The 532,121-nt window shown below is 44.0% G+C and overlaps 1 protein-coding gene and 1 pseudogene across 1 annotated transcript; both read right to left on the bottom strand.

Annotated features, from left to right (window-relative positions):
* Window positions 1-49,317: 49,317 nt before the first annotated feature.
* LOC126188570 (photoreceptor-specific nuclear receptor-like) lies at window positions 49,318-301,527 on the bottom strand. The gene is made up of 10 exons (XM_049930172.1): window positions 301,182-301,527; window positions 272,660-272,711; window positions 272,291-272,535; window positions 200,863-201,280; window positions 171,212-171,315; window positions 106,904-107,018; window positions 79,114-79,214; window positions 72,235-72,503; window positions 62,650-62,893; window positions 49,318-53,245 (listed from the first exon to the last, which is right to left on the bottom strand). Exons 1-10 carry the CDS (start codon window positions 301,525-301,527, stop codon window positions 53,007-53,009), a joined length of 2,133 nt encoding a protein of 710 aa, XP_049786129.1. The 3' UTR covers window positions 49,318-53,006.
* A 44,681-nt stretch (window positions 301,528-346,208) lies between these two features.
* LOC126189924 (5S ribosomal RNA) lies at window positions 346,209-346,326 on the bottom strand (annotated as a pseudogene).
* Window positions 346,327-532,121: the final 185,795 nt, after the last annotated feature.

Below are 532,121 nucleotides of genomic sequence, written 5' to 3'. Positions count from 1 at the left end.
TTTACACGTATGTACTTTGCAACAATTAACTTTCATCTTACATCCTCCACAGTCTCACAAAACACAGCTTCGTTAAAGGTCATCTGATCCTGACAATGGATCATTTCGCCCTGTCACTCCTATATTTCTCAACAGTAAGATAATGCACTCAACTTCCGTACTAAAAGGGAAACTCGCCATCACACACCCCTCACATTTAGTGGTAAAATGGCCCAGTGGATAGCCCGTCACAAACTGAACACAGATCAAGCATGAAAACAGGAAGAAGATGTGCTGAACTGTGAAAAGGGAAAAAAAGACAAAACAAAAACAGTGAACAGTCCAAGCTTAACAAGTGCAATATCGAGGGAATACTATCAGTCACGGAATCCTGGTTAAGTGGTCATCGTGTAGGCTTTAAACTGAATGAGTCCTGTTCAAAGCTCCGCCGTCCCATTTATTTTTATTTTTTCTCAGCTTTATGAATTGTTCGTCCAGTCACTGGGATTTTAGTTCTCTTTCTGTAGACTTGGCAGTTGCCATATCGTACATCGGTTATGGAATGTGAGTCATGTGGCAAGTATACGTTGCCGTCGCCAGTGAATGTGATCAATAGTGAGAGCAGGCGATATATCACATAGACGTCTCACAGAAATGAAAACAATAATTAAACGGGTGTGAACTATGTTACAACAAAGGAATTCAAGAATCGAGACTTCCAAAACGGAACGCAACTTCAGAAACGTTGAAAACATGTTTTGACAGCATTTGTTGCAGCTTTTGTGACAAACTATTATGTTTTCATAATTTCCTTGAAAGTGATCACTTTCACATTCATTTGGACACCTAAATCTGGCAAGGAGGCATATCTCACTCACTTAATCAGGCGCACTCCATACGAGATTCCTATCATATGGCACACATAATGTCACTAAAGCCGTGTATAACATACCAAACGTGTTTTCCGGTGGAGGACTCTGTTGACTTGTCGCCTTGTCATCAAACGTTTGCTGTTCCCATTCGAAAATCAGTTCCTTTCGGCTGCCAATTGAGTAGTTGTGCAGAATCAACTGTCATTGTAGGTCCCTACCCTATACCTCGCCGTTGCAAACGGACCAACAGCGAAAATAAAATAACAAAAATGAAAATTGTCAGGAGAGAGGTTTGAACACTACTCAACCGTTTGACAGTCCAACACCATGACCACTTAACGACGACGCCGTTACTTTCCCAGCTTTCTCTATATTATACTTCTTGTTCTTGGATTGTTCACTGATTCTACTTTACTTTTTTTCACAGTTCAGTACACCTTCTTCCTGTTCTCATGCTTTATCTGTGTTCAGTTTTTCACTGGTTGTCCATGAGCCCTCTTACCACCAAATCTGATGGGTGTGCGATGGGGAATTTCCCTTCTAAAGTCGCGACTAGCCTTACTCCCAAGTAAGAGAGAAAGAGTCGACGTGTAGCAAGCGACCGCAGCGCCGCGGCTCTCGAAATCACTCTTCATACTCACGGAGCTACGGAATGAACGAAGGAAGCCGGTTAGCTCTCGTGTAACAGCGGCAGACCCCCCCCCCCCCCCCCCCCCGAACATTAGATCCGTACTCGCTCTGTTTCTGATATCTAGCGGCAATGGCGAATCGACACTGTTTAACACAGACAATGTTTCCGCGCTTCATTCCGCAGCGCAAATGTTTAGTGTAACGTAAGACACTGACTATTTGCAGGAAGTTCAGTTTGAGGCACTACAGGTCTTAAATTGGAAATGTGATACACCTGAGTATGAGCAAGAGGTTTCAAAACTTAAAAGGAAGCTCTCTGAAGAGAAGGAAGAAGAGAAAGTAAAATAAAATGATTGTGCTGTGCGGATGAGTTACAAAACTGCATCACTTTTAGGAAAGTCTGTGCGCCATTTCACGGATTAGGTGTAATAAAGGAATTCTCGGTCGTTGCAGTTGAACCTTTACGTCCATTCCAGGCACAACAATTTCGTGAGGTGCCGTTAGCAAACCTTACACTAATACGTCTCACACGGGCTATGGTGAACGACGTTCAGAGCCAGCTTATTAAATCGTTGCATACGAGATCTGTTCAATAAATTCCGAAACATTCGTAATTTCGTGCCAATCGCGTGTTGAAGCGAAATGCGGTTGGCATCCCTACACACGCCTGTGTTTTATGCTAATTATTGTCCAGTGCTGTATTGAGTTGAACGTTGTTTCGCACAGTTTACGAATTTCGAGATGCGAGAGGTAGAAGAGCAACACATCTGCATTAAATTTTGAGTGAAATTGAAGAAAACCGTTACGGAGACAAACCAAATGACGCAACAAACCTACGGTCATGAGTGCCTAAGCCGTAGTTGGTGTTACGAGTGGTTCACACCGTTTAAAAATGGTCGGACGGAAGTTAAAGACGACTTTCGTTCAGGACGCCCTTCGACGTCTACCGACGACGCTCATACCAGGAACGTCAACGAAACTGCGTGCCAATCGATGACTCACTGTCCGAGAGGTTTCAGAAGAACGTAAAATTTCAGTTGGATCATGTCATGAAATCCTGAACAGCATCTTGGAACGCATCGTGTTGGCGCCAAGTTCGTCCGATGGCTCATGAGTCAACACCAGAAACATCTTCGCCTCCCAATCTGCAAAGAGCCTTCGGGTCCCGCAAATGAGAACGACATGTTCCTTAAGAGAGTCATAACTGGTGATGAGAAATGGGTCTACAGTTATGATGTTGAGACCAAGGTTCAATCTTCATAATCGGTCGGGAAATGTTCTTCAAGACCAAAAAGAGCTCGGCGGGTCAGGTCAAATGTCAAAGCCATGTTTATACTTTTCTTTGACTTTAAAGGAGTTCATCATGAATTCGTGTCACAAGGACAGACTGTTAATCGATGGTCAATCTAGGCGTGTACCGACGCGTGCGAGAAAATGTGATATGGGAACAGCTTGAAATGTGGCGAGACAATTCTTGGCTCTTGCATCACGATAACGCACCCGCACATTCAGTCCTATAGGTGCGTCATTATTGCACAGAAAACGAAATCACTGTGCTGCCTCACCCCCTATACTCTCCAGACCTGGCTCCTGCGAACTTGTTTCATATCCAAAGTTGAAACCCGGTTGACAGGACGAAGATTTGTAACGACAGACGAGATAAGAGAAGATTCACAGACGACAGTTCGAGCGATCCAGCGAGAGGCATACCAAGACTGCTTCTGGAAGTGGAAACGGCGTTGCGAGCGATGTATCAATTTTTGTGGAGGAGAGTATTTCAAAGGAGACCATGCACAATAAGTAAAAGGTAAGCGTAGACGAATTTTATGGACAAAGTTCCGGAATTTTTTGAATAGACCTCGTATTCTTTAGCGCTCTATAAAAGTGTAGTTATCGCAGGCATACAGCTGGATGTGACATTTTTAGATTCTTGTAAAAAATTGTAGAAAATGTAAGTTTGCCACGGAATTTATTGATTTGTGTGTCTGAAAACGGAGCGCCAGTTCATGTTGGAAAAAGGAATTAGGATTCCTAGCGCAATAAATGGGAAAATGGAAATCTCCCAGTACCCAGTTCGCGCTGATCTGAAATATGAATCAGTTCATTTCTAATACGATAGGGAATATAAAGAGAGTATAAATTTTTCCAAGCATTTGCCTCAGGAATGATTTTCTCAAGTCTCCACACGGTCCCCCACTCTTATTCCTTGTGGCGCAGGTGACACAGTACTCGTAGGCCTTGCTCGGCGTCTGCTCGCCGTGCACGTTTGCTGTGAAGCACTGCTATATACGAGGGTACTTCTATAAGCCTGGTAAAAAACAAGAAATGGCGTTTGTTTCGTAAACAACTCACCATGCTTCTCGACGTAGTCTCCTTTGAGGCATATGTGGTGTCACCGCCAGACACCACACTTGCTAGGTGGTAGCCTTTGTAAGTAGGCTGTTTAGATTTTTATATTGGTAATGCCACGTAGCGCTCTGTATGAAAATCACTGGCTGTGCTGTGTGCAGTCTGTGGCTAGTTTTGCATTGTTGTCTGCCATTGTAGTGTTGGGCAGCTGGATGTGAACAGCGCGTAGCGTTCCGCAGTTGGAGGTGAGCCGCCAGCAGTGGTGGATGTGGGGAGAGAGATGGCGGAGTTTTGAAATTTGTAACACTGGATGTCATGAACTACTATATATATTATGACTGTTAAGGTAAATACATTGTTTGTTCTCTATTAACATCTTTCAATTGCTAACTATGCCTATCAGTAGCTAGTGCCTTCTGTAGTTTGAATCTTTTATTTAGCTGGCAGTAGTGGCGCTCGCTGTATTGCAGTAGTTGAGTAACGAAGATTTTTGTGAGGTAAGTGATTTGTGAAAGGTACAGGTTAATGTTAGTCAGGGCCATTCCTTTGTAGGGATTTCTGAAAGTCAGATTGCGTTGCGCTAAAAAATATTGTGTGTCAGTTTAAGCACAGTCATGTATAATTGTTGAAAGGGGACGTTTCACCTTTAAATCGGCCGCGGTCCGTTAGTGTACGTCGGACCCGCGTGTCGCCACTATCAGTGATTGCAGACCGAGCGCCGCCACACGGCAGGTCTAGAGAGACTTCCTAGCACTCGCCCCGGTTGTACAGCCGACTTTGCTAGCGATGGTTCACTGACAAATTACTCTCTCATTTGCCGAGACGATAGTTAGCATAGACTTCAGCTACGTCATTTGCTACGACCTAGCAAGGCGCCATTACCAGTCACTATTTATGCTGTAAAACATGTACCGTCAAGAGCGATGTTCACCATTTATGGATTAAAGTTAAGTATTCCACAGCTACGTCCTTTTTTGCTAGTCTAATTTCCTTGACCTGTTCCAGACCTCACGCCAGCCTGCGTGAGCTAAAACGCGTGCCTTTCGGCTTCCTCTCATAGTGGGTTGGCTCTCTTGCCAATCCACAACAGCATATACACTTCGTCCAGCGACCCTCCAGTTTTTTCATCCCATTAGAAAAATAAGTTTTGTCAAACTCTGCAAGGAAGAAGAAAGACTAGGTTTGACATCACGTCGACAGCGAGGTCATTAGAGACGGAGCACTAGCTCGGATAGAAGGAAGTCGGCCGTGCCCTTTCAAAGGAACCATCCCGACATTTGCTTGGAACGACTTAGGGAAATCACGGAAAACGTAAATCAGGATGATGGACGCGAGTTTGAACCGTCGTCCTCCCGAATGCGAGTCCATTGTGCTAAAGACCTTGCAAAATACTCGTTGACTGCAACTATCACTTCCTAATTTGATGAACATTTCTTCCCAGCAAGCCAAAGTTTCAAGTTACGGCGCGGGAAGAAGTCACTTGGGGCTAAACCTGGTGAAAATGGTGGATGGAGAAGCCTAGTTCATGAACTTTCGCTATTGTTACCGCTGATGTGTGAGCTGGTGCATTGTACTGGTGAAGAGCACTTTAGCCGTACCAATCTTCGCCTTTTTTTAGCCAACGCAAGTTTAAACGATTCAACAATGAAACATAATAGTCTCCAGTTATGGTTCTGTCTTTTCCAAATAATCTATGAGGATTATTGCTTGACATTCCCGAGAAAACAGTGGCCATCGTCTTTCCAATGGAGAAATGGTCTTTGCCGTCTTCGATGCACTCTCACGCGCCTTCATCTATCGTTTTGACTGCCATTTTGACACCGGTATAAAATGATTGATCTAGGATTCGTCAACAGACACAAATCGGAGTAAAAAGTCCTGCGGATTGCGATTGAACATCGCCATTCATTGTCTTGAAGTGTTGTGCCAGACGCGCGTTTGACAGACTATGACCATTCGCTGACCCACCTCACATACAGTTTCTTCGTAATTAATTCTCCTTGCAGAATATTATGCCCTCGCTCAGCTGAGATGCCTACAGTATCAGCAATCTCACGAATTTATATTAGTCGGTCCTGCATTACCACATCATGCATTTTGTCCATGGTTGCCTTTGTGGGGACCTCAACTGGACGACCAGAGTGCGCTTCATCTTCGGTGTCTGATCATGTTCAAATTCGTTAATCCAAAAGAAAATATTATTTAAGGATGGTGCACAGTCTATATGAACTTCATCCAATTCTGTTTTGATTTGTGCGTCAGTCTAAGAAATCAAATGAAAATGTATAGTAACAGCACAAAACTCGGTTTTCTTCATTTTCAGTCGCAGTCGACAAAGTGAACAATTCAGACGGTTGTCAACAATGAAGCGAACGCTTCAGGTTGTTAAGATTCTTTATAACATCATTGGAACAATCAAGCTTACTAACCATGAAGGCGCAACTTAAATGTTCCATTCTTTCACGAAAATTTAGCAGGTTTGGCAAACCACCCTCGTACATCGACACTCGGGCTGGATCAGGAATCCAAATCACTGTCGGATTCTAAACTACCATTATTTCAAACCGTACTGAAAATATTTGAAATGCGTACCGACTGTGAGGTGGTGCAGCAGGTTGCACACTGGACTCGCATTCAGGAGGACGATGGCTCAAATAACCTACCGGTTATGATGATTTAGGTTTTTTTGTGATTTCCCTAAATTGCTTAAGGCCAAAGCCGAGATTGTTCCTTTGTTAAGGGCCCTTTCCTAGTCTGAGCTTGTGGTGCGTCTCAAATGACCTTGTTGTCCACGAGACGTTAGAAACTAATCTTCGTTCCTTTCTTCAGAAATGCATGCTGATAATTTAAGTTCTGTAATACGCTACTGAAATTTTATCTAGCGACTCGCAACGGCTTCTTACGGGTAGCGCTAAGTGTGAACCGCCGGACGACTTTTCTGTATAGTGATAACAAATTACCTACACAAACCTTCCTTGTGAATCAGTCTATCAATTAGTGAAGAACTGTTTCAGAATCCATATAATATTTCTTCAGATCAGCCTTCACATACAGGTAGAAAACGCCAGAGGGGGCTTTAATTTATAATAGTATACAAGATACGTGTAGATGTACGAATTGTGCCGGCCGCGGTGGCCGAGCGGTTCTAGGCGCTTCAATCCGGAACCGCGCTGCTGCTAGGGTCGCACGTTCGAATCCTGCCTCGGGCATGGCTGTGTGCGATGTCCTTAGGTTAGTTAGGTTTAAGTAGCTCTAAGTTCTAGGGGACTGATGACTTCAGAAGTTAAGTCCCATAGTGCTCATAGCCTTTTTTTTTTTTTTTTTTTTTATTTTTTATTTTTTTTTTGCGAATTGTGGTCAAGCTTCATTGCCCTGTGGAGTTGCGGCGACTGTTTATTTTACTGATTTTCCTGCCAGATTCCGACCCTCCTCTAACTGACCAGGCCGTAGCTCCCATAATTGCCACGATATGTCGGTACAAACACCAATTAAATATGAAACAAATAACAACACTTACATTACAAACTCATTATTAATATAAACAATACATTAGGTACACAAATAGTCCTCATGAATTAGTCTGTCTATTAGTGAAAACTGTATCGAAGTGTCTACATTAGTACCTGAGATTAACCTTCACATACAGGTAGAATAACGCTGCTGGGAACTTTAATTTATAATACAGGTTGGTTATAACTAAACTTTCGCTTCTTGAGAGGGCATCTATCAAAAACGAGTGACGGCACGGCAATGAAACGTTATCGAAACATTCGCAATTACATGCGGAAGAGAAATGACAAATAATTGAAAGAAATACATTTTAATTTCCACATTTTAGGGCAACATTTGTTAATTGCATACCTGTTAACGTTCCAGGTTACAAACGTTGCTCGGTGTGACGATCATCTGCATCCACGACATCCTAGAACTGCACTAGAGATACCATTTCACAACTGTTCGCAGCACTTTTCAAACTGTGGGCCACGGAATGTTCAGCTGCCGTGACACAGCTCGTGCACTGCATGACATCGCACAGTGCGTACAGCATTCTCATCCACGGCAACAGTAATCTCTTTAAGAATTTGTGGCTTAACGGGCCGTCGGCCTCTCCCTGGAGCAATTCCCAAATCGCCAGTCAATTCGAACTTCCGAATCATGTTCTTCAACGCCGGTGTGGAAAGAGGACCTCTGTATTCCTTTAACTCGTCGATACTCGCGAGTAGGAACGACATTGTTGCTGCTGTTTTGGAAAAACAGCCTTGCGAGTAAAGCCCAACTCACCTTGCCCAGATTCATGCTGACTGTCTGCAACTACAGTGCACACAGATCGGCTCTTAACTACAAGTCAAGACACTAACACTACTAAACAGCGCAAATCCTGTAGCGCACATCATTCCTGTAAAGTTAGATATCCATACGGTAAATAGTTTTCCGTCTACAGTGACTGAAGTAGTGAAAGTTTAATTGCAGTGAAGAGCCAGAGAAACTGGTACACCTGCCTAATATCGTGTAGGGCTCCCGCGAGCATGCAGAAATGCCACAGCACGACTTGGAATGGATTCAACTAATGTCTGAAGTAGTGTTGGAGGGAATTGACACCATGAATCCTGCAGGACTGTCCATAAATTAGTAAGAGTACGAGGGGGTGGAGATCTCTTCTGAACAGCACGTTGCAAGGCATGCCAGATGTGCTCAATAATGTTCATGTCTGGGGAGTTTGGTGAGCAGCGGAATTGTTTAAACTCAGAGGAGTGTTCCTGGAGCCACTCTATAGCAATTCTGGACGTGTGGGGTGTCGCATTATCTTGTTGGAATTGCCCAAGTCCGTCCAAATGCACAATGGACATGAATGGTTGCAGGTGATCAGACAGGAAGCTTACGTACGTGTCACCTGTCAAGAATCGTATCTAGACATACCAGGGGTCTCATATCGCTCCAACCGCACACGCCCCTCACCATTACAGGGCCTCCACCAGCTTGAACAATCCCTTGCTGACATGGAGGGTCCATGGCTTCATGAGGTTGTTTCCATACCCGTTCACGTCCATCTGTTCAATACAATTTGAAACGAGACTCGTCCAACCAGTCGACACGTTTCCAGTCATCAACAGTCCAATGTCGGTGTTGAAGGGCCCAGGCGAGGCGTAAAGCTTTGTGTGGTGCAGTCATCAAAGGTACACGAGTGGGCCTTCTGCTCCGAAAGCCCATATCGATGACGTTTCATTGAATGGTTTGCACGCTGACACTTATTGACGTCCCAGCACTGAAATCTGCAGCAATTTGCGGAAGGGTTGCACTTCTGTCACATTGAACGATTCTCTTCAGCCGTCGTGAGTCCCGTTCTTGCAGGATCTTTTTCCGGTCGTAGCGATGTCGGAGATCTGATGTTTTACCAGATTCCTGATGTTCACAGTACACTCGTGAAATGGTCGTACGGGAAAGTCCTCACTTCATCGCTGCCTCAAAGATACCGTATCCCATCAGTCGTGCACCGACTGTAACACCACGTTCAAACTCAGTAAAATCTTGATAACTTGCCTTAGTAGCAGCAGTAACCGATCTAACAACTGCGCTATACACTTGTTTTCTTATATACGCATTGCCGACCGCAGCGCTGTATTCTGCCAGTATACATATCTCTGTATTTGAAGATGTATGACTATACCAGTTTCTTTGGCGCTTCAGTGTATAAGCACCCTGTGTGTACAGATATGCATATCTTTCGAGGTGGCTTACACTCAGAGCCCTAAACTTCGAGACACAGGTGATGATTTATTTATTATTTATTTATTTCATTAACAGTGCAGAGTAACCCACCGCCTTGAAATGTAAGGTGGGTCAGATGCTTCTGAATCTAATAGCAAGGACTTCTCATTGTTACAGTCTTATTGGCAAACAGTTGTTAATGCTTTTTTTAAATAATATAAAGAACATAATATATAAAGATTTCTCTGAGGCTACAGCGAATTGAATGCTTAACAATTGTTAAAATGGCTCCATGTAATTTGTTACTACCTAGTTGAAGAGAATATAAGTTATATAATGCAAATGTCAAATAAAAATAAAGAAAAAGAAAATGTAACACAATGAGCGCAGTGAAAATAATTTGGAGTATGTAGAGGGGAGTTATATGCTGTATTTGGATGTGTAATACAGTCTAAGTAGCATGTTGGTTAATAAAGGGCTTTTTCTACCTATTTCAGATGAGAAGGTCTCGGTACAACCTCGAGGTAATCTCATCTGAAATGGTTTGTGCTAATGTATATTTACACAGATTATATAGATTAAATGCTGATTGAACACTTCATACATGGAATACATGAATTTTAGCTTTATATGGGAAATACACTTATGTTTGTAACTTGTTAGTAGAAATAGAATGTAGGTCATTGATACTTGAATGCATTATTCTTTAAATAATTTAATACATTTCTGATATATAAAATTCATTGATTGTAGCTTTGAATGGAGAAGAGAATATACTTCTGTCTGCCCACAGTAAGACGAGCAATACATCACTGCTTGTGTGCAGTATACTTTAAACACTATGCAGGATGTCATTGGGGAGGAGGAGCCTGGGAATAAAAGTTCTTCGAGCCTTCTCCTCCCAAGCGACATTACCTTATTACTACAGTCTTAGTATGTGGTGCCGGTGTTTATTTGTTTTATGATTGCTGTATTGTTTGTGACTGTGTTGTGGCATGCAGTGTCATGCATTGATGGTTTTGGTCCCTTACATGTTGATCCCTTCTGACTCATGTTCACTTAGTGTTCCTTCCTCGGTTTCGGAATCTGTGGCCGTGTTTGTGTCCTCCCATGTGGTTTGTTGTGCTGTTTGTGCTTGTCTACGTCTCCTTCCATATGGGTTTTGGCTCTTGTATTCTTCGTGCAGAGTGTTCGACACAATATCGGCTACGCTATTTATTGTGTTCCAGTCCTCGGGATTACGTATTATTCTGGCGATGTCATTGCCGTTCTGGTTCAAATGGCTCTGAGCACTATGCTACTTAACTTCTGAGGTCATCAGTCGCCTGGAACTTAGAACTAATTAAACCTAACTATCCTATGGACATCACACACATCCATGCCCGAGGCAGGATTCGAACCTGCGACCGGAGCGGTCGCTCGGCTCCAGACTGTAGCGCCTAGAACCGCACGGCCACTCCGGCCGGCATTGTCGTTCTGTATAGGTCTCACTTGTGCTAGCGTATTGCACAGCAGTGTGACATATTCTGGTGTCCCAGTTTCTCCGCATGCACATACTTCATCGTTAGTTAGTTCCATACGGTTTAAATGTACCGGATACGGCCCGTGGCCTGTCAGGAAATGGACCATCCCCCGGCTTGGGTCGACATGTTTCAGTTGTAGTCTTTCGTACATCAGGAAAGAAAGACTGTACTCGGCGAGCCTTGTCGGATGCATCCCACCCTCTCTGCCATGTTTGAATCCGCCAGTTTCATTTGTGTTTTGTTCATAATTTTGGTTCCCGCAATCTCGGTGACTTTATCGAGCCTGTCCGTCTTAAGCCAGTAAAGTGCCTTGAATCCCTCAAGGAAGTATTCAAAAAACACGCCACACGACTATACAGGAACTCGAGACACTCGAACAGTCCTTTCATCCGTACTCTGGGAAAGTACGATTACAACCATAGGCGAAAGCATAAGTGGTCAAAGACACTAGGGCATAACCACCTATGGCAAGCTAACATACACCAACAAGCGACAATCGTGGGCAAGCCCCTGCATATCAGCAACGTTGACTGGAAATTACCAGCTGCTATTAGAGCCGACCAAGAGGCCACAGCAGAGAAACCGACGAGCTCGCCCACTAACGCACAAACAAATCGCCAACACCACCCCACACTGTGTATCGGATATATGACCTATTGGACACAAAAACGATGATAAACCTAACTGTTGCAGGTTGCTGACGCTGATGGAGAGTTCAACACCGGCACCCAGCGGCAGCCGCCGAGCAACAGCACCGCACAACGTCAAAGGTATCGACATGCACGATACCCACTACTAACAAAGCCTATTCTTGCACGACGTATCGCAGGCAGCAAGACATCCGCTACTGCTCTTACCACACGACCTAACTATCGCAGAGGTTTTTATCCCTTGGCTCTTGCCTTGGCACTTTTTTTCCTCTGCACTTAAAACCTCTACCCTTCGTTCGACTTGGACCAATCTATCTCCAGAAGAGCGCGTATTAATGGTTAACACTAACCAGATGTACGCAAAAATCGCAGTACCCACATCCTGCGACACCTCACTCTAGTGAAAATTAACCCTTATGCAGAGATGGCAGTAGACCTTTTGAGTTGTCCATCATGCCGGTGTGGGGGTGGAGGGGCTCCATCTCTTTAAAAAAGTGAAGTGCAGCTCTGTAACGTATTGTTATGTCTATAGGGCAGGTCCCCATCACAAGGTAAAGTGCCTCTAGTGACGTGGTGTTGAAGGCTCCGCTCATTCTCAGGAGTACACTACGTTGACCTCGTCTTGCAATAGTCTTGTTAGTCTGTATGTTCAGTCTGTGAGCTCAAGCACTTGCGGCGAAGCATGCGATGGATTCAAATATCGCAGCGTGGTAGGTCCTTATCGTCTTAATAGGTAATTTGTACTGAGTTGTGTTTAGTCTTACTACTTTGTGCATAATTTTGGAGTCTTTGCCAATTGTCAGTTTTATATGATGGTTGAAAATGTGTTTTTCGTCTACATGCAGTCCGAGATAACGTGTGGCTTGCTTCCTCTGTATGCTTGTATTACCTAATTTTAGAATTAGATTCCTCTGTATTGTTCCTCTGAGCAGTAAAGATACAGTTTTGTTGGGAGCTATTTTTAATTTATTTTCTTTGCACCAACTGTTAACTTTCTGAAGCAGTTGCGTGCCTTTTGTCTCTAGTGCTGCTCTCGAGTTGGCTGACGGGTGATGATATAAGCTGGATGCGGACGCGGTTTTTCGCCGTCCACGGCCACGTCTGACGCGAGACGAGCCCCCTCTGGTGCTACTTTCCGCGAGGCCGCTGGCTGCTTTCGCCCCGGCGAGGGGTTGACGGCGCGCCGGAGTTTATAGTGCGGCTGGCGCAGCTGATGCTCATTGGGATTCCCCGATAAACGTCGGCCGGCGCGTGACCGGAATGGCGACCCCGGCCTTGCCTGGCAGCGCCTCCACCTACCCCACCGCCCACGCCGACGCTCTTCTCGCTCAGACGCTCTCAGTCGTGTGCAAAATGCTTACATGAAGGCATACACTAAATACAAATGGAAATGTGTGAAAATTGCTTCAAGAAAGCTGAAACCATGTACAACGCTCTGAAAAGTTCAACAGATTTTGTAGGCTATAAGTATTCTGTGGGAGTACACAAACCTACATCTACTTCTATACTCCGTGACGGAGCGTGCTTCTGATACCACTATCTTCTGCCCCCCGCCCTCCCCTTTCCCACTTCCATTTGCGAATGGCACACGGGAAGAATGATTGTCGATAAAGCTCCGTATTAGTAATCTCTCTGATTTTCTTGTCGTGGTCATTTCGCCAAAGGCCCGATGGAAGCTTAGACGAACATCCCCCATAGCATAATGCTGCCCCACCGGCCTGCGTCCATCAAACGTAGCACATGTTTCGAGCAGCCATTCACCTGGATGACGGCGTATATGGACACGACCACCGACAAGGTGTAACAAAAAAAAAAAAAAATGGTTCAAATGGCTGTGAGCACTATGGGACTTAACAGCTGAGGTCATCAGTCCCCTAAAACTTAGAACTACTTAAACCTAACTAACCTAAGGACATCACACACACATCCATGCCCGAGGCAGGATTCGAACCTGTGACCGTAGCGGTCGCGCGGTTCCAGTCTGAAGCGTCTAGAACCGCTCGGCCACACCGGCCGGCCAAGGTGTAACAAGATACGTGATTATTCCATCAGGCAACTTGGTTCCATTAAACCAATCATGATGATCCTGGGTCCACTGCAGTAGTAACGGACGATGTCGTTGGGTCAGCAAGGGAACACGTTCAACATATTCAGCTACGTGTGCTGTAAAATGTACTGCGAAACACTTGTACCTGCACCAGCAGTGGTATTATCTGCCACACATCGCCGCCTGTCCAGCTTTTCAGAGTGGACAAACCTCTCAACTCCACGTCCTGTGATGAGGCACGGACTTACAACTTCATATTGCCCACTCGTCGTTCCACTGTCCTTCAGCCACTTTCCATAGACGCTCACGAGAGCAGCACACGCACAGCGAACCAGCTTCGCCATTTCCGAGAAGTTCATTCACAGTAACATAGTTCTCTCCCGGATTGAAAATAGTAAACCTCTCCTGATGCACAATTCCTCTCTTGCAGCGTCTGCCCCTGGAGCCCGTTGACTATCACCGTAATGCTATTGCGTCGACCAAACGATCCAGTTACGAAAAGGCCGCCCTCTGTTGGATCTTCTCTATCTCTTCTATTACTTCAACGTGGTGAGGATCTCAGACTGAATACTCAAAGATCGATCGATAAAGTGTTTCCTTAGACACTTCTTTTGGGAATAAATTACATTTGTTCAGTGTTCTATCAGTGATTCACATCCTGGCATCTACCTTTCGTATAACTTGTTTAATATGCTCATCCAACTCCATGTTTCTTCGTTTTCTTACTCTTAGGCGTTTTACAGTATTTCTGTTTCCAGTGAATTGTTGCCAAAAGTGTTAACTTAATAGTACTGCACTTTTTCTCTTATTTATCTGCTATACATTACATTTATTTACGTTCAGGTTCAACTGCCAGTCCCTGCGCTAATGTTTGTGAAATTTACTGTACCAAGAAGGACACATATAACTGAAATGAATATAATATCTAAAATTAGGTACACAATAATTTATATGTTAACGAAGTCATAAATAAATGGCAAACTTCATTACCAAAATATTTTAAAATATAAGGGCAATGAAACGAAAACGAGACATATGAAAAAAATGAAGTAAACTTCTCATTATTTCAAAAGTAATCGCCACAACTGTGCCACTGCGAGACAAGATGATCAATGCCCATATTGAAAAATCTCTGCTGTTGCTTACGGAACCATGACTTTAGACAGGCGTGCACCTCTTCGTGCGAAGCAAATCAACGGTCACGAATGTCGGTCTTCATGGCTCCAAAAATATGGAAATCGCATGGGGAGAGATCGGGACTTTATGGAGGATGTGTAACGGCTTCCCAATGAAACTTTTGCAATGCAATCGAAACAACCCTGGTAACATGTCGTCTCCCACCTACAAGCACTTCTCCACGAAGGCATTTGACGTCTCGTTTCACTTAAAAGGTAAGGCGATTACTTTTGAAATAGTGAACAGTATCTTATTTTCTGTATGTCTCGTATTCATTTGACTGCCCCTTACAAGTAACACTACTCCAGACGCAATCTTCTTTACAGATGAACTGGCGATTTTAGCCGGAACAAAATGTGATCTACTACGCGAACTACACCTGGTCGAGACAGTAGCATATAAGTGTAATCAGAAACAAAAGTGCTGGCATTTAGAGGAAGGGAGCTAAAGCAGTCATTAATAACGAAACAACAGAGCAAGCTAACAATTTCCTTGACCTAGGATGTGACATTACTCACGTTTCGAATTGTGATTTCAGTACCAATAAAAAAAGAGAGAATTATAGGGTGAGAAATGAATATATCAGGAAAGAGTTCAACACATTAGCCGGCCGGAGTGGCCGTGCGGTTCTAGACGCTTCAGTCTGGAACTGCGCGACTGCTACGGTCGCAGGCTCGAATCCTGCCTCGGACATGGATGTGTGTGATGTCCTTAGGTTAGTTAGGTTTAAGTAGTTCTAATTTCTTGGGGACTGATGCCCACAGCAGTTAAGTCCCATAGTGCTCAGAGCCATTTGGACCATTTATTTTTCAACACGTTAATCTGAATGAAGAAACAGCAGAGTACGGCATAAATGGAAAGAATGGAAGGAACTAGAATACCAGAGTCACCGCTGAAATACAAATGAAACCAGCGAAGAAGGAAGATCGGTAGGTCAAAGAAAAGATGGACAGAACAAAATACCAGAGATAATCCTTGGTGTTGTTTTTGACAGCGTAAGGATTGTGTACCCACGATTTGGAGTAAAGAACTATACAAGATCTCTGACCTTGAGAGACGCATGCCATTTGAAGCCCTTGAGCCTCTAAATATGGTGGCATGAAATCGGAAAGGGTCTACATTAACTTTTGTGGGTCTCATTTCGCATAGTTTGCTTGTGAGTCTACGATGCATCAGTAGGGGTCGCTAGAGGAATGTGTCGAGCAAGTTACTGACCAATCATACCACAGATGTGTTAAATGGACGACATGTCAAGTGAAATTTCAGAATAGGGAAGAAGCATCATCCGCAGTTCTTAGAAGAAATTTGGTACATTGCTCTCCACATGTCGTAGGGCACTCTCCTTAAATGACTTGTCTAGCTGCCATAACGACCGGAAGTACCCAGGAATAAAACTTTTCCAAAACAGCGGTTGCAGTTCAGGTAGCCCCCAGTAGGTGGAATTCGAGACTGCATGTTAAATCCAACGCCACAGTCCGACTCTGAGGACGAAGCTGTAGAGCCTAAAGAGACAGTGGATTCATGTCAACTGCAGGATCGTCGCAGCGAAGAGACCATCACGCTCTACGCTGGAAACACGAAAAGAGGCGGTATGCAAGATAACATTTAATTTTGGTTATCATTATCCATTTTCATTTACCTCATTTTAGATCGCCAAGGGCGGTACATAGGAACTTAATAACCAGTATTCAAAGAGAGTCTTTTGTCAGTTGAGAGTCGCTGTATCGGTAGGAGAAACTCAGGCAACCTCAACACGCCCCCTCGGAAACTCATCGCTGTCTTCACTCTCAGGGATTATGCGTGATGCATCTTCTGTGTTCGTGGGTCAGCATTATTCAAGCCATCTCTTCACGAGTTTTCCAAGACTTTTTCCTCTAAGTGCTACAGATTTTATGGTTCGTGGTTGTTACCGCCGCCCTGACTTTCTTTACACATGCTCCTTCCATTTAACTCTACAGTCATGTGTTACACCATTTATTGGTTGAACTTTTGTAAATCCTTCCACCGCTCCTAGGCAACTCATTTCAGACGCTTGAACCGTATTTCTCTGTCGCTTGGTAAGTTTCCCGGCCTCACTGCAGTAGAGAAGTACAGGAATTGCCTTAGTTCTACAAAATTTAATGTTAACATTAGTTTTACTGGTTGTTGATCTTCATGGCTTTGGGTTATATTTAAATTTAGCTTATTTCCTTGATTTATTGTTCAAACGTCTATTTGCAGAGCCACCAATTGATTATAATTATGTAAGGTTTTTATTTACATCTTGATTTAGATGCTTATTTGATTATGGTGACAGTTAAAACTTTTTACTTTTTCTATTACCTTGTCAAAATGACAATTTTTTATTTTTTTACGTCAGACTATCCTCAGTACGATGACTTTTGTGCGAACCGTCAAGTCTACATATGAAGTGTTAAAAAATAATCAGAAATTTTGTTATTTGGGAAAAAAATTACGAGAGCCATTTATTTCAAGGCGATCGGTCGCGAAGCAGAAGAATATGCATTATTTGCAACATTTAGCTTCTTCTCTACATAGTCGCCCCTACGACTTAGTCATTTGTCGTAGGGTGTTACCAACTTTCCAATAGGCTCGTCATATAGGCAATGTTGTACGCTCGTCTGCAGCTCGTTGCACGTGCCAAAACGCCATCCTCATAGCCAGCGGTTCATGTGAAAAACAGAGGTGAAAATTAAAGTCCGGACTGTATGATGGGTGATCAAAGACTGCCCAGCTAAAACGATACAGGTGCGTCTTTGTCGCAAATGCAGTGTGCGGCCGAGTGTTATGATGACGAGTGACAATGCCTGATGACAACATTCTTCTTCGCTTATTCTGAATTGCTCTTCACAGATAATTTTTTCGAATCGCCTGATACACTCGCTAACCAAGATCATCGGATGATTCTCGCTTCCTTCCTCGACTGAATGCATCATGAACGTCTGTATCTCCTGCTTCGAAGTTCATGCACCACTGCCGTTCTTTGCTTACACGCATAAAATCGAGCGGAATCCCTCAAAACGCACTTCACACTTGGCATGGAACTACACTACTGGCCATTAAAATTGTTACACCACGAAGATGACGTGCTACAGACGCGAAATTTAACCGACAGGAAGAAGACGCTGCGATATGTAAATGATTAGCTTTTCAGAGCATTCGCACAAGGTTGGCGCCAGTTGCGACACCTACAACGTGTTGACATGAGGAAAGTTTCCAACCGATTTCTCATACACAAACAGCACTTGACCGGCATTGCCTGGCGAAACGTTGTTGTGATGCCTCGTGTAAGGAGGAGAAAAGCATACCATCACGTTTCAGACTTTGATAAAGGTCGGATTGTAGCCTATCGCGATTGCGGTTTATCGTATCGCAACACTGCTGCTCGCGTTGGTCGAGATCCAATGACTGTTAGCAGAATATGTAATCGGTGGGTTCAGGAGGGTAATACGGAACGCCGTGCTGGATCCCAACGGCCTCGTATCAATAGCAGTCGAGATGACAGGCATCTTATCCGCATGGCTGTAACGGATCGTGCAGCCACGTCTCGAACCCTGAGTCAACAGATGGGGACGTTTCCAAGACAACAACCATCTGCACGAACAGTTCGACGACGTTTGCATCAGCATGGACTAAGAGCTCGGAGACCATGGCCTCGGTTACCCTTGACGCTGCATCACAGACAGGTGCGCCTACGATGGTGTACTCAACGACGAACCTGGGTGCACGAACGGCAAAACGTCATTTTTGCGGATGAATCCAGGTTCTGTTTACAGCATCATGATGGTCGCCTCCGTGTTTGGCGACATCGCGGTGAACGCACATTGGAAGCGTGTATTCGTCATCGCCATACTGACGTATCACACGGCGTGATGGTATGGGGTGCCATTGGTTACACGTCTCGGTCACCTCTTGTTCGCATTGACGGCACTTTGAACAGTGGAGGTTACATTTCAGATGTGTTACTACTCGTGGCTTCGATTCCTGCGAGACCCTACATTCCAGCAGGATAATGCACGAAATCATGTTGGGGGTCCTGTACGGGCCTTTCTGGATACAGAAAATGTTCTACTGCTGCCCTGGGCAGCACATTCTCCAGATCTCTCACCAATTGAAAACGTCTGGTCAATGGTGGCCGAGCAACTGGCTCGTCACAATACGCCAGTCACTACTCTTGATGAACTGTGGTGTCGTGTTGAAGCTACATGGGAAGTTGTACCTGTACACGCCATCCAAGCTCTGTTTCACTCAATGCCCATGCGTATCAAGGCCGTTATCACGGCCAGAGGTGGTTGTTCTGGGTACTGAAAAAATGGCTCTGAGCACTATGGGACTCAACATCTTAGGTCATAAGTCCCCTAGAACTTTGAACTACTTAAACCTAACTAACCTAAGGACGTCACACACACCCCTGCCCGAGGCAGGATTCGAACCTGCGATCGTAGCAGTCCCGCGGTTCCGGACTGCAGTGCCAGAACCGCTAGACCACCGCGGCCGGCGCTCTGGGTACTGATTTCTTAGGATTTATGCGCCCAAATTGCGTGAAAATGTAATCACATGTCAGTTCTAGTATAATACATTTGTCAAATGAATACGCGTTTATCATCTGCATTTCTTCGTGGCGTAGCAATTTTAATGGCCAGTAGTGTATTGTTGTAGGCATCTTTATGTGCGCACTGTGCGCTCAAAACTGAGAAGTGCGACATGACGCTATCGACGGGCATACTAGAGACACTGCGCAAAGCTCCATCGCATTTTGACTGCAGTTTTAATTTTGTCATCGATCGGACCTGGAAAAAAGTAGCCCTTGTATTATTCGTCTACACCAATGTTACTCCTTCAAAATAGTCTCCATTAGATACTGTACACTCACGCCTGAGCTTTTTCCAGTCTTCAGAACATTAGTGCGACAGCGCAGGAAGTGGGACACAAAGAATGACAGGAATATTCCAGAAGCAGTGAAAGAGGATACGTTACTTACATCCTTCGTGATAAGTGAGTCACCGGTTCTCAGTCTGCCATGTGCAAGGAGCATCAGAACTGCTGTCGCACGGCAGGGCGCCGGTCACAGATACTTCAAGAAACATCTGTACCACATCGTCCTCCCACTATCCTGCCTGTGGGTGTATGGGGTAGAGGAGACCAATGATATCGTCATCGGATGTGCAAATCAGTACGATTAGACAAATGTTCTGTTGCGAGACCTAATGAAATTTAACTGTCCTCTGCCCACTGCAATAACGTTAATTAGAGAAAAACTCTTATAAATGTTTTTAATCGCCTTGAAGTTCGGCGTTTATTATGTTTATCGCGTTTATTGTGTTTATCTGAATAGTTTAGTTATTTAAGTTCAGAGGTGTATGGTATTCTTAACAAGACGTGAGGTGCGTATGTGATGGCAGTATGTTGACAGGTATCAGTGTAATAATGGTTCAAATGGCTCTGAGCACTATGGGACTTAACTTCTAAGGTCATCAGTCCCCAGTAACTTATAACTAGTTAAATCTAACTAACCTAAGGACATCACACACATCCATGCCCGAGGCAGGATTCGAACCTGCGACCGTAGCGGTCGCGCGGTTCCAGACTGTAGCGCCCAGAACCGCTCGGTCACTTCGGCCGGCTATCAGTGTAATAGCTGCTAGTTATAAGTATTCCTTTCTCAGATGTCAACCATTATGATTTCCCAATTAAGTTTGATATTTACAGATCACTAGAATTAGAGAGAACATTTCAGTTGAGATGGTATCTGTGTTTCGTCCCCAGTTGAGTGCTTACATATTTGTCATCACTTACTCAGTCCATGTGTACGTCACAAAAATGGACGTATAACAAACCAGAAACAGAGATACGATTTTATAGATCGTCAACAGACCCTTGCGAGTGTAGAAAACATTTTTATCAAAGCAAAGATAATTACTTACTCCGAAAAATATGTAGCCAAAATAATAACTTAAAACCTCAAAAGTGACTCAGTGAAGCTTCTCAGATGTTCCTCCTAGAGTTCTTAACAGAAACAAAATTAAAACAGTAGTTAGTATAAACGAGTAACTATTAGCGTGTAACTGTAAAAAAAAATGTTTGAAGAAGGAAGTAAAAACAAGTGCACCAACTACCGAGGAATCACACTGCTATCGCATTGCCTTAAGATAATGGAAATGATCATAGATAAGGGACACAGGAAAATCCTAGAGCATCAGTTTGAAGAACAATAGAATGGATTCAGAAGTAACAGGGGAACGAAAGATCTACTTTTGCCCTCCCTCAGTTAGTGGAGAAGCATTGAAAAAAAAAAGACCTGATAGCAGTGTTCCCCTGTGTCAAGGGGAAAAATATGGTGATGCTTGAGAAAACGTAAAATTCCTGATTCATTAATCAAAAAAGTTCAGGTACTGTATGAGCGCTGTTGGCAAGCGGTGTGCATTCAGTCCTTGTGAGGCCAGTTGAGGGGCTACTTGATTGGGAAGTAGCGGCTCCGGTCTCGTAAACTGACATCCTCTGGGACTGCGGTGTTCTGACCACATGCCCCTCCATATCCGCATCCAGTGACGTCGGTGGTTGAGGATGACACGGCGGTCGGTCGGTACCGTTGGGCCTTCAAGGCCTGTTCGGACGCAGTTTAGTTTAACATACTGTATGAAGGTTGTGGAAGCAGTGTACAAGTACGATGTGGAAGATCAAAATGATTTAAGACAAAGAGAGGTGTTCAGCTAGGCAGTTGGCTTTCTCTGTTACTCTTTATTATACTTATGGACTCAATAATGAAAGAAATCGAGGAAGTAGAAAATGATGCTCTCAACGCTTATGCTTTTGCTGGCGACGTCGCCACTTGGGGAATGAACGGTTCAGCAGAGATTGTATTGTATTGTATTGTATTTTAACCGGGGACCTAGAAACGACGGAGAGGCTCCGTCCCCGCCGCAGCCGCAGTGGTCCACAACCCCACGACGATTACCGCAGTCCACTTCACCCCTCCGCCGCCCCACACCGAACCCAGGGTTATTGTGCGGTTCGGCCCCCGGTGGACCCCCCCCCCCCAGGGAACGTCTCACACCAGACGAGTGTAAAAATGGTTGGTTCAAATGGCTCTGAGCACTATGGGACTCAACATCTTAGGTCATAAGTCCCCTAGAACTTAGAACTACTTAAACCTAACTAACCTAAGGACATCACACACACCCATGCCCGAGGCAGGATTCGAACCTGCGACCGTAGCAGTCCCGCGGTTCCGGACTGCAGCGCCAGAACCGCTAGACCACCGCGGCCGGCAGACGAGTGTAACCCCTATGTTTGCGCGGTAGAGTAATGGTGGTGTACGCGTACGTGGAGAACTTGTTTGCACAGCTATCGCCGACATAGTGTAGCTGAGGCGGAATAAAGGGAACCAGCCCGCATTCGCCGAGGCAGATGGAAAACCGCCTAAAAACCATCCACAGACTGGCCGGTTCACCGGACCTCGACACAAACCCGCCGGGCGGATTCGTGCCGGGGACCAAGCGCTCCTTCCCGCCCGGAAAGCCGTGCGTTAAACCGCACGGCCAATCGGGCGGCCTGGAGATTAGATTACTGGAATAAAAAAATTAAAGAATTCAGTTTGACTTTGAGTAAGAGCAAGACAGTGACCGTGAAAATGAGTAGGACGCTCACACCGTGGAACATCCTATTGAAGTAGCGGAGGTTGAGTGTATGAAAAAATTCAGTTATCTGGGCAGTGTCATATTATGTGATAGGAGTGCCAAACTAGACTTTTGAACAGAATAGCAGAAGGCTCCAGCTTCTTCCACCAAGTACGAAACCTAATGTGGGATAAGGGAGTCCCTGTAAGAGCTAAACGGACCGTGTTTGAAACCTATCTTCCGCCAATTACAACGTATAGTCTGGAGACCTGTGTCGTAAATGAGAGAGAAGAGAGTGAAATACAAGTATGTGAAATGAATCTGTACAAAAAACAAGGAGAGAGAGAATCAGGAACGAATGTGTAAGGAAAGACCTGCAGGTGACCTTGACCATGGATGAAAGAATGAGTACTGCGAGATTGAACTGATTAGGATATGTGACGCGAATGCGCCCGACTCAGAGACTTCACGTCAGTTTTTGGAGGTGGAGGTACCAGTAAAAAGACTGACTGGGCGGCCTAGGAAGAGATGGAAATACCAGGTAAATGAAGATATCAAGAGGAGAGGAGTAACGTGGAATGCAGTGCAGAGAGGAAAGCCATACCAGGCCAGAAATCAATGGGAACATATCGTTCACAAAATTACTACCCGGTTCACTGGAAGGAAATCCTGAGGATGATCAGGATGATGTAAAATAGGCAATGAATGTTCTTTGTACTGCCAAAAAATAAGCGCCATACTGAGATGGTATCATAAAGGCCTGTCGACAATCTTCATCATCATTATCTCTCTGTCGCAAATTACCTAAAAGGTACGAGCGCTATCTAGAACTGATTTGGTATGTGTTTGACAACCGTACTCAACTGTTAATGGAAGTACAGACACAAGCGCATACGCAGCACTTTATCTGAGCGTTTTGGTAGAGGACGGTAAGACATTTTTTATTACTTCCTCCTGCTATATGTATTGTTTTTAACATCAAAATATTTGCTGTTTTCAGTCACGATATTTATTTGCTTACTCTTACTTGTGACATGCAAGAGGTATTTCACGAAATAATTCACTGTGTGGTTTTGTTACATTACGACATTTTAATCGTTACGTTTGTTGTGCGTGAACTGCATCTTTCTCGAAATTTAACTACTGTCCAAACACACAAAAATGCATCTCTATTGACACTCCTACTTCTAAATCAACTCGGAAATATTAAAATAAAAGCTATTTACAGAATGTTGACTGCAGAAACTAACACACGCCAGTCAATGTAAACTAACAAACAAGACACAGCGATACGAAGACTGAGACTGTCATTAAGGCGTGATTCTTACCTTTCCAGTACGCCGTTTATTTGCATAAACATTATTTGCATCTATTACAGTTACATAGTTATTTACTTACCTCAGCGCTGTCTTATTTTGCATTAACACTATCGAAACATACGAAAAATGTCGCTGGGTATCTTTTGAAGTTTTCATTTTATAGTTTTGTCCCCAAGTTTCTTAACGTAATGTTTTTACGTTGCTATTGGGGACGTACGATCTTTGTTCCAGTGACGATATGTGATATTATATCTCTGTTTCTGTTCCGTTTACAAGGAGGTTAGAACATTCTAATGTGGTTTGTTTAAGTAAGAATTTACAGGTAAACTGCCTGTGATGACCAGTGAGCGTCAATTTCTGCATATGAAGACATTCAGACTACTGTAAGTACAGTTTCTTTCACATTTTCTAGTAGCTATAGTACAAGAAACACCAGTACCGAAAATTTTTTGCGCGTGTGCATTACACTGTTTACTAGAATGCTGCAGCAACTAACTCATAGCGGGAGTCGTATTTTAGATGTCCTAATGTAATAAGAAAATACAGCTGACAATGATAATTATCTTTCGAAACGCGTTGCGCATAAAGTAAATGTCATTTATCACTCGTGGCAGCAAATATTTTTATGATAAAAATGGATCTATAGCTTTTAGAGTCGTAGGATTTCAACAGCCATTTTATAAAGGGTAACATAAGGTTATTCGAAGTTTAACTGACGTGACATCATGAAATTGTATTTGGAATGTGTACTATAAGTATCGGAAGGAATTCGCGGAGGTTAGGCTTGTCATGATGTGGTTGGATTGAAGATCAGCCATGCTTTCAGCTTTTCGTGGTAGCGACTTACTCTGATCCTGCTGCCCTGCGCAAGTTCTCTCACTGCCCACATTGTAGAGTGGGGCGGGCATCGCGAGTGGATCGGTGATGGCGGAGAGCAGCTACTGCGCATGCGCAACACGAGGGGCTGGCATTGATTCGATTCGGCTGCCCCCTGGCGGCGCCACGCGGCGCGACCCCACTCCACCCCAATCAGACGGACTGTTTGACAGTGGCGGCCGTTTGCATACAGCCGCGACCCGTATCGATTCATTTGACAGGATGATCGCGCACGGGTTGGCGGTTCGGCGCTCGCCCACAGGCAGATTACAGTTAACGTGTCTCCATTGTGACTGGCCGTCTCCTGCCGCTCCAAAAACAGATTACGCGTCGCATTCGGCGTGACAAGTTCCATCCGTTGTGTTTACTGCTGCAAGTACGCTGCACCGGCGTGACATTAGTCCAGCTCTGAGGGAACAAAAGCAGACGCGTACAGACCAAGGGCCGTCAATTGAAGGCAAATGGAATATACTTTCAAACAAATATTTTTAACACTCAGTTTTCCTCGTGCAGCACCCAAAAAAATTACCTTTTAGCCCAAAACAAATTTTATTCCTCTGAAAGTGATCATAAGTTTGGAGACAATTCGTAGATGCCTCAGAATATTCATAGGGAAACGATATGATTTTTGAACGTAGGTATGTCTATTATTGGTACGTCAAAATTCAGGATGATGAGTTCTTTTTTAAACTCCGACCTACATTTTTACACCGTTCGAAGGAGAGAAGCTCTGAGAAAAACAAAAACCTAGATTTCTGCAGAAGTCCTTCCTCTCGTGTGATGGTAGCTTAGAAACATGAGAAACTTTATATATACCGCGTTTGCATGATATGGTACGTACGGAGTCCGTTGTTGATATAAGCAGAGCGGAAAAAAATTCTCAATCCCATGTGGCATACACTAACCTACACCTACATAAATAAGCCCGAAAGCCAATGTGCGGTGCGTGGCAGAGGGTACCCTGTGCCAATGCTAGTCGTTTCCTTACCTGTTCCACTCGCAGATACAGCGAGGGAAAGACTGTCGATACACTTTATGAGCCCTAATTTCGCTTTCTTATCTTCGCGATCTTTACGCGAAATGCATGCTGGCGGCAGTAACATTACCCGTTCTACCAGGTATTTCAATTTCAGAATCTCCTGTATGGATTAAGATCAGGTGATTTAGCTGGCCCATCGAGGTGTAGAAGAATGCCTGAGTGTCCTTCAACCCAGGACGTATGCGTGTAGCTATGTGAACACCGCTGTTGTCATTTTGGAAGACAGGAATCTCCACAGAATATCATCACGACGATGTAGCACTTTGTCACCGAAAATGTTGAAATAAACACCCTGGTTCTTGTTCACAGCCGGCCGGAGTGGCCGTGCGGTTCTAGGCGCTACATTCTGGAACCGAGCGACCGCTACGGTCGCAGGTTCGAATCCTGCCTCGGGCATGGATGTGTGTGATATCCTTAGGTTAGTTAGGTTTAATTAGTTCTAAGTTCTAGGCGACTGATGACCTCAGAAGTTAAGTCGCATAGTGCTCAGAGCCATTTTCTTGTTCACAGCAACCTGAATGAGTGGGCCCAAATTCTAAGGCGACAGAACTGCGAATTAGTTGCCTCGTAAGGGCGTCCGTGCACTCTAAGCCTTGCATCATTTGAAACTAAGCAAACACGTTGGTCCACGCTACACGTCTTTATTGAGCTGAAGTCCAGGTTCTACGTTGTTTGATCCATTAAAGACATACCAGCTTTACGTGCTTTTTGCTATGTACCCATCTCCAAATGTTCATTGCATGTAGTTCACTTTTTAGTTGGCCTGGGAATTCACTGAGATGGACCTGCATTCACTGAAAGCAACAGTTTCTGTAGGGTTTGAAACTGACGTGACACTAATTACCGGCATTTTCTAAAATAAAGAACAAGCGCCTTCAGTCACAACCGTGACTTTATTTCAATGCAAGATACATTTCGAGTCCAGGGGGCTCAGCTTAGGCACTTTGACAGTCTACATTGATTTTTTTTTCTGATTTAGGTTAATTCTGGTCGTGGTAAGATTAAAATGGTTTATTACAAAGTAGTACATTGCGAATATAAGTTTATAAAAGTAAGACAAATAGAAAAATAACTTACTTTATCTAGCAGTGGATACATGGTTTTGAAGCACAGTATGAGTAAACACATCTATATCCATACGTACACTTTTAGTGCTATAGCACGTTTTAAAACATAAGTCAGGACAAGTAAAAGAATTGCAAATGTATAGATGCTGCCTTTGTACAAATACACGGGCTTTATTATTTCACAGAAGCTACAAAGGTACTCCATTATCAGTTGTAAAGCTTATCATTTACAAAACAAGTATCTGTGAAATCTCGAACGTCGATTACTTTAGCAAATGGTTCCACTGTTAAATATTTGTTTCCTTAGGAAAAAATAAACTTTTAAGAATACTGAAAAAACTGTAGCTGCTAAACTCTGTTTGTTCATTCGCATGTTTTCAGAAGATCTTTTTTGTGTAACGTTATTTCTAATTCTTCTAGTGGATCATGTTTTTTTTACCATGTTTTTCTGTGTACAGTACAATTAGGTTGTTGGGGATGTCACGTAGTCTGTGTCTTTTAAGGTGCAAGTGACTGACTATTGCGGATTTGTCAAAGTGATTAAGTCTAAAAGCATCAGTGTATACTTTGGAATATGTGTGGGAAGTTCTTCCTGTTTTGTCTATGTGAAATGCCGGGTAACTCTTACATTGTAATGTATACTGTATATTCCACTATGTTCTGTTATTGAGGTGCTTGTGTTTGCTGTATGAGATAAGTGGTGTCCAAGTTTATCGTTTATGTAAAATGATATTTTAATATTGGTGTTTCTAAATAAGTTAGCAACTTTTGTGCTGCTTTACCAAAATAGGGAATACTTGTGAAGATATGTGTTATGTCAGTTGCTATTCCTGTAGTGCTTCTATTACTGATGCTGACCTACATTTTTTTGGATGGTTTGTCAATTAGTTTTTCGGAACTCAGAACACCAGCAAAGATCCACAGACCTAACTCTCCAGTTATTGCTCATTTTCTCACCTCTGAAGCAATATGCCGGGATGAACTTTCATGTAACAATAAGTTACAATGAAACAAACTTCCCACCCGGTTCAGCTCCTAATTCGATGGTAGTCAATTCAAAAACTCGGTGCCGGTTTTTGTCCTATGTGGAATTTTACCACCACCTACCCTACGTGACGTTATCCCTGTGATTACAGGGCCAAGACAAATTTTTGAAAGAGTCCATTTATTAGCATGATGTTGCACTTCCTCTGGCTAGGATACATGCACTGGTTTAAAGGGGAGGGCTGTCATAAAACCGTTGTTTCCTCTCCAGAGGCCATCAGGCACACAACTGGTGTAACTGGTCCTTGCTATGGTTTTGAATGTGTTTGGTTTGCGGGGCGCTCAACTGCGCGGTCACTGGAGTTGGGTCAGTGGGTTGGAGGGATCAGATAGTGGTACCGAAAGTACCCTTCCCCATACACCAATAGGTGACTTGCGGAGTATGATGTAGATGTAGATCAGCGCCCGTACAAAGGGGCCACTATCACGAATGATGAGGATGATGAAATGATGAGGACAACACAAACACCCAGTCCCCAGGCAGAGAAAATCCACAACCCGGCCGGGAATCGAACCTGGGACTCCGTAATACAGAGGCAGCAATGCTAGCCACTAGACCGCGAGCTGCGGACCCTTGCTATGGTGGATATTGGTGCAGAGACGGAATGGACGTATGATCCACACATGTTCTGTTAGCCGGCTGCGGTGGCCGTGCGGTTCTAGGCGCTTCAGTCCGTAACCGCGGGACTGCTACGGTCGCAGGTTCGAATCCTGCCTCAGGCATGGGTGTGTGTGATGTCCTTAGGTTAGTTAGGTTTAAGTAGTTCTAAGTTCTAGGGGACTGATGACCTAAGATGTTAAGTCCCATAGTGCTCAGAGCCATTTGAACCATGTTCTGTTGGGAATAGATCTGGGGATATTGCTGGCCACGGAAATTCCTCAAAATCGCACAGCCAGTTAATAGAGAAACGTGCCGTGAGTGCACGAACATTGCCCTGCCCAAAAATGACGCCATGATAATCTGGAATGAGAGAGAACAGATGAGGACACAGGATCTCCATGACACACAGTTGTCCGACAGAGTTCCCTCAGTCATTACCAGTCGTGACCTGAATTCATACCCGAAGGCTCTCCATGCCATGAGGCCAGGAGAAACAATGCTGTGTCTCCCAAAACATTGCAAGAATGGGATCTCTCCTGATGTTGCCACTGTACTAGCCGACATGTTATCTGGGGTAGACCAGAACCACAGTTCCTTGCTAAATGCAGTGCGTCGTCATTCGTCAGCAACCCATACTTCCTGTTCATAGCACCACTCCAAACACTGCCGTTTGCGTTGTGTTAACGCCGACCTACGCGTGGGACGCCTATTTGCTAGTCTTTCTGCTGTTCGTCTCCGGGCAATGGTGCGAAGTGTTACGGAATGTGCAGGGAGTCCACTACTTGTTTCCGGATTGCGGGCGCAGAAATGAAGTGACTACTGCGTACTTGTCTAACATTCTGCGTGGTGTCTGTTCTAAGTCGTGTCTCCCTACAACTTTCGCGCAACGACGCTCTGAGCGTGTTTTTTAGGGGATTGACTAGTTTGAACCTGGGACCCGTTGCTGGTAAGGAGACGCCAGACCACACGTGACATGTAGAGTTCAGTGAGATGATATAATCAAATACTTAATGATTTCAGCGTCAGCTCCACTGCACTCCCTGTTAAAGAATCATAATACTAACTAAATTTAGTGGAATGGGTTCAAGGCTTTCCTAGTTTTAGTTAGCTGGTAAAATAACGTCGAAAAAGCAGTTAAGTTTACCATTGGAAATTTTATTCTACTCAAAAAACATTGTTTATAAATTGCACTATTGATAAAAGGAAATATTTTAATACAGGATGATAAAAACCAACTGCGATCAACAAAAATGTGAACGAATATTCCCTGAATGGGTTTCCAAGTTCTACAATGGATCGAAGGATGACCTATGCCATATCCATCTATAATCTAGATTTAAGTTTCATAAAAGAGGAAACTATCAAAATGGTCTACAGTGAACCTCAATTATCTTTAATCACTTATTTAACTTGTCGTAAATTACAGTGGCTGATGTGCTTCTCAATAATTATATAACAGAAAAATCATCGCGTTTCAGATTTTAACTTATGTAGCAAATGAGAATACCATGAGCTTTAATTGACGATCGACACTAGTATTACGCAAAAAGGGGGTGTAACAGATGAGACTTCTGCAGTTCTGAGTGAAGCTTTATGCGCTGTTATGTGGCATTGCGTGCGTTCATTACCTTGTCGTTGGTTAGGCAGCGTCAGGGGGCGGCGGGCGGCGCAGCTCCACACCTCCCCGTCTCGGAAGCAACTCTCTCCTAACTTCTCCTTACTACAATTTACCGAAGTTGGTTTAAAAAGCTATCTGGCTGTGTTTTCAACTGACCAATCAGGGTCTCAATGTTAACCTTAAGCTCCACCTACAAAAATTCTGTCTATCCAATGAGAAACGTTATACTTTTCGTGGTGGGGCAATGTTTTTAACGTTTGCAACGTAACAGAGACGCGAAAAAGTCTCACGATAAAACTTGCAGCTGGTGTGGCCCTTTTAGTGTTATCGTAAGATCTATACTATTCTTCTGGAGGGCTCTGTCTTTTAACATGGGCTGGGGGGTGGTCCTGGTGGTCAGCCGGCGATGTGGGTGTCTGTCCCTTACCGTAGGGCCTTCTAGCTTAACACGGTTCTGCTCTCGGCTTCTCGTTTCTTCCCTCGGAACTGCGTCTGTTTCACGGTGGGAAGGTATGACATGCATTTAGGCGTTCTTGTGTTAGTCTGTGGTATTCCATTTGCTCACTCGTTGATCGTATTACTTTGGTTAATTTAATGTGAGGATTTATTCGGAGCTATGTGACATACTGCCGGATTTTCATGGAAGGTGTTGGATTTGCCTGACACCTTACACTTGGTACACGACACTCCGATCCTTCTTTGTACGTTTAGTAGTCAGACGTGGTCGACCAGAACCCTACGTTCCCATGCAGTCCAACATCAGGCCACTGTCGAATCCGAATACCCCTCAAAGCTGTAGATTGTACGATTCGATCAGCCGGCCAAATGCAGAGCCACATCGAGTCCCCTTTCAAAATGTTCAGGAGGTGATAACGCCGTCTCACACGAGGACGTGTCCTTACAGCGATCACCGTCCACTTAACGCTGTTCACTACCCTTGTATAACGTACCAGGCATGGTAACAGCACTAAACGCGTACAACACTAACGCACTGTGGTGGCTGTTCTGCGTGTCACGTTTACAAAGTTACATTCATGTCCCGAAAAAACAGAAGACTTTGAACGACTAGAGACAGACGTTCATTCTCACAGGACATGTACATTAGTATGTTCTGTAGAAGTGTTGTCATTTCAGTCACCTCGATTCAGCATGTGTCCTGTTACCTAGTAAGCACAGGGTCCACCATGGACCCCGATAACATGTTCCATGTGTTATGACATCGAAGCGTATAAGACGTGAATGGGGTCCTGTGGTATAGCCATCCATACTATATTCATCTGGTTTCAAAGTTCATCTGCGGTGGTTGGCAGTGGGTCACAGCGCTGCACCCGTCGTTTCACCACATCCCACACATTTTCGACTGGCGACAAGTCTGGTGATCTGGTGGGACAGGGCAAAAAGCTGACATCCTGTGACACCAAGGAGGCACGTGTTTGTGCGGCAACATCTGGTCGCGCACTGTCTTGCTCAAAAATGGTGTTAGGGGTGTGCAGAAAGGTCACTGCTACGGGTAGCAAGATGTTATTCGCGTAGGTAACACTGGTCACAATGCCCTGAACACGCACGATCTGTGATTTGTGGTTGTACCCAACAGCACCCTGCACCATAAGGTCTTGATAGGTACTGTATGACTTGTGCGAATGCAGCCACTGTGATGCTGCTCCCCCTGTCTGTGGCGAACCAAAATGCGGCCATCATTTTCAAACAAACAGAACCTGGATTCGTTCGAAAATACCATCTCATGCCATTCCTGTCCCCAGTGAGGTCGTTCCACACACCATTACCGTCTAGCAACTTTGTGTACTTTGTCATACGTAGGCGAAGAAGTGGACGACGCGCACGTAACACATTAAAAGCCGTCGTGGCTCGTTTTTTTTTTCTTTCTTTTTTTTTACGGGTTACTGTCCTTGCTGTAGGGGCTGCAATTTTGATATTTTTTCTAAACCAGCAATGTAAAACAGAGCCCACTACTTCCACCACATCAAGTGGATCTAGTGCTCACGTACACACACTGAGCCGCGAACACTTCCCAGTTTATCAATGGGGGATAATTGAAAATTATTATTACTGTTATCGGTACCATGCGTGCAATGGTCGTGCCAGGCGCGCTCTTGAATATTTATCCTATCATTAAAGACGCGAGACCTGCACGACCTTATAGCAACTGTTATCATGAGAATAATTCTGCATTATTCTACTGCGACACTAAGGGTGATTTCACGTAATGAAAGGGAGCATGTAAAGTTTAAAGGACTCATTTATTTAACAGTTGAATACTGAACAATTATACAATCAAATGGGGGCGGGGGAAGAAGGAATTGAGTTCAGCAGCCTGTCCCAACGTAAGTTCATAATACGCCACGATGGGAGGAGAAAAGGAATTTTGGGAACGATCGCCGTATTGTCAAATGGAGTTCAATTTACTAAAGGAAGGGGTTGCAGGCATGCAACGACCACCACCATGAATCAGCCAAAGACTAAGAAAGATGCTACTGGGGGTGAATCGCTACGTAGCCTCCTGTACTAAAGGAATAAAACCAGCAAGACGCGAAATTATTCATACTGGCGATACTAGATAACTTTGGCTCGCGGTCCGACTACGTTAACGAAACATGAAGAGGCGCCAGACACTCACCACGTGGCGTAGGACAAAGGACACAAGTTTTCAAGCTGGGAAGACCTAAATTCTGAGTCAAATTTTGCACGGGAGAAATGAAAGAGCGCTGGCCGAAGTGGCCGTGCGGTTAAAGGCGCTGCAGTCTGGAACCGCAAGACCGCTACGGTCGCAGGTTCGAATCCTGCCTCGGGCATGGATGTTTGTGATGTCCTTAGGTTAGTTAGGTTTAACTAGTTCTAAGTTCTAGGGGACTAATGACCTCAGCAGTTGAGTCCCATAGTGCTCAGAGCCATTTGAACCATTTTGAAATGAAAGAGCTACTGCCAGACGAAGCGGAAAAGTGAGCATGAAAGTATACACTTTAGTGCAGAACCGCAAGCTACTGTGACTAACCAACACACCGCGCACATTATGACCAACTGTACACTGAAGATCTACAGTCTTATAACCTGGAAAAATTGCGTAAACCGTAATTTAAGGAACGCACGTCAGTAAAATGACCTGTAAGGTTCCCTCTGGGCCGCAGGGTTCAAATGGTTCAAATGGCTCTGAGCACTATGGGACTTAACATCTATGGTCATCAGTCCCCTAGAACTTAAAACTACTTAAACCTAACTAACCTAAGGACAGTACACAACACCCAGCCATCACGAGGCAGAGAAAATCCCTCAACCCGCCGGGAATCGAACCCGGGAACCCGGGCGTGGGAAGCGAGAACGCTACCGCACGACCACGAGATGCGGGCGGGCCGCAGGGCGCGAAGCTACAGTGCACGACGGCGCTCGTGCTTCCGAAACTTCATCTTCTGGAAGCAGCAGCTCCAGCCTCAGGCACGGTCACACTAGAACTGCACTACTGCCTCTTTGTCCCCTATCTACCCGCGGAGATCGGTTGGCGCCAACCCGCGGGGCGCACACCTGAACTGGCCAACCAGAGGGCCGGAATCTCACAGGGAGGCGACCTCGCGACGTTAAAATCGAGCAGAAATAGCAGTTACAAGGTTGATAAGGAAGGTTGGGGAACTGAGAACAGGAGAAGCTTTGGCCACTACTGAACGTTCAAACGACATGACGTGCTACCCTGGCGATTGGAAAAAGGATGGGAAACGGGAAGCCATCATGGCTTCTAGGAAGACTGCTGCCCTCGCCCATAAATAAAGAAAATTCCTAGCGCCAAGCTTCTCTCACAGATCAGTGTGAGACAAACTGTAAACATCGTCAAATGAATTAGGCAACCTATAGAAATTTTTAACAGGGCCTGAATTATTATATTGCCCAATACCAGAATGCTGGGATTAGAAATATGAAATACGAGCACTGAATGGTGAATGAAGTGCACGTCTTTCACGATGCCGTAGTAAGCTGCGACGCACTGTCACCGCTTATAGTATGCGATGTGTTGCACTGTTCCACTGTTGGCCAGAGCCGAGGATGACGCAGATCTGTCCTGCAGTAGCATTCGGATGAGGTGTCGATCTTCTCGGGGGAGTGGCGGTCTGTGTGGTGCGACCTGACCCATCTCATCATTTTCTACGGCCTTCTGTGCACCGTTCTGCACATATCCGTTGCACTGCCGAAACACTTCACCCCAACGAACAGCAATTTCCTTGATGGATGCACCACATTCTCTCGTGCCAATGATGTGCCCTCTTTCAAACGCACTGATTTCACGGTACGGTTCACGCAAACGTCTGCGAGGCATGCTGTACGCCTGATCAAGTCACACTGATCCATTACCTTCTGTTTATAGCGACAACGAGAGCCGCAGGCACATTTTACCGGTGGGAGGTGTTGCTCCGAGATATCGATATCGACGTTGATCTTGAAACTGTGAGCCGACATGGTTCAAATGCAAATCATTTCTGCAGAACACACTACTGTACATACCCTGTGATTACAATCGTCCTATCTCTAGGCATTTAGGGAGTTCTCTTTTTTCTGATCATCAGTGTACATTGACATCCGACTGTGTCTTCTGGGTGCTTCACATTTTTATGTTAGGCAGTGTTCAATACACTTGAAAATTTGGAGTGGAATAGGCTTTCGATTTTTCGAAATGGAATAAAACATTTTCGTTTCTTAGCCAGTGTGGATACAGGGGCCGTACTCTCTCTTTAAGCGAAACAAACTCGAGTAGCTAGCATTGTCCTAAAGGTACAAGAAACTAGTATTAGGGAAAGTGTAAGGCTGGCTTCCTTATTGTCATCACTGGTACTTTGTGTATTGAAAACGAAAGCCGGCCGCGGTGGGCGAAAGGTTCTAGGCGCTTCAGTCCGGAACCGCGCGATTTCTACGGTCGCAGGTTCGAATCCTCCCTCGGGCATGGATGTGTGTGATGTCCTTAGGTTAGTTAGGTTTAAGTAGTTCTAATTTATAGGTGACTGATGACCTCCGATGTTAAGTCCCATAGTGCTCAGAGCCATTTGAACCATTTGAAAAGGCAATGGCGGAAGCAAAGAAGAGCTAGATTTGACAATTCTTTGCTACGGACAGAAAACTGGTAAGAAGCGAAGCCAACATTCGGGTAATGATCGAAAAAACAACATATCTTTTACACTAGTTGAAGTAGATACACGGGGTCAATTTTAACTTACGCAACTAAAACTTTACCTCGGCGTCATTTCATGTTGTCGGTTCATGTGGTTGCCGGTGGAGGTTTTACTAGTACATCTGGGTCTTTTGCTCACTCGTTCATGAGCCACAGTGCTTCGAGTCGATGGCGATAGCACGGAAACAAAACGGGTTTTGCGTTTGCCGTTTCAACACGTGCAATTTAGTTGCAACTGTGGGGTGTGAATTTTATCGAGAGTACGGCACTGAAACTTCTACAGCTCAACGCATTCGACGGTAACACCAGGACTTTCAATACACTGGTTATTTATGTAAAGGGAAATCCACAGATTGTCCTCGTGTGCTTATTCAAGATGTAGACCACATTTAATAGACGTTTAGGCGTAGTCCATAGAAATCTACTCGTCTTGCCAACGGAGAGTTAGCCATTCTTTGCGTATCTGTCTGGTGTGTTTTGCGGCGATGTTTGTGTTTCGAACCCTGTAGGATTCAGTTCCTTCAATTAACCCATGATGTAGAATTTTGTGAAATTATTCTGGACGTAGCGGTCGAAGGCAAGAATTTCCTTTCGCGATTAGTGTTCAGTAATGAAGCTTCATTCCGCCTAAGTAAATTTGTAGATGTAACTGGAAAAGTGAAGCGCCACAAAGTAAGAATATTAGAAACACACCAGTCACATACCATAGTCGATCAGAAGAGTGACTCTATAAAGCTTCTTGTGTTTTGCACAGTTTCCAAATAAAAGATTTACTACCCGTTCTTTGCGGAGGAAAAGGCGGTTACTGGAATCACGTAGCTGAATGTGTAGGATATTTGACTTTTTCCAAAATTGCGAGAATATTCCGAAAAATTTCATTTTTCAACAGGAAGGAGAACCACTGCACTGACAAGGAACGTAAAGAAATTTATTACGGGGGCTTCGGAAAGGAAGTTACACAAGTTTTCCGACGCTAAGACCACTGCGTAACAAGAATGGCACATTGCGCAAGAGAGTACATTTTCTAAATTGCACATAGATTCACATGGATTATATAAGGAAATAATAGTGAGAGTTTGTCCAGCCTCTCCGGAAAAATACTCGTAGTATTAAGACAGAACGAATCAAGGGAAGATGAACACACAATCAATTGGCCATGAAAGACGTGGAGTCAAGGAAAAAAATGGCGTGAGTGCGTCAACTCGTCGCTTATCACAAGTGAATTGAAGAACAGTCGATGTATAGCCCGCAGGTCTGGAAATGAAAGCGTGTTGTCACCGTGATCCGAAAACGCAGCCGGATTCTAATTGCGTGTTTATTGTAGACTCCTGGCTTCAAAGTAATGAGGTACAGTATACGCTGCGATTACGATGGCGGCTAATTTGCACGTCCGTCTTCCGACGTACCGTAATCGACAAACCGCTTCCAGAAGTCGCTTCAGAGTGTGGCTCTGAGGCGTGCGTTTCCCAGTTTTATTACCTCGAAGGTGACACACTGTGAAAATTTGTGGTAAGGTCTGATGGTATCAAACTGCTGAGGTCATTGGTCCCTAAGCCTATACAATACTTAATCTAACTTAAACTAACTTACGCTAAGGACAACACACACACACCCATGCCCGAGGGAGGACTCGAACCTCTGACGGGGGAGCCGCACGGACCGTGACAAGGCGCCTCAGACTGCGCGGCTACCTCGCCCCGGGGAAAGAGTAGTTCTGTACAGCTAAGCTGACTAGGGAGGCAGTGCTTGCTGTAGCTCTTGCCGCTGGTCAGACGAATTGGGACCCTCGGTGCTTTTCGTTGGTTATTCTGAGGAGGCGCCAAACCAATACTCTCGCTGAAAGCTGCGTCTCCCTACGGGGAAGCGTGTCCACGGACCAAGTTTGAATGTAGCGGCTAAAGTCTACGTTGTTGGCAGATCCGCTATCTTGGGACTATTTTACTGACGTGCGATCTAGAAAACTAAAAATCATGCAGACCTCTTCCTTCGGTAGTCCTTTATCTTGGGAATTGTAGTAAATTAATTTTCATCGTTTAATTAAGTACTATGCAGAGAGATATGTCTATCCTTAATCTAGATGTATTAAAGTCGATGGATTAATTTCGTACAGCTTTTATACGAAACAAAGGAAGTTCCTTAGAGCTCTAATTACTTCCCACTCCTTCTTCTGTCTAGACAGACGTAAGAACGCCAATTTATGTCTTTAAGTTAAATATGAATAATAATCTTGGTCTTGAGTTAGAATGACTTACTATTAATGAATATGTATCTTAAATATCACTAACTGATTCAGCTGCGTGATTCCGCCGGGAAGCGAAAGTTTGTTGCTTTCACGATTACGTGCTATCAGCGCGCTACCATACGTGTGCACCATTTCTCTTAGAACCTATAGTCTAAATTGTTTGCAATACGAAGTCCGAATAGCAGCCAAACATTTCACTTCACTCCATGTTTTACCAGTTTTCAGAGCTTCTACTTCCATCGTTCTTTTCCAGGTCTTTTTCCTGGCGGCTGCGTCTACGTGTTCTTGTTGGTTTCAATTCAGTTCTGTCATTTCAAAAGCTCCATGTTGTTTGCGTATTGTGTGATCAATCCATCTCCATTTCCTTTCCTTTATTTGCACACAGACTGGTGGGTGGTTTTCTCTCTCACAATTCATCATTTGATATTACTTCCGCCCATCGCACTTTTATAATTTAGCGAAGGCTATTAATGAAGACTTGCAGTTCGTCTACAGACGTGATTGTTACAAATACGCATGCAATCCACCCGTAATTACAGTCATTTTATTTGTCATCTCTGTCATAATCCGAATCTGTACTTGGATTTTAAATTATTTAACTATCTCACATCGCTTTCTTTGTTAGGCTGAACGAAATGGTCGTTGTAACCTCTCAACGTGGATGCGTGTGTGTGTTGGAAAAGTCTCTCATTTGCAAAGTCTCTCATCATCAATTAAGAGGGCGATCTAGAGTAGAAACAGAAGTACACCTTCAAGGTGTACTTCTGTTTCTACGCCTCATTTACAAGATGTTCATCTTATAGCCTGATTTCGAGAAACTAACAATGACAAAAATTTCGTCTTAGTGGCTCATTTTATACAGGGTGATACAGGCAAAGAAGAACGTGTACATGGAAGGGCAGCCGGTTCTTGTATCCACTGCTGGTGGTAGAATTGGCAGGCGTAGTAAGGGACTCGTTTTATCTCAAGTAAACATCGCCTCACGAGAATGCCTCTACCACCTGCTTAAAAGATGGTCTTTTGCGGAGTCGAATAAATTGCAAGTCGTTTTCGACACATTTCGTATGCTGCCATCGGCATTTAGCAATGTGGACAGCGGTTCTCCGGGCAAACTTTTTCCGTGCGTCGATGGTCCAGTGACGTTTTTCTTCCACCTATGCTAAACTTTGTGCACTGTGACGTGTTGGTGACGTACCTGAGATTGAGGAAGTGGTTCTGGATGCTATGGCTGCTCACAGGCTGCTCCAGTACAAGGTCTAGTCATAAAGGTTTGATTATCACCACGAAAAAAAGAAAGTTACGCACTGATTTTGTTTATTTATTTGGATGTGTGTGTCTGTAGTCTGATACACATTAAAATCCCCGCACCATAGTATTGTAGCACGCCGCTACAGCAGCCGAAACAAAATGGTGCATCCCATTGACAAAGTAGAGTATCGGGCTGTGATTCGTTTTATGTATCTGAAGGGGAGTAATGCTGCAAAAATCCATGCCGATATGATGGACCTGCACGATGCAAAGAACCATTATATGACACAGTGCTTACGTGGTGTAGATGCTTGCTCTGTCGTCGACCGTCCTACAAGTTTGAGTGACGCGGAAAGAAGTGGAGCCGGCTGCGGTGGTCTAGCGGTTCTAGGCGCGCAGTCCGGAACCGCGCGACTGCTACGGTCGCAGGTTCGAATCCTGCCTCGGGCATGGATGTGTGTGATGTCCTTAGGTTGGTTAGGTTTAAGTAGTTCTAAGTTCTAGGGGACTGATGACCACAGATGTTAAGTCCCATAGTGCTCAGAGACATTTGAACCATTTTTGAAAGAAGTGGAAGGCTTTTTCTGTGTGAAGAGCAGGGCCGTGGTGATCAACGACCGGCGTGCTACAATCCAGGAGTCATGGATCAGTTTTCGACATCTTGCACGACATTTTGAACACGATAGAAGTCTCCTACCGCTGGATTCCGTGACTGCTCACACCCATTCAAAAAGTATCCCGAACCGAGACTACAGCGGAAATGTTGCAACTCTTGCAGGTCTATCTAGGTGACGTTTTGAGCCGTCTAACAGCACGGTCGAGTGCCGGATGAATCACAACGACGCCGAGATGTGGAAATACGTGGATTCACCACCGCCTACAAAAGCGAAGATCCAGCCATCATTGGGCAAGTTGGTGCTGAGAGTGTTTCGGGGCTGCCTTGGTAATGCTGACAGATTATGCTCGTAAGGGGCAAACCGTCACAGGAGCGCACTGCCGAAATCTTTTGACAAGGTTACAGGATGCTCTCAAGACGAAGCATCGCAGAAAGCTAGGTGTATATTTTTTCTCCACGACAACCACCCAGCTCATTTTGAACATGACACTGTCTCACTTGCTGCTTCTTTGGACTACCGAATTTTCCCTCGCCCCTGTATTCTCCTGATATGGCACCAAGTCACTTCTCCTTTCCGCCGGTGAAGAAATCATCGCATGACGCCTTTAGAGACTGAGGACGATGTGGTTTTAGAGGCGGAATATGTCCTGAACTGCAAACTTCTACGACCAAGGTCTCGTACAGAATAAATAGTGATGACTGGGAGTTGTGTGATGTCCTTAGGTTAGTTAGGTTTAAGTAGTTCTAAGTTCTAGGGGACTGATGACCATAGATGTTAAGTCCCATAGTGCTCAGAGCCATTTGAACCATAATGAATGGTTCCTGACTATGGAAACAATGTGCTAGTCCCTTCTCTGTTTTACCACAGATCGCACATAACTGTCACCATTTGTACTGACGTAGGAGAAAGTGTGAGGAGCCTAGCTGTATCAGAACAATATGCTGAAGTCCTAATAGCTCCACCAGCCTGGCGTCTTCATGTGCTGTTGTTGTCCCACCACAGAAGTAGCACGCACGTCTTGAGTCCGTTGCTTTTGATAAGAGACTTTATGGAACGGCATTGAAGCGGACTAAGGCTTTTATTTCATCTAAATAATGGAGTCGGTAAATTATAGTGATACCAGATAATTTTATTATAAATATATTTCGTCAGAGAAAATCGCAAACTAACTTGTACAATGTTGTGTAAGAATGCGTGCGTGTAACAAGGTCACACGATAAATCATGTGACAGTTACATAAGCCAAAATCTTGTCCTTTTTCACTTTCTAACTGAACAGCGCGTATTAACAAACTGTGAAGAGACAATTTAGACATTCTTAAATTCTTAAATATATTCTGCTTTGCTCACAGATGACAGAGCCTAACTGCACGCGTCCTAATGCCATGCTATTGTACTTCGCGTGAACCATTTCAGTGGGCTGTAGTTCGTTGCACACGGCGGTTTTTCTAAATGGGGCAAACATCAGAAAACGATCTCTTAGAGGGAAAGCAGCAATAAACGTCACATGGACATGTGGTCGGAAATGATGGAGATAAAAATCTTTCATAGTGACCCAGTATCAATCCCAGGCAGGTGGCCACCAGTGTAAGATAAGCAAGATGACGATTTTTCACAACTGGCACTAAGCATACCACATAAAGTACATTTAGACCTTATTACCTACAGACTTGCCTCCAAGGCGGTGCTTTGATCGCTCGACTGAGAATGCTATTTATACAGCTGCTCATCAAATAGTACAAGCCTTAAAAAATAAAATGTCGCCAGTTGGTGTTTTTAGTGATCTTTCCAAGTCGTTTGATTTTGTCGATCATATTACTGTGTTACAAAAACTCAAGTTCTATGGAAATGTGGCTTTACGGACAGCTGGTTTTTGGATCATACGTAACAAACAGAATCCAGAAGATTCTGCTGAATAATTCGAACAATATCGGACGTGCAGACTATTTAAGTGACTGGTGACAAATCACTTAAGGTGTCCCACAGTGTTCAATTTTGAGTTCGCTCCTACTCCTTATATAGTGTGGCCCAGGAATATGTTTGGTTGGAATTTGAAGGTATTGTCCACCACGTGCTAGAGAAGTTTGTGCCTAGCAAAAATGTAGGGGAGGGGAAGGATCCACATTGGTACAACAAACATATTAGGAAGTTGCTGATAAAGCAGAGAATTTTGCACAGTCGTAGTCACTGCCCCGCTGACAAACAGAAATTATGCGAAATGAAAGAAGCTGTCAAAAGGTCAATGAGACATTCTTTTAACGAATTTGAAAGCAACATTTTATCTGCAGATTCTAAAAATAACCCAAAAAATTTTGGTCATACGTAAAATCTATGAACGCTACAAATAATTCAATACCTTCACTTGCTGACAGTACGGGTAATGTAACGGATGATGATAAACAGAAGGCCGAAATTCTAAACCTGGCTTCCAAAAACTCGTTTACTGTAGAGGACTGCAGCACCATTCTCCCTTTCAATTATCGAACTAACGCAAGGATGGCTGACATAGTGTTTCTGGGACTGTAAAACAGTTAAGAACCTTAGACGCCAGGAAGTGCGCGCTTGCGGTCTACCCGATGACATATACGGTTGGATAGAAAGTTTTCTAACAGCCAGAGAGCGGTATGTCGTCCTGAATGGGGCGATTCAACAGAAACGAGCGTAACTTCATGTATGTCCCAGGGCAGCGTAATAGGTCCGCTGCTTTTTACGATTTACATAAACGGTATGGTTAATGGTGTTGACAGCGGCATTAGACTGTTTGCCGATGATGCTGTAGTTTACAGGAAAGTAGTATCACACGTAAGTTGTGAACAAATCAATGAGGATTTGCAGAAAATACATTTATGTTGTAATGACTGGCAGTTATCTCTCAATACAAGTAAGTCTAACCTATTGCGTATAACAAGACGAAAATCCCCATTAATGTACGAGTACAAAATAAATGCCCACTCTTTGGAAGCGGTAACATACGTCAAGTATCTGGGTGTGACTATTCCAAATGATCTCAAATGGAATGATAAGATTACGCAAGTAACGCGCAAGGCGAAGTCTAGATTGCGGTTTATTGGTTGAATCCCGAAGCGATGCAGTCCTTCAACAAAGTAAATTGCTTACAATACGTTAGTTCGTCTAGTCTTGGAGTATTGTTCGTCTGTATGGGACCCTTACCAGTTGGGTCTCATTCAAGAGACTGAAAAGCTCCGAAGAAGAGCGGCAAGATTCGTGACTGGTACATTTAGCCACCGCGAGGGCGTTACAAATCGCACAGAATATTTGAAGCGGGATACACTTGCAGATAGACGACGCGCTAAACGGAAGGAGCTGCTCATTAAATTCCGAAATCCGATCTTCGCCTAGGATGCAGAGTAACCTTCAAATCGCACAATGATCACCATTCAAAGATAAGGGAAATTAGAGCTGATACTGAGGCGTTCAGACAGTCGTTTTTCCCTCGTGCGATACGCGAGTGGAACAGTGGGGGGAGGGAGGGGGGAATATGATTTTGGCGCTAATTGTGCCCTCCGCCATACACCGCTTGGTGGTTATATGTAGATGTAGAATTTGAGGTGTTGTAGATGGTATCTCGAGGAACAAATAGAGGATAGAGACTCATGTGCAGAAACATCATCCGACGACGCTACAGAGCTTTGAAGTTTTAGATGCCGGCATCTGTCACTAGGCCACAACAAAAAGAAGCATAAATACACGGTTAAAAGAACACAGAAGTCTTTGCCGAATAGGAAAAACAGATAAATCGGCTGTAGCAGAACACGCTTTTCAGTGAGGAAATCATCAAGTGAAGTTTTCCGAAACAAAAATTTTATCTACGACGTCGAACTATTACCCACGGCTTTGTAGAGAAGCAATTGAAATATATAAACATAGGGATAATTTTAATCGGAAAGAAGAGACCATGAAACTTAGTGATATTTGGACAGTAGCACTACAGAATTGCTAGACAGTTTTATCCGTGACGAGATCACGATCGATAGTTAAGTTTTATCTCTGACAAAGATTATCTCTGCATATCACGTGTAACTCTGGCGACGCCCACTTTCTACGATATATAAGTCGCTCTCAGACGTCCGACCCGTCAGTCGGCAAGGCTCACCGGAGGAGAAACACCCCTCTGAAGATGTCCAGCGCAGCTCTGGACGAAACGTTAGGAGCTGAAGAGTTTCATGGACCACGACCTTACATCCTGGAAGGTTTACCAGAAGATATGTCATCCGGTCGTGAAAGCCTTCATACTATAAACACAGCTAAACCAAGCCCAGGCAGACCTCATGTACAGAAGACAGCGATTTCGAGCATTGCGGAGGGTGTTCGCAAAACATCCCAAGAGCTCAGCAGAAGGACTCACGCGCGAGTTCCAAGGTGTTACCAGCAGTCCAGCTAACACAATGCCTGTGCGGGTGGAGTTCAGTGACGCCACTGGACAAGTTGATGACTAGAAACGAGTTATTTGGAGCGATGAATGACGCTATACTCTGTGGCAAACCGATGGAAGGCTTTGGGTTAGGCGAGTGCCGACGATCGTTACCAGCCATCATGTGTTGTGCCAACACTGAAGTATGGAGGAGGTGGTGTTGGCGTATTAGGATGTTTTTCATGGTTATGGTGTGATCCTCTTACTGCGCTGAAACGAGCACTAAATGCTTAAGTATACGAACACATTTTATGGCATTTTGTACTGCGTCCAGTAGAGTAACAGTTCGGAGACGGTGATTGATTGTATCAGCATGACAACGCACCTGTCACAATCATAAAGCAGCAACTATGAGGCAGTGGTTCGTGGACTTCGTTGCAGACACCTGCGTCCAACATCACTGCCTTCTCTTGTTTCAGCTCTTGAGGAAAAATGGGTTGCCATTCCTCCAACTCACTGAAAGTGTTCGCAGCAAAGATGAAGTAGTCATGAAGATGAAGTATGGACTCATCCTGCTTAATGACCACTAATAGGTGTCCAGATACTTTTGATCAGATAATGTACTCGTATATTCGACGACGACCTCTATCAACAGAAACCTGTTGACCACGGTAGTTAACTACGGCCACAGAGGTATACGAAATACACTCGATATGATGGCAGCTGAAGAGTCCCATATCTGCGTGACCTCAAGTGTCCCAGACGTCAGGTGTCAACGGTCTGACTGCGGCCAATTACTCGACAGTTACGCCGAGTGGCAACTCAAGGCCTGACGACATCTCAGTCATGTGACACACCGAACTGCTCCATTTAGTGTGGCGACAAGAGGTCTCTCTCTCTCTCTCTCTCTCTCTCTCTCTCTCTCTCTCTCTCTCTCTCACTCTCACTCTCACTCTCCCTGTCACTCTCCATCCAACACTGCAGCTCTCATGTTTATGAGTGTTTGAATCGATATCGAACACCACCACGTCAGCGCTTATTGTCAAATGACCGGATAGAAGTGTCAAGAGTAAACGGTGAACTAGTTTGGAAGCCATACTGCAATGTATTTGTTACACAGAGTCTGAATGAGTTAGTGGAGCTGGTACTGGCGATGACCAACACGCTTAAGAGTCTTCTGCGTAAGTCCGGATAGCAACTGTTACGGCCATCCTCGGAGTTCTTCACACAAAACCTTCTGCAGACGATTTAAGTGAGGTGTCATAGTGGTTCGACAACGGGATCGTATTCGGATGGTCATTGATACAGACTTCGGTTTTCCATGATTTCCCTAAAACACTTAAAGCAAATGCCTGGACGACTCATTTGAATAGGATACCGCCGATTTCTTTTCCTGTCTTATCCCAGGTCAACCTGGGACGCTTAACCATAACCTTTCTTCCTGTAGACGAAAATAAAAACTTAGATGTATTTATAAGCATGAATTTTTAGTCATTATCCGGTGAATGGACAGAGTGAAAACTAATTGATATAATTTCAATGGCCGAGAATTACCTACGTTTCATTATTATTTACAAACTGTAGGTTTTAGCAAGATTCGTAAATAACTGTCAATTAATTTTCGATTGTTATTCGCTTGGTAATTTGGAACTTGTATTTCATGCTTAATTTCCTTCAAAATAACAGTAATCAAGTAAGACCAAATGGTGCTGGAAGCTACCAAATCCAAGAGCGTTGCTGTTTTATTGGTATCTTACTTGACAAAGTTTTATATTACATGAATTGCACATGTATTTTTGTGTTCCAAATGAGTCATCTGAAATGGCTATTAAAACGCGACATAAAGACAATAATATGTCTCTTCTTTGTAACTATCATCATCTACGACAACAACACAAAATCGAGGGTACACTTCAAACACATCAATCACAGATAGCTACACTGAAACTGTTGTAAGGTGGCAGATTAAATGAATGTCAATTTCGCACCTTACATGAGAGATTTTATACATCATAACGTGAAGATGAATATGTCACCTGACATACTTCGACGAAAAGAAGCAGATTTGCCTATTAAAATGTACTCTGTGCAATGCAAAGGGACGACACTCAGTCGACGATATTAACACACCAAACCTAAATCCTGCATGTCGACGAGCAAGAGGTGAAAAGAGCTGCTGGAGGAAACGATTTAGTGTGGGGGAAGACGTGAGTTGCGCCATCACGGACCGAGTACAACGAAACGCTTTTAAGGCGACCAATGGGGACGCACGATGAACGCACGGGGCGATGCATGGAGGAGAACAGGTAGTGGGCCAGCGCTGCGTGCTGCAGAAAGAATCTTTAAAAAACTGAATTGGGGAATTTCCAGATGGACACAAATAGACCAGTGACACAGTTGATCATGTGAAAGGCGCGTGATACGCTCGTGGTGTACACATGTAACATTTAGGAGTGTGGAGTGGGCACAAAATGTCCGATTGGCTGAAATGAACCAGGAGGAGTAAAGTGCCGATATTTCGACGCAGTTTGATGGTAGGCCCTTTGCGATTGGCAGAGATAGTTCCCACAAGATGAATGGAATGCTCCTATTGGTTGGAAAAAGCCGTGACGTGGAGTACGAAAGGACCCAGGTGGGGGACAGTTTTGCTATGAGAGACACGAGACCGAAAATTTCGAGGACTCTCCTCTGAACCAGCGTGAAGTGCAGAACAACAGCTCTGTACGATGCAAAGGAGGAATTTTGTGTGGACACTACGTTCACTTCGGCTGACTTTCCGCTAGATATTAGCTGTAGCGCCGTTGAGCTCCAATAGCAGAGAAATGAAACAGCCACGCAGTTAACTGTTCTTGCGAGAACTGAGAGGGCATTGTTACACGCATGCTGCTCCATCCCTGCCCGTGCATATCGCCATATTTCAAGGCTAGGGATGAGAGCATGTTTTCTCCCCTAACGAGAAACATAGGACAGTTTCTGCTGATAAAATCAGTGAAGATTTTGATTAGCTTTTTTAAGACTTTCAGAGGACGAGAGCAGCCATACAGCTGACAGCTCATCGTATCTAAGGTAAATACCGTCATCAGAGGTGTAAACTTGTTGGTTCACCAGCTTGCGTCCACTGTGAACTCGAGCAACCTTGAGTAATCTTTTGCTCAGCTTGTCACAAAAACTAACCATCCTCCATAGACTTGATTGTCATCCTAAATAGTACCTAACTTAGAACAGGAATCGGAGGATTTGTCGTAATATTGGCCAACTTCACGATGTAGTAGTAAAAATAATTTTGTAGAGGACCTTCTGGTTAAAATTTGATATTGTTGTGTTCAGTATTATTTCAATTAAACAGGCGTTTAAGTGCTATCTTGACAACTATCCCAACCTTCCCATGTTACAACCTATGTAAGTTCGTGGACTTCTGCGACAATAATCCTGAATTAAAAGCAGTTTGTGTACAGCTAAACATCATTGTGCTCTGTCATAGAATAAGTGTCCACTCCTAACCCCAGTCATTTAGTCTATAGACGCTAACGCACTCACTGGGTGTTTTTGCTGATGTCTGGCGATAGATGGTTCAAATGGCTCTGAGCACTATGGGACTTAACTTCTGAGGTTATCAGTCCCCTAGAACTTAGAACTACTTAAACCTAACTAACCTAAGGACATCACACACATCCATGCCCGAGGCAGGATTCGAACATGCGATCGTAGCTCTATGAAGACACTTAAGTCGTACTGACAGCGGAAATATATAAACCTTTTCATTCTATCTCCGAGAAGTGATAATTAACTTCTTAATACTCTCAATTTTTGTCTGTCTCAGTAACAGAAACACCAAATTGCAAACGTTCACGATGTAGCGCCGTTGAGCTCCAATACCAGAGAAATGAAACAGCCACGCAGTTAACTGTTCTTGCGAGAACTGAGAGGGCATTGTAACACGCATGCTGCTCCATCCATGCCCGTGCATATCGCCATATTTCAATATTTTTCTTGATGTCTTATTTATCGTTCCGTTGACTATGTGTGCATTTGGATCATTCTAAAAAATTTTATTTGATCATAGATTCTGAGTATTTCATTAATGCCTTTTTATGGGATAATTTTTGGAGTAAGATCTATTAAGTTATAGATGTTGTTGAAATATGTAGCGCGCCTGCTATTGCTGATACGGGCGTATACTGATATTTTCGGTTATGTGTGTAACAGTTGGCTATGTTTTGATAAGATGTTTATTTTCATTAATTGGAGATGACACAGGAAGCGCTGTTGGTACTAATTTCTGGGTACGTTATTGTTTTGTAATGAAATTACGTTGACGTTTCTTATTGCTATTTAAAAATAATTTTCGCTTCGTAGGAAACGCAGCGACGATTTCAATTACGTAGAGGCAAGATGACGACTGCTATTAAAAAAAGTTCTGGAAGTTTATATAACGATTGGGTTAATTTAATGATTCTGCAGTTCTTACTAAGGTGAATTAGAGGCCGGATTCTGAGAGCTTCTCATATGTGATCTTCCCGTATGAAGATTTTGAAGGAAGAACAGAGTTAAAAGTCAACAGAATAGTGATAAGTATCGATCCCATGCTTGCTCTGTTCTCCCTCGTATAACAACTTCGGGATAAGCTGCGGGCCCTCTAGCGCAGGACATCGTAAGACATTTTACGAGATCCGAATGTCTCCACAAATCGATCTGCTTCCAGTGGATATCGGACAACCAACGCACTTACAAGCTTGCGTAAAACAAACAACTCCCAAGCATTACAATATTCCTTTCCGTTCTCTGATCACTATCAAGGGCTTGTAGTTAAGGTAAAAGAAGGATGGTCATCGTAATGTAGTCCGGACGTTGTCTTGAAAGGTACTTTCTACTGGGCAAACCAACAGCACATCTCATCTCCCATGTTCTCTTAATTCTGGCCTTAGTCGGAAGAAAATCGTCACTATTAACAGGTTGTGGCAAACAACAAAATGAGACTAAGTGTTAAAGTGAATACCCTTTGCAAAGTGCGATTACCGTAAAGTTGAATATCTTGCAGTTTTCTTATTGTAGGGTGTGCAAGGGGCGAAAACCCTAAAAATGGTTGATTATGGCTCACTCCGCTTAGTTCGAAGTTCTTTAACTATCATACCTGTAAATCTTTTATGATACTTAAAGTTTTTACTGCTCACCCGGTTGGTTTCTTAGTTTCGTAGCTTTTGGTAAGTTATAACTTTGAATGACAGAGTGATCAATGTTTTTGTATTCACGAAAACAAAGTGTACAAATGCTAAAAATTTCAGTTCCTTTGTGAACAGAAACCGCAATATAGTTTTGCCTTACGTTTCTGGATTTTGTACCTGGTTATTTTGGCCATTGCCAGGACTCATTTGAAATAAAACAAAACACGGGAACGCACATAACGTATGCAAGTGTCTTATGTATCCCGTGTATAATAATTCTTGAGTCGTATTGAAGTTAAGTTGGAAATGCAAGAATCGTACCATGTCCAAGGGTAATATTCAGTTGCATAGGAAGGTAAGGTTAATGACATAACTGAAACGTGATAAATATAACACTTTATTAAAATTTAAATACAAAAGATAGCACATACAGAAATTTAAGCCGGAGATTCTATTTTTGAGGTACAGTGATTCACAGTGACAAAAATCGACATAAATGTTATTTACAGATGATACAGTCGTCTGAAATTTGCATGCAGTGCAGCTAAACACATTGCTCATGTCAGAGTATTCCTAAAAGAATTACAGAAAATCTGTGTAATGAAAAATGTCGTACGATATTGTGAATTACAGTACTAAAACTCCTGGAAACATTTTTAAATATGTGCGTCGAATGCAAAAGATCTATATTACATAAAGAGAAATGCTCGCTTGTATCCAAAAATTGTTGTACATCAAAGATGCTGATAAAGTCGGCTTCCTATGCTACACTAGCGCCACTGGAAGGTTCACGGGACTCTCTGTCCCTTGCACAAGCACTTGACACTCGCGGAAGATCAAAATCAAGCACTTCACCAAAGCGTTCCTGCCTTCTGTACGGGGCCTTCGTGCACTGTTTATATTCTACGCCACTGACAGCCCAAACAAGGAGTAAAACCAGAGTCCAGTTCGTTAATTATTAATCGAAAATCAGAAAATGATGAACCAGAAAATGTAGTTAACTACACATAATACAAAATATTTTGCTTGGTAACATACGTTAACTGCATAAGAACCATGAATAATTTATGAGATTTTCACTTTGTGATATAGAGAATAACTCACGACCTCTTTTCTGTAATAGAAACAATTGGTATGGGGACAATGTTTTCAGTTTTGTACTAGGAACAACAGTGAGGCGTGCGCATATTTAGAACTTCATAATAATCAGATGCCATGGGAGGTGAAAAGAAAGAATTCTCGGTACAGGATGTAGGATCACCACGACCGAAACCATGTGTTTGAGCCCGTCATGGTTTTGCAGTAATCGACTTCAGCCGCTGAGGACTCTGCATTAGTAACAACAGCCCTTGAAACTCAGCAGTTTTTATTGAAGTATGCTAGCGTTGGCCATCACCTGCAGTATGACAAAGTTTGTGGAAATCAAGTTTGCATCTTTGCGCAGATCTTCTTGGTAAGCCATATGCTCCAGACCAACATATGGGTGTAACGCGAAATTAGGAACAAAGTTTCTTGAACAAGTATGGGAAATTACTGTCTGTAATTTTGTTGTCAGCCACTGAATTCTTAAAAATTATCATGAACAATAAAAGAAATAAGTAAAAGCGCTAGTTATTCATGCTGCTGCAACTCTCAGTTGTTCTGAAAGCTTGTGAGAATAATTCTGACCAACAGAGAATCTTTTACGTTCATGTTTTAACATACAGAGAGCGAGATTTTTCTCTGAAATGCGTTGCAGTCCAGAAGAAAATCATCACTAATTGGCTGTGCGAGTGTACAATGACCGCTTATTTTGAACGTAACGATAATCACCGATGTTTAAATATATTTGCTTATTTTTTATCAAACAATGACATGAAGTGTTGGATTAAGAAGTAGGCGAAGAATACCTGTCGCAATCACCTCACCAGGAATTAATGGCGACAGTGAATATATGTTATTGTACATTATTTATCAAATGGATACTCAAAATAGGAAAGATCTCGTACGCTTGTGGCTATTCGTGTTGAAAAACTGAATTTTACATTTATTTTTGTGCTACGTTTCCCACAAATTGAAATGCAGAAAAAGAGACACAATATAATAGGTGAAGTGAATGGGTAGCGTAAATATCAAGGAAATAAGTAGTTTGAGACACCTCCAGTCAGTAGTAGGAGAGCAAAGGGGCTTCTTATTTTCTTTGTCTCAACCACTAAAATCAACGATGGTGATGTTGGGAAGCTGTCTTTGGGTACGTCAAAAATTTCAGCTTGGACTCTGAGATATTTCTTCGCGGAGGAAAAGAAGAATTGCGCAAGATTTGTCTGTAGTTCACGTGGTACGAGTGCTTTATTGCTATGTTTTAGAGTTATCTTATAGTATAATTTAAATTAATTGGCATCTGACATTTAAGGACCGTAGTTGCTATGTTGTTGCGTCAATTACTGTCTACTGGCAGGGAACACACAGTTCCCACGATTTAAATTAGCCTTCAGGTCTCTATCTCGTACAAAGATCAAGCGGAAACTCTGAAAGGGTGGCAAACATCTGATGTTAATTCTTATTAGGTAAAGAGTCATGGTAATTTTTTATGAAATGGATGAAACTTTTCCGCCCGGGAAACTATTTTAAACTGTAGGAAACGCCGTAGTTCACCACCAAGAGCTGCTAAAAGAACTACTTCATTACAGCCAGTTTCAGGCTTTAGTCCATTATCATGTGTCCTGTATACCAAAGGAGAGGAAGCCCTATCTGGTGTACACGCTCACGAAAATTCACGAGTAGTAAGGCGTCACCTACTCGCATGAAACATTTGAGAAATACTAGTTTCAAAACATATTTCTTTTAAACTTCATTTCTCGAAAACTACTACTTGGACTGGAACAAGATTTTTGTTCATTGATTTCTAAAATATCTCTCTTACCGTCGGATCTTATCAAAATTTCGTATCGCTCTGTATTTTATATATGTACAAGGTGTAATGAAATTCACATTACAGCCTTTGTAAACACGTTTCTTCTACCAAAACAAGAAATAAATGTCCACTAAACATTGGTTCTAAAATGCATATCTTAAGAGATACGAGCACTTGTTCGTCTTCGATACTGTGAAACACGTCTCTCCAACAGGAAGCTCTTTGCTTTCCATATTTTAGAATGAGTCAGTATGGATCAAAACAACAAAAAATATCCATAAACATGAGCTGTAAAATACGTGCTTTAAGAGGTATGAGCACTTACTCGTCTTCGCTATTGTGGAACACATCTCTTCTATTGAAAAAATGCTCACAGCTCTTTAAGTGTGCGATGTAGAACCCATGGTTACTGGACATTTGGTCCGTACTAGCTCCTCCCAAAATACGTAAATCAAAGTACTTGCAGCAGAAGAGACGTGCTTTATAGTATCGAAGATCAACAAATGCCGATAGCTTAGGTATGCATTTTAGAAGCCACGTTTACTAGATTATGTTTTTTTGTTTTGTTGTAAGGAAAGTGTGCTCAAAGTCTACAAAGCGAGTTTAGTTACTCGTTGTATAAGATTCGGAGAACGGTAATTTCTGCAATTTGTTCAATATGTAACTCGTAATAAATGTGAAGTTTAAAGTCTCCGTCTCGCACAGAAATCGCAAGAAAATTCACGTATGATGTGTATAGTGTTTGCAAATACGTCAAAAATTTGTTCTTAATTTTGATTAGGGCCGGACGTATATTTATATATTTTTTTTTTTAATTTGAAATATGCTAAGTTTCACGCAGGGAGAAGCTTCGAACTTGAGAAATAACAGGCACAACGCTTTGGGCAACACAGTGAGTATAGTCCAGCGCCTTCGTTGTCAAATGCCAACTGATTTAAATAGGACTGTAGGGGATGAGAACCTGTGCTGGTCAATGTATCCAAGATTTCGTTCCTGATTCGAGGTACTATGAAGAGAAATGTGTTTGTGAGACGTGAGATGCTCCTGGAGAGGGGTATAGTCAATGTAAATGTGATGTCTTCGAGGAAAATGCTGTCAAGTTCTCGCTCCGAAGAAACGGATGATTCGCGACTACATGTGACTCCGTCTCACCGCGCGACAGAAGAAAGCACTGTTGGGGTAGACGGCGGCGGCGGCCTAGTTCTTGTACATGTCGCAGAGCACCTTCTCCATGGGCGTGTTGCCGATGGTGCGCTGGAAGAAGATCTGCTCGATGCGCGCCGTGGAGACGGATCGCAGCAGAGGCAGCATCAGCAGCAGGCGGCCGAAGCGCGGCGGGTGCCCGGGGTGCTGTCCGCGCGTGTGCTGGCCCAGCATCACCTGCGCCTGGTCCTGCAGGTTCTCCACCTGCCCCGGGTCCTTCAGGCCGCGCGTCTCTGTAACACCACGCCGTCCCACATTTCACCGTGTCCTTCCTTTCCTCTGTAATATAAGGGGCAGGCAAATGAACACGAGAGAGGTGGAAGTAAGTAAACTGACGTAGCCTTCTCGTATTACCAGCTGAGTCAAGACGTCGTTCTGCAGCAACGTTTCGTGTAGGAAACTTGTCGATACGTTGGCGCAGAACGGCGCCTTGATCCGGCTAGACTTCATCATCGAAATTCGTCGAGAAAGCCTGCATTATCATATAGTGAGTAAAAGTGTACATTATTTCAAAAGTAATCAGCATAACTGTTCTTTTAGAAAAAAACGGTGAATGCCTTCATGGAATAAATGTTTCCGGGTGCCTATGGAACCATGGTTAACCCAAGCGTGCACCTGCTCGTCAGAAGCAAATCGACAGCCGCCAATGTTTTTCTTCAGGGCTCCAAAATATATGAACATAGCATGCGGAGAGATCAGGGCTGTAGGGAGGATGTGTAAGGGCTTCGCAGACGTTGGCGACGGGTACGTGCATTATCCTGCAGAATGATGTCGTCCGTCAACATTCCTGGACGTTTCCACTTGACGGCGCTCTTCCATTTTTGCGAAGTGTCCACGTGACGCTGTGGTTTAATTGTGACGCCGTGTTTAAGCAAGTCATTGAGCAACAGGCCCATCCACTCAAACACAAAGCCCATCATGACTTTCCCAGAGCTGGGTGCCTGTTGTTTCGACTTCGATGCAAACGTTTCGGTGGAAAGCCCTTAAGGCCTTCCAAATACACTACTGGTCATTAAAATTGCTACACCACGAAGATGAAGTGCTACAGACGCGAAATTTAACCGACACGAAGAAGATGCTGTGATATGCAAATGATTAGCTTTTCAGAGCATTCACACAAGGTTGGCGCCACCTACAACGTGCTGACATGAGTAAAGTTTCCAACCGATTTCTTATACATAAACAGCAGTTGACCGGCGTTGCCTGGTGAAACGTTGTTGTGATGCCTCGTGTAAGGAGGAGAAATGCGTACCATCACGTTTCCGACTTTGATAAAGGACGGATTGTAGCCTATCGCGATTGCGGTTTATCGTATCGCGACATTGCTGCTCGCGTTGGTCGAGATCCAATGACTGTTAGCAGAATATGGAATCGGTGGGTTCAGGAAGGTAATACGGAAAGCCGTGCTCGATCCCAACGGCCTCGTATCACTAGCAGTCGGGATGACAGGCATCTTATCCGCATGGCTGAAACGGATCGTGCAGCCACGTCTCGATCCCTGAGTCAACAGATGGAGACGTTTGCAAGACAACAATCATCTGCACGAACAGTTCGACGACGTTTGCAGCAGCATGGACTATCAGCTCGGAGACCATGGCTGTGGTTACCCTTGACGCTGCATCACTGACAGGAGCGCCTGCGATGGTGTACTCAACGACGAACCTGGGTGCACGAATGGCAAAACGTCGTTTTTTCGGATGAATCCAGGTTCTGTTTACAGCATCATGATGGTCGCATCCGTGTTTGGCGACATCGCGGTGAACGCACATTGGAAGCGCGTAAATTCATCGCCATACTGGCGTATCACCCGGCGTTATGGTATGGGGTGCCATTGGCTACACATCTCGGTCACCTCTTGCTCCCATTGACGGCGCTTTGAACAGTGGACGTTACAATTTAGATGTGTTACGACCCGTGGCTCTACCCTTCATTCAATCCCTGCGAAACCCAACATTTCAGCAGGATAATGCACGACCGCATGTTGAGGTCCTGTACGGGCCTTTCTGGATACAGAAAATGTTCGACTGCTGCCCTGGGCAGCATATTCTCCAGATCTCTCACCAATCGAAAACGTCTGGTCAGTGGTGGCCCGGCAACTGACTCGTCACAATACGCCAGTCACTACTCTTGATGAACTGTGACACGTGTTGAAGTTGCATGGGCAGCTGTACCTGTACACGCCATCCAATCTCTGTTTGACTCAATGCCCAGCCGTATCAAGGCCGTTATTACGGTTAGAGGTGGTTGTTCTGGGTACTGATTTCTCAGGATCTATGCACCCAAATTGCGTGAAAATGTAATCACATGTCAGTTTCAGTATAATATATTTGTCCAATGAATACCCGTTTATCATATGCATTTCTTCTTGGTGTAGCAATTTTAATGGCCAGTAGTGTAGTCCTGATTTCTCCCCATGCGATATCCATGTTCTTCGAACCCTGAAGAAAGACATTAGTGGCCGTCGATTTGCTTCGGACGAAGAGGTGCACGGCTGGGACAATCATGGTTCCGCACGCAAACGCAAACAATTTTTCGTGAAGGCACTGAGATAAATGTATTAACCGTTATGGTGATTACTTTTCAAATAATAAACAGTTCACTTACTTTTTTCCATCTGTCTCATTTTCATTTGACTATCCCTTATACGGTTCATTTTCTAGTCAGGAAGGCTGGGCCGATTTTCCAGATTTGACCCATTGAAGGAAAAGAAAACAAGAAAAACACCGTACAACTGCGAGTAGGTTTCGCGCTGTGAGGATTCCGTACCAACTTAATTGTGTATATAAGTATTTCGTCTATAGGTTTCGATGGGTGAGTTCGGGAGTATCAAAATATGTAACATAAATGTCTGCATCTTTTGGTTGCACTGATTTAGAAGCTTGAATTTTTTACACGTCTAAGCGACCGTAGACCTCAGTATTTGACATAAATTTCAACTTGATACCTCTACCCGTCCCTTGGAAAGAGATGCCTTAACAGACGATCGTAACTTCTGCTTACATTTACTTCAAAGCTCACACTTTTTACGCTGCGAAGGCACTATAGACCATAGTATGTGACGTGAAACTTGATGCACCAAACTGTTCCAGAGAAAAAGGTTCTTAGCGGTCGGACAGATAAACACAAGACGTTTAAAAAATGACAAAAATATTTTTTCTTGCCATGTAATTACAAATTAACGATTTTCATATTTTTCTCGTTTATTTGTAGTGTATAACTTTGCTTCGTGCCAAATTTCATAGTTTTTATGTCAACAGGAAGTACCCTATAGGTTTTATGGGTGTATTCTCGACCATTAAAATATGTGACATAAATGAGCTTATCTTTTGACTGAATTGACTTAGAAGTTTGAAATGATTACACAGCCAAGGAGCCATAGACCTTAATACGTGACATAAATTTGAAATTTATACATCTATACATTACTGAGAAAAAGCGTTCTTAACAGCCGAGCAAACAGATAACAAGACGATCCTATAATGGTTCCGTTTTTACAGACTGAGCCACAGAACCCTAAAAGCAGAGAAAAAAGGAACGTTTAATAACAAGAATGCTGCTTTGCAGTTTGTATGTGCTTGGCTGCTGCTGGTGGTTCTTCCATTGAATTTGGGCGCAATATCTATGACGTCGTGCTGCAAGAAATGAAGTACTTGAGGTGGGCGCGACATGCCCGTGCCTGATCAGTTTCGTAAGTTGATGTTTTCCATCGCATACGCTGTGGCATTGATACTTGTGAGCAGTCAGTAGCAGAAATTAGAAAGACCAAAAGTGAACATGTTTTTAAACATTCTATGCTGAACCGAGAAAAACCAGCAGAATTTGCTGAGAAATGAAGTGAAGACAACACCGCAGCAGCCAAGACGAAAATTCTAATGGGGACTCCGTTCTAACATCGCACAAGTGCTAACTACAGTCTGGGCAAGTGGTAGCAGAAAAAAATCACAGTTCAAGTGGCAATACTACATTAATAGCTGGTTTTTAAGCAGTTTATAAGACTGAAATATGCTATGATTCTGTGAATACTCGTGTATTTGTAAGCTAATAAAGAGTTAGTTTTGTAGAAGATCGCAGTATAGTAAAAAAAATATAAAAAAATGAAGAATCCATTTCTTTTCAGGCAGTTACCACGCTGATTGGTGAGGCAGAGGTGACCCCAGGAAATATTTGGGAGGGAATATCCAGTTCTGATATTGACCTGACAAGCAAAGGAAACCTCTAGAAAACGTTGACCGGGGACAGAAAAAATGCGAACGATGTATTGCATGTTTGAGTATTTGTTTGTGTATATAGCAACTCAATGTCTTCCTCTGCTTATACAGTATACCCACCAACTGCAGGTGTACTGTGTTTTACTGAACGAGGTTGCGCCGTGGTTAGCACACTTGACTCGCATTCGGGAGAACGGCAGTTTGAATCCGCGTCCGACCATCCTGATTTAGGTTTTCTGTGATTTCCCTAAATTGTTTCAGGCAAATGACTGGATGCTTCCTTTGAAAAGGCACGAACGATTTCCATTCCGAGCTCGTGTTTCATCTCTAATGACTTCGATGTCGAAGGGATGTTAAACCCTAATCTTCTTCCGTTGTGCTGTTTTTTTTTTTAATTTGTTATTTGTATTCTCCATTAGGAAGCAGTGTGCGGGGAGCGGCTAGGAGCGGCCAAGTTGCCACTCTACAGCTTTTAATGAACATAATAAAAAATATTCTGATGCGAGTAAAAAAAGTGTTATCGCAATTCAGTGAGATGTGGCTGCATGTGGCCTGAAAGTGAAAGGATGCTGTGAGTTGGCTCCTGGTAATGGTTTCTGTGCGCAAGATTTGGATGCATATGGGAATGGAAAGGAAACGCTTTGAGAAGATAGATGGGATGAGTTTTGGGGTGGTAACAGACGGTTTGCTGTTGCGCAGGTAAAGTATTATATTCTTCATGAAGTCTGAGGGTATTTCGCCTGTCTCTTACATCTTGCTCACCAGATGGTACAGTTTTGCCAGGGCTGGCTATCGCAAGGCTATCACTAGTTCTAATGGAATGTTGTCTACTCCTGGGACCTTGTTTCGACTTAGGTCCTTCAGTGCTCTGTCAAATTCTTCACGCAGTATCATATCTCCCATTTCATCTTCATCTACGTCTTCTTCCATTTCCATAATATTGCCCTCGAGTACATCGCCCTTGCACAGATCCTCTATATACTCCTGCCATCTTTCTGCTTTCCCTTCTTCGCTTAACTGGTTTTCTATCTGAGCCCTTGATACTCATACAAGTGGTTCTCTTTTTTCCAAAGGTCTCTTTAATTTTCCTGTAGGCAGTATCTATCTTCCCCCTAGTGATATATGTCTCTACATCCTTTCATTTGTGCTGTAGCCATCCCTTCTTAGCCATTTTGCATTCCCTGTCGATCTCATTTTTGAGACGTTTGTATTCCTTTTTGCCTACTTCATTTACTACATTTTTATATTTTCTCCTTTCATCAATCGAATTCAATATCTGTTGTGTACCCAAGGATTTCTACTAGCTCTCGCCTTTTTACCTACTTGATCCTCTGCTGCCTTCACTATTTAATCTCTCAGAGCTACCCATTCTTCTTCTAATGTATTTATTTCCCCTGTTCTTGTCAATCGTTCCGTAATGCCTCCTCTGAAACTCTCGACAACCTCTGGTTCTTCCAGTTTATCCAGATTCCGTCTCCTTAAATTCCCACCTTTTTGCAGTTTCTTCAGTTTCAATCTACAGTTCATAACCAATAGATTGTGATCAGAGTCAATATCCGTCGCTGGTAATGTCTTACAATTTAAAACCTGGTTTGTAAATCTCTGTCTTATCATTACATAATCTATCTGAAATATTCGTGTCTCCAGGCCTCTTCCACGTATACAACCTTTTCACCTATTACTTTTCCTTCTCTTCCTTTTCCTACTATCGAATTCCAGTCCCCCATGACTATTAAATTTTCGTCTCCCTTCACTGTCTGAATAATTTCTTTTACCTCATCATACGTTTCTTCAATCTCTTCGTCACCTGCGGTGCTAGTTGGCATGTAAACTTGTACTACTGTGGTAGGCGTAGGCTTCGTGTCTACCTTGGCTACAATAATGCGTTCACTATGATGTTCGTAGTAGCTTACCAGCGCTCCTATTTTTTATTAATTATTAAACCTATTCCTGCATTACCCCTGTTTGATTTTGTGTTTATAACCCTGTATTCACCTGACCATTGGTCTTGTTCCTCCTGTCACCGAACTTCATTAATTCCCACTATATCTAACTTTAACCTATTCATTTCCCGTTTTAAATTTCCTAACCTACCTACCCGATTAAGGGATCTGACATTAGAACGCCAGTTTTGTTACTCCTGATAACAACGTCCTTTTGAGTACGCCTCCCAGAGATCCGAATGACGGACTATTTCATCTCCGGAATATTTTACCCAAGAGGACGCCATCATCATTTAACCATACAGTAAAGCTGCATGCCCTCGGGAACAATTATGGCTGTAGTTTCCTCCTTTCTTTTAACCGTTTTCAGTACCAGCACGGCAAGGCCGTTTTGGTTAACGTTACAAGGCCAGATCAGTCAATCATCCAGACTGTTGCCCCTGCAACTACTGTAAAGGCTGCTGCCCCTCTTCGGGAACCACGCGTTTGTGTGACCTCTCAACAGATAACCCTTCGTTGTGGTTGCACCTATCACACTGCTATCTGTATCGCTGAGGCACGCAAGCCTCCCCACCAAAGGCAAGGTCCATGGTTCATGGGGGCTGGTTTAAACCCAAATAAAACAGTTTTATCCGCACCTTTTTTGCATATTTTTGTATGTATTTTCAGAACCATTTTCCACTCTTTTTTGACCATAATTTGCACCTTAAAATATTTACAGTAAATTAATCAGGCGGTCCAACGTTACTCTTCGGAGTCTCCCAGAAAACAATGTCACACAACATTTCTTAGTCTTTTTTTGCTGAGAGCTAGTTGCAAGAGAACGCCGTGTTCATTTAGCATTCATAGTTCTATCCAAAGAAAAACTACTAAAATCCGGTAACGACAAGAGGCAGCTGGAAAATCTTTCTTCCAAACCCATTAAGTTGGAAAACGTCATAGTATGTGCTTTTACTGACGTTTTATTGCTGAGAAGGAACCATGTTCTTTCAGCCCTTCTGACAATATCAGAGTAATGACCCGTGTTTCATTCAATGCTACATCGTCTAATATCCATCCCCATGAGTGAAGACAACTTCCAAATGGAATTAAATGCAGTCATCCTTTTACCTTAGTGAACTCCATAATGCATGAAAAGCAGGAACATCAAGCTGCTCTGTTCTTTACTCTGTCCTTGACCACCACCTCAAGAATGCAATAATGGTGCACAATTCCATACATAGGAAAAGTATCACTGGATGTAGACAGAAAGTTTAAATCCAAGAACGTAAAAACATCATTATATACGCATAATACTGTTGCATACTTACTGTCCAATAGTAAAGACAGCGTTCCAGATTTGGCAAAGAGTAGAATATATAAAATTACTTGTCATTGTTGCAAATTCTATATAGGTCAGTCTGGATGGGCAATAGGCACCCACTCGAAGGAACACAATGGAAGTTGGAAACTTAGCAAAGTCTGTAAATTCAGCTAAATACTTAGGGCTTACAATAACAAATAACCTAAATTGGAACGATCACATAGATAATATTGTGGGTAGAGCAAACCAAAGACTGCGATTCATCGTCAGAAGGCGTAGAAGGTGCAACAGGTCTACCAAAGAGACTGCTTACACGACGCTTGTCCGCGGTATTCTGGAGTATTGCTGTGTGGTGTGGGATCCGCATCAGGTGGGACTGACGGATGACATCAAAAAAGTACAAAGAAGGGCAGCTCTTTTTGTATTATCGCGAAATAGGGGAGATAGTGTCACAGACATGATACGAGAATTGGAGTGGCAATCATTAAAACAAAGGCGTTTTTCGTTGCGACGGGATCTTCTCATGAAATTTCAATCACCAGTTTTCTCCTCCGATTGCGAAAACATTCTGTTAACACCCACCTACATAGGGAAAAATGATCATCACGATAAAATAAGAGAAATCAGGGCTCGCACAGAAAAACTTAAGTGCTCGTTTTTCCCGCGTGCCGTTAGAGAGTGGAACGGTAGACAGGCAGGCACTTTATTGTGACTAGCAGAGTAATCACGTAGACTATAGGTTTGCAGACTACCTGCTTAAAGGAGGTTATAAAGGAAGGAAGATGAATTGTCTTGAAATAATGGAAATTAATAAACACATCTCCATCAACCCAAGCTTAGTACTGAATGACCAGAAAGCGTTCCCTTACCTGCCACTTCAAACTGCATATATCACTCATAATCCCGTCCAGGCCTGTTGTAAATTATCCTTCTTACTCATATGTTCCATTTTCGTTTATTTCAATTACTATAATTTCTCTTATGTCAAACAATTTTTGCTTTCTTCTGTGTGCAACTGTTGTAATTTGCCTGTAGTGGGAAATAGTGTGCGCTGTATGGTTTGGTTTAGTGATGAAGCCGACTTCTATTTGGATGGGTTCGTCAATCAGCAAAATCGGCGCATTTGGGGGACTGAGAATCCGCATTTCACGATCGAGGAGTCTCTTCAACCTCAATGGGTGACTGTGTGGTGTGCAATGTCGAATCACGGAATAATCGGTGATATTCCTTGATGGCACGGTGAATAACGAACGGTACATGAAGGTTTGGGAAGATGATTTCATCCCGATTATCCAAAGTGACACTAATTTCGACAAGGTGTGATTCGTACAAGACGGAGCTCGACCATGATGGCAGGCATATCGAACATGTCATTACCTGCATCAGAATATCCGTAGAGACGTTTACATGTTGAATAAAGTGTGTACACGCCGTAGTTTGTAACTAATTTGCGTGCTTTTAGTTCAGTGACTGTTACCCTGTATTTTACCATAGTTAAATAATCTAACAACGCATTTACACTGAAATAATCCGTCTTGTTTTATTCCTTATTCTAACATTAACAATTTCTGTAGATGCGCTAGTTTAAAAACTTCGATCCAACAAAATTTTACTGAACCACATACTTATCTATGTACCTGATGATGACATAAGAGCCGAAATGGGGTTCGTGCAACTAACAATAAATATTGTAGAATATTACACCAGTGTTGTGTATGTTTCATTCACAATAATAGGGGAGAGATGAGCCATGGCTTTGTTCAAGGAACAATTCTAACGTTACAGTAACATTTTTAAATATGCTCTAATAAGAGACTCCAAACGGGGTACTATGGCATGAAAGACGGCATGATATGTCCCAATGTAATATACCTCCACATGTTTTTTTTTTTTTTTTTTTCCACAGCGTCTTGTAAATCATCAACAGTGACTTCCGGAGGATTGTAGGGAGCAAGTGACCTGTCTGCTATATTCCAACAGGTGTGATGAGTCATATTTCAGGTCAAAGTGCGGGCCGCATCGAACCAGTCAGAAGACTGATGACCCCTGCTCTCGCCCACAGACACACACACACACACACACACACACACACACACAAAAGGAAACGGGTCTCTCTGAAATACAAACTCCATATTAAGTGTGGTAGGAGAGAGCTGCCCCTCCTTACACGTCAGGGGGCTCACCTGAGCGGAAGAGCACGATGGCCTTGAGGCAGGCGAACTCGGCGGGGTCGACGCCGACGGCCTTGAAGCGCAGCAGCGTGTCGTGCAGCGCGCGCACGTCGGCCGCCACCTGCGCCGCCTTGCCGTTGGGCACGGCAGCGGCGTGCTCCTGCGCCGAGAAGAGCGGGCTGCCGTCCAGGGGCATACACCACTGCACCGCGTTCAGCAGGAACAGCTCCGCCCATGACTCCTCCAGCAGGATCACCTGCACACGCGAACCACCTCATCCAAACTGCTCCTTGTGAACTATACGTGAATCTCAGGTTTTCCACTTTTTGTCAGTTTATTGAATGCTGTACTAATGTGTGTGGGGTTTTAGATCAGTTTTCTGAATCATACAGGGTAAACTGCTAAACACGATCCCTGATAGGGTAAGGAGCGAAAAGGGTCGTATGAATGTATGGCCGAAAATGCATTGTGTTTGTACTACAGAGTCTTCATTAGTTCATCAGTACTGTACAGTACAATGCAGTGCACTACACGCTTTGACGAGACCATGGTTGGGAGAGGTGATTTAAGTGGCCCCCACAGGACTCGTTCACTACCATCCTGCAATCGAACAGCGCTACAGGCAGCATGAATGCATTGTCCCATTGTAGGCACGTCTGGGATATTGACTGAAACTGTTTTTTGTGTTATAATCATTCACAGTAACAACAATACAAACCATATTTCTAACAAAGGAAACCGGCTATTATGAACTCACTTTCTACCCAGATGCGTCCTGGTGATTCTTCAGTAACACAATTACTGAATCCGAAGCTAAAACAGCTCAGTATATTTAAAATAACAAATTCTAGGTGTAAATAAACCACACCGAACTGGAGGGCCATAACGAAATCCAAAACCTCTCGGTATAGTTGTCGAAAAATCGGCATGAGGACCAATCGGTAACGGGTCTCAGAAGCTTACTGAATAGGAACTTCGGATAAAGAACCGAAAATGACGTCACAACCGAGGCTAACCTACTGCACCGATCGGTATGAACGGTACAGAATAGGGCCCTTGGTAGGGAAGATGGGGTCACATGTAGGAAGCGCAGATATACGTCGCCTGTGAGGTGTCGTTAAGAATGACTGGTCCCACAAGGCGGTCACAAATAAATCCCGCCCACACTCTGAAGCCGAACCAGTGCCGATATCTCGTTGCGACCATACGTTTGGGTTTCTTCGTAGTCCACAGATGGGAGGGATGACAAATATCCCATCACCGTGATGGTGTTTGTGACGAACCAGTTACAAAACCGTCGCTACAGAGGCAACTTCATAACAAATTAGACTTGCACACTTTGAAAGTGATGTGGATAATGACAGTTATCGAGGAGTATGTTCCACATGGTCCTCAGCTCACGCCATGCAGGTGGCCCACCAACCCAGTACTGACACTGAGGTCACATTTTACAGTGTTCAGAGTGTGTTCTTCCAAGGCCTGTACATACTGGGCGCACCAATTCTCATGGTTGCGATTTCCCATAAACAAGTATGTCTCAGACAAACGACGAAACACTATTGCATACCGTTTATGGTTCGGCAGCTATCGGCGCGATACTTTTCTCTTATAGCCCGGCCTTTGCCATTTACCTGTCCATGTGCAAAGATCATGTCAGTCTGTTCCTGGTTGGTATACCGTGCTATCATCTCTCAGCACTGCAGTGCATGATACATGTCCACACTAGAGTGAGTCACAGCTGCAATGAGGCCGATGCCCCTTAGTACCTATGTGTGAACGCGCCGCTGTCATTGACAGCAATCTGCTCTCTTGAGCGTGGAGTTGAAACACTAGTACAAACAGATCATTCCCACCTGCTTGGTGTGTTCTCATGTGTGTATTCAGTCACTGACACATACAGTGTCAGACATCTTTCATATCCACCTTCAAGTGCGTATACCGCCACTGGAACGCATTTCGGGACAAATTTCCATGCGCCTTTTTTTTGCTCGTTATCCTTTCAGGAATCGTTTCCTAAAGTTTGTTCCCATTTAACGAAATCACCCTGTATACATGGTTAAATCCATTTTTTAAATATTGAATATTACTCGTAGAGAACGAGGGATGATACAGCTATTGTGTTATTATATTAGAATTTAGCCAATCAAAATAGACAAGAATAAGCTACTTTCATTTAGAAAGTTTCGGCTGTGTTAGTAGACACTCAGGTACTGACAATTGGTTTCATGCGTATGATAATTTGTGCCAAGGCAGGATGATTGTAGATCGCCACTGTCTTATCATGACACGTTTCACTATACGCTCAGTTCGCCTGCACCGTGATTATTTAGAGAACAACAACTAAACAGCCGCCGACGCTACAACGCCGCTGTTGTTGTTGTGGTGGTCTTCAAATGTTTAAATGTGTGTGAAATCTTATGGGACTTAATTGCTAAGGTCATCAGTCCCTAAGCTTACACACTACTTAACCTAAATTATTATAAGGACAAAAACACACACCCATGCCCGAGGGAGGACTCGAACCTCCGCCGGGACCAGCAGGGTGGTCTTCTGTCCGAAGATTGGTTTGATGCAGTTCTCCAACCTAGTCTATCGTGTGCAGGCTCTTGCTTTTTGCATAAATATTGTAACTTGCATCAACTTAAACCTCTTCATCATTGAATTCACCCCACCCCATCCCCTCACACACACACACACACACACACACACACACACACACACACATATACACATATTCACTTCCATCTGTTACCAAACAGACGCTTCCTTGGTGCTACAGTGTGTCCTATCAGACGATCCGTTCTTTTAGTAAAGTTGTGCCATAAATTTCTTTTTTCTTCAGTTCGATACACTAACTCCTCATTAGTTATTGTATCCACCCATCTAACGTTCAAAACTGTTCTGTAGCATTTCATTTGAAAAGTTTCTGTTTTCTTCTTCTCCGAACAGTTTATCGTCCACTTTGTACTTCCGTGTAAGGCTACGCATATGCGTAAATGGCAAAAATCATCGACTACTTTTCGTGTCTCCTTTCCTAATGTAATCCACCAAGCATCACATGATATAACTGGTCTACATTTAATTACCGCCGGCCGAAGTGGCCGAGCGGCTCTAGGCGCTTTAGTCTGGAACCGCGCGACCGCTACGGTCGCAGGTTCGAATCCTGCCTCGGGCATGGATGTATGTAATGTCCTTAGGTTAGTTAGGTTTAGGTAGTTCTAAGTTCTAGGGGACTGATGACCTCAGATGTTAAGTCCCATAGTGCTCAGAGCCATTTGACCCATTTTTTTAATTACCCTTGTTCAACTTTTATCGATGTTCACGTTATAACCTCCTCTCGAACTCCATCCACCCGGTTTAACTGCTCTTCCAAGACTTTTGCCGCCTCTGACAATGACAATGTCATCGGCAAACTTTAAAGTTTTTATTTCTTCTCCCCGAAATTTAGTTCCCTTTCCAACGTTCTGCTTGGTTTGGATTCCACCTTGCTCAATATAAAGACTCAGTGGCGTCGGGAAAGGCGACAAACTTATCTCACTCCCTCCTCAATGACTGATTTACCGTCTTACGACCTTCGATTCGTACAGCTGCAGCGCTGTTTCTGTGCAAGTTCTAGACAACTCTTCGCTCTTTTTATATTCTCTCTGGTAGCTTCAGAGTTTCAAAGACTGGTTTCGAGTCAGCTTTGTCGAAAGCTTCAATTAAATCTACAAATAGTATCAACATAGGTTTGCCTTTCTTCAACCTACTTCTATATGAATATCTGTATCTACATTAATAATAAATATGTAAAACCGTCAAAGCTGTCTGTCTATTTGAGCACGCTGATCTCCGAAACTACTAGACGAATTTTCAGGATGTTGTCACAGGCAACTTGAGCGTAGCTTGGGGTAACATATAGGCTTCATGAAAGTCGTATCACGAAAAGAATCGTAATTTTATGTTTTATCTAAAATACACTCCTGGAAATTGAAATAAGAACACCGTGAATTCATTGTCCCAGGAAGGGGAAACTTTATTGACACATTCCTGGGGTCAGATACATCACATGATCACACTGACAGAACCACAGGCACATAGACACAGGCAACAGAGCATGCACAATGTCGGCACTAGTACAGTGTATATCCACCTTTCGCAGCAATGTAGGCTGCTATTCTTCCATGGAGACGATCGTAGAGATGCTGGATGTAGTCCTGTGGAACGGCTTGCCATGCCATTTCCACCTGGCGCCTCAGTTGGACCAGCGTTCGTGCTGGACGTGCAGACCGCGTGAGACGACGCTTCATCCAGTCCCAAACATGCTCAATGGGGGACAGATCCGGAGATCTTGCTGGCCAGGGTAGTTGACTTACACCTTCTAGAGCACGTTGGGTGGCACGGGATACATGCGGACGTGCATTGTCCTGTTGGAACAGCAAGTTCCCTTGCCGGTCTAGGAATGGTAGAACGATGGGTTCGATGACGGTTTGGATGTACCGTGCACTATTCAGTGTCCCCTCGACGATCACCAGTGGTGTAGGGCCAGTGTAGGAGATCGCTCCCCACACCATGATGCCGGGTGTTGGCCCTGTGTGCCTCGGTCGTATGCAGTCCTGATTGTGGCGCTCACCTGCACGGCGCCAAACACGCATACGACCATCATTGGCACCAAGGCAGAAGCGACTCTCATCGCTGAAGACGACACGTCTCCATTCGTCCCTCCATTCACTCCTGTCGCGTCACCACTGGAGGCGGGCTGCACGATGTTGGGGCGTGAGCGGAAGACGGCCTAACGGTGTGCGGGACCGTAGCCCAGCTTCATGGAGACGGTTGCGAATGATCCTCGCCGATACCCCAGGAGCAACAGTGTCCCTAATTTGCTGGGAAGTGGCGGTGCGGTCCCCTACGGCACTGCGTAGGATCCTACGGTCTTGGCGTGCATCTGTGCGTCACTGCGGTCCGGTCCCAGGTCGACGGGCACGTGCACCTTCCGCCGACCACTGGCGACAACATCGATGTACTGTGGAGACCTCACGCCCCACGTGTTGAGCAATTCGGCGGTACGTCCACCCGGCCTCCCGCATGCCCACTATACGCCCTCGCTCAAAGTCCGTCAACTGCACATACGGTTCACGTCCACGCTGTCGCGGCATGCTACCAGTGTTAAAGACTGCGATGGAGCTCCGTATGCCACGGCAAACTGGCTGACACCGACGGCGGCGGTGCACAAATGCTGCGCAGCTAGCGCCATTCGACGGCCAACACCGCGGTTCCTGGTGTGTCCGCTGTGCCGTGCGTGTGATCATTGCTTGTACAGCCCTCTCGCAGTGTCCGGAGCAAGTATGGTGGGTCTGACACACCGGTGTCAATGTGTTCTTTTTTCCATTTCCAGGAGTGTAGTTGTGTCACTCTGTTTTTCCGTTTGAACATATTAATCTCCAAAACTATTAGACGAATTTTCATGGGGGTTTCCACAGGTAATTTGAGCGTAGCTTAGGGCAACAATAAGGCTTATTTCATCAAAATCAAATCATGTAAAAAATATGTCTAAATTTAAAGTTTTATCGGTACTTATATAATAAATGAGAAAGTAACTCTGTCTGTTACGTTTTCACAGCTAAACTACTGAACCGATTTGGATGAAGTTTGGTGTGGAGATTGAAAACTGAGATCGAGCACAGGCTATTTTAGAAAGTAAAAAAACATCGACATCTATGAGGTGAAGTAGGGAATGTAACACAATTCTTCATCTGTGAACATAAACCAAGTTAAAAAATTATAAATTTGTTGCATAATATACATGTTTTGTAACGTAGAGCTACTCCAGTAGCACAGTGCATAAATACACACTCCTGCCTATGCATCCTCGTACGCACTGTTTGACAGCATTGGTGCTGCATCGTGCATTGGGACAACTTGGTAGGGGGGAGGGTTGGGTGCACATCTCGAGCTAAGCTTATCCGAACAGTCAGACGCGTGAGGGTAGCCAACGTTATTACATGTACAATAGCTTACTTACTAATCATCACTCATCATAACAAAACTACTGTTATGTTAGCACAGCTCAGGGTAACAGCTAATATAATTCACAGGGTCAGTAAAGTATCACGTATTCCTATGCAGGGTGTTTAAAAAAGAGTGTAACATATTCCTGCAGAAGGTAATATTGGTCGAACATAGAAGAAAAGGTGCTATAATTATCTGCCTGGAAACCAGTACCTGTTTGTGGTATCATATATTCGTATCACCCCACAGGCATCAAAGTTGGTAACGGAATTGCCACATCATTCTGTAGCCTAACTCTCCTTACCGTTATGTACGATGTCGAACACAACAGGGTCCCGGGTTCGATTCCCGGCGGGGTCAGGGATTTTCACCTGCCTCGAGATGACTGGGTGTTTGTGTTGTCCTCATCATTTTATCATCATTCCTGAAAGTGGCGAGTTTGGACTGAGTAAAGGTTGGGAATTTGTATGGGCGCTGATAACCGCGCAGTTGAGCGCCCCACAAACCAAACATCTTCATCATCATCATCATCGAACACAACACTGTCAGGATATCAGTCGTTTTACTTGTGACGATAAATCTGTAGTATTTACAGATGATGCGCGATTGACAAGAGATACATAATAAATGACACCTGTGCGAACGCATGGGCAAATGGAAATCAACGAGCAATCATGGAGTTGAGGTATGAGGATCATTTGGGTATTAATGTATGGGCAGGAATTATCAACGAGGGACTAAAAGGAGTATACACTGTACCGAACAGATTAACAGACGGTGTGTATCACCAATTTATGTATGATGAGTTATCAACGTTATAGCAGAACTTTACCCTTCCAGAGAGATGGATTCGTCCAGAAGATCCGATAGCGTGGACTGCCCGTTCACCGAACCTGAATCTATAGGATGGTCCATTTGAGATATTACAAAGGTATAATGTTATATTTATTAATCTAATTTATATATCTCTGAGGAATTTTATGCAATGTACGCGAAAATCATGTGAGCTAACAATGAGCGACCATGCTCCGGGCGTTAAGCCAAATCCCGTAGTTCACAAATCAAAGACCAGATGTCAGAAACACATTGTACGGAGGTGACAAATTATCGCACTCAGTATGTCTCGATCGTTAAGTGAAAATGTTCGTGCAGGCAGTTACCTTGAAATGATCGAGCAGTGTATGGTCCCTCAATTACAACAAGATGGGCTACTGGACAGCATTGTCTCTCAATAGGACAGGGCTCCACCGCATTGGGCTTTAATAGTGCGGAAACAAACCAGACATTCAGTGCTCGCTGGTCCGGCCGTGGTGAAACTATCTCACGGCCTCCTAACAGACCGCACCTAACGCCTACGGATTTTATCGCGTGGGGCTACGGGAAATGAACAGTGTATGCACAAAATCCACAGAATCTGGCCGATCTACGGAGACAGGCCACAGCGGCCTTTCAGCAAATAATTGTAAAAAAATCTGCGTGGCACGTGGCGCAACGTGCACGCTAGGTATGATATGTGCCGTATTCGCAATGGCGGACATGTTTAGCGCTTATGTATTGCGACGCAAACTTCAGACACAAACTCCAGACTCTCCTAAGCTTGTATGTATGGTTAAAAAGCAGTAAATTTGCGTAGTTTCTTGTGCATAACGTTTTACTTTTCTGACATCTACATCTACATCTACATCCATACTCCACAAGCCACCTGACGGTGTGTGGCGGAGGGTACCTTCAGTACCTCTATCGGTTCTCCCTTCTATTCCAGTCTCGTATTGTTCGTGGAAAGAAGGATTGTCGGTATGCCTCTGTGTGGGCTCTAATCTCTCTGATTTTATCCTCATGGTCTCTTCGCGAGATATACGTAGGAGGGAGCAATATACTGCTTGACTCTTCGGTGAAGGTATGTTCTCGAAACTTTGACATCTCAACTGACAGAGTACATCGAAAAAGTTCAAAGAAAGGCAACATGTTTTGTATTACCGCGAAATATGGGAGAGAGAGAGTCACAGAAATGATACAGGATTTGGACTGGGCGTTTTTCGTTGCGACGGAATCTTCTCACGAAATTCCAATCATCAACTTTCTCTTCCGAATGCGAAAATACTTTGTTGACACCGACCTACATAGGGAGGAACGATCACCAAGATAAAATAAGGGAAATCAGAGCTCGTACGGAAATATATAGGTGTTAATTCTTTCCGCGCGCTATACGAGATTGGAATAATAGAGAATTATGAAGGTGATTCGATGAACCCTCTGCCAGGCTCTTAAATGTGATTTGCAGAGTATCCATGTAGATGTAGAAACGAATCACCCTGTGTTGGGTTTCTGACCGTGGGAACATTTAAAGGCATTGACGTATGCTCAGCCTACCGACAGTGTGCAGATGTTACAGGAATGTGTGACCAGTAAATGTGACGCCATCCGAATGGAGTCAGATGTATCTGAAAGAGTGTATGATTCACTCCGAGGAGGTGCGAGGGTGAGTGATAATCACACGCAGCATTGCCTATATTGTCTCCCTTTACGTGACGATTGGAATGAAAGGACAGATTGGTCCATATCTCAACATGTACTACTTTCTGGACGTATGGTTCTCATTAACTTTCGTCCTGTTTTGACGAATACTACTCCTTTTAAACATCCTGTATTTCTCGGTAACACAAACATTTTTCCCGAGGCCAACTTATATCAGATTTTTCATTATTCTGTTGACAATTCGTGTGAGACAGTGAACGCCGCAGTTGATGATGGGATTACATCTACATCTACATTTGTACTCCGCAAGCCACTCAACGGTGTGTGGCGGAGGGCACTTTATGTGCCACTATCATTACCTCTCTTTCCTGTTCAAGTCGCGTATGGTTCGCGGGAAGAACGACTGCCGGAAAGCCTCCGTGCGCGCTCGAATCTCTCTAATTTTACATTCGTGATCTCCTCTGGTGGTATGAGTAGGGGGAAGCAATATATTCGATACCTCATCCAGAAACGCACCCTCTCGAAACCTGGACAGCAAGCTACACCACGATGCAGAACGCCTCTCTTGCAGAGTCTGCCACTTGAGTTTGCTAAACAATTTCCGTAACGCTATCACGCTTACCAAATAACCCTGTGCCGAAACGTGCCGCTCTTCTTTGGATCTTCTCTATCTCCTCCGTCAACCCGATCTGGTACGGATCCCACACTGATGAGCAATACTCAAGTATAGGTCGAACGAGTATTTAGTAAGCCACCTCCTTTGTTGATGGACTACATTTTCTAAAGACTCTCCCAATGAATCTCAACCTGGCACCCGCCTTACCAACAATTAATTTTATATGATCATTCCACTTCAAATCGTTCCGCACGCATACTCCCAGATATTTTACAGAAGTAACTGCTACCAGTGTTTGTTCCGCTATCATATAATCATACAATAAAGGATCCTTCTTTCTATGTATTGGGAATACATTACATTTGTCTACGTTAAGGGTCAGTTGTCACTCCCTGCACCAAGTGCCCATCCGCTGTAGATCTTCATGCATTTCGCTGCAATATTCTAATGCTGCAACTTCTCTGTATACTACAGCATCATCCGCGAAAAGCCGCACGGAACTTCCGACACTATCTTACCTGGTCCCTGAAGGGCAGGCTGGCGAAGGAGGGCAGGTTCTTGGCCCACTTGACGGCCATGAAGAGAAGGCGCGCCGCCGTCTCGTGCAGCGTCTCGTGCACGGGCGGGTAGAGCGCCGGCGCCGGCTCGGGCGGTCGCGGGCCCATCGGCGCCTGCAGGCCGCCCCCGCCGCCCCCGCCGCCCCCCGCGCTCGTGGGGCCCGCGCCCGGCCCCGCACTCCCGCACAGCGGCGGCAGCGACTCCTCGTTCGTCACGTCGATGCTGTCCTCTGCAACAGCGCGTCGACAACCTTCACAAGCGGGCAGAAGCAGGTCGCGTCGCGGTACTAGAGATTACGTGGGGTACTCGTAAAGCTACGACCGGTAATTAAAAAAAAAAAAAATTTGCGACACCGAGAAGGGGGTGCGAAAGTTGGTAAGCGTGTTTCTACAGTCGCGTAAGAGTAGCGTGTTTGCTTTATGCACACTGTAGCGGTCGTGAGCGTTAGTTACCTTCCAGACTGGATGTAGTGAGTAGATGTTAGTGTAGAATGCCTGTAAGGCGGCAAAGGCATCATTATGAACACCTCAGTACGTTTGAACGAGGTCTTGTGACTGGGCTACGAGAAGCTGGATGTTCCTTCCGCAATACTGTAGACTTGGCAGAGTGGTCACGAGATATAAGGTCGCAAGACGACCGTCCCTCGGATGGCCACGTGGCACTACCGAGAGGGAAGACCATCGTGTTCGGCGTATGGCACTGGCGCATCGTACTGCATCTTCAGCAGCAATCTGAGCAGCAGCTGGCACCACGGTGACACAAACTACTGCCATTTGCGATTTCAGTGGTGTCACACGAGAGCTCATTGGAGGGCAGGGTGAAGGCCTCCTGTGTTTTCCGATGACAACTCCTTCAAATGGTTGAAATGGCTCTAAGCACTATGGGACTTAACATCCGAGATCATCAGTCCCTAGACTTAGAACTACTTAAACCTAACTAACCTAACGACATCACATACATCCATGCCCGAGGCAGGATTCGAACCTGCGACCGTAGCAGCAGCGCGGTTCCGGACTGAAGCACCTAAAACCGCTCGGACACAGCGGCCGGCGATGACAACTCGTTCCGCCTCGGTGCCAGTGATGACATGTTGTAACCAATATGCTCTACACAGTGTTAACATATTGCCTGGGCCTGTTCGGTCACCAGATCTGTCTTCAATCGAGCGCATATAGGACATCATCGGACAACTTCAGCGTAATCCACCAGAGCCTTAACCGTCCCCCTATTGACCTACAAAGAGCAACAGGCATGGAACTCCATCCCAAATACTGACAACCGGCTCCTGTACAACGCAATGCATGCACGTTTCCAAGGCTGCGTGCAACGTTCAGGCAGTTTCACTGGTTATTAATGTACTAGCATTACCATTTGCAATGGCTTGTCCCGCGCTTACATTAATCTGTGATCTCACAGTGTTCATCACATAAATACACGTGTTAACTTGACAAATATATTCCTGGAGTTTCATTACTCTACGTGAAGTATTTTTGGGGGTGCGATTTTTTCCGTCAGTGTAGTTAAAGACGGTATTTGGTGAATTTGAGGACAAATTCCCCATTCATCTTCGTCTATCAATCTGGTAATTGTAGTAAATACATTCATAGTCTATACTTCCAGTGAAACGTTTATCAGAACCAAAGTACATAAATATAGGAGTTGCTCAGGTTAGCATTTTTGGACCAGTACTGTTCTTGATATACATAAATGAGTTTCACACTAGTGTTAATAGTGCAGAAAAAAATCGCTTTGCCCATGGCAACAGTATTATAGCCTCTGAGGAAATAGAGGAATCCTAGTAGAGAACACAAATGAAGCAGTGAAGGAGTTGGTCAGTTGGACAATAAGCAATAAAGTGACACTGAACATAATGAAAAATCTTGCCATGAATTTCAGTATGAAGAGGAAAAGTGACATTGTCATATTTAATGCAGAATTGTACATGTGGTGTTATGAAAGAGCCTTCTTTATAGTGGGTGTTGTGTATGTAGCGACTGGAAGTGAGAAATGAATGAACAATCTACCGTTAACCTTTTTCATTATTAAACAATCTCTTATAAAAAACCATAGTGTAGTACGAATGAACTGAATGAGTTAGCACTGGTTTCAGTAGAGTGACCTTGTATTCAGGAGGGTGGAGACTACAGTCTTCACCCAGGTTTTCCGTGGTTTCCCTAAATTACTCTGGGCAGATGCCGGGATGGTTCCTGCTATAAGACCCATGATTGTCATACTAGAGCTGTAAGTACGTAAATATCTAAATACGTGAATTACTTTATCATTTTTGTCCTTAAATTGTGATACCACGACATGTCCAGTATCGTTGTAAAAGACATTTATGCACGAATAAAACTAATACAACTGCTGCTACTATTACTACTACTACTACTACTACTGCTAGTAGTTCACTTCTTAGCGAGTTTTAGTAATCCCGTCAAGGTACGTGCGGCAGTACTATCTGCCGTCCTAAATTAGGAAGTTCGCCCATCTTTGGTGGCCTGTTAGGACACTCGCCTATCCTGGCGCGACGTATAGTGGTTGTTGAATAAAAAAATCTGTAAAAAATGTAGTAGTTCTATACGCTTCTAAAGAGTGCAAGACAGTTTCAGCTCTGGGTCTGTCTAACCACCAAATGAGCGGAAGTCAGTGAATGAAATGTCCGTTATATTGTCACTTTTATTTAGAAATATCCGCTACCAAGTCCGCACTAGTTTATGGCTTTCAACATGAAGCACGAAACCTTACACAGTCTGTATTAATTCATTCGTACTACCAGCACAAACAGTAATCAGTTTTTAGTAGCAGGTTTGTGGTTTTCACCCTGACCCGATCCCGAAGAAAACATTAATTTTAATTGTACGAATCCTCGCTCATACGGTTTGCACATTTTTCCTTCAGACTTAGGAAGTTTAACGGTTACGATTGCACAGCACGCCACGTGGAATTTTGATCTTCAAAATAAAACCACAGTTTACACAGGAAAAATCCGGAATTTCCGTAACCTTTTATCACTTACGTTCTTAAAAGTTTACTGACACATCACAATGTCCTAAACCTCGCCATTATTGAGGATTAGTTACAATTATAGAGTTGATTGCAACAGATCCCGCCGGCCGCTGTGTTCTTTTTAGTAGTGATTGAATTCGTAATTCATTATTGTAGCCGGCCGGGGTGGACAAGCGGTTAAAGGCGCTTCAGTCTGGAACCGCGCGACCGCTACGGTCGCTGGTTCGAATCCTGCCTCGGGCATGGATGTGTCTCATGTCCTTAGGTTAGTTAGGTTTAAGTAGTTCTACGTTCTAGGGGACTGATGACCTCAGATGTTAAGTCCCATAGTGCTCAGAGCCATTTGAACCATTTTGAGCAACTTATCCTCCGATCGTTACAAGAGATAATCACCGACTTCGGCTTCTTGACTCCAGCACGTAATCCCGCATCCAGTCCTAAAGCGTGCGAGATTACTCGCTTCTGATTGCCTGAATCCCAACGTAACAATCAGCTTTCAATTTGAAGGCACATAAACCAGTATTTTCCCTCACTGGATCAACCCCATTCCGATATTTTGACGAAGCTAAAAATTATATGTTTCTGAATAACAAATAAAAGCAATTAGCCTTAACTTTAACATCTGAAATGCCGAAATACGTTTCATAATTTCCACGTCCCTTAAACTGGCTTCTTTAAAATTCGCAATTTTTTTGCATGTATGTGACTCACACAAGCAATAATACTCATGTTACATACTAACGCATAACCCACCGGGTGTTATAGAAAATAAGTTGACGTGTGCTATGTTTTTCGAGCAGTAGATGTCACTAAGAAATCCTTGTTGGTGTGTAATACGCAAACAGGAGTCGGTTTCTGGATTGTCCTCGTGATAATTAATGTCAGTGGTTTTCACTTTCACTGCTGTCTGGAAAAGAGTGTATGTTTAGCTCACGACACGCTTGTACTGGAAAACAAGGCAGGAAAAACCTATGTCTCTGCAGCAGACTAGCTTAGCGTGTTACGTCCGTTGCGTCGTAGCTGCAGTCCTTAACCTCTCTTCTTACCTCCCCTTCTTTTCGCGCCCACCGAATTAATCAAAGCGAGTAATTAAAATTCTGCGTTATTTTAATTAAGAGCAAGGAAGAACCAAGCGAGGGCCGGATTATGTACACTAATTGATGCGCGACGAAGGTTGCGGGTAGCTAATTGAAGCGCCCGCGCTCCCTCAACTTTGCTTGTTAAGAAGCTGCGCGAAATATGGCGCGCAGACTCAACTTGAAGCTCCCTAATTACGCACCAGTTCGAGCGAAGAGGCAGACGTCTCAGAGCTAAGGCGAGCTGCGAGAGGTGGGGAAATACTGCGAGGTGGCAGCACGCTAATTGTGTGGAGACGAGGGAACAGCCGAGGTAATTCGAGCGAGCGACCACTTCACTTGTCACGCCACAGCACATAATCTCCCGGTGGCACCGTAGGTAGCGATACCGGCGTAAGTGTCTCACCTTTACCTCCTTGCGGGATAGAGAAAAGGAAGCGGCCAGCGACGTGAATAAGTCTAGTATTTTTTGTCATGCCTCTCCTATTTCTCCTGTTGCTGTTATGGTGGTCTTCAATCTGAAGATTGACTTGCTGCTGCTCTCATGAGTCTATCCTGTGCAAGCCCCTTCATCTTTGCGAAGCTGCTGCGGCCTAAATCCTCTTGAAAGGGCTTGCTGTATACAACATTCGTCTCCAAATGCAGTTCTTATCTACGTCTACACTCATACACACTCAACAAGCCACCATACGGTGCATGGCGGACGGTACCTTGTACCTCTGCTAGTATTTCCCTTTTCTGCTTCATGACTAACTGTCTGCCTCCATACTAACCCTAATATTTCTCGTATTGACTTCGTGGTTCTTATGCGAGATGCGCATTGGTGGCAGCAGAATCGTTCTGCAGACGCAAATGCTGGTTCTCTAAACTTTCTCATTAATATTTCGCGAAAAGGACATGTTCTTCCCTCCACGGATTCCCATTTCACTTCACAGAGCATTTCCGTAATACTCGAATGTTGATCGAATCTGTCGGTAAGAAATCTAGCAGGCCTCTGAATTGCTTCGATGTCTTCCTTTAATCCGACCTGGTGAGTATCCCAAACGCTGGAGCAGTAGTTAAGAATGGGCTGAACAAGAGTTCCATACGCGGTCTCTTTTAAAAATGAGCTACACTTTCCTAGAGTTCTACCAATAACAAATCGACCATCTGCATTATCTACAACTGATCTAACATTTCCCTCCATAACCAAACTGACGACACTTTGGTGCCTCAGGATGTATCCTAGCAATCGGTTCCTTCATTTGGTAAAGTTGTGTCACAAATTTCTTTTTTCCTCACTTCTATTCACAATCTGCTCATTAGTTACTCGATCTAAGAATCTGATCTTGCAATATCCTTCTGTAGCACTACATATCAAAAGCTTCGATTTTCTTCTTGCCTGAATTGCTTATCGCCCACATATCACTTCCGAACAAGGTTACACTCCAGACAAAATACCTCCAGAAAAGACTTTTTATTCGATGTTAAAAATTTCTCTTTCTCAGAAGCGCTTTTTATTGTTATTGTCATTCTGCGTTTTATGACCTTTCTCGGCCATCGTCAGTTAGTTTTTCTACCCAAACAGCGAAACTCATCTACTGATTTTAGTATCTCATTTCATAATCTAAATCTATCAGCATCTCATGACTTTATTAGACTTCATTTCATTTCTTTTGATATACTTTTGTTAATATTCACGTTATAACCACATCTCAAGATACTATTTGGTGTGCTTCCCTGCTCTTTTAAGTCCTTTTCTGCCTCTGACAAATTTGCCATCTCATTAGCCTTTTTTCATCTCCTTGAATTTGTATTACCTTTGAAAATTTCTCGTTGGTTTGCTTGACACCTTCTTCAGTGTATAGATTGAATAACATTGGAGAGAGGCTACAACCCCGTCTCAATTCCTTCTCAACTACTGCTTCCTTTTCCTCTCTTTTTACCGTACTGTGGGCGTTTTAATCAGGTACTCTGTCCAGTGTTCTGTTCAATTTTTTCTTTCTAACTTTCTGAATGAGAGGCTGCTCACTGAAATTAATTGTCCTGTAGGTCTCGCATTATTTACTCAAAAATGTTCAAATGTGTGTGAAATCTTATGGGACTTAACTGCTAAGGTCATCAGTCCCTAAGCTTACACACTACTTAACCTAAATTATCCTAAGGACAAACACACACACCCATGCCCGAGGGAGGACTCGAACCTCCGCCGGAACCAGCCTCACAGTCCATGACTGATGGGCGCTAATGACCATAGAAGTTTTGCGCCCTAAAACCACAAAAAAAAAAAAAAAAGGTCCATGACTGCTGCGCCCTAGACCGCTCGGTTAATCCCGCGCGGCCAATATTTACTGTTATATTTCTTTTCTAAAGGAACCAGAATAGTTTCATCTGTTTCCAAAGGCTTTTATAGCTTCAGCTGTTATTTTATTACAACCCACAGCTTTCCCGTTTTTGAGATTCTTAATCCCCTTGATACCTCAACACCTTTGATCCACAGTCCATTCCATTTTATGATCTAGTTCTCAACTCCACTTACAAGTGGAGGGGAAAAAGAAAAGTAAAGTATTGTGGCATGAATGGCTAGGAGACCCCGAAGGGCAGGTTCAGCAGCCTAATTGGAAAGGTTTTCCCTATCCTTCACACGCGCAGGCACCTACCCTTCGGGAGGTAAGGGAGCTGCGTGCGCAAGTGTATCTGTTGAGTGTAGGCTACTGAAATGGGTATGCGTGTAGTTAGAGAGCAGTGGGGTGGGGTGGGGTGGTGTGTGGTACGTACCGTCGTCTGCCTCCTGCTTGGCCGGCACCTCGGCGGGCGAGCCCAGCATGGCGGCGCCGTGGTAGCGCGGGGACAGCCCCATCGCCAGCGACACCGGCGGCCTGCAACACAAGTACACGCTGCCTCACGCTGTACTCGACACTCACCGTGCCAGCAGCCGCGAGCCACGCCAGAGCACTTCACTAAACTACAGAAACCTCGCCAGCGCCAGCACTGCCTACACCAGCGTGAAATGCAAGTGGAAATGGAGAGAGGGGAGTCCGCGGGTGAGGAGATTCAAGTCTGGAGGGCTCTGGATGACACACCACAATTACTGCTGTGTGCTACTGTACTGGATATTCCACGATTACCATTACACACATCCACAGACTGACACGAAAGTGAGATTGTGTGGTTCACAGCCTGTTGCAGCCTTTTTTCTAATTGATGCCATGCTTGGTGTCCCCACACGCAACCTATACCAGCTCATCCACTTCTCAGTCTTTCTACAGCACTTTCGAATCCAATACGTAAACCGGAAAACTCAATCCCAGGACCCCTTATCCTACCCTCTTAGTTCCAATCTCAGTACCCTGCCCTTACACCCACATTACACCTCTCACCCATCGATATGCGTTGTCCACCGTCTCCCTCCACAAGTTCAACCAACTGCCACTACTCAGCCAAGAAATTCGTCCCGACATGTATCCGTCCTTACAATAACGATGATGAAGTCTATGCTCATGATGATGGTGGTGATGATAACGATAATGATATGTCTTATGGGGCGAACGACACTATGTCTTTAGTGCACCCATAAATATTAGTTATGAGGCACAGAGGTTAAAAGCGAAAAATTAAAAAAATTTCAGGATTTCTGATCCCAAAATCCGATGGCGTAAAAACGTGCATCCGCACGCAAACGCACACGCGCACACGCTCACACACACACACACACACACACACACACACACACACACACACACACACACACACACACACATGCATGCACGCGAACTGCTCACATACTAAAATCCATTGATTTGTCACTTCTGAAGCTCACTTAAAAGAGTAATGGAACAATGAAAATCTAAACTACGACTGCAGAAAGATGTATGTATTGAGACTCGAGGAACACACTGTATTCAGTTTGTGTGAGCCTTTTCGTAAACAATAGTGCAGAGATCTTTCGGGGCGATATGCAAAAAATGGTTCAAATGGCTCTGAGCACAATGGGACTTAACATCTATGGTCACTAGTCCCCTAGAACTTAGAACTACTTAAAGGTAACTAACCTAAGGACATCACCCAACATCAATCCCGCGTCCGGCCATCCTGATTTAGGTTTTCCGTGATTTCCCTAAATCGCTCCAGGCAAATGCCGGGATGGTTCCTTTGAAAGGGCGCGACCGACTTCCTTACCCGTCCTTCCCTAAAACCGATGAGACCGATGACCTCGCAGTTTGGTCTCTTCCCTCAAAACAGCCTAGCCCATCACACAACACCCAGTCATCACGAGGCAGAGAAAATCCCTGACCCTGCCGGGAATCGAACCCGGGAACGCGGGCGCGGGAAGCGAGAACGCTACCGCACCACCACGAGCTGCGGACGGCGATATGCATTTTAGATGAAACATTAAGGACGAATGAACGGCAAACTTATCGTTGCCGGTTATTTTTCGGACTGAACCAAACGAGGTCATCTCAGAATTTAACATAGGTAGATGGAAGAAAGGTCATCGTTTAATAGAGCTCTTGAAGCTGATCATTTTTAGCACTTGCGATGGTATCCTCTACACAATCTTCCTGACATTTATTTAGTAACTGGCGCTTAAAGAAGGACACAATATTTTTGAGATGGAAAGTGCTGGAATGTCCAGTTGACTAAAGATTCCATGACACAGTTGATGTAGTCACTGAACGTACTTAATGTATTCCCAAAGCCCATGGGCCACGTAGTGCAGTTGCTCTTCATGAATGCCTTACGCCATTCACATGTGAGCAGAGAAAGGCATGGTGTGTTTTAGACCATACGGGTTTATATGAGAATGTAGCAAACGAAACAACGATCAGAAATCGCGAGACCACGAAAACGGCAAAGCCAATTCTATCAGCCGGAAATGTTACGGTCAGTGTTTTCTACGGAGCAATATGGCTACTTTTCATTGGTTGGTTTGCGAAGGGTTTAACAGTAACTACTGAATACTACGCCAGTAACCTGTACCAAATGAGAAAATCACTCGACAAGATACCTTTATTGCGAAAGAAGAAAACACCTTTCATGCGGACAAAACCTAACCACAAAGGCCGCTTATTAATGGAAAAACTTGGGAGCTGAATGTTCTTTGAAATTCGGCCTTCAGCTTTTCCTGGTCTAACATTTGAAGAAATTTACACCTGGAAAAGGCTTTCAGCCCAACGACGAGGCAGTCTTAGACGAATATTTTGCAGATAATCCAGAATCGCTCTTTGGGGATGGAATGTGCTCAGTGGCATAAGGTGAGAGAAAGTACATTGACCTGAAAAGTGACGACGACGATTATGTTTGGTTTGTGGGGCTGTCAACGGCGTGGTTATCAGCGCCCAAACAAATTCCCAATCTTTTCACTGTCCAGTCTCTGCATTATCTTGAACGATGATGAAATGATGAGGACAACACAAACACCCAGTCCACGGACAGAGAAAATCCCCGACTGTCCGGGCATCGACCCCGCTACCATGTGATCCAGAGGCAGCAGATCTACCCACTAGACCGAGAGCTGCGGACTTAACCTGAAAAGGACTACATCGAAGAATATGAGCGAGTTTTTTTGAGTTACAAAAGATTTTCACTTGCAGAGTGGTAAATATCGCTTGGCATTGAAACTGCTAGAAGTTAAGAAATTTCTATACAATTTCCTTACAGTTTGTGGCAGAAGACGCGCTGTAATGTGCAAAGATCTCCTAATGCTTGTATGGGGTGATGTTGTCAGATACGTTGCATCGAAATTTAACTTATTAAATCTAGAAGATATTCCTAACTGAAATCAAACTGCCTGACAAAAAATAGTGAAGCACTCAGAAGATATGCTCGAATGTTAATGTAAAATCGCACCCGAACACACGATCGGCGGGCGCATAGGGACTAAATGATTGGACTTGTAATTCAAAATTGTTAAGGCTTTCGTGCCCAATTGACAAATTACCTGTTGGCTGCTGTATCGGGTCCTTCGGCCGACGTTCGTTTTATGCTTTTTACAACATTTCGCCAACACGGGTGGCTGCCATTGTCAAAGCTTCACCCTCCATTGCTGGTGGTGGACTGGAGTCGAGGTCGCGGCCGCAGATTATACACAACTGGCCATTAAACTTGCTACACCAAGAAGAAATGCATATGATAAACGGGTATTCATTGGACAAATATATTATACTAGAACTGACATGTGATTACATTTTCACGCAATTTGGTTTCATAGATCCTGAGAAATCAGTACCCAGAACAACCGCCTCTGGTCGTAATAACGCCCTTGATACGCCTGGGCATTGAGTCAAACAGAGCTTGGATGGCGTGAACAGCTACAGCTGCCCATGCAGCTTCAACACGATACCACAGTTCATCAAGGTTAGTGACTGGCGTATTGTGACGAGCCAGTTGCTCGGCCACCATTGACCAGACGTTTTCAATTGGTGAGAGATCTGGAGAATGTGCTGGCCAGGGCAGCAGTCGAACACTTTCTGTATCCAGAAAGGCCCGTACAGGACCTGCAACATGCGGTCGTGCATTATCCTGCTGAAATGTAGGGTTTCGCAGGGATCGAATGAAGGGTAGAGCTACGGGTCGTAAACACATCTGAAATGTAACGTCCACTGTTCAAAGTGCCGTCAATGGGAACAAGAGGTGACCGAGATGTGTAGCCAATGGCACCCCATACCATAACGCCGGGTGATACGCCAGTATGGCGATGAATTTACGCGCTTCCAATGTGCGTTCACCGCGATGTCGCCAAACACGGATGCGACCATCATGATGCTGTAAACAGAACCTGGATTCATCCGAAAAAACGACGTTTTGCCATTCGTGCACCCAGGTTCGTCGTTGAGTACACCATCGCAGGCGCTCCTGTCTGTGATGCAGCGTCAAGAGTAACCGCAGCCATGGTCTTCGAGCTGATAGTCCATGCTGCTGCAAACGTCGTCGAACTGTTCGTGCAGATGGTTGTTGTCTTGCAAACGTCCCCAATTGTTGACTCAGGAATCGAGACGTGGCTGCACGATCCGTTACAGCCATGCGGAGAAGATGCCTGTCATCTCGACTGCTAGTGGTACGAGGCCGTTGGGATCCAGCACGGCGTTCCGTATTACCCTCCTGAACCCACCGATTCCATATTCTGCTAACAGTCATTGGATCTCGACCAAAGCGAGCAGCAATGTCGCGATACGATAAACCGCAATCGCGATAGGCTACAATCCGATCTTTATCAAAGTCGGAAACGTGATGGTACGCATTTCTCCTCCTTACACGAGGCATCACAACAACGTTTCATCAGGCAACGCCCGTTAACTGCTGTTTGTGTATGAGAAATCGGTTGGAAACTTTCCTCATGTCAGCACGTTATAGGTGTCGCCACCGGCACCAACCTTGTGTGAATGCTCTGAAAAGCTAATCATTTGCATATCACAGCATGTTCTTCCTGTCGGTTAAAGTTTGCGTCTGTAGCACGTCATCTTCATGGTGTAGCAATTTTAATGGCCAGTAGTGTATGTAACTGACGTCCAATGTCCACAGGCTTTTCCTTGGTGATTTCCGGTGCGGCTCTCCCCTTGCTACGTGTAACAGTCGTTCGCTGCAGCACGGGAATCCAGGATCCGTTCACGTTGATGCTTCCTTTTTTCTTGTTGAAGCTGTTCTCATGTTTGTGTATTGCTATGAAGAGCGTTAGATATTGAGTGATCACTATGAATGATATGGAGATTCCCCCATTCTCGTGTGAGACGCATGATCAGCAACTGACAGACTTTGAAATGGGCCTAAGTGGGGTCTCCAGGAGTGCGGCTGGTCGGATCATGCAATATCCATATTTATGGGGCGTTCGGATGTGACTGTGGCCACCTGTTGGACTGCGTGGGAACGTGAGGAAGGCATATCAGTCGTCAAGGTTCCAGTCGCCGTGTTCTGCACCAGACACTTCATAGCCCCATCGCATCTGTTCCCGCCATCCGAGAACACGTAATGGACTCCCATCAGTATTCTGTCGTCCCGCACCATTGGTCAGAGACTATCAGTAGCCGCACTAAGGGACTGCTATCCCATGCATAGTCCGCCCCCGATAGCTGAGTGGTCAGCGCGACAGAATGTCAATCGTAAAGGCCGGGGTTCCATTCTCGGCTGGGTCGGAGATTTTCTTCGCTCAGGGACTGGGTGTTGTGTTGTCCTAATCATCATCATTCCATCCCCATCGACGCGCAAGTCGCCGAAGTGGCGTCAAATCGAAAGACTTGCAACCAGCAAACGGTCTACCTGATGGGAGGCCCTAGTCACACGACATCCCATGCATAGGCTGCTGTTAACACCACAACACAAATGGTTGCGTTTGTGGCGTCGAATTGTGTTCCCGATGAACCGCGGTTCTGCACTACCCCAAAACGACCATCGTTAACCAGTATGGCGGCGACTTGGGGAGAGGTCCTGTTCTTAAACTGTTTTGGACGGGCGCAGCCGCGTTATTCCTGACGCCATGGGGTGGAGAGTCATCGGGTGTGATACCAGGTCATGGCTGGTAGTGATTGAGGGAACGCTAACAGCACAACGTATTTCACGGACATTCTGCGTCTTCGTGTGTTACCTCTCATGCGACAGAATTGTGGTGTCATTTTTAAACTGGACAATGCTGTCCATACTTGGCTCGTGTCGCTATGAACTGTCTGCCAGATGGTGAAGTACTCTTGTGGCCAGGAAGATCGCCAGGTCTGTCCCCAACAGAACATGTGTACAACTAACGCGGATGACAACTCTACCCCAGTGTTAGTATCCAGGATATCGAGGACTAGTTGTAACACTTGTGGTCGGCTTGCCTCATGAGAGGATACAATGAATTTATGTCGCCCTTTCCAATAGAATCCGTGCATCTGTCCATGCCAGAGAGGGTACAAGGTCATACTGATAAGTGGGCTCATACTGCCAATTTCTTTGTAAATCTGACTTGATTTTGTAATCAATGAAATACCGTTACATAGTCTCTCAACCGTCCCCCCCCCCCCCCCCCCCCCCCCGGCAGCCCTCACCCTTTCGCATGCTTTACTTTTTTGGGGGGGCAGTGTATACGTCCAGTTAACATGACCCAAACTGAAAGGTGACAAATCTATCCCAAATCGCACATATGGGTAAAGTTAAAAGAAATAATGTACTTGTATAAAGTGGAGTTTTCATTGATACTCTCTTTGCAAGCGCGAAAACCAATAGAGTTGTAGTATCCAGAGCACGAAAGACGTTCCCAGTTGCTTGATATCGATTTATGTGGGAGAACTGCCAAAGGATAGGTGCTGACCGATGCTAGGACGCGCACAGTGCTGGGTGCGAAGGCCATTGTGCAGCCATTAGCGGCGATTAGCATGACAAGGGCCGCTTGATCTGGCAGGGGTGGCGGCGTAAGCCGGCGCCAGATGAGGCCGCAGCTGGTGGCTGGTGGCTGCTGGTGAGCCCACATGTCTCCCCCCTAGCAGCGGCCCGGGGCGGGGGCAGTTATTCTTCCTGCAGTTGTGACACGCGTAATTCTGCAGGCACGCCCAGGCCGCGCGAGGATCAGCGTGTCGTAAGTGCAAGATTAATATCGCGCTCGCCAATACCTCACTGCCTTTGTGACGTCGGGGATTACGCCGTTTGCCCTCACCCAAGTGCGTGTTATTACGACTGCAGAAGATTTTTACATATATTTCCATTTGTTTGTATAAGCGAGCAGGATGTTGACTTAGCTATTGTGGGTATTTCTTCGCATACAGTCGACTTCTCTGTATTAACATAAGCGTGTGCGGTCGTGTTAGTTATACAAACGTACACCTCTCCTCTAATAGTACAGACCGAACGAGGTCGTGATGATAAAGGCACTAAGAACTTATTCGTGGGGGGCGGGCTTCATATCCCGATGGGTGATCCATTAGATTTTCAATAGTTTTCATGAACTGCTTAGCCAGAATTCCTTTTAAAAGAATTTAGCTGATTTTCCTCCACATCTATGTCTCATTTCGAGCTTTCGCTCCATCTTTAATGAAATCATCATCGATGGGACCTTAAACTCGACGTTTCCTCCCTTTCCAAATCATCTATGATATTAAAGGGATAACCTGGGTCACAGCCCCAGTTACTGGTTGCCTATACACTGAGTTGACAAAAGCCGTGGAATAGCGATATGCACATATACAGATGGATGTAGTATCGCATACACAAGATATAACAGGGCAGTGCATGGTCGAAGCTGTCATTTGTACTCAGGTGACTCGTGTGAAAAGGTGTACGAAGCGATTTGATGACTGCCCGACGTGAATTAACAGAATCTGAAGGCAGAATGGTAGCTGGAGGTAGATGCATGGGACACTCCATTTCGGAAATCGTTAGGGAATTAAACATTTCGAGACCAAATTGTCATGAGTATGCCGTGAATACCATATTTGAGGCATTACCCATCACCACGGGCAACGCAGAGGCCGACGGCCTTTACTTAACGACCGAGAGCAACTGCGTCTGCATAAATCTGACAATGCTAGCAGACAAGCAGCACTGCGCGAAATAACCGCGGAAAACAATGTAGGACGTTCGACGTGAGCGAATTTAAAAATTTAGAATGCTGCCATAATGTGGTAAGAGCGACCTCGTGTTAAAAGTCAAACAAAACAAGTTAAGCATTACAGTTAGAAACTGTGTGTATGTCTTGAGGCTGCATAATGCAAGGTGCGCAAATTAGCAAGACTTTTTCATCCGGCATTTGAGAATGAGAGCACTTAGCGGCTTCCAAAAAACTATAGACGTATTTTAAAAGCTTTACAAAATTCTCTCTCTCTGACATCCCTCGCAAAATAAAGACACAGCGAACTACATTTTCACTGTTCATGGAGTAAAACTGCAGCATCAGGCATGACGTTGTAATTTATTGCTTGTTTACTACTAATTTCGTAACACATTTTGCAGACAGTCTCCACATATGCTACTGAACGTACGGGTAAAAATTATCTCATTGTACGACAAATGATTTGGGAGATTTGGCGTTATACACGTGGAATCTCGATTCTTTAAAGGTTCAAATGGTTCTGAGCACTATGTGACTTAACTTCTGAGGTCATCAGTCGCCTAGAACTTAGAACTAATTAAACCTAATTAACCTATCACACACATCCATGCCCGAGGCAGGATTCGAACCTGCGACCGTTGCGGTCGCTCGGTTCCAGACTGTAGCGCCCAGAACCGCACGGCCACTCCGGCCGGCGATTCTTTAAAGAATCGGGTGTTATGGTTTACTGGCATAATCGAGTCAGCCGGCCGAAGTGGCCGTGCGGTTAAAGCGCTGCAGTCTGGAACCGCAGGACCGCTACGGTCGCAGGTTCGAATCCTGCCTCGGGCATGGATGTTTGTGATGTCCTTAGGTTAGTTAGGTTTAACTAGTTCTAAGTTCTAGGGGACTAATGACCTCAGCAGTTGAGTCCCATAGTGCTCAGAGCCATTTGAACCATTTGAACCATAATCGAGTCAGAAGATGTTGAACCGTATCAAAGCTTTCACGTTACCTCTGTCGTGACTGTGATAGAGACCAGTATAAAAAATAACAAATGGTAAACCGAAACGAACTACAATTTGATGGAATGTCCCCATGTCTTCTACGCCAGTTGTGTGGTTTTATATGACTGAAGCTGCAGCCAGTCTTTCTTTCACTCTTTCCTTTGCTATTGCTTAGCATAGCGTGACATTGTGGGGAAGACAGCGTTCTGCAGTTTTCATTTTCTCTTGCGCTGTGACGTGATGAAAATATTAAAATGTGTGTGAAATCTTATGGGACTTAACTGCTAAGATCATCAGCCCCTAAGCTTACACACTACTTAACCTAAATTATCCTAAGGACAAACACACACACCCATGCCCGAGGGAGGACTCGAACCACCGCCGGTATCAGCCGCACAGTCCATGACTGCAGTGACGTGATGACAAACGTTGTTTGTGGATAATATCACTCATCCCAGTTACAAGCTTTTATATCCTTTAAATCAATAAATTCGTAATAGTATTGCAAACAACTAATTTTCCTGAGCGTACCATTAATTTTTAGGTAGGTGAAAGTTTGGAGACCAATGCGTGGTCCTTTACGTAACCTTACAATTAACGTATCATGAAGAACGTTTTCTGTCATGTGTTATAAAATGATGGAAATATTTCTCATGACTTCCTCCACCATTTTAGAAGGTGTATTTTATGTATCAGTGCATAGATGGTACAGTATTTTTCCGAAAACAGCGGTTACATAACATCATTTTATTTATGTTTAATATGAATTTATATTTACTACAAGTAAAAAAGTAAACTTTACCTGTTTTATTGTTATTTCCAGAAAAGGTTAATAAAGTTACGTTACCTGACTGAAAGCGAAAAAATGTATAAAGTACTGTAATACATAGTTAAACATTAATAAGCGTATATTTTTGTGTGTGAAATCTTTCGAAGTAGTCGTAATAACTGTTGTAAATAGAGTGAATTGTTCTATACACTTTATTTCCGTTGTCAGATAAATATAAATAAAAGAACTTAGTACACTTTTAAATAACTTTTGTTCTTACTGATCTTTTTGAAGGCAACGTTTAGTAATATAGTAACAAAATACTGAAATGTTACCAAGTTAACTTTGTTGCTCCCTTAAGTCAGTCATGTTGTCTCCTGAACGAAGTACATTATTCAGAAGAAAATGCTGTTATTTTGAATGACTTAACTCAAAAATGGTTCAAATGGCTCTGAGCACTATGCGACTTAACTTCTGAGGTCATCAGTCGCCTAGAACTTAGAACTAATTAAACCTAGCTAACCTAAGGACATCACACACATCCATGCCAGAGGCAGGATTCGAACCTGTGACCGTAGCGGTCGCTCGGTTCCAGACTGTAGCGTCTAGAACCGCACGGCCACTCCGGCCGGCAATGACTTAACTGATCCATTAAACATGTTTGGCCTTTCGCAATAAATATCGAATCTGTGCTGTTGGAAACACTTTGACAGTCTTCATGCCTTTACTAATAGTATTACTGGGAAGTGTCAAAGACGATCTCGGTTTGCAGAAGGCTGGCATATACCAGATTCCGTGTCAGTGTGGGAAGACTTATACTGGACAGACAGTGCGCACCATCGAAGATCGTTGTCGAGAACATCAGAGGCACACTCGACTTAGGTACCCCGAGTTGGCGGTCGCAGAGCACTGTTTGAACATGCCAGGATCTTGGCACAGACTCTAAATACTGGGACAGCGTCGTTGAGAGGCTATCGAATTTCATACCAGGGACGGACCTTCGACCATAAATATAATAGACTGGCCCTGACGTCATTTTCGTGCCTCGAACATCTCTGGGCTAAAGTCACGTGAATGTTGGCAAAAAATGGTTCTTTCGTGTTGCGCTTATGGCTGTACTCAGCGTTTTGTCGGCGAAAATGGCATTACATTTCACGTTAAGTATTTCTATGATAGTGCAGATGCGTTTATTGAATTCTGCTGAAGTGACCGTTATATGTTTTTTACACTTGAAATAGAGTATCACGTAATTAAAAGTGTTGAAAGTGATGCCTGTAAAGTCAGACTCATATTACATTTTGGAAAGTATCTGCGATAATTCAGTCACAGAAGTAAGTATAACTGTTTCTCGTTCCTACTCATAGGTTCCCTAAGGATGAAAACCGAAGTCAGCTTTGGATACAGACCCTGAAACGGAAAAACTTTAAGCCATCTGCACATACGCGCCTTTTTGTATATACAAGTGAGATTATAAGAAGGTAAGAGCACCTATAGTCGACACATGAAGAGAATTTTTTTCTACCTTCTAATACTATTAAATAAATGTAGGCTCCAAAATTATTTTCTGAAACTTCAAAGTCTCCCCTTTCATCTAAAATATCATTTTTTTAATTGATAGTTTAAACTTTTGTAAAAATAGAAGGAACTGAACCTTTGAAGTGCACCTAAAATTGATACTCTAAAATGGACCTGCTCCTAAAGTCGACAATTTTGCCACCTATAGCTGACAAAATTCCCATATCCCATTTTCTTTTATGTGACTAGAGCTCAAAACGCGGCGAATCCCATGTTTAAAGTTTTGACACGAGCCCACTTTTACTGTTTAAAAGAATTTTAACGACATTTTACTTTAATTGATAGTTTGTAGTAATTTCGTCCCGCTGCCCGCCAGAGGGGCGTTCGATGTATTTGTTAGATTTTATAAATGGTACTGTGAACAAATCCAGGTCAAATGTAGTTCTGACATAATTTTTCGCAAATAAAAAAAGTATTTTTTGTTGGAAGCGTTCAGCAGTCAATTGAGAAATGTGGGTAAAATACGATATAAACATAGGATGGCAGACCGCTGATTTGAAATCCCGCCACGTTTTGCCAACAGTCACGTGGTTTATGTTGGAGCCACACCAGCCCCATAGATTCTGCACAGCAAGGCCAGTCTACTAGTATCTATGGTCGAAGAGCCGGACTCATCAACCGAGATTGCGGCTATAACCTCAGCAAGGCATCAGAACCAGCATTGAGTCTAATTAAAAAGACGCCCAGCAAAGAAAACGAACGGGCGATCAGGGCGGACGAGGCAGTCACACCGACGTCGCCACAGACGCCGAGGCCAGCGTCTCAGCGACTGCCGACGCGCGGCCGCGGCCGCGGACCGCGGAGAGAACGCCTCACGGGGGAAGGGGATTGAGGACGGCCGCTCGCCCTCTAGAAGCTCAGTTCGTCAGCGCACTTGACGATGGTGACATGTCTGATCGCCGAAATATTGTGCCCGTTGGACACTATGGGCATCCGTGGACTGTTCGAGCATGAAATACGCCGGGAGAAACTGAAGAATCATACAGATTAACCTGTTTGTGAACCTCAGAAGCACCTTTTTTTATTTAAAAACCTGTATTTTGTTGTATATTTTCTACTACGCGACAGTTTTCGTAACATCTCGAATTTTGTTTTACATTGAGACATCACCACCTTGACTAGAAAGTTTAAGGAGAAAAACAGCATACCTGCAAGATATCAGCCCCAGCAATCGACCTCACGCCGAAAACTGGGCCATTATTCCGACACAATGCAGTTATGAGCTTGTAAAAGTACAGTTTTAAAACTTCCGTGTGCCCGGTTGTTGGTCATTCACTCCACGCTACTACAACCACCTATTACCGAGCGCGAAGTGCTGTACATTGGAGTGCATTAAGTAGTTCGTGCTCATAATGTCTGTGAACCAACAAGCGATAATGTTTTGTTCACTGTGACAAAGTGCTCAGTTTGTAGCCTGTAGCTGCTGCCAGAAATCTTTTTGTTGTGAACACTTTCATGTTGCTATTCAGAAATGCAGTGTAAATTAGTGAAATGATTGCGTTATTAAAAAGTAGGTTTGCGCTATTTAGTTATTAACATCGGTGTTGTGGGTTATTTGCTTTGAATTTTAAAGCCGGCACTGCTAAGGTGAAGTGCATTTGCTGGGGACGCTCTGTTCTGTAGCGTGATTGGCTTGATTAAGATGTAAAACGAAAATCGTTGTCTTCATATTGAAAGTATATGTGGCTGAGGTTGACATATTATGTACTCATGTCACTTAATTCTCTTTCGAGTAAAATAAATTGTGTTTCTCGAACAAGATTTTATAACACGTTGTACAGACGGGTTCACACCCCCTAAGCCCTCCGGTTCCTTCGCCTTCAACGTTCCGTGAATAGGAAGCCCGGATTGTCACTCCGGTGTACAGTATTTCGCGCTTGGGCATCAGGCGGCTGCAGTGTGTCGGAGCGAATGACCAACTACAGGTGTGCGCGAAAGTTTTAATAGCTGTGCTTACGCGTCATAACTGGTTACTATCAGAATGAGACCGACGCAGCGTGGAGACTGTAGCCGTGTAGCGGCAAGGTCACGCCTGCGGCGCTCTTCCCTTTAACGTCGCAGCAGACAGCCCTGAACAGCCGTGTTTTGCACGGGAAGCGTGAATACATTCCTATGGCACTACAGGCATTGAGTCTTACAAAACTACCACATCAAAACTCTATCGCGCACACGAACACGAAAGCAGGAGCTGCAGAAAACATGCACCTCGTAATGACGTATGAAGCTTCGAAACACACTGTACACTTACGGAAATGTCCGCAGTTCGTGGTCGTGCGGTAGCGTTCTCGCTTCCCGCGCCCGGGTTCCCGGTTTCGATTCCCGGCGGGGTCAGGGATTTTCTCTGCCTCGTGATGACTGGGTGTTGTGTGATGTCTTTAGGTTAGTTAGGTTTAAGTAGTTCTAAGTTCTAGGGGACTGATGACCATAGCTGTTAAGTCCCATAGCGCTCAGAGCCATTTGAACCATTTTCTGAACTTACGGAAAAAGGTGCCAGACCAAGAAGGAGTAGTGCGACATAAACGAAAGTTCGTAGGCGTGTTTCGACATCTGAAAGATTATGTTTGTTCAAATTTCGCGCCAGTCCAACAAGATTGGTTTGCCTTAAATAGACGCTGTAACGGTCTTGAGCTCTGAGACTGGGCGCGGTGCGTTGATCTTAGTCAAGAATGCCTTTAAGGCGACAAATGGGGGTTCAAATGGGTACTGAGCACTATGGGACTTAACTTCTGAGGTCATCAGTCCCCTAGAACGTAGAACTACTTAAACCTAACTAACCTAAGGACATCACACACATCCATGCCCGAGGCAGGATTCGAACCTGCGACCGTAGCGGTCCAGACTGTAGTGCCTAGAACCGCTCGGCCACACCGGCCGGCTAAGGTGGCAAAGACATCCTTATAAACACCTCACTGAGATTGAATGTGGTCGTGTAATTGGGCTACGAGGAGCTGGAGGTCCCTTCTCCGATGTAGTAGAAACGCTTGGCAAGAATGTAGCCACTGTTCATGATTGCTGGCAATGGTGGTCATGAGAATGTACGGCCATAAGACGATCGGGCTCCGGACGGCAACTTGGCACTACCGAAAAGGAAGATCATCGTGTTCGGTGTATGGCTCTGGCGCACCGTGCTGCATCAGTTTGAACAGCAGTTAGCACCACAGTAACACAACGAACTGTTAATAAATCGGTTACTTCGAGGACAGCCCCGAGCCAGACGCCCTGACTCCAAATCACCGTCGTTTCGACTTAACTGGTGTCAAGCGGGAGCTCGTTGGAGGGCACTGTGGAGGTCTCGTGTTTTGTGATGAAAGCTGGTTATGCCTCGGTGCCGGTGATGGCAGTGTGTTGGCTAGATGGAGGCCTTTTGAGGTCCGGCAACGAACCTGTCTGTGTGGTAGGCACACCAGGCTTTCACCTAGAGTTATGGTCTGGGCTGCGATTTCGTATGAGAGCAGGAGCACGCACCCTGACTGCATATTTGTACGTTAATCTGGTGATTAGGCTGGTGATCCGACTGCATTCATGAATAGCATTCCAGGGGTGTTTTTCAACAGGATAACGCTCTCCCACACACGGATGTAGTAACCCAACATGCTCTACAGAGTGTCGACGTGTTTCCTTGGCCTGCTCGATCACCAGATCTGTCGCCAATCGAACAAGTGCAACATGCATGGATCACCACCCCACAAACTGAGATCCGGCACTTGTACAACATATTGCATGCACATTTGCATGCTTGCATTCAATATTGTGGCAGTTACACTGGTTATTAGTGTACCAGCATTTCGCATTTCCAATGGCTTACATCGCGTTCAAATTAACCTGTGATCTTGCAATGTTAATCACCTAAATATGTTACCTAGATAAATGTATTCCTGTAATTTCGTTACTCTACATTAATTATTTCTTGGTGTTGGAACTTTTTCCGTCAGTTTGTGACGTTAGTACACTAAATGGTGAGTTGTTATAATGTACAACTTGTTGTTTTTCTGTAAACCAAGTAATTTATAATTTGATAAAAGGGGACGAAGCTACTTAATAGACTTTAATATGGAATACAAAATACTGTTTAAACAGGGTGCTCTTACAACCAAATATATTCTTCAGATTTAAAACTCAAGTTAGATCCAAAAAAAGGGAAAAACAGGGGAAGTCCTGTATCAGCTAGATTAACGACAAGTACTTTTATAAGTCAAGAGCAGTATCCTGCACGCCTGATTCGCTGGATCTACTTCAGCGGCAATGACAACCGAAATCGAAGAGACGACAATGAGGAAGCGTTCTCTACTTTTTTAATTTCGTGCAGAACATTGATAACAACACAAAAGTAAGATGACGAACGTAACCAACTTCACACGTTCCTATAACGTTCTTCTGCAATGCAGTATCACTCTAACGCAAAGTGTATCAGATGCAGTGGAGCGAATCGACCAGAGTTTATATCGTACAAAGCTAAGAAAACATTTACGGAACGAATGAGAAAGTCATATGGCCACATGAAGCTAATAAGCTCAATGGATAAGATATTATAGTACACATCTGTCGCTTTGGAGGCATAAAGGTGGTGTTGAAATGGCACCAGACATACGACTAACCATATTAGGGGTGTCCCGCCACTTTTTATGAGAGTGTACACTAACACAAAATCCGCCTCCTTAACTGAGTGGTCAGCGCGTCTGACTTCCATGCAGCGGGCTCGCGTTCGATTCGTGGCCGGGTCGGAGATTTTCTCCGCTCGGAGACGGAGTAGTGTGTTGTCCTCATCATCATTTCATAATTATCGACACGCAAGTCGCCCAATGTGGCATCGACTGAAAAAACTTGCAGCTCGGCGGCCGAACTTCCCCAGGTGAGGTCTTCCGGCCATGAATGCCATACTAGCACAAATTATCTACGCCACTGTAGATACATGTCAGTTTGGGTTCCAGAAAAATGCAGGAAAACGCGATACAACACTAATACTACAAATTATAACAGGAAATGACCAAATGCACATTATACTATTTGTAGAGCTAGTAAAATTATTCCTCAATATTGACGGGAATACACTCTTTCTAAAACTGAAGTTAACGGATATAAAAAACGGAAACGAAAATTATCCTCAACTTGTACGGAAACTATACTGCAGTTCTGTGAGTTGAACGACGTGAACGGCGGACAGGAATTCAGAAGTGAATGAGACAGGGTTGTAGCCTTTCCCCCTCCCCCATATTGTTTTCGGTCGCCCACTGCAGTGCCACGCGACAACCAATTTATTGCAGTGTTTAGCGATTTGTGGGCAACAACATACCGCGACGAAGACAAACGTAAAAGTTAAGCATTCGCATACTTATCTTCTTAGCGGCTAAACTGCTTAAGTTAAGCATTCGTATACTTAACTTCTTAGCGGCTATATTGCTTACCATTTAACTAACATATATATTACATATCTTGATTACTTACTAAAGAAAGCGTTGCTCATTGTAATTTGTAAAATGTCGTATATCGGAAGCTAGTACAGTGGATAATGTCCGAAGGCCACAATAAAATAAAAATAAATAAAAAATCGGCTAAGTGCTGATCCCAAATATTGCTTTTAGGTTCATTACTCGCACCAGACACGAGCAAGTAAGACTTTTAAATCAACAAATCCATAAAAGCGCACGGGAACCTGAACTTCGAACTACCAAATTATCTGATGACTCAGTTTATTTCCAGAAAGACAAAATTACCTACTGAAGTAAAACTTTAAATAATACACGACGGAGAATGTTTTGTGTTATATTTACTACAATGTAATTAAAATGGATAATGTGATTGAAACAACGATCACAATAATGAGCAGTGTGATGTACAAGGAGCAGTGAAATGAAAACGAGACAGATGGGGAAAAAGTTAGCTGTTTATTATTTCAAAAGTATTCGCCGTAGCCGTTAATACGTTTATCCCATTGTGAAACACGACGGTCGATGTCTTCATGGAAATTTGTTTGAGGTTGCCTACGGAACCATGATTGTACCCAGGCGTGCACCCCTTCGTCCGTAGCAGATCGACATCACGAATGTCTTTTTACAGATCTCCAAAAATATGGAAATCACATGGGCTGTCGCTTGTGTAGCGTACTCGAGACAACCTTGGCAACAAATAGGCGGGCGCTAAGCAACAGAAGTTTCGTTGGAAGCTCTTACACGTCCTCCATACTGTCTCCACCTCTCCGGATGCCATTGCCGTACTTTTGGTGCCCTGAAGAAGACATTGCTCACAGATTGCCAAGATTTTTCAGCCCGCATTTCGTGGTCGTGCGGTAGCGTTCTCGCTTCCCACGCCCGGGTTCCCGGGTTCGATTCCCGGCGGGGTCAGGGATTTTCTCTGCCTCGTGGTGGCTGGGGGTTGTGTGCTGTCCTTAGGTTAGTTAGGTTTAAGTAGTTCTAAGTTCTAGGGGACTGATGACCACAGATGTTAAGTCCCATAGTGCTCAGAGCCATTTGAACCATTTTTTTTTTTGAAGATTTTTCATCTACGCTACAAAAGTTTCGTTGAAAAACCTCACACATCCTTCATACAGTCCCGAACTCTTCCCATTTGATTTCCATATTTTTGGAGCCCTAAAGAAAGACATTCGTAACTGTCGATTTGGATCAAACGAAGAGGCACATGCCTGGGTGCAACCATGGTTCCGTAGCAGCCGCAAATATTTTTCAATGAAGGCGCTGACCGTCAAGTCTCACACTGATAAATGTGTTAACAATTATGATGATTCCTTTTGGAATAATTAGCAGTTTACTTATTGTTTTCCGTGTCGTTTTCACTTGACTGCCATTTATATAGAGTGTTAAAAATTCCCATATTATTTGACTGTAAACTGAGCAAGCAGCAGAGGAAAATAGTAAATAAATCTATAAAGGGAACTGAAGTTCAAGGAAGAGAAAAACTTTGAGATTCGCTGATGACAATGCAGTTCAGTTAGAGATGATAAAGAACTACTAAGACTAGTTGAGCGTAACGGATACTGTTTTGAAAGGAAGAAAAGTAAAATAAAGGTAACGTAATGTAGTCGATTTAAATCAGGTGATGCGTGGGAAACTAGGAAGTGTGACACAGGACTTAGTCAAACAGTTTTGTAATTTGGGGAGAAAAATAATTGACGACGGCAGAAGTAAAGAGGAAAGTAAAGTGGATGTAAAATACGGACTGGAAATAGCAAGAAAAGCTCTCCTGAAAAAACAGACATTTATTTAACATCGAATGCAAATTTATGTGTTAGGACGTCTTTTATGAAAGTATTCCTTTGGAGTGTAGCCTTGTATGGAACTGCAACGTGGACGATTAACAGTTCAAACAAGAAGAGAGTATAGGCTTTTGCAATCTGGTGCTGTAGGAAGAATGCTGAAGATTAGATGCATAGAGGAGTAAATAATGGAGAAGTACTGAATTGAACTGTGGGAGTGGGGTAAGAGCTTTATGGTAAAACTAGCCTAATAAACACTACTCACGGTTTAGGGCTGTTCCGAATGGCCGACTGCCGCCTACAAGGCAGTACGAGGAGCCATCTGTGATCGTGGGGCACTTGACCAGCATGTAGCTAATCCTCTAGTCCTATTGCCAATAGATGAATCCTCATGGTGCCCCTGCCTTTTTATTCAAATAGTCCCTTATTTGTCCTCATGAGGTTGTGTTGTTCCAGACCTCAGATTTCTCTACTTCAAAGAAAATCGAAAGAGGAACCGGGAATCGAACCGGAGTCCTTCCGAACCAAAAAGCAACGATGCTAACCATTTGGCTACAGAGGCGGTCTAACGTGCATAATGGAAAGGATATTTTGAAAAGGGCATCCTAGACCACAAGGAATAGAGAATTTGCTATTGTAGGGAGATAAGTGTGTGTAGTGGCGGGGCCACGATGGACGAGAATTAAAAAACGTTGTAGATAGAGATTAAGGGCTGAATACAGTAAGCAGTTTCAGATGGCGGCAGCGTGCGGTAGTTACGCAGATATGAAAATAATTTCACAAGATAGACTACTGTGAATAGATGGTGCAAACCAGTTTTCGAACTGGTGATTACAGCAACAAGGATGGATACTCGAGCTAGGTAGGTGTGCATACCACAGATACAAAGGACCTGGCTCGCAGCCAAGAGCGTACTGAGGATCTGCACTAGGGTAGACGGATGAGCCGGCTGGTGGGAAGGGTGTGTGTGTGTGCGACGAGGCGGGAGGGGAGGGGCATACCTCTTCACGACAAAATGTTCTGGGAATAGCTGCTACTAGTCAGCATCCAATATATGGTACGCGTTTCTGGAAACTGACACTGAAGTGATACGCCTATCTGTGCGTCGAGGCAGGATTCGAGTTCGGTCTGTGAAGATCATTATTCTCTAGGAGGAGACAGCTGTCCCCGCCCCCAGCCCCTCCTGTGGGTACGCCCAAACTCGTAACCCGAGGAGACAGTGTGAACGCGTGCCACGGCTAAGAGCTGGCAGCGGCGCCGTGTTTGTCGGCGTCGCTTAAAGCCGCGACAGGCAGACAGGTCGGCTTGAAGAGTGCCTTTGGTCGCTGACGCGTGGCACGCGTCCGTTTTCCAGCCGGCCAGCCCGCGACATCTTTGACGCCGCGTCAACAAGCACCGCGGCAAATGTTGCCGCTGACGTCAATGGGCCAGCTGAATCAATAGCTCTGCACCTGTCTGGCTCGCGCCTCGCCGTCTGACAACAGCCGGCGGCGCGACGTCGGGAGCCGCGCATTACGTTTTCAACTTTTCGCGGATAATTTAATGCCAACACCCTCTATGGACACAATTATGAAGCAATAAAGACAAAAAATTATAAATGTTACATTTGTGTTACACTAGCGTCACAATAAACCTACATTGATAAAAAATACATTAATCATGTTTACGTAATACATTTTGTAGCTTTCAGTATTTGTTACGTTAGGCATTTAAGGATACAAATGAATTAAATTTTGTCTTGTGAACAATTACATATATACTTTCCTAACATATGAAAATATTTAAGAATTTGAAACTTTTGACCTTCGTAGCTTTTGTTCTTTATGTAAGTCCAGTAAAGAGTTCCTTTTATTTTCGATGCACAAATTAACATTACATTTCTCGTAGATAATTAATGACTTCCTTTGCAGTTTGCTATCTTCCATGTACCTCTCTTTTCAGACACAACTGGTCAATGTCCAACATTGTCCTGACGAACAACCTTTCGGGGAATTGGCTTTGATACATGCCCTATTTTCTTCTTTTTTGCATATTCAGTATCTGCTCCCTGCCGGCCGCTGTGGCCGAGGAGTTCTAGGCGCTTCAGTCCGGAACCGCGCTGCATGGATGTGTGTGATGTCCTTAGGTTAGTTAGGTATAAGCAGTTCTAAGTATTAGGGGACTGATGACCTCAGATGTTACGTCTTATAGTGCTTAGAGCCCTTTTGAACCCTTCTCTCTCCCACTTACGTCCTTGTTCATTTTGCACAGGGCATCAGCTTTTGAGCTTTGGACTGACGAAGAGGCCCCGCCTCATTTTTGGGTACACGAAGTGAGTCAGTGACTCCTGTGCAACAGCCATGCATTTACTACCATCATATCAAGGAACTGCACTTCTTTGACCTGATGTTGATTCTGTATAATGCAATTAGTGAATCTAAAACATCCACTCTTTGTAGAGAAGAAAAATTGATGGACAGTGAACTTGAGGTTTTTTCTTGGGCCTTCTGTCCTATCTGTTGAGCTTAGTTAGTGGTATCACTAGAAGAGGCACTGATGAAACAGTCATCACGCTCTCACGATCGACAACACTCCTCTTCTTTCCATAGTATACTGCAGGATTCATCATCTAAAAAAAGACCAGTTTGCTTGAGAATGCCTAAATTGACAAACTTATAACGTTTAAATGGCTGGCTCTGAGCGCTATGGGACTTAACAGCTATGGTCATCAGTCCCCTAGAACTTAGAACTACTTAAACCTAACTAACCTAAGGACATCACACAACACCCAGTCATCACGAGGCAGAGAAAATCCCTGACCCCGCCGGGAATCGAACCCGGGAACCCTGGCGTGGGAAGCGACAACGCTACCGCACGACCACGAGCTGCGGACTATATACAACGTTTAAAGAATAGGCTCACAAATTCCGGGAATAATGTCTACAATAATGATTTCGTCTCCAGATATACCAAAAAATTACCTCCATTACTTAATATGTGTTTAAAGTTGATAACTTACGTTTTTGAAGGTCGCTAATAATAATAATCAACAGCTGCAAGCATTTATCTGTTCAAGTAGTTGAAGAAATTCTCGCAGTGCACTTCCTATAATTTTAGTCTAAAGCGTTATGAATCTGCTACGCACGACGACGGCGAGAATGCGTTCCCCGCTATGCAGATGCAGCAATGTATCGTAAGCGTTACAAATTTGTCGAATTTTCCCATAGAGGGTTAATACCAACACGATTCATCCCTATTCCTCTCCCATTTACCAAAGATGTACATCTTATCATCGTCTTCGTGGCCTTCAACGAAAATCGAATAAAAGCGATACATATTAAACTAATTTCAGAAGTTCCTCAAGGAAGTGTGGTGCGACGTTATTTTATACGATACATTTTTATAAGGGGTGTCTTCTGTTTTATGACGCGTTTGATGCGGCCCGCCAAGACATTCTCTCGTGTGCCAACCTCCTCATCTCAGAGTAGCACTTTACCCTCCACTGCGCCTTCTAGTAGCATGGAGGTTACTCCTGGTGTCTTACCACATATTCTATCGTCCTGTCCCTTCTTCTAGCCAATATTTTCCACATGTTTATATCCTTGCCGATTCAGCGTGGAACATCATTTCTCATTAAACCATTCCACCTAATTTTCAGTATCCTTCTGTATCATCACACGCCAACCGCTTCGATTCTCTCCTTCTCAGCTTTCCCCATAGTCCATGATTCACTACTGTGCCCCAGACGTACATTCTCGGAAATTATTTCCTCAGTTTAAGAACAATGTTTGATACTGGTAGCCTTCCTTTGGCCCGGAATACCCTCTTTGCCTGTGGTAGTCTGCTTTTTATGTCCACCATGCCTCATCCGTCATGCGTTATCTTACTTCCAAAGCAGCAGAGTTACTACACTTCGTCTAGTTCGTAGTCCCCAGCTGTGTTGTTAATTTCAGCACTAATCTCATTTCTGCTTCTCCCCATCGTTTTCGTCTTTTTTTTATTTACTGTCAGTCAATACCATGTGCTCAACAGACTGTTTATTTCATTCAGTATGTCTTCTAGTTCTTTCTTGCTTCTAATGAGGATAACAATGTCATCAGCGAATCTAATTTTTTATATTATTTCATCACGAATTTTAATGCAACTCTTGAACCTATTATTTATTTCCCTCATTGCTTCTTCGAAGTACAGATTGAACAGTAAGGGAGACAGGCTGCATCCTTGTCATACACCCTTTTTAATCAGAGTGCTTTGTTCTTGTTTTTCCATTCTTATTTTCCCTTCTTTGTTTTTATACATATTTTCATGTCAAAACCACAATCAAATCCAAATGTGAAGACAGGGTCATCAATGAAGTACAACATTTAAAACTGAAAGCACATTTATTACCGACCCAAACATGCACCCAGAACAGAGCTGATTTGGGCGGAGAGTGCAACTGTTTATGCAAACATGGAATAGAATATACAAACACTACACACATAAGATATTTATGGAACCGCCCAGAAATGAAAAATACTGAATAACAAATTACTGTTGCTGGTCTGGCATGGACTGGCCACTCACAGCACGGCAGCCAGCGACGCTAACAGCAATGTTATATCACATGTGCGGCAGTGTTGTACACTCCTGGAAATTGAAATAAGAACACCGTGAATTCATTGTCCCAGGAAGGGGAAACTTTATTGACACATTCCTGGGGTCAGATACATCACATGATCACACTGACAGAACCACAGGCACATAGACACAGGCAACAGAGCATGCACAATGTCGGCACTAGTACAGTGTATATCCACCTTTCGCAGCAATGCAGGCTGCTATTCTCCCATGGAGACGATCGTAGAGATGCTGGATGTAGTCCTGTGGAACGGCTTGCCATGCCATTTCCACCTGGCGCCTCAGTTGGACCAGCGTTCGTGCTGGACGTGCAGACCGCGTGAGACGACGCTTCATCCAGTCCCAAACATGCTCAGTGAGGGACAGATCCGGAGATCTTGCTGGCCAGGGTAGTTGACTTACACCTTCTAGAGCACGTTGGGTGGCACGGGATACATGCGGACGTGCATTGTCCTGTTGGAACAGCAAGTTCCCTTGCCGGTCTAGGAATGGTAGAACGATGGGTTCGATGACGGTTTAGATGTACCGTGCACTATTCAGTGTCCCCTCGACGATCACCAGTGGTGTACGGCCAGTGTAGGAGATCGCTCCCCACACCATGATGCCGGGTGCTGGCCCTGTGTGCCTCGGTCGTATGCAGTCCTGATTGTGGCGCTCACCTGCACGGCGCCAAACACGCATACGACCGTCATTGGCACCAAGGCAGAAGCGACTCTCATCGCTGAAGACGACACGTCTCCATTCGTCCCTCCATTCACGCCTGGAGGCGGGCTGCATGATGTTGGGGCGTGAGCGGAAGACGGCCTAACGGTGTGCGGGACCGTAGCCCAGCTTCATGGAGACGGTTGCGAATGGTCCTCGCCGATACCCCAGGAGCAACAGTGTCCCTAATTTGCTGGGAAGTGGCGGTGCGGTCCCCTACGGCACTGCGTAGGATCCTACGGTCTTGGCGTGCATCCGTGCGTCGCTGCGGTCCGGTCCCAGGTCGACGGGCACGTGCACCTTCCGCCGACCACTGGCGACAACATCGATGTACTGTGGAGACCTCACGCCCTACGTGTTGAGCAATTCGGCGGTACGTCCACCCGGCCTCCCGCATGCCCACTATACGCCCTCGCTCAAAATCCGTCAACTGCACATACGGTTCACGTCCACGCTGTCGCGGCATGCTACCAGTGTTAAAGATTGCGATGGAGCTCCGTATGCCACGGCAAACTGGCTGACACTGACGGCGGCGGTGCACAAATGCTGCGCAGCTAGCGCCATTCGACGGCCAACACCGCGGTTCCTGGTGTGTCCGTTGTGCCGTGCGTCTGATCATTGCTTGTACAGCCCTCTCGCAGTGTCCGGAGCAAGTATGGTGGGTCTGACACACCGGTGTCAATGTGTTCTTTTTTCCATTTCCAGGAGTGTATATTACCCGTATTTTCCTGTAGCTTAATCCTATTTTTCTGAGAATGTCGAACTTTTGCACAATTTTAGAATGTAAATACTATTTTTAGGTCAACAAATCTAATGAATGTATCTTTATTTTTCTGAAATCTTGTGTCGATTATCAAGCGTAACGTCATAATTGCTTCTCTGGTGCCTTTACTATTCCTAAAGCCAAGCTGTTCCTTATCAAACCGATCCTCAGTTTTCTTTGCCACTACTGTGTATTATTCTTGTCTAAATCTTTGATGCTGATTATACTATAGTTTTTGTACAGATCCACTCATGCTATCTTCGGGCTTGTGTGGATGATGTATTTCCGATAGTCGGGTGCTATGTCTCCAGTCTCATTCATTCAACTCACCACCATGAATAATTACGATACAATATGATAGTGCAGTGCCTGCGTAGTTTCATAAGTTCGGTGCAATGTTCCTTCGGATATATATGCATGTCCGAAGGAACAGTCACTGCGGCGAGTTGATTGACGACGTGTGGAACTTTGGATCTGGCCGTGAGTCCCGCACGGATAGCTAAATGGTACGGCGACCGCTCGTGATAAGCGGGATATCTGAGTTCGAGTTCCGGCACAAATTACCGTTGTCGTCATTCCATTCTACAGCAAATGGTTGTCCTTATTCGTAACTTTGCATTGTAATCAGAATAACACACAATGTCCTGTCATACCACTAAAATGTTCAAAGTAACTCAGATTCTGCACTACCTTCCCATTTATAGCTAATCCTACCCATATACGTACCTCCAGAAATCCTTATCGTCTTTCCATTTCACTCCACTGATTCCAACTGTACCTAGAATGTGCCTATGCATTTGAGGTTTTCTAGCTCCCGTACCACATTCAAATTTCTGATATTCCACGCTCTGACTCGTATATTTTCTCATGGTAACCTCCACTTTGACAGTCCTATCCCGGAGCTCCGAATGGGGCACTAATTTGGAATTTTTTGTTAATGGAGAGATCTTCGTGTCACCTTTTCAAGTACAGGTCACTGTGGATACACATTGTTTTTTATGCAGTAGTTTCCACTGTCTTCTGGGAGATCATTCCGTTGGTCACTGCCGATTCTTCCGCCTTTTACGTGCAGTTTCCCACTTCAAGGGTAAGAGGGTGTCCAGAGTTTCTTTCCACTCCTGCGCCTCTTTGACAAGGAAGTTTGCAAAAAGAAGAGGGACTGCTTACGTGGGAAGTCTTTGGCCGCCATTGCTAATGATTTTTATTCAAAATTTAAGCAATCGCTGGGATCGTAACCGAGACCGAGGACGTTTTGATTACTTGTCAAAGACGTTACGCCCCCTTTTTAAATTTGTACCGTTAGACAACGGTGTATAGCGAGTGATGTAGTGCATGACGTCGGAAGTACCACGAGTCTGTTCGTACACAATGCTGTCGCCTACAGGAAGGTTGCGACATCAGAAGACTGTAGACAATTGCAGGAAGATCTCCAGAGGAGCAGAGATTTGTGCAAGGACTGACAGCTGACGCTTGGACTAAATAAATGAAATGTACTCCTCATAAATAGGTGAAGAAATAGACAACGAGTCGATGTCAGTCTTGATGACAGGTCAAGGGAAGCAGCAACTACATAAAATAGCTTGGAGTAATCGCCAGGAGCGACCTGACGTGGAACGACCACATGAAACAAACAGTAGGAAAAGGAAATGCCTGGCTTTGATTAATTGGGATAATCTCAAGTAAATATAAGTCATCTACGAAAAAAGTGGTTTACAAAATACTTTCTGACCAGTTCTTAAGAACCGTTCATCAGTTTGGGACTCTTACCAAGATGAACTAATGAAGACGACGGAGAGTACCTAACGAAGAGCGGCGCGTTTCATCACGTAATCATTTAGTCGGCGCGAGAGAATTACGGAGATACTCAACAAATTCCAGTGGCGGACGCTGCAGGGGAGACGTTGCGGATCACGGAGAGGTTTACTATTGAAATTCCTAGTGGGTAAGTTCCGGAAAGAGTCGGACAACGTACTACTTCGTCCCGCATACGTTTCGCGAAATGACCACAAAGAGAAACTTTTGGCTAATACGGATATTTACCGACCATCATTTACCACGAGCTACTCGCGAGTCGAACGGGCAACGGCGAAATCGTAGTGGAACCAGAAGTACCCTTCGCCACACACTGCATCGTAGCCTGCGGAGTGTAGATCTACATTTCACGTACGGACCGCGAAGTTAAGCTAAGAGAAATTGGAGCTCATATGGAGCATATAGACTGTCTTGGTTTTCCCTCGCTCTTATTTGCAAGAGGTTCAGGAAAGGAAATGACTACTACTGGTACGCGGTACCCTCCGCCACGCACCGTACGGTGGCTTGCGGAGTATGTATGTAAACGTAGATGTAGGCGTTTAATTGGCAGCTCTCGACACAGAGGTAGGCGAATCGAATCCTGGGCTGAAAGAAATTTTCGTCGCCAGTATGTGACCAGACAGGGAGGAAGAAGAGGTGGTGGACCTTTTGTCGATGCCTGGCGTTAAATCCGAAACTTTTGATCTAGTGACTCATGCACTGCGGCCATTGGACACTGGTGGTGCGTTCGTAGGGTAGGGGACGTCTAGCTCTGCAGCCACTTTTGAACTATTTGAGAGGCGTAAGCTATATGCCGGTAACTCATTTCATCCATTCCCTTCATTTCATTTCGATTGTATCCACTACGACACAAATAGAACACAACTCATGACAAACCATCATCACATTCGTCGACGCGACACACGCACATATTTTACACATACTACTAACGAGCGAGGCGTCACAATAACTCGCAAATTAAAATCTGGTGTTATTTACTGACAGCTAATTATCAAACACTATTAATAATTTTTGTAAAAGTCAGCATTTTGTATATTACAACACTGAATGAGTTACGGACTTTTAAGATAACCTCCAAAAATTTATCATCTGGGCGCCCATGACTGGTGCCATCTACAGTGAGTGCACAATGAACGGCGACTTGTATCTAGACATACTGAGTAAAACGGTTACACTTAGAGTTTTGACTCTAGTTGACACATTATTGAGCACTTCAGCCAACAGAGAGACAGCTCCCACTCAACCAGCAACGAGGGTGAATGACGATTTGGATGTTGAGTGTTCTGTCCATTGGATTAGCCAACACGGTCCTCACACTTCACAGAGTTCGGCCCCCTCGACATCCTCCAATAGGACTACCTGATGGCTACAATGTACCAAGAGAAGATACAGGATGTGAGCAGCGTCAAGTGAGAGCAATGGTAAGAACGAAAGGAAATTCGTTTTTTATTGAAATGTTCAACTTTAGTTATTTTGATCATGAAACCAAATGTTTCGGTGTGTGGCTGTTTCTGGACCAATCTGTCATACTTAACTCTACTGGCAGTACGGTAGATATTTGGTACACATCCGAACATTGCTACACAAATGGATCGCAGCGCGTCCGATAGGCAAGAGCGAGAGAGTGGGAGGAGGTACTCACCCAAAGACGCCGACGGCGACGGCGGCCTCCCTGAGGGCGCGCTCCTGGTCCATCTCGACGAGCGCCTCGGGCCGGATGGTGGCCGTGTTGCGCGGCTGCCGCTCGTTCTGCACGGCTGCGCACACAGACAGGCACACCAGCGCTGCAGCGCGCCTTCAACTCTAACCGTCTCAACACAACACACTACACTCACCAGCGTCAGTTTCCGGACCTAAGCATATGGTCCACAAAAAAAAGACATAGTCGCATTCTGATGACACAAAATGGGAAAACACTATTTGATCGTACATATGTATCACTACGTAATCCGGAAGTGGGCACTATTTGTCACGAGCGGCGGCCCTATCAGAATAAAAAGGGACGGGGGGTGTTGCGTTGTCAGTAGAGAAGCAGTCGGTCAGGAGAGCTTACTCATTTCGACTGTGGACGAGTCACTGGATGTCACCTGAGTAACAGAGTCATCAGAGACATTGCAACCCATCTAAAAGTCTCCAAGTCGACTATTGATGATTGGATTGTGAAGCGGAAACACGAAGGAACAACCACAGCTAAACCGAGACCAGAATACCCCACGTATTGACGGGCACGTACTGTCTGGTATTTCCGGCGGTGGTTCTAAAAAACGAATGAAATCGGTGGAAGGAATCACTCGTGTGTTTCAGAGTCCTATCAGCAGTCCGGATAGCACAGTGACTATGCGTAGATAGTCAAAAAAGCGATATCACGATCGAGCAGCTCCTCATAAGTACACATTTCTGTGGTCAGTGAAAAGCGATATTTGTGATGGTGTAAAGAGCGACGCCACTGGGCAATGGGTGACTGGTAACAAGTGACTTACAGCTTTCAATTACGCTATGTGTTGTGGCAATCCAACTGAAGGGTTTGGGTGAGGCGAATGGCTGGAGAACGTTACCTGCCATCATTTGCAGTGCTAACTGTGCAGTGCGGAGGAGGTGGTGTTCCGGAATGAAGGGGTTGTTCGTGGTTAGGGTCTGATTCCCTTATTGCACTCTAGAAAACGCAACATGGGGAAGTATATGAACACACATTACAGCATTGCATACTGCGTCCATTAGAGCAACACTTAGGACATGATAATTGTTTGTATTAGCGTGACAATGCACCGTTTCATAAAGCAGCATCTGTGAGGCGATCGTATGGACAATAAAATTCCTAAAATACATTGATCTGCTCAGAGTCTCGTCTTGAAAACAGTGGAACACCTTTGGGATGAGCTACAACGTCGACTTCGCTCCAGACGTCACGGTCCAACATCACTGTCTCCTGTGGTTTTGGCTCTTTAGGAAAAATGGGCTGCCATTCCTCCATAGACATTCAGGCACCTCATTGAAACTGTCCCCAACACACTTCAAGCCGTCTTAAAGGCGAGGAGTGGACGCACCCTTATTAATGTCCATTAATAGGTGTGCGGACACTTTCGATCAGATATCGTATAAATTTGGATCCCCTACACATCTACATACATTTCTACATAATTGTCGTCTTTCTTGCTGAGATACTTGTAATAAGAGGCCGTATTTCGTATTCCAGTATCGAAGAGCAATGTCACTTGTAATAATAACAGTATTGTAAAGGGACCGATGACCTAGAAGTTTGGTCCTTTGTCCCCTCTTCAAACCAATATTGTAACAATTTCTTTCACAATATGTCATGTTGAAAGCACAGTCACACAAGAAACAGCTTCCTCTGCGAAATAATGTAAAATGGGTCATGGTACTATGGGACTGTAGGGGATGAGTGGCGCGTTGGGGGGGGGGGGTGAAGGAGTGAATGGGGTATGAGGAAATATTCCCCAGCAAATCACAGCGTTGCATGGAAAGGTCAAGGTTTATGTTACCGTATAACTTGTTTTCAATATGACTTGCCACGAAATTTGTCTATAGATCCACTATACATACTGGTGTTGTTGATCACATCACAATTAAATAACAAAAAAAAAAAAAACAATAAAAACAAGACGGAAACAGTCTGGCTTTCGTCTTTCCTGGTGAAGCCTATGCTGTCACACTGACCATGTGATAGGTACGACGGCGTTCTGAAAAGGAATACCTCCGAATTTTTTGTGTGAAAACTCTTAAAAATTTTTAAATGAAACAAACGTTTTTAACATTCTACATATTTATGCTCCATGTTTACATATTTATTTCCTAACTTAGTCATCCTGGCGACTAACACATTTCTCCCAACGAGAGATCAGTTTGTTAATACCGTCACTGTAGAATGTTTGATTTTGTTGACGGAGCCACAATCTCACGTCTCCTTCCACCAGTTCATCACCGTCAAAAGAAAATCGTGGAAGGTGTCCCTTAGATTTTGGAAACAGATGAAAATCGGATGGAGCCAAGTTTGAACTGCATAGAGGATGATCGATGAAAGTGAACCGAAGGCATCGGATTGTTGCAGATGTCGCAGGGCTCGTATGTGGTCTGGCATTGTAATGTTGAACGAGAGGATGTTGCATGTGTGAAAGAACTCTCCTAATTCGAAAATCGCTTGCAGCATGCTGTTTCTTACGCACCGACATAGTTATGCAACACACTGCTCTGTTACACGCTACAATTCGGATTCGGAGACCTGTAGCGGTAGACGACTGCAAATATGTACATGAAGAATAATAATGTAGAACGTTAATAACGTTTCTTTTATTTAAAATGCTTTAAAAGCTTTCACATAAAAAATTCGGAGGCAGTACTTTTCAGCACTCCCTCGTACATTTTCTTCCATTTAATTGCAATCAATATTCAAGCGTCTCTGTTGTTGTTGTTGTGGTATCACCGCCAGACACCACACTTGCTAGGTGGTAGCTTTTAAATCGGCCGCGGTCCGCTAGTATACGTCGGACCCGCGTGTCGCCACTGTCAGTAATTGCAGACCGAGCGCCACCACACGGCAGGTCTAGAGAGACGTACTAGCACTCGCCCCAGTTGTACAGCCGACGTTGCTAGCCATGGTTCACTGAGAATTACGCTCTCATTTGCCGAGACGATAGTTAGCATAGCCTTCAGCTACATTTGCTACGACCTAGCAAGGCGCCGTATTCAATTGCTGTAATACTTCTGTATCATCAAGAGCAATGTTCTACAAATGTTGATTAAAGTTAAGTATTCCAGAAGCTACGTACTTTTCTTTATAGCATTCATTACGTATCCTGTTTCAGACCTCACGCCAGCCTGCGTGAGCTTATAGCGTGCATTTCGGTCTCCTCTAAAAACAGTGTTGGCAATTCTGCCGACACTTCAGTTGTTATAAACAGAACGTCTATGTCTTGCTGAGGAACAGGTAAAGCTCACGTTCACATGCTATTACGGTTGCAAATCTGCTGTATAGAGACCTCATCCTCAGGCATGTGTGTCAGAACTGTGACTGTTCTTTATTTGGGTAAAGTCTATTATGTAGGGTGAACAGTAAACTGATTATGAGACTATTTGTTGATGAGCCAGTTGTTCATAAGAAACTGACGCCATCGAGAGTCTGTAGGTGGTCTATCACGATTTCAGTGTGTTGCTAGTACTTCGCTTTAAATGTGAATACATTGAAGCTGATGAGGACAGGTGGAAGAAATATTCTTGTAATGTTCTTTTACAATATTAATAGTGTTCTGCTTGACTCACTGTCGTAAATTATATAGGGTGCACATTAATAAAACCGACAAACTGCAGGGACGGATTCCTAACTGGAAATGGAGGAAAAAGGGTTCTATGAACATGTGTCCGGAAATGCATCATTGCTTCGGTAGATAGCGCTGACTAATGAAAGTTCCTCTGACCACGTGCCGTGTGTTCCTTGTGTGTTGCAGGCTGTGTGATTGACGTAGCGTCACTGTCCTCGCGAATAAGAGTCCAAAGTCTTATACCGGTGCCACCACTTTCGGTTTCGTAAAGTAGAGAGTGAGTGAAAGAATGGTAGACGGTCGATGTGTAACTCGTCATGGGGAGACGCTCTAATAACAAGTCTCATCTGCATGATACTCCTACCGAGTGAGGTGGCGCAGTGGTTAGCACACTGGACTCGCATTCGGGAGTACGACGGTTCATGCCAGCGTTCGGCCATCCTGATTTAGGTTTTCCATGATTTCACTAAATCGCTTTAGGAAAATTCTGGGATGGTTCCCTTGAAAGGGCACGGCCGATATCCTTCCCCACCCTTCCCTAATCTGCTGAGACCGATGACCTCGCTGTATGCCCCCCCCCCTCCCACCTCCTGCCCCTCCGCATCCAAATCAACCAACCAACCATAATATTCCTCTTAAGTGGCTGCGTTGACAGAAAGCATGAATAATTCCTTTATGGGTATTGTGGTTCATACGCTGAAAAATCGCGACGAAGAACTTTAACATCTAAGAGCGGTTTTCATAAGGCATGGATATTCAGTTCGAGCGAACCACCAATGCTTCAGACAGGTCGAGGAGAAAAAGTAGGAGTCGTATATCTGCCTAGTAACCGGAAAAATCTATAGACTACGAACAAAACATGGCGTTTAGTATATTTGCCTTTTCACCAACGATTTGGGTATTACTTTACAATGCTAAAGACGACACAGAATTCTGAAAAAGTATACTGCTCATGGTGGCGATATGACACTCATATGAAGATAATCAAAGATATGAGCACCAAGAGCAGCTAAAGTAAATCTGCTGTCTCCAAGCAGTTAAGAAATTAGGTACAGTAACGCCAGCATCATGGAACAGGTTTTAAGTTTCCGAGCCAGCCTGATTAAGTAGCTTGTTGAAATTAAGCTTCCAGAATATGTAACTAACTGGGCGGGATACTTCAGTTTATGGAAGGCTTGCTGTCGTTAGCTATCTAATCCATAATAGTCGTAAAACTCCGAGGAATGTTTTATAGAACTCAGCCACTGGTCTTGTGGAAAAAAGGAGGAAGATTAAAGAAAAGATACGCTTATATAAGTAAAAGAAGAGGTGAGGCTGCTTCTTTAACTCGGACTCTGAACAACACTGCATAATATGAAGCTATTGGCGCAAATGATGACAGAGCACTAAACAACCACTACCACGCAAAACCAGCGGCGCTGCGATCCTTCCACGTAGTCGCTACGAAGAAGTCATCTGAATGAGGTATTTTATTTTTTCCACAATCACTTTTTATCGTACAATCACAATCGGTTTCGGCATACACTGTCCATCTAGGAAGGGAAAGCTTACATTAAGACCTGTAACAAGTACAAATATTTTCAATAGGTCCACTTGTGAGCCAACTAAAGTGCTATTAATATCTAATGGTTCATACTTTAGGCGACATTTGGTGGAACATAAGTTCACAAGTTGTCAACTAAATATAATATCGGAAAACATGGAATTATGTACATAAAACTAAAGTGCACTTTTCCCTCCTTACTCTCTGTGCTAGATGCACACGTCCTCTATAAGGCAATCTTTACGCTACAAAACCATAAAGTATGACAAATACTGCAATAATATGTCAGTCAGATAGTCATAAAATATGAAAGTAGAATACCGGTCGTTAGAACAGCAAAATCCATATAACCCTACATTATTAAACACTCGTGAAATTTACGATTGTTGTAGGCTATAAAACAGGATATTTTGTACTTAATTTGGTATTTAACATACCATTAGAGACCTATTTTTTTGAAATTAACTAATGCATAACATAAAGTGAATGAAGAAAACAGTAAGTGAATGAAGTTGGATTCGTACAATTAATTTACTACGGTTTAGTGGCATTGTAACTCCTCCTCCCCCCCCCCCCCCCCCGTTCCCTAGGTTAAGTAGAATGAGATCATACAATGAAAAGCCTTCGTGTACATATTTCCAATCCTTGGTGGCGCTGCACACAGGCTGTTAGATGTTACGCCGCTGCCCATAAGCTGAGGAGAGACGATACGAAATGGACGACCACGGCAGTTCCCTGTTACAGCCCGCTGTTACTCCTCTTCCGTCAGCGGGTTCTTACTTAGCGGGGCAGACGTTGGGAAGTGCAGAGAACACCTACGCCAACAACAAAACAGCTTTAAGCTTACGTATATACGCCAAAGGGGGAGGCGGGACACAATATTGTACAAATTTTACTTAAAGTTGAAAAAGTAAACAGTTAAGATATTTTCGAAGAATAAGAGATTTACATTACGAAACGCAAGGAACCAGGTTAAGTCCTCAATGAACAACATGAGTTTGCAACTAATGCAGGTTTTAATATGTATCACGATTTTCTTAGTTGGCCTAATCACTGTGTTCTGCATACAGCTGATGATGGGTCTCCCTGCGTACGACAGGAGCAGTGTACCGTCCGGAACGCGTCTGCACTTCCTGACATCTGCCCAGTTAACGTAAACACCTCGCAGCCGGAAGAAGCTTGCCAGCGAGCTGTAACAGGGAACTGCCCTGGTCGTCTATTTCGCGTCGTCTATCCCAAGCTTATTGGGGACAACGAGATACACGGGCCCTGCAACGAACTTGTGAAGTCACACTAGTTGGCTCGTCCGCCACACTTTGCGAGCGCTCGGCCCCGTGTAGGGCCCACGGGAAATCAATATTTAATTAAAAAGGTAGCCACTAAAGGTCTTAATTTCGTTGTGTGCTATCGAGAGCGTGCATGAACACGCAATCAAGAATTATTAAACTCGTCTGAAATACTTATTCGCTTCCCACCGGACACGGCTGCTGGCCGGCTGCTGTGACCGAGCGGTTCTAGGCGCTTCAGTCTGGAACCGCGCGACTGCTACGGTCGCAGGTTCGAATCCTGCCTCTGCCATGGATGTGTGTGATGTCGTTAGGTTAGTTAGGTTTAAGTAGTTATAAGTTCTAGGGAACTGACGACCTCAGATGTTAAGTCCCACAGTGCTCAGAGCCATTTGAACCATTTGAACGGCTGCTGGCACTCGTAAGACCTGCGGTGTCACGTGATGTGATGTACAAGCCACGGCCTGTCTTTCTCGTGGGCCTCGTAAACTTATAGGCACTGGCGTAACATCTAGCAGCGCCATCAAGGATTGGAAATAAGTACTATAAAGATTGATACCCTGTCTTTTTATTGTAAATATCTCACTCTGTTTAACCCTAGAACACTAAAAGTGGGTAAATGTTACATTGGTACTACACCCATCGTAAATTGTTACTCAAAATTTATTCAAAGAATGTCATAATTTATAGGTTATGCATTGATTGTTTACAATCATTAGGTCTCCAATGGTATGTTACATAAGGGATTATGTTTTATACCCTACTGCAAACGTAAATTTTACGAGTGTTCAGTAATGTAAGGTTATATGGGTTTTACTGTTTTAACGACTGGTAATCTACTTCCATATTTTATGTCTATCTGACCGAAATGTTATTGTAATGTTTGTCATACCTTTGGTATTCAGGACTGAAGATTGTCTTATAGAGGATGCGTGCATGTAGCGTAAAGAGTAAGGAAGGAAAAGTGCACTTAGTTTTATGTACTTAATTCCATGTTTTCCTATAGTATGTTTAGTTGACAACGCGTGAACTTTTACTTGTTTTGCAAATCAAACTGCCTTTTCCTGCTGCTATTTATTGATTATTTGCAAAACAAGTATTTATATGCTTGCTGCAGAAGATGGCCACACAAACAAACGTGCGTGAACTTTGGTTCCACCAAATGTTGCATATAAGTACGAACCATTGGATATTAATAGCACTTTAGTTGGGTCGCAAGTGTACTTAGTGGAAACATTTGTACTTGTTTCAGATCTTAATGTAAGCTCTTTCTTTCTAGGTTGTAGCATGTGAGTATGGACATTGTTGGCCGAAACCGTTATGACTGAATCAAAAAACTGATTCTAGCAAAAAGTAACAAACCTAATAATAATCAATCACCGTCTCCTTAAACGGAACATCGTTTTTTGAATGATTTGAATGTTTATGACTGGAATGCCGTTAAGACACTGGACTCGTACAAACCCGCGCAAATTCACCTTCTGTTGCAAGATCTTCGAAACGTATTTAAAAGGGAAAAAATTCCGGCGTGAAGAGCTTGGTCTGCAGCTCGTGGTCTCGCGGTCGCGTTCTCGCTTCCCGAGCACGGGGTCTCGGGTTCGATTCCCGGCGGGGTCAGGGATTTTCACCTGCCTCGAGATGACTGGGTGTTTGTGTTGTCATCATCATTTCATCATCATTCTTGAATGTGGCGAGTTTGGACTGAGCAAAGGTTGGGAATTTGTACGGGCGCTGATAACCGCGCAGTTGAGTGCCCCACAAACCCAACATCATCATCATCATCTATGGATGACACAACCATACTGTTAAAGTTTAAAATCGATAACTGTTTCAAGAGCTTGTTGCATCTTCTAGAAGGCCCTTGTCAGGTGTTTGTTGCTGATCTTACGATTTTCAGAAATGAGTGAGAAATGTCCACAGAAATGGTAATGATATATATCATACTTGTGCTTCATCTTGTAAAACTTTCCGCTTCCGTCAGTATACGTCCAGCTGAGTTTGCTCCTTTCGATATCTCTCTTGTTGGAGAAGTTCCGTTTGGATGCGTTAAGCAGGCAGCCTAGGAGCCCGACACTTTCTCTAAGTTACAAACCTGTTCTAGTGGCCTTCCTTTTGCGATTTTATACCATTATCCCTTCTTGTTTATAATCTTGGTAACGGTTTTCTACTTCTTGTTTAACGCTCCCATCCAGATATTGATGTTGCGCAGAGGTATTGTTCTCTGAACATTACTGTCACAGTCAGTCGAATAGTTTCCATTAGATAATGTGTGAGCAACAGTTTTTTAAGTTTGCTGCTGTATGCCTTCATTGATGTGCCAAAAATTTTATTAACTAAGACAAATATATAAGATGACCTTTAGAAAAAATTACAGGATCACCGAAGCAAAGAAGACGAGGGAGTTTGTTGCAGATTGCACTAAGAACGCCAGCCTCCTTTGCTGAGTGTTCAGTATGCCTGACTCTACACGAAAGTGCCGCATTCGATTCGTGGTACCGTCAGGGATTTCTCCCCTGTAGATGGAGTCGAACGTCTTCCAGTTAGCCTCATGGAGACGAAGGAGAAGCCAAGTGACTGGAAAACTGACATTAACGACCATGGAAGCGTTGCACTCACCACATACGAGTACACCCACAACGCTGACATCGATGACGAACAAAAAAGAGGATGTAGCAATAGTTGACCAGTGGGCCAGTGACCTGTGGAAGAATGGCTTCACGAAGTTAACTTTTGCTTACTATAAAAATAATTCGATTAAATAATTAAGCTATCAAATTTATTTGTTATACTTTTTACTCGTCACAATTAGCACGAAACGTAATAAGAATGTTCGACGTTTGCCGAAGAGTTGATTTATTCCACTTACACACACGCAGTTGCCGTTTTTGTCTTTTCGATTGTTCTCGAACATCCTTGCGGTGGAGTAACGATGGTCTATCTGGTACACTGGATGGCTTGGTGTGCTTTCTAGGCCGTTTTCCAATCTCCGTCTCAGAAAATAAAATACCACTATATATATATATATATATATATATCACAACCTTCTTCCTTCCCCTCCCCTCCCTCCCTCCCTCCCCACCCTCTTTTGATTAACTGCCGACTCTGGCGACAGGACATGCACCAGCCACGAAGTTAGAAAATTAATTTGTCGTATTATGAAAATAGCTGCCCCGTATGACTCGTTAATCGCTTGGAAAGAGATTAAGTAGTATGTGCCAAAGTACTAGAGCAATATGCTCAAACGTCCTCGCAATCGAACACAGTAGGTCACGCTGACATTAATGGAAGCAAATTTTGCTTGCAATTGCTCCCCCTCGCAGTACAGTACAATGCGGAAAACGGCGACTAACGTCTTCTTTACGCAGCTGCACTTTTCGCTCGGAAATGGAACAACAGCTGACTCGTCACAATCAGGCACGACTTTGCAGTGTCAACAGCGAGTCAAAAGTTCCTTCCTCATCAGTGCAGGTCTCACCTGATGGAATTATCCGCCAAGTGTCTGACACTTGTGTGTACTCAGCTTTCCACGCAGGGAACAGGCTGAAACTGAGAAAAGAAATGCATCGGTAGTGCAGGCGACGTATGCGAGGCGGAAGAGAGCAGCCGACCGTGTTGCTCGTGGCGCCTTGCGTACGTGGGAGGCTTAACCGGTGATCCACACAGACAGGACGCGATAGGGGGCGCGTGCTGATTTGTCGATGAAATCTGACAACTCTCACGTTCTTTCTTTTTTTATTGATCGTTTGACCCGGGCTTGATAGAGTGTTGGTTATTGGAATTAAGTAGGACACACGGGATGCAATAAACACTCATTGATGTCAAATAATCCATGTTCCGTACTTTCATTCATTCTGTACCGCAGATCATATCGAGAAGGAGAACTTACAGGAACGAGTCTTAGTGTACAAAAACCAAGGGGGAGCAGCTCTTAGAAAATTAATCTGTACACTACACTGAAGACAAATTTTTTCTGTGTTGCTTAACACTGCTTGGCTTACACCAACTGAAGGAACTTGTTTGAATCCCGTTACAATGAAGAAAGCTACCGCAGTTGTAATAAACAGCTAATTTTGTATCTTTAACTAGTAGCTTTATAAGCTTTATAATGCGACGCCATTCATCAGCAGTCCATGTTCTTCGGTCACAGTACCACTCCAAACGTAGCCGTTTGTGTTGTGGTGTTTTCGGCAGTCTACGCATGGCACGGCAATTGCCTAGTCCGACTCCTGCTAGTCACCGACCAATAGTGCGGGATGGCTCATTTCTTATTCTCGGATGTCGGGCGCAGATGTGGAGGGGTTTGGTGTGCAATACGACGATCGTCCCTTGTGGTGGTCAAATGTGGTCGACCGATACCTTGGCGACGAATATGCCTTCCCTCAGATTCCCACGCAGTCCGACAGTGGTCCACTCTCATATCCGAATTCCCCAGAAATATGGATCCTGCCGATCCGTCCTGCGGCGAACTGGATACCCACAACGAGGCCCCTTACAAACTCCGTTAGTTGTAGGTAACGCTGACTCACTGGAGTACACGGCATCTTCGTGCCCTTCACAGTGGTCAATCAACATGTGACGCTGTTCACGTCCCTTATATACCCTACGAAGCCTCGTAAAACCACTAACGCACTCTGGTGGCCGTTCTACCTATCACGGAGAACTACAACTCTAACCATTTACGTGCCCGCCGAAGCTGTGCACTTGTTCGACGTTACACTGACATCCAACCATGTCTTCTGGATGATTCACTTCTTAGTCAGCTGTGCAGATCAAATATTCTTTATTCTACCCGTTAGACGAAACGTAACAGCTGTAAAATATAGGTAGTAGACAAGGGCGAAAATGTTGTGCTCCAAAAAATATGACTTCGCTAAACACAATAGAATATTTTATTTGTTTATGACAGACTGTAATGATTTACCAAGTGGGTTCGAAATGAGCTTTTAGATTCCTGTTCACATATTAGAAAGATAAGATTTTTAAAGAAGATGAAACATTCAGATGAAACAAGAAAATTAATAAAGTATTAAATGCTTAGCAAACGAAATATATCGTGGAAAAGAAAATGTAAATTGCTACCGCGAGTTAAAGTTGCAACGGTAACACCGGACTTGAAAGTAGTACTTCAGATCACGTAATTATGTGATGTTAGTGCCATCAGACGTCAGTAGGTCACAGGACGAGGAAAAGCTCGAGCGTTGGACAGAATTATGATTGCAATTAATGTTTTATTAGTTTACTTTGTGACATATAACCTCAACCACAAGAGATTTCAGTCCATGTTCCACAATTATTTTTATCATTAAAATGTGTAGAGCGTTAAAAATGCAGGTCGTGGCGACAGTACGAGGAAAAGTCATTAGATCGTGGGCCGATCGAAAGGTCGAGCAGAACCCGAAGTTTCAAGAGTTGTGGCGTAAATTGCTTGAGCAGTTGCAACCGTGCTCAAGCACAGCACTATACGACACAAAACATTATAAGCTAAAATATAATCACAGTAGTATAATGTTCTCTAGTTGTGGCATATTAACGGCGGGGAAAAAGATAAACAGTTAAATAGTTCGCTGCTCACAAATTGAGTTCATAATTTAGTAATTCAAAATAAAAAATTATCAGTGTTGCTCTGGAATTGCTTATATTGTGAAACTACTTTCAACTGACAACATCGGCATTAGGCGTGATTCGACGTTTTTTTCGAAAGACTTTATCGTGCAGGTCAGCAATAAAATAAAATTTCAAATTATAGATTTTGCAATAGAAGTCTTGTTCTCTTGCGAACGAAAGTAATCTTACACCGGTGAAACAAGTACGTGTAAAAGTCAAAGTAAACCTCAGCGTACAGTCTCACTATTCAAATTTGTCCATGTTAAGGGCCACACACGGTCTCACTATTCAAATTTGTCCATGTTAAGGGCCACACACGAACGACGAATTGTAATCGGTCACTCGCCTCTATATCCACAGACGAGGGACGTGCCAAGGAATTTCGATCAATATTATACACGTCACTGTGTCGAGAAGTTTTGCCGTGGAAAATGAACTATGTGTAGCAGCAGTTCCAGCTGATTTCCATATACACACGAATACTTGTAAAACATAAATTTAAAATCAACGGAAATTATAATTTATTAAGTTTGTTTTGAAATGCTTTTCTTGGGAACTGTAGGTTATTTTGTCAGAAAATATTACATTTTTCTCTGACGTCAAACGGGTTGTGTAATCTTCCGAGAGTGCCAATACAATTCGTTTTACATTTATTAGTCATCAATTTCTTTTTTATTCATTAGAATTGTAATTTAACTGTAAATATTTACGCAATTTACTCGATATGTTTACAGAGCTGTTGGCAATAGCAGCACTACTCATTACTGTAACTTTTGTTATAAACTGTATGCAGGAGAATTAGATAATATGAAATCACAAGGGACTTGATTATAACAGTATAACAGATTTTCCCTGAATATTTAAATGGAAAAGTGCTCTTGGCATTACAATAGGTACCTACCATTATGCCATTCTGTTTATAAGTTTAAAACTTTAATAATCCGTTTTATCATTTCATAACTAACTCAAAATCATAATATGGTGATCACTGTATCGCGACTGTCACTATGAACATCCCATCAATTCCACTTCTACAGCACAAGCTAATCACTGCAATATTGGAGGGTGTATTTTGTATTACTTCTTAATATGAAATGCAACGTTGGGTTCCACCTAACTTCCGCACCTAACTGTGTAGTGTAGTGGGGACCAAGGCGGTTAAGTTTGGCATAGGAACTCATGTCCGGAAACTTACCGTTTTCCCGCAAAATACCACAACACACGTTCAGATCTCCCACATTTTCGGAGCCTCTGACTAGGGTATTACATACGTCATTTACCGAGTACATGATGTCCTATGCCCACTACAAATTAGTTTAAATGCAAATCAGTTGAGTTTGTGATCTGCCCACAGAAGTTTGCACCCGCAGTTGTGCTTCTGGTGTTTGTTCATACTGTAATGCAGTAGTAATTATTCACTGCAGTGAGGAATGCAAGCAATAAGTACATTTTTATTTTTAGAGTGTAGCTGTTGACCATGGTTTGCAGATTACACCGACATGAGATTATTGTACAGCGAAGTTCGGTGTAATGTGAGAGCTGCTCGTCAGTTGTTATGCGAAGCATTTTTGACCCAGACACCTTCGCACTCCCTCTATGCTGCCATGTACCAATGGGCTCGGAGACGGGTTTATACGCCTCCAGCTCGGCCGACTGTGGCGCTCCTTGGCGGCACCGTACACCCGGGTTCGAAAGAGCTGTACTCCGTGCAGTGGAGAGGATGTGACGATTACAACCAGAAACATAGCGGGTAGAGTGAATGTGGATCACCAAACTGTCTGTCGTGTTCTGAAAAGCTAGCAGCAGCACCATTACCAACCCTGCAGGGAACAAGCAAATCAGCCAAAGGATTTTGCGTCACGAGACTACTTCTACAGTTGGTTCTTGCATAGTTGTGTGGACGTGACCGACTTCTCACTGCAGGTCTTTTCACGGATGAAGTCAAGTTCACCAGGGAAGGTGTTCTCAGTTCTCACAACAGTTGGGTGTGGGCTGATGGAAACATGCATGCCACCGCCCCCTCCCCCCTCCCCCCACCTCAACTCCCCGTCCAAGAATTTCAGGAACGATGCGGTCTGAATATTTTGGCAGGGTTTCTAGATGGTGCCACTGCATGTGCGTCAAAAAAATGTGATTCCAGCACTGTGGCGCACCACGTGCGGTCCGAGATCATCTGGATCAACGATCTGGCTCGATTGCTTGGCGTGCACATTTTCCAGATTTTAACCCGCCAGATTACTACCTTTGGGGTCACATGAAATCCGCGTGGCACCTGAGGATGACGTATTGTCGCGGGTTATGGCTGTGGCAGACGCTAAAGGACCAGGGATTGGTACCAGAACACGGTACGGAGGTAATGGATCTGCGCTGACGTCGGTGGTCGTCACATCGAGCCCTATTTGTAAGATGACCCAAACGACAAGCAGCAGGAATTAGAGAAAAATAGGTTTTGTGGTATTTGCGTGTAACGAGAAAAAGGTACATTGCCGGACATGGAGGCCTATGCTAAACTAACCGTCTTGATCCCAATTACCACCTCAAGGTCTGTAAATGGAATTTAGTTACACCCTGTACATCAACAGCGAGCAACGTGATGCCAAAATTAAGACGCTGGACTCCTAATCAGTAAAAGCAAGTTTTCAATCTGCGTCCGGTCCTCTCGTTCTCGGTTTCCAGTGATTTCTTTTAAATTTCTGGAGTCGGAGAGCATGGACAACTTTCTTCTCCATCATTGTTGAACTCATCTAGCGCTTCGTCTCTGCATCTATATTTATATTCAGTAAAGCACATTCGATGTGTGGCGGAGATTATTTCATGTACCATTATTGTTTACCAGTTTCGTGATTCATTAGTGATTGGTGCACCAGGAGAAAGCTTGCCGTAAGCCTCTGTTTCAGCAAGACATGTTTTTGAATTTTGATGTTATGGTCATTTCGAGAGATACATTCTGCAGGAATACGTTTACTTCTCTTAGAAGGTTCGCTCTCTGAATTTTATTTGTACACGCATCAAAAAAAGTTTTCATCACCTCGGTTCCGAGAGTTCCGGAAATTGTACAGAAAACTGGGATAGAGATAAACATAAACATCATTTCCGCCCTTTTTATTGCTTGGCAAAACCACACATTGCGTGTTGTACCACCATACAGCGAGACCTTCAGAGGTGGTGGTCCAGATCGCTGTACACAAAGGTACCTCTAAAACCCAGTAGCACGTACTCTTGCATTGATGCGTGCCTGTGTCCGTCGTGGCATACTATGCACAAGTTCATCAAGGCACTGTTGGTCCAGATTGTCTCACTCCTCAACGGCAATTCGGCGTAAATCCCTCAGAGTGGTTGGTGAGTCGCATTGTCCATAAACAGCCATTTTCAATCTGTCTCAGGCATGTTCGATACGGTTCATGTCTGGAGAACATGCTGGCCACCCTAGCCGAGCGATGTCGTTATCCTGAAGGAAGTCATTCACAAGATGTGCACGATGGGGGCGCCAATTGTCATCCATGAAAACGAATGCCTCACCAATATGCTGCCGATATGGTTGCACTATCGGTCGGAGGATGGCATTCACGTATCTAACAGTGCCTTCCATGACCACCAGTGGCGTATGTCGGCTCCACATAATGCCACCCCAAAACAGCAGGGAACCTCCGTCTTGCTGCACTCGCTGGACATTGTGTCTAAGGTGTTCAGCTTGACCGCGTTGCCTCCAAACACGTCTCCGACGATTGTCTGGATGAGGCTTATGCGACACTCATCGATGAAGAGAACGTGATGTCAATCCTGAGCGGTCCATTCGGCATGTTGTTGGGCCCATCTGTACCGCGCTGTATGGTGTCGTGGTTGCAAATATGGACCTCGCAATGGACGTCGGAAGTTAAGTTGAGCATCATGCAGCCTATTGCGCACAGTTTGAGTGGTAACACGACGTCCTGTGGCTGCACGAAAAGCACTATCCAACATGGTGGCGTTGCTGTCAGGGTTCCTCCGAGCCATAATTCGTAGGTAGCGGTCATCCACTGCACTAGTAGCCCTTGGGTGGCCATAGTGAGGTATGTCATCGACAGTTGCTGTCTCTGTATCTCCTCCATGTCCGAACAACATCGCTATGGTTCACTCCGAGACGGCTGGACATTTCCCTTGGCAGTCAGCCGCGCGGACCGCGCAGCAACCGAGATGGACGAGGCACAAGTGTTATAGGTTCCATATGTAATTGACATTTTGAGTGACATCTCACGGCAATGACGGGAGCTGCGAGCTACAGCTCCGGCCAGTCCTCCTGACCGTGACACCAGTTTGGCCGGAGCCACAGCCACGTGATGGTCACCCACTCCAGCGCCAGTCCGGCGCGAGCTCCATTTTCTGCGTGATCTTTAACTGTATTTCGCTCCACACCTCTTAAACACCATCACTGCGCCAAAAAATCAGTTCTTATCGATATAATGTGTGGTAAGATTTGCATCTTAGGTCGTTTAGCAATCGGTGGGAGCTCAAACTCGTCTCACGCCAACCTGGCGCTGCATTGGACAGTGTCCGTCCCTGGTAGTTGAGTGGTCAGCGCGACGGAATGTCATACTTAACGGCCCGGGTTCGATTCCCGGCTGGGTCGGAGATTTTCTCCGCTCAGGGACTGGGTGTTGTGTTTTCCTTATCATCATCATTTCATCCCCATCGACACGCAAGTCGCCAACGTGGCATCAACTTGAAAGACATGCACCAGGTGAACGGTCTACCCGCCGAGAGTCAGTCTTTCTATTAGTGAAACCGAATCAGAAGTAGATCAGTCTTCGCATACAGATAGAAACCACGGCGAGGGGCTATGATTGATACATGGTGTTCCAAAACGACTTTTCAAAAATTTAAAGACTGCTTCCCTATATCAAAACGAGAAAAAATATCCAGCAAACTCGGGCTCTACCGTACATACCTTAAGAGCTATGAGCAGTTGTTCAGTAGCGAAGATGAACAATCCTCATAACTCCTACGGTATACACTTTAGAGCCCACTTCTCAAAATATGGAAAGCAAACAGCTTTCAATAGAAGAGATGTGTTCCACAGCATCGAGGATAAAGAAGTGCTCATAGCTCTTAAGGTATGCATTTTAGAGCGTATGCATGCTGGACTTTTTTCCATGTTTTGGTGTAAGGAACCTGTACTCAAATTTTTAAAACATCATTCTCAAACACCCTGTATATGTATAGACATACAAATACAAGAAGGTAGATAGAAGCTAGAGGATCGAAAATGGCAGATCAGAATGAAATAGTGTGAACACGGTGTCATCTAAAAAAATGGTTCAAATGGCTCTGAGCACTATGGGACTCAACATCTTAGGTCATAAGTCCCCTAGAACTTAGAACTACTTAAACCTAACTAACCTAAGGACATCACACACACCCATGCCCGAGGCAGGATTCGAACCTGCGACCGTAGCAGTCCCGCGGTTCCGGACTGCAGCGCCAGAACCGCTAGACCACTGCGGCCGGCACGGTGTCATCTATTGATTGTTTAAGCCACAGAAATCATTGTTTTGTTTCAGTCGCCGCAGTAGGAGACTGGCTGTGGGTGAAAGCAGCAAAATGGCTTCGAAAATCGTTGTTTCCGCGAGTTGCGAACGGCTTGTTATAATTTATATTTTGAGTGCAAAACAATTCATAAAGCAGTTCAAATTCATTAGGGGTTTTGCCTAATTTTTATGGACCTAAGGAAACGAAAAAAGAAAATGTTAAATAGTGGTACCTAAATTTGGAAAGTGGCTGACAAATATGCGTCATGAAGAGTGGAATGGGATGCTCAGTATCCAGTGCGGTGAAATCGTGCAAAGAGTCGACCAGAAACTGCAGTCTTATCGACGATTGACATTTGTTGCTGATTAATTTCGTCCTGTTGGATCGAATACTATTCACACGGTCTCTAGCTTCGACAAGGAAGGAAGTCTACCGATTTCTTCGGATATCACATACCTAGCGCCGCGCGGAGTGACCGTGCAGTTTGAGGCGCCATGTCACGGATTGCGCAGCCCCTCCCGCCGGAGGTTCGAGTCCTCCCTCGGGCATGGGTGTGTGTGTGTTGTTCTTAACACAAGTTAGTTTAAGTAGTGTGTAAATCTAGGGACCGATGACCTCAGCAGTTTGGTCTCTTAGGAATTCACACGCTTTTGAACATTTGATTTTGACTATACCTAGCTGAAGTTAGTCGCTGGTGATTAGATCCCTTAGAGCTACTGGAATGCTGATTACTAGGTTTCACCCACGGCTCCAAATAATCCTAAACGTTTTGCATACGGTTATCGGTGAGTGATATAGTGAACCAGTCTAGGTGCTATACGGTTGGTTGAGCGCTCACGTCAGGAACGTGTGCGTGTAGCTATACGAACATCTTGTCGTAATCTAGGGATATCAATAGCGTACTCATCATGAAGCTGTAGAAGAAAGGACGAGAACGGTGAAATAAACATCCTAAATCGTGTTCTCGGTTCCCCGCTACGGTCGCAGGTTCGAATCCTGCCTCGGGCATGGATGTGTGTGACGTCCTTAGGTTACTTAGGTTTAAGTAGTTCTAGGAGACTGATGACCTCAGAAGTTAAGTCCCATAGCGCTCGGAGCCATTTTTAGTGGGCCCCCGTCACGGTACAAAAACACTCACAAAACATCACAGATCCATCTGCAGCCTGTGGTATTGTTTCCCGATTCTGTGAAATAAGCACCGCATTGGGCCTTCGGTGCAGTCTACACCTAGATTCATTTGAGAATAGGCAAAGTCACGAGTCTTCGAATCGCACTACAGGCCTCCAATTACAGTAGAAATTCTGTGCTGTTCGGCCCATTGAAGGAGTGCAGCTTTATGTGGCATCTTGAGCAGTTGCCTGCTGCGAGGTACCCGACTTCAAATATCCATTGCATGCCGTTCCCTTCGCCATGTTCTCTCGGAAACTGGTTGATGTGTACCTGCATTCACTGACATCAGCAGTTTCTGTCAGTTTTGGAACCAGCGTTAAAGACATGACACTCATTTCTGCCTGCCGGTTAGTTTTTCTTCTTCTTTTTTTTTTTAATTCTCTACCCCAAAGAGCAGAGAGAGATGTTTGAGATACAATCCAGTCAAGAGAAGTTGTTCTATGGAGCCATATATGGCAGTAGGCAGGGAATGGGAGGGAGGGAATTCCAATTGCGAAGTTTGGAAGGGACTTACAGGTGCGGCATTCGTCTGATAACCGAGGGATACCGCACGATTACCTTCGTTGGGACTGGGGGATCGGGACTATTCTGGCTTATGTCTGGGACCATTACCTTCGTCGGGAATGGGGATTGGGACTATGTTGGCTTTTGTGTGGGACAATGTTATTAATTGTTCTTGAGGACACGCTGGGGAGTCTGCGTTGTTATACAACAGATGGGTCAACTTCATTTTCGGTCTAGCCATGAGCACGTCCAAAAACAATAGCTCCTTTCTGACATTTTGTTAAGTCTGCAAGTTGACCCACATTACAGTGCTGATACCATACAATTGACTGCACCTCCCACTATTTCTCCGCCGTGACTCTGCAACCGAGGTCGCCAACGCGCGCCTGTGCGGTGGCGCTCAATTCGGAGGTAAGCTGGTTCGAGTCGTGGTCGTGGATGAAATTTACACTGCCGGTATTTGACCATTAAGGGGTGGAGATGTGGTGGCGTAAGGTTTCTGATCACCAGTCTTTGCGCCAATGTTCTGGATTCAGTTCCAAATTTTTCCGCAGTATCTCAGGGCTTGGTGGTCTCTTCGTGCTTTTCGAGAGGAGTAGGTTACGTGCCATCACCATGTTTCACCTTCTCTGTCCTTTCTTAATTTCCCATCTTTTCCAACAGGAACATGCCAACACTACACACACACACACACACACACACACACACACACACGTTACAGTGACCTACGATTAACAGGTACACTTACACACGCGGCTCTCATACTTCATGAAGGAAAAGCGCCTGCAGGCGCGGAGAATAGAAAAAACCTCTCCAATTAGACGGCTGAACCCGCCCTTTCTCGGGGTTTCCCAGCCATTCACGCCATACGACTTTACTCTACTGCCGTAACTTACGTCTCGTCAGGAGCGGGCCACATGAGTGCCTGCTACCAGTTCAGGAACATCAACTTCGCTCCAAAGGGACTAGTGTGCCCTCTAAGGAGTTCACTAATGTTTTGTCCGGTGAGCTTATTATTCGCGGTGCGTTCAGTAAGTAATGCAACACATTTTTTTCTGAAAGAGGTTGCTTTTGTTCAGGATTCCAGTACAGCATATTATTTCCCGCTCTCTTGACTACAAAACCCCATTTTTCAGCATATCCTTCGTTCAATGCGACGGCCTTACGCCACCATTCTGGGAGTTCCTGAATACCAGGATGGTATTATTTTGCTGGTCGGAGCCAACGTCTTGCTGCATTCATAACTTTCCCATCATCCATGTACTGCTTTCCGCAGAGTGAATCCTTCATTGAGGCAAACAGGTGAAAGTTGGAAGAGGCGAGATCCGGGTGAATGAGGAAGAATAAATGAAGGTTTGTTAGCTCCTCTCTGATGCGCAGACTTATGTAAGGCTTTGCGTTGGCATGGAGACGAACATGCTGAGGCTGTTTCTATAATTTCCTAAGGAGACTGGGACAGGTATGCGCAATCTTGTTGCGATGATGACAGATGCCTCGCCCAACGCCTCGCCGTGCTTTTGTTCTCTGCCAGGTCTCCTTAGACATTCTGCCATGCTTTGTTTTTCCACTATAAGAAATTAAATGACAGCTCTCTGCTCGGAACGCACCTCCGTTGCAGAGACCATGTTGAAGGCTACATATAGCGCCACCACCTATCGGAACTTCACGAAACTATAGGCGCTGAAGCGGGAATATTCCACATTGTCTCACATTTTTCCAGCCGAAATTGACCGAGACAAAAAGTGTTGCATTATGAGATTTTCACTCTACAGCGGAGTGTGCGCTGATATGAAATTTCCTGGCAGATTAAAACTGTGTGCCGGGCCGAGACTCGAGCTCAGGACCTTTGCCTTTCTTGGGCAAGTGCTCTAGCAACTGAGCTACCCAAGCACGACTCACGTCCCGTTCTCACAGCTTTACTTCTGCCAGTACCTCGTCTCCTACCTTCCAAACTTTACAGGTTCGCAGGAGAGCTTCTGTAAAGTTTGGAAGGTAGGAGACGAGGTACTGGCAGAAGTAAAGCTTTGAGGGCGGGGCGTGAGTCGTGCTTGCGTAGCTCAGTTGCTAGAGCACTTGCCCACGAAAGGCAAAGGTCCCGAGTTCGAGTCTCGGCTCGGCACACAGTTTTAATCTGCCAGGAAGTTTCATGTGTTGCATTATTTATTGAACGCCCCTCGTAGAATTTACAGATGTGACCTTGGAGGTGCTTTATCATCACATTGGTAATAATTAATTTGATACCGCTTTTTAAAGGTCAGAAATTAAAGGCTATAAAAATAGGAACGTTAGGCGTCTACGGACTGTCACTGAGCAGAGGTTTGCAGTCAACCAGTCAATGTTCGAAAATGTTTTCCGCTAATTCTTCGGAAAAATGGAGCTGGAAAAGTAGAACCCGGTCACGGGAGCCGAGGTGGCGGAAGCGGAGCAGTGGGGCGGCCGGCGGCGCGTGAGGCAGCTAACGCGGTTCTTCCGGCCGCTCGCGTCACCAGGAGACACATTTTTATGAGCCGCCGAACCTCAAAGAGTTAAAAAGTGCGGCGCGCATCTGCCGGCGGCGGCCGGTGTGCGGGCGCGTGCGCGCTGGGGGCGCCGGAGGCGTGGGGCGGCCAATTGTCCGAGCGAGGCGGCCGCGGCGCTTGTTAGCGTCACACGCGCATGCAAATGAGCGCCTAACGAAGGCGCGGCGCGGCCCGCCCGCTAAACTGCGGCCAGCCGCGCCGCGCTCGGCCCGCGGCGGTCGCCCGCCGTCGCCGCAGCCGCCGTCTGCCGCTCTCGTTAGGCGCCGCGTGCCGCCGTCTCGGACGTGCGAATCTCGCCGTCCACTGCTGCCGAAGCACCGTGCCTGCTTATAATGACGTCGGTGCCAACTGGACGCTACACCACAGCCTTCTTCACTCCCCGTAACAGAGGTTGTGACACAACAAACACACGAACCCTGTGGCTTCATCTGTTTATGTAGTAGTCGATAACAGGATCGAGCCCCCAATCATTATAGCACAAGTACTATACATATCCAACTCGTGGATTTCGTCAGTCTAATGTGATGGTTGCAGTCGATCCCGAGTCGATCGACACTTGTGCTGTCGGGTTTTGTAGCTACGTGCAACGTAAATAATGATAAATCCAAACATGTCTCTATAGCTCAGTACTTATTATCTAAACACCTCACAGGAGTCCCTTACGACTGACATTGGACATCATTTTACAATTTCTAACCTACATTTGCTTGGGCGTCTGCCTCGGTAACTCCGCTGTCAGCGCAGCGGATTGCTGACCAAATGGGCCCGGGATCGATTTCTGGCCATGTTGGAGATTTTTTTTTCCGCTCGGAGAGTGGGGGTTGTCTTGCCCTCACGTTTCTATCGTCGTAATTGACATTCTGCTATTCAGATGGCTGTACGACCACGTCCCGAGAGCCAATAATTAAAATAGAGAAAAAAAATGCACTTGGTCGACACTCGCAAATACTAAAAGGACTGCAGGTCTGGGTAACTGACTACAACGTCGACTCACTGTCAAATGACACTAGGAGTCTGTCCAAAGCCTATTTCAAGAAATCCCTCTCCCCACCAGATTAAGGGGCGTGATGTCACAAAAAAGTATAAAAATGTATTTAATGATAGAAGTAAGCTCCCTGACGCCCAGCTCCATTTTAGTGCCCTAGATTCGCACAGGTAACACTATGAAGAGACCACACAGCAATTGGACTTTTCTATTTTTTTTTATATTTATGGTACATGAAATTCAGAGCTGAGATACATGGTCCAGTCACAGTAAAGTGGCTACTGCCTCTCTTCAATGTGAACGTGCAGTAACCACTCACAGACGCAAATGGCAGCACTAGCAGTGGAGGGTAATAAAGCGTCTTGCGGGGATGCGGAAAACAATGAAGCCGTTGTCGTCATGTGGAAACGAGGCGATGTATCTGACATCCAAAAGGGCGTGATCATTGGCTTTCGGGCCGAGGGTGGAAGCATTTCCGAAACGGCGAAGTCTGTAAACTGTTCGCGTACCAACGTGGTTTGTACCGTGCATGGTAAAATAGCGCTATCCAAAACTGCCGTACCATGGGCCATAGAAGTCAGGGTTGAAAGACGGCTGCGCAGTCGTGTACGGACGCATAGACGTGCAACTGTTGAGGAACTGACCGCCCAGGTGAACCAAGGGGCTACCCACAGCGTCTCTTCAAGACCGTTAAGCGAACGTTTTGCGTATGGGACTCTGCAGCAGGCGCCTGGTTCAAGCACTCATTATGGCTGCAGTTCGTCGGCGACGAAGGCTGGAATTTACACGCCAGTACCGCAACTGCACGTCCACTGTGTGTCCACAGGTGGCCTTTTCAGATGAATCACGTTTTATTCTCCGTATGACTGATGGTAAACACCCTGCAACAATCGTTGGAAGGGTCCAGCACGGAGGAGGTAGCGCTATGGTCTGGAGAATGTTTTCGTAGCATTCCCTGGGTGATCTTGTCATTCTGGAAGGCACAATGGATCAACACAAGTATGCATCTATCCCTGGGGACCGTGTCCGCCCCGGCATGCAGTTTCTTTTTCCTCAGCAAGGTGGCATCTGCTAGCAGGATAATGCAACGTGTCACACAGCTCGCAGTGTACATGCCTGATTCGAAGAGCCCCATGATGATTTTACCGTCCACTAAACTCCCCGGATTAAAACCCGGTCGAAAATCTGTGAGACCACCTTGATCGGGCTGTCTGCGCCGTGGATCCTCAGCTAAGAGACCTGCAGTCGCTACGGCTCCACAAGATTCTCGGTAGCTTCCAGAACCTCATTGACTGTCTTTCTGCAGATCTGCGCTGGAAAAGGTAAAAACTTTTGGAAATTTGTGCTAATGTCTTAAGGGACCAAACTGTTGAGGTCATCGGTCCCTAAGATTAAGCACTACTTAATCTAACTTAAACTAACTTACGCTAAGGACAACCAACACACACACCCATGCCCGAGGGAGGACTCGAACCTCCGACGGGGGGAGCCACCCCGGCTGTGACAAGACACCTCAGACCACGCGGCTACCCCGCGCGGCCTGCAAAAGTTGCTTATTCAGCCTTTTGACAGGTGGTCAGATCAGTGAGACTAGATTTTGCATTACTTACGCATAGCAACTCTCAGAAACTCGACTTCGAAGATTTTCGACCGCCTTCAACGTCCTAAATTCAATTTTTTTCCGATAGACCGCCTAGCTCTGTGATAGAATCCTTGCTTGCATTGTGGGCAACACACGTTCAGTTCCCAGCTGTGATGAATTTTTAAACAAAAGTTCATGTTTCACTAGCATTCCGTGAGGAGTAAAATACATAAAAATGAATGACATTTAAATTGTAATTTTTTTAAATTCAAAAAATCTTTAATGAAAGGTCGGTAATTAAGAATTTATTTTTGCAGTAAAAACTGGGTTTTTGTATGCGATATGTAATTAGAAATGAGAAGATGTGCATTTGTCATAATAGTCATAATTAGATATCTGTTAAGTAGTATATATTTGATGAATTTTATATTTAAATGACGTGGGTACTCGAACTGAATGGAAAAAAACAAAGAAATAAATTATGACGGAAACGACATTCGAACCGCGATTACTAGTCTCGAGGAGCACTGATTTTTTTTTCACCTGTACGTATTTTACGTTTCACGGAAATCCTCGTAGAATATGCAGGGTTGTTTAAAAAGTGTGCATCGGTCAGGATTTGAATTAACACGATATAAATTTTTGGTTAGGTCCAAAAAAATTTGTTGTACGTATCGTGACTGATTTTGTTTCAGTAGTTGGTTATTACAAAATTATATCACAAATATCGCCATAATCGTCATCGTCGTTTTCATTAAAATTATCATTATCTTCGTCGTCTGAATAATGATGATGATGATAATGATAATGAATTTGGTTTGGAGGCGCTCAACGGCGTGGTTATCAGCGCCCTGACAAATTTCCTATCTCTGCACTGTCCAGTCTCGTTCCTGAATGATGATGAAATGATGAGGACAACACAAACACCCAGTTCCTGGGCGGTGAAAATCCCTGACCCGGCACTTACGTTGTTTCTACAGTCCCGGTATACATTGAAATCCTCACGCCATCTTACCAGTGAGCTGTTTGTAGTCGTCGTACGCTGCTATCGATATTTCACCGGTAGCGAGGTCTTTGTCATTTGCGCAGGCTTGGAGAGGGTTTCCGCGAAAAAGAAGCCTGTGGGACTTCACTCGATCATCGGAAAATAGTGCAGAGCGTGGTCGAAAAGTTTTTTATTGCAGCGATAGTGAGTAATTAATAATCGGTGCGCATACGAATACGCCACGGGAAGAGACAGGCAAAGCACTTCCGTGTTTCTTTTGAAAACATTTCGCGTGGTGTCTTGACTACGCGATGTCCATCGAAATGTAAACTGGACCTCAACGTTTAATCGCGAAAGTATCGTGCTGAGCGATGTATGCTGATCGCCAACTTATTATCGTGATAACTTAAATTGAATTGAGAGGTTATGCTAATAAGAAATGAGTCTTCACTTGTGTGATCTGATTGTGAGTGAGGTTATAGTCTGTCATCATCATCATCATCAGCCAATTCAATCATTAGATGATGTGGCCTCTTCGAGTCGTGGATTCAGGTAGGCTTTCAGCAGTCTTCTCCAAGTGGGACGGTCTTGGGCAGTTCTCTGCCAGGTGTTACCAGCGATCTTCTTGATGTCTTTGTCCCATCTGTCTGGTGGTCTTCCTCTAGGCCTCCGGTGCTCTCTCGGACTCCACTCCAGTACTAGCTTCGTCCATCTGTTGTCTTTTCTTCTTGCGACGTGGCCAGCCCACTGCCATTTCAAGGAACCTACTCTCTCTAAGATGTCATTAACCTTCGTCACAGACCGGATGTCATCTTCCCTTTTCCTGTCCTTTCTTGTATAGCCCAGCATTGATCTCTCCATGGCTCTCTGTGCTGTCCTAAGTTTCCCTTTTGTGAATGAGTTCAGTGTCCATGTCTCGCATCCGTACGTCATCACAGGAAGACGTACGGATGCGAGACATGGACACTGAACTCATTCACAAAAGGGAAACTTAGGACAGCACAGAGAGCCATGGAGAGATCAATGCTGGGCTATACAAGAAAGGACAGGAAAAGGGCAGATGACATCCGGTCTGTGACGAAGGTTAATGACATCTTAGAGAGAGTTATAGTCTGTATACAATATTAATTTGTGAACAGTGCAGCCTGAAGTAATTTTTAGAACAGATCAAGTTCTGCGAGAACTGTATTACTTTGAATAGTAGAATAACACTCATACCCTCCATGAGGAACTGTTGCGTTGTACTTGACTGAACCTTATAATACAGGGTGTATATAAACAAACTTTCGCTACTTGAGCTAGTGTACACGGCAAAATAATTACCGTACGGGTTCCCAATTGTATAGGAATGATGTTCAGACACTGCGCTGCGGTATCTGCGTTTTAGTTGCGTTAGTCTTATGGCCTCCCATTAGGCACCGGTACTGATGCGGTGACGTAGGGTTGAAACACAAGCACCAGTATGCATTACAGTTACAGACAGTCCACTTTTAGACAAGGTGAGCAGGCTGTTTTATCAAAACAACAGCAATAGTACTGCTGCTCTTCGGCTGTATCGACACATTAAAGGAATACGGAGAGGTCCTCTTCCCGTAACGGGGTTGAAGAACTTGATTCGGAAGTTCGAATTAACTAGCGATTTGGGAACTCCTTCTGGGAAAGGACCACTAATTGTTGAAGAAGTAACTATTGCCATGGCCGAGAATTGCGGACGCAGTGTGCGATCTCCAGGCACTGGACGAGCTGTGTCACGACAGCTGAACATTCCAAGGCCCACCGTTCGAAAAGCGATCCGAACAATTGTGAAATGGTATCCGTACAAAATACCATGCTCTCGTGGATGCAGAGGATCGTTGCACTGAGCAATGTTTGGAACCTGGAATGTAGACACAGTACACAATTAACAAATGTCGCCCTCTCATCTGGAAATTAAAATGTGGTTCTTTCAATGGGTTATTCGTCATTTCTTTTCCGCATGTCCTTACAAATATTTCCACTAAGTACCATTGTCTTACGATTAATCTTTTTCACGGGGGTGCTCTCAAGCAGCGAAAGTGTAATTATAACCATCCTCTATTTTTGCAAGCGGCGGTCAAAGAGTTTCTGTTCGAAGGCCGTACCGTCCACAATCGGTATGCCAATCAGGCAAAGTTGCCGTGAGCATTGAGGCAATCACCTCACCGACGCACGAGGTTGAAGATACCCGTTTGAAAAAAAAACATCGTGTCACCTGCTGTCTGAAGAAGTCGGCAACTGCCTGCTGCACATCCTTGACCTACGGAAAATTGGAAATTTATGGTAAGGTCTTATGGGACCAAACTGCTGAGTTCATCGGTCCATAACGTTACGCACTACATCATCTAACTGAAACTAACTTACGCTAAGGACAACACACACACACCCATGTCCGAGGGAGGACTCGAACCTCCTACTGTGGGAGCCCCCCGGGCGGGTACTCGGCGCAGCCTTGTCCTACGGGAATCGTCTACCCTTCAGGGTCTTTGTAAGGGAACGAAGGCGTGTTAGTGGCAGGGACAGAGATCAGGGCTATAGGACGAGTGCTCGAGTGTCTCCCACTTGAGTTGGCCTAAGTTCCGCGTTGTGACATTTACGATATGGGGAGGTGCGTTATCACGAAGCGTCAGCACTCCTCGTCGATGTTTTTCGACAGACATGCTGCCCCATCACATTCTTCATTCTCCGATGGATGCCTTCCGGTGTTCATCCCTAGGCAACAAAGAAAAGTGTAACAGCACGTTGGTCCCGTTTGGATTAATCTGGTAGTAATGTCGCCATAGTTCACGTTTATGTATTTACCATATGCCCCTCGGAAAGACGGAAATGCCACATTTATTCCTTGCTTACACATCGGTGCTTATATACCCTCATCGGAGTCGCGCTACGTTGCATATACACTACAGCAACATTCTCAAACGGGAACTTTTTCATTATCCCTTATAGTATTGGTAGTGCCACTGAGGAAGAATCAGCGCGTCTTATGGCTGCACGTACTTGAATTACCTCGCGGTCATCAACCATTCCAGTCACCTGCCTTTGCATTGCAGAGTGAGAACATAATTAATCTTGCATATATAAGATTGGTGCGGGTCGCTGACATACCGTAGAACGATGTTGGGGGAGCCAAGAAAAGCAGACGCAGCCCATTTCTAGTATAGTACTGCAATGCACCATTTTAATCGGCTCGTATATCGGAGTAGTACGTATTGCAGCTCGGGGATGAGAATTTTTTCAAAATGTATCAGTTTTATTGTAATTAAAATAGTAGTAATACATGAGAGCTATCTATCTATATCCGAATCCCGCTCCAGCTACTGCCGAGTCTGGGTGCTGACGAGTCCTCTCCATTTGGCTCGGTCCTCCCACCACTTTTCTTCCTCCAATTGCTGCCAGGTCACACCTCTCCTTTCAACAGATATTCTCACTCCCATTTTCCACCGTGTTCTTGGGCGCCCTCTAGGTCGTTTCCCATCCATCTTTAGTTGTTCCATAATTTTGGGGAGTCTCTGCCCATGCATCCTCTTAACATGCCCATACCATCTTAATCTCTTTCTTTCAATTTCTTCTCTCATACTTTCTTGTTTGAGGTCCTTTCTAATCTCTACATTCCTTACTCTGTCCATTCTTGTTTTTCCCTTAACTGCTCTGAGAAATTTCATTTCCCCTGCTTGCAGTCTGCTCCAGTCCCTTTCTTTCATTGTCCACGTTTCTCCACCATAGGTGACAATAGGGAAGTAATAATTCTTATATATCAGGAGTTTTGCTCTTTCTGAAACTTCATTATTCCAAATCAGATGTTTTATTGTTTGGTAGAAATTGCCTCCCTTCTGTAACCTCCTATTAATTTCGTTAGTTATTCTTCCATCCCTAGATATTTCACTCCCTAAATAAGTGAAACTTTCTACCACTTTGAGGGGTTCTCCATTCAAGGTAATATTTCCATTGATTCCTTTCTCTCTTCCAAATACCATTACTTCACTCTTATCTTTATTTATTCTTAATCCATACCTTTTCATTATTTCCTTCCACGCATCAAGCTGTAACTGTACATCTACCTCTTTATCACCCCATATTACCATATCATCTGCAAAAATCATCTTTTTGTCTTTTTCTTTTACTATATCTTTAACTGCCCTATTCATTCCCTCCATCACAACATTAAAACTGTAGTGTTCCTAAAGAGAACGACACGAATACTCTGAGTGATCAACAAGTGTGATTGCCATGCGAAGGACCCAGAGGCACCTTCAAGTACTGCGTAGAATATTTCCTTGATGTAGCCTCGTGAGGTTATATGTACATTATCTGATCAAAAGTATCTTGATTCGTATTAGTGGACATTAGTGTGGGGAGTGTCCACCCTTCGCCTTTATGACGGCTTGAAGTCTTCTGGTGACACATTCGGTGACGTTTCTGAATACGGCAGGCCATTCTAATTCAAGAGCCGAAACCAGAGAAGGTACTTATGATGGACGCTAAAGTCAGGAGAGACTTCGGCGTTCTAATTCACACCAAAGATGTTCCATTGCGTTCAGATCAGAACTCTGGGCAGGCCAGTTCCTTTCAGAATGTTGATGTCCACAAACCAATGCCTCAAAGACACTGCTTTCTGACAAGGTGCATTGTCATGCTGATGCGTACAATCACTGTCTTCGATCTGTTCCTCTACTGTACACAGTACAGAATGCTGTAAAATGTGTTCAAATCCGTCTACATTGCGCGTTTTCTTAATAGCGATAAGAGGACTCCATGCTAACCACGGAAAACTCTCATATACCATAACACCACCTCCTTCGCACTTCACTGTTGTCACTGCATATGCTGGCAGGTAACGTTCTCGAGGCATTCGCCAAACCAAACCCATTCCATCTGACTGGCATAGGGTATAGCGTGATTCATTACTCCAGTTCACTCGTTTCTAGTGGCGTCGCTCTTTACACCACCTAAAGCATCTTTGATTACAAAAATGTGTGGCCTATGAGGAGGTGTACCCCTTTATTATTAACTCCTTCGTACTGTCGTACTGTCGTTCTGGAATGCTGGAAGCACTTTGGAACTCACGAATGGTTCCTTCCGCTCACTTCATGAGAATTTTACAAGCAACCTGCGCCATGCTCTGTCAGTCAGTACATGATGTCTGCCTGATATCGACTTAGCTATGGTTGTTCCTTAGCGTTTTCACTTCACAATCACATTGCGAACAGCCGACCTGTGTCAGCTTCAGAAGGGTTGAAATGTAGCTAATGGACATGTTAGTCAGGTGACATCCAAGGCACTGGACCACGTTCGAAGTCACTCAGCTCTTGTGACCCACCGATTCTGCTGTTATTGCGTCTTTACTGAAAACACAGTACTCTCCACTCCTTTTATATTGGCGGGTCCGCCTCTCGTGACATCTCGTGATCGGTTTTGCTTTATATAGAACGTGCCGTACAATTCTGATGAGACAGTAATATCATTTCAGAGGAAATTAGTATATTTGCACTAATATTTAAATTTAATCCTTCGGTCCTTTAAGGTATTGTATTGGTTGTCAGCTACTGTGATTTCACACAGAGACTTACCAACAATCGTTCTTCCAGCAGACCATTCGCGACCGGAATAGGAAAGAAGAAAAGTGACAGTGGTACAGGAAGTAAGTAACCTCCATCATACAGAATAACGTGATTTGTGGAGTACGGATACGGATGTATACGTTGAGTGATCCAATACCAGAGTGTTAATTTTGGAGTAATGTTAGCCGGTATTCCAATTTCGTGTATATCGGGAACTGCTCTCCGAGAGAACGGCATAGCAGACAGCGAGGGTGTGAAGTTCTATGACAGAGGGAGAGAGGGTGCGCCCCTGGGCGCGGACACGCGGCATGTGGTTGCCCTGGCTGTTCACACCGCTGCCCCGCGAGAAGCCATTGTTAGCGTGTTCTGCGTCTCCCCGGAGACGGCTATTATCGAGCGTGCCCTGCCGTGGGTCGCAGTTTTGAAGTTGGGCAACCGCAGGCGGGGAAGACGGCGCCGGGGGCGGTGGGGGCGGCGGCTCCTTTGTGGAGGCGGCGCGTCGCCGCGAGCTGCCGCCTCCTGTCTTGCGCTAACGAGGCCAATGAGCGGCCGAGTGGGCGCAACCTCCGCCCCGTAATTACTGCGGCACGCCCGCCGGCGCGGAAGGGTTAAACGAGCGACGACCGACGACCGCCAAATGCAAAACCTCCGGCCGCGCGTCACCCGCCGGAACCACGGGGCACTTTCTGCACCTCATCCGCTAAGCTTCCCAACCTGCTCCTCCCTAATCGGGTGGAGGGCTCCACCGCAGTCAGGACCGAACGGCCTTAATTCATCGAATGGTTAGTGACGTAGTAGGTAGTCACTTATCTGGCGAGCATTCGTTGCTCGTCCTGTGAGCAGGTTAGACATTAAAATGTTATTCCTGTTGAACCTCTTGCTGTGGTGCTATAATTACTTGACTTGCTGGAGGGGCCTTAGTTGGTGTGAAATTCTTTTTTCCTCAAGCTGCTGCGGAGAAAATTATTTTCGCAGCGGATCCGGCTAACGTCTTGTCGGCCTGCGGTGTTGTTGGTTGCCCAGTTCCAGGATGAACTGATTGCGGGATTGACTCGCCTTCTCTTACAAAGCACGACTAGTCTGCAGGAATCTGCTCCGCAGTAGCGGGATGACTGTGTGTTCGTGCAGCGGAGGAGTTGAATATAGCCTAGGAAGCCCTAGAACGACTTTAAGATCCCAATTCTGCATCCTCTGCAGCGCTACGATGTGAGTGTCGGCGGCTATTCCACACCACGGACGCATATTCTAACGCTGGTCTGACCAGGGTTAGGCAGAGCGTAATACTGTAGCGCGGAGGCAGCAATGACTGAGGAATAATCAGAGGACACAAGGCGCCGAGGCTCCCTACTGCTCTGCTTCTGACATCACGTACATGCAACGTCCATGTGAGTCTGTTATTGAGGGTCATCCCTAGATATTTCACAATCTTCGTCCACCAGATGGGGCCTCACAACCGCGCGGGATTAGCCGAGCGGTCTTAGCGCTGCAGTCATGGACTGTGCGGCTGGCCCCGGCGGAGGTTCGAGTCTTTAGGTTAAGTAGTGTGTAAGCTTAGGGACTGATGACCTTAGCAGTTAAGTCCCATAAAATTTCACTCACATTTGAACATTTTTTTTTTTTATGGGCGGGGGGGGGGGGGGGGGGGGGAAGGCTCACAGGATGTTGACAGGTGGCATATCCTGCGACTGCATCCTTCGGGTGAAGATTACTGCCTGGTTCTTCACTACATCGATTTTCAAGTGCCACTTCGTCGACCATGAACCCAATGAGTAGCACCCGATCTGGAGGTGGCATCGCATCGTCTGGACATTCATGCTGCATGTGAACAGCGCCTTATCGTCGGCGTAAAGCGAAGTAGAAACTGACATACGGTCACAATGGATATAACTCTTTCTTTCAGCATTCGAGATCGTATGGAGTTGTGACACACAGTCTGTCGTTCTGCACACGTATCTTGAACGGAAGAGGAAACGGAGAAAATGAACTTGGTTCCAGGGTGTCCTCTGTCACAAGCATGAGATGGCTTGTTATATAGATGTAGATGTACATGGGAAGTCGCAGCTTTTCTGTACTCTGTAGGCATGGAGGATTTCCTTTAGGTTAAAATGAACAGTCGAGGTCGCAATAACATTTGTTTATTTGCCGGTTTTGGTTTATATCAAAGCCATCTTCAAAATTTTAGGCCCCATATGACTGGTGCTGGCGGCTCCTCGGTTTGGTGTACGATCGCGGTATCACGTGGCAGCACCTGAATATAGCATCAGATCACTGCCCTCCATAGATGATGTTGTCTAAATTTATGGATGGAGGATGTCCCTTGTCTTGAGCGGTAAAGGGTTAGCAGAAGCAGCGCTCAACCCATAATGAAATGAAATGATCGGAGACCCTCTCGTGGCATCGTTCGGCTGTCTGTTGCAAGTCTTCCTTTTAGACGGCACTTCAGCGACTTGCATTTCCTAGCGATGAAATTGAGATGAAATGATAGGGGCAATACAAATACCCAAGTCACGAGTGATGAAAATATCCCTTTCGGCTAGCAATCGAACCGGGAAACTCACAGTGTAGAGGTAACTACGCTAACCACTAGACCACCAGCTGTGCACAAACCTGGGGAATATCTTTTGATGTGCGATGGTAAAACACATCGTCAGATGTAAAAATGGCTTCGGGAGTACCTACAGGAAAACCTAGGAAACATTTCTCTTTATGTAGAGCCATTAACATAGTTTATTTAGTTATTTTCCAGAGAGATACTGCACAGGTTACATTTCTTTTTTTTAAACAGAACAGTACTTTTCTTTATCATGCAGCCCAGGAATGGGCAAACTTGGTGACCCGCGGGCCTGATTCACGTACTTACTTCAGCTCACGAGCCGCCAAATCACGTGAGGCAACAGCAGCGCTCTTAGCGGATGTAGGCAAAACTACAGCGTCCGTGGCGTTAATGTTTATGGGGTAAGGCACCGATATGAATGGCACCGCTTTCCTGACACCTCACGCCAATAAATTATGCCTCAAAACATGCGTTTTTGAGAGTAAATTCATTTAATCTCACCCATCTTCAGATGTTTCCATTAATTTACGCATCATGATGGTTCAAACGGCTCTGAGCACTATGGGACTTAACATCTGAAGTCATCAGTCCCCTAGAACTTAGAACTACTAACACCTAACTAACTTAAGGACATCACACACATCCATACCCGAGGCAGGATTCGAACCTGCGACCGGAGCAGTCGCGCGGTTCCGGACTGAAGCGCCTAGAACCGCTCGGCCACCGCGGCCGGCTGCGCATCATAAACGTTGTTTCTTACTTACGACGTTTTACGATAGCCACACAATTGTGCAGCGCCTAACTCTCTCTCCCACGCATTTCTTCCGCGGGCGAGATCGAAACCAAGCTTCACTCTGAAGTCTTGTTTTCAGATTCAAATGAGCCAATTCCGGCCACAGACCCAATGCATTCCCTTCTCCAGTGCTGTCTGACTTTTGTACTAATATCACGAAAATCACGGCACCATTTTGCGCCTGTATTTGTTTAATTTTGTATGCGATTACTATAATCTCACCCCAGACCCTTTTAGGAGATGCGCCAAGTTGTACTTCAGTATTATTATTGCTTGTCAGATTATTTATAAATTACTTCATCGCAATAAACTGAATAAACGGTGATTACTGTTTAATTTAATAGTGACTGAATTCCTAATTCATTATTGTAGCGGTTGTTTAGCTTACTCATTTCGGATCAAAGGGCGGATAGCATACTTCCAGATCAGACAACCAGGTAGCTTACAAATTCGCCGATCAGTCCGAGAGCCGTTTTAATCTGTTTTCCACGCTTGCTAAGGCAATTGACAGGATGGTTCCCAGTTCCCATCTTGCAAAACTCGATTCACAGACTGGTTAAAATACGAAGCACAGACCGATGTGTACGTGGTACATGGCTTTGTAGCACACTCGTCTTTCCTCCCTAAGCCTCTTTTAGACGAGCAACTTTCTTGTTTCAGTTGACTGCTTGTGACAAGTGAGTATCAAATGGCTCAAATGGCTGTGAGCACTATGGGACTTAACTTCTGAGGTCATCAGACCCCTAGAACTTAGAACTACTTGAACCTAACTAAGGACATCACACACATCCATGCCCGAGGCAGGATTCGAACCTGCGACCGTAGCGGTCGCGCGGTTCCAGACTGTAGCGCCTAGAACCGCTCGGCCACCCCGGCCGGCAAGTGAGTATCAACAGTGCCCTTAGTGAAGCTACTATTCCTGTGCTAAAATTCGCTTGTTACTTTGTTTGTGTTTACAAGATGATATCAAGACTGAGTATGTTCTGAGCAGAGGTGTACACATTCAACTTTTATCCTGCCCATGCTTGCCTGGTAGCCAGGCAGGGAAGCTGCCGCATGTTGTCAGCCGAACGGGCAGGCTGCTTTACTCACATCCAAGCCAACCTACGCCCGACACAAGAAGCTAAAGGTATGTTGCTTGCCTGCCTGCCTGCCAGCCCGCCCTTCTTCCCGCTCTGGTACGCCACGAAGCAGGTCATTCCGTACGCTTTCGCTGTAGTGTTATGCAGAGCGTTCGGCCGTATCGCTATACGAGACCCAATACTGTATATACACTCCTGGAAATTGAAATAAGAACACCGTGAATTCATTGTCCCAGGAAGGGGAAACTTTATTGACACATTCCTGGGGTCAGATACATCACATGATCACACTGACAGAACCACAGGTACATAGACACAGGCAACAGAGCATGCACAATGTCGGCACTAGTACAGTGTATATCCACCTTTCGCAGCAATGCAGGCTGCTATTCTCCCATGGAGACGATCGTAGAGTTGCTGGATGTAGTCCTGTGGAACGGCTTGCCATGCCATTTCCACCTGGCGCCTCAGTTGGACCAGCGTTCGTGCTGGACGTGCAGACCGCGTGAGACGACGCTTCATCCAGTCCCAAACATGCTCAATGGGGGACAGATCCGGAGATCGTGCTGGCCAGGGTAGTTGACTTACACTTTCTAGAGCACGTTGGGTGCCACGGGATACATGCGGACATGCATTGTCCTGTTGGAAAACCAAGTTCCCTTGCCGGTCTGGGAATGGTAGAACGATGAGTTCGATGACGGTTTGGATGTACCGTGCACTATTCAGTGTCCCCTCGACGATCACCAGTGGTGTACGGCCAGTGTAGGAGATCGCTCCCCACACCATGATGCCGGGTGTTGGCCCTGTGTGCCTCGGTCGTATGCAGTCCTGATTGTGGCGCTCACCTGCACGGCGCCAAACACGCATACGACCATCATTGGCACCAAGGCAGAAGCGACTCTCATCGCTGAAGACGACACGTCTCCATTCGTCCCTCCATTCACGCCTGTCGCGACACCACTGGAGGCGGGCTGCACGATGTTGGGGCGTGAGCGGAAGACGGCCTAACGGTGTGCGGGACCGTAGCCCAGCTTCATGGAGACGGTTGCGAATGGTCCTCGCCGATACCCCAGGAGCAACAGTGTCCCTAATTTGCTGGGAAGTGGCGGTGCGGTCCCCTACGGCACTGCGTAGGATCCTACGGTCTTGGCGTGCATCCGTGCGTCGCTGCGGTCCGGTCCCAGGTCGACGGGCACGTGCACCTTCCGCCGACCACTGGCGACAACATCGATGTACTGTGGAGACCTCACGCCCCACGTGTTGAGCAATTCGGCGGTACGTCCACCCGGCCTCCCGCATGCCCACTATACGCCCTCGCTCAAAGTCCGTCAACTGCACATACGGTTCACGTCCACGCTGTCGCGGCATGCTACCAGTGTTAAAGACTGCGATGGAGCTCCGTATGCCACGGAAAACTGGCTGACACTGACGGTGGCGGTGCAGAAATGCTGCGCAGCTAGCGCCATTCGACGGCCAACACCGCGGTTCCTGGTGTGTCCGCTGTGCCGTGCGTGTGATCATTGCTTGTACAACCCTCTCGCAGTGTCCGGAGCAAGTATGGTGGGTCTGACACACCGGTGTCAATGTGTTCTTTTTTCCATTTCCAGGAGTATATTTATTTTCGGTCTTTGTAGCCCAGAAACTTGAGGATTTTGTTTCTCCCTTTTTTTTCCTTTTCGGCATATTGAGAGCTTATTTATTTACTTCCATATGAACGGTTTTCTCTGCACCTTCACCCTCTCTCGACTAGTATTGGCCATTCTCAATTCTGATCATCACCAGGTCACCTCTAAAACACGTTTTGTGTAATAAGCAGAACCATCTCAGAACGTCGTGATTCTTTGCATTTAAGAACCTGAAGATGTGTATTATACTGCAATCAACTACAGTAAGGTTTTGGAAGTCTAAATTTCTGTAACCTGTGTTTCAGCCAAGTATGAAGCCAGTTATAACAATTTTAATTAGTTTTCCAGATGTGTATTGTGGGTTCACTGAATTCATTCTAAATGACCAAAACAGATCATTCTAAATTCCTCGCCGCGCGGAGTGGCTGCGCGGTTTGATGCGCCATGTCACGGATTGCGCGGCCCCTACTGCCAGAGGTTCGAGTCCTCTCTCGGGCATGGGTGTGTGTATGTTGTTCATAGCATAGGTTAGTTTAAGTTAGTTTAAACAGTGTGCAAGACTAGGGACCGATGTCGTCAGCGGTTTGGTCTCTTAGGAATTCAGATACATTTAAACATTTTCTAAATTCCGCAAATTCATTTTAGCAAATATGAAATTAGTTTTTCATATTATGTTAATCTAAACAGTACATGTCTGAAAGAAGGAGTTTTTCTTTCATATTCGCCCTACGATACATACCACCAGAATGTAGTTTTTAATATACACCGGCCCATATAATTTTCCTATTTCAATCAACGTTTTCCGTACATCTACATCTACATGATTACTCTGCAATTCACAATAAAGTGCCTGGCAGAGGATTCAATAAACCACCTTCAAGCTGACCTCGAACGGCGCGAGGGAAAAACGAGCACTTAAATTTTACTGTGCGAGTCCTGATTTCTCTTATTTTATCGTGACGATCATTTCTCCCTATGTAGGTGGGTGCCAACAGAATGTCTTCGCAATCGGAGGAGAAAACTGGTGATTGAAATTTCATGAGAAGATCATGTCGCAACGGAAAACGCATTTGTTTTAATGATTGCCACTCCAACTCACGTATCATGTCTGTGACACTATCTCCCCTATTTCGCGATAATACAAAACAAGCTGCCCTGCTTTGAACTTTTTTGATGTCATCCGTCAGTCCCACCTGATGCGGATCCCACAACGCACAGCAATACTCCAGAAGAGGTCAGACAAGCGTAGTGTAAGCAGTCTCTTTAGAAGACCTGTTGCACCTTCTAAGTGTTCTGCCAATGAATCGCAGTCTTTGGTTTGCTCTACCCACAACATTATCTATGTGATCGTTCCAATTTAGGTTATTTGTAATTGTAATCCCTAAGTATTTAGTTGAATTTACAGCCTTCAGATTTGTGTGACTTATCGCGTAATCGAAATTTAGTAGATTTCTTTTAGTAATGTGAATAGCTTCACTCTTTTGTTTATTCAGGGTCAATTGCCACTTTTCGCACCACACAGATATCTTATCTAAATCATTTTGCAATTTATTTTGGTCATCTGATGAACTTTACGAGGCGGTAAATGGCACCATCATGTGCAAATAATCTAAGACGGCTACTCAGAGTGTCTCCTGTATCGTTAATATAGATGAGGAATAACAGAGGGCCTTTAACACTTCCTTGGGGAACGCCGGATATTACTTCTGTTTTACTCGATGACTTTCGGTCTATTACTACGAACTGTGACCTTCCTGACAGTAAATCACGAATCCAGTAGCACAACTGAGGCGATTCTATAGGCACACAGTTTGGTTAGAAGACGCTTGTGAGGAACGGTGTGGAAAGCCTTCTGGAAATCTAAAAATATGGAATCAATTTGACATTTCCTGTCGATAGCACTCATTACTTCATGAGTATAAAGAGCTAGTTGTGTTTCGCAAGAACGATATTTTCTTAATCCGTGCTGACTACGTGTCAATAAATCGTTTTCTTCGAGGTACGTCATAATGTTCGAACACAGTATATGTTCCAAAACCCTACTGCAAATCAATGTTCGTGATATGGGCCTGTAATTCAGCGGTTTACTCCTACTTTCGCTTTTGGGTATTGGTGTGACTTGATCCATAAACTTAGAAAGCGTATGTACTCCCAAATGGTTTCAAGTCCTTAGCATGCGTTTGCGCATTCTTGTAAGCGTCTGCGTCTTTGCCTCTTTAAAATAGATTATGGAGTGAGGAAACTGCTGGTGAAATTTACAAACATGTCTTAACATAACTCGATGTTCCCGAAGGAGTGTTTAGTAACTTTTTTATACAATTTGCATTGCGAGACACCTACCGGTTTATTTGAAGCTGCATCATATTCACACGCAAACTTTTCTCATGCTGGACTTGGGCTCTGTTTGTGACTGGTATACATTCTCCAATTCTTCATACCTCCTCAATCTCCTTTTTCTTCATTTTGCTGCTCCCACCTTTAAGATAGCTGAGCTGCAGTGCAACTATCAGGGCGAACATATGCCTCGCTATCCTGTAGTCACGTTGGACTGACAGCGCGACCTGTTGTCAGATGCAGCAGGCTGAACGGGTCCCTTGAAGACTGCCAGGCTTGCGGGAAATCCAAGCTGGCCTGCTTTGACCACTATGCTTTATTACCCACACACTCTTGTCTCCGTTGCGACAGGTTGAGTTGCTTTAATGATTGTGGCGGAGATAGGGGCAGGCAGGCTGGAAGAAGAATTTGTAGACCTCTCGTTATGAATGCGATCTGTTGTGCTGTTTGGCCCCTGAACGGCGAAAGTGAGGTTATAAGGGGAAGTCCTGTTTACACGAAGTCAAACATAATAACAGCATTGATGAATTAGCAATGATAGTGGAGTTTATTGATGACCAAAGGAAAATTCATAGGCAATCTTCCTGGTAAAGAGCGTATCGTAAATTCTCGTCCTTACTGACAACTGAAATAACAAAAATGTCGTCCAAACATCTCAAAACTCAACATCGATTTGCTCGAGAAAATCGAGTATATTGAAACAAATACATCAAGCACCTCTGAGGCCAAGGACTTGCGCTCCAATACGGAAGTGCGGGATCTAAAAAAGGCGGTGCACACTAACATTCCGCTGTGGAGGCACTATGTATTAGCTTTTTACTATATCATTGGTGTTATTGTTCTTTTTGAGTGTTAAAAATAATAGCTAGAACTATTTTTATGCCTAGTATAGGTTGCTGACTTCTTCACTATGGAAACAATTTCAGGAAAGATACAGCTTTCATCTGTTTACGTTCTTATTTATACGCAGTGTTGGCTTTCTCTTCGGTCAAGTAGAGCAAAACGTAGATAATTTTTTGGTTTCAAATATTTGGTCTCTCTCTAAGAGAGAAGTAATCAAATCGTCGTGCAGCCTTTGCATTCTGTCACTGAAATAAAGCACACAGTAAAATAAAGATCATGAAGACACAAAATCCATTAATATAACGAGAACGAGCGAGGCGAGAATTGGCTAAATTCTGACGTTTGTAGACGATGCTATCATTCCTTGTGTCTCTGCATGCTCAGTCTTCGCCATATTCGGGATTTTGAAACTCTACGCTCGGCCCAGTCTCTTGATCATTAACATCACAGACGGATTCACGACATAGTTGGCGAATAATTTTACAAGCTCGTAAATCACTAGCACCCGATTTATGGAAGAAAGCTGTTCGTGTGAAACAGGTTTTACGACGGGTAGTCACAAAAATTTTAATCATCACCTCGGAAAGATAAGTAGTTTAGTAATATAGTCGCACCCAAGTGGTAGCTGAAGTACGAGTATGTGCGAGAGGCGTTCAGTAAGTAATGCAACGCACTTTTCCTCGGCCAATTTCACCTGAAAAAATGTAGAAATTTTTGTGCAACATCGAAGGAATATTCCCGCTTCAACACCTGTAGTTTTATCAGGTTCCGATAGGTACCGGCGCTATACGTAGCCTCCAAAATGGCGTCTGTAACGGAGGTGTATCCCAGGTAGAGAGTTGTCACTGAGTTTCTTTTGGCTCAAAATCATAGCATCGTAGATATTCATAGGCGATTGTAGAATGACTACGGGCACCTGGCAGTGAACAAAAGGACGGTGAGTTGTTGAGCGAAGCGGCTGTCATAATCGCGACAAGGTCGCGCAAACGTGTCCGATTTCCCGCGTGCCGGCCAGCCCCACACAGCTGTGACTCCTGCAGTTTTGGAACGTGCGGACACTCTCATGCGAGGTAATCACCACCTCTCCTCCGAAGAAAAAGTTCAGAACCGCACTCTCAGCCGGTAAAGTCATGGCAATTGTTTTCTGGGACTCTGAAGGAGTTACTCTGTTTAATCTACTCCCTGAAGTGTATTGTGCTCCCCACAGGGAATTTCAGAATCGACTTCAGAATGTTCGTCGCTACAGAAATGCAAACGAACTTCTCCTTCTCCATGACAACGCAAGGCTTCACACACGTCTGCGCACCCGAAAGGAGCTCATTAAGCTTCACTGGACCATTCTTCCTCATCCACTTTATAGCCCGGAACTTGCACCTTCCGACTTCAATCTGTTTGTCCCAATGAAGGATGCACTACGCTGGAACGAGTACGTGCGTGATGGGGAGATTACTGATGCAGCAAGACATTGGTTCGGATTTCGGCCAGTAGACTGGTATATGCAGGAGCACAGCCCCCTCCAGTAAGATGGCGCAAGACCGTTGCATTGAACAGAGACTATGTTGAAAAACAGTGTTTTGTAGCCAAAAGAGTTCGTAATAATATTATGTATTGGAATCCTGAATAAAAGCAACCTGCTCTCAGAAAAAAAAATGTGTTGCATTACTTACTGAACACTCATCGTATTAAAAGGTCTACAAATTATAAGACAGACAGGCAGTGACAGTAGCTTTCACAGGCCCAGCAGTTTGAAAGAAGGTGTTGTGAACATATAGGGTGAACCAGAACTCCACCGACAAACTTTCCCATGTTTTGCAGGGATAGCTTCTGAGTATTGTCATATAACGGACCCGAGGCCTCCGGGGACTCGTTACAAAGTTATGAAATTTCCTTTGGTTTCTGCCCCAATTAGCTTTGTATCTTTATTGTACTGATTATAGCACACAACAATGAAAATTTCGATGGTAAGTGTCTTGTTTCCATTCTCTCATGGTGCCTGCTATTGACAACAATCGTACCCTTTATACTCTTCGCCTTCGAACTTGCATTGAGTGCTGCTCGGTTCTGCTTTGAGTTGTTTTTTTTCGGCAGCGTTAGTCGTACGTTAACCGTAATCACAGCTGTGTGCTTAGTTCCCGATGAAGAGATGGCCGATACGCATTTCGCGTATTGGTCAGTGAATGCAATGGAAATGCGCATTGCGACGCTATGCTGAACTGTTCTTTCAGCGGCGGCAACGACATCACGGTGGAGTGTTGTGTCTGAGGGTTGTTGCATTAATCTGTGTTCTGTTTTGGTTACTACTGTTTTGAATGTATTTTCACATAAATAAGCGTAATTGCTGTAAAAAACCGAATAAGTCATTATAACGTTACGCTGTGGTGACAAATGTCACGGGATGCCGCCTAATATCGAGTCGGACCTCCTTTTGCTCTGCGCGGCGCAGCAACTCGGCGGGCCATTGGTTCAACATGTCACTGGACGTCCCCTGCGGCAATACTTAGTCATGCTGCCTCTATAGCCGCCCATAATTCGAAAGTGTTGCCAGTACAGGATTTTATGCTCGAGCAGACCTCTAGATTATGTCTCATAAATGTTCGGTGGCTGCCAAAATCATTCGCTCGGTGTGTCCAGTATATTCTTCAAACTCATCGTGAACTGTTGTAGCCTGTTCCATGGCGCATTGGCATCCATAAAAATTCCTTTGTTGTTTGGGAACATGAAGTCCATGAATGGCTGCAAATGGTCTCCAAGCCGAACATGCAGAGGACCCAGTCCATTCCACTTAAGCACAGCCCACGCCATTACGAAGCCACCACCAACTTGCACGGTGCCTTGTTGACAATCTTTTCCGTGGTTTCAGGGGGTCTTCACCACACTCGAACCCTACCATCAGCTCTAACCAGCTGAAATCGGGGCTCATCTGACCAGCCGACGATTTTCCAGTCGTCTAGAATCCAGCGGATATAGTCACGAGCCCAGGAGAAGGGTTGCAGGCGATACTGTGCTGTTAGCAAAGGCACTCGCGTCGGTCGTCGGCTGCCAGAGCCCTTTCATGCCAAGTTTCTCTGCTCTGTCCTAACACATAAGTTCGTAGCACGTCCAACATTAATTTCTGCTTGTGTGTTAGAGCTGACAACTCTACACATAAGCTGGTGTTCTCGGTCATTAAGTGAAGGCCATCGGTCACTGCTCTGTCCGTGGTGAGAGTTCATACCTGAAATTCTGTATTTTCGGCGCACTCTTGACACTGTGGATCTCGGAGTATTGATTTCTCTAACGATTTCCGAAATGGAATGTCCCATGCGTCTATCTCCAACTACCATTCCGCGTTCAAAGTCGGTTGGTTCTCGTCGTTCGACCGTAATTACGCCGGACCCCTTTTCACACGAATCACCCGACTACAAATGAGAGCACTGACAATGCACTGCCCTTTCGTATTTTGTATACACGATATTACTGCCATGTATATACGAGTATGTGGATATCACTACCTCATGACTTGTCCGCCTGCTTAGGTGGGTGGTATCGTGCTTGCCTCCCATGCAAGCGGACCCGGGTTCGATTCCCAGCTGGGTTGGAGATTTTCTCCGCTCGGTGACTGGGTGTTGTGTTATCCTCATCATCATTTCATCCTCATCACCGGCGAGCAGGTCGCCCAATGTGGCGTCGATTGAAATAAGTGTGTGAGTGTGAATTCCTAAGGGGCCAAACTGCTGAGGTCGTCGGTCCCCATACTTACACATTACTTAAACTAACTTATGCTAAGAACAACATACACACCCATGCCCGGGGGAGGACTCGAACCTCCGACGGGAGGGGCCGCGCAGTCCGTGACATGGCGCCTGAAACCGCGCGGCCACTCCGCGCGGCTTGAAATAAGACTTGTACTTCGCGGCCGAACTTCCCCGCTAGGGGCCTCCCGGCCAACGATGCCATACGCTCATTTCATATCCCATGACTTTTCGCGCCTCAGTGTCTTACTGTATAATGGGACCCCGCAGACCGTTGGTCCCTACGACTGTGAATAGTTTGGCTCGAGCCCCCATGTGCTATGGCACGAAAAAAATATATGTTTCTTACACACAGCTTAATTGAGCCGCCCAGAGATGTGGCTGGTCTCAATGTTTAGCTACGTGTTTGGTTATAGGCTGCCAGCTCACACCTGTCGTAAACTCAATTTTGAAGCTGAAATAAAATATAAAAAACAATGCAGGCAGATATTGCGGTGAAAGTTAAAATATTGAGTCACTCACGTTGATTTATAATTTTAACAAGTAGTTTATTTTTCTTCAATATATTAAGTAAACACTTAAAATGCAGTCTGTGGGGTTCTTACGTACGGGCGGCCTTTAACAACTGATGCTACAACACTTCACTATAAAATTCATATTTCGCGATCACTGGCACTCGATAGTCTGTTCACAATTCACAAAATACACCTTGTCTGCTGATCCACAAAACTATGTTGCTCCCCACTTGATCGCTTTCGAACTTCGTTAAATACATACTTGTCCCCGAACGTGGCCACCAACCCACTCCTACCCCCAAATGGACGGCACGTCAGTCTCTTGGCGTCACTCGTACCAACTGTGCCCAAAGATGGCCGCCCTATGCACCCTCGAAACGACTGCCTAACTCAAAAGAATGCTTGACAAAAAGAATTACAAATATTCTAGATCCAAACACAAAAACACATATGACACATTGTAAAATACGAAAAATTTCCAAGCAATAACAATTTGAAGTCCAGTTTTCTGTATCTGCCATCGTTTTTCACAAATAATGTTCTTGTGGCGTGATTTTGCTTTTCCAGGATTTTTTGATGCTAAACACAAATAAACAAATAAAAATACATACTTAATTACTCATCTAGGTCTTTAAACTTTGAAATTCTGCCACTGGTTTTGTCTCTTTGAATTTATCTGCTACCAAAAACACAGTTTCTCTCAGTCGAATCCCATATTCCGACCTCGCATTCAAAAATGGTACATGTTCAGTTAAATTGGATATGATTACTCGATGCAACTCCACTAGCCGCAGCCGTAAACACTTTGTTCATGTCAATCGGCGATAGTATTGCCGAGATATTAGCTTTTGAACAGTCATAAATTTACAATTTTTAAGACGACAATAACTTTTGAACTATTATATATTTTTGTGGCGCGTCTAGATAACTTAGTTTTACATATTTTTCTGTCCATGAGGCACAACTCGCACCTCCGTGTCACTCTTAGTTCTGTTTTTATCAATTCTTCTCTGGCATATAAATTTCTCCAAGCGCGCCAACACGGCCATACGCTCCCCTGCCAAGCTTCCGCTTGGGTTTTTCCAAGGCTGTGTAAACGCTAGTCGCTCGACACGGCCCCGCAGCAACCGCCAGCCACGTGCTCTGCGGCGGGAAACTGCCGCTGTAGTCTCCCGCCTCAGCTTTACGCTCACATCCCTTATACTAAAATATTCAGACGTCATTCCTGAACAACCTTTGAAAATTTGTCGGTGGTGTCTCGGTTCGCCAAATAGATCGCATCTTTGTTGTCATAATCTACATATTGGCATATGCTCAGTTCGACTTTTCCGTCATAATTTGTGAAAGAATGAATAACTACGAGGGCGTGCTGGAAAGTAATGGCTCCGTATTTTTTTTTCTGTTCTGAAGATCAGTTTAAGTATTACAGCCGGCCGCTGTGGCCGAGCGGTTCTAGGCGCTTCAGTCCAGAACCGCGCTACTGTTACGGTCGCAGGTTCGAATCCTGCTTCGGGCATGGATGTGTGTGATGTCCTTAGGTTAGTTAGGTTTAAGTAGTTCTAAGTCTAGGGGACTGATGACCTCAGATGTTAAGTCCCATAGTGCTCAGAGCCATTTTTTTAATGTATTACATGTAATGCATGTTACCCGGTCGACTTTTCCGATTCGCTGACGCAAGCTGTAGCCCTCTGCTGGTAGACGGATCAGAGCTGCGGTCTGTAACGTGGCGGTGTGTAACGTAACTATGTCGGTGTACTGCGAGAAGACTGAAATCACGAATTCGACGAATTCGGACACACATGGAGCATTATCTCCTTCGGCCTGACAGTGCCTGACCACGGCACCTGTAACGCCCTGTTCACTGTCATCGATGATCATGAATAGAGCCCCGACATGGTCCCATCCGATTTTCAATTGTTTTCCAAATTTAAAGAGTCCACTTTGATAGCGAAGAAGTGGCGTAAGCAGAGGTGAGGTTGTGGCAACGAAGTGAAACAATGTGTTCGTCGCCAGGATGACTACGTTGAGAAATAAATATTATGTAGACATGAAGAATATAGATGTAGAATGTTATTAAAGTTTGTTTCATTTCATAAGCTTTAAGAGTTTTCACATAAAAAATGATGCATTACTTTTCAGCACGCCCTCATAATAAGTCGCTAAGGCTCCAACGTTATTAACCGACAGTACGCGAGGGGAACTCTTAAAAGTTCGAGTTGTCACCTCAGAAAATGAAACTTATTTTGCAAGAATATTTCTGCAGTCCTGGCACACACTGAAATAGCCGCAGCATGGTACCATAGTACTCCCTACAATAGCGACTACTGTAGCGGAGCACTACGGTACCATGGCGCGGATATTTCAGTGTGTACCAAGACTGCAGACAAGTACTGCAAACAAACAACAAATTTCAGCTTTTTTGCTTTACTTGTACTGTGAAATCTTGCTTCTTCCCAAATTTCATGATTTTGGGTCGAAGAGAAGTATCCTACAGATTTTGATGAGTGAGTTTTCGAGTATCAAAATATCTGCCATAAATAGCCTTACCTTTTGACTGAAATGACTTAGAAACTTTACATTTTCACATCTTACTATGTGATATAAATTTTATCTTGAAGTGTCTGTCCGTTCCTGACAAAAAGTGTTCTTAACTGTCGGACAGACAGGCAGGCAGACAACGAAACCGTCCTATAAGGGTTCCGCTTTTACAGATTGAGCCACAGAACCGTAAAAAATTGAGACTTCTTGGGAGGTTAAAATTGTGTGCCGGATCGGAACACGAACCAGGAACCTTCATTTCCGTAGGTAAAGCTCTCATCGCCTAAAGTATCCGAAAGAAAGGAAATAAAGATATAGTTTAACGTCTTGTTGACAGCGCTGTCATCATAGATGGTGAGCTATCCGTTCATTACTCACGACGCGCCCTGAAAGCTATACTCCCACCATTGCCAGTCTCCTATTTTTCCAACTCGGCACTTTTCCTGGACATCTCGCAGGACGAGCAATCCTAGAAGAAAGAATACTGCGGATAATTGGCTCAGCTATAGCCTGAGGGATTGTATCCAGAATGAATTTTCCGAAGATAAAAGTAATTACACTACTGGCCATTAAAATTCCTACACCCAGAAGAAATGCAGATGATAAACGGGTATTCATTGGACAAATATATTATATTAGAACTGACATGTGATTACATTTTCACGCAATTTGGGTGCATACATCCTGAGAAATCAGTACCCAGAACAACTACCTCAGGCCGTAATAACGGCCTTGATACGCCTGGGCATTGAGTCAAACAGAGCCTGGATGGCGTGTACAGGTACAGCTGCCCATGCAGCTTCAACACGATACCACAGTTCATGAAGAGTAGTGACTGGCGTATTGTGACGAGCCAATTACTCGGCCACCATTGACCAGACGTTTTCAATTGGTTAGAGATCTGGAAAATGTGCTATCCAGGGCAGCAGTCGAACATTTTCTGTATCCAGAAAGGCCCGTACAGGACCTGCAACATGCGGTCGTGCATTATCCTGCTGAAATGTAGGGTTTCGCAGGGATCGAATGAAGGGTATAGCCTCGGGTCGTAACACATTTGAAATGTAACGTCCACTGTTCAAATTGCCGTCATTGCGAACAAGAAGTGACCGAGACGAGTAACCAATGGCACACCATACCATCACGCCGGGTGATACGCCAGTATGGCGATGACGAATACACGCTTCCAATGTGCGTTCACCGCGATGTCGCCAAACACGGATGCGACCATCATATTTTCTGTAAACAGAACCTGTATTCATCCGAAAAAATGACGTTTTACCATTCGTGCACCTAGGTTCGTCGTTGAGTACACCATCGCAGGCGCTCCTGTCTGTGATGCAGCGTCAAGTGTAACCGCAGCCATGGTCTCCGAGCTGATAGTCCGTGCTGCTGCAAACGTCGTCGAACTGTTCGTGCAGATGGTTGTTGTCTTGCAAACGTCCCCATCTGTTGACTCAGGGATCGAGATGTGGCTACACGATCCGTTACAACCATGCAGATAAGATGCCTGTCATCTCTCCACTGCTAGTGATACGAGGCCGTTGGGATCCAGCACGGCATTCCGTATTGCCCTCCTGAACCCACCGATTCCATATTCTGCTAACAGTCATTGGATCTCGACCAACGCGAACAGCAATGTCGCGTTACGATAAACCGCAATCGCGATAGGCTACACTCCGACCTTTATCAAAGTCGGAAACGTGATGGTACGCATTTCTCCTCCTTACACGAGGCATCACAACAACGTTTCACCAGGCAACGCCGGTCAACTGCTGTTTGTGTATGAGAAATCGGTTGGAAACTTCCTCATGTCAGCACGTTGTAGGTATCGCCAACGGCGCCAACCTTGTGTGAATGCTCTGAAAAGCTAATCATTAGCATATCACAGCATCTTCTTCCTGTCGGCTAAATTTCGCGTCTGTAGCACGTCATCTTCGTGGTGTAGCAATTTTAATGGCCAGCAGTGTAAGTACGTTTATTCCTTCGAGATGATAATTAAAACTTTACGACTACCACTCGTAGGTTGTTGGACGACTGATAAGGCAGACAGTGCATCCATCCACAAAGCTGAATTACAAATAAACTGCAGAGGAATCAGCAGACTACAAAGCACAACAGTGAACCTAGTGACCATGGGAGAGTCGCTACAAAGTGGAAGAGAGCTGACCGAACCCTGCTACCAAAGACAGTGACACAAAGACATAGGAGGATGCATAACAAACAAGTCGACGCGAGTGTGTTTCGGCGCGGTGCGACATTCGGCTCTCCGTTTGCTTTGGCGCGTCTTATTTACGAGCCGCGGGGCGCGCGCCGGAGGTCCCCGGAGTCAATTCGTGGGCGGCTGCGTGCCGCGACGATAAATCGAAGGCCCTGTCGCAACTTGGCCTCCTGCGGGAAGGATTTATGCGGAGCCGACCCGGCTGATTAATGCGTTTTAGAGCCGCGCGTCGTAATCTGCGGGCCAAAAATGCGGCCACCTTTTTGCGGAGCGGCTGTTGTTATTCCGCGGCGGAGTTCGGGGGAGGTTAAGCCGGGGTAATTTACGGTGGCGCCTCCCAAGTTGCGGCCCCTAATCCCGTGCTCCCTCGCCGCCAGCATTATCTGCCCGCCGGACCATCGCAACTTTTTTGAGCTCCGCCAGAGTTGAGCGCACCCGGGCCGGTGGTGGACCATCATATCCCCGCAAGTTCTTTCACTAGGGGACCCACTGTCGACGATAATAATCGACAGGCACTCGCCTTACGAAGATAAGGCTAAAACTTCTCAGAGTGCTTCAGAAATGAATGTGAGTCAATGAATTTTTGTTGGCGTTATGTTGGTATATATCGCTCAATTATGTAACTGCAATTTCTTTTTTCCTATGTTAGGATATGTATACGGCGCAATAATGTATGTAATTGCATGGAGCTGTCGAACTAACGCCGCTTTTAAAGTACCCATCGCGACAGCATTAGTTTGCTCATTGTCAGGTTGCTTGCAAGGGGTAAATCATTAAGTATTGTGATCGCTAATTTTTTCGTGGAAAAATTCGAACAGTGCTATAAATCCAAGAATCCAGTTTACTATGGAGATGGAAAAAGGCAATATCCTTTGATGTTTTAAATATGAGGCAGGCTGATGGAAGGTTGAAACACATAATTGTTCGGAAACACCCATACGGATAGATATGTTCATAAGAATTCCAACCATCTTCCACAACAAAAGAGAGAAGCCATTAAAAGTCTTGCTGACAGAGCCAAAAGAATTTGCACGCTCATCTGAAGCGTGCTTAGGAGTAGAATGGCTATTCAGACAAATCAGAAAAGGGAGTAAATAGGGTTCTGCGGCAGAATAACAGTAGGAAAAAGGACCAGGATTAAACACAGCAAAGGAAGAATACGGTTTCTCTTCCTTTTATCAAAAAAGCAGCTGATTAAGTCGCAAGATTCTACAAAAACATGATATCAGATCGATTTTTAGACCAACTAAGAAAATACGTCAAGCATTCCGCTCTGTAAAGGAGAAACGCCTTCCTGCGCCAGCAAGCGGAGTATATAAGATTCCGTGTATGGAAAGCTTTATATTGGGACCGAATGAGGTGGTGCAGTGGTTAACACAGTGGACTCGCATTCGGGAGGAATCCGGCCATCCTGATTTAGGTTTTCCGTGATTTCCCTAAATCGCTTCAGGCAAATGCCGGGATGGTTCGATCGAAAGGGCACGGCTGATTTTCTTCTCCATCCTTCCCTAATTCGAGCTTGTGGACCATCTCTAATGACATCGTTGTCGACGGGGCGTAAAAAACTAATCTCCTCCTCCTCCTCCTCCTTTACATTGGAACTACCGAGATAAGTGTGAATACAAGACTGAAAGAATATAAAAATCTTTGCCGACTAGGGCCACTGCTAACTAGGACAAAACCACCTATGGCGAGGTAACACGCTGACACGCGACAATATCGGCAAGCCCCTGCACACCAGCAACACTGACCGGATATGCCAGCTGCTATCAGAGCCGATCAACAGGCTACAGCAGGGAAACTGACAAGCTCGCATACCAACGCACAAACAAACCGCCAACACTACCCTACACTGTGAATCCGATGTATGATCTATCGGACACCAATCGATGATGAACCCAACTGTTACAGGTATGCTAATGCCAACACTTGTACCCAACTGCAGCCGCCGAGTAACAACGCCTCACAACGTCAAAGGTGCCTGCATGATAGCCAAATACCAACAGAACTTACCTTTGCGTGACCTGTCGCAGGCAGCACGGAAACCGCTATTGCTCTTACAACCCGACCCAACTATCGCAGAGGTTTTATTCCCTTGGTTTTTGCCTTGGCACTTTTTTTCCTCTGCTCTTCAAACGGCTACCCTTTATTCAACTTTCGACCCAATCTATCTCCAGATGAGCACGTATTAATGGTTAATCATAACCAGACATATGCAAACATCGCAGTACCTAGAACCTGCGAGACCCCACTTAGTAAAAAGTAACCAATATGCAGATATGGCAGTAGACCTTTCGTGTTGGCCACCATGCCGGTGTGGCCGTGGAGGGGCTCCACCCTATTTACGACTAGGGAAAACACAGAAATCAGCTGTAACAGAGCATGCTCTTCAGCCAGGAAATCATGATGTGAAGTTTTCCGAAACCAAAATTTTGTCTTCTATGACGAAGAGTTACCCACGACTATATAGGGAAGCCATCGAAATATGTAACCATAATGATAATTTTAACAGACAAGAAGAAGCCATAAAACTCAGTGGTATGTGAACAGTGGCTCTGCAGTGTCCATAGGTAGAAACTTATCCTTGAGAGGCGATAATCGATAGTTAAGTTTTCAAAAAACTGTTCAAATGTGTGTGAAATCTTATGGGACTTAAATGCTAAGGTCATCAGTCCCTAAGCTTACACACTACTTAACCTAAATTATTTTAAGGACAAACACACACACCCATGCCCGAGGGAGGACTCGAACCTCCGCTGGGACCAACCGCACAGTTCATGACTGCAGCGTAGGGCCGCTCGGCTAATCCTGTGCGTCTGTTAAGTTTTATCTCTGACAAAAATTATCTATGCTGATCACGTGTAAAATCGACCACGTTCACTTTACACGGTATTTATGTCGCTTTCCGCCGTCCGACGCGTCAGTAAGCAAGACTTAGCGTCACTAGGAGCACCTCTGAAGACGTCCAGCGTAGCTCTGGACGGAATATCAGGAGTAGAAAAACTTTTTCGACCACGTCATACAGCCCGGAAGATGTTGTGTCTGCTTTTTGATCCAGTGTAGGAATTGGAATAATGTGCTGCAGTAAAATACTTACGTTTCGGTGTTTTATCGCTACCCAAAGTTGGTGAAGATGTATTAGAAGCCTGCTCCTTTATTTTCAGATGAACTGGCTCCACTTCTCTTGAATATGATTCACCGAACAAACCTACAGTCACAGGTAAAAACATTCCGTAATAGTTTATATACATATATTTTTTGTAGGAGAAGCATCTTCCCCGTATGTCTCGCCTAGTCCAGTTTCCTCAAATTTGCTGGTTTTAAATGGCTCTGAGCACTATGGGACTTAACATCTGGGGTCATCAGTCCCCTAGAACGTCGAACTAGTTAAACCTAACTAACCTAAGGACATCACACACATCCATGCCCGAGGCAGGATTCGAACCTCCGACCGGAGCGGTCGCGCGGTTCCAGACTGAAGCGCCTAGAACCACTCGGCCACACCGACTGGCTTGCTGGTTTTATCTGTGGACTAGCGAACACTAGCGAACCGTCGACGAATCTGTTTTTGGAGTCTGGTACGGACTGCTAGTGGATAGGCGCTTTGAGCTGTAAAGTTTTCTTTTGCTTAGACCACAAGACCATCCGTATGAGCAGGACCTCAAGCACGTAACTTGGTAGTGTCATGTATTAAAACATCTTGGAATATTTTAGAATTCCTTGCCACTTTCGAGAATTTTTGTTTTATGAAACTCTATTGTACTACTTGGAAACTGAAATGTGTAAAAATATAAATGATTCTAGCATACATTTTTTTGAAGGGGAGGGGAAGAGACGTCATGTCCTCTATGACATTCTTCTCCTTCCTTGTCCCCCTGGGATCTGCTCCTGGTTACAAAGTAAGCCATCTTTCCCCTTGGAGTTCTTGTTAGATTCGCTCTTTGCGTACAGCAACGAAACCGCTACCCTCTAGATCTCTGCAGCTTAGTGAACGCTCTGCTAGTCTGACAACAGTTTCGTGTCAGTAGCTTCAGCGAGAACTAGCAGCGTAAAAGTAACTCTAGCAGCTAGGGCAACTTTTTACGATTGCACCAGAAAAAATTCGCCGTCTCTTACTTGAGTGTCGGTTTCCCTACAGACTTTTATTTTACGCCGACTACAAACGCGGAAGTAGTGAGAAGAAAATAGCACAGAGCTGTTCTAGGATTACTGATCGATATATTCTATGTGGACTCACGACGAGGAAGGGCGTTCACATAATTCTGAGCTGCGATTCTTTTCCGAAAGATGTACTTTAAAAATACTTAATTTCGAAACTGTAGTTTAATGCAGAATAGACGGAATGTACAATTATTTCTTCAGAGATTGCGTTGCTTTTTTTAAAAAAAAGATGTTTTGTGCTCTATGTCGAACTACTAGTGGTGCCATTATCTGGTATTTGAGCTAATTTACCCAGTGAGTTTTAGAGAGATAGAAGAAAATTTAAAATATTTGAGAATGGTCAACAAATTTCGGCTGTCAAAATATTTATGAAGTTGGAATGCAGTTTCGCAGTATTAAAGCGGACAAAAGCGACCGGATCTCATTTTTGCCTTGATATTACAGTATTATGTTTTTTGTGACTAGGTCCTACGTGAGTACGTCGTTATAAGTGCACCTAAGACTAGTGCAAAAGCCGAAACCGACCGGTAGGTCAGAATGAAACGAAAATATTTTCTCTAAATCAATGGCTTATGTGGAAATATTATTGTCTTCCTTGGATTTATTCACATTGTTCATAAAAGCTTTTTATTACGTGAAAATATAGCGACACACAATGAAAATTTAATGTACATCTGTAAAGTTCGTTACAGCGAATTCACTGTATCCAAAGTTGATGCGAATGCAAACGCTGTCCTAGGACACAAAGATACCGCAGGCAACGGAGACATTGAACCGGAATATCGATTATTGCGCTTCAACTATTTGTAAAGAATTCGATTAGAAATTCATTTGCCTAAAACAAGGCGGGAGTTAGCTTTGATACAGAAGTTACGTAATAAGCAGGTCAGCTTTATAGATCCATTCAGAATTGGAAATTACCAGAGGAAAGACAACCAACGACCATAAAGTTATTCAGCTTTCACTAACAATGCGAAGTCGGTGGAAAACAAACTGGAAAACTATACTCTTGTTATAAAAGCAAGTAGAAGAGTAGTATGAAACAGAGGTATAATCTGTTATTCAAGAGAACCTGGAACCGAGGTCTTGGGATGCGTCCTATAAAAACGTTTCAGTGAAAATAGGATTTTTAATTGTTCTGTCTCCATAATACAGGTGGGTACCATAACGAGAAGTTCGAAGGATTCTACAGAAGTGCAGCTTCATAATCATCTCACAGACGGCGGTGAAAACAAGGACAGTGGATATAAATAATTGTAAGAGCAACACTCTCACAAGAATAGTGCAGACATAGACTCAGACGTGGCTGAAATGGTTCATAAAATGAAGAAGAACTAGGTTCTAAATCTGGCTGGGGAATGAAAAATTGTTCAACTGATGTTGTTGTGTGTCTGCACGAGGAGTGACCTGGAGATAGGGCAGTGAACCGGCAGGCGCCTCTTGCAGAGCTGTTGCAGGGGCCGAAGTAACCAGACGGACACCCTTGCTTGTTTTTTTCTGTACGTGAGCTAGCCGTTGCAGCTTCTCCAGTTTCTCTGGTTAGTTTATTGATGGCGGTTGCGTATTTTATGAACCCAGTTTGTGCAGGAAGATAGGGGACTTCTATTGCTTCCCCGTACGGAGATTTTAAGGAAATTATGTGTTGAAAGGTCAACAGCTTGTCTCCTGAATATATGACTATAATGTCATGAAATAAGTCGTGATTAATAAATCTTTTTAATACAGGCTGTTGCGGTTGTCATCAGTTGAAATAAGTTATCACATCTGTGGTTGCCCCTCTTATCACGTGACTTGGTTACACTGAGATAAAAGTCGTGGGATAGCGATATGCTCATATATAATTGTAAAAGGACAGTGAATTAGCGGAGCTGTCATACGTACTCAAGTGATTCATGTGAAAAGGTTTGCGATGTGATTATGGCCGCACGACGGGAATTAACAGAATTTTAAAGCAGAATGGTAGTTGGAGCTAGATGCATGGAACATTCACTTTCGGAAATCATTACGGAATTCAGTGTTCCGAGATCCTCAGTATCAAGAGTGTGCCGAGAATACCAAATACAGACAATACCTCTCACCACGTAGAACGCAGTGGTCGACGGCCTTCACTTAACGACCGAGAGCAGCGGCGATTGCGTCAGTGCTAACAAACAAGAAACACTGCGTGGAATAACCGCAGAAATCAATATGGGACGTACGACGAACGTATCCGTTAGGACAGTGCGGAGTAATCTGGCGTTAATGGGCTATGGCAGCAGAAAACCGACGCGAGTACCTTCGGTAACAACACAACATCGCCTGCGACGCCTCTCTTGAAATGCTGAGAATATCGGTTGGATCCTAGACGACTGGAAAACTGTGGCCTGCTCGGATGAGTCCCGATCTCAGTTGGTAAGAGCTGATGGTAGGGATCAAGTGTGGCGCAGACCCCACGAAGCCATGGATCCAGATTGTCAACAAGGCAGTGTGCAAGATGGTGGTGCTCCATAATTGTGTGGGGTGTGTTTATGTGCTGTGGACTAGGTCACACGGTCCAACTGAACTGATAATTCACTGTAAATGGTTATGATCGGCTACTTGGAGACCATTTGCAGCCATTATGGACTTCATGTTCCCAAACAACGATGGAAGTTTTATGTATGACAATGCGTGATGTCACCGAGCCACAGTTGTTCGTGACTGGTTTGAATAACATTCTGGACAGTTAGAGAGAATGATTTGGCCACCCATATCGCCCGACATGAGTCCCATCGAACATTTATGTGACATAATCGAGAGGTCAGTTCGTGCACAAAATCCTGCACCGGCAATACTTTCGCAATTATGGGCAGCTACTGAGGCACCATGGCTCAATATTTCTGCAGGAGACTTCCAATGAGTTGTTGAGTCACTGCCACGTTGAGAAGCTGCACTATGTCGGGCCAGAGGAGGTCCGACGCGATATTAGGTGGTATCCCAGAACTTTTGTCACCTCAGTTTGTTTGAGCAATTGCCCCCCTCAACTTATTTTTTTATGCAATAACAAATTTAGTCATTAAACTGTCGGATTTGGTGTGGAAGACCTTACCACCCTTGGTGGCCAGATTCCATGTAGAAGATTTTGAGGACAAGACCTTGGACTCTGCATGTTGTAAGCCTGTCAGCTTTTGGAGTTATGCCCATGACACTTTTGCAGTGTGGCTTCATGGCGGAGAGAACCTTTATCAATCCTTGAATCCTCTGAATTCCATTCAGGTAATATCCAAATGCAGTTGAGCTGGAAAAGGACCAATGTTTCCCTTTCTTGGATGTCTTGGTTCATACTAAAACCGGCATAACCCTGGGACATGGTGTGTTTCGCAGGCCGGTACTACTATCTCTACCTGTATTCGGACAGGTATCATCATCCTGCGCAGGCCGGTGGTGTCCTGATTACACTTGTCTACAAGGCATATATGGTGGCAAATAAGGACCGTATACAAGAATAACATGAACATCTCCAAAAAGCTTTCGAAGTTAAGGGATATGCACCATGGAAGATCCGCAAGGCTTTGTAGTTCAAACCGAAAGTGAGAATACAACTTCATAATCTGAAAAGGGAAGGTTCGAATCCATAGCCTTTCTACCTATCGTAGGAAATCTTTCTCCTAAAATATCTCGTATCCCCTCTAAACATAAAATCAACGTTATTTTTCTGCCTGCGCCAAAGATAGAAACGTTTGGATTGTCTGTGGAAGATGACGCTATTCTACGGAACGCAGACATGTGTATGATTCCCTGTCAGTGTGGTTTGTCGTATATCACACCGCAGTTTACGTACGGTTCAACAAGGTTGTGCGGAACGTCGACGCTGTACCCGCCTCCTACAGCCTGATAGCTCTGCCTTACTCTGAAGCAGAAGAATGAAAAACGGTCAGTATATTCAGAATAGAAAGGACCATGGCATGTGTATGCCACATCGTGGTTCTTCTGAAAGACCAGCAACGTTTATCTGTTGCAAAACAAAGACACCTGTTGACGATGTTGCCATTTCTTCCTCAGCAGGAAAGTAAACTCTGATCCCATGAGTGGGGTCGTGTAAGAAATAAAAGTCAGTACTGAGATATTTTTCATTAATTTAATTTTGTTATTCTGTTGCATAAAATCTAAAATACGTGATGGTTCAAATGGCCCTGAGCACTATGGGACATAACATCTATGGCCATCAGTCCCCTAGAACTTAGAACTACTTAAACCTAACTAACCTAAGGACATCACACAACACCCAGTCATCCCGAGGCAGAGAAAATCCCTGACCCCGCCGGGAATCGAACCCGGGAACCCGGGTGTGGGAAGCGAGAACGCTACCGCACGACCACGAGCTGCGGACAAAATACGTGAGAAATGATTTCTGCTGATGTCATTTCTACTAGTCAAAATATTACTATTGTATTTCTGTAGTAGTATTATCACAAACAAAACAAAGTGCCTCTGTATCAGTGACACTTGAAACAAAAACTTTCTTACTTGCACATAGAACCAGTCAGTTTCCTGCTGTGGCAGAACATAATAAATTATTTATTTTCTACTTTGTCTCATTATTTTTTGTAATGATGAGGTGGGCAGCATAATTCTGTTGTATCAGAATACTTTCTCAATTTTTTGGGTACTAATAACTTAGTCGGAAAAAGATATAAATTGGTGTCCTAAATTAAAGCAACAAACGGAAATTCTGCAAGATTTCCTTTATTTTGCCACAAAACAGTATAAATAGGTGATAGTAAAGTAGAAACAGTGTAAAGAATGCAGAACTTAAACAACTGGAACATCCATAAAGGTAGACAAAAATGTTCTATGTTTTTTCCAAATTAACGGATTTGTACACTTTTTACGACAACTGGTTAATGTGCTCAGTATAGGGGGTGACCACATCTGGCAGCAATACAGGGCTGACAACGACGGGACATGCTGTGAATAATGTCGTCAGTCTCATGTTCAGTCAATAACGCCCATTCTTCCTGCAGAGCTGCTCGCAGTCTTGGACAGTGATTGGTGGATGCTAATGTGATGCAAGCCGTCTCCCTGGTGCATTCCAGACATGCTCTATCGGATTCAAATCTTAAGCGCGATCTGGCCACGTCATGTGTGCAATATCTTCCTTTTCCAAGAAAACATCAACCTCCCGTGCTCCGTCAGTACGAAACCTGGGCCCACAGCACATCGCAACAACCGTAAATGAGGTCCCAAGATCTCGTCACGATACCCGGCAGCAGTTAAACCTTGCCGATTCATCCGCACAATTTCATGAAGAGAGGTGCGAGTGGTAAACATAATTCCTGCCCACGCCATTAAGGATCCTCCTCGATGTCGGCCTCCTACCACAATGTTTGGGTCCTGAAATCGTGTTCCACGTTCCCTACAGATGCGAATCTATCTAGAACCACTGTCCAGACCAAATCGGGACTCTTCTCTGGAAACAACATTGGCCCACTGTTCGACCGTCCAGATAGCATGTTAGTGACTCCAATCTAGTAGACCTTCACTTCTGTAAAGACGCGTTAGAGATAAACACGCAGCAGGTCTCCGACAATAAAGTCAACTCTACCGAAGACTTCTGCACGCCGTCTGTGTCAATACAACACATACAGTGGATACTGCAGTCTTATATGCCAGTTGCCGTGGAGCACTAAGGCGGTGCCGTCGTGCCCTTATAGCCAAATAACGGTCCTCGCTTCTGAAATCAAACGTGGACGGGCATTCCCTAGTCTTCGGGATACAGTTTCGGTCTCTATAAACTGTCGCCACATGCGAAAAACAATAGAACGATTCACATTAAGCCATCGGGCCAAATCAGTTTGAGACTGTCCTGCTCCCTTTCTTTCTATGGCCCTCCACCGCAGAGAGTCTGGTAGGCATCTTCTCTGTGCCGCACTGCACCGTCTGCGACTGCCTACACAGCGATTGTGAATATGGGTCTACTTGGCAAACACTACCCCGTTTCATGCGTGCTCTATCATCATCGTTGACATTGTTGTCCGATGACTAGAAGGCATAATTTTCCGTGCAGAACACGATCGTAAGGACATCTGGTTAACAATTTGTATGATTATATCGTGAATTAGACACAGGACCGGGAAACAGCTATTTGTTGCTTTAATTTTGGACACCAGTGTAGATTGTTTTTTGATGCTGTGGACAAATATGAGGTTTGGCACTTGGAAAGCTTTCCACTTCAGTTCTACTCTTAAACTGTTTAATAGCAACGTTTTGCTGTCACATATTCTTGATATAAAATGGTAATAGTAGAATTTTAAATGTGGATATTTTTTGGAAGCCTTTGCCATGACTGCTATTGAAATCGAATAAAACTGACTGGTAACAGTAAACATGTCGTTTCATTCGAGATCTGGAACAAATCGTGGACACAGGATTTTTCCAGATTTCATATTGTCGAATACAGCTATATGGCATTAGATACCCTGTCAACCGATTTTTTATAAGAGACGTTGTAGTGCCAATTGTCGGTAGTTTAATCATTCCATTTTTATTGCACCAAAACGAAACAAATGTTAACACGTTATTTGCTGTATGTAACTTAGCATCCAAGGTTGTATCTTCAAACTGAGTTTCGAAGCAGCTAGTACGATTTCAAGTTCGATCCCGAAAACGCAAATGAAAAAAGAGTTCCACCAAGTTTCGAAGCGGATGTAGTTTATTTGTTTTGTTTTCATGCACGCGGAGAAGTTAACGCGATCTCGTATCATGTGTACTTGTCAACCATAAAACATTTGCTTCACTATTCCATCCTTCTAGAACCGAACCTCTTGCCCGCATCTTACTTGGGAGTTCTGCAGCTTACATCTACAAAGCACACACTCAACGACGATACGGTAATAGAGAACATCAAATGTACAAATTTCAAATAATGCACTCATAAATCGTTAGTTACACGGGGTCAAACGAGTTGTGGAGTAATTCCACCAATGGTATACGATAGAATTCGAATTGTTGTCTTTATGACGTAATAAATTCAGGCGAAAGCCTGAATAACACTGTAAGGCACATTTTGTAGAATGTTGCTTTTCTGGTTTAATAGCGCTATTTACGAGATCCTCTTACGCTATTGGTAATAGTTCTCACGTTAATCGTGCAGGTGCAGCGTTATAAGCGACATCAGTCAGGTGTTTTACGCGCTATCCGCTGGAACAACGTTGGATACCGGAACACGACTGACTGCAGGAATGTGGGTCTCACTCCTCGTAACATAAAACGTGTGAATGACGTACGTTAAACGAAAATTAACCCTGACCAGCGGAAAGGAATTAAAAGGAAAAGAGAGCGGGATTCTGGTTTTGAACACGCGTCAGAACATCGGAACATCATAAAGATCATGAAATAAACAATAACATAAACAAAATGCATAATTAAATTTTTATATGAAACCTCCAAGGCTTTTGTGATTAAAACTGGTATAAGACAAAGAGATGGATTATCCGCATTGCTGTTCAATTATGTACTAGAAAAGGTAAACAGGAAATGGGCAAAAGAACACAAGAAGAAGGAATTTATAAAAAATCATAATTTGCAGAAAAGGGGATCGTCTGAGAATTGATTGTTCGGCTTTTTCCGACGATCTTGCCATTTTAACCGGATCTATAGAAGATGCAACAATACAGATCAATCTCCTAACAAAAATAAGCTTCAACAGCAGGTCTTTGGAAACAACAGAGTACATGGCAGATTCAAAGGAGGCACCGAAATACGTGGAAATTGTTTATGGGAGTATAGAAAGGGCAGCAAGATTAAAATAGCTTGGAGAAATAACACAACGACTTGCTTTGGTGACACAGAAAAGAGGGAAATAAAATAATCAGGAAAGTCTTGGGACCAAAATATGACAGTGGAAAATGGAAATTAAGAAGTAATAAAGTAGTTTATGAAAGAATATAAGGAATATTAGACCCAATGAGGAAGAGAAGAGTTGTATTCTATGGACATCTAAAGAGCCTAGATGAAAAATTAATAACGAAAAGAAATTTTACCTTTTTTGATAGAAACCCAAAACATCAATTATGCGATTCAAAGAAGTTAAGAAAGACCTACGTTAAATGAAAAAAATGAAGGAAGAAATAGGAGAAAGAGAAAGTTTCATAGTAAAAGTTAAGTTTCAGGGGGTTCCAGGAGAAAACAAAGAAAAACACAGACGCTTTATGGACAAAAGAAAGAAAAGATCAACAAGAAAAAAAAAGGGAAAAGATAAAAGACATAAGTTATTTCATGTGGTCGTCAGTAGACCAAACCAATAAAAAATAATCGTTTGCGTACCCCAGTGCTTTTTTAGCGTAACTTCCAAGAAATTGCAAGTCAGGGAAATACATAATTTAAGAAGCATTTGCCCGAAAATTTGAGAAGTAAATGTGCCACACAATTTATTTAAGAACTATAACAGCAAAAAATTTCTCACAACTTTGATAACGTCTAATTTACACGATAGAAAATCGAGATGTGCGCTCACCGATATCGGTATTACGAGGAAACTTCAGGAAGTAAGTTATACATGTCGCCGCACGCTATCAAGTGGCTCCATGACAAAAGACAGATTTCTAAGGTCGAGGAATTGAATGATTGGTAGAATGTTCAGACTTTTCTTTACAGAGACTTGGTGACTACGTTGAAAACTAGTGGCTTGTATCTGTGTCTCTTTGAAGTGAATGTAGCATGCAATAAAAATTATTTGGCCTGCCATAATTCTATGTAACTCACTTTTTGAAGTCCCCTCGTATCATAGTAGACTGTAGACTATGGCTATACGAGGGTGTAAATCAGGAGAAAGCTGTTTCTATAAATTCCACCAAAGTGCGGGAATTTAGAGTTTGTGGTATTTCCATCATAGTGGAGGGTCTTTCCGCTTATGTCTTGCACTTCTTAACTTCCTATGGTTGCAGGTTGTACCCTGTAGACTCACAAGCCGTATCGGATTTGTCGTAGGCAGTAAATACGTTCACCCTGCGTATTGCATCTTCACCTGGCTGTAATGTTATCTGCAGCGGTCTAGCTGTGTTGAACGCTCGCTATGAGGCCAAAACTTTTCGGACACCTAGTAGTGGGCATTAATATCGGATTTGTCCACCCTTCACCTTTATGGCGGCTTGGACTGTACTGGGGACAATTTCAGCGATGTGTCTAAATGTCTGTGAAGGAATGGCGACGATTCAGGTCGGGACTCCGGGCAAGCCAGTCCATCGCAGGAATGTTATTGTCCACTGTCCATTGCCTCACAGATTCTGCTTGTGATAGGGTGGACAGTCACGCTGATACAATCAGTTGTAGTCTGCGAACTGTTCCTCTACTGGTACGCAACAAACGACGCTTTAAAATGCGTTGAACTTCTTTCGCATTTTGCGTTTTCTGAAGCGCAATAAGGGTCTACAACCGAATTATGAGAAACACCTACATATCGTAACACCACTCCTCCTTAATTCGTTGTCGACACTATACACGACAGCAGGTAGCCCAAACCCTTCGACCCCATTCGAAAAATAGCTCTGAGCACTATGGGACTTAACAGCGGAGGTCATCAGTCCCCTAGAACATAGAACTACTTAAACCTATTTAACCTAAGGACATCACACATATCCATGCCCGAGGCAGGATTCGAACCTGCGACGGTAGGGATCGCGCGGTTCCAGACTGAAGCGCCTAGAACCGCTCGGCCACTTCAGCCGGTCTTCCACCCCATTGCCACAGCGTATAGCGTAATGGATCATTCCGGTGCGTCACTCTTTACACCACCTCAGGCGTAATTTGAAGGGCTTATTGCAATAATGGTACAAGTCCATTACCTCCACTTTTCTGCCTATAATGCTTTTGAAATTAATGATCCAAACAAACAGAAAGAAAGGTTCATCTCTAGAAAGAAGCCATATGCTCGAATATTTCTGGTATCTCAACTGCAGATTTTTGAGCGCTCATTTAACTTTATGACTCTGTATCTCAAAGTGAACAAAAATTGACTTGTTGCACTATTGAAGTAAGCCCTTTATTTACCACTGACAACAGAAATGTGTGGTTTATGGCAGGCTGCTCGAATTTTATACCCCATTCGTTTTAAATCCCTAAGCATGCTAGCTGGACTTGTGGTGGTGCTCTGAAAAGCGCGAGTGATTCCTTCTGTTCACTTCATGCAACTTTTTTAAAACCACCTTCCGCAATGTTCGACGGTTCCTGTCCGCCAATACATGAAGCCTGGCTGGTCGTGGTTAAGCTGCTGTCGTTCCTTTGCGTTTCCACCTCACAATCACATCACCAACAGTCGACTTGAGCAGCTTTAGATGGGCTGAAAGGTCCTTGATTGGTCTTTTATTCCGGTTCGAAGTCACTGAGCTCTCATTACTGACTCATTCTACTGTTACTGCTTCTCTATTGACAACATAGTAATTCCCGCCTCCTTTTATACTGTCAGGATTGTCTCTCGTGACGTCTAGTGGTCAATTCCACATTACATAAGGGTGTCCGAATACTTCTTATCACATAGTGTAGCTTCTAATTTTGTAGAACCCTTTGCCATCACGGAGACTCTTAGTTTTCATACTGTTTTATTCTACAACAGTTAGATGAGAAATTTGGGATTGGAATATATAAAAATAAGAACGCTTTCAGTTAAAAGTCCTTGGGGGGAGGAGATCTTATGACCACCCTAAGCCTCACTCCCCTTTCTGGATTCTCGCCTGTCACTAGTTTTCAGACTTATTTGACCACCAGAAGGGATCTCTCGCGAGAATTTGCTCTGGTAACAGAATCCTGACTCGGTGGTGAGATCACTCCCCTCGCACTCGCGACGGTGGTGACACCTTGGCCGCCATCGAGCTGACGTACCGACCCTCCAGGATTGAAGACACTGAGATAACTCTTGCCTACCGGCAATGCCACAGGAACTAGTAAATTGGAACACAGAAGAGCAAATGTGATCGCTAAGTGAACACGAGATATTGGGCACGGCTGAATCGTTACCTCCAGCGCAGAGCGCCTAAGGCGTACAAAGAAAGGTTTGCGCATGCGCGTGTACTGACCGTCTTTATTCATGCCCATCTGCAGGCACTTGCGGAGGCGGCATGCTTGGCACTGGTTGCGGTGCGCCTTGTCGACCACGCAGCGGCCCGTCCCCGCCTGGCACCTGCGCAAACACAACACCAACACTGCTCAGGACGCATGCCAGCGCAGTAGGAAACAATGAAGGACGAACCATCTAAGCTACTTATTTGCTAACAGATGTAAAATAGACATTGATCGACAAGAAAGAAAAAAATTAAGGAACACAGAAGGATTTTAGCACATACATCGAAGCAGTTCAAAGACTTGTTGCTCGGTTGGTTACAAGTATGCTTGATTAACACGTACGTAATACGGAGACGCCTCGTGAACTCAAATGGGAATTCCTGCAGGGAAGTCGTTCTTTTCGCGAGACACTATTGAGAAAATATAGAAACAGGCACTTCAGACTGGCAGCAGAACTTATCTACTGCCGCCAGGGTACATTTCGAGCAAGAACCATGAAGATACGAGAAATTAGGGATCGTACTGAGGCACATAGATGGTCGTTTTTCCCTCTCCCCATTTGGGAGTGTAACAGGAAAGATAATCGCTAGTAGCGCAACAAGGTACCCTCCGCCATGCATCTAAGGTGGCTTCCGCAGTACGTATGTAGATTTATATGTAGATGATGGTTCCTGCAAATTAATACAAAAAATAAATGTGATATTCTAGCCAAATATTTCAATACACTCCTCAATTGCGAAGCACCATCTGAACAACTAGGATTTACAAAACAAGCACCAAATTATGATCCGCTTCCACCTCACACGAAGAAATAGTGTAGATAATCGATCACTGAAAATCAATAGAGCACCTAGCGAAGATGAGATTATGTCAGAGTTATGGAAATTGGACCACGAAGACCTAACACCTAAAAGCGACAGAATCATACAAAAAATCTAAAAAACGGAGAAAACCGCAAAATAATGGAAGAGTGCCTTCTACGCCCAGTTTATAAGAAAGGAGAAATGCAGATGCGAACACATACAGAGGAATCTCACTTCTTCCAGTTACTTATATAATTCTCTATAAAACTTTGTTGAACCGACTGTAGCGGCACCTCCACCCGACATTCAGCGACGAACCAAACTTCCATTTATCTGGAAAGTTTAATCACCACAGTGTGAGAGATTGGGGCATTGAACATCCTCTTGAAACTGTGGGCACAAACGAAATTCGTCGGAGGCCAATCTTTCTGTGCAATGTTACAGACAAAGCTGCATGGCCGTTTCTCTCCTGTGAGAAGATTGTGACGTGTGCCTATTACCTAGACATTTTACATTATGGTTATTTCCACAACTGACTGATGATTCCCAGAATTTCATCTTCCAACAAGACGGGTCTCCCACTCATTGGAGCATCGATGTTTGTTGCTATCTAACGACGAGCTTCCGCGTCGTTGTATTGGTTGTGGCTCTTTCCTTTGGGGATACATTAACCAACATTTTTACGTATACTCAGTGCTAAGAAGTCTGAAACAGCCCAGAGAATTCATCAGTGCTACTGTGATGCCCATGTTGGTACACAAGGCGTGGAACGAATTTGACTACCGCTACGACATGTGTCGTGTGACCACATGGGTACTCACAGTAAAATTTAAACTTGGGGATTTTTATGGTTCTATTCATGCTTCGATGATATTTTTATGCGTAATGCTTTGGAAAAACTAGTTTCGAAAACGAATGGATCATTATATACTCTGATGTTTCGGCGCATATCTACAATTTCCCGTTTGCGATTTGTAGCTGGAGTCAGCCCACGTATCTCATGTGACGCTCAGTGTTGACGGGAAGCGGAATTTTATGTGCCTATTCGTTAGAGTGCTTCGAAATTAGTCTACGGCGATGTTTATTTTATCAGTATATATTAACAGGGGCAATAAAACACTACGAATAACCAGTACTCGTTCTCTATGTCTGTCTCCTCCCCTCCCCTCTCTTTGTCCATCTCCTACTCCCCTTTCATCTTCCCTTTCTCCATCCGTTTCTTCTCTCCGCTATCTCTGTCCATTTTCTCCTCATCCTACTTCTGTCCATTTCCTTTTTCATCCTCTCTCAGTCCATCTCCTGCTCCCCCTCTCTCTGTTAATCTCCTCCTGTTTCCTTCTTCTGTCTAACTCCTCCTCCCACCTCTCTATCCATCTCCTTTTCTTCTCTTCCTTTGCCATTTTCCCTCCTCCTTTCTCTGTCCGTCTCCTCCTCCCTCATATCTTCGTCCCTCTTCTCATCCCCCCTCTCTGCCAGTCTTTTTTTCCTCCCCTTTCTCTTTCCACGCTATCACACCTCCATTCCAACAAGAGGGTGCTGGTTGTCATCCCCACAGCATTTCTTTCCAGATAGTACGTAATATGTGTACCAAGTTTGGTTGAAATCGTTCTAGCGGTTTACGAGGAGATGTGGAACGAACACACACACACGTCCAGCTAACGTGATTTAATGATGCCGTGGAGGGTTCTGCTTACGAAAGAGAGAAGGGAATGGACGGAGGTGATTTGGGAGTGAGCTCGGGGACCGGACATTATCCGCGGGCAGGAAGCAGCAGCGTCTTGAGGGATACCATCTCATCTCCGACGCTCCCCCGCGCCCAGTATCGGGAGGAGGCGGATTGGCGCCGGCGGCCGCGATCCGATGGGGCGGCAGCTGCGCGTGTCTGGTGCGGCTCAGCGCGGGATCCCGGCGGCCGTATTATGGCCGTCCCTCGGGAGCCGGGACCTCGCCGCGCCGCGCCACACCGCCAAATCCCGCCTTTTCGAAATTCATCTGCGCCGCTGGCGGCGGCCGATTGCTTCTCCTTCCCCGGGCCGGGCCGGGCCGATCGCTTTGTGCGGCCGGCTGCGGCGCGCCCGTTTAGCGTGCAGTGATTCACGTCAAGCGTCAGCGTAACCGGCTTACGGATTAGGCCCCCGCTCCCTAATTGATTTGGGTTTCACACTCGGGTCGCGGCTCGAGAGCGCCGGGATTACGCCGAGGGACTCGCTTTAATGACTGCGCCACAAGGCGGCCCCAGCCGGCGCGCCGCTGCGGGCCAGGGAGCGGCGCGGTGCGATCACAGCAGCCGTCAGGCCGGCGTGCCCTGTCCTGTCCTGCTGCTGCCGCGCCGAGTGACGGCTTCATTTTAATGTAGCTGCAGTAGTAACTGACAGCGGAAGCATTACTGTTAATATCTGCAGCAATTTTACTCACTTTCTACTTCAATTATGTTTAGCACATCGACAGAAACAAATGTCACTCGTCTGATTCTTTCGTTTGTTTTCAACCAAACATGTTTGACCCATTTGTACTAGACATTATCAGCGCTCTACATAAAAAGCGTATAAGTGTACATGTTTAATTAGGAGTTATGTAGTGTTTCGTGGCTGGAGATTTAAATAATGCAACTATTTACAATTATACCGTTCTAATTTATCACCTACTGTCTGGGGCTCGTGGTATTGCGGTAGCGTTCTCGCTTCCCGCTCATGGGGTCCCGGGTTCGATTCCAAGCGGGGTCAGGGATTTTTTTTCTGCCTCGAGAATTGTGTGTCTTTCATCATCATTTCATCCTCATTCACTCGCAAGTCGCCGTAGTGACGTTAAAGAACTTGTGGAGCGGCGGCCAAACCGCCCCGCGAGGGGTCTCCCGGCCACCAATGCCATACGCTCATTATTATTATTAACACTTACTTTCATTTATCTACTCTTTTCATGTCTCGATTGGCTCTTCTGTAGGCGCTCGGTGTCCACAATATAGATTTCCAACTGACAGTATATCACACTTAAGCATTCCATTATAGAAAACTTTTCCTGCTGTACACTGTACATGGCCTTGCTCACTTTCTGTTGGGTGTTGAGTGAGAGGTCATAGGTACTGTAACTGTGAGAATGGAAGGGTGGGTTGGGATGGGAGTAAAGGAGGTGTGTTAGTCTCTCTCTCTGTGTGTGTGTGTGTGTGTGCGTGTGTGTGTTTTATTTTTTCTTTCTTATTTTTAAAATAATTTTTTGTATATTTTAGTTTTATTTTTTTCTGCTAGTTTCTAAATACACACACACACACACACACACACACACACACACACACACACACACACACGCACACGCACACACAGACTGTCCTTGTTACCAGACCACCCACCCTCCGTCCATCCCCATCCAACCTGCCACTCCACTCTCGTCCTCTACAGCTCCCACGATCCCTCAGCCAGTCCTACAGCAAGTTAGCAAAGTCATTTTCAGTATGCAGAGGGAAAGGTTGTGTGTAGTGAAATGTATAAAAGCGACCTACTACCAATTGGAAACTGGTACTGTGTACGTGTAATGCTACAGAAGAACGAATGGATACATGAGAATAATGAAAGCAAGAGACAAATCGCAACTCTGTAACTTTAAACAGCTGCATTATTTAAATTCGCTGTCAAGAAACACTGCGATTTCATTTGTATACTGACATAATTTTCTTTCTTATATAAACCACTGATGATGCCTAGAATGAACAGGCGAAGCGAGTTTACTTAAAAACAAGGACCCTCAAATAGAAAACATGAATAACATTGGTTTTTACCCGCATGATAGACATACTAGAAGCAAAAATGATTCAGTAAAGATAGATCCACTAACGAGTCGTTTGCAAGATCATTACGGGAGAGTGGTTACAAGCCGCCCCTGACTGCAGTAGGAAACATTAGCCTAGTTACTACAAATGTATTTGAAACGTAAACTTCACGATGAAGTCCCCATCTAACTGGGCTAAAATTTCACCCGTGGTTTATGGTGGTGAATGTGACTGATGTATGATGGGGCAGCGGCACATTTTGCTGCCTATGTCAGGTTAGGTTGGGTTATTTGAGGGAGGAGACCAAACAGCGAGATCATTGATCTCACCGGATTAAGGAGGGATGGGGAAGGAAGTTGGCCGTGCCCTTTCGGAGGGACCATCCGAGCATTTGCCTGGAGCGATTTAGGGAAATCACGGGAAACCTACATCAGGATGGCCAGACGCGGGATTGAACCGCCGTCCTCCCAAATGCGAGTCCAATGTGTTAACCACTGCGTCACCTCGCTCGGTAACCGATGTCAGACGACATACAACGCGCCAATATGGTCGGTGATGGCTCCAGATTCATCTAACCTGACACCTCTGTAGTTTTCTATCTGGGGTCATCCAAAAGGTGAAACGTTCAGTAATCCAACTGATACGGTGTAAGAACTGAGGCAGCGAAATGTAGTCTTGCCAAGATTTACGAGTTCATCTCGGAATGTTTAAATACACGTCCTGTATGGTTTTCAAGCGAATCTTACACTGTTCTTCCTGCGAAATAGCGGCAAGTTCAGGTAACGATGATGAAGGCGGGTAGCGTTCACGCACCCTTCTCTCCAAAGTGGACCACAAAGACTCGATAATACAGTAGTCTCGATTATCCGACCTAAACCGGCCGCGGCAAGGTCGGATAAGCGGAAAGATGGACAACACGGAAAATAATACAAGAAACACAAAAATTAAACTAAAGTAGGCCAAATGAGTTAAACATTTAATACAATACAAATCAGATTAGACTCAATAGATATTTACTGTGTGAAGAAGTTAGTAATTGTCTTTTGTTTGCCTGCTGTTTGCCGTTTTTTTTGCCGCTAAATCACGTAGTCTTTTAAGAAGTAAAACCACGGTAGACGATGTTTCCTCCAGTTGCTCTACATATTTTAAAGCAGTTTCTAAGGCCTTGTGTCCTTCGTTGTGTAAAATCTTGGGCGCACTTTCCTCCACTACATCCGCTTCTTCGTCTTCTTCTTTTTCGTTTACCATGTTGACTATTTCTTCATCTGTCACTTCAAATTCTTCATCTTGGACAATCCATTCATTTATGTCACCTTCTGTGGCGTCGGCACATCCCGGAACTTTTCGTAACAATGAAAGTAGGGTAGTATTTTCTGGTTCGGTCTGCTGTTGTAGATTTTCATCATCTGGAGGATTTTCTTGATTTTCCTGTAGCAAAATTTTCCAGTATTTTGCATTTTTATTTGCTCCAACACTCTCCCAAGATTGGGCCACGTCATAAGCTACGTCTTTAAAATTAATACGGTTCAAATGGCTCTGAGCACTATGGGACTCAACATCTTAGGTCATAAGTCCCCTAGAACTTAGAACTACTTAAACCTAACTAACCTAAGGACATCACACACACCCATGCCCGAGGTAGGATTCGAACCTGCGACCGTAGCAGTCCCGCGGTTCCGGACTGCAGCGCCAGAACCGCTAGACCACCGCGGCCGGCAATTAATACGGCGCAACTGCTCTAGCATGTCTTCCCCCCTGTCCATAGCATTAATTAAAGAGGGAAGCAAGTTTCTGCGGTAGTTTCTCTTCAGTGTCTCTAAGGTCCCTTGGTCCATAGGCTGACATAAGGATGTGACATTTGGAAGCACAAAAACATGGCCTTTATATCTTGATCTTGAAGTCCATCTTAATTAGGATGACAAGTGGCATTGTCTAGAAGCAACAGTGCTTTGCGGGGCAAGTTGATGGCTTTCAAAAACTTTTCAGTTTGCGGCACGAACTCGTTAAAAAACCATTCTTTAAAAATGTTTGAGCTCATCCTAGCATTTTTTTGGTTGTAATATTTTACCGGTAAAGCATTTCTAGATACGTTTTTAAATGCTCTCGGTTTTTTTGTCTTACCTATCATAGACAATTTCATTTTCAAATTTGCTGTGGCGTTACTGCATGCAAGAATTGTCACTCTTTCTTTGCTACGTTTGTAGCCTGGCGCTGCCTTTTCGGCCTTTGGCGCTATTGTTTTTTCCGTAACATTTTGTAATTGAGACCAGTCTCGTCGCAATTAAAAATTTGATCGCTTGTTAAGTTTTCCTTGTCCAATACCTTGTGAAGTTTATTTCTAAACAATTGAACAGCTTCAAAATTTGCTGAAAGCTTTGCACCACAGACATTAAGTTGCCGAATTACGTATCTTTTCTTCCATCTATCGAGCCAGCCCACACTAGCTGTGAAATCAGGTTCACCTTCGTTTAGTTCGTTACGAAACTTTAAGGCTTTTTCCTGCAAAAGAGTTCCCGACATGGGTACACTTTTATCTCTAACACCACTTCTCAATTTCATTGCGGTTCCTTTTCCAGTCTCCAACTGTTGTTTTCCCGACGTTATAATCTTGCGCCACTTTTAATAAAGTTTCACCATTGTATATTCTTTTTAAAGCAAGTTTTTCTTCCATTAAAACGACCACCTTTTTCCGTTTTGAAGCCATCACCACAAATTTTTACAATAAACAAAGTGCAAACACGTCCACTCCACTACAAATCTAAGTTAGCACTGAGGAGTGAGGAGTAGCAGACGGCGACAATGAACTGAGTATCAACAAACAACTCGTTACGTCACTGACCTGTCGTCGGCTGGCGCACGGCCGACGCGGTGAAAGGGTCGGATAACACAGAAGGTCGGATAACCGAAGATAGGATAATCGAGACTCTACTGTGCTGAGATCTAGTGACAGTGGTGGAAAGGGGAGACGCGCAATTCATTCTCGTGTCCAGAATACCAGTGCCAGTGCTGGGGCCCTGTCGTCTTGAAACACAGTATCGCCATTATGGAACAGATATTGTGCCATTGGATGGATTTCGTCAGCCAAAATCGTCGCATATCTTTGCCACTAACGCGACCTTGCAAAGTAACCAGCAGGTCCTTGCGATACTACGGTATGGCAGCCCAAATCATTGCCGAACTCGTACCACGTTTCACTCTTCGAATGTAAACTTGCCGAGAAGTTGGAAACAGTGTGAAACAAGACTCATCCAACGAAATGACTTTCTTGCATTGCTTCGTAGTCCAGGTTTTATAGCTTCAGCACCAAGTTTTCCTGTTACGGGCGTTTGAATCAGTAATTCCAGCTCGCCCTGCGATTCCGTTTATGGGATTCCTTTAGTGCTGTTTTGGTGGTGACAGCGTTTGCGAGTGCGACGTTCATTTCTGCACTGACTTTCACAGCTGACGTTCTACATTTTTCATCACAGTCCTCTTCAATGACCATCTGTCACAACCACTCAATACACACTTTCGTCTGCGTTGTGACTAAGGGGATGACGTTTTTCCGCTTTCCCTGTATGCGGTATAAATCTTCGATACGGTGCTTTTCGAAACACCAGATACTGAAGTGTCCGTTTCTTACGGAAGGACCCTTCACACGAGCACCAGCAATTCAAATTCACTTAGCTCATGGTCAAACACAACAGCACCAGCCGAAGGCTTGGCTAGGATCAGCATTTATGTTCAAGCAAGCATTTCTCGCGGTTTCTCTATGTTTTTGTCCAACCAATTTATTTACACAGTGTCCAAAGTAGGTGTCACATTTTTATACAGGAATTTTACTCGTTGTAAGTAGAAAAAGGTCCTGTAAGCATGTGATCGGAATCAAACATTTGTTCAGATATGGGCCATTTTACCTGTGCCTAGTGGTCGAGTGGCATAGGCTGTCATTGTGTTGACGTTCTTTGCTCATTTATTTTTTGGGTTTGTCTCTGTACTCATTTCTCAGGCTCTGATGTTGCTTCTTGACATAGCATTTATAGCCATCTCCTATGTCAATCTTTCGGTACGTGTCTTTCTGAGGTTATTGGCATCAGGATATGATTAGTGATTCTGTGGACAGTGAATAATGTGAACGGTGAAATGGACTATGAGCGTTCTACGTGGAAAATGGCAGTCATGGCATTCTGATACGTGGGACGGGGCACTACGTATGTTCTACTCTTTGTACGTCGGTACTTAACACAAACGTTTAGTGAGGGACGGACTGATGCATGAGATCAAGTAGCATAGCCTGCCTGTTCATCTGCCCTTACGAGTAAAACCACACATTTACGGTTATGCGGACATTTAAAAGGATTGGTTATTCAACACCGACAGACTACGTGTACACGTTGTAGCATCAAGAGTCCCTACACACGCAACCAGATCCGATGGCAGCGGGGTTGTTTAAGATTCTTTGAGACGAAGGCCTGCAGAAAGTGTAAGAGTGAGTGCTAACTACACCTAAAATCACCTGTGGTATCAACAGGTTCTGTCATAAGCCAGTATGGCTCGTTTTTCAATAAATATTTATACACGTATTCATAGGATATCTATACATATTCCTAAATTAAGGCCCCCTACCGCTTTTTTTCTGTCTGTATATGAAGCCTAACCTCAGGAACCACAGTAATGTAGGAATTTTCATTTAGTTTTGACTAACAGATAGACTGATTCACGAGGAAGGTTTCGTGTGTATAGTTTACGAGTGCTGCTGCCGAACCAGACTAATCGTCTGGCCGTAGATGATTAGTACTACTCGCGCAAAGCAGGGATGGAACGCTAGTTTTTTTCTACTTTTTACCACCACTATCTTCTAAATGGATATAAGGTAGATTTTTAAAGGCCTTGGATGTAGAAATGGATGTGAGTGTGTGCTTTTCCCAGCATAATTTTAGAATTCCTATAGTAATTTCAACCAGACTTGGTGCAGTTTGACTTACGTAACAGGAAATATTACCATAGGGGTAAGAAATCACCAGTAGAACTTAATTTTTTGGACTACACTTGAAAGTGGCGACATGTAAACGTAACTGTGGAACGCGTGGAACAATTTCTAGCAAACTTGATACCTACCTCATGAATCAAAACCTTATGATCACTGGCCTTTCCATGGGACCTGTGAGAGTAATCGAATGCACCATGACAGCTGTGTACTATGTGAGCATTATTGCAGAGCATCTGCATCCCTTCACGTTTGATGTCTTCTGCGACAGTGATGGCACCTTGCAAGAGGCTAACTGTCCATATCACAAGGCCAAAATAACACCACAATGCCTCGAGAAGCGTGATAGTAAACTGATGTTGATATCTTCTACACTAAATTCGCCTGATTTTAACTCCTATGGAACACATCTCTTACGCACCTACAAACCACTGGCCCATAATTTACGAGAACTAAGTGACCTGTGCGTAGACATCTGCTGCTACATATTCGCGGAAACCTACATTCGGGGAATTGTCAAAGCCATGCCACGCAGAATCGCTGCTGTAATACGTTGTAAAATCAGCGTGCATGTCTTACTACATACGAAAATGCAATGTTTGAGTAAGATACGTCTGATATACTTATCCGGAGGTGCAGGTGAGGTAAGAGAGTTGAAGGGGATCTAAAAATAATCGAAAACGGATTGTACCAGTGCCGAATCCACAGTTTCTTAGGGGTTCTGAACTGACTGGTAATAGCAATGTGCAGAGGGAGATGATATGCAGGAGTGGCACGATTTCAGCAAAACTTGGCATCCATACGACTGAAAAAAAAATGCTATGGGTCTAGGAGACGACTGGCACTCCTCGGAATGCTGCTGGGAGTAGGCAAGGGAAGAGGGTGTCATTTTATAGTAACTATGAAATTCACGGACAAATTTCTTCCACATGTATTACACATATGGATTATTATGTATGAAAAATTGCTGTCGGAATAACACATCCCTATTTGTGGGGGAGGGGTGGATAAGTAAACATAACTCTGGAACATTTGGAGCAATTTCAGCCCAACTTATACTACTGCCTGGGAAAAAAATCGTTTGATGTAGGGATGGAGTATGAAAATGAAGGAGGGGACAGGTCAAAATAATCGAAAGCCGACTGAGGTAATTTCTTTTATATCTAATAAATGATTATGAAAAATGAGTAACCAGGCAACGTCTGTTAATGTTTGGTATCCACTAATATCCAGAACTGAGGTCGGTAATGTATGCAAGCGAGTCGACTCTTGGCTCAGGAATACCAAATCGAAATATTTTTATTTTATTTTTTCGCTTTATTGGGACCTACTGACCCTCTCTTACTCCAGAACAGACACCTTACACATACCAATGTAAAAACAAATAAATCTTCGTGAAAGACTAAAACTACGAATATGTACTGTACTGGCACTCTAACCCAGAACCTATCCATTCACTGACAATTAACTAAGTTACTGTGTCTGAATCCATTTGACCTCCTTTCTACCTTGCAAATCCTTGCTTGGCTTTAACTGCTGATAGGAAGGAGTTGAGGAAGAAATGGCTCAGCTGCAGTCTAGAGATTATTTACAGTCTTATAACAACGTGCATTCCGCTGCAGAGTGAAGTATTCGTTCTAGAAATACACAAACTTTTACCTAATGATTAGTGGTCGTACTAGGATGCATAGTAGATTTATATTCTAGTAACTATCAGATATGAATTATACACTGATAGAAGAAAATAGTAACACCAAAAAGTACTTAATGTAGAGTAATGAAATTTCGGGAATATATTTGTAGAGGCAATATATTTAAGTTATTAACGTTGAAAGGTCACAGGTTAATGAACAGGCGAGATGAGCCATTGCAGATGTGAAATGCTGGTATATTAATAACCTGTGTAACCGACATAATGTTGAACGCAAGCATGAAAACGCGTATGCATTGTGTTGTACAGGTTCCGGATGTCAGTTTGTAGGACGGAGTTCCGTGCCTGTTGCACTTAGTTGGTCAACACAGGGAGAGTTATTGCTGATTGTGGATGACGCTGGTGTTGTCGTCCGATTTTGTCCCATATGTGCTCGACTGGAGACCGATCTGGTAATGGAGTAGGCCAAGGTGACATGTCGACACTCTGTATAATATGTTGGGTTACAACAGTGATACGTGGGCGAGCGTTATCCCGTTGAAACATTCCCTGAAATGCTGTTCCTGAACGGCAGTGCAACAGATCGAATCACAGACTGATTAATAATTTTTCTTTCAGAATCTTGGTATAACCACGAGAGTGTTCCTGCTGTCATACGAAATCGCAACCCAGTCCATAACTCCAGGTGTAGGTCTATTGTGTCTAGAACGCAGACATGTTGGTTGCAGGCGTTCGACTGATCTCCTTCTACCCAACAAAGGCTATCACTGGCACTGAGGCAGAATCAGCTTTCATCAGAAAACACAACAGACCTTCACCCTGACCTCCAGTGAGTACTCAGGTGGGAAATAGCGCTGGTTCCGTTCCTGCCAAATCTTTCTGCGGTATCGCAGACGGAATCTCCAGCCTCTCGTTGCCCTATTACGCGACCTCGTTAACCCGCGAGGTGTCGATAATGGCGTCTTTGTCGCTTTAAAGGTATTCTTGACTAACGTCATGTCAACCACGTTCGGTCTCGAAGGTAATTAATGCTCACGACCGTTACAGCGCATGTTTAAGTCAAACCTGTTTTGAGACCTGAACTTCTCTCTACGAGAATGCAGCCGCGTGAGTTTTCCTTGGAAATGGGAAGATGTGCTCCGTGGAAATATCGGCGTTGTCGATGACGTCACTCGGTTGCTTTCCCGTAAGTAATTTGAACAAACCAGATTTGCATCCTCATTGTGGTGCTACTATTGCCACTCTTATGCGCCTGGCCCGAAATTTGAGTAGGCATCATCTTTCCTATGTAGAAGTAAGCCCCCCCCCCCCCTCCCCCGACTTCAGTTTATGTCGCACAACTCCTTCTTGGTGTTACGGTTTTTTTCCGTCGGTTTAGTAACAATAATACAAAATCAAAAGTATGACTAAATGGAAAGAGAAAAGTTAAAACAAAAGAATGAAAGTGTTCAGTATGTTAAAAAAGCGTATTAGGATATGAAAACTGAGAAGTGTGACGATATATAAACGTCACAAACAATCTGAATAACAATGTTTCGACTGCAGATTGTGGAGCAAATAGAGTCAGTGTGAAATGAATGGAGCACTACTGTTATTCTATGCACACGGGATAAATTTCTTTTTAACACGGAAGAAACGTGTAGGTCTACTGTCTCTGACAGTTCAGCCATGGGCGGGTGCTGCTAACACAGTAGGAATTGTCGTAGAAACTTGTGTTGAAAGGAGGGTCTGAGATTGATTTAGCGTGTACAGATTGAGTGTCAAGTTTGTGTTTCTCATTTTAAGATGTTAAATCTGACGATGTATATTTAGTCCAGAGTCGATGAACACTTGATGACGAATATGATACACTCTCCATTGGACGGTACATAACGAGGAAAGTTCTCCGTAGAATGGATAATGTTATTATCCGTGGGTGTTTCGTAAATTATGCAGAAATTACCTAAAAAGGTCAACGTTTGCCCACTTTTTTATTACAATAACAAGGAGACGTAGTGTCCCGCGGAACTTGACGGCCATACGCTGCGTCAAGCTTCTTGATTAACATTTATGAAACCATCGTTCAGTTTTATCAAGAATCAGTACACACTAACTGTTGTCGAAAGTATGTGATTTGCTTAAATCAGCATGCTTCGGGACTAATTTATCCCATTATCAAGTTTTATAAATGAAGGAAAAATGACGGGGGTTTAATAGATAGGACTGATGCAACTGTTGGGCACAGAAACCAACAAAACGAGATAAATCCTGCGAATTATAGAGTCGTGACATATTGGGGAATTACATCATATACGAGCTAGAGAGGTCATTCAATAACAAAGGAGCTAAAATTGCATTCCGGACAGAAAAGAAACTGTAGCAATTCTCAAGCATAAAATTAGCCTAGGTGAGAACTGGGTGCAGAAAGCGGGAGTTTATGAAATAGAATGTCGCGATTATGAGATGGAGTATATGGGTCAGGCGGGAAAGGACTTTAAGACAAAGTTTAAAGAGCATAATAATGTTTCATTGCTGGTGGCAAAGCAACTTAAGAATGAACTGCTCTCGTTATGAAGCATCAGCAACAGCTTGAAAGCATTTAGAACAAAAAGGTTGGTTGCTGTCAAATTTATAGGAAATAGAGATATTTTGCACTTTAACGGAGCAATATTCCAGTTTGATAAATGATAATGCAAGATGCATTTCTGAGCGATGTTCTCGTGAAAAGCTGCCACCAACAAAATGTCCTTAATTTTCGTTAAGTTAATGTTTCCTGTTGGTTTTTTCAATGGATAAAAATATTAAAGCTTTGTTTTTAGGATTTTCCGCGATTTGTCTCATAACGATTCAAAGATTTTACTGGCGACAGCGGCCACGTTGGCGGCTATGACAATATCTTTGGTAGGTGAGGGCAGTTGACTTTACTTAATAAACTGAGATTTATGAGAGTGTTAATGTGCCACCATGGGAAGTACCAAGAAGATTCTTACACGTCTGACAATGCAAGACTGCTGCTTGCTTATTAATTTTGACTGAGCCTAATGGCTTATTAATTGTAAAGCGTGTAATACTACAGAACAGTGTAGATAGATTTACATTATGTGTATGTTATTGTGTGTAGTAATGTTCTATAATGAATTCTTGTTTTACAGAACTTGGTAATGGAATAATTTACAGGTAGTTACGAAACATTTGTGTTGAATGAATCACACATTTTGGAAAAGTGGTGGATAATAATCTCGGTGCTGCTTCTTCATTAAATTATGAACCCTTCCTTCTTTATCAAATTGGCTATCTGAACATAGCTTACGGCCCGACACGAAACATAAGGCTTGGCTGTATATGTGTCTTGCTCTCCAATCTACTCGGGAGTGTTTCAGCATACCCGTCAATCCGAGGGCTCTTTTGTGTGATTGGCAGTTAGGAAGCAAGTGTTGTCAGACTGAGGCTCAAATTCGAGTCGTGAGGCGTTGCTGTTAGCTCAGATGGTAGGAATGTCTCTTGCTAAAGGCCGATGTCCCTTGACGGGTACCCATCCGGCAAAACGTTTCAACCTGTTAAGGAGTTATGTTATTGGGTCCATTCGATTACGTAGTGAAAGACTCACTCTCTCCACAGGCTTATGGTGTGAGGGTATATGACGTTACCGATGGTGATATGTCTTCTAACTACACCGTTCATAGGGCAGGACTGAGAAGAGGACATCAGCATTTCTGTAAGTTTCGACAACAACCGTGACAGGACATCAGGAAGACGGAGGGAGAAATAATCCGTTACCGACGGTAACTGTTTCTATAATAAAAAAATATGCATCCATATTAAATTATGCAAGCGTCAATATAATGTCTAGGTAAACTCAAGGTCATTGAAGAAGGAGCACATCATCAATTAGCCAAGGACTGGGAAAAAAATTGGTCATAACCTTGTGTAATGAACCGCCGCACTGTTGCCCATCAGAGTTAAATAGCCGGGAGAGGATTTGACCCTCACTTCTCCCCAGCTGGAATTTAGCATCTCGGTCATTTGCGTTCACTGATTCAGTTAGTTACCTGTTACACATTAACACTCATAAACAGCTGATTTAAAGATGCTGTCCTAAGGTGCTCTTCAGATTTCGCCTATTTCAAGAAAAAACGACTCGATCCCTAATTAAAATTAAGAACAGATTTTTGACACGTTTAGGGACACTACAGAGATGTATAGTCTCTTACAACACACCCATACTTACACAGAAAATGTGGATATACTATAATAACTTGATGGTTCACAATTACAGTCCATGTTAGGTCATCGTAAATTGTACAACACACTAAAAGAATAATTCAGGTTGCCCAAGATCAAACAAATCCCTAAATAATCCATAGCACAGAAATACAAACGTAGTCCATTGAAAGCCAGTGAACAGGTAGGTCACGAAATTAGGGTGTAAGAGTGGTAGAGATTTTAGTACTGCATGACTCGAAGTGTCTTGCAGCCACCCAGCAGTCGGTTTTTATCTCCAGCTTGACGTCAACGACCAGGGCCAAGCCGGCCTCTGCGGCCGAGCGGTTCTAGGCGCTTCAGTCCGGAACCGCGCTGCTGCTTCGGTCGCAGGTTCGAATCCTGCCTCGGGCAGAGATGTGTGTGATGTCCTTAGGTTAGTTAGTTTTAAGTAGTTCTAAGTCTAGGGGACTGATGACCTCAGATGTCAAGTCCCATAGCGCTTACAGCCATTAGAACCATTTTTTTGACCAGGCCTATGTGCCATACCGCTGGCGTTTCTTACTTGTAGGCAAGTCAACTAAACATTCGCAGTCCATCTCGAAGTCTGGTATGTAGGTTCGTGCTGGAAATCGATAGTGCTGAAGATGGCCATGAGGGACCAGCTCTGAACCAGATACCTGAATTGTATTGAGCCGACTACGGGCGCAACAGTGTTTGTCTCAAGGAGGAACCCGGTAGGTGTAGTTACAGCTGGTTGGCGTGTCGTTCCAGCATGGCGTCCACTGTGAACATTTGTCGTCCCTGGGTGGCTCTGATGACTCCTAGTACCCATCTTGGGACCAGTCAGAAGGTGCGAGCCCAAACCTTTGTGTCTAACGAGGGCGAAGGTTGCACTGGCATGGCCATGTTGTAGATCTTAGGGTCCGGTGTCCAGTGTCGGTGACTAGTGATCAGTTTCGCCGGTGTGCGGCCCCGTATCGGCGTGGCCCTGTAGGAGGCTGGTAACTGGGACTTCGGCCTTTGGTGTGGCTGATAACATCGTCCGCATCTACACCTTAAAGATGCGGATGAATCTCTCGGTTTAACCATTGGAGGCTGGGTGCAACTGAGTCGTTGTCAGGTGCATTATGGCGTCCCGAGAGCAGAATTCACGGAACATACCGGATGAAAGGCGAGGACCATGGTCGAAAACGATTGTTTCTGGCACCCCTTCAAAGGGTGAAAATTCTCTGCAACATGCTTATTGCCTCCCTTTCTGTGACACATGACATGTTAAATACATAAGGAGTCCTGGAAAACGAATGTGTGACATTTTCTGAGGAAGGGGCTAGCGAATTTCACACCGAGCCCAACCATGGGCGCTACGACGTTGGTCATGCGTGGTAACGTTGAGGGGATACACGTCGACGCGAAGGTCTCGCAGGACCAGGTTATCCTCTCGGTGTCTTGCGTGATGCCGAGGCAGTAGGCGCACGCCTTGTGAGTGCCTCCATGCATGTTGTCATATGATGATGTTTGGTTTGTGGGGCGTTCAACTGCGCCCGTACAATGTCCCAATCTTTACACAGTCCAATTGCATGTTGTCATCACCCAGTAGTAAGGGTGCAGGAAGTTTATGGCACGCCGGCGCAGTAGCGGCGAGATGACAACCAAGCAGTCGTCGCCATCAATCTATATCCCCCTTAATTACAAATGTAATGATAGGAAACTCTTGGAGGTAGTTTTGTAAGCTGCCGACGATTTGGAAGCACATTGTATCTCGAGATTCAAATGAGGGGCCGGCCCATAAGTAATATGAATATTTTGAATTTGATTTACTGCTCATTTAGAGACCTGTTGCCTTACATTTTACAACAGGTCGTTCAGTTTACAGCTTCTCATGTAGATTAAAAAACATATTCCATATTACAAACAACAATTATAGTTTTCAGCATTTACAATGAAGGTAATAATAAAGTAATAGTACATTAGAAATTAAAAGAAGAACACAAACATTTTCAGATTTCTAGAAGATATGATGCTAGATGATAGGAAAGACTTGGATTGAAAGAGACAGAGAGATAGAGAGAGAGAGAGAGAGAGAGAGAGAGAGAGAAAGAGAGAGAGAGAGATATTACTCTATCTGAGCTAGCTTACTCTGAAAGCCTCGGAACTATGTCTAGCCTTGCTTTCCCAGTTCGCTACGGTTTAATTTACGGATTAGTATTTCTAAACACTATTTATAAAAACACTGTAACTATTTTGTACATTGAGGAAAGCACAGTGTGTGAGAGTGTAAAGTATGTTATTTCTTGGTGTTGTTAATTAACCTTCAGTTCCAATATTATGTGTTTTGAATTTTTACAATAACGCCGCTTATACGCTAAGTGTTTAGTTACAAGTGTTACATCCAAACAGCGGTATAATACCGCGGGATGGATATGCCTGTTGTTTATTCTTAAGTTAGAACATGTTTACAGGGTTGATTGCATTGCACTTTTATTCTAATACAGTTTAACTGTTTTAGATGTTGTGTAGATTGTGTGCGGTACGTGTTGATGAAAGTCTTCGCCGTTTGAGTGAGTTTGTTTTCTGGTACTGCTGTCTGTGTTGGCGTACTAGTTGTAGCTCTCTTACGTGCTTCGTGTTTTTTGCAGTGTTCTGTTATACGACCATGTCTGTCTGTCCTTGAGATACGATATGCGATTTTATTTATTATCTCCCACTCGTCTTTGTCTCTTATCGCCCGTACCATGTCACTGTTGTCCTGCGTTAGTGTCTGGTGTGCTGCTCCGTATCGGCAGCAGTGAACGAGGATGTGCTCTGGGGATCCATGTTCCCCACATGTACGAGTAATACTCTGGCCGCGGCTTGTAAGGGCGCACCGTGAGGACCGTGACCTGCCACAGTGAACCATACCCCGGCTGGGATTGATATGGCTCAGTCTCAGACGTTTCCTGATGTCCGGGAAGAAATTATATACCCTACAGCCCTTATCGCAGTCTGGACAGTGCATAAGCGTGACCACGTAAGCGGAACACGAAGATGAATTTGATGAGTGCCGATCACGCTCACTATGGCGTGACTAGGAACGCTGGTTAACGAAATCAGTCTCACTTTGTTCAAAACTTTGCAGTGCTGTGTTCGATCTCTTAAGCAGTTTTACAGAAAATACACTGCTTTCCTTGGAGGGCTCTGTGCTACATTCGACATTTTAAAAGATTGTGCTATCGATAACACTTCTTCGGGGGCAGGATTTGATCATTTCAGTGCCTGTTCTCAACCTTGTTTGTCGGGTGCATATCACGCACTAATAACTGAGCGTGGGACTGTTTGTAGTTTTAGTTTTCAGGGAACAATCGACATTTAATGATCAATCGTTTGAGATCAGTTGCCCATGCAACATTTGACTGATGGGACTTCTTGCGACCACGAAGAAAAGCGAGTCTGTTCGCTACAGCCCATGTTTGCCGCTCGTAGAGTTCAGTTAGTTAGTGACATGTTCCGTAGAGTATTTGAACGATTCTTTTATCGAGATAATGTTTACAGGATATGTATACATGATTAATGCTATCATTAATGACATATTATCATTTTTATCCTACTCATGCAACTAAAATTTAAATTTTTTTCTGGCTGCCAGTTTTTAAGTAGGAATTCGTTAATGGAATAGAAGATGTTGTCCAGGAGAAATGATTTTAAATTACATTTAAAACTTGCTTCGCTACCTGTCAGATATTCTTATGTTATTGGACAAATGATCAAAAGCTTTTATTGCTTCATATTGATCTCCTGTCTGAGCCACTTAACAGCGTTAACTATGGGTAAAAAGCTCATTTTTCCCTCTAGTGTTGTAGTTATGTACTTCACTGTTCTCCTCAAATTGTGATGGATTATTTATGACGAATTTCATTAGCCAAAATATGTATTGTGACGGCGCAGTTAAAATGTCTAGCTAGTTGAAGAAGTAACAAAAAAACGTCTGTGGGTGAACATCACACATTATTCTTACTACTCGCTTTTGTGCAATCAATACTTTCTTTGTAAGTGATGATTTACGCCAGAAAATTATTCTCTACGACATTATTGTGTGGAAATATGTAGAATATGTGAGGGGGTTGATACGTTTGTTTCCAAGGTTAGCAATTATACGAAGACAAAAGTAGCTGAACTTAATTGATTGAGAAGCTCAGTGATATACTTCTTCCAGTTCAAGTTTTCATCAACATGTACACCAAAAAAATCTGGAGCATTCTACCCTACTTATTGATTCCTGCTCATGTCCTACATCAATTGTTGGTATGACTATTTGTTGTACAGAACTGAATGTAGTGTATTTTTTCAAAATTTACTGAAAGTCCATATTCAGAGAACCACTTAATAATTCTTTGGAAAATATCATTTACTAACTCTTCTGTTGCTTTCTTTCTAATGGGATTTATTATACCACAAGTATCGTCTGCAAAAACTACTAATTTTGGTTGTTGTATGTTAAGTGGAAGGTCTTTCACATACACACATCCAAAAAGAGGTTTGCATTACCTCGGTTCCGAGAGTTCCGGAACCTCTACAGAAAACTGGAATAGAGATCAACATAAACATTATTTCCGGCCTTTTATTTCTCATGGAAACCACATGTTACATGTTGTATCACCATACAGCAAGACCTTCAGAGGTGGTGGTCCAGATCGCTGTACACACTAGTCTCTAATACCCAGTAGCACGTACTCTTGCATTGATGCATGCCTGTATTCGTCGTGGCATACTATCCACAAGTTCATCAACACACTGCTGGTCCAGAGTGTCTCACTCCTCAATGGCGATTCGGCGTAGATCCCTCATAGTGGTTGATGAGTCACATCGTCAACAAACAACCCTTTTCAATCCATCCCAAGCATGTTTGATAGGGTTCATGTCTGGATAACATGCTGGCCAGTTTAGCCAAGCGATGTCGTTATCCTGAAGGAAGTCATTCACAAGATGTGCACGATGGGGGTGCGAATTGTCATCCATGAAGACGGATGCATCGCCAATATGCTGTCGATATGTTTGCACTATCGGTCGGAGGATGGCATTCACGTATCGTACAGCCGTAACGGCGCCTTCCATGACCACCAGCGGCGTACCTCGGCCACGCATGATGCCACCGCCAAACAGCAGGGAATCTCCACCTTTCTGCACTCGCTGGACAGTGTGTCTAAGGCGTTCAGTCTGACCTGGTTGCTTCCAAATACGTCTCCGACGATTGTCTGGTTGAAGGCACATGCGACACTCATCGGTGAAGAGAACGTGATACCAATAGTGAGCAGTCCATTCGGCATGTTGTTGGGACCATCTGTACCGCGCTGCGTGGTGTCGTGGTTGCGAAGATCAACCTCGCCATGGACGTCAGGAGTGAAGTTGCGCATCATGCAGCCTATTACGCCTAGTTATAGTCATAACACGACGTTCTATGGCTGCACGAAAAGCATTATTCAACATGGTGGCGTTACTGTGAGAGTTCCTCCGAGCCATAAGCGTAGGTAGCGGTCACCCACTGCAGTAGTAGTCCTTGGGCGGCCTGAGTGAGACATGTCATCATCAGTTGGTGTCTCTCTGTATCTCATCCATGTCCGAACAACATCGATTTGGTTCACTCCGAGACGCCTGGACACTTCCCTTGTTGAGAGCCCTTCCTGGAACAAAGTAACAGTGCGGACGCTATCGGACCGCGGAATTGACCGTCTAGGCATGGTTAAACTACAGACAACATGAGCCGTGTACCTCCATCTTGGTGGAATGACTGGAAATGATTGGCTGTAAGACCTCCTCCGTCTAATAAGCGCTGCTCATGCATGGTTGTTTACATCTTTTGGCGGGTTTAGTGACATCTCTGAACAGTCTAAGGGACTGTCTTTGATACAATATCCACAGTCAACGTCTATCTTCAGGAGTTCTGGGAACCGGGGTGATAAAAAACATTTTTTGATGTGTTTATATAAGGAAGGGTAGTGGAATCAGAATTGAGCCCTGTAGGAGTACATTTGTGATTTTATCCCGGTCACTAAAATTTTCAACCTTTCTGACATCGAATTATTCAGCAAAACCCCTTGCATTCTGTTTGTCAATATCAGAATATACGCAATCGAAGGCCTTGGAAAGATCACAAAAGGTACCAACTACCGATATATTATTATTTAAGGCTTGTACTATTTGATAAGTGAGTGTATAAATAGCATTGTGAATCGAGCAAGCTTTCTGGAATAAAACTGTGATATGCTACGTAAAATTACTTTTTCGAATATTTTGGAAAAGATTGTCAGGAAGGAAACTGGACGATAAATGTTTAAGTCTGTCTTGTCACATTCCCTATGAAGTAGTTTAAATAACACATATTTTAGCCTATCTGAAAAAATTTCCTGCGGCAGTCATGCAGTGCATATGTCACTAATGACAGTCCTTATTAAGTTGGAACGTTTTAAAATTCTGTTTTAAATACCATTAAACTCATAAGAGCTTTTGTTTTTCAGAGAGAAAAGTATGAATTTAAGACAAACCTAAACACTCAGGTTTGTCGAGAGTACGTAATTTTTGTAGAAGACACAGTATTTGCAGGTTAGCAGAAAACACTCTGTTCAGCAACGTCGGTTATGCTACGCTAAGCTGCAGGCGTTATAGTATGAGTTCCATTCTTCGTCTTCTGGATGAAATGGGACGAATGGTGATGATGGTTACTCTTCTTGCTTGATGAGCTGCTGTTGTTCCAGAATTTGCTTCTGAAGTAGCAGTAGTTGATTTCGTTGTTCTTCTTGCTGTGCCTGCTGTTGCATTTGGAATTGCTGCTGTTGCTACCACAGTTTCATGAATTCCGGATTCATGATCCCTCGCATTAGTCTATTATCGCCACACGAACGCTACTCGTAATTTTGAGTTCTCATCGCCAACTTACTAGTGTTACAGTGCAGAATACTCTTCATTACACATATGATATGGATACACTGTAATCGCTTGATATTTCATAATTCTAGTCCATGTAGGGTCGCGATAAGTTGTAGAGCACACCTAAAGAGTGGCTGAGAACGTCCAGGACCAAGCAAATCTGTCAATAAATCTTAGAGCAGCAATACAAACGCATTCCAGATGAAATCCAGCAAATCACCAAGACACTGACATACGGCGTTAAGCGATGTATAGATCTTAGCACAACAGGATTAGAGATCTTAGCACAACACGATTCGAAGTGTCTTGCAGCCGTCCGGCGGTGGAATTTTATCTCCGGCTTGACGTCAGCGACCAGGCGTGTGTGACGAATCGCTGGCACCTCCTACTCTCCGCTGGAGGAGTCGGTGAGAACGGGCATCGCAGGGTATCGATGGCGGTATCGAATGACAGAAATATAGCGCGTACCATAGGTGAAATTTCAGATTATGAGGCGATTTTTGTAGGAGATAGAGACTTTAAAGCACGTTTGTATCGTCGAGGAGAGCGGAGTGCTTTGGTGACTTCTTCTGAGGCGTCGTAGTTTCGGGTCTTATATTTAAGATTCCTACTAATTTAAATTATACTACATCTGCGTGTAACATCACCCCTTTTGTTCTCACTGATGGCAGCGACACTGCACGCCAGACTGATTCACGGCAGTTCAATCGCTGCTCACAAATTATAAGATTGATCAGAGCTGGATCCAAGCTGTACACATCTCGCTACTTGGCGTCTCAGTCTTATTAACTGACCTGAGATAAGATTACCCGATGGCCACACAAGGATCCCTATGCACATGGCTTATACGTGGAATGTCCCTCAAACCTGACACAATGTGGGACCAAATGGATCAGAATTGAACAGACGCATTTATTCGGACAGTAGGTTCCTACAACATTCACCGGAGAGGAACTACGGCAGACGTATCAGCAGTCTGATTCTAATTGCTAATTATCCTCCGGACGAGAATATTTTCACTGCCTGTCTTCAGGGCACACAATTAGAAAGCGGGGTGCATTACCGCATGTGGTTTTCGACACTAGTATTCTGTCATCGGCATGTACCAACGTGTCTTCTGACGTCCAGTGGCGATGTCTCTGCGCCCAAGCCTATCTTAGTGCTCTGTGACGTGTCCCGAGCAGAGGTACGCGTGTGGGGCGGTGACTTCTGTACAACACAGTGAGGAACTGGTTCTGCGTAATACGCATACTCCCTCGTTGTTGATGGCTAAATTTGAAGTACTGAGTGATTTGTTACATAATGGCCTGTCAATTAGCTGTTATAATTGCGATAGTTGATGATAGACTTCGTCATCAACCTGCTGTTGTCCACTTCAGTTGACTCTGAAGACGGCTGCGTTCCTCTAGTCGAAATCCTCACGGTACACCCTTGTCACGATGGTACATTAAAAGCTCAGTGCTTGCACGGCCAGGATGAAGTTCCCATACGGTCGAATCCCTTATCTGGCTGCGATAAATTGCGCTGATAAAGCGGTTCTTGCCCATCCTGCCATTCCGACTGGCAGCACAGGTTCGATGACGTTCTAACCAAGTGACTCCCCAAAATATCGCATTTGATGTGGCAGCAGGGGGACACACTTCTTAAAACAAGAATTATCTCTAATTCAGTAGTTAATGGTATAATCATTAGCTCTGACTTTATTATTAAAAATGGGTTTATATACGATAACAAGCAGCCATTCACTCTTCCGGTCGCAGTGGTGCAGGAGAGCTGTCCCAAGCAGCGCAGCGACCTGTGAACTTGCTATCTAGAACCTTCACTAGTCATTACATGTGTTACGAATGGCCTTCAGCCTACCTATCCTTTAATAGGAGAATGTAAAATTGCGTTTTCTTGCGATAAGAACACGTAATTACTAAAGACTTTTTCTGGTCGCCTCACAACAAGCACATGGGGCTATATCGCGAACTATGAGTTTTGTGAGTCCATTATTTTCCTTGATCACCTTTGTTCTATGTGTTAATTACCTTTTAAAACTAAAACCACAGTTTGGCCCTATTATGGTTGAGAAATTGCAGTAGGTGATGATTGCGAGTCTGTACTTGTTTAATGGCCGACAAAAAAATCAACGTATGTTCAGGCTAACGTGGACACCCTTGTTTATTATATTCTTTCTTTACGACATCTCTTCAGGAATGCAAGAGCACTCAGCAAACGGCATCTTCGGTGGCGCAGCTTGTCGAGTTTCTTCATGCTGCGATACATCTCCTCCCCGTAAAGGTACGTGATGTGATTCTTCAGTTTCTCCCGGCTATTTGTTGCTCGAATAGTCCACGGGTATACTGCCGGTTCATAGTGTGCCTGCTGCTCCTTTTGTGACTTCCTCACTGTGAGGAGGTTCGTGTGGAAGTTTGTGGCCTGTTGGCCTTTACTCCCCTGGGAATCTTGTAGAGTCTTCTGTCTGTACTGTTGGTTGGATCTATTCTGGCAAGGAGTGCCGATTTCCTATTTCTTGACTTTGTCGATATGACGATTTTTCTTCTTCTTCTTACTTGGTGCTGAGGGGTCTCCCTCGGTTGGGATAGTGGATATAGTGTATCCTGCTTTCTCATACTCTCCGTGGACCAGAGCGAAGATGACGTAGCGCATTTGCCACTCTGTGAAGATAGGGAAGGAATTGATCAGATCGTAATCCTCCCTAGAAAGACCAACAAGGCCTTCTGGATACTCAACTGGTTGGTGTGGGGATGAAGGTTTAGAAAGGTTAGGTGGAACGAAAGGATAAGGGTTGTCGTGGTGGGGGTATGTACCATCGCGAAGCGAGTCAGCGATCTTCTTCGTCACAGCGCTTGCGCTGTACATGTCTGGAAGCGGCAGGAATGGGACTTCTTCCCACTCCTCTTCTTGCGCTGCTGCTTCGGTGTCCTCCTTGTGCTGTGTCGCCTTCCCTTCGGCAGGCTCGTCTGTCTGCGTGGCCACCGTCGCGAACTCCTTCTCACGCGGAGGAGTCGTCTGGGTGGCGGTGTCCTCTGTTGTGGCGGAGACTTCTTTAACTGAGCGAAGCTCCTGCGTCAGCACAGCAATCTGACGCCGAGCCTCGCCCAGTTCTGCCAGCATGGCCGCCCTCTCTTCCGCCATGGCGGATTTGAAGGCGGACATGGCTTCTTGTACGGCGTCGTTAAGGCGCCTGGTAACGACGTCTTCTGTGCAAGTGACCACCTCTTCGTGTGTGGTGGTCACTCGCTTCTGCGTCTTCTTCTCCGGTCCGCGCCAATTTCTTCTGTAGGCGCAGGAACGGGCGTTGGCCGCGTGTGCGCCACCGCAGTTGGCGCAGGTGCAGGGGGCGTCCTTCTGCTTCTTGCAGTCACGTGTGTCGTGTGCTTGCGCACACTTCAGGCACGCAACTGCTCCGCTGCAGTGCTTGGCGACGTGGCCAAGCTTTTGGCAGCGAAAGCACTGCGCTGCAGTCTTCCTCTTCTTCTTGTCGGAAGTCCCTGCTATCGTGAGCAGCAACTCCGCCAAGGCAGCAGCTCTGCGTCCCCTTCCGCGTCCAGCCATCTCTAGTAGCAACAGCGACAGTCAGCTATGCGTACCTCACCGCGGCGTGAGCGGGAATCGACGACCGGTTCATAGTGTCCAACGGGCACAGTATTTCGGTGATCAGACATGTCGCCATCGTCTGGTGCGCTGACGAACTGAGCTCCTGAGGGCGGGCGACCGATTTAAATCCCCTCCCCCCGCGGGCCGCTCTCTTCGCCGTCCGCGCTCGCGCGCCGGCGGTCGCGAAGACGTGGGCGTCGGAATCTGTCGTAGCGTCGATGTGCTTGCTACGTCCGCCCTGGTCGCCAGTTCGTACTTCTTGCTGAGAGTCTTCTTAATTACATTCAATGCCGGGTCCCAAGCCTTGCTGAGATTGTAGCGCAATCTCGGTTGATAAGATCTTCCCTGGTGCGAATTTCGATAGCCTCCCTTATAACGCTGTCTCAATATTTAGAGGTCTGAGCCAGGATCTTGGTACGCTCAAAATCCATCTCGTGTTTCTCGGCCAAACAGTGCTCTGCTACCCCCGACTTATTTGGATATTTCAGTCGAGTGTGCCTTTGATGTTCTCGTCAACGATCTTCGATGGTGCGTACTCTTTGTCTGATATAAGTCTTTCCACACTCACAGGGAATTTGGTATATGCCGGCCTTCCTCAAATCGAGGTCATCTTTCACACTTCCCAGTAATGCCCGTGTTTTATTGGGCGGGCAAAAGACGGTTTTAATTCGGTGTTTCTTTAACAGACGGCCTATTTTCCCCGATAGTGCGCCATTGTACGGAATAAAGGCAGTGGCTACCTCTTCTTCCGTGACTTCATCCGTCTCCACAGGTTGTGCTGTGGTGGTGGCACAGAGAGCGCGTCTAATCTGCCATTCCGAGTACCCGTTTTTTCGGAACACGATTTTGAGATGTTCCAGTTCCTGGGGCAGATTCTCTGCGTCTGAGATGATGCGCGCCCTGTGTACTAGTGTTTTTAGTACTCCATTCCTCTGAGAAGGGTGGTGGCAGCTGTCTGCATGCAGGTACAGGTCAGTGTGCGTTTTCTTCCTGTACACACCGTGGCTCAGGGTACCATCAGCTCTTTTCTTGACCATGACGTCCAGGAATGGTAATCTTCCTTCTGCTTCGGTCTCCATAATGAATTTGATGTTTGGATGTATGGAGTTTAGGTGTGTAGGGAAATCCAGGAGCTTGTCCCTACCATGGGGCCAAATGACGAACGTGTCATCGACATAACGGAAGAAACAAGTAGGTTTCCAATTGGATGACGCCAAGATTTCCTCCTCGAAGTACTCCATGTACAAATTCGCGACCACAGGCGAGAGTGGGCTGCCCATTGCGACTACATCCGTTTGCTCATTGTATTCCCCATTAAACAGAAAATACGTTGAGGTCAAGACATGCATAAACACGGAATCTCCGTGTTCTGCCCCATAGAAAGACCGATGCAATAGCAGATTCGCTCAGTTATTGTGTGCGTCTGTGATTCTTATGCTCAGCAAATCGGTCCTAAAGTCGGACTGTATCTACTATAAGCTTGAAGGTATAAATCGGTGTGAGTAGACTTTCTATAAAGGGCGCGGCCCAGCGTACGGTCGACCTTCCTCTTGACTAGCCAAGAGAAGGCAGTCATGCTTTTCTACCTCCACTGTGAAGTGACTGGACTGTATTCAGATGTTCTAAAAAGATTCTCACTTTCATGAGCCTAAAAACTTAAGCCTCGTGTATATATCAGGAAAAACATGCAAGTTTCAATGCCATCAACACTGTTACACTGGCAGATTGCCAACAATAGATAACAAAATGCAAAATGTTCCCCATCGCAACTCCATTTCTATACACATTACTGATCACTGAATAAAAGGTAAGTAGAAGTGAAGACATATCGAAATAGGTTCGTTAATTCAACACCAAACCTAACCTGAGTTAATCATAACAAATTTCTGCCCAATAAGCTCGACTGACTCTCGTAGAGGCACCCTGGTGAATAGTGAAACCACGTCGAAGCTCACTAGGATATCAGTGTCTTTCAGTCTGAAGTTGTCGAGACGCTTCACGAAATCCACGGAATTACGGATATGGTGAGGGCATTTACCTACATAGCGGGTTAAGTAATTCAGACAGATATTTTGCCAGCAAGTAAGTAGGTGCCTTAATGTTGCTGACAATCGGCTGCATAGGTACCCCCTGTTTGTTGACCTTAGGGAGTCCATAAAGTTTTGGTGGTACAGGTCCTTGAGGTGACAATTTCTTGGCGTCCCCCTCTGATGGATCCGCGTCCTTGAGTACAGCGATGGTCTTGTTCTCCACCTTCTTCGTGGGGTCAAACCACAGCGTTCGCAGGAAAGCTTCTGTAAAGTTTGGAAGGTAGGAGACTAGGTACTGGCAGTAGTAAAGCTGCTAGGACGGGGCGTGAGTCGTGCTTGGGTAGCTCAGATGGTAGATCACTTGCCCGCGAAAGGCAAAGGTCCCGAGTTCGAGTCTCGGTCCGGCACACAGATTTAATCTGCCAGGAAGTTTCATATCAGCGCACACTCCGGTGCAGAGTGAAAATCTCATTCTGGAAACTTTATTCTTATTTCACCTCCAAAATCTAGGCCATGAATCTCCTGTAGCTTCGCATAAACGGTCGAAACTGACCATGACAGGACGCTTTAGGGATTAAAACAAAGAAACACACGCACACACACACACACACACACACACACACACACACACACACACACACACATGTGTGTGCGTGGTCCCGAACACGGTAAACATTGGTGCCACCACAAAAAAAGATGACCAACGTCAGACGATATTGATAGTGAATATTAATTACCAGCGCATGTGGTAGCATTAATTCTGAGGGCACGATTCCAAGGAGAATTTAAGCAAAAGTCTCCTCCTTTAATCATATAGTCATTTGCTAATTTAATTTCAGTTGCGTCCTTAGTAAGACTGTCCCAAAAACTTGAAAAGCATGCCGGAATCTCCGTGTTCTGCCCCATAGAAAGACCGATGCAATAGCAGATTCGCTCAGTTATTGTGTGCGTCTGTGATTCTTATGCTCAGCAAATCGGTCCTAAAGTCGGACTGTATCTACTATAAGCTTGAAGGTATAAATCGGTGTGAGTAGACTTTCTATAAAGGGCGCGGCCCAGCGTACGGTCGACCTTCCTCTTGACTAGCCAAGAGAAGGCAGTCATGCTTTTCTACCTCCACTGTGAAGTGACTGGACTGTATTCAGATGTTCTAAAAAGATTCTCACTTTCATGAGCCTAAAAACTTAAGCCTCGTGTATATATCAGGAAAAACATGCAAGTTTCAATGCCATCAACACTGTTACACTGGCAGATTGCCAACAATAGATAACAAAATGCAAAATGTTCCCCATCGCAACTCCATTTCTATACACATTACTGATCACTGAATAAAAGGTAAGTAGAAGTGAAGACATATCGAAATAGGTTCGTTAATTCAACACCAAACCTAACCTGAGTTAATCATAACAAATCAGACAGAAGAACCCAAGTGCATACTGAGATTTTAAATTTACGTGCAGAGAGTTTTGTGATTGCATTCTTACCCTAAAAATCACATAGTGTGCACATGCCGAAATACCAGCTATTGTCCAAGGCGTCACCCGGCTGCATTCCCCTAAGTAGTTTGGGCGTTTTATACAAATGTTTTACATGTTTGTGTTATACGAGCCATTCCCGAAGCGCCGATTTATAGACAGAACTAGCGGGATTTGAAACCATTGGAAAACAGAGAAATATTATACAGACTGGGTGATGCCATTGAAGATAGTGGCAGGAGCATCACCGACGAAGAGCCTGTGGAGCTGTGAACGATGTGACAGACGAGGCACGTACCTGTAGATGAGCTTCCGGCGAACGGAGCGCTTAAAGAATCCGCTGCAGCCGTTGCAGGCGAGGATGCCGTAGTGCTTGCCCGAGCTGGTGTCGCCGCACACGACGCAGGTGAGGCCGAGCGCCGCCTTGCCCGGCTTGCAGGGCCCCAGCAGGTAGCTGGGCGGCGGGCCCGGCGGTGGCTGCTGCTGCGGGGGCGGCGCGGGCGGCCCCGGAGGCTGGTCGGCCCCCGCGGAGGCGGGCGGCGCCAGGCACAGCGCGAGCGGCGGCGGCGAGTAGACGCCGGCTGCGTGCGCCGCGTGCACCGCGGCCGCGTGGGCGGCGTGGGCGGCGTGGGCGGCGGCGGCGTGGGCGGCCACCTGCGCCGACACGGAGGCCGAGGCCGCGGCCGCGCCTGCGGGGCTCGGCGACCGCCCTCCGTCTGCGCACCAAACACACGACACGCGCTCATGCAGCAGCGCCGGTACCGAAGGGCAAAGCTCAATGCGTGGCATTCGGGCGTGGAATGACCACTCTCTGTGATCCTGGCCCTACTTCCAGTCTTCTCCGCGTAGTAACAAGACACCAACAAGGAGTTTGACGGCGTATTGGTAAGGAAAGAAAGACTCGCGTACTACAGTAGGTTGTCCTCGCCGGACTAGGGTCAGAAGCATAATCGAAAACGGGTTTTCAATTGGTTCAAATGACTCTGAGCACTATGGGACTTAGCATCTGAGGTCATCAGTCCCCTAGAACTTAGAACTACTTAAACCTAACTAACCTAAGGACATAAAACACATCCATGCCCGAGGCAGGATTCGAAACTGCAACCGTAGCAGTCTCGCGGTTCCGGACTGAAGCGCCTAGAATCGCACGGCCACTGCGGCCGGCGAAAACGGTTTTCTTCCCCCGTGCGCAGTGGTCCCTTTACTCGCAATGTGTGTGGTTATATTGTGTGACGATGAGAGAGAAGAGAGGTGACACCCTACAAGCGGCTGCAAAGTATAACCTCTTCACCTCGGTATCAACAGTGCCCTTAGTCCATGACACAGTGTTGAGAGATACTGACGCAAAAGAACCTTACGTCACCAACTCTTCTGCCCTTGCCGGCTAAATACTGGTGTTGAGAATTTCGTTCACCAGGATTCAAACGGACTACCTCTGAGTCGACGGCCATCGCGACAGAGGCCTCATCTACGCAGGCAGAGGCGCAGTGGTTGAGATTGTGTATTGTGTATCGAACCAGGGACCTAGAAATGACGGAGAGGCTTCGTCCTGCCGTCGCCCTCAGTGGTTCACAACCCCACAACAGGTCGCAGCAGTACAAGAAGTCCACCCACCCCACCGCCGCCCCACACCGAACCCGTGGTTATTGTGCGGTTCGACCCCCAGTGGGACTAAAAAGCCGTGTAGCCCTGCACTGTAGAAGCTACAACTTTATCTAGGAGGAATAATCATCTCGAGCCAATGATTTCCGAGGTTCTCTAGAAACCTTGAAGGATATTGTTGGGATTAGTTTCTCTATAAAGCTCCTGTCACAGCAAATCAGTTCATACTGTTTAATGTTTTGGAAGTCGACAAAATGCAGAACGTTGAAAATAGTTTTGGAGATAAGATATTGTAGACTCTGTTTGAAAGAGCACAGAAAATTTGTTGAAGAAGAATGTTCACGAATATCTCCAGTTAAGTAACGTACTGTAATCGTCAGGACTGTATGATATTCACCCGAAATTTCAACAATGTATATCTTTGACAGAGGAGCTTTTCATCAATAAGTATGGCATAATACTATTGTTGATTTATTCTATCTCACACTAAATCGTATCAGAGCTCTTTTATATAGCGATACCTTAAAAAAATGACCTTGATAAATGCGTATGTTCTGACAGACACCTGCTTGCCATTATCGAATCATTCTGAACATCACGTCTGAATGTGATATTGTCGGCTGTAAGCTACGTGGGCCTGTTGCGCTATGAAGTCTCTCACAATAATGTATCTACATTTCCAGTGCAACAGATTTTATGTTTAGCTGGACGAAATACGTTTGGCTACAGCATCAGGAATGTTCCTCTCGGTAGACGCAGCATACGCGTTTTCTATGACGTGGTAAGATTCCACCTCCAAAAGACGTAAGAAGAGGCTATATTTGGACCGAATGGTATCATAAACATATATAACACTCACACACGGGTAGGTGTTAGTCAACATTGTATGTTTGTCACTAATCATAAACCCAGATTTTGACTCAGTGTTTGGTGTGTTCTTATCCTTTGTTACCAGATCTATCCCAGCGACTGCATGGACGAGCTTACTTGACCACTTTGTGACAAAGACTGTCTGAACTATTGGAAAATGGGTCCTCGGCATTAAGCTGCACCAGGTGGATCAGGCGTGATTGGACCACAGTGCTTTTCAAGTTATACGTATACCGACTTTACAGGTGATAACGTCAGTAGACTGTAGATGAAACGTTGAGGTCCATTACATTGACCTGCCTGGTTTCCAGACCTAATTGAACTGTATCGATAATTGTCGATAGACGTGAAAACTCCAGTTAAGACATCAACGACGTGAAATAGTGTATCCATAACGCTTGTTCGGGTGTTCGTCTAGATCCAGGCGTCATTTTGTCGATCTGCAGGTCTCTATACTAAGGTGAAGCCACAAATGGACTGTTGCCCACGTGGGACACTGCGCTTCTGCAATGCCGCTCACAAGGAGGTGGCCGCTTCGAATGCTGGTAGTGAATGAACTTTCATAACCATCTCGTGACCGACAGTGTGGTACAGTTGCTAGCGTACAGTTTCGGGTCACCAGAACTTGCGTCAGTGCCCTTGTTTAAATCTCGAACCTCTCTGACGTATCTCATGGAAAGAAAGTGTGTGTCCCTGTACAACGATGATGCGTCCTTTGGATGAGGATGTTAAGCGGGAGGACCTCTTAGCTTCTGTTCGAGGGAAGTAGACTATGATTTACTTATTTATTCGTTTATTTCATCTGGTAACATAAGGGCCTTCAGGCTCTCTCCCACTCCTAATCAGACTTCTTCTGTGAGTAAACATTACAACTTGTATGGTACCTGAGCAATATAATAATAATAATAATAATAATAATAATAATAATAATGATAACAATAATATTCATCATGAGATTGAGCTCACTACTGTGTCCGTGTTTGCATGCAAATAAATTTTGTTATTGAATAGGTTCCGCCTTGAGCAAACACAATTTTTTTCTTTTTATCCAGACGTGTTTCGCTGAAGTACTATAATCATCTGTATATTCTCTCTTGTTACCTCATATTGTGGTTTTCTACTTGAGACAAACTATACCAAAAAAAATGGTCACTCACTTGGGCTTGCATATGCGTGAAGACTGCCGAGGTGCACACACACCAGTGGGGCTATACGAATACTGCGGTAGCAGTAGGTCTACATGTAGGTACAGTTGTGAGTGAAGCACCCAGACGACATAGCCGGCTGTCAAAGCAACTTCGTACACGTACACAGCATCCGCGGATTTGTATGTGATAAGAATTGCAATTCCCTGTGACAGATAGAAAGGCAACCAGAGTCCATTAGTGTTGTTCGTGTTTAGTGTCGTTACCATACCTGGTAGGATATACAGTATAAAGGGTGTGAACAGCGTCAGAAATTGAGTGATCGCTGTGAAGGTCACGGAGTTAACACATACACTCCTGGAAATGGAAAAAAGAACACATTGACACCGGTGTGTCAGACCCACCATACTTGCTCCGGACACTGCGAGAGGGCTGTACAAGCAATGATCACACGCACGGCACAGCGCAGTGTCAGCCAGTTTGCCGTGGCATATGGAGCTCCATCGCAGTCTTTAACACTGGTAGCATGCCGCGACAGCGTGGACGTGAACCGTATGTGCAGTTGACGGACTTTGAGCGAGGGCGTATAGTGGGCATGCGGGAGGCCGGGTGGACGTACCGCCGAATTGCTCAACACGTGGGGCGTGAGGTCTCCACAGTACATCGATGTTGTCGCCAGTGGTCGGCGGAAGGTGCACGTGCCCGTCGACCTGGGACCGGACCGCAGCGACGCACGGATGCACGCCAAGACCGTAGGATCCTACGCAGTGCCGTAGGGGACCGCACCGCCACTTCCCAGCAAATTAGGGACACTGTTGCTCCTGGGGTATCGGCGAGGACCATTCGCAACCGTCACCATGAAGCTGGGCTACGGTCCCGCACACCGTTAGGCCGTCTTCCGCTCACGCCCCAACATCGTGCAGCCCGCCTCCAGTGGTGTCGCGACAGGCGTGAATGGAGGGACGAATGGAGACGTGTCGTCTTCAGCGATGAGAGTCGCTTCTGCCTTGGTGCCAATGATGGTCGTATGCGTGTTTGGCGCCGTGCAGGTGAACGCCACAATCAGGACTGCATACGACTGAGGCACACAGGGCCAACACCCGGCATCATGGTGTGGGGAGCGATCTCCTACACTGGCCGTACACCACTGGTGATCGTCGAGGGGACACTGAATAGTGCACGGTACATCCAAACCGTCATCGAACCCATCGTTCTACCATTCCTAGACCGGCAAGGGAACTTGCTGTTCCAACAGGACAATGCACGTCCGCATGTATCCCGTGCCACCCAACGTGCTCTAGAAGGTGTAAGTCAACTACCCTGGCCAGCAAGATCTCCGGATCTGTCCCCCATTGAGCATGTTTGGGACTGGATGAAGCGTCGTCTCACGCGGTCTGCACGTCCAGCACGAACGCTGGTCCAACTGAGGCGCCAGGTGGAAATGGCATGGCAAGCCGTTCCATAGGACTACATCCAGCATCTCTACGATCGTCTCCATGGGAGAATAGCAGCCTGCATTGCTGCGAAAGGTGGATATACACTGTACTAGTGCCGACATTGTGCATGCTCTGTTGCCTGTGTCTATGTGCCTGTGGTTCTGTCAGTGTGATCATGTGATGTATCTGACCCCAGGAATGTGTCAATAAAGTTTCCCCTTCCTGGGACAATGAATTCACGGTGTTCTTATTTCAATTTCCAGGAGTGTACTATTGGGAGACAACGTTGTCAGCAAATGACTGTTTCTGAAAGGGGGCCTCATTGAGGATCTCCATTTGACCGGCTCGTCGAATTGTGTAATATCCATATTTTTGGGGGATTCGGATGTGCCACTCGTCCGATGTTGGAATGCATAAGAACGTGAGGACAGGTGTACCTGTCATTAAAGTTCTCCCCGACTACATCCGACCGCCACAAGGGAGTATCGCTGTTTTGTGCAGCAGGCATATTGTAACTCTTTCACGTCTTCTCTTACCATCCGACGGCAAGTAATGAACTCCCTCAACATTCTATGTCATACCGCACACTACCAGCAGCCGGACTAAGGAATTACAGTCCCCGCGTAGGCTGCCGTTAACACCACAACTCATATGGCTACATTTGAAGTGGTGCGGTGATCAGGAGGCATGGACTGTTGATCAATGCAATCACGTTCTGTTCGGTGATTCATGAGCGCGGGAGTACCTGAGCATCTCGCAGACAGCTAATAGCGACACGTGCCATGTGTGGACAAGCATTGAAAAATGGTACCGTGATACTTTTGTACGCGAAGAAACACATGAGGACGGAGGATGTCCATGACGTACCGTTGTGCCGTCATAGTTGCCTTAGTCAGTACCAGCCATGACCTGAAGACATACCCGATGGCTCCCGAGACCGTGACGACAGGAGTATCATCACAAAATAACGCCTACAGAATACTACTCGAAGACTGGGACCACTCCCCAGATCGCCGCCATACACTCCGACGGTGGTCATCTGGGATAGTGCAGAACTGCGATTCATCACTGAACACACTTCGACACAGTTCATTAGTAGTCCAAGTTTCCCAGTCACGGCGCCACTACAAACACAGCCGATTGTGACCTGGTGTTAACGGCATTCTACGCGTTGGATGGTAATTCCCGGGTCCAGCTGCTGCCTATCTCCGACCAACGGTGCGGGATGATACAGAGTGTTGCAGGGAGTCCATTACTTGATCTCGGATGGCAGGCGATGTTGTGTACTGGTTAAGATGTGCTTGCTGCCTGGTGCGATCCTCCCTTAAGGGTGTCGGGCGTGGTCGACCCGAATTTCGATGGTGACTGTGCCTGCCTTCGCGTTCCCATGGAGTTCAACATCGGGCCACTGCCTGTTACATACGATTGTCCCACAGATGTGGTTATTGCTCGACTCGACCAGCCGACTAAATGTAGATCCACAATAAGGCCCGTTTCAAAATCTGTCAAGTGTAGTTAAAGCTATGTTCAACGGCTACACGGCATCTCTATGTTCTTCACCATGATCAGCCAACATTTGACGATGTTCACGCCCATTATATACCTCACCAGGCCTGATAACAACACTAAACGGTAACGAGACTAAGGCACTCTGGTGGCCGCTCTACTGTCACCGAGGATTACAACAATATCCGCCGATGCTGTATACTTCTGTGAAGTTAGATGAACATGAGACCATGTCGTATGGGTGCTTCATGCTGTTTGACAGGGTGTGTGTATATATAACATAAAGTACTGGATGTTATCGTGGTTACTGAATATGTACGACCTGTTTAAATTTTATGGATAACAAGTCCAAAATTTATGGCAATGCACTGAATTGAATTGAAACTATAGACAAGCGCTTACCTAAGTCACATACACTGGACCCACTAAGTAAGATACGACACGTAAATTTCTCGAGGGTAATGTGCCACCGTGAGCGATGAAGGAAAAAGCGACTAAAGAACACTTCAGGGTTCTCCTAATAAAATACAGGCAACTTTACCTTTGTGAGCATGTAATGTGGTGTCGTCACCCTTCGTCCTGTAACGCTGTAGGATGTAACTCTGTAACAATGCTTTGTGCGTCATACGTTAGCATGAACATTGTCTATCATTTTGGTTATAGGAAACACTCGCGCCCCATTCTCTCTTCCCGATGTTATAGTTTAGGAACACATTTACTTTACCTCTCCCTCTCTCCTTGTGTGCGGTATGTATGTGTGTGTCTGTGTGTGTGTGTGTGTGTGTGTGTGTGTGTGTGTGTGTCTGTCTGTGTGTGGGAGGGGGGAGACTGGCCGAGAGAGAGAGAGAGAGAGAGAGAGAGAAGGAAAGGGAGAACTGAATCTGTTACAGGGATTTCGACTTGGTCATAGCCATATTTATCTATACATTTTGCAGAAGATTACACACTGTGAGCCGGCCGGTGTGGCCGTGCGGTTCTAGGCGCTTCAGTCTGGAACCGCGTGACAGCTATGGTCGCAGGTTCGAATCCTGCCTCGGGCATGGATGTGTGTGATGTCCTTAGGTTAGTTAGGTTTAATTAGTTCTAAGTTCTAGGCGACTGATGACCTCAGAAGTTAAGTCGCATAGTGCTCAGAGCCATTTGAACCAACACACTGTGATGATGTTATTTCACTTCTGAATCACAGAGCAAGGTGGCACAGTATTTGGGAGGGCTACGGTCCAGATCGTCGTCTGGCCATCTAGGTTTAGGTTAGCCCTGATTTTCCTAAATTGCATTTCAAGGCGAATGCCGACGTGGTTCCTATGAAAGAACAAGACCGATTTTCTGTTCCATCCATCCCCAATCCGACCGAGCTTGTGCTCCATCTGTAATGACCTAGTGGCCGACGGGACATTAAGCTTAATGTTCCCCCCTTCCTTCTTCTTCGGAACGGTGCTTCAGCTCGTGAGGAGAATATGGCTAACCAGCAAGTCGACGCGCTGTGCATTGGTGGCGAATAACGCTGCATGTCGCTGCCCAAGTGCAGTGGCAAGGCGTGCGTGCAGTAGAGCACGGCACTTGCCGCCCTAACGCAGCGCGCTCCGCTTTATTTGCGGTGCATGTGCCAAGATTGGAGGGCAATCGAAAATTAATTATCCCCAATGGGGTTCCGCGCTCCCCCGCGCACTCTGTCGGGCCAGCATTTAATCAAGCCGGAAGCGCGGCGAGTGGGGTGGGGTGGGGGGCAGCGCTCGCGGCTCGCTCTTTCCCCTCTGGGCGGCCGGGGGCGTTAGCCGGTAATAGATATGCTAATGAAATTTCGCAAATTGCTCCTTCCCGCTCGGCTCGGCTCCGGCGCGAGAGCAGCGACGCGGCGCCGCCCCGCCTAATCCGACAAGCGGCGCGGCTCAGGTGGCGCCTGCCCTGGAACACGCCGGAGCAGGCTCCTGGCGAGGCGGTCGTCGGTGTACGAAAAAAAAGCATCCAAGGCCCATGTAACGCAGGTGACGTCTCTGGAAAGCGAGGTGACACCTTGGTTTCGAAACAGCAAAGTGGGTGGCGGTTGCGGGGAGGTCGCTATTTATTTTTACTTTTTATTTGTTTATACTTCGTCGAGTTCCTACAACGGAAGTTGATCCACGTCATGGTGTCCTGTAAATTATGTAAATGAACAACCTGCAATTAGTCCTAAGCGTGTTAGTGGCAGTTTGCAGTCCGCTTATCCACATTTCAGCTCGCTGTGGGTGAATAATAAATTCCTGCTTCAAGAGAGATACGAAGTAATGACGACAAGTTTAAAGTTCATTGCTTGTAGGATTTATGTGTATGCAGAAATCTATTATTTAACACCCACATCTTATTCACAGATCACAAAAATGTAAATAATCTCCTCAGCCCTCGACATAGTTCAGAATCTAAATCTCCTAAAAGCTCCATTATTGGTAAACTCTTTTTCTGGAACAAATTGTTCGCGTATTTCAAAAGACATTTTAACTCGCCTAAAATTGGAAAGTTTGAATACTCCTGTCACCATGCGGATTTAGAACGCGGACGGTGCAAGAAACATACCAGACCGAAACGGATGAGAAGTTCAACTACTTGCAGCTCACACGGAAGCTCCATTCCTGACAGCTGTAATAAAGTTTCTCACGATCTCTCAGAAGGTTTCCGTGCACATCCGTCCAAGCCCCCCGTTAACGATTGCTGCTAGTGCAATCGTGCATCGCGCAGTGCATCGCGAAGCTCGGTGCAACTTGCTGAACGACGGCAGCAAAAGCCAGTGAGGGAATGAATCCTCGAGGCAGCCTCGGTGCGAAACGGGACTTGTAAACTCCCAGCGCACCTGCCCGAGTGCTCTAAAAGCGCCCTCTCGGCACACTAAATCACTGATAATTTTCGCAATTGCGTTTTCTTTGGCTTCTCTAATTTTTCCTATCGTATATCTATGTTTAAAGAACATTTCATTTCCGTTTCATTTCTGTATCTTAATAAGTATAATTGGTACTATTTTTAAATGGAACTCTATAAGTTCAAATGGCTCTGAGCACCATGGGACTTAACTGCTGTGGTCATCAGTCCCCTAGAACTTAGAACTACTTAAACCTAACTAACCTAAGGACATCACACACATCCATGCCCGAGGCAGGATTCGAACCTACGACCGTAGCGGTCGCGCGGTTCCAGACTGTAGCGCCTGGAACCGCTCGGCCACTCTGGCCGGCGAACTTTAAGCGATCTTTGCCTCATGAACTGTCCGTTCAGTCGTTGCTGTACCCTTTTTAAAGAAAACAATCTTTTTGAAACTAGATACTTCGGAACCATTGACTAAACAGAATATGCTACTGTACCCTCTACATTCTAGCTTATTCCTAAGTAGTGGCTTATCTGTCACCTTTTTCTTACTTCTAGTCAGAACTTTACAGATCTTTTAAAAGCTGCAAAATTATTGGCAAAAACTTTATAGAACATGTCCTAACAACGTATTATCAAAATCAAAATCTTTAAATCAAGCCGGATGTATAATTATGTAAAACATCAAGTTTTGGGGAAACTTTATCTGGTAATGTTCAAACTCTGGGCCCCTTACTTCAACATACTTTACATCCTTCTACTAAGAAATTACATTGTTATAACAATATCAAAATTTCATGTTACGGAATGGCATAACCCTTTGTCAACCGCACGAATAACCAGGTTGCCCACTAGGCCTGAACTAAGGGTTCGGTGGAAAAGTAGGGGAAACACTCTTTCTCTAACTCACAACGATTGCTGGCCAGCTAAGGTGCTTGCTTCCCCGCACACTGACGTCGCATTCAAAACGAAGATGATGAAAGATGTTACGAAATAAACACGAAGATAGCGGTAGCGACGTTTACAATACAAAGATGGCGTCAGATGTTACGAAATATATACACAGATGCACGTAATTATTCGTACAATAGTTACGTGGCCTCCGCTGTTTTGAATGGTCCCACCTTTATTTTACTCATGGGACAGTATCATAGAATTGTTGAGAACCTGTATTTGTAGATTCTGGAAGGTAGACACAAATTATCTAGCGAAAGTTTACTTACAAAATTTCTAGAAACAGTAGTAATTGAAGACTGTAGAGATATTCTTCGTCCCACTACGTATCGCTCTCGAAAGGGCCCTACACACAATATTAGACTAATTACAGAACACACAGAGGTATTTAAGCAATAATTCTTCCTACACGCCATATGCGATTTGAACGGCAGGGAGCCCCAACATGTGGTATCTTACTTTTACATGCTATTTTGGTTTGCAGAGAACGTACGTACATCTAGATATACAGGGTCTCCCAAAAAACACCGACAAGCTTTAGGGACAGGTTTTTTACACCAAAACAAGAAAAAAGTCTAGTAAACATGGGCTCAAAAATGCTTCATTTTCGATTCTATGTAACATATTTCTTCTACAGCAAGGACTTTGCTTTCGATATTTTGGGACGGGGTAATACGCACCAAATCAAGAAAGAAACTGTCCAGTGAACATGGGCTCTGAAACGCATACCTTAAGAGCTTTGAGAACTTGTTCATTTCCGCTGGTGCGAAACACATCTCTTCTACTGATCCAGTGCTCATAGCTCTTAAGGTATGCATTTCAGAGTCCATATTTACTGGACAGTTTCTTTCTTGATTTGGTGTAAAAAACCTGTCCCTAAAGCTTGTCGATACTTTTGTGAAACCATGTAGAAGTGGAACATAAACGGCAGATGCGATTCATAGGCATGTGGAAGGTTTGTTTGGGATTCAAACACCGATGGAAGTAATGAAGAGTCTAAAAGCAACTCGGTAGCACTACGAGTTGTTTGTCAATAAAAACACAAGTGTCAGGAGCGTGGGACACAAAAGCAACACGGCGCTAACTGCCTGACTGAATCACAAATCAAAGTGAGGGTCGCAGACAACTACAATACTTATAGAATACCAGCATGACATTAATGATAAAATAGACACATAGTTGTGGTCAGCGACTAACAGGCGAATAAACAACCAGGTGGATCCACTTCCTCCTCCGCAGACCCAAATATGCCTTACATCCACTTTTACGGCGTTAGATGTGTGCGATTTTAATAATAATAAAAATGAATTATATAAAATGTTTTTGAATAATAATTATAAATTTCTTAATTACTATAAAATATGCAAAATATTTTAATGTAAAAATAATAACTTGTTAGCATCCGTCAATTAAATTACTTTTGCGCAACGACCAAGAAATTTGCAGTTCAAAACAATATAGCGTTTAAAATGATACGTGAGAAAATTTGATAAATTATAATAGCAGAAAACGGTCACGACTTTGATAACGTCATAATTTATACAATATAAAATCGAAGTATGCCCTCTAATCATCAGTATTTCATTAAGCACCACAACTAGAAACACTATTCTACGAACTAATGCAAAACGAATGTGTAAATGAGGGAAATGCTGATTGTTTTATTCGCTTTGCTTGCTGTAGGGGATGTATTTTAATTTTAGTGGAGGGTCTTTCCCTTTCTGTCCTCCCTTAGTCATCATCCTGTGGTTTGCCGATTGTACCTATGGATTCACGAACCGTGTCGGATATGTTCTGTTGTCGGCAGCGGACACTGCCAGTTGTGGACGGGTCGGTCGGACCACAAGCCCATCCACGTGAGTGGACCCTCGTACAAGAAATAGAAAGGCATCCCTGTTGAACCTAGAGTGCAAGATCTACGATTTATTGTCGTTTTCGAGACTCTCAGTTTTTACGCTTCCTTATTCTCCGAAAGTTACTTGTAAAATATGGATATTCATCTACGTAAAAATATAATCACTTCTTACTCATTTCTACAGTGTGATGAAATGAAGTACAGTCATTGAAATTTTATAGTTGACTTCATGATGTTCGACGTTCCTAACTGTTTTATATATATCTGTCATATATCTGCACGAAGTTTTGTAGTGGATTTTATCACATCTGAAGATGGCAGCTACCTGCCGAAATCGTTAATGGCAATATTGAATATGTATTTAAGCGATCGGGACGTAATAAATTATTATACAAACAACCGCTGCAGTTTAAAATATTGGAGTGGAGGGCACGAGCTCTGAGCCACTCCCCCCCCCCTCCTCCCCTCCTCTCCTCCATCCTTGGATCTACGGCCAGCAACCGTCTAGGTTCCATTTCAGTAGTAGTGTTGCTTAAGATAAAGCAGGTAAGATGAAACTAAATGGAGGGGTTTTGCTTGGAACCATTAGAGACCGCTGGTAGTAAGACAAATGTGTCAAACCCAAAAGTTTCAACACACCACTTGCAGCGATCACCATATGTAAACGTGTGTTTTGAAGCCCATAGTATGTACGTTTTTTGTCACTTTGAGAGCGATCACGTTTGTTGAGTGAATAGCTTTACTTTCTTAACAGGATATTCATGAGGTAATATTTTTAACTTCGTCAAGTTATGTTCGGTAATGTCTGCTAAGGTATTGGAAGGGAAGGCAATTACCAGTAACTTACGCTCGCCGGCCGAAGTGGCCGTGCGGTTAAAGGCGCTGCAGTCTGGAACCGCAAGACCGCTACGGTCGCAGGTTCGAATCCTGCCTCGGGCATGGATGTTTGTGATGTCCTTAGGTTAGTTAGGTTTAACTAGTTCTAAGTTCTAGGGGACTAATGACCTCAGAAGTTGAGTCCCATAGTGCTCAGAGCCATTTGAACCATTTGAAATAACTTACGCTCAAACTGTTTCATTACTTCGTCATCTTACCCGATCATTGACTAAACCCCACAAATATTAAAACATCAATTTGCTGTCATTTTTATTGACCCATAATTGCAATTTCAGATACCAAAAGAATTCTGAACGTATCAGTAAAGTGGGAAAAACACACAAAAGAAAAACGATGAGACAGATCTGAAGTAAGCAAGCAGTGACTATGTAGCGGAGAACAAAGAGAGAGTAAATTCAACTCTGAAAACTCCCTGACTGATTAAAATTATGTGTCGGACTGGTACTCGAACCCGGAGCCTCGCTTTTCGTGGTCAATCCTTTTACCAACCGCACAATTTTTTCAGGTCTTTTATTGTGCTGAAATGCAGTGAACTTCAACGGTGCGCTAATGTTGACGCAAAGCATTATCATTACCAACAAATTCTTGAAATTATTTACAATAAGCAAATATTTCTTGCAGAACGTTTCCTTTGTGCTATGCTGGTATATTGTTTGAACTGGTTCCACGTGTAAGTTAAAGAAATTAAACAACAGAACTTCAACAGTTAATAAAAGAGATTCGGGACCCGCACTCTCAGCTTTATTTGAGCTTATCTCTCTCCTCCACTCTCTACACCTCGCAGAACTTCTCCTTCAAACCTTCCTGGTCTCCTGAAAAACGGCGAAAAGGTTTAGCTACTTTCTAGTCACTAGGCTGCAGGTCATGAGATTGCTTCCAGAACGAATATTTCACTCAGCATCTGGGTGTGTGTTGTTTCAAAATTTCCTGACTGACTGAATATGTGTGTGCCGGACCGGACGCTGTGAATGTAGACCGTGAGTCTTGCCTGAATGGCTCAGTTTTCCCCTGCTCATAAACACTGTCAAAATATGAAACATAATCCATGAATAACAAAGTACACGAAATAGTTCGCCATACCTGAGATACCAAAACTTTTACCTATGTCCACAGGTTTAGCTCAACAACACGAAAATACGTTTAGTACATAATAACAAACTTGTCACAGCTCAGGACTAGCCAAATGCTACAATGACAAGGCCAAAAACGGGCATATGACACGAACTTCACCAGAACATACATTCTAAAGATTGGATAATAAACAAAAATTCAATTCAGTCGGCTTTCTAACATCCCTCATGTTTGCAGATAACATGGTGTACTAATTTAGACATGCGGTGTAGTAATTTAGACATTTTGATTGGCGGCCACAAGACACACTCAGTTTGAAATAGAAGGTAAAGTGCATGTATAATTTGAATAACAACAAAATCTGATATATCATGTTGCCTAACCAAAACATAATCTGTATGTTTGTATTTCAGGGAAGTAAAATTAGAAAAACCACTGAGGAAGCCAGAACTGTGGTGTAACTTGTTTGGGTGAGAAAACAAAACAATAATTTGTGTATTTGCAAAAACGCGAAACCATTCTTAATTAATTATTATTTTTACGCAAGCACGGGAACTGAGCTCAAAACTCCAATATGAAATACTTCTTCTGGCTCCAAAGCTGAAGTTCGCTATAGTTCTGGCTTTTACCTAGGCCTGGCTATTATTCCCTCAGAATCTCACCAGTTTACAGGTTATTTGTACATCCAAATTTCAACCTACACCATTGTTCACTCGTTCATTGTGTAAGATGAATTTTAGACAGCTTGATGTTGTTCTATAGATGATTTTGGCTTAACATCCCGTCGACGGTTAGATCATTACTGTAAAATACCACTCTACTGTCGTTTTTGAGACTGCAGTGATGGATGCAATAATTGTGTTTCTTCTTTTATTTAACTGGGCAGCAGATACTGGTTGCAGCTCTGATGAAGTTACCTTGAGATATAATGTACTCATTGTACAGTTGATTGCGGAATATACACTGATAAGACGAAATAGTATGACTACCTGCTTAATTACATGTTGCTCAACACACGGAACGCAATACAGCAGCGATTCGGCGTGGCATGGATTCGACAAGTCCTTGGCATATTTTCGGAGGTGTTCAGAACCAGAGGTCTAATAACAGGTTTCACAATTTCCGATGTTTTCTATCGCGTTCAGATTACGCGAGTTAGGTACCCAAGACGTCACCTCGAACTCACCCGTGTGCTGTTCAAACCACTGAAGCACGACTCTGGTACTGTGACACGGGCGGCTGTCCTGTTGACAGATGCGATCGCCGTCGGTGAAGACGTAAAACTTGAGAGAATGCAGGTGGTCCACAATAATGTTCACGTAGTTCAGAGCTGTCATGATGCCTTTGTTTGCTACCACAGGTGACATGGAAGCCCATGTGAATGTCCCCCTTGGTATAATACTGCCCCCATAAGTTCTGCGTCAGTGGTGCGGTGCGTGTTTCGAGCAGCCGTTCGCCTAGATAAATGTTTATCTAGAAACTACCATTGACCTCGTGTATCAAGAAACGTGATTCATCCGGTCAGGCGACACGTCACCATTGACCCGCGCTCCAACCTCGATGATCCCATGCCCACTACAGTCGTAGTTAACGATGCTGCTGGATCAACAAGCGAACACGTAGGGGTGACCAACGGCGGAGTCCCTTGTTCAACACTGTGCGCTTTACGGTGTGCTCCAAAGCACTTGTGTGTGCACCAGCACCGTACTCAGTCACGAGAGCTGCCAAAGATCTTGACATCATATGCTTCACAGAGCGATCAAGCTGATGCGGCGCGAACGTCCATCACTTTGTCGCACACTCGTGGAATCGCCGTCTTTCAATCGCTTTCCGTAGATGTTCGCGATAGTAGCACGCAAACAGCCGACCGGCTAGCCCTTTCTGACATGATCATTCCCATGCGCAGGGCCCTGGTAATCTGACCTTAGTCAAAATCATTTATGTCAGTGAATTTCTGAATTTGCAGCTCGTATTGTCGCTAGAATGATTTCCCATTCAACTCTCCCCCGATTCTGTAATTTCCTTACCGCGTCATGTGTCCGCAATGCCTTCAGGTGGCATTCAGCTGCATGCTGAGCAGTGGTCTTAGTGTTTTGGTTATTTACATGTTCTGAGCGAGTGTGCGGTCTCTAATAACACCGACATCGACCAGACTTATTTGTAACCTGCCTCGGAATGTGTGTTATTACGATTAAAAACCTATACTGACAATTTTTTCCAATTGAGCCTGATTGCGGCGTGCCACGCGTTTATCTTCTGTGTCAATGCATCCATTTCATTCATCCAACGTGCTCAGTTATTCCAGTCTCTGTTCCCCTACAGTTTTTTTGTCTTCTGCGGCTCATTGTAGTACCATGGAAGCTATTTAGTTACCTCTTAGCACACGTCCTAGCAACCTGGTCCTTCTTCTAATCATGGTTTTCCTCGTATTCGTTTCGTCGTCGTTTCTGTGGAGCACCTTCTTATTTCTTATCTTGTCAGTCCATTTATTTTCAGACTTCTTCTGTAACATTACATCTGAAACTCTTCACTACCGCTCTTTCTTGATTCTGTCACAGTATGCCACTGGTTGACCCAACTTTTCTTAAGTGCGCTTGCTACTTCTTCTTCTTCAGTGCTCAAACCCGGGGGTTGGTTTTGGTCGTTCCACTCTTCTGCCTGCCTCCCTCCTCATTTCCGCATACGTAGCTCACCCTACGTCATTATAATCTGCTGCATGAATGACGTCCTTGGTCGTTCCTGGCGATTCCTTTCCTCAGTAGCTGAATATGCTGTTCTTCCAGTGATGTTATTGTGTCTTAAAAGGTGGTATTATTTACGTGCGCATCCATAGAGATCTGGTCTTCTGTACTTTTCTCAGTTCCTCTTCACTGGTAACTTTATTTCGCCAGTTGACCTTCATCATCCGTGTGAAGTAGCAGATCTCCAGGGCATCTAGACGCCTTCTCTATTGCCCAAGTTTCACACTGATATCGGCCTACACGCCAAAGTAATGCTTCCATGATCCGTTTCGTTATTTACAGACTCATGTCCTTGCGGTAAGCTATTTCTTTCTCTAATTAAATGTAGCTATAATTGAATAATCTGTAAATTTGAATGTTTTCGCAACTTGTGTTACTTTCAGTGGGAATTGGCGATTCATAGGTATACAAAAGAGAAAAGAACAAGCGCAGCTTATTTCTGCCTTCTGTAGCCCTGTAATTATAGGCGATGGCTCGGCTATATCAATACACTGTCACCCAATTTTCCAGAAACTTCGCTCAGTGGAAGAGGAGTCAAAATAAGCGAAGACGTGTCTCGGCTTACCCGTAGATAACGACGGTCAAATGTTTCACGGTATTTTCGAGCTACTTTATATGCCGTTTACCGTGCTAAATGGTGGCTCAATGGTCAGCATTGTGGCTTTCTGATTTTGCGCCCTGTGTTCGAAATCCTGTTACCGTTTTTATTTTATTTTATTTTATTGTTTTCGTTATCTGCTTATGTCCGTACAAGGTTACTACATGAATGTTTCTAATCAAGTTGGGGATGTAAGGGCTTTATATTAATTATAAAATTTCAGCTGTTTTTCACAACAACTGTCATACATTTATTGGAATATATATATATATATATATATATATATATATATATATATATATATATATATATATATATATATATATATATATATATATATGTGTGTGTGTACGATATGGCTAAGAAGTACAATCTCTTTAAGTTCTCATTTTCTCATTTTCATTCTCATATCAATTCTATATTTTATTCTTATGTTTATTCTTCAGGAAGATTTAGCGCATTCCCTTAGATTAACACGGTTTTCAGAAACCCCTTCACCAGAGAAGACGAAGTAAATATTCCCGAATTCCAATCAAGAATAACTGCCAAGATGAGAAACATAGAAGTAGATATCCTCAGTGTAGCAAAACAGCTTAAATCACTAAATATAGGCAAGGCTTCCAGTCCAGATTGCATAGCAGTCAGATTCCTTCCAGAGTATGCTGATACAATCGCTCCATATTTAGGAATTATATACAATCTCTCGCTCACAGAAAGATCCGTTCCTAAAGACTGGAAAATTGCTCAAGTCACACCAATACCCAAAAAGTAGGAGTAATCCGCTGAATTACAGGCCCATATCACTAACGTAGATTTGCAGTAGGGTTTTGGAACATATACTGTGTTCGAACATTATGAAGTACCTCGAAGAAAACGATTTATTGACACATAGTCAGCATGGATTCAGAAAATATCGTTCTTGTGAAACACAACTAGCTTCTTATACTCATGAAGTAAAGAGTTTCTTCGAGAGGGGATGTCAAATTGATTCCATATTTTTAGATTTCCAGAACTCTTTTCACATCGTTCCTCACAAGCGTCTTCTAACTAAACTGCCTGCCTATGGAATCGCCTCAGTTGTGCGACTGGATTCGTGATTTCCTGTCAGAAAGGTCACAGTTCGTAGTAATAATCGGAAAGTCATCGCATAAAACAGAAATAATATCCGGCGTTCCCCACGGAAATGTTACAGACCATGTATTGTTCTTGATTTATGTTAACGACATAGGAGAAAATCTTAGTAGCCCTCTTAGATTGTTTGCAGATGATGCTGTCATTTACCTTCTTGTTAAGTAATCAGATAACCAAAACGAATTGCAAAACGATTTAGGTAAGACCCCTGTATGGTGCGAAAAGTGGCAATTCAACCTGAATAAAGAAACGTGTGAAGTTATTTACATGAGTAAGAAAAGAAATACGCTAAATTTCGATTATGCGGTAAGTCACACAAATCTGAAGGCTGTAAATTCAACAAAATACTTAGGGATTGCAATTACAAATAACCTATATTGGAACTATCACATAGATAATGTTGTGGGTAGAACAAACCAAAGACTGCGATTCATTGGCAGAACACTTAGAAGGTGCAACAGGTCTATTAAAGAGACTGTTTACACCACGCTTGTCCGCCCTATTCTGGAGTATTGCTGTGCGGTGTGGGATTTGCGTCAGGTGGGACTGACGGATGACATCGAAAAAGTTCAGAGAAGGGCAACTCGTTTCGTATTATCGCGAAATAGAGGAGATAGTGCCACAGACTAGATACTTGAATTGGAGTGGAAATAATTAAAACAAAGGCGTTTTTCGTTGCGGTGGGATCTTCTCATGAAATTTCAATCACCAGTTTTCTCCTCCGCTTACGAAAAAATTCTGTCGTCACCCACCTACATAGGGAAAAAAGATCATCACGATAAAATAAGAGAAATCAGGGCTCGCACTGAAAAATTTAAGTGCCCGTTTTCCCCGTGTGCCGTTCGAGAGTGGAACGGTAGAGAGGCAGCTTGACTGTGGTTCATTGAACCCTCTGCCAGGCACTTTATTGTGAATAGCAGAGTAATCACGTAGATGTAGATGTAGATGATATCGATCGCAGAAACATTCGAACCACAGATACTCCGAACAGGTCTGCCACATTTCTTCGTATGAGTCTCACTCGGGGAGAAGCCTCGTTAACACAGTCGAAGATTTCACGTGTTGGCAATAATTTGATTGCAAACCATGCAAAACGGATCACTTTTCCGAGAACTGGAGCTTGCAATTGATTATGAATCAAGATACACTACAGGAATTTCACCAAAATTCAAACAATTTTCTCTTTTTTTTAAATTCATTATTCTGTCAGTTAGTAAACGAATAAGGACAACGTTACATCAGTATTCGTATGGTAACCTTCATCAGAATAAATTTGGAAATTTTTGGTGAGGTCTTATGGGACCAAACTGATGAGGTCATCGGTCCCTAAGCTTACACTTAATCTAACATAAACTAACTTACTCTAAGGACAATACACACACCCATGCCCGAGGGAGTACTCGAGCCTCCGACGGCGAAAGCCGCGCGAACCGTGTCAAGGTCCCCTGGACCGCTCGGCTACCCCGCGTGGCCTAGCCTTCCACTGGTATGGGTACGTAAATGAAGAACAAAAATAACAATCGAGTTTTGAACCTGGGGCGAAAAATTAAGAAGACGGGCTGCCAACCACTGTGCTACCATTTTTTCTGACGGTATCGCGCTCTAAAGGTAACACTCAATACCTGGAAAATACCTTGAAAACTTTGTCGTTTTCCCATGAAAGATCGAATATCTACGGATAAGCGGAGACATGTGTTCGCTTATTTTGATCCATCTCTCACTGAGCGAAGTTTCTGGGAAATCGGGTTAAGGCACTTGCTGTGGTCTCTTCGTTAGCGTTCTGTCTACATCGTCTTTACATTAAACAGGAAATTCAAGATAAATAACGATAAAATATTATTATGCCGTAAAATATATGTAATAGCGGTCCCTAAGCTTACACTTAATCTAACATAAACTAACTTACTCTAAGGACAATACACACACCCATGCCCGAGGGAGTACTCGAGCCTCCGACGGCGAAAGCCGCGCGAACCGTGTCAAGGTCCCCTGGACCGCTCGGCTACCCCGCGTGGCCTAGCCTTCCACTGATATGGGTACGTAAATGAAGAACAAAAATAACAATCGAGTTTTGAACCTGGGGCGAAAAATTAAGAAGACGGGCTGCCAACCACTGTGCTACCATTTTTTCTGACGGTATCGCGCTCTAAAGGTAACACTCAATACCTGGAAAATACCTTGAAAACTTTGTCGTTTTCCCATGAAAGATCGAATATCTACGGATAAGCGGAGACATGTGTTCGCTTATTTTGATCCATCTCTCACTGAGCGAAGTTTCTGGGAAATCGGGTTAAGGCACTTGCTGTGGTCTCTTCGTTAGCGTTCTGTCTACATCGTCTTTACATTAAACAGGAAATTCAAGATAAATAACGATAAAATATTATTATGCCGTAAAATATATGTAATAGCGGTCCCTAAGCTTACACTTAATCTAACATAAACTAACTTACTCTAAGGACAATACACACACCCATGCCCGAGGGAGTACTCGAGCCTCCGACGGCGAAAGCCGCGCGAACCGTGTCAAGGTCCCCTGGACCGCTCGGCTACCCCGCGTGGCCTAGCCTTCCACTGATATGGGTACGTAAATGAAGAACAAAAATAACAATCGAGTTTTGAACCTGGGGCGAAAAATTAAGAAGACGGGCTGCCAACCACTGTGCTACCATTTTTTCTGACGGTATCGCGCTCTAAAGGTAACACTCAATACCTGGAAAATACCTTGAAAACTTTGTCGTTTTCCCATGAAAGATCGAATATCTACGGATAAGCGGAGACATGTGTTCGCTTATTTTGATCCATCTCTCACTGAGCGAAGTTTCTGGGAAATCGGGTTAAGGCACTTGCTGTGGTCTCTTCGTTAGCGTTCTGTCTACATCGTCTTTACATTAAACAGGAAATTCAAGATAAATAACGATAAAATATTATTATGCCGTAAAATATATGTAATAGCGGTCCCTAAGCTTACACTTAATCTAACATAAACTAACTTACTCTAAGGACAATACACACACCCATGCCCGAGGGAGTACTCGAGCCTCCGACGGCGAAAGCCGCGCGAACCGTGTCAAGGTCCCCTGGACCGCTCGGCTACCCCGCGTGGCCTAGCCTTCCACTGATATGGGTACGTAAATGAAGAACAAAAATAACAATCGAGTTTTGAACCTGGGGCGAAAAATTAAGAAGACGGGCTGCCAACCACTGTGCTACCATTTTTTCTGACGGTATCGCGCTCTAAAGGTAACACTCAATACCTGGAAAATACCTTGAAAACTTTGTCGTTTTCCCATGAAAGATCGAATATCTACGGATAAGCGGAGACATGTGTTCGCTTATTTTGATCCATCTCTCACTGAGCGAAGTTTCTGGGAAATCGGGTTAAGGCACTTGCTGTGGTCTCTTCGTTAGCGTTCTGTCTACATCGTCTTTACATTAAACAGGAAATTCAAGATAAATAACGATAAAATATTATTATGCCGTAAAATATATGTTGTATACACTTCTACATCTTTGAGAACACTGAGGCTTCCTGGGTGGCACTACTGGCAGTGTTAAATTTGTTAAACGAATGACCTGCAGCATCCTACAGCGTCGTTCCACACGTGGCATTCTCGGCCGGCAGCGCTGCAGTTTTATACATACATTTTTGTTACTTGTAAAAAAAAGGCAATAAAGATTTAATTAACTGTGGTTTCGCCGAAGCGTCGTGTATAATGGAATTTCCAGCAGGGCGCGCTGCGCGTGTGTAATTATGAAGCTGGGGCTCGCTGCAGGCGCAGTTTTTAGCGTGCCGCCTGCTAATTAGTTTCCGATTGCGCCGTTAGGGGCGCACCTGCGCTGCTAAGTCGCCAGAGCACGCATGCACACTCACGCAGACACACACACACACACACACACACACACACACACACGATCACATATAGAACATGAACGGTACTCAGATGCGGCACTAACGTTTGCAAGTGACCAAAGCCATAAATTTGAAACTCGCCTACATCGTGCTGCTTGAAGTGCGAATTCGTGCTGGCAGCCAGTTTTCGGGTACAGAACCACATTGGTACGATAATTAGGCCCTGCGATCGACTGTGATTACCACCTACTGAGGTGACAAAAGTCATGGGATACCTCCTAATATCGCGTTGGACATCCTTTTGCACAGCGGAGTGCAGCAACTCTGCATGGCATGGATTCAACAAGTCGCTGGAAGTGCCCTGCAAAAATATTGAGCCATGCCGCCTCTATAACCGTCCATAATTGCGAAAGTGTTGGGCGCGAACTGACCTCTCGATTATATCCGGTAAATGTTCGATGAGATCCATGTCGGGCGATCTGGGTGGCCAAACCTTTCGCTCGAACTGTCCAGAGTGTTCCTCAAACCAATCGTGAACAGTTGTGACCTGATGACATGGCGCAGTCTCATTCGTAAAAGTTCCATCGTTGTTTGGGAACATGAATGGCTGCCAACGGCCTCCAAGTAGCCGAACATAACCATTTCCAGTCGATGATTGGTTCATTTGGACCAGGGAACCCAGTCCATGCCGTGTAAACACGGCCCCACACCATTATGGAGCCACCATCATCTTGCACTGTGTTTTGTTGAGAACTTGGGTCCGTGGCTTCGTCAGGTTTCCGTCACACGTGAACCCTACCGGCAGCTCTTACCAATTGAAATCGGGAGTCATGGTGGCTAGAGTTAAGTATTTAGTATATCTTCCAGAATTACATATCAGAGACAGGACGACCTGGTGGAAAAACGGTCGAAAAAGTGCGTTGTCCTAAAAGGCAGCTACATCCTAAAAATGTGCACTTTTTCTAGTAAAAATTCGGTATTTCAGACTTTCATTTCATCCACGCAGGCCGGCCGTTGTGGCCGAGCGGCTCTAGGCGCTTCAGTCCGGAACCGCGCGACTGCTACGGTCGCAGGTTCGAATCCTGCCTCGGGCATGGATGTGTGTGATGTCCTTAGGTTAGATAGGTTTAAGTAGTTGTAAGTTCTAGGGGATTGATAACCTCAGATGTTAAGTCCCATAGTGCTCAGAGCCATTTGAACCATTTATCCATCCGCGCAGGTTTTGCGTTGTTCCCGTAAATCATTGCAAATGAATACAGGAGGCGCTTTCGACCGATTTCCTTCAGTATGCCTGCCGAACCCAAGTCTGAGCTATAGCTGAATGAATATAAAGCTAGTGATGCTGCGCTTTGGTACGCTCTATTTGTAGCCCGTAAGAGTGGAGTTAAAATCCCTGTCTGAGCATCGTGATCTCGGAAAATTCGGAAAATGATGGGATTTTTTCTTTGATAAGATTACAGCCCAACCCAATCCTCATTATCCCTCAAGTGAGCCAGCGCTACTCCTGTCATAACCTCACTGTCAATGAGACTTTTGAATCTAATTAACCTAGTGATGGTCACGAACCGTCGATACATACTTCAAAGCATGAGGTCATGGCGTCTGCGTCGGTAATGGTTGTATATAGCCTTTGAAGATGATCTTCGATTGTTTTGTTTACATATCGTGGTTGGTGCCTTGATGGCGTTGGTTACTACACTTTTTGTTTCTCGTGGAGATGACGATCCACTGAGGAGAGGATCGCTTGGATCGTGTTGCATGTTAGATGTGTACAGCTTGATCCTATTAAATGGAAACAAACTCTAGGAAACGATCCCTGAAAGAATAATGAGCAAAAAAGGTCATATGGACATATGGCCGGAAATACTTTCCAAGGGAGCTACATCTACTTGAAAGTGGAGATAAAAGATCTTTGACAGTGTAGGTTCCAGTGATTGAAAGCATTCATGCGAACACATCAGACAAGTGGGAATTTTCTCTCTGTACTAGTATTTTAGTGGTACGATGGCACCGAACCGTCAGCAACAGTTGAGCGTCAATGTGTGGGCGGGAATTATTGGTGACCGCCTCGTGGGACCAGGCATCTTCCGACAACGCCTCAGAGGTGAGGTATATCTGCACTTTCTGCAGGTAACCCTGTTTTCTCTGGTGGAAGGCGTGCCTTTGGTAGTACGAAGGGTTACGTGGCTCTGCATGGTGGCGTTGCAGCTCACTTCTGCATTTCTGTGGAAGGAATGTCGACATCTACCCTGACCACACATTGAGGCTGGATAGGTGATGATGGTTCGCTGTCACAGTACTACTAAAACACTAGTAATATAGAATATTCCCATTTGCGTGGTGTATTCTTGTGTGTGCTTTCAATAACTGGCACCAATAGTGTCAAAGATCTTTCATCTTCAAATTCAAGACGATGGACTCGCTTTGGAACGCGTTTCCGGCCACGTATCCTTTTTTTCTCTCTATCCTCTCAGGGGTCGTTTTCTGCAGTTTGTCTCCATTTAGAAGAATCGCTCTTTATAGATCTAGTAGAGATGGCAGATGTACTGAATATCGCGATACTACTCTCCGCTTTCACCAGTGATGGCACTGTCGTCAAAATGTTTTAAACGTAGGTTGTGGTCACACATTGGTCTTTAGCGTAACTCGAGGTTTAGGTTAGGTTGGAAGGTCATGGTTCGGTTGTGAATTGGTGAAGCCAACGAATGAGTAATAACCAACCTTTTGTTGTGTAGGTACAAGATGAAAGAAAGTCTCTTTCCTCCAAGGGTGATCCAGTAGTTTACCGAGTTTAGTATGTTTGAAATTGTTGATGACAAGTATATCCACGACCAACCCTCCATCCACTTCCTCCCTTCACGAATTATCTTCGTGGCCGCATTAGTTTACTTACTTAGGCACTTACTAGGTTTGCCACGAAAACCGCAGTCTGTCTTTGACCTCGCCAATCAGCCTGATCCATCCTTCTCGACCCATACATTCATCTCCAGCTAGCCACATAGTACGCACGCCCTCTCCGGTCCCGTCAACCCACCTCAGCGTTTGTCTTCCCCTCGGTCTGTTACCACTGACGCCTCCTTCCACCACCCGCCTGGTGGTCTACACATTGCGTGCCCAGAAAATTTCGGTCTCCTCTCTTTAATGCCCAGCGATTTGTACAGATCCTGTAATTCGTGGTTTTTCCTTTTTCTCCAGTCGTCTCCATCCTTCACTGCTTCAAAAATTATCTCAGAATAGCATTCTCAAATGTCTGGAGTTTTCTTTCAACATTTTGGGTCAGAGTCTCTGTTCCGTATGGGATCACAGGTAGTATTACAGGCCTGTAGATCTTCGCGGATCTCAGTGGAAGCCGAGACTTGAGCAGCTTTTATTTTATTAAATATTCGAGTTTTTAGTGACGCCATCCATTGGTCATTTCTCCAGGATCGTATCTCCACCACACTGATGAGGTAATCGGCCTACTACTCTTCTACAATTACAGCACAGGCCGTTCCCTCGGTGTGTGTGCCAGTTACGCTCCGCTTAGCTGATATTTGCTTTGACAAGTGACGGGCTGGGCTGCAGTAGTGGACACTTGTTTTCGTAATTGTGGCGTGCGAGAGTTGCGCGAGGTCACGACACGGGCGCCCGCCGCCCGCGGCTGTGACACATTTTAGCAGTGCCGGCGACAGCTGCGCTACACTCCGGCACACCTAACGAGGTTTGCCGCCGCCGTCCTGGCGCTGGGGAGATCACCCGCCCGGAAGCCCCGGACGACGCACAACTGACACATTGTTCCCAGCCAGTGGCCGCCCCTCTGCTTCAGTTCTCTGAACGGTAATGGCCCTCACACGACAGAAGCGGCATTCCAGAATAAATCGACGAACACTAAAGGTTTTACGAGTTTGCTGCATATACGATAACAAACTTTTATCACTCTGACTTTAATCACGCTGTTGTAGTCGAAGTTATGAACGAAGGCTCGTTTTGCGCATCTGATATCACGCATTCTCTGATAGCCAGTGAGCATTTATTAGTTTTCTCAGAGCTCCGCGGTGTACATCGTAGACAGTGCGAGCATTAAACGTGATCATAGCGAGTTAGTGAATTTTTTATTTCATTTGTTGCGAGTTGTCATGGCTGATGATAGTGCTAAGCGACAAGTTCCACATAAACAAGAGAGAGACGTAAGTTACAGAACATACGCTTTCTTCAAGTCAGATGTAGAAAACGGTGGAACAGGTAACGCTGCGACCCCCCTGCTTGTGCGGGTATCCTTCGTTCGTGAATCCGACTACACAATGTGAAAATTATTTCAATCGACAAACTCTGGGAGCTTGCACGAGACACCTATGCAAATGTTTTTCCAGTTTACCGATGAGGATTTCTTAAACTGGTAGAGGGAGTTTCCTCTGGATGAAAATTAATTAATCTAACAAACTCTGGGAGGCTGCCTGGGACAATGAAAACGCTTTTTCTGATGTAGTAAGGTGGAATACCTACAGCCGTCCTTACGATGTTATTTACTATATGGCTACCAGTTTCGGTGCTTTAGTGCACCATCTTCAGTCCTTAAATGACGCCGATGGGATTAACTGCAATCGTGTATACGACTGGAATTAATCCCATCAGCATCAGATAAGGCCTGAAGATGGTGCACTGAAGCACCGAAACTGGTAGCCATATAGTAAATAACATCGTAAGGACGGCTGTAGATGTTCCGCTTGATTACATAAGTGAACGACTGAAGTCGCTCAGATCTCCAATATGATGGATGGACATACAGACACTTTTTTCATGTATTTTCCTCTGAGGACAAAAGATAAAACAGACAAGTTTTAATTCTTTATTACCAACAAACATCAACATTAGCAAAACACAATTACACTACTGGCCATTAAAATTGCTACACCACGAAGATGACGTGCTACAGACGCGAAATTTAACCGACAGGAAGAAGATGCTGTGACATGCAAATGATTAGCTTTTCAGAGCATTCACACAAGGTTAGCGCCGGTGGCGACACCTACAACATGCTGACATGAGGAAAGTTTCCAACCGATTTCTCATACACAAACAGCAGTAGAAACGGCGTTGACTGATGAAACGTTGTTGTGATGCCTCGCGTAAGGAGGAGAAATGCGTACCATCACGTTTCCGACTTTGGTAAAGGTCGGATTGTAGCCTGTCGCGATTGCGGTTTATCGTATCGGGACATTGCTGATCGCATGGTCGAGATCCAATGACTGTTAGCAGAAGAAGGAGCCGGTGGGTTCAGGAGGGTAATACGGAACGCCGTGCTCGATCCCAACGGCCTCGTATCACTAGCAGTCGAGATGACAGGCATCTTATCCGCATGGCTGTAACGGATCGTGCAGCCACCATGGCTGCGGTTACTCTTGACGCTGCATCACAGATAGGAGCGCCTGCGATGGTGTACTCAACGACGAACCGGAGTGCACGAATGGCAAAACGTCATTTTTTCGGATGAATACAGGTTCTGTTTACAGAATCATGATGGTCGCATCCGTGTTTGGCGACATCGCGGTGAACGTACACAGGAAGCGTGTATTCGTCATCGCCATATTGGCGTATTACCCGGCGTGATGATATGGGGTGCCATTGCTTACACGTCTCGGTCACATCTTGTTCGCATTGACGGCACTTTGAACAGTGTACGTTACATTTCAGATGTGTTACTACCCGTGGCTCTTCCCTTCATTCGATCCCTGCGAAACCCTACATTTCAGCAGGATAATTCACGACCGCATGTTGCAGGTCCTGTACGGGCCTTTCTGGATACAGAAAATGTTCGACTGCTGCCCTGGCCAGCACATTCTCCAGATCTCTCACCAACTGAAAACGTCTGGTCAATGGTGGCCCAGCAACTGGCTCGTCACAATACGCCACTCACTACTGTTGATGAACTGTGGTATCGTGTTGAACCTGCATGGGCAGCTGTACCTGTACACACCATCCAAGCTCTGTTTGACTCAATGCCAGGCGTATCAAGGCCGTTATTACGGCCAGAGGTAGCTGTTCTGGGTACTAATTTCTCAGGATCTATGCACCCAAATTGCGTGAAAATGTAATCACATGTCAGTTCTAGTATAATATATTTGTCCAATGAATATCCGTTTATTATCTGCATTTCTTGTTGGTGTAGCAATCTTAATGGCCAGTAGTGTACTTCAGTTACAGTAGAGGTTCAAAAATGCTTCCATTAACTTGTAAACAGAGATTACAGTAGTGGGTCATGTTCTGTCTAACAAGATCATAGACTGCAGGAGTGTTCTTCATTCCTACTGCTGGTACTATCCGGGCAACCAGATCTTCTTCTGGTTCAACAGGGGTTTTGTATACGAGGGTGCACACATTTAGGCACACAAAGAGGTCCAGAGGAGGCAAATCAGGGAATCGAGTAGGCCCTGTCAATTCATTTTTCTGGAAACTGTCGGTTCAAGAATCGAAGCATAGAAATGTGCCGATGCCCTGTCATGCTGGAACCACATGCGCTGTCCGAGGCACGTCGTTTCTTAACTTTGGGATTGCTTTGGCGAGGAAATTGTAATAATTCTTGTCATTTAGTGACCTAGGTAGGAGATATGGTCCAATTAAACAGTCACCAACAACATCTATCCACACATTCTTGCAACCGCAGTTGATGAGCGCGAATAAATGTGGCATGTGGATTAACCTCACTCAAAACATGCGAATTGTGGATATTGAAGATCCCACCACGCCCGAAAGTTGCTTCATCTGTAAACAGCACAGAGGAAGGAAATGAAGGATGCATTGGACACTGTTCAGGTACCACTGCGAAAACTGTGTTCTAAGTGGAGAGTCGTCTACACACGCTGTAAGTGAAATAGATTCACAATTGCTCATGAAGGACTAAATGTCTGTTGAGGTACAGATACCATGATAATAGCGATATACCTGAAGCAGGAAACTCGATAGTAAATCATAATAACTTTACAAACATCATCACTTTTAAACCATACAGCAACGAATTCCAACTCATTTATTTTACGATGATTCCTGGTCCTAACAACAACAGGAAACATCGTAAAATAAATGAGTCGGAGTCCGTTGGTGTATGGTTTAAAGCTGATAGTGTTTGTAAAGACACTAATAATAGAGATGTGATTGCCTATCGCACAATTCAGGTGAACGAGGTGAACAACCGGGACATGGATCAGTTGTATTTTATGTCTTCGATGCTTTTGTTGTTAGGACCAGGAATCAGCGTAAAATAAATGAATCGGAGTCCGTTATCGGAGTCTGTTGATATATAATAGCATGACACTAGCGATGTGCCTGAAGCAGGAAACTCTTTGTGGCCAGGACAGTCTCGTGCTACTTTTGTGTTTCTCCGGTGTGGTTGGTCAGGGGTATAACGTCTGCTTCGTATGCTGCAGATGGCGGGTAAACTTCTTGTGTGCTAACAAGCATATGGATTTTACCGTAGGGCAGAGAAGATCCATTGTGGGCAGATTAGACGGGCCGCTCTGCAGGCTGTGGAGTTAGTCATGCGAAACTTCGTTAAGCTTGTACACATTTAGAAAGGCCTTCAGCCTATCTCTTATTTTATAACACTGAGTGCATGGCGAATTTTCTGACGATATGAACTTACAGTTTGATATACACTTTGTCACGAGCCGCTTCACGTCAAGGAAGTGGGGCTGTGTTGCGGAATTAGTATATGGAACAAAAATCTTCATTAATCATTCTTATTACTTGTGTTAATTACTCGAGACTAGAGCCACAATTTGGCCGTTGGTGCTCACGCAATTTCCATTATTTACGGTTTGCAGGCTCCGCGCTTGGATCTTAACTTATTTAACTACCAATTGGTAATTCAAGGCATGTTCTGCTCCACATGGACGGTCTTGTTTCCTGTGTTCTTTCTTTATAGCATCTTGTACTCTCTCTATGTAAGTGCTGTCAGTGTGTATATTACAGGGACAAGTGGACTAACGTTTTTTTCGCGGTGTGTGGGTAAGTTATTCGTCTTGCAAGTCCAAGGTATGTAAGAGGCCCGGAGCACAGGTCAAACATGAAATGTTTTCAGTTTCATGGCGTAATTCTGTCAGTAAATTTACATTAAATTTAAAGTCAAATCTGTCCAAAGAATGGGCTCGGTGCGTTCGAATATGGTAGGTCAAGTCAGATAACAGTCTAAATTGCAAGCATTTAAATGAATTGCCTGTAAGTGTAACATTAATTTCAGTACAACTCAGGGCAGGAACTTACAAGCATTATGCTAGATACAAGTTGTGGGTAGTCACTTTCATTGAACTACAGGTTACAAGCATTTGCGCTGAAAGGAACTTGCTTCACCCCCTTTAATATAAATGTCATTTTTTGTTATTTTGAAATTATACCAGAAGCTTAGATTTCTGTTGTCTTTTATCGTACTTCTATTCTATACTTGGGGAAAGAATTCGTAGGACTAACTTGTTTTATCTGTGTCCCACATAAGCTGCCTCTTCCTTCTATTAGTCTATATTATGAATAAGCTCTACAATGTGTGGATGTGTGAGTAACTGAGCGCGTATATGTACTGGTAGAAATCGGAACAGTTTTTTTCTTTCTTGAGTAAAGTCATGATATTTTCTGTCGAGTTCTGTTGAAACGTGTCCTGTAAAATGGTGTGCTGTAGAGCAAAGGTCATCCTACATTTTTTAATGTCTTTCGATTGGCCAAGCACCCACCGACTCTTAACAGTTTTTCTAATCGTACAGCACTCTCCCACCCAGTAAAAAAAGAGGCAGGCCTCAGCGGCCAACGGCTAGTAGGTTTTCTGTACAGTCTTCCTAGGGACGTGAGTATTAATGTTCGTCAGAGCATTCCCTTTGTTTGGAATAACTGCAGTTAAATATCCGTTTGCAATGTAGGGAATTATCGTGCTATACTCGAATTAATAACCAAGGATTGTATTCACGAAGGACAACATTTTTATTCTAAAAATAATGTGGACTTTGGTGTTAGCATTTTGTCCTACAGTTGATATTGAATCTGTGTCTTCAACATGTCCGTGGTTGAAAACAGAATTTGCTTTCGCTTCCATTAATTAATTGACTCATACTTGTGTCGCGCGGTGTGAGTACTGAATAAATGTTTCTTGCTTTCGTGAACCATAAGTGCAAAGTTCGTACTGATTCTTCGTTGCGCAGAGTTCTCAAGCCTTTCGATTTATTAATCATCTTCAGTGAACATTGATTTCAATTTTAATTATTCTAACTGTGATTCAGATTCATGTGTGACTGTTCGGACTAAAAATGTGTTTCTGTAGGCGTCTGAGTAGAACATGAATTGGAGTAGGGGATTCCCACTGCGGGACTGGTTGAAACAATAGTCCTTAACTCACTAAGTAGAACGAATACCTACACGTATCTTAGATTTATGAGTATCGATCTTTATCAGTTTTCTTGCATTTTTTGGCTTGACTCTGAATCTATTGTCCATTTATTCTAGACCCATCTAATTGCATCATGCTCACCCTGAGCAGAACGAATATCTATATGCCTGGGAATGCTATGATAGATTGGGATTTACTAACTTTTACCAAATATAGCAGACTTGGTTTCCTGTCTCACGAAAAGCCCTCCTGTGATCGTAAAGCATGCTGATACCAGAACACCGTGGCGTTTCTCCGGCAATTTTCTGTCATGAGAAGAACGATCCTGTGTTGTGAGACTCAGCGTTAATTCGCTTCCTAATGTAACCACACCATCTGCTTATTTCCATCAGGTTCATTTGCTAATGTTAAAGATTATTAGTAGCAATCCTCTATACATTTTTAGGAAACATGTTAAGTGTTTTCCTTGATGCACTATGTGAGCTGTGAGTGTGAAGGGTTTTCTTACTAATAAACACCCATTTTATAGAATGTGAGTCACCTTTGCTGCCAGCCCCACTCTTGTTTCGCCTTATTCCCGTTTTCCTTATGAGAGCATTAAGGGAGAGAGTGAAACTTCCTGGCAGATTAAAACTGTGTGCCGGACGGAGAGTCGAACTCGGGACCTTTGCTTTTCACGGGCAAGTGCTCTACCACAGAGCTACCTAAGCACGACTCACGCCCCGTCCTCACAGCTTTACTTCCGCCAGTACCTCGTCTCCCACCTTCCAAACTTTACGGAAGCTCTCCTGAGAAACAAGCAGAACTAGCACTCCTGAAAGAAAGGATATTGCGGAGACATGGCTTAGCCACAGCCTGGGGGATGTTTCCAGAATGAGATTTTCACTCTGCAGCGGAGTTTGCGCCGATATGAAACTTCCTGGAAAATTAAAACTGTGTGCCGGACCGAGACTCGAACTCGGGACCTTTGCCTTTCGCGGGCAAGTGCTCTACTGGCAGAAGTAAACCAGTGATGACGGGGCGTGAGTCGTGCTTGGGTAGCTCGGTGGTAGAGCACTGTAGATAATAAAATGGTAAGGGTACGGATCCCTCTTAGCAAAACCATAGCTAACAGCTGTCACTTTCTGTGCAAAACAAAAATTGACGATGAAGTGACACTGTGAAACAGTCATCAAACTAGACTATCTTTACTGGGCTAAAATAATTATTTTAAACAGAGACATTGACGAGCTCCAAAACAGAGAACGAAAGAAATCAGGAAAAAATTTAGTTTCAAATAACACTGACAAAGGAACATACAGACTAAGAGCAAATAATGATATTGAAAAGTATACCAAAATTTACTCGACGTGAAGAAGTGCAGGATAAAATTTTGTGGATATGTTAAAGAAATGGAACCAGCGAGATGTATATTTTGAAATCCTATGAAAGTCTCAGAAAAGCTGAAACAGAGACAGTAAAATGGACTGATGCAGTAAAAGAAGACCGAAAGTAGCAGGAATAATTCAAGATTGTATACTAGTCGAAAAGTGTCTTAAGCAGAGAATTCATGACTCGAAACACGGCCTGTGAGAAAAACCCAGGAAGACAGGAACAACTGCCTCTGACATAAAGACATAGAAACCATCCTGAGAGAATGAAAGTATTGTAGGTAAAAAGTTAACCCAAAACAAAACTGCGAAATAGTCTTTTCTGTAAGTCGGGCGGTCTACTTGGAGCAGAACGTGAAAAATGATAAATAAATAAGCAATGAAGAATATAATAATTCCAGTTCCAATAAACGTGTGTGCTGACAGGTGGAAATATGTTCATATGTGTGTGAAATCTTATGGGAATTAACTGCTGAGATTATCAGTACCTAAGCTTACACACTCCTTAACCTAAATTAACCTAAGGACAAACACACACAAACCCATGCCCGAGGGAGGACTCGAACCTCCACCGGGACCAACCCCACAATCCATGACTGCAGTGCCTTAGACTGCTCGGCTAATCGCGCGCGGCAGGTGGGAATATTCCCTAAGTATTAGAGTAATGAGTCGTGATTGCAAAATAGTGTCACGAATTATTTACAGAAGAATGGAAAAACTGTTAGAGGTCGACTTCGTGGAAGATTAGTTTTGACTCCGCACACGTATACGGAACCTAGGGAAAGATTTCAACAATGTGAGGTGGAATAAGATGTTCATAAGCCTTAGAAGGTAGACCTAAAGTAAAGAAGCAGACGAATGACCCACTACATTCACAAAACCCTAGTGGGGGTGATAAAAGCGGAAGGGGAAGAAAGTTTGCTGTTTCGTGCCACTCCAACGTGGGTGGGGCGAAACGTTTTGCATGTTTTTACTATCGGATGGAAGATATGCATATATATAACTGCAAAAGAATGTTGTATTTTCTATTTTCATATAAACTGGGGACGACGCCTCTCCTCAACACATGACAGCGGTCGCAATTAGACCGCGCTGAGATGAAAATACCTACTCGGACGCGATTTTAGAAGCTCCACGAATGAAGTACCAGCCCAAGGACATAAATCACGATAACAATTTCATCAGTTTTTGTGCAATACAGACAGTTGAGTTTGAGTCATCAGAAAGTTCACGTGATATGATAATTTTACGAAGTAATTTTTTCTTTCTCATTAATTTTTTACTAATCTTTTTTAGAATGACGCGTTTCAGCAGAATGCTGCCATCATCAGGTGCGTTAAAGTTAGGTGTACTTTACTCGGAAGTGGGATAAGGATCACTTGCTAGATGTACCAGCGAGGTTTTGTACCAAAATTTAACGCTGTGCGGAAAGAATAATTATTTTCAGTGTGTACGCTAAATGAGTTGTATGTGTCATTAATTATTTTGTTGTCTTTAGTTACATGCTTGCTGGAAATTTATTTGGCACTCAGAGCACAGTAATGAACACATCGTCATCTCTTATCATTAACGTTCTAGGTGTGCCATATAAATAAATTTTCACCTAAAAAGTAAGTAAAGACAGTGGAGAAATGATATAAACACACAAGTCACTTAACATATAAACTGAAATAAATGAATCTTTCTGGACTGAATTAAATCTCGATACCTAACCTCACTGGCACACCTAACAAATAAACCTCATCACACTTCAGTTTAACTTACATGTAACTGTAACACACTTGATGATATACACTACTGGCCATTAAAATTGCTACACCACGAAGATGACGTGCTACATACGCGGAATTGAACCGACAGGAAGAAGATGCTGTGATATGCAAATGATTAGCTTTTCAGAGCATTCACACAAGATTGGCGCCGTTGGCGACACCTACAACTTGCTGACATGAGAAAAGTTTCCACCGATTTCCCATACACAAACAGCAGTTGACCGGCGTTGCCTGGTGAAACGTTGTTGTGATGCCTCGTGTAAGGAGGAGAAATGCGTACCATCACGTTTCTGACTTTGATAATGGTCGGATTGTCCCTATCGCTATTGCGGTTTATCGTATCGCGACACTGCTGCTCGCGTTGGTAGAGATCCAATGACTGTTAGCAGAATATGGAATCGTTGGGTTCAGGAGGGTAATACGGAACGCCGTGCTGGATCCCAGCGGCCTCGTATCACTAGCATTCGAGATAACAGGCATCTTATCCATATGGCCGTAACGGATTGTGCAGCCATGTCTCGATCCATGAGTCAACAGGTGGGGACGTTTGCAAGACAACAACCATCTGCACGAACAGTTCGACGACATTTGCAGCAGCATGGACTATCGGAGACCATGGCTGCGGTTACCCTTGACGCTGCATCACAGACAGGAGCGCCTGCGGTGGTGTACTTAACGACGAACCTGGGTGCACGAATGGCAAAACGTCATTTTTTCGGATGAATCCAAGTTCTGTTTACAGCATCACGATGGTCACATCCGTGTTTGGCGACATCGCGGTGAACGCACATTAGAAGCGTGTATTCGTCATTGCCATACTGGCTTATCACCCGGCGTGATGGTATGTGGTGCCATTGGTTACACGTCTCGGTCACCTCTTGTTCGCATTGACGGCACTTTGAACAGTGGACGTTACATTTGATATGTGTTGCGACTCGTGACTCTTCCCTTCATTCGATCCCTGCGAAACCCTACATTTCAGCAGGATAATGAACGACCACACGTTGCAGGTCCTGTACGGGCCTTTCTGGATACAGAAAATGTTCGACTGCTGCCCTGATCAGCACATTCTCCAGATCTCTCACCAATTGAAAACGTCTGGTCTATGGTGGACGAGCAACTGGCTCGTCACAATACGCCAGTCACTACTGTTGATGAACTGTGGTATCGTGTTGAAGCTGCATGGGCAGCTGTACCTATACATGGCATCCAAGCTCTGTTTGACTCAATGCCGAGGCGTATCAAGGCCGTTATTACAGCCAGAGATGGTTGTTCTGGGTTCTGATTTCTCAGGATCTATGCACCTAAATTGCGTGAAAATGTAGTCGTGCAAATGGCTCTGAGTTAACATCTGAGGTCATCAGTCCCCTAGATCTTAGAACTACTTAAACCTAACTAACCTAAGGACATGGCGCACATCCATGCCCGAGGCAGGATTGGAACCTGCGGCCGTAGCAGTCGCGCGGTTCCGGACTGAAGCTCCTAGAACCGCTCGGCCGAAAATGTAATCACATGTCAGTTTTAGTATAATATATTTGTCCAATGAATATCCGTTTATGATCTACATTTATTCTTCGTGTATCAATTTTAATGGCCAGTAGTGTAGTATGGTGCCGAAAGGCACCGTGCTACTAAATATTTGGAAATAGTTATTGAAACAGGAAAAATTATTTCATATATTTATAATTCAGTCGCCGACTCCAACCTTTTCCATACAAAACAGATAATATTAGGGGTTATTTCACCGTCAACTTTCTGCCTCCGTAGCTGAATGATCAGCATAGACGGCCGCCATTTGGAGAACTAAGGTTTTGTTCCCATTACTACCAGGGATTTTTCCGTGGTGAGAAGACTGTTAGGGGATGCACTCAGCCTCGTGAAGCCAATTGAGGAACAACCTGAATGAGAAGTAGCGGCTGGAAGGTCAGCAAAACGACCTGGAGAGCGGTGTGCTGACCGCACGCTTCTCCATATCGCATCCAAGGCCTGGACGAGGAGCTCGTTATACTGGTATCTGCAATAAGTCATTTGTACATACAATGGGAAGAGTAAATTAGGGACATTAGAATATGAAGAACTCCTATTTAAACAAGTTGTATGTAGAACTGGTATAATTAATTTTACGTAAAGAAGACCTGATTTCGACAAGATCTAGAGTAGGTCCAAGTCACTTGATTAAAAATAAAGCGAGCCTAGCAACGTTGCAGAATATTCATATACAGTCTAAGAAAAGAAAAAAAACCTCCAGTGTGACGCAAGCAAAAGAGATGTACGTATTAGTAGGGTGTAAGACAAGATCGCAAGTATCACCACTGTCGTACAGCTTGTGTGTCGAAGAAGCAATGAAGACAGAGAAGTAATTTTTCAGAAGATGAATAGAAAATTACAGCTTCCAAAGGGAACAGATTCGAATGCTAAAACCGCAGAGGACGTGGTCACTGTTTTCCATTGGTGTGGGTGTTGTGTTGCCTTTACATTCATGTCATCATAACTGACACTAAAGTCACCTCCAATAAACTGTCTTATCGTCTTTCCAATATTGAGATGGCTGCAAGGGCGCGAACCGAAACCTAATAAGTAAAAATAAATAAATGAATAAAAAATAAAATAATAAAACCGCTTTGCTTGCTCTGCAAGCAATAGACGACCGGGCACCTGCGCGCAGCCGCCGCTTCTCCGCCCTTGTTGACGTCACTCGAGCGGCGGCGCAGCTTGCAGAGCGATGCGGGCAGAAAGAGGCAGGGGCTGCCGAGGGGCAGATGTCGCGCCGGTGGCGTAGCGCGCCCTCAATCACGGCCGGGATTTACTTAATAGAAAAACACAATCACCCGCCTAATAAATATGTATGCGCCAAGGAGGCGGGCCGCCTTCTGGAATTAATGTTTTGACGCGATTTGCAATCGTAAAGGCGCCGCGGACGCACATGGGACCCCGCGTAGGAAGGGTGGCGCGACCGTCTCTCGCCTCTCGTGTCGCAGTTGGTATTACATTTGGCAGCGCCTCTTTCCTTCACGTGACCGAGATGGGAGGCGTCCGTCACTTATGGAACAAAAATTGTCAGAGAACGTTAATGCCCACAGGAAGAAACAGGAAGGAGGGACGGAAGGAAAGGAAATATGAAAACCACGTACGGTGAAATTTGCGTCAATTATTCTTGGAACCGAACGAACTCGCGCAGTGGTTAGCACACGGGACTCGAATTCGGGAGAACCATGGTTCAAATCCACGTCCGGCGATGCAAATTTAGGTTTTGCTTGAGTTCCCTAAATCACTCCAGGCAAATGCTGGAATGGTTCCTTTGAAACGGCACGGTCCATTTCCTGCTTCCCTCTTCCCTACTCCGAGTTTGTGCTGCGTCTCCAATGACCTCGATATGGATGAGACGCTAACCTCTATTCTTCCTTCTTTCCTCCTTATTGCTACCTGCTCACTAATTCATGGCCTACCAGCAAAACGAGTGTCGTCGTCCATCGGAAACGCTCCGTATGGGTCGCAGTTTAACTGCACTCCGAAAGTCCTCGTCCACCGCAGTGAAAATGATGCTCTCCTCGGTTGAGCTAATAGGTGTGGCTGCCCGGAGAATACAATTACTGAAGTTCAAGGTACTTGAAGGAAAAAACAATACAATTGTGTGATGGAAGGGAGATAAAATTGTGCGATACGAAAATGAATTAAAGATTGAAAAATAAGCGCAAAAGACAGACGCAGAAGATGTCCCTAAAATATTAGACAAGAACCGAAAGTGAAAAATTTAGTGAATGATACAGTAACTCACTGCTATCTTGAATCGATAACTTGCTGCACTTTTGCTCATACGTGTAGGAAACGAATCCTGCATTCTTGAATAGGTATCTGTAGCTTCCCATCTTCTGATGTAGAACCAGTATGAAAAACTAGGAATCTACATTCATTTAAGACAGACTTGATTACTCGGTAGGAGCTATGAACTAAACATCCTTTTATTTTGTTCTTCGGTTTCGTATCGTTCTCTTTCATACCCTTCAAACCACTAGGCCAGTATTCATTTTCGCCCCTGTAAATGGGGGCTTCAGTTCCGGAACAGTTGCTTCACTACTCTGCTACGGGGCGTTAAGTTACCTGGCGCCTGTTCTAATGATGCCGCGCCCTGTCCGAGCCCTCCATAAAACCAGATAGTAAACATTCTACTGACGGAAGAGTGATCGTCATGACGTTCTACGATATACCCCCTTACACACATAAATTGCCCTGGTTATACTTTTTTTAATTTTTAAATCCTGCTTTACCTTTTTTGATGCGCTTTCTGCCATAATATGAAAAAATGGTGTTATACATTAACACTTTGAAAATTTTTTATTCGTTATTACGTATACTCTGTCCTTTTGAAGCAGATATTACTTAACATCCAGTTTTATAACGTTCATATATCTTCCAGCTGGAAACACTGACAGTGATATGAAGAATTATAACTATAAGGAAAATTGTTCTCGTTTTTGGAGTTACATATAGAGCATGTCATGTACCTGTGTAGCGTTAGGAGTGGGAGGAGAAGCTGTGTGCAGCTTATGTGACCGATATACATGCATACTCCTAGCCTTTTAGTTAGTATGACAACGCGTCATATGTACGTACAGATGGTTCAAATGGCTCTGAGCACTATGGGACTTAACATCTGAGGTCATCAGTCCCCTTACTTAAACCTAACTAACTTAAGGACATCACACACATCCATGCCCGAAGCAGGATTCGAACCTGCGACCGTAGCGGTCGGGCAGTTCCAGACTGAAGCGCCTAGAACCGCTCGGCCACACCGGCCGGCCATATGTACGTACATTATATGTATCATTTGACGATCTGTTCGTTTCAAAGTACGCTTTGTCAAATAAAAGAGATACGATTTTTAAAATTCGTGTTTCTAGTTTGGTTTTCAAGTTTTTCTTTGTAGTTCCTGAAGCTTCAGTTATTATAATTAAGGTTCATACAGGTGCATACACGCAGCAATTCTTCCCTCACTCCAAATGAAAATAGAATAGTGAAGTGAATGATGAGCAGTGGTACAAAATAAGGATCGTAAGTTCAAAATAAGGGTTACTAGTGATCGAACAGATGCATACAAGCAATCAATCTTCCCTCGGTCCATTTTGGACTCGGTCAGCAAAGCGAACGACTGGCAATAGCTTCAGTGGCTTCCACCGTGCAATGTACAGTGGTCGTGGAGTATATATGTAGATGTAGACCTGGACTGGTCACAGCAACACAGTTACCAGTTTGCAGAGTTTCAGTTTTAATATATCACAGTTAAGTAATTGGATTAGAGACTTGAAAATCTCGAGATTTAGAATTAGAAACCCACAGCGGAGACGGATACAAAACTGAATCCAGGTGCAAGACCGCCACTCTAAACGCTTCTTTCAACAGGCACAAATATTGTAGTAATTGTAACGTGTTCCTGTAACTTACTGACCTAAGACTGTATTTGTTGTGGCTCAGAAGGAAGTATAACTACTAGTTACAATGATGTGTTAAAAGCAATATGACCACTGTCCACCGCGAGAACTGAATACCGTCGAGTAGCGATGCGTAAACGTGACTCTGTAAGGAAAGTGTATAAAGGTGGCAGAGACACATGAGGAGTCGTTCTAACGACGATGCGGGCTGCAAATGATGAAATCCCTGTCGTAAGGGCAACGAGCATCTCGAAAGTGATGAAGCTGGTTGGCTGGGCATGTATCGAAAGTGGTTGAAGGCCGGTGAAATTGCGAGTAGGCGACAAGGTGTTGGACGTCCACGACTCTTCATCAGAGGCTTGCCCGCTCTGTCAAACAGGACTGGCCACGATTTTTGGAAGTCAACGATATTGGTGCAAGCTCAAATATTTTGGATCACACCATAGAATCACGATTCTTTTTACATCAGATCGAGGGTCGTGTTCGGATATAACATCACCCATGCGAACAGCTGCTTGAAGCCGAATATAGACTGGGATGTCTACGGATTTATTGCGGTGTGGTGGGGGGTAGTGGTGGTGGTGGTGGTGGTGGTGGGTGGGGGGTATAGATAGACAGTCATGCGAAACGCTTTGGAACACCTTTCCTTAAGACTGTCTAGAGCAGCTAGCTCGGCAGTCCACAAGCGATGGAAATATCTTACGTCTTGTAGCTACAAATTGGCCAGATCTTATCGACAGTGTTAGTAGAGAAACGAGGACTAGCGATCATGATGTCATTATAGCAACTATAGTTACGAAAGTTAATTAATCACTCAAGAAGGCTAGGAGAGTGTGTCTGATAGAGCAGATAAGGAGTTGTTAGCATCTCACTTAGACAGTGAATTGACATCACTTGGTTCCACTAAGATGGCAGTAGAGGAATTATGGGCAAAGTTTAAGCAGATTGTAAATCGTTGACTGGAGAGTTGTGCGCTAGTGAGTGGATAAAGGATGGAGAAGACTCACCGTGGTTTAATAACGAAATTCGGAAGATGCTGAGGAAGCAGAGGCTTTTGCACTCTCTGTTCAAAAGAGAGCGCGCACAAGCGACGGCAAGCAAAGGTTAGCTGAGATTCGTGCGTCTGTGAAAAGATCTATGCGCAAAGCATGCAACAACTAACACCGATACACCTTAGCGAAAGATTTGGCAGAGAAGCCGAGAAAATTATGGTACCAGGACTAAGGTCTGGTCGGGTCTAGCATTCAGTCCCTTGTTGATTAGTTTAGTGTGGCAGTTGAAGATAGCAAAACGAAAGCCGAATTTTTAAATTTCTCTTTCAAGAAATCGTTCACATGGGAGAACTGTACAAACATACCATCATTTGACCATCGGATAGACTCCCGATTGGACGATAGTAATAAGCATCCCTAGCGTACAGAAACATCGGAAAGATTTGAAAGCAAATAAATCATCATGTCCCAATTCGGTCTTACAGGGAATATTATGTGGCATCGGCCCCTTACCTGACTTGCATTTATCGTGAATCTCTCGCCCAGCATAAAGTCCCAAGCGATTGCAAGAAAGCGCAGGTGACTCCAGTATATAAGAAGGGTAAAAGAACGGACCCCCAAAATTACAGATCAGTATCCATAACTTCGGTATCCTACAGAATCCTTGAGCATATTCTCAGTTCGAATATAATACACTTTCTTGAGACTGAGAAGCTTACGTCCGCGAATCAGCATGGTTCTAGAAAGCATCGCGCTTGCGAAACTCAGCTATCCATTTCCTCACATGATATACTGCGAACTATGGATGGAGGGAAACAGGTTGATTCCATATTTCTAGATTTCGGGAAAGCATTTGACACCGTGCCCCATTTCAGGCTGTTAACGAAGGTACGAGCGTATGGAATAAGTTCACAGATATGTGAGTGGCTCGAAGACTTCTTAAGTAATAGAACCCCGTATGTTGTCGTCGACGCGAATGTTCATCAGAGACAAGGGCATGGTCAGGAGTGCCACAGGGGAGTGCGATAGGACCGCTGTTGTTCTCTGTATACATAAATGATTTGGCAGACAGGGTGGGCAGGACTATGCGGTTGTTTGCTGATGATACTTATGGTGTATGGTAAGGTATCGAAACTGAGTGACTGTAGGAAGATGCAAGCCAACTTAGACAAAACTTCCTGTTGTTTGTGATGCCATTCGGCAGCGATCTCTCACTGGGGAAAAACGTGAGTTAATGCGGATGAGTAGGAAGAACGAACTGTAATGTTCGGTTACAGTATTACTAGTGTCCTGCTTGACACAGTGAAGTCATTTGAATATCTGGGCGTACCGTTGCAAAGCGATATCAAATGCAACGAGCGTCTGAGAACTGAGGTAGAGAAGGCAAATGGTCGACTTCGGTTTATTGGGAGAATTTTAGGAAAGAACGATTCAACTGTTAAGAGGCCGCATATGGGACTTCGGTGCGACCTATTATTGAGTACTGCTCGAGTGTTTGTGATCCGTGTTAGTTCTGATTGAAGGAATACATCAGAGCAATTCAGAGGTGGGATGCTAGATTTGTTACGGGTAGGTTCGAACAACACGTACGTGTTACGGAGATGCTTCGGGAACTCAAATGGGAATCCCTGGAGGGAAGGCGACGCTCTTTTCGAGAAACACTATTGAGAAAATTTAGAGAACCGGCATCTGAAGCTGACTGTCAAACGATTACACTGCCGCCAACGTACATTGGTCGTAATGACCACGAAGATAAGACACGAGAAATTAGGGCTCATGCAGAGGCATATACATACTCGTTTTTCCCTCGCTCTGTTTGCAAATGGAATGGGGGTGGGAATGACTAGTAGTGGCACAGAGTACCCTCCGCCACGCACCGTACGGTAACTTGCGCAGTGTCTATGTGGATGTGGATATGGATGGAATAATGTACCGGATCATGAAAGCATGCCAGTGGGAGCAGTATTATAGGCTTCCTTGGAACGTGTGGTTATACCATGAAAACTGTAGACTTCATCAACACTATTGTGCACCACCTTCATCCTTTTATGCAAGATATCTTTCTCTATGGCGGTGGCATCTTTCAGCAGGATAACTGGACGTGTCACAAGCTCAGAATCGTGCTACGCCGGTTTTAGGGAGGAGATAGTCAACTCACATTGCTGTCTTGGCCACCAAATTCGCCTGTTCTGTATGCGACGGGAAACATCGAGTATTGCGTAACCTGTGCGTAGACGTCTGGTGCCACATACTTCCGAAAACGTGCAAAGGACTTGTCGAATCCATGGCACGCACAGTCACTGCTGTACTGCTTCTGTAAGGTATAGCAATAAGCTAACAGGCATGTGGTCATTATGTTTTGGCTCTCCAGTGAAGTAATATCTATTTTCCTAACTGGGACGGCGTTTGCAAACAATGAAGTCAGCGGTGACTGGCAACAAGTGCGCAGTTATCCCGCAAATGTTTCTTGGCCGTTTACTAAAACGTGTCTGCTTCTAGTATCATATACTTGTAACTGTATCAGTTTGCGCCATCATTAATTATGGCACAACATGTATAATGCGTGATGAGTATATCAAAGAAAAAGTGAGTGATTTTAATGATTGTTGTGTTAGCCCAGTAATCGAGTAACTAAAAGCCAATTTAAATAAAGTAAAGACATTTCGAAGTTGATTGAGTATTTGTTTTCGAATATGCATTTGCATTAAAGGTGTTTAGGGTCTGTGAGGGAGACTCGATAAGGTTTGTACCATTTGGATATAAAATAAGTTTCAAAATCGGATGACTTTCAAATCTATCACTTCACGATACGCGTACACACTGAGAAAAGGGCGCTGTGTCATTCCCTGCTATAATTTTGACATCAAATATCGTTTTAGTACGACTGCAAGAAGGGCGGCAGGAAACTGGTACGTTCGCCACTGTGGTTCTCCACGAAAGCACTGAACTCTCGATTTTGAAGAACACGTAGAAGAGAATCCGACGATGAGTACTTGAAACACACATGGGTTCCTGTAGGGCACACAGGTCAAAACTCTTTTCCTCCACAGTGTGTGTACTGCGAAGTGGGAGAAAGGGATCCGATCCTCAGATTTATTTTAGATTCATGCGTTCGGTGGGATAGTTCAGCTACCCCTGCTGGATACATCACTTTCCACATCACTGTGTTCCAGGTAGCCGACCACGCCTGCACATCGTCGAGCAGCACCAGTCCAACAGCTGCTCAACAGAGGGCGCCTTCGGTGGAGAAACTATTTTGGCCGCATCTCCCACGAACACCAATCCGAGAATATGATATCACACGGTCAAACAAGCCAACCGACGACGAGCTCGCTATCCCTGATAGCGGCGCCCAATCATGCGACTCCAATGTATTCATCCGCTCGGTATTGTAACCTGCGACCTAAGACTGTGGAGACAGTCTCATCACGGAAACAAACCCGGAGTTGTTTCACGGAGTCGCCACCAGCAGCTCTCATTCTAGTCGATTAATTGGAACGTCATCTTGGATACACGCCTAGCTGTGACGAACTTGTTATCGTAACCAGAAGTCAAATTCCGTATTGGTATCCGAACTTAGCCTCAGGCAGAGATTGTACTGCTGGAAGTATTGTGCATTTGTGTACAGAGTTCTTATCAAGATATTTGTGAGGTGTAAAAAACTAAGAGTTTTCTGCACTCAAGCTAATTTATTGTGTGGTGGTTTCAGAACGCTACACTTGCGTAATAAGAGTGACATACTTCCCAGCACTGAGAGAATGTCGTAACAAGTTGCTTATTAAAATTTTATCCACTAAGTTCTCTCTACAGCTCCCAGAATCCTGTGATACGAATTGTGAAAAAGCCTTTCTGTTTAGCGGAGCCATAGAATACGGCTTGATTGTGGTAGCTATCACAGATCTGTTTCGTGTACATAGTGCAGCTCGAAATGTCGTTTATGTCGAGACACGCGACGTTGGCACCTATATCGTTAGGAACACTGTATTCCTCTGCTCTCCTCTCACTGGTTACTCAAAACCGTCAATTTAGTCGCCATCCAGATTTCTGGTGTTGTCTCACCACTATTGTTGCCATAATTGCCTTTCAGCATATGTGACAGCTCAGGCCTTTGAGACTATTTTTATAGATTCTTGTCCACTCACGAACGCAGAGAGTAAGGTTTACAAACGATATACATCCGTTAACTCGTGAAGGTAGCACCAAGGGCACTATGCGATATCTTTGCGAAAATATATAACAGTTCTATATAAGTGGAAGGAAGTTACGGTCAGTGACACCTACAGAAAGGTAGAAGACAAGAGAAATCAGTATGATGTCAACCCTTCCGCGATTGCGTGGCTGTATCCTGAAACAGAGTAGAGACGGAAGTACAGGAAGCAGAAAAAGACCATATTCGGTTTCGACTGGGGCATGCGTGCACAGATGAGAGATGAGTTTTTTATCTTACGGAATCTCATGAAAGAACAAACAAACAAACAAACAGCTAATATTATAGTGACTCATTTAGTCTTTCTCGATAACACCATAATACAAAATGGGATATGGATAAGCATGATGAATGCAATTGTATCATACGCACTTCAAGGCATACAGCATTGCTATATTGGCTATTCCACAAGAGTTAAACTAGGAAAGCGGTTCCCCAGTCATTACCTGTCTACAAAAACCACGACAAGCGCCAACATTAGACAAAACTAGTGTTAGACAAAGCCCTTAACATGTGAAGAGAGCCTAGTTTAGGCAAAGCCCTTAACATATGGAGAGAGAAAAGCTGTGCATTGGTAATACATGCAAAAGATTAAACATTGTACAACCTACTCTTCGTTGATGATCAGTTTATTGTAGCTGTAAATAAAGACAGCAGAAGCTACGTTCTGTGAATGTTGAACGAAAAATGCAAAGAAAGTGACCTGATGATTAACACGAAGAAGACTAAATATTTAACAACAGGAGAAAGAAAAGAAGAAATCTTAGAGTCTGGATTGACAAACAGAAAAGTATCAGACCCTTTCATATACTTTAGAATGTTGTCGCCATCCCCTATCAGAAACACAGCTGACTTAAGCAACAAAACAGGTGAAAGAAAACGAGCAATAAGACAACTGCATTCTGTTCTCTGGAATAACAATATAACTAAAATCGTCTACAAATCCATTGTTGATAGTATGGCTACATTTGGTGTAGAAGTCTGGGAGCGAAATAATAGACAAAGAGACAGGTGGAAAGAGAAAGAAAGAAAGAAAGAGACTATTTGCACTGGAGATGGGCTTTCGGGGAAGAAGTTGTGGTTTTTCGAGGATCATCGATGTGAAGAATGATACAATAACGAAACAGCCACATATTTTAAATTTTGTCAGTCCAGACATTAGGTTTTATTTTTTTCCCCTTTTTCTGAATGTTAGTCATGTCACCGTTCTTCGGATTTTTCCTTCAACTTTCATAGAATGTAACTTCTGTCGTCCTTATTAACAGTGACAATAAACTGATCATCACCGAAGAGTAGGTTGTACAAAGTTCTTAAAGAATGGATGAAAAAATGGGGAAGAATGGGCCCAAATACTCGTACAGATGGTGATTACCTATCGAGTCTACCGTTCGCCGATGATCAAATAATAATGGCTCCAGATCACTACGATATAGAGTGCATGGTGAGACAATAAGATCGGACTAACAATAAATTTTTCTGAAACAAAATGTCTCTCTGTAAGAAGTAAATAACATGACATGATAGATGGCAATATTAATTAGGTATACCAGAAGTACAAATGTCTGAGAAATATAATCTAAGACCAGGGTTTTAGTGAACAAGAAAGGAGGCAGCAGAAAACCCAAGCTAAAGAAGCAATAAATAAGCTGAATTTCATACTTTGTTCAGATAAAATTAAGAAAAAGGCAGGAAACGTTGTATGAATCAATAATACAAAACATTTGTTTATATACAGAGAAATCTTGAGAAATGACAAAACACGGTAGAAAAAGACTTGAAGTTGTGCGAATAGATTCTTTGAGAAGTTGTAGAGTTCCAAGAAATAGAAAAAATCCCAAATGAAGAAATCTGGATGCGAATAAAAACTCCCACGTACATCACCGTGGAGGTGGAAAAACGGCGTTTAAAATTGTATGAGATTGCGATCAGGTTATGGGTTGAACGATGGCTGAAAAAATTATTTTGTCGGCAACCTCTCTACAAGAGAAAAAAAAAGGAAAACACAGTGAAGAATGGAGGTGGATATGCAACGAAAAAATTGAAAGAAAATTATTCAAGGACCGAGATGTTCGTACAGGAGGTTGCGAGAAAGGGCCTCAAGAGCCGTGAGCAACTCGCTTAATATATGTAAAGTATATATAACATTTATATGATACAACAAGACGATAAATGATATAATAGAAACGAGGCAAATATTGTGGCTCGGCTTTCTAGGAAGGATAAATGATGGCAGGTAGAGAAAGCGATTAACACAACAGATTCCTAAGGAGGAAGGAAAAAGAGAACGTACGGTGTCTGCAGTCATTTTCCGTGTACAGGGTGCCCATAATTAAAATTACAGTTTCAAAACGCTGTAGAAAGAGAATCACTGCCCAGAACGACGTCAAATTGGACCAGAATACTTCAGTGTATTTTGCTTACCCTTTATAAGTGATCGCTAAAGAGTATATAGAATCCGTGGAGCACCAACTGCACAAAATATTTCGACCATTGTCTTCATATCCTGTCGGAGGTATGCACCCTGTAGAGACTTTTTTTTCCCACGCTGTGTGCAGACGGTAGTAGTTCATAGGTATGTAGACCGGCAGCGTGCAGCGCGCTGGAGCCGTGTTCGCCAGCGACAGGCTAACGAGCGAATGATTGGCGGGTTGGGGGTCAGCGGCGACCGGCTTAGCGAGGGACCAGCAGCGGCGGTGGCGGTGACGAATGGCCGTCGCCTGACGGCGGCTAAAGCCCGCCCGTTTGTAATCAGACAAGGTGCGCCGGGCTTTTGTTTAATAACTCAATTTCCTAATGATGGAAACATTGAATGCAAATGTGACCTGGGCGCGCGAGACGACGAGTCGAACTCAAAGCCCGCCCTGGCCGCCTCTGTAGTACTGTCCGCCGGCTGCACCCTGATGAAAAATTGAGAGAGGGAAACGGGAAATAATTCGCCCGGCGCGCGTGGTGGCCGTAATTGACTTAAGCGAAAAAAATCTTTTTTGTGGCACGTCCTTCAATTCCTGTCACAACCGATCCGAGTGCGCGCCGCTGGATTCTTTCCGCGCTTTTGTTTCTATAATTCGCTACCGCATGACTCGCCGTTTTCTTTCAAAGTTGCCGCGTGGTACTGGTGCGTTTCCACTGCGGAACGGCCGACCGTGCACCCTTTCAGTACCGGACTACGCTTTGCACATGTAATTGTTTACTTCGGTATCGTTCGTTTCTGAAGCTTGAAGAGGAAATAAAATTTCGCGTGTTCTTTTGTGTCTCGGCAGCTGCGCAAGCCTCTATAGTAAACAGTTTTCTTCCTTTTCATACACGGCAGTGTTATCGGATTATTACCTACAGGTATGTCAGTGTCTGCAAGCTAATAAGTACTTGTTTGTATGTTTCTCGGGTGACCAGCCGGTTGCAGCAGTTTACAAAAACACCATATTTCGAAAGAAGACCTTGCGTCATCTTCAGGTGACACAGTAGTGTGCAAATTAACTGGACACGCTCATATTTTACAAGGGATTGATATTGGTTAGCTGTAATCAGTTTTATCCGCCCAGTTGTTGGACTCTTAGTGGACTCTTGTTGCTTTGACTATGAACAACAATTGTAGGTCTATTTCAGATGAGAGCTTGCATATGTATCAACGCGTGTGTTATTTCTGTGTTCTCGACAGGAAAACTTTGTGACAGAGCGGAAATGGACATTTCACCTAAGATGTGAGCAAAAATAGTTGCTTTTCATCAACATACATCTTGAACTATAAGAGACACTGCCTCCGGGAAAATCTAATGTTCCAAGACTTAATAGGGAATATAATGATATTGCCTCATTGTCTCCAAAGAGAAAAGGCAGATGTGGACGAAAACCAAAACCCACCCCTATAAGTGTCAAAACATTACTTAGAAACAGTAGAATTCATCCGCACGAGACTGGTAAGGACCTTCAGAAAGATTTATCGGCTTCTGGGGTTGAAATTGACTCTTCAGCCATACGGCGTATGCTTTTTGATTGTGAGCGGAAGGCACGTAAGCCAATAAAGAAGCAGTTGGTAACACCTATCGTGAAGAAAAGACAGGTATCATAGGCCAAAATATATAAACATTTGAGTTCCATTAACTGGAAACGTATAATTTTCAGTGATGAGTCACAATTTATTGTTCGAGGTTACAGAGCAAGGGTTGTCAGGAGAAGCACCCATGAAGGAGTGAGAGCTGAGTATCCTAAACAGACTGTAAAACACCCTCCCAAAAAAGAATGTTTTGGGCTTTCTTCACCGCATGTGGCCCTGGGGCACTCGTTTTACTTGACGGCACGATGAATTCAACCAAATACATGGAAATCCATAGGCGCGGAATGGTGCCATTCCTACGGACCTTTGCTGATGTTGGTTTTGTGTCACACTTCCAAAGCAGTCCCAACGTTCATCAAACAAAACAACCTCAATGTGCTTCAGTGGCCTGGTGATTCATCAGACTTAAATACCATCGTGAACTGATGGAGTATTCTGAAAAAGCGTCTTGGAAAATTGGCTGTTCAACAAAAAAAACGAATGTTAGTAAATGTGGTAAAAGTGTGGTTTCATGACGATGAACTGTAAAACATTTGCTCTAACCTGGTCGAATCAATGCTACAACGCGTTCAGAAGTTTATTAAAGCAAAAGGAAGACCCATTAGTTATTGACATTCAGTAAGCTACTAACTATAGGTATATCATTCATATAGTAATAAATGTGCACAGTTTAATCGTCTCGTCCCAATTAATTTGCACACTACTGTAGCTGTAGAATGAACGTCTTTGCTACATCGCTTTTCTTTTATACTCTTATTCTTTTATATATCCTAATCAATACAGACGGTGGCTTCACTCTCATTAAATTGTGGGACCTAGCACTAGGCGACTGAAGTACAATGTCGGGAGAGAGCGATTTCTGCGTCTGACGGTGGCGACAGAAGCACTGAAGTACCGGAGTTTGGGCCCAGCATACGGTGATCACGTCAGCTGACAGCTCCACTAGATGAGCCGTATGGCTGGGTGATGAGGGAAGGGGTGGGGAAAGGTAGGAATATAAAGGAGGCGCGATGTAGCAAGGACGCTGATTTTGCCTGAACATGACGGCAAGTTACGCTGGAAAAATAACGAGTTTCGTAAGCGACTGCACCAAACTAGACACACAAGAGCGATACAAACTGCAGAAACGCCGGGAAAGTTTAAGATCAATAATCAGTAATTTCTTCACTTTCGTGACATACAGTGAGGGAAAAAAAGTCGCAGCACCAAGGAGTTGTGTGACGTAAACGAAAATTGGTAGGCGTGTTTCTACATCTGAAAGACGGTGTCTATTGAAATTTCGCTCCAGTCACATAAGAGTGGTGCTAGTAGCGCCACTTTAGGGTGTAAATCAGGTTTTCTTTAAGTACGCGCTATAACGGTCGTGAGCGTTAGTTACCTTTGGTATTGGACATGTGACTTGATGTTAGTCAAGAATGCCTTTAAGGTGACAAAGACACTATTATCAACAGTTCACAGAGTTTGAAAGATGTCATGTAATAGTGGTGCTAGAAGGTTTATGTTCCTTCTGCGATACTGCAGAATGACTTGGCAGGAACGTAGCCACTTCACATGATTGCTGGCAGCGGTGGTCACAAGAATGTTCCGGGCTCCGGACAGCCACGTGGCACTACCTAGACGGAAGACCATCGTGTTCGGCGTATGGCTCTTGCGCGTCGTTCTGCATCTGCAGCAGCACTTTTGAGCAGCGGTTGGCTCCAGAGCGACCCAACGACTGTTACAAATTGGTTACTTCAGGGACGGCTCCGAGCCAGACGCCCTGTAGACCGCAAACCACACCCATTTGCGACCTCAGTGGTGTCAAACGGAAGCTCATTGCCGGCAGGATAGAGATCTGTTGTGTTTTCTGATCAAAGCTGGTTCTGCCGCGGTGCCAATGATGGACGTGTGTTGGTTAGAAGGAGGTCAGTAGTATATCTGTAATCAGTGTGACTGCTTACTCGTCCCACTGGGCCTACACCGGCAGCTATGGTCTGGGGTGCGATTTCGTATGACAACAGGTTCACTCTCGGGATTATGCCACACACCCTTACTGCAAATTTGTACGTCAGTCTGGTGATTCGACCTACTGTGCTGCCGTTCATGAACAGCATTTCAGGGGGTGTTTTCCAACACTATAACGGTCGCCCACAAACCGCTCTAGCAACACAACGTGCTCTACAGAGTGTCTACATCTTGCCTAACCCTGCTCAATCACCACATCTGTCTCCAATCGAGCACATATGGAATATCATCGGGCGACAACACCAGCGTCATCCACGACTAGCATTCACCATCCCTGTATTGACCGACCAAGCGCATCCCACAAATTGACCTCTGACACCTGCACAACACATTTTACGCATGTTTGCGTGCTTGAATTCAACATTCTAGCATTTCAGCATTTCACATTTGCAATGGCTTATCTCGCACTTGCATTGACTCGTGCTCTTGCGGTTTTAATATTTTACATATGTTACGCAGACGAATGAATTCTCCAAATTTCATTAATCTACGTTAATTACGTTTTGTTGTTGCGATTTTTTCCGACAGTGTATATCGTCGTCTTATTGCAAATAAGTTAGAAACAGAGATAAATTAGCCTGGAATAAACGACTAAGGAATATTTGAACGTCACAACTTTATAACAGTGCGTTGCTAAGACAGGGAAGGAGGGTGAAGGCGGGGGTCATTGGCGGTGAGCGGGGGGTCGGGGGAAGGGGAGGGTGGTGTTATATAGGAAAAGTCTGAACTCCACCGACAGGAGCCTGCACTGCGTAACTGACAATCCAGATTAGAAAACTGTCGTCGAGCCCCTTTGTAAAATGAATGTTTTCTTCAAATAGAGCTGTAGCTATTTATTTCCAAACGACGCGCCAGCGTCTTGATATTTCAACACGCTCAGCGAGATTTTGATGAAAAATGTGACTTTGACAGCGATTTTATCTGCTTTCACGTGATCCATCACTATTTGTAGTGGGATTCCACATTGAAAGCGTTAAAGGGCATATGTAATTAGCAGCGAAGTAGTTACTTCTCTGCCCGTCTCCCATTCGTAACTGCGTCTCCATTGCGGTACTAACTATAGTACTAATGAGTGTGTAATATGTGTGTTGTTATTTGTTCCATATTCAATTGATGTTTGGAGTGAGAAATCGTGACAATGATTGGAGCCACGACCTAGTCAGATACATAGCAGGCGGTATGTAGTGGGAAAAGCAGTAAAATAAACAGCTGCTGCAACTCCAGAGCCCGGTGAAGCACGACCAAAATCTGTATATATCTATTTGTACATTTTACTGATTTAAAGCCCCTGCCGCATTTTATTTGTCTGTATATGGGCGTGTGTAGGAGTGCAAATGCGTTTTCTAAAGACGAGAGCCGTTTCGACTTTATCAGTTAAATCCCGTATTCGAGAACGATTCGTCTGTTTATCGTAAGGAAGGTGGCGATGTTTTTATTACACTTGGTGCGCTGCTGATTTGGTTTTACCATTTGTACCTTGTTATTTTGATCTGTGAGAGTCATTATTTATATGTTTGATTTACATAATATTGTACTGACATGTATATGTTCCGGCTGTCCTCTATGCTTTTGATAGTAACTTGTCGCAGTGCCTAGTTGGTGATGGGTGTAATCGTAGCAAACTAGGAGTATGTGGGTGATCTTAATTAAGCCTGAGAGGAGTCTTAAAGTCTTATGGTTAATTACAGACGCTATATTTATCTCTTCCTGTCTCTGGCCGAGGGCCACATAATGAAATTATTGTAGTTGTTGGCCGGTTCTGTGTGCTGTGCTGAAGTTGATTCCAAGTCTGTTTCATTGATTCTGTTTCATCGTGTTGAAGACATTTTAATTCATATTATTTTGTTTGAGCTCAGCTTTCAAGAACTACATTGGGTTGCAAATTAAGTGCTCTTTAATTGTTATTGTTCCCTTGTCCAGAAGATTTTATGATTAATAAATTAGTTATTAAATTGAGTCCATGCCTGCAGAACCCCCAGCCCGAATCCAGCCCCACCCAAACCTTACGCTACACTGACCCACCCTACCAGGCCCGGTAACCACACCAAACACGAGCAACATTGATGTGCCCTCGTAGCCGTTCTGTCTGTTGCAGAGAAATGCAACTGTAGTCGTTAACGAGAGCCGGCCGCGGTGGCTGAGCGGTTCTAGGCGCTTCAGTCTGGAACGGCGCGACTGCTACGGTCGCAGGTTCGAATCCTGCCTCGGGCATGTATGTGTGTGATGTCCTTAGGTTAGTTAGGTTTAACTAGTTCTAAGTTCTAGGGGACTGATGACCTCAGATGTTAAGTCCCATAGTGCTCAGAGCCATTTCGTTAACGAGGAGCGTTTAATAGGTAATCCGACACATTTTTTTCTGAAACCAGTTGGGTTTTGTTCGGGATTCCAGCGCACTCCTTGGGCTACAAAATCCTATATTTCAACACAATCTCCGTTCAATGCAATGGCGTTACGCCACCTTGATGATAGGTCCTGTATGCCCGCATGATACCACTCTACTGTTCGACGTCGGAGCCAACGTCTTGTTGGACCAATAATTTCCCCATCACCCACGCACTGCATCCCGCGGAGTGCATCGCTCATTGGGCCAAACAGATGGAAGTCGGAAGTTGCGAGGTATGGGCTGTAGGGGGAATGAGGAAGAACAGTTTCGGAGCTGCTCTCGGGTGCACAGGCAAATGTGAGGTCTTACATTGTCATGGAGAAAGAGAAGTTCGTTTGCATTTTTGTGGCGAAGAATACTCTAAGTCGTTTCTCCAATTTCCTGAGGCTAATTGCGGCCGGCCGGCACGCGGGAGATTGCATAGGTTTGCGCGACCTTGTTGTAATGGTGACAGACGCGTCGCCCAACGACTCGCCGTGCTTTTGCTCACTGCCAGTTCTCCATAGAAAATCTGCAAGCGCCTATGAGCATCTGCGATGTCCTGGTTTTCCGCCAAAAGAAACTCAATGACAGCTCTCTGCTCTGGAATGTATCTACATCCATACTCCGCAAGCCACCTGACGGTTTGTGGCGGGGGGTACTTTGAGTACCTCTACCGGTTCTCCCTTCTATTGCAGTCTCGTATTGTTCGCGGTAAGAAAGATTGTCGGTATGCCTCTGTGTGGGCTGTAATCTCTCTAGTTTTATCCTCATGGTCTCTTCGCGAGATATACGTAGGAGGGAGCAATATACAGCTTGACTGCTCGGTGAAGGTATGTTCTCGAAACTTTAACAAAAGCCCGTACCGAGCTACTGAGCGTCTCTCCTGCAGAGTCTTCCACTGGAGTTTATCTATCATCTCCGTAACGCTTTCGCGATTACTAAATGATCCTGTAACGAAGCGCGCTGCTCTCCGTTGGATCTTCTCTATCTCTTCTATCAACCCCATCTGGCACGGATCCCACACCGCTGAGCAGCACTCAAGCTGTGGGCGAACAAGCGTACTGTAACCTACTTCCTTTTTTTTCGGATTGCATTTCCTTAGGATTCTTCCAATGAATCTGAGTCTGGGATCTGCTTTACCGACGATCAACTTTATATGATCATTCCGTTTTAAATCTCCGTTACAGACGCCATTTTGAAGAATACCTATAGTGCCGCGACCTGTCGGGGCGTCATGAAATTATAGGGGCTGAAGCGGAATATTCCATGATGTCTGACAACACAGGTTACAAATTTTTTCAATCGAATTTGTCCGAAAAAAATTATTGCATTACTTAGTGAACGTCCCTCGGACATTCCCGTCGATAGTGTATACTTATAAGAAGTTACGTTGACATCTGACCATGTGCTCTGGGTGCTTCACTTTCTTTGTCAGGCAGTATAGTCCAACGCGAAGATTCACAAGATTTTCTTTCATACATCTCCGACACCTACCAGTGTTCGTGTCTTCCAGTCCATTCCCTTCTGACTCTTTGTTGTGTACATAGTTCCGCGTAGTCAGCGCGTACACAACTTTCCCACTACAGCGCGCCCCGCTAAGCACAACAGCGCAGGCGCAGCGCTCGTCCGTCTCCGCACTACGAGATGGCGCTGTCATAGCGACGGACCAAATTCTGCATCCGCCGATCCGCGTATTAATATGTAACACAGCCTATGAGATTGCTGCTAACGTAGAACCTTTTCTCCTCGCGGATCACTCTCACGCAGTGATACCTGAACGCGCGAGATATTATAACGAGTGTACAGACCTCCGATTAGTCAGTCTGCATTAGTCTGCATTAGTCTTTAGTCAAGTTTCAGTCTGCGCCTAATAAGATTATCATATTCCTGTACATAGCCATGAAGAGAAATGTATAGACACTTTTTTCAAGTATCAGAGATATGTGAGAATAAGGTTAACGTACCGTGACCAAAGGAACTTCAGATTGTCAATTGTAAATAGCATCCAGAATCAAGTTACGTAAGATTAATGATTGTTATTATTTTAATAAATGTGTGTGAAAATTAATCAAATTCTGTTTAAAGTTGGTCACCGTTAATCTGCTACTTTAAGCGTGCAAGTGGCATTTCTATCGTCTGACCTAACGGCAGAAGATAAACTCGCCACGATAAGACCACGAGACACATTGCTGACACTCGCCTACTTCGTTAGAGCGACAAGTCAAATAATGTGATGGTGTGTGTACCGAAGGTGTTACAGTACGCACACCACACTGTTCTTCTTACTTTCCCGAGCTACTTTGTCCTTCCTTTGCTCTTTTATTTTGCACTTCCGTTTTCTTTCCTGCCTGAGAACTGTACGCTCCTGCAGTTACACCCTAATTACTCTACTGCGAACAAGTGTAGCTGGGCCCGTTGCCGCCTGGCGCACCTTGGCTGCCGGGGCCACAGCACACCCCGCACTGCTCTGGGACGGACGGAGTGTAGCCGTGGGGAGGGTAATCGCCCGGAAAGCACGCGTGTCCCCGCGCCCGGCCGTTTTTTGCCGCTCTGTTATCGCACCGCGGGCCACGCGCGTAATTAATAATAGCCGCATGGGTTGGCAGCGCCGCAGGTACCGCTCGCACCCGCACGCCACTCACCGCAAACGCGGCTTCGCGCTCCAGTGGCGATGTAAATGTTTTCCAACTGTCAGCGGTGAGCAAAATGCGGTGCTTGCGTACCGTTATCTCGTCCGAACCGCGTCGATGTGTTTGCAGTACGTCTTCAACAGGTCACTGTGCTGCTGACAATAAGCAAAATTTGGAGAACCGTACCCATCAACTCACTGCATTCCGATGTTCTTTTTACCGAAAGCTGTGCTCATCTGGAAGTTGGTTTCTATTTACTATTTATATAAAACTTCCTGGCAGATTAAAACTGTGTGCCCGACCGAGACTCGAACTCGGGACCTTTGCCTTTCGCGGGCAAGCGCTCTACCATCTGAGCTACCGAAGCACGACTCACGCCCGGTCTCACAGCTTTACTTCTGCCAGTATCTCGTCTCCTACCTTCCAGTCTCGGTCGGGCACACAGTTTTAATCTGCCAGGAAGTTTCATATCAGCGCACACTCCGCTGCAGAGTGAATATCTCATTCTACTATTTATATACTTTCGCAAATCTGTCCTGTCTGCAGGGCATACACTACCTTCAGTACATATGAAATTCTGTATACAGGTGTCAGGGGTAAAAGTGCAGATATGATGATAATTGGTATCTTAATATCTCTGCGTCTGACAGTCTTCCCGCAAACACATCTTGATGTTTTCTTCACGGGCGTAACTGCGCCACAAAGTGGACTACTCCTGTCAGTGTGGCTCAAATGGCTCTGAGCACTATGGGACTTAACTTCGGAGGTCATCAGTCCCCAAGAACTTAGAACTATTTACACCTAACTAACATCACACTCATCCATGCCTGAGGCAGGATTCGAACCTGCGACCGTAGCAGTCGCGCGGTTCCGGACTGAAGCGCCTACAACCTCTCGGCCACCGCGGCCGACACCTGTCAGTGTAGACAATCCACCTTGCGTTCACACGTCCACAGTTCGATATCTGATCTGCTGCCACATGTACTTGCAGGTGCCAACCGACTTAAAGCATATTACCCACAATAGCCATAACTATTAGTCTGCAAATGAAGTGAACACTGCTGCAACGTTGTTCACTACACTGTCCCCAGTCATAAATAGAAAGACACTGTGTGATCAAAAGTATCCGGACACCTCGCTGGAAATGACTTACAAGTTCGTGGCGCCCTCCATCGGTAATGCTGGAATTCAGTATGGTTGGTGTTGGCCCACCCTTAGCCTTGATGACAGCTTCCACTCTCACAGGAATATGCTCAATCAAGTTCTGGAAGGTTTCTTGGGGAATATAGTCTGTCTGTAAACTCAAGAGCGAGCAGTGCTCTTGGTGGGGGAAGCGGCCTTTCCCAGAAGAACCCTGCCACTGGCCTACAGGGGCACCCAAAATCAGTTGCCCGTTACCTGCCTAGCGGTGTAGATCAGCGAGCAGTGATACACGTCGTTCTGTTCGTGGGATCTTAATTACCAGTGTCAGACAGGTAATTTTGTATGCTTACTGATATACTTTGGAATCCAGAAGTGATTGGATAATCGCCCTGCATTGCAAGGAAATGTGCAGAATATGGAGAAGAGGAGGTATTTATGGAGTAACGAGCGTTCGATTGTCTGTAATGTTACAACATCATGTGTTAAAGAGGCGGCACAAAAGAACTGTGGGCTAATATTACCAGTCCCAATCAGAGGGCTGCAATTTATTCAAACGTCAGCCTCGCCACAATAGGACGCATAAGGAAGAAACGCGAACATAAACCGCGTGGTTTACTGGAACCGCCACGAAGGAAAACTGATAATTTTGAGAGGAAACTCTTCGTTATAGGCAGTTTCACAAAATCGGTCATTCGACAAACGATGGAGGACTTTCACATAAACCAAAAAATAATAACGACATTATGGACATTACTTACTGCCGTCAAAAAAGAATCTGTTTTCTTTGGCAGAAAGATGTTTTACGTAAGACACAGCGTAAAATGGGATTTAGCTGGAAATTTCTAGCTTTTAATAGAAACATAAAGTAAGAACAAGGCTTAAATTCTACAGATTGATTGCACCATACGGGGTTCGTTTTATGAATAGCAGTAGAGGGTACATACATTCACATGAACAAGCATTCGGTTCTGTATTTGTAGCAGAATTCTGACTTCCGTTCCTACGTTAATATTACTTCCTCTATAATGTTGTGTTTCGGAAGAAGCTATCGTCTTTTGGATTCATTATGGTCTTAACGCATTTGTCTAAAAATAAACGCTGCCGGGACGTATCTGTACACGCCGTCGACAAAAATTTAAAACGCGCGCCGCGGCAGGACCGGTACTAAGTTGTGAAACAGCCTGTAGAAGCGCCTCGTGACGTAGCTGGGTAGGCAGAGTGGGGACTCGCTCGCTCGCTCTTCAGTTTACCGACAGACTATACCAGCCCATTTTTCACGGAATACTGCACTGAGGAGTGATATCGATGTCGGCCGATAAGGCCTGGCACGAAATGGACGTTCCAAAACAACCCAAAGGTGTTCTATAGAATTCGGGTGAGGATTCTGTGCAGGCCAGTCCATTACAAGGATTTTATCGTCGTGTAACCACTCCGCCACATTCCGTGCATTATGAACAGGTGCTTGATCGTGTTGAAAGATGCAGTCACCTTTCCCGAATTGCTCTTCAACAATGGGAAGCAAGAAGGTGCTTAAAACATCAATGTAGGCCTGTGGTGTGATAGTGCCACGCTAAACAACAAGGGGTGCAAGCTCCCTCCATGAAAAACACGACCACACCATAACACCCAGCCTTCGAATTTTACTGTTGGCACTACACACACTGTCAGGTGACGTTCACCGAGCATTCACCATACCCACACCCTGCCATCGGATCGCCACATTGTGTACCGTGATTCGTCACTCCACACAAAGTTTTTACACTGTTCAGTCGTCCAATGTGTACGCTCCTTACACCAAGCGAGGCGTCGTTTGGTATTTACCAGCGTGATGTGTGCCTTATGAGCAGCCTCTCGAACATGAAATCCAAGTTTTCTCACCTCCCGCCAGTCACAGCACTTGCAATGGATCCTGATGCAGTACGGAATTCCCGTGTTATGGTGTGGATAGATATCTGCCTATTACACATTACGACCCTCTTAAACTGTCAGCAGTCTCTAGTCAACAGACGAGATCGGCCTGTACGCTTTTGTGCTGTAAGTGTCCCCTCACATTTCCACTTCACTATCACATCGGAAACAGAGGACCTAGGGATGTTTAGGAGTGTGGAAATCTCGCGTACAGACGTATGGCACAAGTGACACCCACTCACCTGACCACGTTCGAAGTCCGTGAGTTCCCCAGAGTGCCCCATTCTGCTCTCTCACGGTGTCTAATTACTACTGACGTCGCTGATATGGAGTACCTGGCAGTAGGTAGCAGCACAATGCACCTAATATGAAAAACGTATGTTTTCGGGGATGTCCGGATACTTTTGATCACGTAGTGTATCTGCACTTACGAGGGCTTTTCGGAAAGTAGGGTCCGATCGGTCGCGAAATGGAAAACACAGTGAAAATAAAAAATGTTTTATTTGCAACAGCTAACTACGCCTTCCAGCTACTTCTCTACGTAGTCGCCGCTCCGACTTAGATATTTCCGCAGTATTGTACCAACTCTACAATACCCTCGTCATAGAATGTAGCCACCTGTGCTTTCTGCCAATTCTGTACGCTGATCTGCAGCTTGTTGTCTATGCCTAAATGTTGTCTTCATAACCAGATTTTCAAGAGAGTGGAGATAAAAATCAGAGAGACCAAATCCGGGCTGTATGGTAGGCGATCAACACTTCCTATCGTAAACGCTTCAGGAGCATCCTCATTGCCGCCACAGAGCGCGGCCGACAATTGTCATGCAGGATTAAATGCATGACAATTATGGTGTGTGGGCTGCATGAAATCAGCCGTAATCTCTCACAGGCACTCATACTTGGTGGGAGATACTGCTTTCTAGGCACCTTTACGTGCTGACTGCTCGCGCAGAACTGAAATAGCGACACGACGCCATTGACATGTGTAGTAGAGACACTGTCCAACACATATATGCAAAGTTTCGTCGGATTTTCCACTAAGGTTTCCATTTCGCGATTGGTCGGACCTTACTTTCCAAATAGCCCTAGTATACCGCTAATACTTTGTATGTACAAAGCAAAAAGTCTATTTTGTAATTATAGTTGTTTAAAATGCACAGTGTAACGTACCTCTTTGTCAGATGTACTAAGGTTTTATTATAATAATATTTCCATTGTTAGTCAGTTGTTTTCGAATAAATTTATCTGAATAAATAGAAGGAATTGTGATTGTTGTTTCATTTCACTCCTAATTTATTATTTTGGAGGGTGATTAATTAATGTATGTCAGATACAGGGCCCATTAACATATATAACTTCCTCCATCTACGACGTCAAGTTGCACTTGCAGGTTTCTGCATGATTTTAGTCACATTTTGAAAGGCTGTATCTACATGTGCTGAACAGCTTCTTTTGTCGTCGAGGTATACCCTTAAGTTCATGCATATAATTCTACGCCTAACTGGACTGTTACATAGTTTAAGAGGTACCTTTTAGCATCAAATGTGTAATTTTACTTGCAGGTGTTGTCAATTTGTGATTCCTGCACCACCACTGCATCTTTGAGAGCATTTGGTTTCCTTTTTCTCCTGGTTTTCGCCTGTAACCTCAGAGGCCACCCCAAAGTTGTCATCAGCATAAGCAACAATCCATCCGCTTCATCAGTGTCGACCAACAATTCCACCAGCGGTACAGTTGTCAGGTACCAGAAAACTGGTCGATGTATTGAGCCCTGTAGGTGGATGTTGGTTTTAACACCTTATTGCTTTACTAGGGGTGGTCTTGTTGGAGAATGCATGACTATGCCTCCCTCCGAACTTGGAACGGACATACCCTGCCAGTTGCAGGGGGACCCACAGTTTAGCGCTACCTTCGAAACATGACGCAACTCGGCCTTTCTCATAAACATAAATCATTGTGAGAGGTGGACGAAGTAGTAAATCAGAGAAAAAATTCTAGATTCGACTGAAGTTTGAACCTGTACCCTATGGATTTGTAGTCTGACACCTAGTCAAAAGGATGAGAAATTTCACCATTCAGTTACTGTACGCATTTACTTCGCAAACCCATTTCAGAGCGTAACAATAATTTCAGTGCATCTAAAAAAGTAATCACACACAATGATTGCTAAGGAACGTACAAGATTCATCTGTGATTATACAAAGAATATAAACACGGCAACTCAGAGCAATGTTCCATCGACAAGTATGAAAACAATACAAGCGCACTGTACAAAAGAATACAATATCATCATACATCTATTTATCTACGTTTATGCCTTAAGAATCAATGTGAAGTGTGCGGCTAAGTGAGCTTTTTGTTGTACCACATTGTACGGTTTCTGTTATTTCTTTTCAAGGATGGATCGTGTAAAGAATGACTACTTGTAAATCTCTGAGCGATTTATTGTTTGCCTGATTTTTTATGCGTGATCTCTAAGTCTATAAGGGGCTGAAAAACATTTATAGTTTGTGCCCTAAAAGACGACTCTTGAAGTTTGTGAAACAAGTTCTAGTGAAATGTACAGCGTCTTTCTTAGTGTGGCTGCCGGTTAACATTTTTCTAAACTTTTATGTTACAGTCTTTCAGCAATCAGAGAGCGATCATCGGTACAACCCTTCATTATAAACTCTCGTATTCTCTATTAGTTTGATATGAGTCCTACACACTTTACCGGTAGTAAGAATGAGGAGCACAAATGATTTTTGTGTAGTCTCTTTTGTTCACAAACTGCAGTTTCCCAGTACAGTAGTAATGAATTGTAGCCTGCCCTTTGGTTTACTTGTGCCTGTGCTTATGTGGACGTTCTATTTCGTGTCTTAACACATTGCTAATCCCAAATACTTGTTCAGAGTTGGCAAAATAAAACCGGCCCAGAAAATATTTCTTCCTCCTTAAGATAGTCTACCCGGGATGCGGATGACGTAAGTTGGTTTGCCTCTCTGAAGTTGCATGGATTGTTTTCTGGGCTGGTTTTACTTTTCCCAGCCTGTATGATAAGACTTACTATAGTTGTTGATCCTGTTGTTAAAAGATACCAGTCTTTTACGTTCATTTTACTTAAAAGACGACTGTGTTTCCTTATGAACAACAACATACGTTAACCACACTTTCATTACTCTTCTCGTAGAGGGCGGTCAGAACCAAAGTGCAGCTGCTCACAAGGGTTGAGCGTGGGTTGTTATTATCGCACGTTAGCGAAACTTGTAGATAGGCTAATGCGTTAATGCGAAACCGATCTATATAAGGGGAAAAATAGATCCAGTTCTGGCCGCCAGGTGCAAATCTGGCGCGAACAGCATCTCGTCAACGTCTCCGATGCTCGTATTCAACAAATTGTGTAAGCGGAGGTTAATAATGAAATCAACATTATGTCTTTCTCACTTGTTTGAACTTCTCTGCCCACGTCCCGTCGCTAATCCATTACATCAGCTGCTGAAACATTTATATGTCTTTCTTGCATTCTCAGTACCAGATTGGCATCTGATAGCCAAAATTGAAACTAATTTTTTCCACCGTAAATCGGTTCCGAATTAACGCATTAGAATATCTACCAAGATTCGCTGCCATACGATAATTACAGGCCACACCGGACCTCTGTGAGTAGCTGCACTTTAACTATAACTACAGGGTGACAGGTATTGAACTGTACGAAAGAAAACGTAAATTAGTTACAAACTACGGTGTGCACACCCTTTGTTCAACATGTAAGCGCCAGGATATGACATGTTCGATATGCCTACCATCATTGGCAATGATGGAGCGCAGACGAATAGCAAAATTATACATGACCTGCTGAAGTCTCGGAACGTAGTTGCTGTCGATGACCTCCTGAATGGCTCTTTTCAGCTGAGCAATGTTTTGGCGTTATTGTTGCACATCTCGTTTTTAATGCAGCCCCACGAAAAGAAGTCGCATGTGTTCAGATCCGGAAAATATGGCAGCCAACTGAGGCTCATGCCAGTGGCGTTTGGGTACCCCAGAGCCAGAATGCGATCCCCAAAGTGCGCCTCCAGAATATCAAACACTCTCCTCCTTCGGTGGGGCCGAGCTCCGTCTTGCATGAACCACATCTTGTCTAAATCAGGCTCACTTTGGATAACTGGGATGAAATCGTCTTCCAATACCTTCATGTACCGTTCGGTAGTCACAGTGCCTGTCATCAAGGAATATCGCATCGGTTATTCCGTGACTGGACACTGCTCACCGCAATCACCTGTTAACTGTGAAGAGGCTTCTCGATCGCGAAATTCGGGTTCTCACTCCCACAAATGCACCAATTTCGCTTATTGACGAACCCATGCAAACGAAAGTGAGCTTCATCGCTAAACCCGCATTCCAATTCCCATTGTACACCGCGGCCAATCATGCAGTTTGAACATCTAACGCAAACCTTTCAGAAGTTATGACGATTTCATTGCACATAGTTCAATAATTGTCACCCTGTAGGTTGAACTTTGTCAGCCTTCAGCAGATGAAGTACTTGCTGAAGCAAAGATACAACATCAGCATTGATAGTCGTGAAGCAGCAAACCCTTTGGGCACCAGAAACACGTGTGTCTAGCTTATGCTGGTCACAGAGCAGGTATTGAGGAGTTCCGGTGGCATGGAAACGCAGGTACAGCTTTGGTGTAAATGGGATGTGACCGTGAGACCGAGAGGATGAGCTACGCTGGAAGCTGTAGGTAACGTGATGTCTATCTTATTTAAACATATTTAGTAAAAAAGTTTTTCATGACTCCTAATATTTCTTTTATCCGTTAGCATTGAAGACGTATTCTGTATATTTTACAGCCGCATAATTTAGATTCCCTATTGCGTTCATGTTCGTCTCAGTATAGATTAATTTGAAACTGTGGTTATTAATTATGTAGACCTACTACATTATTCCGGAAACCACGGATTACCTTTTCCCCGCGGCCAGGATATTACCTTTTTGCAACAGATTCAACTACTGGTACGTGCCATCGCACACACTTGGTACAACCAAATGTTCTTGTTTTCGGCATAAAAGGTAAGTTTGTCGCTCTACACACTTCCTCTTTATTGAGTATGTTAGGAGGTCTCTTACAGGCAGTTACAATGCCTATTACTTGCCTCTGCCTCAGACACACAGCAAAAAAAGAACCAGGAAAATAATCTGAGCGAGGATTACACTACATTCTGACCGATATGAACACACGTCTCTCTCTCTCTCTCTCTCTCTCTCTTTCTCTCTCTCTCTCACACACACACACACACACACACACTCTCCCCCTCACACAAGCACACGCACTCATACAAACACAAACACACACAACCACAACACCACACCCACACATTTCTCATTAATATGATGCATTGACGCAAATAGCAACAGCGTTATTAATCTAAAGAGAAGCTAAATCGCAGGTGTACGTAGGGGACCGTTGAAATCTGCATCGGTAGACCGCAAGCTTCAGTACATTGTGTAATAAAAACTTCGTATTTTAATTGTTAGCTGGGTTAACTTGCAATTAACGCTGAAGAATTAATCCAAATTTTCGCTCCTTCTTCGACCCGTAGTATAGATAAACGTCCCAGATTGAACCCGAAACACACCGACAAAATTTCGAATGTAGTTCAGGGATATTATCTGAGTGCTCTGGTACTGTAGGAAAGGAGAATGCTCGACTTCGTTGTATTGGGGCAATTCTGGGAATGTGGAGCGCATCCATAAAGGAGATGTCGTATACAACGCTAGTGCGGCCCATTCTTGAGTACTGTTCGAGTGTCTGAGATCGCCACGAGGTCGGATTAAATGAAGACATCGGAACAATTCAGTAGCGTGCTGCTAGATTTGCTACCGTTTGCTTAGGTCAGCACGCAGACATTACGGAGATGCTTTGTGAACTCAAATGCGAAATCCCAGAGGGAAGTCGATGCTCTTTCTGCAAGGCACTATTGCGCAAATTTAGAGAAACTGCTTTTCAGACGGACTCCAGAACGATTCTACAGCCGTGAATGTACATTTCACGTAAGGACCATAAAGATAAAAATACGAGAAATTACGGCTCGTGCCGAGGCTTCTAGACAGTCGTTTTTCTCTCGCTCTATTTGCGATCCTACCCCCATGAACCATGGACCTTGCCGTTGATGGGGAGGCTTTCGTGCCTCAGCGATACAGATGGCAGTACCGTAGGTGCAACCACAGCGGAGGGGTATCTGTTGAGAGGCCAGACAAACGTGTGGTTCCTGAAGAGGGGCAGCAGCCTTTTCAGTAGTTGCAGGGGCAACAGTCTGGATGATTGACTGATCTGGCCTTGCAACACTAACCAAAACGGCCTTGCTGTGCTGGTACTGCGAACGGCTGAAAGCAAGGGGAAACTACAGCCGTAATTTTTCCCGAGGGCATGCAGCTTTACTGTATGGTTAAATGATGATGGCGTCCTCTTGGGTAAAATATTCCGGAGGTAAAATAGTCCCCCATTCGGATCTCCGGACGGGGACTACTCAAGAGGACGTCGTTATCAGGAGAAAGAAAACTGGAGTTCTACGGATCGGAGCATGGAATGTCAGATCACTTAATCGGGCAGGTAGCTTAGAAAATTTAAAAAGGGAAATGGATAGGTTGAAGTTAGATATAGTGGGATTTAGTGAAGTTCGGTGGCAGGAGGAACAAGACTTTTGGTCAGGTGAATACAGGGTTATAAATACAAAATCAAATAGTGGTAATGCAATAGTAGGTTTAATAATGAATAAAAAAATAGGAGTGCGGGTAAGCTACTACCAACAGCATAGGGAATGCATTATTGTGGCCAAGATAGACAAGAAGCCCATGCCTACCACAGTAGTACAAGTTTATATGCCAACTAGCTCTGGAAATGATGAAGAAATTGATGAAATGTATGATGAGATAAAAGAAATTATTCAGGTAGTGAAGGGAGACGAAAATTTAATAGTCATGGATGACTGGAATTCGAGAGTAGGAAAAGGGAGAGAAGGAAACATAGTAGGTGAATATGGATTGGGGGAGAGAAATGAAAGAGGAAGCCGTCTGGTAGAATTTTGCACAGAGCATAACTTAATCATAGCTAACACTTGGTTCAAGAATCATAAAAGAAGATTGTATACATGGAAGAATCCTGGAGATACTAGAAGGTATCAGATAGATTATATAATGGTAAGACAGAGATTTAGGAACCAGGTTTTAAATTGTAAGAAATTTCCAGGGGCAGATGTGGACTCTGACCACAATGTATTGATTATGAACTGTAGATTAAAACTGAAGAAACTGCAAAATGGTGGGATTTTAATGAGATGGGACATGGATAAACTGACAGAACCAGAGGTTGTAGAGAGTTTTAGGGAGAGCATTAGGGAACGATTGACAAGAATGGGGGAAAGAAATACAGTAGAAACAGAATGGGCAGCTTTGAGAGATGAAATAGTGAAGGCTGCAGAGGACCAAGTAGGTAAAAAGACGAGAGCTAATAGAAATCCTTGGGTAACAGAAGAGATACTGAATTTAATTGATGAAAGGAGAAAATATAAACACGCAGTAAATGAAGCAGGCAAAAAGGAATACAAACATCTAAAAAATGAGATCGACAGGAAGTCCAAAATGGCTAAGCAGGGATGGCTAGAGGACAAATGTAAGGATGTAGAGGCTTATCTCACTAGGAGTAAGATAGATACTGCCTACAGGAAAATTAAAGAGACCTTTGGAGAAAAGAGAGCCACTCGTATGAATATCAAGAGCTCAGATGGAAACCCAGTTCTAAGCAAAGAAGGGAAAGCAGAAAGGTGGAAGGAGTATATAGAGGGTCTATACAAGGGCGATGTACTTGAGGACAATATTATGGAAATGGAAGAGGATGTAGATGAAGATGAATTGGGAGATATGATACTGCGTGAAGAGTTTGGCAGAGCACTGAAAGACCTGAGTCGAAACAAGGCCCTGGGAGTAGACAACATTCCATTGGAACTACTGACGGCCTTGGGAGAGCCAGTCCTGACAAAACTCTACCATCTGGTGAGCAAGATGTATGAGACAGGCGAAATACCCTCAGACTTCAAGAAGAATATTATAATTCCAATCCCAAAGAAAGCAGGAGTTGACAGATGTGAAAATTTCCGAACTATCAGTTTAATAAGTCACAGCTGCAAAATACTAACACGAATTCTTTACAGACGAATGGAAAAACTGGTAGAAGCCGACCTCGGGGAAGACCAGTTTGGATTCCGCAGAAATGTTGGAACACGTGAGGCAATACTGACCCTACGACTTATCTTAGAAAATAGATTAAGGAAAGGCAAAGCTACGTTCCTAGCATTTGTAGACTAAGAGAAAGCTTTTGACAATGTTGACTGGAATACTCTCTTTCAAATTCTAAAGGTGGCAGGGGTAAAATACAGGGAGCGAAATGCTATTTACAATTTGTACAGAAACCAGATGGCAGTTATAAGAGTCGAGGGACATGAAAGGGAAGCAGCGGTTGGGAAGGGAGTTAGTCAGGGTTGTAGCCTAACCCCGATGTTATTCAATCTGTATATTGAGCAATCAGTAAAGGAAATAAAAGAAAAATCTGTAGTACGTATTAAAATCCATGGAGAAGAAATAAAACTTTGAGGTTCGCCGATGACATTGTAATTCTGTCAGAGACAGCAAAGGACTTGGAAGAGCAGTTGAACGGAATGAGCAGTGTCTTGAAAGGAGGATACAAGATGAACATCAACAAAAGCAAAACGAGGATAATGGAATGTAGTCGAATTAAGTCGGGTGATGGTGAGGGAATTAGATTAGGAAATGAGACACTTAAAGTAGTAAAGGAGTTTTGCTATTTGGGGAGCAAAATAACTGATGATGGTCAAAGTAGAGAGGATATAAAATGTAGACTCGCAGTGGGAAGGAAAGCGTTTCTGAAGAAGAAAAATTTGTTAACATCGAGTATAGATTTAAGTATCAGGAAGTCGTTTCTGAAAGTATTTGTATGGAGTGTAGCCATGTATGGAAGTGAAACATGGACGATAAATAGTTTGGACAAGAAGAGAATAGAAGCTTTCGAAATGTGGTGCTACAGAAGAATGCTGAAGATTAGATGGGTAGATCACATAACTAATGAGGAGGTATTGAATAGAATTGGGGAGAAGAGGAGTTTGTGGTACAACTTGACAAGAAGAAGGGACCGGTTGGTAGGACATATTCCGAGGCATCAAGGGATCACAAATTTAGCATTGGAGGGCAGCGTGGAGGGTAAAAATCGTAGAGGGAGACCAAGAAATGAATACACTAAGCAGATTCAGAAGGATGTAGGTTGCAGTAAGTACTGGGAGATGAAGAAGCTTGCACAGGATAGAGTAGCATGGAGAGCTGCATCAAACCAGTCTCTGGACTGAAGACAACAACAACAACAACAACAAGTATTTGCGATTGGAACAGAAAGGAAAATGACTAGTAATGGTATAATGTACCCTTCGCCATGCACCGTACGGTGGTTTGCAGAGTATGTATGTATGTAGTTGGAGATCAAGGACCCGTGATCTCTGGTGGCCCTCTCTTTACAAAGTAATTGCTTTTCGTTTGATTTCTCGTCTTTACTTTTCGACCTCAAGATTGCATTCAGTAGGATACTGCTCGGTACTGTCTCTGGTTTTTCCGGCTGAGTTAGTTGTTTGTTAGCAGTGACGCACAGGAGTAGGGATAGGTTTAGTCCTGGAGAGTTTGCCGAAATGCAGATCGTGTATGGGTTCACTTAACGCAGTGGAAAGCGGCACCATGACGCTACGTTGAGATGTTCTCCCATTGGTGGCAAACCCGTTACAGATTTTTGGACTGTTGTGAAGGCATTTTTTCCATAAATAAAGGTAACTTGGGTGACAAACACAATAAGACAAAATAACATTATTAACCTGTAACAAGCCCCGGAGATCACTGGTCCCTGATGCCAAAATACTCAGAAATATCCCTGAACAACATCTGAATTTTCTCGAGCGAGTTCTGCTTCACCCTGCGATGAACATTTCAAAGGTTCCAAACATTAGGGAACAATGAATAGCTTCAACAAAAAGACACAGTGCTCGTTTTGGGCCGCGCGGGATTAGCCGAGCGCTCTAAGGCTTTGCAGTCATGGACTGTGCGGCTGGTCCCGACGGAGATTCGAGTCCTCCCTCGGGCATGGGTCTGTGTGTTTGTCCTTAGGATAAGGTTAGGGACTGATGACCTTAGCAGTTAAGTCCCATAAGATTTCACACACATTTGAACATTTTTGCTAGTTTTGGCGTTAATGGGTAGACACTGTGTTATGAGAGAGAGAGAGAGAAGGAGGGAGGAAAGCAGGAACAACAAAAGTTGGGACAGGAGACTGAAAAAGTACAGTAGGAAGCTAAGTTCCGATTAAATACTACAGTTTGCTTGATGTGAAAGAACATATCATTTTTGTGCCGTTAGTCATTCCAATTAGGATATAGCAGAGGACAGAAATGTGTTGCGGACAATGAATAAACACCTACAATTGCGTGGTTGTGAAATATCCGCTGGCGGTCAGACACGGGACTGGCTTTCATAACGACCTTCTAAATCTGACCTACCTGCGTGCCTCAACGTGCCGTCGCGAGCGTTACGTGGACGCTATGTAGTAATACGTGTGAGCGATGGGCGATTCAATTGAATTGTTTGTTTTCAGGAGGACAGGTAAATTACGAAACGCATTCAGTTATGATATAAAACGTGAAATATATTTTATCTCGAGAACAGTGACATTTTGCTCCTCTGTGATGGCAATAATGCTAACCGTTTTTAAAGTCTGATGACGTAACTGCCGGTGATTTAGTTCACCGTATACATCGTTTTTCTTAGTAATTAGTAAGCAATTCTCTCTCCACGTCGTATTCCCATTTCCTCCTAGAACAGAAATTCTGTTAGCAAACACAAGCTGCAACTGAACACAGCAATGAAACCAGTTTACGGTAAAGGTTTTAGGTAACTTTTTCACAGAATATAATAGTGTAGGCCGGCCGAAGTGGCCGAACGGTTCTAGGCGCTACAGTCTGTAACCGCGCGACCGCTACGGTCGGAGGTTCGAATCCTGCCTCGGGCATGGATCTGTGTGATGTCCTTAGGTTAGGTAGGTTTAAGTAGTTCTGAGTTCTAGGGGACTGATGACCTCAGAAGTTAAGTCCCATAGTGCTCAGAGCCATTTGAACCATTTTTATAATAGTGTAGGAAATCCATTACGTGATTTACTGAAATGAGTACTTTACTTTCGAGTAGTTTACTTTTATTTCCTAATGACAAAAAATGGTTCAAATGTCTCTGAGCAATATGGGACTTAACATCTGTGGTCATCAGTCCCCTAGAACTTAGAACTACTTAAACCTACCTAACCTAAGGACATCACACACATCCACCTCCGAGGCAGGATTCGAACCTGCGACCGTAGCGGTCACGCGGTTCCAGACTGAAGCGCCTAGAACCGCACGGCCACACAGGCCGGCTCCACAGAGCATCGAACCTATCGACAGGGAATGCACTAAATCTTCCTCAAGAATAAAAATATGAATAAAATGTAAGAATTAATACAAGAATTGTTATCACAGTAAAATATCAGTATATGAGGATTTAAAAAGATTGTAACCCCTCAACATACCATACATACATATGTTATATAATAAATGTGTGACACTTATTTTGAAATCCAGTTATAATTTTACAGTTAATATAAGACCCTTCTATCCTTTAATTTAATAGGAAACATTCATGTAGTTACCGTCTTCGCACGCGGCTAGATAAATAAAATAAATAAAAGCAGTAATCGGATTTCGAACAAAGAGCGCAAAATTATAAATTCGCGACGCAAACCACTGAACCATCATTTCGCCTGATGATTTTGCGCGGAGGAAAGCACAGAAAGTACCTCGAAAATTTAGACCGTCGTTTTTTCAGAAATGGCGGAGTACCTACGTACAAGCCGAGACACGTGCTCCTCTCCCACTGAGCGAAATTCTTGGGAAATCGGGTGATAGCACTTGCCGTGTTCTCCTCGTAAGAGAGCTCCTCCGCCATTAAGCCAATCCTCTCCTCCAGCAAGTTCCACGGTCCCTGCTAGTTCAAGTCCCTCTAATAAGGTGTAGTTTGGGCGGCGCTGGTAGTGGTAGGGGGTGCCCGCCGTGACAGCGGGCTGGCGCCGAGCAGAGTCCCCGCCGTATTTTAGGCGTCGCGGCGCGGCGCGGCGCTGCGCGGGCGCCGGTTGGTTGGCTGTTTGGCGCCGGCAGCTGCTGCCATTAACACAATTAACGCTTAAATTACTGCTCCGGCGCGACCGTATCGATTGTGGCTGCTGGGCGCGGCTTGTGCCCGCTGCGCAGCCAACTCACCGCGCCGCCTACAAACACCACTCACCGTAATGTCGCCAGCACAGCGGCGACAAAGACTTTACTCGCGTCCTGCCCAACTGCCAGCGGATCCACAAGAAACAAAAGCAGTCAAGTGCGGATCTTTCACACTGTACTGTCAACAGCGCTATGGAAGTTATATACACTACTGGCCATTAAAACTGCTACACCACGACGATGACGTGCTACAGACGCGAAATTTAACCGACAGGAAGAAGATACTTTTCAGAGCATTCACACAAGGTTGGCGCCGGTGGCGACACCTATAACGTGCTGACTTGAGGAAAGTTTCCAACCGATTTCTCATACACGAACAGCAATTGACCGGCGTTGTCTGGTGAAACGTTGTTGTGATGCCTCGTATGAGGAAGAGAAACGCGTACCATCACGTTTCCGACTCTGATAAAGATCGGATTGTAGACTATCGCTATTGCGATTTATCGTGTCGCGACATTGCTGCTCGCGTTGGTCGAGATCCAATGACTGTTAGCACAATATGGAATCGGTGGGTTCAGGAGGGAAATACGGAATGCCGTGCTGGATCCCAACTGCCTCGTATCATTAGCAGTCGAGATGACAGGCATTTTATCCGCATGGCTGTAACGGATCGTGCAGCCACATCTCGATCACTGAGTCAACAGATGGGGACGTTCGCAAGACAACAACGATCTGTACGAACAGTTCGGCGACGTTTGCAGCAGCATGGACTATCAGCTCGGAGACCACCCACGGCTGCGGTTACCCTTGACGCTGCATCACAGACAGGAGCGCCTGCGATGGTGTACACAACGACGAACCTGGGTGCACGAATGGCAAAACGTCATTTTTGCGGATGAATCCAGGTTCTGTTTACAGCATCGTGATGGTCGCATCCGTGTTTGGCGGTATCGCGGTGAATGCACATTGGAAGCGTGTACTCGTCATCGCCATATTGGCGTATCATCGGGCGTGAAGGTATGGGGTGTCATTGGTTACGCGTCTGTGTCACCTCTTGTTCGCATTGACGGCAATGTGAACAGTGGACGTTACATTTCAGATGTGTTACGACCCGTGGCTCTACCCTTCATTCGATCCCTACGAAACCCTACATTTCGTCAGGAATGCACGACCGCATGTTGCAGGTCCTGTACGGGCCTTTCTGGATACAGAAAATGTTCGACTGCCGCCCTGGCCAGCACGTTCTCAGATCTCTCATCAACTGAAAACGTCTGGTCAATGGTGGCCGAGCAACTGGATCGTCACAGTACGCCAGTCACTACTCTTGATGAACTGTGGTATCGTGTTGAAGCTGCATGGGCAGCTGTACCTGTACACGCCATCCAAGCTCTGTTTGACTCAATGCCCAGCCGTATCAAGGCCGTTATTACGGGCAGAGGTGGTTGTTTTGGGTACTAATTTCTCAGGATCTGTGCACACAAATTGCGTGAAAATGTAATCACATGTCAGTTCTAATATAATATATTTGTCCAATGAATACCCGTTGATCACCTGCTTTCCTTCTTGGTGTAGCAATTGTAATGACCAGTAGTGTATGAACCGCTTACTACAGAAAGGCAACATGTTCGTATTTCCCCTTTTACAGTAGAAATGAAAAACTGAATAAAACCAGTGTATGCACTTTATCTCCTGACGTATTTTCTGGTTTCTTGATGTAGGTGTACTTGCTTATTATATACACGGAAATGTCAAGTATGGAGTAAGGAGAAAGAGGGAGACGTTTTTCTTGGCGTTCACCGTGTTCCCTCTCTCAGTACACAGGATTTTCAAATTAAATTTGGAGTTAAGCTAATTGTTTTAAAGTAGAATTGTACACATAAATGTCTTTTATTGCATTAAACATTGCTACATATTTCTAAATAATATTTGACATTTTGTGTAGTTGCATTACTTACGAGGGTGGTTTGAAAATTTCTCGGAACGGAATAGAAGAAATGTACTTACATCACTGAACTTTTTTTATTTTTCAGTGTGGTCTCCTCATAGATTAATGAATGTGCTTGGTCCAACGATGTTTCAATGCATTGATCCCGTCTCGAAAATGAGTTTCCTCCGGGCCTGCAAAATAGTTGTCAACTCCGGCTATCAATTTCTTCGTTTGAAGTGAATCTTCGTCCACCAAGAAAAATTTTCAGTTTTGGGAAGAGATGGAAGTCTGACGGGCCATATCAGGTGAATAACGCAGGTCTGGCAACAATACATATCTTAGTTCATGTAATTCTGCCTTGGCGACGGTACATGTGTGCGACCGCGCATTGTTTTGATGGAAGATGATTTTCTTCTTTGTTAAACCTGGCCTTATTTCGCGAATTTTTTGTTGAAATTTGTCTAGGTTAGCATAGTATTCTCCAGTAATGGTTTGCCCAGTGAGGAGATAATCTACAAACAGCATCCCCTTCGCATCCCAGAACACTGATGCCATGACCTTTTCCGCCGAAGGGATTGTCTTTGCTTTCTTTTGTGGCGGAGAATCAGCATTTTTTTCACTGCTTTGACTGTTGTTTTGTCTCTGGGGTGTAGTAGTGCACCCAAGTTTCATCTGTAGTCACAAACCGGCGCAAAACACCTTGTTCGTTTCTCCTAAAATGGGCCAAACATTGTTCCGATAAGTCCATTCTCATTCGTTTTTGATCCAGCGTCAAGAGTCGCGGCACCCATCTTGCAGACAATTTTTTTCATTTCTAATTAAAATGTGATATACCCTTTCAGATGGCATCTGGCAAGCGTGAGAAATTGCACACGTTTTCAATCGACTATCCTCCATGACCATTTTGTGCACTTTTACAATGATTTCTGGGCATCTTGACCGACCACTGCGTGGATCATCATCTAAGATCTCCCGACCAAATTTAAATTCATTTGTCCACTCGGCAACAGCTGAATATGATGGAGCAGAGTCCCCCATTGCATTCTGGAAATCGTCTTAAATGCCCTTTGTCTTCATACCTTTCTTTACAAAGTACTTAATCACTGCTCGAATCTCGATTTTTTCCATTTTCGCAAATTACTACGAGGGAACAACAACAGAGACACGACACCATCACATATCTCTTCCAAGAGCACTGACGTGGCACGTGTTTACAGGCAACAGTACAATGAATATCTCGTGAACAAATCGTTGTGCCAGCGCTGACCTCTCGTAGTGATTCCGAGAACTTTTCAAACCAGTCTCGCAATTACCGTCATCTACATCACGAGATGCCGTTGTTGTCGGCCATCGTGTGTCTGAATTTCAAAACTGCACGTCGTTTTGACGGGCGGATACCAAAGATTTCTTGTTGTTATCTGTTTTATGATTATTTACAGGCAGTACAGACACGTAAGCTTTCTTTGAACATAGTTCCGAAAGTTGTACAGATTTTCTCAACCTAAAAATTGCCCATCATCAAGCCAGCAATATCCTTGTTGAAAACATTGTACAGATTTTCAGCAGGAAGGTCGCCTCATGGTATTTTCAAATGTGAGAACCTGTTCCAGGAGTCCAGGAACAACTTTACCATACGGATCATCGCCGAGGCAGATTCTTTTTTTTTTGAATGTAGACGGACGGGAACTGTGGCCGATGACAGAAACCACCTTCATTTGAGCACCTGAAAACATGTTATCGATTTTTGACGAATATTTAATGAGTTCAACAACGTCACCCGCTCATTCTTCAGCGTTCTTCAAATTATCCCGAAGCTTCTATCATTCGCCTTGAACGAGCGACGTCTAATGGGCAAAATAACTTTAAATTCATTGAATGTTTAGATCTCATACAGCGCCTTCATCATCCAAAGAAGGGTATTATTCTTGTTGTGGCCAACGCAATTATCCCCTAACATGTATAAAATTTTTGCGTCCTTGTCGTCCTGATTTTCGATATCCCAGTTCAAGATCGTACTCATTTTATTTGAGTCCTTTCCTCCCTCACCTTTATGATAGACGATAACTGCCATTTCCCGTTAAGCGAAGTTCGCAAATTAGCCTTGTAGCGCCGCCACCAACATGTCCCGGACTGTGTGTGCAGTACACGGAAAATTGACGGCGTTGCCAGACCCGTGTTATCGTGCAAACAGGGTTCCTTTTTGCGATAAATAATGCAAAGATCCACTCAGAGTCAATACCATCAAAAAATGTAATTTTAAAAATTCCGGACTAGTTGCCTTTCTGCAGAAAGCGATTAATATATTCCACGACCACCTTTTGCGTCGATGATTTTCGTTGCAAACGCCTGACAAAAAATGTGAAGTACCCAGAACGGGAGAAGGAAGCGTAGTGAAACTTCACACGTTGAGAGGGTATGTGATGCCGTTTCAGTGATTACAAAATCGAGTCTAACTGACAACGAACTTGGCAGTATGATCCTATTTATCAGTATGATGCTGCACGCCCCTCTGGTCTGGATGCATGCACTGACTCGGGTTGGGAAGTGTACCATGACGTTGTCGTATCCTGTCGTGGGGCAAGCCATGCCACAATTGCTGTAAATGGATCCTGACATCCTCCATACTGGCAATGGAACGGAGTTAACGTCCGAACTTGTCCCACATATATTATATAGAAGACAGATCTGCGGATCTTGATGAACACTGGGGGAACATCACGCACACAGTTCGTGAATTCACGTTCCATGAATGAACGAGCATTCTCCTGTTGCAAAATGGCAGCAAAATACTGTCGAAAGAGAGGTAACAAGTTCCTTTAATCACTGCCATTCATGATATGAAACCATACGCGACGGCTCCTCACACCACAACGCTAGGAGTAACACTGCTGTGCGTCTCCAAAACATTGGAAGGATGGGTCATCCTCCCAGGTCACCACCATACTCGCCGACGATGTCTGTCCAGGGTAATGCAGAGCCGTGATTCACCACTGAACACAAGCGGATGCCATTTGTCAGCAACCCATACTTCCTGCTCACGACACCACTCTTAACACAGCCATTTGTGTAGTGGTGTTGACGGAAGCCTAAGAATGGGACTGTAATTCCCTACTACGGCTGCAGCTAGTCTCCGACCAGAGATGCGGCATGACACAGAATGCTGCAGGCAGTCCATCACTTGTTCTCGGATGGCAGGCGCAGATGTTAAGGAATTACGGTGTGTACGTTGCACAATACGGTGCTCCTCCCGTGTGGTGTCAGGCTTGGTCGACCGGAGCCTTGACGACGAGTATGCTTCCCCTCACGTTCCTACGTAGCGTAACACAGGGCGACTGTCATATCTCAATGCCTCACGAATCTAAATATTGCACAATTCGAGCAACCAGCCAACCAGAGACCTACACTGAGGCCCATTTGAAACTATGTCAGGTACTGATAACGCTGTCTCACACGGTTACGCAACGTCGCAGTGACCAATCATTATCTAATGCTCTTTTGTGGCCGTCCCACCTGTTATAGAAACCTGCAGCTCAAATCGCCTTAATACTCGCCGATGGTGTCTACATGTAAGCTGTTACATTGACATCGACCATGTCTTTTGGGTGCTGCACTGTTTTTGGCAGCAGTTGATTATCTGCTTTTCCCCCTTTTCCCCGCTTGTAGATCCATAATGCACGGTCCAGCCACATTAATGTGACCTCTGTTCAACGTCAACGTGTAATAATCACTCACATACAACAGGTAGCAGCCCGAGCAGCAGAGGGTATATAAAGTGTGTTTCTGGGATGCGGAAAACAGTGTATTTGGTTTCGTAATGTGGAAACGGAGCGATTTATCTGACGTCCATAAGGGCATCAACTTTTCAAAAGTGTAGCTTATTATTGACGGTATGAAAAAAGAAACACTAAAAGAGAAATAGTAACCAAACAATAGAATTTTTTATAAACGATGGAAGGATTTCCGAGACGGCTAAGTTTGTATGTAAACAGTTCGAGTGCCACCGTTGTTAAAGTATACCGTGTATGACAAAATGGCACTATTCAAAACTGGCGCTGAGGCGGCTGTGGGCACCACGGACGATAATTGACCGGGTGAACGACGGCTGCGGAGGTGTGTGCTGGTGAATAGACGTGTAACTGTTGAGCAACTGGCCGCCCGAAACGCATTTCACCCGAAGGAAACTGGACTTATCATTCCCGGGAAAAGGTTCCTGTACGGAATACGGAGATGAAGTATGGTTGTAAAGGTGGTATCTCAGGTTAGTGGCGTGCTTTACAGTGTACAGCCGAGTTGTTGATTCCGCATTATGCACAATATTTCGAAGACCGACCCACTCGTCTTGTTCAGGTACCGCGAACTGTACGTTTCACGGGATATCAGTGGGAACTATGAAAACAAATGAGCATAAAAGGGAGTAGAGGGTATCGGAAGTCAAAGCCGTCTATACAAAGCTTCGCGGCACCAAGAATCTACATCTACATCTACGGGATTACTCTGCTATTCACAATAAAGTGCCTGGCAGAGGGTTCAATGAACCACCTTCAAGCTGTCTTTATACCGTTCCACTCTCGAACGGCACGCGGGAAAAACGAGTACTTAAATTTTTCCGCGCGAGCCCTGATTTCTCTTATTTTATCGTGATGATAATTTCTCACTTTGTAGATGGGTGCCAACAGAATGTTTTCGCAAACGGAGGAGAAAACTGGTGATTGAAATTTCGTGAGAAGATCCCGTCGCAACGAAAAACGCCTTTGTTTTAATGATTGCCACTCCAATCCACGTATCATGTCTGTGACACTATCTCCCCTATTTCGCGATAATACAAAACAAGCTGCCCTGCTTTGAACTTTTTTGATGTCATCCGTCAGTCCCACCTGACGCAGATCCCACACCGCACAGCAATACTCCAGAATAGGGCGGACAAGCGTGGTGTAAGCAGTCTCTTTGCTAGACCTGTTGCACCTTCTAAGTGTTCTGCCAATGAATCGCAGTCTTTGGTTTGCTCTACCCACAATATTATCTATGTGATCGTTCCAATTTAGGTTACTTGTAATTGTAATCCCTAAGTATTTGGTCGAATTTACAGCCCTCAGATTTGTGTGACTTATCGTGTAATCGAAATTTAGCTGATTTCTTTTAGTACTCATGTGAATAACTTCGCACTTTTCTTTATTCAGGCTCAATTACCACTTTTCGCACCATACAGATATCTTATCTAAATCATTTTGCAAGTCGTTTTGATCATCTGATGACTTTACAAGACGGTAAATAACAGCATCATCTGCAAACAATCTAAGACGGCTACTCAGATTGTCTCCTATGTCGTTAATATAGATCAGGAACAATAGAGGGCCTATAACACTTCCTTGGGGGACGCCGGATTTACTTCTGTTTTACTCGATGACTTTCCGTCTATTAGTACGAACTGTGACCTTACTGACAGGAAATCACGAATCCAGTCGCAGGCGATACTTCGTAGGCACGCTGTTTGATTAGAAGACGCTTGTGGAGAACGGTGTCGAAAGCCTTCTGGAAATCTAAAAATATGGAATCAATTTGACATTCCCTGTCGATAGCATTTATTACTTCATGAGTATAAAGAGCTAGTTGTGTTTCACAGGAACGATATTTTCTGAATCCGTGCTGACTATATGTCAATAAATCGTTTTCTTCTAGGTACTTCATAATGTTCGAATACAGTATATGTTCTAAAACCTTACTTCACAGTGTGGTTCGAACCCAGGCAGCGAGTACTCATAACAGCACAGCTCGGAGCACCTGAATAAGACGAGCTGACCTGTCATCTAAGTCATTATCGTAATGAGCCAGTTCGATCACTTGGTGATGCGGCCTCCTTGGTTCGGCGTGCAACATGGAGTCCCGATGGGTTCTTCCGCTTCTGCCGAACTTGAGCTTCCCGTACCCAATTGAATGCGGTTTTCGTAAGTCTCTGTCCCCTTGGTCTTATATGTTAAATTAGGCTAGAAACTAGTATATATTCTCACGATCTGTCACCCCTTCTTCGTGTGACATGAGCAGCCCACTGCCATTTCGATGTTACTGAATACGATTTTCCGAAAATCCTTGACCAAAGAAAACGAAGTTAATAATCCAGAAACTGAATCAAGAACAACTGCCAACATGAGTAACTTAGAAGTTGACATTTTGAGTGTAGCGAAGCAGCTTAAATCACTTAATGAAGTCAAAGCCTCCTTTCCAGACTGTATCACAGTCAGTTTCCTTTCAGAGTATGGTGATACAATAGCCCCATGCTTAGCAGTCATATACAACCGCTCGCTCATCGAAAGATCGTACCTAGGGACTGGAATGTTGCACAAGTCATACGAATGGTCAAGGAAGGAAATAAGAGTAATCCACTGAATTATGGACCCACATCACTAACGTAGGTTTGCAATAGAATTTTGAAACATACCCCTATACTATGTTCGACCATTATGAATTCCCTCGAAGAAAATGATTTATTGACAAAGAGCCAACACGGTTTCATAAAATATCATTCATCTGAAAAGCAGATACCTCTTTATTCTCAATAAGTAATGAGTGTTATAGACAGGAGATACCAAATAAATTCCACATTTTAAGATTTCCAGAAGGATTTTGATATCGTTCCTCACAAGCGACTTTTCATTAAACTGCGTGCCTATGGAGTTTTGTCTCAGTTGTGTGACTGGATTCGTAATTTCCTGTCAGAAAGGTCACAGTTCGTCATAACTGACGGAAAGTCATCGAGTGAAACAAAAGTAGTGTCTGCCGTTCCCCAAGGAAGTGTTACAGGCCTTCTGTTGTTCCTGATCTACATAAACGATTTAGGAGACAATGTGAGCAGCTTTCTCTTAGATTGTTTGCAGATGATACTGTCATTTACTATCTTACAAGGTCATCAGATGATCACACCCATTACAAAATGATTTAGACTAGGTATCCGAATGGTGCGAAAAGTGGCAGTTGACTCTAAATAATGAAAAGTGTGAAGTCCTCCACATGAGTACAAAAAGGAGCCGGCTAAATTTCAGTTACACGATAAATCACACAAATCTAAAGGCTGAAAACTCAACTAGATGCTTAGAGATTACAATTACGAACAACTTAAACTGGAACGATCACATAGGTAACGTTGTGGAGGAAGCAAATTAGGGACTGAGATTTATTGACAGAACACTTAGAAAATGCAACAGGTCTACTAAAGATACTGCCTACTGCACTCTTTTACGTCCTCTCCTGGAGTACTGTGCAGTGTGCGATCCGCATCAGATAGGATTGACGGAGGACATCGAAAAAGTTCAAAGAAGGGCAGTTTCTTTTGTATTATCGCGAAATAGGGGAGAGAGTGCCGCAGAGATGATACGTGAATTGGAGTGCCATTCATTAAAACAAATGCGTTTTTATTGCGACAAAATCTTCTCATGAAATTTCAGTCACCAACTTCCTCCTCACAGTGTAAAAATATTTTGTTGGGACTACCTACATAGGGAGAAAAGATTATCATAATAAAGTAAGAGAGATCAGAGTTTGCACAGAAAGATTTAAGTGTTCGTTTTTCCCTCGCGCTGTTCGAGAGTGGTGCGGTAGGGTAGTAGCTCTTCCATGTACTTAATTGTGAATTGCTGTATAATCACGTAGATTTAGATGCATTTACTTTTTCTATCGTCACGAATCTTTATTGTACATCCAATAGAAACTGCTTAATTTTTTTTCTTTTTTGCAGCCAACATTCATTTTTCCAGTCCTCTTTGAGCTCCTATGAATTTCCAAAAATGAATTCATTTGACGTTCACGCCTCAAAGCTATTAATTATTACTGGTTGTACAAGAGAGTCGTCCAGAAAATAAAGAACGTTTTATCATAACTAAACAAAAACAGAAGATATTAAAACAAAACTTATTTACGAAGTCACGATACATTACTGTAGTTTTCAATATAGTTGACACAGCTTGAGTTCCCATATTGTACTCCTCTACCGCCAAAGTCACAGCTTGTTTGAGGTCTCCATTGTGTGCAAACTGTTTTCACCCAAAAATTCCCTTAATCTCTGGAATAAGTGAAAATCTCTTGATGCCACGTAAAGCGTCGACCTTGCTGTGTTCGTACTGATGTATTGTCTGATGGGCTCCCAGTCCGATCTTCATCGTGCACACTGGTTCTTCCTTGTTTAAACACGATGCACCATTTCCTCATGAAGATCCATTCATTGCACTATCACCATAAGCACTCTTTACTTGTCTATAAATTTTGATAGGCCAAACATTTTGTGGATTCAGAATTCGAATGACGCAGTACACTTCGCAATTGGCGGGATTATTGCTGGATGCCACCATTTCGAAAGCTTTCAGAACAAAGAGGCTTGATCACATGGCAACGTAACTCGGCTCCCTCTGAGGCGGGAAAAGGAGCTAAAAAAAGTGTGTGAAATCTTATGGGACTTAACTGCTAAGGTCATCAGTTCCTAAGCTTACACACTACTTAACCTAAATTATCCTATGGACAAACACACACACCCAACCTCCGCCGGGACCAGCCGCACAGTCCACGTCTGCAGCGCGTTAGACCGCTCGGCTAATCCCGCGCGGCAAAAGGAGCTAACTGGCACGCTTGCGATAGGTGCCGGGCGTGGGGAGCAATCGTCCTTTACTTTCAGGACGGCCCTCTTACATTGGTCAAAAACTGTTTTCTTCGGCACAGCTGATACCTTAGACTTTAAAACTGAAGAATATGTTCCGTGAACTTCCCACCTCAGTTTATACTTCTGGCTCACATGTTTGCAAGTTGGCCCAGATAGACATATTCTATGACCCTTTGGAGTTGTGTAGTTCTAACACATGTATTTCTATCCGGTGTGCGTTCATTCATTCATTCATTCAACTTGAGAGCGGACTAATGCAAAGTGGCGAACTAATACAGGTTGAGTGAAAAAGGACTTAACGATTTTGGAATGATATCGAAATTTATTGAGCTAGCTTACAGAATCGAAAATGTGTCATTTTCTAGCAAACAATCTCAAGATTGATTCATGTAGTACATCAGTACACGATTCCGCCACCAGAAGGCCAGCGTAGAGCACTGTCAAAATGTCTACTTTCACTGGTGCGGAGCGTGCACCCTGTGTGTTTTTCTTTCACAAAACGAACTTTGCAACAAAGTCCGTGTGTATGTTCCTCGCCCAACCAAGCAATTTAGCAGACCCGAAAAATCTAATCTAAACTGCCGTTGCACAAGTTACGCCCAGTTTGCCGCAACGAGTGTGGGAAGAAATTGACTACCGGTAAGATGTTTACCGCATCGCAAATGGTAGTCACATGGAACCTAAATGCCCCTTGACACTTTTATGTGAAACTAGGCGTTGTTTGCTACAAAATCACACATCTACTGATTCTAGAAGTTATCCCAATAAGTTTCTGTACCATTCCATTGTAAATTCCTTTTTTTCTCGCCTTGTACTTTTGTATTGTATTGTATGGTAACCGGGGACCTATAAACGACGGAGAGGCTCCGTCCCCGCCGCAGCCGCAGTGGTCCACAACCCCACGATGACTACCGCAGTCCACTTCACCCCTCCGCCGCCCCACACCGAATCCAGGGTTGCCTTGTACTTTAAGTTACTCTGTATTATTTGCAAATAGAATAATATCATCAGCAAATGTCAGGTAATTTAATCTCTTTTTCTTAGAACTTCGAATTCAGTCTAAACATATTGTCGTGTGAGTATTTTACATGAAACGAAATCAGGTCGGCCGTATACCTGAAAACAACCCATTAATTCCAGTATATGTTTGGTACAGCCTGATGCAGGATAACCTGGCGGTTAAACCCCCCTTGGAGAGTCACCGGTAGGGAGTGAAGACAAGCGCCCTCGTCTCGTTTGTCCGTTTCTGACTGCCAGCGCCGGTTGCCGGCGAGGCCGCTTTGCGGATTCGTATCACGCAGGAGGCGGCGCCTGCATTTCTCTGACTCCAGTTCACGGCTCAGTAAAACCGGCGCGTGCGACCCGCCGTTGTGTATAGAGCCACCGGCAGTCCGTGGCGGCCCGTCTACTCCACACAGATCAATACGCGCCACCGGACTACACCGACGTGTTTGCCATTCACCACCGTCACCTCGCAAACTCACACTCCCCTCTACGCATTTTTCTCTCCCGTTAAACACAAAAAGTCCCTTCTGGCCTTTTTTTAACGTCGAAACAGTGTTGTTTGAGAGGATGCCTACAGCACCTGCGGGAAATCTAGTGTGACAGAACAAAGGCTAGAAAATTTGAAATACAGTGCGTGTGTGTGTGTGTGTGTGTGTGTGTGTGTGTGTGTGTGTGTATGTGTGTGTTCAGCAAGTCGGCGATGAAAATTGCCAACACAGCCTTAGGAACAGCCCTCCAGGAGGTGTATAAGTTCAGCTATGTGTTCCGCTAAGGTGGTAGCGAATGGCGCCCAAATATGAAAGAAGTGGGCGGAATACGACTGGAAAGCAAGAAAAAAGTTATTAAGGCAGACTGTCTGGCATTCGCAGATGGTACTTCGATATTACCGGAATCATTAGAAGATGCGACTAAAGAAAGAAGCCAACTCCGGATACAAGCGGTTAAAGCAGTTTTATAGATGTCTATTTAGAGCTACTAGATGTATCAGTTTAATGTCACAGCTGCAAAATACTAACGCGAATTCTTTACAGACGAATGGAGAAACTGATAGAATCTGACCTCGGGGAAGTTCAGTTTGGATTCCGTAGAAATGTTGGAACACGTGAGGCAATACTGACCCTACGACTTACCTTAGAAGCCAGATTAAGGAAAGGCAAACCTACATTTCTAGCATTTGTAGACTTAGAGAAAGCTTTTGACAATGTTGACGGAAATACTCTATTTCAAATCCTGAAGGTGGCAGGGGTAAAATACAGGGAGCGAAAGGCTATTTACAATTTGTACAGAAACCAGGTGGCAGTTATAAGAGTCGAGGGGCACGAAAGGGAAGCAGTGGTTGGGAAGGGAGTGAGACAGGGTTGTAGCCTATCCCCGATGTTATTCAACCTGTATATTGAGCAAGCAGTAAAGGAACCAAAGGAAAAATTCGGAGTAGGTATTAAAATCCATGGAGAAGAAATAAAAACTTTGAGGTTCGCCGATGACGCTGTAATTCTGCCAGAGACAGCAAAGGACTTGGAAGAGCAGTTGAACGGAATGGACAGTGTGTTGAAAGGAGGGTGTAAGATGAACATCAACAAAAGCAAAACGAGGATAATGCAATGTAGTCGAATTAAATCGGGTGATGCTGAGGGAATTAGATTAGGAAATGAGACACTTAAAGTAGTAAAGGAGTTTTGCTATTTAGGGAGCAAAATAACTGACGATGGTCGAAGTAGAGAGGATATAAAATGTAGACTGGCAATGGCAAGGAAAGCGTTTCTGAAGAAGAGAAATTTGTTAACATCGAGTATTGATTTAAGTGTCAGGAAGTCGTTTCTGAAAGTATTTGTATGGGGTGTAGCCATGTATGGAAGTGAAACATGGACGATAAATAGTTTAGACAAGAAGAGTATAGAAGCTTTCGAAATGTTGTGCTACAGAAGAATGCTGAAGATTGGATGGGTAGATCACATAACTGATGAGGAGGTATCGAATAGAATTGGGAAGAAGAGGAGTTTGTGGCACAACTTGACTAGAAGAAGGGATCGGTTGGTAGGACATGTTCTGAGGCATCAAGGGATCGCAAATTTAGTACTGGAGGGCAGCGTGAAGGGTAAAAATCGTAGAGGGAGACCAAGAGATGAATACACTAAGCAGATTCAGAAGGATGTACGCTGCAGTAGGTATTGGAAGATGAATTTTGCAGATAGAGTAGCATGGAGTAGCATGGAGAGCTGCACCAAACCAGTCCCTGGACTGAAGACCACAACAACAACAGCAGGTGGATAACATTAGGAGGAGATAAAGTTCAGAAGGTTAGGTTCGATGGAAAAGATAAAATCAGGAGTGAAGACGTCACAATTTTATTACTCTGGCAGAGAAAAACATGGCTACAGGGTTGTAGTACGAAATAAAGTAGCAGACACAGTACAATCCTACCCAGTCACGTTAATGTGACCACCTACAAAAGTCTGAATAACGATCTTTTATTGCAAGGACCACTGCGAAATGTGCAGAGGCAATGAGCTTGTGAAAGGTACCGACTGGTATATGGAACCATTCAGGCTCCAGTGCCGTGTCAGCTACGCTAGGTTTCTCCGTCGATCATCCAAGGCGCCAACAGCCCGATTGAGGTGGGCCCACAGATTCTCGATTGGATTTAAATTCGGCAAATTTGGTGACCAGGAGACTACGTTAAACTCATCGTGGTGCTCACTGAACTACGCACATACGCTGTGACACGTTGCATTGTGCTGGGTAGATACCATCGTGCCGTGAGAAAAGCTGCATGTACAGGTGGACATGCTCTCCAAGAATAGATTCATACTTGTGCTGATCCATTGTGCCTTTCAGAACGACGAGATCACCGGAGGAGTGCCACGAAAACATTCCCCAGACCATAACACATTCAGGGTCTCTGCTTTCAGCTGCTCCATGCCGTACACGCCAACGGCCATCTGTGCGATGCAGCATGAAACGTGATTCATCTGAAAAGGCTACGTTTCGCCACTCTGTGGACGCCCAGCTGCGGTACTGGCCTGCAAGTTCCAGTCTTCGCCGCCTATAACAGCAGTCAGCATGGGTGCTTGACCAGTCGTTTGCTGCGGAGGCTCATACGCAGCAATGTTCGTTGGACAACCTTTGAGGAGACACTGTTGGTAACCTCTTAGTTTACCTGGGCGGTCAGTTGCTCAACAACACATCTCCGCAGCCGTCCTTCACCCCTGTCATCTATGGCGCGTGGTGCACCACATTTCCCTCGGCGCCGGTTTTGGTTAGCCCCATTATGCCTTGCGCAGTATACTTTAACCACAGAGTCACGCAAGCAGTTTACAGACTTGGCCATTTCGGAAATGCTTATATCTTTTGCCCGGAAGCCAGTGATGATGGCCTTATGGGCCTCAGATAAATCGTTCCGTTTCCGCATTACGACAACGACTGCGCTGTTTTTCACGTCCCCCCTGCTACGCTTATATACCCTCCACTCCTAATGCTGCCACCTACCGTCTGTGGGTGGTTACTGCATGTCGACGTCGAACGTAGGTGGTACTCACATTAATGTGACTCGACCGGTTGTATGAAAAACATGGATTCATTGTTCTCGGAATTAGAATGATACCGAAAGTGTTATAATTCAGCATGAAAATACCAGGTTCACTTAATCCTTTAAGGACCATTTCTTTCAAAGATAATAATATATGGTTATTTTAGTTAATATCATATCCAGAAGTAGCAATATGAAACGAATATATCGATTTCCAATACGGTGAGAGGTAGGGCACGCAAGGTTATTCGTAAGTACCTCCGCCTCTTCAGAAGAGGACTGCGCAAAAACTGTAACACTACAGAGAAACATCCGTGGATACAGCAACTCCCTAAGTTTGTAACTCACATTACAAATGAGGAATATGAGCTTCGTTTGTGCGTGGCAAATGTCAATAGCTGCGTCCAATCCGTTGACAGGATGTTCCCAGGAAGGTGCGACGGTAGCCCGCTTTGCAAATCTGCTAATTGGGTTATCTATATATAGGCGCGAGCTAACTCGTTGCGACAATACGGAGACGAGGGTCAACAATAAAACTTGGGAGCAGATGCAGTCTATAAGTGTAAGAATTCTGCAAACCATTAGCACATTAGCAGTCTTTTCTTTATCAGGGGACATTGATACATAGTGGTAACATGCAGCAAATTCCCATTAGTTCTCTGATAATCTATCGTGAGAGACATACGTTCTCATTGTTGGCAAATGGTTAAGAAGGAGACGTAATAGAGCATATATACGAACGTATTTAAGTTCTACTGCAGAAAGATTGCTGCAGGATTGAAGAGGCAAATTGGAATACTGTGATACGAGAGGCTGTGAAGTAAGAATTGTGGGAAAATATGGATTGAGAAGACGGAAAGAGAGGGGGAAAGATTAATTTAATTTTGTCAGGAAAAGGAAATATTTGTAGCAAATATATGATTTCCAAACCACAAAAGACGGCACTTTACGTGGATATCTCCTGGAGACAGAACTAGATACTAAATGGACCGTATTGTGGGGGATAATAGATATATAAAGCAGTGAAAAACTCTAAAGGGCTACCAGTAGCTGTCATAATTAGCGGTCTTCCATTATTCATGATGCAGATGAGCATAACACAGAAGAAAGTGAAGAAAGCATTCAAAGTGAAGTGCTGGATTTCAGAAAGAATAAGAAAAGAAGAAATGAGAACAATGGGAGAGAAGGCAGCACAAACTACAAAAAAAAAAAAAAAAAAGTGAGGAAGGAGCAAAGGAAAGTCGAACTAAAATCAAAGGTGCTATAAACAAAACAGCAGAAGTAGAAACAGGATACTTCCAAGGAAGCGGACCTAACAGTTCAACGTTGTTGAGGAAGAAGGAAAGTAAAATAGAGAAATTTAGAATCTATTGTTACGTGGGCGATGAACACGCTTAAGGCGGAAAATAGCTCGGAAGGACAAAAATAGACAAGAAACTCGACCGTTGCGTCTTTAAAATGAACTTCGCTGCCCTCTCTTTTTATTTTTTGTCAACATTTTGACTAGTCTGATGCAGTCTCCTCATTTACGGCAATCATCTCAGAGTAGCATTTGCACTCAACTCAATGCGAGGAATCCCCTACCAATCCAGTGGTCCTGAAATATCAACGTCAGTCACGCGCACTGCCGTGAAAATGTGCTGGTGCCCATCTTGCGTGAACCTCTTTTGTATTCTTTGCTGATATGGCACATCCTCCCGAAATGCAATTGAATCTCAATGTAGACAAGTGTAATGTGCTGCGAATACATAGAAAGAAAGATCCCTTATCATTTAGCTACAATATAGCAGGTCAGCAACTGGAAACAGTTAATGCCATAAATTATCTGGGAGTACGCATTAGGAGTGATTTAAAATGGAATGATCATATAAAGTTGATCGTCGGTAAAGCAGATGCCAGACTGAGATTCATTGGAAGAATCCTAAGGAAATGCAATCCGAAAACAAAGGAAGTAGGTTACAGTACACTTGTTCGCCCGCTGCTTGAATCCTGCTCAGCAGTGTGGGATCCGTACCAGATAGGGTTGATAGAAGAGATAGAGAAGATCCAACGGAGAGCAGCGCCCTTCGTTAAAGGATCATTTATTAAACGCGAAAGCGTTACGGAGTTGATAGATAAACTCCAGTGGAAGACTCTGCAGGAGAGACGCTCAGTAGCTCGGTACGGGCTTTTGTTGAAGTTTCAATAACATACCTTCACCGAAGAGTCAAGTAGTATATTGCTCCCTCCTACGAATATCTCGCGAAGAGACCATGAGCATAAAATCAGAGAGATTAGATCCCACACAGAGGCACACCGACAATCCTTCTTTTCACGAACAATACGAGACTGGAATAGAAGGGAGGACCGATAGAGGTACTCAAGGTACCCTCCGCCACACACCGTCAGGTGGCTTGCGGAGTATGGATGTAGATGTAGAAAGCTAGGCAGTACGTAAATGAGATAGTCCTGATAACGAGCTCATCTAATATCTATGGTAGCACTATCTCTCTTGTGGCAAGGGGGAAGCGAGGGAGGGAGGAGGTGATTAGTCTACTGACCTCTTTTATGCAGCCAGCGTCTTTTGTGCTATGCGAGCCTCTTCGTATCAGAGTAGCACCTACCTTCAACACTTCAATTATTTGTTCCACATATTCCACAAATTTCTCCCCATTTTCTGCCATCTACGGCTTCGCCTAGTACGTGAAAGTGATTCCCTGCTAACAAATGTCCTACCGTACTGCTCGTTTTCCACATGTCCCTTTCTTTTCCGATTCTGCAGAGCATTATTAGTCCACAACCACTTCAGCATTCATCTGTAATACCACACTTCAAATGCGTCGCTTCTCTTCTTCGTGTTTCCTCACAGAAGATGATTCGCTTACGCAGAATGTTTTCTCGAATTAGGGAGTATATTTGATGCAAGAAGACTTCTACGGGTGAGAAATGCCCCCCGATATGCAAACCGCTATTTACCCGGAAAAAAAAGGAAAAGCGGAGTTTGCTGGAAGTGCATGTGTCAGCAAATGAAATAATTGCTTTTTGCACAGGTCTTTTTAGCGCCACGCAAACACACACTCACACACACACACAAAATATCGTAATACGAAGCAGTTACAGATTAAAATTAATTTCCCATTTCCAAAGAGGGATAATTCCAGACCCAACATAAGTCTAAGAAAAAATGGAAGCCATGACTTCACACATTACTTTGAAATGTGTGCAACACTTGCCTCGCCATAATGTACTCTGATTTAGCTAAATTGTACATTGAATGCCGAGCAGTTCCTAAAAGAAGGACACGCCAAATATCCCTCTCGAGTCTTGTCCAATCAGACCTTGTGACTTGTCTCTGACGACTTTATCGTCGACGGGTCGTTAAGTTCTAGTCTCGTTTCCTTCCTTCTTCATTGCCTCAGAGAGGTCATAGATTGCGTGTCAAGTCTGGGGGAGCTCTACTGTCAGTTTACAAAGCGCAGTTATTTAAGGAGTGGAGCTATGAGAATGGTATGTCGCAAACTAGTGTGTCCTCCCTTCATAGAAGGCAGCATGGACAGTGACGTCGTGTTATTATGCGCTTTACATACCAATGACTGGTACTGCTTAATACTCGCCCCTTTGTGTATTATCCCGAAACGAACACGTTATTTCAGTAAAAAAAAATATGAAATGAGCGTATGGAATCTTTGGCCAGGAATCCCCAGTCGGGGAAGTGCGGCCGCCAAGTGCAAGTCTTATTCCAGTCGACGCCACATTGGGCGACTTGCACGCCGGTGATGAGTATAAAATAATGAGGAGGACAACACAACACCCAGTCCCCGAGTGGAGAAAATCCCCAACCCGGCCGGGAGTCGAACCCTTGCCCACTTGCATGAGAGGTGAGCTCTTTACCGCCCAGCTAAGGAGGCGGACTCTGTATCAGGTAATGCGTATTAGTAATACATTTTACATGGCGGTGATTCTCCCATTCTGTACTTTCGTTCAAACACCAAAAAAAAAAAAAAAAAAAAAAAAAAAAAAATACTCGTTAAACACTAAATACCTTACATACCTTTCCAACAAACCACATTCGCATTCCCGTTGAAATAAAAGACCTAAATTAGAATTTTTTTGTAGATGCTACACCGTTATTCTCAAACGGACAGTACAGGATACTGTGCCGAAAGTTAGGCAAGATGTTCAATTCCGTAGGTCACATACGATCAGAAGCTCAGTATAACGTCTGTGAAGAGTTACTGAACAAGCCGACAGAAAATTTAGTAGTTATTTTGTAGCCGTAAAAATAAAAAAAGGTGATTATAACAGAATGATACCTGTCATAAGATTAACACATGCGCGCGCACACAGACGCACGTATTTATAGAACGGGAGAGAGAAACAGATAAACGAACAAACAAACAATAAAAACTGTATTCCAGAATGAATTTTCACTCCGCGGTGGAGTGTGCGCTGATTTTAATCTGTCAGGAAGTTTCAATAACAACCGTATTGTTCACAATCACAGTGTCTCACTTGCGTAAATTCACATGGTAGCTTAATACACTATTAATGCTGCCTTTTTAAGATGTACACGTGACGAGGGACTTCAAATTCGAACCGCTTGGCATTAAATTATAAACAATTGAATTTTTAACTGCTAACTAAATTTATGCCACTGCACCAATTTTAGAACAGTTTTTTGAATATTAGTTTTACGGCAACACAAGAATGTTGAAGTAACAAAATTTGCGCACAATTGAAAACAGTTTCTTAGACTAAATCTGAAGACGGGAATTATCTTTCGAACCCGGCGTTAGGTTTTGTTTCTAACGCGAACGATTTTGACCAGACACTTCTTGGGAAAGCACAGGAAGATGCATATCATTAAAATATTGAAGTATTCATCTTCCCATTATTTTGAGCCTAAATATGATAGTTAAATAACAGAAACAAATTGGAGAAATATGATAAAAATATTTGGGAAATGTGTGGTCAGTCACATATGCTTGCATGCCACAGGATAATGAAAGATCACTCCGTGACAGAAAGAACTGAGCATGCTTTTATGCTATATTCCTGTCAAGCGGACTCTAAAGAAATTATTTTAGATAGTAGACTGGTGTTACATGACCAGTTATACTGTCATCAAAGAAACTGCCAGCGTAAAACACACGCTACACATAAATCATAGTTGCTGAAATGTTTATACAGCTCTCTAAGTCGGTAACTAAGTTTTATTCGCTTTTATGACCTTTTTTAAGGTTTACACACAGATGTAACTTCGAGTTCACTGACAAGCGCAGAAATATTTCCTACAATTTCTGACGTATTAAATGTTGTTTTCCAAAAATAAATATTAAACCGGAAACCGAGAAACAGAAGTGTTCATGGACGTTCGTGCAGGATATGGGAGACACAGACTCCCATACATTCTCTTTACTTATAAAACCTTGAATACTTCGTTACAATCATTGAATCGTTCAAGAATAAAATATTTGCTGTCTCACAGATTTATGACAGTATTCCTAACTAAATGTGCACTACTAATGTGTTACACGAACGATTCAAGCTATATTACTTCTCTACGGGTTGAACTGATATATTCCCATCAAATATTAACAATATATACAGACTCTTTGATGATTAATTTGAGTCATACTATTCATACAAGTCGTATTTTTGGGGCGTTTGGATATGATCTGTTAAGAAAAATTGGCAACCAGAGACAGCAAGAAAATAAGAGACCTCTTAATTAAGATTCCTGAGAAACAACCGTATATTGGAAACCATCAAGAATAGAAGACCCGCTTAAGTGACGTTTCTCCTCCAAAGATGTCTATACTATCACATCTTAACGCACGTTTCCTCATAATGCACGCTCCATTTAAAACAGTAAGTTAGTTACAACTTTCAGAATACTTTGTCAACTTGAAAAAGTATCGGTTTTAATTAGCAAAAGATGTTTGTAGTCCGATTTTCTACATTATGTAACAAAATGTTTCGTCTTTATCTTCTTTTCCTAAATAGCTTTAGATTCTTTTTCTTATTTTCAGTTACCACATTGCAAAACTTAGAATTATCGAAAAAAGTGTCTAAGATTGTATTATTGTTCTTAACATTATGTGATTGTTTTATAAACACACAGATCGTAGTACACATGGCAGTTCTACATAGAAGACTAATCTTCTACAATTTTTGAAGTGGCTGGATATGTTTGGATGATAAATAAGTATTTTTAATCATATGTTATTATCAGAGATATCTCACAATCTTACAAACATCTAAACACGACCTGCTAAAACCTTGTTTGACTCTTTACTGTCTTTCAATCGCATTTTGCGGTTTTCCAGACGAGTTTTCCCGAACAATATCTCACTGATTTCTTCAGGCACTCAGACCCGTGGCCTTATAGTTTCCTCTCGCTGCACTTCAACCAGACATGTTTTTTTCCTCTTTCTTGTTATTTTACTTCTGATGAAGGGCGGGCTGGCTGTGGATAACGCCGCTCGTCACCCTAAGTGTTACATGTTTTACAAATGTGTATGAAATCAAACAAATAACGTTATAATTTTGTTTTTTTTTTAAACTCTGCATTGGCGCCAACTTGATGAATTTTCAATATAGGCAGTTGGGAAGCTCTTTCTGCATGTACTGAGATCGTGTTTCTCACCGAAAGCAATAGCTTTGTGGGCTGTACAGCTGTTCTGTTGTTCTTGATGTTCACTTAGATATATTTTGGATTCACTTTTTCTTCTAGAAACCTTTTGTTAAATGCAATAAAACGGATTTCTTTTATTAACTGAAGTTCACGATTTCTGACAACAACGTTATTTTATTCATTGCATTTACCAAGAAGTGTCTAGCAGAAAAAGTGACCCCTAAATACATGAAAGAGAACTTCTAGAACAACAGTACTGCTACACAGCAAAGATTTTGCCTACGTTGTAAACTACGAGCTGGGTACAAGTGAGTAGCACAAGCTATTTAATAAGGTACAGACCTTGCCTGTGATGCATCAGTTTTTGTAAACCACAATTACTTGAAGGCGAAATTTATAAGGGAAATCCTCTCTGTCTTCTGACGGTGCGCACTGTCCCCAGACTAGTTACGGCGAAATAAATATTTCTTTCAAAAGATGTGGCTGGTTGCAGGTTTTTCTTCAGTGATTTTTACAAGAACATGTTCGGTGTTCTCAAGCCATCATGGATAAACTAATATCCGCCACATATTTTTAACAGAGTGTCGACTTATTGCGTTGATACAGTTTGTACAACGGACGTTGTGGTCAGCATACAAAGCAATTTTTTTTACTTCAGTAAGTAAGAAAAATCAATGTTGGTGGGAGAGTTTATAACGTGTGCCGCTTTCGTCTTCCCTGTAACGTGGAAACAGACTGTCTCGGCACATATGTTTCTAAGAAAAATCTTAATCCCCTCTCTTACCTCCAGAAATAATGGAACATATCATACTGTCATCATCATCTAAAATTAAAGCTCTAACAACAACCGTGTTTGCAGGTAAATTATCGGGTTGAGGTCCGCCTATTGTGAAAACAACTAATGTAAGGTAGGAGATGACGTACTGGCGGAAGTAAAGCTGTGAGGACGGTTCGTGAGTCGTGCTTAGGGAGCTAAGTTGGTACAGTACTGCCAGCGAAAGACGAAGGTAGCGAGTTCGAGTCTCGGTCCGGCAGTCAGTTTTAATTTGCCGAGAAGTTTCATTCTTATTATTGTTTAATCACTTGTGGGAGCATTTCTGTAATCATTAGCAAGTGTTTTTATCCACTAGAATTTTAAGTTTCTTAGAGCCTTCTTTACATTATTATATATCTTACCATGGGTTTCCGCGTGGTTTATGTCCACATATGCAAGCTCATCTGTTGCAGAAACGCACACAGGAAAACGGCAAAAATATGTACCACTAAGATGTGTATCTTTATGCAACAGACGGGCAGGTAGAAAAGGACATAAAACACGAGAAAATCTATGGCAGTCTGTGTGACAATGTAAAGGAGATCCTACAGAAGCCAACATTCTAGTGAATAAGACCTAGATGAAAGATCTCATTGATGATGGCTAAAATGCGCCGGTACGTGAAAAGGCGAAAACAGTTTTAGCCGTCTGCGTAATAGGTGGATCTGAATTCCCACAATTTATACGAAGATTATTTTAAAGGTAAAGAACTATTTGATCCAACCAGCCGCCACGTCGACGCCATGTCGTAGACTTAACTAATCGTTGACGCCAATATGACACAAACAGCGAGCAAGAAGAGTCGTTTACTGTTTGTTTGTGCTATTTTAAGCTGTGTGACAAAATTAACGATCCCGCCAAGAGAGAGGTGTGTAGTGCAACACCGTTTCTGGGTATCAAAAAAGCCCTCCCGGAACGAAGTTCATATGTAATGAATCAAGGTTCATTTCTAAAGCGGTGCATGTGTTTAATGGCGGACGAAAGAATATTCATGATGAAGGACGGTCAGGTCGCTCTTCACTTGTGCCTGACGCAATTTAAGTGGAAAGTTTCTCAACATCTCTCTTGCTGCGCGGTGATGGCCCCGAGTGACTGCGGTCTTTTGCCCAAATTGACAGATGTTCCGGGCTAAAACCACCATGGAGATGACAACGAACTGAAGGAGGACGTTAGTGGCTCGTTCAACAAGTTGGCGCCAACTGAGTATGCAGAAGGCGTAGGAAAGCTCGTACAGCGCTACGACAGATGTTTAAATCTGAACGGTTACTAGAAAAGTAGCTAATATATCAAAACATGTTGTAAAATAATTTTCTTTTCATAATGCTGAATAAAAATGCCTGGAGAAGAAACGTTATATACTTTTAGAATTTATCTTCGCACCACCCGTTTTTTTATCTGTGTAACATAATCCATTGCCTCTGCACGTTGCCTAAGTATGGAGTCACTTCACTCGTGCGACATTCAGCATGGTGCGTCCTTCATAAAGAAGAAACAAATTATTCTGAGGTCAGTTATCAGTAAGGTTAGTGGTATCGAGTTTCACTGTACTGAAATATCTAATTTAGATGTAATTGTTCTTCGTCTATATGACGTATCGGCTGTCTTCCGATGGTATTATAGGTAATACCGACTACATACCAGTAGATAATCGACAGCACCTAGTGTGACCGGAAGGAAAGGATCGGACCGTGATTAAGAGAGCGAAGGTCTAAGTGGAGTTACTGTACGCCACCTAAAAGCCTCCAGGGAACACTCCCTCTTGAGAACTTCGCACAATGTCAGCGAAAGACTGCCACGTCACAGCGTTTGGAAGTCATACTTTCACGCGTGCCATAGTCAGGGTCAAACATTTACATTCACGCCAACAAGCCGCCAACGCTGTGAGCTAAGCACCAGTGTGACCTTCAGAGAAAGATAATTATTTCTTGCTGGTTATGCGGTCTTGGATATTCGCGCGAAAGTCGAATGGTTTCACCGGAAATAATTTTCACAACAAATACGTCATTGAAGATGATCGTTTAAATAATGTCTCCGGACAAAGAGCAACTCAGCCAATGCGAAAGCAATTGATTTAAAAATTTATTTTCACGCCTGCTACGAATTCACCACAATGTGATCATAATTTAACAAGGAAACGAATAATACTTTTACATTCAAAGTTAAGGTATTGAATATTTTTGTTGTTTTAATTTCTGCAATTTATGCTGCAGTGCTAAAAGAACGCCCCGAAAAGAGTGTATTATCAGTGTGATTTCCAAAATTAATAATACGTTTATCGCAACTGCTACGTGCAGCCAATACAGAAAACATTGACAAATAAATAACACTTCGTTTATTCGGAGTTAAAGGCCTGAATTTAACTAAGACTGGAGAATTGGAAGACGTGTAAATGTTGGAGTAAAATCCGGAAAGAATATTCCGGTCAGTAAAACAGGAAGACAAGTGATGGCGATCTTGAAAAGAAAATCGATCAACTAAATGTTACATGAGGAAACACAGAGTGATATTTTACGGACATGTGGTTTGGATTACTGGAAATACGGTAAGTAATAGAATTTTCAAACATGACAGTCAGAAAATATCTCCCTGGATTGAACGGCTGCAAGAAATTAGAAATTATCTCAAGGAGATGTAGATCAAAAACCACTAAATTCTATATAGAGATGCATTTCGTAAGAAAAGTTTAAACTCCTCTCTCCTGAAGAAAAAAAGAAAACAGGAGCAACGACGTCAAAAGATCGTAAACGAAAACAATCTGATAGAAATGATGGAAATTACAATATTGGGAAAACCGAAAGATAAATCTGAAATAGTTATTCAAGTGGTTCGTAAGAGGTACAAATTAGAAAAAAATCTTACGATAAGTTAGATTTTGTGTATTCTGGAACACATGATAGAACACTATTACAAGGTGCTATGTCAAGATTTCAGACGTGAAAATTGGAAGAAAAAATTAAACTAAAAACAAGGAGATAACAATCTCATCGTAATTATCGTACTTGATAAATAGGTTCTATCTTCTGAACAACTGCATGCCACTAAAGACGCAGTGGGTACTCTCGCTACTATGGTAATAATTTTTGTGGGTTCCGGCTACAACCGCAGTGAAAAGATATTAGTATTTTATTAATATATATTTACGGATTTTTATAGCACCACTAACTACTCGTTAAATTCTCTTTTCATTTCTAACCACTTAGATGTTGATGGCGTCACAAACTTTTCCTTAAAAAACAAGCCAGACACTAACAGTATCAACAGTAAGATCATTTCGTAACGAGCAAAATATTTTTATTTTATTTTATAAAATGTGTTTTAACCATCATTTGTTTAGTGTCGCATTAGTCATCTGCCGGTTCCTGTTATTAACCATCATTCAGGATGTAGGCTACAACAGATTTGTTAAAAACACTCCACCATATTATTTTGAAGCTGAATCGTATCGATATTATCAAAAATTGTGTAACCAATTTGTCTTAGAATACTGACACTCATATTTTATGTGAAACATACAGACATCACAGGAGAAACGAACAACAATTCAGTACTCAATATTGTTGTTGGTCCTGTTTTTTCTGTGATGTCTGTACGTTTGACATAAAATATGGCTGCCAGTATTCTAAGACAAACTAGTTATAGAACTGTGGATAATTTCAATATGGTTCAGCTTCAAAAAATGTGGGATGTTGTTAACTAATCTGTTGTACCCCACGTCCTGGATGATGGTTAATAACAGAAACCGGTAGATGACTATCGGGACAATAAGCAGCTGATGGTTAAAATGCATTTTATAAAATACTTCACGGCTGTTGAACCTCACGTCATGGAAACGTTACAAAATATTTTGTGTTCACTCGTTTCCATTGGAGATCTCAGAAACGCAGGTGAGATGGTGCTTGTCCCGGAGGAAGTCGGTTCGAACCCTTGAAGTGGAAGAAATCTGTACCATCAGTATTTCACCAGCAATCGGAGGAAACTTTGTTACGAAAAATTTCAAATCGGCAGCAGTAGCAGCAGTGATCTCAAAACTCTCTCCTGTGTGCCGTGGAGTGTTGGTGGGGATCGAAACATCAGGCTCAGCGTTTCCCTAGTTACACCCACGAAGAGCGAAGAACTATGCGACACTAGAGGTTTACACGGCCCTATTGTCTGTATGCATACATCACTCATCTACACAAAACGTCTACTCTCAAAACAAAACATTTATGTCTCTAGAAAGGACAGGTGTCAATGTGCATACATGGAAGGTGGGTTTTTCGGGTTAACAATATTCTTTAATTGTAGTTTTCTAGCCTCCAATCGCTGAAGTGCTATTTTAACTGGCTTCGACTTCTTAGAAAGTCATTAAAATGACCTGTTTATAAAAAGAAATGTAGGTATAAAGAGAATAGTAAATTACTGTGAATCACAATTACTAACTCTAACGAACTTCTGTAGACAGCTACGTGCACAGTGAAATTTTAAACGGTAACTGGTCCAAGTATAACTGAACAGGCGAGGAGAGGCAAGCGTAGTATAAACATATGTATCTGAGCCATGATTGGTGCAGCTGAAGGCTACACGGTTAACTGCATTATGGTCTTAAGCTTGTCATTCTTAAATCGCAAATGTAGGATCAAAAATGTTTACAGTAGCAAACTGATTGTAAGATATACCCTTCCCATAGGATAAAGCTGTAAAAATTGCGGGATTATTGGTGTAGGTAAGCTAGATGTGCAGTAGGAGCGCCGGCCTGCATATGTGGTCCGCGAGTGGCCACCTGGTTAGTGGCGGTAACGAGTGAATGCCGAGCAGCCGATTTGAGTCATTTGTCAAACTTTTATTAAACAAGTGCAGATCGGCACAAAAGGGAACCCCAATAATAGAAAATGACGAAAAACGAGAGAGAACGTGCGTCATAACGTATCAGAAAATAGTTCAACAAGAGTTTTATTACCGAAAATGCTTTGTTCAATTAACAAATGTCATTGATGTTTTCTTGAAATCAGTGAAAATTCCAGGCTCTTCAGGCGTATCTAAATGGCGTCTCATACAAACACAATGACAGATATAAAAATATTTATATATACGTCCTAGTTTATATCTTCGTTTCTTTTTCAAATGGGAACAAAAAGCCGGTCATTGCTGCCAACATTAGCCTACATTGTTCTCTAAATCGGGCATCGAAAGATCCACTCGTATGCCCTGTGTAAAATTTCCAGTTAGACATTTGAATCCGAAGACGACTTGCAAGCCAAGATTCTCACACTATCTTGACATCTGTCAGTACGTAGTGATCCGCCTATGAATCTGATAAAGTACGTCTCCAAACTGAAAACATAGCCCAGCTACGTCACCAGGAGCTCCTATAGGCAGTTTCCCAATGTTATATCGCCACTTCCAGAACGCGCCTTTTAGATGAGAGGTGACTCTCCTGGGAGTGCATTTTTTTTCCCTTAAATGTAACGATATATGGTACACAGAAATTAGTAACTAATATAACTAACGCAAGAAACACACATCAACAGAATCTACGTAAATCACCGTACGCTGCAATGTACTACTAGACGGGAAACTGATTCTTACGCCATCCTGTTCGTCAGGTAAGACGTTTTTGGTGGAAAGGCCGCTTCTCCCACCACAAGTGCTGCTCGCCCTTCAGTCTGCAGACAGACTATAGTTTCGTTCAGTATTATTGTACACCGAGAGTACTGAGGAATAACACTGACTTTCTAAAAGCTGTCTGAGGAAGTCAGATGTTCGTACTTGGAAACAGGGAAGAAACACAGATCGTAGTTACCGCCGAGCGGAAACAGCTGTGCTGGCGGGAGCCGAGTCGAACACGTGATACCGAGTCAGCGATGCAGTTGAACTTCGGCGGGAACACGAGCGACGTCAAAGCGGAAACGGATGAGTAAAAGACAAGCGACGGAAAGGCAAAGACGAGGTTTACCTCAGGTGTCGGCGAAGAAGAGAAGCGCGGCACACCGCAGAGCGGCGAGGCGGCAGCAGCGGCAGCGGAGGCGTCGCCTGCGACCGGCGGCAGCGGCGGCGGCGGCTGCGGCGCTACGGCTGCGCCCCTACCGGCTGAGGGCCGAACTGGCGCGGCGCGCTGCTCGCTACTCACCGCAGGGCTCCGGCGCGCTGCTGCTGCTGTCCATGACGCGCCGCCGTCTATTGTGGCCGGCCGCTGACACCGACCAGCGTCAAAAGGCTTAACTCCGGCGCGCGCGCGCACCACACGCCGCCCTCCGCTCTGCTCCTCTGCCCTTCTCCCTCTCCCTCTCTCCCTCTCGCTCTCTTCCTCGGCGCGTCGCCCCACACTTAATCGCCCTCCCGTTAGCCACGCCCGCCCGCTCGCCCGCTCGCACTTTTGCTCTCTGACTGCCACCCCGCTTTTCCCCCTCTCCGGGCGCCGCGAGCGCCCCATTGATTGGTTGACGCCGCCGGCTCGCACCTTAATCCTATTGGTCGGCGTCCCGGCGCCTGACGTCGTGATCTCATTGGCCCGCTCCGAAAAAGCCGCGCGCGTGCGGCGGCGGAGTCGGACGGCGGCGGCTGTGGTGGGGAGCGGCCGGACGGCGCCGTGTGACGGCGGGTGTGGCCTCCGACTCCGCCGTCGCGCGGGGGCGGCGGGGCGGTGGAGGCGCCGGTGGCGACGCCGGCCCTAATTCCGGTTCAAAAACCTGCCCTACCAACCCCCCCCCCTCCCCTTTCTCTTCCAGCCCCGGCAGACTGCCATTGGCGCGCCCACCGAGACCCCGGAAAGAGGCAAAGTAAATTCGATTTCTATCCCGGGGATTCGGAGGCGCAGCGGGCGGCCGGATTGAGTGCCAACCGGGCCGTAACTCAATCGCGCGCGCCGTACTTTTGATTGGACCGGCGCGGAAAATTGCCTGGCGTGTACAAACCCGCCAACTGCTCAGGCGCCCGTCTTGCGAACTTCATCCTGCTGCTCTGGTAAGATGAAACTCTGATGCCGACCACGGCTGTAGCATTATGGAATAATTAGACAAGCCTGTGCCAGTCAAAACTCCGCAGTACGTCACTGAAGGTGGGTTTACACGTGAAGATTTTGCCGCAATAGCGTTTCGCTGACATTGCTGCAATGCACGGTAATTTTCGGTATGTCCGGCAAATATTGCTGATGTTGCAGGCTGTTGTAGGTAGTTGTCGACGTGTCCACCACGGGTGGAGAATATTTTCGTATTGCAGGGCAATATCTATCTCTAGCGTTGTCTATAAATGCTTCCCTCTCGCTCTCACCTTTGTTTTCTACTTCTCTCTCCGCCAACATTACAGTCACGTGTCCGAGCGAAAACGATATCATTTCACCTCTCTCCGAAAGTTTACGATCGTACATAAAGTCACCTCTTTTGTTTGTTACTTTCTTGTGTACGGCAATGGAGAAGTGGACAAACGAGAGAACTATGAATTTCATAAACGCAGTTCATCTACGACTCGAGGGCTACAGGACGTGGAGACTAGTCTATAAAGGACCTTTCGTTAAGAGTGTTATTTTTTAAAATTGTAATTCCCGGTTTCTAAATTTTTTGTGTGCTTCCAGATGTGAAAATATCCAGTATAATTTAGTATTTATCAGGAAGCTTGAGTTGCTGTGTGGTCCAACAGAGTTTGCAGTTTCATCGTGCGGTGATTCATGCTACCTGACCGTTTAGAAATCGTTAAAAGTTTCTACGAAAGTGGTAGCTCTGTTGCGGATGCTCATCGTTTATTCATCAGGGAATTGGTCTCCATCACCGTTTCTCTATTCAAGTCTATACGCCGCACTGTGGCCAAGTTTGAGTGGAATATCATTCTATACTACCAGAAGACAACAAGTAGACAAAGTAAAGCGCGAAATTGAGAACAATATCGCAGCAATAGCGGTACGTATTAAGGAAGAGCCTAATGTGTCAGTTTTGAGACCGTCTCATCGGTTGTGGCGATATGAGACAGCAGTTAGGCGAATCTTGCGAAAGGGTCTTGGCATGAACCCAGATAAAGTTATACTGCCGCAAGAGTTGAAATCAAACGTACAGAGATTGCACCGTGAGTTAGCTGATTGGGCCGTGTAGCAGTTGTAAAGTGATCCTGAACTGAAAGGAAAAATCATCTTCTCATACGAGGCGCTTTTATATCTTACAAGGGAGAAGATCTTATAAGTGGCCCTTGAATTGCCATTGCATTCAGAAAAGCTCACTGTTTGGTGGCGTGGCGTGGCGACTTCATTGGACCTTATTTCTTTCGAGATGATGAGAGAAGAACCGTTACCGTCAATGACAAACGGTACAGAATCATGTTAAACGAATTTCTGTGGCCAGAACTTGAGGCCACAGATATCGGAAACATAGGGTTCCAGCAGAATGGCGCTACGTGCCACACAGCTGATGCTACGCTCGATTTGCTGAGGGAGAAGTTTGGTGACCGGGTCATCTCAAGACGTGGATCTGCGAAATGGCTGCAACGGTCGTGTAATTTTCTTTGGGGCTACATCAAAGCCTAGGTCTATGCTGACAAGTAAAAAAATTTGGAACCATTGGAGGCGAACATTCATCAAGCAATCACAGTCATAACGCCTCTAGTGATAGAGTGATTAACAATTGGAGCCTTCGTGATTGTCAGTGTGTTCAAGGCCGCGGCGGACATTTAAGCGATGTTTTGTTCAGAACATAACTACAATGTCTGAGATTCAAAATAAAGGACAATTTAGTTAGATAAGTTAAGTGTTTTTTTTCAAGTGTTAAAAATTATCGCTCTTAATGAAAGACCCTTTACGAAGATCGCACTCGGAGAAAGGACGGCAGGCAAGCTGTTGCAGGTGTGGTCGGAATCACGCTCAATTTTGTTATGAACTTTATCAAAACGTTTCAAATGGCTCTGAGCACTATGGGACTTAACATCTGAGGTCATCAGTCCCCTAGAACTTAGAACTACTTAAATCTAACTAACCTAAGGACATCACACAACACCCAGTCATCACGAAGCAGAGAAAATCCCTGACCCCGCCGGGAATCGAACCCGGGAACCTGGGCGCGGGAAGCGAGAACGCTACCGCACGACCACGAGCTGCGGACATGAACTTTACCACATGTGTTTGCATGTGCTGGCGAACTAAAGGAAAATACAAATAAAAGTTATATTCTTATTTCAGACTTACCTTAATAAAATCTTTTAATCCTTCTACCAGAGGACTGCATACGTCTGATACCAAGAGGATCTTTGATGAATAGTGGTCTTTAAAGAGGAACATTAAACTTCTGTACGAATCGCCAATGGCTGAAAACTGAAGTATGAAGGCCACTCGGTCTGTAACTGGTATACTGTCTCTCACATTTGTATTAGTTTTAGCAATTCTCTGACCAATTTCTAGTACGAGATATTCGAAATCGTGTTCTGGTAAAAGTCGAAGAAGAAAGTACTGTGCGGCATCAGTTCGCGAGTTGAATTTTCTGAAGCATTCCGCTTACTTAAAAAAAATGACGCATCCACAAATCTGTATTTCTCTCGTTCTAACTTTATTCCTTGTGTGATGCGAAAGCATTAGAGCCGCACTCACTTGCATTAGCTCACATTCGTTCAATTTCTACAATAATGTGAAAACTTGCAAGAAATTCTGGCCAAGAAATGTACTACCGCAAACATTGCCGAGCAATAGTGACCAGTAATGTTGTAGTATGCTTACATGTGGCTACAGTTCCTTGTGGTCGCAATGTTGCTGGACGACGTTGTTGACATGTGTTGTGGCCAATATGCAATGTATATGGCCCTCGTGAACGTGACGAGATCACGTGTAACTTACACGCCCCACCATTTGTTGTCGTAGAAATCGTGTGACCGGTGAGTAATGGAAGTCTATTTCAAAACAATTTTGATGTAGAAGGAGCTGTTCATATATACTTGCAAGCTACTAGTATCATTCTAAAAATTCTACGGCCTTTGCAAAAAGATGTATTAGAATGTACCTATACAAAACAACGCTATTAAAACAGACTGAAATCCGTAACAAGCCACAAACGAATGCACGTACACTGTCCAGTTCAAATGTTCAAATGCGCATGAAATCTTATGGGATTTAACTGCTAAGGTCATCAGTCCCTGAGCTTACACACTACTTAACCTAAATTAGCCTAAGGACAAAGATACACACCCATGCCCGATGGAGGACTCGAATCTCCGTCGGGACTAGCCGCACAGTCCGTGACTGCAGCGCCTAAGACCGCTCGGCTAATCCCGCGCGGCCACTATCCAGTTATGTTAATATGACCAGCAGTCAAAACCCTGAATAATAACCTTTTGCTGAACGGACTACTGCGAGACTTGCAGGAAGTGAATCAGTGAGGTCCTGGAAGGTACTTACAGGGCTGTGGAGCCGTACCGACCCCTGTTCCTTGGCCAGCTGCGCTACGTTTCTCGGTTGAGGATCGATGGCGCGAACAGCCGGATTGAGGTGGTCCCACAGACTCTCGTTTGATTTTAAACTCGGGAAGTTTGGTGGACAGGGGAGTACGGTAAACTCATCCTGGTGCTCTTCGAACCACTCACGTGCACTGGAGCTGTGTGACACGTCGCATTGTCCTGCTGGTACATGCCATTGCTCCGAGGAAAAACAATCTGCATGTAGGGATGGATATGGACGCCAAGGTTAGAGGCATACTTGTATTGTGTTGATCCATTGTACCCTGAACAATGACAAGATCATCCAGAAAATCCCCCCCCAGCCTGAACTCTTTCAACGGTTGTAGCAGGGTGTTTGCTTTCAGACATTTTATGGTGGACACGCCAATGGCCATCTGTCCGATGGGGCCTAAAATGCGATTCGTCTGAAAAGGCCACCTGTTGCCAGTCAGTGGACGCCCAGTTACGTTACTGGCGTGCAAATTCCAGCCTTCGTCGCTGATGAACAGCAGTCAGCATGGGTGCAAGAACCAGATGCTTGCTGTAGAGGCCCATACGCAGTGTTGTGGGGTCGGTGTGTCGAACCCGAGACTCCGTATTTTGTCAGGAGGCCGAGCAAGTTCAAGAGTGTCAAGGGGCAGTGCAGAGTGATACAGCGGTATTCGGTAACATTTGTTTATTCTGATAATTTACAATACTCGATGGGTGAAGCATAGTGTCGGCGTGCCGTCTGCGCACTGTTCCGCGAGTCCAGCCGGCTCAGCAGACTCCTGGTATGCCGACGCCGCTGCTGCCGTCATCAAGGCTGCCCTGCTGGAAGTCGGCCGCTCTCTCCTGGTCGCCGCCAGCTGATGCGTTGTGACTTGCGCCGCTCTGCTGCCCGCGATTCCAGAGACTGCTACAGTCCCTAGTCCTCGCCACCTTCCGCCTCATTTGGCTTGCTCTGTCCGACCATGGAGCGAAGGTGGGTGTACTGGTCACCAAGGGCTCTCGGGCCGCCGCTGCATCCAGGACAGGACCGGACTCGAACCCGCGCCCTCATGGATGCTGTTCAAAATGGTTCAAATGGCTCTGAGCACTATGAGACTTAACTGCTGTGGTCATCAGTCTCCTAGAACTAAGAACTACTTAAACCTAACTAACCTAAGGACATCACACACATCCATGCCCGAGGCAGGATTCGAACCTGCGACCGTAGCGGTCGCGAGGTTCCAGACTGTAGCGCCTAGAACCGGTCGGCCACTCCGGACGGCCCTAGATGCTGTGCCGCAACTTGCCGCTAGTGGTGCTTGCCGGATGGCAACACCCGCCGCCGTCTCTGGTGCCGCTACAGCGCTGCTGCGTCTCCTGCAGCGTACGCCTCGCCCAGACCCCGGTACGCCAGGTGGCTCGTGGACACGAGTGGAACCGAGCCTCTCCTGGACCCGCTGAATACCTCTGTCACTGCCCTCTTTCAGGCAGACCGTGCGATCTCCAAGTTCCAGGCTGCCGTTCCGTCCCGTCCCAGTGTTAGTGTCCCCGGAGGCGGAATATAGCCCGAACAAGTACAAAGAAAACAGAATACAAGTATATGCAGAATACTTATAACATTGCTGCTAGACTGGCCCCTATAAGCGAAGACCAGTATAGGTCCGTCCCGACACTCGACTGACCTGACACACTCTGTCCCAAGCTAAAATTGCCCGTCTATTTATATTGGTTACTCCCTCGCTTCTGACGTAGAGTCAGAGAGAGACAGAAACTATGGCAGGGATAAATTCCCACACATCAGCCATTTACAAATCGCCACTCTTGGCTCTGGCCTAGTGCCCCGCCTCATACATCGCAATAACTTAAAGCAACGCCGCAGTTTCCTGCCTCGTTGTTGCTCCACTCAAAACAAATCGCGCTTGCAATGCCGCCGTCGCAGCTCCGCGCCCGCTAGTGCCATGTTTACCTGGTATGGCCTGCTGGCTGTCGACTATTATCACACTCTGCCAACGGCTCCAGATTTCATCGCCCAACCGCGCCTTCATTGAGTTTTGATAAAATTTCCCTTTCCCTCGACTAGGACTGACACTAGCGCAGTAGCAGCAACGTTCGCTGAACGGTCGTTGAGGAGACACTGCTGGTAGCCCCTTGGTTCATCTGGGAGGCCAGTTGCTCAACAGTTGTACGTCTATTCGACCGTACACTTCCCCACAGCTGTCGTTCACCACAGCTCACACGGCGCCGGTTTTGGTTAGCGCCACCGCGACATGCGAACAGTTTTTTTTTTTCACTGTGGGACTTAACATCTCAGGTCATCAGTCCCCTAGACTTAGTACTACTTAAGCCTAACTAACCTAAGGACATCACACACATCCATGCCCGAGGCAGGATTCGAACCTGCGACCGTAGCATTCGCGCTGTTCCGGACTGAAGCGCCTAGAACCACTCGGCCACCGTGGCCGGCGCGAACAGTTTACAAACTTAAGCGTTTGGGAAATGTTTCCACGCTAGCCCCGAAATCCAATGACCATACCCTGACGTATGTCAGGTAAATCGCTCTGTTTCCACATTACGACAACGACTGCACTGTTTTCCATGTCCCCCGATACACTTTATATGCCCTTCACTGTTAGTGCTGCCACGTGCAGTTTGTGAGTGGTTATAGCACGTTGACGTCAAACATAGGCGTTGGTCACATTAATGTGACTAGATTACTATTTCGTTCGTCACTCACTCGCCTAGTTGTGCGTGGATATCTGCAGTAAGATTATTGCGTCTCTGGATTCGTCCAGAAAAAAAAACTTTCTATAAGAAGTCGACTGATATCTACAGTAGGCCCGCAATGGTTTTCCATTAGCTACCTAAAATGTATGAGGTAATTAAGCCACAAGACTCGAATTTTGGAGGATGCGATTCGAATGTCTGCGCCGCCATGCAGATTTACGTCTTACGTCGTTTCTCCAGGTCGTTTAAGCACACGGTTGATTCCATACTTCAGACTGGTGCTTCGTCTCTGCTCACACTGCCGTCGACGGAACGTTAAACCTGCCGAATCTTCTTTCCCTCTTCTCCAGGAATATAACAGGCACATTATCACATTTCTTCAGAAATTCTGTCTGAAAGATTTCCCGCCTAGTTAATGCGAATCGTTCACTGATTTCCGAGCACATATTATCCTTGAGAGATCAGTATCACGTGAAACAGAAATACGCTATAAATTTTAAGACGCATGAGATGCTCAACACAAAAGCGACAGATTCACCACAAATGTTCACAGAATACCGATCAAGATAGCTGTTATTCCCGGGAATGTGGAAGATGACCTGATATTTATGGCAAAAGCTACATGACAAACCACATCCACTGCTTATGAACGTTACATGTGAAACTGTCAGCCGAATGCGTCAATCGAAATAGCCCGACGCTTCGACGAACTCATTCCTCTGTAAACCTGACAACCTTATTTGAGTTCAACTAGCCGAGAAAGAAAACAATGTCGTAATGTAGTAGGAAACATTACCCGACACGTATGCAGCACATGGAAAACTCGCTTTAGTAAGAGTAGAATAAAATTATAGTCGTGTTTCCAGTCACAGATTCCTATTGCTCACGTAACCACGAATTCAATGGTAGTAGGCAACGGTCTATAAATCAATTAATTAAAAATTGAGTGTAATTCGTCTGGCAATTTATGCACTAAAATCAGATGGCGAAAATCAGCACAAGTTCCTCAGCCGCTACTTTCAAGTTCAAGTCACAACAACGTCTATGTGGGGGAACACTTAACCCCGTCCATTTTCGGAGAAACGGAGCCACTATAGTTCAAAAATGGCTCTGAGCACTATGGGACTTAACATCTGAGGTCATCAGTATCCTAGAACTTAGAACTACTTAAACCTAAGTAACCTAAGGACATCACACATATCCATGCCCGAGGCAGGATTCGAATCTGCGACCGAAGCGGGCCACTATAGTGTCATCAACATGTGCGCCAGAAGATCTAGCTGCCCCCCTCGACCGAAAGCAGGAAAAACGGTTTGTACTGCCGCCCCAGTCATAGTGGCTGCATGGATCTTTTCCTGTCGGAGGAGGCATACTGCTGCGGTGCGTCTGAGGATACAAAACTACTGAGAAACGCTCTCTCAGCCCCATTTCATTGCAGTTCTTGGTCGGCTTCACTTCGTGCCTTGCAGTAATGCACCGGTTACCGCCATTTCGCGATATATGTGTTGACTTACACCCTCTTGGATGCAGCCACCTGTAGATTGTCAGACGTTTCGTATTAGAATGCTCGTGGCAACGCCTGTGATTGAAATGAAGATACGCGACTTCAACCAGTACTACGGTCCCACCGATGTTAAAGTAGCAAGTTTTGTCGCGCTGCGCTGCTGATGCTCATATTACGTGACTCCTCAAGGCTAACTGCTTTTGTTCGTGATTCTCAACTCCCAAGATTCATTTCTGTTTCTCTGATTATCACTTTCTCAAGACATGGATGAGTTATCATTGTTTCTCGTTTTATTCCGTATCAGCTTTTTGTACATTTAGCTTGATCTATAGCAAGTCGGCAGGTCACCATATAGCCTAGAATTGTGATCAAGCTAAATACCATTCTTTGTTACTATACTACCACACATTTGTGTGTCTTGATCCAGAATATAACCTTTTAATACAGTTCTCTCTCTGTTGCTGGTCTGTAGTTTCCCTCTGTTCCGATTCTTAATCAAGTCATTTACTTCGGCAAAGGAATTCTCTGGTGTATGTGATATACTCTGTCTCCACGGTCCAAGGAACAAAGGATTATCTGGTGATATCTTTATTCTTTTTTTACCTGGTGGTAGGGAAAAGGGAAATCACTGACAGGCAGAACCTCTCATTTACATCCCATCAAGCATCAACAGACATAGCACCGATCTACTGCAACAGGGAACATAAGTAAACACATCCTTTTTTTCAGCCGAATAAATATGCAGCGACTGAACATTGTATTACTCCCCATCCGATCTAGTCAACCATGGTGGGGCTTCCATTTGGGCAGTACATGGACTCTTTCTATATCTCGTCTTCGCTCTCGTATTAATGAAGATGTAACTGCCACTTAACCATTGCAGGTTTTGACGTTTTTTCCTTATATGAGCAACAAGCAAAATGAACGTGAACCTTGCATAATTTGGGCGGTTATTTAACATTTTGTGATGATATGATTATATGACAAGTCCCATTATGGGCTAAATCAGCACTACCAACTCAAAAATTCCGTCAAATGGACCCATTGGCAGCTACTCTTCAACACACTTCAAAAACTTTGTGTCTTAACTTTCACCTGCCCCCACCTCAGCTGCATGTATGCGGATTGTGTGACATTACTACTCGTCCACCAAGCAAGCTGTGCATCATAATGGCTACATGACTTCAAGGACATTTAATATCTGATATATTGTTAATTTAGCTTTAAGGCTAATTTGCTGCATAATTAAACGATTGATAAGATAAAAGGGAGTCCCATATCGACTATCAGATCTTGATTCTTACAAATCTTTTTTATGAGATAAAGATGCTCGACCAAGTATTTATGTCGATAAACTGGTCAATATCTATTCGTATGGGAATGTTAATCACAAATGATATACCCAGGGACAACACTTGGTGTACTTGAGTATTTTTTGTGGCGCATATTAAATGTCATTAGTTCAATCTCTCTATAAGTTTATGCGTGATTAAGTGGTTACATTTCTCGAATGAATAGTTGTCGTTCACCTTTTAATTTGCGATACACAACTTTGGTAGCTCCTGTTGAAAGAACATATGGTTCATTGTGTGCGATTAGAGAATGTTTTCGTTACCTTTCCTCGTTTGTGACACTGAGCAAACACATGGCCAAGTTTAGGAACCTAACTGAAGTCCTGTTTCTCCATTTGTCACAATATACGCAAGGTTCTTTGGAAGGCTTTCCTTTTTGTGATGTATGAGCGGATCGACAGCAAGCCTACAACCACTATAACAACCGTAGTATGCGGGCGGCCTAACCCAGCAAGGAGTTACATGAACAGACGACAAAACTTCAATCACGCACTCTGACTAGGTCAGCAGGTGGCAGTGCGAGTGCCGCTAGATATCGACGATCTTGTACACCTATTTGCTTTCACGGGTCTAGTGATTGCAAATATTTCCTCTCTTATCTTTGCGAGACTGGGTGTTTTGGACGGCACAACGCCTCTCCGAGGTAGTAGTCCGTCGAGCTCTGGGCTATGCACCATCTGCACCACAGTTCTTTAATCAGAATTTCAGTCAGAACCTTCGCTACGTACGATGCCGTGCCGCACCAACCACCACCGACCACGGAAGCTGGTAGTGCCCATTTTTCGTCGTCACGAGGACTTGGTCTCTGCATCGGAGACGTACAGAAACTTGATGTCGGCCTCGACCTTCACTATGTTACACTCCTGGAAATGGAAAAAAGAACACATTGACACCGGTGTGTCAGACCCACCATACTTGCTCCGGACACTGCGAGAGGGCTGTACAAGCAATGATCACACGCACGGCACAGCGGACACACCAGGAACCGCGGTGTTGGCCGTCGAATGGCGCTAGCTGCGCAGCATTTGTGCACCGCCGCCGTCAGTGTCAGCCAGTTTGCCGTGGCATACGGAGCTCCATCGCAGTCTTTAACACTGGTAGCATGCCGCGACAGCGTGGACGTGAACCGTATGTGCAGTTGACGGACTTTGAGCGAGGGCGTATAGTGGGCATGCGGGAGGCCGGGTGGACGTACCGCCGAATTGCTCAACACGTGGGGCGTGAGGTCTCCACAGTACATCGATGTTGTCGCCAGTGGTCGGCGGAAGGTGCACGTGCCCGTCGACCTGGGACCGGACCGCAGCGACGCACGGATGCACGCCAAGATCGTAGGATCCTACGCAGTGCCGTAGGGGACCGCACCGCCACTTCCCAGCAAATTAGGGACACTGTTGCTCCTGGGGTATCGGCGAGGACCATTCGCAACCGTCTCCATGAAGCTGGGCTACGGTCCCGCACACCGTTAGGCCGTCTTCCGCTCACGCGCCAACATCGTGCAGCCCGCCTCCAGTGGTGTCGCGACAGGCGTGAATGGAGGGACGAATGGAGACGTGTCGTCTTCAGCGATGAGAGTCGCTTCTGCCTTGGTGCCAATGATGGTCGTATGCGTGTTTGGCGCCGTGCAGGTGAGCGCCACAATCAGGACCGCATACGACCGAGGCACACAGGGCCAACACCCGGCATCATGGTGTGGGGAGCGATCTCCTACACTGGCCGTACACCACTGGTGATCGTCGAGGGGACACTGAATAGTGCACGGTACATCCAAACCGTCATCGAACCCATCGTTCTACCATTCCTAGACCGGCAAGGGAACTTGCTGTTCCAACAGGACAATGCACGTCCGCATGTATCCCGTGCCACCCAACGTGCTCTAGAAGGTGTAAGTCAACTACCCTGGCTAGCAAGATCTCCGGATTTGTCCCCCATTGAGCATGTTTGGGACTGGATGAAGCGTCGTCTCACGCGGTCTGCACGTCCAGCACGAACGCTGGTCCAACTGAGGCGCCAGGTGGAAATGGCATGGCAAGCCGTTCCACAGGACTACATCCAGCATCTCTACGATCGTCTCCATGGGAGAATGGCAGCCTGCATTGCTGCGAAAGGTGGATATACACTGTACTAGTGCCGACATTGTGCATGCTCTGTTGCCTGTGTCTATGTGCCTGTGGTCCTGTCAGTGTGATCATGTGATGTATCTGACCCCAGGAATGTGTCAATAAAGTTTCCCCTTCCTGGGACAATGAATTCACGGTGTTCTTATTTCAATTTCCAGGAGTGTATTTTGCTCTGTTTCGGACTGAACATCAAATATTGATTGTTTCATCATTACAGTCTTTAGCCTAGATTCGAAAATTTAGTGTTCATCACAAACTTTCACACGCTACTGTATTGATTAACTGTTCTCCAAAGGAGTGTTATGGTTTACGTACTTCTCCACATTGTTTACATGGGCGATGTTCTCATTGGACCTCAACCGGTACAAGACTTATGACTTTTTAACGCACACTGATAACTGTTGTGGCCGCTTGGCGCCATTGTGTATGCTGAGGTGACAAATATCTCCTAATATCGTGCCGCACCTTCTTTTGCCAGGCGTAGTGCAGCAATTCGACATGGCAAGGACTCAACAAGTCTTTGGAAGTCCCCTGCAGAAATTATTGAGCCATGCTGCCTCTATAGCCGCCCATTAATGTAAAAGTGTTGCCGGTGCAGGATTTTGTGCACGAACTGACCTCTCGATTACGTTCCATAAATTTTCGATGGGGTTCATATCGGGCGATCTGGGTGACCAGATCTTTCGCTCCAACTGTCCAGAATGTTCTTCAAACCAGTCGCGAACTATTGTGGCCCGGTGACATGACATCTTTGTTTGGGAACATCAAGTCCATGACTGGCTGCAAACGTTCTCCAAGTAGCTGAACATAAGCATTTCCAGTCAGTGATCAGTTCAGTGCGGCCAGAGGACCCAGTCCATTCCATGTAAACACAGCTCACACCATTATGAAGCTACCGCCACCTTGCATAGTGCCTTGTTGACAATTTGGGTCAATGGCTTCGTGGTATCTGCGCTACTCTCGAGCACTACCGTCAGCTCTTACTAACTGAATTCAGGACTCATCTGACCAGGCCGAAGAATGTCCGACCAACACGGTCACGAGCCCAGAAGAGTCGCTGCAGAGGGTGTCGTGCTGTCAGCAAAGGCTGCTGCCACAACCCATAAGCGTCAAATTTCGCCGCACTGCCCCAACGGATACGTTCGTTGAGCGTCCCACAATGATTTCTGTGGTTCTTTGACATAATCCTGCTTGTCTGTTAGCACTGACAACTCTACACAAATGCCGCTGCTCTCCGTCGTTAAGTGGAGGCCGCTGGCCACTGCGTTGTCCTTTGTGAGAGGTTGTTGTTGTTGCGGTCTTCAGTCCTGAGACTGGTTTGATGCAGCTCTCCATGCTACTCTATCCTGTGCAAGCTTCTTCATCTCCCAGTACCTACTGCAACCTACATCCTTCTGAATCTGCTTAGTGTATTCATCTCTTGGTCTTCCCCTACGATTTTTACCCTCCACTCTGCCCTCCAATACTAAATTGGTGATCCCTTGATGCCTCAGAAAATGTCCTACCAACCGAACCCTTCTTCTGGTGAAGTTGTGCCACAAACTTCTCTTCTCCCCAATCCTATTCAATACTTCCTCATTAGTTATGTGATCTACCCATCTAATCTTCAGCATTCTTCTGTAGCACCACATTTCGAAAGCTTCTATTCTCTTCTTGTCCAAACTATTTACCGTCCATGTTTCACTTCCATACATGGCAACACTCCATACAAATACTTTCAGAAATGACTTCCTGACACTTAAATCTATACTCGATGTTAACAAATTTCTCTTCTTCAGAAACGCTTTCCTTGCCATTGCCAGTCTACATTTTATATCCTCTCTACTTCGACCATCATCAGTTATTTTGCTCCCCAAATAGCAAAACTCCTTTACTACTTTAAGTGTCTCATTTCCTAATCTAATTCCCTCAGCATCACCCGACTTAATTCGACTACATTCCATTATCCTTGTTTTGCTTTTGTTGATGTTCATCTTATATTCTCCTTTCAAGACACAGTCCATTCCATTCAACTGCTCTTCCAAGTCCTTTGCTGTCTCTGACAGAATTACAATGTCATCGGCAAACCTCAAAGTATTTATTTCTTCTCCATGGATTTTAATACCTACTCCGAATTTTTCTTTTGTTTCCTTTACTGCTTGCTCAATATACAGATTGAATAACATCGGGGAGAGGCTACAACCCTGTCTTACTCCCTTCCCAACCACTGCTTCTCTTTCATGCCCCTCGATTCTTATAACTGCCATCTGGTTTCTGTACAAATTGTAAATAGCCTTTCGCTCCCTGTATTTTACCCCTGCCACCTTTAGAATTTGAAAGAGAGTATTCCAGTCAACATTGTCAAAAGCTTTCTCTAAGTCTACAAATGCTAGAAACGTAGGTTTGTCTTTCCTTAATCTTTCTTCTAAGATAAGTCGTAAGGTCAGTATTGCCACACGTGTTCCAGTATTTCTACGGAATCCAAACTGATCTTCCCCGAGATCGACTTCTACTAGTTTTTCCATTCGTCTGTAAAGAATTCGTGTTAGTATTTTGCAACTGTGGCTTATTAAACTGATTGTTCGGTAATTTTCACATCTGTCAACACCTGCTTTCTTTGGGATTGGAATTATTATATTCTTCTTGAAGTCTGAGGGTATTTCGCATGTTTCATGCATCTTGCTCACCAGATGGTAGAGTTTTGTCAGGACTGGCTCTCCCAAGGCCGTCAGTAGTTCCAATGGAATGTTGTCTACTCCGGGGGCCTTGTTTCGACTTAGGTCTTTCAGTGCTCTGTCAAACTCTTCACGCAGTATCGTATCTCCCATTTCATCTTCATCTACATCCTCTTCCATTTCCATAATATTGTCCTCAAGTACATCGCCCTTGTATAGACCCTCTATATACTCCTTCCACCTTTATGCTTTCCCTTCTTTGCTTAGAACTGGGTTTCCATCTGAGCTCTTGATGTTTATACAAGTGGTTCTCTTATCTCCAAAAGTCTCTTTAATTTTCCTGTAGGCAGTATCTATCTTCCCCCTAGTGAGATAAGCCTCTACATCCTTACATTTGTCCTCTAGCCATCCCTGCTTAGCCATTTTGCACTTCCTGTAGATCTCATTTTTGAGACGTTTGTATTCCTTTTTGCCTGCTTCATTTACTGCATTTTTATATTTTCTCCTTTCATCAATTAAATTCAATATTTCTTCTGTTACCCAAGAATTTCTACTAGCCCTCGTCTTTTTACCTACTTGGTCCTCTGCTGCCTTCACTACTTCATCCCTCAAAGCTACCCATTATGATGTATCATGCAGCGTAACTTGCTGTGACAGTGCGAGAGAGAGACAAAGATATTGTTTATTACTCTGTGGCGGTCAGCGCTCACATAATTATTCTTAGGATATAGTTTTTTTTGTCTTGTTCTTGTTAAGAGTAATTTTTTTGTGGAGAGGAGAGCCATTCTTGTGATGTAAATTCGACGCCATTGCGAGTTTGTGATTCATATTGTAAAATATAAGTGCATATGGAAGGAAATCAGTTAATAGAACAATAAAAATATTGTTCATATCAAGAAGGTACGTCTTATTATACACCCAGCGATATACTACTATTGTGATCTACTAATATCCCACAGCTGAGAACAGTTCCGACGGGAGCGTTCAGTTCTAGTGAAATAGTTCGATGATTTCTTCGAAAAAGAAGTCACTTCATGGATCATTCAAATCCACAATAGTAACTGGACATTTCTCAGAACTGAAAGCAATCTGATTGCTATGCAACAGAGCCCCGAAGAATATTTCTCCGTACTTTGGTTACCACTTTCAGCTCAACACGGTATCTGCAGCATCTGGAGCAGATTTCTACAACAGCGGAAGAGTGTAATCGCTATCAGTTTCACACACCGCCCTGTGTACGCTGTATGTATTTACCCACAACAGTGAACAAACAGTTACTCACACACATAGAAGTCAATACTAGGTGGTGTGGAGAACCATTTCAGTATAAAGGCCCTGTAGAGCTAAATAGTAATTAGCCTAGTAATAAGAGGAGTCTTTATAAATGGCGACTGTGACAGGACACGATCCTGATACAACACTCATAGTGAACATGAAATATAACCATGTTAGTAATTTAGTAATTAATGTTTCATTGTGTATATATATGTCTAGTTTTATAGAGTAACTACATTATGGTCCTTTGTATGTTTCATGCTAACTGAACGTGCGGGAGTATCTTGTGAAGAGAACGAGTACGCCGTCCCAGCAGCCGAGCAGAAACTTCAAAAAGGCCAGAACATTTGAATTACTAGCTTTCTTGAGCATTTATGCATTTAGTTACCTTTCAGCTATTAATTTTCTAAGTATAAATAGTGTTGCTATATTACTTTTACTAGAATTCCTGTATTTCAGTAGATATAGTAAGACAATATTTTATGTGTTATCTATGTACTGTGTTTGTGTCACATTGTAAAGTGTACATTGACAGCATTAGGACATTAACGTTTTTTTGCGTGTGTAAAAGTTCAATAGTCACTTTTGTAGGACTTATTTAGAGGAGAAACTGTCAATTGCTCATTTACATGGTGGTAACTAGATCTATGTTCAAAGGCAATAAGCAAGCACGCATCACAATGCCACAAAATGAATTAAATAGTGTGAATGCATCGTCAACTAGTGCCATAGAATTTAATACCGCCGTAGTTAGAGATATGTCGATTACGGCTGAGCAACCAGCAATAATTAATGCGCTCACGCCGTCGACACAAACGGTTGCTAGTTCCGACATTCATATGTCGAAAGAAGTCCAGAGAAATATGCAGCAACCAACAAACAACATGAATTTTATCTCTGACACAGACGCGTGCGAAAACGAAATGACTGTACCGAAAATTGTGTCGGTACAATCCTCATTAAGCCCAGTGCAATCGCCAATTGCTGAGAATACCGATTTGTTATCCCAGCTGATGTCAAGTTTGACTGTCATAACACAAGGGATTAAGGCATTGGAAACATCGCAATCTAATTTTGCAAACGACGTGAATCGTAGATTCCAAGTATTGGAGAGTGCGCAATTTAATTTGGCTCAGGAGCAATCTAATAAACTAAAAGAAATAAATGATAAGATTACTGAAAAATTCCAGAGTTTGGAAACAAAGCAGAGTCACTTGATTACCAGTCAGGCACAACTCATAGTTACACAAGAACAACAGTATCAGGAATTAACAAACAAATACAAAGACATCTTATGTCGTCAAGATACACTAAATCATCAAGTGCAGGAAGTTATTCATGTACAGAACACTATTGCGCAAGACGTGAATACAATTAAGCACGATAACGAGCAAGCTGTCATTGAGCTTACTCGGAGGATAGACACTCTCAGTCTCGAAGGCGAGAAACACATAGAGAAACTTTTCAATGAACATAAGATCGCATTCTCTAAGGACATTGAAGATTGGGCGAAAGAGCAAACCGAGACAGTGCGAAATTATGTTGACAAAACCTTGAAAGAAACGGTTTCTAACGTGCAAGTTAACAACGAAGCTGCACAAGAACAACTTAAGGTAGAAGTTAAAGAGATTAAGGAAAATATAGGAGATGAATTTCCTGCTTGGAAAGCAAAGATAGAAAATACATTAAAAGCATGCCAGCAAGGTCTAGTTAATACTAGAGGGGCACATACTACTTGCAGTTTATCAAAGGCAGACATTATTCCTGATGAAACCAGTGAAACCGAATCCATGCAACAATATCCATGTATTGGTGCATATTTACGTAATCAACCAGAAACATATGATCGAGATTATCATTCGCCGCGAAGTAGCCACCAGAATACACCTGTGACCATGAATGAAGAAAAAATGCTTAAATATCGTCAATTCCAGATATTTATTCCCGAAAGGAAGTCGATCAATCCCGTGGTATTTATCAAGCAATTTAAAGGGATATTGCCGCAAATGTGGACTGAGCAACAAAAAATTATGTACGTTGCAGGATTCATACATGGAGATGGATCGATGTGGGCGTCAGAAGCATCCGATTGGTGTCAAGATTATGACCAATTTGAACGCGCTTTCTTGCACAAATACTGGAATAAGGGAGTACAAGAAAGACTACGTAAGGAAGTTTTTGACCCACAACCTTTTTCTTTCAAAAATGGATCTTTAAGAAAGTATTTCGAGAAGTATATAAATAAAAGTAAATACTGGAATGAACCAATCCCGACGCAGGATGTCATTCGAATATTAAAGGGCAAACGTCCACTTGAAGTTAAGGAAAAACTTCTACATGTGCCTGAACAACATGTGGAAGATTTTCTAGCCACATTGGATTCAATAGACATTCTGTTCGAAGAATCACGTGTGCGCTATAACCAGCCAAGTTACCAACCTAACAAATATAATAGTAACAACAAACAGTATGGAAACAAACCTTTTGCACACAATTCACCAAACCCACAGGTGAATTATTTCCAGAAAAACGTGAAATTTGGTAACGAAAATCCCGACCAGTGTAATCATGACCAACAATGTGAACAAACATATAAACGGAAATGGAGGAAGAATAGTAAGAAGAGGAAAGGATACTATCAAGAAGGGAATTATCAGCAAAAACGCCGATATCAGCAACCAACCCAAGAATATCACAACCAACCACAAACTTCAGGTTGGATACCAAATGATAATGCAAATGAATGGAGAAATCAACCACCAATAATAACCGACGTAACGGAGCAGAGATCTACTAATAATGGACAATCGTCAAACTAAACTCGACTGTCAGAAGCCCCGACGGTGCAGTCGAGGAAGTTTTCAGGGGCGAAAATTCAAGCGTCAATTTCTTTCGGTACAATGATGGCAAATTATTAATAGAAGAACTTCAGAAAGATATGATGCCTTGTCAAGAGGAACATATCACTGAACCTGTTGCGAAAATTCAGGCGGCAATTGAAGGCATTACTGTGCAAGTTACTTTAGATACAGGAGCAGCAGTAAATGTCGTTTCTGAGAAGTTATTTCAAAGAATACTCCAGAAAGCAAATCCACCGGTTTTTCCTGTTCAATGTTGTAGAATTGTAGGTCCTACTGGTCATAAGTCTTCTCAGGTTAAAGTGCAGACTCAACTCCAGTTAGATATAGGAAATGTAGCTATAAATTGCACGTTCCTTGTAATAGAAAAATTGGTTGAGGACTGTATCCTGGGTATAGATGAATTTAGAGAGAGAAATTGGCATATCGATTTTTCTCTAGGCCGTGCCAGTTTTACAATAATGGATCAGAAACATCAAGTGAATCTTCTCAGGGAATATAGTACCCATGGAAAGTATTGTCAGGGACGAAAGCTGCAAATAAAGTGGATACATAGCAAACCTGTACGGTATTACCAAATTAATTACTTGCAACCAGTTTTAAACCCTGAAGATACGGTATATGAAAAGGTACAAGAACCTGAATATTTGCAACAACACCAAAGAAAGCAATTATATGATCTTCTACAGGAATATCATGAAGTCTTTCAAGAAAGACCTGGTGTAATCAAGGGATACACATGTCATTTAGATGTGATACCACACCAAGTTTTCTGCCGTATTTCTTATCCAGTACCGTGGCACCAACGAAAGGCAGTTGATGCGGAAATCCACCAGATGCTTGAATGGGATCTGATCGAACCTTCGACGAGTCCATACTGTAGTCCGCTTCATGTTGTCTCGAAAAAGGGAGGAAAAGTTCGTCTCGTGCTAGACGCACGGCAGATAAATAAGATTATCGTGCCCGTGCGAACTCATCCGGAAAATATCGATGAGCTAATTCAAAAGTTCGAGGGGATGAAATACTTAACAAATATTGATTTGAGAAGTTCATTTTGGCAGGTGGCTCTAGACGAACCATCAAAAAAGTACACCGCATTTGTACATGCAGGTAGAAGCTATCAATTTAAGGTTTTACCTTTCGGGTTAAACGTGAGCTCAGGAGTTTTTATAAATGCTCTAGATTATGCATTGGGACCTGCACTTCGAAGCAATTTAACTCTGTTTGTGGACGACATGCTCATAGCTACGACCACATGGGAGGAGCACGTTGATTTATTGAGAAGAGTGTTAGAACGTTTCAAGGAAGCAGGCATAACCGCAAATCTGCAAAAGTCCCACTTTGCTCGAGATAAAATCAAATTTTTGGGTCATCTTATAAATGGAAAAGGCATCTTACCGGACTCCGAGAAACTAAAGGCAATCAAAAACTTTCCACTTCCAACAACAAAAAAGCAGTTAAAGGGCTTCCTCGGAGTTGTCTCTTTCTTCAGGCGTTTCATTCACGACCACTCTATTAACGCAGAACCGTTGTACAGCTTGTTGCGCAAAAATAGTCCGTGGGTGTGGACGCAACAATGTCAGAATGCATTTGAAGCAATAAAACATGCCTTAGTCAATTCACAAATATTATATCATCCAGATATGAGCCAAGAATTCGGTTTAATGGCAGATGCTTCGGAAATTGGAATAGGTTCATGCCTCTTCCAAGTAAGGATGATAGACAGAAAATCAACTTTCTGTCCAATAGCCTTTGCTAGCCGACTCTTAACTGCTTGTGAAAGAACATATACGACTACCGAAAGGGAAGCATTGGCCGTTGTCTGGTCATTTAAGAAATTTTACTATTACTTATATGGAGCGAAGACAACAGTATACTGTGACCACAAAGCGTTAAGTTTTTTGCAAACATGTAAATTATTACATCCAAGATTAGCAAGATGGACGCTCTCACTCCAAGAGTTTCAATTTGAAATTAAATACGTAAGCGGACAGGATAATTTCATCGCTGATGCACTGTCTAGAATGCCAGATGGAGATTTGTCAACTATCAACATCACGGACAATCCGTCCGAATTTAATGTTCTTATAATGACTGATAGAATATATAGGAAACATTTTCTTGACATGTGTAAGAACATGGAAAAACTGCAGAATGAAGATCCTCGTTGGCATTCAATAAAGGAAACTTTAGCAAAGCCTGGAAACGATGATCTGAAGAGACTGTACAAAGTTGAGAACGACGTCTTATTCTTCAAAGGGCATCTTGATTCAGATAATTGGAAGGTGTGTATTCCCGAGAAGAATGAGAATGACTTAATTTTGCACACGCACATCACTTGGGGACATTTTGGAGTATTAAAGTGTGCTCGGAAGATTCAAGCATATTGCTACTTCCCAAACATTCGCAGGAAAGTGCACAGACAGTTAAGGAAATGTAAAATTTGTCAGCTAGCCAAACCAGGAAATTTTTGTGTGAAAGATTTCCTACATCCTATTATACCCACTAAACCGCTGTCAATCATTTCGGTCGACGTCTGTGGTCCTCTACCATCATCAAAGGGAGGATGCAAATATATTGTAGCTTTTCTTGATATATTTACTAAGTATGTCAAACTTTATCCATTAAAATCAGCTACTGCTGCATCCATAGCCAAGAAGCTGGTCAAGGATTATATAGTCAAGGTTGGCAAACCAGAGGCTATTCTTTCTGACAATGGGTCAATGTTCACTGGATTTCGTTGGAGGCAAACATTAGCCAGTTGTGATATAAAACAAATTCTAACATCAGTGTACCACCCTTCGGCGAATCCCGTGGAACGAATTTTTCGTGAATTAAACCGGTTCATGAGAACATATTGCCACAACCAGCAACCCAAATGGATCGATTATCTTCACGATTTTCAGGAAATTGTAAACAATATGCCACATACTACGACGGAATACACCCCATACGAACTGATGTTTGGAAAACAGGAACAGAATGACTGGATTCGACCAATTCCTAAAGTAGCTATTAACAAAATAGACCTACAAAATAAAGTACGACAATCCTTACTTAATATAATGGACAAGGCAAGAAAAAGGAAAATATATTTTGACAATCGACTTGGAAAAATAAAAACATATAAAGTGAAAGACCAAGTTTTAGTAAAAACTCATCCTAAGGCTTCACTTATACAGAGGAAGAACACAAAATGGCAATTACTGTATCAAGGACCATTTGTGATTACCAAAATACCCCATCCAGGAACTTATGTTTTGAAGGATGTGAAGAATGGAAGGGTGAAAGGAATGTATCCTCATCACTTGTTAAAGCAATTTCATGATGACTGAAGATTCTGAAGATTGAAAATACTATTCTTATCAAATAATATTGATTACAAAATTTTCATTAAACCTATGAATCATACTTAGGATAGTTTCTTTTTTTTTGCAATTTAGTAGTTAGTTTTTCTTTTCAGGCATAATGTACGAGAGATATGCAGGCATTATGTATTTGTTTTCCACTGTAAAGATAAGTTTTCTTTTCAGTATACAGAGAATTTAGCTATAGTATAAATGATTTCTTTTAAAATTTTTTTAATTTTTATTTAGTTGATAGTAACTTCAATCAGGTTTCACAATGCATAATGACCATGGGTTAGTAACTCAAATGAATCTGGTCTATGGCAAGATATTTTTTTCTTATGTCAATTTAACAATCTCAATGTATGTTTGTATTTGTTTTTTTTACTCGCTGAGCTGAAGTCATGCTGTTCGGAAGGGGTAACCCGTTCTCAGTTTTAAAAGGACGCATATCACTTTGTTTCAATCTTTTGTGATGAACCTGTGAATGTAAATTATGTTGTATCAATTGTTGCTCGCGAAGTTACCAACTGAGCGAATGCCTTTCAGTTACAAGCACATCAACAAGTGTTAAAGTCCATCTGAAGGATGACGAGCATAAGTTGACACGGCAGCTCCAGTTGGATTTGTGTATAGTGCATTCTAGGGCTGTTGATAGAAATGAAGAACACCTTACGACTTCCGAATATTTCGAATTCAGGACAGAGAATTAGAAAGAACTTTAATCTTAGATTCTATTTCAGCTCAGCATAGATCAAACACCTTTTCCACGGAACTTACACTGACTCTTATTTTCATGTTAACCATATGCGGAAAACCATAATACCCACGAGGAGACAGTGAAATGGGAATAGAATTCAATCAGTTACCCGGAGATGACTGATAGAAGGGAATCGTAGATGGACGTAAATCAACGCGTCGACGGTTCACCTCAAGACACAGAAGATTAACAGTGTTGTGTTTCTTTTGTGAACAGTGTTTAAAAAATCCATATTGTAAATATTTTTTTTATTTTCCATTGTAATTCAATTAATTATCTTTGCAAATGAGAAATACGAGGATGGTAAATCTACCCCGAGGTTTTCCTTGGTTTTCCTTTGTGGGGCTTGGCCGAATGGCTAGATTATCCGTTTGAGACATCCCAAGGCGAGTGACAGAAGCTTTGAGTGATGATGAAAAAGGTTTCTGATAACATCTCATGCCATCCTCGACAAATGAATAAAAGCAGCATGTAAGCTATGCATATATGCTGCATCAGGAATTCAGAACAGCCTTTGTCAGCAGTATATGCACCAAATCTATAATTTACATTTAGATAGTCATTCACTAATACCAAATATCATAAGAAATACAGTGGACATTAATACTCTAGTGGACTTTAATACAGCGTCATAAACAATCTTCGATATAGTGTTGTGTGAACGCTCGTGTTTGTTTTTGCCCAAAAACGTTCGTCCACAAGAGGGGCATATATGATGTATCATGCAGCGTAACTTGCTGTGACAGTGCGAGAGAGAGACAAAGATATTGTTTATTACTCTGTGGCGGTCAGCGCTCACATAATTATTCTTAGGATATAGTTTTTTTTGTCTTGTTCTTGTTAAGAGTAATTTTTTTGTGGAGAGGAGAGCCATTCTTGTGATGTAAATTCGACGCCATTGCGAGTTTGTGATTCATATTGTAAAATATAAGTGCATATGGAAGGAAATCAGTTAATAGAACAATAAAAATATTGTTCATATCAAGAAGGTACGTCTTATTATACACCCAGCGATATACTACTATTGTGATCTACTAATATCCCACAGCTGAGAACAGTTCCGACGGGAGCGTTCAGTTCTAGTGAAATAGTTCGATGATTTCTTCGGAAAAGAAGTCACTTCATGGATCATTCAAATCCACAATAGTAACTGGACATTTCTCAGAACTGAAAGCAATCTGATTGCTATGCAACAGAGCCCCGAAGAATATTTCTCCGTACTTTGGTTACCACTTTCAGCTCAACACGGTATCTGCAGCATCTGGAGCAGATTTCTACAACAGCGGAAGAGTGTAATCGCTATCAGTTTCACACACCGCCCTGTGTACGCTGTATGTATTTACCCACAACAGTGAACAAACAGTTACTCACACACATAGAAGTCAATACTAGGTGGTGTGGAGAACCATTTCAGTATAAAGGCCCTGTAGAGCTAAATAGTAATTAGCCTAGTAATAAGAGGAGTCTTTATACCATTCTTCTTCTACTGTATTTCTTTCCCCCATTCCTGTCAATTGTTCCCTTATGCTCTCCCTGAAGCTTTGTACAACCTCTGGTTCTTTCAGTTTATCCAGGTCCCATCTCCTTAAATTCCCACCTTTTTGCAGTTTCTTCAGTTTTAATCTACAGGTCATAACCAATAGATTGTGGTCAGAGTCCACATCTGCCCCTGGAAATGTCTTACAATTTAGAACCTGGTTCCTAAATCTCTGTCTTACCATTATACAATCTATCTGATACCTTTTAGTATCTCCAGGGTTCTTCCATGTATACAACCTTCTATCATGATTCTTAAACTATTAGCTATGATTAAGTTGTGCTCTGTGCAAAATTCTACCAGGCGGCTTCCTCTTTCATTTCTTAGCCCCAATCCATATTCACCTACTATGTTTCCTTCTCTCCCTTTTCCTACACTCGAATTCCAGTCACCCTCGCTTCCCACACCCGGGTTCCCGGGTTCGATTCCCGGCGGGGTCAGGCATTTTCTCTGCCTCGTGATGGCTGGGTGTTGTGTGATGTCCTTAGGTTAGTTAGGTTTAAGTAGTTCTAAGTTCTAGGGGACTGATGACCATCGATGTTAAGTCCCATAGTGCTCAGAGCCATTTGAACCATTTTTGAACCAGTCACCCAAGACTATTAAATGTTCGTCTCCCTTCACTACCTGAATAATTTCTTTTATTTCATCATACATTTCTTCAATTTCTTCGTCATCTGCAGAGCTAGTTGGCATATAAACTTGTGCTACTGTAGTAGGTGTGGGCTTCGTATCTATCTTGGCCACAATAATGCGTTCACTATGCTGTTTGTAGTAGCTTACCCGCATTCCTATTTTCCTATTCATTATTAAACCTACTCCTGCATTACCCCTATTTGACTTTGTGTTTATAGCCCTGTAGTCACCTGACCAGAAGTCTTGTTCCTCCTGCCACCGAACTTCACTAATTCCCACTATATCTAACTTTAACCTATCCATTTCCCTTTTTAAATTTTCTAACCTACCTGCCCGATTAAGGGATCTGACATTCCACGCTCCGATCCGTAGAATGCCAGTTTTCTTTCTCCTGATAACGACGTCCTCTTGAGTAGTCCCCGCCCGGAGATCCGAATGGGGGACTATTTTACCTCCGGAATATTTTACCCAAGAGGACGCCATCATCATTTAATCATACAGTAAAGCTGCATGCCCTCGGGAAAAATTACGCCCGTAGTTTCCCCTTGCTTTCAGCCGTTCGCAGTACCAGCACAGCAAGGCCGTTTTGATTATTGTTACAAGGCCAGATCAGTCAATCAACCAGACTGTTGCCCTTGCAACTACTGAAAAGGCTGCTGCCCCTCTTCAGGAACCACACGTTTGTCTGGCCTCTCAGCAGATACCCATCCGTTGTGGTTGTACCTACGGTACGGCTATCTGTATCGCTGAGGCACGCAAGCCTCCCCACCAACGGCAAGGTCCATGGTTCATGGGGGGGAAAAGTAGCCTAAGTGGTATAAAGTGGAATGCCTGGGAGAAACTAGACTGTTGTTGGGGGAACAAAATAAAAATACTAGGAGGACGATTAGAGATAAACGATCCGTCGATGACGATGTCGTTAGTGGCGGATCACAAACTCGGATTGGGGAAGGATGTGCCCTGCCGAAGCGACCGTCACGACAAGTTCATTTACCTCGCGACGCTATTTGTTTTTAGACCAATGAAATTTGTCCAACATCTGTGCAGTGAGTAGATTTCATCGGCAAAATATCCATCTACAAACTGAAAGGCTCCTGGCGCTTTGCCTCACTTAATTCATTCTGACCCTTCTCTCAGTCGATGATTGATTGTTTCCTCACCAGTATAATTCAGTAATCTCTTGGGTGAAGGTCATTAAGCAAAATTGGACTGAGATTCCAATAGGATTTTTTATATCTTTTGTCGAACGGTATTATTGAATCATATTAATAAAATCATGCCATGAGATTCGAATAAAACGTGAACTTTCATGAATGTTTCAGTCGTTAGAGACTGTCTCTAGGTGCGGATTACTGTTCAATATTCTTCATAAAAAATTCAGTACACTACTTGGCTTTTTCCGACCGGGAGTTTGTGTTCAGGCATTCCTAATCAACGACTGCCGTGCAGGCGTAGCTGTACATTGTATTCAAACATTTACCAGGTTTAGATATGGGAATATGGGCTAAATCTACTGATGTCCCAACAATCGGTACTTCATATCCCTCTGTTTTCCCACCGTCAGACTACATTTTCAGGCACGCTCGTTGTCCTTATTGTAATATATTTTTATTCTTTTTTTGACAGTCCAAGTCTAACGTATTTTTTTCACCCATTTCTTGCATAAAACTTGCAAAGTATTAGCCATTTATTGTTTTACTATGCTGTAAAATAATAAAAAAGTCGAATCCTTACAAAGTTCCAGAACGCACTGCCTAGAAGCTTTCCAGCACTTGCATTCGATTTTGCATCTTCTATCAACGATTCGCTGTCTTTCATCCATCGCTCTGATTATAGATTTCTTCCTGGCATCAGCTGATGAAACCATATCTCAGCGACGGTAGCAGATAGGTGCACATAATCTGTTGGATTATTTTTAAAACAACCATACAAACTTTTTAAAATGTGTTATTTTCGTGTCATAAACGGTTCCAGGTTACCACGCCCATTTTCAGATGGCTAATATTTTCAGTTACGTAGATGTTTTGGTCAACAGTATGTCGTCTGCTCCTTCACTGCCCATGAATGTTTGAATATTCAAACTTGTTCGGTCTTTGTGATTCAGAAGACTTCCACTGGGTGGATTGAACCTTAGTTTCGATGTCATATCCGTAAACCCATATTTCGTCGCTTGTTATAAAACGTTTCAGTAGTTCTGCATCGCTGCTGACTTCATCTCGCGACTCCTGAGCAACATCCATTCCTCGCTATTAGATCGTAGTTCAACAATTTTGGAACAAATGTTGCTGTTACACGTTTCAGCACCCAAAAGCATTTCATGGAATGAGCTACTTTATGGGTGAACGTCATTAGCGACTTCTCTGGTGGTGATTCAGCGATCCTTTATAATCGAACTATCATAAATCCTTGCTTTAGTCACAGCTGAAACACCAATACTAATATTTAACACTTCTAGCGCTTTGCTGCACGTTAATCTTACAGGAAAATTTAATACGTATTCTCTGATCTGTTCTCATACGGAGTAAATAATCGTCGATATTGCTGACAAAAGACCAAATATCCGATGGCCCAACATTGTGCAGATACTTTCCAAACATGTAATCTCGTAGAGTTTACCGGCGATTCGTCGTCAGCTCATTGAGATCGGGAATTCTGTCCGGTGTTCCGCGGCTTCCCAACAAATGTTCAGACAAGCTTACCAAAAAAACAACTAAGAAACTGCGCGAATCTCACTAATATAGCAACTTAAATTTCCAGTCGCTTTTTGAACTCACCTCGTATAGACGCCCTTCTCATGAACATGTTGAAAAGAAGTACGGCGACACTGAACTATTTCTTAAATGTGGAAGATGAAGTGGCAGACTCCTTGTAAACCTTAACCAGATTTGCATGAAATTCCGCCCAGAAAGAAAAAACAAATTGTTGGGCAGATAATGTCAAAAAAATTAACGTTCTTGTGAAACGTATCCAAGGTTCTCGGGTGTCCAGCCGGATCCGTTCGTCGAAGTTCCACGATATTTCGGCGGATAATTCGGGCTTGAACTGACACAACTGTTCAGGCACGTGTTAACATCGACGTACTTTGTCTTCAACGGCCAATACTACGAGCAGACCGACGGAGTAGCCATGGGGAGCCCGCTCTCCCCAGTGGTGGCCAACCTGTTCATGGAGAGTTTCGAAGAGGAAGCACTGGAAGCCGCCGAACTGAAACCTGTATGCTTCTTTCGCTACGTGGACGACACGTTCGTCATCTGGCCACATGGACAGGAACAGCTACAGATATTTCTGCAACATCTAAATTCGGTCCATAGTAACATTCAGTTCACGATGGAGACTGAGAAAGATGGAAAACTACCCTTTCTTGATGTCCTAGTGGAACGTAGGTCTGATGGCTCACTGGGTCACTGTGTGTACCCACAGACACTGACCTGTACCTACATGCGTCCAGCTGCCACCATCCGGCGCAGCTTAATCGAATGCTCAACACCTTGGTACATAGAGCACACTCGATCTCTGATGAACAGAACTTGACAACGGAGCTCAAACACCTGGAGACTGTGTTCCGCAAGAATGGGTATGGCAACCGCCAAATCCAAAGGGCCTTCCGACAACAGAAGTGCAGCAAGAACCGAGATGAAGAACAACCCGAAGAAGAAAAGCAAGCTCTGGCCTTTCTGCCGCAACGTGTCGTCAAAAATAGGGAGACTGTTAAGGCGACACAAGATTGACACAGTCTTCCGGCAACCAGCAAAGATTCGTGTCCTACTAGGAAGGGCAAAAGATGACGTAGGGCTGAAGAAAGCGGGCGTATACAAAGTCCCGTGCGGCTGTGGCAAATCCTATATCGGCCAAACAGTTCGCACGGTCGAGGAACGATGCAAAGAACACGAACGTCACACCCGCTTACGCCAACCCAGCCATTCGGCCCTAGGAGAACACTGCATTGAAACCGGACACATAGCGAAATTCGAAGACACAAAAATCCTGACTGCCACAAGTGCCTACTGGGACAGTATCTACAAGGAGGCCATAGAAATTCGAGTAACAGATAACCTCATCAACAGGGACACCGGGTTTCAACTTATCAAGGCCTGGAAACCGTTATTAAACACCATCAAAGAGCAACGGCACGAGCGGACGCGAGATCCTTCCGCCACGGCGGACGGAGATGGACTGCGCCTACCACCGGGCGTGGCTGCAGCTTCCCCCACCCCTCCCACCACGCGGCGCCACGCCGGCCGCCCGCGCCGGGTTACGACTCGGGACCCTGCGGACATAAATACCACGGACACAGCGCAGACAGATCATTCCATCAGCACCACCTGATGATGGCGGAACGGTTATCCGCCGAAACATCGTGGAACTTCGACGAACGGATCCGGCTGGACACCCGAGAACCTTGGATACAGCACATTCGCCGGAAAAGCCTGAGATCTCATTTCTTGTGAAACCTTTATATTTCCACAATAAAAAAAATTATTTCTTGAGATCGACGCCACCTGAGAGCCGGGCCGAGTATTTTGCAGATTGTCCTCGTATAAGGAACACACATGCAATGTACATGAACCTGAATGTGATACAACTCAAAACAATTTAAAATGTTTTAGTACTTTGATCATTTGATCACTTTTTGACAGTAAAAACTCGTTTTATAACGAGAAAAGTATTCATTGTTATGTTGTAACTCCTTCATCAAGAGTAGTAAATCATTTCCCTTTTTTGCAAATGCTTCTGTTATTTTTACCACGCTATAGACTTGAGTTTGACATGCAGTACTTCCTGCTTCCCTGTAATGAAGGCCAGTTGCAAGCCAATGAGATAATACACGACAAGAGGGCTGTGTTTTACACCCAGGTTGGTGCCGTTTTCTTCGACTACTGGTCGGTGTTCGGAACTTCTTAGAAGATATATTCAGCACCTCCTCCTTAACTAGACGAAACTGACGGATGTAAAAGTAATACACCAAGGGAGCTTTATATTCTTCATTCCGAAGAATAGTTTGTTGTAGCTTTCTACTCTACGTCCTATGCAAGTCACTTCACTTATACATAAGTACTGCAGTCTACATCCATTTGGACCTGCTTACTGTAGTCAAGACTTTGGTTCCATCTACAGTTTTTATCTGCTGCACTACCCTCTTCAGGTGGCTTGAAAATGGTCTAAGAAAGATGATTCGTGACCAAATAAATATAATTTTTCAGACGAAGAAGTGTGTTTCTTTTTTAATATTTCACAGTCCACTCACAAGAATGTGCCCACGGCCTATGTTCTACGTCATCGTGCAATAACCACTCACAGACGTAAGATAGTAGCACTAGCAATGGAGGATGTATAAAGTGTGTCAGGGGGGACGTGGACAAAACTGTAGCTGTTGTTGTAATGCGGAAATGGATCGATTTATCTGACTTCCAATAGAGCATGATCATTGGCTTTCGGCGAAGGTTGAAAGCATTTGGGAAACGCCAAAGTTTTTAAACAGTTCGCGTCACACCGTGTTCTAGTGTTCGTAACTGGCAAGATGGACTATCCAAAACCGGTTCCAAGGCAGTTGTTGTGCACCACGGGTCATAGATATCTGGAGTGAAGGAAGGTTGCGGAGATGTATACGGCCGAACAGACATGCAACTGTTGAGCAACTGACGACCCAGATGAATAAAGCGCCTACCAACAGCGTCACTCAATGACCGTTCAGCGTACGTAGCTGCTTATGCAACCTCAGCAGGCGCCTGGTTCACGCGCTCACGTTGACTGATATTTATCGACGAAAAAGGTGAAATTTGCACGCAAAGACCTTGTAAAAAATAACTAGACTCCCTGATGGCGCTGCAGTCGCGGGGTAATTTGAACCTTCGGCTGGACGCCATTATAGTGATTGTAGTCTGATGTGTCGTGTAGTATTTTTGTTTATGAAGACCCTGATTCAACGTTGTATATTTGTTGAGTGTACATACAGTATTTGTTACTCGTAATTCTACTGTCTGTACGTTCAAATCAAAAGAAGTACAATGGTGAAGAGTTGTGCAGCGATTAATTGTACAAATAAATTCGAGAAAGGAACGAATATTACATTTCACAGGTATGTGAATATTTTAAGTTGTTTTGTATGTCAGTGCACTTGCTCAATAAATGTTTTTGTAACACGGTATTAGCATAATGTCTGTGAATCTATTTGCAGGTTTCCTTTCTCAAAACCACAGCTGTTACAAAAATGGTTACACGCTGTCAGGAGGCAAGATTTCAGACCGACAGAATATCATTTTATATGTTCTGATCATTTTGAAGAAAGTTGGCTGATCGGTAGTGTTTTCATAGTCTAGGTTAGGTTGAAACTTGATAATTTGGTCGTGAGTTGCCAAAGCACTATGCCATATATAACGCACTTCTCGTCATAAAATCTAAAGCAAGGTAGAGTCAGAAAATATCTATTAATATAGTGGGCAAATCTTCGAATATTTTGATACATTTCGCGTACCTCTCTCGTAAATGAACTACGAAAAATGCTAGGGGCCCAGTACATAACATTTAGCTACGGCAAATTCCATGTAGTACGTAAGATAAATTCATAAACAGTGACTAGTTGCTGTTTGTTCATAAATTAAAAAGTATATTGTAGTAACGTATTTAAATGAGGCATTATGTTTGTGACCTAACTCAAGGGAAGGCATTTTATAACCAAAAGCGATGTATAAACGTTCGAACTCCGCGCGTCAGTTTACCACTCTAATGGCCGCCGGCCAGCTATTCAATTTGTCCGCTCTTCACAGTCGACCACTCGTGCAGTTGTGGGGGCCTGTTTGCACGCCAGTATTGCAACAAGAAATCCACTGAGTGGTGACAGGTGGCCTTTTCAGGTGAATCACGTTTTGTACTCCTTCGGACAGATGGCCGTTGGCGTGTACGGCGTGAATCGTTTGAAACCAAACGCTCTGCATACGTTATGACCTGTGGAATGTTTTCGTTGCACTCCCTGCGTGATCTCCCCATTCTGGAAGGCACAGTGTGTCTACACAAGTATGCGTCTATCCTTGGGGACCATGTCCACCTCTACATAAAATTTGTTTTTTCTCGGCCCGATGACATCTGTTAGCAGGACAACGCAAAGTGCCACAAAGCTCGCAATTTACGTGCGCGGTTCGAAGAACACCACTATGAGCTCACAGTACTTTCCCGGCCCTCAAACTAACCGGATTTGAACGCAATCGGGAATCTGTAGAACCTCATCGATCGATCTATAGCGCAGCTGGTTACAACCATGGAATCGCCGTGGCTCCAGTACCTTCAAGAACCTCATTGATTCTCTTCCTGAACATCTCGCAGGGGTCCGCGCTGCAGAAGATGGTTATTTAGGCATTTGAGAGGTGGTCACATTAATATCACTGGACATATATTACAATTCTCTGGCAAGCACAGACGCAAATTTCAGTTACTGCCTTGCGTAACATTTACAAAAGCCTTTTTTCTTTCATTACCCTCAGGAGAGAGTGTGCATGGGGACTTAATTAAATTTTTATGAAAATAATTTTACTGTCAGTGCGGTTACGCAGTCTCGTAAACGGTTGGCCCTGACTAGTTTTAGTACGCAATCTGACTGCTTAGAATAACAACAAAGAATGAAACAAAACTTCCGTTAACACAATTAATTAATTAAGTCCCCAGCAACTATAAAACCTACGAAACAACAAACACAAGTGTAGCTGTTCTGTGTGTGGAAGTGTGACTCAACGTACACATCTGGCACGGTTCTTCTTCAATAAGATAAGAAATTTTAAGTACAATTTATATTGAAGTAATTAAAAAAATAGAAATACTATAATTACGCAAGAAAACCAGAATTACACTCTAACACAAGAACACGAGCCAGATGCTTTGTTGACTGAACCTGTAATGACGCATTATTCAAGACATTGAAATAATGAAAAAAAAGCGAGTTTGTCACCTTAATATATATTGATGAAAAGCACTCTAATCATTACAATATCTCCATTAGAACAACATCTGCTGTCTAGCCCATCAAACAACTGCATAAAACATGGAACAAGCACTTCCTACTACAACATCTCGACAAGCACTGTCCACTACAACTTCTCGGCAAGAACTCTCTACTACGACATCTCAGCTAGCACTCTCCACCACGACCTCTCGACAAGCACTGCTAGTGGAGGCGGCGGAACAAAACTCACTGGCGCGATCTCTGGCGCTGTGGCTCAGTGTAGCCACCTTTCATATGCCCCTCCTCCACAGGCTAGAATTTGATGGTATTTTTGCCAGCATTGGTGGTGAAAATACCACCAAATTCGTCCAAAAAGAAATACAGACAAAAATAAAAGATAATATTAATACATAAATATCCCATAACTAGATAAAATTTGGCTTTGCACTGACCTTTCAATAACCTAATATATAAAATACAGTAAGCAATACAAATTCTTTCATACATGTGACTTTACATAATAGTTTACACAAGTATTATGTGGTTAAACAGTTCAATCAATAGCGTCAGCGATGACGAATATGTGCAGGTAAGAGTCCCATAACATTTCACAAACAGTAATACACAAAAAATCAGTTTATACAAATATTCACATAAATGACTTCCATAGTTCAAGAAACAAGTAGTTGACAGTTCCAGCAGTAGCACCCAGCAATGGTCAACAGGTGCAAACAGCAAGAAGTAACATCATTTCAGTAGAAACAGTTCCAACAGTGGCACCCAGCAATGTTGAGCAAGTGCAGACACCAACAAGTGACATTATTTCAATAGATGCAGTCCATCAGTGGCACCCAATAATGTTGCACAGGTGCAGACAGCAACAAGTGACATCATCTCAGTAGAAGCAGTCCATCAGTGGCACCCAGCAATGTTGAGCAGGTGCAGACACCAACAAGTGACAACATTTCAGTAGAAGCAGTCCATCAGTGGCACCCAGTAATGTTGAACAGGTGCAGACAGCAGTCCATAATATTCACTATCACTAATCACACTGTTCATCAGAGTTTATCAACAGAAATTAAACATGTCCTAGTGGCACCAATCATGTAGAAAAAGTGCAAGTAACAGTCCATAATATTCACTATCACTAATTAGACAGTTCATCAGCAGTAATTAAACATTTCCAGGTGGCACCCATTATGTTGAACAAGTGCAGGTAACAGTCCATAATATTCACCATCACTAATGAGACAGTTCATGCATGAACAACAGTTTGAATGCACACACAATTGCTTTTACAAAATTATTATCAATGCTCTTACACTAAACATACAAATCATAATAAACACACAAATGACATCAGATAATTGTCATATTAACTATTACAATACACGAATAACAGTAAACCTATAATGTTTATGGGTGTCAGTGCAAGCCACAACAAAAAATGGTTCAAATGGCTCTGAGCACTATGGGACTCAACTGCTGAGGTCATTAGTCCCCTAGAACTTAGAACTAGTTAAACCTAACTAACCTAAGAACATCACAAACATCCATGCCCGAGGCAGGATTCGAACCTGCGACCGTAGCGGTCTTGCGGTGCCAGACTGCAGCGCCTTTAACCGCACGGCCACTTCGGCCGGCAAGCCACAACAAACAAGTAAAATAATATTTAGGAGATAGGTCGGTACCAATTTGGGATTGGGAAAGGAAAACACACAAAACACACTCACTCATCTTTCATTCACATTAAGTGCTACTGTGTAGGTGAATAGTGTTAACTGTGTAAATTCAATTCTGTCAAAATTTTATGTTCAACTTGTGTATCAAGTAGTAGTGGCAGCAATGTGTAACAGTCAATAATAGTTAGTCAACGTCATAGTCATCATGTCAAGACTAATGTTTGCCAAGCCAGATCAAAATGTACAGTTGCTGAACAACTGTCAGTGTGCAAAGATATGCAAATGCTTTCTCTCTCCAAAAAAAAGTATGTACTGCTTATTGATTTAACAAAGTGTGTGTGTAGACAATCTTCCTTCTACTTGAGTGTTCTAGTCTGCCATCTTCATCCTCCTTGTTCCATATAGACCAACAAAAAAAAATATGCTCCTCACTTACTTTACCTCTTATCCATCAAAACTCCAATAATAATCAGCATCACATAGTGTCAATACTTCAATAATACCTCTTACTTCGATACATATAAACCTTATCATCAATATCATCAATAATGCCTCTTCAATACGTCGATACTTATAAACCTTATCATCAATATCATTTATCTTACCTCTTGTCCACGAAAACTCCAATAATCATCAACTTCACATAATCTCAATACCTCAATAATACCTCTTCAATACGTCGATACATATAAACCTTATTACCAATATCATTTCACTTCCGTAACAACTCTTTCCTCTAGTCAGTCTTCTCGAACAAGTACAGATAAAATCCTAGTGCAAACTTCAACATTAACTGCTCCATTTCTTCTGTCGTTAACCACGTAATCTGTGAATTTTCTGATTGAGAAAATTTTTGAAATGGTTCCGGACTGTCTTGTGACAGCCAGAGCGAGAGCACCAGCAGCAGCGAGCACTGTTTGTATAAAGCGTTTATTTTGCATTTTGTTTACGACCTTCCACTAAGGAAGGGATTCTATTTGTGTTTATCTGCTCTGCATAGTAACTAACAGTTCTTGATAAAACTTTACGTAGTTTTCGTGTTAGATTTCTTAGTGTTTTCTTGATCGTTTAGAACAGAAAGCGCCCTAAAACCGTCTTTGTTTGTTTCGCGGCCGTTAGCCACTAGTCACTTGAATCAGCAGTTGTCTTGTGACAGCCAGAGCGAGAGCACCAGCAGCAGCGAGTACTGTTTGTATAAAGCGTTTATTTTGCATTTTGTTTACGACCTTCCACTAAGGAAAGGATTCTATTTGTGTTTATCTGCTCTGCATAGTAACTAACAGTTCTTGATAAAAACTTTACGTAGTTTTCGTGTTAGATTTCTTAGTGTTTTCTTGATCGTTTAGAACAGAAAGCGCCCTAAAACCGTCTTTGTTTCGCGGCCGTTAGCCACTAGTCACTTGAATCAGCAGTTGTCTTGTGACAGCCAGAGCGGGAGCACCAGCAGCAGCGAGTACTGTTTGTATAAAGCGTTTTTGTACTTATTTGCTGCGCTTAGCTTTTAAATAGTTTTTCTGGGAAAACCTAGCGTAGTTTTCGCGTCTCGTATTTCAGTGAGTGTTTCTTGATTATCAGAGTAGCTCATCAGAAGATTATCTTGGGAATTTGTCACCGTATAGGGTAGGGTAAACATAGTCATGTGTAGGGACTGTGGTTGTTGTGAGCGGACGCAAGGAGAATTGGCCACTCTTCGGGGGCAGGTGGAGGCTTTGTCTGTTAGGCTCATCGAGCTCGAGGCGCAGGCGTCGGCTCGTAGTGGCGTTGGGGCAACTGTGGTGAGACCTATGCCTACTTCGGTGGCCTTGGAATCACATGGAACCCCTGATGTCGCTGCGTCTTCCGGCAGTGAGCATCTTACCGGTCAGCCATCACTCCAGGGTGAATGGCGGACAGTGGTGGGCTCGCGCGTGCCTGGCCGAAAGGCGAAGGTGGGATCTGGCCGCGTGGCAGCTGCCTTACCCCTTTCCAACAGGTACGGGGTGCTTCCTAGTGGTGATGACATCGTTTCCGAGCCACCACAGGATGCCTCGCCTGTTGGGCCAGTGGCCGATTCTCCGGCAAGGTCCCGACAGTCACAGAGGGCGGGCCTATTAGTTATAGGGAGCTCCAACGTTAGGCGGGTTATGGAGCCCCTCAGGAAAATAGCGGGTAGGTCGGGGAAGAATGCCAGTGTGCACTCGGTGTGCTTGCCGGGGGGTCTCGTCCGTAATGTGGAGGAGGCCCTTCCGGCAGCTATTGAACGCACTGGGTGTGACCGGCTGTAGATAGTAGCACATGTCGGAACGAATGACGCCTGCCGCTTGGGTTCTGAGGCCATCCTTGGTTCCTTCCGGCGGCTGGCTGATTTGGTGAAGACAACCAGCATCGCACGCGGAGTGCAAGCTGAGCTTAATATCTGCAGCATAGTGCCCAGAGTCGATCGCGGTCCTCTGGTTTGGAGCCGTGTGGAGGGTCTAAACCAGAGGCTCAGACGACTCTGCGACTATAATGGTTGCAAATTCATCGACCTCCGTTATTGGGTGGAGAACTGTAGGGCCCCCCTAGACAGGTCAGGCGTGCACTACACACCGGAAGCAGCTACTAGGGTAGCAGAGTACGTGTGGCGTGCACACGGGGGTTTTTTAGGTTAGAGGGACCCCCCCTTGGGCGAAACGATAAAATACCTGACGGCTTACCAGAAAGGACATTATCATCGTTGATAAAGAACGTCCGTCCTCAGAGACCAAAAACAGGAAAAGTTAACGTAATATTGGTAAACTGCAGGAGTATCCAGGACAAGGTTCCTGAATTAGTATCTCTTATTGACGGAAATAGTGCGCATATAGTATTAGGAACGGAAAGTTGGTTAAAACCGGAAGTGAACAGTAACGAAATCCTAGACACAGAATGGAATATATACCGCAAGGATAGGATAAACGCCAATGGTGGAGGAGGATTTATAGCAGTAGAGAATTCAATAATATCCATTGAAGTTATTAGCGAATGCGAATGTGAAATAATCTGGGTTAAGCTAAGTATCAAAGGTGGGTCAGATATGATAGTCGGATGCTTCTATAGACCACCTGCATCAGCAACCGTAGTAGTTGAGCGCCTCAGAGAGAACCTGCAGAACGTCGTGAAGAAGTTTCGTGATCATACTATTGTAATAGGGGGAGACTTCAATCTACCAGGTATAGAATGGGATAGTCACACAATCAGAACTGGAGCCAGGGACAGAGACTCTTGTGACATTATCCTGACTGCCTTGTCCGAGAATTACTTCGAGCAGATAGTTAGAGAACCAACTCGTGAAGCTAACGTTTTAGACCTCATAGCAACAAATAGACCGGAACTTTTCGACTCCGTGAATGTAGAAGAGGGTATCAGTGATCATAAGTCAGTGGTTGCATCAATGACTACAAGTGTAATAAGAAATGCCAAGAAAGGAAGGAAAATATATTTGCTTAACAAGAGTGATAGGGCACAAATCGCAGAATATCTGAGTGACCACCATCAAACGTTCATTTCTGAGGAAGAGGATGTGGAACAAAAATGGAAAAAATTCAGAAACATCGTCCAGTACGCCTTAGATAAGTTCGTACCGACTAAGGTCCAAAGCGAGGGGAAAGATCCACCGTGGTATAACAATCATGTACGAAAGGTACTACGGAAACAAAGAAAGCTTCATCATAGGTTTAAGAGTAGTCGAATCATAGCTGATAAGGAAAAGCTGAACGAAGCGAAAAAGAGCGTAAAGAGAGCAATGAGAGAAGCATTCAACGAATTCGAACATAAAACATTGGCAAACAATCTAAACAAGAACCCTAAAAAGTTTTGGTCATATGTAAAATCGGTAAGCGGATCTAAATCCCCTATTCAGTCACTCGTTGACCACGATGGCACCGAAACAGAGGACGACCGAAGAAAGGCAGAAATACTGAATTCAGTGTTCCGAAACTGTTTCACTGCGGAAAATCGTAACACGGTCCCTGACTTCAGCCGTCGCACGGACGCCAAAATGGAAAATATTGAAATAAACGATATCGGAATTGAAAAACAACTGCTATCACTTAGTAGCGGAAAAGCATCCGGACCAGACGAGATACCCTTAAGATTCTACAGTGATTATGCTAAAGAACTTGCCCCCTTTCTATCAGCAATTTATCGTAGATCGCTGGAAGAACGTAAAGTACCTAGCGACTGGAAGAAAGCGCAGGTCGTTCCCATTTTCAAGAAGGGTCATAAATCAGATGCGAATAATTATAGGCCTATTTCGCTTACGTCAATCTGTTGTAGAATAATGGAACATGTTTTGTGTTCTCGTATTATGACGTTCTTAGATAATACAAATCTCCTTCATCATAACCAACATGGATTCCGCAAACAGAGATCATGTGAAACTCAGCTCGCCCTATTTGCCCAAGAAATTCACAGTGCCGTAGACACTGGCGAGCAGATTGATGCCGTATTCCTGGACTTCAGGAAGGCATTTGATACGGTTCCGCACTTACGTTTAGTGAAAAAAATACGAGCTTACGGAATATCGGACCAGGTTTGTGATTGGATTCAGGATTTCTTAGAAGAAAGAACACAACATGTCATTCTTAACGGTTCAAAATCTGCAGATGTAGAGGTAATTTCGGGAGTACCGCAAGGAAGCGTGATAGGACCTTTATTGTTCACAATATACATAAATGACTTAGTTGACAACATCGGTAGCTCCGTGAGGCTATTTGCAGATGACACGGTTGTCTGGCAGCTTTCCCTAAACGTAGATAAATGTAATATAATGCGCATACATAGGGGCAGAAATCCATTCCAGTACGATTATGCCATAGGTGGTAAATCATTGGAAGCGGTAACGACCGTAAAATACTTAGGAGTTACTATCCGGAGCGATCTGAAGTGGAATGATCACATAAAACAAATAGTGGGAAAAGCAGGCGCCAGGTTAGGATTCATAGGAAGAATTCTAAGAAAATGTGACTCATCGACGAAAGAAGTAGCTTACAAAACGCTTGTTCGTCCGATTCTTGAGTATTGCTCATCAGTATGGGACCCTTACCAGGTTGGATTAATAGAAGAGATAGACATGATCCAGCGAAAAGCAGCGCGATTCGTCATGGGGACATTTAGTCAGCGCGAGAGCGTTACGGAGATGCTGAACAAGCTCCAGTGGCGGACACTTCAAGAAAGGCGTTACGCAATACGGAGAGGTTTATTATCGAAATTACGAGAGAGCACATTCCGGGAAGAGATGGGCAACATATTACTACCGCCCACATATATCTCGCGTAATGATCACAACGAAAAGATCCGAGAAATTAGAGCAAATACGGAGACTTACAAGCAGTCGTTCTTCCCACGCACAATTCGTGAATGGAACAGGGAAGGGATCAGATAGTGGTACAATAAGTACCCTCCGCCACACACCGTAAGGTGGCTCGCGGAGTATAGATGTAGACTATTTTCCCGACTTATTAAATTGTTTTCCACTTCATTATTCATGATACTGTTTTCCTCTGTTGGCGAGTTCGAAATGTTAACAATTTCGTCATTCTCACTATCCATTGTTTTTGCCTTTTTCATTGATCGCGTAATCATTTACAAAATATACAAAACTCGTCACTATACAAAAATTACAGACAATGACACTATATCATCAACAATATCATTCACACGAAATGCTTCCCTCAAACACGATTAACGAACAATTGAAATCTTACTAACTGCACAAAATTATCAAACCCGTATACAAGACATCAAAAGTTAAATTCTGCAAAAATACCATTAGTAGAAGGACAAGACAGCTACAAATGTTCAGCTACCAAATCTACACATGCAATATAGACTACAATTACTGAACTACAAATTACTACAACAATACTACTGTCCACTATTTTTACAATCAGAAGATTCCAAGGGACGATCCGAAGCAGCGGTCGCCACGTGCATGGGGGCTTAATTAAATTTTTATGAAAATAATTTTACTGTCTGTGCGGTTACGCAGTCTCGTAAACGGTTGGCCCTGACTAGTTTTAGTACGTAATCTGACTGCTTAGATTAACAACAAAGAATGAAACAAAACTTCCGTTAACACAATTAATTAATTAAGTCCCCAGCAACTATAAAACCTACGAAACAACAAACACAAGTGTAGCTGTTCTGTGTGTGGAAGTGTGACTCAACGTACACATCTGGCACGGTTCTTCTTCAATAAGATAAGAAATTTTAAGTACAATTTGTATTGAAGTAATTAAAAAAATAGAAATACTATAATTACGCAAGAAAACCAGAATTACACTCTAACACAAGAACACGAGCCAGATGCTTTGTTGACTGAACCTGTAATGACGCATTATTCAAGACATTGAAATAATGAAAAAAAAGCGAGTTTGTTACCTTCATATATATTGATGAAAAGCACTCTAATCATTACAATATCTCCATTAGAACAACATCTGCTGTCTAGCCCATTAAACAACTGCATAAAACATGGAACAAGCACTTCCTACTACAACATCTCGACAAGCACTGTCCACTACAACTTCTCGGCAAGAACTCTCTACTACGACATCTCAGCTAGCACTCTCCACCACGACCTCTCGACAAGCACTGCTAGTGGAGGCGGCGGAACAAAACTCTCTGGCGCGATCTCTGGCGCTGTGGCTCAGTGTAGCCACCTTTCAAGTGTAAATTAATAATGTTAACGAACTAACCGAGTCAGCCGGTACGAGAGACTGTTGAAAATCTGACGCCCCAGCTTTCTACATCGAAAATGTTCTATGTCAAATTGTTTCAAATTCAAGAATACTTGCAGAGGAACAGTCTTCGGGCAGGCACTGGCAGTTGGCAATGAATATAAAAATACAAGATACTGAGCACAAATATGTTTGAAAGACCCGGTGCTATTAATGACACAATTGACAGTAAATCAGTAGAGAAAATAACAACCGTAAAATGTTTAGGTGTAGTGACCTACATTGGAATGACCTCGTCAAAATAGTTACAGAACAGGCAGATGTCAGGCTGAGATTCATTGGAAGAATTTTAAACAAATGTACAAAGGTCGTCGAGAAAGTAAAGAACGTTTCGATATAACTAAACAAAGACTAAAGATGCCAACACAAAACTTTATTTGCAACGTTTCAGTACCTTGCTCTATTTTTCAATGTAATCGACACAGCTGTCAAGGTACTCACTTGGTTCCTAGTCAGGGCTGCAAAAAGGACGACTTAAGACGTAGAATTTCTTGCTCGTACTGGTGCATTAGGCCGCGCATTGTCATGAATCAAAAAACCCTTGCCGACAATATTCCACGTGTCTTACCAGTAGGCTACGTGAAATGTTGTCAGCAAAGGTGTTTTTGATTCATGACAACGTGTGACTTCTTGCATCAGCACGAACATAGCAAGAATTTCAGCGTCTTGAACGGGGAGTTTTTGGACATCCTCCGTACAACCTTGATGTGGAACCAAATGATTTTCATTTATTCTCGAACCTGACGGAATTTTTGGGTGGAAAACAGTTCCGAAATGATGAAGACCTCAAACAAGCAGTGAAATCATGGCTCAGATCTGTGGCGGCGGAGGAAAACTGGACTCACCTTACAATACGTGCCTTGGCGGTTATGGCGACTACATTCAAAAATAGACTAAAGTACTGTAATTTGTAGATAAAGCTTTTTGTTGATGTCTTCCGTCTTTATGTAATTACGACAAAACGTTCTTTACTTTCTGGACGAGCCTCGTATTTCAGCCAAGAAAGCAGTGGCAGAACAAAACACTATTTAGACCTATTCTTGAGTGCTGATGGGCAATATTGTATCGTTACAAGGTAGTACGGAGCGAAGAGATAGAGAAAACTCCAGGGAGAATGGCGCTTTTCATCGCGATTTCGTTTAGTAAACGAGAGAGCTGTGGGCCTAGCAGCAGGAGCGATACCCTGAAAAAAATATATCGTTAGACCAGCATGTGAACATGTAGGGGTCGTCAGCTGTGGAGTCCCATGTTCAACAATGTACGATGAACGGTGTGCTCCGAAACTGTGCTCTTTCGAAAGAGATGCGCCGTGCGGGATAAGCCGAGCGTTCTAGGCGCTGCAGTCATGGACTGTGCGGCTGGTCCCGGCGGAGGTTCGAGTCCTCCCTCGGGCATGGGTGTGTGTGTTGTCCTTAGGATAATTTAGGTTAAGTAATGTGTAAACTTGGCGACGTATGATCTTAGCAGTTAAGTCCCATAAGATTTCACACACATTTGAACATTTTGAAAGAGATGCCACAGATCGCCACCTATCCTGATTTTCAGGCCAGGCAAGCCTCCAAGTCCCACTTCTTGTGAAGAGTTGTGGACGTCCAACCACTTATCGCCCAGTGGTAGTTTCACTGTCGTACTACCGCTTTCCATAGATGCTCACCACAGTAGCACGTGAACATTCGACCAGCTACGCCGTTTTCGAGATACTCACTCAGAGGCTCTGAGTAACAATAATGTCACCGTTGTCAAAGTCGCTTATGTCAGTAGATTTCTCGATTTGCTGCCCGTGTCGTCGCTAGAATGTTTCCACATCCGTCTTTGATTCAGTTATATACTTTTCTTGCGGTTTCACGTCCGCACAGCGCCACCAGGTGACATCCAACCTCGCTGTGGGGAGTGATCATAATGTACTGGCTTATCAGTGTATACAGAGTGTTTAAAAAATTATCCTATAGTGCCACAGGTGATACTGCTGCTGAAATGTAGAAGAAAAATTCCAGTAGCCTAACAAAAAAAAAAAAAACTGAACACCCAGAAGACATGGTCAGATGGCAGTGTAACTTTGTACACGTGCACAATCCGCGGTCGTGTAAATTATTTGAGTAACAGTTCTCTGTGACGGGTAGAACGACCACCAGTTTGATTCAGTGTTAAGGCCTAGTAGCGTATATAAGTGGCGCGAACAGTCAGATGAGTGATTATTGTGAAGAAAATGGAGATGCCGCATAGTCGAATGGAACAGCGTTATCATTATGTGACACAGTTTGAAGGGTCTTCATAGTGGTTCTCCATGTTCTTGACTGGTCGCATATTGCTCTATCCAGGCTTATGGGGTTTTGAGATGTGACAGTGGCCCGATGTTGGACTGTATGGGAACTTGATGGTAGGCATACTCATCGTCAAGGTTCCGGTAGACCACGTGTGACCACCACAAGAGAGGATCGCCGTAGTGTACAACAAGCAATTTGTAGCCCTTTCACATTTGCACCTTCCTTTCGGGTACTAATACCAGACTAGGGAACTGCCATCCCAAGAGTTGCGGCCTTCAACACCACTACCCAAACGACTGCGTTTGGCGTGGTACCGTGAACGAGAAGGAAGCAATGCTGATGAAGGGCGTCCGTTGTGTTCAGTGACGAATTTCGGATCTGCACTTCTCCAGGTCGGCGAGTATTGTGCGGCGACATAGGGAGATGTCACATTCTTCTAATGTTTTGGTAGGCACAGCGGAGTTATTGCTGGGGTCATCGGGTACTACTTCAGGTCACGTCTGGTTGCGATTGAGGGAATTCTGATGACAGAACGATTCGTCACGGACATTCTGCGTCCTCATGTATTACCTCTCATGCAACAGTATCTTGATGTCATTTTCCAACAAGACAATTCTCATCCACACATGGCACATGTCTCTATGAAGGTGCTCCCATGGCAAACAAGATACTCCGATGTGTCCCCGATAGGACAAGTGTGGGATCATCTCGGACGTTAACTCCCTCCCAGTGCCAGGCATTAGGGTATCAAGGACAATTTACAACAGTTGTGGGCCAGCTTGCCTCAGGAGAGGATACAAAGAGTTTATGGCACCGTTCGCAACCGAATCAGTGCTTGCGTGCTGGTCAGAGGAGGTGCAATGGAGTGCTGCAAGCCGGCCAGTGTGACCGAGCGGCTCTAGGCGCTGCAGTCTGGAACCGCGCGACCGCTCCGGTCGCAGGTTCGAATCCTGCCTCGGGCATGGATGTGTGTGGTTAATTAGGTTTAAGTAGTTATAAGTCCTATAGTGCTCATAGCCATCTGAACCTTTTTTTGAGTGCTGTGAAGTGGTCTCATACTGCCAAGTCTTTTGTAAATTTGACTTTATCACTCAAATAAAATCATATATCCTCTCGAACCATGTACTTTCATTTAGTTTGTTCCTCCCCTTCTCTGCTCTCCGTCCGAACAGGCTTGGAAGGTCCAACGGTACCGACCGGCCGCCGCGTCATCCTCAGCCCACAGGGGTCACTGGATGCGGATATAGAGGGGCGTGTGGTCAGCACACCACTCTCCCGTCCGTAAGTCAGTTTACGAGATCGGAGCCGCTACTTCTCAATCAAGCAGCTCCTCTGTTTGCCTCACAAGGGCTGAGTGCACCCCGCTTGCAAACAGCTCTCGGCAGACCGGATGGTCACCCATCCAAGTGCTAGCCCAGCCCGACAGCGCTTAACTTCGGTGATCTGACGGGAACCGGTGTTACCACTGCGGCAAGGCAGTTAGCTCCTCCCCTTCTGGATGCTTTTTTTGGTTATGTAGTGCATGTACAGAAACCAATATATGTTGAGACGTAGACCATTTTACTTGTGACGAGTAGTGAGTAGCGTTTTGATGAGACAGAATTTACAAGAATTTTCCACAATACACACACATGAGCAGAGGTAAATTGTCGAGCGCTCATGAACGTGAGGCATCAGGAATGCCTTGGCGTCAAAGTAGAAGCAGGAATTGTCGATGAGACTCATAACGCCATACATTTCACCAAGCAGATTAACAGGTGCTGTGTTTACCGATACTTGCCGACGAATGAGCAACGTTATCTGAGAGTGTTATCCCTGTAGAAAGTTAACGATTGTGGTTTGTGTACGACGGAACAGATCGTGCGACAGCACCTCACGGAAACTTTTCGTGGGCGATGGATTCGTCGAGGAGGCCCGATAGCATTGCCTCCTCGTTCAAAGGACTTAAATTCGTTGGAATCTTGGTTATGGCGGCATTTAAAGGTTGTAGTGTATGCCCAGCCCATCAAAAATGTGCGGACCTTACAGGATCGTGTGGCCAATGCACGTAACGCAATCGGAATGAAAACATTTGTATTGAAAGAATGCGTGATATACTGCGAAGAAGAGCTGAAGAGTATCTCAGGATACGTGATAACCACATGAAGCAGTGCCTATAGTGTCTACTTCCAGATAAAAGCCGGATGGGGGTGAGAGGATAGATTGGACCATATCTCAACAGGTATAGATTTCCGGACATAGCATTATAGGAACTTTCCTTCTAGTCTTGACCAATACTATATGGTGTAGGAATATGTGACACTTTTTTTAAACACTCCATATGTAACTGTGACGTGGCTGAGGGTGCAGTTGCTGGGCGCCCAGTCAGAGAGAGTCCTTCACGGAGTATGGGGCAGTGCTGGGTCCCCAGCTGCGCTCTTTCTCCACCCTCGGCAGCGCGGAGCCGGCAGAAACAAATGAATCGGAGATGGACTTGTGCAGAAGAGCCCCTGGGGGACACCGTAGGTTGCTGCCCTCCGCCAGAGGGGAGCGCAACCCAGTTACCCCGGATTACGCGCGCCCACTTCCCGCCACTCATTAATTATATTTCCATCACAGCAGAGGGCTCGGCTATGCTGCAGGCCACGCAGTCTCCAAACCAACGCAGTACTGAATTACTCCTGTTAAACAGAGGACTACAGGTTTTCATAGTGTTTGTCACTGAAGATGAAATCTTCTGGGTGATTAGGCTGTGTCAGTTTTCTTTTCAGACTTCTTCATCTCGACTCCTCTGGTTAGGACATTCCTCTAAGGTCTTCTGGTGTTCCCGGTTGGTTGAGCACAATCAAAAACCAGTGTAGCTTTAACTTGCGGCTTACTTCCCGCTTATGAACATCTAAAACGCCTTCCTTACCTGTTACGTAAATCTGGTACTGTATAACTCAGGTATTGGAAGAAATTCAATATTTATCGCGCAGCACATCGACGATACTCGCAGCTTACTCTTCGGTACTTACCATGCACCGGAGGAAGACTGTAACAGCGCTCACACCTCATAATACACTGCTGGTCATTAAAATTGCTACACCATGAACGAAGCGTACAACAATAGACAAGCTGACAAGTTTACTGCAAGCTTCGAAACGGAACGATTACCATTTCATCACAACCGCACGAAATATGTGGGAGTAACGCCGTCTATACTCTGTACGTATATAAGGAGACAATTACATTCAGAAATCGCGTTTGAATGTTGTTTGTTTGTGTTATATCTCATTCTCGTGTCCTGTCCGAGGATAGAAGGAGAATAGGTGGTTACAGGTCAGTCTATAATTCTCGAGCTGTTAGGAGGCATCTCACAAAGACAGTCTTCCAGTAACGGCGGGCAGAGTGCTTGCAAGAACGCCAAACACTGCCACACTTCACCTAGGAAAGACGCGGGTTTTGAGACTCGATAGGATGCTCGCAGCGGGGGAACTCGAGAAACTCACGGACCTAAACAACACTACTTATTTACTCTCAGACTGGACACTACACTGAAGGCTAATTCTAAACATTAGGCAAAGCAAAGGATGCAAGGGGTCGCACAGTGGAAGTCAGTGTGAGGCGAGAGCCACTAGCAGCACTGTAAAGTATCAGCAGTTAAGTCCGATAGTGCTCAGAGCCATTTGAACCATTTGTAATGGATGTGTGTACAGCATAGAGTTATGTTTGTCTTGTATGATGATGTTAATGAGAGAAGGGAGATCCAGTGCCGGCCCGTACGTTACTTTTCTTTTCTCGAATGCCACGCGGAGTAGCCGTGCGGTCTGTTGCGCCTTGTCACGGTCCGCACGGCTCCCCCCCGCCCCCCCCCCCCCCTCCTTTCGTCGGAGGTTCGAGTCCTCCCTCGGGCATGGGTGTGTGTGTTGTCCTTAGCGTAAGTTAGATTGAGTAGTGTAAGCTAGGGACTGATAACCTGGCCATAGATCTTACCCATAAAATCTTACCACAAATTTCCAATTTTTCGTCTCGAATAGCATCAAAGGGGTCGTCCAGCTTAACAATCCCCATACGAGGGACGTATCACCATGATTAATATTATCATCTTTATTCATCCAATGATAATCTCACAATGATATAGAAATTGTCAAGGTTATACAGAACAAATCAATAGCTCGAAATATGCAACACACAGAATGCATGACGTACTTTATAAAAATAGGACAAATGGTCTATGAGGATAGGACGTGTGATCTGACGTGGGCATGTTGAAGACACCTAAAATGTTCCATCATCATACTAAATGGGTTTTCATATGATTTCTACCAACAGTTGTGCTGATTCTTTTATATAATATCCATTTCATTTCAGCTGTCTCGAGAGTTATTTTTTGGTCTGTGCCATGAATTAGCGATTCGCAGCGGGTGTCGGCCTGGCAGTCAGAACGGGCCACACCTACTTTGAGGCAGCGTCGGGCTGTCGTGGGCAGCGGCAGTCAAGATTCCAGATTCGGTACCGGCCTGGCATGGCGCACCGACAGAGCTTGCTGATGTTTCTGGCATGGTTAACCGAGGGGTCAGTCGGCAATAGCGACCCTGCGGAGATGGAGGACGCGGTGGCCGTGGTCGTCATCAGAGCGGGGAGGCAGTTGGAATCGGCCAGCGACAAGGTGGATCACGCCAGCAGCCTCCTGGAGACGAAGGCGGATGCGTGGCGGAGCAGCACGGCAGCTGGGTGGACACTTTCCACACTGGGCACCGTTCCGGCTGGAGCAGCTACAGTGTTCGCGTCCAGAGAACGTGGTGCGTCTGCGAGCGAGGAAGCTCCTGCTGTAGAGTGTTTCCTGCTACGACAGTTAGAATAGAGTCTTTGTGGTGACTACTGCTATATTGTCATGCAACCGGTTGAGTCAGTAGTGAGCTTCTTAAGTCACCAAGAAATTACAGCTGTGAAATACAACGAGGCCGCAGTTGGGTATGAATTTTTAGACGAGAGCGCTGTTTGAATGGTTGTGGTTAGGACGAATTTTCTCTGTTTTTGCTGTTGCTTTACTTTGTCTTACTTTCCACGGATTGTACAACTGGTTACTGTTTTACTGTTGATTCTGTCTGGCAATCTGTACTGTATGACTAGCGTTAACGTAAGATGTCGGCCTTGATTGGGTGCGTTTTATCGTTAGGTACTGGACTAAAATCTATTATTGGGCGTCTTTGTATTTTGCTGTTGCTGTTGGTGTTGTTATTTCGGTATTTTGGTTGGTGCTCCCTTTATTGCACACTTTTTGATCTCAAAGGGACAATGTTACCGGTACCTTCTGCTGTTTCCTTAGGTTAGAGGTTTGTTATTTTGGCACATGTATCCGTGACCTTTTGTAAAACTGATTAATTTCACTGGGATAAATTCTTCATAGTGTATAATATTATTGTATTAGTTGCCAGATGTCACTTTCTGTAAGCGCAGACACTGCTTCAACGAATTCGCTGTGGTTCTGCAAATGACCAGATCTTGCTAATTCATCATACCTGACCCTGAGAGATGATAAAATACCCCCATGAAAAACTTGGATTACACGTATAAACTGACTGTTGCGCGGAATAAACGCTGAAATTAAATACCAGCAACTATCGCGCGGTCTCGTCCACTATCTTATGCTTAAAGAATTCGGGCAATGAAGCTGACCATTCCTGAGGCGCCAGTTCTTACTGTGCTCATAGTTCTCCCCAGAACCTTTTTGTCCGTCTCCGACTGACCGCACGCAGCCAGCGGACAATCTCGTGAAGAGACCAAGAGGATAAAATCAGAGAGATTAGAGCCCACACAGACGCATACCGACAATCTTTCTTTCCACGAACAATGAGAGACTGGAATAGAAGGGAGAACCGAATCTTTCTTTACACGAACAATACGAGACTGAAATAGAAGGGAGAACCTATAGAGGTACTCAAGGTACCCTCCGCCAAACACCGTCAGGTGGCTTGCGGAGTATGGAGGTAGATGTAGATGTAGATGCAGATCCGCTCGTCGCAGTGCTCTTCTCTCGGAAATCCAGGTACTAGGAAAACGGGGTTGACTGATACGTCGCTTTGCAGAGCGTGAGAAAGTTGCTATTCCACAGTTAAAGGAAATCCCGCGTGTCGAGCCAAGATGTGACCAGAGAAAATTGAATGCCACTAGAAGTGAGCTTTGCACGGTAATCACAGAATGATTCGGAAAGCAAGATGAAGAAATTAACGTTTGATGTTTTAATCGAATATGCAACGCAAGACAGTATCTGAGATAAGGCCTGGAATTCGGCGTCATGTCATATAGTGCTCTTGTGTCATTTGATAAACAGTGCGCTGTTTCTTTTGTGTTTCTTCTCGTGTATGCGCTCTGAGTTATCGTAATGTTTATTAAATCTGTTTTACATTTAGTTAAGATTTTATGCACACACAAAGAGCCAGTTTTCAGTCCCGCCGTTTCCTGCGCCACAACTGATTCGTAACTTTCAATACTTTTCGCTATCAGATTACGTTGATTGACAGGAAGGCTGGTGAGCGTAGTAGGCTCTGAATAGACTTTTAGCACAAGCTGTACTGGATTTTGCACATTTTCTGCTGACTCATTGCTCCTAAGGGGCTGAAGTGGCAAAATGAACTGCTTAAAACTGATTTGGTGCTAACTGCATGTTTGCAGCCGTGATATGGTTTACACTGAAGAGGAACATACAATGGTACGTTAGGCCTTATGAACCTAAAGGAACTTCAGTGTGAAATACAAACAAAATTATAGCCAAACTAGTCTGTTCGGAAGTGCTTTTTGTGAAATCAACACCTGCTGCTAGGTAGCCTTCAGTATCGTGTTGCTTCACCTCGTGTGTTGAAACACGTTTGGGTCCTCCTTGGCGTGCTGGCCACAAGGTGGGTGGTCGAGGCGTTGGTGCTGAACGCTTGTCCCATTCTCCGATGGTACTCCTCCTGAGATCGCCTAATGTATGATGATTTCTGCACGACTTTTTGCAAGCTTTCAGTCTGTCCCAAGCATACCCAGTCGGGTTCGTTTAAGCAGGCAGTGCAGGCCAATTTATTATCAGGATTCCTACTCCCTGAAGCAAAGAGGTCAGGAGTTGGGCGCGGTGTGCCTATGCATAATCGTCTTGAAAGGCGAACTCGTTGCCCAAATGTTGACTAAAGGTCTGGACAATAAGCTGGATACACTTTTAGCACGTGTTTAGTGTATGTTTCGATACTGCACAGACTTGAAACACTCGCCTCTGGGCGCAGCGTGTGTTAGATCAGAGTGTGACTGTGCTGGGCTTTCCAACGCTATGAATATCTTGTCTGTAAAGGATGGCATCGTGAGGGTTGTGAATGCTGATAAATATAAAGAAAATAGTTTACGTCACACGGATAACTGTGTAGGTACATTTCTGGTATTAGTGAAGGGCACAGACATGTTTACACATCAGCAGTTCAAGTTAAGTTACGTATTTTGCTAGTAATAAACAGTGATTTTTCTGTAAAGCCAGTTTCATCGACACGACAACACGCATCTTACCAGCCTTACATTTAGACTGTTACAGCGAAAAGATGTCTGTGCTGTTCACTAACATCAGCAACGCAACTACCCAATCATCCACTTGAAGACGATGTTATGAACCATCGAAACGTACAGTGCAAAAATTGGCTCATGCAGTATATTGTTTTTGTCCTCCAGTACAATGTGGAAGTTTGTAGCTCGTATAACATTTGAAGTTGCTGAGTGTTAGGTCAAAAATACAAATTACGAGGTACAGAGCAAACGACCTATGTGGGGAGATTAGTTAAGCTCCAAATAACACCAAAATCTGCCGCGCAATCGTTTGCAACTACTCAAGGCACAATTGTAATAACTGGAGCCAATGCAGTATTGTCACCGACACTAACACAGTCTTCTCAACGGCATCGACAACCTTTAACACTGTTCATATTTAGATTAGCTTAAAATTTTTCTAATGGAAACCCAGTTAAACTGCAAAAACTCTCATTTTTTTAAAAAAGTAATAATATTACTTGTGTAAAATCTGTCTCCCTGACCTTTTCGTCAACCTCAGGCATTGTCATCTACATTAGAATTCTTTACCTGTCCCAATTTGATACATCCGAGTGTCACTAATCTGTCAAAGAAAAATTATTAAACCAAGTAAATGCCATTTTGCTTTTAGTGAAAACGATGACTCCTCAATGAGCCAGTCAAATTGTTCTGTTTAACACCAGTGGAAAAGTGTTCCCATCGGAGCACAAAGAATTTGGTCGTGATTTAAAGATTCTAACTGAAAAGTGGAGTACGAGCTGCCTCATTCTACCTTCCTCAGGACATTTAAAAATTTCCCCAAAAATTTTGGCATGCGAATATATTCGTGCTCTTTTTAACATGCAATTCAGTTTCTGACTCTCACAAACTCCCCTAACTGTAACTCGCTCACAGCCACTAGTCCATAGCTTTAGGCCGCTCATACCCATCCACTCCCACTTGTCCATTATCGCTCACTCTTTCAGCCCAACTCATTGTCATTATCTCTTTGTGTCTCTCTGTCACTGTCTCCCGGTTCACTGTCGTAATCACCTTCCTTCTGTCGTATTACTGCTGGCTCCTCTCACTGTCTTCCTCTTGCTCTCTTCTGCTGATAGTATCTCATTCATTCATTGCCACTGCTGCTGTCTCTTCTAATGTCACCATCTCTTTCTTCCTCGTTGACATTGTAATAGACTCTGTCTCTCATTATCACTGGCTCTCACCCACTTACACTTTCTCCTTCCCATTATTCCTCTCCCACTGGCACAGTCTCATCTACATCTACGTGTTTACTTTGCTATTCACAATAAAGTGCCTGGCAGACGGCTCTATGACCACCTTCTAGCTGTCTCTCTACGTTCCACTTTCGAACGGCGCGGGAAGAACGAGCACTTAAATTTTTCTGTGCGAGCCCAGATTTCTTTTATTTTAGCGTGATGATCATTTCTCCCTAAGTAGGTGGATGACAAACGAAAATTTTCGCAATCGGAGGAGAAAACTCGTGACTGAAATTTTATGAGAAGATCCCGTCGCAACGAAAAACGCCCTTGCTTTAATGATTGCCATTCCCGTTCACATATTATGTCTGTGGCACTATCTCCTCTATTTCGCGATGATACAAAACTAGCTGCCCTTCTTTGAACTTTTTCGATGTCATCCGTCAGTCCCACCTGATGCGGATCCCACACCGCACAGCAATACTCCAGGATACGGTCGACAAGCGTGGTGTAAGCAGTCTCTTTAGTAGACCTGTTGCACCTTCTAAGTGTTCTGCCAATGAATCGCATAACATTTTCAGAGGTGCTGAGCAAGGTAGAATGATGCAGTTGGTACCCCACCTTGAAGTCGGAGTCCTTTAAACAGGAGCTTATCGGCTTTTTTGTGCTGTGATAGAAGCATTTTTTCGCTGATTCCTTTATTTTCCCTGCCTCAGCAGGGCATGTCATTCAAATGAAAATAGCTTTATGGGTCAATAAAATTTGTATAGTTTACTTATTTGAAACCGAAATGATGCAAAATTAATTTTACGCCTCATACCGAATTTTACATTCACAAAAATTTTGAATGCGCATCGGAACTAGAACATGGGGTTCTCAGAACCCTTCCGGTGATAACGGAAACATGGCATATTTCACCGTACTACGTCACTTTATAAAATATGTTATGGCTCCACAGCGGATTTTACATGCGGATTTTAGGTGTATAAGTAGGTAACTTTGAACTTCTGTATATCGGTGACGTATAAAGATACCGAGAAAATTTTGGAGTTGCCCGATATCTGGAACTTACGTATATATCTTAAAAATTTCAGCCGTTTGCTGTGCGTAGCCGTCTTGGAATCAGCAGATTTGAGTTGGTACGAAAAAATGGCAATAAAATTGTATTTTGGGGAGGTTCTCTAAGCAACCGCCACTGAACTAATAAATATTTTTGTAAACGGGAAGCTGGCACTTCTAACTAAATGCCTAGAGAATATACCATAAAAATTTGAGCAATTTTCCGCGTTTATTTATTATTTAGCTTTCGCCTCATACCATATTTTACATGCGTATTTTACGTGTAGAGTTAGGATAGCGTTGAACTTCTGTATCTCCGACACACACAAAGATATCATGAAAATTTTTGAGATTATTCGAAATCGGCATGTTAGAAACATATCGTCAAAATTTCAGCCATTTGCTTTGCTTAGCTGTTTTGGAATTCGCGGCTCGGTTCTGGCACATAAAAGGTAAAAAAAGCATTTTTTGAGATTTTCTAAGGAACCACCCTTAAGGCCAACCGTAGACCACATCAAAAGCAAGAAGATCTAGCTGATTTGCTCCATTTGACTAACCCGGAGGAAGTGTGTTATATTCATGCTTTGACCTTGTACTGTAGGATAGTTACATTAAGACGCACGATCTGTTGGACATACAAATGGTCACTAGCCCAAGTGCAACCCAGAACACTTGACCCTACCTTTCTGTCACCAATAGGACACGAAATATGAGCCTCGGAGGAATCTCCTTTTTATGCGCGGCGTTTTGGAACATTAGGTAGCGCTTGCTGCCGCATGCGTACATAATCAGAGGCAGTATATATAATTGCAGTTCGCATGAAAGCAAAGAGTTAAGTAAATTAAAACTGGAAAACCCCCGGATTAAAACTAAAACTGCAATTATATGAAATTTGTAGTTCATAATTATTATGTGAAAATGTTTTCTGTTTGGCTTGATAGGTCATATTCCGGCGTTACAACTGTGTTGAATCTTGACTGTTTCATTTAACGCAGATATTTTCAAGTTATTTAAAACAGTGATTCTCTGTAAGTTTCTTTGGGAAGTTAACCCTAGAACACTAAAGGGGGGAAACTGTTTCATTGCTAATAACTCACAGTAGAGTTTAGTACTCCACATTTTATTCGAAGGAAGTCAAAATCTATAGGTTATACATTAGTTAATTACCGTCACGAGGTCTCCACTAGTATGTTACATACCTAATTAAGTACAGTCCTACTGCAAATAGAAATTTAATGAGTATTTAGTAACCTGAGCTTAATGAATTTAGCCTTTGTAGGTAAACGTTTCTGTGAAGTAGGCAGTTTGATTGTAACAGAGAGATTTCACCATTTAACTGTTTCAGTATCTATTTTTGGTATATCTTTCCAATTATTACATCTGTTTTTTTTAGTAAATCCAAACAATAGCCAATATTTCTCTTTACTATTTCGTAAAGTTCTTTTTGTTGGTAACGCACGCTGTTACGTCAGCACGCATTTGTTAATGCTTGAAAAAATCCTCCGATTTCTTCAAATTAATGAAAATTCTGACGGACATAGGCCATTCATATTTTTAACAAATATCATATATAAACATACGTGTAATACATAAACAGGAAACCTTGTTACCAAAAATCTCTAAAAGGTCTCAACCGATTTACTTCACATTTCTAGGCGATACTCTAATGAACATTTGTACGGACATAGGCTATATAGTTGTAACATGTAAGCATGCATGCAATATACGAAGTGGGAACATTGTTACCAATAATTGTCGGAAAGTTCTTCGATTTACTTCAGATTTTTACACGATAATATAATGAAAATTCTGAGGTTGGTAGCCATATATTTTTCTAATACTTACAATATATAAATACATATGTGATATATATAAAGGGAAACGTTACAAAAAGTCTCGGAAAGCTCTAGATCGATTTACTTCAAATTTGCACGATACTAACTAAAATTCGGAACGGACGCAAGCTATATTTTTTTTAAGCGACAACTTACAGGTTCTCTGTTAAAACCGACTCCGAGGAAGAAAATACTGTGCTTCGAAAATGTGCGATTTCGTTTTATCTCTTGGAGTCAGTGTCAACTGGCCCGACCGGCTAACGCGCTGCTTCCCGAGCGGGAAGAAGTGCCGGTTCCTGGCACGAATCCGACCGGCGGATTAGTGTCAACGTCTGGTGTGCCGGCTGCCCTGGGGATGGTTTTAGGCGGTTTTCCATCTGCCTCGGCGAGTGCGGCCTGGTTCCCTTTATTCCGCCTCAGTTACACTACGTCGGCGATTGCTGCGCAAACACTGTCTCCACGTACCCGTACAGAATAATTACTCTACCACGCATACATTTGGTCTGGTATGAGACGTTCCCCGAGGGGTGGGGGGGGGGGGGGGCGGGGCTGGCTCCACGGGCGGCGCGGCCGAACCGCAATAAATCTGGTTTCGGTGCGGGGCGGCGGTGAGGTGGGTGGACTGCTGTGATCTGCTGTGGGGCTGTGAAACCACTGAGGGCTACGGCGGGAAGAAGCATCTCCGTCGTTTCCAGGTCCCCGGTTCAATACACAATACACAGTGTCAGCTACGATAGTAAGGCACGAAAAGCATTAGACAAACTGTTTCTCATGTATATATTCTTTCTCTTTGTATATAATTTCAATCAAAAGTTGTATAAACAACAATGCGCTGTTTTGTATTCTTCCTTGACATTAGTTTTGCAGAAAATCAGAAAGGTATATTTATGGCTTGTCGTTTGAATACTACTATGAAATCTGAATCGTCTGAAACTTTATAATCCTATACATTCGCAGATTAAAACTATGCGAAGTACCGTTTCTGATCTTCGCATCTCCGGCAGCGGGAGAACCGAACATTCCATTCGATTTCATTTCCCAGTAAAGGTTTCGTTTGCAATAACAAGTAACAAGGCTCAAGGTCATAGGTAAGTCAGAGAGGGATGGAGGAGGAAATGAACATAGAGAGGGGAAGAAGGTGATGGACGGAGGGGGAGGTGGTGGGCAGAGAGAGAGGAGGAAGAAATGGGTAGAGAGAGAGGAAAGGAGATTAGGATGTATATCTAATACCCATACATATTTAGCAATTCCGAAACATTGTCGGATTCGCTAGTTACATAATAATTACTGTTCTGATTACCAGCTGATGAACGAACAGAGTTTGTCCACTTGGACTGGCGGCCGTATTTACGAATAATTTTGAGTTGCTGTGGGTTACTAAAAATCTTCGTGGTGCCCTTTCGTTGTCTTTGTCGAGTGTGATTTGCACTGCCTTATCATTACAGCACAGAAGCGCTGTAACAAATATGTTTGAGAAGGTATTGCGCAGAATCACAGTTTTGGTGAGATGTTGGTCCTCAGTTCCTATCTCAGCTAGAAACCTGGGGTAAAAAGTTTCTGGTTTGACCCGGAACAGTGACCATTTGAATAGCCGTTCCAACATCTGTCCTGCTGTAGATATTTTGCAGTATATTAAAAAGGTAAATTATGCGAATCGATTAACTCCTTTTGCGAAACAGGCTTTTGGGCTGAAATTAATGCTCAGCTGATGGCACTATTTTATGTGCACCGTTCGGATTTTATGTACAAAAACACGTTTTTCTTGGAGGTTTTTGAAGCGCACCACTTCTATGCTTTAAACTAGTACAAATCGGTTCAAGCTCTGCGGTAAGATAGATAAATGGATAAACTCAAAACGCAATTTTTTTGCAATAATCTTTATCCGCTGTCGGGATACGATGGTTTAAATTCGATCCAAATGTAGCATGTGAAATTCACTCTTAAGGGGACTACACCCTGCCTATATAACCCATGTTAATTTAGGCAAGTATTTGACCCATTTCTGAAAAAAACTATTTGATGCAGGGCCTTATTTCTTCTAATTGCCTGCCCATAGTATATCTGCAAGTTTTCTATTTCAGTTTTAGTTTTCCAACCCTGTCCGGTCAACAATTTTCCATCTTCTAATTTTTTTCCTCTCATATCAAGAGTTAGTTTTCTCAGGCTTGTTCCTAAACGTTTTTTAACATGGCCTACACATTCTATTTTGCTAATAATGGCACCTCCATATGGCTTACAGTTATTACTGTATGTTACATGATGATAATAGAGTCAACTGTACTACAATCTACTTGATCCATTTTATAGTTTTTAAGAAATACTTTTTTAAATTTATTAACAAAAAATATTAAGTTTTTTCTGCAGAAAATATTTCTTTGTGAACTTCTTAATGGGGCAATATTAATGAATATAGTACAAGGGGTGGCTTTTTATGATATGCAGAGTCTCTGAAAATTTAATTCATTTATCTATGATAGTTTCTGATATAACGGGGCATATGAACTGAAAATTTTAGTTTTGCGAGAAATTGACTTTAAAGAAAAAACTTTTGAAATTTGTTACTTACAGTCAATTTAAACAGTCCTGCTGCATATGATGGCTCTTCTTTGGCCTCAAGCAGGCCTTCCAGCTTCTTTTTCACCTTCCAGGATATTTGTCTTGCTTTCTTGGCCATATTAGGTGCAGACCTGTGTGCATCGGCTATCATCATTTTATCGCAATGTTGCAGCCCAGTGATCATTTCACCAGGATTGATTTCCAGCTTTTTCAGTACCCAACACTTTCCTAATATTACCACAACTGAATGTAATAACAGCATCATGAACTCCTAGTTTCATTGTATGCATGCCTGCAAATATAGTTTTAGGAAGGCAGTTCTAAATTATGCTGTTGAAACATTCATTTGGGTTCTGTGTCTACCCATACAGACATTTCCTTAGAAGGTCAGGATGAGCCAGTTCTCTGAAAATAGGTTTAATTGCTGTACTAACAGCAGCAGGAAGAGAATGCTGGTGAGAATAAGATTCTCCAGTTGCCTGAGCCCTATTGTATTTGCACCACGAATTTTCTCCTGATGGACACAATCCATGACATGGCTTATCATCAGTAGAGGACTTATGGAAGAATATGGCTCAAACATCTCTCTTCATTGCCTCCAGATTTTCTTTATTTCTCCTAATTGCCTGCCCATAGTATACCTGCACGTTTTCTATTTCAGTTTTAGTTTATCAACCCTGTCCGGTAAACAATTTTCCATCTTCTAATTCTTTTTCCTCTCATATCAACAGTTAGTTTCCTCAGCCTTGTTCCTAAACGTTTTTGAACATGGCCTACACATTCTAGTTTGCTAATAATGGCATCTCCATATGGCTTAGAGTTCACCACATTGTTGTATGCCTTACTGTCACCATCGCCCAAATATTTGGTGTGCCGTACGCCTCTTGTTTCTTTGGAGCGATGAAATATTTGTTGTACTCCATGAATTTCCATACCACCACTTGTTCCTCTAAAATTAGCCACACAGTTGTGTTCTTTATGTTCATTGACTTTACAACATTTGCAATATTTAGACATTATCTCCACATCCAACGCTTTACCGGCATCTGCACTCGTGGCAGTCACTAATGCATTCAGAGAAGTATGTCCTCTTTTCTGCCAACTTCCATCAAGTGCAACAGCAATATCCGAACATCCATCATTTTCTTCCACTGCTTCCCTAGCAGCCAGTTTCATGCTTTCCTCACTGACGTCACATGCAGCTTTTTCTAATACTACAGTCAGTTTTTCAAATTTATTTTGTGGTTGATGTAAGTTCATCACTGAGCAAAATGTTCTCCCTGCAGCCATGTCTTTGCCAATGGATCGTAAGGCATAAACTAATCTAGTATTGATTTCATAAGGGCCATTTGCATCTGGTTTTGAAGAACTCATACATAAAATCACAGCTGAGCATTTAGTGCAAATTAAATCCAAAGCAATTGCTAGGCCTTTGCTCTCACTGGCACTCTCACAAATTTTCACACTCTGTGACTCACCACTCTGACTACATTGTACAAATTTAGAAATTATATCTGATAATATTCTCAAATTTATAATAATGTTACTGCACCCCTTGTCACTTACAGTAAATTCGTTGTAACTCTCTTGAAATGGTGAGAGCTTCTTTGATGATGCACTTGTTGAAGAATTACAGTTAAAAACATTGTTGCCAGGCGACATAATCTCTTGTACAGAAAGCTTTCTAAACTCGTTTCCTCTAAATTGTCGTTTCTTGAAAATGCCTTTACGTTTCGTCATCTTCAATAAACACAAAAAAACACACGTAAACAAGCACTGCAAACTTAAGTATAAGAACTACTCGCAATCACACTTGAACAAAACTAACCGCGTGTTTGAAAGCGTGTTGTTTACAAACAGCAGAAACAAAAGAACACCGACCGCTGTATTCCAAAGATAGCCAACACACTCGGGAGTAAAAACGGTATCCCTAACGTGCAATGTAGGGCATATAAAGATCTAAAATATATGCAGAAAAGTGGGTGACAGAAAAGTGGTCGTGGCACATAAACACACGTGGTAGGAAAATGCTCTTTAAATGCTCGCAAAAAAATTTTTCAGCAAAATCCTTTTCATAGTACTTATATAAGACCTTAATCTATCGAAATATGATGAAAACCTAAAATCGATTTTTTTCGACCTGAACCACGGTGTGGTCCCCTTAAGTGAACAGAATGCATGGAAACGGTTTAAAGTGATTCAGATAATTAAAAAAGGCATCCGTACAATAAAATTCGGATTTTACGTCCAAAAAACACGTTTTTGTGAGTTTATTTTACGCGCACCGCTTCTGTGCGAGTCGGTTCACATTTTATAAGAAAGTCGACAAATAGGTATAATTAATGGTCGTCCTATTATTTTGTGAAAGCTTACCCGTTGCCACGATGTAAGCAGCATGGTTCGAAAGACAATTTAAAAAACCTGTATCATATCAGTCGTCGCCAGAGTCGACAAAAATCTACATCTGTTGCCAAGCTATGACGGTATAATGTCAAAATTATGGTTGAGCAAAAGTTGGGAACCAGAATGAAAAACGCTCCTATCAAAGCACAAAAAGACGAATATCTACTGGGCAGAGTTAGGGATACAAATGAAGGGAACTAGCTTCTCGACTTACCTGGCAGCTTCAAAGACATTTAAATCGAAACATCTTTACATATTCGCGTTTCTTTACGAGTTACCCTACTGCCCCAGCCCAGTCAGCTCTCTTAGCTGCAAGTGCTGGCACACTGGATATTCCAATTTCTGGACTAATGTCCTTAATACTGTGCCCAAAATCCAGAAGATTTTCCAGCCATTGTAAACAATGTAGAGTATCATATGGCTAAAGATCATATATGTACAGGGTTACTACAAATGATTGAAGCGATTTCACAGCTCTACAATAACTTTATTATTGGAGATATTTTCACAATGCTTTGCACACACATACAAAAACTCAAAAAAATTTTTTAGGCATTCACAAATGTTCGATATATGCCCCTTTAGTGATTCGGCAGACATCAAGCCGATAATCAAGTTCCTCTCACACTCGGCGCAGCATGTCCCCATCAATGAGTTCGAAAGCATCGTTGATGCGAGCTCGCAGTTCTGGCACGTTTCTTGGTAGAGGAGGTTTAAACACTGAATCTTTCACGTAACCCCACAGAAAGAAATCGCATGGGGTTAAGTCGGGAGAGCGTGGAGGCCATGACATGAATTGCTGATCATGATCTCCACCACGACCGATCCATCGGTTTTCCAATCTCCTGTTTAAGAAATGCCGAACATCATGATGGAAGTGCGGTGGAGCACCATCCTGTTGAAAGATGAAGTCGGCGCTGTCGGTCTCCAGTTCTGGGATGAGCCAATTTTCCGCGGGCTACGCGTGAAACTTGCCCGCACGCGTTCAACCGTTTCTTCGCTCACTGCAGGCCGACCCGTTGATTTCCCCTTACAGAGGCATCCAGAAGCTTTAAACTGCGCATCCCATCGCCGAATGGAGTGTCGTTGCACTGTTATGACTGACTGATGTGAGTGCATTTCAAGCACGACATACGCTTCCTCGGCTCCTGTCGCCATTTTGTCTCACTGTGCTCTCGAGCGCTCTGACGGCAGAAACCTGAAGTGCGGCTTCAGCCGAACAAAATTTTATGAGTTTTTCTACGTATCTGTAGTGTGTCGTGACCATATGTCAATGAATGGAGCTACAGTGAATTTATGAAATCGCTTCAATCATTTGTAATAGCCCTGTATTTACACTCCTGGAAATTGAAATAAGAACACCGTGAATTCATTGTCCCAGGAAGGGGAAACTTTATTGACACATTCTTGGGGTCAGATACATCACATGATCACACTGACAGAACCACAGGCACATAGACACAGGCAACAGAGCATGCACAATGTCGGCACTAGTACAGTGTATATCCACCTTTCGCAGCAATGCAGGCTGCTATTCTCCCATGGAGACGATCGTAGAGATGCTGGATGTAGTCCTGTGGAACGGCTTGCCATGCCATTTCCACCTGGCGCCTCAGTTGGACCAGCGTTCGTGCTGGACGTGCAGACCGCGTGAGACGACGCTTCATCCAGTCCCAAACATGCTCAATGGGGGACAGATCCGGAGATCTTGCTGGCCAGGGTAGTTGACTTACACCTTCTAGAGCACGTTGGGTGGCACGGGATACATGCGGACGTGCATTGTCCTGTTGGAACAGCAAGTTCCCTAGCCGGTCTAGGAATGGTAGAACGATGGGTTCGATGACGGTTTGGATGTACCGTGCACTATTCAGTGTCTCCTCGACGATCACCAATGGTGTACGGCCAGTGTAGGAGATCGCTCCCCACACCATGATGCCGGGTGTTGGCCCTGTGTGCCTCGGTCGTATGCAGTCCTGATTGTGGCGCTCACCTGCACGGCGCCAAACACGCATACGACCATCATTGGCACCAAGGCAGAAGCGACTCTCATCGCTGAAGACGACACGTCTCCATTCGTCCCTCCATTCACGCCTGTCGCGACACCACTGGAGTCGGGCTGCACGATGTTGGGGCGTGAGCGGAAGACGGCCTAACGGTGTGCGGGACCGTAGCCCAGCTTCATGGGGACGGTTGCGAATGGTCCTCGCCGATACCCCAGGAGCAACAGTGTCCCTAATTTGCTGGGAAGTGGCGGTGCGGTCCCCTACGGCACTGCGTAGGATCCTACGGTCTTGGCGTGCATCCGTGCGTCGCTGCGGTCCGGTCCCAGGTCGACGGGCACGTGCACCTTCCGCCGACCACTGGCGACAACATCGATGTACTGTGGAGACCTCACGCCCCACGTGTTGAGCAATTCGGCGGTACGTCCACCCGGCCTCCCGCATGCCCACTATACGCCCTCGCCCAAAGTCCGTCAACTGCACATACGGTTCACGTCCACGCTGTCGCGGCATGCTACCAGTGTTAAAGACTGCGATGGAGCTCCGTATGCCACGGCAAACTGGCTGACACTGACGGCGGCGGTGCACAAATGCTGCGCAGCTAGCGCCATTCGACGGCCAACACCGCGGTTCCTGGTGTGTCCGCTGTGCCGTGCGTGTGATCATTGCTTGTACAGCCCTCTCGCAGTGTCCGGAGCAAGTATGGTGGGTCTGACACACCGGTGTCAATGTGTTCTTTTTTCCATTCCAGGAGTGTATTTGTGCCTGGGTGGGGGGATGCCGCTTTACTTGTCAGTGCATTACGTTACATTGCATGAGTACCAATACTAACAAGTAAAAAAGCGCGATTTACAGAATCCCAGTATGTAGGAGCCCAGAACAAAATTTTGTTTCATCAAACAATATTTATGTTTGTTTGTGAGGTCGTCCTCAGCAACTGCAGATTTCTCCAGTCCAGATAAGAGCAGCTTCAAATACACTGGTACACAAAACGAAACTGTTGCTGGTGAGGACCATTTGCATTTCAAAATGAATCAACTCAAGTAGTGTTCTGAAAGAATGGTTGTTTAAGTCTCTTTGAAGTTGCCAAGTAAGTTGAAAAGCTAGTCCCCTTCTTCTATGTCCCTAACTCTGCCCAGGACATATTCGCCTGTTTTGTGCTATGATGGGAGCATTTTTCATTCTGGTAACGCTTATTCTAAATTCACGTAAAAGGAGTGTGGAGTAAGTTACTTGTAAAAAGTAACATTTTGTTCGTTTTTCCCCACTAACCAGTTATTTACTTCTGAAACAACTGCCTGTAATTTTCTAATAGGATCAGGATCACGTGATCATGTCTGAGGGGGACGGCTAAATATGACCCACCTCCCCGCTGAAACCCATGGGGCTGCATACCTGAGATGCGGACTGCTGCCTGGGCACTGTCCACACTCTCCTACGGCGAACATCAGGCTCCAGACAAATCCTGTACTCGTCGCTGAATGGTCCTGCATCAAGGCTCCATTCCTGGCCTTCCCTTGGTCGCCTTCAACGCGTACCACGATGCTAGGGAGTCTTTAAGCCGCGCGGGATTAGCCTAGCGGTCTGAGGCGCTGCAGTCATCGACTGTGCGGCTGGTCCCGGCGGAGGTTCGAGTCCTCTCTCGGGCATGGGTGTGAGTGTGTTTGTTCTTAGGATAATTTTGGTTAAGTTGTGTGTAAGCTTAGGGACTGATGACCTTAGTAGTTAAGTCCCATAAGATTTCACACACATTTGAACTTTTTTTTTTTTTGAGGTCTTTAGTGCGGAGCACTCGGCGAGTAATTAAGAGATGAATGTTACAAATTGGTATGAGAGAAGTTAAAACAAACAAATGACCTAGGGAGCAGAACGGACTAGAAAATTATGAGTCAAAGGAAAATTAAGTAAAGGTGGGAGGCATATTTGTGAAGGCGTATGGATTCTACATGCATTTGCTGAATTCCAAGAGATAACACTGAGACAAACCCTTAATCGGAGGTGGGTGCGTATTGTACACTGCCTACAATAAAAAAGTCTGAAAAATAAGGACAGATGTAATGACGTGTCAGACAGCGTGAGAAGTTGAGTAGCTGCCAGAGAGAACTATGACGAAATTAAAGTGGGATTATACTGTGTCATGTATGATAACCAACAGAAAATATCACACAAATGGTCCTGAATTACAGTAACCTCTAAGAGACGCAGATTTTTCTAGGCTTAGACTTGAAGCTGAGAGACACACACAGCTCATATTCAAGAACCATAGAGTCAGACTTTCGAATGTACATGGTGTCCATAAAGTCCAGCTATTATTTGAAAACATCATAACTTGGAAACTATTATTGTTGTTGTTGTGGTCTTCAGTCCTGAGACTGGTTTGATGCAGCTCTCCATGCTACTCTATCCTGTGCAAGCTTCTTCATCTCCCAGTACCTACTGCAGCCTACATCCTTCTGAATCTGCTTAGTCTATTCATCTCTTGGTCTCCCTCTACGATTTTTACCCTCCACGCTACCCTCCAATGCTAAATTTGTGATCCCTTGATGCCTCAGAACATGTCCTACCAACCGATCCCTTCTTCTAGTCAAGTTGTGCCACAAACTCCTCTTCTCCCCAATTCTATTCAATACTTCCTCATTAGTTATGTGATCTGCCCATCTAATCTTCAGCATTCTTCTGTAGCACCACATTTCGAAAGCTTCTATACTCTTCTTGTCTAAACTATTTATTGTCCATGTTTCACTTCCATACATGGCTACAGCCCATAAAAATACTTTCAGAAACGACTTCCTGACACTTAAATCAATACTCGATGTTAACAAATTTCTCTACTTTAGAAACGCTTTCCTTGCCATTGCCAGTCTACATTTTATATCCTCTCTACTTCGACCATCATCAGTTATTTTGCTCCCCAAATAGCAAAACTCCTTTACTACTTTAAGTGTTTCATTTCCTAATCTAATTCCCTCAGCATCACCTGATTTAATTCGACTACATTCCATTACCCTCGTTTTGCTTTTGTTGATGTTCATCTTATATCTTTCTTTCAAGACACTCTCCATTCCGTTCAACTGCTTTTCCAAGTTCTTTGCTGTGTCTGACAGAATTACAATGTCATTGGCGAACCTCAAAGTTTTTATTTCTTCTCCATGGATTTTAATACCTACTCCGAATTTTTCTTTTGTTGCCTTTACTGCTTGCTCAATATGTAAGTAGGCTGTTTAGATTTTTATATGGGTAATGCCACGTAGCGCTCTATATGAAAATCACTGGCTGTGCTGTGTGCAGTATGTGGCTAGTTTGCATTGTTGTCTGCCATTGTTGTCATGAACTGCTACAGCTGGATGTGAACAGCGCGTAGCGTTGGGCACTTGGAGGTGAGCCGCCAGCAGTGGTGGATGTGGGGAGAGAGATGGCGGAGTTTTGTAATACTGGATGTCAATTATGAATATTAAGGTAAATACATTGTTTGTTCTCTATTAATATCTTTCATTTGCTAACTATCCCTATCAGTAGTTAGTGCCTTCTGTAGTTTGAATCTTTTATTTAGCTGGCAGTAGTGGCGCTCGCTGTATTGCAGTAGTTCCAGTAATGAAGATTTTTGTGAGGTAAGTTATTTGTGAAAGGTATAGTGTAATGTTACTCAGGGCCATTCTTTTGCAGGGATTTTTGATAGTCAGATTGCGTTGCGCTAAAATTATTGTGTGTCAGGTTAAGCACAGTCGTGTATAAATTGTTCTAAGGGGACGTTTCATATGGCGACCCTGCCAGGATTCGAACCTGGAATCTTCTGATTTTTTCTTGTAGCTTGTGTATTTAGTGTAGCTTTTGTTTATTGCTAGCGCGTAATTGTAGAGAGAATCTCCTTTGTAGTTGCAGTCTTTCATTGTTGTGCTGTAAAACAGTTGTGGCATGCATGTAGATTTGCACCAAGTATTTCGCAGCTGCGCTTGTAATTAACTACATATTATTTTCAGTGCTATGTTAATGTGTTCTCTTATTTTTGCTATTCAAATTGTGCTTTTCTGTGTTATCGTGTGAAATATTGTGACAATAATGGCGTGTGAAAAACGTAACACTCGGCTCCAAAGTAAACTAAGAAATGACAGTGAAGACGAAAGCAGTGTGTTGGCCCCACCATGTAATGAGTTAACTAATGTTCAAAGTAGTAATTTGGTAACTGTGCATAGGGAAATGGAGCGGGCGTCAAACAATGGCGTAGGCAGTGAAACAGGTAGTGAACAGGGAAGCATTATAGATCGATCGGTCGGCAACAGCTCGCCTCAGGAATCCGAAATGATAGGACACAATTTTGCAAATACTGTAGATTCAGGTTTTGCGTCCTCACCGTTTTCTCAAATGAGTCAAGACACATTTTCCGCTTGTCAAAATGTGAATGTTGCCGGTGCAAATTCACTGCCGAAAAGCACTGAGGAAAATGTTTCAGACTCCAATGCATTGTTATTACAATTAATGCAACAAATGGGAGAAAAGCTTCAGAAGTTAGACACAATGGAACAACACCAGAGACAAACACAGCAACAGTTAGACGCAGTGGAACAAAATCTTAAAAAGTTAGACACGATGGAACAAAATCTTCAAAAGTTAGACTCATTGGAACAAACTCTCGAACAAACACGTGAAGATTTAACTGCTGAGTTACATAACATTGAATCGAAATGTCAAAAAGTCTGTAATGATGTAAAAACACAAATTTGTGAGCATTTTCAACCTATTTTTTCGCGGCATGAAAATGCATTACAGAATCACGAAGCAGCCATAAAAGAGCTGCAAACCATTGTTCATGAAAATCATGTGACCTTGTGGGCTAAAATTGACTCAGTTGCATCTACCGATTCGGTTACGCAACTGGCAAAAACTCAGGAAAACTTAAAGAACACAGTAGATAAGATTTCAACACAAATGGACACTCTGAAACTTGGTTCAGAAAAACACACTGAGGAAATGTGTTCACTATCGGAGAAAGTAGCCGAACTTTCGGATCAGGTCACTAACTTATCTACAAAGGTAGATGATGATCTGAATGACACAAGACCCGTAGCCTTCACTGACACAGAAGACTATGAACAAATAAGAAAATTCAAACAAAATCAAAATCAAATCAATACACAGTACAAAAGAGAAATCCGGGAAGTACAAGATCAGCTGACACAGGTAATACAAGAATTACATATTTCAGAGGACACTCGCACTCCAACACGGGAAGAGGAACTTAGAAATACGGAAAAGCCACAAAATAATAACACAGGGCATTTCGGTAATTATGAAAGAAATTGGCAAGGTACACCGAATTTTGAGATGGAACCGCCGACACGACGTAACAATGACCGATATGCTACTCGCCGACACGATGACTTTGACTATAAGCTGTTCATTACTACACGTAAATTCAAAACATTCAAGAATTCTGCCAATGACATTCATCCACAAGCGTGGCTCCATCAATTCTCTCATTGTTTTCCTCCCAACTGGTCATTAGAACACAGATTAGAATTTATGTGTGGCTACTTGGAGAATGAACCAGCTGTAAGAATGCGATCTGTCATTCACGATTGTCACAGTGAAGGAGAATTTTACCATGCGTTCCTCTCAGCATATTGGTCACAAGCTACACAAGATCGCGTAAAACATAGCATCATGATGATGAAACACTTTGAACAATCTGAATTTTCCAGTCTTGTCAAATATTTTGAAGACATGTTGCACAAGAATCAGTACCTGTCAAACCCATACAGCTCCTCAGAACTCATCCGCATTTGCTTAATCAAACTGCCTGAACATTTACGACATATTATTTTGGCAGGACGTTGCAAAGACGACATTGAAGCTTTTCAGGGACTGTTACAAGAACTGGAAATTGACACAGACAGTCGCGGGATGCGAAAACAGGAAAACAATCACTACAGGTCACATCCGTCACAATTCCGTGACGACAGAAACAATAAATGGCCACGAGAAACCTATTCTTACAACGTAAATCGTGACCAAAACAGACACCACCCATATGACAACCACTGGCAGAGTAATAGTTACAGGGAAAGATCACCTTTCCGTGGTAATGACTATCACAGAGACAATCAGAGAAACAGACAATATGGGAACCAATATAACTATTATCAAGGGAGACAGAATAACTTTAGACGCAACGGTCCAGCGCGCAGTTACGATTCAGGGAGAAATTCTCTACCACATGACCGACAAGAAAGAAACTATCGAATCTACCGACATGACGACAGACGATATGATCGTAACGACAGACCTGAATTGCATCAGAACTGGCGAGATTTAAACAGAGCAGAGCACTCTCGTCACGATGAATTTGTAGAAGTTAGGTCTCCAAATCCCAATAACGACGCGCGCCAACAAAGAGACAATAGGCAATGACTCACTCCGCTGGCAGCCACAATACATACTTATGAAACTGACGACGCAGCTGCCGTAGCTAGTAATTACGTAAAAATGGAAGACATTAGAGACATCTTACTCCAGGAACACGACGTAAAACATAATAACATTGCATATCCTGTGATTCACATTACTGTAAATGACGTAAAATTTACGGCAGTACTTGACTCTGGCAGTCCCATTTCAGTAATTAGTGAAACAGCTTTTAGCAAATGCAACAAATCGAACGATTGCCCCACACTTCCGTTACGTAAGATTAAATTACAAGGTGCAATCTTTGGAAAAAGTGTAGATGTACGCCAACAAACCAATTTAGAATTCTTTTGCCAAAGCCACTGCCCAAAAATATTTTGTAAAATTTTTTGTGGGGAGCATGGGGGCTATGTAAGTAGGCTGTTTAGATTTTTATATGGGTAATGCCACGTAGCGCTCTATATAAAAATCACTGGCTGTGCTGTGTGCAGTATGTGGCTAGTTTGCATTGTTGTCTGCCATTGTTGTCATGAACTGCTACAGCTGGATGTGAACAGCGCGTAGCGTTGGGCACTTGGAGGTGAGCCGCCAGCAGTGGTGGATGTGGGGAGAGAGATGGCGGAGTTTTGTAATACTGGATGTCAATTATGAATATTAAGGTAAATACATTGTTTGTTCTCTATTAATATCTTTCATTTGCTAACTATCCCTATCAGTAGTTAGTGCCTTCTGTAGTTTGAATCTTTTATTTAGCTGGCAGTAGTGGCGCTCGCTGTATTGCAGTAGTTCCAGTAATGAAGATTTTTGTGAGGTAAGTTATTTGTGAAAGGTATAGTGTAATGTTACTCAGGGCCATTCTTTTGCAGGGATTTTTGATAGTCAGATTGCGTTGCGCTAAAATTATTGTGTGTCAGGTTAAGCACAGTCGTGTATAAATTGTTCTAAGGGGACGTTTCAAATATACAGATTGAATAACATCGGGGAGAGGCTACAACCCTGTCTCACTCCCTTCCCAACCACTGCTTCCCTTTCGTGCCCCTCGACTCTTATAACTGCCATCTGGTTTCTGTAAAAATTGTAAATAGCCTTTCGCTCCCTGTATTTTACCCCTGCCACCTATAGAATTTGAAAGAGAGTATTCCAGTCAACATTGTCAAGAGCTTTCTCTAAGTCTACAAATGTTAGAAACGTAGGTTTGCCTTTCCTTTATCTACTTTGTAAGATAAGTCGTAAGGTCAGTATTACCTCACGTGTTGCAACATTTCTACGGAATCCAAACTGATCTTCGCCGAGGCCGGCTTCTATCAGTTTTTCCATTCGTCTGTAAAGAATTCGCGTTAGTATTTTGCAGCTATCACTGCATTAGAGGTAGAGAATCGCGGTTTTGTGTAAAACTTTTAGTAGCTCTGTTTCTTCTTCTGTTCTTTGTTTCAGTTTTGACTTGGAATGCATCAGAATGGAGACAGACCACGAGAAGGCACAATGTGTCATCTGGTATGCAAAATCCAAATCTATGACAATGGTACTGCTGAATTATCAAGGCCTGTATAGGAGGCCACCAGCGACAAAAACAAGTATAATAAGGTAGTAAAAAACTTTAAAGAGACAATCAGTGTCAAAGTGTATGTTTGCCTGTGCTTCAAGCACGTGTTGGCGAAGCGCAATCAGCATTTCAACGCATCGAATTCCAGTAAGCAAGATTACCTGTACGCAAAGCGTTCCATAAGTAGTTACGCCATTTCCGCACAAAGGGCGAATGGTCCAAGCATGGTAGCGAAAGATCGTCCTCTGCGGTATGCATTCGCGTGTTTCATGCGGGACGCCACAGATGCTGACAACGACTACCCGAAGCAACGTTCCACACTTACGGACATTTGAATCACCACAGCAGTAGGATTCGTGGCACCGAAAACCCTCACAACGCACTTGAACACATTCGTGATGGGCCGAAGCTTAAGTTTTGATGTGCCAAAATGCATAATAAGCTGACGGGCCCGTTTTTCTTATCACAGAAGAACATAACGGGAAATGTTTGCCTGCGAATGCTACCACAGATCTAAGTGGCGCAGCCACTATCATCTTCCAGTATATGATAGACCTCCATAGTTGAGTATGAACATGCGGGATGCGTTGAATGGCGCGTTTCCTAGGAGGTGGATGGAGTCTCGTGTTGGTCCCATCGCTTGGCCCTCCACGCCGTTACGCCAGATGTCATGCCACTGATGTCACGCCATATGACTTCTTTTTGTGGGGCTACGTCAAGGATTGTGCGTACACAACACCAGTCCACGTAGTTGCTGCCTTTCGTGCTTGAATCGATGAAACAATCAGAACAGTTGATTCTACAATGCTGAGCTTCACATGGACAGGACTCGAATATCGATTTGATTTTCTACGAACTTCGCTGAAATCTGTCATAACAGAAAAAAATCGAGAGCTATTAAACGTTTTACAACAATCTACGATGCTCTGTCTCTAATAGTTTCCAAATTATGATTTTTTTAAACGATAGCCGAACTCTATGGAGACCTTGTACATGTTCGCTCGCTTCTTCCGTAAAGTAATTGCTCACAGGGTACTGGTGGCAAAATCACCTCGACTCTGCATAGTCTCTCTCGTCGTAAATCTGCTGTGTACATCGCCATATGACAGACGGAGTCGTTTTTTTGAAAGGAAAACTTTCAGAAACTATACCGTCTAAATTGGGTCACTGTGTACTCCGCTGACGTACAACGAGCCATTAGGCTCGAAATTCTTCACGGCCTTATTGTCTGTGTTCAAACCGCGTCACATTTGAGGAGAAACATGAATTTTCGTAGATCTGTGTCATGTTCCTCCAAGTCAGAAGGAATACAAGAGAAACTGCCTCCTCTCAGTGCCATAGAAGAGCGCAGTTCTTTACTGACCAAAATTCCCCGTAGGCATCCATCGGAGTACATAAGCGCGTGCCTGTGTTTTAGAGGCAGCTGCGGATAGAAAATTTGTACAGTGTAACATAAACATCACGCAGCTTCATCTTCAAAGAAAACTTTGATGGCCTCAGTAAAACCTCTAACTTTGATTAGTGCGTTCTGTTTATCTGTTGGGAACATTATTTAGCCTAATATGTCCACACAAACTGCGAACTCCTTCTGCGTGACATGTATTTTCACAATTACACAACACATATTTCTTCCGTCTATAGTTCCATGAGAATTAAATGCAAAGAAATGGGTTGCTCATTTGTAACTTCCAGTCTCAGATCCTGCTATTTGATGTGGGTCATCGACTACTCTGTTGAGGGGTTACCACATAATGCGGCCTCCGTGGTACAGTATTGGTAAGACAATTGTAGTCGATGTGCGTATAGCCGTTGCGATCTGTTTGATATCTTCGTCCACAAACCAGCTTGAAATATTTATTGCCAACATCGTCGAGTAGCGTCGAGCCCTCGTGTACTAAAAAAAGAAACAAAAAACGGATGTAGCACCACAGAGAAACATAGACAGACTGTGATGCAATGGGTCGAATAGGCTCATTAACTGACCATGGAATATTGTATAGGCTGTCAGGTCTCCAAAATTTAACTGTGTGCCGGACACCCGCAAGCAACTGTATCACATTCGATCAAAACAGTTGGCGGGTTGCTTAAAAGTTAAACCCATATTAAACACATAACACAAAGTGAGGAGAACTCTTAAGAAGATTTAAAAATTACAGTCGTTTGCTGAATTAGGCAGCGAGTGGCCGGTGCCACTCTGATGTAACACCCTACCCTCGACGCGCTAAGAGGAACTTTAGGTAAGTCAACAATAAAAAAACGGTCATAATCTAACATCACTACGTTTTAGTTATTTATTTATTGTGCAGCTATAGCACATAATGAAGTTGCTTTCTACTTTGACTGAACTAAGTGAGCCGCGAACAGATGCAACAAAGCATATTTCGAATTCGCAGATGGGATGAAAAAATCATTTAGCACTGTGACCTCGTAATAACGCGTCGTTAACGTTAATAATTAAGCTAATTTTTCCCCAGATATTAAATAACGTTTCGTGCACTATAACATAGAGTAGCGTTGAGCACATCAAGATAACATCTCTTATTTCGGAATGCTGCTGGTGAAATGATACACAGCTAAAAATACAACCAGACAGGCACCACAAACAAATACAGAACAATACACACAATACAATTAACGATTATGATTGCGCTTCATGTGTCATTGAGCATCAGATTAAATTTCAGTTTAATTATTAATTCCTTGTTTAACTAAAATTTACCGAAAGGTTTTAAATATACAGATGCTTATTGGGTTGTTATCTTCCGCAACAAGTGTTATTAACACCCGTTAATTTAGTTTTACTGGCCGTAGCGTGAAGCATATTTATTAGGTTTTTCACCTGTCTTATTTCACTTCATGGTGAATGATTATGAGTGGTGACAGTCGCTTATTGTTTCTACGCCAATCACCGCTGATGATGCGTTACCAACGAAGCGAAAGGCCTCTGGTGAAGTACTTCATTAATTAGCGATACGCCTAAAACTTTTGGACATTCGTTTAGTAGTCTTTCTGAGAGTTTAAGAGTAACTATCAAGAAGGACTATGTTTCGCTCTCGAATGAGTAAGTGCTTTTCTGTGTTCTCCAGTTAATCCTATATTTGGGAGGACAGCAGCTCAAGTCCCCATCCGGCAACCCAGATTTAGGTCTTCTATGGTCTCCCTAAATAGCTTAAGGCAAATGTCTGCCAGGTTAGTTTGCAAAGGACATGGCAGATTCCCTAAGCCTCCCTTCCCCACTGCGAACTTGTGCTCTGTCTCTAATGACCTCGTCGTCGACGGCGTTAAACGCTAATCTTCCTCCTGTAACACCACCAGCTAGTGCCATTCATAATTTTCAGTCGTTTGTGGATAATGTTCTACAAGTATTCTGTGGATTTTTTGCTACTGTTCAGCTTTATTTCTGATTTCGTAAGAAATATGAAGGATTTCTGTACACGTAATGTAATTTGTGAAAGTATGTATGATTTACTGGTCCACGTGTAGGGCCGATAGAATTGTAACATAAGATAGGAAAAGCTACAGAGGAGTCCCTCTGTGCTGAGGAGGCAAAAGCGCGTCAATGGAAAAGGTTCATAGCGCGTGAAGAGCGCGCCAACCGAGGTCAAAAGCATCAGTCAGGGGTCAGCCGTCATAGTGAGCACGTCTCTGATCCTATACGAGACTAAAATCTTTACAGCTAGAATGAAATGTTGCCTTGGATGGTCGCTGGTCCCGATAGTAAAAATGTGTAATGTTTAAACAATGCTCTGTGGCAGTTGTTAATATTAGAAGAAGAACCGCGTGTGTGCCTCATGAACGATGGGCCGACGTCGTGCTTCCCATCGTCACCTGCTGGCAACGCAATGTTTGCTTTAGCTTCGTAAATCACATGAGCCATTATTTATTGCTTTTATTTTATGTGTGTATTTTAATTTAAGTGTACATTCAGGCTGTTATACTACCTGGTAGGTTCATCGCACGAAAACCTAAAATTTATCTACGCATCATAATTATAAAGAGAAAATTGCCTTATTTTCCTTAAAAAGAATTGCCATAAATCTCTGTTTTCTTGTAAAACAACTTAAGGATTAGTCTAGTTAAAAACGGTTCCAAATTTTCCTATGTTGTAATGTTGTAACAGAATCAGATTTTCGTGAGAAATCGACCAATAATACAAAATTAAATTTATTCTGACAATATTATCCAAGAAACATTCACGAGAAATGATTCATTTCTTTGTTTGGCTTCTATTTCTTTGCAAATTGAGGCAAGAGTATGTTCATTTATGTGTGATTGTGATTACGACAGATTCATGTAAAGAAAAGCTGGGTTGAAAATTAATTTCTTCGTTGTTACCGGTAGATGTTGCTCCATTCAGAGCCATACAGTATTCTTCCTAATCCTTAATGCGAGGGAGTGTTCTGCTGGTTACTTATTGTCTCACAGCAATCTATGTGATTAATATTACACGTAAAATATGGTTCAACAGCTTTCTTATTAACAGTAAATGCAGGCAGTGGGCTTAATAATTATTGTAATTTCTTAGTAGTTATTACTTAGCTCAACATTTAACTGCAGATTTGCGCGACCTAACAGAAATTATTTGCATTGTCTTGTACGCTAATTATGGTGTGTTTTGAAGATTAATAATTAACGTCGCGTGAGATTACCTAAATGAACCATTAGTAACACGATCGCGGTCAAACTTTCTGTAAAATAACAGATCATATGACTTGTATAGTGCAGTGTAAGAGAAGGTATTTTACTTCATTTAGCTAATAACATTCAAATGATGAAATGTTACTCCTTAGTATTTAAGATAATGTGTTGCTAATTGAACATTTATAAAATTTACATAGAAAAGTATGCAGCTTTTCTTTTGGAAAGTGATAAGTGATTTCTACATTGGGTAGATTAAATAACTTACCAAATGAAAGCAGTACTAAACTTAGCTCTTCTTTTTTGTTTATTTAGATATTTGTCAAAATTTTAACGGAAACACAGGCACGTAAAAACACTGACGTTTTTTGTGTTTGTCTGTTGTTGTTGGGATTACGTGTAGCAATAAGAATTCCAATCCTCCACCCTGACGAGATGACGATTTGTGATCGGAGTCGACGACAAAGCAGCAGCACCACAACAGGTGTGCGAGATTTTCTCACTAAATCCCCTGAACAGAGATCACACGCTGACGTAAGGATGGAACGGGACCGTGAGAATTGTCCTAGGCCTTGGTCTTTGTAACCACACAGCACGACGTGTAAACAGTCACTCTCTTCCGGCTGGGTCGAGGAAAGGAGTGGGGAGGGGAAGTGTAGGGGAAACTACATACATCATCCGTAGGCAGACTGTTTCAGCCTGAATGGTAACAGTAAAAAAAATGCCGTATGTCACGACAGCTTGGGTATCCCATGGTGTAGATTCAGCCACCTATCGTGAAGGGTGCTCTTCCCCCGCGCATATTGGGCCCTTTCTTTGCGGATATGTGAGACTTGTGCCCTGTGAGCGTGATGGATGCATGTATACTGTATTTGCTATTTTTGTGTTGTATGATGATGATGAGGGAGAGGGTGAAACGCGGTGCTGGCACATAGCCCACTCCTCTCGAATATGCTCAAGGGGGCCATTGACGAACGGATCACCGTCAACAGTGGCCCTTCCTGAGACTCTGTGGAGAGGTATGGAATATAATCCAGGACACTAGCGGCAAGACTGGCGATCAGGAGCTTTTTTGGACTACCGCCTCTCCTCTTCTTGTCTTCCAAATCCTGGCAGTGAAAGTTTAATCCATCACCACGACTCGAACCGTTCGGCAACTAGCTGTGTCGCCGAATTCAGGGTCACCACATCAGCATTGTAACAGTGCGAGTACGTGACTTTGGGACGTCTACACAACACCCCGAGTCAGGGTCCACACAAGTAGTGTGTGCCCTGCCAACAAAGGACATTGAATCGACAACAATTGTAGAGCAGGATAATGCCGTCTGGTCCGGGGAAGCATAACTGCTCAGTCGTCGTTCACTGGTGTGGCCACCAGTATCAGTTGGTCCTGTACCAAGCGCTGATGGGCTCAAGGGTCAAAGTGAGACACAATTATCCAGCACCACTAGCACATTTCCAGACGCCATCAGCCAATCTTCATACGCTGGACTTTGCTCCCTAAATGACACTGCCTTCACCGCAAGCCACAAACCACTGCTGGGTAGTACAGTCACCACCCACATAGCGAGTGGCTGTAAAGTACGGCTGCGTTGCCAACACAGACTCAGCGTCAGCTATGACTGAGTTGTCTGCTCAGCAAGAACAGTCTTTTCTGAGCCATAATGTGCTGCTTACGGCTGTAGCTGCCTTTCTGACGGTATATCACAGCCAAAGATAGTGGGATCGATGCCCACCCTACCTGCTGGACGTGGGCTGGAACATCAGTCTGTTCTGCTAGAGACTAATAAATGTGTCTATGTGCAAAATGAGCATTGGAGAATTTTCCCCTGCTCCTGCCTTGTAAACCTGCACACTCCGGGTGAGGAGGCCGGAAAGGTTACTCTGACAAGCCTAACGCTGCTCTCTCACCCTCCAAAGGGGTCGACGTTGAATAACATTGTCGAGACCAGTACAGTATTATCATAGGTACCAAGGGCGTAACAAAGTCTTTGCATCAAACTTCTAGGAATGATACATCACATCATGCCTAACAACTTTTCTCAAAGATAAAATGCATACTGATGCTTCCCGGCGTGCTAGGCGTACTTTTGAATTGGTTATACCCCCGAGAGGCGGCGGGGGACACTCTGCGACATTTGAATGCAATGAGTATTGCCTATATTCCAGCTCCACGTGAAAGGAAGCAGGCTGAGCAAATTAAAGTTCCCGATTCGTTTCCAAAATATCTTTCTCGCCTCAGAAACATTATTTTTTAATGTTTTCTTTTTGAAAATAATTCTGCCAATGTACAGGGCTAGGCAGTATGCAGCACACCATGTTATTAGACCCTGCTAGTTCGTGAAGTCTCGTCGTTTCAGAGAAGGCGAATACTAAAGGGAACTTAGCGTTGGTAGGAAGCTTGAGTGGACATTTTATCTCAAACAAAAGTTGTTCCCTGTGATGTGATCTATTGCCCCTATACGTCTGATGCAAAGTTTTTCAAACACTCTGTATGCTGAATGGTCAGAGACAGTCTGAAAAGCTTGTAAGGGTGTTGCAGCCTACGATGTGCTAAGAAATAGATGTTATCAAAAAATTCGGTACTTTGCTCCGGTTACGAGTGCATTAGCATTGAAGTTAGCCTATCAGGCCGCTGTGCGCGCAAATTCAAGCGGCCCGCCAGATGCAATTACTGCCAGTTGTTATCGTAGCACAAGACCGCTCAGCCGTTGGCTCTAATTATAACCTAACTACCGTCCCTTGTTCAATCTTTGTATCGCTTTCTTGTTGTTTTACGAAACCAAACGGAGAACACGTTTGGCCACATTGTCTCTGGCGGCCCGGTTATATTTCTGTGCGCAACAGCCTGATTGGCTAACTTCAGTGCTAATTAACTCGGAAACGATACAACGTATCGAATTTTTTTCTTAACAGTTATTTCTCAACACAACCTACCGTGCCACACCCGTACAAGCTTCTTAGAGTGTTTCTGACCACCCTGTATATACATACAGGTATGCAAACTTACATCTGAAAAGTCACATTAACTCATACACAACTGATGTAGGTTACATAGAAATGTAAAGTAAATGTGTTTTGTCTTTTGTAATGCACATGACGCTGAATATGACTGTGTGCCCAATAGTGGGACAGCAATAAAATGAAGAAATTAGAGTACACTATATTGAGCAGCTTGACTCACCCACTTCCAATTTGTTCGGATCGAAAGACTTTAATGTATGGTTATTTTAATTAATGTGATAGAACTTACTATACGTTTCCTGCTGTTTCGTTTTCCAGTGTGGGATGAGGTGGGACGTACAGGGTTATTGGTAAGTACCACTGGTATTTCAGAAGACGACTGCACAGTAACCATAACACATACACAAAACAGACACACTTCAGTCGGTAGAGAAACTCTCCAAATTTGTAACTCACATTACAGGTGCTTAATATGAAAACCGTTTGTGCCCGCAATTCATTGACAAGAACTGTCCTGAGAGTTTTGATGGCAGCCCGCTTTTCAAATGTGTTCATTATATTGCCAATCTGCAGGGGCGAACTAATTCAATTTGACAACACGGATTAAATTGTTAATAATGAAACTTGAAGACAGCTCAGCTCACCGCCTCTATCTTCTAATTCTAAGAATATAGTAAGATTCACTCCATTAAATCATAAACTGCATTGTGAAATGACAGACCTTAAATGCTACGTTACAGGCTTTTAATTAAAAAAAGAGCAGGGGCATCAGCTTTGTCGGTAGTTGCAGGGGCAACAGTCTGGATGATTGACAGATCTGCCTATTGACAGGTCTGGTCTTGTAAGTTTAACCAAAACAGCCTTTCTGTGCTGGAACTGAAAACGGTTAAAAGCAAGGGTAAACTACAGTAGTAATTCTTCCCGAGGGCATACAGCTCTACTGCACTGCTAAATGATGATGGTATCCACTTGAGTAAAATATTCCGGAGATAAAATAGTCTACCATTCGGATCTCAGGGCGGGGATTATTCAGGAGGATGTTGTCATCAGGAAAAATCCAGTAAACAGTTTCAGAAGGACGTATGTTGCTGTATTTGTTCGGAAATGAAGAGGCTTGTCCGGGACAGAGTAACATTGAGAGCTACATCAAACATAACATTTCGTGGGACACTTACGTCCCAGTGGTAGTGAAAGAGTCAAGTAGGTGTGTATGTGTATAGTAACTTGACATATTTTCCTCAATCGAAAGTGCTAGCTACCCGAACTACCGCTGTCTCTGAATCCAGTTGCGACGTCGAGTCACGAATTACGGCTATAGCGACAGTTATGTACAAAAAGGCACGTTTGGATTTATTGCAATAAAACTTAATTCAATTCGCGGAGTATTTTTTTCGCGGCGGCCCTGTCAAAGGCTCAGGCCGGTTATTTTAATGCGCATTGCGCAACGTAAAGCCCGCGCCATTTGTAGCAGCGGTGCGCGCAAATTAAGCCGCGTTCGCGCTCGGGACGGAACGCGACATAAATACCGAGCCGACAGGCTTTGACGCGAGCTCAAATGCCGAGTAAGCTCCAGCCCGACTAATGTCGTTTTGATGACGTAAGGCCGCACGCTGGCTAATTCCGCGCAGCCATTGCGCAAATTCTGCGCGTCACCCGGGTTTAAACGCGAGGGAGCAAATTACCGCCAAACGCTGAAAACAAAGCGCTGTCCACCCGATGAAAGCTGCCTTAGCGGGAAACGCACCGTGCATTAGCTTCAAATTTATTCTGTGTTTAGCGATAAAAATGTAAATGCGAGACACTATGATTTAATAAACAACATTGGATTTCAAACCACAGTGACGTAGAAACCGTTGTCTAAAGTTTTTAACAAATCGCAATCGGCAATATTTCGAAGCATCATCAATGGCTTTTGTAAGAATTATAACATCTGTCACTGTTTGGTTAAAAAACAGATCGAATACAGTTATTGTACTGAATTTTGGCTTTACAGTAGCGACAGTTACCTCTCACATCGTTCAAGTGTTTTCTTGTTGACACAGACGTATGTTTTTAGACATATGTGACATTACAGTGTATAGGTGTATGGTGCTCCTGTGTAGCTCAGTGAAGTTACTAACAAGTAAACCTAACAAAATGATACACTTAGATTTTGATCGCGTTTGAATACTTTATAATGTAGAGCAAAATAAAAGACACATTTTTTTAATATGTGCCCATTCTGCCGTTAAGGGGGCAAAACACTCCCTTGAAAGAAATTCTACTTAATATTTCTCAATGAATACCCTCGGAAAGGTAACAAACATGAAAAAATCCAAATAAAAGTTCTATGATTTTTAAAGTACTCTACAACAGCGAACCCAGATCTGTCGAGAAAGTCACTGTTTTCGAAATCCTCTCCCTCACTATTTTGTTTTTCTTTTGACATTTGACTAATAGCAAAACGTATAGTATCGTTAATACCAAGTTCAGTCGTATGAGGTGAAATGGAATTCCGAAGACACGTCTGTCAGATATAAACTAGTAATATCTCTGCATTTCTGTACACGCATCCACTATGTGTCTGCTTCAATGCCAGTTATCATGTTTGGTTGTTTAATAAGCCTTTCCCAGATGCTCAGCAGGTCTACATTGCACGCGCAAACGACGATCACTTGCGTGCAGGCAGAATCTGCTGAAGACCACGGCGTGCCATTCCATCTTCCAAGCGATCATCTGCCAGCACTAGTTGATTCGTGCACAACGATGCTGTGGCGTGAGTGGAAGATGGGCCAGAGGTGTCCGTGCCCGTAGTGCCATTGCTAGTAACCGCTTTGCAACAGTTCGTATTGTTGTCTTTCCAGATGTACTATTTTTTCTGGGACTGTATATCCTCATTCAGTTTTTAGACGGTTCACCGCTTCCGGTTTCTATGGCAGTTTAGTAAGACAGTGATCACACATGCAAACAGAGCGATAAGGTAACGCCCGGTAGGTATGCAACACACCTAACATACAGGTAACGTGGTTGTGATTTTATCTCACCAAAGCAACTGGGAAAACTACCGTAGTCTACGCTTATTTACGATAGTCTACGGTAGATTTATAACTCTAGTGATTATGCTTTTACAGTTTCGTGCCATTCTTTGGCGTGATCGTGGCGGGTGAGAGAGAGGGTGTCCGAGATTGCGTCATGCGAGCCCGAGGATGACGTTGGGCACTTTTGCATCATTACAGAGGATATTAGTAGGCACCTTTGAGCCATATTTCAAACTCTTACATCGCATTTGGAAAATATTATGGGATTTCGAAAAAGTGGCCTTTTAAATTGTGTTGCACAGTGTAGTTTTTCTCGTTCATATTACCATTTTTAGATCAGTCATCTTATAGTAATATGTCAGAGTACAAAATGCAGATGGACTGAGTACCTGTATAACTCGCACATGACCACATAAGAGACAGCTTCAATAAAATACTGCCTACGCCAACGTCATAAAAGGCTATTTAATAAGTGTAAATATTTTATACTTGACTGCAATTGTATAAAGCGTTGTTTAGGATCAGCCTTTTATGACGTTTGTCATTGAAATTGTCTCTTATATGAGCATGTATCAGTTATACACACTATGCGCTCCGTCCGTATCTTATATACTGATATAATACTTTACCATGATTGATGTGAAAATAGTTGTATGAAGAACAGAAACTAGTTATCAGATTTTAAGATCGTATCTTACTTGTATTCTAGACAATTTTAAAAATTTTGTGGTAAAATTGTAAATAGCTTCTATTAATCAAACCTATTTGTGCTTTTGGAGAAGAACTGTTTATACGTTATAGGATCGCGAAGTACTTAGGAGTCTCTCACGTTGAGTATAGCTGAAAATCATATGCAGCTTGTAAGATGTCGGATAATTAAACATTCACTTCTGCAACTTCCGTTTATTGGCATACTGTACAGATTCGATGGTGGTCAGATAACATGGACCCAAAATAGTCGCGTGAGTTATGAGTGTGGCTAACCTACGTACTTCACAAGCTAATGTTATATCAGAAGGCTAAACGAGTAGATATTATGGAAATAGCAGCTAAACGTCGTAAAACTGCTAGATTTACAGGTATTTATAATTTGAAAACTCCTCACAATTTGTCACCTTTATGATATTCGAGTTGTTCTATAATTTTAGCTTAGATGTTTGTAAACAGTGAATTTTAGGAGAAGAGAGTGTAGTTGTAATACAGTAAAAGAAAATTGAGCGTTATTGTTTCTCTTTTCATTGACTGCGCTGTCAGTAGGCGTCCGCGCAACAGTTCAGTAAGGCAAGACTGACAGTTTGTCATTTATTTGAACACCTCAAGAAAATCGAAGACCTTAATTATGTTTTGCTGCAATGGGATCTGGCTCCCGCACTTCCGAGTTCGACTTTGTACGTGAGGCACCGCATTGTTCATTTTAACTGTATAAAACCAATCAGAGCATCTTTACAAAAAATCAGAATTGGAGTACACCATACCTACGTTATTCGGGCGTTCGATCTCGTTATCAAGAAACAATACGTGGTGTATAGGCCTCGCAGTGGCCTCCCCAGTCAACAATACCGACTGATGATCGCTACCAGCAAAGTGCGGCTTGTGTTTACCCCGAAGAGAACGAAACAAATGTGCATGGTGTCCTTTTGACGCCATTGCGAGGGCAGTGTCCACCACAAAGGCTTTTACATTAAAGATCCATATGTCACAGTTGAAACCATAGTCCGTGACAGGGTCCATGGCCTCTGGGCAGAGGATGCGCAGTAAACAGCTACGCAGCTTGCCTATCAGCGCTTTATCTATTTCCGCATTCCGTACTGTGTAAACTTCCGTTATATTTCAGCGTTCTGTCAAGTTTTTCATGGGCGAAACTACGATTGATTGATTTCTGTGTGGAGACCTTCACTGCAGCGGCGTTGTGTATGATTCCAGCGGGTGAATGTGTTTGTCAAGAAGCGGCATGGTGTCGCTCCCAGTTGCACAAGCGAAGTTAACGGCTTCGCGGCAAGTTCCTCATATCTGGAGAAATGCTTCTGCAATTCGTTGTATGATGGATACCTCCCGATCAGCACAGAGAACAAAGCAAATAAATTACCGACGTTTCGGCCGACTTGCTGGGGTCCTCTTCAGGGCAGTTAACTATCACGAAGAGAACCGCAGCAAGTCGGCCGAAACGTCGACAGTTGAAGGATTCTTTAAAAAAGTAACTCTTTTCAATTTTCTTTTTTCGTTTTCGTCACACCCTGATTAGAAAATGTGGATGTTGCTAATAGCAAATCTCAGAAAGTTTTTGATCGATTGCTTTAAAATTTTGACACAACATTCTATCAGTATATGCGCGTGTTTTTAATTACCTGTTTTTAAGGTACGTAATATAGTTTTATTTATTTTTATAAATTTTATAATGGGGAAAAGTTATTACCAATAATCTTAGGTATCTAAAAACATGAATATATTAAAATGCAAACGTAGTGTCAAAATTTCAAAGCAGTCAGCCAAGAACTTTCGGAGATTTTGAACAAACGAACATATTCATTTTTATTTATATAAAAATGGTTCAAATGGCTCTGAGCAATATGGAACTTAACATCTATGGTCATCAGTCCCCTAGAACTTAGAACTACCTAAATCTAACTAACCTAAAGACATCACACAACCCCCATTTATTTATATAGATGATACGTTCCAGTATATGACTGTCTCTGACTGCACAAACCAACAGATGATAACGTCGTGGCAGATTCCGCCAACGAGTGACAGACTGTCATCTTCCGATTTTCCAGTTATTTTTCTTTACTTGTACGGAGGAACCCCCTTCCCATCAAACATCGGTGACCCAAAGCGAAGAAAGTCGTCTGAGCCAGTCTGCTTGCGACCTACGTAAACTTCGTTCCCTGTGTAGTCGTATCAAGGCCGATTTTTGTGCTTCAGAAGCAGAGGTGGGTAACCAGCCTATACAGTTGGACTGAAAAAACATGGAAAACCGCCCAAAATGACACCCAGACTGTTCTGTTAAAATAACAGTCATTAATCCGCACATCCAATCCGAGTCTCACTCAGCTCCCTGCCAAGCAAACCAGCTGAACGACCAGGCTAAATAAGCGTCTCATCTAGGAAGGGAAACTCCCCAACGCAGCCAGCTCAGATTTAGTGGCAAGAGGGCCCAGTGTACAGCCCGTCAAAACCTGATCACAGATCAAGCATGCAAACAGGGAGCAGGTGTACTGGAGTGTGAAAAAAAAGTAATAATACTGAATGGTCCCTGCTTAAGAGTGCGGAGAAGACGAGCAATGACTTCGTGGTTAAGTGGTCACGTTTTGGTCTACAAAGCGGGCGAGCCATGTTTAAAACTCCCTTGTTGTTGTTGTTGTTGTTGTTGTTGTTGTGGTCTTCAGTCCTGAGACTGGTTTGATGCAGCTCTCCATGCTACTCTATCCTGTGCAAGCGTCTTCATCTCCCAGTACTTACTGCAACCTACATTCTTCTGAATCTGCTTAGTGTATTCATCTCTTGGACTCCCTCTACGATTTTTACCCTCCACGTTGCCCTCTAATGCTAAATTTGTGATCCCTTGATGCCTCAGAACATGTCCTACCAACCGGTCCCTTCTTCTTGTCAAGTTGTGCCACAAACTCCTCCCCAATTCTATTCAATACCTCCTCATTAGTTATGTGATCTACCCATCTAATCCTCAGCATTCTTCTGTAGCACCACATTTCGAAAGCTTCTATTCTCTTCTTGTCCAAACTATTTATCGTCCATGTTTCACTTCCATACATGGCTACACTCCATACAAATACTTTCAGAAACGACTTCCTGACACTTAAATCTATACTCGATGTTAACAAATTTCTCTTCTTCAGAAACACTTTCATTGCTATTGCCAGTCTACATTTTATATCCTCTCTACTTCGACCATCATCAGTTATTTTGCTCCCCAAATAGCAAAACTCCTGTACTACTTTAAGTGTCTCCTATCCTAATCTAATTCCCTTAGCATCATCCGACTTAATTCGACTACATTCCATTACCCTCGTTTTGCTTTTGTTGATGTTCATCTTATATCTTTCTTTCAAGACACTGTCCATTCCGTTCAACTGCTTTTCCAAGTTCTTTGCTGTGCCTGACAGAATTACAATGTCATCGGCGAACCTCAAAATTTTTATTTCTTCTGCATGGATTTTAATACCTACTCCGAATTTTTCTTTTGTTGCCTTTACTGCTTGCTCAATATACAGATTGAATAACATCGGGAGAGGCTACAACCCTGTCTCACTCCCTTCCCAACCGCCGCTTCCCTTTTCATGCCCCTCGACTCTTATAACTGCCATCTGGTTTCTGTAAAAATTGTAAATAGTCTTTCGCTCCCTGTATTTTACCCCTGCCACCTATAGAATTTGAAAGAGAGTATTCCAGTCAACATTGTCAAAAGCTTTCTCTAAGTCTACAAATGCTAGAAACGTAGGTTTGTCTTTCCTTAATCTTTCTTCTAAGATAAGTCGTAAGGTCAGTATTGCCTCACGTGTTCCAACATTTCTACGGAATCCAAACTGATCTTCCCTGAGGTCGGCTTCTACCAGTTTTTCCATTCGTCTGTAAAGAATTCACGTCAGTATTTTGCAGCTGTGACTTATGAAACTGATAGTTCGGTAATTTTCACATCTGTCAACACCTGCTTTCTTTAGGATTGGAACTATTATATTCTTCTTGAAGTCTGAGGGTATTTCGCCTGTCTCATACATCTTGCTCACCAGACGGTAGACGTTTGTCAGGACTGGCTCTGCCAAGGCCGTCAGTAGTTCCAATGGAATGTGGTCTACTCCCGGGGCCTTGTTTCAACTCAGGTCTTTCAGTGCTCTGTCAAACTCTTCACGCAGTATCGTATCTCCCATTTCATCTTCATCTACATCCTCTTCCATTTCCATAATATTGTCCTCAACTACATCGCCCGTTGTATAGTCACTCCCTTGTGCTTTTTAATTTATTTTTTTTTCGCTATTCGCTGTATTCAAATTTGTGGTCTGCGACGTGGTGTAACGTCCGTCTACAACAGAGAGGTGTAAGGAAGGGACCTATAATGAAAGATGGTTCTGCACAACTACTCTAATAGCAGGCGAAAGGAAATGGCTTTCGAATGGGAAACACAAACCTTTGATTCAAGGCGACAAATCAACCGAATCCTCCGCCGGAAAACGTCATTTGTACGCGGAACTAGTAACAGTACGTGTGTCATGCGATAGGACATAATTTGTACGCCTGTTGAGTGGGTGATATATGTCTACTTGCCCGATTTAAGCGTTCGTATGGGTGTGAATATGATCACTCCCAAGGAAATGATGAAAACATAATAGATTGTCGCATAAGCTGCAACAAATGAACGCGACAGTTTCACAATCACACAGTTTCTCTGTGTTCTGTCAAAACATATGTTTTTCACGGTTTTGATGTTGCTTTCCGTTTTGACAGTTGTACTTGAATTCCGTTGTTGTGGAGTAGTTCACATACGTTTATTTGTTGTTTTCGTTTCTGTGAGACGTCTATGTGGTATTTCACCTGCTCTCACTGTTTACTTACGACGGACATCTTTTCTTACCATATAACTTATATTCTATAACCAATGTATAGTATGACAACACCCAAGACCACAGAAAGAGAACAAACATTTCAATGATCGGCCGGCTCGCACGCTTCACAGTCCAGTACCGTGACTACTTAACCAAGACGTCATGGCTATTAAAAACTACTCAGTGCTGTACTTGTTAAACTTCAACCGCTCACTGTTTCTATTTTGCTTTCTTTTCACGGTTCAGTACACCTTCGTCCTTGATCTGTGTTCAGTTTTTGACTGGTTATCCACTGGGCCGTCTTACCACTAAGTCTGAAGGGGGTACGATGGGCAGGTTCCCTTGTAAGAGTCGTCACGCGCTTTGTGGCCGATATTTCCGCTTTCGTTTTTGCAGTGTGTAGATGGCGTCGGCCAAAATAAATACTGCTCAATCTGTATTTTGTGCTCTGTCCAGTGCCAACAGAAAATTCAGGGCTATTACAAATGATTGAAGTGATTTCATAAATTCACTGTAGCTCCATTCATTGACATATGGTCACGACACACTACAGATACGTAGAAAAACTCATAAAGTTTTGTTCGGCTGAAGCCGCACTTCAGGTTTCTGCCGCCAGAGCGCTCGAGAGCGCAGTGAGACAAAATGGCGACAGGAGCCAAGAAAGCGTATGTCGTGCTTGAAATGCACTCACATCAGTCAGTCATAACAGTGCAACGACACTTCAGGACGAAGTTTAACAAAGATCCACCAACTGCTAACTCCATTCGGCGACGGTATGCGCAGTTTAAAGCTTCTGGATGCCTCTGTAAGGGGAAATCAACGGGTCGGCCTGCAATGAGCGAAGAAACGGTTGAACGCGTGCGGGCAAGTTTCACGCGTAGCACGTGGAAGTCGACGAATAAAGCAAGCAGGGAGCTAAACGTACCACAGCCAACGGTTTGGAAAATCTTACGGAAAAGGCTAAAGCAGAAGCATTTCTTAAACAGGAGATTGGAAAACCGATGGATCGGTCGTGGTGGAGATCATGATCGGCAATTCATGTCACGGCCTCCACGCTCTCCCGACTTAACCCCATGCGATTTCTTTCTGTGGGGTTATGTGCAAGATTCAGTGTTTAAACCTCCTCTACCAAGAAACGTGCCAGAACTGCGAGCTCGCATCAACGATGCTTTCGAACTCATTGATGGGGACATGCTGCGCCGAGTGTGGGAGGAACTTGATTATCGGCTTGATGTCTGCCGAATCACTAAAGGGGCACATATCGAACATTTGTGAATGCCTAAAAAAACTGTTTGAGTTTTTGTATGTGTGTGCAAAGCATTGTGAAAATGTCTCAAATAATAAAGTTACTGTAGAGCTGTGAAATCGCTTCAATCATTTGTAATAACCCTGTATAGGTTCACAACAATTCCATATTTCATTCTTTTAATTTTTACCGCTATGCAGCAACGCTACTCAGTCGCTGATAAGAGTACTGATTATTCTTAGTGTTTTCTTGTCCCTATAAACGAATATTCTTGTAATAAAGTTAGAAATAGCTTAATTTGAGATCGCTGTATGGAATAAGTCCATAAAGTTACACTTTTAAAGAACATTTTTTTAAACGAGGAACGAACTATCATTTTTTGTTTATGCTGGACATTACGTGAAACCCATGAGCACTATTTGTAAGCCAAATGACATTGTAAGTATCTAGTAAGGCAGCAGATAAAATGCGCTTGACGGAGGACTAGATTAGCGTTTAACGTCCCGTGGACAACAAGGTCATTAGAGATGAAACATGAACTCGGATTAGGGAGAGATGGGGAACGAAATCGACCGCGTCCTTTCAGTGAAACCATCCCGGCAGCTGCCTGAACCGATTTAGGGAAATCACGTAAAACCTAAATCAGGACGGCTGGAGGCCGGTTTGAACCTTCGTCCTCCCGAATGCGAGTCCTGTATGCTAACCATTGCGCCACCTCGCTCGGTGCGCTTGTCGAGTTTTGCGTAAGGAAATCGGTATGTGCATAGGGCGTCTGATGTCTAACAACGGAAAACAATTCTGATGAAAGTATACGATAATAGAAGGAAAACTTTCTAATAAACATGTGTCTACAAATCTGCCATTTTTGAGATAACTGTGGAAGTGTCGTTACGAACTTCCTCTGACTTCAATTGTATTTTAAATGTTAACTACGTGTTGCACTGCAGCAGACCCACTATATTTTGCGGTTACTTACAGACAGATCTGAAGTATCAATTTCCATCTACATTCTCATCTGCTGTGGAAATGCACACACAAACACAACACATATTTTTGCAGAGCTTTACTCACAAGCCATACTTCTTTACTTTATAGAGCACAGTATTTATGCAACTACTGAGTACTGTGTGTCTAATCCCTGTTGATATTCGCTTGTTTCTATATTAGTTTGGTACCACGTTTATACTCTCCCTATGCGCTCTCGCTCGCACGTATGTGCGTGTGTGTATATTTGTACGTGTGTGTGTGTGTGTGTGTGTGTGTGTGTGTGTGCGTGCGTGCACCTCTGTGTGTATATCGATCAGCCACAACATTATGACCGCCTACTTAATAGCCGGTATGATCATCTTTGGCACATATAACAGCGGCGACGCCACGTGGCGTGGAAACAATGAGGGCTTGTTAGGTTACTGGAAGGAGTTGACACCACATCTGCACGCACAAGTCACCTAATTCCCGTAAAACGCGGGTAGGGGGCAATAATCTCTGACGCCACGTTCAATTGCATCCTAGTTGTGTTCAGTCGGGTTCAGATCTGGCGAGTTGCGAGGCCGGCACATCAACTGGAACTCTCCACTGTGTTCTTCGAACCACCACGCTCCTGGATTTGTGACGAGGCGCATTATCTTCTCGAAAAAGCCATTGCCGTCGGGAAACATAATCGTCAAGAAGGAGTGTACCTGGTCTGCAACCAGTGTACGTTACTCTGTGGCCATCATTGTGGCTTGCACGAGCTCCACTAGATTCATGGATGCCCGCACGAATGTTTCCCATAGCATACAATGGAGCAGCCGCCAACTAATGTCCGTTCTGCAGTACAGGTGTCAAGGAGCTATTACCTTGGAAGACGACAGATTCGCGCCCTCTCATCGACGTGATTGAGAAGGTATCGAGATTCATCAAACCATGCAACACTCAACGTCCAGTGCCGATGGTCACGTGGCTATTTCACTCTTAGTTGCCGATGTCGTTATGTTAACATTGACACTTGCGTGGGTCGCCGGCTGCGGAGGCCCATCATTAGGAGTGTTCGGTGCCTGTGTGTTGAGACACACTTGTACTCACCCAGCATTAAAGTCTGATGTTAGTTCCTCCACAGTTCGCCGCCTGTCCTGTTTTACCAGTCTGCCCAGCCAACGACGTCCGACATCTGTAATAAGGGGTAGCCACCCAATCTCACAATGTCTGGACGTGGTTCCAACATGGTTTCGTCACGTGTTGTAGACTCTCACCACGGCACTCCTCGAACAGCCGACAAGCCGTGCAGTTTCCCAAACGCCTGTGCCGAGCCTCCCCTCAGACAGATCGCGCGCTTTCCCCATTCTACCGACACCCCCGGGATAACAAGACCGCCCAGCAGTGTTAGTGACGTCACACTAAGCGGCCCATAGCCGACGCAGCAGTCCACGGACACCTCCGTACAGACGCGCCTGATCCTAACGATCATCTGTCCGTCACACAGAAAGGAGCGAACTAATCGATAATTCGAACCAAAGACCAAATTATATATATTCTTGTAAACAGCTTAAAGGTTCATAACGAAATACCGATTACATACACGGGCAGGAATAGGTTCTAGAACTCCTGTGAAAAGAGTTTATCTTCAGTACCAGAATGAACATCAAATTGTCAGGTTTTATAAATATAAAAGCACTTTGTTAATAACAGACAGCAATAATGAGACTTGCAGTTCGTGATTTCTACGTGGAAAAGGAAATAAGCTGTAGAGAGATTGAAAATGGTAAGTAAAGAGAGCCTCAGCCTTTTGCTCACATTCTTACATGTAATGCACTCGGTTGTTTTTCATTTCCTTACCTTTCATAACATTTTTAATATTGTTTCAAGAAGTGTATCTTCAATAGCAGAGTGAAGTTCAAATTGTCAGGCTTTTCTTAAAGGAAAGAGCAGTCCCTTAGTATCACAGTGGAAGACAGAATCTTGTGTTCACTGATGTCTATGTTAAAAGGAGAATATTTGATATCTATCTTTTGTTTCCATTCTTTATTAATGGGGATACACTTGCAAAAATTCTTGAAAAGAGCTGTCACCATGAACATATGAGTAAATTCACAATAGTCATGTGTTTTATGAGATAAAGCGAACTCTTGTTACCTTATTGTAAACGAAAGTTGTGAGGGTTTTGCTATGTATGACACTGTTTAAGATAATTTACTTTCAGTGTAATAGCTTGAAAATGTTAAGTCCTGGTGTCAGTTGGCATTTGTCACCACCTGTATGCGAGTTTTAAAGCTAAATAGTGTTCTGACAATTATAAAATACTGGCTTCCTCAATCGATTAAGCTTATTCCTGCCCGTGTATATAATCGGTATTTCGTTATGAACCTTTATGCTGTTTACAAGAATATGTATAATTTGGTCTCTGGTTCGAATTATCGATTAGTTCGCTCCTTTCTGTGTGACGGACAGATGATCGTTAGGATCAGGCGCGTCTGTACGGAGGTGTCCGTGGACTGCTGCGTCGGCTATGGGCCGCTTAGTGATGATGATGATGTTTGGTTTGTGGGGCGCTCAACTGCGTGGTTATCAGCGCCCGTACAATTACCCAGTCTTTGCTCAGTCCAATTTCGCCACTTTCCTGGATGATGTTGAAATGATGAGGACAACACAAACACCCAGTCATCTCGAGGCAGGTGAAAATCCCTGATCCCGCCGGGAATCGAACCCGGGACCCCGTGCTCGGGAAGCGAGAACGCTACCGCGAGACCACGAGCGGCGGACTGGGCCGCTTAGTGTGACGTCACTAACACTGCTGGGCGGCCTTGTTATCCCGGGGGTGTCGATTGTACACACGGACAGCACGCTTACTGATACTACACGCACCGTGCGTGTGTCTGACTAGCAGGATTCTTGACTAGGTGACGCTGCTATCGCCTGGACGAGTTTATATCAAAAATATGTCGGTGGTCATAATGTTCTGGTAGATCAGTGTGTGTGTACATTAAATAGTGTGCCACTGCGTAGTGTATTGTAGTCCTTTTCAATCTGTTTCCCTTTTGCTTATGCCTTCTGTATTTGAAAGATCTCCTCTGTTATAAATTTATAGTATGGCTTGTGGATTTATTTTAGTATTGTTTGTCAGGTCATTAAGCAACGGTCCCAACATACTGTCCTGGGACATGCTTGGAATTAACTCTACGGGGTGGGCGAGAAATCCCCGTAGCATCAGTACGGAATGCTAAGTGGTTTGGTTTGTTTCAGCGCAAGTAATTATTTACGTATTAAGTGTCCAATATATCGGTATGTTTACCATGACGCAGTAAAACATTTCCATACGCCTCCGTGTTCTTCATCTCATATTTTTGAACATGTGCAGTCTTATAGTGCGAAATGCATCTACAACGGCATTGCGCAGTTCTTCGTTGGCAGGTGTTAAGGAGCTATTCCCCCGGAAGACGACAGATTCACAGAAGTACGTGCAGATAGATGCACCTTAGTGACTTCGGCTAACGAGTTGTCGGGTACGGTGAGGTCAGTACTTCTTGATGACCATTTCAAGGGAGCTGGTGTTCCTGATCAGTCACCACCTATCCACCGCCCTGGAAAGTGTTCATTTAAGAACTCGCTCCCTGCAAGACCCTAGTGAGGAGGCGCTCCATCTTGTTGCAGGCATACGCATCCTGTGAGGCCCCTTTTCTCAAGCAGAGCTAATAACCGTGTGTGAAACTCGTGTAAATAATGTGTGCCCTTCAAAAAAGCGTGGTCGAAGCAGGTGTGATGTCATCGTTGTCCATATCACTAAGTAAGGCGGGTTCCTTTCTAACCTTAATGTGTAATGAGGATTCTCTCTGGCCCAAAAGACAATATTTCTAGCACGTAAGCTGCGATAAATGACACATTCATCTGAAAACGTAGCCTTGGCACGGTTCACTGCATTCGTAAATGATTTAACAAAGCATGGTATGCTGAAACGCGCTCGTTATGGTCCGTACCGCATAACTCGTTTTTACGCACATAGGTCGAAAAGGTCTGACCTAAAGGTCTTTTTTCGTGTGATCTCGCATTGTTGCTCTCGGTAGAGCGAGTCCCGAAGCACGTTTGCGTGCCGACTTCATAGGAGATCGTTCAACCGAAGCATGAACATGTCTCTTCTCGTGTCTCCTTCCTTCCACCCCACAGCCTGTCTTTAACACTGCCAAACGCAAAAGCACGTCTTACCCAATCCAGAAGTGTTGGGTTTCGCGGTGGAGTCTTATTAAATCTTTCGGCACCTAGTCTCATTGTCGGTCCTGTGTGTTATCTTTCGTGCAGTCTCACACTTGTCATTAAGCGTTCCAAAATAGTGTAGCTATGACCGCTTACATCTGCTACAGCTACAAATTAAAGCTCGACTGTGACTGCGGAAACATGTAAACATGAATTCCAACAATTAATTCCAACAACTGATAAGAAATAAAATAGTTACCAGCCTATGCAGTAACAATTGATACCAAATAGAGGTTACAGGGGTACGGGGATTCTCGCCACCCTGTACATCTGTCGATGACCAAAGTAACGTGCTGGATCCTCACTACCACGAATAGGTAATCCGGTCACAAATATTACAGTTTCAGCTGCTGAATGATAATGCAGACGTTCGCAGCTCTGCTGAAAGCTTACATAATTTCTAGAAAGTCTGTTCTACGTAACTTATCGTGCGAATGGGAGGAAAAGGGGACTTAGACGAGACGTGCAGCGGTCAGAGCAGTTTCGTCGGCGGGCCGCGGCTTCGCCGGTGATGGATGGCCGCCGTGTGCTCCCCTGAGGCCGATCGCCGCGTCCGGCCGTAATTGGTTCGTCGCGGCAGCAGACGTGCGCGGAGTTCTTCGGGCACAGTGGCGTGGGACACCGCAGCTCTTCGGTCGCAGCGGTAAATGCAAGAATTCACATCCTTTTCGTCGAAAGTTAGAGAGGAAAGGAGGCACGACTCCAAGAAATGAGGAGAATAGGGGTAGGGATGTCTTGTCACCTCCAAATGCGTTTTCGTAAAAGTGTTTGTCTCCAAATACTCAAAATGTGTGTGAATTCCTAAGGGACCAAACTGCTGAAGTCATCGATCCTGACTTACACACTACTTGAACTAACCTATGCTAAGAACAATACACACACCCATGCCCGAGGGAGGACTCGAACCTCCGGCGGGAGGACCCGCGCAATCCGTGATATGGCGCCTCAAACCGCCCAGCTACTCCGCGCGGCTCCAAATACTCAGGTAACTTCCAGAGAATAAAGTACCATGAAAACTAAGAGTCACCAAAATGACAAGGAGTTTTCGATTACGAGGGCATACTGAAAAGTAATGCCTCCGAATTTTTAATTCTGTTCCGAATTTCGGTCGACGTTATCTGAGCATTTGGAGCCGCGCGGAGTAGCTGGGCGGTTTGAGGCGCCATATCACGGATTGCGCGGGTCCTCTCGCCGGAGGTTCGAGTCCTCCCTCGGCCATGGGTGTGTGTGTTCTTCTTAGCGTAAGTTAGATTAAGTAGTGTGTGTAAGTCTAGGGACCGATGACCTCAGCAGTTTGGTCCCTTAGTAATTCACACACATTTTGAGTCATGCTCGGTTGACTTTCCCGCTTCACTGACGCAAGTTTCAACCCTCTCCTGCTAGAGCACTCCTAATTGTAGCGCGTAACATGGCGATGTGTAACGTAACTACTTCGTTGCGTGCTGTAATTGATTTTCTAAGCTGCAGAGAACGTGCTGCCAATTGAAATCCATAGAAGAATGAAAGTCGTATGCGCTGATGGTTAATTGGCGTCAGTAATGTGCGACGTTGGGTTGTTAGTGCTCTTAATAAAGAAAACGGTGGTGCTAACCTAAACGTGTACCAGAGCTCGGAGTGGATAACCGCGTTCAACAACTAACGAAATTCCTCGGAATCCTGTCGGTGGACTCATCAAACAAACTCGAAAAAAATGGCTCTGAGCACTATGGGACTTAACATCTGTGGTCATCAGTCCCCTAGAACTTAGAACTACTTAAACCTAACTAACCTAAGGACATCACACACATCCATGCCCGAGGCAGGATTCGAACCTGCGACCGTAGCAGTTGCGCGGCTCCGGACTGAGCGCCTAGAACCGCGAGACCACCGCGGCCGGCACCGACAGTTCTGCAGTGATGGCCTATACAGGCTCTCGTGAAACGGCCACACTTACCTTAGAGCTGTGTCACTGAGTTCATCAACCGCATTCCGATGAGTCACTTCGGTTGCCGTGCACCGTCGTCCACTCCGAACTCTGAACACCCGTTGAGGTTAGCACCACCGTTTCCTTCATTACGAGCACTAGGAACCCAGGGTCGCACATTACTGATGTCGATACAATGAGGACCGTACACAGCTTTCATTCTTCTACGGATTCAGATGAAGGCACATTTTCTGCGGTTCGAAACTCGTTTACAGAGCGCTGTTTCTCAGGCATCGCAGTACTTAGGTTACAGACGCTACAGTTCGAAGCCATCTAGCGGCAGAGGGTTGTAACTTCCTCCAGTGAAGCGAGAAAGTCGACCGAGTAATATTCACGACATGTAATACGTGAACCGGTATTGAGAATACAATAAAAATGCGGAGGCATTAGTTTTCAGCACGTCCTCGTATAATCTGTGTTTAACTCAGGTCACTTGTTTGCCCGAGAGTCTCTCCATGTAGATGGCTGCTGTTCGGAGTGACACTAGTACGGAGATGGAATATGTCGAAATCTCTGCGGAGCCTAAGACTCTTCAGGATTTTTTTTTCCTTTCACATTATTTGGCTCCTCCAGCACACAACTAAACCGTCACATTCTAACTTAACCTAGACGTCGCCTCTGACGGAGAAACCAGCCTGAAAATAGTAAAGGGAACATAATTATCATAAAAAAGTGACCGGTTGCAGTTTTTTCAACTTTTGAACATATATTAAAACTAATGCCTAGTAAGAAGTGTCGTAGACTACAGCGCGCTGTGCTATACTGCTAGACGGGAGAGAAATTCTTGGTGTGTCTGTGTGCCAGCTGCGAAAAGTCACTTATTCCAGCAGAAACTCCAGGCACTGCAGAAGTCTCAGTCTACATTAATGTTCCAAACGGCCTTCTGGGACCACCAGCTTCGTTCTCTCCTCTGTCTGTCTGAAGGGTCAACAATTTCCTTCACATTTCGTTACGGCCGAATTATTTTCTGTCTTTCTTATTTATTCAGTATTTTTAACGTTTAATGTTGTATTCAGAATATAATATTACTAGGGGGGCGGGGGGCATTCGTTAGGAGCTCAAGAAATATGTCATCCTCTACGAGAATCATACTGAAATACGCGGAAATAGATTGGCTACATTTCAGGTGTCAGAATGCTTCATCCTCATCATGGCCGTCCTGGCAGAGGAACTAGACACAATTTTTCTTTTCAGCCAGTATCTTTCTACCTAGAGTTCGAAAAAATGTTCCAGGGAGCTAAACTCGCCATGTTGGCCTTTCTTCCCTCGGACTGACCTGCCATATTGGACAATGCAAAACGGCTCAATAAGTAAATGCATGACGGTCTTCATTGCAGACTTCAGACTAGTTATCAGTCAGGTTAAGGATGGACTGCTTGATGTGTTTCAGAACTACTAGATACTGTACACCACAGTTAAGCCCACCTTGTGACTGGAACATTCCGCGCAAGCCCTGTCGATAGTCTCATTGGAGCAGGTATCCCACCTTCAAAACAGATAGTATAGGAGTGCGGACCTGCACTCGTCAGGAGAGAGCCGGGCAGGATGCGGTTATGACGACGTAGTCCGCTGAGGACACAATCCTGGGACGTAACAATAGTCATCGAAAAGTCTTAATTGATTACGTGGATTATATTTCCTCTGGGCCATAACACCCTTGTTGCACGATGCTGTTGTAGAACCACAACGTGACTCGTGTAAAAACAGGAAGAACAGCACCGTTTATGGTAAGACATGTACTGGGAACACTTCTTCCTCGCGATGACTTACCCGCCTACTTCACAGATGATGATCCCATTTAGTGTATTCCTCGTCCTGCAATGCAAATTAAGATTGCTGTGGTACTACAATGCTCAAAGTATCAGATACAGTTCATGTAACGTAACTTTCCTGCAGACCCTCTAATATCCTACCGGAACAGTCATCTGACTATACAAAATCGTTATCACAGGAGACAATGGCAATCAGTCCTGATGTAAATTAATACCACGATGTTACAAATATCAGGAAAATTTGGAAATTTATGGTAAGGTCTTACGGGACCACACTGCTGAGGTCATCGGTCCCTAAGCTTACACACTATTTAATCTAACTCAAACGGACTTAACGCTAAGGGCAACACACACACACACCTATGCCCGGGGGAGGCATCTAACCTATGACGGAGGGAGCCTCGCGGACCGTGACAAGGCGCTTCATACCGCTCGGCTAACCAGTGAGGCCAAAATATCCGAAAACAAGTTAGTAGAGATTTGACCATCCTTAACACTTGTATAAGTGGCACTTCAAAAATGGTACCCCTCTTATTAGTTCCTGAGACAGTTAATACCCGTAATTCTAACACGTTAAATCATTCAGATATACTTAACAAAACTAATTTTTTGTGAATAATAGGTTTCGAAAGAATATTTGAGCTCCCAAAGTTCAATCATAATTCGAACTATTGTTGCTCTCTGAATGATATTCCAAACAAGTATTAACAGTCGTTCGCTTGACGAATGCTTTTGCTTCAACTAATTAAAGACTAAACAGAATAGCCGCGATTAACAGTGTCAAGCGCTCTATAGATGCATCAAGATCGGTTCAAATAAAGGTCGCCAGTATCGCTTTCAGCAACAAGACAGGATTAAAATTTTTACTTCCCTATAGCACAAAATGCCGCGTAGCAATCTAACTACGTTCAGAAAGATTCAGAAATCCGACCACTGGGAAACGTATACCGCCACTGCCCCCTCCACCCAGATGGCTCGTAGCTAAGTCTGCCAGTAATCTCCACTAAACAAAACAGAAATACAAAGTCAGTCGGTCAAAAGACACTGAAACATATCACATTTCATGTTTCACGGGCAAAATGGAAGTTGTTGGCTTCAAGTCATCTCACGAAATTCTTCTTTAAATAATTCACACTGGGGCGCCCTTATCCATGGCCGAGTAGGGCTGTCGGACTACCAGAGTCGTCACCATTCCATCACTTCTCTCCACACTGCAATCTTTATGTAGATTTGCAGAAAAATTCTTAGCTCCTAGAAGAGTACTCAACTCGAACGCTGATAACTACCTAGTACTTATCACTCCTTTCTTAGAGAAATTTGTCTCTAGCGGAGGGAACTGCTTTATTGATACCTAGCCCTAGCAGACATAGCTTTCTCAAAATGTCTTTTCAACAGCTACTCTGAATTTATTTTTTAATTTATTTAGACTGACCACAAGTGCAACGTGAATTCAACATAAGTACCATCGGTGTAACCTTTTTTTAACGTCGTTAGAATGGTAATTTTATACAAATGCTAATAAAACGCTAAAAAAATTGTAACTACGTATCTGAAAACGTCTGCGTGCTGAGATTTAAGGGCAGCAGTAAATGACAAAATCCCTAAACTAGAATAAAGATATTACTGAAATAAAAACTAAACCGTGTTGTTAATAAAAGAAAATCTGTTCGAAAGCATACACGGGTGCACATTGCTGCAATCAAAACCTGCCCGGGGTACGAGTCGGGTTCCCTCGACGATGCAATGGAACTAATCTTAATCATACTCAGTCGAGTTCCTGTCAGCTTATTCCACAGACCTTCCTGTACAACTGATTCCTCTCACCTGGAACAAGACTTTGCCGAGGTAGACGTGATGACGTTGTGCGTTATCATCTCGAAAGACGAACCCACCAATGTTGGCCACAGAGCTGGACAACCTGTTGGGGGATACTTTCCAATGTTACACAGTCCTCTCCTGCGTCGGCGATGATATCTGTACATGATTACACCTCCGTCTCCCCCCCCCCCCCCCCCATCCCAAAACACGATGACACATCTCTCTGCTTAGCTTGTGGAACAGCATTACCGAGATATGTGTTGGTGCCCGGCTGACTCCACACTTTTCTACAAATATCGTTAGATGTCAAGCAAATCGTATACAGGTCGCGTGCAGGTTGCATTCCTGGTGTAGGGAGTAACGGAGCAGGGCGGGCATGACAACAGGTAACGATCTTATCTCAAGATGACGCTGACATCCGTCGGGCAATTAAATGAGGCATACTCAAGGTCAGGATATACCCGATACTAGTCACGTGTCCCATCCTTTCCACCGGCCAAGCCTCTGAGGTAATTGTGTGTGGTACACCGAAGGTCAGGATGTAACTATATACATCGACCATGCCTGTATGGCACTTATGTGCCATAAAAATGGCGGGAAGATGAAAATCACCCGCCCATTCGCTGGCGCTGAGACAGGTAATGATGTATGACGATGTCGCCCTCTCCTTGCCCTCCCCTCCGCCCTTCTTCATCAAGATAGAGACGAAGAATGCCAGGAAATGCTCTCCACCTTCCCCCCTTATTATTATTATTATTATTGAGTGAGTTCCGTCATTAGTGCTCTGTGCACCATAGTGGGAAGAACATCAGCAACAGAGTTACTCTAGTTTAAAAAGTGCCAGGAAATGTTAATATAATTTATGAGGTAAGACATAATGAAATTCCAGTGTGTAACTTGGTTGCCGTTGAATCACTATAATTTAATGACGTCGTGGCGTATTCTGCCAAATAGTGTGAAACATTAACATAATTTGTGACATAAGATACTTTGACATTACAGTATGTGACTGAAACATGTCTGCATTACTGTAATTTATGATGTCATAGCATATTCCGCAAAATCAGGGAAAATATGAACATAATATATGGCGTAAGATACCTTGGCATTACAGTGTATTTTCAGGGCACTGCTGAACTAATATCTATTAATTAACGATGTCATAACATTTTTTATGTAAACACTGCAAAGTAACACCACTTCCCATTGCTAACCACTATTTGTTACAATTTTTGACAAATTTTACCCAACTACGCACTTTTCAACGCCATCAATCAGAGAAGCACTTAAATACGAGACTGAACAATTAGCACAATCCGATATTTAAACAAATATGCCGATATCACAATTAGATAATTAGTACATTATGTTATTTTAACAGATACTCCCATGTTCCACGTTAAACATCTAGTCTGCGAGGAGCTTGCTCCTTCATTATCAGTGTGTTAAAGAAGAGTAACATCATATTAATGTTGCCTTAGGGAAGTGTGACACTATTTGATTATATAGCAGACTTGTAGATAACGACAGAAAAAAATTAATCATACAACACATCACTAAATTTATTTTGTAAACAACCCCCCCCCCCCCCCCCCTAAAACAGCACTGGCTGAGAATATACTAGACTGATAGACATTCAATTAAAAAGGGAGGTGGGGACCAACATGTAATCTCTGTGTGATCTTTACAATCGCACGCCACTGTATGGTTGTTCGGGTGCTACTGCTTTGCCACAGATTGAAGACTGAGGTGCTACCGCTACAGAACTCAACAAGCCTAAACCACTATCAACTGCCAGAAACACCCCATGCATCTGATGAAGGAGAGAGGGGTAGACGAAGATTAGTCTCTCTCTCTCTGTCTCTCTCTCGCTCTCTCTCTCTCTCTCTCCCTCTCTCTCTCTCTGTCACCCAGGCAACGGCCAAAAAGCATTCCACGCACGTGTGATAAGACTAGCCTGCTATTTGAAACAGCTAGAAGCAGAGAAGAATGCAACCAATCTTAAAAATGATATTTTTTTTTAATTTATATTTCTAATTCCCAAGACTAACTCCAGTGAGGAGTCATTATTAAAATCATCACTACATAAGAGGTCAATCTTCCATCAGTGTACTACTCCTTCGCTATTTTCCTAAAACTCATTCCTCAGTATGAAATAGGTGGGTTCCCATGATTTCCCCATGACAGCGAAGGAACTGCTGTAGGTTTTCGTCCCTTGTTGAAGACGAATTTATAAACCTCGCAAGTTTGTTCTTGGATACCGGAAACATTCTGACATCACTATACATTTTCTTTGCGTTGATTTCGTTAACACTCGCTGATTTAAACTTTATCCTTTCAACGGACCTGTAGCTTTGTAACAACCTACTGTTCGGTGTGTGGCTGTGTCTCAACAATGAAACAGTGCTGGCAATATATATGACTTGTCAGTTTTACTTTTGTGGCGACGCAATGCTGTTGGTAATAAATCATTAATAAAATTATATGCTGCTGGGTACATACGTGAGCTGGCAGATTTACCTCTACCGGCTTCTAGTTTAAGAACTTACATTTAATCTGGCATGGATTTTTCTTCTGGATGTTTCCGATTATGGTCTTTGTCTTATAATATCTTTCATTAGGTATCTTCTCTAATACACACATTGTAGTTTGTAAGGTCCGATGTATAGGCGTAGGCATTCGTCCGTGACCTATGTTTCCTACCACATCAGCCCTTGCAGTCTTTAGTAAATCCCACCGACTTGCAAGCAGTTTCATTGTATTTACAAGATTTTTCACATCAAAGACTGAACATTTTGTCTCACAATTTGTTAAACCTAGGCGATTTCGTCAGCTGATCCTTGGCTATACGAAACGACACACCTTTCCACATGAACCAACCAATTTTTCATTTGTGCTATATTATTCTGTCACTGGTTGACTTGTGAGCGATACGACATTTTGTACAGGGTCAGTGTGCTGACATGTTCACCCTTTGAATGATACTGAATTTGGTTGTACTATCCCTATCAAAGCACCTCTCCCTATAGTTTCTACCCAACATCCCCATTTCAACATTTTTATTAAATGATATAGTGTGGGATGTCCACTTTCATTAGACCACAACACCTACCTTTTATCAAATGTTCAAATGTGTGTGAAATCTTATGGGACTTAACTGCTAAGGTCATCAGTCCCTAAGCTTACACACTACTTAACCTAAATTATCCTAAGGACAAACACACACACCCATGCCCGAGGGAGGACTCGAACCTCCGCCGGGACCAGCCGTACCTTTTATCATTTGGTATTGATTTTGTAGCAGTCAATTTGTTGTACTTTGAAGCTTCCAGGCAGGTTAAAACTGTGTGCCAGATCGACACTCGAACTCGGGACCGGTTGCCTTTCGCGGGCAAATGCTCTACCAACTGAGCGACCCAAGCACGACTCACGCCCCGTTCTCAAAGCTTTACTTCTGCCAGTACCTCGTCTCCTACCTTTCTAACTTTACAGAAGCTCTCCTGCGAACCTTGAAGAACTAACACTCCTGAAAGAAGCTTAGCCACAGCCTGGGGGATGTTTCCAAAATGAGATTTTCCTTCTGCAGCGGAGTGTGTGCTGATATGAAACTTTCTGGTAGATTAAAACGGTGTGCCGCACAGAGACTCGAACTCGGGACCTTTGCCTTTCGCGGGTAAGTCCTCTATAATCTGAGCTACCCAGACACGACTCACAACCCCTCCTCACAGCTTCTGTGATGTTTGGAAGGTAGGAGATGAGATAGTGGCGGAAGAAAGCTGTGAGGACGGGTCGTGAGTCGTGCTTGTGTAGCTCAGATGGTGCCGGCACGGTAACTCAGCGTGTTCGGTCAGAGGGTTAGTTGCCCTCTGTAATAACAAAAACTGAGTTAATGGATCAACGACGAACTGAAAAGGATGTCTTGCGACGTCCGCCCCGAGCAGATGCAACGAACGAATACGAACGAAATGAGATTTTAAAAAAAAGATGGTAGAGCACTTGCCCGTGAAAAGCAAAGGTCCCGAGTTCGAGTCTCGGTCCGGCACACAGTTTTAATCTGCCAGGAAGTTTCATACCAGAGCACACTCCGCTGCAGAGTGAAAATTTCATTCCTGTTGTTGCTTGTGTGAATCTGAAATGCTGTAACACATTTCTTAGGTAGTTATGGCTGACTTTATCGAAGTCTTTTCTCTTAATCGGTGTTCAGCAGACCTAACGTTTGTTATGCGAAAGATGATGTCTCCTGCAAGGAACCAATTACATCTACGATGCTTTTGTTGGGTCCTGGCCAGAGGAAGTGTGTACGGTCTTGTTTCAATCTCGCTGCTATGACACGAGGCTGCACATAACAATGTTATCGATATGAAATCCGATATTCTTTGTGGTTTCCTTTTCTTGGGAACTAGCACGATTATTCCGGGTTCTTTTTCAGGGTATTAGTATCCGCAACGCTTGTCCTTCACTACCTCCCTGAATTCTTTCCTGAAGTTTGGTTAGAAAGTTTTATAAAATTCGCAGGGAGTATCATCTACTCTGAGATTCCTGTATTTTGGCATGATATGTAGAATGTCTTCTATTTCTTCTTCGGATACTGGTTCTAACAGAGCAGTAATTCTTTCATGTGATATGTACACGAACAATATTGTAACAGCTGTACTGTTTTTTCTTTCATCAGATGTTTGTGTTTCATACAGCTTCTGAAAATAATCTTAATCCCTTCCCAACTAACATTTCATTCCCACACACAGATAGGGTATTACTTATACATATCTGTGTTTACATCTTTTTCGTTTTCTTGTGAGTTGGTATATGCTCCACTTCTCATCTGGTAGGTGCCTGTAATCCATGCATGTGATGATTTTGTTTGTTAGTTCACTTTCCTGAAGCTCTAAAAGTATCTTTTTTTTTTTAAGTCACCTGTTCGATGTGCCCATTATCTACTTTCACTTGCTGTTCATGAATTAGGAGGTAGTAATACTCGATGTTCTTTCTCCTGTCATAATCTAGCCTGAAGTTTTTTTTCCTTCCAATAATAATTTTTGGACGAGGTACACACTTTAATTTAATGATGAAGACATGGTGCCCAGAGAAGGTGGTAGTGACGACATCGTAACCTGGCACATTAGTTCTAGTTGTCGTATAGATTGTATCAAGCCTTCTTGTTGTTACTGCTGAAATTTATGTGTAGCGAGTAACTGTAATAGCAGGTCGCTCAAACACATCTTTCATGTTCAGGTGTCCACTCCTATTTTTCAGTGGATCATAGAAGAATGTTGCACCTTTTGAATCTGTCGTCTTTAAAAAGTAATTTAGGTACCATCCATCTCGGTATAGAATTTTGATGTTTCTTAGGTCACTTTAACAAGATTTTTGATTGGGGAAAGATATGATTCTCCAAGTGAAGTATGACACTTATTTATAGTAAATATGCCATACCTGCTAACAATAGGTATATAATTAAAAGTATAGGCAGACGGAGCAAAATTTATAACCTTTTCTCATGCCTGATTGTCTGGAAGCTGTGCTTCTACACCAGGCAACTTTCATGTGCCCTTATTGCCACAAACTCCACAACGAAGTCTTTGATAGTCTGCTTGACACAGCTTTAATATAGCACTAACGCATAATATTTGCTTTATCTGTGTTGAGGTCTACACTAGGCCTGTCAGCCTTCTTCTTAGTGGAGTATCTAAAAGTTGTGCTCTACACGGCCGTCGGTCCTCTTTTTTAGTGAAATTACAACATTACAAAAGGTTCCATTAAAAAGCTACAGTCTTCTTCGGTATATACAACCCACACTGCCTTTGAAATACAATTTACTGACGAATAGTCAGCACACCAGCAAAGCAATGGAATCATATGTGTAACATAGTTTTCCGCTAACAGATTGTCTAAAATACGATTTTCAGTCCACTTTTTTGGTAGAGTATTGCTGTGTGGTACTGCCTATCACATTAACAAAATGTTCTATTACAACTACCCTGTTCTAAAGCATATAAGCACCATACTGGTTTTTAATCACAAGCTGATAACAAAGAATAGACTGTAATTCGGCAGACTCAGTCCTACTTTTAGTAGAGTAATACTGTGTCCGTGGTAATGCCTCCCACAGTTACCAAAAAGAAATTACAGCCTTCTACAGCATATACACCTCTTCCAGATTTTTAAATGCAATTTGCTTACGAAGAATGTCCAGTACTCCAGCAGATCAATGGAACTGGATGCATGACATAAATTTTCACATACTTTACATGCAACAACTAAACGCTACAGGTAAGCAGAGTATAGTTAATAACCTTTCCTCGGTCATGATTGTCGGGTAGGTGTACTTCTACGCCAACCAACTTTTATGCACTCTTATTACCGCAGTGGACAAAATGCAGAATGACACTGTTTTATGCTCAAAGGCAACCAATTCTAATTCGGTAATATCCGTATTTTTTACGAAATATTTCAGGCACTCAATCCATTAGATTCTCCATTTTCTTTAAATGTCAGCAGGTTCCACTTTGTAGCAAGAGTCTATTTATTTGTTTAAATAATACACAGCCATAATTGTTAAATGATGGGATGCCAACAGGCACTCGCTGGCTGGCAGATAGATAACATTGTGGCCCTGATGAATCAGTAGAGTTGGTAGCCCTGACCTACCGCACGGCGATGTGTATGGACTATTCGTGCGGACCACATATTTGGCCATCTCCTCGGAAATGTGAATGTGTATCTCTACAAAGAATATCCAAACCAACAAACCAACTTATCTTCTACGTACCCTATATCCGCAGTACGATGTTTGACCGTCGCACGGAGTCCCGTATGGACGACATAGTAATTAGCATCTCTCGTCTAAAGAAACATCTGAAAAAGTTGAAAACAAATAAGTCGACAGATACGGATGGAAGCCTAATTAGGTTTTACAAAGAGTACTCCACAGCATTGGCTCCTTACGTAGCTTGCATTTATCGTGAGTCTCTCGCCCAGCACAAAGTCCAAAGCAACTGAAAAGGAAATGCAGGCGACTCCTTTATATAAGAAGGGTAAAAGAATGGACCCGCAAAATTACAGACCAGTATACTCAAAATCGGCTTTCTGCGGAATTATAGAATATATTTTGAATTCGAATTTAATATGTTTCCTAGAGTGAAAAGCTTATGTCCATGAATCAGCACGGTTTTAGGAAGCATCGCTTGTATGAAACTCAACTCGCCCTTTCCTCACAGGATTTCCCTTTACTGCGAACCATGGATGAAGGCAATAGGCAGATTCCACATTCCTAGATTAGCTAAAAGCATTGCACACGGTATCCCACTGCAGACTGTTAACGAAGGTACGAGCATACGGAATAAGTACCCAGATATATGAGTGGCTCGAAGACTTCTTAAGCAATAGAACCAAGTATGTTGTCCTCGCCAGCGAGTGTTCATCAGACACATATAGACAAGGGTGTTGTCAGGCGTGGCCCAGGGTGAAGTAGGGAAGTGTGGTAAGACAGCTATATATATATATATATATATATATATAAAATCTGGTGGACAGGATGGGCAGCAGGCAGCAGTCTGCGGTTGTTTCCTGATGCTGCTACGGTGTTCGGAAGGTGTCGTTGAGTGTCTCTAGGCTGATATAAAGGGTACTAGGAAAGTTTTGCAACACAGCTTTATTTTTTTCGAAGTAATTTCCGCCACATTCAATACAACTCTCCATCGTCCGAAACCAGTCCCTAAACCAGTTGTCCCAAGTTTCTCTAGGGAGTAAGGCACACTCATTGTCCCAAGCTCTCAGAAGGTCGTCATCTCTTTAAAACCTCACTCCTTTCAGCTTCATTTTAATATGCGGGAACAGTGCAAAGTCACAAGCAGTAAGGCCTGGAATGTAAGGAGGGTGCTCAAGAAGTTTCAGTCCTGTACCCCGCAAATATTCGGTGCATGCTTTGGCGCGGTGAGCTGGAGCGTTGTCGTGATGGAGTAACCAAATGTCAATTCTTCACTTTTGTCGCACGTTCTTCAAAGATTGGATGACGTTGGTTGGTTCAAATGGTTCTGAGCACTATGCGACTTAACTTCTGAGGTCATCAGTCGCCTAGAACCTAGAACTAATTAAACCTAACTAACCTAAGGACATCACATACATCCATGCCCGAGGCAGGATTCGAACCTGCGACCGTAGCGGTCGCTCGGTTCCAGACTGTAGCGCCTAGAACCGCACGGCGGATGACTTTGGGCAGGCACTGATCAGTGTACCACTTAGCTGTGACTGTCTCCTGTGCGTCCAAAACAACACGCTCCACAATTCCACTCGATTTGGGAAAAAAAAGACAGCTATCATTTTCTTCTTTAATGATTGTAATTTTCTGATAGCTACGGGTGTGTCGTCATCTTCTAAGACCTAAAGTTTGTTTTGACTCTTAGTAGGCACGTCATAATAGTACAGCCAAGACTCATCTCACCTGTCACGATGTTATTCACATACAGAGATTGTCCCTTAGCAAACTTCTTTTAACATTACCCGGCACCAAGTCACAAGTCGTGTCATGTGCTCTTCCGTCAGTCTACGCCGCACCCAGAGACAACAAAGTTTCTTTACTTGCAAATAGTCATGCAGAATTGAACGAATTGCTGATGCTTTTAGCCCTAAGGTATCCTCTATTTGCTTCTAGCTCACTCGCCTGCCTTCGTCTAGCAATTTCCTCACAGCATCGACGTTTTTCTCCGTGACTGATGATCGTGGCTTTCCCGTCGTCCCAACGTCTTCCAGAGTGAAATTTCCTCTTTGAAATTCTCTGTATCACCTTAATGTAGTTCTACGATGTGGACACACATCGCCGAGTGCTAGAGTCATTTCTTGAAAGATGTTTATACAAAATTTCTAGTTGGTGTGATGAATGGCAGCTGCCTCTAAATGTAGAAAAGTGTGACTTAATGAGGATGAGTAGGAAAAACTAACCCGTAATGTTTGGACACAGCGTTAGTAGTGTCCTGCTTGACGCAATCGCGTCGTTTATATATCTAGGGGCAATGTTGCAAAGCGATCTGATATGGAACGAGCATGTGAGAATTGTGGTAGGGAAGGTGAATGGTTGACTTTGGTTTACTGGGAGAATTTTAGGAAAGAGTGGTTGACCTGCAAAGGAGGCCGCATGTAGGACGATAGTGCGATCTGCTCGACTGCTATGATCCGTACCAGGTTGAACTAAAGGACAATTCAGAGGCCGGCTGGTAGACTTGTTACTACCAGGTTCGGACAACACGAAAATGTTACGGAGATGCTTCGGGAACGCAAATGGAAATCCCTGCAAGGAAGGCAACGTTCTTTTCGAGGTACACTAATGAGAAAATTTAGAGAACCAGCATTTGAAGGTGACTGCAGAACTAACCTACTGCCGCCAACATACGAGGTGCATTCAAGTTCTAAGGCCTCCGATATTTTTTCTCCGGACTGGAAAGAGATACAAACATACGCATTGTTTTAAAATGAGTCCGCGTTCATTGTCAATACGTCCCAGAGATGGCAGCACCGTACGGCAGATGGAATTTTACCGCCAGCGGCGAGAATGACAATTTTAAATACTTAAAATGACGACGTTTTCCTTACTTAAACAGCGTGCAATCATTCGTTTTCTGAATTTGCATGGTGTGAAACCAATTGAAATTCATCGACAGTTGAAGGAGACATGTGGTGATGGAGTTATGGATGTGTCGAAAGCGCGTTCATGGGTGCGACAGTTTAATGAAGGCAGAACATCGTGTGACAACAAGCCGAAACAACCTCGGGCTCGCACAAGCCGGTCTGACGACATGATCGAGAAAGTGGAGAGAATTGTTTTGGGGGATCGCCGAATGACTATTGAACAGATCGCCTCCAGAGTTGGCATTTCTGTGGGTTCTGTGCACACAATCCTGCATGACGACCTGAAAATGCGAAAAGTGTAATCCACGTGGGTGCCACGAATGCTGACGGACGACCACATGGCTGTCCGTGTGGCATGTTGCCGAGCAATGTTGACTCGCAACGACAGCACGAATGTGACTTTCTTTTCGTCGGTTGTGACAATGGATGAGACGTGGATGCCATTTTTCAATCCAGAAACAAAGCGCCAGTCAGCTCAATGGAAGCACACAGATTCACCGCCACCAAAAAAATTTCGGGTAACCGCCAGTGCTGAAAAAATGATGGTGTCCATGTTCCGGGACAGCGAGGGCGTAATCCTTACCCATTGCGTTCCAAAGGGCACTACGGTAACAGATGCATCCTACGAAAATGTTTTGAAGAACAAATTCCTTCCTGCACTGCAACAAAAACGTCCGGGAAGGGCTGCGCGTGTGCTGTTTCACCAAGACAACGCACCCGCACATCGAGCTAACGTTACGCAACAGTTTCTTCGTGATAACAACTTTGAAGTGATTCCTCATGCTCCCTACTCACCTGACCTGGCCCCTAGTGACTTTTGGCTTTTTCCAACAATGAAAGACACTCTCCGTGGCCGCACATTCACCAGCCGTGCTGCTATTGCCTCAGCGATTTTCCAGTGGTCAAAACAGACTCCTAAAGAAGCCTTCGCCGCTGCCATGGAATCATGGCGTCAGCGTTGTGAAAAATGTGTACGTCTGCAGGGTGATTACGTCGAGAAGTAACGCCAGTTTCATCGATTTCGGGTGAGTAGTTAATTATAAAAAAAATCGGAGGCCTTAGAACTTGAATGCACCTCGTACATTACACGTAAAGACCACGAAGATAAGATACGAGAAATACGGTTTGGTGGAATGGTATGCTGTTTTTTTTTTTGTATGAATTGATTTGAAGATATTAGCATCAGTTGTGGTATTGTAATGAACGTAACTAATTTTTTTGATCTATAATCTAACACCTTACCAGCTGAACTGTAACTTCTGCACTTCTTTATACCTCCGGATTGGCGGTAGTCTAAGATGACAGCGTCTCCAATGCAGTTATCAACACCAAGATTTGTTATTCACTCACAACCATATTTTTGCCATATTTCTTCCATATTTCCCATACTTTTTCATATGTTTTTGTATTTTCGATGTTTTTAATATTTTTCTATATTTTCCATATTTTTATGTAGGCCTACTATGTGTAAATGCACAAGAATATCTATTCTCTTATTTCTTATCCTAACAGGTTTCTTTAGCATACAACAGTGCTTCATACACACCCAACATGCCAGAGAGAATCTACAGAATGCCTGCAACAGCAACACATAATGCTAACTGCTAAAGCCAGCTATTAAAACATACACATTAATTGTGAGTAACATTATCACTTCACTGGTAGTCTTCCTCTTGCACACAGAAGTCGTGGTTTGATGTTAATTCTATTTTGTTAAAAATCGCAACAAATTCTTGCATTATATGCGCGCCCATAAGGTGATAACCGTCTATACGAAACTGATGCAGTGGTCCAGACACTCGATCCATTCCAATATGCATTTTAGCGTCTGCCACCTCCACTTTGTGTGACACAACCAGATATTTTTTATATGACACAACCAGATGTTTATGTGTATATCCTTCAAATCGTTTCCAACGCTTCTATGAGAATTTTTCACCCGGTATACCTATTGCTGATACAGTATAATCGCCCTTTAGTCGAACATTGCCTTCTGGTCTTGACAATGTGAGTCTAGAACGCCTCGTCTTTACATTATTAAAGAATAGAAATGTGGTGTCACCCCTCTTCTATATATAGTGGTTACATTAACGTCCAACAGCCCCTACCACAAATTCCGATTTATTCCTTCTGTATAATGCTTTTTTTCCGAAGTGTATGCATGATGTCATCCCCCTCCTATATATGCAGTGCTTACATTAAAGTCTGACAGCTTATGCCGCAAATTTCGATTACTTCCTCGATATAAATACGGATAGCCTGTATTCGCATTTAGTACAAAGATTTTTCCATATTTTCAACATTTTTCATATTTTTTCATGTTTGATTCCATGTTCTGTGTGCAATGCTAACTGCAAAGCCAATCATTACATAGGCTAAAACAAACATGGAATGTGGTTGAGGGGGTATGCTAACTTTAGATATGTTAAATACTGCTTTATGCCTGGCACTTTTACAAAATACACTCCATAATCCCCGTATTATGGTGAATTCCATTTGCACGTTCTCGTATGTTAGTAACACAAATGCATTTCAACTATGGCTGTCAATACTTCGTACATATTCCAAAGCTACATGATATATGTAACTGATGCAAATAAGATTTGCCATACTGATGAACTGCAGCTATCAAAACCACTACATTTACACAGAGTGAAGAAAAATTCGCGCACATGTCCTGCCCTGCGTGGTTCCTCACATACTAGCAATACGAAAATGTCTGTCACAAAACTTCGTCGTGAGCATATTTCGGGCGGTAAATGGACGTTAGGAACTGAATTTATCCTGTTGTAAACACAGGAAGCCATATAGCACCATCTTTGGGCATGCATGCGTTGGTTTCTCCTAAACTAAAAACGAAAATCATTACTTTCAGGATTATAGGCGCCTATCAGAAGAGAACTGGAGTACTGACCACCTTACAAGAGATCGGAAAGTATGTAAATAGAGATAAATACAGGAAAAATCCTGTCGGAAAAGGGGGATGAATGTTTTAGTCGGTAGGGGATAAGGATTAGTTTAAGAGGCTCTATGAAGCCCTATCATCTGATGACACAAAAACAGCATAGCTATTAGAAGACAGTTTGTATATCTCTTACAAGAAACAACTACTACTTTGTTAGAACCAATATCCGAAGAAGAAAGAGAGACATAAATGCTGCGCGGAGTGGCCGCCATGTTTGAGACGCCCTGTCACGGATTGCGCGGCCCGTCCCGCCGGAGGTTCGAGTCCTCCCTCGGGGATTGGCGTGTGTGTGTTGTTCTTAGCATAAGTTAGTTTAGGTAGTGTGTAAGTTTAGGGACCGATGACCTCAGAAGTTTGGTCCCTTGGGAATTCATACACATTTGAACAGACATAATACAAAGCATGCCAGAACACAGGAATCTCAGAGTAGACGATATTCCCTAAGAATTTTATGAAACTTTTTGATCAATCTTCAGCAGAGATTTGAGGGAGGTTACGTGGGAGAAATAACGTTGCGGACACTTATACTCTGAAAAGGAACCCGGAATAATACTACTCGTTCCCGAGAAAAATAAACCATGAAGAATGTCGGATTTCAGGCCTATAACGTTGTTACGTGTAGACTCGAAAATTATACCTCGTGCCATAGCAGTAAGATTGAAAGAAGACCTTACAGACTTCTTCTGGCCAGAGAAAAACGTGTAGCGTACGCAACGGAAGTATCATAGATTGAATTTGTTTCATAGATTGAATTTGTTTCTCAGATACATCATTCTTCTCATTGAAGCATCACGCACAAACATTACGTCTGCTGAACATCGATTTAGAGAAAAGTCTTTGATAAAGTGAGCCATCACTACTGCTATCGAAGGAGGGTGTTACAGTATTTCAGATTTACACAAGCAACAATAGATTTACCGCTACCAAATCAATAGCAAATGGTCTCCAAACGAAAACCGTACCCAAGCAACCCAGTCGAATGTTCCATCAGAGTTACCTCTTATCAACAATACTGTTCATCATCTCTCTAGAGCCATTAATTCATATGGTCAGCACCCACATATGAGGACTATACACTAGCGCACAACATTTCACTGTCAGTGCCTTGTTATGATGTCACCACAATGTTTATGGAACCCTAAGACATCGTGAAAATCTCGAACGCAACAAGGAAGCGGCAGGGGGCAACTATATGCAATCATAATACGTAGCCCTTATGGTTTAATTGAAGCGAACTTCCCACTCTACATCCCTTACCAGATGTGCTGAAGTTGCGGCATGGGGTGTGAAACTGAGGGAAAAACCATACACGACCTAACTGATGGCCATTCCAAAACAAATAGTAGAAAAGTAAGAGGTATTTTGATAACGAATAGCACAAGGTAATTCAATATCATTCAAATACTGAACGTTTCAACACACTGGCCCTGTCCAAAATGTCGTATGTTGCACAAGTCGTATTCGTTAATAGAAAATATATATCACAAAAATACATTGGATGATTCAATTGCAAAGGCACATTGTTTAGTGCAGCTAGGGATCAGCTGACGAAATCACCTGCAGAAGGCGGCCTAGGTTTAACAGACTGTGAGAGAAAATGTTCAGTTTTTCTCATGAAAACTCTAATAAAGACACTGAAACTGCCTGCAAATAGGTAGGATTTACTAAAGATAGAATAGCGTATTGTGGCAGAGGACATAGGTTACAGACGGTCGCGAGCAACTAAATATCGTACCTTAAAGACTGCAACATATCTATTAGAGAAGATTCCTAAAGAAAGACAATAATCGGAAACATTGACGATATTAAACACACAAAGACTTAAACTGGAAGACAGTATGTGTGAACCAGTGGGCTCTTAGATGCGCTTCAAGGCATAAATGTCATCCACATCAACGAAATAAACGCAAAAAACAATGTATGTAGACGTGAAAGAGATTCTCGCATACAACACAAGAAAAAACCTTCTAGTTTCCTTCAACAAAGGAGGAGAATCTTTAATGGTTCATCGCTGTCGTGCGGAAATCATAGGAGCCTACCAATTTCGTAGTTGTGGAATGAATTTTAGGGAAATGACGAAGGAGTAGTACACTGGTGGACGATTGCCCTCTTATAATCTGATGATTTTAATAATGAGCTATTACTGGAAATATTATCCGGAATTAGAGGCATAATATAAAAGTTTTTAGATAGATGTTTAAGGCTGGCTGCGTTCTCCTATGCTGCTGGCTGCGTCTGATAGCATGCTAGTATTATCATAAGTGCTTAGGACGGTTTTCTGATTATCACTTAACATTTCCGGGCTGAGATGCCGTGGTCCATACATAAGACTCTCCCCTGACGTTTCGCCTTCGACTGTGGAACGCATCCTCCGAGGACAATCGGCGAACTGCAACGACAGCGCTAGTGAGCGCCGTATATACACTCCTGGAAATGGAAAAAAGAACACATTGACACCGGTGTGTCAGACCCACCATACTTGCTCCGGACACTGCGAGAGGGCTGTACAAGCAATGATCACACGCACGGCACAGCGGACACACCAGGAACCGCGGTGTTGGCCGTCGAATGGCGCTAGCTGCGCAGCATTTGTGCACCGCCGCCGTCAGTGTCAGCCAGTTTGCCGTGGCATACGGAGCTCCATCGCAGTCTTTAACACTGGTAGCATGCCGCGACAGCGTGGACGTGAACCGTATGTGCAATTGACGGACTTTGAGCGAGGGCGTATAGTGGGCATGCGGGATGCCGGGTGGACGTACCGCCGAATTGCTCAACACGTGGGGCGTGAGGTCTCCACAGTACATCGATGTTGTCGCCAGTGGTCGGCGGAAGGTGCACGTGCCCGTCGACCTGGGACCGGACCGCAGCGACGCACGGATGCACGCCAAGACCGTAGGATCCTACGCAGTGCCGTAGGGGACCGCATCGCCACTTCCCAGCAAATTAGGGACACTGTTGCTCCTGGGGTATCGGCGAGGACCATTCGCAACCGTCTCCATGAAGCTGGGCTACGGTCCCGCACACCGTCAGGCCGTCTTCCGCTCACGCCCCAACATCGTGCAGCCGGCCTCCAGTGGTGTCGCGACAGGCGTGAATGGAGGGACGAATGGAGACGTGTCGTCTTCAGCGATGAGAGTCGCTTCTGCCTTGGTGCCAATGATGGTCGTATGCGTGTTTGGCGCCGTGCAGGTGAGCGCCACAATCAGGACTGCATACGACCGAGGCACACAGGGCCAACACCCGGCATCATGGTGTGGGGAGCGATCTCCTACACTGGCCGTACACCACTGGTGATCGTCGAGGGGACACTGAATAGTGCACGGTACATCCAAACCGTCATCGAACCCATCGTTCTACCATTCCTAGACCGACAAGGGAACTTGCTGTTCCAACAGGACAATGCACGTCCGCATGTATCCCGTGCCACCCAACGTGCTCTAGAAGGTGTAAGTCAACTACCCTGGCCAGCAAGATCTCCGGATCTGTCCCCCATTGAGCATGTTTGGGACTGGATGAAGCGTCGTCTCAAGCGGTCTGCACGTCCAGCACGAACGCTGGTCCAGCTGAAGCGCCAGGTGGAAATGGTATGGCAAGCCGTTCCACAGGACTACATCCAGCATCTGTACGATCGTCTCCATGGGAGAATAGCAGCCTGCATTGCTGCGAAAGGTGGATATACACTGTACTAGTGCCGACATTGTGCATGCTCTGTTGCCTGTATCTATGTGCCTGTGGTTCTGTCAGTGTGATCATGTGATGTATCTGACCCCAGGAATGTGTCAATAAAGTTTCCCCTTCCTGGGACAATGAATTCACGGACAATGAAGCCACCCAGAGGGCGCCGCTGTCAATCACGTGACGTCGGCTGTGCTATGATCTCTGATATTGCCAACTTTCTCAATTGAAACTAATCGATTGTCACGCTGTTGCTGTTTCAATTGAGAAAGTTGGCAATATCAGAAATGTTAAGTGATGACAATACCTGCCGTGAAAGCCTTCATTCTATGGTTTTCTGACTGCTGCCCGTGTGACAGAGAGAGAGAGAAAGAGACTACTCGTCATCTCTCTGTCAATAATCAGATACGCGGAGTGTTTCCTGCAGCTGCTACTGTTAAGGCCTGTTGGCTCCTGTCAGCAGCAGATACCTGCGTGGGCTGAGGCCGGAGTCCGCGGCGGTACTTCCCCATCATTTAAACTGTGATGAGGGGATTGTCTGGCTGCGTCTGGAAACTTCGGGCCACTGCAGCAGCTGTCCCTGAGGGGCCGCACTGAAATGTGCTAGGGCGAGATTCGCGTGGAGACGATTAAATATGGCTCTCCATCTCCCTTTTTTGTAGTTTGTTTTTTTAATAAAGTGCATGTCTATCATATTTCCATCCTATGGCGTTCGGGGATGGTGGTTATTGTTTAGAGCGGTTTTTTCCATCGTTATTTAGAAGTGTACTGTTAGGTTGGTGCATAAGTTCTTAGCGCTTTGTTTTCCAAGTTGGTATTCCAGTCGATAAGGGTTTATTTATCGATTCTCATTTTTTATTTGTAATTCACTGTTGCTGTTTGAGTTTACATGTCGTCATTTTGTCATTTGGAGATAGTGAGTGGAACGATGGGTGCTTGAAAATGACGTACCAAGAGGAGAAATCGCGACATTTTCTTCTGTTTGAGTTCAGTAGACGGGTGACAGCAGCGGAGGAAGCCAGAAACATTTGCGCCATGTATGTATAATGGCACTGGACAGAGAACGGCAGGAAAATGGTATTCTCATTTTAACGGTGATCGTCGTAGCATTATTGACTCTACACATTCAGGAAGATCTTCGGGGTTTGATGAAAACCGTTTAAATACACTAATCCACAATGATCCATTTCAGGGTACTCGAGAACACCCAATGTGATGAACTGCGATCATTCTACCATCGTGCATTTGCTTGCATTGTAGAAGGTTCAAAAATCGTGTGTATGGGTACCGCATGCTCGAAGTCAAAATCACAAGATTCAGCGGGTGGCCATATGTGCAGCACTCCTTGTTCAGTATCACTTGGCTCGCGAACACCTACCATTCCTATCGTGTACCGTTACTGGTGACGTGAAGTGGTGTCTTTATGCTAACATAAGGAAAAGAAAGGAATGGTTGTGCCCAAACAAATCAGCAACTCACCGTACAAAGACCTGCGCGCATGCACAAAAGATAATGTTATGCATCTGGTGGAACAGTGATGTTATGGTGCACTACGAATTGCTTTCCAGAAGTGCAACCATCACTGTTGACATGTACTGTCAACAACTGAGACGTATTGTAGACGCAGTCCAAGAACAACTGCCAGGAAGACTGTGTGAAGTGATGCTACACCACGATAACGGCCGCCCGCATTCTGCTAGACTGACAGAAAGCACTATACAGGAGTTGGGTTGGGAAGTTATTCCACACCTATCTTTATTCATCTGATAATGCGTCCTCAGATTTTCACCTTTTCCATTCTCTATCGAACAACCTTTTAGGGCCGGCCGCTGTGGCCGTGCGGTTCTAGGCCCTTCAGTCCGGAACCGCGCTGCTGCTACGGTCGCTGGTTCGAATCCTGCCTCGGGCATTGAAGTGTGTGATGTCCTTAGTTAGGTTTAAGTAGTTCTAAGTCTCGGGACTGATGACCTCAGATGTTAAGTCCCATAGTGCTTAGAGGCTTAGAGCCAACTTTGTAGGAACTTCCTTTCCGGATGAAAATGTTCTCCGAACATGAGTAGATGAGTTCTTCGCCTCAAAACATGTAATTTCCACAGTCGCGGAATCGAAAAGTTACGCCAGCGTTGGCAGACTGTTGTTTCTAGCGAAGGAGAATACATTATTGATACTAAACTCTCTGTTATGTGTATGTGTTATGTTTATTACACGTGTGGAAAAACGTTACGAATTTATGTGCCAACCCAATATATTCACATAGTGTCATACTCACTTAAGGAATCCTTGCAGTGAAGTCATTGTTTTTTAACACACTAATAATGCAGGGGCGACTTCCTTGTTAACTTAGTACAGGTATTTAAAATTCAACTCTCTGACAACTGTTTATTTGCTTAAACACCAAAATGTATAATTGTTCAGTCTCGTACATACTTGCATCTTTGGTAGACAATCTTGAGAAGTGTGTATTTGGGTAAAATCGGTCGAAAAATGTAACAAATTTGATGATGATGATGATGTTTGGTTTGTGGGGCACTCAACTGCGTGGTTATCAGCGCCCGTACAATTACCCAATCTTTGCTCAGTCCAATTTCGCCACTTTCCTGGATGATGATGAAATGATGAGGACAACACATACACCCAGTCATCTCGAGGCAGGTGAAAATCCCTGACCCCGCCGGGAATCGAACCCGGGACCCCGTGCTCGGGAAGCGAGAACGCTACCGCGAGACCACGAGCGGCGGACTGTAACAAATTGCAAGTAGCAGTCGGAGGTGATCATACCTTGGAGTACTTACAGAAAAAGTGTCATGGAGTCATTAATTTATATTACTTCGGCAGCGCCCATGCGCACACTCTAGTGTCAAAGTGTCTTAAGTCATACTTTACGTTAATTTGTTCGTCGTTTTACAGAATATGCCATGAAGTATTTGAATTATAGTGATACAGCTATACCCCAGTCAAACTCTCTAATGTCAAAGTATCTTATATCATAACTGGAGGAAAAGTATAATGCATACTTTGGAGCTATAATTGGTGATGAGAACAAGCCCTTTGTTCTACACGTACGCTGCAAAACATGCGTTGAAGGTCTGCAGCGCTGGAGCAAAAAGCAACAGAGGTGTTTCAGTTTTGGTGTACCTATGATTTGGAGGGAAGGAACAGATCATACTGCAGACTGTCATTTCTGCATAACAAACGTGGTTCTTTACTTTGTTTCTCACGAACTTAATATGTCTCGTCAAATGGTTCAAATGACTCTGAGCACTATGGGACTTAACATCTGAGGTCATCAGTCCCCTAGAACTTAGAACTACTTAAACCTAACTAACCTAAGGACATCACACACATCAATGCCCGAGGCAGGATTCGAACCTGCGACCGTAGTGGTCTCGCGGTTCCAGACTGTAGCGCCTAGAACCGCTCGGTCACCCCTGCCGGCGATGTCTCGTCATTAGTGCCTTTTAAATTAATTAGAATTAGTATCGTAAATGAATTACTTTGACAAATATATCTCCCTTTACATTTATGTATAAACCAAAGCAACAAAGAGACTATAAAATATCCAGACGTGCCGTCTGCAACAAGACCAATGCTTGATGGATCAGGAATTCCCATTCCAACGACCCCTGGTAACCAGAGTTACTTTTCCGGCCCTGATGATGAAATGCATGAGGAGGATGATGGGGATATTGGTGATACATATCAAGCCACTTCAGATTCATGCCAACCAAAACCTCTAACCCAAGCTGAACTGAATGATTTGACACGAGATTTGTGTTTATCCAAATAATCTACCCAGCTACTACGTCATGTACTACTCCACTTTTGGAACGTGACTGCTTGTGTTGCAGTGAGTCATTGAGTACAAATAAGTAAAACCTACGTTTGTTAACTGCTTTGAAATATCAGCATCACAATTAGAACGTATGTGGAAACTTAAAGCTATATTTTTTAGCTTAATACGCTGTATGCTTAATGTGTTAATTTTCTAAATATGTCATACCATACAGGTCCACAGCTCGTGGTCTCGCGGTAGCGTTCTCGCTTCCCGAGCACGGGGTCCCGAATTTGATTCCCGGCGGGGTCAGGGATTTTCACCTGCCTCGAGATGGCTGGGTGTTGTTGTGTCGTCTTCATCATCATCATTCATCCCCACTACGGTCGGAGAAAGACACTGGCGAACCACCTCCGCTAGGGCCTTGCCTAGTACAGCGGGTCTCCCACATCGTCTCCTACGCTCTGTCAGGGAGTATGGGACTTCATCATCGTACCATACACTGGTACACCTTAAAACTATTTGTTACCTGCTGCGGCCATACAGCTGGGCCTACAAGATGGATACATCAAATATCCATTCTTTCTATGCCTATGGGATAGACGGACAGATAAGAAGCACTACATACAACGCATCTGGCAAGCAAAACCTGTTCTGACCCCGGGTTCGCACACCCTTAAGTCCCCAGCTCTCGCGGATCCTCAGAAAATTCTACTCCCACCACTGCACATTGAATTTGGTTAGATGAGATCTTTTATAAAGACAGAGAACAAAGAAAGTACGAATTTTACTTTCTTAAAACAGAAACGAGGCCAAACACAATACAGGAATTTGTTATGGTCTTCATATTAGGGAGCTTATGAAAAATCTACAATTCTATAAGAGTAGGGAGAATACAGCCAGGAATGCGTGGAAAGCATTGAAATCAGTAATAAAGAACTTTCTTGGCAACTGTAGGAGCCCAGAGCATGAAAATGCTGTCGAGGATCTCCTGCAAAACTTACAGGTTCTTGGTGATCGTATGTTAATAAAGATGCATTTTTCTCAGCTCACATTTAGATTACTTCCCTGAAAACTGTGATATTATACCAAGGAGCAGGGTGAACATTTTCCTAAAGATATTAGAGTGGTGGGATGTGATCAAGCTTGCGGACTATTGTTGATGCCTCAAGAGAGACATTCCAGATGCAAAAGATGTTAATGTATAATCTTATATACATAATTTAGACTTCAACCAAATGTAGGACTGTTTTAAAACAATAATCAGCATATACATTGTATTCAAGTCATATTCAGTATATCTACTGTTTTAAACATTTCTTAAAACTCATGTTTTTAAAAGTGAAAGCGCAATAAAACCTGACCTGAATTTTGGAATTCAGCGTGCATAAAATATTAAGATTCAGCATAGAAAACCTGCCCCACAAAAATGACGCAGACCAGTGCTATGTGCAAAACAAACAAACAAGAAACTAAGAGAAGTCATCGGCTCCCAGTTTCTCCCTTCACATTCATTTATGTTACTTTCCTGCCAATGCTACCGATACTACCGGTAATCCTACCATTTATATACTGTACAAAAACTACCGAAATGTAGTGTTGGTAGAGCGCAACTCTAGTCAAGAATATTCGAGAGCACGACATCCGTTATGAAAGAGCAGAAGGACACATGTGTATCAAACTATTATCGTGACGTGTTTAAGACATATGCGCATGCATTTATTAAATCAAACACCTGAATATTTTGGCAAATATTGCCGTGTCTCCAATAGCGTATTGTTATATGACGCATTCAGAACAGAAGTGTTACGAGTCGGGAGAAAGTGTTTCTGAGAGATTGGTGGTAAAAGATGTATGACAACAACAAAAATCGGCATAAACTTTACAAACCTAAATTTAGTTCATTTGCAAGCGGAAAATTGTACTTCACTTGTTCCATGCGAAATGGATACATAGAATAAACGTTTGAAGCTATAATAACTTTTTAAACGAAAATTATGGACTTGCTTCAGTAGTCCACTGAAAAAAACATTATAAAAAAACTAGCGAAAAATATATTATTTCCACCTCTAACTTTTTCATCTCAGTTTTGGGATTAATTTCGTTTAGTTACATATTCACACATAGTACAACTCATCCCTGTATTCAGCATCAGCGTCACTTTGAGCAGTCGGTGTTTGGCGGCTGCTCGAAATGCAAGGAGTACGTTTGAAGAAGGAGCTGTGCACGGGAGGAATAAAAGGCAGCAGATCCAACATACGAGTATCTTCCATCTTCGCGTCCGTAGCTGCTGCAAGTTGCTGCGGGCAGAGGCGATCTTGTTCTGGTAACTTCCGTGCTGATCTTCCTTTAACTTTCTTTGACAAATTTCATCAAATTATATGTCAGAACTGAGGTTGATCTTGTATCCTATTGAAAATTAACATCCCTTATCGCACCTCAACCGATGAATTTCTAGCCAGTTAACTTTGTGACCATCAACAGTTTTCTCTCCGTTTAAAATGGTTTCTTCTAAGTTTCTTTGTGTATAGAAGTTCATCTGCATCATTTGAACTACTTTAAAAAGATTTTCTTCTTGGTTCTTTCACAGTGATTCCCCAGTCATCTGACGAATAAATATGTGTTGCTTTTCTAGTCTTTATTCTATCAAGCCATCATTTGGTAGGACGGCATCGACCTATGATTTCTGTTTCTCTGCCAGATTCCTGTAACATATGCTTAAAAGCAAATGCTATTTTTATGTTTCGATTTTGCCTAGCGCAGCTGTCGGAATATAAAATCACATGCTTAAAATGTGTTGTATGCTCCATCAGATTCTTCACTAGACAAGATGAAAGGTCTCATGCTCCCCTTCCCACTTTCGTTTCATTCCACATGTACATAAATCTATTCGTTTCACTAAATGAATGTATTCTTAAGTCGTAACATACAAAGCGCTCTTGTAGTATGCTAACGATGTAAACAGTTTTAAACGGGAGAGCCTTCTGTAGATCAAAAGTCAGTACATAAAACACATGTAAAATATTTGCTGCAACTACTTTCAAATTCTCCCTAGGTTTTCTTGATTACACTTTGTTTCCTGCTTCATGGACATCAATTTAGCTTTATTCTATTCCACTGAAACGTTCATTTTAATCTCATCACAGGAACTGCACACCTTTTGATGATAGCTCGAAATGTAGAAAAATTAGTTGAAAAGACTTTTTCATATCGTTTCTGGAAGTAAATACTGTACATTTGGAAAACAGACAAATCTGTGTTTAAATATTTTCTTTCAAGATTTTTGTTTCTTGTATAATGATTCTGATTGGCAGGAGATGATTTTATAAGATCAATAACACAGTTTTTCCAAATTGGTTTTTTATTGAGCAACCAGTTTCGGCGATATATTACGCCTTTTTTAGCCCTGTGACCGATGTAGGAAGATTTTCACTTCTGTAAATCCTCGTGCACGTCGGTCAGGGAGCCTGAAGATAGCGTAATATATGGTCGAAACTGGTTGCTTGTTAATAAAAAAAAAAACAAATTTGGAAATTTAGACGGCTGAAAGGTGTTTTGATTTGGCATTCTGCACTGAACAGTCGAGGTCCCGCAATCATTCGTATAAACGTAGACATGTGGACCCAGTGCCATTAATTTTATTGCCTCTAGTCTTCTCATCACGCGAGTCGTCTACTGCAAAAATTTCTGGTTTTGATATGCAACGGTACAGCTCTTCACCAGGTATCTGAAATGTTATGAAAAAATTACTTACAAACCTGCATTGTTTGGTTTACCAATTGTAGGAAATACTTAAATGACGTTGTTTCCCCATCTGAGTACCATTTCGCGGTCGTTTGCTATAATAATGGGTGACTGCATGTTTCTCGAAGATAAACATTTTGTTGTGAATAATCACCTAGCTTCCAGAAAGAATCAAACATTTTCTTAGACTGCCCTTCAATTATTTTTGAAGATCATTTTGAATGACGTGAGCAGATTCTTAAGTAAAAACGTTATCTGATTGTTTAATCTTGTCCAGCATTTAGGAGTTTCTTCCTTTCATTGGTCTTCTATATCTCAACGTTCCTTGTACATTTTCTTTCTCTCTATTTAAATGATGACTTTAAGATTTCCTTTCTCAGCCGTCTGACAAAAAATATATAATAAAAATAACTATTACAAAGAGAAAAACAAAATTAGTGAAAACGAAACGAGTTATGATTCACTATAGGTTTCCAAAGATATTACTTTATTTTAAAATCTTACATACAAATGATAAAAGAGATAAAATATGCAAATTTTCGCAGTACTAGTACAGTTTAAAATAAGTTATTTTACTTAATTTTCTTCCGAAAAGTCCTGTCTCTACATACTAATTATAATCCGATGTAATAGAACAACAAAGTATCGAAACAAAGAGTGGAGTGTGGACTTGCTTCACTTGTGTTCTGAAAAAGTAAACAGCTGTTTCAGTTTCCAAGGAAAGTTCTGCCATCTGGTATCAAACAGCTCAAGTAGGGACTTCATTCACCAGTCCTCTGAAAAGATCCCTTACTGGAGAGTAAAACACCTCTGATATAAAAATTTTTTTGAACTCACACCACGTGATGAGGATCTGATAGATGTACCTCAAAAAATTTGTCTCATTGTCCACGTGTTACACTGCCTATGGCTACCTGTTTGAGACTGTAGTTGCTTCGAGGAAAGAAAAGCGTCTTGTTGCTTTATTTATACCTCCGCATGAAGAGAACCAGCAGTATTCCTGTCCCCTAATTCTCTGTGTGAAACTGAATGCATGAAAATGCTGAGTGGACTGTGTTTCTCGCGGGTGATGACAGTTAGTTGTCTGCTAGACAATGTTCGCTAATCTTTGGAATGTAGCAAATAGGCAGAGAAATTTATCTGTGCCAACAGGGTAGTTCGCTTTTGTCAAGTGGGTCCCGTTACGCCGGCGAGTGTGTATGGAGACCCTTTGAGTGACCCTCCTCCACTTCCTCAGGCGAGCCGTTGACCATCACTGGTACACGAAGTAAGGCAGGTGCACTTGCAATTCACCCTGCACTGTTATGGCAAAGGTACTAGACTGTTAGTTTAGAGAGTTAATATTCAGATTAATAATTTCTTTTCGGCATTAGTGTGGTAGCAACATTAGCAGTCAATCTGAGCACATTTGTGTGTGTTACGCGAATTATCGGAATTTTTGATTGAGTCACTTTGTATTTAGACCCAGCTTCAACGTTATGCTGCTGTAGTACAAAGGACTCATCTTATTCTTTAATGATTTTTTCAATGTAATTTCACTATAATTGCCGTGAAGGAGCTTACGGAAAAAAAATACGCTTAACATTCGCAAAATGGGGAAACTTAGAAGGGTGTACCATTGTTCAATCTCATTGTTACTTGAGAACTTTAGAGACCATGCTGTGAGTTCTTAAATCAGTGATTAGTGACTGTACTCTTTTGCGTTTGTCTGTGTTTTTAACATAATTTGTGGTGAAATACACGGACGAATGAAAAATCGCAACACCAACAAGGAGTTGTGGGACATAAACGAAAGTTGGTAGGCGTGTTTCTAGTCTGGAAGATGATGATGATGATGAGCGTTTGGCGTCATTGGCCGGGAGGCCCCTCGCGGGGCAGGTCCGGCCGCCTTGGCGCAGGTCTTATTACATTCGGCGCCACATTGGGCGACCTGCACGCCGGATGGGGATGAAATGATGATGAACACAACACAACACCCAGTCCCTGAGCGGAGAAAATCTCCGACCCAGCCGGGAATCGAACCCGGGCCCGGAGGACGGCAATCCGTCACGCTGACCACTCAGCTACTGGGGCGGACAGTCTGGAAGATGATGTCTGTTCAAATTTCGCATCAGTCGCATAAGTGTGACGTCAGCGTTAGTTACCTTTGAGATTGGACACGATGAGTTGATGTTCGCCAAGAATGGCTTTAAGGCGACAAAGACGACATTGTCAACTCTTCACTGAGTTTCAACTACGTAGTGCCATAGGGCTTCGAGAAGCTGGATGTTCCTTTCGCGATATTGCAGAAAGACTTGACCGGTATGTAGCAACTGCATATGATTGCTGATAGCAGAGGTCGCGAGAATGTGCGGTCGCGAGAAGGTCACACTCTGGACGGCCACGTGGCAGTATCGAGAGCGAAGACCATCGTGTTCGGAGTATGGGTCTGACGCATGGTAGTGCGTCTGCAACAGCAACTTGAGGAGCAGTTGACACCGCAGTGACACAACGAACTGTTACAAATCGGTTAGTTCAAGGACATTTCAGAACTAGACGCCCTGTAGCGTGCATTCCACTGACCCCAAATTGCCACCATTTGCGAGAGCTCGTTGGTGGGCATTGGAGGTCTGTTGTGTTTTCCGATGAAAGCTGGTTGTGCCTCAGTGATACTGGTGGCCGTGTGTTGCTTAGAAGGAGGCCGGTAGTGGGCCTGCAGCCAATCTGGCTGTGTGCTACATACAATGGACCTATAACTGGAGTTATGTTCTGGGGAGCTATTTCGTATGACAGTAGGAGCACTCTCGTGGTTATCCCACGCACCCTGATTGCAATTTTGCACGTCACTCTGGTGATTAAATCTGTTTTGCTATCTTGTCAGCATTCCAGGAGGTGTTTTCCAACATGATACCGCTCGCCCATATACCGCTGTCGTAGCTCAACATGCTCTATATGGTGTCGACATGTTGCCTTGGCCTGCTCGATCACCAGCTCTGTCTCCAATCGAGCACATATAGAACATCATCGGACGACGACTCCAGCGTCATCCACAAACGGAATTAATCGTCCCTATATTGACCAATATGGAACTCCATCCCACAAACTGGTATCCGGCACTTGTACAACACAATGCATGAACGTTTTCATGTTTGAAGACAACATTCTGGAGGTTATTAATGTACCAAAATTTCAAATTTGCAATGGCTTATCTCGTGCTTACGTTAACCTGTGATTTTGCATTGTTGAACAAATACTTGTATGTTACCAAGACAACTGTGTCCCCGAAATTTCATTTCTCTACATTAACTGTTTTTCTGGTGCTGCCATTCTTTTTCCATCTGCATAGTTCCACAATTGCACAGATTGGTGATGTCCTCCCATGTGTCCTGTAAAGTGCTTGTAGCCACCGATAGCGTTGTTAAACGAGTAGATTCGATTTTCTTAGTTACACCTTATAGGCTCCCGCCTCCTTGGAGATTATACGGGTTAATTAATGATTATTATGTTACAATCCTCTTGTAGTTGACCGTTTATATCGAGACTTCGTTAATTGTTAAATGCAATGGTGTGGTACTAACTGATGGAGACGCATTAAGAACTGGTAAAATTTAATTTATTTCCTTTATCACACTGCACAAACATAAACACACTATTATTCAAACTGTGTGCCACAACTATTAAACACAGAGATAAATCCTTCACTACGCAACCGCCTTTGGCTCACGCAGCCTACACCTTCCACAGCCTCTCAACAACTGCTTCTCCTTGCGACTCTCTGCGCCACTGGGCATTGTCGCCCTCCAAAGAACAACCACTTACAGATACTACACACCAGTACCCTCACAACCTGTACCCATGGCTATTGTTTGTTCAGTTCCGATATACGAAATTAGTATCCTTTTTCTCAGTTTTCTGATGTACTCCCATATGTGCACCAAAGTACATCTAGTCACCAATAGTGTTGCTGTATGAACAGATCTCATCTTTCTGTCTAACACTAGTACCCCTGGCCATTTTTTATTCGGCTCCGATGGATGAAATTACGATGATTTTTTTTTTCAATTTTCTGATGTCCTCCCACATGTTCACCATAGTATGTATAGCTACGAACAGCTGAATAGATCTCAACTCTTTGAGAATATCTAATACTTGCATCCCTTGCTAATTTTACTCAGATTTGTGATTTTCGAATTAATGAAATTTTTAGCGCCTAGGCACCTGTCCAGAAACATAGTTCGACTTCCCTACTGAGAGCGCTGCAATATGTTCCTATTTTGGTTTGAAAGGGAACACTGTTCATTAAATATACATACAAATGATCTTTTTCCTTCTGTGCACCAGTATGATGTGTTACCAAGTGCCAAACCTGAAATCCCTGATAAAATGCGGTACTCTGAACAATTATGCGTTATTAAAAGGTTGATGCTACTGAACAACTAACAATTTGAATTCACGTGTGGACCAATCAGAATGATTTCAATACCTACGCTTTATGTTAAAAGTTATCCACTCATTTGTTGTTTAATAAATCGTGTTTGGATTTTCGTAGAAATCCATGTCTTCTACTTTCACAATTCCACATCAGGTCTCTCTTTTTAAGTTACTGATTTTAACCGCCATGTGTTGCTTGACAAGAATATCGATTCAGAAGGTATTGGCTGTTAAATGTTTTAGGACTAGTCATTGTCTAAATGAGGGCAATGTGGAAGTTATTGTCCGTTGCAACCTTTACATTCATTAAACTTAATATCATTAACGGAACTAGGAATTATATTATGATACTAGGGAACCAGCATTTGAACCATTAAAATCAACCTGTTTGAAAAACGTGTTCCTCCCAGGAGTCCTCTTTCATCAGAGTTCACAAATAGAGTCAATCAAAACCATTAGTTACATTGTATCTGTCAAGGCTTCTTAGGATAGCTCCTTTCATACGATTTCCCACTTAGTTCACTTTTATTTGGTGACCCTACCAAGATTGCATAGCTTTACATGAAACAGATGTCTTTTAGACTTGTATTCTGAGCGCCTCATATTGCATTCTGTCGTATGTGCTCTTTCAAGAGTGGAAGGACTAAGTGGTTGCAACTTAAAGATCGAGTCGCATGTTTACCAAAATTCAATGATGCAGTTGCTTATCCTTCATAAAACAAGTTGATGCGTTCCTTTCACAGAAAGGCTGTTCACTGGATGCCTAAAGCCAACTCAAACCATCTGCTTATATTCTCTTGCTGTCACAAAATCATCTTATGAAAGAATGGAGTGGCTGTGGAGAAACTAGATCCACACCCCACTGACTCCACAATTTTTAACAAGACACTTGTGGAACGAAACCAAGAAGCTGACAAGCTTCAAATGACGAATCGAGTATCAGTCAATCATCCCCTACAGGAAAAAACTACCGCCTGTCTTGCCCCTTGCGCAAGACTCTGACGCAACTTCGCACTAGGGTGTCGAATCCAAGATCGATGAAAAATGCTCACTGATTTACAAAAAAGCATATGCTCCTATGGACAATCATGGGAAACTGAACACCTGTCAATGTGAACAAAAACGGGAGAACCTGCACAAAAGAAAACGCTGATATCAAGTGAGAGATTTGTCAATATTTTTAGTTTCTCCATGTTCGGAGGATGCTTATCCCGCAACTGTTGTTCAGTTAATGAAAAGCCGCACAAGTTGCTTAATTAGAACTGTATTAAGTCAACCCGACCGGTTTTGGTCTTTTTATTAGGCCATTAACAAGTGTGTCTGAAAGTTATGCTGTAGAGAAGCAAGCAACGTTGCTTATATTGGTATATGGGCCTGATAAAAATGCGAAAACCGGTCGTGTGGATTTAATAAAGTTCTAATTAAGCAGCCGGAGCAGCTTTTCATTAATTAGATTGGTTAATGTCACGAAGTATTAGAAGGACATTGAGTTATTTTACACAGAAAATAACACGAACAAATAATTCGAGCGAGGCAAGTTAAGCAGAGGCATCACCTTCTCGCTTCCTTTTATTCCATATTCACCCATAACAACAGAAACACAATCCTATAAGGGATAGTCAAAAGATTTAATTTTCACCTCAGGAAAATCAAACTGCGACCACGAAACTTGGTGATGGTGCCAGCCCTTCTCCACACAGTCACCCTTGGGTGTGGCATATTTTGTCAGAGGCGTTGGTTGTAGAAATCTGCGTTTTGGCTGTTCGGGAAACGCTTCATCTCGAAAATCATCTAGTTTTTATTCTGGAAATGCCTCTAACGCAATGGTTTCTTCATCTGAGAAAAGAAGAGTAGGCCACAAGGTGTCATGTCAGGAGAATACGAGGAGCTGAGGGAAATTTGGTACCCAAAAGAAGCAGCACTGTGACTATGTCCTGTGCAGAATGAGATGGGGATTTGTCGTGGAGCTGTGGTACTGCGGCGCGGGGATTTAAATATCTACCAGAACTACAGTCACGTACCTGCAAACAAAAAATTAATTTATGAAATGCATTCGCAAATTGCCGATACGATTGTACATATGAAAATTTGTGCTGGGCGGGGTCTCCGAGCCGCTTTTCCGACTTTACGAGATTGGTCGCCTTAACCGCTTTTTTCCCCCCTCATTGGATTTGGGTGGACGTCACATGGCATCCGCTCAAGTTGATCGGTGATTCCTTTACTCCGTTTTTTTTAAATTTATTACAGAGGGTAAACAGCCCACTGCCAAACATGCTGAGCTAATGTGCCGGCTGCTGTACGAGTTAAGTTTCGGCTATCCGAGCATGCTTCCTGGACTGACTAAAACGTCCATATGTCCTAATGACTACGTTCCTTGTATTCGCACACAAACGCACACAAATCCTGTGACTCCTGCACAGGGAGCGCTGTGGGACATAAGGACATATGGAGGTTTGTGTCTATCCTGAAAGAGTGGATAGCTGGAACGGTTAAGGCGACGGCTCGATTAAACCGGCAATTACAGGTGTCAATCCCACCTGGGCACAAATTTTCGTATGCTTTTACTCAACAATATAGCTGTCGTTCAGTCGTTTTCGAAATTTGCGAATGCATTTCATAGTTTAATGCGCATTTCAGTCATTAACAGTGTCTGTTCTGCTGGACACGCATGCATGTACGAAGGAACATTGCTTCGAACTATACAGACACTCTGAAATACAGACACTGCCCGACTGTAAAAAATTAATTAGCAAATTTATTAATTCGGGGTGGTAATTAAAACTTTATGTATTAAAACTTTTTGAATTATCGCGAAATAGGGGAGATAGTGCCACAGACGTGATGCGTGAATTGGAGTGGCAATCATTAAAACAAAGGCGTTTTCCGTTGCGACGGGATCTTCTCATGAAATTTCAATCACCAGTTTCCTCCTCCGATTGTGAAAACATTCTATTGGCACCCACCTACATAGGGAGAAATGATCATCACGATAAAATAAGAGAAATCAGGGCTCGCACAGAAAAATTTAAGTGCTCGTTTTTCCGGCGTGCCGTTCGAGAGTGGAACGGTAGAGAGACAGCTTGAAGGTGGTTCATTGAACCCTCTGTCATGCACTTTATTGTGAATAGAAGAGTAATCACGTAGATGTAGATGTAGATGACTACGCTTCTCAGTCGCTGATCACAGTAGTCCAGGAAGATGAACAGTGCTTTATGATATGTCGGAGCAATAAAATCATTTGTACTAGCACCAGAACTCTAATGCAAGATTTCTACACTGCCCCAACGTTCATTGCCAGAGTTTGGGGCTGGCTTTGACCTTGTACTCGTGGCTCTTATACGCAAGGGGAAAGTAGGATAGTAGAATATTTGGAAACATCAGTGACGGAAGCACTGGGCGTCGTTTCGAACCTCTTGTAAGAGATGCAGACACGCCTCGGGACGGGCAGTGGGCCGTAAACTGTAGAGAAGCCGCGCCTTGCCCCTCTTTGGGTGGGACTTGTACCGTCTCGTTGTTTCATCCGAAGAGGCTCTATAAATGCGAACGCCGCTCCGACCGTGTGAGAGCGCGTGAATGATTCATACGGGGCGAGTATTCCGCGCCTCCCTGGCAGCGCGTCTGTCGCTATATATATGTATAGAGAGAGAGACGGCGGCGGAGGAGCAGGCGAGGTTTTTGTTTGCGAGGCTGTCAGCGGCAGCGGCAGCGACAGTAGCAGCGGCCTGTGACAGCGCGGAGGAGGAGGAGGCGGCGGCCTCCCAGGGGTCGATACGGAGGTAGCCGGCGCCGGCGCCACGGCGCGGCCTCCGCCCAGCCTACCTCTCTGCGGCCCTACAGGAGGCAACTCACACACAAGCCGCAAGTGGACATACCGCGTTACCAGCGAATTACCATCTCGGAAGCTGCTTCGAGTACGCTGGGGGGAGAAGCTATACACGTCACTTTCATTATGTCTCAATTGGAGAAGAAAACCTTATTATTCAAAAGAGTCGTACTGTGGACAGAGTGTAAACGATGTACTGGATCTCTAAACTTTCCTTTCGGCCATGTCTCGGACTTCCCGTGATGTCATACGAAGTAACTCCACCGACGGCCAGAACCAACGTCTGATCAAAAGTATCCGGACATCTGTTAGTGGACGGTAATGTTGCCTGCACGCAACCTTCGCCTTCATGACGGCTTGAACTCTGCTGGGGACTTTTTCAATGAGGTGTCTGAATGTCTGTGGGGGAGTTGCAGCCCGTTCTTCCTCGACCAAAGAAGGTACCGATGTAGGTCACTGGAGAATGGAGCAAAGTCGACGTTGTAACTCATCTCAAAGGTGTTCCACTATACTCAGTTGAGGACGCTGGGCAGGCTAATCTATTACAAGAATGTTATTATCCGCAAACCGTTGCCTCACATATGCCACTCTACGACAGAGTGAATTTTCACGCTGAAACATGGTGATGATGTTTGGTTTGTGGGGTGCTCAACTGCGCGGTCATCAGCGCCCGTACAAATTCCCATTCTGTACACAGTCCAATCTAGCCACTTTTATGAATGATGATGGAATGATGAGGACAACACAAAAACCCAGTCCCCGGGCAGAGAAAATCCCCAACCCGGCCGGGAATCAAACCCGGACCACGTGATCCAGAGGCAGTAGCGCTAGCAACTAGACCACGAGCTGCGGACATGCTGAAACAATCACTGCTTTCCAACTCTTTCTCAGCTGTACGCAGTTCACAATGCTGTGAAATGTCGCCATATTCTTCCTCATTTAGCGTTTTCGTAAGCACAATAAGGGGACCATACCGCACGATAAGCGCAACCGTACTGTAACAACACCACCTCCATACTTCACTCTTGGCATTACACGCGATGGCAGGTAACATCTTTAGTCATTCCCCAAACTCAAACCTTTCCAACTAACTGCCACGCGGTATATCATTGATTCATCACTCCAAATAACTAGCTTTCCAATCACCCACTGTCTAGTGGCGTTGCTCTTTACACTGCATCAAGCATTGCTAACATTTACTGCAGAAAAGTATAGCTTATGAGGAATTGTTTTGTCCCATTGTTTTTAACTCCATACGCACAATCATTACGCTAGGTGAACTACTGATAGCACTTTGGAATCTTACGAGCCACTTCTTCAGCCGGTTTTATGTGGCGGCCACTGTCATTTCCTGGTCTTGATTTAGCTGTGGTTGTTTTTTCGTGTTTCCACTTTACAGTCTCACCACCAACAGTAGACTTGGTCAGCTTTAGAAGGGTAGAAATATCACTGCTGGATTTGTTACTCGGAGTGCGTGCAATGATTAGTCTACATCGCAAGTCCAACGAGCTATGCTGACAGACCCAGTCTGCTGTTACTGCTCGTCTACTGACCACGCAATACTCCCCGCCTCCTTTTATACTGGCGGGTTCGTCTGTCGTGACATCTATTTACCAATTCCGCATTACGTAGGGTGTCCGGATACTTTTGATCAGGTGCTGTACTCATGGCGAGGCGCGAGGCATGACAATTCACGTGACTTATTGCTCCGCACACTTACTCCCAAATGTTCATTGGTGAACCAGATTAATCTTCTCCACTAATACAAATATAAACAATCCATCCAAATAAGGACTGCCGGCCGGGGTGACCGAGAGGTCTAGGCGCTACAGTCTCGAACCGCGCGACCGCTAAGGTCGCAGGTTCGAATCCTGCCTGGGGCATGGATGTGTGTGATGTCCTTAGGTTAGTTAGGTTTAAGTAGTTCTAAGTTCTAGGGGACTGATGACCTCGGAAGTTAAGTCTCATAGTGCTCAGAGCCATTTGAACCAACCAAATAAGAATCGCCATACTTCCGTATCACTAAATGCCCTGTAGCTATTATACTGCTTTTAAAACACTCGCAGTTCTGATCATTAGTGTGGAAAAGAAGCATCTCAAACATTTTCCAATGTTTTCTAGCATTCTTCTCCATAAGCAAAAGAGGATAGTAGTTTAACATTAAAAACGAGAAGGTCACACAAGTTTCCAATGGAACAAGTAGAACTGATGACCCCACGTTATGCTATGAAACGTCTGTCCACCTAGCAAGTGGTCACTCATTAAGTCACACCCTTTTTCACAAATCCGGAAAACAGATGAGTCTTTCATAAGCGTGCAGGGAAAATTCATTTTTCAACTCCTTCAGTCTTCCAAAGCGGAAGAACAACTTCATTGATTACTAAGGATCACTCGCTCCCGACTTCATACATGAAGCACTTTCGAAACCTCAACTTCATCGCAAAAGGTGTCCAACTTACTTCCTACCCTCCTGAGAGATGCCGGGTTGCTCCGGAATTCGCGAGCTCCTACCCGCTTCACGGAATTATTTTAACATTTTTGCTTTTCGACTAGTCAGCCTCCAGAACAGATTGTAGGCACTTCAGTTGGCCATTTCCTGCTAACGCTCATGATACACAGTGTAGAATGCTGCTTTCTGCCCACTCTGTCAGAAGTTTCTTTTTCAAAGGGTGTTAGGAAACACCAGCCATACGGTAGAAAACATTCGTCTTCGAAATCATCCGTATCGGGCCAGACTACCAAGGTTTAGCCAGTTTAATGGAGAACTGGCCCATTATTTCCGGTCTGGAGAGCAGTCCCCAACCTCCAGAAACCAGAAAACTGGTCCTGGCATTCACAGTAGCGACCAGCACTAGCGGACGGTCCTATCCATGTATTGATATGTTATATAGCTCCCCCACCCCCTTGTTTTTCTTCATCAGTTCATATTACTCCTAACTAAAGTAATCAAGATCTTGGAACCGATAAAATAACGTACCAAGCAGAAGCAGTCACTAACTGGTTGGTGTTTACAGAGGCCACAATGATTTCACAATAGCCAACGGACACGGCAAAGAAATGATATGCTACCACCCTTAAGCGCTTCTTCCATGTTGTTATTGTGGTCTTAATTCCGAAGACTGGTTTGATGCCGCCTTCCACACTTGTCTGTCCAATGCAAGCCTCTTCATTCTTCATAACTACTACACCCTTCAACTATTTGAACATTATCACTGTAGTCAAGCCTCCGTCTACAATCTTTACCTGCACACAATTCCTGCCATTATCAAATTACTTGTACTACTCTCCGTTGCCACAGTATGTGTCTTATTCACTGATATCCTCTTTTAGTCAAGATGAGCCATACGTTTCTTTCGTCCCGATTTATTTATTATCTGTTCATTTGTAATTCGATACACCCACCTCATCTTCAGAACTCTCCTGTAGCAACACATTTCAGAAGCTTCTTTTCTCTTCCTTTCTCTCTGTACTGCTTATTGTCCGCGTTTCACTTTTTAATAAGCCTATACTCCAGACAAATATTTTCAGAAAATATTTCCTGACTCTGAATTGACATTAGGTGTCAACGTACTTCTTTTTTCAGAAAAAGCTCATCTTACTATTCCAAGACTATATTTTAGTCCTCTCTACTTCAGCCATCATCATTTATTTTGCTGTTAAACTTGTCTGCTGATTACAGCGTCTAATTCTGACCCCTTCAGCGTCACCCGTATTAATTCTCCTACGTTTCATTACCGTTGTTTTACACGTTATGACAGTGTACAACATGCCAGCGGCTTGTTCTGTTGTTTTGAGTATTGTACTGTAAAGTGGCTACTTTTCTGGACCGACGGGAGGCACCAGTTTGTCTACTGGCCCTCCTTTTTACAAGAAGGAAAAGTGGTTAGTGAGGAAGTAGAGATGTGACAACAAACAAGAAAACATACAATTGCCTGGTACATCACAGGGCCGTTTCGGCTGGCTTAATTATTCCACGTACACCATTGAATCAGGTTCTCGATACATGTTGAATGTTTGTTGCGCAATTCAGTGAAGCGTTGCCCTCCGAGAACAAGAGAGTTTCTTGGCCGTTTGGAGTCGATCGGCTGTCTGGACGGTGAGATGTAGTGCGGCAGGTCAATTGACTTATTAAGGTCAACAAAACGCCACGGAATGGAAGGGAGCGCCATCGTCGATTTGTGATGTGCTAGACGGAACGACAACATAATCTTGCGATCTTACCTCCTCTTACTGGGGCTTAATATAGCTCTTTGAATTTCAGCTCTAAAATTTATACCTGCCTTCTGAGTCAGGCAACGGCCTTGCCGCAGTGGATGCGCCGACCCCTGTCAGATCATTTAGGTTAAGCGCTGTCAGGCGTGGCCGGCAATTGGATGGGTAACCATCCCGGCCTCCATGCGCTGTTCCCATTTTTCGGGGTGCACTCAGCCTCGTGATGCCAATTGAGGAGCTACTCTACCGAATAGTAGCGGCTTCGGTCAAAGAAAACCATCATAGCGATCGGGAGAGCGGTGTGCTCGCCACACGCCTCTCCTATCCACATCCTCAGCTGAGGATGACACAGCGGTCGGATGGTCCCAGTGGACAACTTGTGGCCTGAAGACGAAATGCTACGGAGCCATGGAGGTTGTCTTCACATATGCTTTATGTCCAAGGGAAAGTTAGTAAATTCGTAAACTCTCGGAGCAGCGATGCATCTCAATAAGATAAACTGAAAGTGTCGTTACTGAATTAGACAGTTTATCGAAGTTCACCGAAATTAGTGTACTCTCAAAACACAAAAGCACATTGCAAGATTTCTCATGTAGTCTGGATGGCTATTAATCAACACATGACTGTTCAATCCACCATCATATTCCCAGTTCACACCAGATAATGCAAGTCTGATCTTCATCAAAATGTCTGAAACACTAAAAAAAACCTCCCCCGAACTGACCGTGAAGGCCGAACGGTAGCGACCGGCCGGCGTGTCATCCGCAGCCCATAGACGCCACTGGATGCGGATATGGAGGGGCTAATAATAGTTATATAAAATCAAAGTCCCGACGATCTCGAATGATTCTAAGTCCAGGGACTGTCGACTTTCCAAATGCAGCATCAACCGGAATATTTATGTCCAACCGACAGAATTTTTTCAACAGCGTGGCAGTTTCACATGTTCCGAATCAGAGAAAAGTTAACCTACAAATCGTAACTTTGAGGAATGTGTGCTACGGAGCCATGGAGGTTGTCTTCACATATGATTTATGTCCAAGGGAAAGTTAGTACACGTATTACACATACGATAGAGCCTCTGGCTACCAAGAGACTGCTCGCGCCATTTGCTACGAAAAAACGGACTGCGAGACTGGCTAGCGGAAGCCTGACCCTGAGCGCTCTCTGACTGTGTTTTCGAGCCATAGATACACCGTTCTGCGTATTCATTTGCAAGTTTTTCGTTTAAAATGTAAGTTATACATGTCAGTTGCTGTGGTGCCCTAGCAGGTAGAGCACTAGACTCCATCCCTGCGGGTCTTATGTTCAGCCTCAGATGAGACAGGGACTTTTCCTCGTTGCAGTACCTCCAGAAAGGCCAGAGATTTACTTAGCCTCTTATATCAAGTAAGTACCGCGGATCTTTGCGGGAGGAGGGATGCGGCCGAGGCGATGGGTCCGCCTCACTCCCTCTCCTAGTGGCTGGGCGCAGAGTGGCTGAACTCTACCTTAAGTCAGATCAATAACCTCGTCACATGTTTGCGCTACAGACTTTACCTTTTTATACATGTCATATGACGTCTTCTCAGCCCATATCTCAAAATGTTTTCATAGATTTCCTTCAGTTATTACTTCTCCCACAATCTTTAATCCTTAACCGACGTGGTCGAAAATTTTAAAACATAGTGCGTTGCGGAGTCCTGGGGACTCCGAAACTAAAAAAGTATATTGTGTCTGGCAATGATTCCTTTTGTTGTTGTTTTGGAACATAAACGTAATCAAAGTCGTATAAGGAAGCAGTGCAACCAATTCATAAACAAAGTACAGCGAAAAAATCTAAACTAAAAATATTACAGAAATAAAGTTAGTCTTATAGCAGTGCATAGTTTCACGGTGATATGTACTAATAAAAGTTTCTCGGGCTTCCAGCTGCGTCAAGTGGTTTAAAATCCACGAGCTTTCGCCGAGTACTCCTCGGGCATTGTCAAGCGGTGACTGTCTTCTGGTTGCTGCTGCCATCCTTATATAGTCTTTCTGTTATATCCATTTTCCAAGGAAAAACTGACAAATAAACTTTTTATTACACGTGTGCTAAGACCTAAAACATAAGAAAAGAGCCTACATTTTCTTCTGTATAAAAACTGTAAGATGTTAATAACGGTCCAAACAAGCACATTAAAAGAAAGAATGTTTAAGAGACTTGTAGATTTGTAATGTGTTGAACACACAGTTTTCATCTTCACTGCATCTCATCTTCAGATTCGTCGCCAAAAGTTCACTTGCTGCTTCGTGATCACTTGGAATAGTATTTTCGATGGTAATGTTGCTCTCGGGATCGCCATCTTGATCTGAACAGTGAGTATCTCGTTCCTCAATCCATTTTAGTACACATTCCTCAAAGTTAGGATTTGCAGGGTTAACTTTTCTCTGTTTCGGAACATGTTCAAATGGTTCCCGATCAACAAATTGGAAAGTGATTAGAACTTTTCTTTCCCCGGAGTCCCAGAGACTCCGCAACATCGGTTAAGGGTTAAAATAGTAAAATTAATCTTAGCACCACACATGTTCACGCGAAGACGGCTTGCTTAAAATTGGTACAATGTTACTACTTTCTCTCAAGCTAAGGAAGGGCATATCACCAGCTTTTAGGTAGTGGGTGTTATTTTTTGGTGCTATTTTATGCGATTCCGACTGCGATCGCGTTTCTTGATATCGCTCCATCGACTCACTGTAAGTTCTTCCTTTTCTTGCTGCTTTGGGTTTCTTACTTGTAATTTGTATTAACGATATGTTTTCTAAAATTACATAGAAAATATAGGAAAGTCCTAATAACATATAAATCAACATTAACTTTGCTTTTTGATATTACATTAGTATCCAACACTGGATAATCTTTCTTTTGAGCTATCACTCAGCTTTGTGGAGTCCATACAACAAGAGATGAGTTTTTTTTTAATTTACGAAAATTGATAAACTACTTATGCAACATGATTCTGCGTGGGGTCAGTTTTTCTTTATTGGAGAGAGTTTTAGTTTAACATGCAGGCAGTACATCACGTACATGTTATTATGAAGGAAATCCAAGCTGTCAGTTAGGTGGCCGCATTCAGTCGGTCCTCACGCCAAGGAACATGACCGCACGTTTTCGGCGGAATTCGGCAGCCTCCTGACCCGCTGGTTTAACAGGCACGTCTATCGGCAAAGCACTCGGCGCAGGTTCGTGGTGTATGCACAGGTCTGCAGTCCAAGCAGAGAGCCACGCGCCCCCCTCTGTCGTCTGGGAACCGTCATACGCGCGCCGAACGGCCACGCCCCCTCTTCTCAGACTGGCTTGAGCGCTCTGTGCTCACAGAGCTGTACTGTCACAACCCCACATCGCTTAGTACAACAGCACTGAAAGATGAAAGTGAGCTTATGAGACATCGCCTCTCGTACAGAAGTTCCGAACGGGTCCAGTGTGGGGGCTGTGATTACCGTATGGCAGGGAAACTTGGTAAATATTCTGACGCGTTAATGCGGAACCGATTTTCGCTGGAAAAAAATTAGTTCCAATTGTGGCCACCAGGTGCAAATCTGCGTTGTGAATGCAAGAAAGACCTAAAGAAATGTTTTCATATTAATTGGTTAGGAACTGGACGTGGGAAGAGAAGGTCAAACAAGTCAGAAAGGCATAATGCTGATCTTATTACTAACCAGCGCTTACACAATTTTTTCAGTATGAGCACTGGAGATGTCGACGAGTTGCTGCATCCGTGAAACGAAGTGATAAACAGTTGCTTGTAGCAGTTCCGCTAAAATCTGAGTGTGTTCCAGTACATCGGCGTTCAGACCCGAGACCGAATATGGCCTGGTAAACGCGTTTTTTTAGGTACCCCCAGAGCCAAAAGTCACATGGATTCAGATCAAGTGATCTTGCACGCCACGCATCTGGAAAACCTCTAGAGACAACACATTCCTCGAAGGTTGCATTAAGCAGAGCGACATGAGGCTTGCATGAAAACAGTGGTTTCCACACAGTTACGAGGAGGTCTCAAAAACGTACAGACGCCATGGTTCACCTGACAGCCTCCTTGGTGTATCCTCTTCAAAGAAGAAAGGGCCGAGAATGAAGGTGTTTGTGAATCCACACCACAGAGTCTCATACGGCGAGTGCAGGTGCTCTTCGTGCACACACGGGATTTAACAGTACATCCCAAATTGGGCAGTTCACTGCGCCCCTCAGTGTAAAATGTGCCTCGTCACTCCATAGCATATTGCCAGCCACATGTCTTCAACTTCGATCCGTGTCGGAAACGGAAGAGCAAGTTTAGAACTTTGCTGCGGGTCAAGAGGTTTCAGTTGCTGCACCGTCTGGATCTCGTACGGGTACCAGTGTAAAATAGACCGCAGAACTTTCCGGATGGTTGACCATGGGATGGGCAATTCTCATGACACTGCTTGAGCCCTAGCACTGCCCGGAGACGTGCTGCATAGTCAGTTACAGCAACAGCAACGTCTTCAATAACATCCATCAAGAGAGGACGGCGTCCTCTTCCAGGTGCCACACCAAGCTCACTCGTGCTTCCGAATTCCATTATCTTCTCCTTTAAGCCGCTTTATGATGCCGGGCCTCTCAGACCTTTCAGTCGCAGCTACTCTCTTAATGCAGCACTGTAATTGCTGCCTTTCACGTAAAACAGTTGACTAACAGCGCGTGGTCTCTCTTCTCAATAGCCATACTGTTCGGTTACCTTTTGGTTTTTCAAATGACAGCGTGGATGCCATACCGTCATATAAAGAGCGTAATGCACCAGATTAGCACCTGAAGGTCGAAACTGGAACTAATTTTTGCAGCGTAAATCGGTTCCACATTAACGCATTAGCGTATCTATGAAGTTTCGCTGACGTATGATAATTACAGTCCATGCTGGATCTCAGTGGGTAGCTGCACTTTAATTACAGCCATCCTGTAGCCTCAGCGTTAAGGAACTGATAGTAGAATTTATTAATGGATGAAGCAAAATTGATAACAGATGTTCCTGGCAAATTTTCACCCTGCTGAGAAATGAAAAAATAGAAAAAGCATTTGGAGAAAAAGTTTCACCACAGCTGTATCTTGAGAATGTCATTATTCTGTCACACGATTGGTTTCAGCAGCACATTACCGCCATCCTCAGGCGCCACCACTGCCAAAAGAGTATTCAGTTTCCTTGGTGCATTTACTGTGAGGTCATTGTTACTAGTACTCGTGGGCTAGCTTTCATCAGGAGTCTATACTCGACACCGTGTTGTCTCCAATACAATCACATGTATATAACGTGCCCACATGGCTAGCACACGTGAGCTAGCTTTCATCATGACACAGTGTTCTCTAATGCAATCATATGTACCTAGCGTGTTCCGTTCCGAGATTTTCCAGAATGAAATGACCTTTAGGCAGTCACAACCTGCCAGTCTGCATCTCGCGCTCCGGTGAGAAAGTAGGTGGCGATGAACGCATGCAGGTGAGACGACTAGACGGTAGAATCCTTTCACAGCCGATTATCAACATAAATCTGTCAGCAGTCGATGTGTTCTATCTGATGTATTTGTCACCTCTCTGTCGTGCTGATACAATCATGGCCAGTCTTGGTCCCAGTGATCTGTTCGGCTGTTAAGTCTTCAGCAGTTATGGGGGCCAGAAGGGCGTCGTCCATGGCCACTGCCCTGGGAACAGACAAATTGCGCAGGATGCCATCATACTCGTGGGACAGTGCCGATGTCCTCAGGTGAATGAAGGTTGCAGTGATGCCGCACTGAGTATCAATGTGTCCACTTGCTGCTGTCTCTACTGATGTTATAAGTCGGTGCTTGTGGTCGCGTCTCTCTCTAATGATGTGATATACAGACGCATGGCGTGCCCTCTTGCAGACTTGTTCCATGGTGAGACAGAGGAGCTGAGCTATGAGATGATTAACCGTTGTCTGCCGGATCCGTGGTGGCAGCTGTGTCATTAGTTCTCTCAGCGTTGTATACTAAAATTTCGATCTCCCCGACGCCAAGAAGCTCTGTCATGGTCATATCCCATGATCATTCGTTGGAGGGCTGGCTTGGTGCGCTGGAGCCAGCGATGTAAGGTGGAAGGATGTACTTCGGAGGCAGCTGACATGCATGCTCTTACAGGTAGGAAAGCACCCATGGACCGCAGCTTCGGTATGTGTGTTGATGGGGGAGTGTGACTGAACAGATGTATGCCAAATGCTTGGTGAAGGCTTGTCGCTTCTAAGAGTCCTCAGGATATGTATATCCGGTCGAGGCGGCTGGCAAAGTGGTCGGTGAAGTACGTATAGCCATGGCGGTCCCGTTGGAGGAGACGGCATGTGTCATGAAGCGCTAGATCCCAGACGAGTCCCTATAGTGCAAGGCAGGTAGAGTAGTGCGGCATTTGGTCCGCTGGTCCAGTTTCAAATGGTGCAAATGGCTCTGAGCGCTATGGGAAACCTAATAAACCTAAGGACATGACACACATCCATGCCCGAGGCAGGATTCGAACCTGCGACCGTTGCGGTAGCGCGGTTCCAGACTGCAGCACCTAGAACCTCTCGGCCACTCCGGCCGCCGCTGGTCCAGGATTCTATATAATTCGCCGCCTGTGATGTAGTGTTCTGTGTTCCCATTCAGGAGTGGAGCAATTTTATTGGAATAGAAGGTGATGCTTACAACACGGCGCATATACACTGACAATACGGACTGCTCTTACCATAATGGCAAGTCCTCTTGCAGATGGTAGATACGTGACGTCCGATGCCTCGATGCCGTCACTTTACAGGATGGCAGTTCCACCGCCAGTATCACTAGGTGGGATGCTGTAAGCTGTGAACCCATGAACGTTCAATTGCAGCTCCAGGTGGACATCTTGAAGGAGAGTGATATGCAAGTCCGCTGCCTGGAGCATGTCATGGGTCATTTTGATGACAGAGCGTATACTGTTGATGTTGATCATACCCACATGGTAGGACTGGAACATATTATTGCAAAGTATGTAGATGCAAATGGTGGCCCCTCGGTGGTAATGGGGCCGCTCGGCTACCCAACCTTGTGGCAGGCGTGTTTAATGCGGCCCTTCTGCTGGTGTTAGACTTTCCCCAAGTGGGGCACTCGTCCCATGTGGCGGAGGAGAGTCAACGGAGTCTTGTGCGTCTTCTGCGTCAATTTCACCATCCCAGTCACTGAGCAGGGAAGGGGTCGGTGAAAGCAGTGGGCTCCTTCGCCTCGTTTTCTCCTGATGGGTGTCGGCCATGAAGAGATGGAGGTGGACGAGGCCGCCGTTCTGTCGGTGGCGTCGGATCTGCCCTGCGGCTGTACTGGTTGAGCCTGTTGGCAACTATGAGTCAGAGACGGTGTCAGCAGCTTGCTTCCTGTCTCCGCACCGTTGGTGGTCTGCCGTCGTGAGACTTTGGTGAAAGTTGTTTCCGAGACAGCGTGTCGACGCTGTCGAAGGGGTGGGGTCAGCACTTTCGGCCCCTACGACGACGGCGGTGGTGCTGGCGGGAGTTGTGTCCCGCAAGGGCGTCTCGGCGTGCTGCGCCGCCGTCACTGCGTCGTCCTCGGCGGCGCTCGCGGTCAAGGGCGCGGCGTCTGTGCACACCAGCCTCACCTATTTCACGTACGTAAGCGGTAACGCGGTCGGCACCGCTGTCTGTAGTGATTCCGCACGTGGCACCTGGAAGAGGTGACGCTGGAGGCAGTTTGATATGACATGGCCTTCCTGTCCACAGCCGGCACACATCCGCGGTTGTCCATCATAAATAATAGTGGCTCGGCAACCGGCGATGGGCACGTACGACGGCACGTGTTTGCGGAGTTCGATGGATACCTGTCGGACGCCACTGATTACGTCATATGTTTGAAAGGTGTTCCACTTCTCTTCCATGTAGCCTACGACAATGCCATACAGGCGTAACGCGTCAGTGACTAGCGAGGCCAGGACTTCGGCAGTTCGAATATGCGCACTATACGCACCCCCATACCCGCGTGGTCCACACTACTGTGCTGACGTTACCGTCAGAATGGCGAAAGCGGTGGCCGTTGGTGGAACGTCGGACTAGGTCGGCAAACGCCTCTTCATTCTTCGTCTTGAGGTAGACTGTACTGGAAGCGATAGACAGATGTATGACTATGAGCTCGTGGCGATCCACATGCATGCCGTCCCTCAAAAACCGTTCTATTTCTTAAGCCTTTGGACGCGGGTGGGATTCGTCCAACCTGAGTTTCACCGTCGCCTATATCTGGAGATATCTCGAATTCACAACAACGAACGCATTACCTCGCGCAGCGAGTAAACAAACACACGTGCGTGGCGCTGCCCAGTGCGCCTCGCGTCCAAGACGTGTCGCGACTGAAGGCCGACTAAGGCTAAGCTGCTCGTATTTTACCGGTATCATGGGACGCCACTTCCGAGCATATAATGGCTGTGTATGAGCTACGCTTAAAGCTTTTCAGCACTTTCTTCTTGGAATTTTCTGCATAGTGCGCTTTTAGACTACTACGAATGGGCACCCTTGAGGTATACTGCCAACTTCTGTCTCGTCCCGAACTGAATTACCGAGACGGGAGGGTCCTCTTGTTAGTGCTGAATGGGAGTGTCTTTTCCGTGTGTTTACCTCCATGTTTTCAGGGGCGAGAAGGCAATGTGCCACATGTAGGGGCTTTATAATTCACGTATCTGATGAACTCAAGATGGCAAAATAACTTCGCTGAAACTAGTAATCAGGAGTTGTGTCAACTGTGATCCGGGCAGTAAAGTATCTATTTCTGAGGCTTTTTTACATTGATGTAGAAATAGCTGTCCTTCCGACAATGTCAAGTAGTTGCAATATAGCATAAGTTTATTGTTTTAGGGCACAGCTTTCTGCCTTGGGGCCGTACTTAATGGATGTCATGATTACCTTTGAATGGAAGTACATAGTAGCATCTGAAGCTTGTTTAAGTACAAAGGAAATGAACCAGAATGACTTTGTTGCTGTTAGTGTTCTTGAAGGAATCAGGAAGTCTTACACAAACTTCAAAATTACTAATTTCATTCTCGAATATGAACACAAATTATCGAAATGCAGTGTATCTGCATCTTAGTCATAATGTCATTGAACCTTGGGTATGTCATTCTCTGCTAGAAACAAAAGAGGAAACAAATCTCAAGTTAACATTCCTGTACCTCTTATGAGGTTTCCTTTGTTGCATAAAGAGCTTCTTACTTTATCGCCAGATAAAATGAGGCAATGGCTACGAAGTCTTTCGCGACGTATTTCTTGAATAAAAGTCTCTCGGTGTACACGCCGCGTCAATTCAGGATAAAACGCCAAGCTTTCGACCACTACCTCCATGGTCATCGTCAGGGCTAAAACTGACTGTCGTAAACTGGCGAGGCTCCCACTTTTAGATACAAATGACGGCTTCTGATTGCCTGGAATGAGTCATAGCGCGTAGTGAAGTGGTGCCCTCTGCTTCCATAGATGTAGTTTCTATCTCGCGTTGCTTGCAGCGCCATCCCTTGAATCAGGAGGTAAAGCGCGGGAAGTTTTCCTCTGCGATTTTTCTTTATCCAGTGCACTCTTACAGGTGTTGCTAAGTGCATAGCCGTTGTCTCTGTTAAAGTTATTATCGCTAAGTCTAATTTCGACTACTTCCCGGGTCACAAAGTCCCAGTAATTCGATGCGTGGACTAGTTGCACATGTGTATATACCTTGATGTACAAGACAGGGTATTTTATGTGAATTTATGTGTTAGCTGCCGAGTGAACAGTTCAACTTATTTTTCCTCGGTCTAATTTTTTCGTTGTTGTTGTTCCTTGTCGTATACGGAACTACAAGTTCCTTTTTTTAGTTTTGAGGTTAATTAAATAAACACAGTGTATTATTTTGGTATGATAGATAATGTATTCTGTTAATACTTTTCAATATTTTTGCCATTGCAACAAGAAATTAAAATTTTTGATATATAAGTACTACATTATTCCACGCTGTACATTCATAGTATAACCAACATTCTTACGAGGGTGAGTCAAATGAAAACCTTAAATTTGTAATAACAAATTGAAATTTCGCGCCTTTATCCTGTAAGTTGGTAAGCGTGCTACGAACAGCGTGCAGAATGGCCTGTATGTGGCAGCATAGTGCAGATGCACACATACCGTCGCAGTATCAGTATAAAGATGGCCGCCCCACTTGCGACTTGCACCGGGGAAGAACAGCGTTTTGTTATTCGATTTTTGCGTAGTGAAGGTGTGAAACCTATTGAAATTCATCGACGAATGACGGTTCAGTACGGTGATGCATGTTTGTCACAGCAGTAAGTCTACGAATGGAGTAGGAAGTTCGCAAATGGTGTGACTTCAGTGGAAGATGCTCCTCGTCCAGGTCAGGCAAAACGAGTTGTGACTCCACAGGACACTGCACCAGTTGAAGCCATAGTGAAGGAAAACTGCCGAGTGACAGTGAATGATATTGCAACATGTTTACAGGTTAGTTACGGTTCAGCACACCACAATGTGCATAATGTGCTCCAGTTTCACGGTGTCTGCAAGATGGGTGCCACGGCAGCTGACTCCTGAAATGAGAGAAAGACGTGTTGATGCTTGTGAACAACTTCTTCGGCGCTTTGAACGAGAAGGTGATGGCTTCCCTGCAAGAATCGTTACTGGGGACGAGACCTGGGTTCACTTACACCAACCGGAAACGAAGAGAGTGAGCAAGGAATGGCGCCATTCCTCATCACCAAAATCAAAGAAGTTTCGTACAGAACCATCGTCAGGGAAGGTTATGCTGACTCTCTTTTGGGACGAAAAATGCGCCATTTTGGAGCATTACATGCCTAGAGGGACCACTGTCACCAGTGCATCATACACAGATCTCCAAAAAAGTCATCTGCGGCCTGCAATCAAATCAAAGCGAGGAGGATTGCTGACAGCAGATGTCCTTTTGCAACATGACAATGCAAGGCCCCACACTGCCCGTACAACAGTTGCAACAATCACAGACCTGCATTTTGAGTGTCTTCCTCATCCACCATACTCACCAGACCTTGCCCCAAATGATTTCCATATGTTTGGACCACTCAAAGACGCAATGGGAGGAAATAAGTTCCATTCTGATGAAGAGGTACGCCACGCGGTGCATGATTGGTTGCGTGGACTACCAAAAGAATTATTTTCTAAAGGAATTTATGCACTTTGTAAGTGCTGGAGAACTTGCATTGAGCATGGGGGAGATTATGTTGAAAAGTGATACACCTTTGTACCACTTCTGCACAATAAATAATATTTTAAAAAATATTTAAGGTTTTCATTTGACTCACCCTCGTAAGATAAGTTTATAAAAACTGTAAAGTATGGTAAATGCATGTGCTATTTTATAACACTTGCTGCATCATATGATCATGCATAATAAAACGTATAAATAAATTACCAAAGAAAAACAATAACTTTTTTGAGTAATTATGAAATTTCTTTGAGGGAGGTCTTCACGTCAGGCCTACATACGTTAATCACGCAGCAGCAACAGCCTCGTGGGTGGACTGGCTGCGCAATCGGGCATCAGTGCAGCGGCCAGCCAGCGGCTTCCGGTGGGTCGGGTGCAGGAGGCGCCCCAGCATGGTCTGCAAACCAAAGACCCCCTTGTAGGAACCCAGCCAGTAGCAGACCCCAGCTGTACGGTGCCAGTTCAGTCCGCGGTGGCATCAGTTCTAAGCACGGACCGTATTACCAGTGGCTAGAGAAGGTGGTGGCTAGTTGTAGGTGAGACTGGACGACATACATTGGGTAGACAGCTGGCGTGGTGGCGTAGGCACAAGTCGACGACAGATACTGCACTGCCGGAGCGGCTTTTATTTATAAAGCTTCGACCCGGGGTTATTAAAAGGCGCCGCATCTCGTCACGCATGGAGCCCAGGCAGCAAGCATCGACGCCCGGCGTGTGAGAACCACGCTAGCTGTAGTGCCAGAGGCTCTCTCCGTGCCGTCTCAGCGCTTTTCTGCCCACCCATCAGAGTTACGCAGCTAGCCAGCTGGCCCATCCGCCCACGGATTATGACGTCCGCTAGAGAGGTGTTGGCGCAACAGCCGATAGCATTGCGCCTTACAGACTAAATGTTGACTGTCTTACTGTTGTGTTTTTTTCTGCAATACAGCTGAACATATATTCTAAGACAAAAAGAAAACGACGCACCACGAAGTAATTATCCAACGAAATGGAAATCGGTACACGCGCAGATAAACAAATGATTAAAATTTCATAAAAACTGGATCATTCTTTCAAGAGAAACAGCTTCACAATTTGGGCACAACAACAACGCGTTTGTCTACCTCCGGCATTGATGGCCAGCACTTAGTCGACTTTCCATTGCTCAATATAAAGTTATTGGATGTCCCCCTGAGAGATGTCGTACCAAATTCTTTCGAATTGCCTTGTTAGATCGTTAAATGCCGATCTGGCTGGAGGATCACGCCCATAATGCTCCAAACGTTCTCAATTGGGAAGAGATCCGGCGACCTTGCTGGCCAAGGTACTGCTTAGCAAGTACGAAGACAAGCAGTAGAAACTCTCGCCATGTGCGGGAGACGACTGTCTTATTGAAATGTAAGACATGGGTGGCTTGCCATGAAAGGCAGAAAAACTGGGCGTAGAATTACGTCCACTTATCGCTGTGCTGTAGCGGTGCCCCGGTTGACAACCAATGGGGTCATGCTATGAAATGAAATTGTATCCCAGACCATCATTCCTGGTTGCCGGCCCTATGGCGGGCGACAATCAACTTGGTATCTCACCGCTGTGTGGGGCACCCCCAGACAGATTCTTCGGCCTGGAATCTCATTGACTGGAGTAGAATTGTCTTCAGTGATGAGTCCCGCTTCGAATCAAGCTTCGATGACCAGCGAAGACGTGTTTGGGGACCCCACGGACAGTGTTCGGATACCGACGTGACTCTTGCCCACCGTACGGCCCGACAGCTGGAAGTGATAGTGTGGGATGTCATTTCATTTCATAAGATCAATCCTTTGGTAGTCATTCGCGGCACCCTATCAGCATAGCGGTTCGTCGACGATATTCTACTACCCGAATACTACGAATTTAGCACGATAATCCTCAGGAGGACATGCAACAGCTCTATCAATCAATGCTAAGCTGAGTAACTGCTTGCATAAGGGCCAGACGTGGAACTAAGCGATTTCCGTCCCATTCGAACAATTGCACCGTAGTGCGTCTTTTTTTTAACTTTTGTCTTTGAATGCGTTAATGGCATTGCTGTACTTTAGGCGTACCTAATTTAACACTCAAAATTTTTCCCAAGAGACATGACAGAATATTCACGTCTAATGTAAACAGCTAAGAATAGGAATGTAAAGTTTGCCTAGCTTTAAATGTTCATCTGAAACCATTATCTTCAGCTACTTTAAATAGTACGGTGCTGTTTAGCATAAGGCCGGCCGCTGTGGCCGAGCGGTTCTAGGCGCTTCAGTCCGGAACCGCGCTGCTGCAACGGTCGCAGGTTCGAATCCTGCCTCGGGCATGGCTGTGTGTGATGTCCTTAGGTTAGTTAGGTTTACGTAGTTCTGAGTTCTAGGGTACTGATGACCTCAGATGTTAAGTCCCATAGTGTTTAGAGCCATTTGAACCATTTTGTTTAGCATAACAGTCATTTATTGAGTGAATTTAGTTTTAATACACACACTCGTTCTGATTCGCCATAGCTCCTCAATAATACATTTCCATCCTATGGTTACGTGGAAAAATTTGGTCGATTCGACTCCCGCATCCTCCATCCCCCCCCCCCCCCCCCCACACACACACACTGAATATTTTTTAGGACCGAACGAAGAGGCAGTTTATCCTCACAGCACATGTGGCACACGCTACAGGCGCCGTGCTGTCAGGGGCCACTCATTAACGTTACCTACCTATTTTTACAGCAAAAAATAGCCGTTAGAATTTTGAACTAAAATGGTAATAGTGATAAAATTACGCGCACGCGATCGTGCGTCACTCGAAATAATAGACAGTTGACAGTAAACTACCTTTTTACAATGTTTGAAGTATACACTGGGTGTAAAGCTCCTTTATCGAACCACAGTTTACATACTCCAAATTAGCACAGAAGTGTTGTTTTCGTGTTACTAACCTGCCCACAGTATCGTCAGTGTAAACTGATTGTTTTATATTATTAACAGAACTCATCTAAAAATCACATGTTTATGTGCCCACACATCCAACGCCGTAGGGTGCTAAGCGGAACAGTCGAACAGTCGAACACTGATGTGATCTGTTGTTGGTAAGGATAGTGAGTGCTCAGCAGATGCTGCCGCCAATCGAATCTTAACGCTTCGCGTTGACTGCCTTCTATTCGCAATTGTTGCCAGCGTCGGGGTTTCCTCGACAGTGGCGATTTCTCTTATAATTATTGCGTTGTATTGCAACAACTGTAGTTTAATTTACTTTCCTTGCTGCAAATAAGTACCACATTTGAAAATGTCTCGTAATGGGCATTCGCGATCTGTGTTACTTCAGTACGAAAAAATGGTTCAAATGGCTCCGAGCACTATGGGACTTAACTGCTGAGGTCATCAGTCCCCTAGAACTTAGAACTACTTAAACCTAACTAACCTAAGGACATCACACACATCCATGCCCGATGCAGGATTCGAACCTGCGACCTTAGCGGTCTCGCGGTTCCAGACTGTAGCGCCTAGAACCGCTCGGCCACTCGGGTTACTTCAGTACCTCAAGAGGCAGCAGCTTATCGGAACGAGCAGCGCTAAGCAAAACACGTGTCAGTATTTCCCCTGTCACGTACCCTCTCCAGATAGTGACTAAAATACTTTCCTTCTGCACGTCGTTTTGCCCCTGAGGTAGGCCCTTATAGGCCAACTTTCCGCATGCAATGGTGACAGACGTGTGCAATGTCTAAGTCTTGATATGAAATGTTTCTTTCTTGGACAAAAAGTTGCTACATCATAAATCTGTCCCTTCGTCCCTACGCAAAAACGCGTAGGGAAATGTTCCTATGGTTGACAGCTATGAGGAGAATGGCGTAACAATAGAAAAAATAACGTCGCCAAGTGAGGGCGATAAACTGTTTGTTGGGTAATGAGACGATCTGCTATCAACGGACGCATCCAGTTAGTGAAGGGTGGGAGACGTGGGAGGGCCCGAGAGGTGGCAGCAAGCGGCGTTCAGCGCAGGGCGGAAGACGGGGCGTGGTGGGGAGGCGGTAGGCGGCGGCCGGGCCGGCGACTGACACAGCACGTGGCCAGGCGGCCGGGCACGTGGCAGCGGCACGCGACCGGCGCGGCGCACGTGCGCACAAAGAACACGGCCGCTTTGTCCGCGGCAGGTATCTGACGCTGACGTGTGCGCTCCGCTTGTTTACCGCGCACCGACCTGCGCCGGTACACGGCTTTCTCTGGGTGACCTCTCAGAACATCTCTGGTAGAGCCAGGGCAAGCCAATTTACAAGGGTTGCGGGAAGTAGTAAACGCGCCGGACAAGAATCACCGCTCTACAAAATACAGGGTGATTCTGTTGCCCCTATCGACGTCGTTTTATGCAACCTGCACTACGTCTGCATCAGGAGCGGTGTCCACACAGGCGACAGCCGCGTAATCAGCATACATTGAGGTGACAAAAGTCAAGTCTTCGTATACTTTACCAGTTATTCTGCGACATTTTGACACAGTGCTTTGCATCTCCAGAGTGAACTGGCCAACAAAATTGCTGTGTAATGTGGGGTTGCATGAAACGATATCGGTAGGGGCAGCTCAATCACCCTGTATAACTGAAGAGTGGAAATGTCAAATATCGTATGGTATTGTATTGTATGTTAAGTGGGGACCTAGAAACGACGGAGAGGCTCCGCCCCCACCGCAGCCGCAGTGGTCCGCAACCCCACGACGACTACCGCAGTCCACTTCACCCCTCCGTCGCCCCACACCGAACCCAGGGTTATTGTGCGGTTCGGCCCCCGGTGGACCCCCCAGCGAACGTCTCACACCAGACGAGTGTAGCCCCTATGTTTGCGTGGTAGAGTATTGGTGGTGTACGCGTACGTGGAGAACTTGTTTGCGCAGCAATCGCCGACATAGTGTAACTGAGGCGGAATAAGGGGAACCAGCCCGCATTCGCCGCAGCAGATGGAAAACAGCCTAAAAACCATCCACAGACTGGCCAGTTCACCGGACCTCGACACAAATCCGCCGGGCGGATTCGTGCCGGGGACCAGGCGCTCCGTCCCTCCCGGAAAGCCGTGCATTAGACCGCACGGCCAACCGGGAGGGCCAATGTCAAACATTCTTAGTGCTGCTTCTTCACAAAACGCATTTTCAGTGCTATTGCGCCCCCAGTGCTCCGCTGCATGGGCCAAATCACGTATACAATGTTTCATTCAATGTTAGTTGGCGCAAGAATAAAAGAAAGATGTACAACGCCTTTTTCTGCAAGATTTACACAAATTAAGCTAAACTATTAACCCATTGCACATAATTATTATGTGTAAATATGACTTCTTTGACTTTAAAGATGCTGTTGAAGCATTATTGTTAATGCAGATGTGTGTAGTTGTTGTTGTGCTCTTCAGTCCAGAGACTGGTGTGATGCAGCTCTCCATGCTACTCTATCCTGTGCAAGCTTCTTCACCTCCCAGTACCTACTGCAACCTACATCCTTCTGAATCTGCTTAGTGTATTCATCTCTTGGTCTCCCTCTACGATTTTTACCCTCTACGCTGCCCTCCAGTACTACATTGGAGATCCCTTGATGCCTCACAACATGTCCTACCAACTGATCCCTTCTCCTAGTCAAGTTGTGCCATAAACTCCTCTTCTCCCCAATTCTATTCAATACCTCCTCATTAGTTATGTGATCTACCCATCTAATCTTCAGCATTCTTCTGTAGCACCACATTTCGAAAGCTTCTATTCTCTTCTTGTCCAAACTATTTGTCGTCCATGTTTCACTTCCATACATGGCTACACTCCATACAAATACTTTCAGAAACGACTTCCTGACACGTAAATCTATATTCGATGTTAACAAATTTCTCTTCTTCAGAAACACTTTCCTTGCCATTGCCAGTCTACATTTTATATCTTCTCTACTTTGAACATCACGAGTTATTTTGCTCCCCAAATAGCAAAACTCCTTTACTACTTTAAGTTTCTCATTTCCTAATCTACTCGTAATTCCCTCAGCATCACCCGACTTAATTCGACTACATTCCATTATACTCGTTTTGCTTTTGTTGATGTTCATCTTGGGCTCCAAATTGTGGTATGATCAAAGCGCCTCATACTCATCCAACGCAAATACTTATTATAGAATTTACACTAAAAGAGAACAATGGAAAAATGTCTTCATAACAGAAAAGGCTAAGGGTGACGTATACCCTGCCGTACTTCGTCTGAAAGACTACCGATGTTCATCAGTTGTGAGAAGAAAGACATCATCAAGTTACCTTCCATTAGGGATGTGAGTGCATTCAACGGCTGTGATATGACTTTCAAATGATAGAGCACAGCAATGAGTCGCCCTTTTCTTTCAGATTTTATCAGGAAAATCTAGATTTCGATTAGTGGCTAGCCATTATCAATGCACTATTTTACGGTATCAGAGCATGCCCTAATACGTCAGTCCCTTGTTGTTCCGGCTTCTGTCACAATTCGTTCAAGACTTGAACTGTGAACGGGGTACTGACGTACTAGGACATGCACTGATACCGTAAAATAGTGCATTGATAATGGCTAGGCACTAGCAGAAATCTGGATTTGCCTAATAAAACCTGTAAGAAAAGGGCGACTGATTGCTGTGCCCCATCATTTGAAAAGAAAGACCTGTTGACGATGTTGCCGTTTGTTCTTCAACAGTACATGGAGCTCTACAGTAAACTTGTCATCAGATCCCAAAAACTGAGCTGTGTAAGGAACAGAAATCAATACTGAAACACTTTTTCCTTGAATTCAGTTCTGTTACAATCTTGTAAAAAATTCGAAATGTACGAGAAGTGGCATTTATGAGTACAGTTCTACTAGTGTAAACAATACTGTTGTATTTTTGTATGTGTGCTGTCGCAAATAAAACGCGGTTTTCCATTACTATGGCACTTAAAATTAAAAACTTTCTTGTTGGCACTTAGAACCAGCCGTTTTCCTTAGAAAGTTCGTAACAAATCAATTTTCTAATTTGTCCCATTGGTTTTTCCAAAGATGAGTTGGGCAGTATAATCATATGTTATCAGAACACCTTCCCAGTTTTTTGGTTGCAAACAAATTGCGTACAGAAAGATACATTGTTATTTGATTCTCCTTCCAAATTTCAGACCTGGCACGTAGAACATTTACCATTTCCACTTTTCAATTAATTATATTTCTTGAAAACAACATTGTGTTCCTGGTCGTACTTTGAGAGCGGAAAACCGAACCTATGCTTTAGTCTGTGAGGGACAGTTTACGAGTAATCACAATTTCATCTCTTCTTTATGTTTCTGATGTAGTTAAAGACACATTGCAAGGTGCTGGGGTTGAGAGATGGCCATGTCACTCAGTTTATTAAAGACATCCGTATTAGTTAGGCTAATACACTCAACCCACCTTTAACTACCACATTTCTTATCAAGCAACAGACGATTTATGGGGGAAATTATGATATGGCCTTGTTTGTGGTCATTTTAAGAGTTGCACCTTCGACATAATTCTAGCTATCATAATTTAATAGCTTATCAGTCGTATATGGCAAAGAGTCATGATAACAAAGGCGAAATTGAACTTCTAAATAATACTAAGATTTTGGTATCACAAAGTGATTATTTTACTGCGAGAATTCCTAAAGTATTACCAGACACAAATATTGAATGAAATATAAATAAGAACGAAGTACTCGGGAATGAGATTTTGGGTGAATTCGCGGGCGTACATGGGATCAACTACCACGTTATAGAGTCGTACAAATTTTGTGAGTGAGAGTGTGCCTTGACACGTTAGCCGTGACTATTAGGAACTGTATCGATCGGGAATGAGATCCCTTGATACAGATCGAACGTGCAAGCCATGGCTGTGCATGGCGACAAGGTGACAGCGCAAGCTGGGAGGGATCATATTAATTAGATTGCTGCGCCGGTGCTGCGAATACATTACCACCTGCAAGACTGGCCGCGCGCCGACTGCTCAGAGCACAGGGATGATGTTGCAGATGCTCTCAGTGGCGGTACGCGCCCGTGGATCAAGACCCGACCGAAACAGTGCGAGCGCAAAACGACAAACAAATCCGATTGTTGTCGCCGAGTGGTAACATACAGGTTCTGCCCGGACTACCGTGACAGAAATACTTCTCACTCTAGCAGTCACCTTCACTCCGGCTGACCAGAAGTGAAGAACTCTATCGTTCGCTCTGGCTGTCCAGAAGCGACACACGACCTCTCCGGCCGTCCAGAAGCAAATCCCTGAACTCCTCACTTTGCCTTCACACCGAAAGATTAGCTCCTTGTCGGCACCACACAAGAAAATCTCAAATTGTGGAAGAACACAGAAACAGCAGCCAGTCATACTCTTACATTCTACCGCTCCTCTCCCCACCAAATCATTACAACAAATTTTCCTCCTATCAAGAGTCGTCTCGCCAAATTCGAAGTGCGCACCTCATACTGGTCTACCAATCAGATGCGTTTTTCGGTCTATACGCAGGAAAGTATAGACCTGAAACCGCCTCTGGCCGTTGGATGGCAATGGTCTATGTCGGCGCCGCACTGTCGAGCCCCCGTGGACACAGTCATTAAAACTCTCCAAACTGACCCAGAGAGTGCAGCAGTCCGGCGTTGCCTGACAGCCGAACGAAGGGTCCCATTGCAGTAAAACGACTTGCGAGACTCCAGCTCTGACGCTGCCCAAGTCCCAGATATCCTTCTCGCCTCGCTAGAAAAGACGAAAACGCCGGGCACCTGCTCTTGTGCAAAGAGTGGGCCGTACCCAGTTCTTGTCACTCAGGTAGAGAGCTTGGTGTCTTTCACAGTCCCTCAGTCACAAAAAAATCTGTTTTATATTGACTGGCTCACTTATCGTTAGGATAATGTGTCATTGACATAAAAAAGGATCAGGTAAGTTGAAACTTACATTACGTTTTAATAAAATCAAAGAACGTCAGTAGGGACAAGAAGGTAGGTAGAAGAGTTAACGATACAGCCAACTTCTCTTTTCCACACATTACAATACCTCACCCAACACAGACTTATTTTCAGGTGAACAACGCACACTCAACGACAAAGTGATCCACACAAATAAAATCTGGGCCATTGGCAGAAGGCTGTGGTGTAAGTTGCTGTTATTATAGGACCACCTGGTCCCTGCAACTTCACAGACACTCTTAAACAATTAAAAATCCACTTTTTGCGTACCAAACACAAACTCAGTCGTTATCCTCCAAGAAGGCAAATGTCCGTAATACAATAGGTTAGCCTTCAGAGTTGTTCTGTTGACTCACGCACATACCGTAACCCTTACCAAATGAAGATTGTACATTGAGTGTAGGTGTGTGTGTATGTGTGTATTGAACCGGGGACCTAGAAACGACGGGAAGGTTTCGTCCCCGCCATAGCCCTCAGTGGCTCACAACCCCACAATAGGCCACAGCAGCCCATCCACCTCACCGCCACCACACACCGAAGCCAGGGTTATTGTGCATTCGGCCCCAGTGGACCCCCGCAGGAACGTCTCACACCAGACGAGTGTAACCCCAATGTCTGCGTGGCAGAGTAATTATGGTGTACGTGTATGTGGCTTAAATGGCTCTCAGCACTGTGGGACTTAACATCTTAGGTCATCAGTCCCCTAGAACTTAGAACTACTTAAACCTAACTAACCTAAGGACATCACACACATCCATGCCCGAGGCAGAATTCGAACCTGCGACCGTAGCAGTCCCACGGTTCCGGACTGCAGCGCCTAGAACCGCACGGCCACCGCGGCCGGCTAGGTGCATGTGGACATAGTGTTTGCGCAACAATCACCGACATAGTGTAACTAAGGCGGAATAAGGGGAACCAGCCCGCATTCGCTGAGGCAGATGGAAAATCGCCTTAAAAACCATCCACAGGCTGGCCAGCTCACCGGACCTTGACACTAATCCGCCGGGCGGATTCGTGCCGTGTACCAGCACGCCTTCCCGCCCGGAAAGCAGTGCGTTAGACAGCACGGCTAACTGGGCGGCGTCCCCATACTCCAATGAAACATAAGGCGAGTAGCTTCCCAATCGCATCCATTTCACAAAATCGGCCAAGTATCGACACCCACAAGAAACTTCTCCCATAATTCGAGTCTCGTATGTATGGCATTACTCCCCCCTCAAAAGCAATGAATTGTTTGTTTGAAAACGAACTCAGTTACATTTCATTCACAGTCATTGAGGACGCACAAGCAGCATCGCCCATCTTGTTTACTTTATCGGTCTATACAACAACAAATAACGTGGTCAAAAATTAATCCACAAACTCCTACATCTACTTTATGTACATTTCTATCCTAAACATCTTAGCCTAAACTTACTCCCCAAGAGTGTGCTACCCTAACCTACTCTACAAGTGGTTTAATATGGGAGATATGGTGGAGCTCAGATGATTTTTGCTCTTCATCGATTCCAGCTCGCCGGCCGCTGTGGCTGTGCGGTTCTAGTCGCTGCAGTCCGGAACCACGGGACTGCTACGTTCGCAGGTTCGAATCCTGCCTCGGGCATGGATGTGTGTGATGTCCTTAGGTTAGTTACGTTTAAGTAGTTCTAAGTTCTAGGGGACTGATGACCTAAGATGTTAAGTCCCATAGTGCTCAGAGCCATTTGATTCCAGTTCAAAGGCATTCTGGTGGCAGATCCTCAGTTTCGGTGGTCCATTGTACACCGAAAAGGATTTCTGGAATTTCTGCTTCAATTTGTTTGATAGCTGAAAAGATTTCAGAAGAACTTTTGGCCCGCTTGAGGGGGAACACTCTTTCTTGTGCTTTCTTGTCAGCACGCTCCATCATGCTCCGACCTGCAGACTGGATTCTGCCGAGAACAATGTCTACAATTTTCTGAAGCTGCAGTCGAGTTTGCGGTGGGAAGTCTACCAAGAGTTAAGTCCTGCGGCTGTCAAGTCTTTGTTATCGGCACTGCTTTAGTGATCCCATGTGGTGCCTCATGGATGACATCTGGGAAATCCTTGAGGAAAACGTCCCAGGAGTTGTGTTGCTAGTGGCAGTATAGCCGACAAAGGTTGCCAAACTATTTTGTAACTCGGTAGAATTCTAGCTCGGGTGGTGTGAAGAAATAAAAATTGGTTCAGTCCTGTTTCCTCTTAGTGTCACTTTCCACAGCTTTGACTTGTATTGCAGCCCATTATCAGAGACCACCTACGTGGACCACCTACGGCAGAAAGACTTTACTCAGAGCTCGCGACACCGTCAGCCCTCTAGCTCTTTTTAGTGGTATGAAAATCACAAAATTTCGATGTCAGTTCTACAAAAACCAACAAGTACCAGTATCCTCTCCGCGTTTTCGGTAACGGTCTCATCAAATATGTGGCCGCTAAGTGTTTTAACCTGTTGGGAACAATCGGAAAGAGAGGGGCTCTCCATATTTACAGTCGTGTGCTTTGCCTTCTAGCAATCCTTGCATACTGACAGCACACGCCGGATTCTCCGTTCCATGTTCCTGAAGTGACAAGAGTGTCCTTAGTTTGAGGAACTACTTTCTCGGACCGTAATGTCCACCCCACTTTATTGATCAAGTGTTCCGGTAGGCATAGACACCATTCCGATTCCCCCACATTACACTCCTGGAAATTGAAATAAGAACACCGTGAATTCATTGTCCCAGGAAGGGGAAACTTTATTGACACATTCCTGGGGTCAGATACATCACATGATCACACTGACAGAACCACAGGCACATAGACACAGGCAACAGAGCATGCACAATGTCGGCACTAGTACAGTGTATATCCACCTTTCGCAGCAATGCAGGCTGCTATTCTCCCATGGAGACGATCGTAGAGATGCTGGATGTAGTCCTGTGGAACGGCTTGCCATGCCATTTCCACCTGGCGCCTCAGTTGGGCCAGCGTTCGTGCTGGACGTGCAGACCGCGTGACACGACGCTTCATCCAGTCCCAAACATGCTCAATGGGGGACAGATCCGAAGATCTTGCTGGCCAGGGTGGTTGACTTACACCTTCTAGAGCACGTTGGGTGGCACGGGATACATGCGGACGTGCATTGTCCTGTTGGAACAGCAAGTTCCCTTGCCGGTCTAGGAATGGTAGAACGATGGGTTCGATGACGGTTTGGATGTACCGTGCACTATTCAGTGTCCCCTCGACGATCACCAGTGGTGTACGGCCAGTGTAGGTGATCGCTCCCCTCACCATGATGCCGGGTGTTGGCCCTGTGTGCCTCGGTCGTATGCAGTCCTGATTGTGGCGCTCACCTGCACGGCGCCAAACACGCATACGACCATCATTGGCACCAAGGCAGAAGCGACTCTCATCGCTGAAGACGACACGTCTCCATTCGTCCCTCCATTCACGCCTGTCGCGACACCACTGGAGGCGGGCTGCACGATGTTGGGGCGTGAGCGGAAGACGGCCTAACGGTGTGCGGGACCGTAGCCCAGCTTCATGGAGACGGTTGCGAATGGTCCTCGCCGATACCCCAGGAGCAACAGTGTCCCTAATTTGGTGGGAAGTGGCGGTGCGGTCCCCTACGGCACTGCGTAGGATCCTACGGTCTTGGCGTGCATCCGTGCGTCGCTGCGGTCCGGTCCCAGGTCGACAGGCACGTGCACCTTCCACCGACCACTGGCGACAACATCGATGTACTGTGGAGACCTCACGCCCCACGTGTTGAGCAATTCGGCGGTACGTCCAACCGGCCTCCCGCATGCCCACTATACGCCCTCGCTCAAAGTCCGTCAACTGCACATACGGTTCACGTCCACGCTGTCGTGGCGTGCTACCAGTGTTAAAGACTGCGATGGAGCTCCGTATGCCACGGCAAACTGGCTGATACTGACAGCGGCGGTGCACAAATGCTGCGCAGCTAGCGCCATTCGACGGCCAACACCGCGGTTCCTGGTGTGTCCGCTGTGCCGTGCGTGTGATCATTGCTTGTACAGCCCTCTCGCAGTGTCCGGAGCAAGTATGGTGGGTCTGACACACCGGTGTCAATGTGTTCTTTTTTCCATTTCCAGGAGTGTATTTTTGTAAAGAGTATACCTTTCCTTAGCAGGTAGAATTGTCTTATGGCCGGATGATTTCGATCATTGCACTTCTCTTTGACCCTCGGAAGCTCTGGATCCTTGTCCTGCACTCTTCTAACATCTTTCATAGTGCAGGTCACGAAGTTTTCGAAGTTTGGAAGGTAGGAGACGAGATACTGGCAGAAGTAAAGCTGTGAGTACTGGGCGTGAGTCGTGCTTCGGTAGCTCAGTTGGTGGAGCACTTGCCCGCGAAAGGCAAAGGTCCCGAGTTCGAGTCTCGGTCGGGCACACAGTTTTAATCTGCCAGGAAGTTTCATATCAGCGCACACTCCGCTGCAGAGTGAAAATCTCATTCTGGAAACATCCCCCAGACTGTGGCTAAGCCATGTCTCCGCTATATCCTTTCTTTCAGGAGTGCTAGTTCTGCAAGGTTCGCAGGAGAGCTTCTGTAAATTTTGGAAGGTAGGAGACGAGATACTGACAGAAGTAAAGCTGTGAGTACTGGGCGTGAGTCGTGCTTCGGTAGCTCAGTTGGTAGAGCACTTGCCCGCGAAAGGCAAAGGTCCCGAGTTCGAGTCTCGGTCGGGCACACTGTCTACCAAGAGTTAAGTCCTGCGGCTGTCAAGTCTTTGTTATCGGCACTGCTTTAGTGATCCCATGTGGTGCCTCATGGATGACATCTGGGAAATCCTTGAGGAAAACGTCCCAGGAGTTGTGTTGCTAGTGGCAGTATAGCCGACAAAGGTTGCCAAACTATTTTGTAACTCGGTAGAATTCTAGCTCGGGTGGTGTGAAGAAATAAAAATTGGTTCAGTCCTGTTTCCTCTTAGTGTCACTTTCCACAGCTTTGACTTGTATTGCAGCCCATTATCAGAGACCACCTACGTGGACCACCTACAGCAGAAAGACTTTACTCAGAGCTCGCGACACCGTCAGCCCTCTAGCTCTTTTTAGTGGTATGAAAATCACAAAATTTCGATGTCAGTTCTACAAAAACCAACAAGTACCTGTATCCTCTCCGCGTTTCGGTAACGGTCTCATCAAATATGTGGCCGCTAAGTGTTTTAACCTGTTGGGAACAATCGGAAAGAGAGGGGCTCTCCATATTTACAGTCGTGTGCTTTGCCTTCTAGCAATCCTTGCATACTGACAGCACACGCCGGATTCTCCGTTCCATGTTCCTGAAGTGACAAGAGTGTCCTTAGTTTGAGGAACTACTTTCTCGGACCGTAATGTCCACCCCACTTTATTGATCAAGTGTTCCGGTAGGCATAGACACCATTCCGATTCCCCCACATTACACTCCTGGAAATTGAAATAAGAACACCGTGAATTCATTGTCCCAGGAAGGGGAAACTTTATTGACACATTCCTGGGGTCAGATACATCACATGATCACACTGACAGAACCACAGGCACATAGACACAGGCAACAGAGCATGCACAATGTCGGCACTAGTACAGTGTATATCCACCTTTCGCAGCAATGCAGGCTGCTATTCTCCCATGGAGACGATCGTAGAGATGCTGGATGTAGTCCTGTGGAACGGCTTGCCATGCCATTTCCACCTGGCGCCTCAGTTGGACCAGCGTTCGTGCTGGACGTGCAGACCGCGTGACACGACGCGTCATCCAGTCCCAAACATGCTCAATGGGGGACAGATCCGGAGATCTTGCTGGCCAGGGTGGTTGACTTACACCTTCTAGAGCACGTTGGGTGGCACGGGATACATGCGGACGTGCATTGTCCTGTTGGAACAGCAAGTTCCCTTGCCGGTCTAGGAATGGTAGAACGATGGGTTCGATGACGGTTTGGATGTACCGTGCACTATTCAGTGTCCCCTCGACGATCACCAGTGGTGTACGGCCAGTGTAGGAGATCGCTCCCCACACCATGATGCCGGGTGTTGGCCCTGTGTGCCTCGGTCGTATGCAGTCCTGATTGTGGCGCTCACCTGCACGGCGCCAAACACGCATACGACCATCATTGGCACCAAGACAGAAGCGACTCTCATCGCTGAAGACGACACGTCTCCATTCGTCCCTCCATTCACGCCTGTCGCGACACCACTGGAGGCGGGCTGCACGATGTTGGGGCGTGAGCGGAAGACGGCCTAACGGTGTGCGGGACCGTAGCCCAGCTTCATGGAGACGGTTGCGAATGGTCCTCGCCGATACCCCAGGAGCAACAGTGTCCCTAATTTGCTGGGAAGTGGCGGTGCGGTCCTCTACGGCACTGCGTAGGATCCTACGGTCTTGGCGTGCATCCGTGCGTCGCTGCGGTCCGGTCCCAGGTCGACGGGCACGTGCACCTTCCGCCGACCACTGGCGACAACATCGATGTACTGTGGAGGCCTCACGCCCCACGTGTTGAGCAATTCGGCGGTACGTCCACCCGGCCTCCCGCATGCCCACTATACGCCCTCGCTCAAAGTCCATCAACTGCACATACGGTTCACGTCCACGCTGTCGTGGCATGCTACCAGTGTTAAAGACTGCGATGGAGCTCCGTATGCCACGGCAAACAGGCTGACACTGACGGCGGCGGTGCACAAATGCTGCGCAGCTAGCGCCATTCGACGACCAACACCGCGGTTCCTGGTGTGTCCGCTGTGCCGTGCGTGTGATCATTGCTTGTACAGCCCTCTCGTAGTGTCCGGAGCAAGTATGGTGGGTCTGACACACCGGTGTCAATGTGTTCTTTTTTCCATTTCCAGGAGTGTATTTTTGTAAAGAGTATACCTTTCCTTAGCAGGTAGAATTGTCTTATGGCCGGATGATTTCGATCATTGCACTTCTCTTTGACCCTCGGAAGCTCTGGATCCTTGTCCTGCTCTCTTCTAACATCTTTCATAGTGCAGGTCACGAAGCTTTCGAAGTTTGGAAGGTAGGAGACGAGATACTGGCAGAAGTAAAGCTGTGAGTACTGGGCGTGAGTCGTGCTTCGGTAGCTCAGTTGGTAGAGCACTTGCCCGCGAAAGGCAAAGGTCCCGAGTTCGAGTCTCGGTCGGGCACACAGTTTTAATCTGCCAGGAAGTTTCATATCAGCGCACACTCCGCTGCAGAGTGAAAATCTCATTCTGGAAACATCCCCCAGGCTGTGGCTAAGCCATGTCTCCGCTATATCCTTTCTTTCAGGAGTGCTAGTTCTGCAAGGTTCGCAGGAGAGCTTCTGTAAAGTTTGGAAGGTAGGAGACGAGATACTGACAGAAGTAAAGCTGTGAGTACTGGGCGTGAGACGTGTTTCGGTAGCTCAGTTGGTAGAGCACTTGCCCGCGAAAGGCAAAGGTCCCGAGTTCGAGTCTCGGTCGGGCACACAGTTTTAATCTGCCAGGAAGTTTCATATCAGCGCACACTCCGCTGCAGAGTGAAAATCTCATTCTGGAAACATCCCCCAGGCTGTGGCTAAGCCATGTCTCCGCTATATCCTTTCTTTCAGGAGTGCTAGTTCTGCAAGTTTCGCAGGAGAGCTTCTGTAAAGTTTGGAAGGTAGGAGACGAGATACTGGCAGAAGTAAAGCTGTGAGTACTGGGCGTGAGTCGTGCTTCGGTAGCTCAGTTGGTAGAGCACTTGCCCGCGAAAGGCAAAGGTCCCGAGTTCGAGTCTCGGTCGGGCACACAGTTTTAATCTGCCAGGAAGTTTCATATCAGCGCACACTCCGCTGCAGAGTGAAAATCTCATTCTGGAAACATCCCCCAGGCTGTGGCTAAGCCATGTCTCCGCTATATCCTTTCTTTCAGGAGTTCTAGCTCTGCAAGGTTCGCAGGAGAGCTTCTGTAAAGTTTGGAATGTAGGAGACGAGATACTGGCAGAAGTAAAGCTGTGACTACTGGGCGTGAGTCGTGCTTCGGTAGCTCAGTTGGTATAGCACTTGCCCGCGAAAGGCAAAGGTCCCGAGTTCGAGTCTCGGTCGGGCACACAGTTTAATCTGCCAGGAAGTTTCATATCAGCGCACACTCCACTGCAGAGTGAAAATCTCATTCTGGAAACATCCCCCAGGCTGTGGCTAAGCCATGTCTCCGCTATATCCTTTCTTTCAGGAGTGCTATTTCTGCAAGGTTCGCAGGAGAGCTTCTGTAAAGTTTGGAAGGTAGGAGACGAGATACTGACAGAAGTAAAGCTGTGAGTACTGGGCGTGAGTCGTGCTTCGGTAGCTCAGTTGGTAGAGCACTTGCCCGCGAAAGGCAAAAGTCCCGAGTTCGAGTCTCGGTCGGGCACACAGTTTTAATCTGCCAGGAAGTTTCATATCAGCGCACACTCCGCTGCAGAGTGAAATTCTCATTCCTCTCTTTCTTATGCTTTCTTGTCAGCACGCTCCATCATGCTCCGACCTGCAGACTGGATTCTGCCGAGAACAATGTCTACAATTTTCTGAAGCTGCAGTCGAGTTTGCGGTGGGAAGTCTACCAAGAGTTAAGTCCTGCGGCTGTCAAGTCTTTGTTATCGGCACTGCTTTAGTGATCCCATGTGGTGCCTCATGGATGACATCTGGGAAATCCTTGAGGAAAACGTCCCAGGAGTTGTGTTGCTAGTGGCAGTATAGCCGACAAAGGCAGCCAAACTAGTTTGTAACTCGGTAGAATTCCAGCTCGGTTGGTGTGAAGAAATAAAAATTGGTTCAGTCCTGTTTCCTCTTAGTGTCACTTTCCACAGCTTTGACTTGTATTGCAGCCCATTATCAGAGACCACCTACGTGGACCACCTACGACAGAAAGACTTTACTCAGAGCTCGCGACACCGTCAGCCCTCTAGCTCTTTTTAGTGGTATTAAAATCACAAAATTTCGATGTCAGTTCTACAAAAACCAACAAGTACCAGTATCCTCTCCGCGTTTTCGGTAACGGTCTCATCAAATATGTGGCCGCTAAGTGTTTTAACCTGTTGGGAACAATCGGAAAGAGAGGGGCTCTCCATATTTACAGTCGTGTGCTTTGCCTTCTAGCAATCCTTGCGTACTGACAGCACACGCCGGATTCTCCGTTCCATGTTCCTGAAGTGACAAGAGTGTCCTTAGTTTGAGGAACTACTTTCTCGGACCGTAATGTCCACCCCACTTTATTGATCAAGTGTTCCGGTAGGCATAGACACCATTCCGATTCCCCCACATTACACTCCTGGAAATTGAAATAAGAACACCGTGAATTCATTGTCCCAGGAAGGGGAAACTTTATTGACACATTCCTGGGGTCAGATACATCACATGATCACACTGACAGAACCACAGGCACATAGACACAGGCAACAGAGCATGCACAATGTCGGCACTAGTACAGTGTATATCCACCTTTCGCAGCAATGCAGGCTGCTATTCTCCCATGGAGACGATCGTAGAGATGCTGGATGTAGTCCTGTGGAACGGCTTGCCATGCCATTTCCACCTGGCGCCTCAGTTGGACCAGCGTTCGTGCTGGACGTGCAGACCGCGTGACACGACGCGTCATCCAGTCCCAAACATGCTCAATGGGGGACAGATCCGGAGATCTTGCTGGCCAGGGTGGTTGACTTACACCTTCTAGAGCACGTTGTGTGGCACGGGATACATGCGGACGTGCATTGTCCTGTTGGAACAGCAAGTTCCCTTGCCGGTCTAGGAATGGTAGAACGATGGGTTCGATGACGGTTTGGATGTACCGTGCACTATTCAGTGTCCCCTCGACGATCACCAGTGGTGTACGGCCAGTGTAGGAGATCGCTCCCCACACCATGATGCCGGGTGTTGGCCCTGTGTGCCTCGGTCGTATGCAGTCCTGATTGTGGCGCTCACCTGCACGGCGCCAAACACGCATACGACCATCATTGGCACCAAGGCAGAAGCGACTCTCATCGCTGAAGACGACACGTCTCCATTCGTCCCTCCATTCACGCCTGTCGCGACACCACTGGAGGCGGGCTGCACGATGTTGGGGCGTGAGCGGAAGACGGCCTAACGGTGTGCGGGACCGTAGCCCAGCTTCATGGAGACGGTTGCGAATGGTCCTCGCCGATACCCCAGGAGCAACAGTGTCCCTAATTTGCTGGGAAGTGGCGGTGCGGTCCTCTACGGCACTGCGTAGGATCCTACGGTCTTGGCGTGCATCCGTGCGTCGCTGCGGTCCGGTCCCAGGTCGACGGGCACGTGCACCTTCCGCCGACCACTGGCGACAACATCGATGTGCTGTGGAGACCTCACGCCCCACGTGTTGAGCAATTCGGCGGTACGTCCAACCGGCCTCCCGCATGCCCACTATACGCCCTCGCTCAAAGTCCGTCAACTGCACATACGGTTCACGTCCACGCTGTCGTGGCGTGCTACCAGTGTTAAAGACTGCGATGGAGCTCCGTATGCCACGGCAAACTGGCTGACACTGACGGCGGCGGTGCACAAATGCTGCGCAGCTAGCGCCATTCGACGACCAACACCGCGGTTCCTGGTGTGTCCGCTGTGCCGTGCGTGTGATCATTGCTTGTACAGCCCTCTCGCAGTGTCCGGAGCAAGTATGGTGGGTCTGACACACCGGTGTCAATGTGTTCTTTTTTCCATTTCCAGGAGTGTATTTTTGTAAAGAGTATACCTTTCCTTAGCAGGTAGAATTGTCTTATGGCCGGATGATTTCGATCATTGCACTTCTCTTTGACCCTCGGAAGCTCTGGATCCTTGTCCTGCTCTCTTCTAACATCTTTCATAGTGCAGGTCACGAAGCTTTCGAAGTTTGGAAGGTAGGAGACGAGATACTGGCAGAAGTAAAGCTGTGACTACTGGGCGTGAGTCGTGCTTCGGTAGCTCAGTTGGTAGAGCACTTGCCCGCGAAAGGCAAAGGTCCCGAGTTCGAGTCTCGGTCGGGCACACAGTTTTAATCTGCCAGGAAGTTTCATATCAGCGCACACTCCGCTGCAGAGTGAAAATCTCATTCTGGAAACATCCCCCAGACTGTGGCTAAGCCATGTCTCCGCTATATCCTTTCTTTCAGGAGTGCTAGTTCTGCAAGGTTCGCAGGAGAGCTTCTGTAAATTTTGGAAGGTAGGAGACGAGATACTGACAGAAGTAAAGCTGTGAGTACTGGGCGTGAGTCGTGCTTCGGTAGCTCAGTTGGTAGAGCACTTGCCCGCGAAAGGCAAAGGTCCCGAGTTCGAGTCTCGGTCGGGCACACAGTTTTAATCTGCCAGGAAGTTTCATATCAGCGCACACTCCGCTGCAGAGTGAAAATCTCATTCCACTCTTTCTTGTGCTTTCTTGTCAGCACGCTCCATCATGCTCCGACCTGCAGACTGGATTCTGCCGAGAACAATGTCTACAATTTTCTGAAGCTGCAGTCGAGTTTGCGGTGGGAAGTCTACCAAGAGTTAAGTCCTGCGGCTGTCAAGTCTTTGTTATCGGCACTGCTTTAGTGATCCCATGTGGTGCCTCATGGATGACATCTGGGAAATCCTTGAGGAAAACGTCCCAGGAGTTGTGTTGCCAGTGGCAGTATAGCCGACAAAGGTTTCCAAACTATTTTGTAACTCGGTAGAATTCTAGCTCGGGTGGTGTGAAGAAATAAAAATTGGTTCAGTCCTGTTTCCTCTTAGTGTCACTTTCCACAGCTTTGACTTGTATTGCAGCCCATTATCAGAGACCACCTACGTGGACCACCTACGGCAGAAAGACTTTACTCAGAGCTCGCGACACCGTCAGCCCTCTAGCTCTTTTTAGTGGTATGAAAATCACAAAATTTCGATGTCAGTTCTACAAAAACCAACAAGTACCTGTATCCTCTCCGCGTTTTCGGTAACGGTCTCATCAAATATGTGGCCGCTAAGTGTTTTAACCTGTTGGGAACAATCGGAAAGAGAGGGGCTCTCCATATTTACAGTCGTGTGCTTTGCCTTCTAGCAATCCTTGCATACTGACAGCACACGCCGGATTCTCCGTTCCATGTTCCTGAAGTGACAAGAGTGTCCTTAGTTTGAGGAACCACTTTCTCGGACCGTAATGTCCACCCCACTTTATTGATCAAGTGTTCCGGTAGGCATAGACACCATTCCGATTCCCCCACATTACACTCCTGGAAATTGAAATAAGAACACCGTGAATTCATTGTCCCAGGAAGGGGAAACTTTATTGACACATTCCTGGGGTCAGATACATCACATGATCACACTGACAGAACCACAGGCACATAGACACAGGCAACAGAGCATGCACAATGTCGGCACTAGTACAGTGTATATCCACCTTTCGCAGCAATGCAGGCTGCTATTCTCCCATGGAGACGATCGTAGAGATGCTGGATGTAGTCCTGTGGAACGGCTTGCCATGCCATTTCCACCTGGCGCCTCAGTTGGGCCAGCGTTCGTGCTGGACGTGCAGACCGCGTGACACGACGCTTCATCCAGTCCCAAACATGCTCAATGGGGGACAGATCCGGAGATCTTGCTGGCCAGGGTGGTTGACTTACACCTTCTAGAGCACGTTGGGTGGCACGGGATACATGCGGACGTGCATTGTCCTGTTGTGATCATTGCTTGTACAGCCCTCTCGCAGTGTCCGGAGCAAGTATGGTGGGTCTGACACACCGGTGTCAATGTGTTCTTTTTTCCATTTCCAGGAGTGTATTTTTGTAAAGAGTATACCTTTCCTTAGCAGGTAGAATTGTCTTATGGCCTTATGATTTCGATCATTGCACTTCTCTTTGACCCTCGGAAGCTCTGGATCCTTGTCCTGCTCTCTTCTAACGTCTTTCATAGTGCAGGTCACGAAGTTTTCGAACTCGATTTCTCTCACATAGTAGGTAGGGATTGTAATGGTTCACGTTAAGATTCACCTTGACACGGATGTACCCATATAGGGGATCATGCGTCAGCTATTACATTTTGACTGTTATCTATGTATGTAATGGTGAAATTGTACTGCTGCAAGTATGTTACCCATCTCATTAGCCTTTTGTGGGTTAATTTCGCAGTGAGTAAAAATTCCAGGGCCATGTGATCCGTATAGACTCTGGTCTTCCTCCCGTATAAGAAATATTTAATCTTTTCAAACCCTCAGACAATTCCCAATGCCTCAAGCTCAGTGATAGAGTAAATCTTTTTCTTTTCGTATTGTTAGAGGACTGTGTTCCTAAATCCAGTAGTTTTTCAGACTCGACTTCGATCCTCAGTAGAATCTGGAAAGTCATCACACCTAAGCCTTATAGGAACTGTCAGTGATCATGCAGAATTCCCCTGTAAGTTAGGTTGTGAGAAAATTGACCCTTGTAGAAGTGCCGACTTCAAGGCCTCTTCCCGCTCCCACGCTATTTTCTTTCTCGTAAACTGATTCAGACGTGGGCTGCACTGGGTGTTCACATGAATGAATCGATTATAAAAATTTATGATACCAAGGAACGCTCTTAGCTCTCTTTTAGTCGTCGGTCTTTCAAACTTCTCAATCGCTTCAATTTTTTCGGGGTTAGGTTTAATTCCATCTACTCTTATGATGTGGCCAAGAAATTTCACAAGTCACGTTCGAGATATAGATTTTTCAATGTTCACAGTGACTCCAAACGCCTTCAAGGTGTGAAGAAGTTCCCGCAATACCGTATGATGTTCTTGCCCTGTCTTTTCGTCTATTAGTAGGTCCTCAACGTAACTCGTTACGTGTCTTTCGAGGCAATCGCTTAGAACGTTATGAAGAACTCGGATAAACGCAGCTGACGAAATATTATTCTAGAAGGTAGTATCCAGGATTGACAGCGTTCCCCAAATGCCAGGAACTCTGTGTACTGCCGGCGATTCGAGTGGAGCTCAATTTTCCAGAAGCTAGATCTGAGGTCTACCGAAGAGAATCGGATATTGAATGAAAGTTCTGGAGAACAATAATGGTGTTGATGTAACGTGAGTCGAGGACAAGACGGATGGCTCCATCTGCCTTCTCGACTAGCTTGAGCGGGTTATTATAGGTGGACCTGGCAGGCTCTATCACCCCGTTTGCTAACGTTTTTGTGATTTCCCTCTCCACTTTGTCTCCTTATATGAGTGGAATGGCGTTGGGTGCCACAAAGAATTTCTTGTGCAAACGTACCTTAAATATGTACTGGAAATTTTTAATCGAACCTGGTTTAGGCAGAAAAACGTCTGTTTTTTTTTTTTTTTTTTTTAGTAACATGTCACGTAACTCATTGCGCACCTCAGGTTCAATGCACGGAAAGGACTTGACCTTTTCCTCTATGACCTCTTTCATTTCTTGGATCACTACTTCCTCTTTCTTTTCATTTGCTTACTGAGACGACCCGAAGCGCGGTCTATTCTGTAGTCATCATTCGTATAACTGAGATGGACGCAACTGGTTGGAAGCTGTGCTTTTATCGCGGGCTGCTCAATGTTTATGCAGATCTTACTGCTCTTGCGCAATACAATTTGTCTTCTTCAAAGGTCCAGAGTAGCCTAGTATTCATTTACGAAATTCTTCGTCATGATCATGGCGTTGCCGAATTTGGTTCGACTAAGAAGTTGTTTTTTAGTTCGTGTCCTTGACACATGAATTACAATCGCGTCTGGAGGCTTGCTTCCGTGCATTTTCTTCCAAGTGCACTTTTTATCTTCGTCTCTCTCATTGATAGGGTATGGCAGCTTCTCTTCTCTGAACAACGTTGGTATGCCGTCTCCGAAATGGGCATAATGTGGTTCCTACTATCGATTATATTGTGTAAATGCACGTCCCCTGTGGTTGTAGTTATCAACGGATGAAGGTCCTGTGGCGTTATCACTTCCTGCTCCTCCAGCAGGTCCTCATGCTTTATCACGTGTACCTGGCTTGGTCCGAGAGTGTTTGCGGAGTCGATTGAGTGGTCTCCGCACGAACCTGACGTCAGTTTCGCGTCGTACTACTACTTCGTTGTTGGCTGTTGGGGTTAGGTGCCCAAATATCGACCCCCTGGACCCCCTGAGAACCTTGGTTCGCCTCTCGCCATTTTTGCTCAAAATGTCGCTCTCTATTACCTCTTTGGAATTGTTTTAATTTTCCCCTTGTTCCCGAATTCCGTTTCGGGCGCTCTTGTCGTCCTGACGGTCCATACCTATTATTTCTTCCGTAATGCTTGCGTTGTTGTTCCCGGTAGCTGTTATTCTGTTCTGTGATTCACTCTCGAACACCTTGTCTGTCGAATATCAGCTCAAGTTAGCGAAATAGACTTTTAAAGGTCTCGATATTTGTACCACATTTACCAACTATCCCTATCTGGTAATTACTTGGTAGTTCTGAGAAAGTGAACCGGATGATTTCACTGTCGTTGAGCTGCGCGTCTAAGAACGGTTATTTTTTATTACTCCTTCGAATAACTTCGTAGGGCTCTTATACCCTGACAATTCGAGGTCTGAGCACAGGATAATTTCTCGTTTTACTCGGTCTTGCATTTCCTCTGACCATTATATTCCGAAAATCGCATCTTTGAGTTCATGGAATGATCGGCAGTTTGCCGCTACCTCACTCATTTTCTCGGCTGCTGGACCTTCAATCTGTTCATAGATAAGTTCCAATTTTGCCTCTAATGGCCATGACCCCTATAATGAGTGACTAAACTGAGAAAGCCAAACTTTTGCTTGGAGCGGACTTCCGTTTTCCCGAAAATTCTTTAATTTTAGCACTGACAGGAAGCGCTTATAATCGAAGTCCAGTGTTGCCCTTGTGCTCGCGCTGACGTGTCGGAATAAGAGCTTTCATAATACAAGTTCTACAGCTACATATCCGATTTTAAGTTAACGAAAATAAAGTTTCCTAGACAGCCTAGCAATTTTAGAGAGAAAGATAGATAACGAGAATAATGTCAGAGATAGAGCTACACATTTTTCGTACGTCTGCTGCCATCATATTAATTTTTGACATAAGACTTTCACCAGGCTAATAATAATTGCAATTTTTGGTAACAAAACTTTCAGTATTTTTCGACACTGATAATAATAAAAATGTGCAATTACCTTTGCAGATCCTGATTTGGTTTCAAAGTAATACCAAGACTGGAAACTCGTTTTATATTTCAGAAATGAAAAAATTGAGCACAGTACAAAATGTAGAAACGTAACATTCTACGACTGCAATATCATTGAATCACAGTTTTAATCGCCGGGCGGAGTAGCCGTGCGGTCTTAGGCGCCTTGCCACGGTTCGCGCGGCTCTCTCCGTCGGAGGTTCGAGTCCTCCCTCTGGCGTGGGTGTGTGTGTTGTCCTTAGCGTAAGTTAGTTTAAATTAGATGAAGTAGTGTGTAAGCCTAAGGACCGATGACCTCAGCAGCTTGGTCCCATAGGAACTTACCACAAATTTCCATTTCCACAATTTTAATCAGTCAACGCTTGATGACTTAGGCTCATTTGTAGGTAAAGCAGATGTCCGACTTCAGTTCTTTGGTATGATACTGGGAAAATCCAGTCAGTCGAAAAGGGAGCCTGCTTACAAATACTATTGCGGCACAAAGTAGAATATTGCTGAAGTCTGTGGGACCAGTAGCAAATATGACTAACAAGGGATATTGAACGGATACAAGGAAGGGCAGCACGAAGGTCACAGGTTTGTTTGACTCCCAGATGAGCGTTACAGGAATGCTGAAGAACCTAAGTTGCAGATGCTTGAATATATATGCCAGCTATTCCGAGAAAATCTGGTGTCGACATACGAAGTTTGAAGATCTGCCTCTAAGCGGGGATCTAGGAAAATACTATAAGTCCCTAAGTATCGCTACCACAAAGGTCGTGAGAAAAAGATTAAAGTAATTACAATGCGCACAGAAGTATTTAAGCAGCCACTGTTTTCGTTCTCCGTACACGAATGTAATGGAAAGAAACTCTAATAAGTGGTACAGTTTGGTACCCTCTGCCACACACTTCACTGCAACTGTAAACGGTGAAAACTTCCCGTCTTCTCTATATCTCTTTTGTGTTACGCCAACTTTCTCTTCTACAATAACCTATGAAACCTTCCCTTAGGATTTCTACCTGTTGCTTAATAATAACAAATGAAATCTTCCCTTTGAAATTAATTCTCTTTCTCAATCTTCGCATACAAATTTAAATGCTGCTTATTATAAAGTTATTTTCTGATTATTTCGACGAAACATGGAATGTTACCTGCAATAACCCAAAACTGTTCCTTACCTTTTTTACTGTTACTGGATCGCCATCTGACTGCTGCATCGAACTACGACATGAATATACTTACTCTGTTTTACTATACCCTATTAGCTGCTGGTGGTCTATCATAATAAGTGCCTGTATTTATTAGCAAAGCTGACGTTATTCTTTAATAGCAAAGCTGACGTTATTCTTTAATTAATTTGACTGAAGTTACGTAATTCATAGTTAAACTTTTTCTTGACAACAATAAAATTTTGCAAAGTTTTACGTTGATGGTTTTTGGGATGGATTATAATCAGTAATGCAATATTGCTGGCAAAAATTAATTATATTCTGAATGAAATGATTTTACAAACGTTCAAATGGGACTTACTTTTTACAATAATCGTACAACTAGCAATGCGCAAACATACCTTCAGTAGTCTTGAGTTTCTCAAAAAATTAATTCAATAATATTAGTTCCTCCTATGATAATAGTTAGCTGATGTCTCCGTACATCCGTTTATAATCTCTCATAAACCATAGCTGGTGGCTAGCAAGCACACCGCTCCTCTCAACCTCTCGCTTCAGACCTGCTACCGACTCGCTTCACATCTCGCTTACTACTGACTTCCTACGAACGCTAAAGTGCGGTCTCTGCTGCCAACAATGCTTTCTGGTGCAGACAATCCCTGCTACCATTACAAAATGCATCAATGCGCGGTCTTTCCCGCTCTTGTCTTAAAATGTATCCATACTGGGTCTCTCCCGCCCTTTTTAAAATTATGTCAATGTGCGGTCTCTCTTGCCAACAATACTTTGGTGCAGACATTCCCTGATACCACAATTATTTCCAACATGACAAATATTAATTATTCCTACTTAATCCTATTAATAAAATATAAACATCTTTCATAAATTGTGATTTGACAATAGGCAATAGAAATATACATGTCTTACAACGGTATTAACAATCTGCATACCGATGTTGGTAAAATTGTTCACTAATGAAGAATTGAATTATAGACAGCTCCAGAGAAGCGAGTAGTACCCCTTCTCGCCCTAATGACGGCAACTGGTCGTGGTATTGACTCCGCACGGTACCAGAACGGCTGAGCGGGCACTGTGAGCCATTACCACACCACCGTCGCTGACACGCAGATTCGTCGGATGTAGGTCCAAGGTGCACGTATCTCGTACGATAACATAATAGGTGTGTTCAATAGAATTGAGGTCAGGTGACCTGAGTGCCTACAGCAGCTTTGTAGCTATACAGTTCTCCCGTCCAGCTATTTAAATACTTTACATAAGGCAGGCGCTTGGTTTCTGTACGGCAGGTTTTCCCTGCTGGATAAGATGAGTGGCGAGAGCGCCTAGCAGTTTTACTTGTGGATCAGAGACACCTAAGAGTTTCGGAAATGACTGGCCTGAAAGGCAGAACATTGTTGCAGGTGGGTTTCCGCTGGCAGCAAGGACACCCAGCGGTCCGCCCAGTGAGTGGTCAGCTTAGGCTGTGCGCCGAATGGTGTCTCAGCAAATCACGGGACAGAGGTAATTAGAGTAATACAAAAAAAATTAAAATTAACGTTTGGAAGAGAGAGAAAGTATCTTACGATAGCGACAAATTTGTGACAAAGAAAAGAAAGCCAGAATTTAATATAGGCAAATAATTAAAAAGTAATAGCAAAAGCAGGATGCCACACTTCTTGGGAAGTGCCCACGCACCAGAAAGTGCCATCTCTTATCATTCTCGCCTCTATAAAATAAATACAATAAAAAATATTTTTTAAATATTAATTATTCTATCTGTATGATGGTGATTGTAATTGTAATTGATATTTGCTTATCTGGAACGTGGACGTTTAATTATTCGGTATCAGACGCTTGACAATGGCTTTTTCGTAAAGGCAATGTTACTCGTAGTTGACCGTGAAATAAAACTGAAATAATCGGACTTCGTAATTAAATCGTTTCCAAAGACTGCTGCGGTAGGTGCGGACTCATAATCTAAATCTCAATATTTCAATAATTTGCCAGCCATGCCAATACGTCGTACAAAGGTGATTGTCTACTAAACATAAAAAAGTTACACAATTAGTTAAATCAGATATATTCAATGAATAAGCCTACAGTTCATAATCCTACTTACTTTTATAAATATAAATTCTTTACAGAATCGAGTGCCTAGTCTGGTTGCAACTCGCAGTATTCTTCTATAACATGAAATATGGCGGTGTGCCAGACAATAGAATAAAATACGTGCTTCTCGCACCACTTCTACCACAGCTCTCCCCTTTTCTTAATCAAACATAAGAGTAACGTAATTGTGCTTTTGTTTTATCAGCGACACAGCGCTGCAGTTGTGTGCCATAGGCTTTATTTATTTGTCACTGATTATTTATTTAATTAATATTTCGCGTTTCCGAGGAAACTCACGCTCGGCATGCAAATGTGCCTTTATATTGCCCCCTGAATTGCGAGGCGAAAGGACACACCTGCAGGCGAGCAATTCACCTAAAGGCACAAGAAAATCTAAGTTATCTACAACTATTTACATGACTTACATTATACACATTATATACAAAATTTGAATGACGCGGGTGCGCCGTAAAAGTTCTTATGTTGGCAGATAGAGTGCGCGCATGCGCAGAAGCGTCTGTGTGACTCCGGCACTGCCGTTATATCGTACAGTTAGATCACGCGGCACAGTATTGCAGTTCATATTGTTCGTGTGCGCGCGTTTCTCAGTCGTTGCACAAAGAAAATATTCAACCAAGATTACCTATGAAGACTACATTCTATGACAGGTAACCTAGTTTTAAATTTACAATATTTGTTATAACACAATACAACTTAGATTGTTGAATGTTCTTAGTTACATAGTATTGTTTTGAAATACTTCAAAGAAAAATGTCCGTATGTTTCAGGTGCGTTGACCTATACACATCGTGTCGTTATTACAGTTCATATTCATCTGCTGCACAATAATTTTTTACAGGTTAGTATCGTCGTGGTAAAGTTTTTTGATCACAGTAACATCGTTGTATAACAACGTGATTAATACATAAGCGTGTCCATTTCCCATTTCCATTATAGTCGTTGTGATGCAGTTCGTTGTGACTAAAAGCATTGCTTATTACAGATCAGACGTGACCCGTCGAGTAATTGGTCCACGTGCAGTTCGTTTTTTACATTCCGTGGAAGCTTGGTTGCAGAACCTCGGACGGCACATAGCTGGCGTCGATCCTTGGACAGTCCAGGTAAGAGTGTCCGTCACATTTCGAGAACATTTCATTCCCTGAAGTTCCAACCAAAATTCTTCCACCCGTCGTGTTGTTTTCTGGACAGGCACTATGTGTCCATTTAATCCAGTTAACATCTTGAAGTTAGGTACTGTAGTAATGTCACTAGACGATGCACGAATTATGCACTTCACATTTTCAGTTTTTTGCTGAATATAGCTCACCTAAATGTTCGTAGTTATTAATCAAAGAAATCGTTCATCGCGTTTACATAGGTACGATGCATAATGAATGGCATTAACCGTTTCCTTCACATAGGTTTCTGCGTAGTTGCAGAGTTAGTAATGTTCGTTAATGTCCGTGAACAGAGGTTCACTATGCAATGTCTTTTTGGCACTCGTTTTGTTCAAATTTTTACATAGTAACAGTTACATGATACATCAGTTAAAAAAATAAGTAATTATACATACACATGTCACATATTTTCTTAGCATAAACATAATATAGTTGCACATAAACATGTTTACATCATCATTACATAGCTATAGGTTATTACATTGTGTCACGTTTGATTACATGAATTGTCGATATTTACATCCTCTTTAGCGGTTTTGCTGGGATATTATCGATGTTTTTTGTGATGTCATCTGAAATTAAGATAGGTTAGACACAACATTCATTACATCAGTAGGCAAGACCAGGCGTTTTCACTACTCAATAAATATTCAAAATAGTAAGAGAGAGAAAATGTTCGATTCCTCGCGTTTTGTGCGTGTGTGTAGAGTGTCTGTGTGGCCTTGACTACTGATAGATGCTTTTCGTGTTGAGAGATGTGCGTCTAATCTATTTCTCAAAGTAAAAGATCGCTTCACAGATGACGTCTGTCGGTTCGTCAGGTGTCATACCAAGTCAGTGGTACCTACAATAACAAATGTTCCGTGAAAAATTAATATATCATTCACTGCTACGTAATCATAAATTTCATTTTGATATTCCGTCTTCCAGGTGGTGGCGCGCGCTGAAAGAAGAGTTCTTCTGTCTTCAACTGCGACTCTGGAACGCTGAAATGAAAATTTCTACACTACTTATTATCTGTGTTGTAACAACAGAGTTTTTCGAGTTGCTTAGCAATATTTTGATGGGTATGACTTTGACATTATTCAGCATGAAATGCTCTAAGATCTCGGTGTGCGTATTTTTCTAAAATTCTTTGAAGTGTGTCAACGTGTTCCTTCCAAGACTGTGTAGCTATCAGTATATCATCTACATAGTGTGTGACTGTCTCAACTAAATCGTCGCCAAGCACGGTATCCAGGCCTGTAATGAATACCCCAGAGCTGACATTCAGTCCAAAAGGTAGAACACAAAACTGATAGGTTCGCCCCCCGAACATAAATGCAGTATATTTTCGTGAATCAGGAGTGATACCCACCTGCCAAAACGAATTAGCGAGATCTATTGTGGAAAAATATTTTGCATCTAGAAATTTCTGTAATTGCTCTTCCAAATTTTCGGGTTTTGTGTGAACCGGTAAAATTATTTCATTAATTGCTCGTGCGTCTAACACTAACCTAATGCTTCCATTTGATTTTTTGACAACAAGTAGAGGACTACAATAAGGTGAGGTGGATGGTTCAATGACCTTCCAGTCTAACATTTGTTTTAATTCTTGCCACACAGCAGGTCGTTGAGATAACGGTACGTTATATGTCTTGTGGTAGAAGATCTTGTGAGGCTTAACTTCAATCTTGTATACATACGTGTTAATAACACCTAATCGTTTGGTAAAAACTTGTAAATATTTGGATAACACTTCCTGTAGTTTTATACGTTCATGTACACTGAGAGCTGTAGCTTCACTTATCTTATGATCAAGCAATGTTTTCAAGTCCATTATCTCTGTGTCAGATGAGTGTGTTTGCATATCTTGAATGTCATTGACAAGTACTAACTGAACCTTGTACCCTGTACAGTGTTTGTCATGCTTTAGAGCTCTCCTGTCCAAATCAATAATAATTACACTGCCTTTATCATTTAAAATACATTTACCTTTGGAGAAGTCTATAATAGAGTCCTTCTCGCTCATAATATCTATTCCTAATATGCAATTTGTCACAAGGTTTTGTTCAACCAGGAATGGCCATTGTACGGTTCCATTACCTATTTTAATGTTTACAAAAACTTGCTTCGTAACCCTACATGACTTATTACCTAGTGCAGTAGTTATTTTACAGTTTTGGGCAGGAAACTCAGGCACAGGTTCCAATTCACACATCTTTTTATAGAAATTAAAAGACAAAACGCTCACAGCTGCACCTGTATCTAGGATAATAGTAGTTGGAATCCCACCTACTACACCAGTAGTAGATGCTAAAACAATTTCATTTGTGTTTGAACGACATTGTGTACTGTCTTGTAAAAGTTCATCTGATATATTGTTATTGTAGTTGTATCTTATAAATAAAACAGGTAATTTTTGTTTAGAATTATTCGGCATATCATTATTCTGTTGTTCAAGTGTGGTGTCAAATAACTGATTAACATTGAAGTCGCCCCCCAAGAATTCTTCAGCCACGACCTGGGGCATAGAAGTGACTGTTTCTAGTTTGTTGGATTAGCATTTGTACTAGGTACTGACACAGATTGAGGTTGTGCATCAGGTGTCATTTCTATTATATTCACAATCGGATATTGCCTATTATGATCTCCAAACTTTTGCGGTTGTTGTTGCTGTTGCGCATTATAACTTACCTGTCGGTCGTAAGGTATGCTCCAATTTTGTCCTGGTGGCTGCTGTGGTAAAGCAGAGTTTGAATGGAAGTACTGATCGTTACGAGTCCAACCTTGATGCTGTCTTGGTTCGTAGTTATTATTATTTCTATTTCTGTTTGTGTTTTTGTTGTTGCCTTTGTATCCGTTGTTACCGTTGTAATTATTACCGCGGTGCCTTTTGTATGGATTGCCGCATGAAGTGTTATTACTGTTGTAACTATTGTTTGTATTGGAATACGCGTGTTGATTTTGATTTTCGTATTGAGACGGCATGTGAGTTTGCTGTTTTTGCTGTACCGCGTATCCAACTGTGGGCGCGCCAGAATTGAGTTGGCAAGCCTGCATGTTTTGCATACCACTAGTGTAAACATTGTGGCTGCTGTTTTGCCGCGCGAAGCGCTGATCTTCAAGTAACATGTCAACCGAATCTAAGGCTGTTAAAAAATAATCTAAATCGTCATCCGGGATATGTAGGAGTTTTTCTTTAATGTTGAAAGGCAATTTGGCCTTCAACGCACGGAGTATATCACGCGTTGCGACTGGTTCGTCTAAAAAGTGTCCCATGTTCAAGTATTTTTCAAAATATCTGCGTAAGTTGCCATTTTTACTGTTAAAAGTTTCAGGTTCTAAAATTTGTCTTCTGAGTCGCTCCTGGACGGATTGCGACCAGAATTTGTTCAGAAAAGCACGCTCAAACTCACTGTACGTGGTACATACGTCAGCTTGACTGTATGCCCAGACAGCTGCATCGCCTTGGATGTAACCGACAATATATGAAATCTTTTTCCGGTCACTCCAAGTGCGTGGAAATGCGTTACTAAAAGATTTAAGAAAAATCACCGGATGAATGGTTCGTTTTTCTTGGATAAAAATCTGAAATTGCCTGTGTTTCATTAAGCTTTCTTCTTCCTTCGCATTGTGATATGGATTTATTCCATTGTAATTACTGGTATGTTCAGCTGGCGAGTAATTACGATAATGTTGCTGTGGTTTACCATGATAATAGCTTGTGTTTGTGTCTGCACATCGTGGTATGTGTTGTAGTCGTGGTGTGTTTTGTTCTTGTGTGTTTGTCGTGTGCGGTATGTGTGTGTCATACTCGAATGTATATTGGTTCCTGAACTGTGCATTTTGACTGATATTTTCGTTACATTCAAACTGTGGTCGATCGGTGAATTGTCTCATGGGTGCAGTGACGGATTGTACTGCGTCACTGATCAGCTGTTTGTTATTAGTAATGTATTGCGCTACGGAGTCGTGCACAATTGTTGGTAAATTTTCACGTAAGCATCTATCAAAATGTTTGTCTTTGTTCACTACCCAATCATGAAATTCTTTATTAATATTTTGAAAATGAGCTGTGGCATCAGATTGTAAGATGTCAGTCAGGTGTTGTTCAACATTGTCAAATTTATTCTGTACGTCAGTAATTCGTTTTTCAAGGTTGTCATGTACTGAAGGATATGTTTGAATTTGTTCAGTAAGAACTTCACACGTGACATTAAGGTTTTTTACTTGTGTCTGTAAAAGTGCTACGTCAGTTGTAGTCTTTTCTTGTCTCGTATTAAGCTGGGAAAATTTAGTACTGAGTTCAGTCATCTGTTTGGTCAGTGTGGCGTCTATAAGTTCCACACGTTTACATAAAGTGTCATTACCTGTCTTGAGTGCTATGAGGTCAGATTTAATTGCGTCATTTTGTGTCTGTAAGGTTGCCATGTTTTCGGCGTTCTGTTTCCTTATGTATGCCATATTTTCTGCGTTTTGTTTCATTAGCATTTGTAACATGTCGGCAATGTTTACTGTTTGCAAGGTCTGTGCCCCCGTCGCGTCATTAGACGTGACGTCATGCATCAACATGGGCTCTGACTGAGACTTTGAAATTTTTGTAGTGGACGGCCTATTGCCAAAATTTCCGTCAACACTTGCGTCAATGTTTGATAAATCGTCACTACCGGTTGCTGTCGTAAAGTCATTTTCTAACATTTGTCTCTCGTCCGAGTCGGATTGCGTCTGAATAGTACGTCTTTGCTGTTCCATTTTTGCGTATTGATTTCTAGTTATTACCATGCCACACGTGATATATGTTTCAAGAAAATATTTGACACTGATTTTAAAATAAAATGCAGTTGAGCATGAATCGCTCGTAGCAACAATGGCTGTCTGTTAATTTAAAAATATAAACTGAGTTTGAGATTATTGGTAATGGCTGCTGTCCATGTTACTACGTATCGTACAGAAGTCGGCCATATTGTACACTCGTGTATTGGTATTGTTGCATACGTTATTGTTTAAGGAAAAGTACTGAGAATGAAATTTATCACTGAAAACTGTTATGCGCGAAAGAAACACTACAGAATCTACTGAAAAGCTAATACACTGAATTATACGTCTGGTCAAGCCTGCTAATGCAAAGATGCTGCGTCTTACCTTATTTTGCTGGAAGTTTCATTGCGTCTTCCAGCAAAATTTTAGAATTGGAAAATATCTTCAGATTTTTTGTTATCTCTCATACATTCACGTCCAGGTCCAGAAAGGTGATTTTTCACATGAAACAAAGAGAACAATGTAACAAATGACAAAATAACAAGTCCGACACGCAGTCGCCATTATAAAATAAATAAAATAAAAAATATTGTTTAAATATTAATTATTCTATCTGTATGATGGTGATTGTAATTGTAATTGATATTTGCTTATCTGGAACGTGGACGTTTAATTATTCGGTATCAGACGCTTGACAATGGCTTTTTCGTAAAGGCAATGTTACTCGTAGTTGACCGTGAAATAAAACTGAAATAATCGGACTTCGTAATTAAATCGTTTCCAAAGACTACTGCGGTAGGTGCGGACTCATAATCTAAATCTCAATATTTCAATAATTTGCCAGCCATGCCAATACGTCGTACAAAGGTGATTGTCTACTAAACATAAAAAAGTTACACAGTTAGTTAAATCAGATATATTCAATGAATAAGCCTACAGTTCATAATCCTACTTACTTTTATAAATATAAATTCTTTACAGAATCGAGTGCCTAGTCTGGTTGCAACTCGCAGTATTCTTCTATAACATGAAATATGGCGGTGTGCCAGACAATAGAACAAAATACGTGCTTCTCGCACCACTTCTACCAGAGCTCTCCCCTTTTCTTAATCAAACATAAGAGTAACGTAATTGTGCTTTTGTTTTATCAGCGACACAGCGCTGCAGTTGTGTGCCATAGGCTTTATTTATTTGTCACTGATTATTTATTTAATTAATATTTCGCGTTCCCGAGGAAACTCACGCTCGGCATGCAAATGTGCCTTTATACCTCTCCGGGAACCATGGTAAAGTTCACTTCCCTCAATGACTTGGTAGCTTTGACTTCTCATGTAGGCTTAGTGGACTGAAGAATGCGGAGCGGTGTGCCACCTCGGTAGTTTCCAGCGCTGTTGAAACTCTTTACTTTTATAAAATTTAAAATAATTACAGCAAACGAATTCGCAGTTGCGAATAAGGACTACCATCAGCTGCAAAATGGAATGACGACAATGAAAATTTGTGCCGGATCGGGATTTCAACCGGCTGTGGTCTCCGCAGTGCCTGTTCCTTTGGACATGCAAGCATGTCCAAAGGAACTTTGGATTGTAATCAGGATAATACAGGCAGTGCAATATCATATTTATCTGCCGATACCGGGCAAGCGACTTTGAAGTACAACGTCTGACCTGTACGAGAACATACGTAATGGAAGTACGAGTGCGTTTTAGCAGGACTATGTAACTTTTTTTACAGAACTTATTGGCTTAGAAAAATAGTATTTTTTTAAATGTTTCATTTATGTGAACTATTTATGTATGTAGACGTTTGGAAGACAACTTTTTCTATGTATAACGCAAAATTTGTAGTGGAGTAACAAATGTAATATGTTTTATTGTACTTTATATTAAATGTGACTGGTTAATAAAGACGCTGCGATGTCCGACATTTTAATTCCCTGCGTCCATTGGCGTGGACGCGCGCTTGAACATGAAGTTCAGATATGTAACAGGTACACGCGACACTATCATGTGTATTTCTGTAAGACGTGTACGCTTGTTGCTGTCATGATTAATAAAGTTGCTTAGATGCATCCACATGTAAAACTAGACACGCCCATTGGCTGCAGACGTGCGCTTGTACGTGAGGCGCGACGCTAGCGCCATTGAAAGTTTCCTGTTACTGTTGGCTATGTTGATCTCCAGTTTCATTTTGACTTGGTAAGAGACATGTTTGGATTGTGGCATTAATTCTGCAAACATTTATAAAACATGTGTTGGCACTTTGATGTTTATTATTAAGATCAGGCACTGTCAGAGCAGGTATGTTTGTATTCAAATTGAGAGGCACCCACATGCCTTGCTCATACTGTGGCATCAAGCAGTCAGGCCTGCAAGATGAGTGGTCTGCCAAGCGAGTGGATTCATTCTTATTTATCGAGTAACATGAACTCTCATACTCACAACTAAGTTACAAATTATCCTCCTGTATGAATAATACGCAACGGAAACGCACATCTGACTATCAGTAATTTACAGATCTTTGACTGTTCACTACGCACTGGCAATACCACATTTTCCTTTTTTTATTTAACGGCTTTTATCAACACGTGGCCATCACACTGAATATGAATGGCGCACACATTATAAACTATGGATATCATGACAACATACAATTCGAAGGAAAAGGCCACCAATCTTTTTCTTTTCACTATCTTATTTATTCCGATAAATTCTATAACCTAAACACACAAATTCTATAACCTACAACAATAACACATGAGAAATTCCGCCCAGTGGGCATGGCTTTACATTGGTGAATCTCTATCTTATGGTCTCGTAATTATTTAACGCTACAGTGCACTTTCTGGATAGGATGGTGGATCTTTTATTATTTCTCACACTTCGACTCTCACAATCATCATCACGAAACTTTCCTCCCGACCGAGGAGTACAAAAGGAACATGCGTAACCCACTACCTCTGAAACTACCTTGCTACTCTCCCATGCAAACCACACATACTTAAATTACATGACATACACCACACTACAACATGAAATACAACACAGAGATTAGTCACAACATTATCACTTTCAGCTTTCCCACTTCAATTAATATTTATCCCAGTTTCACACGACACTGCCCCACTTTGTAATTCTACTTTCCTACTATGAACTCTGGAGATGTATACACGTCTTCCTGTGCAATGCAAGCCAAGTGGCGTTGCTGGGTAGACGGCCGACTCACCTTGCTTCTCTCTCAGAGTTTTATAGTTTGAATCAAGCGTCACACGGAATCATATCATGCAAAGTAATATTAAGAACATATTCATCACACACGCGAGTCCTCAACTGATACCATGGACGAGTACTTCACTTTATTCTTTGTCTCATACACAGATTGAGACTCACACAGTACTCACCACGTGGAAGTACTCGTCTTTAATTTCAAGTCCTGCACACGCCATTTCTTAAATATTTCAACTTATTGTACACACGCTAGTAATTCAGCTTAACTTAAGCACACGGAAGTATTTCAAACTTATTGCTACATGTGGTTTCATTGTGACCGTTGGTCGCTTCCGAAGATTACTACGATCCCATTAATATTACCTGCCTGACATTTAATTCTCCCCACAAAAGTTCCTGAAATAGAGAAATTATTATTTCAAACTACTCTTAAATATTCCACATGCATACCATGTCTCCACTCTTTTGTCTTTACGGAGCACAACTAAGACAGGTCTTAACAGCACAAGATCCAGCCGCAGAGTGCCGAAACATGGCCGTTCTTCAGGTCCTCTTGCACCGCTGCTGAAGTGGGGGAGCACCTTGCTACCGTATTGGTCAGCCACATTTCAGGCGCTCAAAGCTCAGGTAAATTTCATCTCTTTGGTCCCACCAAAGGTGGCCAAAGTATCGTCTCAAAGATGATCATATATTCACATTCACTATCTGCGGTTAGCAGACGACCATACATTCATTCATTTCACAGATCTCACCAAACTGGATGTAGGGATTTATTTTGTGGGAGTGCACATATGATAAATTAAATAAATAAATTGTCATTCTTTCCTACACTGGTATCCGGCTTCGCTGTATTAATTGAAATTGAGTTATTTTACAAAAAAAAGTGTTGTTCTGACAAAAATAATGAAGTATGTTGTACCTATTTTCAATGTCGTGCGGTACTGTACCCTTTTAAAATAATTAATTTCTGTTACATTTGATCTTTTCATTGTAATACCACATTTGTTTTCACTATTTACTGACAACTATGTACAGTTTTTTGTAGCCTTAGTAGGCCAGACTTTAAAATGAGCCTGTAAGGTTCGAAACTATTCACCTAATATACATACTGCAACTGTTGACATGGTCGTTAATAAACGCTTTAAAGAAAAAGGCAAAGGGTCCCTCTAAGACCTTCCAAGATGCTACTACAGGAGGTTGTAAAATGAACGTGAGCAACTGAAAACACAGAACGCAAAAATGAAGATTTGTCCCGATCTGACTACCCTCTGAAGCAGACCTTAAGAGCTTTAGTGGTGTTATTACCTCCTCCTTCTTGCTATTTAAGATATAAATTACAACATGAACATAAATGAATGATTAAGGGAACTAGTAACTACTGACTGATAAATGTTGTTTCAGCTTATACATTTATTGTAGATTAAAACCCCTTTATGTTATAAATGTTATATATCAATGTCCAATGGACATAAAGAGATGCAAATGAATTTCATAACTAATATTACTGATCAATTGCGCAAAAGTGCCCCTTTTTATGGTTACGCGATCTAATATAAATTATGCGAGATGACTGACATCATCTACGTACCAAACACTAGAGACAGTACTTTCAAAGATGAACTACAGTGGTGTGGATCCTCAGTGGAAATAAAGTTACGTGATTACAACTGTTTAGCTTTACAGCCCTAATAAAATGAAGCAATCAGCAATATCACTATACGTACTGCATCCACTGCGTTGGAGTGATGGTTCTCGTACACGTCTGCGACGATGGAAGAACTCCAGTCACAAAATAAAACACATTCAAACACTAGGACGGCAGAAGGCGGTCCTCTCACTAGTATAATCTAATATTGTCTTCCCTTCTCTGAGTTCTACAGACAAGAAACGCGAACTCCCAGCCACAAGGACGTAATTCAGATAACGTCTCAACGTGAGTATAGGCAGAAGAAGTGCTCTCAATCACTGAAGGCTGCGTAATTAACGACTACTCCCTACCTGCAGGCGAAGTCCGTAATCGTATAAGTTTACAACAGTAGAGTGCCTAACCGTCCACTAACTATAAAATCTCCTGAGATCAAAGACAGCAAGTCTGTCTGTACCAACAAAAGCTGATATTGAGCGACCGACAAACACGGGCGCGCAAAACGGAAGACCTCTTTTTCTCCACTGCTGGCTTTCCGGCAAAGCTCCGCTCCCCTCCCTCGTAGCTGCTGAAGGCGAATCATATTCTCGAAACCACGGAATATTCTCCTTCTCTACAGATTCTTCCGAACGCCAACCAAACATATTTTAGTCCTGTGTCGTCCAGCACGAAAATTTTGAGAGGAAATACCTATACCCGTTAATTAGGAATTCATACAATGGTACGCTTCTGAGAGTAAAAATCCTTGGAAATAACCCAGCCTGCGTGATTTCCGAGGTAACGCTCCCTCGTTCCTCTCTGTGGCGTCCAAGATTTTCAGAGTATTCGAAGTATTATCCGGTTGTCCTTCCGTCCTCGCTACAAAACCGGCCGGCCGCCACTGTATTGTGCTTCAGCGCTCAGGTGCCCAGACCGTCCGTCTTGGGCTACTTCCAGCTGTGCCGGCTTTTCCACTCAGGGCCTGAGTTACGCCTGCCTTTTCATTTCCACTGGTGTTCCAACCTCTGCTAGTATAGGCAATCATTCATTACCCCGTTTTGATAATAAAGACAATCCATCACCTTTCATGCAGTAAGAGTTAACAACTATTTTGCAAGGTGTACGTGACAATGTCAGTCTTCTTTAAATATTCATATATACGATGTACAACCTATCAAATGATACCTAATTCCGATTGCAAATCACGGCAAAGTATGTAGATGAATGCTTGTAAGGTGCGAAATTACAGCCACCTGACAACCTCGCTATGTCCCACCAGTTCAGCAACACCCTCAGTGCCACCTGTCCACCTTTGTTGAGCACCTTAAAAATGTGCCTTTTGCAGAGACTTTGGCTCCCATTCAACTCAGTCGTGCTCCGCCTCTGCTCTAGCGCCTGAAGGTAGGCAAACTGTTCGTCAGCCCTTACAAGGGGAGGCCACAACGTTTGGAACGCGGATTTAATGTAAACTTCGTACACTCGTAGTACTCCATGAGGACAACAAAATGTGTAAGCAGTAGCGCGTACTTCTCAGGCGTTACTGAGAAAATCGCAAGAATATACCATGAAGCGGCTGCAGCCGAGTGGTGCCGGCACGGTAGCTCAGCGTGTTCGGTCAGAGCGTTAGCTACCCTTTTTAATAAAAAAAAAACTGAGCGAGCGGATCAACGAACAAGTGAACGGGTGTCACCGGACGTCCGCCCTGAACAAATTCAACGAACAATATAGAACAAGAGTATTTTTTTTAAATAAAAGTGGTTGGCGTTCAAGCCGCTGGATCGCTTGATCGTGTTCCGTTCGTCAGTTTTTTTTTTTTATTATTTTCAACACAGTCATTTTCTTTACTATCTATATTACAATTGGTATAATGGTAAAAATACGTGTAATCGGATGAACTTTTATTCAATTTACAGTGTTATTTCGCAGTCTACTAATTTTTATTACCACAAATAATAAAATATTCGTAACTATCGACTAGTAAACGACTAAACGCATAAAGTGATACTGAAAATGTATGCTTGTCCGTGTCTTCCAAACTGTTTGTATTTAATCGGAAAACGTCAAAAAACCTTGCGTATGCGGAAACATAGCATTTATTCAATGCAGCTGGTGCCGTTTAACTTTACGTTTTCCATGTTTTTACGAAAAATACCATCTTGCAACTTGTACTCGTAATGTCGAAAGCGACGATTAATTGTACATCTTTCGAAAGCCGTCTGTGCCGGTCAAAACTTGGAGGCAACAAGTCGTTTCGGGCTCCTTCCAGGTATAAAGAATTTCTCAAATCACGGACAAGCATACATTTTCAGTATCACTTTATGCGTTTGGTCGTTTACTAGTCGATAGTTACGAATATTTTATTATTTGTGATAATAAAAATTAGTAGACTGCGAAATAACACTGTAAATTTAATAAAAGTTCATCCGATTACACGTATTTTTACCATTATATCAATTGTAATATAAATAGTAAAGAAAATTACTATGGTGAAAAAACAAAACACTTTTTTTTAATCTCATTTTGTCCGTTATAGTTCGTTTCAGTTGTTCGTGGCGGATGTCCCCTGACGGCCGTTGAGCTTGTTCGTTGATCCATTCACTCAGTGTTTTTTATGACAGAGGGCAGCTAACCCTCTGACCGAACACGCTGAGCTACCGTACCGGCACCACTCGGCTGCCGCCGCTTCATGGTAAAAATGGCCACACACAGGTATATATTTGACGACCGAAATTATCTTGAGATTTTCTCAATAACGCTTGAGAAGTACGCGCTACTGCTTACACATTTTGTTGTTCTCATGGAGTACTAGGAGTGTACGGAGTTTGCAGTAAATCCGCGTTCCAAACGTCGTGGCCTCCGCTTGTTAGATTACGAATCCCGCATTCTGCATGCCCGCTGCAGCAGAGCACCACTAAAATGAATGGATGCCGAAGTCTTTGTACAGTCACATTTTTTAAAGTGCTTAACAAATGTGTGGATGTGGCACCGAGGGTGTTGCCAAACTGGGTGTCCTAGAGTGACCCTTTGCCATTTTATTCATTTATGTGTGAATGTCACAACTTCCCTCCCTCAACACCTCTAGGATCACGCAACAAGGGGGCGCGAACACAAAAAGCAGAAAGACAGTTTGCTGCTGCGGGTTACGTTCAAGATTTCGTCGAATGGTTTTGGACGATCCCTAGTCGTTCCACCCTGTACACCAGGGCAAACTGTGGTCGCACTACACTCCAAAGGAGCCAGATCACGTTCAATGGGATTGCAGCCCCACACTGTCTTAGGGAGGAATTGAATCGTACGGGGATTCTCAGCAATGGCGAACTTTGTCAAAAAAGTCGTCCTGTTGTTCATCACACTGACAACTGTCGTTTTTGACTTCGATATGTGTGGGAATCTGCACTGCAGGGGAACGAGTGGTTTCATTGATGCCCTTTATGCCGCCTTCTGAGTGCTTTTCGTGTCGATTCTGAGAAACGGGTTATCATAAGCGTGTTCTCGACCACCCACAAGAAAATTTCGTTATCTGAACGCTGGTCGTTACGGTTCCCACTTCCATCGTAGAGGGGGTTGAATGTGGGTAGGAAGGGGTGTGACGACCATCCCGCAACAGTTTGTCCTTAGGTACTCTGTAAGTTTAACGTTATCCGACGTCAATTAAACAGGAAGAAATTTCCACACACACATTGATCGATGGACACTACATCATCATTTGCTAACGAGCCCTCTCATAGCTGAGAGTAAACTGAATACAGAACGCTATTTTTAGAAGCTGCTCACTACTTTATTTCAATACCTGACCGAATAATTAGAAAATCTGGATGAGAACTCGTTAAAAAAAGGAAAGTCTAACGTCCAATCTACAGTGACGTCATTAGAGACGGAGCACAAGCTCGGACTGCGTCAAGGATGAGGAAGGAAATCTGCCGTGCCCTTTCAAACACACGATCCCGGAATTTGCCTGGAGCCATTTAGGGAACTCACAGTAAGCCTAAATATGGATGGCCGGTCGTGAATTTGTACCGTCGTGTTCCCGAATGCGAGTCGAGTATACTAACCACTACGCCAGCTCGCTCGGTGCAGTTGCGCTAAGACCATGCTCGACGTTTTGGAAAGTAATTTGTTATAACTTTTATTTTACTACCTATGGGTAGGTAAATTGAAGAGATTAAAATAACTCGTCAAAGCGTTACTGGATCGGAGATTTTCTCTGCTCAGGGACTGGGTGTAGTATTGTCCTCATCTTCTTACCGTCATAAGTAACACGAAAGCCGTATCTATGGCGTCACATGACAAGTCTAAGGCTACATAACTTCTTGTCAGGGTATGGCTTGACCCTAATGAATGTTCTGAATTGTCGGATCACACTGTCGTATCATCTTTCCACTGTTGAGATGTCTGTATGGGCACGTCGCGAAAGCTAATTAATGATAAAATCGCTTCCCACGCCCGGGTTCCCGGGTTCGATTCCCGGCGGGGTCAGGGATTTTCTCTGCCTCGTGATGACTGGTTGTTGTGTGCTGTCCTTAGGTTTGTTAGGTTTAAGTAGTTCTAAGTTCTAGGGGACTGATGACCAAAGCTGTTAAGTCCCATAGTGCTCAGAGCCATTTTGATAAAAAAATGTGGTACCCATACTAGATAGAATTATAAGACGATGTAGAAGAGACACATAGAAGAGCGTCACGTTTCATTACGGATTCATTCATTAGTTTTGATACTTTTACGTACATGCTCACCTTCACGGAGAAGGCTGATGATTACATTTTGAAATCTTACGTTTCGTGAAGAGTCAGACAACTTCGTCCCACTTATATCTCGCTAAACGACCACTGGGAGTAAACCTGGGAAATGAGACCTCGTACGGAGACTTAACAACAGTCGCTGCTTCTACGCACCATTCGCATAAGGGAGAGGACGTGGGGATAAGACACTGGTACAACAAGTACCCTCCGCCACACATCTTAAATTGCCTTTTGGATTAAAGATGTGAAGATGTACGTCGTGACTGTCGTGTGGAAAGGATGGACTCTCATTGTTCAACGTTCGTCGAAATCCAAACAATTAGAAACGGAGCGAGTTGAAAAGTATGGAGACAGTGGGCAGTCGCCATAACCTGTTTAAAGAACCCTCCTACCGTTGACCTTTTGTGATTTAGATAAATGATGGGAAGTTTAAGAATCAGAATTGCCGGAGTGTTGTGTGATGCATTATTTCCTGTTACGGCGCACCGCATCCTTCGCTAAGCAAAATTAACGTCTCTCCCATGAACAACATTCATCTGTTTTGTAATGTTATTTCCTGTATTGTCGCAACGTAACTATGGTAATGCTTGACGCTCATTCGCGTTGCTCAGTTGCTCTGTGCAAGCTGGTTAGGTATTATTCACGTCGCTCAGCTGTTAAAACTATTCCTTCTAATTCTGAAACAAACCTCAGCAATGGAAGTGCCTTCATGATGTCAGGTAAGCAGTATTCTTGCAGATACTAAATAATTTCCTTTACGTTATCTTCCTTTTAAGTCTCAAGTGTCAAACTGCTGTATTAGTCGGGATCGAAAGAAAACTGTAACTCTGTTCAGTGGGAATGATGTCTTCTCTTCCGGAAAATGTACGAAGTAAGCACAAATATTGAATTTGCGATATGCTTTTGTCTCGCTGGAAGCGGGTGTTAGAATCTAAGCGGAGGTACAACAACGATGTTTCTTTTGCGTCTATGTCTTTTCTTGATTTGTAGGTTGTAATAAGAGACTTATCTCTAGCTTAGGCAGACGATTAGGTCGGGTTGAAACGTCATAGCTTGGTTGTGAGTTCGCGAAGTCAATGCCTGTCTCGTCACGAGAGGAATTGAAGAGTGGGAATGTTAAACGGTTCAAGGGCCATATTTTCACAAAGTTCGTTTTTAGTGGTATGTTCTCGGAACTCTGTTGTATGTTCCTAGTCTTATTCCAAGTTTAAAATGAGGGGAAACTGTTTCAAACATTACTAGATGGCTCATTATCTTTCTGCCAAGCAGAGCCTCTCTCTGGAGTTCCAAGCGCTTACAACAATGTTTCCACAGCATCTTTAAAATTAAAGAAGTCAGCTGTTTGCATTGGAATTGCATGGAAGGGTTTCGTAGTTTTAGCATGCAAAATCTGCAAATGCATTATGCTATACCTCAAGAACACCATTTAGTTTGTAATGATGTTTCTTGTAAGGCTGGAATGAGATACCACACAAGCTTATTGGTGAGTGGGGTGAAGCTTTTTCAGCTGCACCAAAGATTATGCAATTTTAGAAAAACGAAGAAAGATAAGCAAGGCCTTTGTTCTGCAAGATTTATACAACAGTATAGAGTCAACTAAAGCTACGAACCCATTCCATGCAATTCCAATGCAAACAACTGACTTCTCTGATTTTAAAGATGCTGTTGAAACACTGTTGTCAATGCGGCATGTAAGATCTTGAAATGCAGTATCAATCAAACTATCTCATACTATTCCATTTCAAATAGCTGCTAAAAATTTTTGCTCTGAACCAGAAGAATGGAAAAATGTCAGTGTATTCTAAAGAGGAAAGGCCCTGGCTGATGTATGCCGCGCCGTACTTCATCTGAAAGACCAGCCATGGTTATCAGTTGCAAAAGAGAAAAACCTGCTAGCTATGTTGTCATTTGTTCCTCAATATAAGAAGGAGTTCTACACTAAATATTGTAACATCAGATCCAAAGTATGGACGTGTGTAAGAAATAGAAGGCAATAGTGAGAGAGTTTTTCTTGGATTTAACTCTTTTATTCTCTTGAAAAATATAAAAAAGACATGAGAAATGCTTTTTGTTGAGTACAATTATACTAGTTAATATATTATTGCTGTATTTCAGAACTTCTATCATCTCAAACAGGACGTAGTACCTCAGTATTAGTGGCACTTAGAACCACTCAGTTCCCTGGTATTACATCGAGAACGTTCGTAACAAATTATGTATTTTCTGTATTTTCTGCTTTGTCTTACTATTTTTTTTTTTTTTGTGACGAGGTGAGCAGCGTAATTCTGTGCTATCAGAATACTTTCTCAGTCTCTTACGTGAAAATATAAATACAATGTTTTTTATTCATCTGGCAAATGTAAAATCTGGGACTTAGAAGTCTGACGTTTCCACTCTTCAGTTATATTTCTTGCTATAGTGTGTAGCTTGCGAACTTTGGGATTATGACAGTTTTGTACTGTCACATAAAAAATAGCACGTATACGAATCTGGCATTCGTTTCGCTATTTTACGTATTTTGACAGCTTAACCGTTACCGACCACTATTCCTTATTTCGAATATTTTTCTTAAAATCGAATTTTTATTGCCCTTTTTGGAAAATATTATGATTTATAGTAATAGCTACTGTTGTATTCACCAAATACGCTGTGTCAGACATAAATATGCGGCAGTAGGAGCACCACTTACCATTGAAATTACACTGGTGTGCAAAACTTAAGGATGAAAGTAACTCTCGCATGATATCTCACTGCCAAGTAATATAGCAGGAAAAGTGGATCATATATAGGAAGAACTGTTACACTACAGTATAGTACGGTATGGTATAGAATAGAAGGCAACTGAAACAAATAGGCAATGAGAAGAACATAAATGACGCTTTTATTCATAGATAGTGATGACACTATAGTCATCACGATTGATGCTGGTTCCCTGGACATTACAAATGTTTCTTAATAGGATGTGTGATCACCACGAACGACAATATATGTTCTGCAGTATATGCTCTGCAACGTGCACCCATACTGGTCACAAGGTTGGTGACAGGTTATTGTGACAGGACTTTCCTTTCCTCCACCAGCAAGGTTGACATGTGCTGCATGGTCGTTGGTACATGCTATAACTACCTTTCACTAGGGTTTTACTGACAATAATCGAAAAAAATTGTAACATGAAAATTTAGCGGATCATCACATACTTGCAAAATAAACATAGTCCATTGAGTGGTAATTATACAGGATGGGTCACATAAGACGTAACACCCCTTTTATTTCGTGAACGGTTAGACATACCGAAACGCGGTTTTCGGAAAATGTTAGAGCGTCGAGAGGCACGTACTTTTCTGTTTGATTAGTGTTTTTAGTGCTGTTGTCAACGGAGATATTGAAGCAAGTACGTTCTTTTAAACGGAACCGTATACTTTCTATAACTACATTCGATAGCTCTTGAAAAGACAGTTACAGTGATATAACGTCTCTCAATGCTGACGTTGAAACCTGTCGTAAAAACATTAGATAAATGACCTAGAATTTGAGATCACGGTGGCCGGAATGGGCATTAGCGGTGCGAACACCGCCAAGCAGAGCTTTCGCGCTACCCTGGGTCACAATGTCAACACATTTGCCTATTTACTTGTCAACACTGCAGGCCACTCGTTTGCTTCAACATTCGTTGCGTGAAGACATATACATCAATTAGGAGAAGTTGTATTTACTAATTTATGGCGAATGTAAAATAAACGCAGTAAGCACAGTACAGCGGTATAGGGCTATCTATCCGGATCGCCAATGTCCGACGCGCCAGACAATTGCACGAATTATTAAGACGCTAGTGCGGACAGGCTACTTGAACGTGACAAAGAGTACAAGAAAGAAGACTGCAACTGACAGAGAACACCTGTTCTGGCTACAACGCTAATGAATCCGCAGACCGATACGAGAAATATTGCCAAGGAATGTGGAAGCAGCCAGACGAGTGTCAGTCGATTCCTGTATCGATAGAATTTCCATCAGGCCCTCGACGACCGTAATTTCGAACGTCATACAGAGAGACGACTCTTCTTTTTCCATCGTGTGCTCCTTACCGATGAATCAACACTTACTAACCACGCTAATGTAAATTTGCATAACATGAACTACTGGGCAACCCAAAATCCACACTGGCTTCGTTAGGTGCAACATAAACGGCCGTGGAAAGTAAACTTATGGTGCGGAATCATAGGAAATTACATTGTGGGACCTTTCTTCATCTCATACCTTCTAAATCGATATTCGTACACATCCTGTCGATTCCTGTAGAGGAGGTACCACTGGATATTCAACAGTGCATGTGGCTGTAACACGACGGTTTTCCATCTCACTCGATCCGTGCTGCGACGCAAATACTGAATGAGAATTTTCCTGGACGTTGGAGAGGACGAAATTTTGTTGTCAAATAGGTTGCGAGGTCCTCCGGTTTGATTCCTCTCAATTTCTTTCTTCGGGGAACACTCAAAGATGCAGTCCGTGACGAAGCTCCATCTTAGTTGGCCAGACGATATGTGTCGTCGAATCACCAGTGCATGCTCTACCATATCATCCACTGTAATTACATCTGTTCATCGTTCTTTTACACGGCTATTGCATATGTGCCTTTCAGCCCATGGTCAACAGTTTGAACACATACTTAAATATAGGATGAAAGTTATTTTTTGGAAGACAACATTTACATTATGTGATTTGGTGGCTACCAAATCATTGTTAGCTAATTGTTTATTTCATTGACGTGGGTCCGAAATTACACTGCAGTGTCAAATAAGTCTACAGCGCGTATTGCGCGTAGTGATAACACTGTCATTACGCGCTTACGTTCAGCGTGAAACGACGTTTCTTTAAGAAGAATATTTATTTTGCTGTATATAGGTGGTCACCAAAGTATTTTTAACAAAATGTTTAGTTCAATGAGGGATGATACACAAATGTGAAAGAATTTTCCTAATCCATTTGTGATACGCTAGATTCTAGCCTATGTAGTATTTCCATATCCAATATTCGTAGTTGGACCTGCATCTAGGTCGTAAGTTAGTTCAAGGACAAATAAAGCTTTATTCTCGTAGTGCAGGCCTGCATTACGGTATACATCTACGCAGCATGGCCCCAGACGCCTGCTTAGCAGTGTCTGCACCGCGAACGTCGTATCCGGTCACCGTGCCCTCACATTCTAGGCCATTTCTCGAATTTTTTAACGACAGGTTTCAACGTTAACATTAACAAACGCTATGTCACTCTAATTGTCTCTCAAGAGCTATCGAATGCAGTTGTAAAAAGTGTATAGTACGATTTAAAAAAGTACTTAATTCAATACCTCCGCTGGTTCCAGAGCTAAAAACATTAACGAAATAAAAACGTAAGTGTCCTTCGACGCTCTAAAAATTTGCCGAAAACCGCATTCCGATATGTGCAACCGTTCACGAAATAGAAGGGATGTTACGTCTTAGGTGACTCGCCCTGTATAAAACGTCGATCTCCACTTATCTTTTTGATGGCTTCAGCAGTCCAGGGGCTAAAATACGTTTATTAATACTTTGCAGTATGGAGTCAGGGGTTTGCTTTGTTAATGACTGAAACCTAATTATTTGTTGTAACTGATTTATTTCGCCGTTTTTGTTTAATGCAAATGTGTTCCATGTCACACTTTTTATCACATATCTAATTGAATGAAATTCGTATCTTTACTAGTAAAAAAAAAACTATGTACGTACGCGATAACTTCGCAGAACAGAGGCATAACAAGGCTAACCGAGCGGAACAATAACCGCAGCAACCTGTTAACTCAGACAGCTTTACAAGGCGCCAACTTATGATCAAAAATCATAATACACCAAACATAATTTTCAAAGAAGTTAATTGATTTATATTGTGACATTAAGTTTGTACGTTATAAAAATATAGATTCGTGAATTATTGTAAAATATTATTTGTATTAACATGAGTAATTATTTGTATATGATTATGTTTAATTTAAATGTAACAATACCTGTACAAGCTTTTTAGAGTAAGTACGTATTTGTATAAAAAAACATATCAAATATTTTCATAACCAACCAGAAGGATAAGGTAATACAAATAATAGGATAATTACAGTAAAGACTAGCTCCCTAGAAAAAGTCGTGAATTACGCAAATATGAACCAAAAGTGGCATCGTACGATTCATTAAAAGTGATACGGGCGTCAATAGAATAAATTTGGTAAAGAGAAAATCGCCCTTAGGTTGTTACAATGGCCGGCCGGAGTGGCCGAGCGGTTCATCTACATCTACATCTACATTTATACTCCGCAAGCCACCCAACGGTGTGTGGCGGAGGGCACTTTACGTGCCACTGTCATTACCTCCCTTTCCTGTTCCAGTCGCGTATGGTTCGCGGGAAGAACGACTGTCTGAAAGCCTCTGTGCGCGCTCTAATCTCTCTAATTTTACATTCGTGATCTCCTCGGGAGGTATAAGTAGGGGGAAGCAATATATTCGATACCTCATCCAGAAACGCACCCTCTCGAAACCTGGCGAGCAAGCTACACCGCGAAGCAGAGCGCCTCTCTTGCAGAGTCCGCCACTTGAGTTTGTTAAACATCTGCGTAACGCTATCACGGTTACCAAATAACCCTGTGACGAAACGCGCCGCTCTTCTTTGAATCTTCTCTATCTCCTCCGTCAACCCGATCTGGTACGGATCCCACACTGATGAGCAATACTCAAGTATAGGTCGAACGAGTGTTTTGTAAGCCACCTCCTTTGTTGATGGACTACATTTTCTAAGGACTCTCCCAATGAATCTCAACCTGGTACCCGCCTTACCAACAATTAATTTTATATGATCATTCCACTTCAAATCGTTCCGCACGCATACTCCCAGATATTTTACAGAAGTAACTGCTACCAGTGTTTGTTCCGCTATCATATAATCATACAATAAAGGATCCTTCTTTCTATGTATTCGCAATACATTACATTTGTCTATGTTAAGGGTCAGTTGCCACTCCCTGCACCAAGTGCCTATCCGCTGCAGATCTTCCTGCATTTCGCTACAATTTTCTAATGCTGCAACTTCTCTGTATACTACAGCATCATCCGCGAAAAGCCGCATGGAACTTCCGACACTATCTACTAGGTCATTTATATATATTGTGAAAAGCAATGGTCCCATAACACTCCCCTGTGGCACACCAGAGGTTACTTTAACGTCTGTAGACGTCTCTCCGTTGATAACAACATGCTGCGTTCTGTTTGCTAAAAACTCTTCAATCCAGCCACACAGCTGGTCTGATATTCAGTAGGCTCTTACTTTGTTTATCAGGCGACAGTGCGGAACTGTATCGAACGCCTTCCGGAAGTCAAGAAAAATAGCATCTACCTGGGAGCCTGTATCTAATATTTTCTGGGTCTCATGAACAAATAAAGCGAGTTGGGTCTCACACGATCGCTGTTTCCGGAATCCATGTTGATTCCTACATAGTAGATTCTGAGTTTCCAAAAACGACATGATATTCGAGCAGTCTGGAACCGCGCGACCGCTACGGTCGCAGTTTCGAATCTTGCCTCGGGCATGGATGTGTGTGATGTCCTTAGGTTAGTTAGGTTTAAGTAGTTCTAAGTTCTAGGGGTCTGATGACCTCAGATGTTGAGTCCCATAGTGCTCAGAGCCATTTGAACCATTTTTTGTTACAATGCCGATGTGCTGCAGTACATCATCCCAGAGCATCCCACAAGTGCTCGACAGGATTTGAGTCGGGGGAACAGGCAAACTACTCCATCAGCTGAATAGCATCTCATTCCAATATCTCCTCCGGCTGCACAGTTCGATGAGGTTGCGAGGTGCCAGGGCTAGCAGTGTATTTAACACTCAATTCTTCTAGAATCTACATATGTACATGATGCTCTAAGCCCCCCCCCCTATTCTAACTCCAGCTTTTGCTGTTGCACAAGTATAAAAAAAAATACGCGAACTGAGTGTAATCAACCCTGCCAGTGGAGTAGAAGAGAGTTTGGCACCTGCAATAATTTAATTCGATAAATAAGTTAAATAAACGCAGGTTTCATTAACATAGTGAGGAATGATGGGGTTGCTCTACCGATTAACAGAATGAAAGTTCTGTCCAAAATAACAATATGATTTATTAAGACTAAACACAAAATAATAAACAAAAACACATGAAACATTTATAATACATCAAATTGGCTCAAATTGGAGACTCAAACAAACGCTGTGAATGTGAAGTTGTCCCTAAACTAGATTGTGAGGATTATGACGAAGTGGTATGTGCAGCCAATCCCTTGCAACTCAAATCTTAGAGAAAACACATAGCCAACCCAACATTAATTCCTGCTACCCAAGACAGAACAAAGTTAGAAAAAGACGAACAGGTGCGCTCTGCTGAGCTCTGATTATCACCTAGGAAAATCCCTGTCTGCCAGTGCTGCGGACATACCTTACCAAACTGTCTTCTTAACTGCAAGAAAACGATCTGGTGTACCGGAGCCGATGGCTGGTTGCTTCGACGTCCTCGACCGAAAGGCGAGAGCCGACTCCCCACAAGAGCACCCGTACAAAACCGAACACAGAACATTCCCGCCCCCACGACAGTGGCCGTGGTTAAACATTCCAATCAGCAACTCGAAAACCGGCGGAAAATTCCACTCCATTGCCGGAACGCTACCATTCCACCAATGGAGATTCTTGGCGCCAATTTCTGCTCCGATCTTGCTACGTCACGGAGCTATGCCCTGAGCAACCCAATCACAGTTACTATTTTGCAGAAAGCGCGGGAATTTTCCCGCCACAGCTGCCTGGGTACACAAGTCATTCCGACGCCTCGCTGATAGCCCGCCAGAAAGTGTTTTCGCTAAGTTTCTGCGAAGTAACGGAACCTCTAGCCCAGCCGCTACTTCAGGCCCTGCGGGCGTACCTCTTGACAATGTCGGCGTCTGGAAAGCATTCACTCGACTCCCTCACACCTGTCGGCTTACCCTTTCAAAGTCAAAAGAGCCCGCCTGTCACTGGACCACCCGGGTGACGAGAGACGCTGCGTGGGAAGTCCGCGTGTGAAGGAATAGCAACTTTCCATCGCATGCAATTAGAGAGGAGAATCGTAAGATAGAAATATGAGAGGGGGCTCATGCCACCTCTCAAGGTCGCGCATTGTAATCCACAAAAATGAACTTAAGGACGAATGCATACTGAAAAGTCACACATAGGGAAGGAGTACAGTGTCATAATAACGTTGACGTTTACCTGTTCAAAGATTTAGAAGTCAGTACGCCCATGCAACGATATGTCTCCATACATCGTAAAATTTGGATCATCGATACGGTCGCGCTCGACAATGTTCCTGGAAGTATTATATATCTTCATACGACGAGATGTGAGAACATATAATGCACCGAAGAACACTGTCAGACATGATCGTTTTGCTGGTCCAGGTGTTAGGTGTTTGGAGGCACAATGTTGCATGGGGTCCTGATTTCCAAGCCTTTGAACACGGTACACTCACCAAATGGCTCAAATGGCTCTGAGCACTATGGGACTTAACTTATGAGGTCATATGTCCCCTGGATTTAGAACTACTTAAACTTAACTAACCTAAGGACATCACACACATCCATTCCCGAGGCAGGATTCGAACCTGCGAACGTAGCAGCAGCGCGGTTCCGAACTGAAGCGCCTACAACCGCTCGGCCACACCGGCCGGCGGTACACTTACCAGTCATCGTTATTGCGACACTGCACTCCCTCCACGTTTGAGTTTTTTCAGGGGTGCATTCGACCTTGCCTCCATTTTTATGGGTGGTAATGTGCGACAACGCGCCAGTAGAGGAGCACTTCGAAAGAGAAGATATTCAGCGAATGGACTGGCCTGTCCACTCCCCTGTCTAAAATCGCATCGAGCACTTGAGGAATGCATTGGGGAGACGTATTTCAACACGTCCACATGCACCAATAACCATCCAGTGGTTGACAACCACGCTGGTGGAGAAATAGAACTCCCTACCACCAGAATTCCTTGTCAAATTTGTGGCCAGCGTGAGAGCTCGTTGCAGAGCATATATTTCCGTCCGTGGTGATCAGACACCCTATTAAGAAACATATGAGTTCTTTTGTAATATCCAGGGAACCACCATAAATCTGTTAGTCTCATTGCGTATTTGTTTCATTCGCCTTCTGTTCTGTTCTGTACTGTACTGTAGCGGTTCTTTCTATGTATGGCTCAGATACTATCGGCCCATGTTAGTTCGCAGTGACACGTCGTGTGAAAGTTACTTTCCTCCTTAAGTTTCGCAAACTGGTGTAGTTGCAGTTAAGAGTTGGGTTACTTGCACGCAGAAACTGTACAGCTTCGTTACAGGGCCAGACAGAGTTAGGGAACATCTATGGGAAAGTGGTGGCAACACAGATTGGCAACCGTTTACGATGGTTAATTTTGCAACTTTACATTACTTAACTGTAATATGAAGGTGGTGTGTGGTAATAGTTCGATGGTCACTTGCAGTGATCTGTCTTTAATTCTGGTGTAGTCATGAGAACAGTGAATAATGACTGAGATAACTTGTAGTACGGCCAGCTTGGCGCTTCTTGGTGGCGAGTGTGGATGAGTTCTGGTGCTGTCTTGAGGTGCTGCTTGTATCGCGCGATACTGCCTTGAGCGGAACCGTGTGTCCTCTTATACCCGTGTTTGACGGATGGATGTACACTTGGGAACTACACTCCTGGAAATGGAAAAAAGAACACATTGACACCGGTGTGTCAGAACCACCATACTTCCTCCGGACACTGCGAGAGGGCTGTACAAGCAATGATCACACGCACGGCACAGCGGACACACCAGGAACCGCGGTGTTGGTCGTCGAATGGCGCTAGCTGCGCAGCATTTGTGCACCGCCGCCGTCAGTGTCAGCCAGTTTGCCGTGGCATACGGAGCTCCATCGCAGTCTTTAACACTGGTAGCATGCCGCGACAGCGTGGACGTGAACCGTATGTGCAGTTGACGGACTTTGAGCGAGGGCGTATAGTGGGCATGCGGGAGGTCGGGTGGAGGTACCGCCGAATTGCTCAACACGTGGGGCGTGAGGTCTCCACAGTACATCGATGTTGTCGCCAGTGGTCGGCGGAAGGTGCACGTGCCCGTCGACCTGGGACCGGACCGCAGCGACGCACGGATGCACGCCAAGACCGTAGGATCCTACGCAGTGCCGTAGGGGACCGCACCGCCACTTCCCAGCAAATTAGGGACACTGTTGCTCCTGGGGTATCGGCGAGGACCAACCGCAACCGTCTCCATGAAGCTGGGCTACGGTTCCGCACACCGTTAGGCCGTCTTCCGCTCACGCCCCAACATCGTGCAGCTCGCCTCCAGTGGTGTCACGACAGGCGTGAATGGAGGGACGAATGGAGACGTGTCGTCTTCAGCGATGAGAGTCGCTTCTGCCTTGGTGCCAATGATGGTCGTATGCGTGTTTGGCGCCGTGCAGGTGAGCGCCACAATCAGGACTGCATACGACTGAGGCACACAGGGCCAACACCCGGCATCATGGTGTGGGGAGCGATCTCCTACACTGGCCGTACACCACTGGTGATCGTCGAGGGGACACTGAATAGTGCACGGTACATCCAAACCGTCATCGAACCCATCGTTCTACCATTCCTAGACCGGCAAGGGAACTTGCTGTTCCAACAGGACAATACACGTCCGCATGTATCCCGTGCCACCCAACGTGCTCTAGAAGGTGTAAGTCAACTACCCTGGCCAGCAAGATCTCCGGATCTGTCCCCCATTGAGCGTGTTTGGGACTGGATGAAGCGTCGTCTCACGCGGTCTGCACGTCCAGCACGAACGCTGGTCCAACTGAGGCGCCAGGTGGAAATGGCATGGCAAGCCGTTCCACAGGACTGCATCCAGCATCTCTACGATCGTCTCCATGGGAGAATAGCAGCCTGCATTGCTGCGAAAGGTGGATATACACTGTACTAGCTCCGACATTGTGCATGCTCTGTTGCCTGTGTCTATGTGCCTGTGGCTCTGTCAGTGTGATCATGTGATGTATCTGACCCCAGGAATGTGTCAATAAAGTTTCCCCTTCCTGGAACAATGAATTCACGGTGTTCTTATTTCAATTTCCAGGAGTGTATTTGTGTGACATGCGACGGCAGCCAGCCGGAGTGGCCGAGCGGTTCTAGGCGCTACAGTCTGGAACCGCGCGAACGCTACGGTCGCACGTTCGAATCATGCCTCGGGCATGGATGTGTGTGATGTCCTTAGGTTAGTTAGGTTTAAGTAGTTCTAAGTTCTAGGGGACTGATGATCTCAAATGTTGCGCCGGCCGAAGTGGCCGTGCGGTTCTAGGCTCTGCAGTCAGGAACCGCGAGGCCGCTACGGTCGCAAGTTCGAATCCTGCCTCGGGCATGGATGTGTGTGATGTCCTTAGGTTAGTTAGGTTTAACTAGTTCTAAGTTCTAGGGGACTAATAACCTCCAAAGGTGAGTCCCATAGTGCTCAGAGCCATTTGAACCATAGTGCTCAGAGCCATACGAACCATAAGACGGCAGCGTAAAGTAGTCCTTGCCTTGAGCGCCCTCTGTTGGAGGCTGGTTTGCACTCAGTTGCATCTGAGTACTAGACGCCTCGGTACTCTTTCTTCTTCGTACACTGCGTTCCGTATCTTCTGGAGGACACAACAGAGCCACCTTTAATCTACAATTTATAAAGGGCAGTAAATGAAAACGAAACAGATGGTAAAAAGTAAGTAATCTGTTTGTTATTTCATAATAAATCGCCATAAGTGTTAATACGTTTTCCCCAATGTGAGACAAGTTAGTCAATGGTTTCATGGAAAAATGTCTGCGGTTGCCTACAGAGCCACGATTGTACGCAGGAGTGCACCTCTTCGTCCGAAGAAAAGTGACGGCCACGACTGTCTTTCTTCAGGGCTCCAAAAATATGAAAATCGGTTGAGGACAGATCGGGACTGTACGGAGGATGTGTGTGGGCTTCCTAGAGAAACTTCTGCAGCGTACACCGTATTGTGGGCCCGCAGACGATTTGCTTTGGACGAAGAGGTCCAAGCCTGGGTGCCATCATGGTTCCGCAGGCAACCACAAACATTTTTCCATGAAGCCATTCATTGTCTTGTATCGTAGTGGGAATCCTATATTAACGGTTATGGCGATTACTTTTGAAACAGTAAGCAATTTACTTACCTTCTTCTCATCTGTCTCGTTTTCATTTGACTACCCCTTACAGTATCAGAAGATAAAGCTAACCTCAGCCCCAAGATAGGTTGCGGAATATCGAGTTATGTTAATTTTCCACCCAGCTATTCTTGTGTTTACTTCGTATGCAATCAAATTTGAAGCCGATTATGGCTTCACCCTCAGACACCTCGGTATTTACGTGTGTATTTCATCTCGGTAACTGTTCCCAAATGCCTCAAGACAAAACTTTGAAAGGCTTCGAAATTGAATGCAAATAAAGCAGACAACAAACACAGCTAAATGTAAAATTATTTCGTGAATAGCGTGTGTACTTTATACCTGTAGTCCCTATTATCCAGCGTCATGGAAGTAGCAAGATTACTGAGCACGGACCTATTGGAAGTCGTATGCCATGTTCTCCCTCTAACTTCCTAACTGACTCTGAAACGTTCCTTCCGACTATTCCTCGCATCTTCCGTAGCGTCGGGTGACACATTGGCGGCCAAGACCAGAATCCACGCACTGTTAGCGCCGCGCGACGAGTGAGACAAATTACACAAAGAACTACAGCGTTAACTTCTTCAGTACTTTTTTGTTGCGACATTCGCTCGAGCGTGCCTCAACAGTCGAACAAGCTAGGCGCCAGTTACGAAGCACCAATGGCAAGCACTGTAACATCGCTCCTTCCATCCTATACTGCGCGACCTCCCTACAATGGGGCGGGGTTGCTCCAGGCCGACACCTGGGGCAGCGCTTTTCAGATACGTGTCACAACAAGCATAGCTTTTGCCACAATAACGCCTACCGGAAAAGTATATCTGCTCCTCCAGCCCAACGAAAGATCACTTGCACTGGGGATTTGTCTCTCGCCACCCAACGTCAGACAGGGCTTCTGATGTGTCTATCACCGGCGCCATGCTGCACTTCAACATCAGTTCTGACTTCAGCTCTAGCCCGGGCACCAATTCACACTCCACATCAGCCAATGGCCTCCACAGTCCGCATCTGCTGTGTAGTCTAGTCAGCATAAGAAGATCCCTGACAGCTGCAGTGGACTGTTCGTGACAGCTTTGTGCACCAACCTCCATCTGTCATATATAAAATGAAATGATCGTATGGCATTGTTGGCCGGGATGTCCCATTCTGGTCCGGCCGCCAAGTGCAAGTCTTATTTCATTCGGCGCCACATTGGCCTCTTACGGCAGATGATGAGGATGAAATGATATTGAGCACAACACAACACCCAGTCCATAAGCGGAGACAATCTCCAACCCGATTAAAACTGTGTGCCGGACCGAGACTCGAACTCGGGACCTTTGCCTTTCGGGGGCAATTGCTCTACTGACTGAGCTACCCAAGCACGACTCACGCCCCGGAATTAAAGCTGTGGGGACGGGGCGTGAGTAGTGCTTGGGTAGCTCAGTCGGTAGCGCAATTGCCAGCGAAAAGCAAAGGTCCCGAGTTCGAGTCTCTGTCCGGCACACAGTTTTAATCTGCCAGGGAGTTTCATATCAGCGAACACTCCGCTGTAGAGTGAAAATTTCATTCTGCAATCTCCAACCCGTCCAGCAATCGAATTCGGGCCCAGTGCATGGGAGGCAAGCGCGTTACCACCCAGCTAAGTAGGCGGACGACCTGTAACATGATATGGTTTTGTTAACTTCTCTGTAGCAATGCCTTAGTGTTGTTGCAGTTCCATAAACTGCTATTGTTTTCACGTACAGCCTTTAGCGCTTTGGGGCTGAAAGCAGACAACAGCGCTGCTCGTTGTCAGGAATCTTCTTATACCGACTCGACTATAAACACAGCCACGTTCCTGCTAGCACGAAATAGTTGATGCTCTTCGTCGCCAAATAGAGACCATACCATAGGCACTGTTCGGCGCACACCAGCAACTAGGACTCCATTACCTCTGGAGAGGCTAGGGTCGCCCCGAGGCACGCCGAACCCAACTTGCGGCCTCCCTGCTACTTGCTATTGACCACGTCTCTGCTACGACGTTGTACTGGCATCGTTCACCTCAGCAAGGCCACCCAGCCAGCTGCTGCCAGCATTCCAGTCGAAGCATGCCACTGCAAAAAAAAAAAAAAAAAAAAAGGTTCAAATGGCTCTGAGCACTATGGGACTCAACATCTTAGGTCATAAGCCCCCTAGAACTTAGAACTACTTAAACCTAACTAACCTAAGGACATCACACACACCCATGCCTGAGGCAGGATTCGAACCTGCGACCGTAGCAGTCCCGCGGTCATGCCACTGCATCAGCAGTTCCTGCCCTTGAGCACTGACCGACTTTGCTACATAGAATATCTTCTTTTTTCTGTGCCTTAGTCCCAAACTATGTGAGGTTGGCATGGTTACTATTGGATATGGCGTGGTTAATTAAATGGGTAGACGAAAGCCCACCCTGTCGCCATCGCGTTACTCTTTAGGATGGAATAGTTGTACTTCAGCTGACTGCATGTAGTGTTATCCATGTGAAAGAGTGCGAACGTTTTTCTGAATGTTTGCAATTGTGTAACTCACGCGGGACTAGTCGGATATGTGAATTCACGTAAAAACCACTTTCTGTCCCGGCACACCAGCCCTCGTCGTTAGTCCGCCGGGCGTTTCGATCTGGGCTCATCGCACCTCTACATCCTGCCAGCTGCGCTTTAAAAAGCACATTAACCTGGCCGGTTTGTTTATTGTATGGAATGTGCTGCCAATAAAAGATTTTTCTCTTCTGAGACCAATCTCTCGCTTCGCTATCACCATCGAGCCAGCATTACTCTTTCCCTGAGGTCATCATACTCGATATCCTGATGGGCAGGCGGCCATCCTCATATACTTGGGTGACTATGTAGCCGTCAGCAACAGCCTACGTTCGTTTAGTAAGCCAGTCAGTTGGATCCAGCTTTCTGCTGATACACATCTACAGAGCGTCAAGTTAAGTGTTTATCTTTTCCTGTTTTTTTCCTCGTAGTATATTTCTAAAATTTCGTGCATGTTTCCGTTTAAGAACTGCAAGCTCGCATTTTATAAGTGTAAATTTGGGCAGTCTGTAGCGCAGTTTTCATTTCTTCTGACTAGCCATCTACATAGCTCATTGAGGCATCACACACATCAGGAGGGTAGCAAACTGCATATCTACGATTTGTCTGCTTCTTCATTTACTTTTTTGGCTAGTCTTGCTGGGGTGGGTAGGATGTGTGCATTCTGTGTGCAGACGCAGGAGGAGCTGGCCACAATTGTCGAACATCTGAATGCGCTTTTGGTTATGGTCAATCGCCTTCAGGCTGCTGCATCAGGGTGTAGCGGTGGTGGAGACTCTGGCAGAACGAATGGGACACATCATGTGTCTTTTGTTTCGCCCACCGGCTCTGCTACCAAGACACCTCATAGTGTACGCGGCGCGGTGGGTCCGCCCTCACAGCAGAATGAATGGCAGGTGGTAACACGTTTGGCAGTGTGGAGACTAGTCGTCTGGCCTTTCCCACTCACCCTGAATGGACAGGCTGCTGCCCCTTCAGCAGGGTCGAAGCAGGCTCACGGGGAAGGAGTTCACCAGTTATCTGTAGCTCCAACGTTAGGCATGGTACGGATCCCCTTAGGCAGATAGCGTTCAGCTCTGGAAAGAAAGCGAATGAGCACTCGGCATGTCCGCGGGTATCGAGCATGCAGAGTACAGTCGTCTGAAAGTTGTGGCTCACGTCGGTACCAACTACGCCTTTCGCATGGGTTCTGAGACCATCCTCAGCTCATACAGGTAGCTGGCGGAAGTGGTGAAGGTTCAAATGGTTCAAATTGCTCTGAGCACTATGGGACTTAACATCTATGGTCATCAGTCCCCTAGAACTGAGAACTACTTAAACCTAACTAACCTAAGGACAGCACACAACACCCAGCCATCACGAGGCAGAGAAAATCCCTGACCCCGCCGGGAATCGAACCCGGGAACCCGGGCGTGGGAAGCGAGAACGCTACCGCACGACCACGAGATGCGGGCGAAGTGGTGAAGGCTGCTGGCTCACGCGTGGGCTGCAAGCAGAGTTCGCACTTTGCAGCGTTGTTCCTAGAGTTGATCGGAGTCCACTGGCTCGGAGCCGATTGGGGGGGTCTAAACCAAAGGATTCGTCGTCTCTGTGACAGTTTTTGCTGCAGATTTATAAACCTGTGTTATCGGTTGGCGATTTGTAGGACTTCCCTTGATAGGTCAGGGGTGCACTACACAAAGGAAGCAATTACTCAGATAGCAGAGTACTCGTGGGGTGCAAATGAGGATTTTTCAGGCTAGATGGCAGTTTGAGGTACTCTGATGAACACTCACCCCTCGATACACAGCAAAGGAAATCAAACCGCCTACAGAGTTTATCAGTAAATTGTTGAAGCATTCGTAACAATGTTCCTGAATTTACTACCTTCCAGGAAAATTCTCGTGCTCAAATTATTCTCGGGATCGAGAGACGGCTGAAGCCAGAAGCGGAAATCTCTGAGATATTTAGCGAGTCATGGAACCTATATCGGAAAGACAGATTAGAAGTCATAGGAGGGGAGTGTTTATTGCAGTCGACAAAAAGTCTCTATTGAGGTCAAAGTTGAGTGTGACAGTGAAGTTATATGGTCGCGTATAACAGGTCTAGGTAAAACCAGCTTAATTCTTGAGTATTTTTACCGACCTCGCGAGTCTGCTGTGACAGTCCTAGAGTTATTTAAAGAATGTCTATGGTCAGTATGTCGAAAATACCGCCGGCCGGGAACCGCGCGACCGCTACGGTCGCAGGTTCGAATCCTGACTCGGGAATGGATGTGTGTGATGTCCTTAGGTTAGTTAGGTTTAAGTAGTTCTAAGTTCTAGGGGACTGATGACCTCAGATGTTGAGTCCCGTAGTGCTCAGAGCCATCGTAAATACCCAGATCATGCATTGCTAGTCAGAAGCGACTTTGACCGACCAATTATAGACTGGGATGTCTATGGATTCGTTGCTAGGGGTACAGTCGTGAGAAGTACTTTTGAACACGTTTTCTGAAAACTGTCTTGAGCAACTAGTTCGGCAGCCCACATGCAGTGCAAATTTTAGACCTCGTAGCTATAAATGATCGGACCATATCGACAACGTCAGTATAAAAACGGGGATTAGCGATCATGATGTCATTATTGCAACTATGGTTACGAAAGTTAATAAATGAATTAAGAAGGCTACAAGGGTGTTTCTGTTAGAAAGAGCAGACAAGCATTTGTTAGCATCACTTAGTTCCAGTAAGAGGGACGTAGAGGAATTCTGAGCAAAGTTTAAGCAGACCGTAGTTCGTGGTCTGGAGAGTTCTCTGCCTAGTAAGTACGGACGGAAAAGATCCGCCATGGATTAATAACGATATTTGGAAAATGCTGAGAAAGCAGAGGCTTTTGCGCTTTCGGGTCAAAAGAGTACGCGCAAATGACGACAAGCAAGCATTTGTAGAGATTCGTGCGTCTGTGAAAAGATCTATACGCAAAGCATACAATTACTACTACTGTCATACCTTAGCAAAAGATCTAGTAGAGAACCCGAGAAAATTCTGGCCCCATGTAAAATCGCTAAATGGATCTAAGACTTTCATCTAGTCCCTTGTTGGTCAATCTGGTGTGGCAGTCGAAAATAGAAAAACGAAAGCAGAAGTTTTAAATTTCACGTTCAAGAAATCGTTCACCCAGGAGACTGGTACAAACACGCCGTCGTTTGACCGTCCCACAGAGTCCCGTATGAACGACATAGCAATAAGCATACCTGGCGCGGAGAAACAACTCAAGCACTTGAAAACAAAAAAAGTCACCAAATTATGGGTTATTTTTCCTGCTCATCAGCATTAATTTACATTTGTCTACGTTTAGACACCAAGTAGAAATTCTGTCTAGGCCAACTTGCATCCTCCTACAGTGACTCAGCCTCGACACGGATGGAATCCCAAACCGGTTATTTAAGAAGGACTTTACGGCATTGGCCTCTTACTTAGCTTGCATTTATCGCGAATCTCTTGCTCAGCGCCAAGTCCCAAGCGACTGAAAAAAAAAAAAAAAAAAACGCAGATGACTCTTGTGTATAAGAAGTGTAGAAGAAAGGACCAATATCCGTAACATCGATTTGCTGCAGAATTCTTGTACATATTATCAGTTCGAGTATAATAAATTTTCTTGAGACCGAGAAGTTTATGTCAACGAATCAGCATGGTTTTCGAAACCATTGCTAGCGCGAAAGTCAGCTTGCCCTTTTCTCACATGATATGCAAACAGTGGATGAAGAACAATAGGTAAATTCCATATTTCTAGATTTCCGGAAAGCATTTGACACGGTGCCCCATTTCAGGCTGTTAACGAAGGTGCGAGCATGTGGAGTAAGTTCACAGATATGTGAGTGGCTAGAAGAATTCTTAAGTAATAAAATTCAGTATGTTGTTCTCGACCGAGAATGTTCATCAGAGACAAGGGTACCGTCAGGAGTAGGTTGAGTAGCTGTAGGAGGATGCAGGATGGCTTAGACAAAATTTCTAGTTGGTGTGATTAATGGCAGCCAGCTCTAAATGTAGACAAATTTAAATTAATGAGGATGAGTAGGAAAAAGAAACCCGTAATGTCCGGATACAGCATTAGTAGTGTCCTGGTTGACACAGTCACGTCGTTTAAATGTGTAGGCGTAACGTTGCAAAGCGATATGAAATGGAACAAGCATGTGAGGATTGCGGTAAAAGGCAACTGGTCGACTTCTGTTTATTGGGAGAATTGTAGAAAAATGTGGTTAATCTGTAAAGGAGACGCATATAGGACGCAAGAGTGAACTATTCTTGAATACTGCTCGAGCGTTTGGGATCCGTACCAGGTTGGATTAAAGGAAGACATCGAAGCAATTCAGAGGTGGGCTGCTATATTTGTTACCGGTAGAGGCTAACAACACGCAGATGTTACGGAGACGCGTTGAGAACTCAGATGGAAATCCCTGGAGGGAAGGCGATATCCTTTTCGAGGAACACCGTTGACAAAATTTAGAGAAACGGAATTTGAAGCTGACTGCAGAAACTCCTTTTGTCTCCAACATACACTGCGCCGAAGATAAGACACGAGAAGTGAGGACTGATATGGAAGCATATAGACAGTCATTTTTCCCTCGTTGTACGAGTATTTGCGAGTGAAACAGGAAAACAAATGACTAGTAGTAGTAGAGGGTACCCTCCGCCAAGCGCCGTACGGTGGACTGCGGAGTATCGATGTAGACGTAGTTGTAGATGGGCGGTGGGTGCAAGAAGTTCATTGGTAGATCTAGATTAATATTCTGCCCCGCTATAAAAATACAGTCAGTCTAAAGTAAGGTCATCAAGCTCATTTTTCCCCATGACACAGCGTTAAAATTGTTACTATTTCTGTACTACTAATCTGTATCTTGGAATAATTCAACTGATTTCAAAATACTGTGAGATCTGAGCAATGGACTGGAAAATGAGCACCACAAACAGTTACTACACTTTCTCCATTCGGTTACTGGTATCGCCTCCATAAACAAAACATAACAGCCTAAAGTTAAAAGAAAAAAAGACACACACAAGAATACGACAAGTTCCCACTAGTGCAAATGCAATTTATTCTCCCCTGTAAGACCTCGGCATGATCGCTTCGTTGTTATCAAGCAATACCTCCAGCAGTTGGTGTCTCCACGTTCTGCTATGATACCTATGTCCAACTAGCAATACGCACTCATTTACTCGCCCTTTATCACTAAAACCATACAACAGCTGAGCCCTTCATACCGGTGTACGGGAAACGCACTTACCAATATTTTCAGTTTTCCACAGTAGAGCAACTACTTTATTGGTCACTGACAATCACTTGCACCTTCACACACGCAACACTTTCAGAACCACAGCTCCACCTCGCTCGGCTCACGACCGCCGTCCAACCTCGCGAAGGCTGCCAGCTGACTTCTGGTTTCCGGAAATACAAACTACCTCACGAAGTTATCTGAACATACAGGGGTTTCGGACAGTCTCCCTCCAAAGCAGAATGAGAGAGAACTTCAGTCGGCAATTTCCTGCTAACGCTCATGGTACTTCCTATGAGGTGTTGGATCGTGCCAACACTCTCGGAAGTTTCTTTCCTAGAGGGTATCAGGAAACACCGAACATCCTGTAGAAATCACTTGCCTTTTAAAACATCATGGACGGGCGAGAGAACCATCTATTTAGCCGGATAAAGGGGGGACGAGAATATTATCTCCAGACTGGCAGACAATCCCTGTCCTCCGGAATCTGGAAAACCGGCGCTGGCATTCACAACAGCGACCAGTACTAGACGATGGGCCAGGAAATGGTGCTACAGTTCACATAGTCTGTTATAATGAGGCCTGCAGTGCAGCTTCGTATTTTTCACATACACAAGTCGCTGCCAAGGATGAAAAATGTGATAAGTGGTCGAAAAAAATCCGAGGAGACACTAAACCCCAGAATTTCCGATTTGTAGAATGGCACGTAGCCATGAACTACAGAACCATATATACTTACGTATCAAATTACTATGTTTTTAAATCGCCTCGAATAAACCAAGTTCGACTTTTTCAAACTTTTCCACTTAGCTACCCCGTCCAGGTTTCCTTAAAACTTCCCTTCCTTATCTAATAATGTTAACAAACTTTCGTGAGCAGATCTGTATGAATGATCTAACATGGCAAGCAGTAATTCTAGGAGAAATTATTTGTTTTCATACCGCACACACTAACTTTATGGTGCCGCAAGTGACATCAGTAACGCTGAACATTTGTGACTTCCATGTAAAGTAATACATTCATTTCAGAGTTGACAAATATACGAAAAGAGATGGATCATTGTTTGATCTTTTTTTTGAGGGGGGGGAGGAGGGAGGGAGCCACTGACGCCACGCCACTCTCATTTAGGTTTTTCACCATTTTGAAAATCATCTTCAGGAGGATGCCGGGATCGTTCCTTCGGAAAAGGTGCACGCCGCTTAATGCCACATCCGTGTTTCATTCGGGCTTGTACTGCCTCTGTTGTCAGTATTATGGTTGGTTGGTTGGTTTGAGGGATAAAGGGACCAAACTAGAGGGTCGTCAGTCCCTTGTTCCTGACGCAAACAAGGCTCAGGGTAAAACAACTTCCAAAGTACGTTTGGGAAGGTGAAAGGTGGAAAATGAATGCGGAATACACCTAAAAACAAAACGAATGGTACGAACAAAAAACGGGGATAATATACACCATAAGAAAAAGTAGAATATTATATTAAAACCATAGAGCAGATGGTCTGGGCTGGCTAATCACAAGAATAGAAGAAGATGAGCCAGCAACTCGGCAACAAATTAAGATGTCCACCCCAAAAAGACAAGGCGAGATGAACACATGAATGGAAAAGACAAACATCAAGACAAACAAATGCAAAGGAAGTGTGACAGAGAGTTAAAATGGAGGAAGGGTGCAGGCCCCAGAGAGAAGGCCAAACGCCCACACTTAGATGGTACGATAAAACCCCCTCACGAATAAAACGTAAAACCAAATCTGCCGTTGAGGCAATGTCGCCCAACACCGAAGGTAGGGTGCTGGGAAGGTTAAAAGTCCGCCGCAGAGCGGCTATAATTGGGCAGTCAAGCAAGATGTGCACGACAGTCAGAAGGGAGACACAGCGACACCGAGGTGGGTCCTCGCGACGGAGAAGGTAACCATGTGTGAGCCACGTATGGCCAATGCGGAGCCGGCAAATGATGACAGAGTCTCTGCGAGTGGCTCGCATGGATGACCGCCACACATTCGTCGTCTCCTTGATAGCACGGAGTTTATTTGGTGTACCGAGAGTGCGTCATTCAGTATCCCAGATCGCGAAAACTTTGCGGCGGAAGACTGCTCGCAAATCGTTCTCCGGTAGACCAATCTCCAGAGGTGGTTTACTGGTGGCCTGTTTGACCAGGCGGTCAGCAAGTTCGTTGCCCGGTATCCCGACATGGCCTGGGGTCCAAATGAAGGTCACAGAGCGTCCACTGGTGCAGAGGGCATAAAGAGACTCTTGGATTAACAGTACCAAATATACCTAGGGAAGCACTCGTCGAGAGCTTGCATGCTGCTTAAGGAGTCACTATAAATGATGAAGTACTCACCATAGCAGGAGCGGATATGATCAAGAGCGCGATAGATGTCAACCAACTCTGCAGTGAAAACGCTGCAGCCATCCAGCAAGGAATGTTGTTCAGTATGGCCAACGTGAGCGTAAGCGTAGCCAACAAGAACGTCGACCAGTGATCCATCGGTGTAGATTATTTCTAAGCCCTCAAACTGGCCAAGAAGATCAATATTATGCTAAACACAAACCATTTTGTAACATGATTCTTACATATCATTTCAAGATTTTCGTATCAGTTGTTACGTTTACTTGATAATTTATTGTGTGAGCTTGGTACTTTTGCTGGAAGTGGAAAGTTATTACATTTCTCACAGGTAGGGACTGAGTCTGGAGTGCTCGGCAGTGCACCGTTTGGTCAGCGGAAAGCTTTCAGTCTGTTTCAAATGCAGGGAATGGCAGCGTCCTGGGAGTCACCTGGTTTTTACAGGAAGATCTTGTTTCCCTAAATGTTACTGTGGTCAGTTCCTGGCTTTATCCACTGTAACAGGCGCAGTGCCGCCGACCACCGCATCGTTCCTCTATAGATAAGAGTATCTGAGTGTGAAATTTGCCTTTCTGACTGTACATACGTACACTGATGAGCCAGAACACTGTGGCCACTGACCACTATCGGTATAAACCCTTCCAGGCGATAGCAGCGTCATCTGGCGAGGGGTGACTGCTACTCAGACACACTCACGGTGCATGTAGTACAGTGAGCGTGCTGTCCGTATGTAGAATGGGGAAGGCGCGCAATCTACCTGAGTTCGACCGACGGAAGATTTTGATATCTCGGAGGCTCGGCATGAGCGTTTCTGAAACTGCTAGACTTGTTGGGTGTGATGATGTGATGAGTGTGTTCAACACTTGGCGAGGTCAAGGTGAAACCACGTCCAGACGTCGTGGGGTTGGACGACCATTCCTCATTACAGATGCGGACGTCGTAGGCTGGGCAGCCTGATAAAACAGGACAGGCGGCGAACTGTGGAGGAACTAACATGAGACTTTATTGATGGGCAGAGTACAAGTGTGACTGAACACACAGTGCACCGAACACCCCTAACGATGCGCCATCGCAGCCGACGGTCCATGCAAGTGCCAATGTTAACACGACGACTTTGGCAACTACGACTGAAATGGGCACGTGACTGGATTTTGGCGCAGTGGCAGAGCGTTGCTTGGTCTGATGAACCCCGATACCTTCTTCACCATGTCGACTGGAGGCCGCGAATCTATCGTCATCCAGGGGAACGCCTCCTTGACACCTGTTGTGCGTGACGGAGACAAGCTGGCGGCGGCTCCAATACGCTCTAGGGAACATTCCCGTAAGCATCCATGGGTCCAGTGGAGCTCGTGCAAGGCAACATGATGGCCAAGGATTATCGTAAATTGCTGACAGATCACGTATGCCCCTTCATGACGATCATGTTTTCCAGCGGCAGTGGCATTTTTCAGCAAGATAATGCCTCGTGTCACAAGGCCAGGAGTGTAATGGAGTGGTTCGAAGAACACAGTGGCGAGTTCCAGTTGATGTGCTGCCCCGCCGGCCGGTGTGGCCGAGCGGTTCCAGGCGCTTCAGTCTGGAACCGCGTGACCGCTACGGTTGCAGGTTAGAATCCTGCCTTGGGCATGGATATATGTGATGTCCTCAGGTTAGTTAGGTTTAAGTAGTTCTAAGTTCTAGGGGACTGATGACCTCAGATGTTAAGTCCCATAGTGCTCAGAGCCATTTGTGCTGCTCCCCTCCCCCAACTCCCCAAGTATGAACCAGATCGAACATATCTGGAATATGATTGAACGTGGCTTCAGAGCTTATCGCCTCCTCCCGGGAATTTCCGGGAATTAGATGAATTGTGTGTGCAGATGTGGTGCCAACTTTCGCCAGCGACCTACCAAGGCCAAATTACATCCACGCCACGACGCGTCGCCACTGTTATCCATGCCAAAGGTGGACATATCGCTATTAGGTATGTGGTCACAATGCTCTGGCTAATCAGTGTAAAGAGAGCCATCTGTCAGTGCTAACCCGACCACGTTAGGAAGTTCGTTGCTATCCCTCCAATTTACAGACTGTCCAGTCTAAAGTATCACCACCGCCAGTAAACACGGTGCGAACGATGCTAACCATTGGAGAGGCCCTCTTCGGTAGCAGTACCAATGTAATAAATTGTAATAATTGCACTGTCTTCTTTACCTTGAATTTGCAAGCTGTCCAGAAGAGGAAATCTTACTAGTTTTTCTTCGTGCAGTCTTCCAATACAAATGCAAGTCCCACAGTGCTCAGAATACTTTTTCTTCAGTTTTCTCCATTTTTTAAGAAAATTGCTCTGTGCTGTTTGGGTGTAATTATTCACATGACAAGGGTAAATAAAAGTTTTGATGTCGCTATCTTGACTTACATTTTGAGATCCCTAACGTACTACAACTTCCGTATTGTTAGGTGATCCTTAAATAATAAGTATAATGAGCTACATTTTTAGGACGTTGGTTCATTGTGCTGTTGTTCATTTCAATCGTTTCAGGCGATCTGTGACGGAAAATTTGCAGAGCTTCCTTTAATTTCTGCATGCATTAATCATAGCTGTGCAGTATGTATCCTAATCTTATCCTCACGATCCCTATGTCAGCGATACGTAGGAGGTTGCAGTATACTCCTAGAGTCATCATATAAAGTCAGTTCTTGAAACTTTGTTAATAGCTTTTCTCGGGATACTTTGTCTATCTTCAAGAGTGTTACAGCTGAGTACTTTCACTATCTCTGTGACACTCTCCCACGGATCAAAGAAATCTGTGACCATTCGTGCTGCACTTCTCTGTATACGTTCGATATCCCCCGTAAGTCCTATTTGGTACGGGTCTCACACACTTCAGCAGTATTCTAGAACCCGTCGCACGAGTGATTTGTAAGCAACCACCTTTATAGACTGATTGCACTTCCCCAGTACTCTGCCAATAACCGAGGTGTACCATAGGCTATGTGATCATTCCATTTTATATTCCTACAATGTGTTACACCCAGGTATTTGTATGAGTTGGCCGAGTCCAACAGTGACTCATTGACACTATAGTCATAGGATACTACTTTTCTAGTTTTGTAAAGCGCACAATTTTACATTTCTGAATACTTAAAGCAAGTTGAAAATCTTTGCACCACTTTGAAACCTTATCAAGATCTGACTGAATATTTCTGCAGCTTCCTTGAGATAATACTTCATAGTAGATTACTGCATCATCTGAAAACAGTCTGAGGTCACGACTAATATTGTCTGCAAGGTTATTGATATACAACGTGAACAGCAAGGGTCCAACACACTTCTAGATCGCCGCGTGGGATTAGTCGAGCGGTCTAAGGCGCTGCAGTCATGGACTGTGCGGCTGGTCCCGGCGGAGGTTCGAGTCCTCCCTCGGGCATGGGTGTGTGTGTTTGTCCTTAGTATAATTTGGGTTAAGTAGTGTGTAAGCTTAGGGACTGATGACCTTAGCAGTTAAGTCCCATAAGATTTCACACACATTTGAACACAACTTCTACATCTGACAATGGCTCTCCATCCAAGATAACATGCTGCAACCTCCCTACCAAAAAGTTCTCAATCCAGTCACAAATAACACACGATACCCCATATGATCGTACTTTTGACAGTAAGCTTAGATGTGATACTGTGCACAATGCTTTTGGGAAATCAAAAAATGCTGCGTCTACCCGACTGCCTTGCTCCAACGCTTTCAGTATGTTCATGTGACAAAAGTGCGAGTTGGGTTTCACATGATCGACGTTTCCAGAATCCATGCTGGGTGGCATGGCGGAGGTCATTCTGTTCGAGGTACCTCATTATGTTTGAGCTCATAACATGTAAGATTCAACAACAAATCGATGTCAAGGATATTGGATGGTACTTTTGCGGATCACGTCTACTACCCTTCTTGTAGATGGTGTGACCTGTGCTTTTTTCCAAAAACTGCGCACGATTTTTGTCTGAGGGATCTATGGTGGATTATAGTTAGAAGAGGGACTAACACAGCCACTAATTCAGTATAGAATCTGGTAGGGATTCCATCAGGCCCTGGAGCTTTGTTCAATTTTAACGATTTCAGCTGTTTCTCAACGCCAGTTATACTAAAAATGATTTCACTCATCTTTTCAGTGGTACAAGGTTTAATTTGAGACAGTTCTCGTGAGTTTTCTTTTGTAAAAGATTAACCTTTAACCATACTGTGTTACCATAACTGTATAGTCTTGAAGAAATAAAATAATTTAAAAGAGTCTCATAATTCCACAGATTCTCATTAACAAAAAAATTCAAAACTAATTTCAAATGTTACCATTACTCAAAAGTTATATGTCTAATTATGCAGTAGTACTCACTTAGATTTTGATAATTAATGTAACTGTTTAAATTTTCCTCTTAGCAAGTTTCCACCATACATTAATCAAAGGCAGTTGAGTCTATAATCTATTTAATTTGTCCTCGTCGACGAGAATCACTCTACCAATACAGTTTACATCACATAGGAAAAGTAATGAACCTTGGTCACATATTACCATCGGACACAACATACATAACCCAGAACCAAGAATTGTTGTTGTTGTTGTTGTTGTTGTGCCGGCCAGGGTGGCCGAGCAGTTCTAGGCGCTACGATCTGGAACCGCGCGACCGCTATGGTCGCAGGTTTGAATCCTGCCTCGGGTATGGATGTGTGTGATGTCCTTAGGTTAATTAGATTTAAGTAGTTCTAAGTTCTAGGGGACTGATGACCTCAGAAGTTAAGTCCCATACTGCTCAGAGCCATTTGAACCATTTTGTTGTTGTTGTTGTTGTTGTTGTGGTCTTCAGTCCGAAGACTGGTCTGATGCAGCTCTGATGCAACCTACATCCTTCTGAATCTGCTTACTGTATTAATCTATTTTTAAGTTCCACATCTTCCCCCGATACTAAATTGGTGATCCCTTGAGATCTCAAAACAGATCCTGTCACCCGATCCCTTCTTCTAGTCAAGTTGTGCCACAAATTACTTATCTCCCCATTTATGTTCAGTACCTCCTCATTACTTACGTGATCTACCCATCTAATTTTCGACATTCTTCTGCAGCAATACTTTTGGAAAACCTCTGTTCTGTTTTTGTCTAAAATATTTATCGTCCATATTTGATTTCCGTACATGCCCACATTCCATACAAGTACTTTCAGAAGACTTCTAACACTTAAGTCTATATTCAATGTTCAGAAATTTTTCTGCTTCAGAAATGCTTTTCTTGCCATTGCCAGTCTACATATCTTCTTCAGCCATCATCAGGTATGTTGTTGGCCATCTACTATTACTACAACACTACTGGTCATTAAAATTGCTGCACCAAGAAGAAATGCAGACTATAAATGGGTATTCGTTGGACAAATATACTAGAACTGACATGTGATTACATATTCACGAAATCTGGGTGCACAGATCCTGAGAAATCAGTACCCAGAACAACCACCTCTGGCCGTAATAACGGCCTTGATACGCCTTGGCATTGAGTCAAACAGAGCTTGGATGGCGTGTACAGGTACAGTTGCCCATGCAGCTTCAACACAATATCACAGTTCATCAAGAGTAGTGACTGGCGTATTGTGACGAGCCAGTTGCTCGTCCACCATTGACCAGACGTTTTCAATTGGTGAGAGATCTGGAGAATGTCCTGGCCAGGGCAGCAGACGAACATTTTCTGTACCCAGAAGGGCCCGTACAGGACCTGCAACATGCGGTCGTGCATTATCCTCCTGAAATGTAGGGTTTCGCAGGGATCGAATAAAGGGTAGAGCCACGGGTCGTAACACATCTAAAATGTAACGTCCACTGTTCAAAGTGCCGCCAATGTGAACAAGAGGTGACCCAGACGTGTAACCAATGGCACCCGATACCATCACGCCGAGTGATACGCCAGTATGGCGATGACGTATACACGCTTCCAACGTGCGTTCACCGAGATGCCGCCAACCACGGATGCGACCATCACGATGCTGTCAACAGAACCTGGATTCATCGGAAAAAATGACGTTTTTCCATTCGTGCACCCAGGTTCGTCGTTCAGTACACCACCGCAGGCGCTCCTGTCTGTGATGCAGCGTCAAGGGTAACCGCAGCCATGGCCTCCGCGCTGATACTCCATGCTGCTGCAAACGTCGTCGAACTGTTCGTGCAGATGGTTGTTCTCTTGCAAACGACCCCATCTGTTGATTCAGGGATCGAGACGTGGCTACACGATCCGTTACAGCCATGCGGATAAGATGCCTGTCATCTCGACTGCTAGTGATACGAGGCCGTTGGGATCCAGCACGGCGTTCCGTATTACCCTCCTGAAACCACCGATTCTATATTCTGCTAACAGTCATTGGATCTCGACCAACGCTAGCAGCAATGTCGCGATACGATAAACTGCAATCACGATAGGCTACAATCCGACCTTTATCAAAGTCGGAAACGTGATGGTACGCATTTCTCCTCCTTACACGAGGCATCACAACAACGTTTCACCAGGCAACGCCGGTCAACTGCTGTTTGTGTATGAGAGATCGATTGGAAACTTTCCTGATGTCAGCACGTTGTAGGTGTCGCCACCGGCGCCAACCTTGTGTGAATGCTCTGAAAAGTTAATCATTTGCATATCACAGCATCTCCTTCCTGTCGGTTAAATTTCGCGTCTGTAGCACGTTATCTTCGTGGTGTAGCAATTTTAATGGCCAGTAGTGTACTTTAATTGCCTCGCTTCCTAATCTAATTCTCGTAACATTACCTGATTTAATTCGACTACATTCCATTATCCTTGTTTTGCTATAGCTGATGTTCGTCTTATATCCTCCTTTCAAGACAATGTCCATTCCGTTCAACTGCTCTTCCAAGTCGTTTACTGTCTCTGGCAGAATTAGAATATCATCAATAAACCTCAAAGCTTTTATTTCTTTTCCTTGAACTTTAGTTCCTACTCCATATCTTTCTTTGGTTTGCTTTACTGCTTGTTCAATGTACAGATTGAATAACATCGGGGCTACAACCCTGTCACACTTCCTTCTCAACCAGTGCTTCCCTTTCATGACCTCGACTCGTCTAACTGCCATCTGGTTTCCGTACAAGTTGTGAATGGGCTTTCGCTACCTGTATTTTATGTCTGCTTCTTCCAGAATTCCAAAGAGAGTATTCCAGTCAGTACTGTCAAAAGCTTTCTCTAAGTCTTTAAATGCTATAATCGTACGTTTGCTGTTTGTTAACCTACCTTCTAAGTTACGTCGAAGGGTCAGTATTGCCTCGCGTGTTCCTACACTTCCCGGAATCCAGACTGACTTCCAGCGAGGTCGGCTTTTTCCAGTTTTTCAGTTCTAGTGTAAAGAATTCGTGTTAGCATTTTGTAACATTTGAAGGTCTTTCGCTTGTCTCACATCTTACACACCAGATGGAAGAGTTTTGTCCTGGCTTCCTCTCCCAAGATTATCTGTAGCTCTAACGGAATATCATCTACCCCGGGCCTTTGTTTTGACTTAGATCTTTCAGGGCTCCGTCAAATTTTTCTCTTAGTATCATATCTCCCATCTCATTTTCATCTACGTCGGTCGTCTGCGGCCATAGTTCACTGCAGTTAGATTTCGCCGCACTGTCCGAACAGATACGTTCATCGTACGTCGCACATTGATTTCTTCAGTTATTTCACGCGTTGTTGCGTGTCTGTTAGCACTGACAATTCTACACAAACTCTGCTGCTCTCTGTCGTTAAATGAAGGCTGTCGGCCACTGCATTGTCGGTGGTGAGAGATAATGCTTGAAATTTGGTATGTGCACAACCATCGGATATGATTTCAAGTCACAGCTGGTAGTTACTGAGGAATCTCTGATGGCACAGCGGTACGTCACAAAAATCCTGCGACCTCACGTGTTGCCACTCATCCGACAATATCGTAATGTCATTTTTCAACAAAACGTACACAGGGCACTTGCCTCTAAGAACTTTTTGCGTGATTTTGAGAGACCTCCTTGGGAAGCAAGACACCGGATCTGTCTCCAAGAGAAAGTGTGTGAGACCAACTCGGAGCAGAGGATACAATGACACACTTCCCGACCTAATCAGTGCATACATCTAGGCTACAGGGGGAGCAGAGCCTTACTGGCAAGTGGGCTGATTCAGCCAGCTCTTAGCAAACTTGACACTATTTAACAATCTCTGGTATACCATCAAATAGCCTCTCAACCTGTAAAATATCATCTCGTTTCCTCTTCGCTTTCTGAATGCTCTACTTTTTTGGTCAGACCGTGTACTTTGGTGATTTACGCAATCGACAAATGGACCGCCGGCCGACAGTTTGCAACTACACATTTTGATGCTGCCGCCTACGGTCTAGGCAACACGAATTAATATGTCACCGCCGTTTCTCATTGTTTGCATTTCTCTCTCTCTCTCTCTCTCGCTGTCTCTGTATCATCCCAGCTCATTCATTTTGAAACCATTTTAACTGATGTGTTGTAAAGCAGTACAACATGCTAGCCAATTTTAGCTTACACTACTCCTCTGACTTGGTTCAAAATATTTGTTTGCTTAACTACATACCAAACTTCGTTGTACAATGGGTGGGTCCCGTTTATCCTGGATACGCCAAATAACTTGCTGTCCGGAAAAAAATATAAAAATTTGTTCAGCTACCAGAGAAACATAAAACAGCATGACTTTCTATCTTGCATCTCTGCTCGTTTCGAATATTTGAACAGCTGTTCGTCTTTTTTAAACAACGCGCTATTTTATATTCGGTAATCCTTTTCCTCTCCTTAAAACCTATTCAAAAATGTAGCATGCATTCACGTAAAGACAACATTCAACTAAATAAGAATCAGAAACTTGGATGTTTAATAGCATTCTGCAGCACTCTAATCCTATTCTGGGCACAAAAAGGGGCAGAACATTCAAAGGTTCTCAAATTGGTGACCATGGTCAGTGAGACATTATTCCGTGCTTTGCATAAAACAATTTATCGCCGCTGCCAATGTTGCCTGTTGAAGTAAATTACGAGTAAGCATGTCTTCTCTGGAGTAGTCTGAATATGGTGATAGGTAATTCAGAAGACCGAGCAGGACTGTTCACTGCTCGACCATGACCAGCCCATCGGGCAGGATACCTTCGTTTGAAAACATAGCGTGTATGTAAGGCATTGTGCCTTGGACATCCATCGTGTTTATGCCACCTGAGCAGTCAGGTTCTTAGCGGTACTTTGTAAACATCCGTCTTCGGTTATTTTAGATTAATTTTTACGATTATCGGCCTATAGGATTCGAGTGTGATAGCTTTACACAGAGAACATTCTTCGTTACGAAATAAATCTGAACATGTGTCTAATACGAACACGTGTGTCCTATACATTTCAAAAATAATAAAGTTGTTTAGTTGATAAATGGAAAATATCACCTTGAAATAATAATAGTACAAGTCAAATCATTTTGTTTTATTGTACCCTTAGCAGGTAATACTCTTCTCTAAGAGTGCCTAAACTCATCCAGTCTCGCGTTAACACTTATGCCTGTTTCACATTCACACCGTAGTAACCATTGCTGCGTTTCTTTTCCACACTAATTAACAGCGTTTTCATTTGCGTTCTGCTATCAATATATTTCTCCTCGAAAATTATTGATTCACACTCACGATAATGTTCGAGTCATAAATCTCAAAACTTATCCCGCACGTTCTTTTCGCGAAATGACCAAATTACTCAAACATCTTTCTCTTACGAACCGACATAACACTTTCATCTTTTAGTTATACATTCTGGCAAATCGTTTCTATCATTCAACGGCTGCGCGCGACCGCTCCGTGCGGAGCTCAAGATGACGCCCTTGCACACAACATGACGGCGCGTGACCACTACCGCTGGAGCGCTGTTGACATTATACAGCAGGATGGCGCTCCGTCTATAAATGGTTCAAATGGCTCTGAGCACTATGGGACTTAACATCTGAGGTCATCAGTCCCTTAGAATTTAGAACTACTTAAACCTAACTAACCTAAGGACATCACACACATCCATGCCCGAGGCAGGATTCGAACCTGCAACCGTAGCGGTCGCGCGGTTCCAGACTGAAGCACCTAGAACCGCTCGGCCACAGCGGCTCCGTCTTTAGCAAAGAGCGCTCGGCTTCGAAAATTCCAGAAGCCAGCGATAAGTAAGGAGTACAACATCGATACGTTATGTCGTCAAAGATAGTAGTACTCGTTAGAACTTCATGTTGAAGACAGGAAGAATTCGTGTGAGAAAGATAATAAGTGAGTACCCTGCCATTAGGTTAACGTTTATGAAAAAAAAGGCCAAAGATCATAGTACCAAGCATCCCACCAACTACATTAACTTCCCATTGGCGCTGATGTTCCACCTGGCTAAGCCACAGTAGATTTTCGCTGGACCAGTAATGCATATTTTGTGTATTTAACTGTTCTTTGTTTGAGGACGAAATTTTTTTCGTAAAAGGCGATGATTTGTTGGTGTGTCCATTGACAGAAGTGTATATGATTTGTGTCTAAGTGTTCATGGCAATGGAACTTGTGACTTATTAGAAAAGTTGTACGACTACACTGGATTTAGATATCACAATCTTCTGTCCAAGCTGTCGTGTGTTGACGTCTGGTTTCACCAAGCGAGGTGGCGCAGTGGTTAGCATATTGGACTCGCATTCAGGAGGACGACTGTTCAAACCCGCATCCAGCCATTCTGATGTAGGTCTTCCGTGATTTCCCTAAATCGCTTCAGGCAAATGCCGGGATGGTTCCTTTGAAAGACCACGGTCGACTTCCTTCCTCATCCTTCCCTAACCGGATGGGACCGATGACATCCTGTTTGGTTCCCTCTCCCAAATCAGCCCACCAACCAACCAACCAACCAACCAACATCTGGTTTCATTACAATAGAAGCGAGAACAGAACGTTCGACGACTTCATCTACGCAAATTCTACGACGGCTGCGTTGCCTTGGGCTGAAACTTCGCGTTTCCTTAAGTGTCACAACAAGTCGAGAAAACATCCGTCGAGAAGGTGAGGCCGGCCGCTGTGGCCGAGCGGTTCTAGGCGCTTCAGTCCGGAACCGCGCTGCTGCTACGGTCGCACTTTCGAATCCTCCCTCGGGCATGGATGTGTGTGATGTCCTTAGGTTAGTTACGTTTAAGTAGTTCTTCTGACCTCAGATGTTAAGTCCCATAGTGCTTAGAGCCATTTGAACAATATGAATTTGAGACAGGATATCGCTCTCTTTAGAGTTCTTCTGCATGAATAACACGACGCCTTCCTACAAATATAATGATGACACTGTCTGTGATCAAGGACTGCCTTTATTGTACGGAACATGTCGTTTAAAAGTAATACAGTAAGTACTACAGCAGTAAATGTACCCATATTGTGAATAACAAAACATTAATACAATTACTGTCCTTTTAACTTACATTCTCCACCGATGAGTAGCATTTCTACTTTCTCTTCGAGTATGTACATTGTAACCACACAAAGCTTCAGCTGAAAGCATTTGACTGAATTACCGGTGAGCATTTGCCCTGTGTATCCATTTGTTTATTGTCAACTCCATCAAGTGGACGAGATATGTTGCATTGAATACCTGCATTTTGTGCTTGTAAAGGAGGGTCAAAGTCAGTTTTGTGTTACGGTTTTAATAACGTCACATTTACTGTTACAAGGTTTCAATGAGCCTTGAGGAAAGGAAGTGGATTACCGAATAAAATTACAGGGTGCATCCTCGCATTTAAAGAAGACGTACTGCTGTGCATATCGTTTTAATGGACGAAGTTATAAGAAAAACAGTCATCATGGTTAAAGTCTCTCCAGCAGCTAAAAAACTTGTGCTTCACACATTTTTTATTTTTCTTCGGGGAAAATGTTATTTGGGGTGGTGAAGGTAATGAGACACTCTTACAGGTCTAGTTTGGCAGTCGGCCGTGGCTTCGTAGTAGTAAGAAACATACCGGAAACTTCCTGAAGTAATTTAGGGAAACCATGGAAAACCTAAATCAGGATGACCGGGTGAAGACTGGAACCTCCACCCATCCTAATGCAAGGCCAGTGTGTTTACAACAGAACAACTTTATTCGGTTTATCATTCTTGTACAATACTGTTCTGATTTTACGTTCTTGAACGGAAGTTACTTGGTATTGAAAAAGTTAATGCTACACTGTTCATTCAGTTCTTAGTACCAAGAACTGCAGCCACTAGACCAACTATACACGCATTATTTCGTAACGTACACGACATAGCTTACCAACAGATGTCATGCCCATGGCTACAATGTTTCTTTTCGGCATTGTGCACAGCAACTTCTCATTTGCTCGCTTGAAGAGCTGAATCAGCATCCGTCCTAAAGGAGTAAGATGTTGAGCTGAGAAAGATGGCCGGCCGCGGTGGCCAAGCGGTTCTAGGCGCTTCAGTCCGGAACCGCGCGACTGCTACGGTCGCAGGTTCGAATCCTGCCTCCGGCATGGATGTGTGTGATGTCCTTAGGTTAGTTAGGTTTAAGTATTTCTAAGTTCTAGAGGACTGATGACCACAGATGTTAAGTCCCATAGTGCTCAGAGCCATTTGAACCATTTGAGAAAGATGATAATATTTTAGTATTATCTATAGCAAGGCTTCGGAGTAACGTTTTCCAAAAAGAAAAAAAGATCATTATACAACAAGAATTTGGCGTGGAAAAACAGACTTATACTTTTTCTTTCGTTGTAAATGTCAGCTCACCATACACCTTTTTCCACGGTCAGTGCAGTCTTCTTCAGAGAAAAAGGTAGGGGAGACATCTTACAAGGCAACTTGTCGTTGACTCGTAAACTTGCTGCACCTTTCAATTGATGGAGGAAGTCGCTGTGTGTCAGATAGCGTAACAGTGTTCGCATAGTCCTTCGCTTTTTCAGTGTGCTTCTGCGAAGCTTGTTCCTGGTGCTGTCGCATCATGCCAGGCCCGCCCCTCTTTACTCGTATCAAACATCTGAGATCCTCGGGACACTGGCTAGACAGCTGACTAGGCGTACTCACAGCTCACTCTAAGGAGAAGGTTATCAAACGGAAGCTTTAATTTAAAAATCCGACATGGCGGGGAGAAAACTTATAGCAGTTTTTCTTTAAATTGGTCATCTTAGTACCTTCAGGCCCTCTCTTACATCGGAACAGGCTTGTACATATACAGCACTTTCTGTATCATAAATACGTAAAATTATAGTAATTGTAACGTGATAAATAGTAATAAAATTGTAGTCATAGATTTAAAAAGTGTTTCAAAAAAGATTTTCGTGTACAGGGGTTGGACAAAATTATGGAAGCACCGCAAGAAATGCATGCATGAACGTAAATTCAGTTGCTAGACAAGCCTGCAGGTGGGGCTGTTGTGTTTTAATACGAAAGGCGCCTGTGCACTGTCGTCAATAGATCGCAAGTGTCAGTCTTGGTCAGAACGGTGTACTGTGTAGTTGTGAGTGCGTTGTGTCGGAGATAAGTGAATTACGTGGGCCAATGTTCGATGCTCGTATGGTGCTTGCTTCCGTAACAAAGATAGTCAAAGTGTTTGGTGTTTCGAGTGTGGTAGGAAATGGGAAAAAAACATGATCTACCAAGTCACATCGCGGACAGGATTCTGACGACAATTCCAGAAGTCACTCCAGAACTGAATGTCGCATTCGTGAGCACCATAACAACACGAAGGGAATTCCATAAGTAGGGAATTGTAGCGAGAGCTGGAATTCCAAAACCACCCTCCAGTGATGCAAATGCTCGTAACCTGGAAACGTAAAACCATAAAATGGAAGCTTGTGATCTAGTTGGATGAGTCGCACTACTCACTCTTTCCAATTTGTGGGAGAGTTTACGCCCGAGAGGAAATATGGCGAAGATTCGGTGATGATTTGGGCAATGGTATTCCATGGGCCTCATGGTTAGCCTGCAAGGTCGCATTAATGCCAAGGACTATGTAGACATTTAGCTGATCAGATCCATCCCATTGTAGAGTGTTCTTTCCCCAATGGTGTTGCTGTGTTCCAAGACGACTGGGTCCTTGTCCACACAGGTCGCACCATCCAGGACTGGTTTTTCGAGCACCAGGATGAATTGCCACATCTTTCCCGGCCACCACCGTCACCAGATCTCAATATTATCGAGCCTTTGTGGTCTAGTTTGGAGAGAAGCGTGCGTGATCGCTGTCCACCTCCGTCACCATTAACTGAACTTGCCACTATTTTCCATAAATTTGAAGATTCTCTTGAAAACTATAAAAGACTTACATTTATCTATTTCGAGACCACTGGAAACTGTTTCGAGTGCCAACAATTTTCCTACACCGTATTAAGCATGATAATGTGTTGTGTTTTTGATGTCCCCTGTTGCTGGTTACGACGTAACCGTAGCGACTAAAAACTAATTGCCATAATACTAGCAGTACTACTACTACTTCTGTTCCTGCTGTTAATAATAATAAGAAAATAATAGTAATAGTAGTAGTAGTAGTAGTACTAGCAAATAGAACTTGTATTTAAGGATGTATAAAAGCTATATTTTCTGACAGCGAGTTCTGCCGGAGAGATATTTAGGCATACTACACCAGCGATGAGATGTTGGAAACAAGCAAGGTCTAGTAGGAAAGAACGGTAGTTTGTCGTAATGAGATAAGGGATCCATGCAGAACTAAGGCAGATATTATTGCTATTTTAGTAGATATTTCATTAGCCGTTTATCATAGTTGAAGGTGTTATTTAGTACGCTATTCTGACTTAGTGGTGAGATCATTCCAGAGTCTGCTTCCTGCTACCGGAGAGACTTAGAGGAGGCGCCTGACCGACGGAGTGGGAGAGTGCACTTCAGACACACACTGTAATGGCGAGCAGTTCCTGATATATCAGTTTGAGGTTAACTATTTGACAGTTCTTAAAATTTCAAAAACGATTTCCCAAAGGTTTCCTAGTCAAGCGAGAAGGGGTGATATGCCATCGAATTTCCTGAGTGCTTACCTACTTGTTGATGTAATTAGATTTGAGCTAACTGTCTGGGTGTGGAAACTAATAAAAAAAGCGGATGAACGCTGTAATGAACTCCTGTGCCAGCTGTGATCCCGCCCCGACTGATATACAGCGGTCATGAGAACGTTTGGAGGGCAGGTGAGTCTAGAGTAAGAAAGCTGAAAATGTTTTTCAGTGTTTGCAGCTCTGTTCAGGCCCAGGCAATCGTTTTTATGGCGTCCACTATATCGATGGTAGAGAAAATAGTGCCTTCCCTTGCTGGCGCTTTTTTAGGCTCCAAACCGAGTTTATTTAACAAGCCGAATCGGTCGCCTTTCTCAGACGTTCCTCAGCGGTGGCAAGGTACTATCGACACATGAGAATTGCGATAATTGGGGATTAAAAAGTCAGTAAGGCTAGCAATGGTATTCCTATATGAAGAAATTAATTTTGGCTGCAGTTTGGTTTGGGAATTTATGCTTGTCTCTAACAGTGATATTCCTATATGAAGAAATCAATTTTGGCTGGAGTTTGATTCGGGACTTTATGTGTGTTGCTAACGATGATACTCCTGTATGAAGAAATTAATTTTGACTACAGTTTGGTTTGGGACTTCATGTGTGTTGCTTGATGAGAGAGAGCAGAGACACAGTAATGATGCCCCAGCATAGAGGTATTGCCCATAATTTATGCTTGTCGTGATTGCAGTTAATTGAGAAGTTATTAATTTTCGCCAAGATGGCATTTTCCATTGTAAGAAAGCCCTATTCGCTAACTTTGAACGGTCCTTCGCGCATGAATACACCAGAGAGGTGCCCGCGAAGCGGTTCTGGCCGCCATAAGTAGTCAGTGCTGACATCGTAACGTAACCAAGCAGCCTGCTCAGAACGGTGCAAATAAGCACAGATGCGCTAGCTATGAAGTGTGGAGCACCCTGTGCGGTCGGCTATTTTCTTCGAAATCCCAGCTTTTAAACAGCCTCCACAGCTTGGGCTCTAACTGGAAGCCGAGTTGTTCTTCCGCCAAGTCGCTTTTCCGTGGTACAGTCAGTCTCTGGACCCCATGGTCCCACCGTTTGGGCGCCATGTCGTGGCAGTTAAACTGAGTAACTGAGTACTGCTACCACCAGTTTGGTCGACAGAGGATTACTGGTTAGTCTTAGAAGCAGTTAATCTCGTCTTCGCAGTCCATAAGGGAGTGATACCTAGAGGGCTGTAGTATTGTCCAAGGTTTCTCACTTAATGCTGATTCTCGAAACTTTGCAAGTAAGGGGGACTGGGTGTTTGTGTTGTCCTCATCATGATCTTCATCTGTGACAGTGGCTATATTGAACAGTGAAAACAAATTGGACTCCGTAAAAATTTGGACTTTGTACGGGCGCTGATGACCGCGCAGTTGAGCGCCCCACAAAACAAACATCATCATCATCATTTGCAAGTAGGCTTTCGTGGGATAAGTGATGTCTAACATCAGGCGTCTGCCAGTTCTTGTTTCTCAGCACTTCCGTGTCACTCTCCTATGATCCGAAGAAATCTGTCGCTATTCGTTCGTTGTCCTCTGTTATTATCATGGTATTGGTCTCACATATTTGAGCATTATTCTAGGGTGGGCTGCTTGTATGTTTTGCAAGCACTCCCCTTCTTCGGCTGATTGGATTTTATCGATATCGTATGAATGAACCAAAGCCCAACATCTGCTGTACCTACGCTGGAAACCAGGTACTTAACGTGAAGTGACTGATTCCACTTGTGACTCACTGACATTGTATTCATAAGATACCACTTCTTGCGCATTATGAAGTGCACAAATTTTACTTTTCTGGACACTTAAAGTAGTCTCTGCACCACTTTGAAATCGTATTACGATATTTCTGGAAGTATTCCCAGCTTTTTTCGCTTACTTATTTACATGTAACTTCATCATCTTCAAAAAGTCTGAGATTAGAGCAACATGTTGGTCAATTAAAACTGTGTACCGGACCGGGATACGAACTCAGAATTTTGTTTTTGGCGAGCAGTGCTTACATCGATTTAGCTGCCCATGCACGTTTCACGACTCTCCCTCGCGGCTTTACTTCCGCAAGTACCTGTGTCTTACTTTGCAGCTTCGCTTAAGGTCTCCTGCTACTGGCGGAAGTAAAGCTGTGAGGGAGGGTCGTGAGTCGTCGGTAGAAAACCCAGTCGCCAACCGCATTGTTTGGAAAAGGCAAGGTTCCAGACTAGAGTCCTATTCTGATGCCAGGAAGCTTCCAAACAGTGCGCATTCCAATGCAGAATGAAAAATGAGTTCTAGGGTTGGTATTAATATTGCCTACCAGGTCATTAATACACTCCATGAAGAGAAAGTGTCACAAAAAACTTGCCTGAGGTTATTTCACATCTGTAGATTACTCCCCATCCAACATAACACGCTGCATATTTCGTATCAAAAACTCTTGAACTCGATCACAAATCCCGTGTCACACCGCAAATAATCTTACTTTTATTAATATACAGGGTGTCCCAGCTATCTTGTCCACCCAAAATACCTCTGGAACAATAACAGCTATTGGAAAACGACTTTCACCGGTATCAATGTAGGGCTGGGGCCCATGAATGTACATATTTGGAAACATTCTAAAACGAAAGCATATGTGTTTTTTAACACAAACTTATGTTTTTTTTTTAAATGGACCTCCTATATTTTTTCTTCAGCAATCCATAGCATGACAAAGCACATACACAATGGCGTTGATTGCATCGCAATATTCCCATTACATCCCGAGATATTGAGACGCGAAGTTGACGCTTGAAACACCCGACATGCGCTGCTAGCGCACGTCCTGAGGCTCAGGCGTGAACCCCATGCTGCCCGTAATCGCAGCAGGACGGCAGCAGACCGTATTATTCGTTTCGGACCTCTTGATAAGTATAGAAGTGTGATTACGCATGTCAATCACATCGCGATTACGGGCAGCATGGGATTCACGCCTGAGCCTCAGGACGTGCGCTAGCAGCGCATATCGGGTGTTTCAAGCGTCAACTTCGCGTCTTAATATCTCGGGATGTAATGGGAATATTGCGATGCAACCGACGCCATTGTGTATGTGCTTTGTCATGCTATGGATTGCTGAAGAAAAAATATAGGAGGTCCATTTAAAAAAAAAACATAAGTTTGTGTTAAAAAACACAT

Source organism: Schistocerca cancellata, chromosome 5 (assembly GCF_023864275.1).
Source record: "Schistocerca cancellata isolate TAMUIC-IGC-003103 chromosome 5, iqSchCanc2.1, whole genome shotgun sequence".
NCBI classification, from domain to species: Eukaryota; Metazoa; Arthropoda; class Insecta; order Orthoptera; family Acrididae; genus Schistocerca; species Schistocerca cancellata.
Note: the sequence above shows the minus strand (reverse complement) of the source record. Positions and strands in the feature narration are given on the sequence as shown.

Bases quoted from the DNA above. Each gene is read 5' to 3' on its own strand.
- LOC126188570 (XM_049930172.1), bottom strand. From the start codon at position 301,527: ATGGGGCGCTCGCGGCGCCCGGAGAGGGGGAAAAGCGGGGTGGCAGTC. The intron at 62,894-72,234 runs GTAAGATAGTGT...TCGCGTGTGCAG, and splicing joins GCCTGCCCTTCAGGGACCAG to GTGATCCTGCTGGAGGAGTC. The intron at 53,246-62,649 runs GTGAGCCCCCTG...GTGGTGTTACAG, and splicing joins CATCGTGCTCTTCCGCTCAG to AGACGCGCGGCCTGAAGGAC.